This window comes from Cyprinodon tularosa, unplaced genomic scaffold, assembly GCF_016077235.1.
Source record: "Cyprinodon tularosa strain WSP-4 unplaced genomic scaffold, ASM1607723v1 ctg543, whole genome shotgun sequence".
Taxonomy (NCBI): domain Eukaryota; kingdom Metazoa; phylum Chordata; class Actinopteri; order Cyprinodontiformes; family Cyprinodontidae; genus Cyprinodon; species Cyprinodon tularosa.
The window spans coordinates 780,345-1,281,245 of record NW_024039278.1 but is presented as its reverse complement, the minus strand read 5'-3'; the positions used below and the strand labels follow the sequence as shown (position 1 = coordinate 1,281,245).

Here is a 500,901-nt window from a genome sequence, read left to right as displayed (position 1 = left end):
TATGAAAGTTACCCCAATTGGAGACAAAGGATAGCTGTCGCTTAGACTGAAAGAATTTTTTAGATACCATTTACGGTTTGTCTTCAGCACTGGTTTGTTCGGAGCTGATAATCCCATTAAAAAAAGCCTGAGAACTAAGGAACGAAAGTGATGCGCATGTCTCTCTGTCACTGACAGGCTCGTTAACGTCATCAAGGTAACCGTGCTTCAAAGGATTTTACCTCCACCACTTTAAACAGCACATTTTAATCTAATGGAGGGAGACAACACTGATTTAACATTAGGAAGTGGATACAATATGACTACTGGCCATGACCCTTCCCTTCACACGCAACCCTGATAGACTTTCAAAATAAGACTCCGGGGACCCTTCAAATTAAAAGCCCCTACATTAAACTCATATTTTTTTTCCCAGCATATGGCTCAACATTACGACCCAAACTCAACGACTTTTTAAAATTATACTCTAGGGGGGGTTTCATAACACACCCCACAGCAAATTTCAAAATAAAAGCCTCCCATTTCCACTTCATCTACTGCCCTAATAACAGGGGGAAAGAGTGATTTAAGGATTGAAAAGTCATCAAGTATCACTGCTGGGTCTGACCCTTTTCTCAACACACAACCCTGCTAGACTTTCAAAATAAGACTCCAGTGACCCTACAAAATAAAAGCCTCTATATTATACTTGTGTATTAATTGATGCAAATGGCTCAGAATTATGACCCAAACTCTACCAGCTTGATTCTATTAGACTCTAGGGACCTTTTCACAACATACCCCAGAGCGAATTTCACAATAAAAGTCTCCCATTTATGCTCTAATATATTATCTATTCACCCAATAACATGGAAAACCAGTGATTTCATATTTAGAAATGGATTCTATATCACTGCTGGGCATGACCCTTCCCTTGACACACATCCATGATAGACTTTCAAAATAAGACTAAAGGGACCCTACAAAATAAAAGCCTCTTCCTTATGCACACTCATTCATTGTGCCGTATGGCTTGTAGCTATGACCCAAAGTCAACCAATTTCTTCAAATTACACTACCAAGGCCTGTTGACCACACACCTCAGTTTACATTTCTTAATAAGGCTCTAAGATTTACACTGTAATAAAGCATCTGCTAACCTAGTAACATGCAGCCTAAGCCTGCCAACTGTGCTTTCATCACCACAGCGGCTCGTATTATGCAGGTTAGTTTTTTTTTTTTTATAAATTCAGCTCCTTAAGTGGTATTAGCTCTCTTTCTATAAGCTTCTGTCCTTCCTCTGCTTCTCATTGTTAGTCTTGCACATAGGTTTGTAAATTTTCAATCCTCAAATGATGACACTGTTTTCTTTATGCTGATCAACATTTTTTGATATCATGTATGGTTTGACTGTGCAGCGTTTAAGATGAGTTTGTTTCTGCCATTTTACTGCCAGATGTTTCTACCCTATAAAATCTTCAGATGATTCAATTGTTTTCTGCAGTTTGAAGTTTCTAATGACTTCCTATCACATTTTTATATGTTCTGCAGTTAATTTCAGCTTTTTTCATTCAGCAAAAGCATTCCCACTTTGATGTTTCTCGAAACATCTTTTTCTAGTTTATCTACCCGTTTGCCAGAAGAATATCCCTGTTGTAGGATATGAACATTTCATGTCATGGTTATTGTGACTGTGACGAATCCACCTCGTCGCTTAAAACAACCTCTGTAACTTTGCGCACCACACACACATTCTTGTTATACTGTGTTTGTGAGGACCAATACACTCGCGCTGAGACCAGTAGCTCCATGAACTTAAAACACACAAGCTGTTCCTGGTTACCTGCTGGCGTATTGAGGGTGCACACTTAATATTTCAGTGGGGTTAGCCGTGTGTGTGTGTGTGTGCGTGTGGGTGTGTGGGGGGTGTGGGTGTGTACGTGTTTATGCTACGGGGACTTGTCATCTTCAGTCTGGCTGCGTCTTTGCTGGGTTCAAACCCAGTTTGGTGTAATTGAATAAGTCAATGAATCTGTGTAAAAGAATTAAGTTGTAAAAATTATTTGTTTTTGTACATCAATTGTTTGTGGAGGTAATATATGGACAAAACTGATTAATGAGAAGAAATCAGAAATAAGAGAGCCTGTAGGGGCTTAAACTATTTAATGAGGGCTGTGGGAAGAAAAGCGGCAATTTTTGTTTTCTGTTTCTTTGTTACATTGCTGGTAACTGGAGGGAGGCTGAGGCCCAGAGTATCTTGTACATGTTTAGTTTCTTTTGCACCCTGTTTTGAGTTTTTGAGCTCAATAAATCACCAACACCGGTAACCCAACTGAGACTGGATTCTTGGAGGCCAAAGAACCCCGTCACAGTGACCCAAATCATCACTGTTACTGTTATTATATAGTAAATTAAATCATTACTGTTAAATTGTATGTATTGTCCAATTGTTTATTTGAATTCTTATTCCGGATTAGTTGGAGACATACACTAGGCTATATCAGCCCCACCAAAAATATTTTTCACCAGCCGCCACTGGTAAGAACAGTAGAGAAGATCATCAGGGCTCCTCTTCCCTCCATTAAAGACATTTCATCCCAGCACTGCGTGTCCTGAGCCCGTAACATCATAAATGACCTCTCACACCCCCACCATGGACTGTTCTCCCTGCTGCCCTCTGGGAAGAGACTTCGAAGCATCCGATGCAGGTCCAGCAGATTCCAGAACTGTTTCTTCCCCATTGCCATTAGACTGATGAATGTTGTGTAAAATTATTTAGTTATTTTATTTATATAAAAAAAGTTAGAAATGTAAATACAGTTATATGTTTATATTACTGTTTTTTTATGTATTTAATTATTGCTGTTTTTAAGGCTGCGCTTAAAATTGTCTACAGCTGTTTTACCGTAAATTTTATTTCTTTTTGTATACACTCATGTATACAAAATGACAAAATAAATCTGTCTAAGTCTAAAAAATCTTGTTTAAATTTGTATAGTGCATTTCTAAAGATGGTTATTTATGCATTTGTTCTCCTCTATTCTTATCTCCTATCTTCTTCTTTCTTTTTACTTTTTGCTCTGCCTTTCTCCTTGTCTTTCTTTTCTGTTTCCCCTTTGGTTTCCATGCATATTGATTTGATATATAGATGTATGTATGTATTAAATATACTTTGATAAGATTATAACACTTTAGGGCTGCACAGTGACGCAATGGGTAGCCCTGCTGCTTTGCAGCAAAAAGATTCTGGGTTTGATTCCCGGCCCTGGGTTATTTTTGCACAGAGTTTGTGTGTCCTCCCTGTGCATACGTGGGTCCTCTCCGGGTACTCCAGCTTCCTCCCACAGTCCCAAAAATACTAAACAGAAAACATTACTATTTGGTTAGTTGGCGTTAAATTCTCCTTAGGTGTCAGTGTGTGCGTGAATGGTTGTTTGTCTTGTTTGTCTCTGTTGCCCTGCGATGGACTGGCAGCCTGTCCAGGGTGTACCCCGCCTCTCACCCATTGACAGCTAGAGATGGGCAACAGCAACCCCAGCAGGGATAAACGTGATGGAAAATGGATGGGTGGATGAAAAAAATAAAATCACTACTACAATGTAGAAAATTGTTTAAATCCACATCAAAAATCGTATTGTTTGATGGAAAAACATATTTTTTTAATCAAACCTGAAAGGATTAAGTGTATGTTTATACACTTATTAAAGCCCCATACACATTTATTTTAATTATTTTGAGAGACAAAAGAACATTTGAATTAGAGAAACCATTTAATTTTTTTGCACGCATTCTGTCATAGTGCTGTGGAGAGTCAGGCTTATTATCAAACCAGTTCTACACTTCACTGCAGGGTCCTTGAGGGATCAAGCGAGTTTGCCCAATTTTGTTTAGTGAAACTAGCGAGGGCATTTAACTGTGTCACTTGTGTTGCCCTGTGGGGAATATGGACTCAGGAGAGGCCACATCTGATCACCACTTGGTCTCGTTCTTGAATTTCATCCAGTTATCCATGATGCCCTGGGATAGTGAGTCCAGAGAAAACACCCTTTGGTCAACCTCAGCTGGTATTATATATTATCAGGACTTTCTGAGCAAAGGTTTCCATTTATATTACCAGCAAGGCCCTTATCTTTTCAACTTGATATTATGTTATGCATCAAAGCTGTCTACAGTTTGTATAAAAGGTTACTCTAAAACACTTTGATTCCTTTTTACGGGTGCTGACTTGCACATATTTGTAATTCTGATCCAACTAGCAATCCTTGCTCAATGCCTCAAGGTCTTTCCATGTTTTTCTTTCATTGTATTGGTTAAAGCTTTTTTGCTCTTAGCTTGATGACAAAGTCTTTGGCTTGCTGTTTCTAACACATACTAGGAAATAATAATTTCACGAATTAAAGAGAAATGAAAAGGATGTCTTTTGAGGTCACACACTTTTACCATTGATTAAGGTTAGGGCCTAAGGCTCAAAGGTACTCAAAGATAGGTAAATAAATTTTTGTTGTGAGATGTGACCTACCAAGAAGTCAGATGCAGAAATGCCATAAAGAAACACCCTTAAGAGACAAATAAAACCATCCAATATGTGTTTATATGAAACACTTTTCAAGGCAACTTTATCTTCAGATTTTAATTTTCTGACTCTCTTTTTAATCCATTGCAGTTAGGTTTGGATGTTAATCATGTTTTCAATCTAAGTTGTATGTTTTTTTTTGGGGTTTTTTTTTGTAACTACCATTCAAATTAAAGGTAATGAAAAAAAGACTTACATTTACTTCAAAAAGATTATATGCACTTATATTTAAATGTAGTTTCTTCTTTATTTAAATTTATGAGACTCTTTTGGAAATCTAGACAAAGGAAAAAGTGGAAAAACAGTCATTAAACAGTAAACAGTATGCTTTGTCTTTTTTAACTCCCTGTCAGTCATGGCAGGTTTCTGTTCAAACTGAACCAGGTTCTGCCAGAGGTTTCCTCCTGTTAGAGGGCAGTTTCCCCCTTCCACTGTTGTTCCATGCATGCTTGGTATTGGGATTGCTTAAGAGTAAACGGCACAAAGCAAGACACTGTCCATTGTTTCTATCAGGGCAGTGAAAGCTGCAAGCCAGTACATCAATGCAAACTGTAAAGGAGACAAAAAAAATTTTTCATTTATTTTTTAACCAATTCTAATGTGAACTAGACTTTACCTCATTGTTTGATTACTTGGATAAATTTTGTGTACTTACTTGGTTTGAAATATGTCTGTTCTGATTTGACTGAATCGCTGTGTTTTTTGTACCTTGATAAGACAGTTTTCGTGAACTGGTGCCATATGAATAAACTGAATCGAAAATAAAACTAATGCAACTAGCTGCAATTTTTCTTTATTACAGACATAATTTTGCTTTGCTTTCCCAGAACAAATTGGCCACTCTAAGCTGCCGAGAGTCTGGCATCAGATTTTCTTCTCACCCTGACAGCAGTGGCACAAAGTGGGGGAGGAAATTGCCTGCTACATGAAAAGCCACAGATTTTCCCATTTTCTACTCCACTGCTAAAATGTTGATCTTATATGCCAGGTGTTTGTGCCTGCCAGTGTGGTGTCTTGATGATGACAACCTGTCAGCTGTCTCCTTTTCTTTTGCAGTTGCCTTGACAATGGGACTAAGTCATAACATCCTCAGTTTAAGTTAAATAAGGATTTCTTCATAAATTTACTGCGATTAATTTTTATTACTAAGAATAAAATATGAATTGAGCAAAGTGCTGCAGTTACCCAAATGCATATTAAAGTATTAGGTTTGGTTACTTTTCAGTTAAATGTCACCTGAAAAGCTGGGAACGGATTTTGAAACTTGGAAAATTTTTATTTAAATCCATACTGGCATAACACTTGTGATGTACTCATTGTGGCTCAAAGTGCACAACAATCTAGATGTCTAGAAATGCGTTGAGCAACAGATTCAAATAAGGTTTTCCTTTTTCTTTAATGTTTTAACTGTTTGTATCTGCTCTGCTGACAACAGGATATTGAATTTTCTTCTGTAAAATTGAGGGTGGAGCATATATGTTTATTTTTGCATCCACTGTTCAAGCAAATGTAGAAGTCACTACTTTTTCTCTTTATTATTTTAGAACATGGAGAGGAGAATAAACTGCTATAGGGCTGAGGCTTCATCTGAAGTGTTTTTCAGAGTAATTTAGAATGGTTGTAATTCACAAGGGAAAAAATAAAGATGTACTTCATGTTATAATTTAAACCATTTCCCCGCACCAAAAACGCAACCCTATACTGCTTTCCTGAGCAAAATTGTTTGTAAAGACCTCTCTGAAGTTGCACAATTAACTATTTGTGTTTCTTAAAACCAAATATTGTGTCATGATCTTTAGCTGGTTGTATTTTGCTTCTCACTTGTTTGAATTTAGATGATTTAACTGTTGTTGGATATACGCAAATTCCTTGTCAGTAAATCCTGTGCTGTCCCCTGATGAGCATCTTGGTTAGGACTCCTATGCTGCCATTAGTTATTGGGTGTTTGCAAATTTGCGCCTTGATGGTGCCATTAAGTTCAGATTTTCCCAACCTCCCTGCTTTGACCTCTTAGCTCTAAACTCACTTTATTGTACTTACCTGGTTTGTGTGTTACGCAAAACTCCTCAGTACAAGCCTTTTGTTTTCTTTGCCTCAAAAAATGACCAAATTAACCATTTTAAATTTAAAATTGAATTTAATCTATACTACAATTTTAACCAGTTAATGATGCCTTACCCTTTAACCATGACCTTTGGAAGAGAAGTATGTCCGCAGCATTACAAATGTTCTGCTATTATTAGTGCTCATTAAGCGCTTCCCTACATTTCCTTTCTTGATTTCATCCCAGATCATGACCCAGTCTTATGGTCACCATGGAAATTCAAAGAGTGTTGAACAAACTTTACATCTACGCTTGTGATTTGTGACAAAGAAGCTTTTTTTTCCAACCCAATCTGCCTCCTGACAACCATATTCTGTAGGATTTAAAGGGTTACAGAAAAAAGGAACTGATAGGTGCGGGTCTTTACTGCAATTTTCTTACCTCTTTAATGGACATGTTTCTCAGCTTTGTAGATTTTGTTTACCTAACAATATATTCCTGATTATGCGCAGTGACAAAATAAACCTAAGTCTTTAATCTGCTTAGGGTATAGTACAGATACATTAATGAAATAACTAAGTCCAATATTGAACTATCATATTTCAACACTGGACTTCGTAAAGTTCTAAATTAATTTACAACTTTTCACACATCTTTACAGTACATGAGATGAATGTTATCAATTTGTGAAGAGATATGAAGTTTACATGTTCCCTTAATGTGATAAGATCACGACCCATTTAGTCTTTTTGAAATTTTATTAACAGCATTGCCATAATGTGGAGCAAGCCTGTTGTCTTCATGGGGACGTTTTCTGTTGCCATCACTTCGCTTCTGGAACATGATGGTTTTTCTTCCTTTATAATCCTTTCAAAAGCCCCTAATTGGATTACAAGCTTCTTTAATTGGTTTGCAGTCTGGAACACTTTTTTGAAGTGAAATTTGACTAGAAAGATTTTTTAAAACTTTGTAGCAACAATTGTGGTTCACTGACTGCTGCTTCTTGACCAGATATTCCTTGAAATCTTGGTTTATGATCTTTATATCATTTTTAATTATGATATAAAGATTCATTAAAGAGCATTGCTTTAATAGATTAAAATATATAGGCAAACAAAAACAAACAAAATGATAATTGCAAAACCAGGACTTAGAATATCCTGCGATAAAAAAAATAATGTATAAAAGAAAAACAGTATGACAGAATTCTTTAACAGTATAACAGTTGTATTACAATGAGATCAGCTAATATATTGCTGTTAGAGGAAAAAAAATCTCCATAATGTATTGCAACTAGGCCAAAGTTCAATATGCCTCAGGATTGACAGAATTCATCCTAAACATCTTTTTGCTCTTTCCAACGGGGATCATGATTCACTTGTACAAGCAAAACAAAGATGTGTGGCATAAAATATGGCATAAAAATAAACTATACAAAAACTTAACATCAATCTGCTAATGACTTGGGGTAAAAGAACAATTGAAATTTTAAATTTGGCCGAGGAGAATCGTGTAAGGAAAACACTTTATAGGTTTTGACTGTGTTAAAATGTGTATGAACTGTATGAACAATATGCCAAAAATATTTCTTAGTAGTTCAAATTAATTTTTTGCTGATGTCTTTCTCTTTTCTTTTTCTTTCTTTCTAAAACATTCAGTAGTTCTTTTCTATTTTCATTTATTTGTAGAAACTTTTATTTTGGGGTAAAGTGGTTATTATTATTCAATACATTTACATGTCAAAAATATATATTGCAATGGTAAACAATATATTTGTCAGTTTTAGAGAACTGGTCATAAATCTTGATTGGGTAAACAAAAAGTTTATTATTATGTTTTAACAATATTAACCAATGAAGAATTAGGTATATATATATATATATATATATATATATATATATATATATATATATATATATATATATATATATATATATATATATATATATATATATATATATATATACACAGAGATGGGAAGTAACGAAGTACAAATACTTCGTTTCTGTACTCAAGTAGATTTTTCGGATATTTTTACTTTACTTTACTACTTATTTTTATGGCGACTTTTTACTTCTACTCCTTACATTTTTACACAAATATCTGTACTTTCTACTCCTTACATTTAAAAAAATTGGCTCGTTACTTTAGTTTTGAATCATTTCAATGGAGTTACCGTTATTATTTTTCACGTCATCAATACCAAATTCAGTCTAATTGGATGGGAATCTACGTTGCATTTGACGCACCACTACAAGATGAATCGAAAGATTCGGCGGTATTCATTGGCGGCAAATCATTGCAGCTTGGTGGCGGTGGCGTTAGCATAGTAGCATGGACGACGAGATGATTGAAAATGAACACAACGGAGATCTAGTCCTATTGGCAGACATCTATTTAAAATGTAGGCAACGGCATGAAAAAAGTGGTTTCTACTTTTACTTTTATACTTTAAGTAAATTTACAAGCCTGTACTTTGTTACTTTTACTTGAGTAAAGAAGTTTAATCAGTACTTCCACTTGTACCAGAGTATTTTTTAACACAAGTGTCTGTACTTTTACTCAAGTACGGAAAGTGAGTACTTTTGCCATCTCTGTATATATATATATATATATACAGTATAGTGCACAGGAGCTGGGAAGAGACTGTTGGTGGTTGGGTCTAGCTCTTTCTGCAGCGAGGCATCCTTACTCAGTCTGGTAGTTCATCCACTTCAAGATTCATGCATAGGAAAATTGTAACACAGACTTAAAATGCTGCACTGCAAAAAATCTAAATCTTGATAAGTCATTTTTTTCTTAAAATAAGTGCATTTGTTCTCGAATTTAGGAGGTAAAAAATACATTTTGCCAATTTAACAAGGCAATTTACACTTAAAATATGAAAACACATTTGCAATGTCTTACTTCAAGTGCATATTATCTAATTATCTTATTTTAAGAGTAAAAATACTCATTCCATTGGCAAACTATCTTGTTTACCTACTCAAATTCAGAGTGAATGCACTTAATTTAAGAAAATGTTACTTATTTCTAGATCGTTTTTGCAGTGTGTGGAAATCTGTCAAGATCATATTTTATCCTCTGAGATTTGTGTTTTTGTGTTTTCGTAAGTGGCTCCTATTTGTGAAATCTATTATTCTTCAAAAGCAATCACATACACATAGAATATGGATGATGTTTTTAAAAACATCCAGTTCCAACCGTCACCGAATGCAACAGCTGACAATAGGTTGCTCAGCTGCTGATTCCACCCCTCCATCATCTGATCCTGCCCTCCACACCAAAACAGGGACATAACATTGAAGCCAAAAAAAGAAATCTACATGTTAACCCTTACCCTTACCATTTTTGATCATTGCATACCCCTTACAAATGGAGTCCCCCCCATCCCTTAGTGAGTTCTAGAAGCATAACATTTATATCCAGCCATTAAGCAGAGATACGGCTACTTTGCTGTACCTGTTGTTTTGACATTTGACCAATTAGATTAGCACTTAAATGATATATTTCCTACTGTAAATTGAATTAAAAAAGGTAAAAGGCTAACCGAAAAGTTGAAAAAGTAAAATTAAAAAGGTAATAAGCTAAGTTGAAAAATTAAATAATTAAATTGCCTGTATCAGCATTAATGCCTCTAAGATTATGATGTAACGAAAAAAGGTGTTTCTTTCACTCTGAGTATTTTTCTAATGAATTTCTTATAGAAGAACGTTTGTTCATTTTCTTCATATATTAGGGCAAGTGGCTGTTTCTTGTTATTACATTGACATTAATCTTTGCCTACAAAATATACATATGTTTTAATTTTAGGCCAATAAGGTATTGTCCTGAATTCCAATAACAGCCTTGGCTTGAAATTTAGATTTTCAAAGCCACCCACACACCCATCTCATTTGAAGTAATCCCTGCTTATTTGGGATACCTAAACGGAAAAGCAAATAACTGAGGAACTGTAAGCCCACATTATATGTGTGATACAGAATTTGAAAGCTAACACCTTCTAGTTTCTGAAAATTGGTAAGACACAGTAAAACACAGCCTAAGCTGCATCTGTTCAAACATGACTCAAAGTAGTTTTTTTTATTCTCAAAAATAATAGGTCTTTTTTGAGTAATGACATGTTTGAGAATAGCCATGTCTCATTGTATTACATTTGTTCTACATCATGTCAACCACAAATGCAGAAACTTTCAGACCTCTAGCAACAACAGTTCCGGAGCTGTGGAGCTTTTAACTTTTGGTGTCAACAGCATCTCCAAAATTCTCCAAATGTGCTAGATTGTGCCAGATTGTGCCAAATGCTTTTACTCAACTATCTGACCCATAAGACTGAAGCATTTTGATGGCCAAATAACATTTATAAAGCAAGTATTTTTCCACTTTTTTCAGATTCAGTGTATATAACAAAATGTAATATGTTTAAAATTTAAAATAACATTCAAATCTATTAAAAAGATAGTGAAACTGCTGCTTTTCAAGATAAAATAAGCCCCAGTGCCTTTTCTGAGCTGTATTTTTATTTCAGCTTTAGGCTTCAAAAATATCGGTGTGTTGTCATTATTCAGCTTTAGAACTGCATGCATTTATCAAGCCCATTTTATTTATCAAGTATTTCACTCTTATGCAGGCCAGTAACACAGCTCTGCTATATACAACCCAGCCATGTCTACCCTTGTTTAAAACCTTATTTCCTTGGCTACAAAGCTAAGCAGCCCACATGGTCTTAACCAATAACAGCAGGACTCTATGAGGCGTAATATCGTTCTTCTACTCGGTGCGTCATTGGCTAAAAGGTGAGGAGCACTTGTGGGACATCATCGGCTGTGCCTGCCTCAAATGGAGTCATACAAAGATGCGGACACTTTTGTCTTGTAGGTAAGAAGACGATGTAAGGAAACATACCAAACATCATGGGCTAACAACCGAGGAAATAAGTCTTATTAGCAAGATGCTAAGCATTAGTTATGACCAGCTAACATTATGATGTCAAAAACCGGACGTTATGTGGCCATTTTCTCATCATGGAATATTTGTATTTTGAATACTCTTGATTACTTTTAATCTGTGGATCCTTATAGACGAATTGATTATAAACGGCTTCTGGACACCTTCAAATGTATGTTGTGGCTGATTTGTAATGTTTAGATGGAGAGGATAAAGGGTTCAAAAGAAAATCTGTTTGGGAAAAAAAAAAAAAAAAAAAAGAAAAAGTAAGTTAGATGCATAGAGATGCATCAAGGCATGGGGATACAGATTTTTCAATACAGTATACCCAACAATGTTGCCTGAGGAAAAAGGTTGTTAGCTGCCAAAGAAGCTAGAGTGATTCCAGAGTGATAAAGAATTTTTCTATTGTAGTTGTTTAACTCATCTGTCTCTCTTAAAGGTATTTACTTGCAGCTGGAGTGCAGACCGGCAGGAATAAACAGTGTTTTCATTTATTCATTCATGTCAGATTTAAGCTGATTATTGGTAATGACAACCAACTCTGCTGTTAAGCATTAAGTTCCAAGTTCTGTCACACCATAATCATTGCATCCATACTCAGACAGCTCATTAAGCTGACTGCTTTCTCAGCAGTTAGTCGCACAGCTTCCCTGTCATACATCATTAAAGGTTTGCAATATTTCCTGAAAAAACAAACAAACAAAATGACCAAAAAAATCCCCTGCATTGTAGCATATATGCTGAAAATAAATAAGTTTTGTTTCTAAAGTGAGACTGATCAGTCATAACCAAAATCCTCACCACTTTATGGGACAGGTCGGTGTTCTAAGAAAGGGCTTATTCATTATTTTATTAACTACAACAATATTTGATTTTTATGTGTATTCGTTTTGAAATCAAAACCTTGGGTTTTGATAAATATATACATATTTTTCATTTTTGTGCTTAAATTTTTTTTTAAAGGAAAAATATCAGTTTAAAAAAATCTTTTTTTCCTATTTAAATAATCAATACATACAAAATATTCAGTACAACTGCACTTCTTTGGTTTGAATTTGTCATTCATGTAGCTCCTCAGCCATTCATACAGAGTTCATACAAAACTAAATTTTTTTCTTACAGCTTGAAATGACATTTCCATTTCTTAAACTGCACCAGTGATCAATTGTAAAATGTGTGGGAGAAAAAACATGCTGCAAAGAAATGCATTGATATGGAAGTTCAGAGCATTAAATGTAGATGGTGCGATTTTGCAGTGTTTTGGTTTGGTGCTGTCAGTGTGATGAAGATTCTGTGACATGATTTAGAGCTTTCTCAACAACAAGGAGAGCATATGACTTCACTATACTTGACAGCTGAACTGTTGTTAAAACTCTTAATAATATCAGTGACTCTGCATCACACTGATAACACCAATCCAAAATTTACATTTGATCGCTGTTGCACTTAAGAAATGGAAATGTTATGAGAGCTGTAAAAAACGAAATTTCATTTCACCCGAAGCATTTCGGGATATATCCGCCTCTTCTGAGGCCTTTCTTTTCTTCTCAAACACTTCGTAGACTCTTTTTCTCGTACGACCCTCGGCCATTTTCAAACAACCGCAGTGAGAAAGCTGAGTCTTTTTTACAAGACCCCACATAGTTAACTAATTAAATTCAGCATGTCTGTTAATTACTATTTTGTTAAATATATATATAAGCAGTTTTCTGAACACCATATTTTATGATTTCTTAAACACTAAAAACAAAAGAATGAAGTATTTTGTTTTTTATAGAGTAGTTGGGTAGTTTATTAAAATAGTGCTTAATCTTGTTACTTAACCAAATGGACAAGATTATAAAATATTTACATACACTAATAATAGGTAAAAAGGTTACTTTGAGTCAAGGTTGTGTTTAGTTTCCATTAACTTTATGTATTGTAGTTACTAGATCTTATCTGTTTTTCTCATTAAATAAATGCAAATCCTCTTATGGGGGATAAATTTAACTGAGCATATTTGTGTTGTACTAGTTTTATTTTTCCATTTGTAAGAAGTTTAACTTGAAGCAGGGTGCAGACAAAACTTACTTTAGTCAAAAATAAATGCTGGTTGACATCCTCACTCAAACCAAGTGAAAGCTTTCATCTACCACTGTAGAGCCAAGGACTAACAGCGATAGCATCTAATATCAATTCCTTCAGGCACGCAGCCTCATGGAGCTGTGAGTAAGTGTGTGTTTGTCTTTAAAAGTAGCACCTATTTTTTAAAGACCGGTGTTGAGAAGGGGAAATCATGTAGCAGAAATGAATGTACCCTTCTGTGTGAAAGAAGTGGGTGAGACAGGGCATTTATCAAATGACTGAGTTGTATTCATCTGAATTACAGCCAAGTCTTCAAACCTTTAATGTTCGGTGGACAGTGGTCTCCAACCTTTTCTCACCCCTGTGGGTGTCAAGTTCATTATATACTAGTTCCATAAACTGTGGGGATGTATCTGTGTAAAGCCCTGGATCTCTTGGGGTTACGAGGGGCTTTCATTATAAAAAAGCCAGACAAACTGCAGACTATGAATTGATGTGCGGATCTAGTATTGCTTCCCTTCATTTATGGTAAATAGATGCAAAAATAATAACCGTTTTGGAGACAGTTTAGAAATTAGATAATAATTTCATTTTCTGTATTACTTATTCTTGATTTCTAATAATTTTTTAAGTACAATTCATATTACTTTTTCTGTTGACCTTTTCTGTTTTGCTTTAGCAGCACTTCTAATCATTTTTTTTTTTACCAGTAGTACTAGTTATTTTGTTTTGCTATTCTTAACTCAAGTGGGTTTTACTTTTTTTTATGCGTTTTTCTTTCTTATTCTCTGAAATATTCACAATATTTTACCACTACTTAAACAACTTTTAAGGTACAGTATAAGTATCATAATTATGTTGGGTCTTCAATGTTGCTAAATCCCTCAGATGCAGCAAACCAAAATAGTGCTGCAGTATAGCAAAAAAAAGAAAGTACAGCAAATACTTTTTTGATATATCAATTACCTGTTTAATAAGAACTTACTTTTCAAAAGTAAAGCACAAGCATTTTCTTCTCTAACCATTTGACCTTATAGGGGACATGGTCAATTCTATTTTCATGGGGCAGTAATGCACCTTCTTATCCCTAATTGAGATACAATGAAGGTTTGATTTTATTTCCATCAAGCCACGATTATGAAATTTAAGGGTTAGGGTTAGAGCATGAGACACTGTCATTGAAACTCATGTTATCTACAGGTGCTGGTCATAAAATTAGAATATCATGAAAAAGTAGATTGATTTCAGTAATTCCATTTAAAAAGTGAAACTTGTATATTATATTCATACATTACATACAAACTCATATATTTCAGATGTTTATTTTGTTTAATTTTGATGATTACAAATGACAACAAATTAAAATCTCAAATTCATCATATCAGAAAATTAGAATATTACTGAAGACCAATAAAAACAAAGGATTTATAGAAATGTTGGCCAACTGAAAAGTATGAACATGAAAAGTATGAGCATGTACAGCACTCAGTATTTAGTTGGGCCTCCTTTGGCCTGTATTACTGCAGCAATGCGGCGTGGCATGGAGTCGATCAGTCTGTGGCACTGCTCAGGTGTTATGATAGCCCAGGTTGCTCTAATAGTGGCTTTTAGCTCTTCTGAATTGTTGGGTCTGGTGTATTGTATCTTCTTCTTCACAATACCCCATAGATTTTCTATGGGGTTAAGGTCAGGAGAGTTTGCTGGCCAATTAAGAACAGGGATACCATGGTCCTTCAACCAGGTACTGGTAGCTTTGGCACTGTGTGCAGGTGCCAAGTCCTGTTGGAAAATGAAATCTGCATCTCCAAAAAGTTGGTCAGCTGCAGGAAGCATGAAGTGCTCTAAAACTTCCTGGTATGTGGCTGCGTTGACCCTGGACCTCAGAAAACACAATGGACCAACACCAGCAGATGACATGGCACCCCAAACCATCACTGACTGTGGAAACTTTACACTGGACTTCAAGCAACGTGGATGAAGTGCCTCTCTTCTTTTCCTCCAGACTCTGGGACCTTGATTTCCAAAGGAAATGCAAAATTTACTTTCATCAGAGAACATGACTTTGGACCACTCACCAGCAGTCCAGTCCTGTTTCTCTTTAGCCCAGGCAAGACGCTTCTGACGCTGTCTGTGGTTCAAGAGTGGCTTGACACAAGGAATGCGACAGCAGAAACCCATGTCTTTCATACGTCTGTGTGTGGTGGTTCTTGAAGCACTCACTCAAGCTGCAGTCCACTCTTTGTGAATCTCCCCCACATTTTTGAATGGGTTTTGTTTCACAATCCTCTCCAGGGTGCGGTTATCTCTCTTGCTTGTACACTTTTTTCGACCACATCTTTTCCTTCCCTTCGCCTCTCTATTAATGTGCTTGGACACTGAGCTCTGTGAACAGCCAGCCTCTTTAGCGATGACCTTTTGTGTCTTGCCCTCCTTGTGCAAGGTGTCGATGGTCGTCTTTTGGACAACTGTCAAGTCAGCAGTCTTCCCCATGATTGTGTAGCCTATAGAACTAGACTGAAAGACCATTTAAAGGCTTTTGCAGGTGGTTTGAGTTAATTAGCTGATTAGAGTGTGGCACCAGGGGCCATCAATTTTGAACCTTTTCACAATATTCTAATTTTCTGATATGATGAATTTGAGATTTTCATTTGTTGTCATTTGTAATCATCAAAATTAAACAAAATAAACATCTGAAATATATGAGTTTGTATGTAATGTATGAATATAATATACAAGTTTCACTTTTTAAATGGAATTACTGAAATCAATCTACTTTTTCATGATATTCTAATTTTATGACCAGCACCTGTATAATGTAGAACTTACTTACACAACTTTTGTCATTTTGTATACACAGAATCAGGGGCGTGCACACATAGACACTAGGTGGTGCTAAAGCACTAGGAAGTTTGCCCTCTATCAAAGAAAATGCCCTTCTGAAACTCGTTTTTTTTTTTTTTTATTATTATTATTAATATTATTAAGATTTTACTGAGGTCGGTTTTGAAATGATCTTTTGAAAACCTGAGCCATTAAAAACGACTGAAACAATGCCCCGAACTGACCGACCTACTTGCGCACAAACGACCAGCCTCTCTCTCTTCCTTTGTCACGTGAACTCGCTCGGTCGCCCGCAGGGCATGCCAGATGCGCAGCATCATAGCAGTTTTCAGATAGCAGGAACGGTCGCTGACAGGCTGCTTCTCCCGTGCCCCATTAGCCAGGTAATATACAGATCAAGCAGAATCATTTTGTTGTGCATTAAAATGTCTCATTCAGCAGCACCAAACACGCATTTTGCCGACTGGTCACCTGATAAACTAGTTGTCTCCTTGTAAGATGCTATTTTACTTTTTATATTTTGTATCCATATTTTTTATCTTAAGTGTATACATTAGTCTATTTTATTGCATGACGTATACCCACAGTTTTTAGATATTTTTATAATTTTATTTACCTATTCCATATTATATGTTTCATGTTGCACGATTGTACCATAAAAAACTCCTAGTTTGTGAACTCCTTCACTAACAATGGCAATAAACCTGATTCTGATTCTGAAAGTTTTACACTGTAGCCCAAGTCAATGAAAGATAACGTGAGGACGACCACATAGGCTACAAATAATTTTGGTAGAGTTTGCAATTGCAAATACGGAAGAGGATTAGAGCCACTGAAAAAAAAAAAAGTTAACTGATTTTTAAATTTTATTTCAGTTTTATTTTTTTTTATAATTAAGTGTTACACGTGCGCTAAAAAGTGCCCTCCCCCCCCCTCCTGAGCACCTGCCCCCCAAAATGTCTGTGCACGCCTCTGCACAGAATGTATACAAAACAAAACTTTGATTACTACAGCTTTTCAAACATAGTATACACAGAGTGCATACAAAGTGAAATGTTGTTTAGTACAGCTTTTCATACAGTGAAATAAGCAAGTAGAATAAGTAGGTAGAGGTGGTAGCAGTAATTTAGACAGAAACTTAATCTACAGTGTATGTATGTGCACTCTATATTTCAATTTAATTTATTTTCTTAATATAGAAATATAGCATGTCTCAAGGCACCTTAAAGTCAAATAAATCCAATCATACATGTTCAAAGTTTTTTATATATATATATTTTATATATATATATTTTTTTTTTCAAAATTAGTCATAGTTATCAAAGAATGCAGTCAAGTACAGTTCAGTCAAGTTTTTGCTGATGACTGGACTGTGTGAGCTTTGTCACAATTGATTGAAGGGTTTTTTCATAGAGAGGTTGTAGTAAAGGCTCAGACAATAGCTCTGTCTGGCAGAGGACCAGTGTTTCTGAAAGAGAGGGCCAAAAGAACATCAGTTGTCATTTTCAGCCGATGCCTCCAGGAAGTGTCACAACTTAACAGATCATCAGTCAAAATGTATCTTCTATAAAAAGAAAAAACGGGGAGAAAACATAAAATAATTATATGAAGTCTTGACCTCTCTTTAGCGAACCAGTTTTAGAGCTCAGCTAATTACTTCAGGAGAGCTTCTTGTTTGGATTAAATGGAATGCATCATTAGAAACATTGCAATCTGAAGAACTCTGATCACTGTAGTTTTGCAGGTTTAACAGAAATGATTTACACATCAAACTGTCTGTAGGCCAAAATTTGGCAAAATTGAATGGATCTCACAAATTTTAAGAGCAAACTTTAAATTTGTTGTTTGGCCACACCCACTATATAAAGATAAGCCAATAAGGTCAGATTGATTGTCATATTTTTTTGGTTTATTAAAGGTTTATTTTTTTTATCCAAGAGCTAAATGAGCTTATTCAAGATGGGTATTAACAATAAGTTGATGATAAGTTGATGAATTTAAGTTAAATTGATGCTTTTTTTAAAAACTTAATGTTAAGTTTCACAGTGCAAAGAGAAGAAAATTGGTCGCTATGTCCTTCAGAAGGTGAACCTTACAGAAGCATAACAAGATTTTGTTTTGCTAATCGGTGTCACCAAATCAACTTTACAAATTCTAATAGTTAGTAGCAACTACAAAAATTTGCTCCGTACTTAAACATATTCATGTTTACTATTTTATGCAATTTACGCTTTATTTCCCCTTTACAATTTTCCAACATACATTTATTTGGAAACTTAGCTGTTTTTAAATTTTTTCATTGCAACTTGTCAGTCCACTGTAAGGAGGTTATCCAAATCCAATTCTTGAGTTTATATATATTTGGGCAAAAAACATTTTCTTAAAGAATCCGATACATGCATGCATGAGAAAAGAGAGACATATTGTCCAACAGAGGATAACATCTGTCTTCTGTATTTTTGGCTTATTGATTTTTTTTGGTGCAGATGGCTCGTCACACATCATGGTTTCAAGCAACAAACGCTGCTGGTGGTGTGACTCACTTTAGGACAAACATAAGGCCACACAATGAGGGTATCTTTTGGCAGCAGCTGCACTGTTGTATTAAGTTACACTCCTGTCTTGAATATTCTTTAATCTGTGATGATGGTTTATTTTGATAGAGAAGTATCGTTGTGTAAGTTGTACTTAGTAAATAACCAGAAAGTTATAAAGAATTTAGGGTGAAAAGTAAGCATGTAATAACAATTTTAGTTCCTTTCATATCCTATAAAATACATTTTACAAAATAAAGTTTGGGAAGAATATTGATTGGACTGTAGAAATGAAAGCCAGAGTCTCTCCAAAAAAAAGTTAGAAACACACCACTGGACTTTGTTTTCCAAGTTCAAAGGTGTTTTGCTTCCCATCCAGAAAGCTTTCTCAATTCAAAATGTCTAGAGTAGCGTTGAGTTCGAGGCTTTATAGTGTAGCCCAACAAAAGCCTTGTTATGGCTAAGGTGTCCAGTGTCACCTACAATAGGCCACACTGGAGATCACATACTGCAGTCAATCTTTACATGGAAGCAATTGAAAAGAGAGCTTTGGGCACCTCCAGAGGAACACCACCAAGCCACTGATTTAGATATGTTGATGATACATTCATCAAAATCTAGTAAATTAATTTCATTTATTATTCTGATTTTAATTTATAACTCTGATATTGAATGGAGAAAAAAATTCAGATTTGAATGGAAAAAAAAATCAAAACAAATAATAAACCAGTACGGTATGCTGTGAATGACAGATACTACAAAAAACCAAAGTTACAACCTAAACACAATGGCCTATTTATGTTCACAACAATTGTTTAGACAATGACTTTCAAGCATGTCGATACTGTATGTGATATTTGTAGTTTTCTGAAAATGTAAATTGAGAAAATTCACATTTACATGTCAGCTTTAAGCATCAATCTAAATATGCTGGAATTAAGTGCTAGTTTGTCTGCTGTCCTATGGCAGGTACTGTAAGAGCAATAAACATGTCTTTGCACAGTTTTGATTAATTTTTCCAAATGCAATTTTGTGATGGAATCATGTCCATATAAATCAAGATCTTAGAGAAATATTCCTCGGCTTCAGATTTCGAGGTCCAGTTATCTGCTTATACACATTATAGTTAAATGGCTGATTACTTCTTCAGTAAGGGGTCAAGTTCTCCAGATTACTACTAATGATCAGATAATTTGACATCTGTTGAAGCAAAAATACATCTAAAAAATATACAACGCTGAACCTGAATTGTCTTGGATTTTTTTAACACCTAGCTCATTATATGCCAGAGCATTAAAAGCATTTCTGAAGGCAAAAATAGGTGCAAACTTGTACCATTAAAGGGTACCTTAGAAATACTCTGACATTAAATATATTTATCTTTTGATTCTCCTACTACAGAGTATCAAAAATATTTTCAATAGAATTTCTTTTCCTTTTTTTGACATATGCATTTCAAAACTGTTGTATTGACTCCTGCATTTTTAGTAACTTCAATTCAATTCTTTCAATTCTTTTATTAAGGGATAGCCCCTTGAGATGATCCATCTCGTTTTCGAGGGGGTCCCAAGAACAACAGAGACAAACAATACACACAGTCACACATCCATACCAAAGCTCTTCATCACTACAAGCTAAACAGTCCAACATCTCTACACAAATATATTTATGCAGGTAAACAAACAAATAGAAAATATATGTATTATATATATAGAACACTAAGCAGAAATAAAATAAGAATAAAAGACAAGTAAAGTACTCAGGAGAAAACCCACAATTGGAAAATCAGTTAAATAAATAAAAAAGATAAGAAGGAAAAATAAGCATGTATATATGCACAACCGCACAGATGAATATAGGTACAGCAGCAGGTACATAACTTTTTGTTTTGTTTTGTTTTAAGGACCACGGCCAGGAAAGCAGGTGCACTGGTCTCTTGAATGCAGAAAACTTAATAAGGATGATTTAAAGTGAGGAAAAGATGAAATTGATCTCAATGATCTGGGTAAGCTATTCCAGTCAGAAGGGGCTTTAAATCTGAAGGCACGTCTTCCTATTTCTTTAGATATGCTTGGAACAGAAAAGAACAAATGATCAAGATGTCTAAGTCCATAAGTAGACCTATAAGGATTCAAATGGTTTTGTAAATAGGATGGATAATTAAAGAAAAAACATTTATAAATAAACTGAAACCAGTGTAACTGCCGTCTAGTCTTAGGTGATAAGAGGTTAAGTTGCTGATACATGTGACAATGGTGGGTAAGGTATGGGCATCTCAACACAAATCGACAGAGACTGTTGAAAACAACATTTAGAGATTTAAGGTGTGATTCTGTTGTATTCATATACACAATGTCAGCGTAATCAAGGATTGGAAATAAAAGCTGTGTTACAATTCGTAGTCTGATCTGTTGAGTGAAACAATTTATAGAGCGATATAAGAGTCTAAGATTGAAATTAATTTTCTTGACAACGGAGTCAATATGTGACTTGAAGGAAAGATTGGAGTCAAACAGTAGGCCCAAATATTTAAATTCACCCACATTCTCCATAAGAGTATCATCCAGAAACCTTATTGACAGAGTATGATCTTGCTTAAAACGGGTTGTCCTGTTGTCAAAAAGCATACTGTAAGACTTAGTCTTATTAAGTATGAGCCCATTCGCTGTAAACCACTTCTGAATATCATCAAAGTCTGATTGCAATGAAGACTCAATCAAACTAATGTCAGGTTTAGCAGAGTAAATAACTGTATCGTCAGCATACAGCAGGATATTACAGTTTGAGCATACTTTTGGAAGGTCATTTATGAATATAGAGAACAACAGAGGGCCTAAGCATGAACCTTGCGGAACCCCATTTTCCATAACTGTGTACTGAGAAAGACAGCCATTGAAAGCCACAGACTGACGTCTTAAATGAAGATAAGAATTAAACCAAAAAAGTGACTGCTTACACAGACCGATACCATGCAGTTTGTCAAGAAGTAAATAATGATTGACCAAATCAAAAGCCTTGGTGAGATCTATAAATATTGCTCCAGTAGGCATGTTATTGTCTAAAGAGGATGTAACATCATTGACAAACTTTGTGAGGGCAGTAGTGGTAGAGTAGTTTGGTCTGAAACCTGATTGCATCTCAGAAAGGACAGAGAAGTCATTGACATATTTAAACAATCGCTTAAAAATAATTTTTTCAAATATTTTTGCCACAGTATTAATAATTGAAATTGGTCTATAGTTATTTGGGTCAAGTGGATCACCACTTTTATGTATAGGTGTTACTCTAGCATACTTCCACATGGCTGGAACTTCAGATGTGGATATGGATAAATTAAATAGATAGCATAGTGGAAATGCCAGGATGTGAGAGGCAATCTTAATAAACTTAATTTCCAGACCATCAGGACCAGCACTACCAGATTTAGTATCAGAGATAGCCTGTTGCACTTCAGTAGGAGTTATTGTAGTTAGTGTAAAAGAAGTATTGGCTACTGGTGAATTTACAAGATTGGAATGGAATAGATTAGATGGGGATAATTTGCTTACAGAGGAAAAATGTTGGTTAAATGCATCAGCCACAGTAGCAGGGTCACTACTAATTTTATCATTTACACGAAGCGATAGAGGAGAATTCACAGCAGGTTTATTCAATAAGCTGTTAAGTTTTTTCCAAAATTGTTTTGGACTAGTGAAGTCATTAGACAACGCTGTCTTATAGTAATTTGACTTTGCATTCTTTGTTTTCACAGTACAGATATTACGTAATCTCTTATATTCGATCCCATCAACCATAGCTTTTGTTGATTGGTAACGCTTCCAGGCCTTATCCCTTTCCTTAAAAAGATGCAACAGGTCACCATCAATCCATGGTAGATGCCTACCCTTGACTTTCACCGATACCCATGGTGCATGCTTGTCAATCACATTGTGTACCTCAGTATGAAAAAAAGTCCAAGCATCCCCAACATAAGGAATAAGTTCTAACCTAGACCAATTGATATTTAGCAAATCATTAATAAAGGAATCTTCAGAAAAGTTTTTATGTTGTCTTACTTTAATTATTTTAGATGGCAATCGTGGCAATCTTATTTTCCATACACAGAAGATAACCGAGTGGTCACTGAAGCAATCTGATAAAATACCAGAATCAGCTATTCTGTTGGGATGAGTGACCAAGATCCAGTCTAAGAGAGATCTGGAACTCCCAGCCACTCTTGTGGGTTCCTGTATTAACTGAGTGAGATGCAGGCTTTCCAATAAACTCTTCTCCTTAGCTGAAGTCCTGTCGAGCCAGTTTCGGTTGAAATCACCCAGAACAATAAGTTCATCAGAACAATTAAGTGAATTAATAGTGGCAAGAATATTATTAATAGATTCGGAAGGAGAGTTAGGAGGCCTGTAGATATTACCAATAATCAGTTGTTTATGATCAAAACGTAGTCTCACAAAGAGGCACTTAAAGTGCAATGGGCTTTCATTTGGACTAACAACCTCTGAGGTCAAAGTAGAAGATATATAGGTAGCAACACCTCCACCACGACTGCCTCTATCTGCTCGATATAGGGTGTAACCCTCTAGGCTTATTTCAGCATCACATATTTTATTTTGTAACCAAGTTTCAGAAACAGTAATGACAGCAGGTTTGTTATAAGAAAGCCAAGCTCTTAGGAGATCAATTTTGTGAGGTAAGCTCCTGATATTTAAGTGAATGATAAATAAACCTTTACCCATATTCAAATAGAACCAAATAAGAGAGAGCAGGACACAGCGTAGGATAGAAGAGCAACACACACATACACACACATCTCACCACACACACACAAACACACATATATGGCCTTGACCGAAAAAGAAAGTAGACTATCTGCCAGCATACACAAAATATTATGATTATTCTTTTACTTCTTAATTTCCCATTAAGTCCACAAAAGGCAGCATCTATCATAACTAAAACAGAGAAAGGCCCGTTGTAGGGCGCACCAAAACAGCACATAAATGTGCAATCCAATAATAGGCCTATATGTCAACAGAGGGCTGCTTATCATACCAAATGCAAAGTATCTCAGTTTTGAGCAAAGGGACAATTAAGGAGTGTCTTTCACGAGTATTCAATTTTCCATATAATTCATTGCCTTCAAAGGAAAAAAAAAAAAAAAAAAAAGAGAAAGAAAAGAAACAGAAGAAGGGGAAAAAAGGTATGAAACAATTGCAGCATCTTCTGAACTCATATACAATAGGCTAAACTCAAAGTTGAGTCAGTCAGCATTTCCAATTTCCTGCAGAAACTGAAGCGCAGCGTTGGGTGTTTTAAACTGCACAGGTTTCCCGTTGATATCGACTACAAGTATAGCAGGGAAAGTCATGTGATAATCCAGTTTACGTTGCTTAAGCTGTTTTTTAATGTCATCGAATTCACGCCGTTTGTTGATCACAGCCGCACTGAAGTCGGGAAATATATGAATCCGCTCACCATTGTAGACAAGTTGCTGCTTTTCTCTGGCCAGTCGAAGGACTTTCTCTCTGTCCTGAAGACTGAGAAATCTCACCATGATCACTCTTGGCTTGACGTTGTCCTGTGTTTGCTGTGTTGGATGGTGATTTGCCCCCTTCTTTGCTTGCTGCGCCTCGGAGCGCTGCGCCTTCACCTTGGGTTGCTGTTGCGCAGGGGAGCGATGGGCCTTCTCAATGGCCGGGGGTGTAGGGAAGTTTTCACTCCCGAAGAGGTGAACAATCAGGTTGGAGATAAATCCACGAGTATCCTTTCCCTCCGATTTTTCCGGAACGTGGACAAAGCGAAGATTGTAAGCCCGGCTTCGGTTTTCGATATCATCCAGCTTGGCGCGCAGGTATGCGTTTTCCTTTTCTAATACTTCCATTCGTTTCCCATAATCAGAGATGTTGTCCTCGTTGCTGCTAACTCTCTGCTCAAGCTGCGAGACATGCTCTCCTAAATTTGAAAGCGAGAGCTTTATTGTTTCCAAGTTACTCTGGATAGTGTCCATTCTTGCATCAAAATGACGCACCATTTCGGACTTTAATTGCTGGAGCGCGTCCAGGAGAACTTCATTTGCACCTGACTGCATCTTAGGGCTTGCTAAAGCGTCAGAACGTTTCTTGAAACAAAAAGTCGGCTGCAATTTTCATATAACTTTAAGTTCTACAACATGTTTCAGTAATTAGAGATAATTGAAGGCCATATCTTTCGAAAAAAGTTTGTTTGGCAGAGCAGTCTGCAACACAAAACACTCACGCAGCCGCCATCTTTCGGCTTGGCTGAAAAAGAATGTAGGCTTATGCTTCTTGGCCCTCACTTGAGCAGCCTCTGTGTTTTATTCTTGTGCCAGTTATTACAGAGTGGGTTGTTGTTACTGTAGCCTCCTGTGTTTAGCTTTGCTCAGCACACCAGGGGCACTTCCAACCCAGCTTGATGGGAGCCGTTCGAGGCATAGATGAGCTCCTTAGGATGAAAATGCTCCAACACTAGGGTCAAGGGCTGATGCTTTTGTTTGGAAAAAAAAAGACGTTCTCAAAGGTTCATACATAATTTCAAAACTTAAGCAACACTATTGTCCTACTGGAATTTTATTCTTGAAACCTTGTGCACAAAATTTAATTTAACAAACTACTAGGGCCTTCTGGCTCTTTAAGAGGAAACATCACATTGCTATGTATTATTCAGGCAGTCTCTCCCTTGTGTTTTCTTGGATTATTCTATTAGATAGGAAAATTAATTGTTGATATAAACAACATCTGGAAAGTGTGTTTGAACTTGTGCAGAGTATTACTTCATATCCTGATGCTGATAATCCTTTAGGTATATACGTGGACTTCATATCTAATGCAAATAATCTCTTGACAGATTACAAGGCCTGAATGGAAACATGCAAATCAGTTAGTTTCTGACTGCAGAATGTTGATCAATGCAACTTTACATATAGTATGAACTGCTGCCTTGTAAGAAAATCCCTGTAGTCACTATGTTCCTATATGTACCTCACATTCAAAGAGGGTTTCCAAAAAAGCTTCCTGGATCTCTCTACAGCTCCTAAAGATATGTGTACAAAAGGCCTACATATATGCCCCAAGAAAAGAGTAATCTGTTCTCCCTACCATGGTTGGAGGTATGAAATGACATCATTCATTTTATGCCTCCCTTGTTTGGGAGTAGTGGCTGCTTGCTCTTGACAGATCTGGATAGAACATTTTTTCTTGGCGGTGTCTGATAGCTATTATTTACAAACACTACATACAGAGGGACATATGAGGCTTCCCAAGAGTTCTGTGTCTGAGTTATTGTGAAGTATGAAATAGCCCGGCAGGGAGAAACGATTTTCTTTTTCTTTCCAGCCCCAGTAAAAGAACACATTTCTCTGTTGGTGCCGAGTATGCACTAATCTATGGGCTCATTCCTCATGATGTGTTCACATTATTTGATATTTGTTTCAAAAACTTGTAGACTATACAATACGTCTCAAATGTAGTTTTAACCTTTGATTTTTTTCTACTCTATCGTGTACAGCCCTAACACGAATTAATGTTAAACTTTTCAAATTCCTATGTCTTAACTAATTTAAAGCTCCCAAAAGCGTTAAGCAACCATCATTTATCTGTTGGAAAATCTATTTTTTCCCCCAAAATGTATTCTGATTAGTACATATTTCCCCCATTTTTCCTTTGTTTTCTACATGGTTTGTGGTGAAATACAGGGAGGACCCAGAGTTCTTCAATCTTGCCACGCTTCTATAGAGGCCAGAGTAATGGGGAGCATCACTGACAATGGTCTTGTTGAAATACTATTTCTCCTTCCTCAGCTCTGGATCTCTGCAGCTCCACCAGAGTTAACACTAGCCTCTCGGCAGATTCTGTGATTGATGCTGTACTTGCCTGAGCTGTCAGTCCAGATTAACTGCCAAGGCATGGTAGGCTTTCAGTTATGCCGTACTCTTTTCATTTTCAGATGATGGATTGAACAGTCCTCTGTGGAAAGTCCAAAGATTTGGAAAGTGTTTTATAAACTAACCATGCTTCTCCATAACTTTTTCCTTTAGCTCTTAAGGGTTTTCCTTTCTCTCCATTATTCTGTTTATTTCATTGATATACTCATAACAAACCTCTGAGGCTTTTACATGACAGCTACCGGTATATTTAAACAGATTTAACTACACAACAAGAAAATAATGCTGCCTTTTCACCTGACTCTTTACCTGAACTTTACCTTTCTTGTTGTTTGAAATGTACTGGGATTTTGTGTTTGGAGAAAATCCTCTTGAGTTTTTCAGAGACTCCAGAAATTTATGGGATGGCGATGTTTTTGCATTTAATCTTCTCGCTGTTATGTTCTGCTGGAAGTCTTTTGGATTTCCTTGCTGATTTAACAAACGCCCAGTTTGGATATCCAATGGAAGTTTAAATGAAACTGCCAACCAAACTATATTAATTTACGAGATTCTGTCTTATTTTTACCAATAATTATATTACAAAAAGAAAAAATATTTTTAAATAAGTAGTAGCGTTTATAATTTTTCGGCAAGAGCACCACCATGTTGCAGTAAGTGATGACGTTACGGGATTGGTTGACTCTGTTAAACAAATTGGTAATACCAGCAATACCTCACAATCATAAAACACTTAAGACATTTGGCATGATGGAAGACAAAGCTGAAAAGAAACAACAGCATCTAAATTCCATTGATGATACTTTTGAGCCCATTTGCTGTGTTAGACGAGATGTAGTAAGAAGAGAAGCTGCTGTTGAGCCAGGGCTCTTTCTATCCCAGCTAACCGACCACCTGATTTTGTGGCAATGCACATGCATAGACTAATATCTATCTCAGGTTGCAGATACATATTGCTATCTGGAAATGATACTGTAGGATAATCTGACACTGGTACACGTATTGGTGATGCAGTTTGGCAACGCCATCTGTTTACCAATCGCCACGATGATGGAGTCCTTCTACTGTCAGGGGACTGATTTATACCACATACTGAGCTGCGAGTTGTGCATTAATGATGTTTGCACATTTAGAGGGAGCCGTTTTGGAGGTGGCTGTGAAATTAAAAACACTCTTAGCATGCTTTAGTCGGCTGTCTGATGGCCCGCTTTCTAGCTTGCCAGACTCAAAATCCTTCTGCTCTACATAATCTTAATCCTGCTCCAATTTCCGCTTGTCCTTCACATGGCTCAAGTCACATGCCTAGGGTTCTTAAGCATAAATAATGGGATTTAGACGCTCAAGTGTCCTTTCAGCTTCTTCCATCAAAACAAATCTCTTAAGTGTTTTACAGTTGTGAGGTAGAGCTAGTATTTAAAATGTATTTAACTGGCAGCTACAGAGCCAATTGACCCTGTGGCATCACCGCTTATAGTACTACAACATTGCAGTGCCTCTTCCCGAAAAAATTATAGTCAACACAACAGTTTTTTAAATACGTTAATATTTTTCACTTTTGTAATATAATGATTAATCATTGTAAGACAAAATCTCGTAAATTAAATTAGTTTTGTTGACCACTTAATTTCCACTTTAACACTTCCCAGATTATTGTGATGTCTCTAAAGATAATCTGATGAGATATTCCCGCTGAGTGTGGTGTGTTAAGCAAGATGTAGAATGCTTGAAAGGACGTCAGGATCACTTCAGCCTCACCTTAGAGTTAGCATGTAGAACACACTGTCTGTTGATTGTGAAGTTTAGCCATTCAGAAAAGGAAGGTGATAGAAACACAGAGGGGATTCCAACCTGCAGAAGACAAAGCTGCCATGGCAAGCCAGAAAACATGGTGGAAATGTGAATGTTCCTGAGTGAAATCTGTTCATATGTGGTGTGTTGTGCTTGTAGTGTGGTTGTACACCACAAACTCTGGACCCAAACCTTTTAAATCAACAATTTCTCATCGTCATGTTAGGGGTCTCTCAGGCTTTAAACAGCAAAATTAAAATCTTGTTGTCTTAAGCAGTTGCAAGTAAAGAGGGGTACACGTTTTCATTAGTGAATTGTCATTTACAACTTGCATTAAAGTCAGCAGTTACAAAACCCTGTATTTGCTTAAATTAATGGAATCTTCTGCTTTCAGGATGATCAATAATGCTCAAAAATGTAAAGAGAAAGATATCTTCAGCCCTTTTATACCACTTAATAAAAATGCAAGCTAAACAGACAATATTTTAATAGGGGTTTGATTGAATTTAATAATTAAAAAAAGTATGCGTAAATCATCTTTTATTTCTGTTGTAAAACTCTTTAAAACATTTTGTTGACATACCTCCTTGGTTGATTGAAAAGAAAGCAATTGAGGAAACAAGAAAATCAGGCCTCTATTGTGTGGCTGTTTATTAATTTTTTTCTTTGACTCATCAATCCTAATTTCTTTGAGAAATTGGAGCAAACTTAAAGCTATAATAATGCTGGCTTCACATGTGTACCATTTTTGTTCTCTTCGCTTTCTTTACTAGTTTTAAAAATCACAAACCATGCCAGCAGCCCAACTCACAAAGTAAGCTCCTGATGCTGTCTAGACATGGAAGCTGCAAACACAAATGTCAGATGGATTATTGGGTTTATTGTTGTGGCATTATTCTTCTCCCCACATTTGGGAGCTTAATCCTTGGGGCACTTTATTTCCTAAAAATGCATACTAATAATTACCATTGTTAAAAAACAAAAAACAGAAAGGCTTGAAATATAGATTTGTTTATTTAAACATTAAATCTGGACTATCAATTTAGATTTATTCTGTACAAAATCCTGTCGTCTTTTGAAAGTCTTTTCAACCAATTATTGCTCGGTAGGAAAAGTGGGGTTTGACGTTGTAATGAAAGCTATTGTGCTTAAACCTTCAAGCTTTCTCTACGCGATTCTATCCTGAGAAGCGATCACAGTGAACAAATACTTTAAATAACATTTTCCAATGTAAATATAGTAAAGGACTATAAAACAGGATGAAAGGTTTAACATTTTTCCACTATGTCAGACTCACCACCGATAAGTGAAAATGGGGACGAGTATGTAGGACGGCATTACGTAGACATATCTCCAGAATGACTGACAATTATGTGGACCACTTATTTTGATGATCCACCTGGAAAAAGAACATCCTCCAATATACAGTGAAGACCAAAGGTTTGGACACACCTTCTCATTCAAAGAGTATTCTTTATTTTCATGACTATGAAAATTGTAGATTCACACTGAAGGCATAAAAACTATGAATTAAAATATGTCTCATATTCTAGTTTCTTGAAAGTAGTCTCCTTTACCAAACAGGTGTCCCCTGTCAGGTTTATAAATGGGGTTGGGACCATTAGTTGGGTTGTGCAGAAGTCAGGTGGATACACAGCTGATAGTCCTACTGAATAGACTGTTAGAATTTGTATTATGGCAAGAAAAAAAGCAGCTAAGTAAAGTAAAGTAACATGGGGCCATCATTACTTTAAGAAATGAATGTCAGTCAGTCCGAAAAATTGGCAAAAGTGTCCCCAATTGCAGTAGCAAAAATAATCAATTGCTACAAAGAAACTAGCTCACATGAAGGCCGCCCCAGGAAAGGAAGAACAAGCGTCACCTTTGCTGCGGAGGATAAGTTCATCCAAATCACCAGCATCAGAAATCGCAGGTTAGCAGCAGCTCAGATTAGAGACCAGGTCAATGCCACACAGAGTTCTAGCAGCAGACAAAACTCTAGAAAAACTGTTAAGAGGAGACTGTGTGAATCAGGCCTTCATGGTAAAACAGCTGCTAGGAAACCACTGCTAAGGACAGGCAACAAGCAGAAGAGACTTTCTTGGGCTAAAGAACACAAGTAATGTATATTAGACCAGTGCAAATCTGTGCTTTGGTCTAATGAGTCCAAATTTGAGATGATTGGTTCCAGCCATCGTGTCTTTGTGTGACGTAGAAAAGGTAAACGGAAGGACTCTACATGGCTGGTTCCCACCTTGAAGCATGAAGGAGGAGGTGTGATGCTGTGGAGGTGCTTTCCTGGTGACACTGTTGGGGATTTATTCAAAATTGGCATACTGAACCAGCATGGCTACCACTGCATCTTGCAGCAGCATGCTATTCCATCCGGTTTGCTTTTAGTTGGACCATCAATTATTTTTCAACAGGACAATGACCCCAAACACACCTCCAGGCTGTGTAAGGGTGATTTGACAAAAAAGGAGAGTGATGGGGTGCTGCGCCAGATGACCTGGGCTCCACAATCACCGGACCTGAACCCAGTCGAGATGGTTTGGGGTGAGCTGGACTGCGGAGTGAAGGCAAAACGGCTAAGAAGTGCTAAGCATCTGGGGGAACTCCCTCAAGACTGTTGAAGACCATTTCAGGTAACTACCTCTTGAAGCTCATCAAGACAATGCCAAGAGTGTGTGAAGCAGTAATCAAAGCAATAGGTGGCTCCTTTGAAGAACCTAGAATATAAGACAAATTTTTTGTTGTTTCACACTTTTTTCTTAAGTATATAATTCCACATGTGCTAATTCATAGTTTTGATGGCTTCAGTGTGAATCTTCAATTTTCCTAGTCATGAAGATAAAGAAAACTTTTGGCCTGTACTGTACCTTTAACAAGTTTTGTTTTTTTGTTTTTTTTACCTGTTTCACCTTACTTTGAGTTGCCATTGGTGTCTGAGTTCAACTGGATGCTGGTCACTTTTGGGTAGTCGCAAAATCTATCTTAAATATGACACTTCCATTCTTTGCTAGGTCAGACCCATTTAACATAAAAATGCTTGATGTCACATCTGCGACATCATACAATGTTTTAGTCCTAATGGCTCAAATAAAAAAGCAATTTTAAAGATATTTTTCAGTAAAAGATTAAACAATGTTGCTTTAAGTGCTTGATTTTTTTTTACTGTTTTGACAATTTTTTAAAATTTACTTTCCAAAATTTTTCTTTGTATTCTCTCTTGTCTAAAAGTTATTATTCCTTCGGAAAATACAGTCATGCTGCAAATCACTTAATTCAGTAAATGTACTCACACATATTTTTCACCCTAGTATTCATAGTCTCAGTATTTAAACTACAAACAAAGAAACATTAAACATTCTGAAACCAACTGCCCACTTTTAAGAGTGTTCTCAAATGACAAAAGCAGTATCTGCACTTTATAACTACACTAAAATGTTTTCCAAAAAACCCCAAACTGGCTTTGTTTATTTTGCTTTTATTTAAAGAGGATAGAAATGACTTTACCCTCAGGTGCTATGGTTTTATTTTTTTTCTTTTGCAAAAAAAAATAAAAAATGTAGAGCAGACCATGTTTCTTTAAAACACCCTAGCCCTGCCAGTACAGCCGTAACCATAGTATTCCGAAAACTTGACTGCCTGATTAAAACATCAAATATTTTCCATTTTGGATCAGGTAATTTTACTTTTGTGTTTGGTTATTCTCTTCTTGCATAACTCATCTTTAACAATTGCTGAATAATTCACATTGCACTTAGGATCACAAAGTGATTGCAGACAGCTGAAAACAATTTAGAGGATTTATGAAATTCTTTTCTCAGTCGTCACTTATGTTTTATCAGCCTCGGTGTGGAGTGGACTAAGCTGAGTAACAGCCGAATTACAAGTCTTAATCACAGGAATCAATATAGCAGAACCCCTCCCCCCCCCTTCCCCGTTTCCCATCCATCTGATTAAAATTAATTGCTTGCTTTGTTTGATCATCCCAACTAAAAAAATCGGAGTAACTTATTTGATTCTATGCAAATAAACATGTTATAAACAATCATCACCATTATGATGGCTGTTTTTGTGTAATGATTTGCACATTTAGTTTGACTCCATTTTGAACGCAGAGTAATATCTGAAAAAAATTTGGTCAATTTTTACGAAGGCCATTAAATCCATAGCTAGGTGTATCTAGCAGACATATGAAAAATGCACAAGCTATACAGAGTTTTTATATAAAAAAGACATGTACGGTACTTTTTGTGGTGTTTGGGCACAGATGAAATTCTGATCACAAATAACTTCATTAAAGTTTGGTGTTAAAAGTGGGAAAAAAAAGGTTATTTATAAGTTATTTTTATATTCATTAATAAAAAGGTTATTTTTTCCTAATACAGACTTGGGATTTGTTGTTCAAGCTATCTGACAAATGCTTTGGTATTAGTTCCACTGAAGAAAAGGAGCAGAAAGGCAATAAGTGAAGGCTTGGTTTTTAATTTAGGTTAAGAATTAAGGAAAAGTTTAAATGCTTTTACAATATGGTTGTTTAATAAAATATTATTAAATTAGTTTTTCTAGACCACCACCTAGATGTTTGAGATCGGCCTGTTTTCCACTGTAGTCCTGTGACTGGCTGGATGTGCTCTCTTCATCCTCTGACATGGGAGTTGGTTTGGAGCTTTTCTGCCTGGCTGTGTGTTTCCTTGACAGGGCCACCTTTTTCAGTTGCTTTTGTCTCCTTGAACACCAGTCGGCCTCGACAAATGGCCGCTCACACTGAGCCTGGTTCTGCTGGAGGTTTCTTCCTGTTAAAAGGGAGTTTTTCCTCTCCACTGTCGCTACAAGCATACTTAGTGTGAGGGATTGCAACTGAGTCAATGAGTCGATGCAATAAACTTTTTTTCCTTAGATAGAAAACTTTGAATCAATTTGACTGTATGATCTGGTGAACAGTAAAGTGTCTTGAGATGACATAGGTTGTGAATTGGGGCTATATAAATAAACTGAATTGAATTGAACTCTGTCTAGAAGAAGGAGATGCATCGGTCACCAGTTTTTAAAGCTCAATCTCTATTTAATGAATGGAAGGAGTTAAACGAACTTATGTTGTTGCTCAGTTAAGTTTCTGTTAAAAAAAGGAGAATGTTGTGGGCTTAACCTCTGCAAGATGTGGAGAGAGAGAGACTTTCTCATATTCCTACTTTGGACCAGACATGTGGCATTGACTGTGATGAAATAACAGCATTTCCTTGCAACCCTGTCCTATCTGATCCCTTTTTTAGCAGCCTTCAAACATACATTAGGAATGGATAAGAGTAAAGAACAATTGTGTAAAAATCGAACATAGCAGCTTAGTAAGTGAACGTTAAGTTCTTTATGAAACATTGACATGTTTATGTTGGATCTTAAGTTTTATCAGTCTCTAGAAAAAGGCATCATATATTTTATTACACCCAAGCAACTACAATTTAAAAATTTTTAAGCATTTCAAATTCAAAAATTTAGGAAAACCCTTACCCCACTACGACCAAAATCATTGCCTTTGGCTGATTTAACCTAATTGGGATGCTTTTATTTTTACCCTAGGATTGAAATAAAAGGATGGACAACTTTTTTGGATAAAGAAACTCCCCCAAAAGAATTTCAGTGAGATCAAAACTCTGTCTTTTTTAAAAGCCTTATTTCTTCATATTAAGTCTCAGGGGATTCTAGTGTATGACGTTAAGCTGATCAGGTAAATTTTGTCATCAAAAGTTTCCTAAATCATGAAGCTCTCATCTATATGTTTTACAATAGTTACAAGGATGTACTGTAGGTATCGTGGAATCCTGTATGTGGTCTACAATGAATGCATTCTTTATTATGGTGTAAAACTGATTTAGTTTGAAAATCTGTTCAAACTGTAAAGAAACTGAGGCTGGATCCAAATGTATACAACACAGGTCAGTTAATTCAACAGCTTGTTTTGAGAGCGGCACTGAATCTAAGTGGAGCAGACAGGCTGCAGGCAGACAGACGGGCAGATTGTGTTAGGCTTTACCAGTTTGTGATCCAGGAGAGGAAGGCATATAGTTTATGTGGAGCTTCTCTGAGTGTGTTCTCCAGAGAGAGGGGGGCAGGCAGTCCGGCAAGACGGATTCAGAGATCCAGGGGTCCAGAGGCAAAACAGAGAGGATATTTAGGCAGTCAGAGTCAGAAAGGGATCAGAGAGGTTCGGTACCAGCAGATGGAACGGGTCAGTAATGGCAGACGAGATGCTGGACTATTCTTACCGGGTTGGCACAAGATAATCCGGCACTTCAACTAATAATCAGGACTGGTCTGATGGGGATTATATAGTGATGGAAACAGGTGACCCCAGTCAGAGCTGATTGCGGACAGAATCAGTGCCGAGATCATAACACAAAGAAGTTCACAAGTTAATGCTTTTGTTTGGTTGTCTGTTTTCAACTTTTTATCAAAGTTTCCAACCTTCCTCCCTTCTGATTTTCCTTAGTCTGTTTTTACAGAAATGCACTTTTGCCTGAACATTAGAAAGGGCTAACCATAGGAGGCTGTATAGCATTTTACAGTTTTCAGGAAACCCTCTGAACATCTGAAGGTACGCTTTTAGGGTGAACTTGATTGAATTGCCAGACCTGGGAGCTTTAGTAGTTTTTTTTCAAATATCCTCCATTCGTGAACAATTACCTCTACAGTGGAACGTAAAATTCCTAATTCTTTTGAGAGCTGTTAAAATCTTTAACTGACTAGCTCCTTTTTTCTTTCAGATGTTATCTGGCAGCTTTTTTGATCAAAGTGTCGTGGTTTATCTTAGCATTTTTTAGATCTACATTTTTGTTTTCAAAATTTTGAGAATAAAATGGGTTTTTACTTATGATTAATTACTTTATAATTTTATTTAAATGAGAAACATGTAATTCTTATTTATTAGCCTAATTTGTGTTACAATCCCTGAAAGATTTTGAACACTATAAGCTAGTATAGTTAATTGAAATTCAAGCAGATTGACTCCTTTATTAGCCTGGTTTCTGGTTACAGCAATATCAAACCCCCCCAGCTTTATCCTGTGCAATGGCATGATCCCAGATTATAACTTCTTCTTTTTGATAGATTAGCTCTGACACCTGGGTCATATTTTCATTAATTAAACATGGTTTTGAAATAATTTCGTAATGATACAGACCCATTTCACCACAGACTTTGGGCACATAAGATATGCTTTTGCCACATAACTTAATTAGAAAATGATAAATGTCTTAGTAATGTGACTATACATTTCCGAAAGGTCAGAGACACCTACTGCTTTGTTAAATTTAATTTAAAATATATGGGCGCTGTGATGTTTGCAACTTCTCCTTTTGTGTCACACTCAGAGCCACAATATAATAATATTCAGCACTAAAAGTTGGTCAAAGTTTTTTTTTTGTTTCTGTTTTTTTTTCTTTAAAACATTGTCTTTTGGAACTACAGCATCACTGCTCAGACTATTAATAAAGCAAAAGATTTACCTCGGCTGTGTAACCTAGGCTGTGTGTGGCTTATAGAAGCCTTTTTAGTTATTTCATTAACTTAAAACAGGGAGTTAGGTTTATGGAAATCAGCCTTATAGAATTATTGTGTGACTTAGAATTATAGACTTTCTAGACTTTTATTAACATGTAAATGTTTCCTTGTGTTGTCATTAAAGCTTTTTCTCAGTTTCCTGAAAATATTTCAATACTTAAGTTAAAATAGTCTTGAAATTTAGGTCTGGATTGCCATGGCATTATGAGGTAACTATGTAGGGTCTCTGTGTAATTTTTCATATCAGACACCTATAAATTTAAATCTACTTTGACCCCTGAGCAGCGGTAACCAAGTTGCAAATTCTTAGAAATAAAGCCCAAATTGCAAAAGTAAAAAAGGAGGATGTTTTTGTTCTTTGCTTTTTTGGAGTAATGAAGATTTTATTGATCTGTGTGTAATGCATAATTCATAGTAGTTTAGGAAGTGTTTGCTTTTGAATGGAAACCTTTTAAGTCTAAAACCATTCCTTTATTGTACATTTTGTTTGCTTGTCTATCTGCTATATAAACTAATATGATGTGTTGAGTTAGACCTACTATATTCACAACTTTTATCATTCAGTTTTATATAAAGTAAGGCATTAATTCATAAAAATATATATTTTTGAGTTTTATACACTATATTGCCAAAAGTATTTGCTCACCTGCCTTGACTCACATATGAGCTTAAGTGACATCCCGTTCCTAATCCATAGGGTTCAATATGACGTCGGTCCACCCTTTGTAGCTAGAACAGCTTCAACTCTTCTGGGAAGGCTGTCCACAAGGTTTAGGAGTGTGTTTATGGGAATTTTTGACCATTCTTCCAGAAGCGCATTTGTGAGGTCGCACACTGATGTTGGACGAGAAGGCCTGGCTCTCAGTCTCCGCTCTAATTCATCCCAAAGGTGTTCTATCGGGTTGAGGTCAGGACTCTGTGCAGGCCAGTCAAGTTCATCCACACCAGACTCTGTCATCCATGTCTTTATGGACCTTGCTTTGTGCACTGGTGCACAGTCATGTTGGAAGAGGAAGGGGCCAGCTCCAAACTGTTCCCACAAAGTTGGGAGCATGGAATTGTCCAAAATGTCTTGGTATGCTGAAGCATTCAGAGTTCCTTTCACTGGAACTAAGGGGCCAAGCCCAGCTCCTGAAAAACAACCTCACACCATAATCCCCCCTCCACCAAACTTTACACTTGGCACAATGCAGTCAGACAAGTACCGTTCTCCTGGCAACCGCCAAACCCAGACCCGTCCATCAGATTGCCAGATGGAGAAGCGCGATTCGTCACTCCAGAGAACGCGTCTCCACTGCTCTAGAGTCCAGTGGCGGCGTGCTTTACACCACCGCATCGACGCTTTGCATTGCACTTGGTGATGTATGGCTTGGATGCAGCTGCTCGACCATGGAAACCCATTCCATGAAGCTCTCTGCGCACTGTTCTTGAGCTAATCTGAAGGCCACATGAAGTTTGGAGGTCTGTAGTGATTGACTCTGCAGAAAGTTGGCGACCTCTTCGCACTATGCGCGTCAGCATCCGCTGACCCCGCTCCGTCAGTTTACGTGGCCTACCTCTTCGTGGCTGAGTTGCTGTCGTTCCCAAACACTTCCATTTTCTTATAATACAGCTGACAGTTGACTGTGTAATATTTAGGAGCGAGGAAATTTCACGACTGGATTTGTTGCACAGGTGGCATCCTATCACAGTTCCACGCTGGAATTCACTGAGCTCCTGAGAGCGACCCATTCTTTCACAAATGTTTGTAAAAACAGTCTGCATGCCTAGGTGCTTGAATTTATACACCTGTGGCCATGGAAGTGATTGGAACACCTGATTCCAATAATTTGGATGGGTGAGCAAATACTTTTGGCAATATAGTGTACATCAAACATTTCTGCCCAACAGCAATGATGAACTTCACTGCAGTCTTGTATCTCCAGCAGTTATCTATGCACTTATCTGTCAGTCTGGTAAAGATTCTGGTTGTTTTATAAAAGGTTAGCTGTTTTATGAATTGCCATGTGAAACAAGACTAAAACCTTTTCGAGTTTTAGTTGACTAAAAGTGGACTAAAACTATCACCTTTAGTAATGACTAAAATGTGGCTAATACTAATATAATAATATAATAATACTAATAATAGTTTTCGTCCTGGCTGTTATGTCAAGAGATAGGCTTCAGACTTCTTTCAAGGATAACTAAGTTTAGTAATCCTTTCAGTTATCAAAAGTGATTGTCTTGCAATCACATTTGATAACTGATAACTTTTTAATTTCATAAAATATTTTCTGTTAAGCTGCTTGCTCTACACATGCAGCTATGTATGATTGTCATGCAACATGAGGATCTCACTGAAGGAACAGATAATCTTGACCACACTTGATTAAAATGATGTTCGTTTATTAAATGGACCATTTTCACTTTCCTACTTTCCATATTCTTATCTATTGAAGACAAAACCTGACCTGGTATGGTGATAAAGATTTTGGCCTTTGATAAACACATACATAATGATGAATAAAATGGTGAAAGGCCTTTACTTGCATTCACGCACATACTGATGGTGGCAAGTTACATTGTGGCAACAGCTGCTCTGGGGCTCACTGATAGAAACAAAGCTGCTACACACAGAAGCCACCAGTCACTCTGATTACAATCAGTAGGCAATGCTGGTAAAATGTCTTGCCCAAGGACACAACATTGAAAAGCTGAAGCTGGGGTTTGAACCAATGACTCCTGGATGGCAGATCAAACTTCATCATCCCACGCCACTTTACATTTTGCATAACTGCTACTTTCAGATGCAGTAACTATAGTTCAGTTTGTGCAAAGTGACTGTATGTGTATCTTTGCAAATAGTGAATAAACTGATTAACATTTATGGCAGGTAGAAGTGATTGTATCTATATACACAAGAAGTTGAAGACTTTATGACAAATGCCTTGCAGGAGAAAGCACTGCATGAAAAGTGGGATTTTCGTCAATATACGGCACTGTAGATTGTCGTGGAACTTCAGGTTAGCGGCAGTTTACGGCAATTTGCAGGCTTCGACGAAAACTCCCGTAAATTGTCAGAAATTGACGTGGAATTTCTTAGGCAGTGTTCCCCCCATGCCTCCCCCCCATGGAATTCTAGGGGAGGCTTTAACATGTAAATGAACATGCTGTGAGCTATACAAATGCAAACCAGGGTTGCAGGGGGGGTTTTACCCCCCCCCCCTGCAACCCTGGGTAAGAAAATCTCTGATACAAAGAGATCAGGTATAGCCTCTTACATTTTAGCTTGAATTGATTTATTTAATTAAAGTATAGAGACCAAAACAGATCTTTAGCTGACAGAGCAATACATTTAGAGCAGTAATTATTTTTTTTTTAATTTGCATTTAAGATAAAAAATAAAATGTTGTCTGTCAATATGCTCAATTCACAATTACTTAAGTGGAAAAGTTTCAAGAAATGATTCTGAGATGATTCACTTTATAACATGGCGCATTATCCTGTTGGAAGTAGCCATCAGAAGATTGGTACACTGTGGTCATAAGGACATAGGTCAGCATGCTAAATTGGTTTTAAGTGGCCCAAAGTGTGGCAATAAATATACCCCAAATAGATGGTAGAAATAGATCAGGCTCAGTATAGCCTAATTATAGACTCTTACATTTTAGCTTGAATTGATTTATTTAATTAAAGTACGCTAGATTACTGTGTATGCAAATGTTATGTAAAAAAAATACACAAAATAATTTACTTCAAAAATTAGTTTTAATCAGAATCAGTTGGCTGTAATGGTTAATTTTTTTTTTTAGATTTCCACTTTTTTTTTTTTTTTGTTATTGAATATATAAGAAAACAATAACAATCTCAAATAACAAGTCAATAACAAATATTTCAATACAAGAAGAAATATCACAACTCCTGCTTTTGAAAAATAAAATTAAATGCACAGGCTGGAACAAAATATAAAATAAAATAAAATAAATAAAAATAAATAAAATAATAATAGTAGTTAAAGTAAATTAATCAGTGGGGACTACCAACTGAAATTCTTCAATTAACTCAAACAATTTAATTGCATTTAAATTCTGCATCTTTCTCAGACATCTTTTGAAAAGGGAAAGTTCATTTTTGAGAGCAGAGATTGAGAGGGAGTATTTTGCATAGCGACATTTATGGATATAATACTTTGTTACAATTATTAGAATATTGATTAAAAATTCCAAATTTTTTTTCTTTAATGGATAAACCGAATTGAATGTTTTGCCAGGAAATAAAATCTAAATGTATTGTTTTAGAAGACAGAAAGGTTCGAAGTTGATCCCATAAGTTTAATACTTCTTTACATTCATAAAAAAGATGTTTAGTTGTTTCCAATTGAGTTGTACAAAAGCCACAGTTCTCAACATTAAACTTAAATCTCTCTCTTAAAAACTCATTTGAAGGATATATGTTATTTATTATTTTAAATTGTAATTCTTTATATTTAGGAGGAATTGGGAATTTCAAATAATTTGTCCTAATTTTGACTATCATAGATTTCTTAAAATTTTGTAAGAGAGCTGTGCTTTTTGTTCTTCCTGGGTACATATTATTTATAGAATATTGATTCAAAAACTTGTTGTTGCATTTATTATCTCTAATGTCCACCTGCTCAAATTCAATCTTATGGAGACAAACAATTGCAATTGCAAACAATTTATAGGTGCATTACCGCCACCTTCCAGAATGGAGCGACGCAAGCTCTTCTCGCGAGTCCTTCCGTATAACAATGACGTCGTATGTGATTGGAGGAGCCTGATGAGCCTTCGGCCCCATCGTCCAATCACGTGTGAGCTTTTGTGCACTACGACTTCTCGCGAGACCAGCATATTAGCAGACATGTTTGTGTTACTATACTCAGAAGAGCTTCATCTCCAGTTACCGTGTTTGTATTTTGTTGTTACGTGAACAATGGCTGCACGACGTCTCGCGTTCAACTCGCCTCCAACTGCTCTTAGTCCACAACTTTCGGCCAGCCCGCAGACTGACGAGAAGAAACTGCTGATTGCTATCAGCGGACTGTCTCGTCAGCTTGCCCAACATACTGCCGACATGAATGAGCGCCTCACTCAGCTGGAGAATTCCCTGCTGCCAGGGCTCTGCAGCAGTCGAGCAACTTTGCGGGATATACGAACTCGAGGAAGAGAAGACGGGTGCACAACGCCACGCTAGCGGTAAATATATGTTCGATTACTGGTAGCTATGCTAAAAGCAGCCTAGCTTAGCTAGGCAAGCTAAAGACAACCTAGCCTAGTTAGGTAAGCTAAAAGCAGCCTAGCCTAAAGCTTTATTAAAGTGTATTTTTTGTGATTCACAGGAAGCATTATGCCGACTTAACAACTCGGAGACTAATTGCAGGCGCTATGAACCGGAGCAGGGGTAAGGTTTAAAGAATATGCTTTCATTCTGCGGTAAAAGGACATGGATACGGATAAATACCGACCATAGCTGTACTTTTTTTTTTTTCACAGACTACAGTCGCCTCACAATGAGGCGGTGACCTCCTATTTGCTCGGATTTGCACGATGTTGGTAAAGACGACATTGTGTGTAAGTGACTTGTTTTAATGTTTTCTCCTTCCTTGTTACTGTGACTTGCGTTTGATTTTTTTTTTTTTTTTTTTTTTATTCATACCACTCTCATTTAATTGTTTTCCAGCTGCCTGTAAGACGTATTATGAGACGGTATGCAGGAGCTTCAGATACACGCTGCTAGCCAGCACGCTGCGTTCGGAGGCTGCCAGGCTATCTGCTCGGAGTCGGGCCAGAAGAAAGAGGGTAAGACTTTATTTGGTGACTATTTTTCAGGTGCATTGATAGATGTGTTTTGTCCATACGCAGTGCGCTGATTCATGTTTTTTTTTTCAGCTGCTGAAGGCGAGGCAGAGTGTGCTGGCAGATGAGGAAGTGGAACTCTGTAAGTCCGCCACCGTCGACCTCATGTCCGACGAAGAAGATGGCGTCGTCGGCGGTGTCTCTGGATGGATTGTACGGTCGCCGCCATTTCGTAGGCCGGATCTCACTGAACTCTGTGTTAAGCTGCAGTCCCGGTTAGAAGCGATGTCGAAGTACAAGGCCATGCACAGTAGGCGTCTGCACATCGGACCTGCCTCGGAGGGAATGCTGCCTGTTACCTCCAACCCCGAGGAAGCAAACGGACCGTTCACGGAGTTGTAATTTTTAGATACGCATGTGTTTGGATACGCGTTGTATATAGTTGTGTGTGTTTTAATAAAGCTCTTTCTTTGCATAAACAGCTTCCTGGCAAATGTTCGTTTCCTGTATAAATTCATTCATGTCCTTGATGGTAGCATAATAATTGTGTAGTAGTGTAGGATAACATAAATACACAGCATATGAATGAATAAATATATGAATGAATAAATATATGAATATATATATATATGAATGAATAAATATATATATGAATGAATATATATATATATATATGTAAATATATATATATATATGCCAACCAATCACGAGCGACTTTACTTGTTTAAAAAGAAGTGGTTCCGTCCAATACTCAGTAAGAAAATTAAAGCCTGGCGTGGCCACGTGTGGTTTTGCTGCCAATCACGAGCGATTTCATTTGTTTGAGAATAGTGGTTTCAGCCAATACTGAGAAGGTTATTCAAGCCAGACCTGGCCAGCCGCGCGGGTTTGCTGCATTTATATGCTAATTAGGGCCATTAGTACAGCTGATCGCTCTCCACATACGTCACGGTACGTTTTCGACAATTTGTGGCACGACAAACGCGGACAAGCACGGGTTGCAAATTGTCGGAAACTGACGAAAATCAGGCAGATCTGCGGGAGTTTACGGGGGTTTACGGGGACGAAAATCTCACTTTTCATGCAGTGAAGAGAATTAAATAAGTAACCTAATTCATTAATAATCATCAAGGATAGACTGAAATTATGCAAGAGGTACGAAGAGGGCTGGTTTGCACTTTGATCAGGAGACAAACAATGCTGCGCCAGCAGTATCTACAGCGCTGTATTAGTTTCTGCTACAAAGAGCTACAATGTTCATATTGTATACTGAGCACCCCTCCAATATTACATTTACCTGAGACACTTTAACCAATTTGACAAAACACTTTAACATGTTTGACTAAACAGTAGGCCATACAACAGTTGGCTTGTCTGGCTACCACTAAGTTCTTGGTCAGACTAGAACATCATGAGTCCTCAAGGATGGGTTATAGGGCTCAGGAATGTGATGTCACACCGTAATACATTGTGGTTTTTTCACACATCAGCTTAGGCCTGGGTAATATAACTAAAAAATAAAATCTCGATTATTTTTGTCATCTTGGATAATTACGATTTTAATCAATTTTAATTGAAGTATTAAAAATCTAAATGCATGTACTGTATTTTAAAATAGGTTTTCTTTAATCAAAAATATATTGTGTAAAGTAACAAATATTAAGCCCACAAAAAATGTACAGTAAAAAAATGTAAACTTAAATATTCATAATATAAATCCTGTGCAAGTAACACAAATGTTCACCCAACAATAAATGTACTGATTTTCAGTAAAAAGAAAAAAAAAATCGTACACCTATATATTCAGTACAAGTGCAAGAAAATTTCCTGAAATATGTAATTTATCGAACAGTCAATAACTTGCATTGATCTTATAGGGAGTAAATGGTTTGTAAACAGCAGCTGTTGAAAGCCCAGTTCATGTCAATATAATGCACAGTTAAACTCATGTATGGCTGAAGAGATCAACTTGACCAAAGGTCTTTAGTAGTTGCAAAAAACAAAGCAGAGTCCAACTTTCACAGAGCTCGGCGAGTCACATTTTGGCGGGTCATATTTTGGATCACAAACTTGTACCTTATGAAGGAAGCCAGGCTTCTCTACTATCTAAATAGGCACCCTGTCCATTCCTATATGAACTGCTACATCATTGGTCATCTGCTTCCACAGCACACTAAACTTGTCGGCTACCACCGCTTTAGAAAATTAGGCAGCCTGGGTTTTTTTTTTGTCTTTTCTTGTTGTGGTTGTGTTTGCTGTGCTACCGACACCGCACTCCCGAGCCCTGCTCTTGGTCTGTGGGGTACCTTTCCTGGAGATGCTGAAACAATTTAGTTTCACACTACTGTAGTCTGCTCCACATCTGCCTTTTCAAAGCCAAACCACTTCCAAATAATTGACAAAACACAAGTCCCTTTTCTCTGTACCAACTCTTCAAATTGAGCAGCGGCCATGGCATGAGTAATCGGGCGGAAGGAGGAAAGATGCGGTGGAAGCAAACGTGCAAGTAAAAAATGCAGAAGAGACTTCCTTGATTTTATGATTTAGCAAGATTTCAAATCATGGGAATTTTAAAAACATTAATTAATCTAATTAATTCGACTTATCGCCCAGCCTTACATCAGCTTCATTAAAGCCATCAAATTTTGGACGACGTAGCTTGAACGACGGTGATGTTAATTTCAGGTTGGATGTTGTATATTAATATGGGGTGCCCCCAGGGACATAAATCAGAATTAACTTCCATATACACATATTAAATTAAACTCCTCCATATATGAGAAACAAGTAGTGAAAAGCTCTCACATAAACTAGTGAAAACATTTACCTCTTATATAGTGAGAACTGTTCATATAAGCTGGTGAAAAGCTTTACCTTTCATACATACTAGTGAAAAGCTTTCATACACACTACTGAAAAGCTTTCAGATACACTACTAAAAGGCTTTCATACACACATTATGCAATAATAATGCAATGAAAACTATATTGCATTATTATGCAATATATAGACACAAATAGTTACCTGTTTGGGTCTATATTTTACCTGTTAAATCCTGCAGACATGCATTAAATAAAGCCTCCACAGACACTCAAAATATATAAATACATTTCGAAAATGCATAAATAACTGTCATTGCAAAGACTGTGTGGCAAGTTGCACTAACCTGTTGTGTTGACAGGATCCCCTGGGCAATACTGAGTCAGGACTTACCAAAAAGTATAAAATAAACGCACATCTTTAAATGCTGTTGTTTGACTATAAATTACATTTGCTTAATGTTATTTTTTCTAAATTTCCATTGGATTCCCATCCAGGCACATACTTCTCATATTGAAGTATTCCCTGGATGAATTACATACTTAATTTGATTAAGTGGTTGACATCAACATCACTCTGAGATTTATAGTGGCCAGCAGAAAACAATATATCATGTAATCTTTTATAAAGGAGGTGCGAAGCCCATTATCCAGATTCACCTCCTCAGCCACTTGGAAAACCATCTGTGTCATTCATTTTTCACTTGTACATGTACATGTCCATGTCAATTAATTTAAATTTCTTCAAGTTTTATTTTTTGAATACAACATTGATGATGATTCTTTATGTGAAACAAATTAGTTCAAAAAACACGTTAAACAGACCCTGATCTTGATTTTTTTTATCAACACAAAGCCACACCAAAATTTTTTTAAAGTTATTTTGATCCAGCTTTCACATGACCTGAAAGACATTAGAAATTATTGAATTTGAATAAAAAGAAAATCTTAAAAAGTATTAAAACTCTTAATATGGAATAAGAATGAGTGTGCATCATCTGCCCAGCCTAGTGAAACAATCAGAAATCCTCAGAGGATTCCCAGTGACATCAAATGCCAACCAGCTTCTTCAGAAACACTCAAAGTTTGTCCCCAAACTTTGAGAAGATTAGTGAACCTGAATCCTAAACTAGAAACATTGCCCTCTGTTTCTGTCTGGTCACACAACTGTCCAATCTCCTTTCAGAGGTTGTGGTTGCTGACTCTGGTGAATCCCTCATGACCAGCGACAGTTTCATATTCGAATAAACTGTTTTTAACATTTCTTACTGTATCTGGTTGAATTCTGGGTCTTCTGTTTTCAGGTCATTACAGAATAATCTGGCCAAATGGACCAACCACCAGATCGACAGTGGCATACAGGTGGGGAGAATACTATCAGCCAGATAGAATCTGATTTTAGAGAGATTCTAGGCCACTTTCAGATACAAACCCAGTCTGTATCTCCACTTTTGCATTCGTCAGCTCACATCCCTGCTCTGACTGTGCTGCTCCCTGCTATCAGAGAGCCTTAGTGGTCACCAACTGAACTATTTCAATGCTATCCTTATGTATTCAAGGTATTTATTTATACTAATTTATACTACTAATTACCAGACATGTAAAAGGGCTTTGTAAAATGTCTAAAACTTTTGCCAAATTTGTAGAAGTGTCTCAGGTAAATGTACTATTGATTTGCACTTATCCCTCTTGGCATCAGATATGTTTTTGTGCTTTTTCATGCTCCTGACTTGCTTGGCTCCCTGTTAACTTATTCCATGCAGGTGCAATATCCTACCTCTGATCACGCTATCATCTTACGGTAAATTTATACAAAGGTAGATCTAAATGAATAAAGAAAGCTGCAGCATATATAATAGGCCAACAGGGTAAAATAATTTAATCAAAAAGACTTTGTATGCAACCAGAGGGAGCTGCTGGCACAGAAATTTGAAAAGTTGAAGTACTTTTTTTTACGAATCGTTGTTGGTTTGTGACATCCATGAAATTATTGTTTTTCTGAGGGGGAAAATCTTTTTTGTTTTTTCATGCACCTGCTTTTTAGTCAAACCCACCAGAGACTTATATCAAGTATATAATTGAAGAACAACCTCTCACAATAATTTAATTGTAAATTCGTAGTGATTTGATTGATTTCATTTCTTTAGTTTGCACTCTAGTGGTGTGAACCTAAGGAAGAGAATATATTTAGTTGTCTTTTGTTACCATTAGAACTTTTATTTTGACTTAAATTATCTTAATTATATATAAGTCGACCTCTTTTTTTAATAAATGTAGCTGTAATTTACATATGTCTCTACCAACTAAACACATTTAAGAATTTTTTTCTGCCCTTTTCTGTTTTAGCTCTTACTCAAATCCCTTTTAAATTCTTACCTGAAATTCAGAGGTAAAGAAGACATGTATCATTGTCATTTCTATTGTATAATTATGTGCAAAATGGAATTAAATGTGTTACAAGCCATTCCAATAAAAAACAGCTTATGTTTGTTGTAAAGTATGATAATTTGTAGAATGTATGAAATGATTTTGTAAGATACTACATCTAACTACTTTTTTGTAAAAAAAAACAAAACAAAACAAAAAAAAAGTATAGGCCAAGGACTGTGAAAGAGTTGATTGTAGGAGGGCCAGGGGAAAAGAGATGCAGGTACATTTTTTTTTTTTTAATATTATACATAAATCAACAAAACTGATCAAACTAGTAACACATGCTATATTTGAATGGATTGTAATTTAGGTAATAGTTTGTCATTTTCAATATATAGTTTGAAATGTCCTATCTTTCTATTATTATAGTATATTGGCTCTGGCAATAAAAAACAAAACTCCTACACTGAATTGTATGTGTATTTAACATTAAGGTCTGGGCATACTTACATCATTATATACTTTAAATTTCCATTTCTTCTGAGCTTTTTCTTTTAAGACAAAAACCTTCTTGACATAATTAAGATTTGAAATGGTTTGTTTAACAGACACCAAATTAACACAGTTTTATGTGCAAGCTTTATTTGTACCCTCTGTAATTTGTTCATCTTTTCCCAAACTTTAATCATTTGATGTAATTTTCTTTCACTGTGAAACATTACATTTGTTAAGTAAAAACACAATTTAATTAAAGCACTACTAATTAAATACAAAACTTTCTCTAAAGTAATTTCCCATACTGTTTTGATATACGTAACTTATTTTACTGTATCTGTTATATCTGTTTGCCTTGAGTCATATTTTAAACCATTAAATGGCATCTGTTCATGAAGCCAGTTGTGACATTTCAAATGTAGTATAAGATGAGTTGAAAGTAGTTCAAGGTGTGCTCCATGCTTTCTCACAACAGAGCAGAGACTATGACCAATCCATCACTGCAAGGAATGGTTCTGCACATTGACATTTTTGTATGTTGTGAGGAGAGCAAAGTGGACTGCTGTTACTTGTGATGCATTTGTTGTTGTTTTCCACGGGATACTGCAGTGGAGTTGAGAAGCAGGTGCTTTGTTTGAATGTCAGCAGCTGAGATAGAAAAAGACTGTTGGGCCCGCTGAGCTATGTACAGTATGCAGTCATGATTATGATGGATTGTCCACAATGAGAGCACTGTTATGGATGCTTAGAAGCCCTTTTATTCAGAGTGGATATTTTGAAATTCAGGCTGTCAAAAAAGAATGTTGGAGCATTTCAGGCTCATTAAAGTGGAAACAAAGGCTAAATGACTTTTTAAAGACTGTTTAAGAGGGAAGAGGTGTAAGCCCATCGACTTGATGTGTTTCCTATGATGTCACATGATGTAAAACTTTTTATTCATAATTTAAATGGGGTGACAGTGGCGTAGAGTTACAAGTTTTTCATGGATTCTACACTTTGATAAAGAACTATAAAAGTACTGGACATTTACCATTCTAGATGTTTATTTCAGGAGATAATAATAATTAGAGCCCGACCGAAATGGGGTTTGGAAGGCCAACACCAAAGAACCGATTTCGGATATATTGGCTAATGTCCTATATTGGCCAAAGTATATTAGCCAGAATATGAAAAACTGAACACGGATTTACACGGGATATGCACTGTCCAACTATTGTGCAACTCAAATTCTCGAAACCAAAAATATGTTTCAAGACAAAGAAACAGAACATAGAACTATAGAATTAACATAAGAAACTTTAAATTGAGCGGTATCAACATAAGACTATAAATACAATAGATTTTTGTGGTGCTGATTTAGATGTTGCCTCAAATTGTTTGGGTTTTTTTTGCCTTAGTGATGCTGGAGCCCTGACTAACATTCTGTCTCCAACACCTGTAACATCCTTCATTATTAAACGATTTTTAAAATATATAAGTAAAACATCTAGACAGGATTACAAATAGATTTTAGAGCCTTCTGAATTTATGATTCCCAGTACAGCTTGCATGTCAGTATCAAGTGTTGTGGGAAACAATTTCATTGTCTGCTCCAAAGTAGCGCAAGTATGATCGCCCACCCTCTGGTTATCCAATCAAATTGTCACGCAAATGAAACGCGATCAAGGCTCATCTTCTTATTCTAGGCGTGCAACTGCACGCTTTGATTTTTGTTGACAACAACTATGCATCGCTTAACATACGTCACGCACTCCGTTGCTCTTATTGGTTGTAGGTCTATCCAATTGAGTGCAGAGGCATTTTTTTTCTGGTTCGTCCGAAACATGCCCCATAATCACAGCTCTATGGAGCAGTATCAGACTCATATTAGACTAGAATTGAGTAGGACTACGTCAGGCTAGTTGGGCGGAGCTACCCTATCCTTTATTTGCCCGTTACAACCATATTTGCTGTGATCAGTGGGTAAAAAGTAGTTTGAATCTATTTTGAAGTGGGAAAGTCCACCTGAAAACATTGTCAGTGCAGTCAGTTCACCCAGATTACCATCCTGCCTTCAAATATTATTTCTCTGTGGGAGTCACTGGGAATCCCATTCGACAGCAGCCTATGGCCCCGTCGCCTCTTCGCAGTTTGCCGCAGTGGCTGAAAGGTGTTTTTCATGTACGTAATCCAAACTGCAGGCACCAGGCTCTACAGAAACTATACCAATGATTAAAAAAAAGAACTGCTTAAGCTCATTTTCAGATGACTGAATCACATCTGAAAGAGTGAACCAAGTCTCAATAGCAAGTAATATTTTTAGAAATTGTATTCACATCATTAGCATAGATTCTAATAATTGAAAAGGTTATAATAAGTCATTAATGTATAGCTGCATGCAAGACTGCTTAGGTGATGGTTGGGTAACTGGGTCAGCGTCTCAAACCCAGAAAAGGGACCATCAAATGGTATTAAATTAATTGTTGTTATTGTTTTTTTCTTTTTCCAATTAAGCCTGATTCTGGAAAAAAAATAAACTATCTGGGCTTAATATTAAAGTTATTTTAAAACTCTTTTTTTTTTCAGTTTTCCTTTCCCAGTTGTCCCTTAAATTTCAGTGAAGAAAGCCCTCCTCCCTCCAAGATATTTATTTTTTACTTGGAAACTATTCACTGAAATGATTGTCGAAATTGAGGTACAACTGTCGATTTATCTAACAAAAGTAATAATAAAATATATAATGTAGTTTGGCGTTCAATTATTGGGCCTGCAATTATGCTCCATTTGATTAGCCTTTGATGTGAATTCTGTTGTTTTTCACCAGACCTAAATGACACTTTTTGGCTATACTGGTCGCTGCCGTTCATTCATTGCCTTCTTGTTAGTGCGCCCATTTTAGTTTGCCTTGTGGAGCCAAAGTACATAAACACTGTTATCAGAGGAGCTGTTGGTGGGAGCATACTGCTGTCAAACGAACAATGGAATTACCTGCCGTGAGTCATACATGTTGGTTAGGAGCTATCATCTACGTTCAAGCACAGTTTAGGAGCTCTTCAGTGAAGGTTGTGTTCATCTGGCATCTCAATATGCACCATCTGACTATTAATTAAGGAAGGTGATTACTGTAATTTGTAATCATTCTTTCTACAATTTCAGCAGTATGCAACTGTGCACAGTGGGAGGTCTATGTGTTTTATTTTCTTGAGACTATGTGAATGTGTATTTTCTTGGCCTGGATATTTTTGATTTAATGACACAGATGATTAATTAGAGGTGTGCAGTTGGGGTTTTCATACACCTAATCAACGTAAATTTGAGATATCAGGCAAATGTTTGCCCTGTACTTACAGTTTAATTCTCTGCATTCTTTTGATCTAAAAGGTTTTTCACTTGCAGTGCAAGTAGCTAGATCTATAGCTGTCATGTTTAGCTTCTGATACTGAAAAAAAATAAAATTCTACTTAATACTGTTACTTTCTGCAATTCATCTGCAGTTGTTGCTTTTAATCAGAAGCCCCAGCTGCTAGGCTAAATGAGGTTATTGCTTTTTTCAGGCTGACCTGCTCAGTGGCTTATTTTAAACCTCTATCCATCAAGGTTGTACCGAAACTTATTTCTACCATCATTACACACAGTCTGTTGACATTTCAAGTACTCTCAAGCTAAAAAATGGCCTTTAGTATGCACTATGAAATTGCTCTCCAGTGGAGTCGTGAAAAATTAGCTTTTATACTTTTAATAGACATTTTCAAATTGACTTTTTTAACAGGCAGCAGAAATGAGATAAATATTAACATTTGTGTTGCAATAATTACCTAGTAAATGGGATCCAAAATTTGAATGACTACTTTGTGTCTCCAGATATTTTTAAAAGCACTCTTACGTTTAAAAAAAAATATGTAGTATGTGCTTCACTTCACAACAGTAAGCACAACATATATTTATATTATATCTGGATTATTTTACTGACTTTTCAATCCAGTCCAGTTGCTATTGCTACGTGGACTGTTTGACAACCGAAATGGTAGCCCAAAGCTACTGCTGTGATTTACTGCCTTTTGCAATAGTCCCTTGCTATTAATTCTGCCCTAGACTTACAGAGAAAAAAAAAACACATACAAAATTTAAATAACCATCTCAACCAACTCCAGTAACAGAAAATCACATCAGCCCTATGACTTACTAAAAATCTATGACCCCTTTATTACCTAGATCTGTGGAGGTATAGTTTATCAGATAGTGTACAAAAAGGAGGAAAACACAAAGTCATTGATAAAAGCACTAATTGCAGGGGAAGATCTCACCTTCTATTATGCCCTTATGTCTTGACCCTTCAGCAGTAGAACCCATTGAGAGGCAGAGCCTTTTTCCTATTTTCCTATTTTAAAAGTCACCCAGGAAATTTTCTCACCCAAAGCATTTGGCCCTTTTACCACAGCCTACTGCTTTGCCATATAAGGTTTTGGCCATCATATGTCAGCATAAGAATGTTTTGGCAGACCCAGACAGAGGAGTGAACAGATGTAGAAATGAACAGATGTAACAATTATTTAAAGCAGGGAATAAAATAAAAAGAAATTAATCTTGGTACTAAAATGATATTGATAATAATTTCCTAAACAAGGATTAAGATGATTGCAACTTATCAAGGATTAGGTCTGGCTTTGGACAGGCTTAATACAAACATTTGCCCTGCAGAAATAGGAAAGGGATTTGCATTTCTTAAAAGCCGTAGAACCAAGTCCTGATGGCAATCAAAGTGAAAACTGAAAAATTGGTAAAATGCTTACACCATTTTTTGACAAAATCTGTTTACAAGGCCAGTTAAACATTGCTGCTTAGCAAAGGCTATATCAGGTTAAAAATGTATTAGTTATATCTTTTTATATTATTTTGGTTTGCAATTTCTTATCATAACATGTTTTTTTATATCTTTTATCTTTTAAGTGTTTCTTTCTTTACTAAGGATGTTTTACATTTTTACCGAGATTTGTCGTCCTATTATATGTCCCTTCTATGGCAAAGACTTGTTGCAGAATAGCATAATGGTTTCACACTGAAAATTAGGTTTATTGGGCCTCATGCAACAGCATTTTTGCATTCTTGTCGAGTTTTTTTTCGACAAATGTTCTTAACTTTCATAAATTAGCCTAAATCGATCTTAGGGTTTCCAGCCCATACTCTGCACAGATGTTCCTGTACACTATTCCAGCTACTTGGTTATGGCACTCCATGTAAGCTTTCCCTGCTAGCATCCTGGAGTTAAGTGCTGGATTGTCTGGATTGTCTCACATCTTTGCACAGTCTTCAACTAGGGTATTGTCTGGTGTGGTACATCTGGGCCTATATTGCACTGGTGCTCAGGGCCTACTCCTGTGCAGCCATAATGAGTGCCTCTATCCTGTCCTTCAGTCCAGCTTTGTCTAGCAAGTACTTTCCAGTACTGTTCAGTTTCCAGCCTTGGTGGGGATGTTCTACTATTGCTCCCCTGCCAACGAGTGTACACTTTCGCTGGTTGAGTTGTAAACAGCCGCTTTACCCATCTCGTGTACCTCTTTAGGCAGCTGGCCAAGGCTTGGAGCCTTTGTTTGTTAGTTTGTTGTGCTTCAGGCATGGGCATCTGGTTGTACCTCTTGGGTACTTGCTTTTTCATTGCATTTCATTGGGGTTTGTGTTAACTCCCACCTGACCTGGGGTCCTGGTTTCCCCCTTGCCAAAACAGTGGTTTTGTATCTCATCAATCTCAAGTTGTGGGAGCATGGATCCATTTATGGATATTTGAACATTGAGTTACTACTTGTTTCGCTGTGAGTTTGGACTGTGGGTTTCGAATTGACCATTTCTTGAACATCCTTTGCATGAACCCTCTGGCTAGAGTTACTGGAGTAGTAGCATGCCAACAGAGCCCTGTTATTACATTTCACCCATTTCCTTCTTATTCCAGTAGCCCATTTTACATCACAGCGTTCCGGTCCCCCAACACCTGACCTGTTTGGCCAGGCAACATCTGAGCCAGCATGTCATTAGCAACATCAGAGATGTATGAAATGGCAGCAGCATGTATATTTAACTGACTAAGGTTTTATTTCAATACATTTGCTTTTATTTATTCATTGTGTTGTCTTCGTTCACTTTACCATAAAATAAATAAATAAATAAAAAGAACCAGTTTGGAAAGTAATTCATTCTTTTTGTAGGTGATAGAGTGTACGACAGTAAAAGCCGCAGTAGGCTGGGCCTGTTTGGATTCACACCCGCACAAACACTCTTTTGGTCTCCTTGTTTTCACGGACTTTGAAGGACCCGGTCCAGGTAGCCACGCCCTTGGAAGACGCAGCCCATAAATTCTATGTCCCGAACTGTCCTATACCTTTGTATTGCAGAGGAGATACTGTGCATCAAAGACATAGCCGTGTGTGAAGGACTGCTGGTTATGATAGCGGTATTTTTGTTTTATTTGGTACAATGTTCATTTGATTTGTGTTTACCTCATTGTATTAATTATTTTCCCCCCACAAAATGGAAAAAAAAAATTGAATTTGATATTATCTAGAGACTACTAATACTAGGAGAAATGCAGCTTCAGACGAGCCAAGCGTTTTGTGATGTTACGAGTATGCTTCTGTTCCAATTAACCCATATTTATGCTGTGTGCTCCCTAAGTCCATACTTTACAGGTCTCTGGGTTAATCAGATCTCCAATGGTTAAGTGTTGGAAGGCGGCTTGGTTATGCTGAAGGTACAAAGATAAGAGATAAGAGCGAGGCCATGAACTCTCTTGTCTTGTTAGCTTGAGATCAATGAACTATGAAAAACACTTTCAGTCATACCGAAAGGCATTGAGACTAGATAGTTTGACATTTAGGTGTTCCATGACCAGCAAGCAGCTCCTCCTAAGCTCCGGCTGATGAGCTTCATTAGGCACAGCTAGAGAAAGTGGTGCTCAGCTCCTTTCTCAGAGAAAAGGTGCAGCATGGGGTACGCCCCTAAGACAAAGCAAGGAAGGCTTCTCAAGATACGCCACAAGACAGACCTCTACAGAACATACAGTATACAATGATTGATTGAAAGAAATCTATTGAGAGGAATCCAGTGCCCCTTCTGGTTTCTCCTGGTAGAAGGCTGTATAAGAATTGATAAGTGTAGAAAAACTGTTGGACATGGTGCAGTTCATATTTTAATTTATGTTCCCTTTTTTCTAACTACTTACGAACCTGTATGATCAAACATATAAGACAACTATATTTGGGGCGGATACAGTAGGATCAACTGACCCTTCTCCATTCCAATTGAAACATTTCTTTTATACTAAATTTGATTCATCAGCTTTTTAACAATATATTTATGTTGAGTTGTTTCTCTACTTTTTAGCCTTACCTTTTTCTTTGGTATTACAGTTAATAACCAACCGCATTAAAAAATACGACTTAATCTGCCAACGTTGGTTTAGATTGTACTTGTCATTAAACACTTTGTTATTAAAATACATTTTTGTATTTGCAACATAGTATGTAAAAGTAAACTGTCGCTAAAAGGTCATATTAGAACTAGAAACTTTGAGCAAAACTTCTTGTTGTCTTTATCCTAATATTTATTCTATGCTGCAGCTTTTGTTGACTGAGAGAAATGCATCGCTTCATGTGTTTAGATGCTCAAGGTGAATTTTTGTGTGTGTGTTACGATTTAGAATTGAAACAAGATGCTGGTTTTACCTTTACTGGTTAAGGTTATTTGGGGTTCCTTTTGTTGCAGTATGCAGCACATTCAGCCTACATATGGCAAGAGCCAGGCCTATCAAGCCTGGAATAATGGATAAGCCTAAGCTCTGTCTTCAATCACAGAGCAGAATATTAAAAATGTTAATATCCAGTTACCAAGTTGTGCTAAGATTTTAACAAGATCTTCTGAAATTTTGCTGTGAAAGCCACTTACCTAAATCATATGGCTACAGCTTATCTGTATGAGTGCTGTTGATGCCACAAAATGGTAGAAATAGGAAAATGTTGGCCAATATGGGTTTCGAATCATTTTCAACATAAACATTTAATCTTTTGTCACTTTGTGATCAAGTATCTGTCATGATCTAGCTTGTTTGCTCCTCCTTAATTAGTAATCCCTTTCACCTGTCGTTTTCCCTCCCTGCCTCAATTATAATTTATTCCTCTCACCTGTTTCCTCTTGGTTATATTCAGTTCAGCCTGAGCATTCAGTGCCAGATCATGACTTGTTTTCTGTCAGTCTGTCTGTTCAGTTTTATTTCATGGTTCATGTCCAGGATCCTGGCAGCCAGTGGAAAGAGGGTTTTTGTTTGTCTCGTCTCCTGATTGTCCACTGTTCCTCCCCCGCGGAGTCCTCTGGGTTTTTTGGCTCTATATGTCGGGAGGTTCAGTTTTTATCTCAGTAAGCCTGGCTCCAAGGAGGAGACCAGTTTAAAGTCCTGCATCAAGTTCTGGTTCCATGTCCTGTCTCGGCTACCCTCTTCTCTGACCAGGTAGTCATGCTTTCGGACCCTGTCAGACTCTGAACCCTCCTGGGAGCCTGTGGATGCCTGGAAGTCTGGATCCTGCCACCTGTTTCTGTTCCTGCCTGATCTGGATCCTGTTCCTGTCTGTTCTGGATCCCTGACCAGGATGGGCTCCCAGCATGTCCTCTGGGACTGCAGCACTTGGGGACATTCTAGGACTGGACTGTTAAACCAGGTAAGTGGCCAACTCAGATAATCATCTTCTGTCAGATGATCATGGTCACTTACCTGTGTTTCTCCTGCAGAGTTCTGTGATTGGGCGGTGCCCCACCCCCCTCCTGCAGTGTCCGCGGGCAACAGCTCCACTTTATTTTTTGTTTTATTTAATACATTTTTGAACTTTCCTACTGACTGTCTCTCCTTGAATACTGGGTCCATCTGTCTTTGGTTCATGACAGTATCTGGTTCTTTGGACCATAGCTTACTTTATTCTGAACTCCTCTTTTTCTTGATAGCAATACGTGTCCCTCATATCCTTTTAGTCTTATTTCTGTGTTTTTAAGAATAACATATGTAGTAAAATATAGCACATCTGTTTGTCCATGAAATAATATTTTTGGGTAGGAAAAAATACACGTTTCTACTAATTTTTCTTATGTGAATATGCTGACAAAGGCGTGAAGTCTTTCATCACTATTGTAGTGGCTTTTTTAGTAATTAGAAGAAGCAGATGTCAGTATGTGGAATGCCTTCCATTTTGACGGTGCAGTAATATCTTTGAAACCCCTGACAGCCATGCAATTTTTCCTACAGTCATATTAGCTTCTTAACACAGCTGCAGTTTGTTTCATCAAAGATATTTCTAGCATAAATCAAACTTTCATTTAATTTCAATCTTTGTAACACTATCACAGGATAGAAAACAAAAGATGGAAAATTGTGTGAAATTAAGGAATATGTAATTTACTTATGTTGTACTGTAACTTCTCATTGGTACTTTCTTTCTTTTCAATATTCACATATCCTCTAAATTGTTACTCAGATAATACTTTCGGGTTTACAAGGTTCTAGAAATGAACTTAACATGATAGAAAAGTTCTTGACTTGTATATACTATAGAGCACTACTGTCTCTTCTAGCCACCCCCTGGAGATCAAGTTTTTTTTTTTTTTTTTATCTCAAGAGACCTTTTGGTTTAGTGTTTTGACTTATTTTCCAAACTTTTTCATCATATGAATAAAAAGGATAAATATATCTGAAAATATGGGCACATAAACATGGGAGCCTGGGTTGGAATCTTGGTTGTTCAGTGGAATCCGCTTATAGTGGTCAGAGATATAGTAATCAACCGATTATATAGATCAAAAGGCTTGCGACAGAATTATTTCTACACAAAAGCTGTTATAAATGCTTATAGTGTTCATTTTTGGCCATTTTATCAATGTAAACGTGCAAAAATTATTCTAAAATCATGTGAAGCCTAGTTATTTAATTTTTTTACTCCCATGATTCCTTCCTGGGCATCTGCTTCCACTTCTGCCTAGCTAGCTCGGGGGTACAAGAGCGCTTTGGTGCTGGTACCAGTGCTGCACGCAGCACAGAGGGGGAGGAGGATGAAGACCGTTGTTTCTTTCAGAGCTGAGATGAGGAATGCAGTTTGCATTGTAAAGACTGGTCTCCTGCATGTTGGTTTCAAAAAATGTTGACCTTTTACATTGTTTTGAAAAAGAAGTGAACTCTGAGTCTGCAACCCCCCTTTTCAACCAAGGCCTCCAAAAGCAGTCACAGGAACTCCCACAGAGGTGTGACCAACCACCCCCCTCTCTGTGAGGACAGAGAAAATCCACAGAGAAAACCAGATTCTTTCTTTTTGCCTCCTCTCCCTTGCCCATGAAGCTGCGGTCCGCAGCAGGATCTCCAGCAAGAATGGAGATTTGGGCCTCAAAAGACCCAGAACTGCAGAATCATCAAAGATAAGTCATCATGGACTTTTCAAAACCAAACAGCAGCAAAACAGACCTTTTGCAACAAATTTCTCTTGAGTTTCCGAACTTATAGAGCCAGACTAGACGAGAAAACCTGCCTTGTTGTAAGCTTGAGACAAAGAGGACCCCTGCTGTGAGCCACTGAGACAAAGAACTCCTTGTTGCTGTGGCCTGACTGCTGATCTGCAGCTGGATGAAACTCAAGCCTTCCAAATGGAAATGGACAAAAAGGTTTGCAGGACTGGCATAATTAGGGACAGAACTAACTATGTCTTTTGATGATGTTGATAATTTCATGTATTTACTAATGAATAAGATCAAGGCTAACAGGATGGACTGCATGCTAAGGTTTATTTCACTAAGGGTCTAAACACTGATATAACATTAGTATTGATGTGTTCCTCAGAGGCTCATTGCATTTCGATTAACAAGTATGACCTAAAGACATTTAATGGAATCCTCATGTCTATTCGCTGCTAGCTATTTCAAAGAGGGTAAAGAATCATTTGAATAAAGGTTACTGGTTCTTGATTAAGCAAATCATTTTGTAAAACATTATTTCGCCAAATAATGTTTTATTCACCTCATGAATTTGCATTGTGAATTGGTCTGAAAACATTCCAGTTTCTCTAAATTAGTGAAAAGCTAATTTGATCATATCCCAAATTCTTACAAATAAACTTTGGTCTTCAAACACAAAATCCATCTTAAACTGTAACATGGTTTTAAACCATGCTTCCCTTCCATTTTGTACATAGTAGTTAATTTTAGTTGAGTTTCATTAGTCTTAGTTAAGAGTGTTAAACTGAAATCTGTTTGACTTGGAGCTGAATGATTTTTGTTAATAAACTCTTATATTTTGAACAGAAGTTGTGGTGAATTGATTCCATGGATGTGCAGAATTAACTGTTTGACCATGATTAGTGCTCGAATCACTCTTTAATTTATTGTTCTAACAGACAGCTAGTAGGGCGTGTGTTCATAAACAATATATAACAGCTAAAATAATATCTGATTATATAACATATTTCCTACCCCTACCAGGGAGGGCAATAAACATCTTAAAGTATCAGAAATATAAATTTCCATCTGGCTGGGAATTGAATAGAACGTAAAATCACAACAAATGTGAGGTCAAGGCTTGCATCTGCACAATTTTGTTGGATTTATAGTTTGATATTCACAAGCACTCTTCAGTCTCACTACTTTACAGGAAAGTAATTGAGTGTACAGGTTCAACACAGATTTTTCCAAAACATATTTCTTTCCTCTGTAAGTGTTTTATATGTAGGCTACAAAAAAAAGTATAAAATTGCGCAACTCTTATAATATAACTGTGTAGATTGTCAGATTTATCTATCAAAGCTTATAATACTATCTACTACCTTCTTTTTAAATACTGACTCAAGTAACAATATTCTATTACATTTGTATGTGTAAATGCATGGTCTTGAACTCTGAAGATAAATATTCACTCTATTAAAGCATTTATGACCAGTCTCTTTGACCTGCAATCAGCCTGAAGCCCACAAGGTCACCTGCTACAAAATGCTGACAACCCAAGAGAGCATTGCCATCAGTAAAAGCAGTGATGTTATCTCTTTCAGTCATTACTGTTTTATCTTTTATACTCATTGTCTTCAGTAGGAGAAATCTGATAAGAAACCTGATAAGACAAAGCCCACCTCAGCATTGTTGATACAAATGTTGAATCCATAAGTCATTTCATGTATTTTATTCTGTTATTTTTGATTTTCTGATGATTAAATTTTTTAAATACCGTAGGTATATTTATGTGATAAAAGTAGCAGTTTACTTCCAATATGATCAAAAGGCAATTGTTTAATATTTAAATTGCAACAATGCAGCTGCACATTTCATCATACTTGTGTATTTTATTTAAGTGTAGTTTAGATCAAAAAGATTAATTTGCCTCAAGGTAGATACTACAGGATGATCTTGACCTCACATTTTATTCTGTTCAAACTCATGTTAAGCATAGGGATTATAGCATATATAGTATGACATAAAATACCATTTTAAAATGATTTATGTAGACTAGACTTACACTGGCAACTGCCCAGTTGTCATGAAGATGAGTGATTTGAAGCGTTGTTGCACTTTGGATTAACTTAAACTACACTAAGTCCATGTTCTTTATTTTTTGGTCAGAGTGCCCAAAACAGGGGTTCACCTGGACAACAGAGGTAAGGGGAGATGGTAGACTGAGCTCAGGCAGGAGCAGAGGGAAATCCTTGTGAGAACAACAGCTGAGAGAGCTCACTAGAACTAGAACTGGAACTAGGTGGCCAACTGTGCTGCCCTCTGGAGCAAAGGAACCAAAGCGAAAGGCAACAGCTTGGCGCTATGAGACAGAGTGCTGATGGACTGGAAGAGGCTACAGCTGACCCATGCAAACTAGAATCTAACTACAAAGGATCTTGACAGAACAGCAGAAGATCAAATTAGTCTGCCAGGGGACTAGAGGTACAAAGGCAGGGTAGAGTGGCTGTGGCTTACTGTGAGGAGAATGGTGTGACATCGAAGGATAATGCCAGGGAGACAGAAAAGCAAGTAACAACGGCAGACCAAGGCTAGGGTCCAGAGGCCAATGCCTGGAAATGGTCAGTGGACCACTAAGGTTCAGAGAAGCCTGCGGGCGCACTGAGTAGCAGAGCTGGATCTGAGAAGGGATCAGCTTGTCCGTGTCTGTGCTGGAGGCAGGATACGAAACAGTCCTTCTAGGGCAAAATTAAAATAAATTTTTCAAAAGCTACCCAAAAACCACTTAAGAGAATTCCTTGCTTCCTACTTTGTCAACAATAATTTCTCTGTCTTCCATTTTGATTTAAATAATGTTAGAGGGCAGCAGGGAGAACAGTCCATGATGGGGGTGTGAAGTGTCACTGATGGAGTGAGGGGCTTGGCAAATGCAGTGCTGGGATGAAATGTCTTTTTATGGAGAGTAGAGGAGCCCTGATGATCTTCTTTACAGTTTTCACTACTCTTCTCAACTTCTTCCCATCTGCGGCACAGCAACGTCCACACCATGCAGTGAGACAGCTGGTCAGAACACCGTCTATGGGCTTCTGTAGAAGGTTGTGAAGATGGGTGGGCGTAGATGGGCTCTCCTCATCCTCCGCAGGAAGAACATGCACTATTGTGCCCTTTTGACCAGTGAGGGTGGTGTTTGCAGTGGCGGCTGGCCAAATGAGTCTCTAAACTGAAGAAGGCTCTTGGACAGAGGCAAAATGTCTGATAAAAAACTTCTTGCCCAGTTGCCTAGACTGAGCTTTTTCAAGCTTCATCTGAGAGATGACATTTTGTGTGGATGAAACTTCCTGTTAGGGGCATCAAACACACCCAGACAACTTTGCTCCTGCAAATAACTGGTTGCTTGTAGGGCAGCACTTTTCTCTTGCAGGAGGTTTCATCATGTATAAAGGCAGATTTTCAACAACTTACAAATGTTCAGCATGAGGGATTGCTGCTAATCCAACAACTCAGTAGCTACGTTTACATTCGCAAAATTTCCCCGATCCGATCCAAACCTTGGTTGATCGGAAATTCAAAATCTCTGTTTACATGGACACTACATGAAATGATCCGATCATGACGTGTGTATACATGTACCAAGCGTTGGATCAGATTAAATCTTTTAAGCATGCGCAGAACTTCCTGCCAAACTTGGCAGTTCTGTCTGCGTCTGGTTTTTGGGAGGCCTGACAAACGATGCGCTCGGAGCGAGCGGAAAGAAAAACGGAGAGAGAAGGAAAAAAGCGCTTGGCAGCGAAATGTCCGAGAGAAAATGTAGAGAATGAGCGATTCAACCGGTGTGGGAGAGCGAGTGGGCTTTGGAGAGAGAAAAGAGGAAGAGGATAAATTCCTGCTTCCTGCAGCTTTAAATGAACTTGAGTGTATAAGTCGGCGTTCCTAGACTCCTCCCGCCATGTTGTTCACAACAAGAGTGAGAGAGACCGGTGGTTTCCTTTTGTTGACAAGGCGGAAAAACGTCACGCTGACGTCGCACACATGCGCAGTGAAGATTTTTTTACTCTTAAGATCCGAATGGGTGTTTACATGGACGCCAATCAGAATGGCGATCGGCAAAAACCACCTCTCTCTTTCGGAATTAAATTTATTTCCGATCGGACCGAATCGGATTAGAATCTTCAGTCTGACATGTTTACATGAAACATTTTTGATCTGATCAGGCCTTCAATCCGATTAATTGTGTCCATGTAAACGTAGCTAGTGCAACTGGGCAAAGGGGGTACATCCTCATTCAAGATTGAATGCTGCAAACTGATGGCTCCATCCAGTTGGCTTGGCTTACTTAGAAAGAACATTCCTACCAAGATAAACTGAAAAAAAAACAAGAATTTAACAATATTTATTTTGTGAAAAACAAAGGAATGACTAGTAAGTGTCTCAGTCAACCCCTGTAAAATTTCATACCAGAGTATCTGACTTCCAGATCATGGCCAAGAGGTATGCCAACCTGGACACATTTATTTATAATCTTTCTTTACCGCTGCTTATGTTTTTTGTTTGAAACCTCATAGAATCAGATTGTTAAATCATCACACTAAAAGTTAAAAATAGGAAAATTTAGTTTTTCATCATCACATGAATATCTAAGCAAAAAAAATTATATCATAAATAAATAATTATAATTATAAAATATTGACTTTAAAGCATAATGCAATGTTCTTGATGATTGATTTAATTTACTAAACATTATCAAAGTTCCAAGTAATAACAAACAACAATTGTATGATGTACAGTTGCATTTTGAACGGACCCAATCACTAGAATAGAAACTCTTTAAAATTAAGTGGAAAATATGGCAAGATGATATAATTTTTTTACTGGATAAACTTCTTAAAAGTGAGTTGCAATAAGGCATAAAAATAAAAAAAAAATAGAGACATTGACCTGCCCCCTAAAGTTTAAACCTTCCAATCAGCAGGTATCCAAGCATATGCCAGAATCTTCTTGCCAGACATCAAAGGACACCTTTACTTTTCTTGTGTCTCAATGGGTTAAAGCTTTTTCTTAGCATTAGAGGAACTTTGTAGGTAGTTTTACTGCCATTCTTTCAGAAAACTAAAAGCTGTTTTTTTAGTATTTAGAATGTCTTTTCTTTTCAGATTATAGCATTTTTGCATTTCTGATTTTTGTTCTACTGGTGCAAGGATAAGGGGGCTTTTAGTATGATAACAATTTCAATATCCTATTAGCATTTGATACAGTTGCATACTGTATTTACAGTATTTGCATACTGTATTTACAGTATTTGGGACAGTATTTACATCCAGATAAAGTCCAGTACCAGAGTGGACTTAAACCAGAACTGATCTTGTCAAAATTTGACATTTTCACAAAAGAAACAACCAAAACTAGCGGTCTTTATTCTATGCTTTATTTACAGTTTTCTTTAAAGGGACAGTTCAGTTTTTTTGTTTGTTTTTTTTTACATTAAATTGTGTGAAATGTACACCATCTGTAGCTGGGATGTAACATGAGAAATGGTCAGTAATGTAGCGGAGAAAAAGTAGTTCTGGTACAGTACGGTGCCACAAATAATCAAAGTTTTTTAAGCTATAAAAACTATGCATGTGTGTTGTTATCTATTTTAACAATTTTGAAACAACTTAGAGCTATGTCAGAACTGTATATCAATAAGCACTATTGCATGCACCTAAAGGCAGTGAAAGACGGTTCCTCCATACAGAAATAAACTAAACAACTTATTGCTAGTGTTGTTTACAAAAGTGAACTATTAGACCATTATTTGTGATAAAAAATATGTACTAGCCCTACATACTGTATATATTGATTATATATAACAACAGTATAATAACCTGCTCAGGTTCACAGCACAGCCTCTCATCTCAGCTGTTGTAAACATGTAGATGAACTTTTTTAATCAAAATGAAGAGTAAATAATGTTGACAGAGGATGAAGTGTGTAATGCTCCTAACAGGTTTGTGGTTGGCTTTTAAAAAAGCCATTTTATTAATTTAGCGCTTGATGGACTGTTTGATCTTTCTACCTAGTGAGACACTGGTCTGCTGCAGCACCTCGCCGCAGCTCTGGCTCCCTGTCTGCCAGCCACCCGGCGCCTCTCATGTGGTTTTGCTCAGTTTAAGTTTTGTATAGCCTGCAAAAGCAGTCTGCTCAGCTGGCGTCTAGGATCCTCTATGGATAACAGAGGGAAGGTGAGATGACGTTCGCTGATTTCCTGCTGGTTCTGTCTGAGTTCCAGTATGCCGTCTAACCTTCCCTCTGTTGTCTGTAGTGGATCTTCCACCGGCCATTGTTATGCTGTTTAGTTTACTCTATGTTGATGTGTGCCAGTGCTCATCTTTTAAGTGGTAATCCGTAAAATTATCATTACTCCTGTCCTGTTCTCTGTCCACTGGCTGCCTGTGCATGTTAGAGTTGATTCTAAAGTTCTTATCTTTGTTTTTAGGTGCATAATGCCCTTGCCCCATCTTACCTCTTTGACTTCCTCACTCCTACTTGCCTCCTCAGTCCCTCAGGTCAGCAAAACAGCAGCTTCTGCAAGTACAGAGGTTAAAGAGGAAGCTTAGAGGGTCCAGAGCCTTCTCCATCGCTGCTCCTTGTTTATGGAATAGCATCCTGCTGCAAATTAGGGAGGCTCCTTCGCTGCCAAATTTCAAATCACAGCTAAGAACCTACTTTTATTATGTGGCTTTTAACACTGGCAGGATTTAGTTGTGACCTTGATTATTTACCTTAAACAAATTCTTACTATTGCCTTAATTTATATTTTTGTACTGCATTTCATTCTTGTATTGTGTTTAATTATTTGTAGCTATGTCCAGCACTTTCTTTACAGTTCTAGCTGTTTTAAAGCCCTCTACAAATAAAGTTGATGATGCTGATGATGACGATGCTGATGATGATGACAACGATGCTGATGTGGTGAAGCTTGTGAAGCGCCAAGAGAATGGTGATATGTCAGATGAACGACAGCACCCAAAAGAACCAATTTTGTTGCTGAAATAATATAGGTAATAAGGCTCAGATTCTACAGTCTAAAACAGACATGGGAGGCGGTAGTTTAAGCATGTTCCACATTTACCCATAATTCAACAGTACTTTTCTATAACCAAAACAGTCAGATTGCAGCTGCAAAGATGCTTTAATGGTTCCTTGATGTTTTGAATAAGCTGCACATATCGTTAAAATTACAACACTGGTGCTTTCATTTATTTGGTTTAAATTTATTGTTTTTGTTGGTTTGTTTTTTTTTATAATAGCACTCCCTGCATACTTAGACATCATAGGTATGATGTCTGACCTAGTAAAGGTTTGAGTGATTAAAAACATAGTTTTAAAATTAGTGTCACATAAGCTGCTCAACTAACTATAATGCTTCTCTAATATTAAAAAGTAAATGTATTTACCACACGGAAAGTCATTATTTAGGGGTCTTTTTTTGTAGACTTGAACATCAGATATAAACTCACATCTTAAACTTTCTGCAGTTATTGTCTCCCCAGGGAATTGGTGCAGCCCCACACTAAATAGTCTGTAAGCATGTAAAGGTATTGGAACTGTACAAAATAACAATAACTGAATAATCTTAGTGAGAAGGTAAATGACTGCACAGGTAAGCACAAATTAATGTGTTAGGATGTCAGAGAATCTTCAAACTTAAATTAAAAACACTTTGACAGAACTTAAGCAGTATGATGAACTTTATAATCTGTCATATCTATAAAAACATTTTTCACATAGCTTGTAAAGGGACAGTGGGAGGTACCTGAAACTCTGCATCTCTTACTTGTGGCATTTGTTTTGTTTTTTTTCCACCTAAATGCTCTCTAACAGGGATAAGCATACTTATGTTTCATTAAGCCATATTATATCTTCATTGTTTGGCAATATGGATTGATCTGTGGCTTCCTCTCTGTTGTGGTAAGGTTTAAAATATATGGGGCTGATTTATGAGCAGACAATGGTTTCCCAAGGTTATCATATTAAATCTTGCATATTTGACACAAACTTTTGTTATTTTTCTTTTTTAAATTGTTTTATAGTTGTTTGTACCTATGTGAAGCGCATAACCTACAGTGTTTTGAATTATCATTGTTATTTTTTCAAATTAGTATTATCATTATTAGCTTAAGCAATGTTGTTAGAACCTGATATTTCCTTTACCAACACCCTCAAACTTCCAGCATAAAATTTAATCTGATGAATACTAATCTGAAAACTAAATTGTTGCGCACTACGGGTTGCCACCAGGCATATAAATCAGAATTAAAATACATATCCCCATATGAAATTAAAGTCTTCCACATACTAGACTGAAAATCTTGCAAAAGACACCAGCTACGTACTATGTTGGTGTGTGCCACACTACAGTGAAGTGCACTACGTATAGTGTTTTGAATTATCATTATTTTTTCAAATTAGTATTATTATTATTAGTATAAGCAATGTTGCTTAGAACCTGGTATTTCCTTTCCCAACACTCTCAAACCTCTAGTATAACATTAATCTGATGAATACTAATCTGTAAACTAAACTGTTGCGCCCTATGGGTTGCCACCAGGGATTTAAACCAAATTAAAATCCATATCCCCATATGAAATTAAAGTCTTCCACTAACTAGACTGGAAATCTTGCAAAAACACCAATGAAAAGCTCTCACATAAACTAGTGATAGTCTTATATAAATGACCTACTCAAAAGCTCTAAGTAATGAGAAATTTTCCTATAAAATGGTGAAAACACACTACATAAAACCTCCCACACACAAAACAAAAAACCTTTCATGCACACTACTAAACAGCTCTTAAACACACTACTAAAAACCTCTTATATACTTTCTTTTTTTTTTTTGCTGAAAAATACATAAAACAAACTGTACAAACTATCTCCTCCTATCTAGCTGCAGTGCGCACTCCTGACATGGGGGGAAAAGAGCTTCATAGGGGGACTGATTTTTCACGCACGACCTCAACAGCGTTTCCATTGATCCAAAATAAAGCTGGATAATGCCATTACCTGCATAAGGTGCTGAGCAGATATTCGATAATTTAATTTGGTAACATATCGGCCGGTGATGCACAAACCACACAAACCTAACCAGAAGGACTGCTTAAAACGACAAGTTACGGTTTAATAAAATGCCTTCTGTTAAAGTGAAATACACAAATGTTTGAGTAATGTTTATGAAAGCTTTTTTGTAGTGTGTGTGAGAGGCTTCTAAGAGTATGTATAAAGGTAAATCTTTTCACCAGTTTATATGAACATTTCTCACTACTTTGCTTAAGCACTTTTGAGTAGGTTACATAAAGTAGGAGTTAAATGTTTTCACTAGTTGTTTGCAAAGATTTCTGTCTAGAATGTGAAATACTCAAATTTCATATATGTTTATGGAAGATAATTCTGATTTATGTCCTGGTGGCACCCCATATTGCACATATTAACATTTGCACAAGTAATATTTGTAATTTATCTACAACACTGCCATTTTGGAATCTTCAGGCCCTCAGAGTTACCATTCAACATTTTTTGCCAAAGATAACAGAACCAGGATGGAGAGTCAGACATCCAGATCAACAGCAAGACTCACCTTTTGTTATATACTGTACCGGAGGTATTGTTTGCAGAGTCCTGCAAATTCTACCTGTACTATATGTCAGGATCCCCTTTAACTACAACTCCTCCATCCTCTTTAAGTTTAAGCCTTTCAATACAAAAAACCTATGACTCTACTCTAAACTACCTATGGATAATGGAGGTCTATTTATTATTTCTTGCTTTGTCACTCTAGTGCAGAATCAGGCCAAGAGTGATCTGAGGATCTAAGGCAAAGATGACAGAAAAATGCTAAATGTGCCTTAGGGAGGCGAGGGGTAGGTGAAAGGCAAGTATCTTGGTTTCTAATCTTGGTTCCTGTAGCTGCCCATGCACTGCCTGAATAATAATTTAAGTCACCTCCATCTGAGCCAATAACATTGGCAAGAGTTTACTGATTTTGTATTCTGGCACAAAAATCAATCAGATCCAGAAAAAGCTTTGGAATTCAGATAACCCACTGATATAAAATCCTATTAATAGTCATGATTTGTCAATAATACCAAAACAATTTTAAAAAGTGGTTAAGGTTTGTAAGAAAGCAGAAACAAAGAAAGCTTTAATGTTTTGATGAAAGTACCATGGACATAGAAAGGTGAGGCAAAAGCACTATATGAAGCAGCCACTGTTAACTATTGAGATCTATTTTTGGATCTGTCCATAACAACGGTTATGGCAGAATTACATTCACTATACTTACATTTTGCAGAAGATAAACTCTGTGGACACAGTTAACAGTGAAACTTGTAATAGTTTATGAATCACTGGAGATTTAAATTTGCATGCAGTAAGAATATATAAGAAAAAAAACACACAGGACTTTCAAAGCTGGGGGTTTGCACTATATTATGTTTTAATTCCAGTCCCCTTGGGAATGCATGTGATAGGCGCCACAACATGATAGCTGCCTTTTCATTTCACACCTTATGTTTCTACATTTCCTATTCAGAAGATATATCCCAAAACCAATTCTGATGGATCCCAACTGTGTCCCCTCCCCCATAAAATCAATTACTCTTGTTAGAAAAGTCCTTATTATTTGAGATAATAATGCTTGACATGCCTGCTGCACATGACAGTTGATTGGCTCATGTGATCAGCTGGATGGCAGGGTCTTATCAGAGAGCTGACATAAGGAAGCAGCACTTCCTTAATTACAATTAATAAAGGGGAAATACACTCAACTGTATCACACATCTCACACAGCAGCAACATTTGGTTGTCTGACATCTTCTAAACTGGTCGGAGAAATGTATTTCCTCTTAAAAAACTGAGATGTCATTTTTGTCTACACAATTAGTAGCTTGTGTGGATGAAAAAGGAAGAAGTATTACAAAGTAACTGAAGATGGGATGTTTTAGACAGATAGGGAAAATTTATATTTTATTGCTTTGCAGTTACATTTGCTCCATTAAGTTGAGTTAATGGTTGAGAAGTAGCATGCCTATTCACTGCAACATTATTTATGTAAAGTTTTATAAACAGGAAATTACAACAAAACTATCATGGAACAGAGGTGAATGGAGCTAAAATAGCTTGGATATAGTAAAAACATCCTTACATCTACAGATTTTCCCCGAAGAAAACATTAAAAAGATCTATGACCAGTGTGCTATCCATTTGAACACAATGTATATCACCTGTATTCAGAACAAGGCTATTCCTAGACAAATTCAATAAAAAAAAAAACAAGACAAGATTTTATCCGTATTTACTTAAAAATGTTATGATAATTTTGTGTAATAATAGGTAGAGTTTTAAACAATTGCTGACAGTGGCTTTAGGTCCAGTTGCTTACCCTGTTACTGAAGAGTCATTTGTTCAAGCTTTTATTGTCGTTGTGTGCCCACATTGCCTACTGATGGTAAGGGGCCCCGGTTGTGCTTGTGTACGGCAGCCTTGCTTCTGTCACTGAGTCCCAATTGTGGCTGCAATGTATCTTGCTACCATCAGTGTATGAGTGTGTGCCTGAATGGGTGAATGACTGAATCTAGTGTAAAGCGCATTGGTCAATTATCCTGACTTGAAAAGGAGCTCTAACAGGACTTTTGCCATTGTTGATATGAAATTTGATGACTCCAAAATACCAGAGTCACTCCTCAAAGTTCTTGTCCACCAAGCAGCCTGTGTCTTCCCTCAGATACTTAAAGTCTATAGTATCTAAATCCTGGTGGGCATGGGCTCGATTGTGAATGTGTGAATGCTCCCTCTACCCTGGGATCTCTGAAGGAGAGCATTGTATGGCTCCGGCAGTTTGCACATCTTTCTCTAATTCCATTGTGTGTTTTGAGAACCTGGATGGTCATTTTTCTTTGACTGGTTAATAACTTTGAGGGACATTCAAGCCTCTTGACCTTTGTTGTTTACTCATAGTCACCCTTGTGCTCTCTAGGCCTTTGGGTTATTGTCTTACATGGCTTTCACACTGACTTAAGGTATTTTCCACTATTGATGCTAACCAAGAATTCTTCTGCATATCTGTTTTACTGGCCCCCTGTTGCCTGTTAACAACCTGATTATCTCTAATAATCCTCTTGCTCACCACCTGGATTCCATACAACATCTGTTCACCTTCAATAAAAGCCAAGCCTTCATCCTCCCCTATGAAATGTATCCCCCTTCTCATTCTGCATGTATCTGCATATTCAGTCATCAGCATCATCCCTTGACTGTCCAAGCATCCATCTTCATTCCAAATGCTAATGAAACAAGAAATATTCAAAATATTTTAACCCAGGCAAAACTTTTTACTGGGTCATCACAAGAAATGCAAAGGGAATGTATAAATATCTCATCTTGATTAAAGTACAACAAAATAATGAGTTTTACAAGTGTGTCAGTGAGATAAATAACGTTTTTTCTTTTTATACAGTATATTTAAATATCTGGTTTCAAGCTGGGTGGTAGTTAAGGAGTTAGATTTTCCTTATTCACCATTTGGAGGATCACACTGAAATTCATATTCAAATATTGTTGGAGGTTCAATTAGTCACAGAAGGTGGTGCATTTAGAGTGACAAGCCAAAATATACGTTGTCAGTACAGACTTAATCCTGTTGCTTACAAAGCTGGATGCACTCAAACTGAGCTATCCATTTGTGGGTTTCTGAACAGGTTTGGTAAGGACTTAACTGCTTAGTATTTGGAAGCGTTTTCTTGAATTGCTAAAACATACACTAAACAGAAAAAAAACATATACAGCCCTGAGACCTAAAACATTTATTTCTACACAAAAAGCCTATTCATCTCAAATTTTAACACCAGCAGGTTTGTCATTACAAGATGCTGATTAGACAGCATGATTATTGCAGAGTCGTGCCTTTCTAAGGCTCTCTCAAGGCCACTCTAAAATGTTCTAAAATGTTAAGTTTACCTGTATTGTTTGGTTCTTCCTGGTCAGATTACAGAAGTCTTTCTGTATGCTAGATCAAAGAAAATCAAAGCTTGATAAAAAAAAAAAAAAAGTACTTTTGATTTATTGTCATGATGGGTTCTTAGAGTTAAGCCCAAAATGCAGAACACACACGGAAACGGGGTAAAAGTTAAACAGAGTTTATTGTTGCACAAACACAAGGATCATGAATGAGTTCTGAAACAGGGTTGGACTGGTTAACTGAAGTCTTGACTGGGACTGGAGACTGTTGGTTAGCAGAGTTCATGTGAAGCTAAGCATCTAGCTTCAGGCTTAGCATAGCAGACCTTGATCTGAGCTTCCAGCTCACTGCAGAGAACAACAGGGAATATCCACATAGGATTCTTCAAGGTTGAGCTTCCAGCTCTTAGCAGAGAACAACAAGGAACATCCACATAGGATTCTTCAGGCTGAGCTTCCAGCTCATTGCAGAGAACAACAGGGAATATCCACAAAGGATTCTTCAGGGTGATTCCACATAGGAACCTTCAGGTTGGCTCACCAGGGCAGATTAGCAGGTTAAGCTCTCCTAGAGCTTCAGGCTTGAGACTGGTTCCTGTGATGCAGCTCTCCCAGAGCTTCAGACCAGAGACAGGGTTCCAGAGAGGCAGCTCTTCCTGAGCTTCAGACCAGAGACAGGTTTCCAGTGAGGCAGCTCTTCCTGAGCTTCAGACCAGAGACAGGTTTCCTGTGAGGCACAGACAAAGGAGAGATTAGAATCAGATCTCAAACTAGAGACAACCAAGATTCAATCTGTAACAGAAGGCTCAGGAAGCTAACCAACTAAGATCAACACTGCGGCGTGGAAGCAAGGTCTGGCAGGAGCTTATAAATGGGAGGTCTCCTGATGAGAGGATTAACAACAGGTGTGCAGGAAGACTCCAGCCCTAGGAGACCCACGGCGCACTCTGCTGGAGACAGAGGGTAATCTCCAGATTCCAGCAGTAACTCCAGTCCTAATGGAAAGAAACAAAGAACAAAAGAGGATCCTCGGCGCCCTCTGGTGGGCAAGCCTGAGGATCCTAACATTTATGTTATCAACTTTATTATGTTACAGCATAAAAGTTTCCTCTGTTATGTATCAAACACCATATATTTGCTTGTGTTTTGACTAAAGAACTTACAATTGATCGTTAGTGCTCATGTGGCTAATGGGAATTGCGTAAAACAAGAAATTTAATAGCATATTAGAATAGCTAATTATAACCACTGATAAACGCACAAATTATGACCTCTGTTAAAATACATTTCAGAAGAGTAAAACATCAAATAAGTTCTGAGTATATAAATGAAAAATATCTGGATCATTCTCGTGAGTAGCAAAAAAAAGTTAATGAACATGGGAAGTTTTAAAATTTGACATATAATATCTGAAGCAGACACAGTTTTTTAGTTTAGTAATGGATTTTCCCATTTAGCTTAATCTACTTTTAGTTGACACATCAAAGCCAGTCAACTAATGATGCACTTTGGAGCTAAAATGAGAAGTGATTACAGATTTAAACTGTCGAAAGTGAATCATCCTGAGACAATCTGTGTATTGGTTTGCCATCACCCAAAAGAGAGGGCTCACTGATAAGTCTGCCCAAGTGAACTTTTATGGGTAAATGGTGGTGCGAGAGTGTATTTCCGCATGAGGAAGGACTCTGTTCCCTGTAACAATGTGGCATAAACTTTGGCCCCATGGATGATAGTGTTGTGCCGATGCCATTTTTTGGCCCTGATACCTGGCTGTGCAGTATCGGCCAATACAGATACCGTACTGATACCACCGGTTTGAAATTTATGTGTGCGTATATATCTGAAGAACTGGATACTACTTGAATGTAAAATAATTACCATCATGGCTTTGTCAAGCTGCTGCCTACCGTTGTGAAGCAGGAAAAACACTAATACAAGGTGAATCCAGTAGAAGTTTTTATTGTCTACCTGGAATGGGTGACAATAGTTGAATCAACTTTTGGCTCTCAAAAGGTTATAGGTGCCCTATTTGACGGCACTCACATATACCGATACCAATATTTTAGTGCAGTATCGGAGCCCTGCCCGATACTGGTATCGGTATAACACTAAAGGATGATGAGTGAAACATTGGCCCCATTGTTCAGGTAACTCTGTAGAGTTTACCCATTGGAAATACAGTACTTTAACAGTTTTAAATCAAAAGGCCCAAAGGCAGAAGCTGAAAAAAACTATAAGTTCTTAAAATACATGAATGGGTTAATATCAGTCAGATTTTTGATGAAAGGTTCATACTGTGCCATAATATCCTAATAAATTTACATAAGTAAAAGTCAAAGACCGCCAGTCTATATATTTTCACTGCAGAAATTTACACAGAAGATCTTTTAAAAACTGCTACAAGTTTTTAAGGATAAATAAAATTTTGTGTCAGTTATAAAACCTCTGAAGATGTCTGAAGGTGAAACATCAGCCAAGGAATGCAGCACAGTTCCACTCATCTTATTTCATCTGGGATTTTATTTTGTCTGGAAGCACACGTTTATGCAGCAGTGAGCTGCATCTGTGACCTTTGTGTAAATTACCAAAAGACGATACACTGAACTTACAAAGAGCACACATTTTCAAGCTGACACAGTGGAACGATATGTAAAAGACTGAACATAGTGTAGCATGCCTTATTGACGCTTTCTCCGAAGCTATCCGTCTTCTCTGTCAAGAATGTGTGTAAAGCTGGTTTCAAAGACTGTCCCTTATCTTAAGATGTAGATGGACATGTGAGTATTGACCTCAGAAATTACTCCTATTTGTTATCATATTAGTGGCTATTAAACATTTCTCACTGTTTTGGACTATTTAAATCCCAGTTTTGCATTTTATGTTTTCAACAATCGAGCACTAGGATATTATTAGGGTCACATCTGTACCGATATCACAAAACCTTTCCATTCCAAATTTTTACTTGGGATGACTAACATGGTTGCATTGGTTATGTTTCAAAAAACATTTTGATCACAATGTGTTAAAAAACAAAATACAAAGAATCTTGCATCTGTCTTAACCTGGAAAAAGAACTGTGTAGATGTAGTACTTACTATACAAACCTTGCCTTTTTACATCTCTTAGGAAATCATGAAGACGCCTATATAAATTAACTTTTACAGCACAATTCACACTTATTGGTTACCTGCAAAACATTTGCGAAATGTCCTTTTCTTTGCAATGCCATAAATTAATAGTATTTTTTTTTATAATCCTTAGATACAAGAACATTGAGAAAATATATGTATTCACTTTTTTATGAAACCAAGTTAGATACAGACATTGAAATTTAGTTCAGGCTATTAATGTAAGAATGACTTGTATTGTAGAGTTTACTCATTTGAAAGACAGTACTTTAACAGTTTTAAATCAAAAGGCCCAAAAGCATAAGCTGAAACAAACTGTAAGTTCTTGAAATACATGAATGGGTTAATATCAGTCAGATTTTTATGAAACCAAGTTAGACATTGAAATTTAGTGTAGGCTATGAATGTAAGAATAATTTGTATTGTTTAATACTTAACACTTGTCAATACACAATTATTGAAATCCAAATCAGTTTTGTTAAAGCTCTCCCACCTAATAAATTATCATCTTACCAAGAATATATTAAAAGTTGAGGGATAAAATTAAACCTCATATTTGCACTTCCAACGTGGCAGATTTTTTCATAATCCCTTTAAATAGAATACAACTCAATGTTCTACTGCATTTTGCATCAAATGTATTTATTTATTTTGCACTGCACTGAACCCTTCCATGTCAATGCCTTTTTCACCATGTCCTTAGACTTAGACAAACTTTATTGTCATCTTGTATACAGTACACAGTGAATGACCAGCTTACAATAGTAAAGTGAACCTTAGCATTTATAACGTGCAGCAGTGATCAAGAATCTAGACAGTGTAGGAGAAAAGGAAAACCAGTTTAAGTCTAACCTTTACAGCTTCATTGCTATAAATCTTGAGTCTTTTCATATGCTGTTTTCTAGTGTAATGCATTGAAAAACGTTTCATCTTCCACACAGATCCTAATTCTGTAATTTGAAAACAAAACATGACACTTTTGTAAATAAACTACCCCAGGGAAAGTAACTCAAGCTCAATCATCTTACAGAAATATAATTTCACAGTCTACAGACTTGAATTTGCTCACAGCAAAAATCATATAAGAACTAATTTCAATTTAGGTAAATTGCTTCAGTACATAACAAAACCTCCTAAAAGCTTTTTGACCTAATAGTAATTCAACCACAGAAATATGTAAAACATTTGCTAAATTTAAATTACCAGAATTATTTTTTTTCTCTTTTGCCCAAGCATCAGTACAAGCAATTTCTCAGGTTCACCCTAATCTGTTTCTGCCCTAAGCGAAAACACATGAAGACACACATATCCTTAAAAATCAATGAGCATTCGCACAGCAAGAAGCCTTCTTCTTGAACTTTGGATAGATTACTTTGCAGCAAGAAGAAATATTCTGGTGCACATCTGATGCATATATATTACCTATAAGATAAATGTGGTGACATTCAGTCAATAGCAGTCAGCAATTCCATTTTCTTATGAGATAGGTTGATGTCCAAAGTGCTGCAAGTGATTAGTAAGCCTGGATATGCATTTAAGCCTAATTAATGAGCTTGATAGTGGAAGGTTTGCAAATAATGTGTGGCAGCAAAAACTTACTAACCTTTATATATTCCTTTGTCAATATGCACCGCTGATGGGATAAGTTTATTTAAAGAGTTGCCTAACTTTATTCTGTTAATTGCCTTGTCAGCTAGGATGCCTTCAGCGCGAGCTGTGGAGTAGAATCTTCAACTGTAGCTGCTGAGAAACAGAAGTTAATTAATTCCTCCTCAACTTGGCGCTGCTGTCATTTTGGTTTGTAGTTTGTTGACCCAGATGCAGAATCACACAAAGAATCGGTGAGTTTTAATGTTTTATTTAAAAAAAAAAAATTAAATAAAATAAAGCAAAAATTGTCTGGAAGGCAGAACTGCAGAATATAACTTAAACTTTCAGGTTGGTCTAAGTCAGGGGTCTGCAACCTGCGGCTCCGGAGCCACATATGGCTCTTTGGACCCTCTCCAGCGGCTCTTAATAGTGGCTAAAATGAACATAAAGAGCTAAATAATTTACTATAATATATACCGTCCGGTATCAATAGCTTTAGCGTTTTTTATAAGATGGAAAAGAATGAGATTAAAAGAACCAGAAATATGTTTTAGGAGACATTTTTCTATGAATTAGCTTGTAAATTATACGTTTTAACATTAAAAATAGATTAATTGATTGTTTGAGATGGCAACAACTAATTTCCTATAGAAGATAAAAAAAAAAAAGGTTTTCTAGATAAAGTCATGGTATATTTTGCGGCTCTAAACAACTTTTATTTGGTCGTACTCTGGGCAAAAGGGCTCTTTGGATATGAAAGGTTGCAGACCCTTGGTCTAAGTGAAGAAAGCAGACCGATCAAGGAGGAGTTGGTGGATGACAACTGATGACTAATGGATTTGCTTACCTGAGAGATGAAGGGGAGGTAGCATAGGGTGTTGTTCAACGGGCTTTGATGACTGTAGCCCAGAGGTACATTCTGCAAGATACTTGCAAGAGACATTGTGCTGGAGGGTTAGCAGGCAGGTGTTGAAGACTGAGAACAGCTGCACACAGGTACAGTAAGACCTTTACCTTAAAGATGGTAGATGAAGTGAGGTTGGCTGTTTGTTAGGAAAAATAGAATAGAATAGAATAGAATAGAATAGAATAGAATAGAATAGAAGAATAATAGAATATCCCTTTATTATCCCACAATGGGGAAATTCTGGTGTTTAAAGCAGCAAAAAAATTATAGAAAAAAAGGTCACATAAATGTGGACCTTAGAAAAGTGTATAAGAATAACATAATAGTGAAGTTTAAAAAATAAAAAAATGAAATTCTGTATTGTAAAGTGTTTAAGAAATATAAATAATGCAGAGCCTGTAGAATAAATAACCAATATACAGCTATAAATATACCAATATAAATGGCAGCAACATCAGAAATTTACAAAATGACAGCAGCATGTAATTTAACTGACTAAGAAAGAAACTGTGGAAAATCAGCATAAATGTAAGAACTTATTGAGGTTGTTGGGAACAGTGGTGGTTATAAAGTCTTACAGCTGCTGGGAGGAATGATCTGTGATAACGCTCCCTGGTGCATTTAGGGTGCAGCAGTCATTGAAGGAGCTCTCCAGTTCAGCAACAGCTTCATGCATGCATGGACCAGTCACCAGCAAAGATACTCCCTCTGGGGTTTGCTGGTGTGTGCTTTCTGTCAGAGATCGTAACGGCTGCTTTCTACTTCAATGCACTTTTTCCTCTCCAAAAAAGCAGTTTAGCTTGACTTAGACATTTTATTTATTTAATATGACCTTTCAACTTCTGGTCACTGAAATTGATGGAGTTAAGTACGGCCAAAAATATACCAATAAATCATTCCTGAGTCTTTTGATAATTCAAATGTTAAAAATCCTCTGCTTTGATTCAATGGTGTCTTTGCATATTGACTATGGATGTCCTTTTCTTCTCTAATTGATTTGCTTGTAAACAGCTTATTAGTGCAAAGATTGCTTGAGGACTCAATAAACTCATCTCATTAGAATGGAAATGCATTAAGTCTGATTAATATGCAGCCTGAATACTGATGTTGCATTAAGCTGTAGAGTGGATTATTATGTTTCATGCCCCTGTAAAAGCTTCATAATCAGTCTTTAACTTGGATAAAAGAAACAGTGCATTTAAAGCCTGTGTGGAGCGCTCAAAAGAATGTCAGCATTCAACTCAGCTGTTCAGCCCATCTGTGTGCTCATTTTGGTTCTTAGCCACATGCACCCAGCCATGTGCCACTGGGCAGGGTTGGTGTTAGAAAACCGTCCTTATTCACATCATCAGATCCACTGGAAGCTGTCCATATGATTTTCTGCTTATTTATCAACTACTGGCGTATGGCAACAGTGCCAATTGATTTTATTTACTCCTCTCCTACCCCTTAACACCTCACTACCCCTTGACATTTCTTACAAAGATCCACTGAGCAGCATCCAACAAGAGCTGTGTTGTCAATAGGAGCTTTTTTGTAGTGTGAAGAAGAGGTGTTGGTGCCATTCTAAATGTTGGCTGGTGGGAAAAACGCACAGATAGCATGGATGTGCTTATTATACCACATGCACACCTGGGTGTGAGACATTTTTGCTTACAGTGAGATTGTCCATTCAAGCTTATAACCCCCAAAAAGAGTTGAAAAACAAAGTGACAGCCCTAAACTTAGTTGCAGTTTGACATGTATTGCTGCTTTAAGTCAGAGAAACCAGGACAATCAAAAACAATGACTAAGATGTGAGCCCTATATTTGGCGAGAGAAACTAGGTTTTATCAACATTGTTTTATCAATTAACTCTGAAAGTCTTTTCAATAACACAATAACACAGTAATTTGTTTTATTATGTATTCTAGCATCATTGAGTGACTACCAATACAATCTAACAAAAAAAAACATTGGATAAGGTTTCCTTAATTTAACTAATTCAATTAAATTTCAATTCAATCAAGTTTATTTATAAAGCGCTAATTCACAACACATATCTTCTCAAGGCACTTTACTGAGACAAGTCAACTAGATCATACAGCCAGAGGCCATCCCATGTCGTCCCATTCTTGTTTATACCCCCCACCTTTAATCAACGCACCTTCCACAGCTGTAAGTGTGACTTTGTTGCGAGTGACTGTTGATAGTTAAGGGGTAGTGGTTAGTGGGCCGTCTGGGATTCAGCCTTGCTTATTAAGGGCTGAATGGTCCACTCACCCTACCCACTATGGCCCTTAATGTGGCAGATCCTCCGTGGGAACGCACAAACAGAGGGTTAGTTCTTAGGGTCAGTGTTTAGGGGACGGCTTGGGATTTAGTCAATGTCTTCAGAATGGCAAGAGCTTTTCGTCTGTCTCAAAGCATGGTAAAGACATAGAAAGATATCAAAATAACTACTATCAACTGGCAATCTTTTAATATGTTTTTGTTTGATGGCAATGTGTTGGCAGAGCTAAAAAAAAAAATAGTGCATAAAAGATGTCACAACCATGTGCATGTTTAACAATAGGGCTTTGGCTTTCAGAGATTAGCTATTTCTGCCTGTCATTTTGTTACACAAAGCATTCTGCTGGTTTGAGTGCCAAGTATTAAGATGGGCTGCAGGTGGAGTAAGGTTCAGGGAAAGATCAATGCAATTTGCAAAGTGCCTTCCACACAATTTGAGACTTGGATTGTTTCCAGCAGGGGAATTGGATAGGTGCATCGTGAAAGATACAAGTCACGACTCAACTTAACTCCGGTAAAATCTATGGCTTTCTAGTCTCACAGTTAGACATGGCACAGGCTAAAAGAAAGAAAATTAAGCCGTTCAGTTGGAGTCTCTTGGCTGCTATGGAGGAATTGAGCAGCAAATGCATCTTATTGTTTCCCAGGCCAACTATCAGGACATACATGTGCGGCACTGCTGATGGTAACAGTGTACAGCTGTCTGTTTTTAAATGATCCCTTTTCAATATCATATTTATATCTGTTTATTTACTTGCTCTCAATTCAAAGACCCAAATGAGTTGGATATTTTTATATTCATCACTGCAGCAGCATCCAATACTGTTCTATTATCAAACTTCATTTTAACAAAACAAAGTCTAGCACATAAGAAAAGCAATCTCTAGTGTGTAACAAAATACATTAATTTTATTGTAAATTTATGTGTCATGTGCTCATTTTGACTAGTACATTTAACTTCTTATGGAGATGCATTAAAGATCATTTATGTATGTCTTCAAATGACACATATATATATGTAAAGACTAACTCCATATATTGCAAAATCAGTATCAATGTACTCTGCTTTACAAAAAAACCCAAATATAGTTAGTGAAAAAGATCAGTTATAACGCTGATGAAGGTTCTCAGTCATCCAGGTCATAGTCATTCCGTAAAAATTCAAAAAAATATCCATGTTTTCGTTGTATTGTTGTTTCCAAGCGATACAAGGCTTTGTATAAGACTCAAACTCACTGCGGATCCAGAAATTTTAATTGAGAAAGCTTCCTGGAGAGGTGGCGAAATTTCTTTAAATGTTGGAAACCAAGACCAGTGGATATTTTTTTTGAATTTTTACGGAATCAGTTATAACTGAATTAGCTGCAATAGTGAAACTATTAAAAAAGTCTAGGTTGCTTGTTTCATCTTATTTTCTTTGAGTGCCAATTTATGCACATTAAACATGTTCAGCATAATTGGAACAGCAGGAATCTAATGTCAATTTATTGTTAGGGTCTCTTTCTCTGTCATGTTCCTTGTAAATATAGGCTGCTAACCTTCTGCATCCTCTTAATCCTAAGGTCATTTGGTTTCCTCATCGACCACTCATAGACTTATAGACTGTTTTATACTTTGAAGACTCTGGCCTGGTCCTCATAGATTACAATGACCTTTACCCTCCTGCCCTGTACTTGAACCCTCTCATACATTGATCCCTGCTATTTTTCCTGTTAATCAAACTTTAAACCGAATACAATTCTCCTGTTATATGAATTTCCAAAGCCAATAAAATTTTCTAAACAAAAACTGTCTAGAATCATGCTGGATCATTACTGGTTAATGTTAAAATATTAAAATATGACAAGGGTAAAATGCACAGTGGATTATAGAAGAAGCCTCAATATAAATAAAGGGAACAATTAAGTTAGCTGAAGTGGTTCAGGCATTTTTTTTGATGCCCCAGGACACTTAATGAGCGTTTTAGGCACCTCAGTGGATTCCCTTTGACACAATGAAGGGACTATGAATGCATTTACAAAGCAAAGCAGATTATTTGTTTCTGAAATTTAGTATGAAATTTAGAATGATTCTATAGGGTATTTGGTGCTGGTCCTTAAGGTCTCTCAATAGGTTGTGTAACATTGGTTGGACTGAAAATGGCATATTTGCTGTTCAATGAGCCCTAATGCAAGCCTGTTTGGAAGCCCTAGAATGAAACGACAGGTTTTGTTCCTTTTACGGTATGCTCATGAATATTTAAATGAGCTGTGCGCTTATTGGTTGGTTTATAATGAGTGAGCTGCTGAGCAAAGACGCATCATAGCAACAAGCACTCACTCACTGAAACATCTAAATTGCTGACATGCATAGGGTGACCAGACGTCCTGCTTTTCCCGCACATGTCCTGCTTGTCATACTTAAAAAAATGTCCTGGGGGAATTTCAAAATCGTCCGGGATTTTGGTCGACTATAGTGCAGCACGCAGTTGAAACACACCGGGCATTTGAACCTAAGCTGTCAGCTCCAGGGCTGGTCCCCGGCAGACGGGGCCAGGGAGCCTGCGGGGGACGGAGTGACTAAACCTGACCCCGTGACAGAAGCGCTTTGCCTAGCCTCCAGCAGCACAGAGCCACCAGCAAATTAGGACGTTGATATGAGAAGCTGGCCTTTTTAAAACATACACAGGAGGGGTGTGTCTTCATTGGAGCATAGTTCCGGTTACTCCACAGACAATGGATCAAAACACTAGGCAAGAACTGTCAGTCTGGTAAAGAATCTGGTTGTTATTCGAAATTGTAAAGGATCACTTTTTTTTGCTACATAAAATGGATTCAAACTAGGATAAAACCTTTTATAGTTTAGGTAGACGAAAACCGACTAAAACTTTCACATATTGTAATGACTAAAATGCGACTATGCCAATAATAGTTTTTGTCCTGAAGATTAACACTAAATGTAATATGACTGTCAAAAACAACACTGGTGACAGCAACAACATTAAGTTTAAACTTAGCTCTTTCTTTAACTTAGTTATCCTGGTCATCATAGTGTCTGGGAAGCAAACCAATTAACCCCCCATTAGAAATTATAGGTGTGTTACATCATGTCAATTTATTGTTGATTGCATGAAGCAGATATTGCTTAAGTGTGATTTTATAGCATTAACTGTGGCTGCTTTATTAAATAACTGACAGATCTTGTGATTCGTCTGCCTCTCTGGATAGTCAGCGGGTTTTTATCAGCAGTGACAGAGGCTACGTTCACACTGCAGCCGGAAGTGACCCAAATTCGATTTTTTTTTTTTGGCCCATATGCGACCTGTATGTGATCTTTTCATGGCTGTCTGAACAACACAGATCCGATTTTTTCCAATGCAACCCAGGCCACTTGGCCAAGTGTTCTTGAATCCGATACAAATCTGATCTTTTTAAATATGACCTCTGTCTGAACAGCCAGGTCGCATACATCCGACATGAATGTCCTTAATAACTGACAAAGGTCACTATTCTGGGTCTTGCTATGAAGAAGCGGCAAGAAAAAAACACCAATAATGGCGAACGATGATGCAGAGAGCAGTATCTATGTTTAACCATCATGAAACGATTGTGTTTTTATGGTTGGGAAAGATTGCAAGATGCGCTTCCACACTACCATCCATGTTTACTTCAGTAAACACTGAGCACGCTGGCCTCATTGCTTCCTCTACTGCGCATGTGGGACACTTGCGTTGTGATACTGCAGTTAAAACAGGAGATCAAATGCAAGACGCATATATTTGGAAATGTGAATGGCAACGCAAAAAAATTGGATTTCACATAAAAAAAAAAAAAAAAAAAAGGAATTGAGCATCAAGACCTGCATTGTGAACATAGCCAGAGATTTCTTTGGGACCATGAGATTGTCTTTCTTCGCCCTGATAATCAATCAGAAATTGGGCCATTACAGAATACTCTTAAAGGGAAATTATAACCTTAGCTGAACTAAATGCTTCCATGAATTTATGTTAAACACTGATATATATATATATATATATATATATATATATATATATATATATATATATATATATATATATATATATATATATATATATACATTTTTTTTTTATCTTCGATTGTCTAACTCTAAAGGGATGTTTGAAACTGATCTGCTATAAAGATCAGGTATTTGTTTTACCTTTGAAGCGTCTGGGAGGGTTGATTCAGTTTGCTTAGGTCCTAGGACATTTTTTTGGATATGTGCATTTTATCATGCTTTCAACATTTGGTATATAATCTTCCCTATATGTGGATGTCAGACCATACTGTATACAGATATTGTCAGGTCAAGGACAGACACCATTTAGGCCTCCCTCACTCCAGTCTGCAGCTGGATCTCTGCCTTATAGTTCCCCAGGGAGACAAGCTACAGAAGGGCTCCAAAATAAGTCTGATGTGTGCTGCACAATCAATGACTTTTCCACAGCTGGCCTACTTTGGCTCAATCTCACTGAACCCTGATCAGCATACTGCATCAAAAAAACATTTAGATGTCTCCCAGTTGTGACTGCCTTCACCAGATCTAATTTATTTTTCATTTTCTTTCCATCATACTTTCAATGTCACGCTTCTCTCATGCAAGAGGTTGGAGAGTTCGCCATTCAATATTTGTATGTATTTATGTGTTTATTTCTTTTGGTTTTATAGATAAGATGTTATTTTGTTATCATTCCATTTATTCTTGATATTGTGAAATACTGTAGTCCTGATGCAAAAAGAGTGAGCTCTCAAGGCTCAGTCTAAGTATTGTTTATCACTTTAAGTATTGTATTCATATGGTTTATACAACTCTTGAATCTTAACACTTTGATCTAGCCCCTGGAATGCATTTCAGTAATATTTGATAAAATAAACAAACACTTAGCATAATTGGGATTTGGAAAGAAAAGAACACACACTTAATTTATTTATTCTTTTTTGTAAATGACACGAAAAAACGTGGTTTACATTTATCTATTGTGAGACACTACTTTATACCTTTGCTGCTTTCAGGGTTATCTCTATCTGCTTGTCACAAATTAGCCCTTTTTTATTCCCATATCAGCTCTTACTGAATGCAAATTTTGTTAAGTTAGACTTCAAACAAATTGTTTAGAACAGAGCTGTTAGAGCAGAGTTCTAAACCAAGGACATCTAAGTGTACATGAGAACAAGGTATAGCATTCCCTGTGCTAGTATGCAGAAATTGCCTTAAAATGGGTAAAATAACTTCTGTATACTTTTCTTTACACATAGAACATTGTTATAAAATGATAATCGATAAGTGTAATGCATAAAGTAATTAATGTCAAGATCTCTGATCTGTGCCTTTATTTTATTCTGCATTATACAATCTAAAATTCAGAACAAAATAAAGGTCCCTGCCATCCCTAAAATTAATAAGCATAGTCTGATAAATATTCAGAACACATTAAAAGTCAAAAAATACCAAAAATAACAAAGTCAATGACAAAATGATTATTTTAACCGTTTTGCTCTCTGACCTTAAGCAAGGTCAGAGAGTGCCAGAACTCTATTTGAAAGGCAAAGGGGATGTTACTTGGTTCAAAAAGCTAGATGATAGTAGCTGAAAATTCGGCAAATCGGATCTATCAGAATAGTAACTGTTGGGTTAAAAAATTTAGGTTTGTAAAAGAAGAACTGAAATACAGTAAGGGATTTTCTAACACCTCCTGCAGGAAGAGAGACAGTTGCACCCAAGACTCAAACACTCTGTCTCTCGCCGGACCTCCTCTGCAGAGCGCTTTATTAACAGAACATAACACATGGTTACAAACAGAGCATTGTTCTGACAGAACAATTGATTAGTTCATAAAGACAGGATGGTCTACTGGCTGTAATAACAAGGCAGAGCTCTCCTCTTGACTGTATCACAAGATAGAGTGGTTCCGTAAAAATTCAAAAAATATCCACTGGACTTGGTTTTCAAGATTTGAAGACGTTTCGCCACCTCTCCAGGAAGCTTTCTCAATTCAAATGTCTGGATCCGCAGTGAGTTTGAGTCTTATATTAATATAATAATATAATCCAAAGATGCTCTATTGGATTGAGATCTGGTGACTGTGAAGGCCATTTTAGTAGAGTGAACTCATTGTCATGTTCAAGAAACCAGTCTGAGATGATTCCAGCTTTATGACATGGCGCATTATCCAGTTGAAAGTAGCCATCAGAAGTTGGGTACATTGTGGTCATAAAGGGATGGACATGGTCAGCAACAATACTCAGGTAGGCTGTGGCGTTGCAACGATGCTCAATTGGTACCAAGGGGCCCAAAGAGTGCCAAGAAAATATTCCCCACACCATGACACCACCACCACCAGCCTGAACCTTTGATACAAGGCAGGATGGATCCATGCTTTCATGTTGTAGACGCCAAATTCTGACCCTACCATGCGAATGTCGCAGCAGAAATTGAGACTCATCAGACCAGGCAACGTTTTTCCAATCTTCTATTGTCCAATTTCGACGAGCTTGTGCAAATTGTAGCCTCAGTTTCCTGTTCTTAGCTGAAAGGAGTGGCACCCGGTGTGGTCTTCTGCTGCTGTAGCCCATCTGCCTCAAAGTTCGACGTACTGTGTGTTCAGAGATGCTCTTCTGCCCACCTTGGTTGTAACGGGTGGTTATTTGAGTCACTGTTGCCCTTCTATCAGCTCGAACCAGTCTGGCCATTCTCCTCTGACCTCTGGCATCAACAAGGCATTTCTGCCCACAGAACTGCCGCTCACTGGATGTTTTTTCTTTTTCGGACCATTCTCTGTAAACCCTAGAGATGGTTGTGTGTGAAAAAAGCAGTTTCTGAAATACTCAGACCAGCCCTTCTGGCACCAACAATCATGCCACGCTCAAAGTCACTCAAATCACCTTTCTTCCCCATACTGATGCTCGGTTTAAACTGCAGGAGATTGTCTTGACCATGTCTACATGCCTAAATGCACTGAGTTGCCGCCATGTGATTGGCTGCTTAAAAAATTAAGTGTTAACGAGCAGTGGGACAGGTGTACCTAATAAAGTGATGAGTGTATGTACGTCACAACATCGCATCAGTAGCATATGACATATTGAGCCAAAACGACTCTGCTTGCATTTGATAAATGTGGTACAGAACTGGGAAGGGAGATTTGGACGGACAAAAGAGTGAAACCACAAAGCATGCTACTCCTTTCCCTTCCATGTTGTTCTCCATTTTTTATTGTTATTGAAATACCAAACACCTGCTAAAACATGTAGTGTTATTTTATTTATGTTTAATAATATTAGTTTGCTTTCTGTCAGTTTTTTGCCAAAGTCGTTAAAGTAAGAGCCACTTTATTTCTAGAAGGTCCAAAGAGCCACTCGTGGCTCCAGAGGCACAGGTCTCTGACCCCTGGGCTACCACCTTATAGCTGAGTTGCTGTCATTCCCTCTCTTTCCACTTTGCTGTATTGCCATAACAGTTGACAACAGAATATTTAGGAATGAGGAAATGTTCTCATTGAACTTTTTGCAAAGGTAGTATCTTATCACAGTGACAACTTTGTCAGGTTGCGTGGAGGTTTTTTTTAAGGATTTACTCACTATAAAAGTTTTCACTCTGTCTGTTTCACCTGCAAGGCCGCATAATTCTCTGCGTGACAGTGTTTGTAGACCAGACATAACTTCTACCTAAAACAAGGCACATTCTATCTCATGGTTTATTTATAACATGTTACTGTTAACCAAAGTGTATGTAAATTGTTTTGATTCTGACTACTTTCCATTGTTGTAAATAAAGGGGAACGAAGTGAATAGTTGTATACTTATTTCCTACTACAAGGGCAACAGAGAATGAACAGGAAATACATAAGAACTATAATACAACCAGAAAACAAAACAAAATAGAAGGGAAACCAATAAGCTAGAAAAAATACAGGAAAATATGAACAAAGTGTAACTGAAAACTCAGAAAGAAAACTTAATCAGAACCAAAAAGTGCTGAATCATGACAACTTTAACTTAACTTATTTGACAAATTTTTATGAAAGCAATCTTATGGGAGCAATTACTTGCAAATGTAAGTGTAGAGTTGTGTGAAGCTAGATTTGTGTGAGTGCAGTAGGATTTGAATATGTGCGAGAATTGTCTGTCTGTACTAGTATCTACAAATGTGTAAAATAATGTGTAATTATTTTAATGTGTAATTGATTTGCAAATGAGTAAAAAATTCACAAAACTGTATCCAGATTTACAAATATATGTTAAGAGTTGTAAAGATTTGTTCTGATTTCCTGATTTTGACCCATTCTGTCTTTGGACCTCTGAGACTGCTTGTCTTTGGCCCTCTGCTGGATTCTGCCTGTGGACTGAACCTAGATCTGCTTCCTCACTTTGACCTGGATTTCCCTTCGGTACCTCTTTAGATTTTTGATTTTCCTGCCCGGACTCCTGTGAACCTCTTTGACACCAGCTTTAGCTTCACCTTCTGGAAATTCCTGCCTTTCTTTCTCTGCTTGGATCTGCTCATCATCCAGTTCTCCAGCCTTCCAGGCCTTAGCGTCTGGAACTCTCTCTGCAGTGTGAATAAGTTCCACTGCTGGTTCCAAAAGTTCCAAATTTTTGTATCTGACATGTTCGGGTTTAACTTTCTGACAAACATGCAGAATAAACTCAGTTCAAATTTGGAATAGACAATTCTTGATCCTTCAGGAATGTGGAGGAGGATTCATCAACAGTGGTGTCTGGAATGAGAGTGGAGTTAATGGTGGCCAGAAACTCTTGATCGGGAATTATTAAAGAGAGCTTACTTCTGCATGGCTTTGAGCGAGAACATGGCCATGGTCCCATGTGGGAAGGTTGATGATATTTCTCTGATAGTGCGAGGTAGATGATAATACAGAGAACCAGGAGTCTGATGGAGTCGGGAGGAAATGATGAATGGTGGAGCGCGCAGGCAGATAATTTGCAGGTAATCCACAGGAGGTGAATCAGTGGAGCTGATTCTTCTTGAAATCCAATGAGAGAAAAACCAAGTGACAACAAACAAAAGGACTGTGCTACTTCTGGCAAATTCACAGGAGATAGCAAACAATTGGTAAAGTTGCAACAAGAGATGGCCAGGAAGACTATCAGTAAACGTTAATCATCCAGCGCTGAGTGAAGGCTCTGCTGCATTTTTAATCCCAGCACTCTGATTAGACTGATGCGATCCACCTGTGTAGGCTACCCAAGTAATCCTATCATACAGCTAAATAGTTTAAAAATCATGTATTGTGATTTCTGGATTTTGTCTCTCATAGTGGACATGCACCTATGATGGCAATTTCCCTTTATGATTTCTAAGTGGGTTAACTTGTAAAATAGCAGATGTGTTCAAATACTTATGTCATAAAAGCGGGACAGATGGACCCAGTGTTCAGGTGAGTCAGACAGTGGGAAATTTCAAAAATGTTCAATGACAAAATAATAAGACAATGCAGAAACAAAACAGAAACTCAAGGCAGGCTGCTGTGGATCAGCGCATATGCAGCGGCTGCAAGGGGGGCCGGACATAACCCATCACTGGCACTGTGGATCTTGGAGAAACAGGTAAGTGACCACGATAATCTTACAGAATATGATTATCTGTGTGCATCCCTTACCTTGTTTAACAGTTCAGTCCATCCTTTCTGAGGAATGCAAGATCCAGTCGATGCAATGCCAACGAGATGCAATGCTGAGCCGTCCACAGTGTCTCTGATGCAGCATCCCCAATGACAGAATGTTCAGATGGAGAGAGGTGGGCTCAGTAGTTGAGAGGGACAGAGACCATACATGGTACCAGGGTAACTGCAGAACTTTAAACTTTACTCCACATAAGTGCCAGGATTACGGGAATTAAAACTGACCTACCCCACTGTCTGAGCCAAAACCAGAGGGCTCTGCGGAGAAGGGCCAGAACCTGAGCACCTACCGCACACCGAACCAAAACTCTGAGTGCTCAGCGGAGAAAAGCCAGCACATGATCAGAAGACAAACACTAACACCCTCTCGACACACAGGCCCCCAAGAGTTAGGACATTAACCAAGGACAGTGCTAAACTCAAAAACAAACATGAACAACTAACACAAAAACATGACACGAATGAATAATGATCTGGCCCTGATAGCTGGGCTAAACCGTGTATAAAGCAGACCGAACAGGTGGATAAGATTAATGATAATTAGAGCGCAGGGAGAGAACGGCAGATGAATGACGTGAGTAATTAGATCAGCTACCAGGATTGCGATCCTGATAACTTATTTTCCTCACTGTATATTCACTGCTCCTTTACTATATACAATATATAATACTTTATTTCATACTTTCTCTTTTTGATTAAACATGTTTTCTTGTAAATACACTTTGTACATCTATTTCACAAGAAGCGACAGAATAAAAATATTCAGCTGCATGTCTGCTCTTTTTAATATCAAGTCATTAACCAAGATTTAACCTCTTGCATTTTATATTTGCAGAAAAAGGCTAACACAGGCTGTGAAATTCAATAGGCAAAGATTAAATATAACAATTACAGATAACAGAACCATACCTGATTGAAATGCTTATTTATATTTTAACTTGATTTGCCGCTTCTTTAATGTGTTGTTTTACACGTAAATACATATTTCACAAGTGCAGAGAACACCCCTTTTTTTTGTATAGTGACTAAGTGTATAGTTGAGGACAAACCTTTAATCCCACACATGCATTGACTGGTCTCTGCCACGTTAAATCTTCTTATTTTGCAACAGGAACAGTATTGCCTTTTTGTACATGTTTTTTTGAATCTCCATATGGCGTTAATATTTTGTGTTTTATTGGTGAGAAATGCATATTTTCACACTTCACATTTCCTCCCATTGCCATGGTGGATCATATTTTCTGGGTTCCATTGATAAGTACTGTTTATTACTCTTGTGCTTATCCTAAACTCTGAGCTGACTTAACTCAGTGTTATCTGAATAATATTATTTGTTCTGAAACCAAACATCATGAATATCACAGCCAAATAAGCTGACTTTGGATAACTGGTCTCTGCTTAGAATTTGTTAATCCCACTTTATGAAACTAGGACCTATGGGCAATCTAGAGCTGCCAGTCAACCTAACAGCCATGGTTTTGGACTATAGGAGGAAGTCAGAGTACCAAGAGAGAACCCATGCATTCACATGGAGAACATGCAAACTTTATTAAGAAAGACCTAGCGTTAGGAATTGAATTTTACAAACTGTTTAAACAAACAAACAAAAAAACACTCTTTTATACAAACATTGCAGTTAAATATTAAAATTGGATAGTCTGTGTTTATGAAAAGTAGATGATAAGCATTTTAGAAAGTGTTGCTTCAATGTTACAACAGTTGAATATAAACAAAATAGTAATTTATCTTAAAATAAACAAAAAAGTAACAGTTTTGTGCAGAGCAATCCAAAATATCTATGCTTTACCAAGCATCGACTCAGAAGGATGTGCTTTGTTTGCTGTGTAAAAATGTCATTAGTGGAGAAAATTCAGTGTCTGTTGCAGGTTTGGGGACACAAACGTGTTATTTGGTGTCTCCCTAGATTTATTATGATTAAAATCTACAAAACCCTCTGTTAGCAGTAAACCAAACCAAAACCTCCTAAAATCCAGAATTTCCTTCTTATTGCGCAGTATATTTGCTTTACTACACATATAAGGAGTGTTCACTGCTGCTCCCTGGTCTTTGGGCCATACCAGTAAAAACTGTGAATGGCCTAGTTTTTATAGCTAATCCTAATGACATTCTCATGGCTGCTAGTCATGCACTTGTTTCCCTTTTCCACTTTGTATTTATGTCTCTTTTAAAGTTTACCATAGACAATATAATAAGTTATACATAATAGAAATATGGTTTAAAACTGTTTCCTAACCTAGAATTGTCAAATATAATGTTCTGAAGAAGAAAAGCATGCTTAAAGGTGAAACAAAACTAGTATTTAATTTTTGTAATATTCAGGGTGTTTTGTCCGTTTGTCCATCCACTGTTTTCCACTTATATGAGGTACAATTGAAGATAATAGCTTATACAACCCATATTTTTGCTCTGGGTCACCAGTTCCCCCACAAAACATTCTCACCTGCTATGGTCCTTGTCTAGATTTTTAAAATTTATACAGAACATCCTTGTGACCAACTAAATATTCTACAATCTAGTCTTAATTTTTTTTTGTTTGTTTGTTTTTATGCTGCTTAAATGTTTTTGATTATGGCAGGGCCCTGTTTCAAAACGTTGGATTAAGCTACTCTGAGTAGAGAGCAGTTATCCTATGTCAACTTATTCAGCTTTGTAATATTTAGGGTGTTTTTTTTTTTTTTTTTTTTAAAGGTATTTACGGCTTGTTTTTTGTACAGTTGGCTGATAGAAGAGGCTGTAAGAGAGAGGTGGAGAGACATGCGGTAAAGGACCAAAGGTCGGATTCAAACCTGGGTCTGCCACGTCGAGGATTAAGGTGTCCGTACATGGGTAGTGTGCACTAACCCTTGCACTACCAAAGCATGCCTGATATTCAGGGTTTTTTGTTTCGAAACCGGTGTTAATATTCAACAAAAAATACAAAAAAGCAAATTGAACACAAATGCACTGCTTTTTCTGCTGCAAAATAAGATTAGGTGTAAATGCATAGGGGGGTTTTGATAGAGAGTTATGCAATACTACCTTTACTTAACAGAAAAATAATGTGTGTGCTATGTGAGACACAGTCAGAGTCTAGTTATAACTATTAGTTCATTAAGATACAAAACCAAAAAAAAAAACATTATGATCCAGTTGTACAGCTAATATTATGTTTTACCTATTGGAATAAACAGCCTTTGTTAGTCTCTTCGTCAAATGTAATTAAAGAAGTTGAACCTTAGTTAATCAAAAAGATATGAATAAGAGCAGACACTGAAAAAAAAAAAAAGCACATCTGCTCCTTGTAAATTCCTAAACTGAACTTATTTTCACTTTGGGAATGATTAAATTGAGTTGAGTTGAACTAAATTGAATTCAATTGAATTAGGAGGCCGATGCTTGGACCTAACGAGGTGAATTGCTGTTTTTGGGTCAGGGGTCACATTTAGAACTCAGGTGTGAATTGAGTTTAGGTTGTGGTTGGGTATGAAACCGTAATGGTAAGGTTTGGGGTTTGAAAGATTTTTAAAAAGTTTCAGTTAAGGCAACTGGACATGTAGATTTTTAGAAGACCTTTTGCCTTTCATCCAAGAGATTTATTCAGTTCCAACTGATGGTACGGGGGACTGATATTAATATACTGTAGGTATAAGAAAAAAATGGGAGATTTGATAATAGGGTCGTCAAATCACTTGTCAGACTAATTTCAGTCAGCTGAGGGCAGGTGAAAGGTGAATCTTCTGGGTATTGTTCCTAAAAGTTCTTTGTGAGTAGGTAACAGATTATGTCTATGACCACCTCCTCTGTTGAGTGAGAGTTTTTTCCAGGTTAACAAAGATGGCTTTCTCAACCCCTCGCTCACACCATCTGTCTTCCTTGGACAGTATATAGACATTGTATTCCTCAAACAAGTTTCCTCTAGTCCTCAGGTATAGGTGAACAACGGAGTACTGCCCTGATGAGTCGGCCGGTCTCTGTTGAGCCATGTGCCATTTATAGTGGTTGTTTGGTCTTTCCAATGTACAGTTCTGTGCACTCTTCCCTACACTGAACATTGCAAACCACATTGTTGGGTGTCTCATCTCTTGGGCTAATCAGTTTTTGTATCAGGGTGTTGTCGGGTTTGAGGTACAGAGGGATCTGGTGCTGATTGAAATCTTCCTGAGTTTTTTTGAGGCTCCAGCAACATATGAATGTCAATGTTCCTTCTTCTGTTGTCCTCTCTCTCAACAGGCCTCTTCTGAAATAACCACAGTTCTTCTGTGCTCTCCTAATATGTTCCTGTTGCTGAGGATGAGAGAACCACTACTCCAAGTATGATCAGGGCTTGCCTCCTCCCACTTTTCATTCTCGCTGCCAGTGACAGTTTCCTGTGTCTGCTGGTGCGCTGATAGATTTTTTTTTTTTTTTTTTCCAGGAGTTCATTTCATTACACTGTCACAAGTACAGAGTAATGAAATGAACTCTCTGTATTTAACTCATCCCCTTGGGAAGCGGTTGGCTGCCACTGTGCGACACCCGGGGAGCAGTGTGTGGTTAAGGGTCTTTGCTCGGGGACCCAGACTGGCAGTCTGTGGGAGGTGTGGAGTTGGGTATTTTAGTAGGCGCTGTCTCATTCCTGGTGGCTAGTGGCTGTTTGCTATATTTTCAGGTTTTTTTTTTTTTTTTCAAGCTATGTTTTTGTTAAAAAACCCAGCGCAGTGAGGACTGCATTGAAGGAACCAAACAATAACTACACAAACCCATGGCACAGCATAGGAGAGCCAGTAGCTCTGGGCAAGATCCTGCTGTACACTTGCACTTCAAGGACAAAGGGCTACCAAAATTTCCAGATGTTGGACAGAGAGGACAGATGTCTTGAGAGAGGAGTGAAGGAAGCCATCTTTGAAAATCAAAAGCCATCATGGAACATAGGGGTAGCACTTTCATGCTGCTTAAAAAAGGGGCGATAGTTTGGTTTCCCTTAATTTAAGCCTGAGAATTTACACAGGCATTTTTTTTCCACAAAAATGACCCCTGCTTGTAAATTGAACACATTACTTTTTTATTTGACTGTCAGTATATTTTTGCCAATAACGTTCTGTCAAACACAAAAAGTTTACAAAGGTTTAGAGGAAACCTCAACCTAAGCTCTCTGGACTTAATACCTTATCCTAATTTATTATGTTAGGTTAAGGTTTCCCATTCACCAATGTTGGGATTAGGGCAGGAGATAAAATAAAGGTAAGGAAATTTAATATGGCTTCATTAAATTACCCTTACAGGACTTCCAGACAGACTTTATACATTTCTGCCATTTACTAAAAATGGTGGTGCCGGCCCCAGCAGTTTGGTGCTCTTTAGCATTTTTATTCCATTTTCTTGCTATTAAGACAATGTGAAAGCAGTAAGTGCAGGTCAAATATAGCATTTTTTTTAAAATAATGCCATTAGGAATTATAGAAGCTGTGAATTTTAAGTGTCTCTGAAATTTGAACCATCTTCTTGGAGTTGAAATTACAACAGGGCCAGCAGGATTTATTTTAATTGGACCAGTTAATAAGTAGCTCAAGAAGTTGTTGAAAATGACTGTGTTTCCAATTAACACCAAGGTATACTGTTTGGCTTGAACCGGGAAAATTATTTTTGTCCTTATCTCAGCCCAATAATAGTATAGAAACTTTGGTAGGCCACCATAAAATTTGGAGTCCTGAAGTATCTTTTTCCTAACTGTGGGGTGACAATAGTGTCAGATGTAGGTGTTTGCCCTGCATCCAGAGGGTCGCTGGTCTGCAACAGTGCTAGTGTTTGTTAAATATTTCGAAAGAAAAGTAATTCTATAAAAAAAACAATACTACTGTCGCCACCCATAGCTCTGCAGTAACGTATTTCTTGCCTCTCTCTGCTTACCAACCCTCCATTTACTTCATCCATCGTCTGCTCACCTAACACCACGTTATACAAGAATGTTGCCGCCACACAAACCCTCATTAACACGTGTATCTTACAAAACACCCCTACCAGGGTTAACAAAACTTTCCTACTGCTCTGGAAAACCTAGCCAACTTAAATCATCTTCTCCAGCTTATATTGATTCCAATTATTATTATTATTATTATTATTATTATTATTATTATTATTATTATTATTATTATTATTATTATTTACTCATATATCTAACAACTCCCTTCTTTCCAGACACAGATTAGCTACAGAGTAATAGAAACCCCAATTATTTGCAAATGCATGATTGCCCAGGTGGCTCAGAAATTTTACTTCAAAACACAATAATGTATTTCAGGCTGTGGTAATTCAATTTAGTAAAAAAAAAAAAAAAAAAAAAAAAAAAAAAAAAAAAAAAAAAAAACATTAAATTCAAAGGGAAATAATTTTTTTTAACTTAAATTACAGGGAGTCTTATAAATTCTCCAAACATTCTATAGTAGTTCCCAGAACAGATCTGCTCTTCTTTATTAACTTGTTAAACTCATTGAGTCATTTACTCTGATGCTGCTATTCCCAGGAGATGATGGCAGAAAAGCTCAAACTCTCCAAACTTTGAAGTGATATGCATCATCTTGCTGCAAATGCTGAAGGATCTAAGCTTCTTCAAGAAGTACAGAATGCATCGTCACTTGGGGAAAAAGTTTCTGATCTTTATGCATTTACATTTAAATTGCCCTGAACCACCAGCTTTTATACAATATGCTATTCAAAATTAAGCAACTATATTGGAAAAATAGATTCAATATTTCTGAATTTTAAAGAACAATATAGAAATGTTGTTATTTTGTTCTATTTTCAAAACTGTTTTACCTTTCTATGTCAGTCATACATTCTCTCATGTACATTGTGCTGCAAACTCATTTAGGACAATGATGCTGGTGCTCTTTTCTTCTTCATATTGCAATAAATTGCTCAGGCTGTATTTTAGTTTCCTATTAATGAGTAGATCCTTAATATTTAAAGATAATTTTGACGTAAATAGGACTTTTCTTTTCTACAAAAAACATTTTTTTCCTAATATTCCTGATCCCCAAGTCTCTATGCTGCTAGATCAATAATCAAAAGGTTCTAAAAAAGTATTAAACACATACACTTATTTCATCTTACCTTTAAATTGTGAATGATAAAGTTTGCTTTCCAAAACACAGTCCACATTAAAAACACACATTTTACCCAAAGCTTTTTACCGTCGAATTAAATCTCTGAATATATCAAAAGAGTAAGTCAGATTTCAGATTTAGAAATCTTTAATAGTACAGTCACTTTGGTATTAGCAAATAACATAATCCGAACTTATCTAAAATGAGCAATGCTTTGTACGGTTTTATGAGAAAGAGCAAGCAAAAGTTGTCCCATAGCTTAAAGTAAAATTTTGCTATTTAGTAATTATCAGACATTTAGTCTGACATGAACTTCATATCAACCACGACCATGTCCATTTATTTCACCATTTTGTCACGTCATTGATGATTTCAAGTTTTGATGCAGCATATACATAAAACTTAACATGATATGATTGGAACATTAATGCAGACAAAAAAACATAAAGCTGTTTTTTAAATATTTTTTGGTGTTTCAGCTGATCCTCCTTTTTTCACATCTCATCAAACTAAACTAAAAATAGTTTGTTCTTTGAAACATTTAATAACTCAAAAGGTAGATATGACTCTAATTAAAAGTTACAAAAAAGCTTCTTTCTGATTCCAGCATTGTGAAGAGAGACAAAAATCTCCAGGATCTAAGGGTCTCAGTAGGTTTCAGGAGAATGCAGTAAGATAAAATTAGAAGTAGTGACCCTTTTGTCTTAAATCATTAGTAAAAGATTGTAAAAGAAAATTTTTTCTAATTACTGCTTTTTATTAATGTGATACCAAAGCTGATCCTTCTAATTAACATAAAAATACAATATCTGAAAAAAACAAAACTTCCTCATATTAAAATAAGATGAAAAACTGTCCTTTTAGCATTATGCCCAATATTTTTTTAATCTAACATTTTTTTTCCTGTACTGTGTGTTGCTCTTTTCACTCTAAGAACACCCGCAGTTTTTTTTTTCCTCATTTGACTGTTTTTTATATGTTTCCATCTTGGCAGCCTCTGGTGGGTGTGAATGCTCTAATTTAAGAGGAATGTAGAGTGTTGCTTGGTGCTGTTCGCCCAATCTGCTGGGTGTTATTTTAACACATTGTGCCCTACTGCTTTAATTTGGGTCCATGGAAATGAAATGTCTGAACTGTGCTCCTGGTCGGTACTCCATCCTTTTTACTCCAATAATTTAGACACAGGGAATACAATCAGGACACAATCAGCTTTGATAGCACAGCTATCCAAGCCTAATAATTATTCTAAAATACATATTATGATTTATAGAAAAATGCTTTAAATTTTACACTCAGGAAATCATGCAAGCTTTTAATTTTTAAAAACCCTTATTAAAAAAACCCCAAAACTTTCCATATGGTTTAACAGATATAAGATGAGTCAGGAAATCATTAATGGAGTGAGAGCAAATGTTGAAAACTACTATGCAAGCTTTGCATTAATATAGATGTCCGACTTAGATGATAAAAAAGGCACCTTATATTCCATAACAGTATTATATCTGTTTTTCAAGTTTTAACACTATCGCATCCTGTAGTGTTAAATAATACTTACATAAATGTTTATTTTTTTTCTTACACAAAAGAAACCTAAAGATGCACAACTGTTTTATTTATTAGCAGCCAAGTATTCACATTTTACAATGGTGGATGGTAAACTTAACTGTTATTACAGGAGTAATAAAAAGTTTAATCCTTCAAATTGACATTTCAAAACTAGTAGACTGTTATGCAATAACTTTATATTTAAGGCCAACCCTGGGGGCAAATATTATTTATTGACTTAACTTTCAAACTCTTATATATTTTTCTGTGAACCCATGCCCAACTGGCGAGGTGTTAAGACAACAAATTAAAGTGTGAATGGAGCTGTTGAGGTATATTACCAACATGGAACTAAATCAGTGGGCTGAACCATCTCCGTTGCCACCTGAATTACCCCCTTTGTTCTTGTCCACAATGGAACTACCCCCACAGCACGGACCAATCAGCCGATGCGCAGACAGGAAGTGCCCGCGCGTCATCCATGGGTTAAAAAGCGCGGCGCGAAAAGACTCTTCCTCTTTTTCCATGGGTTTGCAGCCCGTCAGGAGAGGCCCCCTTTCACGTGAAATACCAGAAGAAAGCTGACTGGAAGTAGCTTTCGTTTTCCTGCGTCAAAAGTCACGGATCGCAGTGTTCCATCGTGCATAGGGGCTGCGCTGACTGGGAGACAGAAGCCTTTGAAGCTGACCGCGGAGTTTCGTTCTCCCCTTCCTTGGATGAATCGGCTGAGAGGACGCTCTTTTGCCGACCACCTCCTAAGATCACCTCCTAAAATCCCTCCTTTCAAACTCGTGAGCAGATCAACCCCTCTGCTGCGGCCCGAGCTGACTGAACTTTCCCGAGGGGCGGACCGGTGGCAGAGAACCTCTGCCCGACAGAAACCAAGCTGCGGTTGCCGTGGAAACGCCAACCTCCCTCGACGACGCATCTCACAGTAAAATCAATTTACTTTCCTTTTGATGCATCAGGATTGCTGTGCTCAGGCGAGAGAAAGGCAGTTTTGAATTAATGCTGATGTTCTTTTTTTTATCTGTGCTGATTAAGGGTTTGTTTATTTGGTTAAAATAAGTGTGTGTTTCTTTACTTTCTTTCTTGGCTTTTCCTGTCCTCTTCGTTGTTTCTGCTTTGAGATAGAGATAAAGTTATCACATTCAGCCACGTGGGGTCCCCGTGGTCGCCGCCATCTTGATTACAGGTCGCCCCCCCCATTTCTCTTTGTTCCCCTCACCGCGTGGAGAACAAAGGGGGGTGGTCCCCATTTAGCCACAACCATTCACACACATCACTACATTGCCAGGCAAAAAGGGGTTTTTGCTGAACGCTGCTATTGTTAATACATGTTCAATAATTTACCAATACTAAGCTGGATGTAATAATGTTCATGATCGATTGCATTGCTATCATTACACCTGCTGCTTTGTTAATGCATTTAATCATTTGCTGATTTAAGTTGGATGTATTAGTTTACACTGATCAATTGCACTATACCTGCTGCTAGCGGACATTAGTGAATGTATTATCTGGCATATTTTGGACAATTTCAGACGCCAGTAATGGTTTTATTTCGTTGTTTCTATCTCGTTTAATTCTTTATTTTCGATTTTTCTTTTGAACTAGTCATTTAATCTACCTCGTGTTTATTTTTTTAGTAGTGTGTAGTGTTTGCATAAATGTTAGATTTCTGTAATCCTGAATTATTGGAATAAAGACATCATTGGTTAATCTGTAGTGGTTTTGGTCGTTCATATAACGGAGGGTTTATCACTCAGCGCAAACCCAACCCCTTTTGGTAATAGTGCGAATAAACAGAGATAGAAGGTTCTTTATTGATAATTTAATAGCTTTGCTGATAACTTAACCGGGGCCACTAGACTGGTGGATACCTGGATTTTAACAGCCGGTCCCGGAACCCTCCAGTTGTGGATCAACAACCGGTAAGTAGGTAATTCAGGGCTATAATTATCCACCTAAGAACACTAAATTGATTTTGCCTTCGATGTTGAATAGGATAATAATTAACTATAACTCCAGTTCTAGTTAACCATCTATTCATTATCTGCAGGACATTATTTTTGCACAACATATTGGCGTCCCTGGGTGGGCCTGAGACTGAAACTTCCGTTATATGAATAACAGATAAATCATCCAGAAATTAAAAACAGCTTAAAGCGCTACTACTGCTAAAATAGACCGGGTGTATTTGTGGTGTTGCAGTGACGGAGTCCAGCGGGTTTGAGTAGATTTAACGGTTGGTTGCTGCTATTCTGGAACCTTGAGATCAAATTGTGGATTGGTGCAGCACAAAAGGGTTCTTAAAGTCACAGCGACTGGGTCAGTGTAGGCCACGTTGGCAGAGATTGTCATCTCCCCCTAGTGGTAGCTTATGTAATTACAATTACTCAGCTGGTTCCAGTGTTTGAGACCCAAATTGTGTAGTGCTCTCTTTCTGTGCTGTGGACAAACAGTGTTTTAACAATTGGAGAGTGGTTAAACTTAAACTGCAGGTATAGAGAAACAAATCCTCAGGTTTAATTGTGCAGCTGCTGCCACCTTTTACCACTTCTGCCAGGTTTTCTAACAATGCGTTATCCATTTTATGTGCAAGAGTTGTTTGTTAACAGTGTTCTACACATATATACATACACACGCACACATCTATACACATATACACACTTTCGAACCAGCCAATCTTACTTACTGAAAGGTGAGTGAATCAAACCATTAGAAACCCACAGATTTAAAAGCAAATCGGCAACCTGTCAAATTAAAGAGGAGGTCGCAAGTTCAAAGCAACCTGCGTATTGTTTTATCCGCCGTTCTACACCTGCCGTATAGGTAACGAACCTATAGTAAACGGAGCGTGTTTGTTTAGTGCGTGTAGTGCTAACACGGTTAGCGATTTGTAGCCAGTGCGCTGCGTTTCCTGCTTTGTGTCCCCCCTAGCGAATCAAATGGATAGGGATCAGGATCAGCGAGCAGTTGGAGCTGCTGCGGCCTCCATCGAAATGGAAGCCCAGAACTTAATAAGTTCAGTGATTTCGTTGTCAGAAGACGAACACAGAGCCCTTGGTAGTTTGGATCTAGAGGCTTGTGAAAGGGAGATTGAGAAGCTAATGGAGTCAACTAAGAAGCCAGGGAAAGAGATGCTTATTGCAAACGTGCTTGGTCAACTTGCGTTGCTGTATCAGAGGAAGTCCCAGTTAGAAACAGAACTGCGCGTGAAGGCCGAAAAACTGCGTGCAGAAGCTGAAAAACGGCGTGCAGAAGCTGAAGAAATGCGTGCAGAAGCTGAAGAGATGCGTGCAGAAGCTGAAGAAATGTGTGCAGAAGCCGAAGAACTGCATGCGGAAGCTGAAGGAAGGGCAAGAAGAGCAGAAGAGAAAAGGATGGTGACCTCTAACTTCCTGGAAGAACGGCAAAGGGGGGTTGCCCCCTTCCCACAGGATGAAGGGTCAGACGAAGGGTCAGACGAAGAGTCAGACGAAAGATCAGAAGAAAGAACAGAAGGTTCTCTTAAGAGAGAAGAAAGTGAACCTATCCCTGCCTTAGATAAGTTGGATAGAAGGGGTACCAGGGGAGATCCTCCTCTGGCAGCCACAGAGCAGAGAGCTAGCATGAGGGAGCAGGGAAGGTTCGGTAGTGTAGTGCGTAGTTCCACCCAGCAGAGCAGCTTTAGACCGCAGAGGATGCCGGACCTGAGCGGCATGCCAGGTCCCAGTTATAGAGCGACAAGCAGGTCAGACCAAACACGAAGCACGATCTGCTATGACACACCCTTGCCACAAAGGTAGCTGTACAGCCAACCATGGGACACTGGTGAGCGCTACCGCCCTGAGCCGCGGCCATGGCCTAAAGGCTACGGAGCAACAGGCTCACCAGTGTACCATGAGCGGTCTCACCTGCCTCCAAGGAGGTCAGAGCAGAGCTTTCCACCCTACCGTGACCGTAGCTGGCTAGAGCTCTCAGATGAGGATTCAGATGGTCCAGCCCCAGTCCCAGAACAGGGATTACGGATGCGACAACTTGAATCCCTCACCCACGACATAGAGCGTTTTGACCCCAGCAACACTGAATCCACCATTGAAGACTACCTTAGAGAGGTAGAACGCTGTCTTTTAGACTTACCCCATCCCTCCGCCCGGGAGAAGTTAAAGTTAATCTGGAAAACTACTTCGAGAAGCGTGCATGTGTTCATAGAGAGCCTCCAGCCCTCTGTTCGAGACCGCTATTCCTCTCTTTGTCAAGCACTGAGAGAGGAATATTCAGTGCACACTGATCCGGGCTCCGCGATGTTCAGTGCCCTCGGCATCCAACAGAAAAGAAATGAATCGCCGAGAGATTATTACCGTCGGTTGCGAGCCGCATATTTTCAGGGGCGCAGCGCCCCTGGGCTGGAGGAAGACCACTCGCTGAAATATCTTTTATCTTTTCCTCCACAATCTTCATGACAGCATAAGATATGATGTTACCATGTACTGCCGAACCAAAACCCTCAACATGCAAGAAATAAGGAAATATGCACAGATTGCATGGGAAACGCGCGTCCGCACCAGCAAGGGTACAGATAGCGAACACAGGGTCCTACAGGTTCAGGCAGAATCAGGGAGAAAGTTAGAGTTGGAGGGACAAGAGGTTCCTCCTTCCAAAGCCAGACTTAAGAAGGGATCACGCAACCGAGATCCCGGCCCACAAGAAAGGAGAGCTTTCCAGGATTGGAGGAGTTCACAAAATAGAGAGGACAGTGGGTTCCAAACGAGGTACAGATCAGAGATGAGCCGGTATGACAGACAGCCTGTCCAGAGGAAGCTTAAGAAGGAGTGTGAAGGGAGAGATCAGGATGAGAAGCTAGAGCAGTCAGCCATGAAGGAGATGGAAGCTAACCTCTGTAGGTTGTTAACAGAAATGGTTCGTCAGATCAACAACCCCTCTCAAAACCCAGCTGGACATGAAAATCCTCCAGGAAAACCTGACCCGAAGGCTCCATCAGCATGACTAGGCAGGGACTTACCTTCCACAGCTTCCTTATTACACTTAGTGGAAAAGGAAGGTCCAGGTGGTAAGCCTCCAGAATCCCCTCAGATCTCATCAGGAAAAACCTTAATTTTGGTCTACCTCTTTTCAGAGAAGACCAATCCCCACTCAGGAAAACATCCCTACCAGGTAGTCAGTAACATTTCTCAGGATGTAAGATCAGGAAATGGATCTTACTTAGACTGTAAAACCGGTTCTGGCCTGTTCAGGTCAGCTGCTGCCCATGGCTCACCTGCAGAGGCCCAGGGAGGCTGCAAAGCAACCCGACACACTCCCCAGCAGGTGACCAGTCAATCGTCTCCATCATCTGACAGCAAACAGGGGTGTTCCTCAGAACATTCCACCTGCTGTCAGCTCCCGTCATCAGCCCTTTTGGAACTAACTCCTCCCAAGCAAAGGGGGGTTACATCCATTTGGCTCAATTTACAGATGAACTGGATCGGACCAGTTCTCATCCCGATAGAACGTACTCAACATCTTGCATTTGTAGCATTCTTCTCCATAGAGCAGGTAGACAGAATCAAATGCAACCCAGAATCCACTTCCGCCCGTGGAATGGAGTGCACCTCCATTCTTAAGAACACATGTGCATAGTACCAGTCAGATTGAGTGTATGTTAACACACAGGGAAACATGCACTGATCTCATAAGGTTTCATTTCCACATTTCAAAATTTCACAGCTTTTGAACTAGCCTCCTTCTTAAGGGAAGGACTACAAGGTCATAATATCCATAAACCATTTGTGAGCATAATGCACTGGATAGATCCAACAGAAGTGGTAAAACTTGACATGATATCCTCTGAAGTTGTCAGAAATGTATGCAGGTTAGACGACTCATCTGGAACCAGCTTGCTAAAAGGAGTGATCACACGCATCTGATTCCCTTTCTAGTTTTGGTAAAGATTTAAAGTTGAACGGTCTCTAATGTCTGCAACACCTGCAAATTCACCTGGCTTATAACTTAGTCCTTCCAGTTTTTGTAAACTCTGATAGCTTAGAAATTGGATTCATGCTGAATCTCCTTATCATTCAGAGAGCTAATGCGTATAGGCTTATTCCACGTTAAACGTGAGTTTTGAAAGATAAACCCATGTCCACCTAAACCTTTTCATTATTAGCCTATATTGACATTGATCACAAGCTCAATCTAATGCATAGAAATGACCGCACAGATGCTATGCAATGTCCATTCCATGGTTCTTATTCCTAGGATCATCACAACGGCGATAGCACACACAGCGTGCTAGGGAATAAGAACTAGAAACTAGACACCTTCACCCTTTTCCCCCAGATTCATAGCGCCATAACGTCAAAACATCCAATAAAAAAAGGAAATGACGGGCTATGAATCACAAGTAGTTTAATTAGTTTGGTTTTATCTCTGTCCCCTTTGCATGTTTCTTTCCTCCCTTCTCTTGCTTAAAGCATATATGCTGAACCAAAATGCTACATGGTTGCTAATGTACAACAAATGTCTGTTTCAATGTTTGGTGACATTGCAATGAGGTTAGTTAGCTAGCTAGCAATACACTCACCGAGCACCTGCCTCCTCTCCCTGAGCCATCACCCACCTCTAACGAACGGCCAACTGCACATTGGACACCTAAACGCAACCTTGTTGGCAATATGGATTAATGAACTTGGTTAGCTTTAAAGACTGAAACGGATACCCACTCTTCAAAGCTAAAAGGGGGGAATATGTTGAGGTATATTACCAACATGGAACTAAATCAGTGGGCTGAACCATCTCTGTTGCCACCTGAACTACCCCCTTTGTTCTTGTCCACAATGGAACTACCCCCACGTCACTCACAGCACGGACCAATCAGCCGATGCGCAGACAGGAAGTGCCCGCGCGTCATCCATGGGTTAAAAAGCACGGCGCGAAAAGACTCTTCCTCTTTTTCCATGGGTTTGCAGCCCGTCAGGAGATGCCCCCTTTCACGTGAAATACCAGAAGAAAGCTGACTGGAAGTAGCTTTCGTTTTCCTGCGTCAAAAGTCACGGATCGCAGTGTTCCATCGTGCATAGCAGCTGCGCTGACTGGGAGACAGAAGCCTTTGAAGCTGACCGCGGAGTTTCGTTCTCCCCTTCCTTGGATGAATCGGCTGAGAGGACGCTTTTTTGCCGACCACCTCCTAAGATCACCTCCTAAAATCCCTCCTTTCAAACTCGTGAGCAGATCAACCCCTCTGCTGCGGCCCGAGCTGACTGAACTTTCCCGAGGGGCGGACCGGTGGCAGAGAACCTCTGCCCGACAGAAACCAAGCTGCGGTTGCCGTGGAAACGCCAACCTCCCTCGACGACGCATCTCACAGTAAAATCAATTTACTTTCCTTTTGATGCATCAGGATTGCTGTGCTCAGGCGAGAGAAAGGCAGTTTAGGGTTTTGAATTAATGCTGATGTTCTTTTTTTATCTGTGCTGATTAAGGGTTTGTTTATTTGGTTAAAATAAGTATGTGTTTCTTTACTTTCTTTCTTGGCTTTTCCTGTCCTCTTCGTTGTTTCTGCTTTGAGATAGAGATAAAGTTATCACATTCAGCCACGTGGGGTCCCCGTGGTCGCCGCCATCTTGATTACAGGTCGCCCCCCCTCCCCCCATTTCTCTTTGTTCCCCTCACCGCGTGGAGAACAAAGGGGGGTGGTCCCCATTTAGCCACAACCATTCACACACATCACTACATTGCCAGGCAAAAAGGGGTTTTTGCTGAACGCTGCTATTGTTAATACATGTTCAATAATTTACCAATACTAAGCTGGATGTATTAATGTTCATGATTGATTGCACTGCTATCATTACACCTGCTGCTTTGTTAATGCATTTAATCATTTGCTGATTTAAGTTGGACATATTAGTTTACACTGATCAATTGCACTATACCTGCTGCTAGCGGACATTAGTGAATGTATTAATATCTGGCATATTTTGGACAATTTCAGATGCCAGGAATGGTTATATTTCGTTGTTTCTATCTCGTTTAATTCTTTATTTTCGATTTTTCTTTTGAACTAGTCATTTAATCTACCTCGTGTTTATTTTTCTAGTAGTGTGTAGTGTTTGCATAGATGTTAGATTTCTGTAAACCTGAATTATTAGAATAAAGAGATCATTGGTTAATCTGTAGTGGTTTTGGTCGTTCATATAACGGAGGGTTTATCACTCAGCGCAAACCCAACCCCTTTTGGTAATAGTGCGAATAAACAGAGATAGAAGGTTCTTTATTGAAAATTTAATAGCTTTGCTGATAACTTAACCGGGGCCACTAGACTGGTGGATACCTGGATTTTAACAGCCGGTCCCGGAACCCTCCAGTTGTGGATCAACAACCGGTAAGTAGGTAATTCAGGGCTATAATTATCCACCTAAGAACACTTAATTGATTTTGCCTTCGATGTTGAATAGGATAATAATTAACTATAACTCCAGTTCTAGTTAACCATCTATTCATTATCTGCAGGACATTATTTTTGCACAACAGAGCTCAAAGCATGGTCCAATAGTTAACGCTGACCACATATGGAATAAATTCACAATTTTTTAAATATTTTTTAACCAAAATCATTCAACTCCTATTTACAAACACAAGAAGAAAAAAAAATGAAAAAATTATTGAAAACCATAATCAATAAAAATTATGCACAGATTTCACTTTAATTATTATTTCATTTCAATTATGCAGAGGTTTGGAATGGAATTTATCGTTGAGAACCAAAGTTTATCTTGAATAGTTTGGAAGGAGGTCAAATTAGCTTAAAGTAGAGTTGTAAAACAATATATATATTCTTAATCCTGATTAATCACTGAAGCTTCACAGTTAACTGTGATTTATCACTGTTTGAATTGAATGTGTAAATATCAAAATGGTTCTAAGCTCATATTGTAAACTAGAAAATTCAACCATACTGTTCAAAGGGAATCAAAAGAACGCACATTTGAGATGTGTGTTTCCTGTTTGATATTTTATATTAATTCAATTCAATTTCAATTCAGTTTATTCATAGAGCTCCAATTCACAACACATGTCATCTCAAGGCACTTTACAGAGACAATTCAACCAGATCATAAAGTCAAATTGATTCAAGCTGATTGCATTGAATCATTGACACTTCAGCAATCCCTCACACCAAGCATACTTGTAGCGACAGTGGAGAGGAAAAACTCCCTTTTAACAGGACGAAACCTCCAGCAGAACCAGGCTCAGTGTGAGCAGCCATCTGTCGAGGCCAACTGGAGTTCAAGGAGAGAGAAGCAGACATACTAAAGCACATCAGACCCTGTATAATGTAAAAGCCAGATTTGGACGGAGGGATGGAAAGATTATATAATTGCCAACTATAACATCACAGCTCTGCTCCTACTTGCGCAACGCTAACCTTCTTGTTTTCATGAAACTTCGAAAATCAGTGAAATCAGAATAAAACAATATCGGATCATAACACGTCTTGTATAATATTTCAAAAAATTACACTTGAGCATTGGAATAGTTCCTGAAATAATGTGAAATATTTGTATAGTATCTGTTTGTCAAGATACAGTTCATGCAATATATTTATCAATGTGTGCCAACCTTTTCTTTCAAGTTTATTGTGGGTTTTTTAATTTAACATTTCCTCTTAGATCTTTGTTACCCATCTTAAAGGTTTGATTTGATTGATAAGTGGCAAGTTATCATTCCAATTAAATTGTTTCTTGCAAGAGGAAAACTCATTCTTTGAGCCTGGCAAGCGTGTTTACCTTAGCTTGAAGAAAGTTCAGAGTAAAAGTGGGTCAATTCAGAATAAGTGTTGCTATATTTGTCAAAAGGAATAAAACTGCCAGACTCCCAGTGACGATTGCCCATCATGGCCACAGCAGAGAGATTCACTGTGACCTGATAATTGCCTTTGAGCGACAGATTTTGTGGACAATGCACAATCTACAGCAGAGGCACCCATTTAATCTAAACTTATTCTGTCCTCACAGCATGATGCAGAAAGAGAAAAAAAGTGTTTTTTTCCCATTTTCTGGGCTATTGACTGGCGTGAACCAGTTTCAAAGTTGAGACGTCACAACCCCCTTCAGGTTTTTTTTCTTCCTTAATCTTGTCCCTCAGATGCAGCTCAGTTTTGTTGAAAACTTATCAATATTATTTGTGTTTAAACATTTGACAAAACTCTTTATTCCCTTTACTTTCTCATTTGCAATAGCCTCAGTACAATATTCATGTTCACTGAGAAGTGACAGTAAAGAGGGGTCTCACCTTGCTCTACAAAAATCGTTGATTGCAGAAAGCACTATTACAGAGTCCTTGCTGTGATACCCCATACTTTACAGTTTTTTACAGTCGCTAGGACCCATTTTTCAATACTTAAGTCACTTTTTCAAAACTCTTCACACAGTTCTCCAAACCAACTTTCAGCTTGGCACAGCAGTTCATTTCACATTCAAAATGCACTAAAACTACCAAATCACTTCATACATATCTCAAATCAACACATTCTTCCATAACACTAGCAAAGGTTGACAGCCAACAAACACACTTTGTCACCCACAAAACAATGACCTAAAAAACACTAACAACATGTAGCATTATACAATCTCGGTTAATAATTCACTGCAATAGAGGTTACTGGAATGAATCAGACATGATGCAGAATGCTTCAATATATTTTATGTCTTTTATTTGTTTTTAGGAGTAATTCCAAAATACAAGAATTTGTATTCACATCATCCACTGATACAGATACAATAGTAATGCTAATCTACTCGGTCTTCTCCATTTGGCCACAGGTTCTCATCCACATCACATCTTATGTCATCTAGGGCAATACACCTAGGAAAGAATCTTCTGGCATGCCTGATCCATCCCTGACAATCTTCTGCTGATATGTCCAGGCATCCAGCATTCATTGCGTCCAGGAGGGACATTTGATTATGTGGATGGTGGTCATAAACCTTCCACCTCCATGAGGAAAAGAATTCCTCTATGGGGTTGAGGAATGGAGAGTAGAGACTGACATTTTTTCGGGAATCCCATGGGTCACGGGATTCCCGTGGAATTCCCGTGGGATGGGAGTCAGTATTAGTAACGATCACGGGATTGGGACGGTACAGGATTAAACGTTAACGGGAGCAGACGGGAGCGGGAGCAAACCAATAGTAACTTCCGCTCTGAGTTTTTCACCCGCGTTCAAAAACAACAAGAATGGGAGTGCTGCAGGAGCGGGAGTCATTCTGAATGGGAGCGGGATGGGAGTGGGAGTAATTTCACCAGGAGTGGGACAGGACAGGATTTAGATTTCTACTCTGGCCCGGGATCGGGACGGGACACCATTTTTTTTCTGTGGGAGTGGGACGGGACAGGAGTGAAAATCCACTCCCGTGTCAGTCTCTAATGGAGAGTAAGGTGGGAGGAAAAGTGAGACCATTCTGGGATGGGCTGCAAACCACTCGGTGACTGCACGAGAGTGGTGAAATGCCACATTGTCCCATACAATTATAAATGTTGGTGGATTTCTTCTCTCTGCATCCCTTTCCTCACCTAGCACAACCCTTCCATAGAGATCATGCAGGAACGCAAGGAGACGTTCAGTGTTGTATGGCCCAATTAGTGGTTTGTGTAACAGCAGTCCATCAGTGGATATTGCTGCTCACATTGTGATGTTGGCACCCCTCTGGCCCGGGACATCCACTGTGGCTCTCTTCCCAATCACATTCCTTCCTCGTCGCCGTGTTTTGGCCAGGTTGAAACCTGCCTCATCCACAAAGATGAAAATGTGGGGCGTTTGCCTGCCTTCAATCTCCATGACTCTCTATAATAAATCCACAAGGCAACATAAGCTGTTACAGTAGTAAACATTACCTAAAAAAAATGTTGTTGTTCAAAAACAGTTCTGTATTTTATTGTGATCTTACCTGGACATATTGGTTCCTGAGTTGCTTGACATGTTCAGAGTTCCTCTCAAAAGGCACAGTGTACAACTGTTTCATCCTTACCTGATGTTTTTTCGGGACTCTAGAAATAGTGGTGATGCTTACACTGTGAATATTTGCAAAAGTAATGTTGTCTGCCAAAACTGTGTCTCGAATCTGAGTTTTATGCCATTGTTTCTGGTGACCATATCAACAATGGCAGTTTCCTGCACATCAGCGAGCATCCTTCCTCTCCCACCTGTGTGAGGTAACCATTGAGTCCTAAGCAGAAATGCTGAAGCAATTACACACAAGTCTATTTACTTCTGTAATATGCAACTCAGTCAAATGCCCTTGCAGAATACAAGTTACCTGTTGGTTTGCCGGAAAACTCTAACAATAGATGCCACTGTTGAGCGTTGCAGATTTGGCTGCACTCTCTGACCAGCCTCTCTCATTGAGAGACCATGATTTACTACATGATCAATTACAGTAGCTCTGATCTCATCTGAAACTACAGCTCTTGGTCTTCCTCTTATTCTTCTTCCACCACGCATACGTATTCCTCGCCCCCTCCCAGCCCCTCTTCTTCCTCTTTCAGCCACTTCTCTGTTTCTGGCTGGGTCCATGTTTACATCACAATACAAAACTATTCAGCAGTTGTCTCCTTTTGTAATGAAATTGAAAGAGTAACACCTGTGTAGATGTTCATCTACAATGAGAATCAGCTGTGGTTGGTCCAATTGTCCACTTATTTTTATAGCATTTAATTTTAAGATGTAAAATATATTTCATTAAAATATTCCTGTAGAAATGTAGCAAATTGCTGTCTTATTCCGTTTTGTATTATGTTATTGTTTTGAACATAAGTTTAACAGTTTTGAAAACAGTATGTAAGCATGTGCAAATTGTCCTGTAGGTACACAGAGTTTTGGCGGTTGTTGTGTCGAAGTGAGAAAAGAATTAATGTAATTTGAAAGATGTAGTCATTGAATGCATTTTGTGCCAAAGCAATGATAAATGATCCACAGTTTAGCCCACATATACTTCTGTTGTGCTCACTGTGTGAAGAGTTTTGAAAAAGGGACCTAAGTATTTAGAAATGTGTCCTAGCGACTGTAAAAAACTGTAATGGTGTCTGAAACAAAAAATAAACATTATCTGAAACAACAATCTCCTCTTTTGCTTTTTGTTCTCTGTAACTGATTGTATTTGTTTTCAGGTAAGTAATTTTGATAAACACAACACACTAATTTTCCCAAAGGTTCCCTTATTCCTTTTTCCAGACTACTGTCCATGTCATTTATTCTATCTATTTCATCTATTGTCCTAAGCTTCACGGCACCTTCTGTTTAGATGCATTCTGTGTTCATTTTATCATAATTCCCTGCCTTCGTTTCAACATTTTTTTCTAGTTTGTGACTTAGAAACTTTGTAAGATAACCTTTTTCAATGCAATACTTGCAAACTCCTCATAGTACTGTGGTGTATTACTTATTATGTTCAAATGAGAAAAGAAAATTAAAACGCCGACGTCGAGGTGCTAACGTCTCTGAAAATGGAATACGAAAGGTGGATTCTTGATTCTCGACGTCGGAGTACACAGAGTGAAGCGAAAAGACTACAACTGTGTAAACAGGCCCCATTTCCGTTTCCGGTGGCAGGGGAATATTGACTATTCCAACAGAACTCAATGGGATTTACAAAATGCTAAATAAAACACTACAGGAACGTTTTTTCTTTACGAAACTTTTTTTGGAACGTCATTGAACAGCGCTGATGACCCGGTGAGTAGCATATTTAAAAAAAAGAACGTTTAAGGTTGTTTTAAGGACATTATCGGACATGCTCTATGGAAGCCATTCTAAAGCAGCCAGGGGTGGATTCTAAATGAGCCAAAAAGCAGAGACAGGACCAATTGTCAAAATTTTGGTGTCGATCATTCGATTTCATCCTGGACACTACAGAAAATGGGCTAAAAGTATTAAAAACCGAACTTCTCCTTTAAAGCAAAATAATGAATTAATGAGACATCTGTTTTTCTTCCAGCTGGCAGGTATGGCCCAACCCAGAAGCTCCCTACTCAAACCTGACCTTTTGTTTTTTTAAATCTCTAGTTTTAGATTTGCTGTGTGTTTCTCTTTTGTTTGCCTTGCTTAAGCCCATCACTGACCTGCCTATTTTGCAGACAACATTTTTTATTCTTTTTATACAATTTGTGTCTTTAGAAACAAACTGTTGTTTTCACCTAAGGTCAGCTGTAAGGTCTCTGTTGGTCCGATGCACTGCCTCACACCGAGCAATCAGGCTGGGATGGAAGAGAGACACTCCGCCATCCCATGTTGTTGCCCGAGAGATCCTTTAACTGGTGATATCGTTGCATCATTTTATCGATTATGTTTTAAACATTTTAATTCCATTTTCTTTACATACACAGTATCTCAGTTTAGTTCTACTAGTTTACTAGTAAGTTTTTTTTTGTTTTTTTTTACGGAGCTCCATTTAACGTAAAATAACTTAAATTAAGCTAAATTAGTTTTATTAATAAGTTGTTTTGAATGTGTTCTATATGTGTGCAGAGTTAACTGTTTGGCTATGATTTTATCTAACACACAGCCAGCCTGAAAGTTAATTGATTACATACCATATTTGCCAGCCCCATTGCAGTGGTCATTGAATAAAAGGTATTGCATAACATAGAAATAATAAACAGGTAACCAAAACTAGGAGTTGTCAGGGGGAAACACACATGACGAGTGAAGTAGTGATGAGAATCTAGCAATGGGGAAGTGCACAGAGGTGTGGGGTAATCAGTTGAAAGGGAGCAGGTATGGATAGAAGTAATTAGAAGGAAGCTTGGGGAAAGAAAGACTGGCACAAGGAGGCAAAAGAGAGTAACTCAAAAAATACAACACTGCTTAAATTTAACTAGAAAACAACTACAATGACACAAAATGGAAAAGGAACTGATGTGTAGTGCAGTGTAGTGTAACTGAAAACTCAAAAAGAAACTGAAATAGAACCAAAAAAGTCCACAAAGGGCAGAATCATAATATCAAGAGGATGTTTCCATAACATAAAGGACTGTTTTTTCTTTTCTTTTTCATAATATCCTGATTTATTTTTTTTTAATCACACCTTAATGTTTATATACGTACTACGCAAACTGTAATAAATACTAACTGAATAAAGAAAGAAACGTTGTTTTCTCCCACATTATTAAACTTGAACATAAAGTGCCACAAAACTGTAACCTATTACATGTAGGTTACACAATTTTAAATAAAAAAGATTATCATAATAAAATTTATGAAACACTTGATATCCCCAATGAACATTTTGAACAGGGCTGCCCAACTATTACCCTAAAAGGTGAACACCCTGCAAGATTTATATGTGTTCCTGCTCCATCAAAGGTGATTCAAACTTGTGAATTACCTCCTCAGCATGCCTTCAAGTTATGCAGAGGTCTAGCAATTTCACTCAGGTGTGTTGATGAGATACTACAAATAAAGCATGTCCTTATTTTGACTGCCCTTGTAACCCAGTAAATTTTGACCAGGTACCCTACCGCTGAATATTCACACAGTATGATGTCACCAAAGCGATGACAAAGGAAATTTCACTAAAAGATAACAATTACTTTATTCCCATTTTATGTACTAAAGGGTGAGCTGGTTTGAAATAAGCTTTTTAAATCTAACAATGTAGATGCTTTCAATTATTTTTTTCATTTTTAAAATACATTTTGTAGACAATGTTTCACTTTCTCTCTGCTTCAACTGTGTTTCTTTGATCTTTGATATTTAATTTGCTAAAATAGATAGAGATTTCTAATTCCCAACTTTTTATATTAAAACTATTTATTTATTTTAAAAGGACACAATTCTGTAAATACATGACAAACTTGGAGACTAAAGTAAATGTAATTGTTATTGGATTCATACAATATTATGTCACTCTCAAGCTTTTCTAGCACATGTTAAAACATTGGTTAAAGGAAAAAAAAGACCATAGTTTTAAAGGATTTCCAAGAATTTCAATGTAAAAGGATTATCAGACAAGAACAGCCTGTACTTTTGAGTACATTTTTCTCTTAGGACCTAAAATAGAGCAACAAATTATTAGGGGTTCACTTTGTCCATCGTTTGATTTGAATAAGGTAGATGAGTTCTAAAGTAAAGGTGCAGCTGAAATTGAACCTCACAAACTACTAAAACATCTCTGCTTCGGTGGGTTTAAATCCACCATTAAATTTGACCAGAAAGTCATAAAATTGGTCTTATATAGTAAGGTCATTTTTGTCTGGGTCAAATCATGTCTAACTTCTCTATTTCCGGATAGAATTATACAACAGAGTAACTGATAATATGGTCATTTTACAACCTTTAGTCTATTGAATGTAACTAAAATGACAAATTCACACTGAAATAAGTTTTCTCTTTAAGCTTCACTTGGCTTGACCTGCCTCCCTTATACCGCTACTTGTTTTACCACACCGGATTTATTCTACTTTTTTATTTTTTTTATTTCATAATAAGTGTAACAAATATCTTTTCAGTGTATCTTTCTCTCTGCATAAGCATTCGATTTGATACATAACCTTACCTGTATGTAGGGCTGGTGGAGGTTATTTTGAACAGGGGGTGCTGTGAAAATTGTTGTTGTTTTTTTTGGACAAAAGACCTATGAGCCTATTTAAAATACGATAAAAATAAATAAGTAAATATGAGATTCACTAGTTTATTTTCATATACACTTCAATGCATGCAACTAGAGTCTGTAACAGCAGACATCGTCAGTTCAGAGGTGAATATATACGCTATTATTTAAACTTCACAATAACACAATAACAACGTAGATTTGGTCAGCTGGCAGTACCCTTTCTCTTTGTGTACAGTGTATGTCACACCTGACTCTGTTAGCTTTAAAATCCTTTTGCACAAACCACAAGGAAATATTATACTATTTAAACATTATTGAACAGTTCTCCACATCCATTACACACACAACACAGGATCAAAATAAAATACTATGGTTACATTAAACTGCATGAATAGCTGCACCAGGCTTTTACTTTGAGCTACAGACAGGGTGCCCTGTCTGGCAACAGGTGCACTCTGTGGTCGTGGAGATAAAGTCTCCCATGAGCAGAAAATCCGAGAACCATATTTGTGCCATATTTCCTCCTTGCTCCTGTCATTGAACAATGTACATTTACTAGTCTGATGCCGAAAGAGGGATACCTCTTTACCCGGACCGCTAGCTTGCTCGATGTTGCCATGACAATGTAACTTGCATGAACTTGTGTTGATTAGGCCTCAAAATAGTTAAATCAAAATAAAAATGCACTTAATAGAAATTTATAAATTATACAAAGTATTTTTAATACATTTAAAAAAAAATCTCACTCTTACCACTTGGGGGTGCTGCATCACCCACACCGCCAATTCCTGTGGCGATCCCTGTATCTGTTTAAATACTAATATTATTTTATCGTTGTAAAACCTCGAAAGATCTGCCTGGTCCTCCATGACAAATGCGATTTCTTAATCGTGTATTTTGCACTAATGAATGGTGAAATAATGACTCTTGGGGCCTCTTGGGACCATGTTTACATTTTATCACTGCTGCCCTTTCAAAATGGAAATGTCTTGAGAGCTGTACTGAACGAAATTTTGTTTCGTATTCACCCTGTGTGTACAAAGTGATAATAAAATTTGTCTAAGTCTAAGTCTGTAGGGGAAAATGTCTGACAGGTGATTTCGAGGGGTTAGGTGCATAAAGCACTGAAAACTGAGTTTTTTTGCATTTATTTTGCATGCAAAACATGTTTTACAAAACAATATGAATAGACAGCATAGGCTGGATTTAGATCAATCAGTGTTGAATTCAAGTTCAGTCCCAGTAAGATGGAGAGCATATAACCATACATTTTTAAGTGTTGCCACAAATTCTTAGTCGGACTGACAAAAACATTTTTAAATATCTTAAATTGGTCTACACCAAGTCCTAGTGGAGGACTTTGACACATATTTGAGAATACCCTTCCTCTCCACTTAAAAAGACAATGCACATGCACAACCCTGTACCCGCCCATTTAACGCATACGAGAACGTGCATGAGCCCATTTCTCCTCGTGCACGCTCTTTTTAAAAGTTGCTGTTTGCATCGCTCATTCAAGCTTACTTTCCAAAACAATTGCAAATGGGGACCAGCTGAATGTAAACATATCACCACAATGATTGACAATTAGATTTTTATGATCCACCCTGAAAAAGAACATCCTCCAATATACCTTTAAGTTGGGCTTTTAACATTTTCTGCTATTTTTAGTTTCTGTAGAATGACGTTTTCTTTAATACTATTATGTAATTCTAGTCACCTTCCATTCCACTCGTCCACGCTTCCACGCTGGCTGATGTCTGTTTCACTATGTTGCTGAAAGGACAGCTTGTATGTTTCTTTCAACAATGGATTGATCATAGACAGATTTGTATAATAGATAGGCTGTAAACACCTGGGCTCTGAGTTTCCCAAATTCCTTCTGAGCTGCCATTGACCTTTTCAGTGATTCCCTTTGGTAATGCTGTTCCAACACAGCTTGTCATGTTAGATAGATAGGTTACCCATTTTCAGAAAGATTTGGATACAAGCGGTACACTTTTGGGATTTTTATTTGAGAAAAATGTTTTTCAGGATCAACATTTTGAACAACATTTTGTGTTGCTCTGTAACATTGAATACCAATACAGTAGAGAAAAAAAAATGAAGAAATCTGCTTAGAGGTTATAAATGCTGTAGGAAAGAACAGACATGCTCTCTGTATAAAACAGAGAACACGTTTGTGCCTTGTATGTAGATAAGTGACAGTAATGTCAGGTTTGAAAAGACAACACTAGAGAGGAAAAAAAGAGAAAAGATTCAGCACTGAATTCGGAACAATAAAATGAAAATCTGCTTTTACAGGATTCAAATGTTAGCTCTACAAAGAGATAATAGAAGGCTTAAATTGACAGACAGCTCTGAGCAGAATAATCGATCTGTGTTGTTTTGTACTTATTAAAGGCTGGGAAACAGAAAGTGTGCTGACAGCAAATTGTACAGTTAGCCTAGAAACAATTGAATCCCCCCTTCCACACTTTGAACACCCCAAAACCTTCTATTTCCACTCAATATGTTCCTTTTCCTCAGGAACTTTTTGTGGTTCTGGATCAGTGAACTGGCCTCCAGGTGTATCCTGCTGTTCTTTACTGCCTAATTTGAGAGGCAGAACACAGTTTCACAGGTGGTTCACATTGTGTAGTAATCACTGAGCAGATACCTCTGCTCCTGTCTTCGCTGTCTGGATGTGGGTAACCCAGACAACCTGACAATGTACACAAATTAGAGGCAGGGAGGAGGAGAGTATGATTAATGATTTACATAGAGGACAGGGCACAGGAGGAAGGAGAATGGAGCAGAAGTGCTTAAAAATCCCAGGGCTCATCTGAGACAAGGGTGAGGAGAAGAGAAATTCAGCTGATGAAGCCAGGCGAACTGATAGAGAAATGCAGAATGAGAACATGCAAAAGCAAATACATATACATATACATATAGAATCTTAAATAAGCCGTGATTTAATCTGTTATCTAAAAGCTCAGATTGTATTTATTTATTTATTTTTTTAATGAGAGGAAAGAGCATACACACCGGAAAAAAAATCAAAATATACATAAGTTGATTTTTTCTTAAAATAAGTGCATTTCTTCTTGGATTGAGGAGGTAAAAGAAACATTTTGCCAATGGAACAAGACAATTTACACTTAAAATAAGAAAACACACTTGCATTTTCTTATTTCAAGTGCATATTATCTAATTATCTTATTTTAAGAGTAAAAATACTCATTCTATTGGCAAACTATCTCATATCAAATTAAGAGTATATACACTAAATTTAATTAATTAATTAATTTATTTATTTATTTTACTTATTTCTACATCATTTTTCCAGTGCATATCAGTAACAGAGAATTCCCACACTCTCCACTTACCGGGTGTCAAACCCCCTCTCTCACCTTCAAAACTGGAACTTTCTGCTGTTTAAACATGGGGGACAACACTGGTTGATAGTAGCAATTACAGTCATGATCTCTGTCCGTCGGCTGGTTGTTTTCTATACAGAGGAAAAATGGAGATGTTCGCCTCTTAATGCCATGCAGGGATTGGTTCGATGTGTTTTAACATTAAAGCCTGATATGCTTTTATCAGGAGGGAACCCCCCCAAACGTATGATGGACCATTCCTCCGTTCATCTACATCCAGACGAGGTGTGAGCGGCGCAGAGAGCCAGACAGAGCAGAGCTGTTGGCTGGCTTGGTGGACACACAGCGGAGCGCACAACTCCCGGAATCTCTACAACGCATCTCCCGCACAGATGGATATTTACGCAGCACTGTTGTTATTTTTTCTTTTCACCAAACCAGGTGAGAACATGTACATTTTTGACATCAGAAGGAGGATTTCGTTTGCATTTGAGCTTCTTTACATTTTGCTGTCTTTATCAACTGTGCAAGTTGAGATTTCTATTGGTGCCTTTGTATGCAGTATTTTTTTTTCTTTTTTAAGCATATACTAACTGCAGAAACTAACAACAAATCTGAAAGAAAAAAAAAAGAAATACCTTCCACCTGCACCTTTAAAGTCTAGTCCACCTAAAGCCCCAGGAGAGCACAGGTGATGGCTGCAGGCAGTAGATGCGGCTTTGTTTTGAGGCAGCAAATATTACAATAATGTAGAACCACTGCACACCTTGTCACATAAAATACTCTTACAATGACAAAACAATAAATTTGTATTATTATTATTATTATTGTGATTTATTTAATTTTGCTATTAATGATAAAAATGTCTGCTATCCTTCAGCATTAGATGAGTTTCCTGTCTCTTAATAATTGTCTCTTTCTGTTCAGCTTTTGGTTTCGGATCAGATCAAGATTACCAGATTGATATAATCAGCGAACTTGACCTGGCCAATGCCACTTATGGAATTACCCAAGTGGCAGGACTTCACAACGGCAGTAAAGCCTTCCTTTTTCGAGGTAATGATGAACATTTCTCTATACATGCTTAAGTTCAAAAATCTTCTTTACCGGCTGTCTATGCACTCTTGCCCTTAGTTTCTTTATAGTGTGAGCAAACCCATGCAGTGCCACACCTTGTGGTATATACATGCTGAAGAGGACAACTCCTGGGAGCATCCACTCATTATTACTCCACATTTAATTTGTCCGACTCGGCAGAGGCTCAGAGTCATTGTTGAGCGCGCTGTCTGCGTTGGATTTCACTCACAGTGTGATGTTTCTAATGCTATCTGCTGTGTTATCCCTGCAACTGACTTCATGTAGCTGCTATCAGCTGGGTTATTGTGAGCGTAATGAAGGGTGCACAGCGTGCAGCCAGACTGTTTAAAGCCCTGGGAAAGAAGAAACAGCACAGATGAAACTACATATTCTTCTGTTTTTTTGCATTTTAGATGGTTTCTTTGTGGTTGTTTTTCTGCACCTTGAAAGAGGTGCAGGTTTGAAAGGATGTAGAGAGTTGACGGGGAGCAAAACACTGAGACTATTTGGCAGAAAGAGAAGACAGAGCGCGCACACACACACACACACCTATCTATCTATCTATCTATCTATCTATCTATCTATCTATCTATCTATCTATCTATCTATCTATCTATCTATCTATCTATCTGGTTAATGACCAATTTTAAAGGAAAGTGTAAACAATTTGAAATGACCTTCTGTGGGATATTTATTGGTTAAATTATCCTTTAATTCTTAACCATATCAACCATATCAAGTAATCATATCAGCCCCCTTTCCCAGGTTTTGGCTGTTTAAAACATATGAGGGAACAGAGACTACATCATCACTTTCTTAGTAAATAATTTTTGTTTAAAGTGCTTTTTTGATCAAATGGACACTGTTTTGTGAGAAAACAGTGACAGAACATATAGAAATTGATACATATTACAATAAAAGATACTAAGGATCCCTTGTAATTAGCACTGGCTAATTTAAATTGCATTTTATTTACACCATCAGTTTAGTTCCTTTAAAGTGGCAACGTCTGCCAAAAGTAGGTGGTCAGCTTTTTTTTAAGCCTTTGCTCCCTTGTCTCCAAACCTACTGTGATATGAAATCTGCCAACTGTAGGTGTGGACAGTATTAACAAGGATAACTTCACAGAGTTACACTTCAGAGGCTTTGTGTGTATGTGTTTGTGAGCACTGGTTTTATTTACTTGAGTGCTTGGCTCAAAACGCTACTGGCTCTACATGAATGAAGACTGGGCTGCTTGGCCAGCTTTGCTGATGTAAAACTGTCCAAGATTCAGGACTCAAGGCCATAAGGGAAACACCGCTGCCCTCACTTAGCTGACACACAAAGATCCCCCCCTCCCATTTACAGCCACATTCAGACTCCTCTAATATTTTTTTTCCTGACAGTTTCTAGACCAAGACTTGTGCAGCAGCTATATAGCAAGGGAAATAGCAGGCTAGTCCAATTGGGAATACTGGACTTTCTTCTGTTGTGACCTACTTAATACATCAGTTTTAGTACATCATCTGCTTCTGTTTTGGCTGAGAACTCTGTTACGCTACACAAGCAAATGTTCCCCAAACTTTTGATTATATCAAGCCAGTGACAGTTTGATTCTTTTTTTTTTATATCAGAAAGATTAAGAATGACATAAAACTATTTTTAAATCTTAGCATCTTCCTCATTAAAACTGTAATACTTGTATTTCATGTAAAGGATGAAAATATTTTTAATTATACAAATCTGAATAGTTTTTAGAAACTTTTTCACAGCAATTAGTGCTTCTGTTCATTTAGGATGAACACTTTCATTTAGTTTGAACTTTGAAATTTTGGACCATTCATTACCCAGAAATCTGACTTTTATATGTCAAAATGTTCGTGCTGGTCTTGGGCCTTAGTTAAAACTTGTAAAAATGGTTTGGTTTTGTCATTTGGGCTCTTTGTTCAAACCAAAAAAGCCCACAAGGGTGCTTAGAAGGGTGCTAACATTAGCCTGACTTGCTTTCATCACGATTCCAACAATCATGGAGTCATTTGCAGATCTACAATATTGTCTAAGAGACTGGGACGTAATGGTACATGAAACTGCTCATGTTAATGATGCTACCTTGCAATGCAGAGCACCGAGGGTGCATACACACAAGTCTAATTGTCATTATATTCTTGTGTATCTTGGCTAGCCAGAATAATCTATGTCATGCATACATCCTATTAGCCTGCAAAGAAGTGGGTAGAATCCAAGCGAGACTAACAGTCAATGGAAACAGTGTAAAACAGATAACTATGGAAGTGAAACAAAAACATCATTTTATTTAAAAAGAAAAACTATTAAAGCAGCCAGTTGTTGGCATTTCAACTATATAAACAGCTCTTTTGAGACATTATAAAAGCCATCATTAAAGCATTGCTCTGTTGCAGCTGCCAGTATCCTTTAGATTTTCAGATGTGCACAAGGTATCTAAAATAAACACTTGTCAACGAGTTGCAAACTCGATCAAGATGATCAAATTTTGATTTGTGATGCTAGCGACAGTTCCTTTTGGAGAGGCAGGTCATGTTTTCTTTATATATTTTTATAATAAAATAATTTGGGGAAATTATTGGAAACTGGTAAGGGCAGCATGAAAGAGGGGTAAATATTGTGAAAAGAGGGGTAAAATATTGTAGAAAGACGTGTAAACTATTGCACAGTAGCTTTCTTGAACAAAATGGGAGAAAACAGCTAATACCTTATGTGCCCAACTCCCACATTGTGATGGGTGCGGTCTAATTGGGACTGGAGAGTATCGAGCCTGACTGATTTACGCCCCATGTAGCCCTTCTGAGAAAAAACAAACAAACAACCAATTACATTACATGATTTTCACCTAAAAATGATAATGACAATTTTGAAGGACTATATAAAATACCAGGTTATCACAACTTTAAGTAACTCAATCTCAGTCATGCTATTAGATTGCATCTGGCACCAACAATTTAAAACCTCTCATATGGAATCCTTAGATTCCATCTTAAATCTGTATTTTCCCTCTGGGATTATTAAATTATGTCTGATTCTGATTCTGAAAGGTTAAGCTCCACCCCAGTCTTGTGTTTTCTGCAGTCTGAAAGGTTTTCCTGCAGGAAACTCCATCTCTTAACCAATTAACAATGACCTACATACACATATCTGCTGAAAAAATGCATCCTCACAACATGAGGCTGTGACTATGTTCTAATGTGGAGATGATGTGTTTTCTGGTGTGTAGTGTCAGGCTTTACCATGCAAAGCATTCTGCGTATAGAATATTTAGTATAAAACTTTAATAAATGTTTTTTTTTTTTACATTTTGTGAAAACATCTTGGTTACCTTATTCTTAAGTTGTGCTGTTTTGTCCTTTTGTTTGTGTAAAGCTAGAGATTACTTTGAATTGCAGGACTGATGCCTGTTGTGTCAACAAATTCTTCTACTAAACGTGGGGTCTCTGTACATTCTTTAGAATTACTACAGACAGTCTCTGCTGTCTGGCTTGTCATTTACCCTAGATGGTGCACTGGTCTTCATCATTTGATTTATTCTCTAATGTATTTCTAATACTGTAAGACAAAGGCATTCACAGAATAATTTCTATGATCTTGATATTTTAAACAGCCCTGTTAAAGAGTATAAACTTGTTTTTCAGTCTGAAAGCAAATCAAATTCTTAAAAAAAGTGTAGAAAAAAAGCCCAACTAATTTATAACATGTCTGCATATTTGTTCTTATCTTATGTTTTTGGTCAAGAGCGCTTCATACAATGCTGTAACCCTATACATAGTGTACAAAATTAGTATACTTAAATAGACTGTCCTATTTCCATATTGTACTTTGCAGCCCAAAGTGTCAGCCTCATTACTCAGGCTAGCCTTGGCCCAAATGTTTCTTTATATCTAAAGTAGTGGTAATCATAGATTTTCTGCTTCTTATATTCCTCCAGGGCCCATTTTAGGCAGCTGGTTTTATTTTAGCCAAGAGCATGTAACTTGGCTTCAAACAGGTTTTTATGTATTATGTATTATTTTTTGTAAATTTTTCTAACAGACCTCTCATTTTTTAGAGAAAAAAGAGCAGAAAATTAAATACTATGGGTTTTATATCGCAATAAAATACTTAATCTAAAACATTTTCTAATCAGATACATTTAGAGTACATTTGCACAGTATGCCATATTTTTTCTGCCATGGACCTGAATGCTCGGTTATGACTCTGCTGCGTAGCATATAAAATCTCACATCTGCTCGTGCTATACATGTCTGGCACATGCTCAACGTTGACAACCTCTGCACTACCAGCTCCAATTCTTTTCTGTATGTGCTCAGCTTTGGGAAATAATGTGTTTGCCTTCTCATGTGTGTCTAAATAAAAACATCTAATATAAAATGACATATATTTTTTCTGGATTCAACATACAGATTTTGTTTGGTAGAAACCAATACTAATATTTAGGTTTTTAATCTCTGCCACTGTAGGTCTAGTAATTTGATTACTGTGATTTTCTGTTTTTAGTTGTTTTTATCCATCCCAATGTGTATTTAAAAAGGAGACTTTTATTGGATGGTGGTGTGTTTCATTTAGATACAGTTAAGTCATCAGCCTAGTGAGCCCAGAGTAAGCTAAGCGCACATCTGATGTTAAGCGAGCAGGTAGCAGGCAAAGCACACAACTGGGACTGAGCATGTACAGAGATGAATATGAATGCACACAGAAATAATTAGTAGTGGTTGAGTGCCAAAGCAGAGTAGAGTTTTTGAGAGTTGATGCCTATTGAGCGAGTATGTGGGAGATTGAAATGCTAGATGCTGGTCTCACAGCACACTTGTAACTGCGCACTCAGGTTGATGGCACAAAACATATATCATAAAGCTTAACTGAAAGAAAAAAAAAAACCTACGTAAATATGGATGCTGGTGTCTCTGTGTATTAAAACTCTTGAGCAATGGGAGCTGACAGTATCATGAGCCCATTGTAAAAAGACAAAGGAATGTGCGAAAAAGAAACACACTACTTTTAACAACAGACTTTTGTGACTTAGACAACTTTTATTGTCGTTTTGTATACACAGTGTATACAAAACAAAATTTCATTTTGTACTGCTTTAAGAAAGCAAATGAGTTGCAGCTTAGCAGTGAAATTAACTTTTCCATTCCATTAAGTGCAGCAGTAATCAAATGTAAATAAAAAAAATGTTATGCAAAAACGCATTGATATGGAAGATTGGGGCACTAGCACCAATATATATGATGCAAATATGCAGTATTTTGTTTTGGTGTTATCGGTGTGATGCAGTCTGTGACTTGATTTAGAGATTTTTTTTTCAACAGTTCAGCAGTCTGATGGCAGTGGGGAAAAAGCTGATGCAGAATCTGCTGGTCCTACGTCGAAAGCTGCAAAGCCTCTTCCCAGAGGGCAGCAGGTAGAACAGTCCATAGTGGGGGTGTGAGGGGTCATTGATGATGTTACGGGCTCAGGACATCATCAAAACATCATTACATAGCAGTCAGTGACCGTCGCTGCTGTGCAGAAGTCTGATTGAAAGTATAGTGTATTTTAATTAACATAAAAAAACCTTAATGTTTAAGTTATTTTGTACATAAATTATTGAAAGCAAAAACCCATGCTGTAGCCACACTTTTCGATATTGGCTTGCTGTCCCTGTTGAAGAAAAGCTAATTGTTATATGTAAACATCAAAGCAGACAATTTACCTACAACAGAGATTAGAGGCAGAGCAAATGTGTTTCCGCATTCTAAAGCATCAGTTTCTGATGTAGGTGAACTCTCAACAAACAAAGATGAGACTCACTAATTGAACAACATGCAAAAAGTTGATCATACTTCAAAATCATCACAATAAAAAAAGTGTCTGCTATAAAGTTATCTTCAGATTTGTGAAACCAGAAAGATTTAATCTCTTATTTTCTTCAATATTTAAAAATAAACTTATTTTAAAAATGTTGAGATGTATATGGGTGTATATGGGGTCATCAATGGACATGCTGATTATTCCAGGTGTGTCTGGCTGGTTACTGTGGTGCTTTTTTTTTTTCTAGACCTCTTCTGCCTGCTCTCTGCTTTACCCTCTAAAGACAGGCATACATACTGTATAATATTTTCAATAGTTGTACTCAAAACTGTACTACAAAACCCCCGGGGTTTAAAAGTTCACGATGTATGATTTTAACACTGTACGGCTCGATGCTCTGATGCTATCTAACTGCTCACACTGAATGTCCTAAAACCATATGCCCGACTCAGTAATGAGCGATGGTGCTGTTCAGACTTGTAATAATTCCCTCTTCTGCACATATGCAGTGTACAGGTTTCAGGTAAATTGTCTGGTAGACAGATTTGCTTATGAGAACCGACCGAATTTCAAACATGTTCATATTTTCCCCGACCTTAGGATTCCTGATCGGTAGGTGGTCGCGAGAGGCTGATCACCATTGTTACCCTCTGTATACCACACAACACAGGACCAGGATGAGGACGAAACTCGGCGTGATCCAAATAATAGTTACACAACTGAAGAATCAGCCCGAAAATGGGAACATCTTGTAAAGTGTATGCCCACCTTAAGTAGATTTATCTCGCTTCTCTTCAGCTGTTTTTTCCATCAGTGTTCTTTTTTTCCTTCACTCTAATTCAATCTTCTTTCTTTCAATATTCCTATCTTCTTCCTCTATCCTTTATAATTGGTGTTATACTATTATAAAAGAACGAAATAATATCATCACAATCACTCCCAAAAAACAACATGAAAACATACAATTTAATCATTAAAATAACATTTTTGTTTAACCGACCTATTGGAAGCTGGTTATTTCTAGAAGAAATATTCTCAGTATTTGGTTAAAAAAAACAACACACTGCTCAGTAGACAACTTGGAAGTATGTGCTTCGCTTAGCGGCACATCCACATTTGGTGCTGGAATCTTACCCACACCTTTAAAATGCCAAGACATCTAAGACACAGTTGCACCATGCAAGAAAATAAATATTATTGTATCAGAATGACCTTTAATTAAGAAGTTAAAGACATTGATTCTTGTTATTTTTCTTGATGTCACTTTTAAATATAAATATTATGATCCTAGAGCCATCATTAGGTGAACTCTTTTATGCTTAGATACATGTAGCTGAAGCACATAAAAGATATTTAAAACTTCAGGAAAAAAAACAGTAATCTAATTTATTTTTCTATAGTGTCACTTTCCTTTTTCTGTCTTTTTGATGAAAAGATTCAGTGAGATCAAGATGTTGCTCATTAGCAATGTGCTGTATTTTCTTGATTTAGTTTCCAACAATAACTGTAGAAAGTTATTTTCATCTAAATAAAAAAAAGAATAAAAAAAGAAATGTATCAAGCTTTTGTGATGTAAAGAAAGTCTGCTTATTTTGATGTTGTTTTTAATTTAGTCATAGATAAAAGACTGCAAATTTTAATCCATTTCTATTTTTGTCCCTTTATTGTACATAGGAATATGGTAACACCTGCCTTCTCTGCTGGGTTTCAGCAGTAAACTATTTGTTTTTTTGAGACAAATCATACATTTTAAAACCTGAAAGTGTCATGCTTTTTGTTCTGTTTAATTTTTTTTTTGCTTTCAGTTTCACTTTGATCGATGATTTTCTTTTTTTTTTTCTAGTTTTATTGATTCAATTCCCATTTTGTGATGTTCTCTGCATGTATTTGAGTTCTTTGGTATTTCTTGATTGCCCTCTGTTGCCCTCTTGTGTTGGTCTCCTGTTCCCTAGCTCCTTTCTAGACTCCTCTGTTCACACCTGCTCCCAATCAGCTCATTAATCCAGTGTTTGTTCGGTCTCCTAAATACATACTCTCCCTGTGCAGTTTCCTCAGTGCTGTTTCCTCGTCTTTTCCCAAAGTGAGTTTTCCCCTTAGGTTTTCTGGTTTTTGGTTCCTTGTATTTTGTACTTTGATTTTTGGATTTTTGCCTCAGTTATTTCCTTAAATTTACAAAAACTCACCTCTGGATTTGGTTCCTCAAAACCTCAACCAAACCGTGACAGTAACAAAAAAGATAAACAACATAAAAATAAGATCAGATATGATTTACTTTTTGTATATGGAGTCAATGGAAACGGCTTTCATTCATCAAGTATCTGAAAACACCTTGGTTGTCCCTCAATCTTGGTAGCTCCTTTTTCAAAGATTTTAGGAAAAACCATACAGCCAGTCTTCATGACATTTTTCTCTGGAATACCTTCTGGAAAATCCCTTGTTTTGAAGGTTAAATTTCCTTTTTGTCAGAGCACATTTAAAGGATCCCAAAGTTTATGTACTATTCACACTGGCAATGCATAAAATATGACATTCGTACTTTGCAGAACTTGATGTTGCACACTTTCACTTCTACTTTTTCAATTTTCCACCCTCATGACATTTTGTATGCCTGAGTAACAAAATATGCAGTATCCACAGAGCTTAGTGCCTTCTTCAAATACATGGAAAATGTAAAGGTGTTTTGTACAAAACATTATAGTTAAGTTTGATACGTTGCACTTTTCTCTACATTTACTAAAGGATTACAAAAAAACCTACTACAATACACAACCAGGGTTTTTAAGATCAGCATTTGTTCCTATGTCATCAGATGAAACTGAACCATTACAGGTCCAAGCTCATTATCATCCAATCATTAAGGGACAATGATGAGGAGGGTGGACATTGTAATTGTTGTGAGCCTGTAAATATTTTGTTTTCCACCTGAACATAAGTAGTAGCATAAAATGCCACTACCTTTTCCACTTCATGCCTTCTAGTTAATGCAGCAATATTACAAGACTTTAAAGAGCTGACACTTTATGTTTAATTTCTACAACCTAATGGCATCTAATTAGATAGCTAACATAAGGAAGAAGAACTCATCTATGCTATTAGTCATTTATTACATATTTTTTTCAATAGAATACACTAGATGGACCAAACATGTTAACTTCACTTGAGGATGGAAACAGTTTTTTTTATTATTATTATTATTAAACTGTGGTACAAAATCTTTAGTTACTGTATTTATATATACAGTATCTTGTGGGGAAAAAAAGGTTTTGGAAATGTCCAGCCTGTAGGAAGTCATAAGAAGTTACATGGATACTGGTACTGTTCTTCTGTTGCTTATCTGGGACCAGTTCGTGGGGGCAGCAGTCTCAATAGAGAGTCCTTTGGGCTTTTTTAGGCAAACATTTAAAGGAAGATTACATTGGTTGCACTCACAGTTGTTTTCAATGTTTTAGTACTTTTTGAAATGGAAATGTTCATTTCACTGCTAAGATGCTGCTCATTAACTGTCTGAAAGCTGTACACAACAAAGTTTTGTTTTGTATACACTCTTTGCATACAAAAGGACAATAAAGTTGTCTAAGTAGGTTACATTTAGTTGTGGTGTTGAACATTATTTTGTCATAAGGATGAGTAAACAAGGCTGAGGCCGGTATAGACTCAAGTAAATGGTAAATGGCATGTACTTATATAGCGCCTTTATTCAAGTCAGGAGACTTGACCAAAGTGCTTTACACTACATTCATTCACCCATTCACACACACACTCGCACACTGATGGTGGCAAGCTACATGTAGCCACAGCTGCCCTGGGGCTCACTGACAGAAGCGAAGTTAAAATGGTTTTCTCTAAAAGCAAGATCTATATTACTTTTTACATGGCTTAAAGTATTTTGGGGACTTTTACTTAGTTGTGGGGACCAAGTACTTGGTCCCCTCAACTAACTTGGGTTGGGTTGGGATTGAGGTGTGAATTGAGTTTAGTTTAGGTTTAAGGTTAGGTGAAAGCAATGAATGCAATAGAAATAGAATTCATTAAACAGTCCTCACAAGGATATCATGACATACTGTAATGTGTTTGTCGGGTTGGTTGGGTCTAAACCATTATGCCATCACAACTACTGCTGATATAACAGCTTTGATTAAGGCATTAACGTTTATAATTAAAGTCATAGGGAAGCGGCTGTTCCAACGGGGGGCAGTTCTGAATTCTCCCGAGTGGTGCCCGACATTACACAAGTGAATAAAATGAAGTGATTGGTCGATTATCAAGGGGACGGGATTGTTGTGGCGGAAGTTCGCAGGCTTTTTGGTTGTGGCCGGTTTGTCGGAAGCATCCGACAAATGAAGCAGGCCGAACAAATTTGGTTAACAGATGACCGCTGATATATGATTGTTAGAATTTAGGTGTACAAGCTGACATATAACTAACTGCCTGCATAAGATAACAAAAAAACCCACAGATTTTAAGACACCATTTTTTTTTTTTTAAATAGAAATTTTCTAACTTTTGGGACAATATGGTCTGATTAAGAACATTCATATACATGTTATAAACCAGAATGATTTGAAATTAAATTAAATTCAATTAAAAAGTACCACTGGTCTTTAAACGTGCATCACTACAAAAATGCATTTTTTTTAACCAGGGGACGGTTTACAACCAATCACAGAGCTTCCTTGTATAAGCCAATCACCAGAAAGTAATCCACATGGGATGATTTACTCTGCTCCGGTCCAGTGTTCTGTCAGCTCAGCATACCGCATCAGGCCAGCATACGCTTAGTAACAAGTATTACACAGAGTTTCCTCTGTCTAAGCACCCCTTACATCCAAGCACGCAGTTTTATTTTTCGATTTTTTTCAGGGTTTTGTCATTGTTTGTGAATAAAATAACAAAAAAATAATTCACTAGGATTGTGTAGGATAGTGTGCACACATTGCATGTCCGTTAGACGAAGATCTTATTAATGAATGATCGGCATTTTCTTTTTAGAGATAATTAAATATTTATAGGGCAGGATTCCACAACCCAGTTGATAGGATATTATTTTTATTTGTTTTTAGTTTGCTTAATATGAGTGACATGCGGATAATTTTATTTGGATTTATTTATTTTTACAGAACATGAAGAAGTACTGAAATTATGGACGATGGACTGGTGACCTGTCCAGGCTGTATCCCGTTATTTAAAGCTCATGATTGTATGAATATGTGCATATTTTATGTGTATGTATGTACCATCATATTGATGGTTGAACTTGTTTCCAGTTTTTCTTCGAAGAAAAAAATCATGACAATGTTGATTAACAAAGTATTTTTCTTCTCCCTTTCACTATATAGGAACATACCTTTGAACCTGCAGACCTATCCCCCAAAGGATTTTGAAAAGTAACTGTTTTTATATTTCTTTTATTACAGAACTAATAAGCTCATCTCTTAGACTTTAGGGCTTCCTGAAGTCACACATTTGATCAACTGTTTAAACAATGACTAACAGTATTGAAAATTCTAATTAAACTAGTTAGCAAACTTTAAAAATGTTCTAATACTAATGCTACTTTATCCATCTTTAATGTAGGATAAGCTGAAAGAAAACGTCTGAGCATCCTTGGAATATTTCAAGTCACAACAAAGACTTTATTATTAATAAATTTGGATAAAAACTCTGAAAACGATGTGATATTTGTTGTAGTTTTAAACGTGAATGCTTATCTTTATTACATTTGTTTGTTGTTGAGTATATTTGCAGGGCCATCAGGAGGCTTGTGCTAATCTTCAATGAATATGCAGACGGCAGAAGGATGTTAAGGCCCTTTATATAAAATGATAATTTAATATAATGCAGTCTTTCTTTTCATAGGCTTCAGCTAAATTAAAAACTTAAAACATTTTTTTTTAAATAACCCTTTTGAAATTTACTCCTTATAATGCTTGACATATTTGAATTGCTCTTGAATATTACTGCAATATCAACCTTTTTTCTTTTATTTGACAGAGAAGTTTTACCCACTTGAAGGCTTCTACCGATGTGTGTCCTTGTCAAGAAGAGTTAGAGTTTTCAATCAATATATACACTTGCTCACCTATTTTTGTATTAGCTGAGATTTAATCCATCATTCCTGCTAAGAAGATTAAATTTATGATAGTATTGATGGCCTGATATATTTTTTTCTGGTGGTGCACTGGCACAAAATCAATGCACAAATGTCTTAACCACACATTTTTGCCCTTATATTATAAGACATGCAGGTGTTTCCTGTGTTATCAAGAATTTTAGAGGGTTAACAAGCCAAGCCAATAATCTCAGCAGGTCCCTTTTTTTTAAGGATATCAGCACTGTGCATGCTGGTCCTCTTTTAGAAAGTCGAAATATGCCAATCTTTGATGCTCTCCAGGTAAATGTTATCATGCTCTTGTCAGGCAACGGGGTCGTCAAAAGGTTTGGCTCCACTCAAACAGATCTGTCTGTTCTGTTCCAGAAGGAACTAAGCTGTAGATAACAAAATAGAGAACAAGAAGACATATTATCAGGTAGATTTAGTACCTAATTTCCTACGATATGCTGAAATTACACACTAGGTTGTTTAAGAAGGAGAAATGGGTGAGAACATATTGTGAAAATCTTGATAATCATAGATACACAAGCAGCATGATGGAATACAGTTAAAATATTTTCACACTACTTCTCCGTTAAGTCAGACCTGCATGGCAGTTTCTGGTCAGGTTTAAGTCTTGCCTGTATCTACGCTGTTGCTATTTATAACTTTTCCACTTCTGACTCCGGGTTGAAGAGCTGTGTTGCAAGTGGCACAGATATTGCTGAGGGAGCCCCATGAGGCAGGGCCCGAGAGGCTGGGGGTAGTTCACAGGCTGTGAGCAGCTAAGCCAGGCTCCGACTCTTAAAATCTGTGGCGCACAATCATGGTTGCTGAATTCAATGGAGGCTATCAAACCTTTCATCTTTTATGCATGAGCTTTCTGCCTGTCCTGCTGCCAGAGAAGTAGACACTGGTCCCACCTCACAGCAACCTCAGAGGAATTAATATGCCTGAATTATTCATCCTACATGAGTGTGATATCCTTTAATGATACAGACGTGTCTCTATTGGCCCCGTGATGTTAAATTAAGGGCAAAGCACAGAAACATTGACTCGACACACCACACAAAACTTCCCATTTATTTTGCAAGTAAAACTCATGAACTTTACGAGTCAGAGCCTGACCTAAACCTGTATAATTTGTGAAGAATTTCCATATATTTGGGTTAAGACCATGAAGAAATGTTCCACCTATTTGAAATTATGTTTTTGGCTTACTGGTGTTGCGAAGTGATTAGAAATTACAGCTCAATAATTCAATCCAGTTTGTTTTGGTTTATTTACATAGCTACAATTCACAACCTATTTCATCTGAAGCGACTTCACAGAGACAAATCAACTAGATCATACAGTCAGATTGGTTCAAAGTTTTCTATCTAAGAAAAAACAGCTAATTGCATCGATTCATTAACTTGACAGCAATCCCTCACACTGAGCGTGCTTGCCGGTACATACAATGAAGAGGAAAAACTGGCTTTTAACAGGAAGAAACTTCTAGCTGAACCAGGCTAAGTGCGAGTGGCCTTCTGCTGAGACCGACTTCAGTTCAAGGAAATTGGGATTGTTTATTCAGTCTTCATAATAGACATATAATAAATATATTTGAAGTGTATTTTGAAAAAAGGAAAACTTGTTTTATCCGGATTTAGGAGGTGGAAATCCGAACATCTGTTCAATTTACTATGTGTGGTTGTAAAAGTCAGATTTAGTTTGATCATATTTGCATACTGAATGTACCTATGTAAGGATGTGCACTAACCAGTACACATTAAACAAATAATACACATAAATTTTATAATTGATCTTTAGTGTTTTAGGGATTATTGTCCGATGCAATATTTTATTTAAAGTATTTAGAGATTTCTCACTGGAAATTGCTCCAGTGTGTTATTACCAAGCAATACCAACTCCTCGTGAAGCATTGCTCATTATCTCACAGAGAAATGTCATCTTCAGTTTTAAGGCTCCTCCTTTAAAATCCATGACTGTGTGAGTGCAGAGTGGTGCAGTAACCTTAGCACCGAGCAATTAAACGCTTTTCATCCTTGTCTCCGTCTATTGGCTGAAGATGCAGAGCTTCAGTTCTTTAGCAGCTTCAAATCTCGATCACAAGCTTGATATAATTAGCTGCACTTTGTCCTGCCTGCAGCCATTGTCTTTGTTTTGATGGTATCACAGGGATGCTATAACTGCATTCATACACACTTTGATTGCTTTACAGCCTGTTGTAGCCTTGAATAGAAGCTTTACTTTTGCAATAAATTCGAGCTTGTGACACTCCAGTAGCATTAGGACAGATGTTAAGAATACGAGAAGAAAATCTCAAGCAATATTTATGATGGATGACAGTTTGATTACAGTGTGTGATAGCATCCAGTTAGACCTAAACTCACTGTTACATCTTTGTTGCATTACTTCTTTATCAGTAAATGTTGTGAAATGTTACCAAGGTTTTATAAATAATTATAATTTTAAAATGTAGAGGAGGCGATGATAAGCCTAATAAATACAAAAACAAATTTAATAAACCATTAACAACTCTGTCCTTGCACTTATATTGCACTTTTCACATTGAGCTTGTTCGGTGTTATAGTAAATTCTCTTGCCTTGTTGACAACTATATTTTCGAACGTAAAAATGGAAAGTACGGTTATGTACAGTCAGTCAGTTATGTTTCCTTAGACGCTTTAACAACTGACAATGATTTGATTAAATTGTTTCTGTAAAGACCATGGTGATATGTGGATATATGAAAAAACTGGTATGACCCTTTTATTGATCAGTCCAGATCCAATGAGGCATTGTTTCTCAGATAGTGCACACAAGAGAAGCAATGTGTTTAAGCATTAACAGAATTTATTCCAGTCAGAATTTATTCGTTTAACAAAATCATTGACATAAGAACAAATTGCAGAGGAAGATCTCACCTTCTATTAGGCTCATACATCTCAACCATTCAGGTGAAAACCCACTAAGGGTCAAAGATCCTCTACCTTTTTTGAGTTATATCTAAAAGTTAGTGGGGAAGTACTTCTCCCAAAGCATCCAGCCCTTCTCAGACAGCCTACAGCTTTAGCATATGAGGTTATGCTGGAGCCGCTCTGGCCACCATATGTCAGCATAAGAATGTCCATTTTGGCTGACACATACAGAAGAGTGAACAGATATAGAAATGAACAGATGTAACAGTCATTTAACACAGAAATCAAAATTAAAAAAAAATAATTTTCCACACTTGTTTGATTTGTGCGGGTATGCTGTAACTGCATTGCTAATATTGAGCAGATGGGGAGGAAATTAGTAAAGCTAACTATACAATAACCATTTAATGTAACATACACAACACTGCTTCACAGTTGCAGTCATAAAGCTCATTTGCAATGCAAGTAGTTCTTTAGCTTATTAAATTAAGATATTCCAAGACATGAGGTTGTAGAACTGTACAGAAATTGAAACCTTTGTATGGATATGGTTATTGTAGTTCATGGATTCAAGTTAAGCCCAAAAAGCTGGTTGCCAAAGCAACTCTGACACCACCATTGGTATATATTGCTAGTAATTTACCATACCACCAGAAAGAGCCATGGTAAGCTTAAGTTGTCATTGACAACCTTTAAACTCAAGCTGAGGAATATAACCTGCTGGGGCCCGGCACAATATATAACTGTTGCCATGTGAACACCTTATCAGACTTCGTTATTTTCATGAATGAAGTACAAATATGTCTTTACTTATGAAGAAGAGAAATGTCTTCTTAAGTCGAAGACAGAAGTCAGGTATGATTTGTAAGAAAGGATGTTGTTTAACTATTTTGGCATATTTCGTCTTTAATGTTCATTTTAGCCAGAAGATAATTTTAGTAGTATGGTGGTTGAGATTTTATGCAGTTGATGAGAAAGCGGCACAATACAAAGAGGGAGATTTTGAAATTATATGTAAAGTAATAGGTTGATTTCATACAAGACTTTAAAAGCTTTTTACCGTTTGAGAGTCTGGTGTCTGAAAGGTATCACGCCTGTGTGACCTCAATGCAAGACCCAAAAATAGACCATAGATCTGTACATTGACACTGTAACAACTGCCAGTCTCTGCAGGGATAATATAAAAGTTTTAGTAGTTTGTGAATTTCGGATGTAAAACTTTACAGTGATATAGAAAGCATATATGTTAACCCTGGTTTAGTCATTTCCTGCCAGCAAGCTTTAAAGGAATAGTACACCCAAAACATGATTAGCCTTCATTTTCTACTCACCTCCATGCTGAACAACACTCTGGAGTACTTTTTTGATATCTCAAATGCATCTGGAGATCTGGGAGGCTTCTTGCTGTCTGCTGACATTCAAATAATGGAGGTCCATGGCGCCCGAGACAGAAAGGTCCATAAAAGTCCACAAAAACGTGTCAATATTCCTCCATACTGCTCGTCCAATGTAATCCAAGTGTCCTGAGTGGGTAGCATCCAGAATTTACTCGAAACGAAGTCATTTAGAATGTTTTTAGAGCATAAACAGTAGTGTATAGGATTTCCTAATAGCGCCCCCATGCGCGCTCACGATTCTACGGAAGCCGGCAGACCAAACCGGAAGGAAGTGCGCATTCAGCGTCTGGTCTGCCGATAATGCAAGCGTAGAAGAAGAAATGTGCTGTTTACCTGTGCAAAGAAAGAAACAACGAAAGAAAAATGTCTGAGGACTTCAGTGTTGAGGAAGAGCATGAGTTCTTTGCCGAGCTGAATGCGCTGGTTTGGTCTGCCGGCTTCCGTAGAATCGTGAGCGCGCATGGGGGCGCTATTAGGAAATCCTATACACTACTGTTTAGGCTCTAAAACGTTCTAAATGACTTCGTTTCGAGTAAATTCTGGATGCTACCCACTCAGGACACTTGGATTACATTGGACGAGCATTATGGAGGAATATTGACAAGTTTTTGTGGACTTTTGTGGACCTTTCTGTCTCGGGCGCCATAGACCTCCATTATTTGAATGTCAGCAGACAGCAAGAAGTCTCCCAGATCTCCAGATGCATTTGAGATATCAAAAAAGTACTCCAGAGTGTTGTTCAGCATGGAGGTGAGTAGAAAATGAAGGCTAATCATGTTTTGGGTGTACTATTCCTTTAAGCTTAATTCGACTAACAGCTTGGCTGCACAGTCTGCTCTTTCTAGCACACCTCATTCTGTTTGTTTTCTGGTTTTGGTTAGTCCAAACTCTCTTCTCACCTCCTTAATAGTGCGTTCACATTTAACGCTAAACCGGCAAAAAAAATTAGCAGTTTTTGGGTGAATTATTGCATATTTATCATTTCTGTTATTCAAATGTTTCCTCCAAAATGAAGATGGCATTACTCATCTAAACAAAATGAATCTTTCACAGCTCACAATAAATTGAAGGGGAAATGCAACAAATGAGTTAAATTAAGCTAAATGAAGTTCTTAGAATCAGAATGAACTGATAAATCTGAACTGAATCTAATGGTGGCTTTTGAGTATACTGTATATTTGGTCTGCTTCAGAAATTCAAGTCTGTATTTTAGCTGCCGCGTTATTTCTAACATCAGTGCCCTAAAGGAGCACACTACAAATCCTGAAAGTGTGGGATCAAAGACACACAAAAAAAAAGAAACATGGAATAGAAATGAATATGAACTGTGACTGCTTTTTGCTTCAAGCTGTCTTTTTCTTTTGTCTGGGTCAAAGGAGGAAGAGACGTACCTAAAACAGTAAGAACATCTCCACTTTATGTTTTGGGCATTTCATGGGTTACATTCTTTTCTTGAAAGTGAAAAGAAACTGAAATTGAGAGACACCTTTAAAGAAACAGAGGAGTATTTAGCTGTCACATTCATCTAGCCTGTCATATAGGTCCTAAGCATGAAGCAGGGCAAGAATATATCTGGCATGCAGTAATATGCATATTTTCAATGTATTTAGACATGTCAAGTATGTTAGGATAATTATCATTGATTATATGTGAGTTTATTACACCTTAATATTCACATAACTAGTATGAAATATATACATATATGTCACTCTTGGAGATGTGTATACCATACTTAATATATACCAATTTAATAAACAAACACAAGATACCACATACCTGTGTAGCTATAGGAAATAGTATGTTTGTAAAATGTATGTAAATACAGTTTATTAAAACTGAGTTCTGCACGACCCCACCATATTTTAGTGCTTTTAAATAAAATCTATTGTAATTATTTTAGGTTAGAATCTATGTTGATTAAACAGAAAACAGACTTTTAAGGTTAGTTCAATTACCTTAATTGTTTAGCAGGTTGAAAATAGAATGTGTGTGTAAGTGCAATAACATTTTTTATTTGTTAAAATGGTTTTTATTAGAGTTGTATTGTATTGATCTTTAAAAATATACATTGAAAAGCAAATTAAAGGATATGATTATAAGAATTTGATAATATGAGTTAAAAAAAACCTATTCAAGGTCATTTTTTGTGGATATGTCCTCTATTGTTAATTTTCAGATTGTTTAAATATAGTACACCACCTAGAAAACCAGCAGTTGAAAGATGAAGGCTAAAAATGTCATCAATATTCAGATGGGGAGGGGACCAGAGAAAATTACTGAGTCTGACATTGTTTTAGCAAACTTACACACTGAAAAACGTAAATTTTAGTGACCTCCATTTGAAATGACAGGGTGTCATTACAGCCTCCATGAATAACTATCACCTCTAGTGTCCCTAATGCCATGTTTTTTATTATGAAATTGTCAATTAGCAGAGTCGGCTTCCCAGTAGGTGCGTCACTGAGTGGGAAAACTCGGTTAGAAAAGTGGATGGGTTGGTGGTGACCTGTTGGGAAAGATCTAGGGCCGTTTCTCAATTTTGAAGAATGCAAGTATGGACTCTTGTCCTAGCCAAGTGTGTTCCTGAGAAGGACACAGGAAAGTGTGGACTCAGGGGAAGAACGGGAGCACGTAGCATAAATATGGGTGAATTGGAATAGAAGCGTTCTTGTGACGTCACCACATGCTCTGCTCATCTGGAGCTGCATTTCACCTCCTGTTATTAATAGTCTCTAGATAATAATAAATTCTTACCTTTTTCATTTGGGTGGGGGAATAATAATTAACAAAGTCAAATAAACACAAATCAAATGAACATTTAGACAAATAAACAAAGAAATTGCCATCAGAGTCAGCGGTGCTTCACACACGACTATTCCGAGGGGCTAAAATTAGCCCTGGCTGTGGTTAGCCTTGGAGGTCCGCTGGTTGCTGTGTGCCTCTATGCACTAAATCGGTAAATGGGCCATATATATTGACACTTAAAATTCAAAACGTGGAAAAGCACCAATTTTATCAACCACTCTGGCTAAGAATATGTAAAGCTACGTCTGTTCACAGTCAAAAAAATTAGAAAGGTGACATCATACAGCTTTTGTCTTACAGTATCTAAGGGGGGTCGCACACTCTATGATATTTTAAATTGTTGTACTCAGCTACAGTTCAAACTGTATGATGAAACCGCTAAGTTTTACAAGCTCACAATTCACGATTTCTGTTCTTACACTGTACGGCCAGATCTGACAGCTCTCATTGAACATCCAAAAGGCGGGGGGGTGGTCATGAGAGGCTAATTGCTTCTAATTCTACCTGTATACACAATGCAGGCTGCACAATGAAGCTGAAACAGATTCTAAAACTTCACACTACATAAAAATAGTTTGTGACTGGCACTGATTTTCACTAATTCTATTAACATGTTTGTTATACTCAATGGGTCTTGTAAAAGTAAATTATAAAACCCAATGAGAAGGTATTCTTAGTTTAGTTACAATCAGTATTAATATAAGCTTAAAAGTTCAATATTTATGCTGCTTATCTGCAATGCCAGTGTGTCTCATTTCTCTTTCAGAGCATTTATATTTCTGCATATGTGTGTTTTTGTGTGTACTTTGTTAAGGACTCTCAAGTCTAAGATCCAATCCATGAATCTGCTCCACCTCACTGTTGCTCTACACAACCCTCCTCACACTGGGAGGCTTTAACATCACAGCTGGTGATTTATGCTTTAAAGTGCTCATACTGAACAGATTCAGGCTGAATTCATACACACATTTTTATTTATGCTGAACACCAACCCACATAGGCGAGACAGGTTGAATTCAGATGTGAGGTAATTTAGTTGAGTGCTAAGAGCTTTGAGCAGCTGGTTATCAGTATCAGCCTGGCCTCTGGTAGCCCCTCTTCTGGGATTGAGGGTATCTCTTGAGGAGTGAACATCTGTATAGCTGAAACTCCTGTATAAATCCAAGGGAGCCTGAATATAATGCTGCACATAATGAACCCAACACAGCTTAATTACTTCCTCTCTGTTTCCATACCCCTCCTCACAAACAGTGATTCAATGGATCTAAGTGTTGGACAAATTCAACACTCACAAACCAGTTCTTCATCTTGCCATCTGCACTGCTTAAACAACTATTAATCTCAATTAGCCATGCAATAGGGAAGGCAAGAAAACAACATGTCTCTGCATGTATCCCCTTTGATTTTTGTTTAGTCTATTGAAGTAAAAAATCTATTTTTGTTTCGGCTCATTTTCAAATAACCTGGGAAATAGTTGCAATACCACCAGCTTGGTTAGTGCCTTAAAATTAGCTCCACTACAGTGTCTCTTAAAAAGGGAAAATAAAACGTTAAACAAAAAGAGAATAAAAGCAAACAAGTGGGGCATATGGGAAGCATGCTGAGCAGACTTGGGAGATACAATCTTGACAGGACACCGAAGGAACACATACACACAACGAGATAATACGACCAGTGGACACCCAAGGGCATCTTGCATCTCACCCAGAAAATGTCTGTCATGGCCCAGAGGCATATACAGGTGCTGGTCATAAAATTAGAATATCATGAAAAAGTAGATTGATTTCAGTAATTCCATTTAAAAAGTGAAACTTGTATATTATATTCATACATTACATACAAACTCATATATTTCAGATGTTTATTTTGTTTAATTTTGATGATTACAAATGACAACAAATGAAAATCTCAAATTCATCATATCAGAAAATTTGAATATTACTGAAGACCAATAAAAACAAAGGATTTATAGAAATGTTGGCCAACTGAAAAGTATGAACATGAAAAGTATGAGCATGTACAGCACTCAGTATTTAGTTGGGCCTCCTTTGGCCTGTATTACTGCAGCAATGCGGCGTGGCATGGAGTCGATCAGTCTGTGGCACTGCTCAGGTGTTATGATAGCCCAGGTTGCTCTAATAGTGGCTTTTAGCTCTTCTGAATTGTTGGGTCTGGTGTATTGCATCTTCTTCTTCACAATACCCCATAGATTTTCTATGGGGTTAAGGTCAGGAGAGTTTGCTGGCCAATTAAGAACAGGGATACCATGGTCCTTCAACCAGGTACTGGTAGCTTTGGCACTGTGTGCAGGTGCCAAGTCCTGTTGGAAAATGAAATCTGCATCTCCAAAAAGTTGGTCAGCTGCAGGAAGCATGAAGTGCTCTAAAACTTCCTGGTATGTGGCTGCGTTGACCCTGGACCTCAGAAAACACAATGGACCAACACCAGCAGATGACATGGCACCCCAAACCATCACTGACTGTGGAAACTTTAAACTGGACTTCAAGCAACGTGGATGAAGTGCCTCTCTTCTTTTCCTCCAGACTCTGGGACCTTGATTTCCAAAGGAAATGCAAAATTTACTTTCATCAGAGAACATGACTTTGGACCACTCACCAGCAGTCCAGTCCTGTTTCTCTTTAGACGCTTCTGACGCTCTCTGTGGTTCAAGAGTGGCTTGACACAAGGAATGCGACAGCAGAAACCCATGTCTTTCATACGTCTGTGTGTGGTGGTTCTTGAAGCACTCACTCCAGCTGCAGTCCACTCTTTGTGAATCTCCCCCACATTTTTGAAGGGGTTTTGTTTCACAATCCTCTCCAGGGTGCGGTTATCTCTCTTGCTTGTACACTTTTTTCGACCACATCTTTTCCTTCCCTTCGCCTCTCTATTAATGTGCTTGGACACTGAGCTCTGTGAACAGCCAGCCTCTTTAGCGATGACCTTTTGTGTCTTGCCCTCCTTGTGCAAGGTGTCGATGGTCGTCTTTTGGACAACTGTCAAGTCAGCAGTCTTCCCCATGATTGTGTAGCCTATAGAACTAGACTGAAAGACCATTTAAAGGCTTTTGCAGGTGGTTTGAGTTAATTAGCTGATTAGAGTGTGGCACCAGGGGCCATCAATTTTGAACCTTTTCACAATATTCTAATTTTCTGATATGATGAATTTGAGATTTTCATTTGTTGTCATTTGTAATCATCAAAATTAAACAAAATAAACATCTGAAATATATGAGTTTGTATGTAATGTATGAATATAATATACAAGTTTCACTTTTTAAATGGAATTACTGAAATCAATCTACTTTTTCATGATATTCTAATTTTATGACCAGCACCTGTAGCTAATACCTGCAATAATGCTTGACATATTGCATATTGGAGTGACATTAAAAAGCTTGCTTAGTTCAAAATATGAATAGCCAAGAATGCTCTTTTTACAGGAATTCACTTTTCCTTTGCAGTGTTGCAATCCAAGAACTATTTCATGAAACACGGAAAGGCAATTAGAAAGCAGACATAAGGTAAAAAGAGGATTTTGAACCTTAAAAAAGACATTGCTGCTTAACCTTAACATTTAAGTGCACTGTATTTTTCTGTTGTGCAAAATACTTGAATTAATAGAATCCCCCCATTTTGATGTTTTATTTTAGCAATTAATTTTATTTGTTACCTAATGAGACATAAATTGTAGTGTGTTTATTATTCATTTTAATTTTTTTTACACACTTTGGTCAGTGCCAGCTGTTCTAAGGTGCTTTACTGATAAAGTTGTCTTGGCTTATTAGACCTTGGACTGCAGTTTTCCAATATTTCTTAAATGCATCTGATTTTATACATTTACATAACAGCACAGTATAGTGTGACTGAACTATATCAGCTCCATACTGTAGGTGAACCATGATGTAATATTTGTACTTCTTTGAATTGACCCCCTCTTAGAAGAGATTGTGGAGTAAAAATGGTTGAGGTATATCTGTTCTTATCCTCACAGGCTTCAAACTAACGTCATGAGAGATAAGAATGAGTTCACACAGCCTCCTTCGTGGCATGAAGGGGAGGACTGCTGTTTTGAGAAGATCCATCTGGCCAGTGAAATATATATTAACCTAAGAGGGAATCGCCTTGATGAACTGAAGTTATTTTTCCTCCAAATTTTTGTGTGAGAGAAAGTTCTTTATACAGGGCTGGGATAGTTCCAAGGGAGAGTGTGTGTGTGTATTGGGAATTGTATAAATGTACTCAGCTTGCCCCAGTCAGAGCTCTATCTCTCCGTCTAAGGACGTAAAATAAATCTGTATTTTTGTACATTCGTCTCTGCCTCAGCTTCCAAGATTCACAAGATCTTTGATGTTTTATGTAAGGTACACATATACAGTATCTCTGAAAACCAGTAGACCCCTTATATTTTTTTAAATGTCTTGTCATTTCTTATTATAGATGAAAAGAACATGCTTTTTTCACAAAAAGAATACAAAAAATGTGTGAAGAAATACAAAGTCTTGATATTTAAGTTATATTAAATATTTTCCTGCTACTTTTATATGGATATATACATACAGTGGTGTTTGGAATTTTCCATACCCTCATATTAAATAGAATTATAAATTTACTCTAGTAATTCAAATAAAACAAAACTGAAAAGGTAACGATAAATGGATATTTACTAAATGATTTAGAATTTTTATTTAACTACCAGTTACCGTATTTTCACGACCATAAGGCGCACCATACTAAAAGGCGCAGTCTCAGTTATGTGTCCCATTTCTGTATTTAACACACACATAAGGCGCACCGGACTATAGGGCACGTTTTTTATATACAGGTACATGTCCTCTACTACCTTTAAATACCTCTACTGCGTATTTAAAAATACAGGGGGGGCAAAACTGAGTATGACTGTGCTTTATTCATGTATTTATTAAAAAGTATTAATCAAACCTGGCAGCTGGCCGTGAGACAGACACATCGCAGATGACACAGCGCTGTGATCACTCTTAAATTAACTTAAAATCCTGAAACCTGCCGACGGAATATGTTCGCTTTTATGGGTGCCTGCAGTTTAAATTATTTAGATGAAAAACACCTGCCAGCCACCGCGTGAACCCGGAGGCTGCCCAGCCTAGAGGCTGCTGATGAAAGGATTTCTCCTGTCGGCGCACCGCTGGTATGTGGGGGTCTGAGCGCTTCCGACAGAAATAGATAATCTGGATGAACTGACTGCAATTATGTTAAGTTTTCAGGTGGACTTTCTCACTTAAAAACATATTAAAACTACTTTATTCCCACTGATCACAGCAAATATAGCTGCAAGATTTAGATTATTTAGATGAAAAAACACCTGCCAGCCACCGCGGTGAAGAGGAGGAGACCCGCCCAGAGGCTGCTGTTGAATTAAGTTTTCAGGTAGAAAAATAGAGCGGGAGCAAAACTGAGTATGATTGTGCTTTATTCATGTATTTATTACAAAGTATTAATCAAACCCATCAAAGTCATCATCCTCTGTTTCTGAATAAAACAGCTGCGCTAAATCAGACATGCCAATTTCCCCTTCTTCGCTGTCAGAGTCACTTTCCGTGCAGCGCAGCTCCGCTTTTGCAAAAGCTTGAACAACAGAGCCAGCAGACACGTTAGTCCAAGCATCAACAATCCATCCGCAAACGGTGGCGTAACTTGCCCGGCGCTGCCTTCCACTTATCCTGAAACTGTGGTCTCTGTCGGCCATCCATCGCTCCCACGCCGCTCGCAGCCTTACTTTGAACGGCCGCTTCACACTGATGTCGAGCGGTTGAAGCTCCTTTGTCAGACCCCCCGGGATAACGGCGAGCACAGTATCCATTTGATTCACCTTTTTTTTCACGTCGGCTGTGAGATGGGCACGCAGCGATGGTGATGCGTGGAAAAAACCACCTGGTCTCCTCACATAGGCTACACCTCCCTCAGCTATGCTTTCATCATCTCCTCATCCATCCAGCCTTTTCCATTTGCGTTAATATCATATGTCATCAGAGCGCTGTGTCTGTCTCGCTGTCAGCTCCCAGATCAGCTTCTCTGATTGGTTGATGCGGCGCGTCCAGCAGCAAAACTTCAATTTTTCCATCTCGAGCAGCAGCAGCGCGTTGGCAGATGCTTAAACACTCCTGCTGCTCAAAACGCGCTGCAGGACCTTTTGCTGCACCTATACGCGCGTCAACCATTGACTTTGCATGTAAACTCGCTGCTTCTGCTGCACCTGCTGGGTCCGGTTCACACCGATGTCGAGCGGTTGAACAGCGAGCACAGGGTTAATTTGTTTCCCCATGTTTTTCACATCAGCTGTGAGATGGGCACGCAGGGAGTTACATATTAACAGCGATGGTGATGAGTGGAAAAAAAAAACACCTGGTCTCCTTACATTCAGCCACTCTTTCATCATCTCCTCAATGAGGTGGTCTCAAAAGTCGCAGTTACAACACACATAGGGCGCACCGCACCATAGGGCGCACCGCACATTTTGAGGGAAAAAAAAGACGTTTAAGTGCGCCTTATAGTCGTGAAAATACGGTAACAGGTGCAGAAGTCTGACTGAAAATTTCCTGAACATAACAGGAAACACCTGATTTCAGCGATTTCCTAAAGTGCCTCAACTAAATTTTAGCTCAAGCTCCATTGGGCTGGTTTACCTGTTTTATTTATTAATATTATTTGTATGTATAAATACTGTAAAAAAAAAGTTTAACAGGAAGGTTACTCTACTTTAAGTTGATTTAAGTGCAGTTAGAGGGAGAGGGGGTATGAGTAAAAGGTTTTACTACTCCATATCCCTTTTCAGACAATTTACATTAATTGATGTCATTTCTCTTGCTGTATATACTGACAGGTTTATTTGGTGGATGCTTTTGTTTCTGTTTATGTTCAGGTGAATTTTGTTAGTTTTGAAATTGGTGTTTGGTTTGGTTGATGTTAACTAGTCTTTTTTGTGTGTATTTGGTTGATTCATTTATTGTTGTTTGTCAAATTGTCTGTCTGAAGTTATCTGAAAAAAAATTCTCATTGATTGATTAATTAATTAATTAATTCGTTCATTCAATCATTATATAAAACAAGTAAACATGGGAGTGGTGGCCCAGTGGTTAGGGCAGAGGTCATGGATTAGCGAACCACGGTCTGGATCCAGACCTACCTGCTGGCTGAACCTGATTTAAAACATTTGTAAATTACTGATGGCATGTTGTCCAACGGCAGTATCTAATTTCACTTGCACTGCTTCTCCAGTTTGTACGGTAAAGCCATCCAGAGTGACTGGGACCAGGCTAACCTGATACAAATCAGCCAATGACCTGTCAGTCTGGGTTGCTGCTGCTCGCTACTTTTAGACACAGCAGGCAAACCTGTGGCAAGTCGGGCGATGGGAAAGAAGGAGAAGACGATGAGAAAAAGTGAAAGGATGTGTGGACTGCTTGAAGAACTGCAGTGAACTGGTGACAGAAAAGTGAAATGTTGTGCTTAAAGTGAACCCTGTAAAATATTAGAACGATAGAATTTTTGTCTACGATGTGTACTAACCCTCTTAATTTTTCTTTTCTTTTTTTTTTACTTGAAAGGATTTCAATAAACTAGATACAAAAGCATTGAAATATTTATTTACCGCTGACATTTTTTTTGTTATGATCTTGGCAGAATCACTGGGAAATGTTCTTGTCTTTTCAAATGTGTCCGCTACAGAAGTGGGCATGTCTGGTCAGTTTTCTTTTTTATGGCATTTTGGGCGAGTGAGACCGATATGCAGCATTTAAACTCACACCTCCTCACTCAAAACCTTTCTGCACCATGCTCAACTCTTACAAACTCTGCACTGCTACCTGTGCTCTCTTGCTTTTGTCCCTTTCTTCACACGCTCGACTTTCTGCATGCTGGCTGTGCTGTTCGCCTGCAATTCTTTTTCCCCCCATGCTGGATGTGCTGTTTGTGGCATCATCACAAGTTTCAGCTGTGTTGTTTTGAGGTTAAATTTCTATTGGCCAAAAACAGAGTGCACTTTTTAGTAGTTTTTGCTAAAAATTTTCGGCTGCTGAATTGTCAATGCATTAATTACAGTAATACCCATTATATGCTATATGTGGATTGTTTTTTTTGTAATTGATTAGAAAATTGTTTTTCCTTTTTCTATCACATACCGAAGAATCAAAGCACCTGGATTCCTAGTGATATATCTGTTCAGTTTCTAAGCAGCATTGGGCGGTTCTTGGATGTTGATAGAGCTGGCTCAAGAGTAATAATTAAAAAAAAAATAATTCTGCAATGCTATTTTGAGTTGACTTGTTGACTCTTCACTGAAAGACTATTTATAGTGCATTCAACATTCAGCCCAAGATGGTCAGTTTGCTTGTATAACTAGCTGCCACCATGGAGACTTTTTGAAGTGAAGTGGATTTATTTTTTATATTCTAATGGCCGCCAAAATTTGCAACAGCAGTGATCTCGGATGGCAGGAATGATTGCTATGTGGAGAAGATGCTTTCTCTGTTCATGTTAATGACCAAACAGTCAGATCACTTAAAGGCATAAAAGTTCCAGAGTAGCTTTATGCATCCTGATTATTCCAATTGTCACAACCTTTAAAGGTCCATCTTGTAAAAGAAATCTGTAACTTTTGAATCAAGTACTAGTTTAAATTGAGAGGTATCAAATATTTTTTCAGGTCAATATACACTATGCATTCAGGATGTTTTAAAGCTCAATACTGGAATCCCTCTTAAAAAATGTTGCTTATTTAACCACAGAGAATCAAATTCATTGCTACATCATGTGAGCTAGAGCACCGCTTTACAGGACTAAAGCCTCCCCTCAAACACGAGAGCAAAGCAAGCTTAAAGTTGTTGTTAGACAACAAAACAGATATAACACCTCATCAAATATATTTTTGGTTCTATGATGTAGAATGCAATCTAGAGTGGTGACCTTTTAATATGTTGACCAAAAATCTGCTGGTCATAAATCTAAGCCATTTTCTTAGTGAATAGTGGATAATTTTGTTTTATTTTTTATTTTTTAATTGAAAACAATGTTTCAGTTGTTAGTTTATTGAAGTAAAGGGCAAAAAGTGGCTAGTTTACAGAAGCTCTTTAACCCCCAAAACCGAAGCTTAAAAAACAAAAAAACAAAAAAAAACAAACAAACAATACTTTAACAAGTTTACAACAAAGCTCGGATCACCTTTAAATCTACACACATTGTTAGAACAATGGCCATGACAAACAGAGAAAAGCTACATTCATAAAATAGTATAACACATTTTACATTGTATTTACACAAATAAATGATTACTCCCTGCAAGAATAAATTGATACAATTCTATGTTTCTATTCATTGCATATATTATTAACACTTTGAAAAGACAGACTTGTTGCAAGGTACTTTGACACTTAATCTGATTATGTTGGTTAAAAAGGTAATGCAAACTCCCTTTGCAGATTATACCTTGGGGAAATCTGCATCATTCTGACCAACACTCAATATTTCTTGTGCAGAAATATTTTCCACTGCTCTACATTATTGTCCCTTAAGTGACAGTGGAGGACTAAGCCACATACGGATGTCTTTATTTCTGTGAGTTTCATTCTTATTTACAGTAATCAAAGTGCACTCAGTCTGATGGTTTGTGATAAAGGATTATTACCTCTGTCAGGAGCTGCACTCTCATACTTCCATCTGTGGCCAGTCTCATTAGATGTGTGACACATGACATCACACCAATAACTAGAAGGATGGAAAATACAGGATTTAAGATGTTTACTGTGGGGTTATCTTCTTGCAAAGGGGAAGGAGAGCTTGAAAAGTATCAATGTTTTATTGATTCAGTTTTATGAATTTTTCAACAGCTAAGAAACTCTTCAAATGCAAGCCAAGTTAGCTTAGAAGATTGCTTGCTGAGAGCAAAACTGTGTTTAAAGGTTGCTTGACATGCACATAGAGTGTCTTTCACATGCATCAAAGTGTATTCTTTGTTGCAATGCAAGTCTGTTTTGGATTTTATCATGTCTTTGCATTTTGATCTACTGTAACTTTCTATCTGTGTACAATAAACATGTTTGGTTATTTATTTGACAGCATCTTTATATGTCCCTGCTTCTAGAGGGCCAGGTTTATGTCTTTGTCATTTGGTTAGGGAAAATGCATATTGCATATCTTTCTTTTATAAGTTACACGAGAGTTTTGCTGTAATGACTCCATTTTTTTCTGGACATACCTACAATGCTTTGTTCTGATCTTTACCTTGAATCCCTGTGAGCCAAGAGTGTTTCTTTTCTTACTGTATGTTTTCCTATGACAGTTTATCATCTTAAATCCATTAAACTCTAGTCCAACCTTACCTCAGGATCCTAGACCATTTCTTTTAGTCACCACCACAGACTTGCCTTAAGCAGCTGAAAACAGGCTAGCTCCTTAGGGACAGTGTGTTGTGTGCTGGATGGATGGATGGATAGATGGCCTGCTGTGGATGTGCAGGTAACTGGAGGGCTAAAATGTTAGAAAAAATGACTGGCTTCAATCATTTTCAGAAAAATAGGGAGCGACAAGTAAAATGTACGTGCCATAGGATTTTTTGAGTCACTCTGCTTCAAGGCTTTCTAAATTTTTTGAGACTTTTTTTTTGATTGATTGATAGGATGGTTGTGCTTTCAAAAAAATGGTTATGTGTGGTTTGCAGTGAGCCACATAGAAAGAGAAAAACAATATGTTTTATATGATTTAAAAAACAATCGTCCAATTTTCGTTGGCCGGTCTATAACATAAATTAGCTAATTTCTCTGTTTGAGGCATTTTCTTTTACAGGTTTTCATTACCTTAGTTTTTCTGGTTTCAGTTTTTTCTCACTGGTAATAGTCATTTTCCCTTATCCAGGAACAGGTAGAGGGGGCAGCAGTCTTAGCAGAGACTCCCAGACTTCCCTCTCCCCAGAGATCTATTCCTTCCCCTCTGGGGGAAGCCAGAGGCATTCCTGCACCAGCTAAAGGAAACAATCTTTCCAGCTTGTACTGGACCGTCCCCTGGGGCACATTCAGTGGGACATCCATGGAGCAGATGCCAAGGAAGCCATTAAGGGGGCAACCAAAACAGATGTCCAAGCCACCTTAGCTGACGCCTTTCGATGTAGAGGAGAAGCGGCTCTACTCCCGTCTTTAAGGGAGAGCCCAGCCTCCAATCATAGGAAGCTCATTTCAGATACTTGTATTTGCGGTCGTGTTGATTCAGTCATGACCCAGATTTCCTGAAGTCATGTGAGGAAGGAAGGCAAAGAATACCACCCAGTTACCAGAGAGCTTGGAGGGCTATGTTAGCACACATTTAAAATCACATTACATGTTTATCATGCAAAGAGATATTTGAACAATATTTGAATGAAACGACATTCTTGTAGCTAGACTATTTTTAGTCTAGTATTTAATTTACTTAACCAAGTCATCGGTTACTTAAGTAAATTCTCTTTTATCATAATAAGTTTACTAAATCCAGCTTTGCAGACTCAGCTTTTATAACTTTATACTGTGAAATTCAATTTAAGAAATTCAATTAGACTTCTCTAATAGCAGTTTAGTTCAGTTTTTCTTCAACATTGTGTTGCATTGAAGTATTTTGCTTTTGTTAATTCAGTTTTATATGCTCAATGAAAAGGTTTATATATCTGGGTTTAGTAATTGCAACAGTACAAGACAGTAAAGGCAAATGTGACTGTTTAATACAAAGTGAAATAAAAATCCAAAGGTAAATTTTTCAGTCGAATTAAGCAAATTGCATGAAAAGCTGGTGCTTAGTGCTTAATGAGTATATAGCAGATATGCATTTTCTGTTCCTGACTTAATAAAATTTGAACAATGAGTAATAGCAAAGGACAATAAACAACCATGGTTTTAATTTTCAGAGGAAAACTGATAAAAAAGTAAGCATAAAAACCCCCAAAACATTGTCACTCCAACCTGTCAAATATTGACACCATGTCAAAGCCCCTTGACGCAGAGGGGGGCCTACAAAATATTGTTGGTAGGTTTAGGAGTTTATGATAACATGTTTCTTTAGGTTTAGGGTAAGGGATGGGATTGTGGGAACATTTAGGTATTTGTGGGGACCAGTCGACTAGTCCCAACGAGAAGGTCATTTTCTTGGGTTGGGTCTTCCTTTTAGGCTAAGGTGTACATTGAGTTGAGCTTAGATTCACTCATTACTCATACAGGTTAATCATCTTGTTATCTCAAGCAATCAATAACTGTTTTCTCTTGATATTGAGATAATTATCTTGTTATCTCAAAAAAACAATTAATGGTTTAACTGTGATAACGAGATAGTTGATGTAATTATGTCTAGACGGCAAAGGAAAATAATGTTGAGGACAACCGCTCTCGGCTTTCATAGCAATGCACTTTACATTAGCTTATTTTTTCATGTACAACAGTTTGAATTGTACTGCTACTGGAAAGTTTTATATTAAAATGTGTGCCTTTGCCTGGCATCAGCTTTAGAAAAAGTGTCTAGGTTGGGCCATGGTAAGAATTGCAAATTGAAAGAAAGTCTATAGAAAATCCCTGTAAAGATAGCAGGACACATGTGGGTATTTGTGTTGGGCAGCAGGGTGAGGGCCTCTGGCTTTACCATCAAATTGAGGTGGGCAGATTTTGCTGGTCTTCACTTCTTTTTGCCAATGGTGAAGTTTAGGACTAAGGAGGGATTTGAATTTAGGTTAGGAATGCACTGGTAATGGTTAGGGTTATTGTCAGGGTTGGGGCATAGAGAGTCAATGGGAATCAATACATGGACCCCACTAAATATAACAAGATGAGAATAGCTGTGTGGGAGAGTTATATGAGGAATTGTAATTGTGGCTGGTGAAGTAAGCAACAGTGACCTATTTACCCCTTCTCAATAAACTTCTTCTCATTAAACAGATGAAAAGATAATTACACCTCCAAGTATTTCAAATGAAGTGTTTGTCTTTTTTGTGTTACCTAGCATCTTTCACATCCTGTCTTCAAGTCAACAGAGATATGTGTTTTTCTGGGTATTGGCTAAGCTTTTTGTGCTCAGCTCTGCATGTGAAAAAGTTCCTTGTTGGCATGGTTACTCATATGAGGTTCTCACAATATCAGATAAAAGAAGATTTTATAAATAAATAATGCTTACAGGTGCTGGTCATAAAATTAGAATATCATGAAAAAGTAGATTGATTTCAGTAATTCCATTTAAAAAGTGAAACTTGTATATTATATTCATACATTACATACAAACTCATATATTTCAGATGTTTATTTTGTTTAATTTTGATGATTACAAATGACAACAAATGAAAATCTCAAATTCATCATATCAGAAAATTAGAATATTACTGAAGACCAATAAAAACAAAGGATTTATAGAAATGTTGGCCAACTGAAAAGTATGAACATGAAAAGTATGAGCATGTACAGCACTCAGTATTTAGTTGGGCCTCCTTTGGCCTGTATTACTGCAGCAATGCGGCGTGGCATGGAGTCGATCAGTCTGTGGCACTGCTCAGGTGTTATGATAGCCCAGGTTGCTCTAATAGTGGCTTTTAGCTCTTCTGAATTGTTGGGTCTGGTGTATTGCATCTTCTTCTTCACAATACCCCATAGATTTTCTATGGGGTTAAGGTCAGGAGAGTTTGCTGGCCAATTAAGAACAGGGATACCATGGTCCTTCAACCAGGTACTGGTAGCTTTGGCACTGTGTGCAGGTGCCAAGTCCTGTTGGAAAATGAAATCTGCATCTCCAAAAAGTTGGTCAGCTGCAGGAAGCATGAAGTGCTCTAAAACTTCCTGGTATGTGGCTGCGTTGACCCTGGACCTCAGAAAACACAATGGACCAACACCAGCAGATGACATGGCACCCCATACCATCACTGACTGTGGAAACTTTACACTGGACTTCAAGCAACGTGGATGAAGTGCCTCTCTTCTTTTCCTCCAGACTCTGGGACCTTGATTTCCAAAGGAAATGCAAAATTTACTTTCATCAGAGAACATGACTTTGGACCACTCACCAGTCCTGTTTCTCTTTAACCCAGGCAAGACGCTTCTGATGCTGTCTGTGGTTCAAGAGTGGCTTGACACAAGGAATGCGACAGCAGAAACCCATGTCTTTCATACGTCTGTGTGTGGTGGTTCTTGAAGCACTCACTCCAGCTGCAGTCCACTCTTTGTGAATCTCCCCCACATTTTTGAATGGGTTTTGTTTCACAATCCTCTCCAGGGTGCGGTTATCTCTCTTGCTTGTACACTTTTTTCGACCACATCTTTTCCTTCCCTTCGCCTCTCTATTAATGTGCTTGGACACTGAGCTCTGTGAACAGCCAGCCTCTTTAGCGATGACCTTTTGTGTCTTGCCCTCCTTGTGCAAGGTGTCGATGGTCGTCTTTTGGACAACTGTCAAGTCAGCAGTCTTCCCCATGATTGTGTAGCCTATAGAACTAGACTGAAAGACCATTTAAAGGCTTTTGCAGGTGGTTTGAGTTAATTAGCTGATTAGAGTGTGGCACCAGGGGCCATCAATTTTGAACCTTTTCACAATATTCTAATTTTCTGATATGATGAATTTGAGATTTTCATTTGTTGTCATTTGTAATCATCAAAATTAAACAAAATAAACATCTGAAATATATGAGTTTGTATGTAATGTATGAATATAATATACAAGTTTCACTTTTTAAATGGAATTACTGAAATCAATCTACTTTTTCATGATATTCTAATTTTATGACCAGCACCTGTAGAGCTAAAGCTTAAGACAATGGAAAAGAGATGGTTAAGAGAAGTGGACCTTCTCCAACATGCTCACAATAGCTACATCTTCACTAGATTGGAAAAGATCATCCAAAATTTCTATTTGCTAGACAATAATATGTCAGTATTGAAGCCGCTTTGGCTTTAAACTGCACTGAGTCCTATTGAATAGATTTACAAAAATTTTAGGCGTTAACATTTTGTCTCAGATAGTGACACATTCTGACATACTGTATTTGTTGGCTGCACATGCATGATGGGAATTACTGGATTCACCACATCTCAAAGGTGCTTTACTCTGTTATGGTACGCTGTGGTTTTTAAATGATGGTCAATAAATACTAATAGTAAAGAAAATGTCTCCCACAGCATTAAAATCCTCTCAGTAGTCCCTAAGGTCTGAATAAAGCAGCAGAAATCATCACAACAGGCAGCTTTTCCCCCCCGATCTGTTATTTTCCAATTTTGGTGAGGCTGTGGCAATTGTCGCCTGAGTCTCATGTTCTTAGTTGGCAGACATGGCTGCTGCGGACGTCCTGCTGCTTAAATGTTTGATGTTTGTCTCTTTAAGAAATGGCAATGATGGATTTCTATTGGATTTAGCAAGTGGTTGTTTTAGCTGCTGTGTTTAACATTTCATGCCATGTGGAATGTACCATCTGTCATGTTTAAAGTCACTTTCTTCGACATTATTATGATCAGTCTAAACTTGAACTCATACCTAGGTCTAGATGGTGCTGCCTTATGACAGGCTGAATTTGTTTTTGTGTTACAAATATGTGACATGACTGTCTAATAAAGTGGCCAGAAAGTGTATACGTAGTACCCTTGAATAAATTCTACAACTTTCTTCATTACTGTAAGTTTACTGTTATGAATTAAATGTTAAATTCAGCCTTTTTTACTTCGCTGATACAAACATAATTTAAGCCTTAACAGCTTAAAAACTAATATGTAGATATTTTTATAGTTCCATTGTTCGTTGCTAATATCACAAAAAAAATCTTTTAACAAATATGATCTGCTGTAGTAAACTATCAAACTCTGTGACTAAAGCTGCAATATTTTACACTTTTGATGGTTAGACTTAAATCTATATTACATGTGAATCTGTTTTCTTTTGTTTTAATTTTGAGTCAATTCTCAGTGGTAATTAAGCTAATCACTTAAGTTAAACATTTTATATAATTTGTCATCTGTAATGGATAGAATTGACCTAAATTTGCCATTAGTATGGCTGCAAAGAGTTAGAACCTCACTGTCTTTTGGCGCTTTAATGCAGTGTATATTATAGTTAAATAGATATATAATGCTAACCTTGAAATCTGACAGTGCTTTTATGTGTCAGTTGTTTGATGGTTAGAAAATCTAAAGTATGATTGTATCCTTACACCGTAAAAAGAGGGCCTGTCCCCCCCTTGGATTGAAGTGGATGATCTAACGTCTGACACTGGTCAGTGAGCCTGCATGTTGAAAAAGTCGACGGTTGGAAGAAGTGACTCTCCATCAACTGGGCTGTGACACTGGGGAGGCTGAGTGTGAGGGCAGGCAGGCTGCTGTCACCCTAGGGAGATTTAAAAGCCCTTTGCTTGAAACAACTACAGGCTTCTCTCCACTAGACTGTCTGTCATGTAAAGGCACTGTGGAAGCTCTTAAGATGCAGCTCTTGTGACTCTGGCTAGTTCGTCCTAATATATATTATTGTTGGCTTTTTCTTGTTCTTTAAACAGTAATTAAAATGTAGTGTCGCACTGATACCAGTATTGGGTGGGGCCCCGATCCAGCTCTAAAATGGTGGTATCAGTATCGGCGAGTGAGACCCAAAAAGTATATTCAACTATTGTCACCCATTCCAGGTAGGCAATAAAAAGTTCTAATGGATTCACTTTGTATTAGTCTTTTTCCTGCTTCACAAAGGTAGGCAGCAGCTTGACAAAGACTTGATGGCAATTATTTTACATCCAAAGTAGTATGCAGTTCTTGATATATATATATATATACACACATCAATTTCAAACAGATGGTATCGGTATGGTATCGGCATCGGCCGATACTGCACAGCCAGGTATTAGGTATCGGTATCTGGGCCAAAAAAATGGCATCGGCGCAACACTATTAAAATGTTATATAGCACTAATGAATTTGCAGAAGATCTTGTATGATCTTACCATCATTGGGGCCCCTTTAATCACACTTGTTTCACACAAACAGCTCATTCTCCTGAACTTATTTATGCAACGGGTTTAACATAGGTTTAACATTCCTCCACACGCCTATGTATTCCATATTATCCTATGTGTTAAACGAATAAACTTAGACAGATCAGATATAAGTCCTATATCCTTTCAACCTAAAAAGGTTTAAAAGTAGACATTGCCTATTGTCTGTCTGTGCCAGTTTTCAGTAGACGCCTCTAAATTTCCGAGACACTCAGTAGACTCATTTAAGTTAAACATTTTTTTTGAGAAATCTGACTTTGACTTGATCCAAAACAACTGCAGTGGTTTTAGATTGACCTGTGTCTGGAGAGAATAAGGAAAAAAGCTGTAAGCAGGTGGTAAGTATGAGAAGTTTAGATTTATTTCAATGGTCTTACTGGTGATGGATAATTTAGAGTTTAGAATCGGATAGGAAGGATTTGGGTGACTGTGTGAGCGGCAAGGTCAAGGAAGGTTTTTTCCTGGTGATGGAGAGTGGAAGAGTAGCCTTGAGGCTGCCAGTTTGAGAGACAGAGATCCTAACAATTTTTGTTTCAGAGAACAAGAGCCAGAAGGGCATGCGATTGTCCAGGAGGGTAATCCAAGAGCATTACAGTGGGTAAACTTGGATATGAAGGTTGGGTAGTTAGCAGGCAACACAGAGGGCATCACATTACTATTAGCCTGCTTCTCTGAAACTCTGCTTTATGATGTACATGGGAACACAGGTGGGAAAACCCTTAAACAGCTCTGTTCTATTCACAAACTGAACCTTCCCATTCAGAGAAAAACACAGTGAGTACAACCGAGAATACTCAGTCTCTAAACTTCTTTTACAATAAAGAGACACAATGCATTAGGAAAACAATACTCCCCACTGAGCAAAAATTGGTTGAAAAGACATTGAAAATATGACATGATTTATGTCCAAATGACATCTGCATTTAGTTGAAAAAGTGAAAAGCCATAATTTTCATATTTTTGAAAAAGACATTGAAAACTGGGTTTTCTCTGTATTTTCATCTATTTTTGGACTAAAATGGGGCAAAATGAGACCAAGCAAACACAGCCTAATTTTCAATAACTATTTCTGGACTAAACAGATGTAGCTTAAAAAAACAACGTCTAAATGACGTGTGGTGTTTGGGGGTTTGGCATTACCTTAAAGAGGCATTATGGAATTTTCTAGTGGTACTGTCAACTGTAGCCAAATTATAGCACAGCAGCACTCTTCTGATCATTCTCATGGCTCTTACTCGTATGAACTAGTGTAGACAAAGTGTGTGGGTCTGGTTACAAAGGAATTTCATCTTTCACTTGTAATACATTTCACTTGTTACCAACACAATGACCAAGCAGTCTAGCTCAGTTACACAACAGTAGTATTTGTCATAAGGGGGAATGCGCTGTTAAGAGCAGTCTGTAGTAACCCGTCGGTGAAGCTTCATCCTTCGATTTATGTATTATTCTGTGCCCTTAACAAACTCTGGTTTCCATGGTTGCAGGGGGGTGGACTTCAGGTGGACAGTGGCGTGGAAAGACAAAATGGCTCGCCCAGAGGAGGGTTTAATGAGGAGATTTTTGGTACATGCTTTCTGCCTAGTCTGAGAGAAACTTTCGTGCAAAAAACCCCCAAAAATTCTCAATTACACTGCTGAGTGACGCAGTGGGTAGCACTGCTGCCTTGCAGCAAGGAGGTTCCAGGGTTCCATTCCTGGTCCGAGGTCTTTCTACATGGAGTTTGCATGTTCTTCCTGACCATGCGTGGGTTCTCTCCGAGTACTCCGGCTTCCTCCAACAGTCCAAACACTTGACTGCTCGGTTAATTGGCTTCTTTAAATCCTCTTAAGGTGTGACTGCGTGCGTGAATGGTTGTTTGTCTCTGTGTTGCCATGCGATGGACTGGCGACCTGTCCAGGGTGTACCCCGTCTCTCCCCAATGACTGCTGGAGATAGGCACCAGCACCCCTCGTGACCCCACTTGGGGTTAAGCGTGTTAGAAAATGGATGGATGGCATTCTCTATTAACATTAATATTTATATTATTTTCAATGTTGCACAATATGAGATGTTTAAGACAGCGTGAACTTTACCTTGAATTGAGAAAAAAGAGATGGGTGATGCTCTTATTTCTAAATGTTTTGCTTCCTCCGGCTATACACAATCCGATTGCAGGTAGGGTAACCGTCTTTTTAAAAACTGTTTATATCCGTCTTTTAGTAGTGGTGTGAGTGTTCCCATATAGCTAACTTTAATGTGCTTTAGAACACAATAATGTGTGAATCACGTCCTGTGTGATAAGGTCAAAGAAGGGAGAAAAGGTGAGGGTGCTTCTCTTACATAGCCATCAGTCAACCTATAGAGCTATCAGATATGCAAGCATCTGCAGGGGGAGTCAACGTAATGCTGGTTACATCCCTAGAACTCCTTCTGACGAGATTCATTAAAAATAGGAACTGCTAATTTCAGTTATAACGTGAAACTAGTAACTGGTCCATGCCTTAATCACATCACATGCTGATCTATGTCTATGTGTTCTGCAGCTAAAAAATGGATATGCCTGCAACTCCAGTTACTGTGTATTGACATAACACAGTGTCTCACTAAGCCATACATACTCTTCACTTACCTTGATATGCTGGATAGTTAAAACGAAAACGAAAACTGACACTTGGGAGCACCTGCTGGATTCTCAGATTTTATTCTCAGACTGATAATTATAAAGTTGAAGGCATTGATTTAAACACTTTTGATCCCAATACACATTCAGTGCTCACAATAGGAGTGCACTATAAGTGACATAGACACTTTAAATATAACAGGACTTAAAGTGTGAAAAAAATCTATTCCTCTTTTATATTTAGACACAGAAAACATGCCTTTTCATTACAAATCACACATTGAAAGACATCAGTATTTTTAGTTACCTTTTGTTTCTTTTATACAAATTCTATCCGGCTGTTACCGTAATTGTAATTAGAGATAGACTGATACATGGCTGGCTGATAGTTTTGTCCATTATTAGTGTTTTTCGTTTTTTTGTCTTGCATTGGTATCGGCCCATACTTGCATGGGTTTACTGATTCATTAGTGTGTTCAGCACCAATGCCTTGAGATTATGTAATGCACTTAATGCACACACTTAATTTGATTTCTTTTGTAACAGATTTCTTTGATTTGTTAATGTTGTTTATTTTTGCTTAAAATGGACTTCCATAACATTTGTTGTTGTATATTTTTTTGTAATGTGAGAGAAAGCAATACGGCAGGACATATCAGGGATCTGCTAGATTGATATAAAAAAATTGTTAATGGCAACAGCCATAAAAAAAAAAACCTGTATCAGTCAATTTCTAATTATGATCCCTGGTTTGTAAAATTTTTTTTTCGCCCTGGGAAAATATTGACTTTGATTTTTTTTTTTTTTTTTTGGGGGGGGGGGGGGGGGGGGGGGGGGGGGGTACCTCGCCCAAAAGTTTTAATTTGGTTATGTGTAATAAAGACTGCTTTTAATTTTAGTGAATTTTGAATTGATGTTCAGGTTTATATTTATTTCACTCTAGTCAAAACATGGATGGGTATTTCCCTTAGCTTAGTGTTATTATTATATCATTATTAGATCATAGATGTAATACATAAAATTGTATAACCACGTTCTTAAGTTTTTGCATGAAGAATCACACAAGTATTTATATATTTTACATTATGTCAGGTAAGTGTGGTATTATATTGCGAAAGTACTGTGCAGAAGCAGACGATACGACTTTTTGCCTCATTAGATCAGTATTATGTTTCCCATACTGTTGACAGGAGCACCCAGATATGAAAGCAGGTGTGTACCAATTTTCTAATTAAAATGAATTAATAGACCAGCTTCTTCATTTTCAAACAAATTTTCTCGACTTATCAATAAATTAAAATAAATCAACCAAACTGCTTTTTTATTTTATTTTTCTAGACTGCTCTTTTTCTAAATAATGTGAATTTTTTAATAAAAAAACAACATATTCTTAATTTATAAAAATGTCCCAGCAAAAAATGGCCAAAATTCATTTTGAAATGTCAGTTTTGAAAATTAAAATAAATTAACAAAAAATGCTTGTCATCTTCCAGTCAGAGCTGCATTTTTTGACTTACACAAACATTTAGCTATAGATAACCAAATATGCATTTTTATTTTCTTCTCAAAGAATGCTCATTTTGTTACTTAGCCCAAATGGTTAATAAAATATTATTGAACATTTATTTTGCAAAAGATGCCCCAGCAAAAACTGACCAAAATGAATGTTTAAATGTCAAAAAATAAAATGGATGAAGAGAAATGCTTTTTCATTTTAAAGTCAAAGTTAGATTTGTGACTCATAAATCAAATTGCTCATAGACCATCCAAACTTTCTTTTCATTTTCTTCAAGGCTGCTAATTATGAACCAAAACTAAAGAGAAAACTACAAGCAAATAGCTTTTTTGTTTTAATGCCAGTCTTTGCAAAAAGTGTTTCATAAATCAGTTTGAATTCGCAGTTCCAAGTGCAGGAGAGTGACTTCATTGGCAACACTGTTGCTCTTCCACCATTATGCATCTTGTACATTCTAGTAAGTGTTTAGCAGCATTCACCTTAATGTGCAGATCTACAGTCACATTAAGTTTAATTGATGAGATCCACTATGTGCAACTCTTGGAAAGCCCTTTTCCCCTAAATACTAATTCATATTGCCATTCAGTTTATCGTACTATGTGCAGTGTCATCACCAGGATAATCCATCTTTACAAATTGTAATATGAGATTGTGTAATTAAATTACTGTTGATTTTAAATTACTTGGTTTAACATTTAAACGTGCTTTTGTTTTTTCCTAGTAAACACCTCTGAAGTGATTCCCCATACTTTGTTTCAACAGCTGATCAACCCGTTAATAAATGACCTGTTTGCTACATAAACTATTTGGACGTATATATATACATAATGTTATGTTGCCGCTCATATTTTGCCCCAAACTGGTTATAATTCTGTTGATATTACCATCAGATACAGTAGATACTGCGATGCAGATTAGTTTTCCACTCGCCTACAGATATATTTTCCACAACTGGAGCACTGTGATAGTTTTTAACTCTTGGGGGGCTGGGGTTCTACAAGGTCAAAGGCCTTAGGCATCATTGCCTGTTCACAGGATCTCTATACTCCAACGCTACTGTGCAACAAATAAGTTGGAGTGGGTGCAGCTGTGAACTACAAAAGGTGACTCCAAAAAGAAATTTGTTTACAATGCAAGTTTTGACTCTTTACAGTAATAGTCAGAAAATCCCCAAGCAGAAACTGCCACTCTAGACGTTGTATTAATAAAATTCACCTAGCTGTGTTGTAAAAAATACTTCATTAGTGTCAATCCATATTTTTGTCATTATTGTGTGTCATTAATAGTAGAATCCTCCCAGTGCAGCTTTTACTTCTCAGACCAAAGGACCAATGGTGGAATGCGTCTATTGCACAGAAATGTTTGGCTTCTCTGAGATCGAAAAGCCAGACTGGCTGCTGTGAAAAATACATGTACAGTATATGTTTTGAATTAATGACATCTTACATATTATAATCCTAAAATATCAGTTGATACAGTTTTTTTTTTGCCCTATACAATATCGTTGGTTATTTTTGTCCTTTTTTGATGGATCAAAATTTTCTTGCTCACATTCAAAGAAAAAAAAAAAGAACATTCAGAGTCGTATGACAAAGAAACTTCATCAGGAAGTTTAGAAACAAGCCAGGTAGGAACTATTAATAGCTCTTCAAGTTGCCAAACTTTGCATAAAGAAAATAAAAATGGTAGCCCTGAAGGTGCCAGAATTCATTCAAAATTATAAGATTTTGAATGTGCTAAAAAAAAATATATATCTTTACAATGTATATCTGGCAAAGTTGATAATCATTTCTGTTGACTTAATATCTATTAAACTACAGTGGTGGAAGACCTACCTTTTGTAAAGATTTTTTATTTAACTGCAGAAGGCTGACATTTGGGTAAACTTTTAAAAGTTATGACGTATAGTATCATAACTTTACAATAAGTCTGACTGTATTTCTATGGTCTTCTCAGGAATTACACCAACTTATGAAGTTTTGCACATGTTGGGGTGTTACTACCTGCACCTATTTGTAGAAGTTTTCCTTGAAATCACTGCCTGTAGCCTAAACCTGCATGAAAATCCTGGTGCTGCCTCTGAAGTGCCAGAAATACCAGGAATTCAAAATCAACCTTGAAGCATCTGTGGGGAGTACAGATTTTGGATTAGGAATTATATAATTGAATGTGCTTAGGTTTAACATATCAAAATTGTACTGCTTTTGAAATGAATTCAAGACACATGACTTTTTAAGTTAGTATAAAGTTCTTTTATTTTTCATTCAAGAAATGTACTTTTAGTTCTGGAGCAATGAGCCACATTAAGGCATTGGCTTATTAAGTTAAATTTAATTATTTTTTGTTTAATTTTTTTTAGGAAGGGCTTGTGTGAGGTTATAAAATTATTTAAGTAAGGTGAAATTTAAAAAAGCATTTCAATCCAATGTTCTATTGTTCAATATATGAAATAAAGACAGTTAAACATGTACTGTTGTGCTTCCTTTATTGACATTGCTATCTGTGACTGCATAGCATGAAGCAAAGTTCGCTAAAATCGTATTAAGTCCATCATGTAAGTCTGACTATGAAATACATTTAACTCTACAGAGGGAGATAATTCTAACAAGGACTGTGCGATGGTATGAAGGAGCCAGGCATAAAAAGAAAAAAAAAACTATTTGCTTGTAGTTTTCTCATTATTTGTTTTAGTTCACATTTATAGGCTTGAACAACAAAGTAAAAAAAAATTTTGAATGATCTATTAGCCATTTACGAGTCACAAAGAGTAGCCTTGATTTTAAAATTAAGAGGCATTTCTATTAATTTATTGTTGACTTAGACTTAAGACTTAGACAAGTATTGTTGTCATTTTGTATACACAGAGTGTATACAAAAGGAAATTTTGTTTTGTACGGCTTTTCAGACAGTAAATAAACATTTACTGACAATAAATTTAAATTTTTTTCTGGCAAAACATTTGAAAATCTAATATCAAAGTTTGTTTTCTTTAACCGTTGGATTAATAAACAAAATGTTCGACCCTGAAAAAGAAACAGAAAATAGTGTTTGGTTTATCTATTGCTAATTTTATGTATGAGTCAAAATACAGTAAGCAGCTTTGACTTAAAAATAAGAGAGTATTGCTGTTAATGTGTTTGACATTTCCAAAATGACTTTTGGTCAGTTTTTGCTTGGGACATATTTTGCAAGTTGAATGCTCAATGTTATTTTGTTAATCATTTGGATTTAGTAACAAAGTGAGCAGTCTTGAAGAAGAAAATGCAGTTTGAGTTATCTGTTGCTAATTTTATGTATGAGTCAAAAAAATGCAGCAATAACTTGAAAATGAAGAATAATTTTTGTTAATTTATTTTAATTTTCAAAACTGACATTTCAAAATTAATTTTAGACAGTTTTTTGTGGGACATTTTTACAAATTAAAAGTCTTGTTTTATTTATACCATGAAATAAGCATTTCTGTTAATCAATTTATCTAGAAAATTAGACACATTTCCTTCCATATACAGCGGAGAAGACAGTGAGAAAGACTAGCTGTGAGAAAAGCTTAACCTTCATTTTATTTTATTTCTTCAGATGCTGGGAGGGCAGTTCACGCCCCATCACACATTACAGAAAAAGTGGTGCAACTGTTCCGGAGTAAAAGTGAATTCACCTTCTTGGCCACCATCCAACAGAAGTCCTCCACATCAGGAGTCATATTCTCAATCCATGAGTCAGAACACAGGTAATCTTTATATAACCTCTACTTTTTGTCATACAGCTGTTTCATTAAAATATTTTCTTTTAAGAATCATAGGCCACTCTGACTGCAATTTAAATTTAAGTCGATCAAAATTAGAATGCATTTTATTAGCCAAATTAACATGTAAAAATTTTCCATTCCGCTCATTGTAATTAACAGTGCAAAAGTAAGATAAAAGATTGATCTCTAATTTTGGTTGATACTGGCTGAAGATGGCTGCTGGTAAAATAAAGCAGAATGTTTAATTATCTGAATGTGGACTGAAATTAGACTAATGCTGGTTGACTGGAAGCATCCTGTCTTTGCTGTATAATCAGAGCTAAAAATGCCTGGTTTAGATTTTAGTCAGAAAAAGGGGTGAACTGAGAAGTAATGTTACCCATTTCATAATTTATAAATAGAGAGCAGTGACGTGTGAAAGCCAGAATAAACATGCTGCTTTATAATGAGCTACTGTGCCTTAAATAATCAGTTAGGAAAATACATTTTCATTACATTTATTTCCATAGAATCTTTTTTTTAATAAAAAAACTTGTTCAATAAATCAGGGTCTTGAAGTACTGTAGACAGCTGAATAATTGTTACCGCAGAACCATATTCTGTTGGCATGAGCAGCAAGCTTATTCAAGCCCTCTGAGAAACTCCACAGCTATGAATTGTTTCAAAGGGCAGGCAACATTGATTTTACCATAGCCTTCTAAAAGTAAAAGCCTGCAGTTCTGTAAAGCATGTAACTTGGTGATTTTGTGAATAAGTACAAATCCTCTGTTTGCAGAGCATGGAAGCAAAATCAAAGTCATACTCAATAGATGACCCTATTATATTGGACAAAGGGAGATGGTCTTCTAGCACAAAGAGCCTTAAAAGAAGAAACAGATGTGCTGTACCATTTTCGGGCTCAAGCAGAGGTTAACTGGTGTTATCTAAGTTGAAGATAGGAGTACATAATGTTTCTGAAATTTTAGCTCTTGGCTCAAAAATATGGTTGCATGCCTTATATAAACTAAAAGGACATATTCAGCAAAGGGCTCCTTAAGTGTAAATTGCTAAATGCCTTGATTTTAAAGGGCACTTACAGTATTTGTGCAATATAGCAATGAGACTGCTATCCATCCACTTTTGTTACTCCCTTTGTGCGTTGTAGGGTCTTATAAGTTCAAGAACAAATTGCTTCTCTTATCACTACTAAAATGTTTTTTAATTATATGGTAAAATGTGGATTACACTGTGCTTCAGGAAGTATTTAAAGCTTTGTACTTTTTCCACATTTAGTTATGTGACACCCCTGTTCCAAATCGCATCAATGGTATTTTTTCCTCAAAATTCTACACACAAAACCCCATGATAATGTACAAAAAATTTTTTTTTTTTTAGAGTGGTGAAAATATATTACAAACAGAAAACAAAAAAGAGTCACATGTGCATACATATTTACAGCCAGTGCATATTTACAGGCAATTTTTTTCATGAAGATCAAAATTCAGCAGTTTCATATTATTTCTACTTATCCGAGATGTTTCTATAGCTTAAATGTGGTACACCTATGGTAAATTCAGTTGATTGGACATGATTAAGAAAGGCACACACGTGTCTATATTAGGGATGGAACGGTTTATGAAAACCGTTAGGTTCGACTGTCTCTGTTCGGCTGCGTGTGTTGCGTTCGGTTCATGCGCTGCTCCTTTTTCTTATAGGCGAAGCGTGTACACTCCAGAGCAGAAGCTGGCGGTACTGCAACCAAAGCCAACCACCAGTAGTAAACAAGAAGAAGAAGCGAAGCAGCATAGTGTGTAGCAGAAAAAAAATCAGTTGGTGTTGAGAATTGTGTGGGTATGGCGAGTGGGAAAGAACAGGAGTTGGAAGACGCGCCAGCAGCACTTTATAGGTCTGCTGTATGGGACCACTTTGCATTTAGAGTGACCTACGATGACGGCGGAAAGAAAGTTGTGGATAAAAGTGCAACAGTGTGCAAGCATTGTGACACACTTTTTGTTTATGCTAACAGCAACATGACCAACATGTCATGCTAACCCCGAAATCCCACATACTCCGTCAGCGCTCCGCTCCGCCCTGCTGCGCTCCAGACAGCCTGCACAAAGCAAAGCCTACAGCCTCCGCTGTGGCTCCCGTCCGCTCCACTCTGAGTTCCTTGGAGATCGTAGAGGGCATGCGCGAGATTATTCAATTCAAAGCAGCAGAACATGCGGAAATGATCCAGGGTTTCCGCCGATCATTAAAAATAATTACAATTCAATAATTTTTTGGATTTTTTCATTAATTTCATAATTTTTTATAATTTTTATTAATTTTTTTATTTTTCGGTGTAACAATAAACATATACCGAACCGAAAACCGTGACCACAAAACCGTGAACCGAACCGAACCATGGATTTTGTGAACCTTTCCACCCCTAGTCTATATTAGGACCCACTTTTGACATTGCATATTACAGCTCAAACACTGAGCATCGAGTTAATTTTCTGTAGGTAGTTGGAAGCCATTAGGACTCTTCCTAGAGCTGGCCAACCATCTAAACTAGATGATCAGGGGAGAAGGATCTTAGTTAGGACTCTGTCTCACCTTGCCAATTTAGTCAGTGTATGCCTGACATCCCAGGATCTTATAAAATGCTTGCATAAGCTGAATTTTCTATGTATTTTCTCAGTTTTGGGCATATACAAAGCGTATTCATAACGAGTCCAGAGCGTATATGTAACGATATGCATAAGGCACAGCAGCGTAATACCCATGAGATGTCACAAGCCAGTGTCCTGAGGGGGCAGTAATCCTCCTTTAGGTGCACTGCTTGCATAGCATCTTTAACTGGAGTATTAACCTAGCTGCTGAATACTGCCTGCAAAAAAAATAAAAAACAAATAAATAAATAAAAGAAAAAGAAAGAAAGAAGGTTTGCAGTCACAGCAGATTCAGGGTCATGTTTGCTAGGAAGTTTATTGGTCGTGGGCGTGAATGCAGGGAGGATCCATCACACTTAACTTCTCACTCACCCTATGATGGCGTTAGAGATAAGTTCTTTATAACTTACGCATAAGTTATGCACAAGTTACTCATCGGTTTTGGATAAGCTAGACACCACGACTAATGAGTAACTTACACTTAACGTATGTCAACGATCAAATAACTTACCTGTAATGTATTCCCCACATATGAGCATACGCTGGCATAATTTTAAGCATGGTCAAAATTTCTCGAGGTACTTGAGACATACACGCCCTGTATGTCGAAGTGTGCCAGCGTGCTCATAACTTATACAAAACGTATCCATAACTTATCCAACGTATGACAACATTTTTGCCAGATTTTATGACGTCAGGCATATGCTGTCTAAATCGTTAAGGTGTGACAGGGCCTTTAGACAGATGCCCGAGAACACTGTGGTTACTCTGTCAGAGCACAACCATGGAAAATCCTCTAGAAAAACAACCACTTCTGCGGCAATGCATCAATTAGGCCTCTATGGCGGAGTGGTCAGGTGAGAGCCACTGATTAAAAAAAGGTACATGGTAGCCTATTTGACTATGAAAAGCTAAATTATCTGGTCTTATAAGACAAGGAGTTAACTGTTTTGTATGTGTGTGGGTGGGTGTGTATTTCTTACATGGTGGTGACAACTTTCCATAAATCTTAGCACATTGTGGGGATCGAGTGTTCTGGTGGGGACCAATGTTGTTTTAGGCTTAGGTGTTAGGTTTAGGACTAAGTTGTGAATTGAGTTTAGAATGGGGATAGCTTTAGGTATGAACCCATAATGGTTAGGTTAAGGGTAATGGCTAGGCTGTAGAAATTGGTTTGAAATGAATGGAAGTCAATTTTAAGTCTCCACAAGGATAGCCTTTTCATGAACCAAAATGCACTAAAGTATCCTCTCTGGGTAAAAAATTTGTGCTCTGTGCCATTTAGGGAGCTAAAACTCACACCAAAGTGCCATTTTATTTGTCACCACACCTTCCCTTAAGAAGGTCTATGCAAACCAGTGCCAATGACAGTAATTTCAGCAACAAAGGATTCCAGTATTAATGGTTCTTTAATGAGAGAAGATACTCCTCACCCTTAAGCCCTGAACACACTGATCTCGAGTTTGTGTCATAACAGGTGTTTTCTATTTACTTGTGGATGTATTTCCCATCCACAGAAACCAAAATGTTGCCCTTTTGCTCGTTTTTCAACAAAATAAAGAAAGAAATAGAGGGTTTTTTCGGCTAAAACCAGTGCAGCCAGTTTGATTTGCTTCAGCTTTCTACCTCTGGTTGACACAGTAACGTCATACACGTAACTGCATCTTATTAGTATGAAACATTCCTGTATTGATGCAAACGCATCCGATGGCTTCTGGCAAATTGTTTTTTCCGGGGTTTGTGAATTTAAACATCTATGTAGTAATCCTGCAGCAATTTCATGTGTCTAACAGGAAAAAAAAATCTGCTTTGGGGGAAATAAAAAGTATTATGTCACAGGCGACACAGCCAGGTTGTTATCCACAGTAGTGACTTACGCTGGAGCGCATCTAAAAAGACGTGACACTTCAAAAACTCATGTTCATAGACATTTTCCATTGAATCAAATTGAGGGCCACTTTGCTAAGAAAAATACAATTTTTGTGTTCAGATGCACAAAGCTGTTATTCATATGCCTCCAGTACTTCCAATTACCTGCAGTTAAAGGCATCTAAATCCAAAGCATACAACCAATTTCTAAAGGGATGGGCTTCGAAACCAGTATGTTAATATCCTCGAGTTGCCAAGCAAGGGTCCAGATGGACTGAATATCTCTGGAGAGGATTACTGAAAATTGTTGTGCACAGACCCATCCAATCCAATGGAGCTTAAGATATACTGAAAAAAATTACTGTTAATTATTTTACCCTGCATTTATGCACTATAAACTGACATATTGCCATTAAAAAAATCCCGAATCAAAATATATGAAAGGAAGTTTTTGTAATGTTAGAAAATGTGGTCTAAGGGGGGATGAAAACTTTTACAAGGCAATGTTGTGTTTGTATCAAAGGTTGTATAAAATATTTTACACAAACTGTTTAAAGATCTAGGAAAAAATCTGTTTTTTGCTAGCCTTGTTTGCATCTTTGTGTACACTCCTTCCCCCCTCTTCAGTGCAAATGGAAAAGCACAGATTTCTCTGCAAAATGCTCTCCTCTTGTCTTCAGCTGTGCCTTTAAGGTGACTCTTAGAGTCTTGCCGTCTGTTCTTTCTTCCCATCCTTACCCTCTCTCTGATATAACCTGAAGGCATCATTGTTGCACAGTGGGTTGACCAAACAACAGTGAGGCAAGGCTAAATGGGGCCACTTGACAGAACTGCTCTTCTCCTTCAGGCACAATGATACGCATCATGCAACATATGTATCCCAGAAGAGCGCTTGGACTAAGCAAATATTAAATTAGAGACACTCAGCCACACTCTTGCGAAACCCAATTGATCTCGAAAGCAATTTACAACCTTTTAACTGATTCAAGATGGATGTTTGGCCGTGTAAATGTTTTTGTTAATGTAGATGTTCCACTATAGATTTATCTTGTGAAATCTATAAAAACATTTTATATATGTAAGGTAAAAAAATGTAAACCTGTCGTTTATCATTAGCTTACATATTGGAATTCCATATACATAATAATAAAAGTTAAATTGACTCTTTTTAACTATATTTATGATTCAGTTTTATTTTTTATTTCAGTTATGATGCCAACGTTTTCCTCCAAAGTTGTGTTCTTTAACTCAATAGGTTCCTCATTTTAAACAGATCAAAAAGCAAAATAGCTGGCAGTGTTGTCAAATATGATGTTTGCAATGAAATTATCTAATCAAAGCACAGCCTTGCTACCATTTTTATTATTTTCAAAAGAGAAAAACGGAGAAGCAAAACATGTTGTACCCTGTGAAAAAGCGCTAAAACCAAAGTTGGAGAACGCCACTGAAATAAGAAAGCTGAAGATCTAGCAAGTAAAATCCAGGCATGAACTGTTCTATATTAGTTATTAGTAAGACAAAAACAAAGAAGTCTATACCTTAGTACAATTAATAGACAAAGCAATTATATATATTTTTATTTTTATTTTTTTTTTGTGTACATAGCACAGATGTGTACATAGCACAGATGTGCTCACAGACAGAGAACAAAGAGATGGAGGCGAGACAGTAATTTGGATTGATTGCTATATTTTTATAGTGTGTGCACAGTAGTTGGCTGCTTGCTGCAGCAGCCCAGAGGTTGTATTCCCAAAAACATCTTTCAAATAGCAACAAACATTGAAAATATGGACACATTTCTGCAAAAACAAACTACCACCACTTGTTTGTAAAGATTCATGGAATATAAGTAGGATAAAGCTGGATACAATCTGCAACATTTTGTTGAACATAGTAGCCAGATTTCCATAAAAGTAAATTCAATTAAATTAGTTTTTTTTTTTTTTTTTTTTTTTTTATAGAAAGGGCAACAGCATACATGAAAAAAATATTTTGTGATGTTAATGTTAACATTTTCTGTGATTTTCTGTAAACAAAAACAGGATTTTCTAGACCAAACCTTTGTCTTTTTGGTTTGATTTACTGCAACTTTCTTTGCAAAGTGCCTTGAGTTCACAAATATTGTGCTTTAAGCTTTTATAGATGAACTGAATAAAATCAAATTGACATTTTAATGCATGCCTGATGGGAGTATTTCCAGGAGGCTTAGTTGTTTCAAGAGTTGAAGATGGATTGAAAACTGATGTCCATTTATGTACACATCTCTTGCCATCAATTTCTAAATGTCCTCTATAGGATAAAGATCAGGAGAACATACAGGATGATCTTTGAGAATGACAATATACTTCTTGGAGATATCTTTTGTCAGAACATACAAGGGTCACAGTTACAAAGGTTGACATTTGCAACATCTCTACATTGCAGGCTGTTGTTTGATAATGCACATCCTGCACAACATGTAGTTCCATATCCAAGGAAAAAGCACCCTAAATCTTAATGGCAACACTTCCAACTATGTCAAAAGAAAACTCTGATGGGATCTCATTCTTATCCCATTAATGTTGGAAGTTATAAGACCATCAAGATTATTTATTTTTTCCTCTTCAAAGATTAAACTTCCCCCCTCCTCCTTCATTGTCCCATTTTTGGTGTTCTCATGCAAAGCCCAATGGAACATTTTTGGTACTCAAGTAAATCTAGTCTTAAGGTTGTTTTTTTTCTTGTTTTTTACGTCCTTTACTTATAGACACTGTCTCATTGTTACTGGACTGCAGTGAGCCCCAATACAGTAATGATCTTAGTTGGTGTCCGGGATAATCCAGACTCCTGACGGTTGGTCAGTCAGTTACAAAAACTATTGCTGATCAAACATTTCTTGTTTTGCCCCAATGTCTTCTTTTTCATTGAGCATTATAATGCAAAATGCTAATTCTTGCAATTTTTTTAACCGGTCTTAAGAATTTCTCTGGTCTGTGCATCCCTAATGTTTGCCACGTGTGAATATTTTCTGCTGAAATCAGCTAAAGCAGTGGTTCTACTTGGCTGTTAGCATCACTGTAATTATATTTTTCTCCTAACTTGAAGCAGTATGACATCTGAGACAACAGATGTTAAATGAAATATAGATATGCTGTTTGAACCTCTATATAAATTATATGAACTATCCATATATGCATTCTTTGTATCTGTGTACTTGTCTTCTTTCTGTGTGCATTTTACATCTGTAGCCCTCAGGGAAGCCTAAAGGGTTTTAAGTTTAACTGAAGACAAAATTTTTTGTGTTGCTCAAGACTGATGAACTAATGATTTCAGTATACAGTGAAGGCTTACTTTTATTCATCAAAAGCACACTTAAAATAGGTCTTTATTTTTCAAAAACGACATGATTTTGGGAGGTTAGGTTCCTTTTTAATTAGTTTGCTGTGTTGGTAAAATTGAGATTAGACTTTAGACTGACTGGGGGGAGGGGTAACAAGGACCCTCCTTCTGTAAGGAATCATAGCAGTTGAAGTCTCAACATTTCCACTGATGAAACTTTACCTATCAAACTGTCAAATAAGAGAAGAGCATTTTTCATTCTGCTTTATTGATTTGTGAGACTTCAATATCAACGTAAAACCTTGAGAAGTTTGACATTTGACAGTTTGTAAAGGCAAGCGCTATGTATGCACCTTTAAGCTTTATCTCCTCAATTCTTTCCTGAGAAGAGATAATTAGGAACAAACAGGTTAAATAACACTTTATAGGGGTTATGAATTAAATTACTATGAGACATGAAAACAGATTTTGATGGAAATTGTAATCTTACTCAGACCAGAGAAATAGCTCAGGTTACAGATGGCAGCCCTTACCATCGAGCTCACTTCCTCAGAAAGTCAGCCCCGAATCCAAGTTAGGGAAGCATTTTATACAACTCCAGGGTTGCCCCCTGCCGCATCGTCACGTCACATCATTACATCATGCACAGTTGTAAATACGGGGAAATTGCCAGCTCCAGCTATACCAAAATATTACAGTGTTCTTAGATCAAGAACCACCCAGATGCACGGTGGCAGAGCTATCTATAGAATATCCCACTCTTTCTTTGTGCTCCCAGTTCATTCCCAAATCTTTATTATGTACATAATGAAGATTATTACTTTTTATCATGACAAAATAGCTGTCCTAGTTAGATAAACTGCATTGGAAAACATTGGTTTTGACACTTAACAGCTAGGTAATATTAGGGTTTAACAAGCACCTATATGAATAATGAAAATAATCACTTTGATGAAAGATAATGAACCAGTTAGTTTGAATTCTTACTCTTTTTCAAACCTAGAATTTTGTCACATGTCATTAAAAATAGATAATCAGATTGAAATCTCCCCAAGTTGCAGCAGGCTGCAGTTATTTTAAAGGAAGCTTTCATGTGACACTGACTGCCATATGGCGCGGAAATTAAATTGGATGAAAAGAATCCCAACTGGCTTGAAGGAGACCTGTGTTGCTTTGTGACCACAAATTTGCTCTGAACCCTTGAATGATCTCTAAAGGCTCTATTTGAGTCCTTTGCCAATACCCATTCGTTTCCATTAAAACTCAAACCTACCATTCACCAAGCTTCCAGGGAGCTAGGGCAGCTCTACAACTCCGCCAAATCCAATTACACATTCCCTCTCTGTCTTATAGCTACTTACTTACATCTTTCTCTCTGCACATTCAAATCCACCCTTCTTTCCTCCAACCTCCTCTGCTAACTGAGTTTTCACAATATGATAATAACCTCTTCTCTGTGCTCCTCTCCTCGCCCTCAAAGCGAAAATGTCTTTTGAATTGAGAGTTTTCTCTGAAGTCCTTGCAAATGCAGGAGTGTTTCTTTTTTCTTTTTGTGCCAAGCACTAGGGAAGTGGTGAAGGGTTTATTGCTGCTCCAGTTGGTTGAATACAACAAAAAGAGACGATTTCTGCCTAGAAAGCAATTTTTCTGGTCATAGGAATGCTTTCATTGTCAGCAAGTGGCAGAAGCTGTGTGATAAACTAACTCAAAGCCTAGTCTGTGCTGCTCTTCCCACCTTAACACTCAACTCTAAAAGATGCACAGCCTGCTCATCCAGCTGCAGTGTTGATCTGCCTGTCCCTTTTTTCACTCTTCCTGTCTCTTTCCTTGCAACTCTATTCTACAGAGAGTACAGGATTTTCTCTTTACTAACATATACTGAAAAAATAGAAACACAATTGTCCAGTTGTTGTTGAAAAAGTTTGTTTTTAAGGTTGCATGTATATGACGAGCTAATTTCACTATTGGCAGATTATTTAAAAAGTCAGTTCAGACATAAAATCCTAATAAGTTTCATCAGTTTTAATTATATTTAGCATCTTAATCATTGACGGATCTGCAAGCGTGAAATAAAACGTGAAAAACAGGTTTTGAGTTTAGAGTATTTTTGTGTTAATTTACAAAGTGTTTCCTTCTGGCATGCATTTGAACTCTGTCCTTAGTAGAACTTTGTATTCATGTTTAACAGAACCTTATTAGAAAAAGAACTGATCAAACGTCAGATAAAAAGTGATCCAAAGTTTATTCATTATTTTCTTAATAATAAAGAAGGCTTTTATTTGTTGATAAATACACTGATAAAAAGTAAAATTATTCTGGAACTGTAACATATAACATAACTTTATGCAATCAGTAAATAAAAAAATTATACATAATTGTGTTTACAAGACGAAACTGTAGTTAAAGAGCAGACAAAAGGTGCAAAAAACAATAACTCAAAAATACAATTAAGTGTTCCTAAATGGAATTGTTATTGTCAAATAATTGACATACTTTCAGTAACTGAGACCGTTACAGCTTGGTACTGTGAAAGAATCCTACCTATGCAACAAGTTCAGATGTGAAACTGACATGCTTCTAAATATTCCAAAATAAACCAAAGCAGAACCTTGATGAGGCGTAAACTAATTAAAAAAAGATAAAAAATTTTAACCCAATTCAGGATGCAAAACTTAGGGGTAAATACAATATTTTGATTAAACAATATCTAAAAGACTGATTTGTCTAATCAGAAATCAGTCTGTTCAGATGATCAATTCTTAAAATTATTAAGTTATTACTTCTGAGGTAAACATGGAATGGAGAAGGAACTCTTACAAATGGTAGAGGGACACTTTATCAATGTCAGGGGACACACACAGTAGATGGACAGTTGAAAATTATCCAAGTTTTTATCAAAAGAACTGGCGGAAGCTTATCTAGCATTAACAGCTAACAGACACAATCAGGGGAGTTTTACAGGACCAATCAGGGTCATACATAGGGCCCAAGTCAGTCACTTCTAGTTGGGTTCAGCAGCATACACCCAGAAATATGTGTTTAAGTCCATTATTTAAATCTGGAAATGTTCAGAATCTTAAGGAGCAAAAGCTAAATCTTTATCAGTTTATCTATTCTTATTTCCTGCTGATTTGCTGATGAAGATTAAGGATTCCCATTGGGAAGGAATATTAGCAAGTCTGAAGGTATTACTCTATGGGTGACATTTTGGCTGAGGGCAGTTCGCTTGCTATAGTTTCTCAGATTAAATCCACCAATGTACAGTATGTTGCTCTTCTGCTGTGCTGTACCTAGTGAACACCTGATGTATGCTGTCCTGTGACCACTACAGAAAGAGAAGGCTACTCTCACACTCAATGCTTGTTTCATCATACCAAATTTAGAGAACAAAAATATAAGCAGCTTGTTTCTGTGGCGGCCTGTTGCAATTGTTGGTTGCATTAGAAACAGAAAGCACGTACCTTTGGATTAAAGTTTGAAAAAAGTTTCCAGTTTGTCTGCAACTCTTACATCCAAATTTGTGTGTTGGGGAATTGCTTTTATATGTAACCCCAGGACAGCTCCAGGATTCACCTGCTGTGATGCTTCTGCAAGGGTTGCCTGGAAAAGATTTATTTTCCCTACAATATGAAAACATCACCAGTCTGTAATACTAGAAATTCCATAATTTAAATTTCATTCCATGTTCATATTTATCCCACGGCTGTGAAGCAAACACTGTTTTTGTGTGACTCTGCACCAATGCATAAAAACAGGTCTAAGCAGACATGGATGAGAGAGTTTAGTGTGGATGAGCTTGACTGCCCAGTCCTCACCTCCACCTGATAGAAAACCTGGGATGAATCACAACAGAGACTGAGCCAATCCTTCTGGTTAAAAATTCAGTCAACCCTACGGATGTGTTTGTTTATGAGAAATGTAATAAATAACAAATAATTATGCCCATAAATATTATGAACTTTTCTGTGTGGCAAACCCAGTCTACCTCAGTTTACTACCAGTTTATACAATTTCAAAGATTTTACTTTTTGTCTGTTTTTTTTTGTTTGAGAAAATAATGTAGTTTTACTACTGTGGAATTTGATTTTAGGACAAAAAAACAGAGGACTTTTTTTTACCTTTACACAAATATCTAGTTTTGCCGTAAATTAAATGAAGGCATACATGCATGTTATTTTTGGCTTATTACTGTAGCAAATGACCCTTGAAATTAAATTTGTATTTTAAGTGTTTTTCCACTTCAGTTGTAAATTATATTACATTTTATTCTGGTGTTGTTTTCATATTTCTAAGCTGCCTGTTAATTCCGAAAATCCTTCCAAATTGGCATTTTACCTTAGAAAACAACTGTACTTTAAAATAAGACTAATTACATATGTATAAACAGCAAAAAGACAAAATACACGGGGTTTAAAATTAGTTTTGCCTACCATTCATCCTGCCTTACATTTATAAACAACTCATAATTTTTCTGCTGTTTTGGACCCTGTCCAGACAAACCCTAGTTTAGGTAAATACAACAGACTTCTTCATCAGACACGCCCCCATGCACTCCCTTAGTCTTCGTACCCCTAACCACATAACCAGCAACAAAATGACGTCTTTGTGCATGCGAGCTAACATAGACCCCACCACCATAGCTGACTTTAGAGTTCAGGCTTTATATCTAGACACCCAATTTGTTGTAAATTTTACCATTACATATTTTCCGCTTTTGTCATCTGTCCACATAAACTTTTTTGTTCTGTGTGCATTATTTAAACCCCATATTGTTCCGACTCCATTCATGAGAGAACCAGTCATTTGTTTATGCCTATATGAAGTAATTTTTAAAGCAATATTAATATTAGCCCCTTCTGATATGTAGATCTCGCGTACAAACTTCCATTAAAGACTTCTGGTGCATAAATAATACAGTTGAATATATTCTTTTAAAGTTGCAGCAATTACAATTACAGTTGGCCTTGTCTTGTGCATTTTAATCTATTCCATGAAAGGTGTAGAAATAGATTATTTGTTCTGCTTCCCCATTTAAGGTGATCTGCCTCTGACTATTTAATCCTGACCTAAACATACACCCCACACCAAGAACTGGAGGAGCTCTCTCTTCTGTAGTGCCTTTTGGCGTATAATGAACTACTCCACACAGTCCAAACTGTGAAAATGAGAATTGATTTCCCCCTGCAAATTGATCCATACATGTCGAGCTGCGGTCACTTGTGAGAGTTACACCTACCTGTTAATACCTTCCAGCACTCTGAGAATCTCAATCAAAGAGAGTCATCCTGTGACAACAAAATTACAACCCTCTCCAGCAATCCTGGTCAGATTTTTTTCAGGTCAGCACCTGTAGGCATTGGTCTGTTTTTCCGTTGTAGTATCTGCTTTATTTCCTCCCACCTGTACTACAGATGAGCCTCAGAGGACTGACCCTCTGTATTGAGCAGATAATTGGCTGTCAGCAACCCTCCATAAAATAGCTGCATGACACTGGAGGTGAGGGAAAAGGACAGCATGATATACAGCTAGCCCAGCAGTCCCTGGCAGGCATTCATTTCCAAAACTTTTGTCTTGCTGATGATGGCATTACATTTTGATGAAAACCACTTGTCACCAAAACAGCTTCTTCTTTGAGTTGTCACAAACACTTTCTAATCTGAGTCTGGTGTCCACAACCTTTCATCTGAGGATAGAGTTAGAGTCCCATCATGTGAATCTCGCTGTTGTCTTAGCAGGGCTTTGGATCATCACCAGATTCTCTAGTTCAGTAGTTCTCAAACCTTGTCATCAGGTATCACTTTCATGTGTTTTACTGTAGCTCTCTCTCTGGTGCAACACACCTGAACCAAATGATTGCATGACATTCTCAGTAGCCATCAACTCCTGCAGAAGACTTAGACTCAACTTTATTTATCCCTTGGGATTACTTCTTCAGGGAAATTCTGTTTCCAGCAGCTTATATAGAGTTCAAAGACTTAAGCAAGATGCCAATAACGATAAAAATACGACAGACAATATAAAAGAGTGTATATAGTTCCAAAAAGCATAAAAAAGAAAAAAAGTTAAAGTAATGTTCTCAAATATGTTTCCCTTACACATACAAACATCTGCACTGTAGAACGCTAAGGGAAAACTACTTAGCAGTTGACTTAAATTATTGCACTTGCACTTAAGAATTGTACTGACCATATAAATAAGTGAAAATTATTGACTATACAGTAGTTGACTTGGATTATTGCACTTGTACTGCAGAGATGTACTGACCTTATAAATATGTAAAAAATTTGAATGGTTGCACGGTAGTTGGCATGTGTTATTGCACATTGAGAAAGAAGAATATTGCACGTGTGACAGAAGGTAATGTTTTGCATAAGATGTCCAAGAAGGGGGGTGCTGATCCTTGTCCCTCTTCCTATAACCTCTCTTCCCCCAAGTGAGGAGTTTTTACAGCTTGATAGCTTGGGGAACAAAGGAGTTCAGCAGTCTGTTGTTCCTGCATTTGGGGAGGAGCAGAAGCCTGTCAGTCATTCTTTGATATAATTTAGGTGTGTGGCAGTGAGGAGAAATCTAAAACCCGCAGGGTGGTGGTACCTGAGGACCCAGATTGAGAACCACTGTTTACACATTATCACCTTTGATCGTAATGGGTAGGATATTTGGAAAGTGTAACTGATTACAGATATAAGGTATAATAGTAGTGCTTCAATTCATTTGAAAGTAAATTTAACTATTCACATTTTATTTATTTGTAATCAATTTCAATCACGTTTCAACCCGTCATACTGGCTGCAGCCCAAAATGGTTCTAAACTAGAGGCAGTTAAAACTGTTACCACCTCCAAGCCTCTGGAGTTTCCGCAACTTGGTTTTGTATGCAACCACCAGGCAGTATTTGGTGGTGACATGTTGTAGTCTGGAGAGAAGTATTTAGGAGTTGGCCAAATTATGTTTGGTGGAAAAGTGTTACTGGGGGCTTCCTGTTAGGGTAGGAACTTTTAATAAACGAAAACAAAAGACAATCAAAGGTATATATTAGGGTTAGGGTTTTGAGAATTTAGAAAAACTACATAAAGAATTTTCAGTTACTCATGTAGAAGGGCATCCTTTGGTCCTGCCTCCAGAAATATGGACTGACCTTTGCTTCTCTTATCATGCGGTCTATTTTAACTCTACCTAGACTTTCACAAGTTTAAAATTTTTAACAAAGCAACAATTCCTTCATCACTTCTGATAGTATTTTCCTTTGTTTAGTTTTACATGCAAACATTATTTTTCGTACTCTGAAAGCTGTGGATGCTCACAGCTGGAGTATTTCAGATCCAAGCAGATGACATTAGTATAACAGCTTTGTACAATGCTGCTTATGAAAGGTTCATCAATAAAAGAAAGCCTGTGGAAAAAGATAAGGCTAATTTTTCATATTTTGCATTGGAAAGCTCTAAAGCAGGCAAGCCAAATATTGTGTCCATCACAATGAGCTATTTATAATAAAGTTATTGCCTGCCAATAGTCTACATCTCCCCACCCCCTCTCATTAGTTCTTCTGTAATACAGGCATACAATAGCTACCATTAAATAGTTCATAAAATAAACACTAGCTGTGGAGTGGAGTTAATGCCTTTGATGATTATTTCATGAGTCAAATCAGGATAACAGTGTTTCTGCTCATTCTGTGATTTCGGGTCTCTTGAAGCCTGGAGGAGGGCTTCCATCAGAGGGAGAGGCGAAGCTGGAGAGCTCTCGATTTCATTTTGATTCTCGTTCGATGCAAATGATTCTTCTCCAGCTGACAAGTATCAGCGGCTCTGGCTCTGAGAGCATGATGAAGATGGGGTGTCAGGTCGGTACCCAGCACAGGCACATAGTGATGTATTCATTTAATTTCAGAGTGATGACATGCTGTATAAAGACTGCTGAAATGGCTGGTCATAGATGCACTGATTCTACTCTCTCTCTCTCTCTCTCTCTCTCTCTCTCTCTGTCTCTCTCTCTCTTGGATTGGATGTTGTGGAAAAACACTTCCTTGTTAATTTAGTGTTTAATAATTGTTTTTGCCTTAACGCAGCCAGCATTGTGGGGGGTTGATGTGCCATCATTAACTGAGCAGAAAGGTTTAACTTGACATGGACTACAGTGTACAGTGTGCTAATTACCACTTCTATTTTCTGGTGCACCTGTGTTGGAAGACATTTCCTATCTTTGTTTTTTTTTATAGTGGGAAACAAATACATCATGGAATGAAAAAAAAATAAAGTGGCATCCCCAACAAGACCAGGTGACAAATATAAGGGAAAAATGCATTAATGATTACATACAGTATAAGGGGAAGAATTGACAGTTTTAACTGAGCTACTGAATTAAAACAAAGAACAAGTAATCCCCATATACAAAAGAGTCAAAGCCCCCTGCACAACAAATGAGCTTACGAGTAGAAAATGACTTAAAAACAGGAAAAATTGAATACCACACATCAACAAAGATCAAGGAGTTCCGAGACACAGAAAAGGCCAACATTTTTTAGAGGTTAAGACCAACAAAAGATGGAGACCTTATCTGTTTTTGGTCTTGTCTCGGTACACCTTAGGCGTCGTTCACACTGCAGGCCTGCTCAATTCCAATTTTTTTGTGAAAATAAATTTTTTTTTGCGTTGCTGTTGACATTTCCAAATATATGTGACTTTTATGTGATCTCCTGTGTGAACTGCATTCATACAACGTAAGTGTATGACTACACTTTCATTGTATGAAAGTGTATGACATCACAAGCAAGCTTGCTTTGTGTTTACAGAAGTAAACTTGGATCATAGTGCTGGAGCTCATCTAGCAATCGTTCCCAACCTTAAAAACTTTTCAAGATGGGTAAAAAAAAAAGACTGCTCTCTGCAATATTGTCCGTGATGGTTGTTGTTTTTCTGCCTGCTTCTGCGTAGCAAGACGCAGAATAGGGACCTTTGTTGAGTATTGATGACATTCAGGTTGGATAAATGCGGCCTGGCCGTTCACACACAGGTCGCATTTGAAAAGATCAGATTCGTATCGGATTCAGGACCACATAGCGAAGGGGCCCAGGTTGCATTGGGGAAAAAACGGATCTGTGTTGTTCAGATAGTCATGAAAAGATCAGATACAGGTCGAATATGGCGAATAAATCTGATTTGGATCACTTAAGGCTGCTGTGTGAATGTAGCCTTAGTCTCAGTTGACTTCTTGACTAGAAGGTGGTCATAGATCAATCCTAGGAGCAATACTATTGATACCAATGCTGGTATTGATATTGAAAAATACTTGTTTAACAAGATTGATGCTTTTTATTCTCTCCTACACACACTAACTGCAGCAGATTCACAAGTCTCCCATCTGTGTCACAGCACTTTGCTGCTGCCCATTCCCCTCCTACATATATATATATATATATATATATATATATATATATATATATATATATATATATATATATATATATATATATATATATATATATATATATATATATTTATATATGACTATATATATATATGAATATATATATATATATATGAATATATATATATATATATGAATATATATATATATATATATATATATATATATATATATATATATATATATATATATATATGAATATATATATATATGAATATATATATATATGAATATAAAAAGTGTGACAACTAGCCCTGATCTTCCTGAATACACTGAGCTTTTTTATAAAATTGTGCACAAGTACTTTGCCATCTTTTTTGTTATTGTGTTTTGTGTATTATATAAAGTAAAGTATAAAGTAATTTTAGGTTACATAATGGTGATTATTGCACCACAAGGAGATTTTTGTTCTTAATTTAAATTGGAATGTGAGTCAAACTGTAGTGTGCCTAAATGTTTCTCTTTTGAGGTCATATATCGCCACGGGGAGACTAAAATGTCAGGTCTGTTTGCCTGCAGCTTCCAGGCTGCAGCTAACTGTTATCAGCCTTTTAATTTAGCATGATAAAGTGAAGGGCCCACATGGTGTGACAAGAGCTGAAAGTCATTCAGCTGCTTTGACAATGAAATGTAATACTTAAACTCAAAGCAAAAAAAAATGTGTTTTTGTAAATAAAATATAACAGTCAAAAGGTTTTCATTCAATTAACAATGTTTGATGAATTACTCATTCAGAATCAGAATCAGGAATACTTTAATAATCCCAGAGGGAAATTACTTTTGTTACACACTCCAGTTAGAGTTTTATACAATATATACACACATCCAACTATACAATATAATAAAGATAAAAATAAGAATAAAAAGAGATAAAATATATACATTACCTGGTATGCTTTGTTTGGTACCTAATTGACTCAAATGCAATCCCTCACACTAAGCATGCTTGTAGTAACAGTGGAGAAGAAAAACTCCCTTTTAACAGGAAGAAACCTCCAGCAGAACCAGGCTCAGTGTGAACGGCCAATCTGCCAAGGCCGACTGGGGTTCAAGGAGACAGAAACAGAGATACAAAAAGCAGCTGTAAAAGGTGGCCCCGTCCAGGAAACACACAGCCAGGCAGACGAGCTCCGAGCCAGCTCCCATGCCAGAGGACTAAGATAGCACATCCAGCCAGTCACAGTCAGAGAAACAGGACTACACTGTAAAACAACAGTTGTAAAACTTTGATAGCCAATACCTTTTTTAAATGTTTAGTTTAAACCTTGATTGGTAAAATAGCTTTTCAGACACGTGTCTGAATGTGTATTCTATTTTTTTTTATGTTGTTGTCTCAGGAGTAGAAATAAAAATATGGTTGAGGATTGTTTTTTCATTGCTACTGGATCAGTATCTATTTTTATCATTTTGATTGAAATCAACTTTACTCATTACTCTCGCCACAATTGTATTGTATTTGTACAGGATAAACATTTTTTTTATAATGTATTAATTAAGTTTTCTATCTTTGCAGTTACTTTGAGCTGGAAAGCAGTGGCGTGAGAGAGGAGATCAGATACCACTACCGCTTTAAGGGCAAGCCACGAACTGAGTCCTTCCCCTATAGGCTTGCTGATGGGCAGTGGCACAAGATCGCTCTCACAATCAGCACCTCCCACCTCTTGCTGCACGTTGACTGTAACAGGTAATGCACATAATCCTCTAAGAAAAGCTAATAGCTTTCATAAATATCTTTATTTAAACTGGCCTCTTCTGGATTGACACATTTATTAAGCTGCCTGTGATCATCAAAGTAAACATTTGTTTACTGGCATGTCAGTGAGAATAAGAGATTGTTAACAGCTAAGAAGGAAGTACTCTAAGACAAATTAGCACACAGAAAATGTGAGAGGGAGGTGGTATGTTTGCATAACATTCTGTATCTCTGCAGAGAGTTACATGTTCAGTGTGTTTAGCTGACACAGTTCATTCATGCTGTAAAAGCTAACAATAATATAAATCCCTCACCCGGTCTCAAGTAAAGACCTTAAACCCCGTCAGAGCTGATCAATATACATACACTTTAGCTATAATGCTAACTTATTTCTTACATTTCTATAAGAGTTAGGAAGAAGCTACATACATTTTCCCTCAGCATCTGAATGGTTGACATGCACTAAGGATTGTAAATCGTTGTAGAAATGGTGTGTCACCTTTAGCTGTATGATGCACTGAATGATTTATCTTTATTATTGATTTTTTCCACATGCTTCATATCTCCATATGGCTATTATCCTCTTTATTAATTGAAAAGTCATATGATATTTGTAAGACTGTAGACAGTGGTGAGTAAGTGGTGAGTTTTAATTCCCCCCCCCCCCCCAAACACACACTCACACACACACACACACACACACACACACACACACACACACACACACACACACACACACACACACACACCCCTCACACATTTTAAGTACTTTTATAGAGTTTAATTGAATCTGTTGCTCTGTTGCTTACTTTCATATGGTCGTTGCTATATATTGGTTTTAATGCAGATGCTGAAAAAGACCCTGAATGTTCAAAGAGAAAGTGCTGAGTACATATATGAATTTCACTTCCAAGCACATTTTTACAGAGTCTAGCTATGCTATGCTAGTGCTTTATATTTGAATTTGCATATTAGAATTCTGTCCCAGTAATAAGACCTACATATTTCCATGCATATACCCTATATTTTTATTTCATGATAATTTGCTGAAACTTAATTGTGTATTGAATTTTTTTACACTACAGTCAGCTCTTTCTACTGTATATTTCTCGGTTCAATAACAATTCCATAAAATAAAAATCCCCCCACTCTAAACACAGACAGATAGTGAAACATCTTTCAAATTCTAAATACTAGAAACAATTTGAATATTTTAAAGTGGGAATCTCTCTACTCAGCTTCAAGCAGAAACAAAAAATTATAATCACAACACATACGTATTATAGAATTCATCTACTTTATGTAATGTTGAGCTGCCAATGAGGAAAAAAAGCATGGAAAGGCAGCAGGCTGTCGAGTACAAGTTCATTATGGTCCAATGCTTTGCCATTAACTGTTTGAATTGCACCAGGAATTCCACTGGAGTTTCTTATTTTATTTTCCCCAAGGACAAACCATTTGACCATCTGTCAAATGACCACTTTGAAGAGGATGCCATAAGTACAAGCCATCATTGATACACTCGATAGGCTACAAGCTAAAGCAGCATGCACTTTTGCCTGGGGATACCAAAAAATATTTTTGTTTTAAAAGAAAAGCAGATGGAGAAGAGTAGCTTGACATCGGGAACAAAGGGGGGAAAAAAAAACAAGAAGTATACAACAAGCGAGAACATAATTTGGTGACACAGATGATTAACAATAATATAAATATGTAAGCATACCAGCATTCTTTTTGACATGTGAGGCTAGTTAACACTGACAGGATTTGTTCCCTGTCTGTTGACTGCACCTTAGTACAAATCAAATAGACATGGAAGGCGTGCTGCTTTGCTTTTGCTGAAAAGTAAATTAGTTGTGTTGGATTCTATTTCAGGTAAAACAGATCCAATTTTCCCTCTGGATGTGTGAATGTGTTCCTGATGCTAGAGAAATAAATTGTGTTGCGAATCACACCCGAAGTGCAACACCAGGATAAATGGGTACATATATAATTTAAAATATAGACGATTCGTTTCTTTTCACACATTGATTCAAGTGTAGTGTTGATATTGTTAGGAGGACATTTTGAGCTTGTACTGAGGGGTCCAACAGGATCAAGGAACACTGCACACAGTTAGTTTGGAAAGAGATGACTCACACTTGGAAACTTGTAAATACCAACTAGAAAATTCCAGAAGGAAATATTGGAGGTGCCTGCCACTTTGTGCGTATTTGTGTGTGTGTCATATTTGGACTCGCACCAAAGGCTTAATGGGGTTAGTTTGATTCACCTTACATTGGCATGTATCACCATACCACGTGAGAAATCACTTGTTCATGGTTGATGGCAACTGGCATGACCTACTGTGGAGTGGTTAGGCAACAGCTCTTGGCGACTAGTGTTGCCACACCTATTGGAAGTTTTTCACAGCAGCTATTGCGGGTTGGCGTTGCCACACTTAGTGGTGACTGGCATCGCTATACCTAGTTGCAGCTGGGGTAATATAAAGAACCCTATAGAGCAATAAATTGCTGAGTATATTATATAGGCTTTTATTTTGTACAGGACCTGTTGTATTATTTTGAAGCTCTAGCAGGGCTTGGTCTTAAGCATACAGTCGGTCTCTGGAGAGATACAGAATCCATTCATAATTGTTGAATCTCTCTTATTTCATATTTCATATTTTTTTCATCAGAAAAGTTAACTGGTCATAGCTGAGGCTTAGCATCTTCCTAATAAGACATATTTCCTCATTTGTTTTCCCACAATGTTTGGTATGTTTCTTTACACAGTCTTCTTACATACAAGACCAAAGTATCCCCCTATTTGTATGACTGGATTTGAGTCAGGGACACCCGATGAAATCTCACAAGCACCTCAGCCAATGACACACCGAGTAGTGTGATATTACAACTCCTAGAGTCCTGCTCTTATTGGTTTAGACCACGTGGGCTGTTTGACTTTGTAGCCAATGAAATAAGGTTTCAAACAAGGGTAGACATGGCTGGGTTCATAAAGCAGAGCCATGTTACCGTCTTGCATATAAGTGAAATAAACTGTTGAGACTGGATCAGCGCACACAGTGCGAAGCATATTATCAACAACACTCCGATATTTTTGAAGTTTCGACGCTGATTTTGTTTTATTACAATACCTAAACCTGAAAAAAATAAATACAAATACAGCGCAGAAAAGGCACTGGGTCTTATTTTAGCTTGAAAAGCAGCATTTAAAAAAAAATGTTTTATAGACTTTTATTTTATTTTATGTTTATAAATGTTACATTTTGTTATATACACTGATTCTGAAAGAAAGTGGAAAATACTTGCTTCATAAATGTTTTGTGGCCATCAAAATGCTTCAGTGTTGTTCTATGGCTCAAACAGAGTAAAAGCATTTGGCATAATTTGGCACAATCTGCCACATTTGGAGAGGTTTGGATATGCTGGTGACACCAAAAGTTTAAAGCCCCACAGCTCTGGAGCTGTTCTAACTAGAGGCCTGAAATTTTCTGCATTTTTGGTTGACATGATGTAGAACAAATGCAATACAATGCCTATTCTCAAGAATGTCTTTATTACTGCTGTTCAAAAAAAGACCTATTATTTTCAAGAATTAAAAACAAACAACCTTCATGTTTGAACTGATGCAGCTTAGGCTGTGTTTTACTCACCATTTTCATTTATATTTTCAGAAACCACGTGTTAGCTTTCAAATGATGCATCACACATGTCATGTGGGCTTACAGTTCCTCAGTTAGTTTTTTTTCCATTTGGGTGTGCAAAATAGACGAGGATTACTTCAAATTGGGTGGGTGTTCAGGAGTTATACATAATCAAAACCCAAACGGTTGGAGACTCTCCCCTCTAACAGTAGGCAGTGGTCAATCAAGACCAGAACATCCTGCCATAAAAAACAGCTTCTTCCAACCTGCAACTAGCCTTTTAAATAAGGTCCAGGTCCTGCACTGACACTTTGCTGATTAAAATAACTGATTAAAATAAGCACATAGGGGTTCTATTTAACCAATTTTTTTTCTTGTATTATCTTAATTTCTTCCAAGATGCTCTATCCTTGACCTCAAACTGAATTCTTGCAGTGTTTGTGGGTTCACAACACTCTGGCTTAGGGAGAAACACAGGTAAGTGACCACAAGCATCTGAACAGAAGATGATTATTAGAGTTAGTCACTTACCTGGCTTAACAGGTCAGTCCATCCTCTCAATCATAGGCAGGATAAGCCGATGCACTGCCAACGAGAGGCGGCCATGAGCCATCCAGACCATCCCAGATGCAGCAACCCCAGTGAGCAGGCTGGACTCCGATCCAGGACAGGGATTCAGATCAGACTGGAGTAGTACTGGAATCCATGAGTCCACAGTCCAGTCAGGGGTTCCAATCCACACAGGAACAGACAGATCCAGGTTCCTGGAATCCATTAGAGCGTGAAGGCAGGTTCAGAGAACGGTGTGACGAGCATCCAGCTCAGACAGAAATGCACCTGGGAGGCAGAATTTAGCTGGAGTCCAACAGAGGTTCAGGCAAAGAGATCAGGCAGGGACAGTGGTTGAGAGGGAATAGAATCAGGAAGACAGAACCCATTGGGAAATGCTGAAATGCTCTCACCAGTGGTTAGGGAATAGCTTGCCTATGGACACTGGCTTGAAAATAAACTCCTTACTGTAACATGAACCTTGGAAATAAATCTAAAACTAACAAAACTCACAGACAGGACACTAACAGAAGGCAAACAGAGAACAAACATCAAACAATGATCTGCAAGTTGCACTATTTTTCTCTTTTCATATAATACTCCTTTACAACTTGCATTTGTGGATTTTAAATTATATATTTCAAAATGTTTTTATAGCAGTTGTTTTTTCTATGTGTTTTACCTTAACACTTAAGAAAATTACTAGCAGCTACTTTATAGCCTTTTCTGATTATTTCTCATTCTGGATCCTTCTATCTAGAGAGTAAATAGTGTGACGATACAGGTCCTTTCTAAGAGTATTCCTTTACTTTTATTAAAACGGAATAGTAGTAAAAAGCAGTGCTTCTGACAAAACGGGTGGGTGTTTAGTCTTTATTTTTTCATGCTATATGACAAAGCTGGATAAAAACATCTCAGTAAAGAGCATGTCATTCCAATGAAGTCATCTGCACTGAAGTGTGCTAAATTTCATTTACCATCTCATTCATTTGACCAACACATGCAAAGGGAATTAAAACCTTGCTGTAGAGCTGAACTGTGAAGCGTTTCCTATAAGATGACAGCATGCTTATCCCAGTTTTCATGGTAAGACATTAAAGCCCACTACCTTGTTGACAGCCAGTCTTATCTTAGAAAATATATATTTGCCATAAAACATTCTCCATGAGTTTTACCAAGAGGAAAATCACATTCATACCCAGAGTTATCAAATCATGCTACCCTTTCATCTAAGAGTTTTTGGTGACTCCATCTCAAGGACATTCTATATTTTCCGTACCAGTCAACATTAAATGATCTAATGCTGGAATACAGAAATGCTCTTTGACATTTTGCAGCAAACCTGTCAAAGTTCCCATGTGTTCGGTCATAGAATTATTCACTCAAAAGATGTAACATATATGTAGCTAGAGCTTGAAAAAAAAAATAAAAATTGAAATGTTTTACAGTCATTCATCTCCAATATTCATATTAGAATAAAGGTATAAATCGAATTACATTAAATAAAATGTAATCAATGCCTAGATTTCTTTGAAATACTTTAATCACACTTAATAAAACTCAAAAAGGAGATCCTTAAACAGTATCTGCATAAAAGGATGGATGAATCCGCTTAAATTACTGTATGTTTGTTGTTATGTAGGTACAGATTAGGAAACGTGTTTTGCTGAAATTGAGATTTGATGATTATGAATTTTGTTGAGATCTAGGGTTGATTAGTCATCCCATTGAAATTTTGACAGCAGCATTTCTACTTACTTTTGCTCAGGTTCTTTGGTTAAACAGCCTAGTCAAAATTGGCTTAACATATTTTTTTGCATCAAAGAATAGGGAGATGAAAAACTGTGAAAAACTAACTTTAATCTTAGGAAAGTAGTGTTCTGTAGAGCAAGCTGTCAGCCTTGAAATTTTAATTGGCCTAATTCTTTCACCTAACTACACAGTATTGATTTAAGGAGAGAGTTATTTGTTTCAAAGATTTGTTAGCCATTGGTTTTCTTTTTATCTTCACAGTTATTTATTTTGCATGGAGTTTGTATTACACCACGTTTGAAAGTGTATATGTCCACCAAACATTTCCATAATTTATGTTACATTGATGGTCCATGCCTTAAAACAACATTCACCTAGTTAAAATATGAATACAACTCTCAGTTCTGGAGCCTATAGGTGTGATAAAGAACATCTTATATTCTACTTTAGTTAAGAGCAAGGACATATCAGGTATGTTGGGGTGGAGTTTTTGCAGAAATATTTTTCAATATACCAGAAGCCCAGTAGGGAAGCCAGCAAGGCTAACATTACAGTGGTTTCATTGCTTGTTTAATCCTGATTAATCTCCACTGTGATAAAGTATGGTGGCAGCCAGTGGCGTCACCTGGCTTGGGTGCTCCTGGCTCTTGCCCCGAATTACTCTCAATGAGCAATGGAACTTTTTTTTTAACCAGAGAAAGAGGAAATTTCCTTTTTATTGACCCGCCAATGAAATTAAAGAAGAAAGAAGTTTTGTAATTTCCCGTCTTCTATGAATCCAACACAAGCACGATGCTATGACCAATCATAGAGGACTTTGTACAGAAGCAGTGACCCATCCATGTTTTATCTGCTGAAAGCTCAGATGCTATTGTTGGGATTTTATGTTCAATGCCCATGCCATATTAATGTTGTGGATTTCTATTCTATTCAATTCCCAGCCAGCTGGGAGTTTATATTTCATTGGTGGAAACATTGGTGAAAACCATATTACAGTTTGAGGTGGATTTTGTGTTTGAAAACCAAAGATAATCTGGACGAATTTGGAATGAGATCAAATTAGCTTTTCACTAATTCTGAGAAATTGGAATGTTTTCAGACCAATTCACAATGCAAATCCATGAGGTGAATAAAACATTATTTGGCCAAATAATGTTTTATTAAACGATTTGCTTAATCAGGAACCAATAACCTTTAGTTAACGATCCTTTACCCTCTTTGTAATAGCTAGCACCGAAAAGACATTAGGATTCCATTAAATAACTCTTGGTCATACTTGGTAATTGAAATGTAATGAGCATCTGAGGAACACGTGAACATTAATCTTATGTCAGTGTTTAAACCATAGTGGAATAAAGTTTGTCCAAACTTCAACACCAGCTCAAAACATGTTAGTGTAGTGTAACCGGTTCCCTTCTGCGTTGTGCTGGTTATTGGTAATTAGTCAGGCCGTGACTCGGTTTGGCTTTCTTCGATTTATTCTGACGAAAACATTAAAGAGAAAAGCAATCGTTTTACAAGCTGCCCGCTCCAAGTCCTCTCCCGCAGGACAACATGACAAAAGGGGGATCATGTCTCACAACATTAAACAAAATAAACCTTCTTTACACAACATACCTGACGAAAACATTAAAGAGAAAAGCAATCGTTTTACAAGCTGCCCGCTCCAAGTCCTACACAAACAAAAATACATAACAGAAATTAACTTAATAAATCTATAAATAAACTGGAAGTATTTAGATAGGAAATAAATAGGACACACCTCTCCCGCAGGACAACATGACGAAAGGGGAGGGCCTAAGGGACGCAAACATTTTAAAGACAAAACCATAAAAGAAGAAATAAAAAGGAGGGGCTACCGTTCTAAAAACTAACACGTTCAAAACAATGACAGCTTTTCGGTCAGGTAGAGAACAATACCAACAACCAAAAAAAGAAGACATTTTGTGTAATCATAACAACAACCAGGTTACATTCACCCCCCTAGAATTACACAAAATAAAAAAACAGTGATAAAGACACTTAGTAGCAGTACAAATTTTTTTTCATCATTTTTCTTTTTTTTTTTTTTTTTTTTTTTTTTTTTGCAACAATGTAACACATCAGCCAAACAACTACCCTACAACAAGTTCAGGAGACTAGAGGTTGCCCGACGCCCAGCAAAATCTCACAGTATTCCATGGACAACAAGAGGTGCCTTTTACACCTCCCCATACAGAGTAAACACATAAATGGTACTGAAACTTATGTAAACCAAGATAAAGACAATCCTAGCCAATGGCAGGAATCATATGAGAATTTGGAAACTCACACGTCAATAACAGTTTGAACATTATCCTTATCATAAAGCGCCTCAATGACGGCCATGGACTCTATCAGGCGACAAACTGGTTTATTAACCCTCCCAAAGCGTGAAGTTAGGCGGCGAACAACATCCTCACCCACCCTGTCTGGAGGATGAACAGAGCCAGCAGCATCAGGAAGATGAGGTAAGGAACCAGCAGTCGCCAGTACTCCTGTTTCCATAGAGGAGTTTTCAGGGTCATGAGACAGGTCACTGTTCCCAACTGATGGAGCCAAGGACACGTCCTGAACCCATGAGGCAGTACGGTCATCCCCATCACTGCAGGACAGGGAGTCAGGTAGGGAAGGCTCAGCAGGAACAGCACTAGGAGCCTCACTAAAACTTCCTGTTCCATGTGAATCAGGAACCGGGGGGACTCGAACCACACTATCAACCTGGCGGTTCACATTCCCATCCAAGGTCATCCCCACAGGTAAAAAGTTCACGTCAAGAAGGAGGTTGCGATGCACCACACGCTCGTTGCCATGACGATCTCTAACATGATAAATATGGAGAGCAGGTTTGGAGGCAACCACCGTGTACATCACAGGCTCCCATTTATCAGAAAGCTTTCGCTTTCCTCTGGCTCCCTTGTTTGCCACCAGGACCTGATCTCCAACTGACAGAGGGTGACCCTTGACTCTCTTGTTGTACTGGTCACATTGATGTTTCTGCTCTGCACTGGTGTTCTTCTCAGCCATTAGCATGGCAGAACGTAAATCTTCAACCAGTGATTTGACGTAAGTGTGGTAGTCACAAATAGCATCATCATGAAGAACGTTCCGAAAAACAAGGTCAACAGGCAGCCTGGGAATCCTCCCAAACATCAGATAGAACGGTGCAAAGCCTGTGGTCTCATGAACCGTGCAGTTGTAGGCGAAAGTCAGAGACTGGACCATCTGAGGCCATTTATGCTTCGAACGCGGAGGCAGAGATCTCAACATGTTGCCCAGAGTGCGATTGAATCTCTCTGCAGTCCCATTACCCATTGGATGGTAGGGTGAGGTGTGTGATTTACTGACACCACTCAACTCTAAAAGCTCAGCCAGCAGCTCACTCTCAAAATTTGCACCCTGATCTGAGTGAATGCGCTGGGGGAAGCCATAAACACAGAAAAACCCATCCCATAACTTTTTTGCAACTCGTTTAGCAGTTTGATCCTGACACGGGAAAGCATGTGCTAACTTTGTGAAGTGATCAGTGATCACCAGAACATCCACAGACTTGTTGTTACTGTCCTCAGCTGACCAGAAATCAATACACACCAGCTCCATCGGAGCACTGGTCCTGATGTTCTCCAGAGGGGCTCTCACAGCAGGCTCTGGGGTTTTACTGAGGACACATCTGGGACATTTTCTCAAATAATCTCGCACATCTCTTTCCATGTCATGCCAAAAGAAACGATGACGAGCCAAGGAGAATGTTCGTGGCTGGCCCTGATGACCTGTACTATCATGGACACCAGTCAGAACCACAGACTTCAAAGCATCAGGGACCACAAACTGGAAGCGTTTACCTTTTGTCAGAGGGTCTTTTATGACACGGTAAAGAATGCCATTCAGCAATGTTAGTTTATCCCACTGCTTCAGAATTTTTAGAGCCAGTTGATTTTCACCAGAGCGTTCCCGCCTTGATGGACGGCGTCCCCGCTCAACGTACAGGACAACTCTGGAAATAACAGGATCGTTTTTCTGGTGGGAGACCAGGTCAGTTAGACAAAGAGCTGTTGATGGACCTGTGGTGTGTGGGATTATCATGCTCAGATGATCAGCTAAAGATGCTGCATGCTGAGTCTGACCAGCATCTCCACTGCAGGCAGATGACAAAAGAGAGGAGACTTTGTCACAGGTCATGGACATGTCAGCTGTAATGGAGGAAGAGCTGTCCACTGATTGAAGCTGACAGGTCAAACGGAAAACATCCTGCACAGCATGATCAGGGACCTCACAGACATGCTCCATAAGTTCCTGACAAGGTTCTGACAGAAGGCGATCAGCCAAAGGCTTCACAAAAGGAGCTCTGCTCAGAGCATCTGCCACCACATTCTGTCTCCCTGGAACATACCTGATTTCAAAGGTGTATGGAGCAAGCTTAGAGACCCAGCGCTGTTCACAAGCATCCAGTTTGGGCTTGGTCAGGATATATGTGAGAGGGTTATTATCCGTCCACACAGTAAACCTGTGACCCTTCAGCCAATGGCTGAACTTATCACATACAGCCCACTTTAAGGCTAGGAACTCGAGCCTGTGTGCAGGATAGTTGGCCTGGCTATGGCTGAGAGTCTTGCTGGCAAAAGCAACAGGTCTAGCAATCTCTCCATCAGCTGGGACCTGCGACAAAACAGCACCGAGCCCATCCAACGAAGCATCGGTTGAGAGAATAAATGGCTTCTCAAAATCAGGATGTGCCAGCACCACACAGTTGAGAAGTGCAGTTTTAAGGTCTCCAAACGCTTTCTCACAAGCTGGAGTCCAGTCCTGGGGAGTCAGAACACGAAAGGTTCCAGCTTTCCCGTGTCCTTTGCTCTTTACTTTACGTTTCTGACCTGCAGTGAGGGCATAAAGAGGCTTTGCGATGCGGGAACAAGCTGGAATAAAGTGCTGATAGAATAGCACCATGCCCAAGAATGACCTCACCTTCTTCTGGCACGGAGTACAGCCATCCTCCTTCATGAGGTCTTTTCTTTCAAACCCTGAGATGACCCTTACCTTCTCCTGATCAACAGAAACACCACCAGCTTCCACAACATGGCCCAAGAACCTCACAGACCTCCTGAGAAAGTGACACTTTTTCTGGGCCAGCTTCAAGTTGTTTGCTCTCAGGCGACAGAAAACAACCTCCAGCCTCTTTAACGACTCCTCCTCAGACGGTGCAAATACCAACAGGTCGTCTAGATAGCAGAGGAGGCTGGAAAAGTTCAAGTCACCAAAAACATTAAGCATCATCCTCATGAAGGAAGCTGGGCTGTTGCATAAACCTTGTGGGAGACGGTTGTACTCATAAAGTCCAAGCGGCGTGGTAAAAGCAGTGTAAGGTTTGTCGGACTCATGGAGAGGGATGTTGTAGAAACCAGAGGTCAAGTCCATGGTGCTGAACAGCGCATTCCCACCAAGAGCAGCAAGGCAGTCAGACTGATGGGGCAATGGATGGGCATCCTTAACGGTCTTAGCATTAAGCCAGCGGAAGTCAGTGCATATCCTCATGTCCCCAGACTTTTTACACACCATAACAAGCGGGGAGGCATATTCACTAATAGACTTCCTTATGATACCCTTCATCTCCATCTCAGACAAGACCTCCCTCAACTGCTGATAATGTGCTGGTGGTATGTGTCGATAAGGCAAGCGAAATGGCTGGTCATCAGCCAAATGAATGCGATGAACAAAATCCCTAGCCTCACCACAATCCAGTTTTCCCCTGGGGAACACATCCTGGTAATAAATCACAAGTTCAGCCAGCCTTCTTTTAGACTCATCTGACACCTCACAGCTCTCTATGTCAATGTCATGAAGCCCACAGTCTCTCAACATCTGCACTGGATCAGCACTGTGATGAGATGAACCTGTTGAAACAGCTGAATGGTTGCAGTACAGTTCCGATCTCCCCTGACTAAAAGCAAAGTCCTCCACAGCAACACATGGAAAGACATCAGCGATTTTAGCATCGCGGCGCAGTATCAGAGGTTTTTCTGTGGGATTGAGGACCTTCATAGGGACCCAACGATCCCCCCACATGGGTGTGACTACACGACCCACCAAAATGTTTTTTGGAGTGGAACGAGCAGATGACGGCTCGACAACCACAGTGCCTCCCAATGACAGTGGTGCAGTGGATGGGAGCTTACCCCAGACCACATACTCCTGACGAGGAAGGAGGGTAACAGCCTGTCTGAGCCTAACTGTTCCAATCTTGTCAGGTGAAGTACAGTTTGACCACCGAGAAACACAACTCAGAAGCTGCAAAAACTCCTCACACTCTGGGTTTGCAGTGTTAGATGTAATGAGTTCCCAGTACCTCGAATCAGTTTTCATTCTTTGAATAAGGGGCCGGAGCACATTGCTACCAATGATGAATTCATCATGTTGGCCAGGTATCAAAAATGTCGGTACTGTAAATCTGAAGCCATAGATCTCAATGTTCAACTCATAGATGTATCGAGGCTGCGTGAGAAGGCCACCACACCCAACGAGCACCACATTCTCTGGAACCGCAAGAGGGATCAAACACCCGCCGCTCTTAGTTTGCTCTCTGCCTCCACGCTCAATGTGCACGACATACTCCCAGAGTCCAACATACCCCTCAGTGTAGTCCGGTCACTAACTGAAACTGAGGCATAAAACAAATCACTAGCCCTCTGAACTCTCTGTGACCCCAAGAAAATCACTTCTCTGTTCTCAGGTGAAGTATTGCAACACTCAGTATAAACAGAGTGTGCATCCAGTGTAGTCTTGAGGGTATTATCCACTCTGCCCATGCTTCCCCTCTCATCACACGGGCTCTCTAGTTTAAATTAGGATACTGGGAGGACAGCTGCGGTGTGTGATGAGCAGGCTGAGGACAATCCCTTTTAATGTGTCCCGAGCCGAAGCAGTTGAGACACAGTCTGAACAATCTGCAGTGTGAGTGTGTGGTATGCTCCTCTGAGCAACAAACCCTGCATGGTGCATGCTGAGGAAGTTTAGAACCACGTGTGTGACTCCTCACATGTTGACCACTTTGTTTTGTAGCAAGAGAATCTGCACACAGAGACAGAACTTTATCGAACATCTCTGTCATCTGAGGAGGCGGTTCAACTCCTGAACTGGAGGAAAAAGGTGGCTGGGGTGGACCTGTATTCTGAAAGGATGTAGAATGTGGAGCAACATGCTGCTGTGGCTGCTGATTCAAGGGCCCTGAAGCTGAGGAATGATCACATGCCAAAGCAGCTTGGGGAAAACGGACAGCAAATGGTGTAGCATCAGCTGACAATGCAGCACTAGGCGTTTGAGCACCAAGCTGAGGATGACAGGAGAAAACAGGGCCCGCAGACGAACCAAGAGTCCTCTTTGTAGTGACCATCGGCTTCCTAAGACTTGCAACACGGTTATCAAGGCGGCTCTGGACCTCAGCAGTAGTCCACTCCTCCACAGGTTTCAGCTGGAAGGAAAGAGCTAGACCAGGATCAGGACAATGGTTGATGAACATTGTAACAACTTCAGTTCCTGGATCCTCCACCTGCTTCCCCCTCCTACGCAAACACTCATCAGCCGCTTCAATAGACTTGTTCAGTCGAATCCAGTAGTCCATGGCTGTCTCTCCATCAGCTGGCAGGATGTTATAGAAGTCTCTCATTGGCAAACTGGAGAAGATCAGCTCACCAAAGTTGCGTTTCAAAATATCGAAAACAGTAGAAACCAACTTGTCACTACATGACTGAGGCTGGCAACGAAGCGACACCTGAACCACATCTCTGGCTTTCCCAATAAGTCTGGATGTGATGATCTCACACATTTCTACAGGGTCCACACATCTCATCCTTGACAGATAGCATCTCATCAAACCCTCCCATTCCTGGATGGAGAAGGTGTCAGTGTGGTCACCTTTAAAATATGGAGGTGCTCTAATATCAGACTGAACAACAAACCTCATTTGTGACTGATCGGTCAGGTCGCTGGGTTGGCTGTCAGCAATCTGAGACTGTGACTGACTTTGTGGGTTTAGTCCATTGAGATTCGTCGTAATGGCGTCCCCAATCTGCTTAGCCAGATCAGCAATCACCCCACTGAGAGCCTCAGTAGAAACAAGTTGGGTAGGGTCAGACCTTGCTTTGTCAATGGGTGTAGAAACAGCAGCAGGAACAGGTGGGGGGTTCATCCCAAGCTGATCAACAGAAAATTCATATGGACTAAAAGGCATAGGTCTACCCCTTCCAAATGACATGTAATGGTGGCCCCTCCCCAAACTAAAAGTGACCTTCCGGTCCACTTCATCACCTTAAAAGGTACCTCAGTGTCAGACATTTCATCAAACAATAACAGACAAAAGCTATGGAAAATAACAGTGGATCAAAAAGAAGTGATGTCAAAAATAAAGTGCAGATACCCAACCGTGTAAAAAGAAATCAGTCACACAAGAACTCAGATGCAACAGTCAGCAAAAGAAACAAAAAAAAGAAAAAAAAACAACCAGCCTTATCTGCAGGTAAAGGGTAATAATCAGACTGGTTTCATGTCTCTACTTTTTTTTTTTTTTTTTTTTTTTTTTTTTTTTTTTTTTTATTAATATTATTATTATTTGTTGATCATGTACTTTTTTAGGATTGTATTTATTGTCCCAAAACACACAAAAAAACTTATTCTTCACTTATTTCCCCTCTTCCCTTGTATAAAACGAGGTGCACAAAAAAAGAAGACCAACAGAAACAGTTACTTCGTTGCTAGGATACAGCGCGCCAGCGCCTGCCAGTCAAAGCGCAGGGCAAAGACGGAGCAAGACGTCAAAGGCGGGAAAGGCACAACGTAGCAGCAGCTTCAGCAGTGGAGATTCGACGTTACAGCGGGTCAGACGGCACCAAGTGTAACCGGTTCCCTTCTGCGTTGTGCTGGTTATTGGTAATTAGTCAGGCCGTGACTCGGTTTGGCTTTCTTCGATTTATTCTGACGAAAACATTAAAGAGAAAAGCAATCGTTTTACAAGCTGCCCGCTCCAAGTCCTCTCCCGCAGGACAACATGACAAAAGGGGGATCATGTCTCACAACATTAAACAAAATAAACCTTCTTTACACAACATACCTGACGAAAACATTAAAGAGAAAAGCAATCGTTTTACAAGCTGCCCGCTCCAAGTCCTACACAAACAAAAATACATAACAGAAATTAACTTAATAAATCTATAAATAAACTGGAAGTATTTAGATAGGAAATAAATAGGACACACCTCTCCCGCAGGACAACATGACGAAAGGGGAGGGCCTAAGGGACGAAAACATTTTAAAGACAAAACCATAAAAGAAGAAATAAAAAGGAGGGGCTACCGTTCTTAAACTAACACGTTCAAAACAATGACAGCTTTTCGTTCAGGTAGAGAACAATACAAACAACCAAAAAAAGAAGACATTTTGTGTAATTATAACAACAACCAGGTTACAGTAGCATAGCATAGCATGCAGTCCATCCTGTTAGCTTTGACTTTACTCATCAGTAAACACATGAAATTATGAGCGTCCTCAAAAGACATATTGTTTGTTCTGTCCCCAAATATGCCAGACTGCGAACCTTTTTTTCATGTCCAGTTGGAAGTTTGAGTTTCATCCAACAGCAGCTTTTTGACAACACACTACTTTGAGTAGTCCCAGAAGAATATGGACATGTGGCATTTATTTTTTTTTTTTGAAGAAAGAAGAAGGTTCTGACCAGCTGCTGCTGAGAATTATTAGAAAGACAGGAGATAATTCCTCTGTCGTTTTGGCTGACATTGGAGGGCAAGACACTGAATCTTCAAATGTAACAGGTAGACAAACAGGTGATTTAAATCTTATTAAACTATTTGTTTGAATATTTAGGCAGCACATTTACAGTATGATGACTACATGATAATAAATTTCGTATAGGTTATGTAGGTCACTGGTTGTTCAATAGTTTTGGAAAAGTCCTGTTGATAATTAGTTTCTCTGTTGAAGGAGGAGAAGTTGTGTATAAGATATATGTATCAGCCGTGAAAGGAAAAATCTTGAAGCCTGACAGTTGACGGAAGGTGTTGTAAAAAATGGCAGGAACTTGTATGGATCTCATCCAATAACGCAGAGCTAAGCTAGGCATTTGGTATTCAATATGGCAGTCATAAGATAGAACCATCATGCATCATGCTTCTGAAATGCTTCCATACCGACTAATATAAAACATATTCCATGTTGAGACACCATCACTAATAAAAAAAAAAAAAGAATAAAAAAAAATGTATTCTGAGTGCTCAAACAGCTGTTATCCAAGTTTGCAGTCATCCATGTAGGAGTCATTAATTTGATCAATATTGGGCTACTTTAAAGTTACAACACTTGTTTGATAATTCAGATTACTTGTAATTTTATTTAGTTTAAAAGCCGAACTACCATTTAACTGATTGACCTGCCATGTCTGTTCAAATGTACATGAAGTTACTTCATCAAGGAACATCAATCATTAAAGTTTAATTAAATATATCATCTAATTTTATTAATTGATATCTTGTAAATATATATATATATTATAAATAAGTCTATATGTTTGTATATATTTTATATACACATGATTGGAAATAAGGGAAAAAATCATATTCAGATAACTTTTGAGTATCAGCTTTTGTATTTCATGATTAAAACTATATAATTAAGTGTGTTTCTGACAGTAAAATGAAAGTGAACTCTAATTGTGCTTCAAGGGCTAGTTCCCTTTTATGATCATTCTTTGATAACATCTACTATGATAAAAGAAATTGGATGCTATAATTAGTTCACAGATGACAACACAGGACAGAGAATAATGAGGAGACAACAGCAGAAATCAGAAATAAGGAAAAAGACTTATTAATGGTAATGACAACAGTGAGGAAGACCAAACACAGACAGGGCAGCATGTAATAGCTTCTTAACCAAAGTCCGTTCCCTTAGGACTGGGGACTTGGACCGGATCAGTGATGGAATCAAGTATGTTTCATTTGAGACCAATAATGTTTTTGTTATTGTTATAACTGATCTCACATTGGAAAAATGTTATCTATCCCCTTCGGAAGCAGTTGGCTCCAATTCCAAGACTGTACCCTTCAAGCCCTGGACCAAGCCTTCTGAGACCCAGACCAGACCTTCCATCACCAAGGCCAAGGACAATGGTTGAGAATTTCAAAAGATATTTTAGTTATTTCAATATTTTCTTAATTTTTTGTTCACCACAAAACGGAAAGATTACCGAGACAATGGTTATGAATATCTCAAAATTACTTCTTGCTATTAAACTTATATTTATCATAATAAATATAGAATTTTTTTTTAATAAATTCTCTAAACATAATTCATTACTTTACAATTTGCTGAGGTAATAAGTTGAACTGTGAAAAACAGCAGCTATATATCTTCATGATGTTTAGAAATAAAAATAAACATTTTGTGTCAAAAAAGGCGAAAAATTTGTTTTTTGTCAGTGTGTGGCACAGAAGGTGTTGATAAGATGTAATTCTTAGATTTTTACATGATTACATACCCCAAAGAGCTAGTAATTGGCATTATTACTGAGAAATATTTAACTTAAAGCCAGCTGTAAAAGTTTTAACTTATGTATCCCAATTTTCCCTAATATTTGCCCCAAACAGTTAGTTAAACTACTCTTTAATAAAACTAGAAAAAGAAAACACATTTTTGCCAACTGATATATTTTTGTTGTCCTTATTGCATCTATTTATTTAGTATTTTAATTAACAGTAATTTCCCAATTAGATTGAATGAGATGGACTCTTTTAAAGTAATCTTGATATATTTAAAAATGATTGACACATAATTGAACCATCAGAGCCAATAGAATTTTTGTTTGTTTTTACGCAGCAAATAGGAGAAAGAAAAGACAAAAAAAGTCAGTAGTCAAATTTATAGCTAGGATGCTAGTTCCATGGATTACACAAGACATGGCGTAATTTATCTTGCATAGATTATGATTTTTCAAACAACGAAAGTAAACCTGAATTTCTGTTTTCGCCTTCATGAAATGAGACTCATTATTCTCCCTCCATCTGCTGGTTTGTTGAGTTCTGCCTGTAGAGCTGTGATACTGTTAAACTGGTTCTTTACTGCATATGTCCCTCTAGAGCCAGGACATTAGGTATTAGGTACTGTACAAGTCAGGGGATGGGCATCTCATGATGCCTTAGACAAGAAGAACACTCATTATCTTAAAGTATGTTGTCCCATTTGCCCGAAGGTTAAAGTAATTTAGGCACTTACTTTCCTTTCTTGTCCACTGTTAATATAAAGGTAGTTTCTCCTGTTTACCTCACATATGCTTAATCCTGGGGGTGTACAGATATTAAACCTTGACTTTTGTTCTTGCCCTTTTCTTCAGATTCTTAAGGATTTTGAAAAGCAATTGTATACATTTTTAAAAGTGAGGACATGTCGTGAGACAGCAGGTGTGTTCTCAGTGAAAGCAAGACTGCAGGTTGACGTTTGTTTTTTTAATGCAAGGAATAGAAGCTAAAATAATCAAAAGAACCAAAAGCCGTGGTGTTGTAATGATTCTCACAGCAAGATTTCACAATCATTAGCAATAGCAACATTGTATTTAATCTGAAGTGGCAGCATCCAGCGGTGCTCTGATCACTGATGTTTTTTTTATACACATGCAGTGCAATGTGAATTTGCAGGTGAAGATCTAAGGGAGATTATGTGTCGTCATTATTATCATTATTTATATCTTTTCTTTAATTCATTAATTTATTTGTTATGACACCACTAAATCTGGAACTGGTCTTTATACAATTTGTCAACGTTTGTAAAACGAGACTAAGACCAAGATCGAGGTTTAATGAACCCAGACTGAGCACAAGGCCAAGGAAAAAAAGGTTGAGGCCAGTCTGGAGATCTCCTTCCAATGGCCTCGACCAAGATGTACCTGAGTGAAATAAAGGCCCATCCTGTATTAGAGGATTTACGGTATGATACTGGAAGATAGCATTTGAGTCTTTTGGAATGCATTCAAAATCTATGATACATGCCGTAATACGGATTTAGCGATCTTGTTTACACTGTCGAGATTATTAAAAAAAAAGATACATCATGAAATAGACAGTACAGTGGCTTTAAACAAGGTCCCAAAATACTCAAGAAAGTTTATATATAAATCCTTATTTCCTGGTTAAGTTCACCCAGATTCTACAAGTTGACTTGCTGCTTACTGTACAGACCTGCCTTTACAGACCTTGAACTTAGGAGAATTTGCAAATCAGCTGCAAAACCATTAACTGAAATGCATATATTTAGGTCAGTAAAGTATAACTTAAACAGTTAAAAGTCAAATGGAGATGCTCGACTTATAAGCTGATTATCTCTATAAACTATTTTTTTTGATTATGTCAATCTTTGTTACAGCACCAGAGAAACTAAAGAACTATTGGCATTATCATCCATATGACTGACTTCAACTTCCAATGGTTCCGCCATCCCTTTTGTTTTCTTTGAAAGCATCCGAAGCACCAAACCCTCAGGCTTTTACCTTCACTGTGTACCTGTCATTTTGTTTGTTCTGAGAGTGTCTGTGTTCATGTGAAAGACTATTACCCTTAGGTAAAGATGTCAACTTAATCTTAAAAAGTGGTTTGGAAATGAGAGAGTTCATGGACTTTTTACCACGTCATCCTCTCTGCTACCTACCTGACATCCATCCTAAAGAAAACAGGACACAGATTAAATATTTGTGTAAGGAGAAGCTCTAACTGCCTAATAGAGGCTTTGGCCGACACAAGGTCAGCCATTTAACATAAAAACAACAGAAATAAATCACTCTAAAATGAAGTAATTGAAAAAGGTGCATTCTGTTTAGGGTCAAATCCAAGGTTTGTTTTTTCAGTGAATTCAGAGTATCTGAATACCTTGGATAACATTATTTATGCCTACTATATATGAAATTATCAACATTGATTAAGAAAACTGATATACAGTAGATTTAGAAGAAAAACATTAATAGTTTGCTTAAATTCAGAACCGTTTGAATTTAAGATTATTATCCACATAGAAAGCATATTTGGTATGGCACAAACTGATTTTCATTTTTGATACATAATTTGATCATTAATGACGTTATTGCCTTATTTGAATATAGACTATGTTGTTTTCTCCTCACTTGCTTCCTAAAACACATTTAACCTCAGAGAAATGTATGTTGTTTTATGTATTGTGTCTTTGTCATCAGTTAAGTGATTGATTATACGCATAAAACAATCAAATTAGTTTGGATGTACAAAATGTTAAAAAGGCCAATAACAAGAAATTCAGCTTTACCACGCTTGTAATAAAATTACCATTTCGGAGAACAGTGTAACTGATTGGTCATTTACTACGAAGGCAGATAAAAGGGAAAATAATCTGCACGAATCAGTTGATGAGCTCTGAGGCAAGCCACATTAATCAATGAAAAAAGAAAGATAATTACAGACAGAGATTGAATGGTGTCAGATAAGATGAGAATGAATCCAGAGAAGAAAAGAGAACCAGTCACTACACAGGTACATAATTAGACATGTCTGGGACGAAGCACTGAGGTCAAGGGGCTCTAACAACGGTGCTTCCCCTGAGCAATCCTGGTCCTTTACTGGAATATTTGATTTCAGGTCACTTCCAAACAGCTACAAGGTGATGCTCAGCCAACAATCTGAAGCAAGATAGTGATGCCAGGCCTTTGACTTGTGTTTCTGAAACAACTGACTACAGATATATTATCAAATACTGTAAAGCTTGGCTTTGTTGGATTTTAATTAGAAGATGTTACATTATTTATTTATTTTTTTTACTTTTTTTTTTTTTAACAGTTCCCCATTAGCAAGAAATATTACTCTAGGGGGAAACTTATATCATAATAAAGCAGATACATGTTTAATGCATCTCCTGAAAGAAATGGTTGAGATTTTTTTAAGTGCTATAAAAGAGGCTAAAACACCCTTGAATTTACATTATATTTACATGGGAAGTTTTCTGTTATGCTCCAGGAAATCTAAGTTTTCTGTTTAAACCATTGCTGACTGGAATGTACAAATCCTTTAATAGAGGTTATGGCACCTTAAAGACATATTAAATACAATTTTTCCTCTTGGCTTTAGGCTTATAAGCACAAATTTTTAATTGTTGTGTGATGAAGGTAAAGTTGGGAGAGGAGGTTTTCTGCTACCGGTAAGGCATTATCTCTTAGTAGAAAAAACATGATATTTTAACTGAACAGTTTTTTTTTTTTAAGAATATACTGGAAAGTTATCATTTGTTTTACAGACATTGAATGAGCCATGTAGAAAAACATTAATTCCTTAACCATCATGGAGTGAAACTAGAAGCAGCCTTGTTTTTATTCATATTAAGGAAGCAAAAAATAGAATTACTGCAAATAAAAATAGATAGTTACAAAACCTAACTTGACCCCACTCTGACCACATAGACAGGGAAAAATTATGTGTAACATCTAACAATACAAAAAAATATAAACTTAAAATAAAATGCTGAAGAATCAACAAACTTCTTAGAAGTTAAAGTTAGACTGCATTGTGCACTAGACCTCCACTGCATTTTATATCTGTGAATTTTAAAAAAGCTTTGAGGAAAACATGTTCTTATTACCGATTTATTGTTTTATCTTCTTGTGCTTCACATTTCTAAGCTTCTAAAAGGGCTGCACAATTTTAGAACACGTTCATGATAAACTGGTGAAGATTTTCAGTTATCCAGGTCATAGTCCTACCAAAAAACAAAATTAAAAACAATCTACTGGACCTTGTTTCCAAGTTTGAAGACTTGCTTCCCATCTAGGAAGCTTTCTAAATTAAAAAAGTCACAAATAGCGAGTTCGAGGTTTAATACAATAGCCCAACAAAGCCTTGTTTTTGGTGTCAAAACATGCAAATTGAAACAGACGAAGGGCTCCACACCCTTGGGATGGGGGTCGTTTGGCTTCTTTTGATAGCCTGCAATGCCCCATACGTGTCTAAGCGTCTGAAAGGTTGGTTGTTAAAGGGAATTCTTGGCCTGGCTGAATAGGCAAGGTCCTTTGCTCTGCTGTACAGTGGCTGGGGCTGTAATGATAGTGGGAAGGGATTAACTCAATTGCTGCATTGTAGGTTTTTTGAAATCTGAAACCTTAATCCAACCCCTCTGTTTAAGGTTAGTTTTTCTTTCTTAACATATATGGCTTCCTTCACACCCCTCTCAAACCACCTATTTTATTTTTCAAAACTGTGAACATTCTGGTCCTCAAAAAAATGTCCTTTGTCCATAAGGTGTAGATGTACCGCAGAGTCTTGTCCAGAGGAGGTCGCTCTTCTGTATTGGGCCATGCGTCTGTGGAGAGGTTGTTTGATTCCTCCAGTGTAAAGATCAGAGCATCCGTCAGTGCATTGAACTGCATACACCACTCATATGTGGTCTGGGATTTGTCTTAGGATGCACTAGTCTTTGTTTAAGGGTCTTGTTTGGTTTGAAATGTACTGGGATTTTGTGTTTGGAGAAAACCCTCCTGAGTTTGTCAGACAATGAAGCAACATATGGGATGGCAATGTTTTTGTGTTTAATCTTCTCACCTCTTTTCAACTTCCTTGCTGATTTGACAAACGCCAAGTTTGGGTATCCGCAGGTTTGAAGAGCATCTTTGATGTGTTTCTGTTCTTTTTGTTTCCCTTCTGTTATTGTAGGGACATGCTCAGCACAATGTTGTAAGGTTCTGATGACTGAAAGTGTGTGATCCAGTGGGTGGTGTGAGTCAAAAAGAAGATATTGGTTTGTGTGAGTGGGTTTCCTATACACTTCAATGTTGAGGATTCCATCCCCTTCCACGCTCACCAAAACGTCCAGAAAAGGTAGCTTGTTGTTGTTGAAATCTTCTCTGGTGAATTTGATATTGTGGTCAACCTATTGTCTTGTGAAAGCTTCCATTTCTTTTAGCTCGATATTGACGAATGTGTCATCCGCATGGTGTTCCTCTGAAGGTGTCCAGCGTTCTCTTTTCCATTTCTTCCATGTAAAGATTGGCTGCAATTGGTGTCATGGCAGATCTGGTCTGGAGTGAAATTAGTCCTGTTATTTAGGTCACTGTTTCCACTGCCTCTGATATAGGTATGCACGAGAAAAGAGAAGTAACATCAAAAGACACCAGGGTTTCTGCTAGCGCCATCTTTAAATGTTTGACTTTGTTTGCAAAGTCTTTGGAGTTTTCTATGTGGTGTGGTGTGTTTCCCACCAAGGGTGCTAAAATATTAGTAAGCTGTTTAGAAATGTTGTAAGTTACAGAGTTAATGCTGCTGGCAATGGGTATGAGTGGTGTTCCTTGTGAATTTTTGGGAGTCCATATAAGCATGGAGTGTCCTCCCCCTTCGTCCATTTAAATTTGCAAGTTTTCAGAACAAAAACAAGGCTTTGTTGGGCTACTGTTTAAAACCTCAAACTCAACGCTATTCCTGACATTTTGAACTAAGAAAGCTTCCTGTCTGCAAACTTGGAAAGAAAGTCCAGTAGATTGTTTTTAATTTTCCTTTTTTGGAACATTTGTGATAAGGTTTGTGAATTCTGAATGAAGTTCCAAATAGTTTATTTATATAGCACTAATTCACAGCACGTCATATAAAGGCACTTCAAGCTTAGATAATTCAATCAACTCATACTGACAGATGCTTGAAAGATTTCTATTGAAGGAAACCCATCAGATTGTATCAAGTCATTTACTTAGCAGAATTGTCTCCTCTTGGTTGAGCATGTCACATAATTAAACGGCATAGTTATGCCGACTGCAACCAGCCCTCACATGAATCATGCACAGAGCAACATTAGATAGGAAAAACCCCTTTTTAACAGGAAGAAACCTTTAGCAGAGCCAGGCCTTCTTCCAGGACCAACTAGGGCTTCAGGAAAAGAGATGCAAACACAGGAACAACTAAGAGGGCGTGATCCAGAAATACTTTCTATGTAGGTGATCATAAAATGGAAGTAATGGTTTGTGTTTTCTTTAGGTTGCATCTGCATTCAAATGCATTACTAGAAAATCCTACTACTTATTAGGGGTGTAAATCACATCCATCATGGCGATTCGATTCAGTATCGTTTTCCTGACCCAACAATTCGATTATTTTCGATACTCAAGAATACACCACGATTCGATTCGATTCGATTAATCGATTAATCAGTTAGTTTTTTTTTTTATTATTATTTTTTTTACACCTTACAGGCTAAACAAAGTTTCAAGTTTGAAATAAATCAATGAATGTTGTAATATCATTATGCATTTTCTTTAGAAACAACAGCAAATAACAGAAGTAGAAAAGTTGCATCAAAAAATACTGCAAAAATACTGCACAATATCAGTGTAATGAGTTCAATGCAATACCTCTGCTCCAGAGAAACTGTCCAACATATTTTTTTAGAATGTAATAAATATACTCAGGAAAGAGAGATGTTATGAGAGTTAGACAGGAATAAAAATAAACTAGATATAAGGGAATTGTTTCAAAGGTCATCTGGGGATGTAGTTTTTGGTAGTATTTTTTATTTTCTAAGAAGAACGGGTATTTTAGGGAGAATATAATAGTTTTTCTGGTCCATACTCCATTCTGGAAGGTGGCGGTAATGCACCTATAAGTTGTTTGCCAACCGCCATTAAAAAAAAAAGAAGAAGAAGGCTCCAGAGTGTTGACGTCACCGCCCCCTTGAGAGACGCTCCGCTGCACCTCTCCCAGATTGTAGCTGATTGCAAACAGTGCACCAGACAGGAGGCCGGCTTGTTTTGTTTTTATGACCGAAATTGCGGAAAACAACTCGTGAAGTTTGACCCGCTAGAAGAGCGAGGTGCGCGAGACCGCTGGGACCCTTTTTCCAGCTGAATCTCCGCTCTTTTTGCCCCATTGTCCCTCCGTCGTCGGACTAAACTCGCCCCCACTTCCTCATCGCCTCGGCCGTATCTAGACCCACACCGTGTAGCCCAGACCACGCTTCAATACTGAGCATAATTTAAAAATGTCTGTGTGAAGCTTGCTGCAACAAACTGCTGTAAGAGTATAACCAGGAAGCGCGGTAGGAGGGCAAAATAGGTTTAGCGGCATCGCAGCACGGGAGGGAGAATTACGCCCAGGAGTAAATGGATAAAAATAGACCGGAGGAAAAAAAAAAACATGAATCGATTATCTTGCGGACGTGTCGATGCATCGGATCGTTGGCTTTTGGATCGATGCATCGATACAAAACGATTATTATTTACACCCCTACTACTTATTGTATAAAATGCTTCTTTAACCTGGGTTTGGGGATCACTTTCTGAAGAAGCTTGTCCAGTGGTAATCACTGCCATCTGTAGCACAAGCCATTTATGGTCTGAGTAAGATTCCAATTTTTGTCAAACATTTTAGTCATGTCTCATACTTATTTTATCTTGTACATTATCAAGTGCATTTTAAAGAGTTTGTTGCAAGTGATCTCTTTTCAGGAAACTAGGCTTAAAAGAGAGCTTTCCTTTACATTACTGTTATCCCTGCCATTGCCAAAAATGTATGTGGCAATTATTTTATGGTTAAGTTTTAAACTTCTATGGACATTCCCTTTTGCTTTGTCTTTGCTAAAAAACAACTTTGTGGTATAGTGTGGAAACACTGATCTCCTAAATGTGAGTAAAACTGTCATGAGAGTGTAGCTGCTCCATACCAAAGTCTGGACAGATGTTAACATGCAATATGGAGAGTCAATTATATTGTAACAAAACCCATATGGCAAACCCCTAACAACAAAATAACAGAATATTGCAATACCAAATGAACAAAACTGATTTAAGGCAAAACCAAATTGCTAAATTCCTAAATAAAAACATTAGAGGACTTGCATAAATCAGTAAATTAGAAGACCTAAAAGAATCCATGATAAACACAGTTGGGATGATTAAAGTCAGTTATCATCATCATGGGAGAAGCTTGTGAGGAGAATAAATATGTTGGGATTCACCTATTCAGCAGATTAGAGTTGAGATGAAACTGTGAAGCTAGAAGGGACAGAGTAGACTGTGCATCCTGAGGAAGTTTAGATCATTCAGTTTGTAGCAACATGCTGAATATCTTTAACAAGTGTTATGGAGCATTTGTCCTCGTCTGCCATAAACTGTTAAGGCAGCAGCATCAAAAAAATTGAACTAAAGAAGCTGAACACACTAATAAATAATTCACTGTCCTCGAAGTCCTCAGAACCTCTGGAGATGATGTTAGAAAATATTCATAAAATTAAGAACATTATGGACAAACCTGAGGATCCCTTTCATTAGACAGTGAGAGGACCCAAGTTGTCAACTTTTGTATCAGTGAAATTATTCAGAAATTGTCATATTGCCTGCTCTTTCTTTTAGTTTCAGTCATCAAGCTTTATGAGGAGAGTACATCTCAATCAGCAGAGCGTTTAACTAATGCTGCTTACGAGTGTGTAATCCCATATCTTTTTGCAAACAAATGTAAGAACTGAATATAATGAATTTATAGTAAAACCTGACCACTACTAATAGACAAGAAATGCCAACAACAATAAAAAAAAAAGGGGCAGGGTTGCAACTACCAGTATTCTAAGGGATATGTAGTCATATCCAAGGCACCCGCACCCTCCTGTGGATTTTTTAAATATCTGTAAATCTTGTTTATTCATGGTATAATAAAATACTATATTTTTATTACAGAGTTTCCGTGCTCCCACTCTCTTATAATCTCACCTGATCTGCACTTCATTTTTCCATATTTTCCTCTGTGGTGACTGACTTGTCTGCCTGTATTCATTTCCCAAGAAAGACACAGTGAATAGGTGATCAACAGATATTGAAACTCGGATTATCTAGGTTTTTGTGGCCTCCTGCCAGAACTGGTCTCCCCTATTGCAGATAATATCACCAACTACATGTCTGTCTCACTCAAGGCGTGGTTGTAGTGTTCTTCGTTAAGCAAACATAGTCAAACAATCTTTATCATGCTAATGCACTTTTTATATTAACAATATTCAAGAATAAGTCAACTTTTTATAAAGTAGCTGGTCCTACACTGCCACCTAACAGTAGACCAACCAGTAGCCGTCCTCTGTCTATCCCGATGCGTTCTTCTCTTTCTCTATATCCTGCCAGCTAATTGAAATTCCTTTTTTTGTAACCGTTTTGAAAATACATCTGTAAATCCAAAATGATAATTTCAAAACTTGTTGGATATCAGTAACTTACTGGATATTGTATCTGATCAGAGTGATCAGATACATTACAACCGCATTTATTGTAAATTTTGCATCACTCCCAAGCTCAACAATCAGGTTTTTTTATTGTTTTGTTTACTATCTAAATAATTAACGATAAACGATAAATTGATGATATAAATTATATCTAAGATTTTAAAAACTGACTGTAAACAAGTCCCCTCATTTATCTTCATAAATATTTATAGTTTAGCCCACATGGGAGGAGTTATTACTCTTTTAATGATTTCTGGTAGAAAATACAAACGTGAGTAGTTTTTAAATCCCCTCTGTTTGGGGTATATCATTTTCTAAATCATTTTCTAAACCATATGACAAAGGTGATTACTACAACCTTGTTTCCAGTTAACAAATATTTTCAGCAACTCCTTTTTAGATTTTTATTGTAGAGTCTTGCCATGTTCTGAAAGAGTCTTCTATGTCATGTTTGGTGAATGTTTGTTGAGGACCCAGATGCAGGGTTGGAAAGGCAGAGATGATGTCTTGCAGATTTAATAAAGATGTTGATAGTAGGGATGCAAATAATCCAGAAAAAACAGGCAAAGAACTCAGGAATAAAAAATTAGGAATACGCTCATGGAAACTAACCTAAGAAATAAAGTAAGAGAATACAGCAATGAGGGAGTGCACAGGATGTGTATATATGGGAGACAGGACAAAGAATGTTCTAATCAGCTAATAAGAAGCAGGCGTGGATAGAAGTAAGTAGAAGGGAGCTAGGAAAGGAGACTGGCACAAGGGGGCAACAGAGATTTACTCAAAAAATACAGCACTACTTAAATATAACACTAAATAGAAAAGAAATCCGTGATCAACAGCACATAACGACATAAATCAAAGTGTACCTGAAAACTTAAAAAAACACTCAAACAGAAGTCCGTAATGGGCAAAATCATGACACTCAACCAGGAGTTATAATGCATAAGCCTTGTTTTTCTTGGTTTTATATTCCAATAATACTTATCACACCCTGGTATGAACTATGTTTTTCTCTTCTAGCTCTATAGAGAACAGAAAGATGTTTACCTGTCCAAATAATGTTTATTTTAATTAAAGGTATACTATGCAACCGGTGTTGATTTTCCAGTGAGGCTCCCTCCAGAGGGTGAAAGTAAAAGTGCACTGTCGTAAATATGCACAGCTGTTCTCCTGGTTTCTCTGTCAAGCCAGGCGCGGTTGTTTTGAGCTTAGCAGCGAATGACTAACGCTGCGTTCACACTGGACGTAGCTGGCGCGACAGAAGCAGCGAGTTTACATGCAAAGTCAATGGTTGACGCGCGTCAAGGCGCAGCAAAAGGTCCCGCGGCGCGTTTTGAGCACCAGGCGCAGCACGTCTGAGCAGCTGAAGCAGCGCGTCGGGTGCGTTTAACGCAGGGAGAGAGACACAGCGCTGATGATCACTCCTCTTAAACAGTTTATTGACGCCTAAATTAACTTAAAATGCAGAAATCTGCCGGCAGAATATGCAGTTTGGATTATTTAGATGAAAAACACCTACCAGCTGCCGCGGTGAACCGCTGCTGATGAAGGGATCCATACTGTGTTGTGTCAGTTATTGCTGTGGAGACAAGGTCAAAAGCCCACAGAACAGTAATATATCACAGGGATTACAGCAAAAAAAAGGTTGTCGACACAGGCATGAAACTTATATATATATATGTATATGCGCATGTGTGTGTGTATTTTCAAGCCATGCCAGGAGGGTGTGGGGGAATGGGATCAGACATTGCATGAATGATTGAAGACTAAATTTGACTTTTGAAAATCCAATACCAAAAACAGCCAGAAGATGGCAAAAGTGCTTTTATATCTAGTGTGAATGAGAGATCGTGTTCGGCGAGGAAAGCACAAACCCTTATTTTTAACTTGCATGCAGTCAGTTATTGATGCTGGTACATCAGCTGTTGACGTAGCTCCCGGCAAACGTATAGTGTGTGCGACCGCACGAAGAAGCAGCATGATGACCAGGGTCTAATTCATGTTGGCATAGCACCTTTTGGCCGCTGAAAGCATAAATAGGCTTCCTGGAGCACAGTGTGCCGCAGTTTATTAACTGCATTGTGCCCACTCCATGCAATTCCATTCTCTCCATTGTCCTCCTCTCCAAAGACAAAGTTTCTTTTTTTTTCTTTCTTTTTTACTTTTAACACTTCTCTCGGTTGAATCGAGCCGTAAATGGCGCAAGGTAACTTCCCTTCAGCGCTGTACCACACTCTATCTGGCTACTTGAGCAAGAAACGTTAGGAGGAAGTGCACACTTTCCTAAGACCCACCCCCTTCTTCTTCTGTTTGGCTAATACTGTTAGTTTCAGAGCGCTCCTTTGCCACCATTGGCTGACAAACGCAAGGGGGATTTCGATTGTCTTTTTTAAATTGATTTAGCGTCAGTTTATGTCTGAGTGATTTATTTTACCCACGGGCAATCATTACGAGCCAGAAATACTTTAATCCCTGATATCATATAAATCTCTAAATTTCTCCCAGTTGAAAAACTGTTAGGTTTTTACACACAGAGATGATGTTTTTTGTCTTGGAAATTAATAGTCAGTGAATTGTTCCATCTGTTTAGCATGTTGCTGTGCATTCCTTAAAGAAGGTCATGTTTTTACCCAACCTGTTAGTGTTTTCCAGGAGCCCTTAGTACAGAACCACATATTTAGCCCTTTCTGCTGTTTTTTTTTTTTTTTTTTTCCCCTTGATCCTTTCTGGTGTCCATTCTAATGTTGTGTTTACTAGTGCCAGGCCCCTGCATGTTTAATCTATAGATGTGATATGAAAGTCAACCTTGAAACAGGACTGAGTTGAAAGTAAGTTGTTTATTTTAAACACTTAACTCTGAGACGTGCAGAATAAAATATCACAAAAAACATCTCACCTCAGTTTTTCATTTATTTCAAAAGAATCATAGGCTAATTTCACCACTAAGTGGAAAGTTCTTCCTACTATGGAGGACCAAACTTAAATAATAAAGAATAAATGCAGAATTAAATGAAATCTCAACAAATATAATTAATTTGAAACTTTATATAATAATTTCCTTGTCTATGTGTTTATTAATTCATTCATGCTTTCCTTCATGTCATTATTTATTCATTTATGTATTTATTTTGGTATGCATTTCAGCCTTATTATGCAAATGTGGAGGGGTGGCGTCTTCAGGCTCGAGTCATGTTTTCTCTGCCTGCATTAGCTGCCCGCTAACACCTGGCCCCTCTATTCTCTGTATGAACTTTTAAAGTAACATGTCTAGAGATAGACATAAAATGATTTTGTTAAATAGTCATCTGTAAGTGTATGTTTTAATGCTATGCTGCTCTGGCTGCAGCATTTTATGGGCATTTAGGGGCTTAGAAACATGAGAGCTGAAAAGAGTACAGAGAGATAAAAAAAATAAAATAAAAATACCATTAGTATTTTATATAGCTCATGCGATGTGAAATAATAGATAATGAATTCCATGAAAATGCATAAAAGGCTAAACTTAAGTAGATACGCACATTACATAAACTTAAGAGAATATATATTTTCTTTTGGATGATGGAGTTAAAGGAGTCTTATTTAAAAAAATAAAATCTGTATTTTCAATAAACATCATATTTTTTTCTTTCTCAGATGAGGAATTAAAAAATTAAGAAAAAATCAGTCTCTTTGAGGAAGTATTTAAAATATTAAATAATTATATGATGTTTAGAGGAGAGCTCTTAACACACGTCTTTTATAAACAACTTTCTATTTTAAGTTGTCATGGAAACAGATCAAATGATTGTGTTGTATAGAAGATTGGTATTCACCAATTTTACCTAACCAACTTTTGTGCTCTTCAAAAAAAACAGCTCTGTAAAAACTAAAATTTACAATAACTAGTGGATTTTATTATATAATAATTTTGAGGGGTTGGGGTTGTAGTACCTGACTCTCTTCACTCAGTTATTACTGTACCATCAAACAAAACACATTTTAATTAGCTTTCAAAAGTTAAAATCTTAGTAAGGCTTTCTGTTATTCATGCTCCTATGGAGTTTTAGTATCATTACTTTTTCTAAGCTTCTTGTTAGTCAACGTCAACTATTACACACATTAGGGATGCACGATATAATTGGCCCCCTATCGGTATCGGCCTTAAAACTTAATATCGGACATCGGCCACCCCACCGATATTTAACCCGATATTTGATCAGCTTCTGAGTTTCTAAAGTCTAAAAAAAATAATAAATACTACTTCTTCTTCTTCCTCAAAAACTTCTTTTTTACAGACTTAAAAACTTCTAAAAATGAGGGAAAAAATATTGATACATTAAAATATCACAATATCTTCATATGCTGATATATTGCCATTTAAAAACACCATATCAATCTCTTTTACTAATGAAATATTGCTATATGTCATCGTTATGCTACGAAATCCCCCGAAAATTCACGAAATTTTGCCATATTTTTATATGTTGATATATTGACGCGGTATCGATCTATTTTACTAACAAAATCTCACAAGAATTTGCAAAATATCACGAGAGTTTGTAACAGAACGATGAAATTTCACGAGATTTTGAAAGTAAAATAGATCGATACCGCGATTTTAAAAATCTATTTGATATCAGCATATGAAATATATGTTTGAGTTTATTATTTTTCAAAGTGTCAGAAATGAATAACAAAACTGCTATTTTCAATGACTACTTATTTTTGTCCAGCTTTAACATCGGTATCTGTATCGGTTATCGACTACATGAGTTTTAAAATATCGGCATATCGGATATCGGCCAAAATCCCAATATCGTGCATCCCTAACACACATTACACATTATTTTTCAAAGTTCAGTTTATTGTGATTATGTCTCTCCATAAATGCACTGATGGTTAAATAGATATTTTTTTTTTTTTCTCTAATCTTCTTTTTCAATAGCTTTTTTGAACAGATGCATTCCGGGATAGGCTGACATAATGCCTTAGACAACCACAGTAGTATTCTTTACCTTTTTAAAGATGCATCTTTCACATAATGGGTATGTCTTCATCATCTATCTATGAAAAGATGGGCAATTCCAGCCCTTAGGGTCTGTTCCCCGAACATTCAATAAGATATGCCCTAATAGATCTGATTACTCTTTTGCATTCTGCATGTAACTAAGGTCTAAAAATTGAAACATCCTGAGTATGTAGGAAACCAGCGCATTAGAATTGGATTTGCTCACGTTATTGATGCGTGTGTGGCAATGTATTTGTTGCCTGGTGAGAGCAACCTCCCAGAAACATGCTACATGTTGGGGACTTATGGGTAGCCTACTTGTGGGGAACAACTATTGGTCTCTGTGAGGGGAAATTCTCTTCTTAGGGTGGGAATTAGTTTTAGGACTAAGTCGAGAATTGAGTGACATGGACACGTCTTTACCCAAATGAACCTCAGAGCTTTTAGAGTAGGAATTCCTTGATAGAATTGACTAATACATTTGAGTTATTTCATCATCTGTTGTTCAATAGCTCATGAGCTCTAATCTTAGAATCCTTTCTGTTTGGTATCTTTGAACAGGCCAGATCCAGCAGTGAATAATACAGTTTGGACAGACATTTCTCCTTAGCTCTACCTTTCTGAGACATCATCCAAAATGGTTAGATTAGCCTATTTCTATTTTTATGCTGCTGTAAGTTTAGGATACTGCAGAATATAGGGATGACTTTTTATCATTCTGTGTCATTCTATCTTTATTGTACCATCCTTCAGTATTTCTTAGATCCTCCAATACCATTATGTTCTCTCTAATTTTTTCTCATACTAGCTTCATCTGGTCTGTTCCCATTAGACTGTGACTCTAACCTGGGTTAAGATATCAGCTAGATATCAATCCCATTGTTTATAGATGTTGGAGTTTGGCCTGTTTTTCAGTGCAGTTCAGATTTTGCGACCGTGGCTACATGTATGTGCTCTCTTTCATCCTTTGATGTGGTAACTTGCTCATACTTCATCAGCCTGGATATGTCTTTCCTGAACAGGGCGACCTGTTGAGCTAGTTAGCATTGTTATTTTCCTTCTTTTTACATGTGTGCTTCTATCTGCTTGAACCCTGGTCAGTCAGAACACTACTCACATTTAATTTAGTTCTTCTGGAGGTTTCCTCCTGTTAAAAGGGAGTTATTCCTCTTCACTGTCTCTGCATGCATCCTCTCTGTTAGGGATTGTTTTAGGGTCAATGACAAAAATACAAGCAGAAGTTGCCTCAGACTATTGGTGTTGTGAATTGGTGCTATATAAATAAACTGAATTAAATTGAACTATGCATCAAGCTATATAGGCTAGATAATTTATGAGTCCTAATCCATTGATTAGTACAATTTACTATAAATACAGGCATTTACCTAATAGAATTTAACCCTACTAACACAATCAATGATGACGGTATATCTGACCAAAGGTTTTTTTAATGTGGTGCTGTTTGTTGATGAGTATTACTAGTGCCACAACTACCTGGTTATAACTACAACATTTGGTTAAGCACAGTTGGCCATAAGAATTTGTAAAATTATATCTATGGCACATAAAATCATTTTATGTTAAGTCTCTCACTGCCAACACAAATAATTACAAGATTATTAGCGGTATCTTCAGTCAGGACAGTGAAGGTGTGATATTTTATGCTATATGTCTTGTGCCTTCTTTTTTTTCCTTTTAGAAAGTGATGTTATGGGCGTAACATTTTTGTTCTATAATTATGGATAGAGGCTAGTGGATACAGGGTTCATCCATATTAGAGTAGCAGATTCAGGTTCAGCATAACAATGTGTTATTGCAGAAGCATTTACGTGGCCTGAATTCAGCAGGAGCTTTGCTAACAATGCATACAGATCCCCATTATTCACCTCATTTGGCCCATAAATCATCCAGGGACATTAATGTTTAAGACGTAGTTATAGCCAAACAGGCCACATTTGTGGCTCAAAGAGGAATTGTTATAGGTTTCATTAGCAATGAACTGCCAACAGCCAGTGTTTTTCTATTTCCTCTTAAACCTTCAACTCCCTCTTGCGCATTTGTACCCCGAACACATTTTCACAGATTACATTGAATTTTTGTGTGCTTTGTTATTATGTAAAGACCTGCTATCGCTGTTGCTTTTTTGACCTTGTTTATTTCCCTTCTTCTCGCTGAATTTGAGATCAATGCTCTTCCAACCAAACTTTCAAAAAAGCCGATGGTCAGTGATTTTATCTCTGATGCAGTAAAATGTGGTGTAAAAAGAAATTAAGGAATTAGGTATTCCATGCTTAATTGAATTAAACAGAATTTCTACCCATGTGACATTTCTGTTTATATTTCTGAACAGCTGGAAAATAAAAATATGTTGCTAGAATGTTGCTTGATCTACGTATCAGTGAATGTTAAGGCCTAGTTAAGGCTGACATAGACACGGTGGACTGAGCTCTTGTGAAAGTTGATTATGAATATTTTCTTACAATTTTTTAAGTGCAAGTTAATTTGAACTACTTGTGATGTTTTAACAAGTTAAATCATCTAACAAGTTATTACATTGTAACAAGTACAATGATTAACAACTAGATTTCAAAGCACTATAAGATACATACAGTAGCAGCCATTCAACATTTCTCCACTTTCGTTGATGGGCCCTTGGCTGGCCCCCTACAATTCCTTTTTTAAACATGAATCTTTGTACTAAAATATTCTTTCTGTCATGATTTGTGGACATTAAGATCTAAAGAGAAGCGTCATCTCCTGCTCACACCCTGTAATTTAGTGAAACGGTTGAGTCAGAGTGAAAAATTATGCACGGCCAGGAGAAGGCCAGTGGTTGGAAGTTGGAGGGGATTATGCTGGGAGATGCAGGGAAGTGGGCTGCCTTTCGACTGCCATTTGACTAGGAAGGGCCATTTTGTATGGCTGCTACTGTAAAGAAAAATAGAGGCCTATACTGAGACAGCCTAAAGTTTAAGGATACATTTGGAGTAAGTAACTGAACTGAAAGAGGGATCTAACCAGTGGCGGCTGGTGAAAAATATTTTTGGTGGGGCTGATATAGCCTAGTGTATGTCTCCAACTAATCCGGAATAAGAATTCAAATAAACAATTGGACAATACATACAATTTAACAGTAATGATTTAATTTACTATATAATAACAGTAACAGTGATGATTTGGGTCACTGTGACGGGGTTCTTTGGCCTCCAAGAATCCAGTCTCAGTCGGGTTACCGGTGTTGGTGATTTATTGAGCTCAAAAACTCAAAACAGGGTGCAAAAGAAACTAAACATGTACAAGATACTCTGGGCCTCAGCCTCCCTCCAGTTACCAGCAATGTAACAAAGAAACAGAAAACAAAAATTGCCGCTTTTCTTCCCACAGCCCTCATTAAATAGTTTAAGCCCCTCACATCAGGCTCTCTTATTTCTGATTTCTTCTCATTAATCAGTTTTGTCCATATATTACCTCCACAAACAATTGATGTACAAAAACAAATAATTTTTACAACTTAATTCTTTTACACAGATTCATTGAATTCAATTACACTAAACTGGGTTTGAACCCAGCAAAGACGCAGCCAGACTGAAGATGACAAGTCCCCGTAGCATAAACACGTACACACACACACCCCCCACACACCCACACACACACACACACACACACACACACACACACACACACACACACACACACACACACACACACACACACACACACACACACACGGCTAACCCCACTGAAATATTAAGTGTGCACCCTCAATATGCCAGCAGGTAACCAGGAACAGCTTGTGTGTTTTAAGTTCATGGAGCTACTGGTCTCAGCGCGAGTGTATTGGTCCTCACAAACACAGTATAACAGGAATGTGTGTGTGGCGCGCAAAGTTAGAGAGGTTGTTTTAAGCGACGAGGTGGATTCGTCACAGTCACAATAACCATGACAGGAAATGTTCATATCCTACAACAGGGATGTTCTTCTGGCAAACGGGTAGATAAATAAGGATCTCACCGAATTTGGTGGAAGCTGCATCTCGGTCGTTACATTCGCCATCTTCCCTCTAATGGGCCTTTCAGACAGGCTGCGACGACCGCACTGCTGCGCTGTGAAACCCATTCTTTTCAATGGCTTGCGCCGCGCCAGGGCGGTTTATCGCTGCGTCGAGCAAAGCGCAAGCACAGCGCAGCGCAGCGCTTCGCGAGCTCGCGCGCAGGCCAGGTCAAACTTTGACCGCGGCGCGCCGTGACGAATGCACGCGTGGCCAATAGAAACCATCGGCTGGAAAGACCAGGAAGCAAAATGGAGGAAAAGCTTATACTGTGTGTGTCTGAATTCCCCGAACTATATGACACAAGTTTGCAATTTCTTTCACAAGCGGGAACTCCCCAAGCTGCTCTCTGGACCTGAGTGTTTCGTGCACCCACAGCCTCTTCTTTCTTGCTGCTCTTTTTCTTCGAACTAGCAGGGCTAGTGCTAGCGCTTGCTTCTTAGCACGGGTCAGATACATATTTGCTGCTGACCAAAAGCTGGAACAACAAACAAATGACTAGACCCGGCAACCCAGCCGGCGCAGCGCAGCGCAGCGCAAATGCGCTGAACCCCGCGGCCAGCGCAGCGCAAATCGCTTCCTATCTGAAAGGCCCATTACTGTCTGCACCTGCGCTTGGGTTCAGAAGCCTGTTAAAGCGCAGTATTTTCAGCGCCCCAAGACCATAAAGTTCTGAGACGCTGATTGGCCATTAAATTCACCTAGCAATAGTACATGATTGACAGATTCTCTGCAAATGTGGGTCAGTCTGATCAGCGCCCCCAGAACAGAGACGGTAGGAGTCTGTCTGTGGAAATCCACAAATTAATGACAGTAGATAGGGAAATGTAGTTTATATAATTTGTTTTGCTTATAGGTACACAGTCTAGAGAGTAAAACTGACATTTATGAGTTAATTTCTAAAAATATATTTTACGTTTCTCTCTTCTTATCAGGGAGGGCGGTGCCCCAGCGCCCCCTATGGGCCGGCCGCCACTGGATCTAACCAGAGGTCTGGTTAGATCCTTCTAACCAGATGGCCGCTTTGGTATTCCTGATCCTACTAAGAGGCCAGCAGTGCAGTTTGTCTCACATAAAAAAAAAACAAAATCATGGGGTAAAAGCTCTGAAATTTTTAGCTTCTTGACTAATCAAGTCTCTTATCATCTCTTATCAATATCAATGGCAACAGGGTTTAATGATTTAGATTTCTAGGTTCTGCCAGAGATTTCTTCCCAAAGGGGAGTTTTTTCTCTCCACAGTTGCTTCATGCTTGCTCTTCATGGACAGTTTATGCAACTTTGTTCATTCAGTGACATCTAACTCAAGCATCACCCTGCATACCAGCCTCTATGGATTAACCAAACTTCATCTATCTAAACTCCACCAGCAGTTTCATGCCTGGGGGAAATATCCTTATTCTCATACATCAGTTTATCTGCATTAAAGTATAAATCAGCGTTTATGTTTCCTGCCGAGGCCTGAGCGCCAAAGTTCAAACTATTGTATCAATAAACTCTTCTAATTGCATCTTTCTCTCTCTGTGAGTTTTTAAGATTGAAATATCTCATGAAAGATACTAACTTAATGATGACAACCTTATTGCAAATTAATGTTATTCAATGAGTTAAGTATGCAATGAAATCTGGTCAATTTTGTTCCATACTTCAGGAATGAGAAAATGGATATGTTAAAGCTTTCCATCTCCTAATGATATGACTTATGCTGTTTTTGTATCAATCAGCCAGGAAATTACATTCTTTCTTTGCTCATTATAAAAAAGTGAGCTGGAAGTAATTTTGTTTCCTTACCTGCTAAGAACCTGATGAGCCTTCCCGAAGCTATCATTATGATAAGAAAAAGACAGCTATGATAGAACGATGCATTAGATTAATGGCAGATTTTTATAAACACTTTATCAGATAAAATGTCAGTTTCGCTTTCCTAAGTGCTCTGCTGCTCAGTAATATGAAATTATGTTTTAATATAATGTGATGAAATGAGGTGACGTAGGTCATAGCCAAACCATGCATGAACAATTAGAAGCCTACCCCAAATGAGAAATTCAGGTGTAACATTTTAATTTCCTGTGAAGGACAGAGCCAGCACTCTGCAGAGCAACAGCCATACATTACTTCATTACCTGGCAATGCCCCAGTCTGGAGAAGGGTTAGGCTCAAACAATGATAATGAGTTGAAATTGGCTTAGTAATGCTGCACAGTGCTTTCTGTAACCTTGACATTGTCGGTATTAGCAAGATTTGGGCTTGAGAAACTGTTCTAGAGGGAGGCATTGGGTGGTGGCTTTACAACACCGTCACAGAACACATGGTTAAATCACACAGAAAGATGTGCCATTTGGTGCTTAGGTCAATGAACCAACTACAAAAGTAATAACCAGCGTTTAAATCAATCACTGCTACAGCAGGCCCTATTAAGTATTTGAGTAATTATTAATGCAGAAACAGGTAGCCTAATGATGTTCAACATTTAATACTTTAAAAATCAGTCAAACTCAGAACATAGACAGTCAGCTCAGAGTCCTGACCATACATACTCACAGGAATGGTAATAGTCAATGTCTATTTGCTAAGGTCTGGATTATAGTCAGTCTGGGTCAGACAGAACATCTCTGATTTCATCTCCTTAAGCACAGGCTCCCCTCAGGGCTGGTCCTGAGCCCCCTGCTGTTCACCCTGATGACACATGACTGTGTCCCCATGTTCACAACCAATCAAATTGTGAAGTTTGCCAATGACACTACGGTGGTGGGCCTCATCAGAGATGACAATGACTAGGACTACAGAGAGGAGGTGGAGCAGCTGCTGTGCTGGTGCAGAAATAACAGCCTGATCCTGAATGTGGAGAAGACGAAGGAGATCATCGTCGACTTCAAGAAGAACCGGCCTAACCACGCTCCACTTCTAATCAACAGCTCAGCTGTAGAGGTGGTCAGCAGCACCAAATTCCTGGGGGTACACATGACAGACAACCTCACCTGGACTGTACACACCACCCTCACTGGTCAAAAGGGCACAAAAGTGCATGTACTTCCTGCGGATAATGAGGAGACCACCTGCCCCACCCATCTTCACGACCTTATACAGAAGCCCCATAGACAGCGTTCTGACCAGCTGTCTCACTGCATGGTGTGGAAGCTACCGCGCTGCAGATGGGAAGAAAGTTAGAAAGAGTAGTGAGAACTGTAAAAAAGTTCATCAGGGTTCTCTCCTTAAAAGACATTTCATCCCAGCACTGCGTTTCTGTGACCATCCCCACCATGGACTGTTCTCCCTGCTGCTCTCTGGGAAGAGGCTTCGCAGCATCCGATGAAATTCCAGCAAATTCTGAAACAGCTTCTTCCCAACTGCCATCAGACAGCTGAACTGTCGCGAACACTAAATCATGTCACAGACTCTGCATCACACTGACAACACCAAACAAACTGTTTACACACTGTTTACATTTCATCACTGCTGCACTTTATGGAATGGAAATGCAATAAAGCTGTACAAAACGAAATTACATTTTGTATACCCTCTGTGTATACAAAATGTTAAAATAAAAGTTGTCTAAGTCTAACTAAGTCTAATTTAAGAAAGGGGGGAGGAAGAGCCAGGCTGGTTTATGCCAAGGCTGTAACTTGATCTAACCTGACAACAGCCAGATGCATGTCTCGCTCCGCCCAGCTCCACTCACATACATCTGGGAACCCGCTCATTGAACGTGATTTCCCCAACTGAATTTATGGTCTGTCCAATCAGGACGCAGGATGGGTGTGTCCTGGAGTGGAGAAGCGACCGTGAGATTCCAACAACAATGGCGGCTCGCATTGAGGAAGCAAGCGTTAGCATTGATGCTGCTATTTCTTCTGTGTTGTCCAATCTATCTGATATTGTTTCATCAAAAGAACATGAGAGAATGGCTTCGAAGGCTTTTGTTGGTGGAAACGATGTTTTCGCCCTTCTCCCGACCGGATTTGGCAAGAGCTTGATCTACCAAATGGCTCCTCCTCTCACAGCGTCACGGGTTAGCTTCGGTGTGAGTGGTTGAAATAGCACGTCAATAAAGATGACAGACAAGTGGCTTATCCAATCATATGCAAGGAGTTTTGATAAGGCTCAGCCTTCAGTAAAGGCAATTCCTATGGCGGGTTCCCAGATGTATGTGAGGGGAGCTAGGCGGAGCGAGACATGCATCTGGCTGTTGTCAGGTTAAACTTGATCATGACCACATATGAATCTTATTTGTTGCATCATTCTTGGCAATGCAGCTACTATGTGTTTCTGATCTTTTTGCTTTGGTGAAAACAGTTAATTTGTGTTTTATATTATATTTTAGCCTTAGGTAAATGTTTCTGAAATACCTTAGACACTCCAAGTTTAGAAATGTTTGACTTTATTGCCTTTGTTTAGTTATATTTAAAATCTACTAGGTCTTTGTTTAGTAAAACAATCAATCTACTCTTTGCATATAGGTGTGGGCGTATTTAAATTATGTTTGAGAAAGATAGAGAAAGCCCTTCATTTTGCCTGTTTAGTGCTGGTCATCTGTGAGGGCAGTGTGCACTGGCCTGTGAGCACCAGGAGATGAAGTTGTGCCTCTGTTCTTAAAACAATATTTTACTGATGCTACAAAAATAAAGGATTCTATGACTAAAATTACTTAATGAAAATGAATAGCTCTGACACTCAGACATTGTGATCTTGGGTTGGTTCGCACTCTGTTACTCACAGGTTCGGGTGAGGTTATAAATAGGTATAATTACTGCTAAAACAGCTATGGTCTCAGTCCAGTGAGCTCTGCAAGTGTGGGAAGATAAGGGTTTAAATGTTGGGACTCATATGTCTCTTCTTTTACTCACCTGATTTAAATAATCTGTGATTGCCCAGAATGCATAGATGGCTAGTACCGTTTAGAATGCTTTTCCATTGTTTGGCCTATTTATATCTTTATAGAATTTAACTGATTCATACTATTCAATGAATGTTTGCAAAGAAATAAAAGCGTTGTTTTCTTTTGGAAGTTCCATAATCCTTTACTAGCGTGGAGGACTTTGTTTTAATCAAATGAGTTAAAAGTCCTAGACCCCCTGACGGTTTTCTTCTATCAGAGTTTCACTGTTTTGCTTCAAGTGTGATAAAGTATGTCATTACTATTGCCTTCCTATGTCAAGCTCAGCAGGGCCCAACACACCTGCAGCAGGCTGTCTAGCCCAGACTGCATGTGGTGAGTAAAGGGAGATCTGTGTGCCAAGGAGACCCAGGGGGACACAATGATACATTCATCTCTTACTGCACTTTATCCTTTTATATATATAAGAATATGTCTTCTGCTAGACTTGTTGTGCTTTATTGGAAACAGATAGAACCTTCTATCAAACGATAAGGTCTTTATGAAGTTTAACTATAACATGCTTCCAACATAGCAAGGAAGCTAGCAGACAGTTCTACTGGGAATCCAATGACAAATCTAGATTAGACTTAATTTTCATCAACATACGAGTTCTTTACTCGGAAACAACCTTTCAGTAGCAGAAATTTGGGTCGTTTTATCCATTAAACATGATCCATCTGCCATCTAACCAGAGTGTGTTCTACTTTTAAAGTAATGTTTCTCTTTCTCCAATATGCCTTTTTCTCCCAAAGAGATTGCTCTACTTCTTCTTTGGCTACCTTCGTTTTGACTGTATTTTATTCTTTATATATTTGCCGGAGGATACATAGTGCAAATGATTGCAAAGATTTTTATCACGTACCATGATATATATTGCTAAAAATAAAATAAAGGGGGCACATAAACAACACAATATAACTTTTATTACATCTAACTTCTGTGAAATCAAACTGCCAACTTAGAGTAGGAAGCAACACAGATTGACAGTCACATGCGGTTGTGCAAATGGAATGTACCGCTGGTGGAAATTATTGGCAATTAACTAGACACACTCAATAAAGGGTTGGTTCTGCAGATGGGAGCACAGACCACTTCTCAGTACCTATACTTTCTGGCTGATGTTCTGGTCACCTCTAAATGAGGGTGGTGATGTCACGCTCATGGTAGCATGACACGAGCTCTAAAACCCCCAAGTGGCTCAGGTAGTGCAGCTCATCCAGCATGAACATCAATGCGAGCTGTGACAGGAAGGTTTGCTGGGTTTGTCAGCCGAGTGTCCAAAGGTTGGAAGTGATACCAGGACATAGGTCAGTACACCATGAGATGTGGAAGAAGCCACAGGATGGCAACAACCCAGCAGTAGGACTGGTACCTCTGCCTTTGTGCAATGAGGAACAGGACGTCCACACCCCAACTCTATGCATGATGTTTAGCATTTGCCAGAGAACACCAGAATTGGCAAATTTGCCACAGGCACCCTATTCACTTCAAAGATGGAAGCAGATTTACACTGAGCACAAGTGACATATTTACAGCATGATTTACCATGCACAGAGATGTGCTGCCTGCACCATCCTTCAGCATGTCCGGTTGGGTCAGTGGGTCAGTAATGGTGTGGGGTTGCACTTTTTGGAGGTCTGCACAGCTTTCCATGTGCTCGCCAGAAAATGCCATTAGATACCGAGATAAGATCCTAAAACCCCGTTGTGAGACCATAAGCTGGTGTGGTTGGCTCTGGGTTCCTCCTAATGCAGGACAATGCTAGACCGAATGTGGCTGCGGTGTGTGTGCAGTTTCTGAAACTATGGACTGTTACCCAGACCTGAATCCGATTAAGCACATCTGGAACATCTTCTCTTGATCCATCCACCAACATTGCATTGCATTGCAGACTGTCCAGGAGTTGGCAGATGTTTTAGTCAAGGTCTGGGAGGAGATTCCTCAGGAGACCATCTGCCACCTCATCAGCATGCCCAGGCATTGTAAGGAGTTCATACAGGCACGTGGAGACCACACACAATACTGAGCCTTATTTTGACCTGTTTTAGGGACATTACATCAAAGTTGGATCAGCCTGTAGTGTGTTTTTCCACTTTAATTTTGTGTGTGAATCCAAATCCAGGCCACCATTGGTCAATACATTTGATTTCCATTGATGATTTTTGTGTGATTTTAAAACTGTATTTCTTTCAATATTGAAACAATTTATTAAGATATTTCTTGCTAAGGTGTTGTTGGTGTTTAAAGACATACATAATATTTTACCTTTGAAGACACTAGATATTTTTATACATTAATGGACACAGCTGTGATATTTTAAAACTAGATACTAAAGCAGTATGTGGAATTAAATTTCTGGTGCACATGTTTACTAACTTTCTTCTAATGGAAAGTTTTTTATTTAACAATCAATGTGTATGTGGGAATATATGCACTGTAATTAAAATGAAATTGTGTTCAAAATAAAAAGGATTTTCATAGAGATACCCATTTGAAGTTTGCTAATCATGATCAATACTTATGAAATATTAATGAAAGTTAGGATACATTATCCCACCCGCCGGTTTCTAGATTCTTGTTGCAGCATGGACAAAGTTAAACCACCACAGTTTTTACACCTTGTACAATACAAACCCAAAGAGCTGAACTTCTGTCACGAAAAATAAAGTACCGTTTTACTACAGCAATTGGAGAAAAGAACAGTAAAAATGGAAGTTAGGAGTTGATTTTCCTTTCCAAAGGTTAAAAACAATAATGTTGTATATATATTAATAGAAACCTTGTTAGTGTTAAATATAGATAGAATAGAAGTTACAAATTGGAGCATGAACAAACCAAATGACATGTGTTATGTCAGAATAAGGAAAATATCAAACATTGTATTATTTAGTATAAGAAACAACAATAAAACAACAGGTCTAGACATTTTTCAGTTATTTGGTTGACTTTAAAGTTGTAAACAATCAAGTAGAGCATTAATGTCATCAAAGTTGGGACTTAAATTGGATTAAATCCTTTTTATGTAACTTTGAACATACAAATACAAACTAACATCTGTGAACTAAAATAATGTTCTGCGCAAAGGTTACTTTGTTAAAGATATAAGTCAAATAAAACATGAGCCGCTTGAAGTGAATGGTATATGCAGTTTAGGCAATCCATTTAGTGATTTATAAATTAGTAGGGGTATTTTAAACAATATTATTTCCGAAAAATGGAAAAGGTGTATAACATTGAAACTTGAGTGACATACACCACTTTCTTAGTTTTAGTGAGGGCACTGGCAGCAACATCCTGGATTAACTTTTTTTGGCCGATCTTTGAAGACATTGTTTTAGTAAATACATCCAGATAGAAATGAGCACAAAGAGCAAGATCCGGCTGAGACATTATTCATTCTTCAGATGGCTGTATGTGGTGCTCAAGGTTCAGGTCTAAGTCCATACTTACACCCAAGGTTGGTCCTGATCAGTGTTCTCTAGCTGTAATAACTGAAGCTGTGTGCTAACTTTTGATTGGTACTTCTTAGGTCCAAAAATATTACTTCTGTGTTGTTTGTTTATTCACTTGAAGAACATTTTGGCACATTCATCTATTGATTTTTTTCAATGCATTTATCCAAGAAATCCGTATTTTCTTAAAACAATTATTATTGTTATAAATGCAAACCATCTATCTGCTTTCTTGAGTCTCTTAACCGTTTTCAAATTCAGATGGTGGATGAAGCCTATCCCAGGTCTCAGTGAATTCTGGACAGGTTTCGAGTCTATCTAAATACAGAAATACAAGTGCAGGGAAGAAAAGTCCGCATGATATGCATGTCTTTGGAGTTTGACAGGAATTCCCTACAGACAGTCCAGCTTTGCCACCGTGTTCTTGGCCACAGGAATGGCAAAAATAAAAAGTAAATTCTTAAAACTAAAAAGGAACACTTAAGGGTAAAAAACAATGCAATGAAAAATTGATTTTAAAAAACTTCATACTACCACAATACTGATTAAGAGAGACAAAAGACATCAACAAAAACATTTAAGAGGTAGAACAATGATGGGACAAAATTGGGAACAGTGATTCAAATTAAAACTGGAAATCACAGCAAGATGAACCACAATATTTTATAGCCTGAGGTGTTTGATTACAGGCTTGGGTTTCATTGTCTTTTTGTTCTTGACCATATCAATGATTCTTGATTGTTAGATGGATTTTGCCTCAGTAGTTATTTTCCTTTGCTTTTAATCTTGTATGTTACTCTTGTTCTTTGTTTTTTATGGAATTATGTTCACTTCTTTACATTGTTCTCTCCTTTTTCCATGCTAAGCTCTCTATTTCTAGAATTCTCTCTCTCTCTCTGCAATTCAACCACCCATATCAATCTATCAATCACTGATACTCACCTCTCACTTGCTTACTCCTGTGCTTTTGAAGTTCCTGGTGTATTATTTTTATCATTGTTGGATTCTTCCATTTTACTGCTTGATGCTTATTTAGACTGTCTTAGGCCTTCTGGCTCAGTTTATTCTGTTACAGTAGGTTGTCAAGCTTTCTAGATTAGCAGCTGTTATTAAATTCTTTAAACTGTCATGCTGCTCAATATGATGTAAAACAGTTTGTTGACATTGAAATTCTATGTTTTTGTTTAGACTATTGGCAAACTAAAGTAATTTAAACTGAGAAATTCAAAGTTTAAGCATACATTTTATAAAGTTTGGAAAGGTAAATCGTGTATATACTGATTCAGTTCTGCTGTAATTAAAGATTTTTGAAACCAATTTTGTAGAAGGACTTTATACTACATTCCCAAATGTGCAGGTAATTAGCTATCTTTGTTGAAGAAAGTCAACACAAACAAACTGAAACTAATATTGGGTCCCTGTGGATGGATGTTACCCACTCAAGGCTTTTATTGGGACCACATTCAAGTTAGTGATATTAATTTTTCCTTACAAGGGAAGTGTTTCTAAAGTACTTTTCTGCTTACATTCATTGTTTACCTGTTCAGATACAATTAAAATATATTACCTTTTTTTTTGCCTGAATAGAAATATCAGGAAATAAATATCTATTATGCTGCATTCACTCATGTATAGTAACTGATATGTTTATGTTTAAGATATTACCGTATTTTCACGACTATAAGGCGCACTTAAACGTCTTTTTTTTCCCTCAAAATGTGCGGTGCGCCCTATGGTGCGGTGCGCCTTATGTGTGTTGTAACTGCGACTTTTGAGACCACCTCATTGAGGAGATGATGAAAGAGTGGCTGAATGTAAGGAGACCAGGTGTTTTTTTTTCCACCCCTCACCATCGCTGTTAATATGTAACTCCATGCGTGCCCATCTCACAGCTGATGTGAAAAACATGGGGAAACAAATTAACGCTGCTCGACATCGGTGTGAACCGGACCCAGCAGGTGCAGCAGAAGCAGCGAGTTTACATGCAAAGTCAATGGTTGACGCGCATATAGGTGCAGCAAAAGGTCCCGCAGCGCATTTTGGTGCAGCACGTCGGGAGCGTTTAAGCATCTGAAGCGCCGCGCTTCTGCTGCTCGAGATGGAAAAATTGAAGTTTTGCTGCTGGACGCGCCGCATCAACCAATCAGAGAAGCTGATCTGGGAGCTGCCAGCGAGACAGACAGCGCTCTGATGACATATGATATTAACGCAAATGGAAAAGGCTGGATGGATGCGTGGCTGAGGCAGGTGTATGTGAGAAGACTAGGTGGTTTTTTCCACGCATCACCATCGCTGCGTGCCCATCTCACAGCCGATGTGAAAAAAAGGTGAATCAAATGAACGCTGTGCTCGCCGTTATCCCGGGGGTCTGACAAAGGAACTTCCACCGCTCGACATCGGTGTGAAGCAGCCGTTCGAAGTAAGGCTGCGAGCGGCGTGGGAGCGATGGATGACCGACGGAGACCACAGTTTCAGGATAAGAAGGCAGCGCCGGGCAGATTACGCCACAGTTTGCGGATGGATTGTAGATGCTTGGACTAAAGTGTCTGTTGGCTCTGTTGTTCAAGCTTTCGCAAAAGCCGGCATTATTTCTGAGGAGCTGCGCTGCACGGAAAGTGACTCTGACAGCGAAGAAGGGGAAACTGGCATGTCTGATTTAGCGCAGCTGTTTTATTCAGAGGAATGCTGAGGATAACAGAGGATGATGACTTTGATGGGTTTGATTAATACTTTGTAATAAATACATGAATAAAGCACAATCATACTCAGTTTTGCTCCCGCTGTATTTTTCTCCCTGAAAACTTAATTCAACAGCATCCTCGGTCTCCTCCTCTTCATCGCGGTGGCTGGCAGGTGTTTTTTCATCTAAATAATCTAAATCTTGCAGCTATATTTGCTGTGATCAGTGGGAATAAAGTAGTTTTAATATGTTTTTAAGTGAGAAAGTCCACCTGAAAACTTAATAATTGCAGTCAGTTCATCCAGATTATCTATTTCTGTCGGAGGCGCTCAGACCCCCACATACCAGCGGTGCACCGACAGGAGAAATCCTTTCGTTCACCGCGGCTGCTTGCAGGTGTTTTTCATCTAAATAATCTAAATCTTGCAGCTATATTTGCTGTGATCAGTGGGAATAAAGTAGTTTTAATATGTTTTTAAGTGAGAAAGTCCACCTGAAAACTTAATAATTGCAGTCACTTCATCCAGATTATCTATTTCTGTCGGAGGCGCTCAGACCCCCACATACCAGCGGTGCGCTGACAGCAGATATCCCTTCATCAGCAGCCTGTAGGCTGGGCAGCCTGGGGTTCACCGCGGCTGCTGGTAGGTGTTTTTCATCTAAATAATTTTAGCTGCAGGCACCAGGATACCGGCAATAAAAGCGAACATATTCCGTCAGCAGGTTTCAGGATTTTAAGTTAATTTAGGAGTGATCACAGCGCTGTGTCATCTGCGATGTCTCTGTCTCACGGCCAGCTGCCAGGTTTGATTAATACTTTGTAATAAATACATGAATAAAGCACAGTCATACTCAGTTTTGCCCCCGCTGTATTTTTAAATACGCAGTAGAGGTATTTCAAGGTAGTAGAGGACTTGTACCTGTATATAAAAAACGCGCCTTATAGTCCGGTGCGCCTTATGTGTGTGTTAAATACAGAAATGGGACACATAACTGAGAGTGCGCCTTTTAGTCCGGTGCGCCTTATGGTCGTGAAAATACGGTACTTGAAAACCCTTATAACCAGCCTCAGCTCCAAAATCTTTGAAGTGTTGAACAACTTAGAGAAATCCTATCCTATCATACATACGGCAACTTGTACTTTTGGATAATAAATTTGAAAGTGAAAGCTTAAAGATATTTGAACTATGTAACAGCAAGAGTTTAAAAATAGATGTTTCACTTTTTAAGACTGCTTGGTACAAGAAATTTTTCAAAGATAACCAAATACCTAAATAAACTATCATACAAATTCTTTTACTTGCTGTCTATTGTGGAATATAAATAACTGTATATGTATAATTAAACAGGAGTGGTAATTATACAAAGAAAAACAAACAGATAGGAACTGACAGAAAATTGGGTTCCACACCAGCAATTAAAAAAATGTGCAAAAATGATAGTAGAAATATGATTTAACAGCAGCTTGCAATGAACTTCATAATAAACATGAGGAATACAGAGGTCATGACCTCTTTATCAAAGCCTTTCTCCTGTCAAAATATATATTTTTGTCTAAATCACAAACCACAATTTGAATGTGGTAGTGTCAACTGTGAGTAGTTTAAGTGTGTTTACTTAAATCATTGGTTGTCAAAGCAGAAGTAAAATATGCTCGAGTTAGATACAAATTCATGTGTTGTCAGTGTGAAAGATCCTGCTTTAAAAAACACATTTTATACCTTATTAGTCAGTTGCCAAAACTACAAATCTAAAAAATGGCAAAAGGAGCTGGACTCAATTACTTTTGTTTCCTCAAAAATTTCCACTAGTCCACACTTGAGCGAGTAAAGTTTGGTCTTGCTGCATTTTTTTTGCACACTGTTTTTGTGTTCTGCCAATCAATGTGTCACACTAAAAAGAGTTGAATGCAAAGAGAAAAAAATGTGAAAGATAGAATGGCTATGGAAGTAAGAATGATACTCTGTGGTTGGCAAATTATTTAAAAAGGCCTCAGGAAAGATTAAGCAGATTTGTTTCTTAGTCTGACAGTTAGTTGACCATATAATTTGAGCTTTTTTGTTGTGTTTTCTTTTCAGTTTTGGCCATTTTAAATTATACTGTGAGCATGAGCCTGAGTCATTTGATGTTTTTGCTGCTCACATCTCTAGCTTAGTGTTCTCAGTTTCTACCCTCTAAAGTTTATACATTTATTTTGGCTGAATACCAAACTTATAACGATCCCTGTAAAATGGCACAAATTCATGTTGTAAACACAACAGAGGTTGCTCATATGTGTTTTATGGTTAAAACGTTAAGCCAAAGCAGAATGATCCTCAAATATAGGATCTGTTCTGCTCAGTGTTGGAAGTAAGGACAAATCCTGGCAAATACTCCATTATTAACCTTGTCTTAGTGTAGAAAACAATGGCGCTGCATCACCCTTGGGATGCTTAGTTTAATAATGCTAAAGCCTTTTTGTATTTCTGTCAGGAATTGGGTGGTTAATCCACCATATATCCTGGGTCCAGATGACAATACTGTGGTAGAGCTGCGGGGTGAGAATTGCTGTCATGCTTAGGAAGACCGGCCTAAGCCCCCCTTCTCATAAAAGGAAGAGGCGAGAAGAAACAAGCAGAGATGAGAATATTCTGTTGGATTCATCCTGGTGCTCTCCTGTATTGGATCAGTGTTCCTGTCAGAGCAGTAAATGTCTCTGTGCATATGTCAGTAACAGCCCTTTCTGCTTTGTTTTTGGCAGGATTTATGAGCGGGTGATAGACCCCCCTCAGATGGAGCTTACCTTGGGCAGCGGAGTGTGGCTTGGGCAACACAGCCACAAGCATGGTCTGTTTAAGGTAAGCCCATCTCCCTATGCTGCAGACAAACTCTTAGAGGCCTCATGTAAGTGAATCTGCCTCACATTCAATAAAGTCTGGTGTAATTGAACAGATTTGCAGGAGGGCGTTTGGGAAAGAAACACAATAGCAAGACTCTGAAAAAGAAGTGCCGGAGGCTCAGACGAACTACACAAAGCTCAGCATGGGTTTTTAAATGCTTATTCCCAAGGCCATCACAATGTTGTCAATTTCTAATTGTTACTCATTTTCTCAGGCTTCTGCATGCTCTCACAGCAGGCAGGGGACATGACAGAGTAGAACCAGGACATGCACACAGTTTTGATATTCATAGCTCTCTTTCCCACCTGCCATGCAATCAGTGGGCTTTCTATTTTTCTTTTGTAACATATTGATTAGCTGCAAAGCCCCACTGTGGTGAAAATTATTTCTCCTCCCCATGCTTTAAAACTATTGTTCCTGTACTGGAGTACTGTCCTTTTTTGGCTTTCTGCTTTGATTTTGTTCACTGTATCAGCATTACTAAAAAAAAAAAAAAAAAAAAAAAAAAAAAAAAAAAAAAAAAACCCTAGCTTTGCTCAAGTCTAAAGCATCATGTTTCAATCACCCAGATCCTTGATTTCAGTCATCACCAGTATGACCTGGCCTACATCTGCATGTCAGTGGCATTGACAGATGGTGTGGAAGAGCAGAGCTGGTTGTGAAATGCCAGGGAATGAGGAAATTATCCCCTCAGGTTCATTCTAGAATCACAGCATCTCAGCTGACAGATGCCCCATGTAACGCACTGAATCAAGGTGCTGTTGTTATGTGTTGCATACCATGTGTTATGTCTTCTGATATACATCTCATTCAGGTCATACCTCATTATGCCTGACGAGAAAGGTGAATGTTTTGGAGAATTTCATTAATCTGTTCTTATTTTGTCGGGTTTTTTTTTGCTATTTCTAGAATAGAATATTCTATCTAAAAAAATAACAGAAAGTTTAATATCTTTGCCTAATACTAATTTGTAAGCCTCTGTTCCTTTATAGCCATCCAGATACATTTAGAAGTAAATTTTTTTTTTTTATCCATATAGCAATTTTGTATGAAGTTTCCTTAAAAATGGTAGTGAAATTGCACATTTCTTAAAAACACATTTAATTCCAATGGTTAGATTTACATTGTATTTTTCAAATCATAGCTTTCCTTTGAGAATTGTTGATAAATATTGTTTTCCTGATAATCCTTGATTAGAGATGTTTCAGTTTTACTTAAAAAAAAAATGTTTGCCAATAATGTTTTCATGCTATTTGTTGGTCCTGTCATACTGTACGTTTTCTTTGTGAGCAGTCTTCTATTAATTACATTTATCTTCAAAAGAATAAACATATTCATATTTTATTTGAGCAGTATAATCTTAAGACATTTTCAGAAAATTCTAATATTTAAAAAACAAGGATTTTTTTCTTTAAATAAACAATAGTCAAGTTCATGTATTATAATACCACTGTCAACCAAATGTAATGTTTTGCCAGTGGGAAAGCACTTAGTCATCTTCTTAACCATATGCAGCCAAGTAAAGAAAGTTATTTGACCGTTTTGCATGTACTCTCTAGAGGGATAAAATCTGCATTTTTTATACTGTTGGTTAGACCTGTTTAGGTGGTTATTTTTCTTGCATTTAGAGTTGTCTCTTATTTCTTTATAGTTGTCTTTCCTCCTTATTTTCTCACCAATAGGGTGCATAGTATCCTGTCAGTTTGGGACTTTGTTTAATATAGTGAGAATGCATTAATGCGTTTAGATGATCTATGCGCTGATTGGTTGGTTTACAACAAGCAAAGCTGCTGAGCAAAGACGCATCATAGCAACAAGCACTCACTGAAACTTCAAATTGTTAATATGTAAGGGTGACCAGACATTGTCTTTACTTAAAACTTTACTTAAAAAAATGTCCTGGGGAATTTCTAAATTATACAGTGCAGCACGTATATACAACGCCTGGATTGTTTGTTGTGGGATAATGCAGTCTTTCTCTTTTTGACCAAAGCATAATGTATACAAAGTCATGGATAAGTTGACCATTCTTAACGTGCTTAGTTTGATTGGTTGGAGGAAAACTTTCCTGCACTGTCAATTAAGAAATTTACAGACTGATGGCATTCCGTGACTATTCTGTGGACTTGGTGACAGCAAGGTACCACACTTTATTGTACATTAGCCCTTTAACAGTACCATGATTTTGTTTAATTTCATTTTATCTGTGCCAACTGTTGTTCGTACTGCATATTATAGCGGCAATAATACCATTCTCTTCTAGCCAAGTGATCACAGGGGAAAGGCCTCAAGCTTTCTGTTTTAATCTCTCATGTTGTTTTTTGTGCTCCCTCATATCAAATGTTATACATAAATCCAAAGGTTATGACATAGAATTATACAATAACAGGCTTTCTAAGGAGGCCACAAACATCAGTTTTTTGACTACTTACAAAGTTAACAGTTATGAACAGGTTTCTTATCATTCTGCTATTCTCCCCAAGTTTTGTAAAAATACACCTTAGTTTAACTTGTTCAAGATTAGGAGGTATTCATAGTCTACTTATGGCTCCTTATGTGTTAAGCTTAGAGACAAGAGGTGAAGGGAAGAGAAAAATAGCCAAGAGCTCTGAATATAACAACGTTGATAGGATTTGAAATAAAGCAGCAGGTGTAGTCCATTCTATTCAGGACTTGAGTGGGATAATGATAAGATGAGCTAACTAGGTCTTTAAATAAAACATACGAGGTCTGCACAATGCCTGAAGTGGTTCCTTTTTTTCTTACTTCTCCTGGGAGTCTCTCCATTTGAGGGAGCAACTGTAATAAATTATCTTTATCTAAAATCCATTGTGCCAAGCATACTGCTCCTCAGGGACACAGCAAGCTTTTTTAGAGCCAGCACTTTGAAATGCTTTGTTTAATGCACCACTGAATCATGATTATTCTTACTTGGACACTCATAGACAGATCACCTCGATTTGTTTGTGCTTCGTTCATTGCTTAGATTAGTTTCATTTCATATTTTCAGCATTGACATTACACCTTCTCTAGCATATTCTGTAAGCTAAACCAGGAAGTGTTAATACAACACTAAATATGGTAAGAATTTGCAGAAGACAATAATGATATGGTTTTAAAAGATTTAGAAATACAAACCTGGAAACAGTGGAATGTATTTATGTTAAGCTTTACTTTATTAATGCTTTTTAGTATGTTTTAGTCAGATTTCACATAGAGATACTAATGTTTTTGCCCAATTTTATTTGGAAAGTAGCTCAAACAAATGGATGGTTAATGGAAATGTGCACCTTTAAACTTCATGTATTACCCTAGATTTAGAATGGGATTTAAGACTTATAAGGTTTTTTTTTTTTTATTCTTACTCTGGCTGCATCATTTAGAAGTTTTCCTGCAGGGCATTTAACCTCTACTTCAGTCTCATGTTTTTTGCATCCTATTACAGGTTGCCATGCAATTAGCTCTGTCTACCTTCCTATTAACTCTGACCACCTTATCTGTCTCTGCCAAATAAAAAAGCAAAAGTAGAATGCTGCCACCGGTTTAAATGATTGTCAGGACTGTGTTTTACATGATATGATTAATTAGTTTTCTGCTGTCCAGTAGCCTTGTTTACATGCTCAAAATTTCTTGATTAGAATGAAGCGCTCTGATATTCCCATGGTTGTCATATTTTCTAAAAAAAACTACAGAAGATGTGTTGAATGAAGCAAGAAACTTGTTAACTCGGTACCAAAATAAATAGTTTTTCAGGATGATGCAAAGTTCAATTTGACACTGTTACCATTAGTTATAAAGAATTCAGCATTGTAGTAACATTTTCATTTAATTTGGTGGTGCAGTAAAGAAATCTATCCTTTAAGTTTTCTACATTACTTTCATTTTTATACTTTAAGCAGTTTTAAAAATTGTACTTTCACACTTTTACTTGAATGAAAAACTTAGGTTGATACTCTAACTTCTACAAAAGTGTTTTTAAACAGTAGGATTTATCCTTGAGTAATAGACATTAATACTTTTGACACCTCTGATAATAATAACCAAAGGGTGCTATTGAAGAATATTAATCATCTTAAAGTTCCTCTCTTATTCAAAATTGTTCTATTCTGATTGGCATTCTTACATCATTGGTTTAATTACAAGGTCTGAATCCGAGGAAGGTTGATTCTTAGTGTAGACAAAGAAGGAAACATCTTTATGCATTAACATAAATCATCCCAGTCATGTTTAGCAATATAATTCATACAAGCACAAATTGCAGAACAAGTCTTTTACCTTCTTTCTTAGGCCTGTTCCCTGTCAACCATAGCTGTGGAACCAGCAAAAATGACCCACAACTACAAAAAGTTTTCCAATTTATCTAAAAATACCACACCCAGCCAGTAGGTTCCTTCTCTAAAATCTCAAGCTTCAGTATCCTGCCTTTCTCACTCTGACCGCAGTATTACCATATCAGGTGATTCTAGACCCTCTCTGGTCACCTTAGCCTTCAGCATTGGAATGGCATTCTAGCTGACTTACACAGAATGGGAACAGACATATAGAATGAGTAGTTATTTAAAACAGAAAATTAAATTGAAAAAAATTATCTTCAACACTTATATGACAAATTTTTATTCAGATCCATCCTTTACTCTGAATACCGATGTCTATGTAGACGAGGCTCTACTACTTTTTTTCAAAAATGACTCTCTTACCCCTTTTCTATAACTACCACGAGCATGGCAGTTATCTCTGCATCTCCTCAAAAGCTGCTATGGTGAAACAAACACTGGTTTGTAGGGTTAGATTGTCAAACAAGAGCTTTTGCTGTTCATAACTTTAACCTGCCCAAATGATGAAAGGGGCACCTGCATCTTTGCCAAATTACAGCTTTATATTCTTGTCTCTATACTTTTAGAGTTGAAGGGAATTAACAGAAAATAGAAAGCCACATCTTTAGTGCTTTATGTAAATTTTACTCTTTCAAAGCACTCGTCATCTGTAATTGTTTTCTTTTAGCTGCCATACGTGTCCCAAAAGATTTGGTTTCTAATTGTGTAGATTTCAACAGAAATGTTGACAGGATGGATTAAAAATACTTCTCCTTGCATGACTGCAGTTACAAAGATTTGTAATCAGCAAGAAACAAATGTTGGAGATTTTGTGCCTTCCTCATACTCAGTCAACAGAAGACAATACCTAAGAGCCTCTTAAAAAAGCAATAATTATTGCATTGAAAAAAATTTAAGGTTAAATGATTTCACATAGTGTAATTAATATATTTAAAATGTCTTCATATTTCAGAAAATTGCAACAAAAAAAAATTGAGCTCTCAAACTATTTTATTTCTTAACATTACCGGTACCATAAAGTTGCCATCAGAGTGAGTGTGAAATCATTAATATAAGCTATTCTGTTTTAATTAGTGTTGCACCGATACCGATACCAGTATCGGACGGGGCCCCGATACTGCCCTAAAATGGTGGTATCGGTATCGGCAAGTACCAACAAATAGGGCACCGATACCATTTTGAGAGCCTTAAGTTTATTCAACTATTGTCACCCACTCCTGGTAGGCAATAAAAAGTTCTGCTGGATTCACTTTGTATTATATTTTTTCCTGCTTCACAAAGGTAGGCAGCAGCTTGACAAAGCCGTGATGGCAATTATTTTACATTATTATGGTATCGGTATCGTCCGATACTGCACAGCCAGGTATCGGGTATCGGTATCGGGGCCAAAAAATGGCATCGGCGCAACACTAGTTTTGATGCTTTCAAAGATATTTGTTCTGCTTTTAAAACATTTTATATACAGTTTAGGAGAAACTGACACCTTTAAATTGCTTTGACTGTTTAATTCAACACTTGGATTTTAGATCAGAATGTGATAATACATTAACTCCTTTTTTTTCTCAACTTTTAAGGCGTTAAGCTTCCCAGATAAAGGGTGCATGATGGGGTGCAAAGCTTTAACTTAATCTCACATCTATCCCTACTATACTTTCAAATTCTACATGAATTACATTTCCTGAATTCAGTGGAACCCCTTAATATGAAAACATCTCAATGCAATTCTTTTAACTACTAAATGGACATCAATGTCCTAAAGAAAATTGATTCCACACAAGTGTGGATAGCAAAATCATTGGATAGCCTTGGCTAGCATGCAAGTTAGCCTGGTGCATAACCTGGCCTTTATTTTACCAGAGCTGTTCGCAGGTGTTAGTGTAACCAGGTGGTGTTGTGGCTTTTATGTTGTGCTTTTCCTTTCCTGGTGCATTCTCCTAGGACAGCCTGCAACTGTAAATAGGCCCACACTTCCAGGTCTCTCAAGAAGTATTTGCAAAGTGGTTAAAAAATCCAAAGCTTATGTGCACAGTATCACCAATTTGTTCTTGGTCTTGGCCTCTAAATGTCTTGGCCTTGTCTTGGTACTCCTTGGTCTTGGTTGGTGTGGTCTTGATCATAACACTAAGTTGTTCTACAGATAATTTTTCTCCATGAAACATACTGCATATTTTATTTGCAGCTGTGACACTTTAGACATTATATTATAATTAAAAACAGTCTTTTTAGATTCTTCATCTCGTTAACTTAACCTTAAGCTATTTCAAGTTAAACCATAACATGGAAGACTTCTTTATAAGTGTAGTTAATTTATGTAGACTCTAAATTGTATGGCAGTCATTTCAGTTAAGTTTAGTTAAATAAAGTGCAGTATGAGTGGGTTGTTTGAACACTTTATTTGCTCTGTGTCAGTAGCTCTTGAATGTTTCCACCATCTTCTCTTTTGGGTAGTGTCTTTAGATCAAGAGGCAATTTCATGATTCAGCTCTAAATCATTAATTTTTTTTATAATGAAAAGCTGTGTAATTTGTTGGGATATCCATATTTGAAAAACAAGCCATTGGATTTCAGACACTGAATAACATTACATCTCTGGGACAGATACTGAATTAGTGAGAGGGAATATATAAAATTCAGTTTAGATACCCTTCTGATCATTAAAAGACTTGCGGAACAGATTTTTTCGATCTATGGCTTCATTCGCATTCTGATCGACACTGATAATCACTTCCTCACCATTTGCTGCTCAGGTTACCTACATATGTGATAAAGTATTGGTGTGTTTGATGGATGTCTGTTCCACCTTAAAGCTGTCTCTTTTTCTGTGAATGTGTGAAAAAGTCATCCAGGACAGCAAACTGTACCACAAATAGGATTTCACACATGTGTAAAGCAGACCTGATGATGCAGATAGTGCTTTAGGTGCTGAATTTTAATGACTCTTCAGTGTGTTATCAGTAGCTACTTTGTTGGAGGAGGGAAAGGATATGATTCCCATGTGTGAGGGCACCCTGGTGTTTCATTACCTTTGTTCACCACTAGAAAAAGTGCTTTCTTCTGAAGCTCTTATCATGAAACTTCCATTTACTACCCATGTGCATCAGAAAAACAACTTATAAAACAACTTAGAATAATTGGAAGTCTTTAAAAGGATTTTAGATTTTATAAGACAATGTTTTCTGGCTTGATATAAAGTCACTTTATTTTTATAATGTAGTGGTGAGACATAGGAATGAATTCTAAAGTATATAATGTTTTTGTAAAAAGTATTGCATTTCTTTAAAGAACACATTAATTCTTTTCCAAATAATGATGTGGTGATGTTTTTTTTGTTTGGTATGCATCTGATATAGCATTTTTTTAAGTTTTTATTAAATTCAAGAAAACAAGTGATCTGAAAGGGGGAAATAATTTGTAAGTAAAATAAATGTATCAGAGAGAACACGTCATCTGAGACTGGAGAAAAATGTTTTGAGAGAAAATATTTTGTCATAAAATAAATAAAAGATAAATTGACATTCATCTCATTTAGATCTCTCTAAAATGTATTTTTACTCCAATAGGGGTGGGTATTGGCAAAGAAGTCACGATTCGATTCGAATCACAATTCACATGCCACAATGCGATTCTATCACGATGCATCATGATACTTGAAATATTGCGATGCATTGCGATATTTTCACTGAACACTGTAAGAAAAAGATACAGCCATTACCAGTGGCTGACTTACTGGGTATGATCTGGATAGTGTCTTCAATTGATACATAACTGAAAGCAACTGAATTCATACATAGCTGTATTTATTGAAACGACTTTTGGAAGTGTTGCCATGAAAACAAATACTGGACAGAAATATTACTATTACTGGCGAGGACACACTTACAAAAAGATCTTAGGATTCATCAAACTTAAAATAACAAAATAAGGATAATCAGTGCCGTTTACATGGTCTCAGTGGTCCTTTAAACCAATGAAATGAAAACATTCAAATGTATGACATTTCCCCTTTTGCAAATGATGTGCATCATATCAATTTAGTTTTTACCTTCTTTGTTTTTAAAGCCAAAATGCATCATAGCATCTGACTTGAAATGTGATGGAGCCGCAGGGCGAATTTTCATAGTCTCCTCCATGTTTTATTTTATACAACTCGTCGCAGTATCCCACGGCCGGAAATGCTTGTGACACAAAGCAGCGGGCATCAACACATCCGCAGCGACATCTGCTGGACTGGAAGTTGTATTCCACTTGGTTTGGCTGATGTGCGCGAACCATTAATGTATTTTATTTGTTCATATTTTTCTTTTTAATAATCGATTCTTGCCTTCAAGAATCAATGCAGTAGATCACAAAAATTAGAATCGCGATGCATTGGCATGACGATTATTTTGCACACCCTTATATTCCAATATATTGTTCATTTTTGCAATCATAATTATAGTTTCTACCTCAAAACTTTTTTCTTCTCTCTCTCAAAAGTGTTTTGCTCTTGATTGAGGATTTTTCTCTGTGAAAATGGTCTCATGGGCGGGCCTGTGTTTCTATTGGCCAGTCTCAGCAGAATTGACAGCTGACTGATGACGAGAAGGCTGGCACCGTGTATGTGTTATTTTATTAAAAAATATTTTCTCTCAAAACTTTTTCTCCAGTCTCAAATAACATAATAACAGTTTTTGCTCTTAGTGTAAAAATGTGTTCTCTCCAATATATTTATTGTACTTTCAAAATTATTTTCCCATTTCAGATCGCTGTTTTTCTTGAATGAAAAATAAAGCACAAAAATAACTCCACATCTGTTCCCATTTATGGCTGAGTTGAATAAAGATACAACCTAGTTAAGACCAAAATTGACAGGTATTACCGCCCCTCTACTATGACAGTATTTTATAAACATTTTTGAGAAAACAAAACAGAATATGGCCAATAATGGTTAGATAACAGGACAATGTAGTATTTTATTCTCTTTATGGCAAAGTTGGATGTGATTAAAATGATTAAAAACCATTTTAATTGCAGTTTAGTTAGAGAGACTCAATGAATTTGACTGACTCCTTAAAACAATAGTTTTTTTTTGTCTTTGCAAGCATTACTTAATGCATACTTTAGTCATATTTTTTAAGAAAAACATACATTTTATAACCTTTCATTGCTGTTTATTCCTTATCTTAAATAAGTTAGTGCACTGTAGAACTCAAGGAAAGACTGAATTTATAATCTATCTTTATCTTTGTCTATTTTCAGGGCATTATCCAGGATGTGAAACTGATCTTTGCACCAAATGGCTACATCACACAGTGTCCTAATCTTAATCGTAGTAAGTATCTTAAAAGCATTGTCAACAACATAAAGCAAGTGAAAAACAATCCTTTGTTTGTGCCTCTGCTAGACTGGCATGTAATAGACAATACAAAAGACAGGAATATGTTTTTACTTCTCTGGCAAAGTCTGGTCTTTATTTGGTTTTACAATGAAGCTTAGTTTCTTTTTTTCCTCCTTTCTGGATTTGTTTTCTGTCAAACAGATTAAGATCCAGGGTCACTCCTTTGTTACTCTTTCTGTCTTTGATCAATAAGGCAATCAGACCCCGGTTCTTTCCTCTTGATAAAAAAAAACTACCTTAACTAAAGGAATGAAACAAATTGTTACCTCCAATATTTCACGCTTTACTTTTTTACTGTGACTACTGTGAACATTACCAGCAGCCAAACAATAATGTATTTTTTACGTTGTTAAAGACCTGTCTGAAAGTGTTTTTTTTTTTTTTTTGCTCTTCCTTTTCTTCCATTATCTCTTTTTATACGTCCTGTTTGTCTATTGAGCCTGTCCCACCTGCAGCGATTTCCTAAGCCTAGTACAAGGCATCATGGACCTTCAGGAGCTACTCGCCAAGATGACCCTGAAGGTAATGAGTTAGAACAACCTCCTATAAATTGAAAGCCATCTAACAGATACCCAGTGTAGTTTTTTTGCAGCGAAGACCTTTAAGTGTGTAGATATCCTCTGTAGAGTCCAAGACTGAGGCAAGGCAAGTTAAGGTACTAAATCAGCAAAATTATTAGACCACCATTTCTGTCTTCAATTTACTTTTCTAGAGGAATATTGCAAGAAGAAAATGACAAAAAAAAAACACAGACAATAAATAAATAAATGACAGCAAAATATAAAAAAGTGTTGTAATTTTTTTTTTTTAATAAGGCATTTTCATGCCAAACTCACTACACCAAAGCTTAGATGGCTGTGATCTGCATCTGTAGTGAGTTTTCCGGAAGGAGACTGTGTCAACTCAACAGGAGAGTAACAGAAAACGGTTAGGGAGAGCCAAGTGGGAAAAAGTGATCCATTTCATAGTCTGCATTAACCATCATCATCAGTATGTAATAGTCTTTGGGTATATGTGTAATTGCGTGTGTGCACTTAGGTGCTTGTGAGAGCGATACAGGGTAGAAGTGGATGAGGCAAGGACATCCCAGGTGGCGAGTGAGCTATAGAACATTTTCGCTGTAAATAAGGATGAGATGACGACCATTACCCTACTGCTGTGTGAGTGCCTCCTCCTTCACATCAGCACAGCTCGACCTTTTGCCACCTGACCTCACTTCACATACAAGTCACAGCAGGGAGGATGTAGTCATCTCCTGCTCTAAATGGCTCGCTGCCTATGCAGTGGAAAATTGAAGGATCGAGCATGCAGTGAATAATTGCTTGCTCCCTAGTTTGTGAAGTCGAGTGTCAAGGTGAAGTGAGATAGCACTAAGCCCCTCTGTATGAGGATAATCATGGCCGAATTTGCATGTATTAAACTTCTGTCTTTATAGGAAGGATCAAATTGTATGTTAAGATCACAGAGCCATTACTAGTTGTGAAAACAGTTCCTCTGGGTACTTCCTATTAAGCCTTCCTGTGTAAACCCCCAACAATTTGATTAGCAAAGAGGCTTTTAAAACAATTTGATTTTGTTGAAGCTTTAACAGTTGTCAGCTTGAGGAAAGGGTTTATTTGTTCAAACTGAATGCATTCTTTGTCCTTTTACCTTTTAGACCAGGAGCAACATTTGCTGCCCTTTATTTGCACAGTTTAAGAAACCAAAACTACAAATTATTTGAGAAATCTGCAATTTGTCATCTTAAATGCAGATTATTTACATTATGGTGTAGTTTTGGGCTAATTACAACTGAGTGGGTTGTTATTTCAACAAATGGTATTTGTAAGACTTTGCAGTCCGCTTAAGACTATTCAGTTGCAAATGAGTAGATAATTATTTCAGTAATTGATTATTTAAATTTCATCAGATTAACCCTTAAAATTGTTTCAACTCTAGTTCTAACATTAAACAAGTTTTTCAAATTTTATAATATAACTGCTTTATATAACTTTAAAGGTGCTGTGTGTTATTCTAGGTGACATCTAAAGGTCAGACTGCAGTGACATGAACGGCTCCCCCAACCGCTTCTCCCCCTCCAACTATATGGAGGCCATCATAGTACAAAATACCTGCTGCAACGTCCAAATCTTGTCAAGTAATAAAGATATTTTATAAATAGTATTTTATTGATCTGTGTAGGATATAGAGTTTATATAGGCCTAACTTGCCTATACAATGGCAATCTCTACAGTCAGTAGTTTGTCAGCTCTGCACTGCCATAGTGCAGAAATATCTGCCTCCATAAATTGCGACTTTCTCCTATGTAATTATAAAAAGTAATTTATAAGGCAATGCAAACATAAAGAATTAGACTTTCAGTTTGTAGATGATAACAGATAACATTTGTATATTCTATTACATTTCCATCTGTAGATCCCTGAATTATTACACACTGGAGCTTTAATATCCAAAGGGAACTTAGAACATCTGTAAAAGTTAAAGGTTATCAGAGGAAACTCTAAGTTCTAAAGCATTAAATTAAATATTGAAGGAGCATTGCTAGCTTTTTCAACTTATCTGATCTTTTAAACAGCTAAGCGGAGATGATCTGCAAAGAAGTATTTTGAAGACATAAAGATGAGTTGGTTGGATATTTGTGGCCTACATGTTAGATTTGGCTTTACATATTATTGAAACACAAAAAAAAAAACTCTTCAGTTAAATATTTCATATTAGTCCCTTTGCAACCACTTTCATTGAAAACAATTCTGAATATTGAGTTGCTTTTTATATATTTATCAGTATTTCAGGGTTTTAAAATATGTATGCCATTTGGTTTGGAATACATTTATCTCTCTCTCTCTCTCTCTCTCTCTCTCTCTCTCTCTCTCTCTCTCTCTCTCTCTCTCTCTTTTCTTTAATACATGATATAGATGTTTGTGGATTACACAGGTCTTCTAGGAACCTTCATGTCCAGTTGCCAAAACTGAACTGTTTGAGCATTACACAGGTCAATTATAGACAAAGTCAAAAATGTTTGTAGGAAAAGTTAAATTTCTGCACTGTTAAAAGGTCAACATAACATATCTTATTCCAGAAAGGAAAATATGGTATCTAAAACCTTTACTGATTTATCACTTAAACCTTTAGGGAAACTTTAAAAAGTCTGAAAAGGCCAGTTTTGACAAAATTAGAGAAAGAAATCAGGAAACAAAGATAGAAATTATGACTAAAACTACACTACACGTTACTACTGAATGGAACTGTTAAGAAATACACCTCGTAATGTTTGGACCACCCAGGGAAATTCAGTTCAGTTTATTTATATTGCCCCAGTTCAAAACACATGTCATCTCAAGGCACTTCACAGTTCACCAGATCATGCAGTCAAATTGATTCAAAGTTTTCTATCTAAGGAAAACCAGTTGATTGCATTGACTCATTGACTCGAAGGCAATCCATTACACTAAGCATGCTTGTAGCGACAGTGGAGAGGAAAAACTTCCTTTTAACAGAAGGAAACCTCCAGCAGAACCAGGTTCATTGTGAGCGTCCATATGCCGAGAGCAGAGATACAAAAGGCAACTGCCAAACACCTACAGGTGCGGAGCCGTCAAGGAAACACACAGTCAGGCAGACAAGCTCCGAGCCAGCTCCCATGTTCGAGAATGAAAGAGAGTACATACAGTTAGTCACAGTCAGAGAAACTGGACTACACTGAAAAACAGGCAGAGCTTGGACATCTATAAACAAAGGCGTTGATTGCAGCCAAAACAGATTGTGTCACAGCCAAAAGGGAAATAATTAGGAATATCAGACTTAAAAAATATAAACCAATACCCCATCTGTAACTTTATCGCACATTACAGAGAGAAATTTTGTATTAAAATAGACTAATGGAAATCACAAACTCCAAATAATGGATTACTAATTAGACCTTGGTCTGATATGTGGCAGCCTGGACAACAGTTGTATATCATTTTTAAAAGCAATAGCCTTTCGCTATCTATTTTTAGTATTTGTGATTTATCGTGGCTTCAGTGTAACTAAATGCTGCAGATATCTCTGGCTCCCACGACTTTGTTACAAAACTGTTTACCATGTACCTTACACATGCATTCCAAAATAACAAAGAGAAAAGATGTAATCTGATAAATATATCTGCACAAGCCTTTTTTTTAGTTGCCTAGCTTTGATTAGATATGTTTTCTGTGCTGCATTATGGTGCCATTTGATGCTTGGGTTGTACAGGAAAGGTATTCCTCTGTGGTGCCTCCAGGCAGATTCCAAGCCTTTGAAACTACATTTCAAACATTTTGTTTAGGGGTCTGCCAAGACATGTTTCCACCATTCATAACTCTCATAGCTTTTCAACAGGGACCTCTTTAAACAAAGTAAAATACCTCAGTGACATCTAGTGTTTTTCATTTATCCTAGGAAGCCTCAATCGCAGAAACTACTTTGTTTCTGAGAACAAGGCTTGGATGAGTCTCTGAGGAGAGGTGGTAGGGGTGCCACCAGATTTTACAATCATGAGGGAAGTCATGATATCTGAATTTGACCTGGATGGTTATATCAATGCTCCCTTTAAGATGCCTTTCATTTCACATAAAAAGTTAATTTTTATATATCACTTTTATTTCGAAGCCTTGCACTACTTACTTCTAGTTAGATGTGACCTAAACAAAATCAAAAAGCCTGAGTTCTATGAAAGGTGAAATAAGTTTCAACATTCCACTTTACAGAAAAATGTTCAAGGCATTAAAAGCTCATTTCAGATTAAGTTGTCTTTTGTTTTAATGGAATAGAAAGATAACCAACCAACCTTAATTTAACAATACTCCATTATTATATTTCTACACATCTGATACTATGGGAGATGTACCAGCTTATTTGTTAACTTATCAAAAACAAAACAGAAAAACATCCCCCATAAACTGTTCTGAGATTTTGGTTGCTGAAGATTTCTCAATTGCACATCCATAATGCAAATTACCCATTTGCCCACATCCCCAAGGTGCTCTGTTGAATTGAGATCTATTGACTGTGGAAGCAATTGGAGTACAGTGAACTCATTTAATTCATGTTAAAGAAACCAAAGTGAGATCATTTGAGCCTTGTGGGATGGTGCATTATCCTGCAGTATGTAGCCATCTACCTATGCTGATGCTCAGAAGATGGGTACACTGCTCATAAGTTGAATGCATGATCACTATCAATACTCATGTAGAATGTGGCATATTTTGGCAATAATAATAAATAAAATATTCCCGTTACAAATAAATTCCTGAATCATTACCAGTAACATGCATACAATTCCTTAATTGGATTAAAGAAAAAAAGAAAAAGTAACCCCTACAGTATATATTGACAAAAAATCTAACTGGGCATTTACTTGTCCTATTTTTATTCAGAGCAGAAGAGCTCTGACATGCATGAAATAGTCAGTGTTTCATAAGACTATCATAGAAGCACGGCTGTGCCCTAAAAAAAAAAAAAAGATCAGGAGCAGAGGTCTATCAGAATAATGGCTTCAAGTCACTGACATGTTCTTGCCCAACCCTCATGTGTAACAGAGGTTATGAACCGCTCCAGACACAGTTGGTAACAGGGTAAAGTCATGACCACAAGCTCCATCATATGCAGAAGAAGTCCCACAATAGATCTGGACGCATTTATCTGACCAGATTCCCTTTTATGAGGTTAAAATTACATTTGGCACAGCTTGAGTGCATTTTGCTAAATGACAGCTGTGCCTGGCAGTATGACAGGAGCACCACTCGAATAACCAAAATAATTCAATGACACTTTTCTCATCAACAGGAGAAAGCATTTTTGGTTAAATTTAGCTCATTATTTAAATTTTTTACAGTACAAAATATTTCTTAATAATCAGTGAGGTACTGCTTTAAAATCCTTTTTTGTTGCAGCTCACCTGCTGCCCTCTTTCAGGTGAAACTACTTGCAAAATGTCTATGGTAGGCATGCTTTGAGATGAGCACCTCATAATACAAGAAAGGAACTGGTGACATTGCACAATTAGAAAGAGAAGACATGCAGAGGAGAAGCTGTAATTTCTAAATATGTAATATCTCTGTAGATCACAGCTTTAGATGTGGACCCTGAATTAAATGAATTTTAATTATTCTATTTACCCTATATTAAATATAGTTCTTCGTGGAGGTTTTCTATAAGAATTGAGCAGGATACACCTGGGGATAATAATTACTGGGCAATAGGCTATGTGGCATATTCTCAGACCTTGGAATCACTTGTCTGCAGCTGAATTATGCAGAATCTAGACTGACCCAACTAGAGGGATGTCACTGTGAAAGGACCTGCAACGCCAATGGCCAGGTGTACCGGGACAAAGAGCTTTGGGTGGAACCTGAAAATTGTAGGAATTGTGCATGTAAGGTAAGCATTACCCTCATTTAATTTAACACAGCCTTTATCATTTCAGGTCAGACTATAATCCAACATGCAGTGAAAAATTCAATATGCTCCAAACCCTTATTCAAGCTTCAAAGTGCAGTTTTCAAACTTGAAAAAATTGCCTTGTCAAGAAAATGTGTGCAGTTTGCTTGTGTATTAATCATTAACAAATTAGCTTTATCAGGATAAAAAGTTATAATAGTGTTAAATAAATATACACAGTGATAAAGCCGAATGCTTTAGGGAATACATGTAAACAGATGGACTATATAGGTTGAGGGCTAACAAACAGACTTTTGACGCAAATCTTTGTGGACTGAGTTCTACTTGAGTATCCCTGTTCTAACATCAACCAACAGTGCATACTTTTTAGCTCTCTCTTAAAGTTGCATTAAAATGGCATCCATGTTAGGGAAACAATATATTAATCAATACCAGAATTTACAGCTCAATCTTAAAGAAAACAAATAATAATTATTGACTTGGAGAAGCATGTTCAGTACATCTCTAGTAAAAACCCTGTTTTTTTTTTTCAGTAAAGATTGTCTCTGTTGTTGAACTTAATCCAAAATTTTCATTTTCTTATCTTTCCATTACAAAGTTTCTATAAAGCTCTTGACATGATTTCAGTAAAGTAATCAGTGTTACTGTCAGTATTAGAATTCTCAAAAAAAGAAATAGAAATCGCATGTGAAAAATGCCCTCTAAAGCAGTTTCAGTACACCATATCACACATTTATGGCAGATAATCTTGTGTCCGTCTCTAAGGATATATTCCAAGTCATATTTTTTATTTGTTTCTTTTTTTATTTCTTCCCAGCTTGCAATCTTAAACGGCAAGCATCCTCTAATAAGCTTCCTAGCCTGGCTGTCTGCATTCAAACATAGCAGTTAGAATCAGACCTTTCTAGATTCTGAGGATTTACACTTTCTGCATCAAGCACAGCACAGTTTGGGCAGGCTGGTTTCCTCGCATGCCATTAACTGATAACCACAGCTTCTAAGGGGAATTCTTTTCGATGACTCATGAAATGAAGAGGGGCTTGCAGAGTGAGATATCACTCAGAAATTAATGTAGTCCTTAAGGCTTTGACTACAGGTATCTCATATCAACAGGCTACTCAAGAACAGTGCTGCCTCAGTAATTAATGCAGTACATTTTATTCTGAAATGTAATGTTTTTTTTTTTATTTGATACAAGTTTTAGGTTGCGTTATATAATGTTGAAAGATAATTCATGCTTGGAAAGAACTATAGGACACACAAAAGAGTTTTATAATTTACAATAGCTATTCATTTTCTGTGCTTTATTAACTGGTCTTAGTGAAGTCTATTTGCATGAACTCATTTTTTAATCTGGTGTGTGGAAAAAAAAGACTGTGTCAATTTTAAACAAAGCTTTGACCATATTGTTTCCCTGTATTATCCCTCCACTAAGCAAAAAAAATAATCTGGCAGTTTTTTTTTTAGAATTCAGTAAAAGCATATGGTAAACTGCTCCAGATATGAAGCCCTCTAGAGAAGTAACCTTGCCCAAACGCTGCTTTATATTTTTGAGGTTTACAGTTTCCATTAACAGCAGCTCTAGTTCCAGCTCCTGTGCTGGTGACTTTGGGAATCATATTACTCACTAATTATTTGACAAGGCCGTTGATACATTTAAAAATTAATAAAAAAAAAAAAAGAAAAACTTTTGAAATTTTCAAAACATAAAAAGCTGTATTTCTTCTATATTTTACTACTGTGCTGTACAGTTGTACCATAGTTTTTAATACAGATTGAGCTGCTTAGCTCCAAACGGTGACACAGTATGAAAACCAAGACAAAATCATGCATTTAGGTACAACTGACGAGTTTTACCACATGGGCATGATCTTATAAGAAGAAAAAAGCTTAGGTTGGTCTGAATGATTTTAGATAATTTCCTAAAGTGAGCATTACAATTGAGATAGCAATCCAGAATGACACACGGGTATTTAAACTCATTCACTGTTTGAATTTCTCTCTGATCTATCAAAATATGCTGAATTGTAAACCCAGTTAGACTGTTTTGTTATAGTTCAGAGTCAAACTGTGATTCTCAAAGCAAGAGATACTTCCACCATCTCTCTATTCAGCAGCTCTGCTGCCTTTTTGTAAAGTTTTATAATGGCTTCATCTGCATACATCTGACATTTAGTAATTTTAAAACTATATGGTTAATTGATGTATAAGCAGAAAAGAAGTGGCCCTAAAATGGAACCCTGTGGAACACCCATTGTACAATTTTGAAAACTGGACTTCATCCCATTAACTTTGACACACTGTTTTCAAATGAAATTTTAAATATGAGCTCAACCAATTGAGAGCTGTATGAGATAAATTATGTTTGACAAGTTGATGTAAGATTATGTCATGATTGGCTTTGTCTAAGGCTTTCTTTAAATTTAAAAACACTGCCCCAACTACTTTGCCATCATCTAAAGATCTTTTAATATTATTTATTAAGATATCTCTGTCAGGGATGTTATGTATATTTAGATATTTACATTAGAAATACATGTAATTACTGTATTCCCTTAAAAGGTTCAAATTGACTGCTGCAATTTAGTTTATGAAATGACTGTATTTTAAAATGGTTAACAAAACTGTTAAAGCACAACACGGGGCAGTGTCTTTTTTGACAACAAAGCAGTCAATCATCTGACTGTGGATAACCTACAAGTCACGTTAATTGATTGTTTTTGTTCCAAATTAAGAGTAAATTGAGTCTTTAATAAACTCACTTCTGATTTCTGTGGGTTTTTCTTCACATAGAACAGTTTACTAAGATAGTACGTTTCATTTATTTGAGAATTACCCAGCTGTCTGGGTATTTTGCCATTTGAGTAGAGCAGAGGACAATGCAGAGTCAGACAGACGGAAAGCTTTATCATTGTGAATGCCATTCCGAAGAGTAAAACAATCTAAGATTCTTTGGGAAAAAAAACTGCAATAAAATTTGCAAGCTACTTTTAAGAAATAGGCTTAACATGTATCATTATCTGAGTAAATATCCAAAAGCCAGGCTTGCTCTGGATTATGCTAACATGAACTCATAGCAATTATCCATTGAGTTTCGGTGTTTGACACTGCATTTGTTTAGCTTAAGACTTGGTAAGGATATTCCTAGTTTTCGTATGTACATACTGTAGATAAAGGGGATGAGTTTTAAGTTATCTGAAAACTGTGAAACTCTAATATTTTTTTCTTCCTTAATGATCCAAAAGAATGGTGTGGTGGAGTGTCGCAGGATCTTCTGTCCCCCAGCAAATTGCACAGATGACACGCTGCCTGTACACGTTAATGGGACCTGCTGTAAAACATGCCGACGTAAGTATCACCACATATGCAGCTTGCTTCAAAGATCTCTGTAGTTACTTTTTAAAGTACAATTATGGTTCACAGTTTAAAGATAGCCTCCGGTCAACAATAACCGGCTTTTAAAATTTGAATAAGTACTGACTGGTACCACCAAAATAATTATAAGCACCATAATTTGTTTACTTGAATAAATTAACAATAATTATTAGGTACTTTAGCAGAGCCTCAGATTGCAGCACCTCATTACTTTGTTAAGTAGATCTGATAAAAAACAAACAAACACATGTTGTAATACCAATAATTTTCTTGAATTTGTGTGTTTAAAATGTTTTCTTCTCTAAGTTAAAAATTGTAGTACATATATCTACAACGAAAATAAGCATTTTATGTTTTATCAGTATGACTCAGTTTTTCCCAGAAGATTCCATATACTTCTTTTTCAGTGTTTTTGGTGTTGACTTTTAACATTTCAGCTTGAGATCAAACTTGCTGCAACTGAATTAAATGGGGGAATTTTACATTTAGGATATCAGATTTGTGAACATGCTGAATCATTGTTCTATTTCTAATTGTTCATTGCTTCATTTGCATCATGCGAAAACATAACAAAAAGAAAAAAATCAAAACATCTGCGTTTGAAAAACCCTCCCTGTTTACTTGTTTACAACTTCCAACAATGGTTAACTTGTGTTCATTTGAGTGTAAATATCCACTTCTTCTCCCACTAAACATTGAGGGTTATTTTTTAGCTTAGGATGTTAAATTGCTTTCTTTAGAGTTATTTTTCTATAATATGATGTAGAAGGAGATTTGTTTAACCAAACAACAGAAACAGTGTTTTGAACTTTTCGTTTTTGGTTTACCGTGATGATGCATAACCTTATTATTAAAGGCAGGTGATGTCATAACATTTATTAAATATTTATCATGGTACATTGATTTGTTAAAAGCAGGACAAATAGACAAGTGTATGAATTTAAGCTTGTCTAGTAACAAATTTTAATGGCTTAAAAACTTGGTCAGCTCAGGTGTTATCCGGCTTTCCCAGCCTGCAGTATAATGGGCAACATCTATCAAAGGTAGCCAAAGACAGAATAATAGTAAAGCAGTAATGGGTAGTAAAAACATGTTTATTCATAAATGTAGCTCCTTCTATAGTCTGATTTGACAGAAAGGCAACTGTAGATACAGTTGCTGTGGTAATCATTGCTTGTTTGTCAGGAATGTGTTTCGGATGAGGCCGCATGGCACCAGAACATTCGGAGTACCCATGATTTCTTTCATCAGGATGAGTCACCAACCTACAAAGCAAACATAGGTCTTGAATGGCTTGAGAAGCATGACGATATAGAGGTTTTGACTTGAGCTCCAAATTTTTCCAGATCTCAGTCCAATTGAGCATCTGCAGGATGTATTGTACAAACAGGTGTGATCCATGAAGACGCCACATCACAACTTTGTACTTAAAGGATCAGCTGCTATCTTCATGGTGCCAAATAGCACATCACCCCTCAGTAATCTCTAAACACCCATGCCTCTATGTGGACCAACACATAACAAGGCAACTGGTAATTGTGTTAGAGATTTATTAGCCTAATGCATGGAACACTTCTACACAGCGATTAGCAGTTTCAGTAGATTGACGACAAGCTCAACTGACATTGGTCTGCTAGCAGACTGAAGGCAGATTCAACTTTTGCAAGAGCAAAGATCACAAGCTGTTTAAAATATCGGAAAGGTTTTAAAGCTTTAAGCACACAGAGATCTTGTATATTTTCTGAGACACAGACAGCTGTGCCTTTCTTAATATACTGCATCAAAAGAAAGAAATCCCCAAAGTTAGTGCGCCTGAATTATTTTAGCCCTCCATTGCCTCCCTCTGTCCCTCTGCTCATTCCTCCTTCCTCCTCTTGTTCAACTAAACATCAGAGCTCTGGCACAGAGGAAAGAGGAAGCTGCGCTCCTGAGCTGTGACAGAGCATACTGTGGTCCAACACCCTGGAGAGGAGGAAAGCAGGACTTTGTATCATGTGGCTCACTTATTTCTGATTTATCACCAGAGAGATATGCTACTAGGCCTTGCTCTATTTTGTTCTTAATGTGATTTTACAGTTCTGCATTAATGCATATTAACAGTAAAATAATAATATAACCAGATTTAAAATGCATTACTTTACATCTGAAACCACAAAACCCCCAAACCAAACTCATTCTTATTAACTCTTCTTTGGTCAGCCAAAAAGGTTTTATTTCATGCAGCTACTGTGTTTTCATTCAAGAACACAGTGCATCACTTTAATATTATATTTATTCTCTCTACCCTGCAGCAAAATGTACCTACATGGGACTGACGTTTGCTGAGGGTCAGCGCTTTCTATCAAGGACATGCAACGAATGCAAGGTATCGTTTCTTTTTTAATTTTGCAAGTCTTTCTCTATCATTTATCGTCTGTTCTTCAGTAATATAATCAGGCACATTTTTAGAGGGAATATCTGCAATAATTGCATGTGGTGGACCTCTTGGTGTGTAATTCAATAAGCCAGCAGGCCATATTAGTTTTCCTTCCCTGCAATCTGTTCAATCTGCCTATTTTTACTCTAATGTTGAGATAGCCAGGTAATTAGAATAATTTATGTGGCCATCTTTACAAAAGCTTTGGCTGAATTGAAAACTCTATCATTGCAAGCTTTATAATGGCAGTCATTATTCCAGATTAGCAGAGCAGAAATGTGATTTCTCCTTTGTGAGAATGTCTTTATCTTTAAAGATAGCATACTAAGTAGGAAATTAACATTTTACAAATGTAACTGCTTACAAGCAGGCACTTGGGGACTTGTTGGACTCTTCATTAGTCACTGGACAGCTCAGTATGCTATTAAACTTTATTTGAATTAGTCACCATATTTGGCAAATTTATATTGCTTTATTTCAAAAAGCTTTTTTTCTTTAAAAAAAATGTTGCATGGAAATCTCTGAGAGAAGGGAAATTGCACATTTCAAAATGCATTTAGTGCTCGCCTCTGATTCTCTGACAATAGATAGGTGTGAAGTCATAAAAAGCAGCAATGAAGTTATCGTTTGGTGTACAGCAGGGGTATTCAATGTTTTCCAGGCCAAGGACCCCAAACTGATGGCGAGATGGAGCGGGGACCCCCTATTTATATATATTCTATAAAAAAATGTTATGTCAAACTGGTCCTATAGTCACTCTATTACACATGGATTAAAGTAACAAAAGTAATTTCACCCTGGGATTCCTGGTTGATGGGACAGGTGTTGTGAATGAAACGGTGCTCAGCTTGAAAGAGCTCCTATGTGTCACTGAATGTGTGCATTGATGACTGAAAGACATTTTCTGCCTCCATTTATCTGTTTACTACAGTGTGTTGAATTCATGTTAATGTTTATTTAAAGACATTTCAATTAGTGGAAAAATTTGCAGGGAGGAATATAAAAAAAGTCTTATTAACCAAAACTTTCGCGACCCCCATGCAGTACCTCTGTGGACCCCCTAGGGGTCGCGGACCCCCTGTTGAAGACCTCCGACGTACAGGATAAGGGAAGAAAAATGAGAAAGAAATTTGGCAGGTGTATGGTTGAAACTGAATCTGCTTTGCTTTCAAAATTCACAGCTTCCAATTGATAAATAAAGATAAAGCTTAAAAATAAACACAGCAAATGTGGACAACCTTGAATTTTTTTCAAACCTACTTTCTTTCGACATTTTCAACCTTCAGCCCGGACGGATGCAGCTACCAGATATTACCTAAATACCTGAGAATGCTGCCTTTGATTGAAGTCAGAGCCAGTCCTCCAATCACCGTTTTTAAAAGGGAAGATCAAATTTATAATTTTATCAGTTTTAAAACCAAGAAGTTGCAGCTGTGCGGCTGCATTTAGGCTTATTATGTTTACAGAACTTTATCGTGAGATAGAGGACATTAATAGTATAATATTAATGTCCTCTATTTCACGATAAAGTTCTGTAAACAGGGCAAATGAAGCATATGTAGTAATTATCAGCGCTGTACTTCTACTGTTTTTAACATTGGGTTACCTTTAATTAGGTGAGCCCAACAAGTTGACATAACAGCAGACTTTTATCAAGTTGTATTGCAAAGGCACACACTAGAAGGTAGTCGAATAACAACTGTACAGTCAAATAATTATCATCTTCTTCCTTTTAGCGTTTCCTTTGTTTAAAAGCCTAAAAGCTTAGAATTTTCCATTTCCCTTATCAGCTTTGTTCCTCTTGGCGTTTTTTTTCTTCTTTTTTTTGCAGACAGTGAGCTGAAAGGGACCTGCTTTTACTCAAGGGGAAACAATAGTACATCCGTCTTTTTAATGTCCTCAGTATTTTATATGGTCATTGCATTTGGCCTCTTCAGTGATGCTACAGGGCAAACTCTCTAGAAAAGGCCCTTTCAGAGAATTCAAGCTGTTAGCTTATATCATGCATTATTGGTTTATTTTCTTTAGTTTTCCTGTCATGTCGTACAGCCCTCAGTGCCCCCCAGTTTTGCTTGGGGCCCTAGGCACTTACCTGGTCCACATACCCTACTGCAAGATTTCGGTCAAGAATGGGTTGGCAGGGCAGCAGTCTCAGCAAGACACCTAGACTTTCCTTTTTCTAGATACCTCCTCTGGGGCGAGCCTGAGGTGTTCCCAGGCAAGAAGAGAGACATGATCCCTCTAGCATGTCCTCACACTGCCTCATAGAGAGAACCCTGCCTCATTGGTGAGGCTAGTTTCAGCCACTCATATTTATGATCCTTTTCTTTCAGTTATGACCCTAAGTTCATGACCACAGGTGAGAAAAGTTATGTGTAGCAAGGAATTTCATTTCCAAAACGGACCAGAAACTGCATGTGTTATTATTGTGGTGGCTGCATCAATCTGTCTTTTGAACTATGGCTCCTTGTCTGCAGTCTAGATGAGTTTGCAGAACAGGTAAACCATGTCACAGGATTTACCAGTTTAGGATTCCAAAATCTCCAAATGTCATATTTCTGACATAATTTAACAAGTAAGGTCACTTGTTATACAAATACAAATATGATGCTATAAACTATGCACTGCTTACTTTAAGAAATAAAATGAAAAAACATGTATACATCATTTTTTTTTTTACCTGCAGTCTTAATGCAATGCCTGATAAAGACTCAAAAGAAAAGTAAACAAAAGAAACGCCCTTGGAAAAACAGGAGCAAAAGGGACATTTTTAGCAAAAATGTAAATTAAAGAAATCGTTTTTAAGGGGCTTAAGACAAAAGGTCTGCTTGTTGAAGTGTTTTAATGACAGTTGGGTTGCAAGTTTACACCCTATATCCAATTGGATAATATAATTGCATTATATCTGCTAAAAATAAGTAACACCTGCTGCAAAGACCTTCACGCCTTTGACTCCAGCTCTGTGATTTTTATCTTTGTGTTGTCCTTGTAGAATGGCTTCATGGTGAAAGTTACAGAAACGTGTCCAGAGATTAACTGCACCGTCGTTGAGCAGATCTTACCAGAAGGCAGATGCTGCAATGTTTGCAGAGGTATGGCATCCATTGACTTCACTCTTTCAGCAATTCACAAATTACCCCCTTTTGGTGTGTGTTTACTGGTGCTCTCCAGAATAAATAATGAAAACATCATGGTGGACATTTTGTTTTCTAGGAAAGCCTTTTTCTTCCTTTTTTTTTTTTTGGGTTTGGATAGCTATCAGAGCATATTGGGCTGTCTTTTGCAGAGCACCTGCAATGACAATTTACCTGGGCCCTGCTGTTTTGGCAGGGAACTACTACAGGGTAAATAGGCACCAGTCTGTCAGTAAATACATTAAATAAGCAAACTGTATGAGGCTGGCAGTTATGGTTCTGTTAGGTGCCATTATGAAAAAAACAACAAGTTTATCTAGAAGAAGATTGGCAACATAAAGCACACTAGCCATGTTCAGAGAAAGGTGGAACAAAAACAGCATATTTTTATTGCAAGTTATTAAACAGTTTGCTTTGAAAAACAAACAAGAAATGTAAGAGAAACAAAGGAGACTGATTTTAAATTGAAGATAAAAAAAATGACCCCCAAAAAACAGGTATGAGCTAAGTAAAAATATGTAAGACCGCTAGAAAATGTTAGTAGATGAAAGGAAGTGAAAGAAAGAATGGAAAAGAGGCCATAAACAATCTGTCATGGAATGGCAAAGGGACTGTACGGTAAGAGCCTGTTATTGAATATTAGCTTCCTATAACTTCTGGGTTTCCTGCCGTACTGTTCTGTGATCTCAGAATCAAAAATTATAAAAAAAAATAATAATAATCCATGTCTACTTTACATTCCTTCTGAAATGTAGTTGTTTCCAGCTTGGAAATCCTTGGGGTTGTATGGGCTTGTTTAAATTGGTAATTCTACATCTGTGAAACTGCTTATGACTTAATATTGGATTGCACCAGAGAACAAGAACTGTCCTAAGGGATTGTCTGTAGGTATAGTATTATGTTGGATCACAATACATGAACACTCATAGAACTTGGGAAAAATAATAATAATATATATATTTTTTTCTTTTAATTTTTCTAGTTCTATGGCATTTCATTGATGAACAATGTTGTAGAAGCTCTTTCTAAGGCTCCTCAGAAGCCTTAACTCTTAGGACTGCTATTTGCAACCTGTCTGTCACCCATTTGAAGACAGGATGAGATATATCTGCACAGGATATCACAATCATCAGTCTCTCTGTGTGTCGCTCTCCTCATCTGTCAGACTAAATTTCGGTCCATCTGTCTGCTCCATCCAACTTATGCACATTTTAGGTCTGCAAAGGTGCAGATGCAAAAAAATTAATAAAATTCAAACAAATCCAATGAAAAAATTGGAGCGTATTTGCCTTAACATTATGATCACCAGCCTATGATTACGTGAAATTGTCCTAGAGAAGAAAAAAAAAAAAAGAAGCTGTTGTGTAGGATGTTTGAAAATAGATTGTTTGATCACTTGGGAGTTTGTTGTTCAGTATCTTTACATGGCCTCTTATATTTCCATCTGGCCCTATCAGTTTTATAACTTGAACACCTGAGAGTCTCGTACAGTGTCGTACCAGTTTATCCTAATTAACCAGGTTAAAATGAGGTGATTCATGCTCATAGTACTACCTTAATATTTCAACTTTTGTGCAGATCTCCAGCTCGAATTAGTTCTCATTCATCAGCCACACTTTCTATGAAATATTCAGTATATTGTGCAGGACATAATTCACACATTAGCATGTGGATTACCCTATTGCCTAACAGTTTTATTCTCTCCTACTTTTTTTTGCTCATGTAAATTGTAAATGTTAATGGCTGAATTTTCAAAATAAGTGCTTTTATCCACATTTTTATAATCTCGTCATCACAAAAGAAAATGTTACCTGAAACCATCCATTTAGACTACGTTTGTAATGGCAGCTCCTTTTAACCCTTTAATTCTAATCAAGCAGGTGCTGACAGGATGTGAAGTAGTTTTCTTTTCCTTGCCTTTTAAATCTTAATTCCAACCTTGCAAACCCAGAGTAAAATTAAAGAACATCCATACTAAGATTTGACATTCCCTTGGATAACAGCCGTCACACATTGCTTAGAAAATTCTAGAACCCTAAAGAAAAGGCTTCCTTGAAATGCTCTTGTCTATTGCCAAACTAAATAATCTATACTGTAATTAGGGTTTTATCCATCAATTTTTTTAATTTCTTGCACATGGAATTCATAGATATGGATATTTAATCTTTGGACTTTTTGTTTCCCATGATTTCTGCATAACTTTCTGTGAAATATTCAAATATAATATGTTTGATTTTTAACTTCATTATTGAATCACTGGTCACTAGTGGTCAGCTGTTTCCATCCCATCCTTACTTCTGCTACGGCTGGACAGTTTCCTGCTGATCTTTTGGACTTAATACATAGGTTGGAAAGGAAACCCAATTCTCTCCTTATTTTATACAACCTGCAGTGGGGAATCTGGACGGAATATATCTAGTTCAGTTTAAATTCAACAAACCCAAAGCTGGGCCTTGGATAAGAAATGCCACATGTGAGCTCAGCCTACAACATAGAAAGGCCAGATATTTCTAACAGATGTTATTATAACAATTATCAGGATAATCATCATTGAAGATGTGTGAGTTTATTACACCTTGGTATTGGCTGCCTGTTGCGTGTCAGAACTGCTATTTTAATCTAATTAGGACAGTTCCTCTGTCTGGATATAAAATTATAATCGTCATTCTGCACGTGGCAAAGATTTAAAAATGGAATGAGAGCGGTGTCCTTCACCTAAAAACAAGTGTAATATTTTTATAAGGCTGGATCCATGAATGTCTATGATGTAAAATAAGATGATGTGGCAGACTGGAGATGTATAAAATTCCTTTTTAACTGTTAATTGGGGCCACTTCCTCAGAGGTGAGCCCAGAGGTGAGCAGCCGCCTTCTGTACATTTTAAGCAATTTCTCTGATCTGAGTAAAATTACAATTTCTATCAGAATCTGTTGTCATGTCTCCTGGTTATTTTATACATATAAGTTATGAAGTGTTATTTAAAGCGTTTTTCCTGAGTGATCTCTTTTCAGGGAAAAGAACCGGAGAGACAGAGCATCAGGGCGCATACACAGAGCCTATCTTTAACAAAGTTCCAGGTGATATTCATAGGTGACATCTGTCAGATACATTACTCTTACATCTACCAATGTGACCCTTTCCATTCTCCTATTGTTCAAGCTGTTTCTGACCAGTTTCAAATTGTAACTTTAATTCCTCAATATTTACATACAATACATCCCCTTTTGACTTTTTTCCTGATACGTTTTCATAAGATATTTTGATACTGTTGGTTCAGCTCTCCACTCGTTTCTCAGTTCATGTTCTAGCGTAGGAGCTGTGTCAGCATTTATAAACCTACTGAGGTCAGACTCCTTTTTAAGGAAATTCAAATTGAATTGAATCTTCACACCTTGCCTTTATCACATTTTTAAACAGTTTTTTAGTTTTCCCTTTTCTTTTATTTAAGTTATGTAATAATAACTTTATCCAGTACTGATCATTTTTAAAAGACAATGCTATTTCTGAAAAATGCAAGAGCTTCACCTACCTTGATAAATATACAACATTGCTACACATGTCTGCTGATAGAAAGCACCTTGTTCTTCTTTTCTATTTATATTTTGTCTCTTTGATCCCTTTAAACTCAGCATTATCTGTCCTTTCATATGCAATTAATTTACTCATCCTTAAAGCCAAGTCATATTAATATGTGTATGTTCCTATCCTAACTGCATCACAGCTGTTAAGTAGTGTCTAAACCAAAATGTTCTGCTTTTAAAGGAAGAAAAGACATATTTCATTTGGTGATAATGGAGCATTAATGTTGGCTTATTGGCATTACACAAAGCTATCATTTATGTGTTCTGCCCCAAGTTCCACCAATTTGAACTTGAGTGATGATTTGGAGAAGCCTACTGTATGCATCCTTAACAGCTTCAGAATTGATTATTACAAAGCCCTTCATTTCTCTCAGTCATCCTTTTATTGCTTTAAACTTGTACTAAATGCAATCTTCGTACTCATATTACCAAACATTCTGTCCTTTAATTTTTTTTTTTGCATTGGACAGTATATATATATATATATATATATATATATATATATATATTTTTTTTTTTTTTTTTTTTACACTTGATGGCCTCTCTACTCCCTATTTGTGTACTTTTTCAGACCTGTACCTGGCAGGTCATTAAGGTCTTAAAATCATTTTTATTAGATTCCAACACTGGTTTAACCATGGCTTTCATAGTAACGGCATCCAGATTCTGGAGGTACTCCCACTGGATCTATGCTCAGCCATTTATTTAGGTATTTAAATGGAATCTTAAATCTCATTCCTCCCAGCCTGGTTTTAAAGAAAGTAGCATTGCAACTTTTTATTTATTTTATTTAATTTTTTTAATTTTTTATGGTTCTCTGATTTGTTTTGTTTTTTCTCGTTATGTTTTTATTTTATTTTTTTCCATTTCTAAATGTATAGCACTTTCATTGTCTTGATATGCTTTGTGTAAAGTTGTATAAATAATTATATGTGTTATCTCAAGGTATTTTACTATACAAAATGCCCCATTTCACATTCAATCTCTTTTCAAATTAAATTCAATTCAGATAAATCTGTTCTTTGTAAACACAATTCAATTGTGACAGTCAGATTCAGATCAAGTTACATGGAGGAGGATTAGATTAAAAGTATTTCACACTACAGTTAAGAGCAACTCACTACCTAATGGTTGTATGGTTCAAAGCAAAGATTTATGCAATCAAGATTTGTTTTCTTAGCTGAACATTGTGTTGTAACAGAATTTATTTTGTTCTTTAGCTTACCTAACTGCAGGCATGATATGGCTGATTGAAGCAGAGATGAAAGATTGAAGTTTTGCACACAGTTTGCTCCCGGAACACAATGGGTTGTATTTGACTGAATCAATGTTATCTTGTCAGTTTAAATAAAATATCTGTCTAAAAATCATGAAGATTGAACATTTAAGCAATATTTTCACCTACCATAATATACAGCCAGTTGCTACATCAGCAGTAATTCTGCATAGTTATATTTTATTATTGATGTTTGGGAATCTTTCCACTAAAGCATCCCTTTTATATAGACATGTACAGTACATACGGCGTACTCACATCCATGATTAAAAGTATTTGTGCCTTTTTCCACAGAACTCCATTTGTACATTGACTGACAAAATGTTTCATATCCTTGAGTGAGCAAATTTTATTACTCCCTTTGCTTCTCTTTTTCAGGTTATGACTTCTGCGCAGAGGGACTCATTTGTGGAGAAAACTCTGAGTGTAAAAACAGGAATACTAAAGCAGAGTGTGAATGTAAGAGCGGCTATGCCTCCATCCATGGGGATTCTACTTATTGTGAAGGTAAGACTTTATTTTATTCTGCTCAGGTTGTGCAGCTCTGGATGTAAAAAAAAAACGTGTATGGATAGCAGTGGATGGAAGTGTTTAATTCATTGTTTGCTGTTAGCAGCTTTTTCATGGAGGTTCTGAGCTACAGATGGAGTTTTGTATATGATGACTAGCTTTGAAGTAAAAACAGCGGGTGCTATAAGGAACTTTAATTATTAAACTAGTGTTGAGATAAAAATCACATGGACAGTTTGTTCTATGAAGCTGCTTCTTTTCTTAGTCTTAAAAACACTGTTTATATGACATTAACGTCAGAACTTGCATAATTTTTGTAGATATTTTAGAGAAGAATATAGTTCTGTTTCCCATACAACAGTCATTTCATCAAATTATAATTTTTTTTTTTCTTTTGTTTTTTTTTTTTATTGGTGGGTGGGGGTGGGGTGCCGGGGTGCAAGCCATTGTTTTTGCAGGTTAATTTTTGTAGATACTTTTAATGACGAACCCTCTGCTGTCTTCCTGCAATCAGTCTGTAAAATGTTGGTATGCATTAATTAAGATTACAGTATAGGTGAAAAGGATATTGTATACAGATTTTTTTTTCTTTTCTGCATTTTTACATTTATTTCAGATTATTAAACAAATTTCGATCCCTGAAACATATCTGCTTTATAAAAATAAAGTTAAAATGTGATTTGAGTATCCCATGATGGAAGAAGAAATCCAAACTAGCTTGATATTGTATGAAAATGTAATTGACCTCATCAGATCCTTTTAAATCATACATTTTTGATGAATCATGTGATTTGTTTACTGCCAGACCTGTAAAAAATGGAAATTATTTTAACAGGACCTGCCTGACAGCTTACAGTACACTCTAGACAAATTACAGGCTAGATGTATATATATTATGAGTCATATTTAGGGTGGTTGGATTATTTCTATGTGCAACCCATGCACTGGCTCAAAATGACAAAATTCATCAACCCAACATGCTTCAGTTTACCCTGCACCTGGTTTTTTGTGTTTTTAATTCATCCCCTGGAAAGATAAGTTGATGAGTTGAACTAACAGCCTAATGTACAGGAAGTTACCAGTTTGACATGTGCAGTTTTAACGAACCTAGTTTAAACTTAAAATGTTTAAACAGTCAAGTTAATCTTGTTCAATGATTAACCTGACTGTTTCCTTTTTGTATTGTGGGCTCTAATTATTATTACATTTCAAGGTGGTACCTTGTAAAGATTCCATTATTGTGTTTATTGCATAAAACATGCTTTGGATGACCAAATTTAGCATGTATTTTGTTATAGATATCAGTAGTCCATTGCAATTCATTATCCTAATGATTGTCCTGTAATATGCTGGAATCAATATGAGGTTTGCGACAATTTTACTAAGCATTTAAGAAGATTACTGAACATAAATGTATGTATGTAGCTGCTGAAACAATTTGACCCAGCATTTGAGTAGAGGATATTAATAAATATATGCAGTGTTGTGCCTGAACGCGTCCTTTATTATTACAAAAAAATCACATTATAAAAATTTTGTAATAGTTATATATGTACTAACAGTGTTGTGCCTGAACGCGTTCATTGAACGAAAGTTCATGAACTCGTTCATATTTTGGGCGAACGTGAACTGAACGTACTGTATTACTGCCTGATGAACGTTATTGTGAACTCGTTCATTCTGGTGTCTGTGAACGGCACGCTCTCTCAGTTCAACTCCATTCAATAGGTTGCCAAATTTCTATAGAGCCCTCCAGGCGAAACCCCGGCTAAATCACACCGTAAACAAGCCTTAATATGTAGCGGGGAAAACACCCAATCTGGCAACACCAGCTACCGGTGTCGTAGCCTACAGCCGCGTGCGTCATCAAAACAAAATGCAGCGTGGAAGTCACAGCAGCATGGAGGCGACCGTGGAGGCGACAAAGCAGCAGTATGATCACTTAAAACAGTTTTATGACCAGTTGGTCGGTGAGGATGATGGCAACAATCTTACATTTCTCTGCAAAGTTTGCCCGCCGGCTTTCAGTAAAAAAATCCGCACATTAACCTGCCTGATATAATTTTCCAGGATTCCAGTATTCCTTTTTAGTATGTACTGAAATGAAATTTCAAATGGAAAAAAAAATAATAATAAAAAACAACATTTGCACCTTAAAGACTACTTTCCTGTTTTTCTTTTAATAATTCCTCATAAAAAAGACCATTCAAGCAGCACATTTTTCCTGATGTTTTTGAGAATATACTGTAGGGGTGAAAGCTGCAGCTGCTACTAGTGTGAAGTGAATTTACAGCAACAAAGCGTTAAAGCAACAATGGGGAAATGCTGTCCCCTCAATGCTAATGTAAATCCTGGTTGGATAAGGATTCAAAACTGGATATGAAGATGAAATCTGACGCAGTTTCAGTGTTACAACTGATAAAATAATTGCTGTCTGTGGTTCTACAGTAGGCTATGGTGTAATTGAGCAATAAAAAAAAAAAAAAACAACAACTATGAACTAGTTCATTTTTTGGAACTATGAACTGAACTTTGAACTAGTTCACGTAGAAAGAGAACATTCCCAACACTGAATATATGTGGTTGAAGTTACACACATTTGCAGTTAATTCAACCCAAAATTTGGGTATAATATTTTAACCAATTTGTTGGGTTATAATGGACCACCCCATCTTGCTGAGTTAAAATCCACTAGTGCTGGTCCAGTGCTAAAATAGCCCAACAGCTTGGCTGGAAAGAACCCAGTTTTGGTTATTACTGACCTACTTGTTTTTAGAGGCGGAGATTAATGTTCTAAAAAATCAAAACATCCTGCCCAGATTGAAATAAATTCAAAAACTGATTAGCATTCAAAAATCTTTAAAGATGTTTGAGCAAATACTCTGTTGTTGACTGACAAGATGTTTTTTTGTTTGTTCTTTTAAGCTGTATAACATTTCAATTTTCTCATAAAGCTAACACAGGTCGAAAAATTATACCTATAACCTGACATGGTGGTGGCAATGTGACGGTCTATAGCTGCTTTGCTCCCTCAGAGCTTGCTCTGTTCCCAAATCCTGAAAATATATACACTCACCGGCCACTTTATTAGGTACACCTGTCCAACTGCTCGTTAACACTTAATTTCTAATTAGCCAATCACATGGCGGCAACTCAGTGCATTTAGGCATGTAGACATGGTCAAGACAATCTCCTGCACTTCAAACTGAGCATCAGTATGGGGAAGAAAGGTGATTTGAGTCACTTTGAACGTGGCATGATTGTTGGTGCCAGAAGGGCTGGTCTGAGTATTTCAGAAACTGCTGATCTACTGGGATTTTCACGCAGAACCATCTCTAGGGTTTACAGAGAATGGTCCGAAAAAGAAAAAACATCCAGTGAGCGGCAGTTCTGTGGGCGGAAATGCCTTGTTGATGCCAGAGGTCAGAGGAGAATGGCCAGACTGGTTCGAGCTGATAGAAGGGCAACAGTGACTCAAATAACCACCCGTTACAACCAAGGTGGGCAGAAGAGCATCTCTGAACGCACAGTACGTCGAACTTTGAGGCAGATGGGCTACAGCAGCAGAAGACCACACCGGGTGCCACTCCTTTCAGCTAAGAACAGGAAACTGAGGCTACAATTTACACAAGCTCATCGAAATTGGACAATAGAAGATTGGAAAAACGTTGCCTTGTTTGATGAGTCTCGATTTCTGCTGCGACATTCGGATGGTAGGGTCAGAATTTGGCGTCTACACATGAAAGTATGGATCCATCCTGCCTTGTATCAACGGTTCAGGCTGATGGTGGTGGTGTCATGGTGCGGGGAATATTTTCTTGGCACTCTTTGGGCCCCTTGGTACCAATTGAGCATCATTGCAACGCCACAGCCTACCTGAGTATTGTTGCTGACCATGTCCATCCCTTTATGACCACAATGTACCCAACTTCTGATGGCTACTTTCAGCAGGATAATGCGCCATGTCATAAAGCTGGAATCATCTCAGACTGGTTTCTTGAACATGACAATGAGTTCACTGTACTCAAATGGCCTCCACAGTCACCAGATCTCAATCCAATAGAGCATCTTTGGGATGTGGTGGAACGGGAGATTCGCATCATGGATGTGCAGCCGACAAATCTGCGGCAACTGTGTGATGCCATCATGTCAATATGGACCAAACTCCCTGAGGAATGCTTCCAGCACCTTGTTGAATCTATGCCATGAAGAATTGAGGCAGTTCTGAAGGCAAAAGGGGGTCCAACCCGTTACTAGCATGGGGTACCTAATAAAGTGGCCCGTGAGTGTAAGTAGGTACCAGTTTGTTATATTTTTCTCCAATGGACTTGGGTCAGGCAGTCAGATAATAAACCAAACTGATAAACAACCCTGATGGGGACAATATTAACCTTACCAAAAGAGAAACATGCTTGCTTTTTTGATATCACAGTTTTTTTTTTTTTACTAATAGCAAATAGTTCAACAGACATAGTACAGAATGCACATTATCTCTGCAGATGGAGTGAAAGTTTAACAAACAAACACAAAATACTGCATCCCATTTATTGTCTTTCCTCCCCGCCTCCTGGTGCCGAACTACATGTTTTAAAGGAATCTCTCCCCTACTTTTGTTAAACAGAGGTGTCTGTTACCAGAGCCCCTACAGACAATCAGCACCTTGAGGATGTCTGGTCTTCTGTTTTATCTAACTAGCAGATAGCATCCACACTTTAAATGTCACAGGGTCCTGCAATATTCCAAGTTCTACAGTTACAATGCTTTATGATTATCACAAAGAGCACTATATCTGTACTTATTTGTTATTACAAAATATAAAAGATCTTAACAACAAAGATTTTCCAACAACACCTCAGTAGCTGAGGAAAATAACATGAAAAAAAAATAAATAAAAGTTGTTGTTTTTTTGTAGCTGTCCAATCAATTAAAACCCATTATAGTTCTTTCTTAAACAAGGAAGTCATTGTCAAAAATCAAACCACTCAATGTGACCTAATAAAAAATATTATTCGAGGAGTGGGTGAATTTATCTTAACCTAGATGGAGGTTGGTTTGGATATATTCCCTTTATTCCTTTATTCTTGAATTTGGAAAAAATATTACAAAAAAATTACATTTTTTTAACCTGTTTTTTCTTTTCTGATTTTATAATTTTTTTGATGACCCAAAACCAGCCATGATTTCTTGATAACACCGTACCTTCAGGTGGGCAGGAAGTCAATTAACTTTTCACAAACTATACTTGGGATGATTTTTCTTTAGTGGGACGGCATGGTTTTGTCTGGTTTTGAAACATTTTTATTTTTCAAGTTGGATAAGCTTGACTTGACTCTAGTATGCTTAAGGTTCTCTTTTGAAACCTTAAATCATAACTTTTATAAAGGATGTTTCTTCATTTTCAGTGTTTCTTTAGTGGCAAAAATCTGTGATCATTCTGGTGAGGGAATTGTTGGCTGAAAAAAAGTCCCCAGTCTATGGATGCTGCAGGCTCAGATTACTTGCTATGAAGCAAATGGCTTTATTTGATTAAGAAGCTTCAGAGGATGAGTCTGTGGATTGAAGGATTTGCTCAGTGCTTGGTGCAATTGTCTTTGGATCATAGCCACAACAATTTGAATCCTCTGAGCATTCTATGAGTCTGCTAGCCATGAGCCTTATCGTCTGCCCTCACATCTTTGAATTGCATCAGACATTAACCTAGATCAGAACTCCCGTTCCTCAGAAATGAGTCTCTTGCCTGCAATGAGAGCTGTGAAGCTCTGATTGCTAAATCAACAGTTTAAAATCACTAAGCTTGGGCATATTGCCTAAATCGGCTTTATCCTTGTTTTGGGGTTTGTGCCCTTAAGCCAACTCAACGTTTTATTGTAACTGGATTTGCAGGATAGGGCTGTTTGTAATGTCAGTCTACAGAGCTTGTTTCTCACATGCAAGGAAAGCTGGTTTAGGATAGCTGGGTTTGTGAAGTGTGATACAGCATTTTAGTATGTTATAGGAACACCATCGTTACTGTGTTTAATTTGTAACAAACACTGTAGGCTGGTGGGATATCTTTGATATCTGCAAAGTCTCCTGTTTGGGTCAAGTTTGTACAATGTAAACTGGAGGATCTGCTCTTCTGCTGCTATCATTAAATGTTACCATCCCAATCAATTATGTGCTTTAATATTGATCATAGTTTTACATGCCTGTGCAAATTCCCACTCAACAGGATCATGACAACTGCAAAACAGGCTTAAATCGGAGGCAACTGACTTTCTCTCAGTTCTCTCCTCTGTGTTAGATGCAGTCTTGTTCTTCGCTGACTTAACAAACACCCAGTCTGGATAACCACATGCTTGGAGTGATTTCCTGACATGTTGGTGTTCTTTTCATTTCTCCTCTGTGACTGAGGGCATGGTGTCAGCCTGGTAACCCAGAGTTTTTAATGTACTTCAAACAGAAAACTCATACAACACAACAGACTCCAATTACCCAGGAGAACAATGGGTCAGTCATTGATTTGCATCTAACCTCAACAGCTTAAAATGCTAAGACACCAAATGCTTAAAAATATCAGCCCTCCTACTCGAGGTTCCACTAATGAGAGCCAACAAAATTAGACAAAGGCTCCTGGAGGGGTGTCGAAATGTTTTCAGTAAAACTAAGTTAAAGTCTGGTTGCCTCAGTTTGAAGCCTGTTTTGTGACATAATAATATGCAATCAGAAAGATGTTTTTGAAACATGTTTTAAAAATCTCTGTGTAATTGTGATAATTGCTTAAGTCACATCATGGTACAATTTAATGTCTTTGTTTTTATAATAAAAAAAACGGGGATGTACATCTTTGTATGGAGGCAGTGCAGGGATGTAGCAGTGCTGTCCTCCTTTCTGATCTCTGCTTTGTAGACCATTTGTTATGGTTTTGTGTAGATGCATTATTCAGGTTACTTGGATTTTTTTTTTTTTTTTTGTCATAGTTCAGACTACATGCGTGTTGTAATTTTATTTAATGACATGTTACATGTTTGCAAATTGACCCTATCATAAATTGCATAGAGATTTAATATTTTTGTTTATTTGAGTGTGTCTTTATCAAGCTTTTTCGGGTATAGATTTCTGACTGGAAATGCTTACAGGTAGACATTTTTTGTTTGATATAGCCAAGATGAACTATATGTAAAATCAATTTCTATGATGACCATAAGAACAAATAAACTATTACTGTATTTAGAGCTCTCAACGTTTTAACTTGAGAATACCATCAGAAAATGGAAAACATTTGCCCACACAGGCAGAATATACAGTCATGTAAATATAAACATAGTCACATACTAATAGAGAACTGATTTCCCAATTGCCAGCCACCAAGAACAGTTTTTTTTATTCTCCATTGTGCCGGATATCTCTCAGGATTCTAGGAATATCTGGTGGATCATAAGATTCTTTACCTTGCAAGCAAGAGAAAGCGTCATGTGATTTGTAAATTCACAAACTTCTGAAAATACATCTTGCCAGAGGCGAATAGATGCATTAGCCTTTGTACAAAAATGTTTCAAACCAAATGCAGTAAAGTGTATGATGTCAGCCAGATGCGGCAGGCTAAACCAATACAAACATGGCTTCACTAGCGGACATGCCAGTAGACTTTACTCTTTAGTCTGTTTTAGTTGGAATATCCTCTATTTCTTCTTTTGAAAAATGGGCAAATAGATGCATTGTTTGCATTTGTGGATGGGAAGGATGTTTGCCCATTCCTCCCAACCAGCTTAGATCTATGGTTAAGTCTACTAGTTGTTAAGCAAATCAAGAAACTGCTAAGGGATCCTATTATTATAATTGTGTCTCCTTTAGTCGCTCTGATGGATATGTATATATGTGTTACATCACAGCTGCTACTCCTGCTGCTATTGACTAAAAACTCGACATGGGAGAGAGGTGCCACTTGAAGATTTACCCAATCAGCTTGATGACACTGTGCAGAATTCAGCCTGAACTAAAGGTATCAATCGGGCTTATGCCAGGTTGCAAGATTTTACCCCTTTTATTACTTCGAAGGTTCTTGTCACCACATAATGTTGGACACATGAAGCACCATTGAACATCTACATAATCCTTGATTATTTTTTTTCATATCATCAAGCTATAATCAGAATAACAAATCCAAAGATTACCAATTAAAAATATATTGCATCAATTTTCTAACTTGAATTCCTTGTTTCAGCTTAGTACCTGTCAGCTGTATAAAGTAAACACTGCAAGCATATTTTGAAATAGATATGTTAAGGGAGCAAAGAAAAAAAAGCAAAACAAAAAGCTAAAAATAATAACAGGAAAGGGAAAGTGCTCCATTTTTAGTCCTAACTTTTATTAGTGTAGACAATTTTGCAAAACTGCATCTGTTTTTAGATTAACATTCATGATTTTCTGTTTTAATGTTGCAATTTGACCAAACCATGATAGATACATATTTTCTTTCTCTAAAAATAATGTTAATTATGCATCAACATTCTAAATGCTAATTATTTTTAATCATGTCGCTTAATGTATTTTATCACTCTCAAAGCTGCACTGATGTGATTTTTTCCACCATATTTCATTCCCTCAGATTCAAAACATATTTGAATAAAATATCCCTTAAGTAAGGACTCTCTCTCTCTCTCTAGCTTTGTTCCTTTTTTTGTGTGTTGTAGGTTGGATTACTGAATTTCATTCACACTATGAGCAGTTCAACACATTAAAATGCTTGATTGGAACACTGTTTAAATATAGTTTTATAATACTCAATACATTTATCTAATGGTGATTCTACACTGTTTAACTTGTCACATATGATGGTATATCTAAAAATGCATCACACTTCACTCTAAATGTGAAGAAAAAAGCAAATTGTGAAACATTATATCCTGTCAAAAGTATTCATTTCACCTTGTCCATCAATATTTATTGTTATTTTAAAGTATATATGAGTTGTTTACAGATATATATATTTTATTCAGTTGCATCAGTTAGAGGCATGCATGCTTGAACATATAGGGATGGATGTTCGGCATTATGTATAGTCAATCTTTGGATGCCCTAAAGTGGTTATATACTTATAAATTGAACTAATCAGTATATAGGTCGAAAACCAATCTTTTCAGTATAGACTAAGTATCTGCAGGGCATATACTATGCGATTTTATTACTGCATCATAACTGATATTCTTGGAGCTCCTGAACTTGTGCCTCTGCCATTGTGCATATGTATCTGTTTGTTATATTGATTTATTATATGAATAGAGGTAATATATTAATATAATAAGATTTATAGTGCATTTCAAGTTAATTTGAGTAAATTTTAAAATATAGCAGTGTTTACCTCCTGGTCTTCTGATTTATAATAATAATAAATGAGGACCTATCTTTATATCTGTGCTGAATCATAATGTAGTAACTGCCTGGTTCTGCTGGAGGTTTCTTCCTGTTAGAAGGGAGTTTTTCCTCTCGCTACAAGCATGCTTAGTGTGAGGGATTGCATTTGAGTCAATAAGTCTATGCATTTAACTGGTTTTCCTTGGATAGAAACTTTGAATCAATTTGACTGTATGATCTGGGGAACTGTAAAGTGCCTTGAGATTACATGTGTTGTGAATTGGCGCTATATAAATAAACTGATTGAATTGAATTAAAGCTTGTTGTCAAATATGGGTAGAAATCTGGTGAGGACCCCAGTCTTTTATTGCTGAAAAGCCTCATTATTGCTGTCCACTCAGGCATATCGTATTTATTAACTGTTGTGTATAGTGTCAGTGTTATTCTTAGACTCACAGCAGATTTACTGTATCCTCCCTAATGTCACTGCAGAGTCATTACATTAGTGATGTTGTTGTTGCTGTGCTGTCAGCTTGTTAATTGTCCCAAAAAAGACTGTGCTGTTGACACACTGAGTAGAGAGTTATTGCTCAGCAGTGATGCACTTAAATAAAACAGATACAGTCCTGCTGTTATGGAGAGTGTTGCATCAGCAAAAGACAAACAATCAAGACTCCCATTTTGTGTGCCAGAAGTAACCTGTTCCCACATGGCCTCTGTTCACCCCAGAGGCTGATGTGTTTTGTCTATGGCGGGTGAAAACTCAGCATGGAGGTGTTGCTGAAGCACACTTCACTAAGGCATTGAAGATTCTTTTATTCCTCTACATATCTTCAGCTTTATCTGAGTCCAAATGATCTTCCACTCTGCAGGATGGTGTTTTACGGCCTCTTAAGCCCCCCCTTCTGTGTCCTTCCATGCTCTTTCATGTATAAAATTAGAGGCAATGTGACTGCAGTGCAATCTGGAATTGTTTATGTTTGAAACATAAAAAAAGAAAATGTTGGAGTAGTTTTGAGAATTCATAACTAGACTCAAGCATTTTTTCATATGCAGATTTGAAAGCTCATTTGTATTAAAATCTTGTCAAAGTGTTCTTACAAAATGTCCTGCTGTTAAGAACCACCAAGGTTCACTGTGTGTGCATTTCTATCGGTTTTAATTTTCCCTTTATAAGTGAAATATGATTACCCACCAATTAAGCTGCTGTGTGTTTTGGTTCAACTGTTAAGCTTGATTAAACCTCCATAGGTAAGATTTTCATAAATTTAATAAATTTAAAGAGATTAATGTAAAAAAAAATAAAGCAATCCTTTTTTGGAATTATTGACTTGTCCTGATCTGCTTGTTTCTCACACCTGACATATTGTAATTTACTGTCAATCTGAAAGTTTTGGGATCAATCACCTTATCTTCTCTCAGAAGAGGATGGAGATTAGTGTTTTATAGGGTGTTCAAGGTGTCAGTTGAATAAAAATAAAGATCTGAAAATGTCATAAAATCAAATTGTAAAAATTTAGCCTGTGTCTTCTAAAAACATGTATACCATTATTAAAGACACTAACAGCATTCTAAGTAAATTAATATGTAGCTGAAAAACATGATCCATAGCTTTTGTTTTAAAAAGAATAAAAGAAATAGTTAAACTTTTGTACAATCAAATATTTATTGTACAGCATGTACATTTTTGTAAATCCCAAAAAATTAACTTCTGTGCTAAGGCATGCTACTTTAGTAATTCTGCTGATAATATTAAATATATACCGTAATATAATCTTAGATATATAATGTATACATTTTTTTTACAATCATGGCTTAATAACTACATAGCATGTTTTAGAGTGTGTTTACTCTGCATAACGATTAATCAACTACTTAAAAGGTTAATGATTAGTAAAATTATTTAATAATCTTTTTATTCTTTTTTTTTTTTCACTAGATCAAGTAATAATTTTAGGTGTGAAAGGTAGTTTTGCTTCTGTCTGTGTGACCAATGGTAGCTGTGGCTAAAATGTAGCCTGCTACCATCAGTGTGTGAATGCATAAATGGATGGATTAATCAATACAGTGTTCCCACCTTGTAAACTACATCTTGAAAGGGGTAAGACATAATTAAAGCTCAGCATACAATAAGAATGGTTATGTTTACTTAAGTAGTAGCTAAAGCTGCCAAGTTAACAGATCCCTGAGTAAGTACTACCCCCAGATGGTGAAGAATACACTAATTCATGTAATCACAACTGCTCGCAAAATTATTTTCAGGCTTAAAAAACTGCAATATCTCAAACAGCAAGGAGATCTACCAAAGCCACAGCAGAAGTGCATTTGGGCTGCACTTATTATGGTGTCAATAATAAGTGCTATCCCAATAGTGCTAGTAGGAAGAAAGGAGCTAGGATGACGGAGCCAAATGCTTGCTTTAAGGAACTATACTGCCGCGGCCTTCCATGCTCCAAAACTAAAATTTTCCTGAAGGCTATTGGTGGTGTTTCATATATGCACTTCTGACTTTGGAAAAATATTTTCAGCAAAGAAAGACAACAAAAGATAGAATATAACTATAAATGTCTTACAGCTCCTATAAAAGCCTTCAGTGGTCAAATCTCTTCAATCTCTTTACCACCTCCTGTCCTTACACCAGACATTTGAAGAACATCCAAAAAACCATCCGCCTAGCCCTTGCCATGTGTTCCCGTCTTCTAAATTAATGTGAGGGTCTAAAAATTTACCAAAGTAATCACAACAATTCCAAAATAAACATAAACATCTTGGTTTCAATCTGACTTAAATATATTCTACAAAATAGAACTAAACAGAAATCTAAAAGGAACTTGTGATTTTCAAAATTTTTACATAAATCGCCACAGCATGTACAGTTTCCCACATATCCTGATAGGACAGGACTGATAGAAACAGCCTGCAAAATTTAACAAAACTAGATTATTTGTTCTTGTATACTCTGTGTGACATGATAATGTACACACCTTTATACGCCTCAGGTTTTATAGAATAGAATAGAATAGAAAATCCCTTTATTGTCCCACAATGGGGAAATTCTGGTGTTTACAGAAGTAAAAAGATTATAGAAAAAATGTTCACACAAATATACACCTTAGAAAAATGTATAAGAATAACATAATAATACATAATGGTGAAGAGTTAAAAGATAAACAATAAAATATTGTATAAATATATACATAATGTTGTTTGAACCTCTTTTCGTAAAGGCTGTAGTCCTGATTTTACCAGCGTATTTCATGTGCATGTCTGTCATTATGATGTCAGTGAAGATCAGACTTGTTTGGATTCACAAAAGCAATCCGTAGCTTCTTTCTTACTTCAGAAAGTGTTCTAGCTGTTGACCCTGCAAGCAGTGATGGGATATTAGCTAGAAACAGGATGTAGGGGCTGCAATTTGAAGTATTTAGATTGAGCCTTAGTAGACACAATATACACAGTAGCCTACACAGTATTTTGTTTTATTTTGACATAATCATAAGCTCTTTTATATACATATATATAGGTGTTTTCTATAAGCATATTACTGTACTCTTATAAAAAAATTACTCTCTACCACAAAAGTAATCAAAAGATATCTTTCAAACGATGAATAGGGATATAAGCTAACTAAACTGACCTGGCTCTATGTGAAAACATGATTTATGATTTAGCTGTCATTAAACCCTTTATTTTAAGCTCAACTCAATTTAACATGCCAAGCCTTGGCCCGATTGTTACCTGACCCAAAGATATTAATTAATTTAATTAGATTATCAATTGGTTTTCATCTTCTTCTAAAACTGTCATTCTACTGAAGTTTGATTTACCCAAAAGTCCAGGATCCCCACCCGCCCATCCAACCGCTAACACCCAAGTGGTTAGATTAGCACAGTTTGACTCCGACACATCACACTATTTTCTGTTTGCTCAGCTTGCTTTTATTTAACTCTGACAACCAGGACTGTTTGGGATCAGGAACAGAGTCTGATGTGTCACCTTAGGAAACAGGCTCAGGAGGCATTTTATGATATCCTAGATCTCAGTCAATCATTGCTTGGAACCACAACAGATTTTGTCTCTTTTATTTTTCCCCACTCTATCTCTTCCCTCCTTGCTTTTGCTACATACTGATAATCTGCAGTGACTTTGGTGGTAATGACATCACACTCACTGTTACTGGAGCTGCTTATCTTTGCTGATGTGTCCTTATTTTCCCACATCCTGGAGGATACAAGATAAAATTACTAGCCTATGTTTGATAACTTTTTAATGCACTAGAAAACTTGCTTTAAATAAAGGAAAATACCTGATTAAATAATAAGATGACGGAATTTTCCAAAGTAAAGAACATTCCTAAGAATTTACAGGTCCTTTCATACCTGTGGCCAGATATCGATGTTATACCACCAAGAAAGCTCACCTTCCAGCCCTTGATAACTATTACCAGGATCAAAGTGTAAATTTTCCAGCAGAATCAACATGTTTTTTAGTTAAACTGGTTACTTCAACAGAGTCTACACAGGTCTGTCTACAAAGTCGATAAGTTGCAGTTAAACCAGAATACAGTTACCTAAAACTGTAAAAAATATAGCACATTACACATGTTTTAAAGTACTTAAACTGTTTCCCGATATCTCAAAGGGGAGACTTTGAGGCAAGGCTAGGCAAGGCAAGTTTATTTGTATAGAACAATTCAGTACTTGGAAAATACAATTTATCATTTATAATTAGATAAGAAAATGTAAGAAAAATAATAGCAGAAAAAAAGTAGACATTTTTATAACAAATAAATCAAGTGGGCAACAAAAAAGAATAACAAAAGCAAGTAAAAGTGGATTCCCACAAAAACACAATAAAAATTACTTTTAATCAGCAGCCTAAACTACTTAGGTCTTTTGGCTCAAGTTTGCTCCCCACAAAAATATTGAAATTAAATGCTGAGTGTTTTTGCTCAAGGTTAAAGGCTGATACATTTAGAGTTGGTCTATTTGAACTGTAGATAAAAAAAATAGAATATATAATACATTTAGTCTCTAGTCCATCTTTTCTCAGCTTTTCTTTGCTGTGCCACTGTCTTGTTGCTTGCCTTCACATTAACACTATTGGTTTCATCTCTCTGCTAATACAAAAGTTCATTAACCTTTGTGTCTTTTGCATGAATGTCCCAATCTGCTTGTTACAAGAAGAAATTATCAGAAACACTGCAAATATGATTTTTATTCTCTCTTTGGAAAATTGGGCAATAAATCAGGAGCTACATTTATACAGTAGCATCTCATATTTGCAAAGCCGAGTTTTCATAACATACAATATATGTAGTTAATATAGCTGAGAGACTTAATAATGAATCCAGTTTTTCAAAGCACAGGATGTCAGGAGGTAACAGAAATTGTCAGGAGATGCAAATATTGTATGCAGTTACTGTTTTAGATTTTTTTTTTTCTTGTTGTTCATTCAAATTAAGGTATTGGGGAATTGCATAAAAGTGATTCCATCAACAACAGTCAAAAATGGAAAGTAAGCAACAATATGAAAGAGTAAAATTTTACTGGCGAGTTTTGTGCATATATGCAGGGCAATAATTAATTTTTCACTTCTAAAGCCTTGTTGTGATAATCTCTTGGCATACAGTTATTTACAGGCTCCACACAGCCACAAGAAATGAATTACAACTTCAGAAGTTATCTGTGCAGGATTTTACGCATGAGGTTTGTCACGTTACTGAGACTGATAGTGGATGGCAGATGAACTGATATGAACTGAACTTTTTCTAACAGAGCAGATCAGAATCCAGGCTAACATGCAGTTAGAGATGCAGAGAGACAGTGTGAGGGATGTTTGGTCATGACAGCCTTTAAGTTAAAAAGTGAACACAAATATGGCAAAATGACTGGCGGCACAACCTGCAGGAATAACATCCTCTGAGGTTAGAAATGAGCCAATCAAGGCTTGCAGCTGCCTGCAGAGCCTCCACAGTCAGGATGAAGTTGTGTCTGAGTAAAAGACCTCGTGTGGGTGTTTGTGTGGTTTGCATCCCTGTCCTGGCTTTTTCAGATAAGCTCCTGGAAACATGAAGCGTCTACACCGGGAGTGCAGCACCTGCCCTCATGTGACGGCTAATCCTCAAAAACTGACAGTTTTGTGCTTCCTTCTCCCCAATGAGCGTAGTCACACAACAAAGCAGTAGTCACAGAATTCTGAACACACACATCTGCAATGTGCTAAAGTGTTCACTCATTTCATATCACGGGTGCCTTTGTGCCAAATCATTAGCTTTAATGTTCCTTGTGCACTGAGTAACATACTGCAAAAGTAAACATATTGATTTAAAGCTGCTCGGATAATACTCAGCTGTCTTTATTCATCCAGCAATAATGGGGGCAGTGGCATACATCAGTGTTGGAAAAGGCTGCCAGCTGAATTTACTCTCACTTGTTGACATTAAAGAGTAATTGGTTGTGTTTGTGCCTCTGTGAATCAATCAGTCTCTCTGTAGGTACTCTGCCACTGTTGTGGTAAAACAAGGATGTAATGACAAAGAGTAAATCAACGGCATCTGATCGTTCTTTGTTCAGAACATTGTAAAAAAAAGAGGGGGCTGAAGTTGGGTCACCGGACAAGATGAAAGACAAAGCCAAACAGACACCAACTTTAGTAGAAAATACAAAGAGAAGTAAGAAGAGGTGATCTTTAAGTTAAAAGACATGAAGCGATCAATTTGGGTTCTAGACCTTCTCTCATGCAGGGGGAACACATGCAATTCTTTAATCAATCAAATGAGTAACTCAGATAAACTAGAGAAAATTGTGTTCTATTGAACTTTAAATTTAATAGTTGTTTTAGACAAACACTATACTTTTAATACATATCTTTCTCGCAATCTAAGGAAATTGAGGTTTAAGTTTAAATAATTAATTTGATAATAATTAAGACGAATGTGTTGATCCTGATCCAACATTGAAGAGGTTGGATGTTTCCCAGTATTAAGCGACATTCCTGGCATAATTATAAATGCATACATAAAGAAATCACTCAAAATAATTGTTGGACCACAAAGTGGCAAGACATTTATATTATTGTCATGTTAAATGCAACAAAATGATAAAAATGTATTATTTATTTATTAAATAACAGACCTATTCATGAGTTGTTGTAATTCCTCTGTGTGATATTACCCTTATTTTTTTGTTTATGCCACTTCATCCTTATTTATTCATTTAACAGAAGTGAATTTTATACTATTTTATTTCCCCTAGCAAGTTTTCTTCTTGCATATTCATTGTGACCAAACCATGTTTAAAATGTGTTTTTCCCCTTCAAATGTGTATACATATTTTTTATATTTTACTACATTATTTGGCACTCTTACCAAGAGATTTATTTCTTTCCTTGGATGGCTCTTTATTAGGAGCCCTTCGGTCTCTACAGCGGAACGAAACCCAGCTCCATATTGCCGGTATTAAGTCGGACCTATTTCCAGTGCATGCATGACTCCCATAGGGCTGCCGTCCATAGGCACAGCGAAGGACCAGAGTGGTCTGGTGACTGGTGGATCTTGTCCCTGCTTTTTGTGGATGATGTGGCTCCCTCCTGACAAGACCTATAGCATGCACTAGGACGGTTTTCAGCCAAGTGTGAAGCGGCCAAATGAGAATCGGCTCCTCCAAGTTAGAGATAGTTCTTGACTGGAGAAAGGTGGCTTGTCACCTTCAGGTTGGAGGAGAGTTCCTGATTCAATTGGAGAAATTTTAGTTTATTGGGATCCTGTTCATGCCTGAGGGGAGAAATCTATTGTGGTGAAGAGAAAGCTGAGCAAAAAGGCAAAGATCTTGATCTACCAGTCGGTCTACATTCCTACCCTCACCTATGGTAATGAAATCTGGATAATTACCAAAAGAATGAGATCCCGGATACAAGCGGCTGAAATTAGCTTTCTCTGCAGGGTAGCTGGACTCTCCCTTATAGATAGGTTGAGGACCTCGGTCATCCTCAGAGTAAGGCCACTTCTTCACCACATCAAAAGGAGTCTGCTGAGGTGGCTCTGACATTTTTTCAGATGCCCCCAGGACACCTCCCTTGGAAAATGTTCCAAGCATGTCCCACTGGAAGGATGCTCAGGGGGCAACCAAGGACATGGTGAAGGTACTATGTCTCCGGCTGGTCTATGAGCATCTCAGGCTTCCCCCAGCAGAGATGGAGGAGGTGTCTGTGGTGCAGCAAGTCTGGAAGTTTCTGCTAAAACTGCTTCCCCTGCGACCTGGTGCCGGATGAAGTGGGGGATTACGAAAAATTATTTCTGCTTCATTTTCTACACTACCTTGTTGATGAATTGCCTTTTTCTTTTTTTTTCTTTTTTTTGTCTGAACATGCCTCAGACAATGTAAACAATGTAAACGGGGGTAGCTCCACCCCTTTTAACTTTTCAAATACTGGTTAAGCTCAAGCCTCTATGCACAGCTTCATTATGCTTGCCTTGTTTGGAGAAAGAGTCTGAACAAATGGCTTTTTTTTTGGCATGATCTCTCCATAGAATTCTGGCATATTGAGGATCTGGCAGTAGGTTGCACTGTTAGCCGGGATAGTTTACTCCCTCTGTTGGCGCTAAATGAGAGAATATTAAAAGCTTACTACTGCGTAATTAAAGTGGCAGTCACATCCATGGATGGAGCTCCTTTAAAAATAAAAACATAACAGACTTTTCCCGATCTAACTAGATGAGGCATATTTTTAAACCTACATTGTTAAGGCAACCTTGTGTAACTTCTCTGCACCTGCACTGTAAAAAGATGCCTACTTTCTCTGATCATGGAGAGCTGATGTGGGGCAGAGTGCAATGATTCCGGTGACATCGTTGTTTTCCATAAATGATGGTCTTGAAAGCCAAAAAAGTTTTACAAAATTGGGGAAGAAATGTATTGATTATTTAAAAAAGATTTTTAATGATCACTCAAGGGTTTTTCTTTCCCAACATCTGAGTATTAAGCTGACACTAGCAAGAAAAAAAAAAAAAAAAACTTTTTTAAGGGTGTTTGGACAGGGATGGAAGACGAGACGTAGGAAGGCATAGGCAGCGCAGCTAGCATATCTCTCTGTCTAAACTGCTTAAAGTTAAAGAGTGAGCAGAGTTTCTCAGTGTGCAGAGGGTGGATTGATTCAGCCCACAGTGTAACACTGGCAGTCTGAGGTCTACTGGAGTCTCAGTGGGTGAGCGCTCAGTTAAAAGGTCACTCAAAGACCTGTAATAAATTACAGTCATTTCAACAAACAACAGTATACAGTGTGCTGCTCACCCTGAAACTCCTCTTGTACTCCCTGTCCCACTTCTCAAACTCACTTCTGGGTGGCATCCATCTCTGCCATCTGCACTTCACAGACTGCATGTGTTCCAAAACCGCCAACACTGTCCTTGGCATGGCTTCGCTCCCTCGCCTCATTCCTCATACGGTTATTTATCCCTGCTTATTTCCGTTCAGTTTCCTGACCATCTCTGAGCTGTGGGGGATTGGGCTGGTAATCCTCGAGCCAGAGGGTTCGTTGGCTTGCTGCTCTGAATGGTCTGCAGGCTAGAGTGCTCAAATTTTCACTGGAACGAGCCTGAAAGCTCCCATGCAAGGCTGGAAACTAATTTGCTCTAAGTAGCCTAATGGGAGCGAATGCAGATTACCTAAAGGTCTGTTTTATTTAATTAGCATGGATCGTTGGTGTTTGTGTGTGTGAATGTGTATGTGTGTCTTGAGGGGGTGCAATTTTTTTTTCTTTTTAAAAATAGATTGTTTTGCTTTTTCTTACACTATATCAGTAAATCACCTTTGATTTATATATAATCATAGCTTCAAGTTTTCTCAGTGTTTTGGTTAAATCACCTGTTACACAAATAGCTGAGTGTTTGATAAGGAGGTCACAAAGAAAAAAATAAAAATTTTTTTATTAATTTGACATTTATAAACCACTTCAAGCTCAAAGCAAATCAGAGAATACAGCTCTGTTTATGACCTGCTGAAAAAACATTCCAATTGTCCCCCATTATTCAGCATGAACAACATCACAGCACTGTGGAAATAACTTATTGTGGTTTGTGTGTTGAATCTACTCCTTTTTTTTATTTTGGATAAGGTTTGCTCTTGCTTTGTTCTCATCATTTAACTTATGCTCAAATAAAATCATTTAAACACACCAAACACATTAAGCTGAATTTGTTTGCTGTATTTTTCCTCCTACATGACTGATATATTATGTATTTAGCATGTTTTCATTGAGTTTTTATAACTGACTTACAGGTGCTTTTTTTCTAAATTTCCATTGAAAAGACATAAAATAAGCCCTGTTTAATAATACCCTGGAATGATGTGTGCATTCATAGGAATACTAAAGCTATTTGTCTTGTGTATTGGTTTTTGTTTTTCATTTTGGTGCACTGGGTTTAACTCTTACCAGTACAACATAAATATCATGCTGGTATGTCAGGGGCTTCTGTTCTTCTTTAACAGGGAAAGGGAAACTGGTCAAAGTAGATGAGAGGATGGGACTAAACACACCTCTTAAGTAAATTTGCTAAAATCAGACAGCTAGAGGGTTATGTTTTAGCTGGATAATGATGCTAAACATACAGCCAGTGCTAGTGTTGAAATAGTAAGATATTTTAGTTTGAATCTCCTAATTAAAATCAAGACCTTATTCCTTTTAAGGTTCAGTAGTCTCACCTTGAGGTATTGTCCAAAAAAGAATGGGCAAGACTTTTGAGATGTCCAAAGCTGGTAAGGACTTCCCAAAAACTTGCAGATATAAATGCAATAAAATTAGGTCATTCAAAATTACTTACTCAACGGAACTGAATATAAATGCATACCACAATTTTATTGGTAAGAAATAATGTTGTATTACACAAAATCTCAAGAAATTCAGTAAAATCTGAGGCTTAAACATTATAAAATATGAAGAGGTCTAGAAATATAAATACATTTTTAAATCAATTGTAACTTTATTGATGTTACACTGTCACTAGTACAAGCAACAAAATGTAGTTTGCATCTATCCAGAAGTGCTATACAGGATAATAAATATTTATTTACTAGTGCACAAAAACTATGTATATATTGGTATACATAAACACAGAGTAATAATGTGTGTGTGTGTGTATGTATGTGTGTATATATATATATATATATATATATATATATATATATATATATATATATATATATATATATATATATATATATATATATATACTGTATATACATTAGTGGGTTTAAAATACAGGATAAATAATGACAGATAATAGGAGAGTTTTGGATCCACATATTTGTGTGTGAGGACAGTCCATATGTTATTGTTGTTATATACAACCTTTTGAGGAGTCTATCCCATCAATTAAGACACAGGGCATAGCTTAAAAAGTGTAATTTTCTCCATAGGCTGTAGGCTTGGCTTTAGCAGTTTGGACAGGGACAGAAACTTCTCTTCCCTTAAGCAACTGCCAATCCGTTAATTACAGCACAGACCACAGGGACTAATGATCGTGTTCCACAGGCTGGTAATGACACAATTATAACTGTGAGGATATCCGTCATCTCCAATTATCTCATTCAGTGTCCTTGGACTGCACATAAATACACACACATACCAAACTGACTAATGAATAAGGCAGAAAACTAGATGAATCAATGCCATTGAAATAAATGATTGTAATAAATTATTCTCTTGCTCAAACTTCCTACACTGATGACAGTTTTTAAGAGTGTAGTTGCTTAAGTCTTTACTGGTTGCAAAACAAATCATGTGCAACAGTAACATTACCAAAAATATTTTACCTTTACTCCGCTTTTTGGAAAAAGCAATGATGGCTCTTATAACACTTGTTACATTTTCCAAGGAGTTATTTTAGCAGTTAAAAGTTTATATCGTTGTGATATGTAAGAGTTGTGGCTTACACCCCAAAAAATCCAGAGGTATATGAGCTAAACGTTCTGCAGGGGTGTTTGAAAAGTAAGGCAAGAATAACTGCTCACAGATAAACCCTCCAACAACATTTTCCCTGAACTGTGACTGCCCTAATTTAACGCTCCAGTACAACCAAGATGAGCTGTTACATTTGAGGGGAGCTGGAACAACGCCACAATGGACGACAGCTTGACAACTTTGCTTTTATTGAAAACTGATCTTAAAGGGGCACAGTAGTGGTGTGGAGGTGGGTAAAGCAGGCAACATATGTTTAGAAGCCTTAGTCCTCAGATGTGGCCAACAAAGGTTCAAATTGCAACCCAGAGACATTTTCTGTACATTTTCCCTCCCATCTCTCTCTTTCCAATGTTCTATCCACCAGCTTTTGAAGTAAGACTGCTAGAACCAACATAATAATTATAAAAACATACATTAATATGCTCTAAAAGTTGCACAGTTCATTGAATATTTTAACTGTCAACGGTGGCATTTTAGAAAGCTTGCTTTAAGATCTGGGTTACTTAGCCAGTAAGTGAAGCCAACATAAACTAACCTTAGTTTTAAAGAGAATTTACTTTTGAAGGCCAAATTAAAGCTCTTGTCAAATCTCACTTTCTTTCCGAAATAAAGCTGATGCTTTCTGCAAAGCTTTCTTGACACAGTAACTCATGCCTTTGTCCCTACACAGCTACAGTAGATGACAGCAAGGTCCTTTGTTGCCTATATGCAGTTTTTTGCTTTTTTCTGTCATTTGGTTTTGCCACAAACCACCGTTCTGTACTTTTACAGTCATATTATAATTTTTTTTCTCGTTATGTCAGATCTGCTAAACTGCTGCCTCTTTCAGGAGGCAAAGAACCAGGCAGTGGCTCGGGAGACTGTACCCTCTCTTTAGATGGATTTAGAAGGATTTGAAAAAGTCTGCTCCTGCACATAAGCCAGGTTTTCTCAGTAATGTTTTAAATAAAAAAAAAAATAAATAAAAAAAAAAACTATTTTCTCAAGCTTTTGCTTAAAACCTTGGAATTGGTTAAGTTAATGATGTATATGTTATTTGTCCTTAATTAATTTAACTTAATCTGTACAGCACTTCTGGTCTAGCTGTGTAAAAGTGTTTGATAAAATTAGAAATGTCCTCCTGTTAATGATTAATGTCTGCGTAGCATTGGTTTGGGCATAATGCTGCAAGTAATTCAAAGGTTTTAGAGGTAGGTGGGATATTACCAAGTGTCTTTTTATTTCATTGATTTTATCAGATGGTATGAAAAACATATGCTGACTGAAACTACTATAATGTACAGTGGCAAAAGTTGCTTATCGTTTATTTAACCATATACATTTACTTTGAAGAAAGAGGGAAATGTTTGATATAATGTCAACCTGAGCTACAGCAATGCACATGGGCTGGGACTGCGTTGCCATAGCAACGGCTACTTTCCTTTTCCATTGGGGATAAGATGGTGTCCCTTTCTCATTTATACCCCCCAGTGACACTCCATAGTTATCCATCCATCAATTTTCTGACAAGCTTATGGGGTCATGAGGGGTGCTGGTGCCTATCTCTAACTGTCAATGGGAGGTAGGTGGGGTACACCCTGGACAGGTCGCTGGTCTATCGCAGGGCAACAAAAAGACAAATAGCACAAACAACTTTTCAGACACACACTCACTCCTAAGGAGAATTTATAGAAGCCAATTAACCTAAACGTCATGTTTTTTGATAGAGGGAGGAAGCAGGAGTACCCAGAGAGAACCCACACATGCACAGCAAGAACATGCAAACTCCATGCAGAAAGACCACCTCATTAACAATGAGGCCCCTAGTGTCAAGTGGTGGTTTGACATGACCAAAATGCAGTCACAAAAGCTTGAGGTGGTTACTTGAAGGTTTAATGACAAAAAGGCTAACAGAAGCAAACATCCAAAAAACATAAATTCACAAAAATCTGAAAAAATACTGAAGACCAGGAATACTCACAAAAATGGGGCAAAGAAATGACGACAAACCAGCCAGGAGTGACTGAACAGGAGGAGAATAAATAGGAGAGAGAAACAAAGACCAGGCTAATTAGCAAATTGGGAGCAGGTGTGAACAGAGGCAAGAAGGGAGCTAGGGAAAAGGAGACTGAAACAAGAGGTCAAACAAGAAATATCTAAGAACTCAAATACAATCAAAAATAACTAGAACACAGGAATGGAAAAAGACCAATGAAAACTCAGAGATAAAACTTGAACAGAACCAAAACCATGACACCTAAAGCATGTTTTTGTTACATGCAGGAAAATTCCTCTTACCAAAAATCTCTTTATTTGGCCCTCTTCTAAAAGAGCCATTTGGGCTTTCCACACCGCTGTCCAACTCGCAACCATGATAGCCAGTTGGCGTTTGTACAGTAAAGATAGCCGAGGAGCGTGGAATACTACATTAGATGAAGGCCAGGCTTTATCGATGGACTTCTACAGACCACTATGGATGGCTTATTTCCCCTTATGACAACATAAAGCATAAAGGGTAGGATTTTCAAAGCAGTTTAAGCACACATTAGGTTGGAGGAGTAGAAAGGAAATTATAGAGGGGAAAGGTTTTTTTTTTATTTGTGAATCTCATTCACATGCTTCAGTACACAGTGTTGGGAAAGTTCTCTTTCTATGTTTCTTCTAAGTTCAGTTCACGCATTTTAAAATGAACTAGTTCAGTTCATAGTTCATAATTCAAAATTTTGAACTAAGTTCACAGTTCCAAAAAATGAACTAGTTCATAGTTTTTTTTTTTTTTCATATATTGCTCAATTACACCATAGCCTACTGTAGAACCACAGACAGCTATTATTTTATCAGTTGTAACTCTGAAACTGTGCGTCAGATTTCATCTTCATATCCAGTTTTGAATCCTTATCCAACCAGGGTTTACATTAGCATTGAGGGGACAGCATTTCCCCATTGTTGCTTTAACGCTTTGTTGCTGTCCATTCACTTCACACTAGTAGCAGCTGCAGCTTTCACCCCTACAGTATATTCTCAAAAACATCAGGAAAAATGTGCTGCTTGAATGGTCTTTTTTATGAGGAATTATTCAAAGAAAAACAGGAAATTAGTCTTTTTTTTATTTTAATTATTTTTTCCATTTGAAATTTCATTTCAGTTCATACTAAAAAGGAATCCTGGAATCCTGGAAAATTATACCAGGCAGGTTTAAGTGCGGATTTTTTTTACTGAAAGCCGGCGGGCAAAGTTTGCAGAGAAATGTAAGACTGTTTCCATCATCCTCACCGACCACCTGGTCATAAAACTGTTTTAAGTGATCATACTGCTGCTTTGTCGCCTCCATGCTGCTGCGGCTTCCACGCTGCATTTTGTTTTGATGACGCATGCGGCTGTAGGCTACGATACTGGTAGCTGGTGTTGCCAGATTGGGTGTTTTTCCCGCTACATATTAAGGCCTGTTTACGGTCTGATTTAGCCGGGGTTTCGCCTGGAGGGCTCTATAGAAATCTGGCAACCTATTGAACGGAGTTGAACTGAGAGAGCGTGCCGTTCACAGACACCAGAATGAACGAGTTCACAATAATGTTCATCAGGCGGTAATACAGTACGTTCAGTTCACGTTCGCCCAAAATATGAACGAGTTCATGAACTTTCGTTCAATGAACGCGTTCAGGCACAACACTGTCAGTACATATATAACTATTACAAAATTTTTATAATGTGATTTTTTTGTAATAATAAAGGACATTTAAGGGTTAGTGTTTAGAGGGTGGTTTAGGATTGGGCCACTGTGGAAGTGGGCTATACCGCAATGCATCGTGGGTAAATGCAAACACTAAAAATACTTATGTTGTAAGACTTCCAATAATTGCAGAAGTGTTATAGTATGTGTTACAGTAAGGTAGTGCCATTGCAGTGCCATAAACATGTAGAAATTGAACAGGTTACACAAAATAATGGAAATATCAATTTTGCCAGCCAGCAGATGGCTGCATCGAAAAGGTTCAGTGTTAATAAAGAGCATCTGGTGTTTTCATCTGACCTTCATCTAATGAATGTCCTGCAGTGTGCATAGAGTAACTCCCTAATGGCAGGCATGTAACTCCTCTGATTGATGACATGCTACTAGCTAGAAAGCACGCTCTCACAATGAACCAAATCATGTCCCAGCACCTCACCCTTTGGATGACAGACACAGCCTTTAATTCAGTTTTAGAAAATAACCACTAGCAGTTGAAAACTTTTTTTCGTGTTTATAAATGTAAACTAAACACAATTTATACTAACACAAAATATTGGAATATTTTGTTTTTCCACTTTTCATTGTATGCATGAATACATATGTATTATGTATGTCCAAAGAAGATAAATTGGTATGATATAATTAAGAACATAAATGTTTGGAGTAAGGATCTTTGAGTGAAAGGAAAAGATTGATAAAGATGATGTTTTTGTAGCTGAACGACTTGACAATTGATCTCCTGGTTATTCACACTTTGTCTCATTTAATGAGTCAGGTAACAGAAACGGTATCCCTTGCTTGAAGCTGTGGACTTCATTAAGAGCAGTAATGGTGTGCAATGATGTGATAAGGTTTGATGCTGTCAGAGGACACCAGCAGGGTGTTGTTTTTCTAGCACCATTAACATAAATGTGGCCACCATGTATTGTCAGGACATATGTTGTCCACCTGCTTATTGTCTTGGATCAGGTTCAAAGTGAATAAGGCTTTGAAAGTTTCCGTTACTTGTGTTTTTTCTAAAAATGTGGGTGATTGTTATTTTCATTGTCTCACTGCTAGGTTTCGCAATGTACTCCTTGTTAGTTCTAACCCTGATGATTTGCTTCATTTTTTGTTGGAATTGTTTTTTGTTAATATTAAAATTAGTAAACAAAACAATTATATTAAGTTTATTTTACATTTACTTTGTTCTATAATCCATCCTTCCATCCATCCATCCATTTTCTGTCGTGCTTATCCCAAGCGGGGTCACGAGGGATACTGGTGCCCATCTCCAGCTGTCTATGGGCGAGAGGTTGGGTACACTCTGGACAGGTTGCCAGTCCATGTACAATGAAAAGTTCACTTTTCACAAAAAAATATGCACACTGAAATATTTCATGAATTACCAACATTTTCTTTAAAGTAGCTCTGCTCTAAATAAAACTCTCCACGCAACAAGTTAAATTAGGGAACATCTTTGTCTGTTTTTTCAGATTATTTATAATATGATGGAGGCATAGCAACAGTTAAAAAGGAACAATAAAAATATGTTAAACAAAGAAAGTCAAAACTTTGTTTTATAACCTGCAGCTACTCATCCATAACTTTAAAATCTGCCTGTTGATGTTGGTTGTTAATTAATAGTCTCTAATGAACCTTTTAGATCTTTGCAGAACAGCTAGATTTATGCTGAGATTAATTTACACTGTTGGACACTATTTAAAAGTTAAAAAGATGACTTCTGAAAGGAAAAACCTTTAGTTTTAGGATATTTTAAAAGTATCGACCTGAAGTGGACTGAATACAAATGCCTGCTACAGTTTAGATATATATTTTTTTACTTTTACTATATATTTTACTATTTCCAATTCAAATTCAACCATATTCTTTTTTGCTTCCAATTGTTTCCCATTTTTGAAAGAAATGGATGTATCTATTATATATTTGTAGCACTTGTCATACATCAACATGTTTGGCTATGGAAGCGGTAATGTTCAGTCAAGAGTCCTAGTTTTCCTTAATTCAGCCACAGTTTACTTTTTCCCTAATTCAACTACAGTTGACTTCTCTGATTTAGAGGCTCTCTATGGAACCAAAAAATAAGCAGGTCAGAACTTTTCTAAGCTTCACTGACAAGCCTGACAACCAAAAAATAAGTTTTTAAAAGGTATTAAGCAGGGTAAAAGGAAAATTTAAACCATGATCTGTTTTGTGTGTTGACAATTTAGTGTCACAGCGCTTGCTCTGCTCAGCTCAGGGCTAATTATCTCATGTGAAAGTAAAACAAAAGGTTATCTTTCTGATTTCTCTCCTTTATGACTTTAGAAATGAGATACACTGCAGCAGCTCGAGAATTGCTCCCAATATAACACTCAGGAGAAAGCCAAATAATGTCAGCGCTTATGACGGACAGATGGTTAAACAGTCTCTTATCTACAAACACAGGATATATAATCACAGGGGAATGCTCACCCCTGTCTGAGTCGCATTTCTGCCGGCAATCTCTCTGTGAACATAGATATCGAGTTGTAAATCACAGACATAGTACTTCTGTTGTTGCCACCTGGCAATGAATGCATGTGTTGTTCAGGCTAAGATTGAATCAGTCCAAGGTTCATCTACTTCACTTCCAGCAGGTTCCAACCTTTTTTCTGGTCAAAAAGAACACAGCCATATTTTGTGTGCGGTAGCAACACATACAAAAATAGACCATTTCATTGCTAAGCAGTGTTTTGGCTTATTATCAGTTAATTATTGTATTTATAAAATCCTGAGCAGACATGTGGTGTAATTATAAAACGATTTGGAGTAATAATGACATTTTGTGTTAAAACCTACATTTATCCTTGCTACCCATTACTACAGAACACTTCAGCTGCTGAAAGCGCCAATTTTGATTCTGAACATTTGCTTGGCAATGATCCAAAAATACCTCTGCCATCCTTACTTACAGTAGCAGCCATTCAAAATGGCCCTAACCAGTCAATGCCAACCGACTGGCAGCCAACTTCCAGCCACTGGATTGACCCCCTTCTTTCTCATGGGCATGCATATTTTTTTTACTCTGACTCCACCCTTTCACTGAATTACAGGTTCTGACCAGGAGATGATGCTTCTGATTAAATCTTAATGTCCACAAATCATGACAGAAATAATATTTCAGTACAGATTAATGTTTAAAAAAGGAAATGTAGCGGACCAGCCAAGGGACCATCAAGGACAGTAGGGAAATGTTGAATGGCTACTACTGTTGCTTCAAATTAGTCAGGTTGTAAAAGAAGGCAATTGGTTTTTCAGTCTTTTATTTGTTCTTGATCAAATACTTTTTATTTTTGTTAGGTACATTGAAGAAATTCAAAACAATATAAAAAACAGGCCAGTAATATAAATGTTACACTGATTTAAAAAAACAAACAAACAAAAAAAACATAAAATATGAATATTGCTATAAGTAAAGTTAAAAAAAAATTTCTGAAGCCACAAACAACCTCATGCAAAATAAAGAATGCACATGAAAAATCAGGCATATCCAGTGTCAGAGAACTTTTCTTAAAATGAGAAATAGCTGCTTTAATTTAACCCAGAGTGCAGTTTTTCAGGAGAAGAGACAAAAAATAATAAAACAATTAAAGCAAAACAAACTGTTTGACATGCTGCCATCACGTCTTGGAGTATGTCATTCTGCTCCTATATTGCTATATTGTGCTTTTACCAGATTGTTTCACTTACAAAACTGGTATCTATCTCAAGACATTTTGCTCAATTAATGAGCCGGTTCATTCTCGCCAGATGGATGGCACATTCCCACCGTACAGCTTATGTTATAAAGTCATTTTCAAGAATTCAGTTGTGGTATAGTAGTAAATGGTATTTGATAATTCATATTAAATCATATCAACTGGTAACAATTTATTAGGGTTTATTAGGTTGTTAAGTATTATTAGGATCCTCAAAAAGTCCTTAATTCCAAATAGTTTCTGATAAATACAAAACAGTATTATCAGAGCTAACATCTGAGCTTTTGTATGACCAGTTAATACCATAAGCAATAGAAGTAATTATAAATTATAGTTACTTATAGGTTATAGTTTAACCACATTGTTTAAATGGGTTGTTTACCTGTATGAAATGGACGTAAAGAAGGGAATTCGAGGACAACACTGACAGAGAAAATATACAGATCAAGTCATAATATATTTGGGGCTCATAAAAGAAAATGAGTTACTTTGAGTTTGATCAAGTACAAAATGTAAAAAATGCAACAGTTGATTCTGTAGGAATCTTTCAATTTGTAACTTTTCAATATCTTGTCTGTCTTAAAAAGACAAGTAATTCAAGGCAATCTCTTTGGAGAAGTGTTTCTTACTTAAAAGTTAAAAGAGTCTCAAAAACAAGCTTCACAAAGTATCCCAAAAAATAAAAATAAAATGTCCACACTATTGTGCATACTAATAAAGGACATGGAAAACATTACATAACACTCTATATGCAGCAGATCCTTATTTTACATATCAAGTGTCAAAGAATCATGTTTCCAGAGCATTTCTACCAATGTGTGAAAATCTACTCAGCACCATTTTAGTACAACTAATGTGTTATTTATAAAACATACACTTACAGTACACAAAATGTAAAAGTACATATGGATGGAGATTTAAAACAAACATATTACTTATGCAGAATTCACATTTCTAAATTTCTATATCAGTTAGTAGAGAAAAGGTGTGTATAAAAACACTCAAGTAAGTTCAAGTAAGCTATCTTTAAATCAAGTTTGGTCCATACAGTACAAACAGGTTCTTGAAGGTTTTTCTTCACAGTATGAGATTTAAAAAAAATAATAAAAAAGGCATGTTCTTAAACCCCATTCAGTTATTAAAACTGATCAGCTAATACTGTATTTCATGAGCAATTACTTCAAATATTGATAGGTAAGTCCCTAAGTTTTTGAATTTGTCGTCTTTGAAAAAGTTTCTTTATTCCTACTGCATCAGCAATCATCTCGGCAAGTTGAAGCGCTTTAGTCCATCTAGCTCCTACAGAATTTAAGAAGTTTTTTTCTTACCAAGAGGATGCCAGTGTTCAAATTTTGAAGTCATCCCAAGTCTATTCAATAAACTGCACCGGCATAATTAATAAGGAGACGATTGGCTACACACTGATGCTTAAGCTAATTGTTCACAATTTTGTATTCCATGAGAATCTGTGAGTGATATACTACTTGCCAAACTACTGTAAAGTCTCTTCGATACATTTGCAGTATCATCCGATTTTTTTTGTTTGTAATTTAATCACATAAAATAATTTGAAAAAATAAAAAAAAAACATTTACAAGAATGCAAAATTAATAACGTCTACTTGTTCACAGGCTTAATCAGTCCATGTTTGGATTACTAGAAGAGTGATGATAGCCATTGCTGTTATTTCTGCAGGGTTCTCTACCAACTGCAGACACAGCAGTAATAAGTGATAAATTTTAACAAGCGCCAGTAAGATAAACATACTGTGTACTACTGTACTGTACTGTGTAGTACGGTGTCCGGATCTCCAGTCCAGGAAGACCTGGGCTTTATTTAATTTAACAGCTTTATCACTCCAGCCAATTTTAGAATTTATTATCTTTGAGTCATTTTGATGCATATGACTAGTAGATGTTAAGTAAAGAAATACAAAAAAGTATCTTTCAAGTCTGCATTATCAAAAATAACATTTGAAGAGAGATGCTGATACAGTATGATACAGTACTGTGGGATAAAAGTAACGTGTGAGTTTCAAGTTGTTCAGAGACTTCAGTACAACTCAACCTTAGTGTACCAAAGCTATTCTGCACATATTTAAGTGCACTTGATCAAAGCAACAAAATCATGTAATGAGAAATACATGAGAGAGCTGTGGGGGATTTCCAGTTGACAAAGTTCAAAACTTACATTAATGATTACTACACTACTAAAGATGACTGATCAAGAGCCAAATCTAGATTAGAGATTTTTACAGGCATGACAATTTTTGTAAAGCCGACACCTAGATGTTATGTGAGCTAACTTAAGAGTTAGATAAGAGTTCTGAGAGTAAAATTCTACAGATCGTACTGTATTATCACAGTGACTCAAGGTTTGGTTTTAATGTAATAACACCACATGTAAAAATCAATGGTAAAGATATTCCTGTTGGTCAGTTTTGTCCAATCCACTATATACATATATTATTCATTCTATGCCATTCACTATAGCAGTTTCTCAAAGTTGTGAAACAAAGTGTCTTGAGACAAGTGCTGCAGTAGACTGGTGATTTTCTCTTGCAGACAACACAGGACCGTCTTCCAGCAGTGGCCCGCTTTCTAGAGGACACATTACTCATTTTCTCAAAAAAGTAACCAGGAAGGTGCCCTAAACCTGGGGCTTTGCATCCTGCAAAGGTCTCCCCACCAGAGGAAACATTCTGATTTACGTCTTCCTGACAGGAAGGAGCCAAGGCAAGCTCCTCATTAGAAGGGGAGGAAGGAGGCTCTGTAGTCAATACACCAGGCTTGGTGTTCACTAGATCCATGGGTTCCATGAAAGGAAAGATACACTGCATAAGTTGTAGCGGGCCTGATCTGCGTGGAGTAGAACCTATCCGAGCCAGAGATAGAATTAGATTTTCTCTGAAGCGTTTATGTGTGCCTGCAGGACGGTTTTGCATTTTGCACAATTGTTTGTGAAGAATAAATGCATTTACTGTGGCTATATCAACAAAGTGATAAAACATAGTTTTGTACCATCTCTGTGTTTTATGAAGGACATTGTAGTAGCCAATAAGTGCATCAGACAAATCAACCCCTCCCATGTACTTGTTGTAATCTTTGACACAGCCTGGAATGGTCACGTGTGCAACCGTCCACTGCCCATCTTTGTTTTTTACTTTTCGCTTTGCCATATCGTTACTGTAAGCTTTGTGGATGGTGGAGCACAATGATACCTCTCGGGTGTCAAACCACTTAACAAATAACAAATCTCCTTTCCTGAGCCATCTTATGGTTCCTCTGGGGGATTTTTCTTGGGTGTTGTTGGTTTTGGTCTTGGGAAAGCCAGATACATTGGAGCGGATAGTGCCGCATGCCCAAATTTTCTTTTTAAGAAGGTCAAGAAAAAGGGCTGGACTAGTGTAAAAGTTGTCAACATAGAGTTTGTAGCCTGTGCCTAGAAAAGGGATGTTCAGCAGTCTCATGACAGCGTCATAGCTAATCCCCTTCCCTGTGGGTACTCCATCTTTCCCCACATAGACAAAAAAGTTTAGGGTGTAGCCACACACTGAATCTGCTAAAACGTAGAGCTTAAATCCCCATCTTGTTGGTTTATTTTTGTTGTACTGCCTAAAGCCAAATCTTGCTTTACTCGCCACCATTCGTTCATCAATGGAAATATGCTGGTGTGGGTGAAAGTAGGTATGACAGGCCTCCAAAATCTGATCATACAGTGGCCTTATCTTAAAGAGTCTGTCATAACCCCTTGTTCCCTTTTTTAGGTTGTTGGCTGCTTCCTTAGCAGGATCATTCATATGCAGACCGCGAGATATGGCTAAGAAACGTCTACAAGGCATAACAGACGCAGGAAATGGAAAACGGAAAAGTGCAGAACCTCTCCAAAAATCCTTTAGAGTTTTAAGTGGTGCAATGCCCATGTAGAGGACAAGACTTATGTAAGAGTACATATCTGCTGCTGTAACAGGATCCCATCTTTGCTTTAGACTTTGGGATTTCTTTTCCCCATATGTATTAGTGTTTTTTACCAATGTAGAAATGACCGTAGTAGTAAAAAACAGCTGAAACAACTCAAGGGGTGTGTAACTTGCTGTTCTGTTCAGCTGAGGACCTACATCCCTCTGCGGTTTGAACCGTGGCTGCAGAGGCTCGATATCTTCCTCATCAATATTTCGCCAGCGGTCTTCATCATTCTCTTCGTCTGGCTCTACATCTTGCCTTTGCCTCTTCTTACTTGGAGTGTTACTGCTCGGACTTAAGAGTCTCTTGCGAGAATTGCTGGAGAATGGGCTTTTTCTGCCTGTAGCTGCGTTGTTGACCTCTCTATCACTGCTGTCTCCCTTCCATGTCTTGGATGTAGATTTCAGAGGCATTGAAGATGCATATACGGAACGACACTGCCTCCTTGAAGCTCTTCTCTTTGCAGGGCTACAATTCCAGTCGTCGTCTAAACTGTTCTCATCAGCAAATGCTTTCCTGTAAGGGAAGTATATAGCTGAGGGTTAATATGTCAGGCAATACTTATTGTTAGAACAAAGTTAGAGCATAAATTGAATGAACATATTACTCATACAGCACCTGATTTAATAATTTTCTTTTTTCTGTTATACTGTTATAGGTCTAGAGCAGTTAGTGGTTACAAGGTTTTAAAAATGTACATTCTTAATAATGGTAGAAATGTCCATCATACTTCTTCCACAGTTCAAAGTTCTAATCTGTGTTACTTTACATACCTGATAAAAAGTTTTTATTTTTTTGACTTTTTAATTTTCAGAGTAGTCAGTCCACAGTAAGTAATTTTTTAAACTGTAACGGTTGTTGCATGGATGGATGGGAATACAGACTAATAAAACTGACTTTATTGCCATACTTTTTCAGGACACTTTCAAACCATATAAAACCCTGTTTATACGAGCTGAGCTGCCATTGAAAGTGCCACAGTGACAGATATGTTGTCCAGACCACTCCTACCTCTTGCTGCCCTTTGCTCCTGCTTTTTCTTTTCTCATTTGCAGAGAAGAGATACATTTGTCTGTTTGGACAGTAGTCTTTAACCTCTTACTTTCTGGAAATGCCTGGATTAATGGAGAGGCTCTACAAGAGGGAGGAGATAGGGGTCTGTTGGTGAGCAAAAAGTCAGAGAGCCAGCCTACTAGAAATTGGGGGAGGAAGGGAGTAAATCTCAACCCCACCCCACCCCCATATCCTTTCCTGTAGCGCAGGGGTGTCAAACTGGTTCCAGAAAGGGCCGTGTGGCTGCTGGTTTTCTTTCCACCCAAGCAGTAGCACACCAGACTCCATTCATCCCATCAAGTTGTCAGGTTAAGACTAGACTCACCTTGATGAGATGAATGAAAACATGCAGTTTAATGTCCTTTTTAACCACTGGAAAAGTATTCAAGCCTTATTTAAACCAACTGATTGACGATTGTATAGCAACAGGTGGGGCAGGGGGGAGGCTGCATGTTCTTGTTCATAAGTCATCAAAGAACTCTAGTCAAACAGCCATAAAAAAAAAGACAGATAAATTTAAGGTTTTGAAACTATATTTCCTACTTTGCTGCACCTTTATAATTAAACTAAATAAAGTGAATAGTGATAAGATAAAGGTTCTTGTTAATAAAAAGTTGAAATAGATTAGTTAGATGATAAAGAGTCTCATTTTGTTGTTTTGGTATCAGGAGAGCGAACTGACCGAAAAAGACTAAAAGCCTAATCTGGCATCCAATAAGGAATTTACATTTATCATCTTTAAAGAAACTAGCTTATTTCTGTTTAAAATCCTTGAGCAGAAAATTCCACCCAATGTTATTAGATTGTAAGAGTTTAAGTAGAGTACTCCGTACATAGAGCAACCCACACCCCGCTATATGACTCAGCTTGCCTCACGCCTCCGAAGACGTGTAAGGACACATAGCTGAGTTGTGGCTTCCAAAAGCTAAGAAAGGTCTACTTTGTGTGCAGTTTATACTGGTTGCAGACAAAAAAAAAATCTACCAGTTTGGAAATTGCATATTAAACAAAACTTCAAACTCCACTCCTTGCTTTACTTTATGAACAATCAATGCAACATGCATCACATTGCTTGTTATTAATGCAAAAAAAAAAAAAAAAACACATCTAGATAAGTTACCATCGTACCATGGTATTATTGTTTTTACTGTTTTGCCCTTAGCTCCAGTATGGTCTTTGGAGGCTGAAAAAAAGAGAAAAAAGCTGCTCACTCCTCCTAGGAGGACAAACTTAGTTGGAAGGTACCATTCCAATGAAAATATTACAGAATAAATAAGGACAATTTGGAATTTGGTGTATGGAAAAATAAAGGAATTGCTCTTTTTATACAATGTTGCCGTAATTGAACCCAATATTAAAATAAAGCTCGCATGACACATTCAGAGCTGATAAAAAACTATGTATTTATTTATTTTTTTGTTTGTCTCTCAAGTTAAAGTCCATCCAATTCCAAACTCTAAAATTCTATTTACAGGCCAGCTAATACAAACACATTCCCCCTGTTTTTAAATGCAGGATCTACCCAATCTCACATTCTCATTCATGCCAGTACATACAGGCCCTCATCGGACCAGCATCTTATTACATCTGGCATGAACCCAATGGGGATTCCATTAATAGGATTGCATGTATAAATACATTAAGATAGATTGTTTAGCAGAAACTAGTATAACACCATATTAAAAATACAGGTTTTTACCCTGGAGTTCATTTAGGCCTACTAACTCATTCAATGAATGACCTACTTGATACATGTAATCCTAAAACCACCACATTCTGTGTTCACCTGAGCATAATCAGAACCAGACCATCAGCCTCGATGCGGGGCCCTTTGATCCCTGCCTGCAGTTCATCTCTAAATGGGAGTGCAGGACAAAGGGGGCTCCCAGCAGCTTTTACCCACACACGGTTCGCACGAAAAAAAAAAAAAAAAAAACTTTAATGATCACAGAACAGCTTTCTAAAAGTCATGCCATTTTTTTGAACTGGATGTTTCTACTGTTTTGAAATAACCCCCTCCTCTTCTAATCTAAAAAACAACAACAATGACTTCCATTCAGCGTGCATTGTGGTGCATCAGCTGCTTTTTTACTTTTGCAAATGCATTTAGATGCTAAATCGCATCGCTTTTTTATTTTATTTGTTTCCCAACTTGTGTGAAAAACTCACTTTACTGATCCAGAGCCTAGACCTGCAGGAACGTAGTCCTCATCCCGGCTGCTGTGGCAGTTCTCGCTGTCCGACTCTTCCTCTGACTGCAGCTTCTCCTCCTCACCTTCGGACCCTGAGAGCCGCATTTTGAAGCCCTGATAAGTTCAACCTGCTGTTCCTTTAATAGATTTTCAAAGATTTCTAACAAGAGCGATCAGGTTTGCTTTCTTTTGATAGCAGATCGGCTACACGCCCTGATCTTCAGTGAAAAATGATCCCTTTCACTGGTCCCAGGGCCGATAGGGTTTCCCTCTGTTCTTGACCATATATGGACATAGTCACTTCCGTGTGGGGGTTCTCACCGACTTTCCCTTTCAAGAATAAAATTAACATAACATTAGATAATTGGGATAAATCCGTTTTCCTTTTTTTTTTTTTTCCCCAAACAGGCTGAAAAATGATATTGAAGTCAGTTAATTGGGATCAGAGAAATGTTAATGGCAGGTGATGGTTGCACTTAAATGCAAACCTCATTTAGAATCATTTCATATGGTTACAAATATTTTACATTAACTGTTTTTTTTAGACTTTCTAGAAACAATAATGATGAAAGCTTTCCTTACAGCTAAGGCAAGGCTATTATGTTAACATTTTAAAAATAGTCTGACTGATAGATGTGTTTAATGTCATAGGTGTTTATTTAATAGAAACAGAAAATCCCTTTATTGTCCCACTATGGGGGAATTCTGGTGTTTAGAACAATGATTGTAGAAAAATGGTCACAAAAATATGAACCTTAGAAAAATGTATAAGAATTATACAATAGTGAAGAGTTAATAGATTAACAATAAAATACAGTAAAGTGTTTTAACAATATAAAAACCTGGAGAATAAATAATCAATATAAAGCTATGGACATTTTTAGAGAAGTGGATATTTGAAAATAGCATCAACACCAGAGATGTGCAAAAAGAAAGAAGAAATGACAGCAGCATGTTATTTAACTGACTAAGACAGAAAATGCAAAATCGGCATGAATGTAAAAGCTTATTGAGGTTCTTGGTGATAGAGTCTTACAGCTGCTGGGAGGAAGGATCTGTGATAATGCTCCCTGGAGCATTTAGGGTGCAGCAGTCTGCATTGAAGAAGCTCTCCAGTTCTGCTACAGCTTCATGCATGGGCCAGGAAACATTATCCAGCAGAGATGTACTATTTATTATTCATTGTGTATTTAATAGTTTACCCTGTGAAAGGTTTAAATGTCAGAACATGTTTCCTGTTTGATATAATTTTGATGATATAGGATTTTTAACTTCACTTCTGTGCCTTTAATTTATATTGTCCTGTTTGGCAAAATATAGGTGTGTGAGATTTGTGCTGAATTTTAATTAAAATGGGCAGTCAGTGTATCAGCTGGATAGGCAAGACATTCTTCACTAATGTGCATAGCAGTATCTGTTTTTTTTTCTTTTTCTAAAGTGGTTTCTGAATTCCGGAACCTAAGCATTCTCATTAAAAATAAGACAGTAGTTATATTATGACTCTAGAGAATTGTAATAAGTCAGGTTTCAGGGTTTTTTTTATACCCCGAACAGGGTGAAAAACCATGTTTGAAAAGGCTGAATAAACAGTTGGTGATTTTACAGGTCAAATAATTCACACCATATTTTTTATTTAAGTTGTGCAGTCATTTTGATCGCAGAAATCCAAATATATATTTTTAAATTGTTCTTTCAGAGCCAACAAAATGTGCAAACAGCAAACACTTGTAAAAGCAAGTCTGTTTTTCTGTTTACAGCTGAAGTCATGAACAGGTAATGAATTATTCAGTCTGTCACAGCTGTGGGTTCAAAATCTTGATAGTTTAAAGGCCCCATTTCACTCACATTTCTGTCTTATGAGGATTTGTTTTTCATTGCACCACGTCTCAAGACTCTTCTTCATTACTTATTTATTTCAGACTTGTGGAAATTCTGCCTTGCTCACGGTTTGTTGGAAGGTGGGGCTCCGACTACATAGGTGAAGATTCTCATCAGAATGTGCAGTCTGACAAGTTGCAAGTTTTTTAAACATATTCATGACCAAAAGGCTGAGAGCAAAGATAGTAATCAAACAGATATGAGGGTTTTGAAGTACTTTTCCACCAAAACCCAGAATGTTTTACAACTTATAATTTCTCTTTTATATATAAATACACCAAACGTTTCTTACACAGAAGGCTGATAGCCAAGTGTTTGTTTTTTTTTAGTTCTTTAAGTTCAGGCTTTTTCTGGTTTTTCTGCAGTTGGCCAAAATTCCAGTAGTTTTACAACTACCCTGATGAAGTGATAAAGATGTAGAACAATAATCCAGAAAAGAGGTTTAAAAACCAAGTCAGGACTTTAAAGGGGGAATTTGATAAATGTTTCCCATGAGCAAGTCCATTGTTAGGACAGGATGTCTGTTTGGGGTAGACATAGGTCATGGAGCACAATTCCTCATCCTATAGCCTCAGGAAAACAGAGGCCATCACAAGAGACCCCTTATATTCTGCCCAATGTCTGTATGAACTGCTGCAGGGAAGTCAGATCACTCAATACCAGACTTACCAACAGCTTTTTTCCCCCTGTGGCGTTAGGACTGCTAACAGAAAACTAATAGACACAGATACTCTTAATCACACATATTCATTCTTAAAATGTCTTAAACACTGAATCTGATCTTAGTCATATAATTTAGGGAGTGTGTGTATTGTAGGGTTTTGTTTTCTTGTTTTTTTTTGGTTTTTTGTTTTGGTTGTTTGACATGTCTTCCAGTTAAGACCTTATCCCATAAGATGATAATTTATAGAGTTTAAAATCCCAGTAGGTACCGTTTTTGATAATTTTAACATTATAGTGGATCCTATTCTGGTCTACAGTTACAATATGCTGGGAATCCATCAAAGAAGCATGCAAAACCACAACTGAGCTGCAGAGAGTACAAAGTGGTAAATAACTCTAGTTATCACACAGCTGGAGGTGGTTTTTCTTGGGCAGCGGAATTCACAAGTATTGTATTGATCTTGGTGAGTGGGTAAAACCGCTGAAACCTTGGGTCCAAATTAAAATAGTGCCTCTGTATCCGCAGACTGACCGTGGTCAGACAGCAAGTCTTGTCGTCTAAGCCTGACTGAGCTGAGCTCTTGTAGAAATGATCTGATCACAGATTCTCCAAGCAGAGACATTTTTTGATTACGTCTGTTCAAGCCCCAGGCCTCTGGGCATACTAAACTGTACATGCTCCACTGTGTTTCAGAAATGTTCATGGTACAGTAAGAGGGTGTTTTTGTCCAGAGAAAAAAAAAAGTCTGAACTGAGGTATAGCAGTTTAACTATAAGAGGATTGAGCACTGATTGTCTGGTAATGTGAGCTTGTCCTTTCCTCTTATATCCTTGTGTCTTCAAGATAATGGTTGCTAATCTGGAAGATTGTCAGCTCCTTATTGAATTATGTGGAAAAACCAAATACTACAACTGTGTTTAGATATTTTATTACTAGCCAGCACCACCTGATAAAATGCAATTTTTTTTAGGATGCAGTGTATTTGTTATTACTTAACATGTATTTTCTTTCTTCATAAAAACAGATAAATTTAAATTACGTTTTGTTAAAACATTCCCTCAATACTTTCATTACTGAAATGAATATTTATAAAGTTGTATTTTGGTAAGAGAACAAATGTTGTTAACAGTTAAACGTTGATAAATTTTTTTTTTTATAATTTTACATATGTTTCGCTATTTATTTGTTGAAACATTTGAAGATGCCTTTATGTCTATTAAGGCTGATTCCTCCCATTCAGTAGCTCATAATACCAAATACACACACACAAATCGCATAAGCACAAACTATTTTCCTGTTGTTCCCCCTAACACCATTAGTGGCCTGATGAAGTCCCTCTTGGTTCACTGCTCTGGAGAAAAATGCAATTTCATCATATGAGGAACAAAAGATGATAAAGGCCTGTTTCTCAGTCAGCACAGCTTTTTTTTTTTTTTTTTACACAATCAGCCGACACTTATTTTCACCCAACTTTACTTTTTTCCTTCATATTATAGGATATATGCAGATATTAGTTCTTGTCTATACATATCTAGCTTAAAGTGACAGTGGTTGAGTATAGTAGCTGTATTCGTGAATTAGTGTAAAGTAAAGTTTGATAATCTTATCCCTTTTTGTGTTGTCAGTTGATTTACTTTCTGTTTCTGGATATTATGTGTTTGTAAATGTCAAATCTTTAGGTACATTTAAATCTAAAGCATCATACTTACTGTATGTTCCCAAATAAAATCCAGACTTAATTATTATGTAGAAACTGTGATGGGAGACAAATCATAGACTTTTACATTATTGTTTTTAGAAATTGCTACCTATTTTAAAATATTTGATATAATTTGATAAATTCCTGAGTTATAATAAAAAACAAACCGGATAGAATGCAATTGCACATTTAAAACTGTCAAAAAAATTAATAAAATAAAATAAATCTGTCACAGTTATGAATATCTTATTTCCTAACTGTTACTCTTGTGCATTGTAGGAACATTGCCATCTTTGCTGTCTGTTCTTTTGTAAGTTAAACGCATGTACTAATATACAGGTGAAAGAGTTTTTTTTTGTTCCTTTAGTCTTTATTTGTTCTGCTGAAGGCTGTTTCACAAAATACAACAAATCCTGATTAAGAGATAAAGCCATACTTGACCTGACGTGATCAGTGTAGCCAGGGTTTATTCGTTTCAGAAAGGCCAAACCAGGGAGGCTAAGGAAGTGCAACTACTGTATGTCAAACCAGGTGTAAGTAATAACAAGTGTCTGCACCTTTCCTTCCAGAGACCATAAGGTTGAGCAAAGATTCAGTGGTGCTATAATAAAGAGGTTGCATCACACTTCACATCAAACAGGCTACATCTTTACATGGAGCTTTATGGGGAATTGAAACACATGAGAAATTATACACTTTTCCTATTATAAATGAGTGACTAAGGATGTGGCAAACAATAGCAGATTAACTAAAAGGCATAAAATATAACATCTCCTAACCATTTCTTCATGACCATACCATTCAAGAAATAATTTGTCATTTTCTCGAATAAACAACCTTTATAATTCACATTTAATTTGCAGATTTTCCAGCCCCAGAAACCAGGTAATGTTTACACTGGTAACTCCTATAAACAGCTAATGGATCTAACCTGTGCCAAACCCCCATTCCTCTTAAGAGAAGTGTGTCGTCCTCTATAACATTTTTCCCAACCTTTTTTGATTTGTGTACCCATTTGGTCATTTTGTCTTACCGCGATTACCCCTCTCAGTTGAAAGTATTGATGACTGCCTAAAAGTGGAACGTACAATAACTGATTATAATGTAATAAGTATTGCATGTAATCTTTTTAACTTGAGCATTTAATTCTTTGGCATGTTATTCTTTCCAACTCTAATAAAAAAGAACATAAATATGTTGCCCAGAAGTCCCTTACAATCACATTTAAACGAGGAATAGGAAACAAAATACTGAAAAAAATAACAGTCACACTCAGTCCATCTGTTTTACTTTTTTTCAACATTCATGACACCTGAGCTCCTTCGATGAGCTCAGATGTGGGAAAACAGCTGATACCAGGCTGTTTTCCACATCCAGTCTGTTCCTCTGCATGGTTTTGAGGGGGGCAAAGCTGAAGGTGAACTCAAACATATAAGAAAAATGTACTTTTTGGTTGTAAAAAGCTTGTTTTTTTTTTTTGTCTGGTCATTACAAAGTAGAACAGATTCCAGGCATATTTTATTCTATTACTTGAGAAATAAAATATTTTCATGTACCCTTTGCAATGCACTCATGGACCACTAGGGGTCTGAGCACCCCCTGTTGGTAATCATTGCTGTATAATATCATTTCAAAGGATAAAACATGTTGGAGCTTATTTTATGCTCTGGCTTTCTTGACAAATTCTTCTTTATTAATCATTTCCTCATTCAATTGTCTATTAAATGTCTTTCTGTCAAACTTAGAACAACAACTGCTTTAACTGCAGTAACGATGCCCACATTGATTGTTTAACGAGTTAATAATGGTATATGCTACCATAATATTTCAATTAAACTAAATTAAGAAATACTGTATTCATCTTGAATGAAAGTTAAACAAGAGCTACTCCAAGCTTGAGCAGTTCTAGAATACATATATCAGTGGTATTTTAACATAGGCTGATAAAAAATACCAAAACACATACCGGTACATAAGATAATGGAATTACTGAGAAAACACATTGGTTTCTTATTGGTGATTTCTGACTGAACAGATAAGGCACTTTGATGGACTAAGCTGTTAGCCTGGTCTGGAGCTGCAAAATAAATGACCACGGTAACCTGTCTTTATCTTCTAATTAATTATATTAAATAACCCATTCTAGATGTTTTTAAACTGACCAGATTCACAGAAGTGTCCTTTTTTATTCTCCCATTTGGTAGCCTTTCTTCATTGGCCATGTTGTGCGTGCTGCAAAAAAACATTTTTTTATACTGTATATTTCCCAAATCTTTGTTTTACTGTTTGCTCAATGTTACTCTGCTATGTTTCATCTCAAAACTGATGTATGTAGATTTTTTTTCTGTCACTGCAAAAATCTCAGGTTTCTACACCTGGACACTGGATAAGGTGTGTCTACTGTGAGAGAGCTGAAAGAATGTTTTTAATTAGCTAAGAATTCCAGCTTAAGGGCATGGCTGAACAGAGAGCCTTCCAACAATCATGGAGCTCAAAGTGTGTCACTTGTTTTTCTGGGGTTCATATACTTTTACAAAGTATATGAAGTAAAGTTCATATACTTTTACAAAGTATATGCACATGTTCTTACAATGAATTTCTTGTGTTAATCTGAAAAAGCTCATTTTGTTTTATGGCTGAGAACCCTCCCTTGTGTTTTACACTTTTACTTTGTTTATCAATATTTTTTTGCCCATCTTTTAAACATTTCCACAATTACATTTTTGCTTTTTCTGTTTTGAAAAACCTTAGACCTGTTATCAGTAACTTAATTTATTTATAGTTATATAAATATAGCTATATATTTATAGTTAACTTGTATATAATATGCAGGGCAAACTCCATTTTCTAGGATCTGAAATAAAAGCGTTCGTTTTGTGTCTGATTATATTTTCCTTTATCTTTTTTATTAGAAAAAGGAAAAGGGAGGAGATCCATAAGGATATAGCAGATGCTTTTAGAAAAACAAGGTATCACTACTAACAAAACATATGTAACTAATGCTACTGCCCATTATATAGGTCACCTTCCTGGAGGGGGTCATTGGCTTAGAAATCACTTCTAGCAACTTTGTACACCCTCAGTAGATGTCAGAGTTTGGTCTGTATTTCTGTTAAAATCTAAGTCTTTCTTAGCTAAAACAATTAAAGAAACTGATAATATATGATATCTCTCCTAGACAAATAGGAGAGCTACTACTCCCATTAGCAATGTTGACCTTCAATTTAAAAGTATTAAAGCTCTTATATTGTCATCATGTACAACAAAATATTCTGCTCTTTCAGGTTCAACAGACACTCATCAAACGATTCAGGAATTCAGGAACACTGGACAGGACATTGCACATCAACTGCATCGTGTTTAAAAATGCAATAACGTGTAATAGCATTATACAAGCAATTTAAATGCATGCCATGACACTATAGAATTAAACTTTATGATTAATTTTACAGTCATAGTATCATTTAGTCCTTTTAGGAGTATTGTTTCATAATAGCACGTGGATTAAAAAAAAAGAAAAACCTCAATCTGCTGTTGCAAATCCTAATGTACCTGTCGCATTTTTCTTTGGTGCCTGGTTTTGCTGTAGATTTCCTTCTGTTACTAGGAATCTGTTCCTTTTCACAGTTACTTAATACCTATACATTCTTAATTAAAACTATTTTTATAGTGTATTTTTTTATATACTCACGTGTTGGCCTACATGGAAATTTGGGATCTTCTTTTAATTCTGCCTACATGATTACATGTATTCAGATCCATGTATCCCTTTTTTTTTAATAACTGTGCAGGAATATTTCACTTATCCTGTAAACTTGCCCTTACTACAAAGTGTTTTATTCATACTTCTTTAACTTTATATATTTTTGTTTATCTGTAATCTTAACTGTGCTTTTTAGTTTGCTTCACACTACATAGATGCAGTCATCTTAGAATTTTTTAGATATTAAAATATTAATATAAAAAATTTCCCTCAATTATTTGGTTCTATCTGTTTTTTAAACTGAGATTTGTTGTTAAAGTAATTGGTACTATAATCCAAAATGAACCGAGCAGTATTACCGATCCTATTATAGATGGGACCAATGACAGTCTAGATGCCAGTGAGCAGTAAAATACTACATAAGTATTTATCTGGAATATACCATACTTAACATTTAATAACCACATTTGAGTAATTAATAATTTTTGTAACATCGTTGCAATGCCTTGTTACATTGTGTAACAATGGATTTATTTATATGTTGCTAATTTAACAAAATATGTTATCTCATGGCACATTATAAAAAGTAAATTCACTCCAATCATACTTCTTCATTCCAAGTCAGTCTCATATTTTCCAAATGGATCCTACTGCAGTTATGAAAAACAGTAAAGTCAATGCCAGTATATATTTAAATTGGTTAAAAGGCCAACGAACAATCATTTGCATTATGCCTTCAAATTACAGCAATCCCTCATACTGAGCATGCATAAAGCAACAGTAGAATCCAGTTTACTGTAAGCAGCCATTTACACAGAACAATTGATTCATGAGTATTATTTAAGGTAAAGAAAAGTATGAAATTATGCCATTTAAGCTTCTTTAGTGGCTTTATCTAGGAGAGACACACATCTTAGCAGATAAAATCTACTGACAGTGGCACAAATGTTCAGAGTTTTCGGGGGAGATGTCGAACATTTGAAATATACATTTTTTTAAATAGTGTATTTTTAAAAATTGCTGTAGGAAATATTAAACAAAAGCATTTAGTAAATCTTTACTTTGCTTTGACATTTCTAGTCTGCAGTCAATTGAGTCAATTGAGCCCTTTTTTCCAAAAGCTGTATTAAATGGTTAATTGAGATGGACAATATTTCCTGTTTTAAAGGACGACATTAGTCTAGACTTGAATAGCATAAAATAAATGATTTAAAATGGCATCATAGATTGCCTTTTTGATTTGCTAATAAACAACTGATTCTTCAGAATTTTAATCTATAATTCTTACAGACGAAAAAGTATTTTTCAATGCTTAAAACTGTTATAATACCTGTACGAAATAATTTTCATTTGAAGAAATTTTGCAATGAAATGTGCCATTTCTGTTCTGGAGAGTGGAACAAGTCATCGCTCCTTTCACTCCTGATTATGTGATGATGGTAAATGGGTCTTCGGCTGCTACAATTTCCTCCCCACAACTACAGGTTTAATGGATGGTTTTGGATGTACATTGAAAACTGTAAAAAGGCAAATTCCAGCAATATTTCAGATTTCTCCAGAGGTGTAAATCACCATCAAATAGCCCATTATTTGTCAGATAAAAACTTGATTTATCCAATTTGGAATATAATAATATTTAACCTTTGCTTATCATTGCAGTTGTAGAGGAAATTTGTCCTCCACATTTAATCCATCATTTGGGGCACAGGGAGCAGCTTTTTACAGTGCCTATGGTGCAATCAAGGTCTTACTGCATGTCCTGCTCAGGGACATGGAGTGACATTTTGTGTTTTCAATGGGGATATTGCAGCCTGTCCAGGACAAACACACAGTTCTCAAACCATTAGGCCACCACTTCAACAATTTATACTGTTAGTCTTAGTCCTTATCAAGCATTGTCATTTCATAATCATCCAAATATTTCATTTCAAATATTATTAAGAAGGTTGAAATGAAACTGCTTTCAACATTCTTTAGTCAGTCAATGTAAAAGGTATTTTCTATATTTCAATGCAACACTGTAAATACAAATAAAATGTTTCCCTTGCATGTAAAAAATCCCTTAGACAACCTGGCTGACCCTGTACAGAGAAGCATTCTGGAGTATGGGTCTTGCTCAGGAACCCAGAGAGGCAGCCATTGCAGTATGCAATTACTGTCCTGATTTTACCACTAATAATTACAGTGACTTTTAAACCTCATCTCATATCCCTTGTATTTATTTATTTATTTTTACGATTCGTAACATTGTAACCAGTGTATTTTTCTTCAAATGCAAAATTATAGACCAGCAAACAATCATGACTGTGAAATGGAAGATCAAACATCAGTATTTATTTTTACACATATAAAAGGCTGATGTGGAGTTTAGAAACTGGAAGTATTGCGGTCTTTTCATGGGAATACATATTTTTTTTTTTTTATTTTGTTGGGGGTGCTGTTTCCTCCCATTGTGTGTTCCTGGAAGACAGATGTTTTTTTCTTTTTTCCTTTTGGAGATACTATCTTTTATCAGCATTTACTCTCTTTTAAATACCACAATTTTGCATTCTCATAATTTTACCTACTTATATAGGTTTAATTACTACAACAATGGTCTGCTGGAATGTCCATGGGCTTAATCATCCAATCAACAAAACAAAGTAAATTGCACAGCCATATTATCAGCTTAAGCCTCTGTCACACTATGAGAATTTAGAACAGCGCATGCCAGACATAATCTTACAAAAATGCTGGCATATGTTGGATAAGCTATGGTTATGTTTTGTATAAGTTATGAGCATGCTGAAGTAAAAACACTGGCACACGTCGACATACGGCAAGTATGTCGAGAAATTTTGAGCATGCTGTCAAAAAATGTATGTCAGTAAATGCCATACATGGAGCATAAGGTACAGGAAAGTTATCTGATCGTTGACATACGTTAAGTGTAAGTTACTCATAACTCGTGATATCTTAGCTTATCCAAAACCTATGAGTAACTTGTGCATTTCTTATGCATAACTTATCAAGAACTTATTTCCAACGTATATCAACGTATTTGACGTTTTCCAAACGATTGGTGAAAGTTTTTCTAACTTACAGCAACTGTATAATGGCGTATTGACAGTGTTTTGGTATGAAACGGAATTCACCGGGGGAAATTCTCCTCCAGATTTCATCCCCATCATACAGTAGGGTGAGCAAGAAGGAGAGTGTGATGGATCCAACCTGCATTCACGGCCACGACCAAACTTCTTAGAAGACTCATTACGAATACTCTATGTATACGCCCAAAATTGAAAAACAAAAATACATAGAAAGTGTACCGTATTTTCACGACTATAAGGCGCACATAAACGTCTTTTTTTCTCCTCAAAATGTGCGGTGCGCCCTTTGGTGCGGTGCGCCCTTTGTGTGTTGTAACTGCGACTTTTGAGACCACCTCATTGAGGAGATGATGAAAGAGTGGCTGAATGTAAGGAGACCAGGTGTTTTTTTTCCACTCATCACCACACCATCGCTGTTAATCTGACTCCATGCGTGCCCATCTCACAGCTGATGTGAAAAGCATGGTGAAACAAATTAATGCGCTCGCTGTGAACCGGACGCAGCAGGTGCAGCAGAAGCAGCGAGTTTACATGCAAAGTCAACGGTTGACGAGCGTACAGGCGCAGCAAAAGGTCCCGCAGCGCGTTGGCGACGCGCTCCCGAAGCGCTGCGCCTGCTAAAATGCTGCTGCTCGAGATGGAAAAATTGAAGTTTTGCTGCTGGAAGCGCCGCATCAACGAATCAGAGAAGCTGATCTGGGAGCTGACAGCGAGACAGACACAGCGCTCCGATGACATATTAAGGCAAATGGAAAGGGCTGGATGGATGAGGAGATGATGAAAGCTTGGCTGAGGAAGGTATGTGAGGAGAAATGGTTTTTTTTTCCACGCATCACCATCGCTGCGTGCCCATCTCACAGTCGATGTGAAAAAACATGGTGAAAAAAAATAAACGCTGTGCTCGCCGTTATCTCGGGGGTCTGACAAAGGAACTTCAACCGCTCGACATCGGTGTGAAGCGGCCGTTCAAAGTAAGGCTGCGAGCGGCGTGGGAGCGATGGGTGACAGACTGAGACCACAGTTTCACTATAAGTGGAAGGCAGCGCCGGGCAAGTTACGCCACCGTTTGCGGATGGATTGTAGATGCTTGGACTAACGTGTCTGCTGGCTCTGTTGTTCAAGCTTTTGCAAAAGCCGGCATTATTTCTGAGGAGCCGCGCTGCACGGAAAGTGACTCTGACAGCGAAGAAGGGGAAATTGGCATGTCTGATTTAGCGCAGCTGTTTAATTCAGAAACAGAGGATGATGACTTTGATGGGTTCGATTAATACTTTGTAATAAATACATGAATAAAGCACAAACATACTCAGTTTTGCTCCCGCTCTATTTTTCTACCTGAAAACTTAATTCAACAGCAGCCTCTAGGCGGGTCTCCTCCGCGTATACCGTGGCGGCTGGCAGGTGTTTTTTCATCTAAATAATCTAAATCTTGCAGCTATATTTGCTGTGATCAGTGGGAATAAAGTAGTTTTAATATGTTTTTAAGTGAGAAAGTCCACCTGAAAACTTAATAATTGCAGTCAGTTCATCCAGATTATCTATTTCTGTCGGAGCCGCTCAGACCCCCACATACCAGCGGTGCAGCGACAGTAGAAATCCGTTCAACAGCAGCCTCTAGGCTGGGTAGCCTCCGGGTTCATACAGTGGCTGGCAGGTGTTTTTCATCTAAATAATTTAAACTGCAGGCACCAGGATACTGGTAATAAAAGCGAACATATTCCGTCGGCAGGTTTCAGGATTTTAAGTTAATTTAGGAGTGATCACAGCGCTGTGTCATCTGCGATGTGTCTGTCTCACGGCCAGCTCCCAAGTTTGATTAATACTTTGTTATAAATACATGAATAAAGCAAAATCATACTCAGTTTTGGGCCCGCTGTATTTTTAAATATGCAGTAGAGGTATTTAAAGGTAGTAGAGGACATGTACCTGTATATAAAAAACGCGCCCTATAGTCCGGTGCGCCTTATGTGTGTGTTAAATACAGAAATGGCACACATAACTGAGACTGAGCCTTTTAGTACGGTGCGCCTTATGGTCGTGAAAATACGGTAGTCTAAATTGGCAGGGCCCTTAAAGGAGACAAATTTAAGGACTTCTATAGACTTTTCCCCCCAGTTTACACAATGTTTCCACTCAAATTTTAAAAGTAAGACCAGAGAAGTAGCTATTTTGCTTCACAGGGATGTACAAACTTTGACACCCCACAAACAGACTTTTTCAAATACCTTTAATCACATAGCTTTGTTAAAAAAAAACTTTAATAAAAGTCATGGCTTGATGAATTTTTGGATCTAAATCCGTTTGAGAACAGCTTTGTGTTCATCATCTATGATAAATTCAAAATGCTGCACCCCAATCACTCGATCACCAGTTTCAATGGGAAGAGGAAATAGGTGAACACATCACTGATAATATCTGTTTAAAGGATTACAATGATTACACAGATTACAAAGGCTACATGTCACAAAGACATTTTAGCTTCAAACTGTGTATGATGTGGCTATAGCCCAGCCAATCTTATAGTTATATGTTTTGGTTCTATACCCAGCTATATAAATATCGGGAGAAAATATTTAAGGAAACTGAATATTGAGGGTTGTTCCTCCAGATATATCAGTAAAGTCTCATCAGGTGCAAAAGTCTTCATCAGACTGTTCGTAAGGTGCAATATATAGTTTCGTTGAAAAAATGCAACTGCACCTAGCCTGGTAAATCAGACTTAAAGGGAGATGAAAGGTGTTATTTATTCTGGCCACGATGAGACATCGGAAGATTGTTGATGAGAACAATCTGTTGTTTTTCAAACCGCTGTCTTGGCCTATTGGCCAACGCTCTGACCAATGAGCGCAACTGACTGTGACGTAGGAAGTGCGACAGGAAGCTGGTGGGGGAGTGTAAACAAACAGCCTGTGGATTTTGATTGTTTTTCTCTCTTTTTGAAGTGTATTGCATAAGCTGTTTACCTCGCAACTTGAAAGAAAAGGAAAAAAATATTAAGAAAAGTGTTAGGAGGTATTATTGACTATATGTTGTGCTTGATTATACTCTATTGATTGAGTTTGTCATTGTTACTGTTCCAAATAAAGTCGTTTAAATAAAAAAACAAAACAAACAGCCTGTGGGGAAAATGACAAATATGTTCTTCTCAAAAATGAGTGCGCGTAAAACCTCTTTCTGCTCACGTTTCAATGAAAACCCCAAGTCTAATCCTTCCAAAACTGATTCCAAAGCTGATTCAAAAATCGCCATCAGAGCCAGCGGTTCTTCACACACGACTAAGCCGAGTGATGGCCGCTGCAGACGGGCTGCGGTTAGCCCTGGCTGCCGTTAGATTCGGAGGTCCGCTGGTTGCTCTGGTCCTCTCAACTTCGGAAATAGTTTTTTTAATTACGCATTAAATCGGTTAATGGACCATATAGTGACGCTTTAAAGTATAATATTCTCGCCTTAAATTATCTTAAAACTTACTTTTATTGAACAACAGCAACAGAAAGAGAACTTTTAACTTTCAATGGAACGCTCCATTAAAAACAGCTGCTGCCGCAGTGCATGCTACTGTGTCATGCAGCTTTGTCGTCACGCCCTCAAAATCCCACCCACCTTGCATCCAGACATTCAAAACACATCTCTACGTTGTGATTGGCCTGCCAGATTTAGGGCCTGGGGCATTGATCGAGGCTAGACCAACTCGCAGGCAAAAGTGATTTTGGCTGCTGGCGGGTGGGGCTAGTTTACTAGGCTAAATTGCACCATGTTCTAAGCGCTGGGTTAGAGATATCATTTTAAAAACTTGAACACTTAAGGTACACTGTAAGTGGATCAGAACAAATGTGCCACAAGATCTGGCAGCCATTTCTTCATTATTTCAACTTATAACTGGGTATATAGCAAAGACTGCACAAGCTTAATATCCAAATTGTATATCTAAACTGTGGCTGGTAGACTATTTCTATATTCATAAAACAACAACTGTTCATGGATCTTACACTGTCTTGGTAAATATTATCTCTTTAGATGCCTTTAGGACCACACCTGAACCTCTAACTTCTGATAAACTACTAAAAATGTCTAAATATACAATAAGAATAATAATTTGACTAATCAAAAAAAAAAATCTTTGACCTGTTGACCATAAAAATAATCATTAGTGATAGCCCTGTACGGTAGTGCAGGTATTTTTGTTAACGCCACACATTCCAAAGACCACTTACAGACGCAAAACATTTTGGTCTTAAAAGTTTAGGGTCTTCTTTCATGTATCCATTGCAACAAATGCAAATGGTGTGAACCTCTGCGGAACATGTCTGTATGTTTTCTTTACTTATTGTAAGAGATATGTGATCATTAACATAACAACCAAGTGAGCCTAATCACATTCTTGTTTTACAACTGGGGTTGAGGAAAGGAGGGACATTTATTAACCCAGAAAGCACAAAGGGAGCTAAACTAGACACAAAGGAATTGAAATGTAAAAAGCCTGACACTAACAGAAGAGACTAAAGAACACAAAAGAACCAGAGAATGAAGTAGACAAAACCCAAAGGAATGAGCTGATGTGGAAATACACTAAGGACAATGATAAAAAACAGCAATAATAAGAACACGAAAGGAAAGCTCATGTACCATATTTATTTTTGAAATTAGCCCTTCTAATGCCATAAAACATGCCTAAAATGTCATTTTTCAAGTTATTGGCTTTGAAGGTTTAATGCCGTCTCAAGTCATAAATCTGAATTTCCTTTCACTTTTTAACCTCAATTTGGATCTTTTGTTACAAAAAGCAACTGTGAGGTAAAACACAAATATTTGTTTTCATTCATTGTCCATAGAATTCATGCTGTCTTTAATTTAGATTCTACAAACCCATAAAACTAGCAAATGTACTAAAAGGCTTTAAGCTTCAGAAAAACCTTGTTTATCATTACCAAGTTCCATATCGTTGTGTTACATACTGCGCATGATTGAAAATTTATTGTATTCTATCATGTGTCACTGATATGATTTTATCACTTTTAGGGATATTCATGCACCAAACCGCCAAGAATTCCCCATTTAGGTCCTTGCTCTTCATGATTTTCTGGTTTCATTATAGTTTGATAGTGTCACACTGTGTAGAAGGATATAGATTTTCTTTCTTATTTGTAGCCTGTTTTTGGAAATTAATTTCAAGTGCATGCAATTGAAAAGCAACAGTTGTTGCTTTGAAGGTAGCCACATGTATTAAATTCAGCAGGGGGCTGTGGTTAGGGATTAATCTAAAAACAATAAGGCTGGTTCGAATGAGGCTGCAGGGTGAATGAAGAATCTCCTGTGATCAATATTTGTCTTGTCTGTCTGGTCTTAGTTGGTTGTGAGATTCAAAGTGAGAAACACACTTCCTGTCCACTGAGAGAGGTTTAATCCTCAGAGATGTAGAATCAAAGTCAGAAAGACTATTACATTATGGCAAAGGACACACAGGCTGAATGCAAAGGGCTAAAGTATGGTACAGTAAATTCTTAGAGTGACTTAAGATGTTAGCATTTTTAAGATATTATTTAGTCCTTTTTCATTGTTTTGTGTTGCTTTAGAGTATTTATAAGTTGTATCATTGTGTCAAATAAAGTGACAAAGCCATATAGACCAATGCTAACAATATTAAATGCCTTTAATTTACAATTATATATCTGAGAACAGAAAAACAAAAGCAAATTAAACTTGCATGCATTTCAATCCAGATCCTTTTTACAGTGAGAAATCTGGTAAAACATGAAAATTGCTTTGAAACAGACTCTTTAATCTGGCCGGGCATTTAAGGACTAATGAATGAGACATACCTCAAAATTAAGGCTGGGTATTTTCGCAAAAGTTCTAAATCGATTCGATTTTGCTTAATACATTTCTAAATCGATTAATTTCGATTCGATCTGTTTTTACAATACTGAAAGTGGTTCAACTGTGTTTCAAAATACTCATGTGTTTTAATTTTTCCTGTCACAATAAACACAAAGTGCAAACTTGTAAATCAGACAGTTTAAACTTGAGATGTGAACAAAAATGTCTCATAATCTAAAAATTGTTTCTGAAATTGAAAAAGTGAAGCCTCACTTGAGCAAGCGGACGTGACACAGCAGGCACACAGCAGACATGCATGAGCTGCATTCACTGTTCAAACTATATTTGCAGCGTTGTCTGTAACAACCAGCGGGTGTTTGCTGGTCAACCCCCATGTCTTCAGTCAACCTACTGGCTGTATTTGCAGCTGTCTGGCTTAAAGTAATCTTGAGTGCATCTTTCCTGCTCATTTGAATGTGAACATCACGCACATCACTATAAAACTAATCAATCTCCTTCTCTAGACACTGATTTTGCAAAAATGTAAAGGAATCGATTCAAAATCCATTAAATAAATTTTTTTACCCAGCCCTACCCAAAATATATCTTGAGGTAATTGACTAGACCATTACTTCTATATATTAGTAGCACAGAGAACCCAATATAATTGCATCTTTTACTATTATCTGTGAAAAGAAGTAGATGTCATATACACTTTGCTCATAATGTTGCTGCTTCTGTTGGTCTATGTAGTAAAAACCCCTCTAAAATACTGGTCTGTAGCTGAGACATGTGAGACTGTGAGAATTAAAGTGGTTCAGTCAAATATATACTCCATGTGTCATGTTGGTTTCCAGTTTCTTAACCCACATGCAGGACCACGGGAGAACTGCTAATCAGATAAAGTTTATTTTAACAGTTGACGTCGTACATTACATGGTATCCTTGGAGGGAGGGCACAAGGAGTCGTTTGCACGCTGCGGAGCAGAAGAAGGTAGAGGATGAGTTTGAGGCTGTCAGCAATAGGATCTTCAAAGGAAGTTTAAGAAAGCTGATCTTACTTGGCTTTAAGTCTTCCTTCACTCAGAAGGGTGTTGGGTGTGGGTTGTGGTCTTGGTTCTTTGGTGGGTATCCAGGTTCCAGAGAGATGTTTCAACTAAGTTCAGCTTTATAATGTGGAAACTGGACAGGTTTACTCAGGCTTCTAGAAAGAAAGAGGAGCAATCTAACTGTCAGCTGGAGAATCCATGAACTGCTTGTGATCAACTGAGGAGTTGCTAGAAGGACTCGGGCAACCAGTGGGTAACAATCCACGGCGTCACGTGGCGAGAGAATCCAGAAAATCAGAACAAAGGTTCTCACAAGGAGGATCCACGATATCACAAGAAAACACCTGAGAGAAGGTAGGCAACAAGAGAGAATAACTAGAAGTTTGTATACAGGAAAAGAGCACAGAGAGTATCTGTCTGGAGGCTCAAATGATGGAAAAATTTAACTTTTGCTGCTCCATGTGCCACATCAACCAATCAGAGACTGATCTAGGAGCTGGCAGGGAGACATCGCTGATGATACAGAGCACTATGATCCCTCCTCTGAAACAGTTAATTTATGCCTAAATTAACTTAAAAAGCGCTGCTGGACATTTTGCTGCGCCTTAACGCACGTCAGCCGTTGACTTTACATGTAAACTAGCTGGTCCTGCTGCTCCTGCTGCGTTTGGTGCAAACGCAGCTTAACAGTTGCGCGAATAGAGCCAACGGGCGCACCCCTCGAGGTGAAGCCTCTAGTCGCCATCTAGAGGATGAAAGTGAAAGCCGCAGTCAAATACAAGGAGAGACCCAAACCAATTTCCTAATACTATTTTAGGGTTTAATGTATATATAAATCCAATTTTATTTTTTTTAGAGAAAAGCAAAATACAGATAGTTGTTGCTTCTTTTGGGATAATCAATCGATAGCCCAACATTAAACGACTTATTTGCTTTTTATTAGACACTAGATCATATAGTAAACAATTTTCCTTTAAAGAGTTTTCGTGAGAAAACTTACAAGCTCTGCTCTTATTACTTCTTCTTTCTTACTTCCCATCCAATTTTCCTCCAGATCTATGCTGTACAATCCTCAAGTGTAAAGTTTTCAGAGCTGAGCAGTCCTATGTATTCTCATAATATCTAACCTGGGGGTTTTCACTCTGTTGTAACATGCAGAGAAGGATTTGTTGCGGTGTTAATTTCCCATGCCAGAAGGTAAACAGGATTTAGCCTATGCTCTGCACAGTTTTATTTTTATTATCTTTTTTTTTTGTCTGCAGCTCACATTTCTCTGTGTGCAGTTATTAACACAAACAGATGCAGCAAGGAGAAATTCATCAGTCCCTTTGGTGCAGTTGTTTTTGTACTTTCCTCTGTTGCCACATGTCTCAATACCCATCCCCATAACCCCCACACACACCCACATATTTTATACATTAAGACATAAAAGTAGTAAACACAAATTGCCAACTTAGTAAGTTGAAATAGCATAGCAAAAAATGGAGTGCATTTGAAATTTTTCTCCCCTTCTCTTTGGCCCTCTAAACCAGCTCCCCCTGTTTTCATAGCCTACATAAGATATTTATAAGCGTTTTGATAGTTTCCCTCCATTCTCTATCATCCGAGGTGAATGCTGTCATGTCACATTAGTCCATGAACCAGGCGACTACTTCCATACAATCCACCAAAGCCACCAGCACACTGTCACGTTTCTGGTTAGCCCCTCATAGGGTTTGTTCTGAATTATTAATTGTCTTCATGTCATTAGGCAGCTCTTACAGCCTCCCAGGCATAGGATCCCTAGCCTGGCATGGAATAGAAGCAGCAAGGCACTGATTAGATTCACAGCATAGGAAGCTAAAGCCTGAGCAGCACTCCAAAAAAAATCAATTACTGTTGTTGGAATCTTTTGATAAAAAAACACTTAATTGTGTTAATACTTTAATAGATGTTATTTAAGTGAAAATATGTCATGAAAATTTAAACTCTTATTTAGGTTTTTTTAATGAAAAATATTCAAGATTCTGACTGAAAAAACCTGATTGACTGTTTTAAAAGGATTTCTCAGGGTAAATGAAGCACATTGAAACTGACTGTAGATGTAATATCAGAGCTCGTACAGAAGCTTGATTGCATCTGTTTTATTCTGCTTTCAGTTTCAAGTAAAGCTCACAATTATTTATGTGTTAATTTTTACCCAATGGACTGAGGGCTAACATATATGCCTGAGTACCAGTTGATGTCCTTGAAGCCCTGTTTTTTTTTTTTTTAACATGGGCATGAACCATTTATCACAATGATCAGCCCAATCTAGATAAAATGAATCGATTAATACTCTTACTGTGTTATAACGTCTGGCAGCTCCAAATCAGGTGCACACTTCCTCCTCTTCTTTGGCTTTCAAAGTGATGCGCACTGTTCCTTATCTTTAAGTTAACAGCAGAGTGACTATCTACCATAACAACTATTTCTGCACACAACCAGCTCACATACTTTTTTTTTACTGTCTGGTCACCTTATTTTAATGAATGTTTAAAGTAACAAGGATTGACCAACTGTCAGGCCAACATTGCAGCTGCAGTTAGCCAGAAATACAGTAACATACAAAACTCTAGCTTAGGCAGCCTGAACCCAGGGCTGTAACCACTGGCATTGATTTAGAAGTAGGCTTTTCTTGACAAACTGGCTACACAGTTTTTGAGGTGTACTTTCTAATGGAAAAACATCACAACACATTTTGTGCTAAAATAATTAATGGGTAACTACCGACTGACTGACCAGCGTTGTGGCCTTGGATTAGTCAGATTCCTCAGCCTCATCCTGGCTGAGTAAGCAGCCAAAGCCCGCCTGCCTATATCCAGGGCTATGCACAGTTTCCTTAGAACAGTGTCTTTAAAAACAGACTACATATATATGAAGTACTGAGGTTCACTTTAATGCTTAAAAACATCTTAAAACGTGTTTAGTGATAAGTCCAAGGTATGTAAAACAACAAATATGCACTCACCTGTATGAGTTACCACAGCTGTAGGAGGAATAAAGCAGTGCAGCAGTACACAAACCACCCCTCAAAAGTGTACCTGCCTATCAACAAATATAAAATAGACTTAGCTTGATCGGGATACTGGGCAAAACTGAAAATAATGACTACCGTTCAATCAGACCCAAACTAAAACAAAACTTTTCTCATCAGCTCAAAGGTTTGCAATGTGCCTTTGGCTTGTACAGACACACCTGCATGAAGTGATCTTACTGCTTTGTCCTTGTTCCTCCAAGCCTCTCAGATACTCACAGATACACCTCCCACTGTTACAGGTAGAAGAAGGGGTTTTGTCGCTGACAATAGGAGACAAATGGAGAAGTGCTCAGAGTAAATGAGGTGATTTACATGATGAAACAGAGCGATAAAAAGTCAGAGGGGAAATCACTTCTTCTCTTTCAGTCTCCCTCCTTACTTTGCTTTCTGTGCTTCTCCCTGCTTTGTTGGCTGGCAGTTTTGTCATGACATCACAGTGATGGAGAACATGCACATGTAGTCGATGAGGTGAAAACTGACAGCTGAACTGACACCAACCAGTGAGAAGTACTGTGCTGTTATGGGGTGATTTTTTATCCCACTTGTGCTTGACCTTGATGTGAAGAAGGTGCTGCAACTGTGGAATATAGATGTGTCAGAGTATGGAAAAGAGATTATGCTGAACCATTTAATGCTAAAATTAATCAGTGTAAAAGGAGTTAAAGACACATGAAAGGGCAAAGCCAGGGGCGTTAATGTACACTTCTAATGCCTGTCTGAATCGTCTTTCAGACTGTTCTTCCTCAGCAAGGGATGTTTTACAGTTAATGCTCAGAGCATTTAAATATAACACATTTTCGATTCCTAGTATAACACACTTAAAGGTAAATTCTTTCATGTGGGAAATGTAGATAAAAATCATGAAACAAAATCATAATCAGTAGGAGTGTAAATCACATCCATCATGGCCATTTGATTCAGTATCGATTTCCTTATCCAACGATTCGATTATTTTCGAAACTCAAGAATACACCATGATACGATTCGATTTGATTAATTGGTTCATTTTTTCTTTTTTTTTTTACACCTTACAGGCTAGACAGTGTTTCAAATTTAAAATAAATCAATGAAAGCTGTAACATCGCTATGCATTTTTTTTTAGAAACAACAGCAAATAACAGAAGTATAAAAGTTGCAATCCACCTATTACTATTAAAACCTCATTCACTGAAAAATAATAATACCCCTGCGTTATAGATTCTGAAAGGCCTTGCATCAAAAAATACTCAGTGCAATGAGTGCAATTCAATACCTCGGCTCCAGATGTCCCCGCCACCTCCACAGACGCTGAGCTGCACCTCTCCCAAATTGTAGCTGACCGCAGACAGGAGGCCGGCTTGTTTTGTTTTTTTGACCGAAATTGCGGAAAACAACTTGTAAAGTTTTACTCGCTAGAAGAGCCAGTTTGTCAACCATTATGTAGCTCGTAATGTCATTCAGTGCTTGATTGGCATGTTGCCTTTGCCAAATTATTAGCATTCGTTTAATTTCCGCTGTTTTTTTTTGCTTATATTATTGCCACATTTCTGAATATCTGCTGCCATTTGAATACCAAGTTGTTGTTTTTTTTCCAGCAGAGACATTAGTCAAAATTATTTTCAACTTAAAGGCAAAACTTTGAAGCTATTAAATGTTAAATGTAGGTATTTTTGAGATGCTGTTATATTTTGTTTCTTCCCTATGCATAGATTTTTCTAAGTGCACTTAGAAACTCCAGCGACAACAAATTCAGAAAATTAGGATGCACTGTAAAAACAAATGGTAAATGGCATGTACTTATATAGCGCCTTTATTCAAGTTAGGAGACTTGACCAAAGCGCTTTACACTACATTCATTCACCCATTCCCACACACACTCACGGTGGCAAGCTACATTTTAGCCACAGCTGCCCTGGGGCTCACTGACAGAAGCGGGGCTGCCGTACACTGGCCCCACCGGGCCCTCTGACCACCATCAGTAGACAATGCAGGTGAAGTGTCTTGCCCAAGGACACAACGACACTGAAGGTCGGAGTCAGGGCTTGAACCGTCAACTCTTCGATTTCAGGGCAAACTCCTACATCCAACGCCACTGTCGCCCCAGACCAAAGGAAATTACTAGTGTTGCGCCAATGCCATTTTTTGACCTGATACCTGGCTGTGCAGTATTGGCCGATGTTGATACCATAAAGAATACCATCTGTTTGAAATTGATGTGTGTATATATGAAGAACTGCATACTACTTGTAAAATAACTGCCATCATGGCTTTGCATAATATAATCAATGCTTGGACCCCACGAACATTGTTCCTGTGGCTAAAGTCTGAACTGTGCTTTTGATTGGGCAGATATATATAAAGATAAGGAACCAAGCTCTCATCCTTAAGGGGAAATGTTAGGAATCTTGTCAGCAAGTACCAAAAGTCACTAGTTTGAAACATTTTCAGCTTACATCTTTTGCTCCTAAATGATGTGAAAACATGCTTCAGTTTCAATAATTAAAACCACAAATCGATTCAGCACAATTTTAAAGTAATTTAGTGCCACTCACTAAATATAGCAGCTCTCAGGTCTGAAGTTTAAAAACAAGAAGGAATCAAAGATATATATTAGCAAGCAACTAAAATTTTTTCTAATTTTACCATCAAAATGTTGATTACATTTTTAGACAAATTATTTTTGAAAATTTAATCAACTATTTTCTTGTTAAATGTTGTTTCAAGAACATAGATGCATTTATTTTTTGAAGATCCTTTATTCATTACAAACCCCTCTTCTTAAAAAACATTTACACAGTTTTCACCATCTTCAAATCAAACACACATTGTGTGTGTAACAATTTGGTCTATGGGTGGGGTCTTTTAAAATACTTTAATTGAAAACGAAAACAATTTTCTTTCCTTTGTTTAAAGTAAACAGGTAAAATTGTTGGTTTCCAAATTGGTTTACGTCGTGGCTTGAAAAAACATATGAGGATAAGTAAAACTAGTCATTTTTACTTGTGTTTAGTAATCAAGTTTGAGTTTTGTTACATGTTTTGGACCTTATCCATCCATAAGGTGTTTAATAAGAAAATGTATTTATCATCTTAGTTGTATTTTCTGTGTTCAGTATCTTTCTGTTATTACATTGGCACAGTGCAGCTTTTCTTTCAGGGCTTTGTATCTTTACCAGGTTTCACAGTATGTTTGTTTGAACCTGAATCATTGTTTGATTGCCTCCAAAGCCATTTAACACCTCCCTGACAGCTCCAAAAGTTCCTTGTTATTACTATTCAATTCTCGGTCCACTGCATTCTATTCCTTTAAGTAAACACACCTGTTTTCCTCTGTTGTGGCGAGACAGGATTGGCACCTGGATTGACATGTAAGAGAAAACCACAGAACAATGTGTGACCAGGCAGCTCCATGTTATTAGAAGTGGGGAGAGTGAAACCTTATTTATTGGCAACAGAATCATAGTAACTGCTTGGACTATGCTGGCAAAGAAAGTCCAGTTCTTTTGAATACCTGTTTTACATTATGTTGGTTTCAAAGAAATGCAGAGATATTCTGCATAGATCATGCAACACTTTAGGAGAAATCTATATCAGATCACATTTACACAGAATTAGACTGGTGCTAAAAACTGTTCTTAGGAATAACATATCACAAGTTTATGCTCTACTGTATTTATTAAATGTATACATTAGGCTTCAAATGTGACAAAGACGAATAATTTAACCTAAGGAATCCTTACTTCCAGAAAAGCTTATCTGTTGGATTGTTAAGTTGATTTTTATTTTCACTAAACTTCTAAATGGTTTATTATCAATTGCATTTTAAAATCAACATATTTTTTTGGTTATTTCTTTGTTGTAAATTCTTTCAGACCTCAATTTATGTTTTGAGTAATCCTTAATTTGTTAAAGTAATATATAGCATGGTATGTGTACTATATTAAAATGACCCCTGTGAGATAGATTTATGAAATTATTTTGACTAAAGTGAAATGAAAAAGATTGATAGAGGTTATTAATCTCTATCAATCTTTTTCATTTCACAGGACTAATCATAGGCTGGCATGTTGGACCTCTTTTAATTATTATTTTTTTTAAATGAAAGGGCTTTTGCACTTTAAATGGTATAAGCTTCGATAAAGTAGAAGTAAGTCAAGTGGGAATAAAAATACAATAACTGCAGATTACCAGTAAATGTATTAAGACACACTGAAAAGAGCATAAAAACAACTAAGGAAGATATGCTGTGATTTTTCAGGACACGATTGGTTAGGGCTGTCCATTAAAAAATGTTGTGAAGTGAGGAAGCTAAGATGGAGGCATTTCTTGCAAGAAATAAGGTTCAAATTTATTTAATGTCCTCAGCCATAGAGATAGAGCTCTGACTGAGGCATCTCAGTAGATACATTTATACCCCCCCAGGGAAACAATCCAACCCCTGAATTAAGAGCTTTCTCATACTTGAACATTTGGTTATTCCCAACAAAAAACACTTCAGTTCATCAATGACAAATTTTAGCCAGATAAACACTCAGAACAGGTCTCCCATTCACTTTATGCAGGAGGCTGTGTAAACTCATTCTTACTTTTCATGACTCTCCCTTCACCTTTGTCTAGAGTAGGGAGGCAACTGCTTTCTGTCATCCCTAATCTTAACTCCATAACGGAACGCCAGAATACAGACTGGTACAAGACTTCTAAACAATCACCCCTATTTAGGCAGGGAAAAGTCACACTCTAAATATTTTATCTCACAAATAGGCCAAGGAAAAATATGCTTCCACAATGTAAACATAAACATCTGTTGTATAAACAGTTGTGGGACCTATCAGTATCTGAACATGCACTGGTTTTATAAGAGAGATGTAAAGTACACTTATCTGAGACTAGCTGAAAGATGTCTTTTGGAAAGAAAATTATGAAATGCTTTTATATGGTTCTTTTTTTCTATTAAACGGCTGTTGCCTTGTTCTTAAATCTGTCTTAGCCAGCAGCGATATTAGGACTTTCTCTGTTACTCAAAGTGACAAAGACCAAAATGACTTGGAATATGGAATAGCAGCAGTCGATTTTTTTTTCTTTTTTGCCAAGTTGATCTTATTAAAATATAAAAACTGTAGGACGAAACTTTTAATAGGAGATCCCTTGGGCTCAGGCTTTCTATCTATAAAATGACAGAACTTAATACTGAAAGAAAGTTGTCACCTTCAATCATTATACGTCTGCCCTCGGGCTCGGTGCCCTTGTCAAATGGTCTCTCGTGCCCAAATTCACACTCTCACCCTGCATATCAGAGTGCACCACATCATACATTTCCCTAACAGTTTATGTTCTGTGGTAAAGTCCTGGAGTTTACAACTGGTGGGACATGAAAAAAGATGAGGTTATAAAACTGCTGACCTGGTGCTCAGTTGAGTTTACCCCTTTCCCTTGGTCTTCCAGGCCTGCCCAGAGACAACCTCTCCCACTGGGGGTGTCAGGAGTTCATTGTCAGGGAGTGGTAGGTGTTATGCTGTGAACAGAGGACAGGAAAGAAGAAAAGGTCTGAAGTCAGTTATTCAATTAAAAATTGTTATGAATGAGCTTTGCATTTTACACTATGTTTAATGATATAGTATAATATATAGAACAATGAGTTAGACATACCTTCTAGGCTTTGCTTTCTTTCCTTTTGGAGGCCAACACATGCTTCACATGAAATAACAAATGTCTTATTTTTTTTAACAAATGTATTTTTTTTGCCCTAGGCTACAAAATCCAAGAACTTTCCAACCAGGACACCGTAGTACATGCTTACTGTAAAAATGTCCATAGCTGTATATTGGCTATTTATTCTCCAGGTGCACAGTTTTTATGTTGTTAAAACAATTTGCAGTACAGTATTTCATTGTTTATCTTTTCACTCTTCACTGTTATGATATTATGATATACATTTTTCCTCATTTGTGTGACCATTTTTTTCTATAAACTTTTTGTTCCTGTATACTCTAGAATTTCCCCATTGTGGGAAAATAAAGGGATTTTCTAATCTAATCTATTCTTTTCTATTCTATTCTTTTCTAGTTCAAGAGAATTCCTAAAACCTCTTTATAAGTCTCTTCCAATGTACCACTTCCCTTTCATGTTTCTCTGACACCTCATAATACAGAGTTCTGTGCAGGATTTGGAAGAAAAAAAAGCTGCATGGAACCCATAATCACAGCTAGAAGAACAAAATAATCTCATTTTGTTCTTGCAATGCTGGGAAAGAAACAGAAACATTTCACTGTTCGTGTTAAGTATATTTAGGCCTTTATTATGACAATATGCAGGACTGTAATACAGATTTCTCGGTGCAGCCTTTAGAACACATAACTTCTCAAATATATCAATCATTTGCCTGTTTTCTGTTTAATTATCATAGCCATACTGTTTAGTGAATGTCTTAGCAGAAACTGCATGCATACTTTTCTGTTCAAAGATGTTAAATGTACACTTCCCATTATCATTTTTTTTTTTTTTCAGTTTAAAACCACATTTATTTGGATAGACTGCCTCAGCTTTTCTCTGCCATCATTACTGGCATTTAATTGCCATTGATATTTAAACTCTGAAGCAGATCCTATTACAAGAGGCTCTTCCTGCTATTTGTGCTGGCAGCATATTCCATTATATGCTTCTCATTTTCATCACTGTCCTTCAGATTGTATTGAATGTCAGCTGCTTGGGGCATCAGATTTTTTTCCATCAATTATAAGTTTTGAGCTGGCTACACCGAATAAGGTGCTGATAGCATCAGTGCAGGCTGGACAGACAATGAGTCAAAGCAGCACAGTAACACTGAACTATGACTAAGGACAGAATAGCTCCGTTAGATGAGCTCAGACAAAACAATAGACAATGCTATGAGCTTTGCCAAAACATGGAAATAAAAAAAAATGTAATTATAGATATAATACTTTTTCTGTCCATTGATTAGATTAGAGTTGTTTTCTAAAGCAACCTATCCAAACTTGGTCTTAAACACAGGCTGTTCTACATCCTGTTGGCCTTTACTCTAGTAGGTTAAATCCACCACCATGCTACAATTTAATGAGGTGCAATCCAACTCTAACTTTCCCACTTTGCTCTAATGTAGATAATCCACAATAAAAGCTCTGTCCAGTACCTGGATTTAAATAAATATTTGATAAAATACAAAAATGCATCTATAAAATTGCAAGCAGCTAAGCTAAAAGATGGACTGATCTGCGGGTCTATATTGTCTCCTGTTATTCAAAAAAGGGCCAGTTTCACAAAATTAATTAAAAAATGTGGGCCTCTGTCAGCTTTTAAAGAAAATGGCTGAGGAATGGTGGTTATACTGTAGCAAAGCATGTGTGTTCAAAATAAAATGGCAGAAACAATCTAGTTTGTTCTCCACAAAATGCCTTTCTAGCTCACTGAGCAAGACCCCTAGCACCAAGATCGCTCCCCTTGTGCTGCATGCTTCAGAAAACAAAATAATGAACAAAAAAGTAGATTATCTCTAAAAAAAAAAAAACAGGTTTGTTGTCTCAGACAACCTTAAGGTTTCATTAACCAGAAAACATAAATAAATATGTATTTATTTCAGCAGTAATATGAGGCTAGAAGATCCTTAATTCGACAGATAGGACAGGGAAGACGGCACGGTTAATTCTCATGGAAGTAAAAGATATGTTGATTACACTAGAAATAACACCATGATAAAGATCTTTTGAAAAAATAATTCAAAGTGGTACTCAGTAAATGCTAAAGTTTATATGTGAGATGGATTGAAGCACTAAATGAGGAAAATCCTCTTTAAGTAGCTCAGTTTGGTTTGTCATTCCTTCTTAAAATGAACAGTTTCTTGGCTTTAGGATTATGATTCTAATCTTGGATTAAGTCAGGATGACGACTGAAAGATAGCTGCTATATATTTTCCATTAACAACCAAACGGACTGGACAGAATAAAGATAATTCTCTCACTATATTACAGCCTGTAAATGTGCTGCCCAGTAAGAACAGATTTTCTCATATGGGTGCCAGAGAATTTTTATTTTAAGTTTATAAACAGCATCAATCCAATTTAAAAGACAAATGTTCATTTTGACTGCTAAGCTGCTGCCCATTCACTGTTGCAAAGCTGTTTATACGAGAGTTTGTTTTGTATACACTCTGTGTATACAAAATGACAATAAAATTTGTCTAAGTCCAATAAATATAAAAAGTACCCAGAGTTTTAACTCTCTCTTTTTCCTCCAAGCTCGGGTCCTCTACCAGAGGCCTGGGAGCTTGAGGATTCTGCCCAGTAACTTTGCTGTGCTTTAGAACTGCATATTTCTAGACCAAGATGTCTGATGTATTTCCAGGGATCTGCTGTAGCCACTCCACCAATTTGGGAGGTCACTGATGCCTTGACCTTCCAGATTTTCTCCAGCTCCTCCCTGAGCCCCTGGTTTTTCTCTAGTTTCTTATGTTCCTTTTTTCCAATGTTGCAGTCATTTGGTATTGCTGTGTCTACCACCACCACTTTTCTCCGCACTTTGTCCACCACCGCAATGTCTGGTTAGTCTTTACTGTCTGTCTTTATCTGAAAGTCCCACAGAATATTGGCTCTGTCATTCTTTACCTCCTTGGGATGTGAATCCCACATTGACCCTAGGGTTTCCAGCCCATACTCTGCACAGATGTTACCGTACACTATTCCAGCCACTTGGTTATGGGGCACCATGTAAGCTTTCCCTGCCAGCATCTTGCACCCTGAAGTTATGTGATGGATTGTCTCAGGGGCCTCTTTGTACAGTCTGCACCTGGATTCTTGTCTGGTGTGGTAGATCTGGGCCTCTATTGCTCTGGTGCTTAGGGCCTGCTCCCGTGCAGCCATGATGAGTGTCTCTGTGTTGTCCTGCAGTCCAGCTCTGTCTAGCCATTGGTAGGATTTCCTTATATCTGCCACTTCGGTTATGTTTGTAGGAATGTAGGAGCTTATCCTCCCATGATCTCTAGCATCTCATCTTCTGTTCCCCATTGTCTGAGACATTCACTGAGCACGTTGTCTGTTGGAGCCTTGTCCTTGATGTACCTGCGAATCTTGGATGTTTCGTCCTGGATAGTGGCTCACTAGTTCTCGGCCTCCATCATTTCGGCTAGCGTACAGTCTCAGCTTGCTGGATCTGGGGTGGAACCCTCCCTGCATAGTTAGGAGCTTGTATTTGTATTTCATCCTCTGGCCAGCTTGTTATTCCTCCAGGGTATCTGATTACTGTTAGAGTGTAGCCATTTATTGCCCGGAACTTCATAAATATATATATATATATATATATATATATATATATATATATATGAATTAATTAGCACTCTTGGTATGGAAGACAGAGTCAGTTCACATCATGCTACTCTCTTCTTTATGGGTAGAGAGTACCTTTGAAAAAAACTTATTAAGATTTATATGGAATTTAGAATATTTCCAGCTTATTTTTAATCTGATTTAATCTAATTTAAACATTAGGATTTTAATTAAGATTTTAAAGCTGTTTATACAACAAACAGTTTATTAAAGGATGTTTAAGGGTACAGTATAGATATTATCTAATGGGACATTTATATTCCTCGGGTCTTGAGAGCTCTTCTATTTCTCATCCATTCTGAGAATTTCACCTCTCCTTCCTGTGTCCTCCAGCTGCTTTTGGCTTTCAGGTAAACTGGAGAGGTCTGGCCTTAATTAGGGAGAGGAGGATGACTGTGACACTGATGCAGGACGTGGCTACAATGTCTCCAAGGCCACAACCACACGGGGCACGACACTCCCTGTAGCCTCATTTTGAGACAAGGGCTAAAGCACACCATCTGGTGCCCTCCAGACTGTCCTGGACTTGGGGACAAACAATATTGTTGGTATGTGAGTGGAGCCACCAGGCCCCAGATTCACACATCAGCTTTTCACAAAAAATGGAATGAGGCAAATAAACTCAGTGTAAAATCGTCAAATCTATATTTTAGTCAGCCAGTCTTGTATACTACTTTTAATTTATCCAATTTCTTTAAAATTCTTTGTACAAAGTAATTAACATTTTTTTAGTATGCAGCCTAATTTATTTAAATGCTTCTTTAAGAGTGTATTGTTGATCTGCCATAAAAAATGTGCTTTAAATAAAATTGTTAAAATAATTTGTATAACTAATGGCAATTTAACTTCACAAATAAGAAACAAAAACATAAAATGCACAACAGCACACTATAATATTACTAATTTAATGTAAACATTTGATAAAGAGGCCATAGTTGTAATGTGAAAAAAAAATGAAACAGCTTACTACAAGTAGGAGGAAGAGGCTTGGGAAAACAGGTATTTTACCATGTTGTTCAGTGGTAACAGGATTGAGTGGAAGATCTTTGGATGGATTGGAGGCTTTCTTTATAGTTGTGTTGGTATTCCTATAGTCCTATAGTCTGTCTTTATGAATGTTAAACCAGAAAGTGAAGTAAATATAATTTGGACTGGTTGTCTCCTTTTCCTTATAAAAGGTTTACACTATTTGTCTGAGCTAGACGTGTATCTTTTAACCCTCCCACTGTCTTATGAACGAGTGGGCAATTTTAGTTAATGGGTTTAAGCTTACGGCAGGGATAAGTCAGTCAGTCAAACAGCCAATTGGAAAACCAAGTGCTTTATGAGACAAATTAATGGATAAAGACACCAAAGTAATAGTAACCATACCATAAATAGTCAAAAACAGATTAAAAAAAAAAAATCAATAAATGGTAAAAATACAACAAATGTTATACAGCTATTATCATATCTATATTACAGTTAATGCCAAAGTTATTTACAGTTTAGATAACAATAAGATAAAGAATAAACATTATAAAAGTAGCTAAAGTAAATGCATTTTGGAATTTTCTTATAAAATTATGTATGTCATTATTAGCATTTCATAATCTATTATGATTTTGATTTGGTCATTAGTTGCAGTTTTATTCAGTTGTTACTGGTTTCTTTTTTTAATTAGTTTTTTTCTTTTATAGTAACTCTTTATGTATTTTAGCTTCTGTTAGTGTTGTTTTTACCCTGTTACTTACCTTATATTCCTCATGTGTTGTGCTCCACTTAAGCTTTAAAGGAATAGTACACCCAAAACATGATTAGCCTTCATTTTCTACTCACCCCCATGCTGAACAACACTCTGGAGTACTTTTTTGATATCTCAAATGCATCTGGAGATCTGGGAGGCTTCTTGCTGTCTGCTGACATTCAAATAATGGAGGTCTATAGTGCCCGAGACAGAAGGGTCCATAAAAGTCCACAAAAAACGTGTCAATATTCCTCCATACTGCTCGTCCAATGTATTCCAAGTGTCCTGAGTGGGTAGCATCCAGAATTTACTAGAAACGAAGTCATTTAGAATGTTTTTAGAGCATAAACAGTAGTGTATAGGATTTCCTGAAAGCGCGCGCCTGCGCGTTCACGACGCTACGGAAAACGGCAGACCAAACCAGATGAAAGTGCGCATTCAGCGTCTGCTCTGCCAATAATGCAAGCGTAGAAGAAGAAATGTGCTGTTTACCTGTGCAAAGAAAGAAACAACGAAAGAAAAATGTCTGAGGACTTCAGTGTTGAGGAAGAGCATGAGTTCTTTGCCGAGCTGAATGCGCACTTTCATCTGGTTTGGTCTGCCGCGGTTTCCGTAGCGTTGTGAAGGATCTCTGAAGGAAGCTTCACAGCCGAAGGCTATAACAGGAAAAAGATGCCCCTGTTTGTTTGAGTTCTCACTTTAGTCATTGACAGGAGACCCTTTGAGGAACAGTAGATTGGTCATGAGATGCTGAAGGAAAAAAAATCTAAGTAAATTAGTAATATAAAATCGATAATTGTTTTAGGAAGAACCCAGAGAATTGCAAAAACCAGCTCATCTAGATGTGTCTCTGTTTCAGCACGCCTCATAGCAATGATTGCTCCCCCCCAACGCCCTATCAAGTGATGTCCAAGGCTGTTAATCACCCATTGATTTAAGTCAGGTGTTTGGCAGAAACGGGAAACCTTAAACAAGCAGGACAGGGGCCCCTGAAGATGAGGGTTGGGAACCACTGTTTGTTCTAATTAATATGAAAGTCTTTACATCAGACTGTGAGTACACTGCATTCTCTCTGAGTTCTTTAGAATCAAGTTTTCCCAGCAAATATCTCTCTCTGAATATCTGTGCAAAAATCTATGATCTTTAGCTGTTTTTTTTTTCTTTTACATAATCTACATTTTGCACAAAACATATTTTTCTATGCACTTTATGCTGTTTGAAAAGTGGATCAATGTGTTTCGTTAGTATCTACTGCGACTGAAGTATAGGTGTATAATAGCAATAAAATTTTGAAAGTGTGAGAACTCTGACTGAAAGCCATCTTGGAAAATGACAGACTGTATTTCTTTACTGTATACATTTTCCAGTTTATATGCCTGACCAAAATAAGAACAAAAAATATATATATTTAAGGGGTTAAAGCAATCAAACAACACAGACATTATGCATGGTAATCATATGAACCAAAACTACATTTCTGATCAAACGTTACCCACATCATGAACTTCTTCTGTTTTCTGTATTTGTAGAATCATAAACATTAGCCAAAAGTTAATTTAAACATGATGTTGAGCTTCCGTAATAGTCGGAATCAATCCACAAAACTGTGCTTTATGGTAGACAAAAACTACCAATTAAATAAGTAATTGACCAGTTCTATTGTAGTTTGCCTCAAGCTGTTTTAAAGAACCAAGTAGGTGAAAATACTGCCTTGAACAAACCTAAGCTGATCTTTGTTTTTACTCTGGGCAACATGTTAAGTACAGTAGGAAAATGAAGTCTCACATAAACAGGCCATCACAAAAGTAAAACATGGCAATAGTAGACTGCTTTTGGGATGCTTAATTTCAATAGGAACAGGGAAGCAAGTATGAGTCACTAAGGGAGCTGGATGGAGCAAAGTACAGAAAAATCCTGAAAGAAAATCAGTTTGAAGCTTAAGAATATTAGACTGGGGTAAAGCTTGACCTTCCAATGGGATAGCAAGACTGATTACAGCTAGTTCATACACTAGAATGGCCTAGTCAAAGTATAGATCTAATCCATATTGAAGATCTAGGGTTAGATATAAAAATCTATGCTCACAGATGGATCTGACTGAGCTTCAGCTTTTTCACAAATAAAAGGAAATCTCTGTGAGAGACTAAGCCCCGACCTTTAATATTTTTATTTAAAGAAACTCTTACTTACTACTACTTGTTCAAGTAAGATTTTAGTCTTGTGTTGTTTTATCTCATAGAATTGCAATACGATTTTTAATAATAAATTACAACTTTCTTAAACCCTCTAAATGTATGTAAAGTTTTGGCTCTGTGCATTAAGCATCACAACATTTCAAGCTTTATCTTCTATCTAAAAGAGGTACAATATTTCTTCTACATCATACTCACACACCACACCATAAAAGAAACATAATCTAATGAGATTGCCCAACATTTTAATGTTAATTTTACAAGACTTCAAAAGTAAATGTACCGAAATTAATAACTTTTTTTCTAAGCCACTAAAACAATAAAACTAATTAAGCTGCCGAACATTAAATTGTTAAATATTTATGCCCTAATATCAAGTCTACTCTCAAGTGATTCTTGCATAATACAGATGAAGTTTTAATATCACAGTGACATCGCTCACAGCTCCTCACTATCACTGTATTTTACTGCTGCATTGTCTATGCTCTTGGTTTCTGTTCTTTTTTGGTTGATATGATCGAAAGGGATTATATCCAAATTGCTTTTGGAAACGATCCAATCCACAAGAGATGGTATCGTTTCTGATACAAAAATTGTAGTCACTTTGACATGTTTGATACTTGATGTCCTTAACATTATTATTCTTAATCAGGGGCAACATGCCCAGCTGTTTGCTTGGATACTGCTGGTTAGCTTGTTCACAATGTCAACAGTTAGATTTAATGTGTGTGAATCATAGCAAGGTCTGATACCTTTGTGATGCATATTTTAGCATGTTAGGGCAGTCCTAGGGCAATAACTGATCCCTTCCAGATAAAATAGCTTTGGTGACTGGGGTTAATACATAGAAGTAAACCCAGGACCATCTTGCTGCAAGGCATGTCCTTTTGAACTTGTTTTGTGCAGTGCATTTTGCTATTCTTGAGGTACATGACTGAACAGATGTTGATAGTTAAACCTGGACTCAGAAAAACTGTAAAGCAAGGCGAGATGTTTTTTTTTTTTTTTGTGTGTGTCAAATATATTCCCTGATTATTACAGATCAAATGCGCTCCTTTGTTTGTGTCATTTTTTTTGTTATCCATCATATCTTTCTGCATTGAATAAGATTTTGTTTTTATAGAAGTACAATTTCGGCTGAGCAGTAAACTGCAGAAGAAAATGAAACTATGTACTGTGTCTCCTAACCTTGACTGATGTAAGGGTTCATTTTACTGCACAGACATTTATAGTGAGTGTGCTTCCAGGCCTTTTCAGTAAACATACTTGAGAGAATATCCTGTAAAAAAACAAAACAAAAACACCAAAGAACCTGTCACTCAGTTAAACTGTGGGTCTGTCTGAGGGAGGGACTGTGTTTTAGTCTTCACATTGTCTGAAATTGTCAGTGTGCAGCTGTGGAATGGCACATCCAGATTCTTGTTGGAGCTTCACAGTGACAGATAGATTAGACCTCTGCTCCTCCATCCTTCTATTGTTCTGATAGAGCTATACCATTCTGTTATCCTGTGTTATTTTCAATGCACAGGGCATGCTTTTCAGGAGCATGCTTAAATCTACAAATATTTTGTCTTCTATGTGCTTGAACTGAGACCAGCCTGAAATATTTTTTTGAAGAGTTTTTATCTTATCTTTCATTGCAAACACTCCAGTTTGGCCTATGGAATTCAAGCTTTGGACTTGAAGCCAATACGTACATAATGTCACCCCTTGCACCCTTTACTTGTGATTTTATTGCAAAGTAGTATGGTTACTCCATTGGCTTTTTTATCATAACCTTGGGGTTTCCAATGGGAATATATTGTTGGCAGCAAAAATAATATATTTATAAAATCCTCTTCTTCAAAAGTTTTCCACTAAAAATTAAATCACAGTTAAAAATACTGCGTGAAAGAAATACAATTTTTAACTTAAGATTATCGAAATAATGTTTTGAAGACCCCACACATTTCATTTTTTATTTAAAAACTAATCCATAATACCCACTATTTCTAAAAGATATAGTTTATTAAAATACAGTTTCATATGACTGCAATTTTTTTTTCCTTCAAAATGCAAAATGAAATAATAATAATAAACAAAAACTGACAGAATAAACTTTTTTGACTTGGTAGCAAATTAATACAAAAGCTCCAACGTCTTTATTTGGATTTTATATGATTGATCCTAGCAATCATCGCAATTTATGCAAATTGGAAAGAAAATGAGAGGATTTTATTGTTTTAATGCAGAGTTTGTATGCACTTTATCTCATTTACATTAACGCTGATACCCAACAAAAATATACTGTGATAATTGCTGTCACAAATCCCTAAATTCATTCGTAGAGGTCAGCTATTAAGACTTTAAATGCAATGTATAGAACTGCTCTGTTAGAGTCTTAGAGCTGTGTTTAAGCAGTATCATGGAGACTATTGATCAAAGCTTACAGGTCAAGGGAAAAGCTTTTCATTGAGGAAAGAAGAGAGGAGTTGTAAAACAGTAAACAAAAGTTTCAATATCTTACAAAGTGCTTATCCATCCATCGAGCAGAAGTGAGGCTACCACTATGGTAGACTTAACATGATGTGGTTATAAAAACCAAAACAAGGAAAGTATTTAGGGATGCAAGGAGTGTATTTTAGCCAATCACAGCAGCTGTAGCAGCTGTGAAGAAAACAAAACAAGTCAATATTTTGGACCCAAAAAGGAATTACTCTCAGAATTTCTTGGGCTGTGAAGGAAATTAACTTTTTCCAAAAAAAATTGGACATTGTCTGCTTGTCTGTCTCCTCGGCTAAGGTCTGGATTATATTTATACAATCACACTCTGTCACAACTATGCAATTTGCATAGAGAAATGAAGGAGAATCCCCAAGAACAAGACAATTTTATTCTTGATAGGAAATTGTTGGTACTGAGATACACACATACAGGAAACATTTGGATGAAGGAATATGAGCCTTCTCCTCCTGTTACTGCCTCACAGCATCCTCACAGCAACACTTGACATTTAGAATCAGTTTTTTTCACAGTTTCTCTGTTTTTCCAGAGAATATCACACAGAGAGGGTTGAGCTTGCAGAAACATGTGTGCACCCTCACTCATAAATGCACATGCACAGAGTCCCATCCTGCCTTATTTTTAGCTGTTTCCCCTACCCAGCCCTGACCTACATCAGAGCATGAATAAAGCAGCAGAGAGATAAAGAGAGTGAGCTCAGAGGGGGGTGGGATAGGAGGATGTGGAGGTCTGGGGTAGAGGATGATGAGGAGGGAGGAAGGCAGCCAGGGAGGCATTGGCAAATCCAGAAAAAAAAAATTAAATCCCTCCTGTGCAAAATGACAGTTCCAGTTCTGTCAACAGACCTCACCTGCAACAATGTCCCCAGAAGAAGCTACCAAGGACAAATACACAACTACAGATGCTGCCATACACAGTTGCATACATATAGGACCAGAACCTTGGAACCAAATAGATCAAAAAGCATGATGCATTCTGTGGCCTGACACTTGATGCTTTTCTCACTTGAATAAACAAAGATGACAAAAGTTGAAAGCTTTGACATTGAATTATTTGGTCTTTGAGTTGGCGATATCACAAACCAGTTGCCATCATCCTTGAACAACGCTTTGGCACCTTACACCCATAAAGGCTATCAAATGAATGGATTTCATTTGGGAGTGTTTACAAACAATCAAACACCCACATTAGATTTGTGCTTTTTGCATTGTAAGCTTTTATTATGAAGGTCAGTAATGCTTTAAACACCTAAAAGTATGCACTGCCTCTTCTTTACCCTGTAACTTATCTCTCTTGTGGTTTAGATTCTAGATATGGAATATACCAAGAAAAGCTTTGGGTCTTGTATTCAAGTCAATTTCATAGTTATTTTAAATGCATCCTGTTTTAAGTTGCAAAGTCTGAGCTGAGCAACTTGAACTAAAAGATATTTATCATAGGAATGGATATGGAAATAACTCTTTACTCTCCTTCCCTTAAGTGTGGCATGCAGAGTCCCTTAAGTGGTAGAAAGGCCTGTTAGCCTCAGGAATTTGGTTTTCTACTGTGCACATAAATGCTCTAAACTGTACAACTACGTACATATGCACACACAAAAAGCAAGACTCCTCTGCATAACACCTCCCTAGTGTGATTCGCGTCCCATTTCATCAGCAGCCATCCAGCACAGCTAATGTGTTCCTGAGCCACGTGTTTTAATGCTCATACAATGTCTTTCAAGCTACATTAAGAAGGGGGGAATTGTGTATGGGGCGAAGGTGTAATTTATCACAATATTAGTTGCACATTATGGATGTCAATGTAGATGATGCTCTTCTTTAATGTCTCAGGCCTACTGACTTATAACGTCCTCTTGTCGTCAGCCTTTTCGTTATTTTTCTGTACATCTTTTTCTCCTGTGAATTTTATTTTTGTTCTGAATCTGTTTTTGCACAGTTTTAGCTCATCCACCTACTTTCTGTTATCATACTTGTCACAACAGTAGAACATATGAATATGTTTTTAAAAAATTACCTACTGTGCGCTGATTATTGACCAGTTAATAAGTGGGTTAATATAGCGACTTGCCATTCATCATTGAATGCTACAGCAATGGAACATGATGCACCCTTCTGCTATGATGTGATTAGAACAATAATTTTCTGGTGCTTAGGTTTTAGATTTCTTATGAGTTTTTTACCTTTACCGGTACTTCTACTTGTTCTTTCAGATATTGATGAGTGTGCAACACAGATGCATTACTGCCAGTCCAATACAATGTGCGTGAACCTCCCTGGAAGTTATCGTTGTGACTGCCTACCAGGTTTCACCAGAGTGGATGAATACTCCTGCACTGGTACGTATGATGCATGCATGCAAACCGGCTTCAAGGAGCTTTTTGTGTTTGAATCTATGTGAGTAGAGATAAAGATTTAAATAAGGATTAAATAAGGGTTGAATATCCAAAAAACAGTTGACTTATTATTGAGGCTTGATGAAAACAGTGTTTTTTTTTCAATGCAAACTATGATTTTTGCATCAGCAAACACAAGTGGTAAAATATATCAACTAACTTTTAACCTTAAAAGTTTAAAGAATTCATCTTCCCTAAAATGGCAGGAGAGAATATTTAATATCTGTTGACTTTGCATGACGAGAAACATACATTTGTAACATTTTCATAGCATCCTCACAACTAACATTAAATAAGCTGTTAAAAAATATATATTATTGTCCCTTTCACTTTTATCAAATGTATTTACATTTATTGTCTGTTTGATTTCTGAAACAGACTAAGTATATAAACACATATAAATCTAAATAGTTTTTTTTGTGAACCAGATTAGACTTGGACTCAACTTTATTTATCCCTTGGGAATACTCCTTCAGGGAAATTGTGGTTCCAGCAGCTTATATAGAGTACAAAAGAGTTAAAGCAAGATGTCATTAAAAATAAAAATAAAACATACAATATAAAAAGGGTGTATATAGTACAAAAAAGCACACAAAAAAAGAAAGAAGTTGTAATGTCCTGGAATATCTTTCCCTTACATATAGAAATATCTGCACAGCGGAGAGCTAGGGGAAGACTACACAGTAGTTGACTTGGGTTATTGCACTTGCACTGCAGAGATGTACTAACCTTATAAATAGCTTTAAAAAAAATTACACAGGCTTCACAGTAGTTGGCATGTGTTATTGCACAGTGAGAGAGAAGAATGTTGCACATGAGTGACAATAGGTAATGTTTTGCATAAGATGTCAAAGGAGGGGGGTGCTGACCCTTTCCCCTCTCCCTATCACCTCCTCCTTCCCCCAAGTGAGGGGTTGTACAGCTTGATGGCTTGATGAACAAAGGAGTTCAGCAGTCTGTTGGTCCTACATTTGGGAAGGAGTAATCTCCCACTGATTGGGCTCCTCTGATCAGGCTCCTGATTCACACTAAATACATATTTTCAGACAAATTTGTCCTAGCTATGAAAAGAATTGCCAATTTTCTGAAAAGATGGATCTCTGTTGATTTTAAGACTTTTCATAATACAATGCAAAGTTACTACTGTGCTGGGATTGCTGGCAACATTCTTTCCTAAAAGGGATGTACAGTAGTACACTTTCTCAAGAGTAAATAAAATGTACTTGGAGGCTGCTAAGAGTCTCTCCAGAGAAGTGTTCTTTAATTAGCTCAGAGTTGGCAGCTACACAGGGACATGGATGCATTGGCAATCAATCCATTCCTCGACTTGTAAACTGCCCTAGCTGCTGACTGGGAGACCCAGGAAGACACTTTGCATCTGCAAAGAAAGATAAATCCTTTCACTGTCCTCTCTTTCTCTCCTTCTGCTTCTCCCTGTGTGTCTCCCTTAGGGGATTTCGATCTTCATGTTCGCCTCCTCATATTTCACAGCAGTAACAGAATTACCCCCCGGCTTCTGTAATTAGCTGTTTTTGACGCGTATCGTTTCTTTAAATGTGGGCTTGGTTTTAGTACAGTTGGCTTCGGATTACAGTAGATGGATAGTAAGTTGTTTTGAAAGAAAATGTATTTATTTATTTATTTACAGCAAACATATGGGATAAACTGATCTAGTATGTTATATTTAATATAATGCAGTTTTAATTGAATTATACTTGAAAAATAAATTTTGTACAAATCTTTTTAAGTTACTCTTTTTAAATACCACATTGTGATATTAGGTTCATTTACCAGTCAATGGCTAAAACCTCCATTGTTGCAATGAAAAATAGATTATTAAGACATAACTTTTATCTAAATGAAATATTTGCATTGCAGGCCTTTTTATCAGAGCAACAGAAAATTGATGCTGTCAAAGAAACAAAATTAAATAAAAAAAAAAGAACTTTAAAAGTCTCTTGTTAAACAATGAAGTCAGTATATCTGTCAAAATGGCCTAGAAAAAAAAATGCGGCTTGGGCCCAATGCAGGAACATCTTCGTATTCTTGTTGTAAATTTCCCTTACTTTTTCTCCTACCAATGGGCTTGTACAAACTCTTTGTTGGGTTTTAATCCAGAGAAATGTGAGTTTAAAAGATTAAAAGGAAAATGATCAACACAGAGACAGGATTTTGTGACGTCAGTGTGTGCCGGGTGGAGAGAAGATCCTGGCTTGGAAAGCCATCACCTTCTCCCACCGATCCCTTCATAGCAAAGCCTTTTATTAACAGTTTACAACATCAAACAGGCGGGCCTAAAACAGAAGAGCCAATAATCATTGTCTGAGAGGATGCAGGTAACAAGATGGTGTGAATTGACCAACTGGCTGGATGGAAGTCACACATCCGTGTGATTCTGCCTCATGACCTACAGGAGGTCATAAAAGTTTATGACCCTTCTGGTTGAAACACAGGATAGTTATCACTCTAACATTTCCCTCCTCTTATACATAAAAACATCAGCATCTTTCAATTCATATTGTATTCATAGAAGTAGGAATATGAGTATAAACATAACAGTCTGTTTTGTTCAAATCTTCAGCAACATGTTTTGCATGTTGCCACCACATCTTGGCACTGTAGGATGACTTGCTGTGGATCCATCAAAAATCATCCTGCTCTTCCTTTGTTTCAGACAGTCAGTTTGAGTTCCTAGGAACACCGGTCCAACAGTCATCACCGGGCAGCATAACCACTTTGGTTTTTCAGATCTTTGCCAGTCCGTCCAAGGAAACACCCACTAACCGGACTCTAAAAGACTGGGTTAGGTTGTTCTTTTCACCAGCGTTGAGACGAGTGGTCCTAAAAAAAACCAAACCCCTTTGAAGCTGGACTTCACCACAGATCTATACCTTAGTCGTGGGGTCCCTGTGAAAGTAACTGGGCTTCTTGCTGTGGAAAGTTTTTAATCAGTTTACAATGACTCTGGTGGATCCAAGTGTCTCTCTCCTGGATTTTCACGGCAGTGGTGGGGGTTGTTAGTTGCACTTTGTAGGGTCCTTCCCACCTCGGAGCTTTCCAAGTTTTCCTTTTGATGATTTTAATCAGCACTCGGTCTCCAGGCTTCAGGCCTTCCTGTGGGGAAACAAAAGGAGCACTAGGCAGATTACATGTTTTCCGAACAGTTTTGTCGCTGAAAAGCTTCAGCATCCACTTAGTTAACGGGTCAATGTCATCTTGTTCTTTTTCTGCCCATGGCTTTCCTGTTTCTGCCATGAATTTTCTCAATCTATTTTTAACATCCTCGAACCATTTAACTGGGTTCTGTCTGGCTGGAGGTAAACCTTGACAGGCAGTCCGCATCTCTGCATCTGTCCATGGCCCACACACAAGAACAGTGGGTCCACAATCCAGTGGGTCACCATCTTGGGGTCCCGTGCGTTGACCACAATGAGGGTTGGCCACCTCCAACACCGGAAAAGCACATGCTCCCTCCCCAGGATCTTGGTCCTGTTCTTGTTTTATTAATTCAGCCAATCTTGGATGAATAGGGGCAGATGGGCCCCTTCCACAAGCCTCCACTTGATAATCATCCCTGTAACACTTCGAATCAAGCTTCACATCCCCCCCTGATTTTCTTAATTCATGCTCACAAGGGTCAGCGGCACTGAGTTCCATACCATCCACAGTGGACGACACGGACAGGGGGCCTGCTCCTGCTCCTCCAATATCACCACACGATGGTGGGGCTACTGGAGGAGGAACAGTGGCATGGCTGTGTTCACATTCACCGTGATGGGGTTTATCTCCACCTTCCTGCGCAGCTGATGCCACTGCTTGAACCCCATCACCCCCTTGAATTTGATTAGGGTCAGGATATTGAGGAAGCATTCGGGATACAACAGTTTCTTCATCAGCTTTAACTTTTACAGCAGCAATTGTAACTGTCTTTCTGTCCTTCTTCTGTTGTATTTGGCTTTCCCTATTTTTTGCTTGCATAATCCACTTATTTAACTATTCTAATTCTTTTCTGTATTTAGCTTGTTTTCTTTTTGATTTATACACCAACTTCATCTCCACCTTCTGCTGAATCTTTGTCAGCGGCTCAACTCTCAACTTTCCATCCCAGCCCTCCTTCTCAATCCACTTTCTGGCAAACTCTGGGTCACCACCACAACACGCCACCATCCATCTAACATCATCTGGCATTTCCTTCTTACTACTGCCTTGTCCCATTTTTAAAGAATTTAGTCCAGTACACAGCGGTTCGATTGTTTCCTCACACACTTTCACACAGTCACACACACCTAAGGCCTAATATTTTTTATTTTTTAACCAACATAGAGTCCCAGACTCGAATGCACAGAATACCCAGGTCCCAGACTTGTAAACAAAACTTGGTTTCGTCAAATATTCTTGCAACTACAACCAGTTATAGCTTGAACACAGAGGGTCCCAGACCCAAACGCACAGAATACCCAGGTCCCAGACTTGTAAACAAAACTTGGTTTCGTCAAATATTCTTGCAACTACAACCAGTTATAGCTTTCACACAGAGGGTCCCAGACCCAAACGCATAGAATACCGATCCCAGATCTCTCACAACAAACCCTGTTTGTCAAATATTCTAGCGACTACAACTAGTTATAGCTTTCACACAGAGGGTCCCTGACCCAAAACGCATAGAATACCGATCCCAGATCTCCCACAACAAACCCTGTTTGTCAAATATTCTAGCGACTACAACTAGTTATAGCTTTCACACAGAGGGTCCCAGACCCAAACGCATAGAATACCGATCCCAGATCTCCCACAACAAACCCTGTTTGTCAAATATTCTAGCGACTACAACTAGTTATAGCTTTCACACAGAGGGTCCCTGACCCAAAACGCATAGAATACCGATCCCAGATCTCCCACAACAAACCCTGTTTGTCAAATATTCTAGCGACTACAACTAGTTATAGCTTTCACACAGAGGGTCCCAGACCCAAACGCATAGAATACCGATCCCAGATCTATCACAACAAACCCTGTTTGTCAAATATTCTAGCGACTACAACTAGTTATAGCTTTCACGTGGTCCCAGACCAACTGTTGATAAAAAACTTTAGGCGTACCGTTTCTGTGCAGATCAGTCCTCAGCTTGAGTCGTCACCAGGATGTCCAGGGCAGGGCTGGACCAACCTATTGGCTCTGTCCGGCAAAGGGTGGACGGCTGTTGACAGTTTCTTGGCCTTGGTCCCGCACGGTCCTGGACAATTGGATCTTGACTCCCGGGTTTTCGGCACCAAAAATGTTGGGTTTTAATCCAGAGAAATGTGAGTTTAAAAGATTAAAAGGAAAATTATCAACACAGAGACAGGATTTTGTGACGTCAGTGTGTGCCGGGTGGAGAGAAGATCCTGGCTTGGAAAGCCATCACCTTCTCCCACCGATCCCTTCATAGCAAAGCCTTTTATTAACAGTTTACAACATCAAACAGGCGGGCCTAAAACAGAAGAGCCAGTAATCATTGTCTGAGAGGATGCAGGTAACAAGATGGTGTGAATTGACCAACTGGCTGGATGGAAGTCACACATCCGTGTGATTCTGCCTCATGACCTACAGGAGGTCATAAAAGTTTATGACCCTTCTGGTTGAAACACAGGATAGTTATCACTCTAACACTCTTCAGTAATCTTCAGTAAATTATTCTGTAAACCTCATGCAGTTAACCTGTGCGTAAGTTGGCACGCATCCCAAGAAATGTAGATCTGCATAATTACCACCTCTATAATGCCATATAGAACTACGACTTCCTCCGCTTGTCAGACGGTGTTCCTTCACAAAAAATGCATCAAAAATAAAAGAGAAATTTGGCTAAGTGGTGCTCTGTTTTTGCACTTCAAATGACATAAAGCTGGGATAAAGAGAGAGATTTTAGGAAAACATGTTTATATGTGCAGATTCTATTGTTTTTCATCTTTTTGCTTCAGTCCAGTCTGTACATATTTTGTGTCTGTGTCTCCTCAGTTAAGCCTGTTCACTCCAAATCTTTTATTGCACCACTCCTTTCCCAGAGCAACTTAACTTTTTTTTTTTTTTTTTTTTTTTTTTTTTTTTTACAGCACACATGCAACATTCATCTTCCTGTTTTTGGAGACCTGTTGATTTTTTTTTTCTTTCTCCTCAATCAACCCTTTTTAAGCGTCAAAGCTCTATAAATGATAAAAGGTTGAAGCAATTGTGGGTCCACTTTGTTCCCCACCACGGAGGTGACCAAGTTGTTTAAGGGAAACAAAAAATAGTAGTGACAGAATGAGTGAAGTTTCATATCTCATGAACATTGCCCCATTCGATCCTCTAATGTTGTTTCTTTTTTTCTTCCTTTTTTGTTCTGCACGTGTGCTAAACATCGGATGTGGCAGTTTTAACTTCTGCTGTAGTGGTTAGTGATATTCTTTACAATATTTACATTTTATTTCTATTGATTGAGCAGCTTTATTTTTTTCTTTATTAAAATATGTTTCGCTCTTAATCCAAAAACATTTAAGGGCTGTGATGTTCTTATTTTCTCAGGCCTAAAAAACACTTGGACAATATTATGTAATCAAAAGCTGTAAAAATGGATTTAAATCTTACATTTGTATTCACCTTTCACTGCTCTGTAACTAAGAATGAAAATATGTGGTTTACAGCATAATTTAGACACAATTGCAAACAAGGCAATCTTTTCCCCAATGCAATTCTAATCCCCCAATAACTCTATTATATTAGCACAAATTTAGAGAAACGTTGACATAGTATTTTTAATCAAGCAGAAATTTACTTGAGCTCTGTTTTATAAATTTTTTTATGTGAGGGTAACATACTGTACATGTTTTGTTGTCTAGTTTATTATTTCAACTAATCAAGCAACATTGATTGACAGCAATAAGGTGTATTCAAAGAACCCTGGAGACAACAGCTTTATTTACATTTTTTTAGATATTCAGATGGAAGAGATTGATGTTTATAAATATGCTATTTTAAGATTCCTCACATCGTAATCTCTGGAGACATTCATGTTAAATATTTGAATATACATAAAAAAAAATCACATCAACAGACACGTAAAACAGGAATGATGCAGTTTATGGTCAATCATTTTAATCTATTCAGAGATCTTACTGCCTATTTGTCCTGAATGTTTGAGCAAATGGAAATTAGCCTGAAAAGTATCATATAGAGTTTAGTGGTCACTAGATTTTAAGACTGCTTTCAAGTTTAGCACTTAGGGCAAAAACACATATATTTTCACAGCAGGTGCAAATTGAGATGGAGATGAGACACTGCATGCAAATTTTAGGTTAAACTGAAAAATAACAGAAAATTAAAATTTCAAAAAATTTAAGTAAATTTTTATTAAAATTTTATCTCATATTTGATTGCTTTAGGACTTGATCTTCCCCCTTTGATACCTTTTTTAACTTTACAAGCTTTTCTATTTTACATGGTTTTATCTTCTTTCAGTTATATGGTTTTGAACGCTTGTCGTTAGATTTACATCATTTTAGAACATGAAAAACTAAGAGCATTTTATATATTAAGACACAATTCTTATCTTTTTCTCGTTTTTTCTTGAATGTTCAAAGGGGGCTGCTGTATGCATTCTCTTACTCAACATATAGTAGATTTCTTTAATGAAAATATCAGTTTCAAATATACATCCAATCATTCTGGAGTTTTGGTGAGAAAAAGCTGTCAGCCCTCTTTGTATAAATTAATTTCTCAAAAATTGAGAACATGTTTTTAAACAGACTTGATGGTAGCCAGTTTAATAATCCCATCAAACACATTTTTCTAAGAGGGTGGAAATAATTTAGATAAGTTTGTCTTGGTCCTCTCTTTCATCTATTTGTAATTGCCTCTGAGATGTCTGTGTTTATATTTAGCCTCCCCTTAAAGGTTTGATGTTTCTTTCAGCTCATCAGAAAACTGAGCAAGCGTCTAGAGTGAAGTCTCTCTTCACTTAAAGCTGCTCCTCTGTAACCGTTGTCTCCTCCCTCGTTCCCTTGGCTGAACACTGATTGAGTCTTGGGGAATAATAAAAGAGGTCTGTGGTTTTTATGGGATCCATGTTTACCTACAGACACCATTGAAGGAACATGCTTCCATTAATATAAGGTGCTGCCTTCGCATTTTATGGGACTTGAGTTGTATATTTCATTCCATAATACATATATTTTAATATGTCTGTTTGGCACAGGTCTCTAATGAGAATACCAAATGCTGCTGAAGAATCCAATCATAAAATAAGGTGAACATATTAGTATTATAATGAGAGCCACTAGTGCTTTTTTTGCAAGGCCATTAGTGCATCATTCCCAGCAGGTTTGCTGTTGGTAAGTCTTTCATTTCTTATATCAGTTTTCCCATGTTCCTAATCAATTATATCATGAATTACTGAAATTGGGGTGCAGTAAATATGCTCTTAATAACAAAAGTTTATGATTTACTTTACATCTCGTGCTGTCAGGTTTGGTGGAGGTTAGTTGAGGATGCAGATGAGGAGACAGAGATGAGTTTTACTGATTTAATCAAAAAAGGCAACAGAAACAAAATCCAAGAACTGAAATACAGGAAACCTAGCCTGACGTAGTCCGACTCAATTCTAGTCAGAATATGAGTCTGATACTGCTCCATAGAGCTGTGATTATGGGGCGTGTTTTGAACGAACCAGGAAAAAAATGCCTCTGCACTCAATTGGATAGAACTACAACCAATAAGAGCAACGGAGTGCGTGACGTATCTTAAGCGAGGCATAGTTGTTGTCCACAAAAATCAAAGCGTGCAGTTTCACGCCTAGAATAAGAAGATGAGACTTGATTGCGTTTCTCTGTTCCTCTTTTAAAATTAATAACAGACCTAATAGCAGAATCTACTCACCTCAACTCTCCGGCGGCAGCCATTATTGTTGTCACCCAAGCGCGCTTTGGTCACGTGGTTGTTTACGTTACTGTTGATCATCTGTCCATCATCGTATAAAGCCCGCCCTGACAATTTGATTGGATCGCCTGACAGTGGGCTTTAATACTCGCGCTACTATGGAGCAGAGCCAGACCGAACTTCCCCGAACTCAAACCTTGTGGGCGGGACTAAGTTCGGACTGGCACCCAGGCTACAGGAAACCACAAACCAGGAGATATCAGGGGAAGACACACAGGGGAGCCAAGTAGTATTGGCAGATGGCAACCAACTTAAGGTGCATTTACCGCCACCTACCAGACTGGAGTTTGGTTATCAATGATGTGAGAGGGAAGTTAATAATACATACCTCAATGGTATGCATGAATCTACAAATGTATATCTATATATATATATATTCACATATAAATTAGGATTTGTGTATATGCACATGCATACCCACACTTATATACATACTTTAAATGCGTTTAAATGATCCAGAGTATTTTAAAAATCTAATTAAATGATTTTAACAGAATTTGAAATACTTCCTGAAAGATCTATTATAGAAAATCCTATTTTCTCTCTATTTAGTGTTCACTTTGGTGCTGACGTTCCTCTGAATACTTATTACATTCTAATAATACATGTTCATCTGTTTCCATCTGATTACAGTGATTACAAGTCCCTGTTCCATGTCTCCCTATTCTGAAAAGATAACTATTGTTGGATTCAGGAAAAATAACTTTGCAAATAAATAGAAATTGAGCCTGCACAGGAAAGAGGTTCAAGCAGCCCCTGCAGGAGCGGAAGGAAAAGCCCAACCCAACCTCAAGCTTTCCTCCTCCGAATCCCCTCCTGCAGCCGTCTTTTATTGACAGAACATAGCACATGATTACAAAACAGTATTTGTTCTGACACAACAATTGATCCGTTCATAAAGACAAGATGCTCCATCAGAATGACAAGGCAAGATGGTCTCCTGACTGCATCACAAGACACAGTGCAGCAGGCAGGATGGTCTCCTGACTGCAAAAATGTTTCATAAGCACAAATTAATTTTATAATCATCATTGATTAAACCTGACAACTATTAAGTCTAATATGACCAATTCTAAGTAGAGATATGACTACCTCTTCTTTCTGCCTTCTATTCATACAACTATTACCCCCCAAAGTCTTTTGAATTTTATATAGATCTCTACCAGTGTCATGATTATCCCAATGTTCCTGTCAAAACTTACAGATTTTATTCTGAATCATAGATTTTCCCTCACTTTTGCTTAAAGGAATACTTAAGTTAATAATATCTGATTTGAAGGCCTGTTTAGCTAATATATTTACTTCTTCATTTCATTCTATTTCTACATGAGTAGGAATCCAGACAAATCATAAAAAACATTTCTTATTTTGAAGCTGAACTAATAGGTGACATATATCTAATGATAAATCTAATCTACAAGATTTGCCAGATTTAATACTTAATAATGCAGCTTGACTATCTGATGCAATTATATGATTAGTTTCTTCCATAATATCATCAAGCAACCATTCTAAAAAGAACATAATGACTTTTATTTCAGCTACAAAAACTGCTAGATGATCTTTTGTTCTCCTTTTAATGATAACTTTATGCTGGGGATATTCAAAGCTGCTCCTGTTCTGCCACTATTTAGATCTCTAGATCCATCTAGAGAATTCCCCCAATTGCATATCGACCTCTGGTGTGATAAATAACCATGGTGGAATTGGTGACTTTGGGGCCGTAAAGCTAAACCAAAACTGAGTCAAACCGAAATCTTGAGCTTTTATGTTCAAATCCATTCCAAGCTATTATAATCAGATTTATGATTGTCCCAACCGTCCTGCAGCACAGCCTTAGTTGGATAATCATAATTATTGCCCTGTAGGTTTACCCAATACATTACATTAGCTTCAATCTTAAAGCTACAGTGTGTAACTTTTAGCGACATCTAGCGGTCAGACTGCAGACTGCAGCAACATGAACATCTCCCCCCCACCGCTTCTCCCCCCCAACAGTACGGCGAGCGTTACGGGACAAAATGTCTTCCACGACGTCCGCATCACCTACCTTCTCAAGTGATGAGGTTTGTTTACATAGATAATTTTACAGATAGTATTTCATTAGTCTGTGTAGGGTATAGATTTCATGTAAACTTAAGATTATAAATATACCCGTTATTTTTTCTACATCGTTGTGACGTTTTGGCGATCTCGCAATCGCTAGTTTGTTGGCTCTGCGCTGCCGTAGCGCAAAGATGTCTGCCTCCATGGCTGCGAGACCCGCTCCTATGTAATTATAAATAACGAATTCTAAGGCAACGAAAATATTAAGGTTAAGGGGCTGAGCTCGTAGATGATGATAAATAACATAGTTATGTATAATATAATACATTTCTGACTGTATATCCCTGTAATTATTACACACTGTAGCTTTAAAGGAAGCTCACCAGTTTGAACTTGTAAACCAGCTAATGGAGATGATCAGAAAGCTCCACAACATATTTGTCACCCTTGTGTTTGTTCACTACCAGGTTTTTTTCAAATTACTGTTAGCAGCTCTAATATATATGCTATTCACCCATAATCCAAGGAAGATCTCATGAGAGCCGGATAAACTCCCAACAGTGCACTTCTTGAAGCTCCCCATTCTTGTCCAGAAAGACATCCAAGAAATTATTAACTTTTTTCCATTTATTTTGAACTGATTCTATTTGCTGTTTCCAAGTTAATTTTTCATCAAGGATGACACCTAAAAACCTCACTTTATTCAGTTGTTCAAGCTTCTGATTATAAAGATTTAAATTAACTTCCTTATAAAAACAAATAACTTGGGGACCCCCCCATCCCCCCACCCCCCCACCTTGTCTTTCCTTTCTATTGTTCCTAATTGTTTTATATTCAGGAATTACAAAATCTAATTGGGGCTTAAGCCATGTTTCTTGAATACAAATCAGATTAGGCTAAATGATCAAATCAGAGATGTAGTTCTTAAACTCTGGACTATTACTAATGAGACTTCTTGTTTTTCACTGGAACATGACTAACATAAAGAAGTGCCACCACTGCATGATTGAAGTTGAGAATATTGAGTCTCAATCAGTTTTTCCTTAATTGATTCCCAACTAGCATTCTTAAATGCTTTAGATACTTTTGGGCTGCCTTCAAAATTAGTTGATTTTTTTTTCTGTTTTCCTTTGTGTCTGAGCAGTACAATTTATAGCGTCTACCATGAATAAAACAAAATCCTTTTTCTTCATGAGTAGAGTATCATCTTTAATCTTGTTGCATTCCATAAAATTAGAACATCCTTTTTTTTTTTTTTTTTTTACCTCTGTCACTTTCTTTGAATGCATCATTGGTTGAACAGGTACTTTTTTAGTTGCCTCTGCATAAGTGATCCCAGTAGTGGTTTCAAGTTTCTGACTTCCTGAGCTCTTTTGCTAGCTACACATCCCCTGAAAGCTGAACTATGTTCACCTCCACAGTTACAACATTTCAAAGGAGCTCCTTCCTCACATTTGCCATACTCATGATCCCCGGCACATCTCCAACACTTCTGTTTCCCCTTGCATACTGCCGCGACATATCCAAATTTCTGACACTTGAAACAGCGCAGTGGTGGAGGAATAAATGGTTGAATATCATAGCTCATATACCCTATAAACACTTTGTCTGGTAGAGATTTCTGTTCTTCAGCATGATAGAAAAACTAGCACACCCTTTCTCCAATCCTTTTTCTTTTCAACCGTTTGACTTCGACTACTTTCCCTCCGGATATATTAGATTTAATGTCATCAACTGGCGCATCAGGAAAAATACCTGAAATAATGCCACACACATATGTCCAGCATTCTCCTCCTCACATTTTAACCTAGGACTCTCTCAACACTTTAACATATTTCACTTTTACAACCAGTGAGTTGATTTCTTTAGTAAGTTTGATCGTCCACTTACCAAAGGACACACCCTCTCTGACCGTTTTCAAAACTATCTTAAATTCTGTCATCACAACTGTTTCTCCTTCAGCCTCAGAAACAGACAGTTCAGTATGTTGTCTTGATTTTTTTGTGGTTGCGTTAACCTGTTTGGGTATACCATACTTCTTCATTTTCAACACCATCACAGCCCTCATCCATTTCTGCCAGATCACTTCCTGACACGTCATTTCCATCTGACATCTCTCCAACCATTCAGAGCCTGGCCATCCACTGCTAAAACCCACCGCTTCCCAGCAAACATTCAGTGAACAGGAGATGTTAATATGGGACAGAGAAATGGGCAGACTACTTAGCTGATAGGGAGCAGGTTTAGACAGAAGTAACCAGAAGGATGAAGGGAAAGGAGACCGGCACAAGGGGGCAACAAAGAGCAACTCCAAAAATGCAACACTGCTTAAATATAACGTAAAATGGAAAAGAAATAAATGAACAAGAAAACACAGAATAACAAAAAGTCAAAGTGGAATTGAAAATTTAAGAAGAATCTCAAACAGAAGTAAAATAGGGCACAATCATAGCATGTGCTTTATGAAACTAAAACACTGTTCTGTGCTGGATTTTAGTAGAACGTTTTATTGGGATTACAAAAATAGCAATGTTATTGTTAATAAATATTTGATGTTATTCTCAACTATTTTATTCAGAAACATTTTTTCCATCACATTTCCCCTTAAATTACCTAAAAAAAAAATTTTAAACTTAAAACTTACATTTCTCAAATTATATTATTGCCAGAATAAGATAGATGTTTCCATCAGTAATAATTGTTAATGGTCTATTTTGGTTATGTTTTATTTTATACACAGATGAATTTGCTAAAACTATGTATTGTAGTATATCTCTTAGAAGCATAATGAGATAGAACTGTGGCACCAACAGGTAAATAGCAAGCCTTATTATTAAGTGCAGAGATCCCAAGAAAAGAGTTAGGGCCAAAGAACCAATGGTTGCAGACTATATGACCTAAAAAATGAAAGAACATTTGATTGGAGTTGCAATCTAATTGTATAACAGTAATTTCAGTTTTTACTTTACCACTGCATTAACAGAATACATTTTGTGGTTTATAATTTCATAATATGTGCTTGTGACAAACCTACTTGAGAAGCACATAGAGCGTGAGTCATCTGTCTTAACAGCTATATTACACGACTCTTTTGGTTACACAGTTGTTGGGCGAAATGGAATGAAGTAAATATGGGGGTCATAACTGCAACAGAAACATCTACCTTAACAATGCTACAAGGGATGTTGACAAAAACTTTTACTTACGACTGGAGCAAAATCAGTGATAGCTTGCATTGACGTCAAATGTAAGAGTTGGCTTTGAAAATGTAAACACTGAAAAGATAACATTAAAAGGTCATATGTAAAAATTTCAAACATTGAAAATTCAGAGCTCCTTAAAGGTATTGTGGAGGATTTTCACAAATTTTTTAAAAGACCCGCCCTCTCCACTTAAAAAGAAATGCACATGCACAACCCTGTACCTGCTCCCCAGAGGGAACGCCTATTAAACACACGCGAGAGCATGCACTAGCCTATTTCCCATGCTTTGTTTAAAACTTGCTGTTTGCATTGCTCATACAAGCTTATTGTGCCCAAAGTCCCTAAATCACTATACACAGCGGGGACTTTATAGTAGACTTTGTTAGTAGCAAACTCTGTTAACTTACCCTTCCGACTGATGATCGCTACTTTTTGCTCCATTGGTAAAGTAACTGCTCCTCCACTGTGTGGTGCCTGCTCCATCTTTGTTGTTAATCGGCGCTGTCAGGTTTTGAAGACCTATGGTGACAGTGGGCCACTGTGACAGCAAATCCCAAAAGAATGGCTTCAGAAGAGGCAGATATATCCTGGAATGCTTTGCACGGAGAACTCTCCTTGCAAAGTATTACAGGATATATGTGCCTCTTCTGAGACCTTTCTTCTCTTTTAATACACACTTTTTCTCTTATGACACTCGTCCATTTTCAAAAAAACCACACTGAGAAAGGTGAGCTTCAATGACTGTCTGAAACCGTAGCTCACCACAGATATACGCAGAAAAAAGATGGCTACCTAAACATATCACCAGAATAATTGTCAAATAGGAGGACCACTTATTTTGATGATCCACCCGGAAATAAAAGATCATCCTCTGTACCTTTAAGATACTGGCACAAAGGATGAAATAAGGTTTTTAGGTGGCTTTGAAATGCTTTTTTCAATTTAGTCTTAGATCTACTGTTTGTAGTTCTCCCTTACCTCAACCACAGACCTCAGACTCTCCCCAGCATTGGTGCTCTCTACGTGGGTAGACCTACGGGTAGGTACCTCTGTAAACGACCATCATCCAGATGCGGTTCTGCCGAGCCTGAGTGATCTTTTTCAGCATTTCTGAGACTTTTCTAGAAATTGATGGGCTCCCAACCGCAATTCAATTTAGTAGCAGTTTGTAAATGTATGTCTCACATATGGTTTTATTGTGAAGTACTGGCTTGAGAAGGGTTTTTTTAGATTTGATTGTGCACCAGAACTGTTTTAAGCATGCACTTGTTGACTCACTGCACGCTCGAATTGGTCCCTGGGCACTCAAACAGAAGGAACAAATTTTCCGCCGACATAGTGGTGCTGGTGGAAATCACTGCAGACACTGCGTTTGGTCTGAATGCACCTTAATGAAAACAAGGATGCTGAATCCACTTTATGTGGTTCTGTTTGTAAATATAAACACTTGATATACTTTTTAAATTATCACCTAATGGGGCACCCCTGGGGCCTCGGATCCCTGGGGCCCAGGGCCAGATTCACTTCAGGATGGCTGGCAGCCGGCGGAGACCGTGGACTCGTCCCCGTGGCTCCCCGGGGTGCCGGCATTGCGGTGGCTGGGGGACTTCCTCGGGGCTGTCTCTCCTCCCTTGGTGGGGGTCAGATTTCCTGGGCTGGCCCCTCCTTGGTGCCTTCGCTCTTGGGGTCCCTTTGGGCGTCTGGGGCTTTGGGTCTCCCGGCGCTGGACTCAGTGGTCTGGGAGGACACTTCTTCAGCTCTCCACAACCACTATTGAGCATTTTTTCTTTGGATAAATTTTACATGCACAAGTGCACTCTCACAAACAACTACAGGTGCTTGGTTCCAGATACTCAGAGATTTACTTCCATACAGAAAGCCCATATTCTTATCTTCAGGTAACACAGAGTACATGTCAGATTAAATAATACAACTTTAGCGATAGTATCTAGGTTTTACTTTATTGTATGTCTTGTACCATGTCTGTTAGTTGTGATGTTCTTTTTACATCTCTTTGCAGGTAATAAAGCAGACTCAAAATGTTTTATCATTATCTCCCTTTTATCTCCTCTTTCTTTCATCTTTTCCCCTTTTTTCAGTTTTTCCTCTTCTGTTCTATTTACATTGCAGTGTCCATATAATCTGTAAAACTCCCTGCATAATTTTAATAAAGCAATTTATATGCATGAAACAAGCTGAACACTATGGCGATAGCGATACTGCTCCACTTGTGAAAATCTGTTGGGCTCTTTTTGGCATCAAGACAATTATTCTTATTGCCACATTGCCAGACAGCACACTAAATAAAAAAATAAATAAAAATGATCTACTAAAAAGTGATAATTTCTCTGTCCTGCATAATGAAGCGGCATAAACTCTCTACTGGAAAAGCGAAACGTGGAGAGCATTAAGCAAAATGCGTGCAATATGATAGAAAAAGCAATAAGCACAGTAGATGGGAAACATTTGAGACTTAATGCACCTAATAAAGCCAAGCTTTAACATTTCGCTGTTAGCAACCAGAACCCCCCATTTTAAAGTACTGCTAACAGCAAAGAGTCTATTTCTGCACTGATTTTGGATTACATAAAAAACAGAGCTATATCATAATTATGATAGTTATGAGGACACATCCTTTCATCTGTGTACACCAAATATTGTGTCTTCTTTTGATTAGTGACCAAACAAGTTCCTGTTTTACCTCATAAATAAGTTTTATAATGTGTAAAAACACATGTTGATTTTAATTCAATTAGTATTTAGAGTTGAAATGTAGTGATGTACTATTCATTTTTAATCCAGAATATTGTAAAAAATTTCCTTAAGTTTTTATGTTATCGAAGGTTCCTTTTGAAACAAGAGAAAACCTTGCTGTTAGCAAAATCACAGCTTATCAATTAATTGTTGGTCAATCGATAAGAGCAATAAAATTCAGATTAATTCATTAATCAATAAATTCCATGCCAAGTAGCTATGGTACTCAGCAGTTTGAAAAGTTAAATGTAGGTTTAGATTAGTCATTTATTACATAGTGGACAACAAATTATTTCATGATTAAAGAACATGTTATAAAGTCCTAAAAATGAATGATTAAAAAAGTAGATTTATTACAGGGCCTGCAATGTTGCATTTTGCATGGATGTTAAAACCCATTTGCTTATGCCAAGCTATTTTGTTTACTTTATTTTTCTTATATTTTTACCTGCACAGATCCTTTATTCAGTGGTATATAAAAAAGCAGTATTAATTGACCGGTGGGTCAAAACATAGCATTCTCTTAAGCCCCAGGAATATTGCAGATGGGAATTTTGAAATGTCCCCCAACTAATTTAATAAGAACCTATGTCCTCTGAGCTGAACGCTATGACAAGCATTCAATATATTTTGCCCTGTGGCACAGGACAGATCTCTGCTGGTTCACCTCGTGTTGAGGTTAGCAGCAAGGCTGGGAGTAGGGAACATGACGACTTTATGTAGGACAGAAAAGGAAAGGGGGGGGATTAAACCTTGTAATTTCTTCAATGCTCTGTTCTTTTTTATGAGCTTGTCACAGGTCATTAAATTTAATGTTACTAGAGTGTTCTGCTTGACATTATTAAATGAGGTGATGTTGGAAGCTGGTGAGATGAGGACACGATTTAGAAATTTTTTTCACATAGAGGAATGGAATAATAAATTGTTGGTTTAACTCAAAAATTCAAAAATTCCCCAATACAAAGTAGTTAAACAAAATACATCCACCTTCCAAAATATAAACTGTCAAAATCAATAGATAGATTTTTTTTTTAATTTTATGTAATAGTGACTCTTATAATTTAATCCATATTGAAAAAGCACAATTATACACAAATGTGACACTGATATAAATTACATCACCTGGCATCTGAAAAGTTGTCAAAATCTATTACTAGCATTTGTTCTAGTCTGATCAAGTTAAGGTCACCATTAATCTATAGCATTTTTAAACAAACCATCTGGTCTTTTGAAAAAACTTTACTTGTCAAAGGACTGGAAAAACTTTAAGGCTTGAACTCATTATGTTTCAAGTTAAAGGGTGATACTTTTAAGACATGTTTTTATTAAAGAATTGTTATCCGAAATCTGTAGTACAGTTATGTTTCAGTCATTACACAAATTAGAATGTTGGTTTGCTTTTTTTTCTTCAAATCTCTGATTTGTGTAGCATACATATTTTGAAGGACAGTATTTTTATAAAGCAATTTTTTAAAAAACAGCCCAAGTTCTATTTTTCGGCAATACTTAAGGTACCAAATCTTAGCTTTAATGGTAAATTTTCTAGCTTCTTTCCTCATAAAAGATCTAAACCTTGTATTAAAAATGCATCCTTTTCTTACATTCTATTCCAAACAGAGTATTATTTGATGGAGTGTGTCAGTTAGAGCGGTCAGTTCAAGTTCATCTTTGAAAAAACATCATTATTAAGGTTGGATAAGTTCATACAACTCATTGAAGCATCTAGTCAGCTACACTTGTTGACAAGACCATAGGTAAGAACCCTTTTTTTTATTAGGTGTTTAAGTTTATCTTTTATAGCAATCCATGACATACAATAAACCCTAAAGTATTTCATAGAAATATAAAACCAAGGAAAATTAGCACTTACATGAAAGAGATAAAGAAAGAAAGAATGTAGGTTGTTATCTGAAATGGCTTATTATGGATTATATTGTTGTCTTACTTTGTTAAGGATTTTGTGTTACATTTGTATTTTGGGAGAGCCTTAAAAAATATAAATCTTGAAATTATATGAATGTATTTCCTGAAAGAGACTTGCGACCTGCCCAGGGGTGTTATAGACGGGCACCAGCCTCTAATGACCCTGATTAATAAGCAAGAGAAGATAGATAGATAGATGGTTGAATTTAAGCAAACTTGCTTTGCATCAAAAGGAAACTGTAATTAAATTAAATATATATATATTTTTCGTATCTCCTAGTGTGTCAAATATTAGAGCTCTTTAATAGCCTTATTAAATACAAATCCTTTATGCTTTTCATTTTTACAAACTCAGTTGTGCTTCTTTAGGTAAAATTATATCCAATTTATGTCAGTTTCATAAAGCACATTACTCTAATCGGTCTAAAGCACTTTATAAGACACTAAAGTCCCTAATAGGTTCTTATTTCAAACATGTTTAAGCATATTCAGTGCACTCAAGGTCTTTAACAATTTTATTTTTGTCATGTGGTTTTCAAACATTAAACTTAAATCCCAGTACATTTTCAATCGATATGTTGCAGTTATTGCATTTATATGTCACAACATTAAACATTCATTGCAGAATTATTGAAATGATGCAGATGAAAAATACAACTGCAGGTTTAAAATAGCAGTCTGTTATTCAAGTAACATACCGGAGAGTTTTGAAAATGACAGACCTACATTACCTTTAGAGGAAATTATGCATAAATACTAATGTGCAATAGATTGAAGAAATAGATTATTTAGAAAAGAAATATGCATTTTCAAACCATTAGTCAAGTTACTCAATAACAGACGTATTATATAAAATATACTGCAATTTTGGTCATTATGAAGGTTCACAAGAGCTCAAAATCTCACCAATCAACTTGTGTTTAAGGGAACAGTGTCTGATTGGACCACAGGGTTAGATCATAATCATATCAGATATGCATTTTAGTTTTTTGTCAGTATCTTTTTGTATTTTAATGAGACAATAAAACCGGTAAACCATCCAATCCTTTTAATGCTCCATGTTCTCCATCTGTAGTGCTCAAGCCTGACTGAGTGAACGGGCGCTGTCCGTGGTACTGATTGTATGTTATAACGCATCATTAGCTCACTGCTTCAGGGGTCACCTTAACACACCCAGACTTAACTCCAACATAACTCCATAATCATCACTAACTATATAAAAAAAAAAAAATATGACAAACAATGTGCTCATAATGGGTTATTAGAATGCCCCCCTGTGAATGGTTAAGGTAACCACTTGCAATATAATAAGTTTTCATTGACATAAACATCCAGTACTGGAATAAGCTATTATGTTATTGGGACAAAACTCCCTCTGGTAATCTATTAATTTTACCCAATATTGATGGCTTAACATATACCATTACCTAATTTATGAGCCTGTTAAAGTTGGTTTGTTCTCTACAGGTATGATATACAGCTGTCGCAGAATGGTTTTTAAGTTAAAGAAAATGTGTTGGGGTGTTGTTCATTATTAACTATAGATGTATCTGTATAAATCTGTTTATATGATATAAACTGTTCTTTATTTGATTCAGATGATAATGATTCCACTTTACTATCTGAAGTAAAATACATGTTTATAGAATCTTTGACAGAATGCAGCACAACAAAAATCTCCGTAATGTTAATTGTGAGTAATGTCATTTTTTTTACAGTGTACTTTCAAGGCTTATAGTCGCCCTGTCCCATGTGCAGGAAAACACCCACAAATCATGATGCTACCACCCCCATGCTTCACAGTAGGGATGGTACTCATTGTTCTTCTCATCTGTCACATGACTTTCTCCCATGACTCCTCTATATATGTTAGTAGTTGGAGTCTTACTGATTGTATAGGGTGGACAGGTGTCTATGCGGCTGATGACCTCAAACAGGTGCATCTAATTTAGGACAATAAATGGAGTTAAGGTTTACATTTTGAAGGCAGACTAACAGGTCTTTGAGGGTCAGAATTATGGCTGATAGACAGGTGTTCAAATACTATTTGCAGTTGTATCATTCAAATAAATAGTTAAAAAATATCATATGAACAGGATTAAATAAGTGTGCAAGTCTTTTGAAAAACAGTTTTTAATTTATATTGCCAACTGTGCTTTGGGTGAAAAGTTAAATTTTTCTATAATGGACGTTAATTATATCATTTATTTATTTGAAATATTCTTTCAAATGATTATAACATCCACACATCTTAAATAATTTTCCAAAAATACAAACCCATATAACCCTGCCTCTCACCCACTGACTGCTGGAGCACCCCTCGCAACCCCACTCGGGAAGAGCATGACAGGTAATGGATGGATGGATGGACAAACCCATATAATCCACAACTTTGTATTACTCATAGTGTCTGTGTATGTATACGACTATGTACCTGTGGACAGAAATGCAGTGTGTTTTGGTAAAAGGCCTCTTGTAAAGTTGAAGTTTGGTTAAAGCCCTCTTGTAGTCATCAACCAGCTTCTGGCATTTCCTTTCTTGGCATTTAACCACTCCTTTTGCCAATGTGTTAGATTGTTTCCCCCACTTCTGCTTTAAGCGCAAAGGCTAACAGTTGAATTATCTTAATACATTTTCTCACTCGCTTCTCAGTTGCCTCTCAAAAGCTTAAGTCCCAGAGCTGCTCAAAGCCCAGTTAATATCTAGATACTTTGTAAACCAGGTAATATTACTTTTCCAGGACTAATTTCTGCAGCTTTGGCCCCAATGTCTGAGGTAGGGATAGAAAAAAATCCTCATGATTGTTTAAAAGATGGGGTTGTGTACAGCAAGATGTTCTACAGGGCTTCATGCCACCAGCTTTGCCAGCAACTGAAGAAACTGAGCGTAGTTTTTATACATTTAATCTGCTCAAAACACACATTTCAGAGGTTTTAAGTGAGAAAACAGACCTCAAAACATCATCTGTGTAGTTGTCAAGTGGTTCACACTTTTTTGTTTAGGATTTAAACTGCGGGTTTCCCCCACTTGAAAAGGCAGTTTGCTTCCAGAGATTTCACAGGATTTCACTCAGAACAACAGTTGATTCTTTCCCTTCTTCTCTTTTATTTGAAAGTTCAATCAACAATAGTAGCATTGATAGTAGTAGTAGCAGTAGGTGAAAAACCTTTAAATATAAACACAGAGAAACTATGATTAACATCCTTTAAATAACAAATTATTCCTGAAACAAAATATAAGATTTAAACCCAAAATCAAACATATTCAAAGCATTATTCAGTGATAAATGTTTACATCCTAGTAGTAATTTACTTTCTCAAATACATTTTAAATCATTCTTTTTTTTTCTTTATTTAATTTTCAATCTGAATATTCAAACAATTTGTGTCTCACCGGCTCCTTCTCTTTGGAACAAACTTTCCTGCAGTGTATTTACCCAGGCACACTCATAGTGCTCATTGCTGCCAAGTGAGTGAACATCTCCCAACTGATCCCTTTATCATCTTCTCCTGGAGTACGCTATGTCCAAGTTGGGAGACACTCTCCCCTATACTCAGAGGAGGGTGGGGCATGAATTTAGCTCAACAGTAGTAATTTTATCAAGAATCAACATTCTTTAAAATCAGTTTGAAAGTCTGCAGAGCTACATGCTGTCAGACCGCTCTGGCTGTTAGGCTAGCAAAGCCAATAGCACTCAGAATTCCCAGTGAAACATCACCTGTACCAGAAATTATAGTGTGTTTGTAGAGAGTGCAAGTGTCTGTATTACATTGAGTTTATGGTTACTCCTATGAGTGCATGTGTCAGCATCAGTGTTGTGCCTGAACGCGTCCATTGAACGAAAGTTCATGAACTCGTTCATATTTTGGGCGAACGTGAACTTAACGTACAGTATTACTGCCTGATGAACTTTATTGTGAACTCGTTCATTCTGGTGTCTGTGAACGGCACGCTATCTCAGTTCAGCTTCATTCAATAGGTTGCCAAATTTCTATAGAGCCCTCCAGGTGAAACCCTGGCTAAATCACACCGTAAACAGGCCTTAATATGTAGCGGGAAAAACACCCAATCTGGCAACACCAGCTACCAGCGTCGTAGCCTACAGCCGCATGCGTCATCAAAACAAAATGCAGCGTGGAAGCCACAGCAGCATGGAGGCGACCGTGGATGCGACAAAGCAGCAGTATGATCACTTAAAAAAGGTTTATGACCAGGTGGTCGGTGAGGATGATGGCAACAATCTTACATTTCTCTGCAAACTTTGCCCACCAGCTTTCAGTAAAAAAATCCGCACTTAAACATGGCTGGTATAATTTTCCAGGATTCCAGTATTCATTTTTAGTATGTATTGAAATGAAATTTCAAATGGAAAAAAATATCAAAATGAAAAAAAAAATTTGCTCCTTAAAGACTACTTTCTTGTTTTTCTTTTAATAATTCCTCATAAAAAAGACCATTCAAGCAGCACATTTTTCCTGATGTTTTTGAGAATATACTGTAGGGGTGAAAGCTGCAGCTGCTACTAGTGTGAAGTGAATGGACAGCAACAAAGCGTTAAAGCAACAATGGGGAAATGCTGTCCCCTCAATGCTAATGTAAACCCTGGTTGGATAAGGATTCAAAACTGGATATGAAGATGAAATCTGATGCACAGTTTCAGTGTTACAACTGATAAAATAATTGCTGTCTGTGGTTCTACAGTAGGCTATGGTGTAATTGAGCAATATATGAAAAAAAAAAGAACTATGAACTAGTTCATTTTTTGGAACTGTGAACTTAGTTCAAAATTTTGAATTATGAACTATGAACTGAACTAGTTCATTTTAAAATGTGTGAACTTAACTTTGAACTAGTTCACGTAAAAAGAGAACTTTCCCAACACTGGTCAGCATGGTGGTAGGAACATGTGATTGTGACTGGGCATTGACCTCCTGGCTCTACGGGCGGCACGTTGTCTCCTCTGCTGGGAGACAATGAACCCTTGGTCTTGGGTCTCTGGACCTGTGGTTGGATCTGCTTCTGGGTGGCCAGATTTGCCACCAAAGTTTTTGCATCTGAATTTGCATCTGATTTTCAAATGTGCCATAAATTGATAAAAAAACAATGTGTATCATTTTAAGCTTTGATAAATAAATTTGAGAGTGCTATTTGCAAACCCTCCAACCATACAATTGTGTGGTTTGGTATAAAGAATATGATCTAAATATTTATTATGGCCCTCCTGCAAAAAAAAAAAAAAAAAAAATCCTGGATCCCCTCAGCTGTATTGGGGGTTCTATTGAATATGTCAAATATTGAATATGTTATACTGCTGTGTGATTAACTACATGCTACATTTAGCATTTTCATCTAGAGGGATGCTATTTGAAAAAAGTGTGTAATTGCAAATTCAAAATATAACCTAAATATTTAGTTTGGTCTGCATTAAATGTTCTCTACTATCTGCTAAAGCATTTTAAAATCTTGAAATGTAAAAAAAAAAAAAAAAAAAAAAAAAAAGGAATATTTTTTCCTTGTTTTCTTTTTTACTCTTAGCTTTTTAGCATAATTTACTCTCAAAGTAGCCATTTATATTTTAATTTAATTATCATTAGCTCCACATAAACAATCAATAGAACCCTAAATCTATAACATTTGCAAGAGATGGTAGAAATATCAAGAAAAACTGGTGTATATGTTTCTATATTCTCATGTGCCTGTTGCTACTTTCTAGCAAGAAAAAAATTCCGAACATCATGAGCATGTACTTTATTTAGCTTTGTAGTGTTTTTCTTTGTTTGTTTGTTTTTTTTTTGTTGCCCTTTTTAACTTTAATAATTTTGCATGTCCAAAGAAAAGCATTCCCAGAGCATTATGCTGGATCATGCTTTGTTTCAAGACTATGAACGGAGCATTACCAAAATGTTTATTTTACAAGTTCAGTTTTCAAAACTGGATCATTTTCTTTCCACTCCACTTAATATGTTGACAGTGTAATAATGTTTGTGAGTTTCAATATTTCAAAGCAGAGACAAGGTATGCATACTTTAGCGAGAGACCTTGTGATTAGTTTTTGTTCATAATACCTGGCTTGATTTTTTACCTACAAGCATTTTTTTTTTCATTAATTTAGTATGTCTTCTGTTGATGTACTAAACTACAAGTTCAACTCACTCACAAGACATAAAAAATCTGTGCTTAGTGCTTCTACATCAGCTCTTAACATTAACTCTCTGAAGTTTTTTAAATGTTGCATCAAAAATTAATCCTGCTTTTGTTGGTTGCTCTTATCAACTCCCCTTCACTTCCTACTTCTAGTTCATAGTTTAAGAAGTGGAGAAAATCCATGGGGGATGAGGGCAAAACAAATTTTCGTAGGTGGTACAGGGCTTTATGAGAATCACTTGTTAATAAAGCAGGATACATTAGTCATGACTCCCACTATACTTTCACAGATTGATGACGAGTGTGTGTGCAAGAGTGAGTATGTTTCTGGAGAGCATGCAGCTGAAAGCCACACACATGGGCAAAATTATTGGTAGCCCATGTTTAATGAAATAAAACCCACAATGGTCACAGACAGCACTTGAATCGGACGAAAGTAATAATTAATAAAATGTATGAAAATTACCAAAGGAAAAAGTCAGACATTGATTTTCAACCATGCTGCAACAGAAAGATTTAAAAAATGAAGTCATGAAACAGGCCTGGACATAAAAAGGAGGAGATCACTGCAATTGAACATTCTTGTAACTGTCAATGAGACTTCTGCTCCTCTCAGCAGGTATTTTGAAATGTGCCTTTTCCAGAGGGCATGTTTCAGCTCCTTCCAAAGATGCTCAATAGTATTTAATTCATGGCTCATAAAAGGCAACTTTTGAATAGACCAGTGTTCCTTGAGCTTAAAGTTCGCCTTTAACCTTTTTAGAAGTTAATCTTGGCTCTTTTGTTACCATTTGTATTATCCATCTCTGTGATTTGTCATCACATCTCCTCCTATTTTATTCCACCTTAAGAAAGGCTGGCTACAGTCCAACAGATCAAATATTTTGGAATAAAATGTGCAATTGTAGTGTTGTGCCATGTCCCATGATCATGGTTTTGGACATAGAGAACCAATGTCCATGTTTCATCTCAACGTTATGACCGGAGAAGAGAATGCAGTTTTGGCTCATAAACAGCTGTAAGACCTCTGCAACCCTCTTTTTTCAGCAACCTTGCTCCACAAGGCAGCCCTCTTCCAAAGGTGTGACTTGCTACCCCCTCTATGTTGAGAACAGTAAAATCACAGCAAACAAGATATCTTGTCCTCTTTCCCATGAAGCTGCCAGGGGGTCCACATTGGAAGAGGCCACCATGGAGACCCAGGACAAAGGCCTAGATCTCCAGAATGACCAAGGATAAGTCATGATAGTTGACTTTCCAGAACCAAACTGCTGCAAAAAAGACTTTTTTATGCTACAGTAATATATTTTGAGCTGTTGTTGAAGCTTGAATGAGCTTTATTTCACTAAAGGTTTAAACAGTAATATAACATTAGTTTTCATGTGTTCCTCGTATACTCATTACATTTCGATTCCAAGTGTGACCAAGAGTTATTTAATGGAATCCTCATGTCTATTCGCTGGTAGCTATTTCAAATAGGATAAACAATCATTTAACTAAAGGTTATTGCTTCCTGATTAGGCAAATCATTTAATAAAACATTATTTGGCCAAATAATTTTATATTCAACTCATGGAGTTGCATTGTGAATTGGTCTGGAAACATTCATTTTGCTCTAAATTAGTGTAAATCTAATTTGATCATATCCCAGATTCTTCCAGAAAAACTTTTCAAATACAAATTCCATCTTAAACTGTAATATGTTTTTAAACCATGTTTCCGTTCCTCATTATACATAGTAGTTTAGCTTAGTTTCACTAGTTTTAATTAAGAGTTTTAAATTGAAATATGTTTGAGTTGGAGCTGAATGTTTTTTGTTAATAAACTCTTATATTGCAAAAATACAGCACAGTGACTTCCTGTTGCTCTATTTATAGGTCCGCAAACTGATTACATGATTGTAGACCCCTTTGATGCTAATTAGTGGAGACACCTTAATTTAATATATCCCTTCGTCCCTTTTGTTTGTTTTCATGGAAATTGCACTTATTACTTTTGTCAGATTCAAGTTATTACTGTCACCATTGTGGGTTTTTCTTTTACTAATAGAAGTGTACTAATAATTTTGTCCACGTGTACATCCTTGCTTGCAATTTGACCAAATGCTTTTCTGATATGACAGAAAATCAATAAACTATTTTGCCAAATTGTTTATCTATAGAAAAAATATTTAGTGTACTGCTGATAAAAAAAATATTTGTTTCCTGACAGAAGATACATTTGGTCTAGTGCAAATAATAAACATCTTGCTTTAAACCATTTAACCTCCATTTTCTTGAAGTCGATGTTTAAATATTTATTCATTCTAATATTTGGTGTTTTTATATTGTCTTTATTACTTAATATTATGTGTTGGTTTTTTTAACAGTGTCCTGTCTGGAAATGTCGCAATAGCAATAAATGTCTTGATTCCAAAAAGAGAGCACAACAGATTTTGCTTTCACAAGTGGAGCAGTACCGCTATCACCATAGTGTTTGGCTTGATTTATGCATATAAATAGCTTTATTATAATTCATACAGGTAGTATTCAGTTATATGGACACTGCAATGTAAGTAGAACAGGAAAGCAAAAACAGGAAAAAGGATAAAAGTGTAAAGAAAGTGGAGATAAAAGGGAGATTACCATAAAATGTCTTTAGTCTGCTTCATCACCAGCGGAGAGATGTAAAAAGAAGAACAGCACAACCAACGGTAGTATATAATAATATATATAGTATATATATATATAGTATAAGAGATATAATAAAGTAGCACCTTGATACTATCGCTGAAATATAAATAGGTGAACCTGAAATCCGGATGGGGGGAGGGGAGTGGTGTCACCGCCACACTAACCCATCTAGTTCCTGCTTCGGACCCGGCCCAAAACCCCGCCACAAGCCTCCCGGGGACGAGGCCAACATGTCCCTCACAGGCCACCCAAACAGCCTGTTCCTCCCCAACATTAACATTCAAACCACTCACCACACACTATGATAGACATCGAGGCTGCATGCTTTTCAACCCCCTCCCCCCACTAGCAGAGTGCAAACCCCTAAAGGGGAAAGCATCTGCCATAAGATGTTGATGTTGAAGCCCCCCTACCAGCTGACAGGCTCTGTGGCCCCCCAGTACACCAGAGGCCCCGGAAGGGCAGAACACCCAGGCATACACCGGCCAAGACCCCAAGCAGCATACCCCACAAAACCCAAACCCCCCGACGCTACGCCGGGGCACTCGCCCGAGGGAAACACACCTCATGGACCCCAGACCCCTGGACCCACCCCGGACCCACCCAGCAACAGCACAGCTAGCCGGCCGGTAACCTATGTCAGTTGCCACGGAACCCCCCCAAGAGCACCACAAGCGGCTGCTGTAGGCCCCCCCAAGGCATCCCAAGCCCCACCCCGATGGGGGCAACAGACCCCAGGCTCAGACCCACCAGGCGCCCCACTCTGAGCATACCCCACAGCCCCAAGACCCAGGGACCCCCAAACCAGCCCCCACGCGCCACAGGACACATCCCACAGCCCCTCACTCCACTAAGTGATGCATCAAAGGAGCCCAGAGAGATCGGTCTGATGGGGATGCAGATGCTGTCTCAAGATTTATATAATTCAACAAAAGATCTGTATAGTGACTGAAACTGAGTTTTTCCTTACTTTACCAATACACAAGAATAGTTTTCTTTGCATTATACAAGGCTGTGAAAGCCATGCAAACAATTTCTTTCCCCACAGAGCTTCCCTCAAAGTCACCTAGCAAGCAAACTGATGGGGAAGGTGAAATTTTACAACTCAGGCACTGTGATAAGTACTTACATACCTTTACCCAGAACCTCTGAATCGGTGTGCATAACCATAATGAGTGGATATAATTATGAAGTTGATTGCCTGTGCACTGTGGACAGATATTAGATTGTGCAAAGCCCATCTTGAATAATCTTTGACCCGTATAGTGTACTCTGTGGAGGATTTTGTATTGTATTAGTTTCTAGTCATGTTGAAAGTTCTTAGAAATATCTGAGCCCAGATGTTTTGTTCAAAGCTTACTGATAAATCTTCCTTCCATTTCATAATAGGAAGATATAGTGTATCATCTAGTTTAGTCAGTGTCCTGTTTAATTTAGACAGTAGTTTTGGGGGTGTTTAACTCTAGGAATTCTAATATTTTAGTTGGAATGTAATTTATCAAATGTGATCAACTCCGTTCCTTCAAATAAATCATCCAGATATGTAATGCCTTTATTTTATCATATTGTTATTTTGTAGGATGTCAGGATTATTCCGGATGGGTGTATGACTGCATGGGATATGTGCTGACTTCATAATTTTAAGAAACCCCCACCATGCTGTCAGGGAAGAGCTGATATTTTGAAAGCATAAATTCCGTTTGATATTTGAGCTATTAAACGGCAAATCTGAAATTATATTACTGCATATTTCCTGTTCTGTGTCTATCCAGGGATCATCTAAGGGATTATGTTTTATCCATGTAGAGATGTATTGTAGTTTATTTGCTAAGTAGTAGTTTTGGAAGATAGGCAGATCTAGTCCCCCTCTATCTTTAGGTTTCTGTAGTGTCTTTAAACTGATACGAGGGGGTTTATCTTTCCATAGAAATTTAGAGATGGAAGAATCTAGAGATTTAAACCAGTCGGATGATGGTTTATTGGGGATCATTGAAAATAAGTTTTAATTCTAGGTAAGGCCATCATTTTAACTGAGGCTTCCCTACCCATAAATTGGATCAGAAGTGATTTCTCTTTCGTCTCCCACAGCTCACTCAACCTACCATGCTCATTATTGGTTATTTTATTATGATGAATTTGTGCATCAGGGGACCCAGGGGCTCTAATTCCCTGGAGCCACTGTCCTAGATATTATGTAGAAAAACCAAGATACAATAAATACTCAACAATCTAAGCAGCAGCTGGTGCTTGACATAGGCTGTAATAACAGAAAGAAGACATTTGAATTGCTAAAAGAGAAATAAATCAGCTTTTTGATGCCATATGGTGTTTCTAGTGTAGTGTTTATATCCCAAATCCCACCCTGGCCAGCATAAGGAAAATGGGCAGCTTCAGCTCACTGCTGAGCTGCAACACCTGGCTGTCCTATATGCTTCTCTCTCCCCAGATATGAGTTTCATATACAACATTGATATCTTATATTTGCATCAGACTGACTTCCCCTTAATCATACCGATGGCCAGATTTTATCATCCAACAATTTGTACTGTTCATTGCATTACAGTATGAGAACACAAACATTCTTCTTCCTCCACATGCTGTGTAGTCCAGCCATGATTAATGTTCATCCAGTCCAAGTCATTATTCTGACACTTCTGCTTTGAGCAATATGTGTTTAACTAATCTGATATTTCAACATGCTCAAATTATTCTGTTACTGTTTTTGTAACCTCCAGACATATTGAAAAAAACTTCATATTAAACAAGGATATGCTTTGAATCACCAGAACATAACATTGATCATAATCCAAAAATCCAAGCCCAAATGTGTGCACTGTATTTATTTTGTATTTCAATGTGATAATCCCAAAAAGGGTGTTGTTGATGGCCAGATCCTATTTGAATAGGACCTTCTACAATGTTTGGACTTGCAGGGACTGCAATTTAACATTTTCATGGAGAGAAGGAACAAAGGAAGCTGCACAGAAACCATTGTTTCAAGTATTTTTGATTTTACTCATAGATAAATAGAAGAGTCACTTTTAATTATTTCTGCTAAATACCAGAGTAATATAACAACTTTTGAAGTATACTTACAGTTTCTTAATATTTGCTAGGGTTGCCTTTAAATGATTTCGGATTTCCTTTTAACAGTATATTACAACAGTGGGGTGGAAGTTTGGCTAATTCAGCTGACAGAACCTGTCACTGAGTCAGGTTTGTTGGCCAACCTAAAGCATAGGCCACTAATTCGACTCAATTTAATGTAATGCTTGGAGCCCTCTTGCATTTTAAAGACCTACTTTTCTAGCCTAAATTCTGAGCTATTGGATCTCTTTTTTCAAATAATATACTTTTGCCTGTTTTCTGAAATGCATCGGTCCATTCTTTACCAAAACACCTACAAATCATGGAGGAGCAACTCCTACATATCAATTGGGAAGCTAGTCTCAGGATTAAAAGCTTTACCCTTTTTCTTCCAAATGTAACAATGGTTATTTGGACCCAAATTTCAGTTTTTGTTTCATAAGATCACAGAATGTGCCTCCAGAAATCAATCTCTTTAACACTGTGTGCATTTGCACTCTGTAATTTGTTTTGTTTTGTTGTTTTTGTTCTTTGCTTTTGAATTAACGGCTTCCTTCTTTCTGGGTGCCCTTTCAGTCCATGTCACTAAAGGACTTGTTTCGCTGTGAATAATAACATTCCTTTACCAGCTCTAGCCAACATTTCTACACTTTTTAAAAGATAGTTTAAAGTACTACTAAATTAGATTAACATTTAAAGAAAGTTTACATTTGTCTTAGTGTGTTTAGGAGGTGATATATGACTAATACTTAAAGCGGCAATGTGTAATAATAACAGGGATTTACTGATAAAAATCTAATATATTATACGTAAGTATAATACATGATAGTGTAAGCCAATAAAACTAGTTACTGTAGATATCACCATTATTCCGAATGTGAATGCAGCAACCTTTAAAGGTAGAACTGAGATGGGTCAGACATTTCTAAAGCAATAATATGCTATAAGATGGTGTTACTCTCCAGCACTTAGACTTACACAATTAATAATAATTGATTTCAATGCATACAGATTTTTAACAGTGAATGAGCAGCTTACAACAATTAAATGAACATTAGCATTTATAAAGTGCAATAGTGATCAGAATAGTGTAGGAGCAAAGGAAAACCAGTTTAACATCATGGTGCAAAAGGGATTAATATGAAAGGCTCAGTGCATAACAGTGCAGTATAGAATGCAGCCGCACCGTTGACGTTTCACAGGCCATAAGGACTGACATTACTCAGACAACACTCCTCAAACTACGTACAAAAGTAACTTTACTTAATGTAGTGCTAAGATCTGTTAATAAAACATGTAGAATAAAGGATTTTTTATATCATGCACACCACATGGGTATCAGGGTTCCCACGGATTAGTAAAAAGTCTTTAAAACGATTGAAGTCTTCAATAAACAATCTTAAATCAGTCTTTCATAGGTCTTCAAAATTTTTCATCATCATAAATAGGATTTTATTTTTGTAATCCATAATTAATTTTTTTTTTTTTACATTTTCCGAATGGCTCGCTGTAACCATAATTGGTTCCCTCCCATTAGCAGAGCCAATAAAAACTATCTTGCGGCCAGACCTTGGGGTAATAACTAACTTTTTGGGGAAGTGTACATTTAACGAAAATTGGCCATCCAGCCAAGAGTTTTTTTAATGCCCAAAACCGGTACAGGGAATGTATATAAGGCATGGCATGGCCGTTGAAAGTGGGGGTGCTGAGAGGGAGATACATTTTTTTTTTTTATACTTTGCACAATATATAAATTTCTTATGAATATTTGGGGAAATGATTTTGACTCTCGTGCTCTCTACTATTACGTGTATTTGTATTCTAATTAAATTATTTTGAGGCCTAATCAACACAAAATCATGGAAGTTACGTTGTCATGGCAATGTCAAGCAAGCTAGAGCGTAGTATCACGCTCATGACAGCAGACTAGTAATTCGAAGAAATTTGTTAAAGAAATGCATTTCGTATTCGTCTGTTTACAAAAGACTTTATCTCCATGACCCCAGAGGGCACCTGAACATTTATACACTTGTAACCAGGCAGGGCACCCTGCCTGTAGCTCAAAATGAGCATTGTGCCGCCGCACACTTTCATATCTATTCGTATCATTTAGTTTAACGTAACCAAAGTGTTTTAGAGTGTTATTTTGATCCCGTGTTCTTTGTGTAATGGACAATAACGTTTGAATAGTATAATAATAAAATTACTGCATAAAATAATTTTTTGAGCTAATAGTCATGTGTGACATTAACGAGGTGACTCAGGTACATGGCAGCAAATCTACATTATTATAGTGTTTTTGTGAAGTTTAATTATTAGCGCATATATTCACCTGAGAACTGATGACATCTGTGTGTTACACACCCTGTTTGCTTGCACTGAAGTGTATATGACAATAAAGTAGTGAATCTTAATCTATTTACTTATTTATTTTTATTGTTTTTTTTTAAATAGACCTATAGATGTTCTCAGCACCCGCTGTTTAAAAGTACTTCCAGTGGCCCTGAGGCATGGTGTATTTTGTACAAGAAATCATTAAAGCTTGGCACGATGGGAATCCAGGCAGTGGAGTGAAACACAAAGCATAAAAATCAGATTTGAATTTTGAATTTAGTTCACTAGTTCTTCAAAAATAATTCATTCAAAAAGTTATTAGTGTGTTTTAGCTTTCTTCTTATATCTTCGTTGCTATGCAGTATTATTACCCTTCTTACCCTACTACACTACTATTCATACGGTAAGTCCCCTATGACAATAAGGTTTAATTCTATTATATTATATTGTGTTCTATATGGACAGTTTAAAAATGTAAAAAATTTCTACTGGTCCGGAATGTACTGATTTATGAGCATATAAACATAATTCGGTAAATTGCGGTAAATTTACCTCAATCAGGTTTTCTTAGCTTTTTTATTTTCTTAACTTTTCATTTCAAGTGGCATTAAAAAGTCTTTAAAAAAGTCTTGAATTTACCTTTCCTTACAGAAGTTAAAAAAAAGGCTAAAAGCAAAAAAAACAAATAAATATTTTTTTTATTATATAAAACATGTAAAAATGTATTGTTGCACAAGTTTAAAGGGGTTGGCAACAAAAGTGCAAAACTCATTAAATAGAGATACTTTGAGCAAAGCCTTGTCATGTCCTGGTCTAAAATAAATTAACCTAATTATCTCCTACTAAGCAGTTTGTCTGCACACCTGGCATTCATCAGCTGCTGTTTTTCATGAATCTACTGTTAATTGATGTTATTTAAAGATCTCTCACTCACCATCATGGATCAGTACACATTTCTATTCCACTGTGAGCATGGCAAGAATTAAAGTTGATTAATTAGAGTTGTTCAAAAACTGGGCTATAAACACAATTCAATCTGCCTCATTCTCTCTGAGCAGATTTTGTATTACACCTTGGAAAATTAAATGTACTTTTTAACACAGATTCAAATATCACCAGCCATCATGATGGTACAGTTGCTTCTCTCCTCTCCCACAGAGCACGATGAGTGTGCCAGTGGCCAAAGCTTGTGTGATGAGAACGCCATCTGCACCAACACCATCATAGGACACCTGTGTACCTGCAAGCCAGGCTATGTTGGGAATGGTACCATCTGCAGAGGTAAGATCATGCCCTGGAACATCCCTCTGGACACAAAGAAAGATCCTAAATCCTTCCTCACATCTGTTTTTAGCTCATTGTGTGTTTGATGCTGCCATGGTTCTCCTATATCACACAACCAGGCAGCAGCTGCAGTAGAGATGATGAAAATTGATTATTGACCACTTTCAGCCTGTTTCCAGATACCCTTTTCCCATATAGTTCTCCTTATTGACATTTTACTCAAACACCTTGCCAGGTTTACTGGTTAGAATTCAGAACCTGTTTTCTTTTCTAAGTTTTGTGCTTTTATCCAAATTGAGACATTTAATTTACAACCCTTTTTTGTTTTCTTGTCACTAGAGTATTTAATATGCGCCTTATGTTTATGTGTGCTGCAGTGATGTACTTTTCAAAACCACTTAATTATATTTGTGTGCACCAAGTACACAGTTTATTTTTATATTTTTTTTTTTCGGCACAAATAAGCAAGAGACTCCTTTCTGGAACGATAGATTTATACATTTTTAAATTGTGTTTACAACCTGCTAACAAAATTGCCTAGACATACATTTACATTGCATTTTCAAAAAAAGGACAGGCTTAGCTATTGGTCCAAACCATCTGCTTCCAGGATCATTTCAACACAGAACATATATTTTATGGTGAACAATTTATGCCTTGTAGCTAATAGCTACAAGGCATAAATAGCCTATGGCCGCAGGATGTGGTGGTGCTGGGGTTGCTGCATCATCCCCTAGTGGTGAGAAAGAGAAAATTTATTAAAAATACTTTGCACAATTTAGATATTTCTTATGAACATTTTGGGAAATGATTTTGACTTTTTTTTACTCATACATGTATTCTTATCCCCTGTTATTCTTATTATAGCCTATAGACATTTAAAGTGCCAGGATTACAGCATATGATCCTACTGTACACTGAATTTGGGTGGATACAAGCATATGCATGCATATTTGTGAAAGCACAAACCAAAAAAGCAGTTCCATTCATTTTACACACACAATACAAAAGTCACCTGCTTTAAAAAGCAACTTTGCACGTCTTAAATACATGCAAAGCTTTGGAGGATCAGGCCCATAATGTTAGCAAGGTTAGAAATGCTGACAGAAATACTGTTGAAAATTTACATTGCAGGGGACACATACTGATTTTTTTATTTTAGATATTTTTACAAAAAAAAATGCAGAGGATGTTTTTCTAATCTGTAAAACACTGCTGTAAGATTTGAAAAGGAACTGAAAACATTTAGTTTTAGGACAATGCAGTATATGTTTATGCATACGCATTTAGCAGACGCTTTTATCCAAAGTGACTTACAAAGTACAAACAATGTCACAGTTATCATCAATATGACAATAAGTTCTCTAGAGGAAAATGGTTATTGAGAATCAGTGGTGACAGCAAAGAGATAGAGGGAAGTGCAGAAAGAGTAGTAGTGGGGGGGTACAGAGTTTCCTGAAGATAGGCAGGGATGCTGCTGTTCTTGTCGAGCTTGGTAGGTCATTCCACCATCTTGGAGCAACACATGAAAACAGTCTGGATTATCTTAAGCGTGGTTTAGGCACTGCTAGATGACAATCCATTGCTGACCGCTCTCTGCACACTTTTTTGAAAACAATAAAGTGTGCAGAGACAAATAGCTTTTTGAAAATATTTAAAACATGATATCCAGGCTGCTTCATATTTATTCATATATAACAAGCACTTTGCAAAAGATTTTAAAAAGCAATAGCTTGTGGTAAGATTACAGAGAAAATAATTTTCACCTGCTAATATTTCTGCAAGGGATATTAGAATATTTTTTTTTTCATCTTATCCAATTTTCCTACAGGTATATTTGCCAAGCATGGTTTAAAAGCTCACACTGCAATTTTATGTGAAGTCAAAAGAAAGGTTCATTCACATTTTCAGGTGTGGAATGTAGTTCCTATAACTGTTCCTATAAAATTGTGAATCACGTGGGCTGAAAATCTTTCTATATATCAGGTTAACTATTTCAGAGTCTCTATAATATTTGTTTATGGCTGCTAAGATCAAGTATTAGAAATTATAGTTTAAAATGTTAAGCTGCAATAAAAGGACAAGGAAAAAACACATGATATAATATCAACAGTCTACATATTTGTATTGTTTTTGTATTTTAAATGTATTGTTTTTATATTTCTAATGTAAAGATAAAGACATCCTACAAGTTTGCATGAATTTCTTACGGAAAAGTTTCATGACTCATGCATATGCATATAATCGGCAGCTTTCCAAGTCATAAGGGTATCATTAAGCCTAATGAGGCTTTGGGTTTCAGAACGGCTTAAGCATGATCACATTAGGCCTCATTACATATATGTAAATCAACATAAATTGTCATTTGTCTCAACGTCTTATGACATATTTTGTGGATACAACTTATCCATATACAAACAGACAACAGTGGCAAAAGACACTTCCTCAGTCTAAAAAAATATTCTGTGCTCTTTGCACCAAAATATTCATTTAGACAGACAAGCTAAAATAGAATGTAGCATATTTGTGCACAAAAAGACACACTAATACCACTATTATACTCCAAATCAAATCTGTTGTTCACTTAGTTTCTTCAGATAGATTTCGTCTTTAACAACCGTATCCCAATCCCAAAGATCACAATAGCACATGGATTTTCTAACACTCAAACATTAACAGGCCTTTATTCTTGATGACCAATTAAACCACTCAGGCCAACATCCTTTTAACTGCTACTTTAAAGAATTGCAGATTAAAAACAATGACGTAAGTGTGTGCTACTTATTCCACAACTTACTGAGGTCAGACATAAAATGTCCTGTCAGTTAAGTGGTATGCTTAAACTTGTAATATGCTGCAGCAAGTGTACATTTTTGATTTTTGTGTGAAGGCAAGGACAACCAGAGACAGATTAAAAGTACAAACACGGAGGCATCATATTATCAGAGGAAGGGAAGTATGTGTGGCCCGCTCTAATCAAATGCAAAACAGATATTAGAATGGAAAGCAGGTAGAAAGCAGGTCTAGAAAGAGATCAATGTCATTTTTAAGTGTCTTCACTGCAGGGAAGTTTCTGTGTTTACTTCATATTCATGCAAAATAAATACAAATGCAATGCAGACTTATCTATGCAAAAATGGAAAAAAATGGAAAAACAAAACCTGACAATCAAAATCTTGGACTTAAAGTCTTTATCCATGTTAGAACTGTTTGAGGAGAAAGAGACCTCAAAGATATAAAGTATTAACAGAACTCATCAATGGTGAAATGAATCTTCTTATATTGAATATAAAACATTAGTCTTGCAATAAACCTTACTTAAAATAACTAAGATGCAGTGGTTAAAAAGGGGGAAGCCACCTACAGACAATGAAGATCTATTTATTGGACTGGATTACTGATTGGAATGCATTACCTCTCCTCACACTGTGAAATTTATGTTTATATTGAGTGAATGCACTTCGTCGGAGCTGTGAAGATGAACATCTCTTGAGACTAATTAAGTTATTTAAGTGCCTTGCTGCAAGATAAGTCAAATGGTTTTCCGGCTCATAGTTGCACACATACACATTCCACCATTTCTTTCCTCTTCATAAACTAAACACATTACAAACAGTTTATAAAAATATTCAATGATGTGGATTTTCAATAAGGGAATAGAGTTTTATCTGTCGCTTCATCGAGACTATTTGCTTTATGCTGACAGTTTGAAATTAGTTTATGTCACAGAGAAAGTAGTTAAGCAATACACTATACTTGGGTTTGTTGGTGCATTAAAAACCTATATAAAAATGTAAATTCTCTGTACTTGAATGCTTTATCTAGACAAAAAATGCAAATCATGAGTGTGACATCAGCTACAGTGGATGGGTCCTTCCACTACTAATAAATAAACCTAAATTACCAAAAAATATAACATATTTGTTGTATTATATGCATAATATTTATTAAATGCTTATCTTAAAGGCATAATTAAGTGATATGTAGGAACAACTAGTAGCTAAAATCTTTGAATAGTTGACGGCAGATTTGCACGAACTAGGGAAAAGCATGGATAATTCACTCAATAAGCAGTGTTTGCTTTTCTTATTAAGACCCTTTAACCATTCTTTTAATTGTGGATTAGATATAAATTTATAACAGCAAAAAAAAGCTGTCAATTTTGGCATCAGCTGTACAGATAATGAACCCATATACAGCAATTGCTTTCGACAGTGACACTCCTACTCATTGATGACATTTGTCAGAAGCAGATTGGAGAATACTTAGAATGCCATTAAATCTTACTGCATCCTGCCTACTGGGTGCTGACCAATTAGTATTATGTGAGAGGAGTTGGGGTATTCTGTCTGGATTTCTCCCTCCCCCTGAGATCTCATTACTTTGTGATGGCAAAAGGGTTGGCCAATCGACTAGCGTCTTCCATCTCATTCCCCCCATACATCATCACTGCCCGCTCTGGGATAAGAAATTAGTCTGTGTGTGTGAGAATGCTACTTCTCAGCTTGTCACTGCTAATGTTTGTGAGGTTTTAGCTGTTCTTAAAAAAATAGACCAACACAAAGAAGGTAAAATCTGTTTTGAGGCTCACTAAGATGATGTTAATTTGTTATCACATAAATGTGTGCGTCCATCTAGGATTATCTACATTTATAAAATTAATTAACACATTAATTTATATTTTATCACAGAATTAATTTCCAATGATTGAGCTTGACCTCTTATTCTTTGCTGATGGTTTGAATGTATTAAGTTGTAGCTTTTGAAATGATTAAAAAATTCAGGTACTATAGCGTTCTAGAGGACATCTCCAAATGTTTGCCCTGTGTCAAACCTCACAGGCAGATAGGTGATAAATAACAGCAACCTTATGATGAACAACTTTTCTGAATACCTGTATATTTATTTCACACATTACGACTGTACCCTAAAAGCTTTAAAAAAAAAAAAGCTTTAGGTTATGCCTTTTTTCTTAGTGTTATTTAGAAAATTATTGGTGTTCTTAAATTGTACTTAATTTTTGCAGTATCTTTATATGTGGTTTTGTCAGTTCTCAGGCTCTAAGAAATAAGAATTTTAGGTTTTAAAAAATAAGGCAACTGAACTTCTGCTTTTGTTTCCTAAATATGTTTTAACTCTCATCCAAAAGGCTTCTCAGGTTGGGTATGCATTGTAAGAGTTTCTGCCCTTTTTCGGACCGATTCTCAAGTCGTGCAACCGTTTCTTTTGGATCGAGCCAAGTTTCAGCCTCATTGTGCGTCCTGCATCGTGCAGTATACAGGAGGTAACGAAAGGTGATTAGCCACTCATGACCCACTGCCGATCAGGAATCGGCACCTCTGAGGTCTCCATGAGCAAATCCTGCTGTTGAGGCAGAGCTTAGAGCGTCTAAGAGCTGATTTACCTGTACCATGCGCATATGCAAACAAAGGAATTCTTCTGACTAGGGCCATCTCTCGCCACTGAGTCTGACATGTGGTTTTTAGAAACACCATACAAAGTGAGCAGTTAGATCATATCAAGGCATCAGACCGTACAGTTTAGGCAAATAAAATTGTGTGCTATGAACTTTTAAACCCTGCAGTTTTGTCGTACAGTTTGAGCTGTAGGTGAGTACAATGATTGAAAATATCGCACGGTGTATCCCCGGCTTAGGATTGTTGCATGGTTTTTAGACCAAAAATAAAATGCCTAAGCTCCCATAGGAGCTTGCCTTAGGTGACCATTTATCAATCAAATCAGTTTGTATATTCCTTACATAAATGTGTATTTTGTAGTGTGTGTTTACCAGTCAATTGTGGAAGAAAACAGCTGTTGCTGGGAGGCCCACTTGCTGGATAAGTTCCTGAATTCATTTTTTAACTACAGTCAAATGTGTTTTATCTATGAAAATGTACTGTATTTATATAGCTCTTTTTCAATTCAGAGAACTTGACCAATGCACTTTGCACTACATTCAGTCATTCACCCATTCAAGCACACACTAACACACTGATGGTGACAAGCTACATTGTAGAGTAGACATGCTTCATGAACAGGCTGTATTCACAGCACTGCTCTGGTGATGCTGTAACACTATTTACTGCCTGACTGTTAACTCCAAGACTACCGCATAATGTTAGGTTGAAACTTTGATTTCAGAAGTGGGGAGGACGCAAGTATTTTTAAATATAATTATTTTAGTTCAGTGTGTTTCTGGAAGATCTGTTTTTTCCTCCACTTTCTCTGTGTGTTTACCTCCACTTTCTTTTGCATCTCTGCTATCCCTTACCTGACAAAATATATGGTTGCATGACATGAACAAATATACAATTTGGGGTGAAACAATCCATCTAGATCAAAAACCCAGTTATTATGACATTGGATATTTTTGTTACATTGTTTTCCTTTGTTGATGTTAATAATTACATTTAACAATAATGATTTTGATTTATCAGCACTTTTGATAAAACCAATATACTTTACAAGGTTTTTGAAAACTTTATATGCGGAGAAGGATCTTGAAGTGGATCTGCTGCTCTATGGAGCAAGTAAAGGTGTTTTAGGAGATCCAGACTGAGAGTCTAATAATCAAACACACAGACACACGAATGCACATGACACCAATTCAAAGGTTTGCGTAAATGAATACATCTTATATTAAAAGCCTCCTAGATCATGTGACCCAAGTAAAGAAAAAAAAGGCCTAATTTACAGAGGCAGACTCCCTGACCAACTGTCATCTTTTGCAGACCCACGTTTTCCTACAAGACCATGTCTCCTGCACAGTTTGTTATCTCAAAATTCCAAAATGTACCAGAAAACAGAGATAAAGGCTTGCTACCCTGCAGTTCTAATTACAGCAGGACTTCAGCAGCGCTATGACCATCTAATCACAGACCCGATTCAGTGGCACATTTGATGTTTGTAAAGTGAGCTTTTTTAGGACTGACAGCATTGACAGCCAATCACACATGAAAAGACAGGGGCCAATCAAGCCTTTGGGTCGTCTAAACTGAAGGAAACGGGCTTAACCTTGAGTTGTGGTTTTCGCTTTATAGATAGATAGATAGATAGATAGATAGATAGATAGATAGATAGATAGATAGATAGATAGATAGATAGATAGATAGATAGATAGATAGATAGATAGATAGATAGATAGATAGATAGATAGATAGATAGATAGATAGATAGATAGATAGATAGATATAGATATATAGATATATAAAGAAAATAAATTGACATGCACCTTTAAGAATCATTTTGCTGCTATTCATATTAATGCCCTTTTGGAGCTCTTGGTTAGCCTGTCCTCTCTAATGGGATAATGAAAGTTTAAAGAATACATTTTTAATCTTCATGATATTATCAAAATAATATCCTATCACACTTAGCAGGTTGTAAAGTTAAAAGTGCTGTCATGGTGTTGCTTGAGGCCAGCAGCATGATGATTTTCTCAAAGTAGACAAAGACTTTGCTGGTTGTGTATTTGTGGTTTGACACTTTTGAGTCAGCAAGAAACCATTGATCCACTGGTCATGGGGATCAATTTGAAGGCACTAACAAACAGTCTGTTTTGTTGTGTTTATGTGCAGAACATCCTCAGCCTGTTTCTCTTAGTTCAAAGACACCAGAGATTGTAAAACTTGAAATGAAACAATTCAATTAAGAAAATATACAGAATCTCTCAATGTGTAAAACAAAATTACATATTAAACAAAACTTCTGCTTAATAATAATTTTGCAAAAGTGGGAGATTTGTTACAGGATGAGACTGCCGTTATTTCAGTAACTTGACCCCTTCTTTGTTCTTTTGTTCTGGTCCACGCCTTATAAAATCTTGTGCTCCCAGTTTGATTCTCATTTATTGGAGACCAGCAGATTATTACCAGAGTGAAGCTATCAGACTTCTCCTGATGGGCTCCTGTAATGCAATTGAAATGTGTCTACAGTCTGACTCTCAGCAGGGTGATCTTTTCGTCGCTTGATTTTTTTCTTTCTTGTGTCTGTGATGTGGAAGGAGCTCTGTGGCTCTAGACACATTCCCTATAATGCACCAGAGAACTGTGGTCAACCTACTGTACTTTTGTGATCTCTCACTGAATGTTAATTAAACCTCATGTGGATTTTATTGATGAAGAATATTTAAGGCTAGTATGCTTTTTGAAGATTCTGCCCTTTTTGTTATGTTTAATTACACTGCTCCAGATATTATGCAAATGAAAATTAGGTGGATGGGACTGGTTTAATGGGGTCATTCTGTCATGATGGGTCTCTGTGATTAAACCCACATGCAGAACACCACACGAAGCAGGGTAAAAGTTTAACAGTTTATTAAAGATGCAAACACAGAGTAATTAAGCACTTGTTCTGGTACTGGTCCGGGACTTGGTTTCACAGAGCAATCTGCAGAGAGGGATAGATTGGTTAGCCAGGTGGCAACGATGACTTGGCAGAGTTTAGATCTTAGTTTGTACCTGATGAGGTTCAGACTGTTCAGTGGAGAGAGGGAACCGGTTGGGTCCAGAGGCTGTGGTTCCAGCAGAGAGTTCAGCAGCGACAGAGCTTAGCTTCAGGCTAGCGAGGTTCAGACCTTGAGTTGTTCTCCTAGTTCTTTCCTGAGAACTAGCTGGGAGATTCAGACTTAGGATCTTCAGGTTTGGCTTCTTTGGGCAGGCAGGCAGGTTTCCAAACATGAGCTCCTCCAGAGCTACTGAGTTCAGTCGGGTTTTCCAAAACTGGTCAACACTCCGGCGCTGAAGACAGGTCTGGTCGCTGCTTAAGTAGGAGGTCTCCTGATGGGCTGATGATCCTCAGGTGTGCGGGAGGCTCCAGCTCAGGAGACCCATAGCGCTCTCTGCCGGAGACAGGTGGCAGATCTCCAGATCCCAACACATACTACTCATTCTTAAACCAGCTTTAACTTTAAAACTAGTTTGGTACATGTTTACTACAGAACCGGACTGAACTTATACAGTAGCTGCATGTTTACTACAGAACTGGACTGAATTCATAGCTGCCTGAAAATTGCCAGTTCTATACTTTGCATTTTTGGCAGTGTTAACGTGAATTGATGATATACTGACATCAATGATCATTAAATATAGATATGTATATACATATATTAATATATATATATATTTTAAGAGAAGTGGTGGCCCAGCCAGCCAGGCAGCTATTTAGTTACCCAGTAGCTACACCAACAGCCGCTTCATTCTGAGTGTGCTTCAGTGTGTGCCTTGTCTGCCAAAGGGTCTTTTCTCGGTGGGAACAAAATGGAGGTATCCCAATCAGATACCCAAACTACCCTCATTGTATTATTTTTATATTGACAGAAAAAGCTACAGAATAGGCTACATCCCTGCAAGAGTGTAACTTTGTGATTAAAGTTGGTGGGAACACTCTAAAAGTGGTGGCTGATGGACCTACAATTATGTGACATGAACACTTTCATTAGGTATTAGGTTTTTGTATTTTCCAAAAATGTTTATATATATTGAATGCTTTCCTATTGTTGAGAATGTAAGAGTACCAAAATACACTGATATCAGTACTTATAGATAGTTAGACAGTTACCTATTAGTGTATTATTTATAAAGGGTTTAAAAATGTTACTATATTAAAAAATGAAAGCTGATGCCAATGTCAACAGTGATGGATGGATGGATGGATGGATGGATGGATGGATGGATGGATGGAAGGAAGGAAGGAAGGAAGGAAGGAAGGAAGGAAGGAAGGAAGGAAGGAAGGAAGGAAGGAAGGAAGGAAGGAAGGAAGGAAGGAAGGAAGGAAGGAAGGAAGGAAGGAAGGAAGGAAGGTTTCCCTTTAAGCTGGATCAAAGTTTATCCTCCTTCAAGAGCAGCAAAATCTAATTTAGAATTTTTTCCCACATATTGTTGGCAGATACAACAAATTGAACATTATATTTTTCACAAATATTAGATTTTCCCTCTACTGTATCTGCTTTAATTCATGCAGGTTTCTTGACTTTCAATTTCAAAACTGTCTGTCTGTGAGTCTGTGTCTCTGACTGGCACACCTATTTCTGAATCTTACTGAATTACACAAGAAAAAAACCTAAAGATATGTTGCAGTTTAAATATAGCATAGTATTATTTGTTTTTGTAAACGTTCTGGTAAACTTGGAGATATATTTCATTGTACGTTGCACATCCCAATAAATCTGTTTCACCTTTAAATCTGCAGCTGTTCCTACTTGCGTCTTTGTGCTCTCTTTAAAACAGATTTATGAAGCTGTCTGCTAATATAATGATGCCACAAAAACACATTTTCAAGATATCTAGAAGCCCTGTGGTCTGCTTTTGTCTGTTCAATAAGAAAACAGATATGTGCAAATGTTTCTCTCTAACTGTGGTTTACAATCCTCTGAGAAACAAGCTTTTTAAAGTACTAAAGAAAAACTAAATGTGTAAACCTTATGTTTTGTCAAATTTATTGCCGAATAATAATAACTTGTATAAAACCTACACTTCTGTTGCCATTTAAAAAAAAAAAAGCTCTGTATGGCTAACGAACACATCTTTTCAGATCATCTATACCATTTTTGACCAACCCATAAGCTTTGCAACTGGCTGCGAACCGCTGCATTGCACGTGAACTGCTATGGCTTGAGGATGCTAACAGAATGGCATTATCTGAAAAAAAAAATGAGATCCTGAATTTTCCAACCCAGTTCTATCTCCCATAAAATTACTGTCCATCAACACAAAAAAACACAATCAGAGATAAAGGGCTGCCTCATCAAACCCTCTCTGGGAAAAAGCTAATACAACCACTTGTTTGGTACCTGTCGTGATTTCTTGAGATGTCAAATGATTTTTCAGGAATTTTAGGTCAACCTATTTATATTTTTCCAATATCTGAGATTTCACTGCCACTTTAAAAATAGAAGACCTGCATCAAGCAGCAAGATTACTGTACTGTAGGCCTTTTAAGGGGAGCTGAGTGACTAAGAGACATTATCCTTTGGTAAGTCGCCTGGACCATGTTTTACCCTGATCTCTTTGTGTATAGATTGCATGTACGCAATGAAAGGTCTCAACCTCAAAAAGCTATTTTTAAAATAGATAATTACTGGGAAAGAGAGGAATTAATAAGAAAAAGGGATAAAAATTACTGTACCTTACTCTTTTTTCTTACCACCTTTCCTCATTCTTTTGTAATTGTCCTTTGGGACAAAACTGGTCCAGAATTATGTCATTTCATTCAGAGTAAAATAAATGGGCCACAGGGGTTCAGACGGAATATGGTGTAAGATTATAGATCAGCATTGTTCCTAGTGCAAGCCTAATGATCAGCAGTCTATTGCAGAACCTTTGTTAGCAGCAGAATGAGTGAGCTAATCTTGTTAATGGTCCGTTTCATTCCCTTGGAAGGGTTTGTGTAGACAAAGGGAATTTAAATCGAGAAGATTTGAGTAGTGAGAACAGAAGCATTGACTCATGCTTTTCTCATTTTCTATCAGAGATAATCACAGAGGAACCTGGTTGCAACCAGCTAACAGATAGCCGTGAAACCTAGATTAATTTGTTCCGATTCATTCAGCAAGCAAGGGAGGGGGCAGGGGGCTGTCGCTGAGGGGAAGGGAGAATAGGATTTGTGGTGGGCAGGGGGATTCAGCCCTCAGTTCCTCTCCAAATAGCAAGCATTAGAATTCCCTGTTAATTATTCCTTCCCCTACCTTGCCTTTTTGATAGGAGTAAAATATTTCTTGGTGCTACCGCCACATAGTTTCATGCTCAAGGCGTTTTTTTTTTTCACTCATCTAACTGGTGGAAACCAAATTTTTTGAAGCTCTGACTTATTGGGAAAATAAAGGAGAATGTCTCTCCATTAAACAAAACAAAAGTAAGAAAAAAAAACCAACTTATTTTTTTTTACCATTGTACCGATTATAATTTGAGAGGATTTTTTTTGTCAGTGTCCCACTGCTAGATGCAGCCGCTGCACAGTTAAGAGAAAAAATGTCTCATCCATGCTGCTCAGATACGCAGATGAACCCTTGTAATGTAATTTTTAGAAGGCTGTCCTGATTCTGTCAAATCTGTTTTGCATTTTGCCTTCAATCAGTCTTATAATGGGGATATTTTGAAGTTATAAAACCAACGATGAGAATAATTTAGTGATATTTGATGTTTGTACTTCATGATACAAAAAGAAATTAGGAGTAAGTGCAATTACTGCAATTGCAGTGTTTGTGAATGTACGCCTTCAAACAAAGGCTTGGAAAACTGGTTAATTAGTTTAACAACCTCAACCTTATTAACATAGGTTTTACAATGATTTTGTCAGACCATGTTAATATCATACATTGACTCTAATTGTAAATAATGCAGTTATGAGAAGCATAACAAAATGGGCTATTTAAGTAGTTCTCAATTTTGTAGGCTAAATTCCTCCAGCTTTTTTCCTGTCTACCTAAAAGTTAATGCTCTATCCAGACAAAGCAGAGTTTAGGTACACATCTAACCACCTGGTCTGACATGGGCCCCCATCCAGACAAAGGGGGACCCAAATCAAACTAGATTTGGAGCCTACTACCACAGTGCGAAAGATTGACGGTTCAAGCCCCGGCTCCGACTTTCAGTGTCGTTGTGTCCTTGGGCAAGACACTTCACCTGCATTGTCTACCGATGGTGATCAGAGGAGCCAGTGGCGCCAGTGCAGCCTCGCGTCTGTCAGTGCCCCTCAGGGCAGCTGTGGCTACAATGTAGCTTGCCATCATCAGTGTGTGAGTGTGTGCGTGAATGGGTGAATGAATGTAGTGTAAAGCGTTTTGGTCAAGTCTACTGACTTGAAAAAAAGTGCTTTATAAGTACAGGCCATTTACATTGTGTAAGTTTGAGACAGCCTGTCTCATGCTCTATTAGAAAGCGCTCATGTTCCACTGCATGAAAAGTGGGATTTTCGTCAATATACGGCACTGTAGATTGTCGTGGAACTTCAGGTTAGCGGCAGTTTACGGCAATTTGCAGGCTTCGTCGAAAACTCCCGTAAATTGTCAGAAATTGACGTGGAATTTCTTAGGCAGTGTTCCCCCCATGCCTCCCCCCCATGGAATTCTAGGGGAGGCTTTAACATGTAAATGAACATGCTGTGAGCTATACAAATGCAAACCAGGGTTGCAGGGGGGGTTTTACCCCAAGTGACATCTTTCTGAGGAAGAAAATCTCTGATACAAAGAGATCAGGCTTAGTATAGCCTCTCACATTTTAGCTTGAATTGATTTATTTAATTAAAGTATAGAGACCAAAACAGATCTTTAGCCGACAGAGCAATACATTTAGAGCAGTAATTATTTTTAAAAAAATTTGCATTTAAGATAAAAAATAAAATGTTGTCTGTCAATATGCTCAATTCACAATTACTTAAGTGGAAAAGTTTCAAGAAATGAGTCTGAGATGATTCACTTTATAACATGGCGCATTATCCTGTTGGAAGTAGCCATCAGAAGATTGGTACACTGTGGTCATAAGGTCCGGCCAGGTCAAGATCCGCAATTGCAATTGCACCAAACAGGAAAAAGAACATCGACAAATTCCGGTTCGTCAAATTAAAATATAGCAGCAACAGATCGGTGACTAGAAATTATAGCACAATTCTTATATATATATATAAAAAAAAAAAAAAAAAACTAACACCGTTTATTTAAATGATTGGATCCAAACTATTGGTTATTCACCAACGAGGAAGCAGATTTCTCATCTCCATCAAAATATTTATTTTATACCGAGGGACTTAAACTTTAATGAAATCCATTCAAAGGAAACTTCTTATTACAGGAATGAAAAGAGATGCTGAGTTTGGAAGTAGTGAACAAGTTCATTAAAAAAAAAAGCAGTTTTGAATTATCCTTATCCCCGTTACAAAAATCTACAAAAATATATATATATATTTGGGCAGAAACTGAACATATGCTGGATGATGGTGGGATTTTTTTAATATGTCATATTAAATTAAGCGCTCACAGGGTTCATACAGGAATGAGTGACTCTAATTTAATGCTATTTAAATGCTATTAGAAATGATTTTAATACCATCAACAAGAATCATGTACACAAGTTATTAGTGTAGATGAAATATGAAGGAGCTGTAAGCAGAGTTCCATGACTCCTGTATGTATGTAAACACACACACACACATATACGTATATATATATATCCTCTAGCTTTTTCTCCGCCTGGAGCGATATAATATATCTGACGAAATTGTGTTTATAAGCATTTTTTATTAAAGAATTATAAATACTTCGATAAACATATTTAAATAATTTTAGTGCCAATTAAGGCCTTGATTTAAAAAAAAAAAAAAAAGAATGATTTTTTAATTATTTTTATTGATCCGCGGAAACTCTGGTTCATCTCGCGCATGCTCTGTACGATCTCCAAGAAACTTAGAGCGGCGGGGTCTGGATCCACAGTGGAGGATGCTGCTTTGCTTTGTGCAGGCGGTCTGGAGCGTCTGGATTTCGGGGTAAAACTCCTCTTGGACGCGATGGCGACTCTGCATCGAACAAGACGAACTCAAAGAAGAGATGCTAGCGGTAAATATATGTTCGATTACTGCCTGCTAAGCTAAAAGCAGCCTAGCCTAAGCTACCGGCTAATAGCAGCCTAGCTATTAGCCTATCTAGCCTAGCCTTGCAAGAACAAGCTTTATTAAAGTGTATTTTTTGTGATTACAGGAAGCAGTATGCCGTCTTAACAACTCGGAGACTAATTGCAGGCGCTATGAACCGGAGCAAGGGTAAGATTTAAAGAATATGCTTTCATTCTGCGGTAAAAGGTAATGGATACGGATAGATACCGATCATAGCTTTTACATTTTGTTTTCACAGACTACTGTCGCCTCACAATGAGGCGGTGACCTCCTATTTGCTCGGAGCCATAATCAGCAAGTCCAGATTTGCACGATGTTGATAAAGACGACATTGTGTGTAAGTGACTTGTTTTAATGTTTTCTCCTTCCTTGTTACTGTGACTCGCGTTTGATTTTTTATTTATACCACTCTCATTTGTTTTCCAGCTGCCTGTAAGACGTATTTTCAGACGGCACGCAGGAGCTTCAGATATAGGCTGCCAGCCAACACGCTGCGTGCGGAGGCTATCTGCTCGGAGTCGGGCCAGAAGAAAGAGGGTAAGGCTTTATTTGGTGACTATTTTTCAGGTGCATTAATAGATGTGTTGTGTCCATACGCAGTGCGCTGATTCATTGTTTTGTTTTTTTCAGCTGCTGAAAGCGAGGCAGAGTGTGCTAACAGATGAGGAAGTGGAACTCTGGAAGTCCGCCTTCCTCGGCGGTGTCTCTGGATGGATTGTACGGTCGCCGCCATTTCGTAGGCCGGATCTCACTGAACTCTGTGTTAAGCTGCAGTCCCGGTTAGAAGCGATGCCGAAGAACAGGGCCACGCACAGTAGGCGTCTGCACATCGGACCTGCCTCGGAGGGAATGCTGCCAGTTACCTCCAACCCCGAGGAAGCAAACGGACCCTTCACGGACTTTTAATTTTTAGAAACGCATGTGTTTGGATACGCGTTGTATATAGTTGTGTGTGTTTCAATAAAGCTCTTTCTTTGCATAAACAGCTTCCTGCAAATGTTCATTTCCTGTATAAATTCATTCATGTCCTTGATGGTAGCCTAATAATTGTGTAGTAGTGTAGGATAACATAAATACACAGCATATGAATGAATAAATATATGAATGAATAAATATATGAATATATATATATATATATATATATGAATGAATAAATATATATATATATATGAATAAATATATATATGTAAATATATATATATGCCAACCAATCACGAGCGACTTTACTTGTTTAAAAAGAAGTGGTTCCGTCCAATACTCAGTAAGAAAATTAAAGCCTGGCGTGGCCACATGTGGTTTTGCTGCCAATCACGAGCGATTTCATTTGTTTGAGAATAGTGGTTTCAGCCAATACTGAGTAGGTTATTCAAGCCAGACCTGGCCAGCCGCGCGGGTTTGCTGTATTCATATGCTAATTAGGGCCATTAGTACAGCTGATCGCTCTCCACATACGTCACGGTACGTTTTCGACAATTTGTGGCACGACAAACGCGGACAAGCACGGGTTGCAAATTGTCGGAAACTGACGAAAATCAGGCAGATCTGCGGGAGTTTACGGGGGTTTACGGGGACGAAAATCTCACTTTTCATGCAGTGTTCTTTAAAAGCCATCAGAGTTTTCACTGTGACTTATCCTTAGTAAACAGTAACAATAAATAGTAAGTCGAGGCAACTTTAGACTTCACGTTTAGAAAGCCAACAGACATATATAATTTGGGTGCAAGTTATGACAAATCTTAGCATGTATCCCCTTTTCCTCTAAAAGAACCAGGATTTAAAGTCCTGGAATTTGTATGGTATACCTAGATATAGGGAATCTAAGGGGATTGGCATGATTTGTGTTTCCACTGCTCTGAAAGGCTGCAGTACATTTATTCAAATCAGTCCAATGATGTATGGAAAATGTATTAAGAAAACTCTATTTCATCTCCAGTCCAGTAGGTGAAGTAATAAGAAACCTAAGCCGTCCTAAGCTTTTTATATCCTTACCTTAGGGCAGGGGTGGGCAACTCCAGTTCTTGAGAGCCTGTATCCTGCAACTTTTAGATTCATCCTTGGTCCAACACACCTAAATCAAATGGCTGAGTTACCTCCTGAGCATGCAGTTAGTTCCTCCAGGGTCCTCTCAATCATCAAATTACTTGATTCAGGTGTGACGAAACAAAGGCACATCTAAAAGTTGCAGGATACCAGCCCTCAGGAACTGGAATTGCACACACCTGAATTAAGGTAACCTTCATCACTAATCAACTGTGACACAATGAAGCACACAGCTGTAAAACCAAAATAAACCAAATGTAACCACATCTGACTGAATGTACTGTATCTATGTTTTACTTCCACATATTGTTAAAAGCCTGCTGGAGTTTTAAAATGATATACCTGGAATTTGGTGCTTCCTACAATTATGGCAAGTCATGGCTACCCGGTCAGCTGTCAGCTGACTAGGTGAGGTCGCTGTAAACGCTATTACGACGGAGATCTGCAAAAGTGTACGATAGATTTGCGTTTAAGCAATAACTCATAAACTAAGAGTTATTTTGCAGAGTTTTATACTGATGCATTTTCACCACAAAACGATTTAAGATTAAAGCCCTTCTGTCTACTGCTTTGGTACATACCAGAGGCCCACTTTATTTTATTTCGTTGGTTTGGTTTGCTTTCACATGGGTTGTTTTGCAGGTCAACTGTAACTTGAAACAATGTCTGTTTGGCTTTTATTGTGATGATTTTTGCAGCCATGGAACAAAGATGACCATGGGAGGAAAAGGCACAGAGCCATTACTATAGGATTCGTTCACAGAGGTCCTCTGTTCTGCATATTTGTGCTCTTACTATAGTTTCAAAATCATTGAGTGTCAAGAGTAGCTCACCCAAAGCAGGTTTTAGAGATTGTTGTTTTATTGTACTGCAACTACATCAGAAAATGCCTCTTGAACCCTGAAAGAGCACTTTGACAGCTGGATGCCTAAGCAACAGATGGCAGATTAGGTATACTTTTAGTGCATTGTTTGCTGCTACTATGGCTTGTTAAGTCCAAGCACGCATTGGCTTTTTTGCTGTTAGAACTGGGTGGACCTTAATACAGGGCAAAGTAGCTCATGTACAGTTTGTATTGTTCCGTCCCTTTCAAAATAACTTTGCAAAGAGCCATTAATATCTAACCCCCTGCATTGAAACAAAAGTGCAGCCTTAAATGAAAATGCCCAAATTGTACCCAAAAGCTCAATATTTATTTTTTTTTCCACCTTTTATTGTCATTAGACTTTCACAATTACAGAGCAATGAAATTCACTCTGTGCATTTCACCCATCCCCTGAGGGATGGGAGGGCTATTATTGTAGGGCACCCGGGGAGCAATGTGGGGTAAAGGGTCTTGCTCAGGGATTCCGAGTGTCAGTCCATGGTAGAGGGGGTTGAACTCAGAACCTCTGGATTCCAAGCGCAATGCCCTAACCACTAGGCCACCACTCCCTATATCATGTGGCCTCTGTTATTTCCTAACTCTTCCTGAACTCTTTTTGACATGGTGTGTGAACTTCCAGTCACCAGAATAAGAGTGTGCTCAACAATTCTGTGTGTGTTACTTAATTAAAACGTTATAGTTACATGTTACTTCCTTCTGGCTCTACTCCACCTAACCAATTATCAAATGTTTACATTCTTGCTTTTTCAGTACTGATACTGGCTTTTTTCAGCGTGGGAGGGCAAATAACTAGATAAAGCTGACATCCCGCCTGCGTAAAAAAACACGGCAAACAGATTGACTGGTTAGTGTTTGGTTAGTGCAAATTTGTGCAGTGAAAATTATTGTTTGTGCAACTTTTGTTTAAGAATTTTTTTTTCTGTTTTTCTTCGCATTGTTTCTTGGACTTTCTTCATTATTTATACGCTTTTTTTGGTTCTATCTGGCTTAGCAAGTAGGCTACTTTTTTTTTTGCAACAATGCGCGGTACCGTACATATTTTGTTATGGTAAATATACACAAGTGGCTATTAAGACAAATGCAAATAATATTCCACAAGAATGTGTTAATCTTTCAGAAAAACCTTCAGAAAAAAATGAGTGACTGGTGTACACGTGGAAAAAAGGACAAATAACATGACTGTGCACCTTAAAGATTAATTTCGCTATTATTTATATTTATGCCCTTTTTGAGCTTTTGGTAAGCCTGTCCTCTCTATTTGGATAATGAAAAATGACAGAATAAATTTTTAATCTTTATAATATTATGAAAATAGTATCCTATTACACGGTGCAGGTTTTAAAGTTAAAAGTGCTGTCATAGTGTTGCTTGTGGCCAGCAGCATGACAATTTTCTTTAAGTAGAAAAAGGCTTTGCTGGTTGTGTATTTCTAGTGTGACACCTTCGAGTCAGCAAGAAACCATTGATCCACTGGTCATGGGGATCAATTTGAAGGCAATAACAAACAGTCTGTTTTTTTGTGTCTATGGGCCGAATATCCTCAGCCTGTTTCTCTTAGGTTCAAAGACACCAGAGATTGCAGAAATAACATGAAACAAAACAATTTAATTAAGGAAATATACAGAATCTCTCAACATGTAAACAAAAACTACTTTTTCAGCAATGACTCTGGCTTTTATTTAGCCCAGCTCAGTAGTAGATAGGATAAGAGAAGGTTGACAAAACCAGTACCAATATTTTACTCAGATACTGCAGAGACTAACTAACTACAACTTAGAGCAATGTATAAAAAATATAAAATAACAGTCAGTGATAATTAGTGTTTATGTGTAAGATGATTTTAGGTGCTTCATAAAGTAAGAGTGTTTTCTAACCAATGTTAGGGGGACAAAAAGTTTTTGCCCCTGAAAATAATGTGCAAATCACAGGAACATTTAGCCTTTCACGTCATCACACACTTCTAGTGCACCACCACCTTCCATTTCTCCTAACAGTCAGTGTGAGTAATGAAGACATAAGATCAGTACTAACACCATGGCTGTGTCTCAATGTCCGCCATAACCCCTCAGTCACTATATAGAGCAGAGACTATAAAGTGGACTTTATAGTGAAGTCAGTCAACTGTCAGTTAGGACAGATGATTCCTACTGTTCGCTCCGAGTTGGCTACGTGACTCCAGCTCCTCGCATGGTGCCCGCGCCATCATGCATCTGTTCTTTTCCGCCCCAAAAACAAATCCCATGATAATTTGCTAGGAGAGCTCTTGCAAAGCATTCAGCTCATCTAGTGACCATGGATGCACACTATTTTTCTAGGTGGGGAATTTTGCATCCACCACTTTTATCCACTAGACATTCAGAAACTCAAAAAATGGCAGAGGGTAATGCCATTGCTCTCAATACTGGTGATAACCACAATTAGTTTCCCATCCAAACCTGATACTTTTAATACTAACATGTCAGATAGCACTGGGAAGGGATAATACTTTCCTATTAAATGCTTAAATTCAATTTTTACAAAAACTTGATTGGTGCTCTCTTAAGTGAGATTTCTTTGTGATCATGCCAGTGTAAAACCAGCACGTAATGTTATACTCACAGATTAAGAGAGCAGCCAAAAGAACAAAAAATAAAACTCATTAATTATAATGTTGAGATTTTCCCTGTAAAAAAAAATAAAAAAATAAAAAAATTTGAAATCGTCAGTGAGGAAATTAATTATATGAGTTTCTCCTCCTGTATTCTTTATTGCCAGCTGTTGCTCTTCTGCCCTCCTATAGCATGAGACCAGACACACGCAGCCAAAAAGGCTGCATCTCCAATCCAGGCTTAGTTTAATGCAGATTTCATTGTTGTCACTTCAATCACCATGACTCTTTCTTCTGTTATCGCCTGTCTGGTTCCCACTGCTCATCCATCCTCCGCCTTCTTTTTTCCAGCCCATCTGTCGGAATGACAGGGTTTCCACTCAGTCATTTTGAAGACTTTTTTTTTGGAAGGCACACTACTCAGCATTTTATTTCTCTTGAACGCGTCGATTAGTTGACGTGGAGACAGAGCCATTGTTTTACTTTATTGTATCATTATTGTGGGATTTTTTTTATCACAATTTTTGAAGAGCTAATTAGAACGGGAATGAATTGGTACTGAAAGGAGTAAGCTTGTGGAAAATACTGACTATAATCTGTTCTTTTAGTGAAGGGACCTGCTTTGACCCCTCTCATTGAGTCAACATGCATTAATAATGTAACTGCCTAGTTTAATATGTTTGTTGAAAATGAGATCGCCAGACAAAGAGCATATTTTTTACCTTGTCTGAATTTAACAGTAAGTCAGTTCAGTCTCGGTCTAATTGCAGTAATTTTCTTCATTTTCCTATCAATGGTTACACCCCAATTAGTATTTTTGTGGGCAGAACTAGGTTACGGTAAGTGTCTTCACCTTTACAAAGTGGAATGGGTGGGGCTTTAGCTAATGACTTATTTGATGCATTTGATTAACATTTTAATCCACTGTCATCAGAGGTTGGACGATATAAACAGGGCTCATTTTTAAAAGCTGGTCAATAATTCCACATCCCTTCCAACCAAAGAATAGTAAAACAGGTAAAGCTTTACTTCAACAAGGTTATGTAAAGGAATGTAATCACATTAGATTCACATATTCCCCTGAAATAAAGTTATTTTAAAAAAGCAGTGGTGGCTGATACAAGAAAAACTTGAAAGCATCACAACTTTCCAATAATCTTTTATGTGGATGGTTGCAGCCATTGAATAACTTGATTACTTTTGCTTTGAAAGTGCATAAGTAGTGGATTTTTTGCTTGTGGTAGCAACTGTAAACAAGTAAAATAAGAAGAAAGAAATATCTTCATATAATCAAATCTTTCTGTCCATGATGCATATCCTGTCTGCAGATTTCAGCAATCTGTGTTTTAGTCAGTTCCGCCACTAAATTACGCCTCTCAGCAGTAAACTTCTTATCCGGGAGCTGGGCTGCTGCAGAGCTTGTAGAAAACAGTGGTGTCAATTGCCTACCTCTGAGTTTGTCGGTAATGGATTTAGACTGAGGGAGTCGCTTATCCTGCACCACCCTCAGCTATGAAAGCTCCTCACACCGAGCTGCCAAGGACGTCCCTGTTTTCCCCCAGGCTGCTCTGATGGGTTCATGCCCCTGTGACTTTCCCAGAGATAAGAATGGATAAAATTATTCAGACCTAGTGTGAACAGCTCATTATTGTTTGACACACATGGATTCTACTGAAAAGCAGACAGAGAAAAGCTCAAATTTTATTTGTTGGCTTGCTCTTTAATTGTTTGTTGTTGTTTTTTTTTTTCAAATAAGGATTTTTTTTTTTTTACTATAGCAGGAAAATGATTTCTTTCCTGTTCTGTGTAAATTTTTGTAGCTTTCTTTTAAACTGAGCTGAAAGTGGACACTGCATTGTAATGTCTAAGCACTTTTTATTTCAGGATTTTTTTTAAAACAATGAGTTTGTTTCTAACTAAATTTTGAAAAAGCTAAATTTGAATAGGCTGCGTGGTTGTACTTTATCAGTAAAACTTGGCTAACATGTATGGTATGATTGCTATTCACTCCTTAATGTACAGCCCTAACACTGCAGAGAGAAAGCTGATTTTGAGACCAAACTCAAACTACTTTAAATGATTGTGTGCCAGCAAGTCCATCTACTAAATACCAAAAATATAAGTTTGCAGAGCTTCTACATTTCTCAGATTTTATGTTTTTTGTGAAATCTACCACTTTAGCGTTGGTTGAACATTCAACCCTTCTTGTAGTACTCTGACAGAAGGCAATATTTTAGGATGGAAGGATGGTATTTTTTGACGTACAGTAGGCAACAAGTTTGCTTTAATCTGTAAAAGTGTCAGTAAAAAAAACACACTATAATCACAAAACAAGCTTAGATTGGAAGGCGACCGGACTTAGCTAATTCTTTTTGAAGCATTTCTACATATTGGCTTGCACTAGAGCAATCTGTGGTTGGGGCGCTGATGTATTCACTGGAAAAACTATCTAGAAATAAGTACAAATTTCTTAAATTAATGTATTTACCCTTAATTTGAGTATGTAAATTAGATGAGTTGCCAATGGAACGAGTATTTTTACTCTTAAAATAAGATATTTAGATAAAATGCACTTGAAATAAAACAATGCAATTGTGTTTTCTTATTTTAAATGTAAATTGTCTTGTTCCATTGGCAAATTGTCTCCTTTACCATCTCAATTCAAGAACAAATGCACTTATTTTAAGAAAAAATGACTTATCTAGATTTGGATTTTTTCCAGTGTTTAAGCAGCATGGAGGTCCATCCTCCTATGAATGTTCTAAGTGAAGACCTCCGTGCTTGCTATTAGCCTGGGTGCCATTCCGAACTTAGTCCCGCCCACAATGTTTGAGGTCGGGAAGTTCGGTCTGGCATTGCTAAATAGTAGCGCGAGTATGCTCGCACAATATCGGGTGGGCCAATCAAATTGTCAGGGCGGGCTTTATACGATTATGATCAACAGTAACGTAATCAACCACGTGACCAAAGCGCGCTTGGGTGACAACAACAATGGCTGCCGCTGGAGAGTTGAGGTGTGTAGATTCTGCTATTAGGTCTGTTCTAGAAGATATCGACAGCAAATTAATTTTAAAAGAGGAACAGAAAAACGCGATCAAGGCTCATCTTCTTATTCTAGGCGTGCAACTGCACGCTTTGATTTTTGTTGACAACAGCTGTGCCTGGCTTAACATACGTCATGCACTCCATTGCTCTTATTGGTTGTAGGTCTATCCAATTGAGTGCAGAGGCATTTTTTTCCTGGTTCGTTCGAAACACGCCCCATAATCACAGCTCTATGGAGCAGTATCAGACTCATATTCTGACTAGAATTGAGTAGGACTACGTCAGGATAGCTTGCTATGCCATGACCCGGTTGAATGAAGGTTTACACAGGCTTCCCACTATGTTTTCATTGATGAATAAATAAATGGTGGATGCTATTTTTTATGAAAATATGCTTATGCAGAAGCATAGCTTCGCGCCTTTCTGCTCTTTATATGGTTGGACTGGATTTAAGAACGTATTAGATAATAATCCTTGTCATTTGTTCAAGTAGAGCTGTCAGTTGGCTGTCAAACACATATGTCAAGATTTATGTTGCCTTCTTAAAAAATTAGAACAGTGTATATATAACATGATTATCCTAATAAGAGTCAGGGATGTCTCTCTTCCATTTGCCACTCCTTAAATTACTAGTAAATTACATACAGTTCTTTTCTTACAATACTGACCTCTCAAAGTCCTTTAAAAAGAAGTCTTTTTGACCAAGTTGCACTCACTCATTAGAGGGGGTTGTGTCAGTCACCTAACTGGCCATATGAAGCTACACATCAGGGACAGTGGAATCAGTGCTGCTTCACTATATGTTCCCTAAAAACTGTATGGTGAAAAAATGAAAATGTTTATTTCTTACAGTTATGACTAAAGCCTTATTAAATATTGATAATGGTACAAATTTAATGTAACTCTGTTGACTTGTCTGAGGTCATATTTTACTGAAGCTACTCTGTTTTTGGAATTAAAGGTTGGTGTGTCCAATTTTTATCTTTTTTTTATTAAGTAAAGGTATATTATATAGTATATAGTAAAGGTAAAAGGTATATTTTACTATTATAAATCCTAGTTTTAAGTAAGGCCAGTGCATTTTGTAGCACTGTTGCCTTGTTGCAAAAATAGGTCCTCTGTTTGATTCCGAGCTTAGGGTCTTTCTGTATGGAGTGTGCATCTTCCCCCAATGCATGGTGTGAAACGTGAATGTTAGGTTAATTTGCATCTCTAAATCGTCTTTATGTGTCAGCGTGCACAGTTGTGTCTTCGTGTTGCTGTGACCGACCGGTGACCTGTCCAGGCTGTACCCTTCCCCCATAGACTGGTGCTCTTCAGCCGCTAACTGGATTGATGGTTTTAAGTGATTTCTAACAGTTTAAGCAGGAAGTTAGTCATTTAGTAACACAAAGCTGGTAGATTAAAGGGTAAATAAGAAAAGGTAATAAATATGAAAGTAAATTGAAAAATCAAATTTTTTGTATTAAAAAACTATTTAAACCTCATCATTTGTTTAGCTATGATGCTATCTGTTTGTGCAAGAAACTCCCTGAAACTAAAGATGTGTTTTGTTTGATAGCCTGTTTTAAATTTTAATTCCACTGCACTATGAACTGACAGTTGAACGGAAAATAAACCCCAGTCTATGATATCCTATCAAAACATAAAAAAGTGTTGTTGAATAGATAGAAAACCTGCACTTAATGGAAACAGAAATGATATATTATTGTAAAAAGATATTTTATTGTGGCCAAATTGGATCTACAGTAGCTCATGCTTTTGGATCAAACTAATGGGTAATAGAGATACAACAGTGCATAATCTCCTTATTCCTTAAACTGCTCTCCAATGTCTCAGATATCCCAATAGGATATGATTCTGAAGAGTTGCTTGTAAGACACCACCCTGAAGGGCCGTTTAAAATGTGTAGAAGCTTGTTCCAAAGCAAGAAATCTCTCGAAGTACCCGCAGAATAAATTGTCGTGTCAGCAGTATTGATCAACCTCGCTTTCAACACTCTGCAGATACATTATGGCTGTAAAAACCTTCTTTAATGCAGCTTTAATCCATGCCGACAGCCTAGCCCAGACTCTTATTGTCTTGTAAGTGCAGTCATTATCTGTGATGTTCAATAAAAGACCCTACTGAGAGTTCTGCTAAAGGTGAACTACGTGCACCCTGATGAATGACGAAGTGGGGTATTTGTATGACTAAATAGCTGAATATACTACCTTCTCAGTTCTTGCTTTGGGTTCTTCGGTTCCCTTTTGCAGCAGACGGTAAACTTCTGTGCTTGTTTTTATGCCTGCTGTTGTGCATTCATTAGCAAGAAAGCTCAGCAAAAATTATACACACCCTCTGCAGTAAAAGAGGCAGCAGGCATCTTTCGTCCTCTGAGATTAGGGAAGTAGATGAGAGAGTACAGAAGCTGGTTTCATCCCTTTTCAAGGTACACATTCACTGCTCTTTGAGAGCTAATGAATGGCGTCTTCACAAGACGTGTGCTTGTTCTACTGTGCTTTCTCTTACCTGCATGTGTTGGAAGATATACTTAGAGTCAAAACCTCTTCAAAACTTATTTAAAAGAAAAGATAAGTCCACAAAGTGTGTGTTAATATGGAAGAGAGTTCATGTAAGTTCACTGGCAAGGCAGATTTTAAAGTAAAGATTGCTGTATATACATCAGGACAGCTACTATCACTGATCCAACTCTAAGATGACTGCTCTGACTATTGAGTAAGATGTTATTTCTTAAAGCGTACCAATCTTATTTGTATTTAAAGCTCCACTTGTTATGAGAAAAAGTTAAGCTAATATGCAAAATATTCACTTTTACTTACTCAGAGTTGCATATTTTACAACATATTATGATAAGCTGACCTGACAGGCTTTTGTAATAGTGCTACACTAAAAATGTGCTGGTTAGCAAAAGGCGGTTTACCTTTATAAAACACTTAACAGAAGGTTAACACGGGTTTTTGAAAATAATCTTCTGAAATATTTGTCAACTCGTAAGATTTACACTTCCTTCTAAACATATGATGAGGATTGAGGGGTTAAAATGTGCAGCACACTACTTCACTGCGTTAAACCTCTATGAATGCCAATTATTACATTGGTTCTGGTCTACTAGTTTCAAAGCTCTTTTCCCTCTTCATACATATATAAATTGTGGAATATTAACTTCATTTCCTCTGTTGCTTTCCTGCTCTTAAACCTGAGATGGCTCCTTAGACGCCCAATGACCGTATACACGGCTGCTTGCATGGCACAAAGTGGAATGATTTCATTCTTACCACCCACTGGAAAGCAATCTATGGCATGTAATGTGGAACTCAAATAGCAAATCTATGTCTATAAGCATGATTCGGTACGAGTCAGCAACTGGCTCACTTAACAGGGAGATAATTTAGCTGGAGGTCAAGGAGACCATATTTTTAAAGGGGGCGGGGGGGTGAGGGGAGTCTGAATCTATCCCTGCAGCTTGCTTCCTGGTGATGCGGTGTTCAGGTATCACAGATATTGAGGAACTTACTTAGGAAAATGGAAATTTAAGATGACTAAGAATTTGCACAAGAAAAAACAAATATTAGAGAGGGATGATGGAGTGACTCCTTTTTGTGAGCTATTCTGTTCAAGATAACAGCTTTTGTGAAGGCTTAGTGGAATCAATGGTAAACTTCAAGTTTTTTTGCGACAGAGACGAGGAAACAAACATCAATGTCTGCAGGCACAAATAAAAAGGAAATAAGAGAGAATGCAATACAACAACAGCTCTCTAAGTCTGTTCTCATGAATGTGAAATTTCACTTGTCTACTGTGTTCCCCATGGTGTTTGGTGGAGCTCAGCAATGCATTTCTGATTCTCCTTTCGATCCTGCCTAGAAATGGAATATCACTGCCATGTTTTGAAAGCCTGCAGATGTATGTGGCAGGAAAACAACACTCTTTTTTTTTTCCTCTTTATGAGCTGAACATAGTTTTTATTCATTTATTTTTTAAACCAAATTCAAATAAGATTTGTTCCAGGTTCCTTTGGTTACAATGTTACACAATATCAGGGAACGTTAATTTTAGAGTAAACACAGCATGAATATTGAGTTATCATGCTTAATCATTATTGTTTGATTGCTGTTGGTGAACTTAGAATCTGTTTTATTTGAGAATATCTTGGAAATTTAGGTTTCAAAAGATAATCATAATCTATAATATAAAGTGCGTAGAAATTATATCATAATTAATGAAAAACTTTATCAGAGAAATTAGAGCAGGTTGCAGTAAACTCTGAAGCAGCCATGGTGAGATAAAATACTGCACTGTAAGTTGGAGGCAGTATATTCAGAATTACAGTTTGGGTTGGCTTTCAGAGTTTGCATCAACTTTTTCATGAGTATACCGGTAATAGGATTTGAGATATACCGGTAGATGGATGAAGAAGTTGGAGCTTTATTCCCGAATATGCTGAAAATTCTCTTGCTGAAGAATGAGCTAAGAATAAAAGAATGTATCTGCTTTTAGATCAAACGGTTTGTGTATTTGTTTGGGATCTTTTCATAGTAACTCTGTGTGTGATTAGCAAAATACATCCTACTGAAAGGAGGTGGGTGTGCAAAACCAGAATTTCCTGCTTTAGTTTTTGCTAAGATTCTGGTTTTGAAAGAGCAATCAAATTTAATAGTTGGACTGCATTACAACTGCATTGTAAATGCAAGAAGTACTGCAATGATGATATTTTAACTTCCTTGCCTTGACACGTCTTAACTGTTTGATGCCAGTGAGGCATATATATATATGTATGTATATATATATATATATATTTTTTTTTTTTTTTTTTTTTTTTCTTAGCTCTAAAAATGCCCCACATCATAAGTCCTTAGTTTATGTTGCAGGCAGCATTTTGCTGATCAAGTTGAAATAATTATTAAATCACGAGATGGATAAATCAGTGTATGTCTAATTCATTATTAAGAGTGAAGTGTATGAGTACAGAGGCAATCGGCGCCTAATGAGGGCCTCATAACAAATTTTTATTAGTGGAACCAATCAGATTAATTGCTCCTTGCTCTGGGTTCTACTTTTATATATTGCTCTGCAGTTGTTTGTATATTAAGCCCCCCCTTTCCCCCCAAACATTTGTGGTGATAATTTATGCAAACAAATGGTCCTTCTTTAGTATCATAAACTAATCTGAGACAAGCCGCTGCACACAGATTACACAGATATTTTCCCTGCACACCCTTTGGTATGTAACTTTAAATAGATTTTTCAGGCCATTAAAGCCAATCTCTTGATTCATATCATTAATTACATTTAGAAATACTCAATTAATTACTCTTTAATGAACCTACTAAATTAAGTCTGCACTCTTTTTAACTTAAATCCTTGCACTTTAAAGGCAAAACTAAGTATAATTTAGACTTTTTATGTTTTTCTCCTTGTAGGAAGCCAGTTGTGTTCTGAAGCTGTTTTGTAAAGGTCATACCTGCTCTTACATAACATTTCAGTAACTGTAGAAAAAGCTTCAAAGAGAAATGCGATATTTTGGAGTAACACCACAGTAAATAATTGTGGATTGCCAGAAACTCAATTAGGTTTTAGACATGTAAGAGACAGATACCGCTGTGTTGACAGTATGCAGTATACAGACAGTAGCTTGGTTCCAGTTGGAAAAAGTAAGGCACTGTCAAGGTTACAGTCTTAAAATGTAAGTGGTAAAGTAGCATATCTATCTCTCGGTCTCTCACATTATATATATATATATATATATATATATATATATATATATATATATATATATATATATATATATAAAATCTAAATTTTTCACAATTTTATCTTCTTTGGTAACATCTTAAGTCTAAAATCTATGATTTTTTTCATCATCTTAGCATAAAAAATGAACATGAATACATTTTATAAAATTTTAAAATATCCGTTAACTCTCTTTTTGGTTAAGCTACTGTATACAATCGGGTTTAGTTGACTGATGACTAGTTTAGTTTGCAACAGTGACTTTTATTGTTTTCACATGATGTGAAATTCATATGCAGGTGTGTTGAAACCATTCATGTGTTTAGGTACTCTCTGCAAGGCTACTTGCAAATGTGGGATATTAAAATTCCTAAGAGTAAACTTATGTTATATTAAAGGGTTGGATAATATAATAAACTGTCCAATGCTCCTCAAATTTCTGTCTGTAGGAATATTAGAGGACATAACAGCACATTTTTCGTAGTTTTAGGTCTGAAAAATAACTTAAAGACTTAAGGTGAAAGTCAGGCTGACTGATGAAAACATTTTTTTCCCTGTATATAGCTTGCTTGATAATGTAATTGATAATATACAATATATGTAATTATTTTATTTTATTTTAAGGACCAAGGAGGACTGGCCACCTCTAATTATTTTAACTGCTCTAACCCTATATACTTTTGTTCTTAGATCTGCAGACCAGATTTTTTTTTCTTTTTTTTTTTTTTTTTTTTTTATCTTTCTGGTTATAAATCTAGACGAGACAAAGCTTTTGCAGTTTTGACTCCAAAGTTGTGTCATAAATTGTCTCTGATGATCAGGCATGCTCCAGCTTGTGATATTTGTAAAACTCTTCTGAAATCTTCTTTTGCATTCGCTTTTAAACCAGAGTGAGCTTTCTTTGTCTGTCTTCCTCTTTGGTTTTATCTTTTTTTTTTATGTACATACATGGTTTTTCATTTTTGGTGCAGCACTTTAAAGTGCTCTAGAATTAAACTGGTATAGTAGATATTCATTGGTTACTGCCGTTACATGCTGACAAAATTTTCTGACTCATTGCTGTTTGTTTTTCCAGCTTTCTGTGAAGATGGTTGTCGGAGTGGAGGGTCCTGTGTGTCCCCAAACACATGTGTTTGTCCTTCGGGATTCACAGGAAGCCGCTGTGAAACGGGTACGTTACTCAAAGCACGGTCTATGAATTTTCCTTCATTTAAAAAACATTGTCAGGTCTTTATTTATGTTTTCATCCAGACTGCTGCAAAAAGTGTAGATGGTTTAATCTAAAAAGGTTTTTGACACAGCAGGAAAAAAAATCACATGGCTGGGGAGTAGAAGAAGATGATGATCCTGAATAAAATAAGTTGAATTTACTGTTTCTTTTATAGCACTTAAGGAGAGATAAGGTAAACAGCTTCTAGGGAGTGTGTATTTTATATTGTTGCTTTTGTTTACTGATACATATTAATGATAAGCAGTTCAAAAAACATAAAAGTCAGCAGGAAATATGTAGCCATATCAACATATTTCATGCTGTAGTCTTGCCTCAGGAATGCTTTAAAACAAAACTATTCTTATGTGATATGACTCTGTAACTTACAGCCTCAAGTAAGTGCATGACTTTTCTTTCTGGGGCTGTGATTTAGGTAAGGATTGTAGAATATATGTTTTTTTTATCATTATAGTCTGTTTTATAGATATTGACTCATTTATAGTCAGTTTTCACCCAACTTCCTTTAAAACAATCTTTAAAATGTAGTTTAGTTATGCATATAGCTATGCTGAAGTTGAGATTTGTCTCTGTGACACCAAGCACAATTGGTTAGTGTAGGACTGGGATAAAGTGTCCACTGGGGATTCTAACCATGTGCACACTTAATACAAAACACACATTTATGCTCTAACTCCAGGCTCTTTATTTAAATTAAACACAGCAGAGATTGAGGATCCCATGAGAGCCGTAGGAAGGGACAGTTAATTTTTCTTGCTCTACATCCATTTTGCTTCTCTTCTTTATCTAATTTCTTTTTCATAACTCTCCTATTCTTTCCTTTTACACCATGCATTACATATTGGCATTTTTCTTTATTTTACACTGCACCTTCAACACCACCTTCTGTTTTATCCTTAGCTTTATTCCCAATCCTTCCTCCTTACTAATTAAATTTTAGCCTTAACCCCTCCTTGTCTTTCATATGTTTTCTCAAATTGCCTCCATCCTTCCTTTTTATCTTTCAACAACTGCTGCTATTTAGTTTTTCAGTGCCATCGTTCTTTTCCTTTTCATCTCCCGTGTTTTCCACTCCCTCCTGTGAATTTATAATTCTCTCTTTTATCCTCAATTCCAATTTCTAAGCTCGCACATCTTCACCCTATCTTTCTATTTTCACTCATACCTTTGAATATTTCATACTTATTTTTCCATACATCTCTTAATTTCCTTTTTGTTAACTTGTCCATTCCTTTCCTCGCCATTTTGTCAGTATGTATTAATTCAGCTGCAACCCTTTTCTTTTATCCATTTCTTCTAGTTCTTTCTACCTCTTTTATGTAACCCTCAGTCTTGGCAGTCCAATTTCACAGAACTAATCAGCCAGCTCTCAGAGAGCACATATTTACAGGTCAGCTATTTACAGCCTGTTTTCTATGGTTTCCCCATAAGGCTTGTCAAAAATCTTATTTCCACATGCATTCAGGGTGCAGTCATAATATCTGAGTAACCTGCACAAGGATTTAGTTGTTTTTCACCCTTTTAAATCCAAGTTGTTTTCTCTGAAGGTCTGTGTTGTCTTTTTACAAGTGTATTTTTTTGTTTATGGTTATGAGTTGTAGAGTGTACATCAAAATTATTAGATTTAATTACTTTAGAGCTTAACGAACAGAAGAAACCCAATAGGCCATAAAAATAATCAAAATTTAAATCCAGCGTGGCATTCATGTCCTGTGCACTGCAAGCTATCCAAGGTTACTAACTCCAATTTAAAATCAAATTCATTTCTATTAGACTTTGAAATATAACCCATCATTCTATTCTGAAAGAATAGTCAAATATTTGAAAAAAGCAGTTAAGGCTATTTAATTTTTTATCAATTTCTTTTAAAGGTCAAACATCATATTTTTGGGGGTGGATTTGCATCATTTAAAGTCCTTTTGAGCGCAAATTCATAATATAACTTTAGCACTACCTGGGTATTAATATATTGCTTTTCTATTTTAACCTCAATGAAAAACATTTGCCTGTCCTGGCAAAGGTCCTACAGCACATTTTGATCACCAGGAGCAACGAATCTTGATCATATTAGCATCTGAATCCCGTGCAGTGCTTCACAAGCGGCTAATGCTGGAGTTGAAAAATTAGAACTTTTCTGCTCGATGTGCCTTATCAACCAATCAGAGAAGCTGATCTGGCAGGTTGCAAAGAAATAGACTCAGCTCTGTTGTTATTATTTTGGTGCTTGCTGCTTATAGCATATACAGTGGGGCAAAAAAGTATTTAGTCAGCCACCAATAGTGCAAGTTCTTCCACTCAAAAAGATGAGAGAGGCCGGTAATTTTCATCATAGATATACCTCAACCAGTGGCGGCTGGTGAAAAATATTTTTGGTGGGGCTGATATAGCCTAGTGTATGTCTCCAACTAATCCGGAATAAGAATTCGATTAAACAATTGGACAATACATACAATTTAACAGTAATGATTTAATTTACTATATAATAACAGTGATGATTTGGGTCACTGTGACGGGGTTCTTTGGCCTCCAAGAATCCAGTCTCAGTCGGGTTACCGGTGTTGCTGATTTATTGAGCTCAAAAAATCAAAACAGGGTGCAAAAGAAACTAAACATATACCAGATCCTCTGGGCCTCAGCCTCCCTCCAGTTACCAGCAATGTAACAAAGAAACAGACAACAAAAATTGCCGCTTTTCTTCCCACAGCCCTCATTAAATAGTTTAAGCCCCTCACCTCAGGCTCTCTTATTTCTGATTTCTTCTCATTAATCAGTTTTGTCCATATATTACCTCCACAAACAATTAATTTACAAAAACAAATAATTTTTACAACTTAATTCTTTTATACAGATTCGTTGACTTATTCAATTACACCAAACTGGGTTTGAACCCAGCAAAGACGCAGCCAGACTGAAGTTGACAAGTCCCCATAGCATAAACACGTACACACCCACCACACACACACACACACCCACACCCACACCCCCCACATACCACACACACACACGGCTAACCCCACTGAAATATTAAGTGTGCACCCTCAATATGCCAGCAGGTAACCAGGAACAGCTTGTGTGTTTTAAGTTCATGGAGCTACTGGGCTCAGCGCGAGTGTATTGGTCCTCACAAACACAGTATAACAGGAACGTGTGTGTGGCGCGCAAAGTTAGAGAGGTTGTTTTAAGCGAGGAGGTGGATTCGTCACAGTCACAATAACCATGACATGAAATGTTCATATCCTACAACAGGGATGTTCTTCCGGCAAACGGGTAGATAAATAAGGATCTCACCGAATTTGGTGGAAGCTGCATCTTCCTTGTTACGTTCGCCATCGTCCCTCTCATTGTCTGCACCTGCGCTTGGGTTCAGAAGCCTGTAAAAGCGCAGTATTTTCAGCGCCCCAAGACCATAAAGTTCCGAGACGCTGATTGGCCATTAAATTCACCTAGCAAAAGTACATGATTGACAGATTCTCTGCAAATGTGGGTCAGTCTGATCACAGCCCCCAGAACAGAGACGGTAGGAGTCTGTCTGTGGAAATCCACAAATTAATGACAGTAGATAGGGAAATGTAGTTTATATAATTTGTTTTGCTTATAGGTACACAGTCTAGAGAGTAAAACTGACATTTATGATTTAATTTCTAAAAATATATTTTACGTTTCTCTCTTCTTATCAGGGAGGGCGGTGCCCCAGCGCCCCCTATGGGCCGGCCGCCAATGACCTCAACTATGAGAGACAAAATGAGAAAAAAAAATCCAGAAAATCACATTGTCTGATTTTTAAAGAATTTATTTGCAAAATATGGTGGAAAATAAGTATTTGGTCAGTTACAAACAAGCAAGATTTCTGGCTCTCACAGACCTGTAACTTCTTCTGTAAGAGGCTCCTCTGTCCTCCACTCGTTAGCTTCATTAATGGCACCTGTTTGAACCCGTTATCAGTATAAAAGACACCTGTCCACAACCTCAAACAGTCACACTCTAAACTCCACCATGGCCAAAACTAGAGAGCCGTCAAAGGACACCCGAAACTAAATCATAGACCTGCACCAGGCTGGGAAGTCTGAATCTGCAATAGGTAAACAGCTATGTGTGAAGAAATCAACTGTGGGATCAATTATTAGAAAATGGAAAACATACAAGACCACTGATAATCTTCCTCGATCTGGGGCTCCACGCAAGATCTCACCCCGTGGGGTCAAAATGATCACAAGAATGGTAAGTAAAAATCCCAGAACCACACGGGGGGACCTAGTGAATGACCTGCAGAGAGCTGGGACCAAAGTAACAAAGGCTACCATCAGTAACACACTACGCCGCCAAGGACTCAAATCCTGCAGTGCCAGACGTATCCCCCTGCTTAAGCCAGTACATGTCAAGGCCCGTCTCAAGTTTGCTAGAGAGCATTTGGATGATCCAGACGATGACTTGGAGAATATCATATGGTCAGATGAAACCAAAATAGAACTTTTTGGTAAAAACTCTACTCGTCGTGTTTGGAGGAGAGAGAATGCTGACTTGCATCCAAAGAACACCATACCTACAGTGAAGCATGGGGGTGGAAACATCATGCTTTGGGGCTGTTTTTCTGCTAAGGGACCAGGACGACTTATCCGTGTGAAGGAAAGAATGAATGGGGCCATGTATCGTCAAATTTTGAGTGAAAACCTCCTTCCATCAGCAAGGGCATTGAAGATGAAACGTGGCTGGGTCTTTCAGCATGACAGTGATCCCAAACACACCGCCCGGGTAACGAAGGAGTGGCTTCGTAAGAAGCATTTCAAGGTCCTGGAGTGGCCTAGCCAGTCTCCAGATCTCAACCCCATAGAAAGTCTTTGGAGGGAGTTTAAAGTCCGTGTTGCCCAGCGACAGCCCCAGAACATCACTGCTCTAGAGGAGATCTGCATGGAGGAATGGGCCAAAATACCAGCAACAGTGTGTGAAAACCTTGTGAAGACTTACAGAAAACGTTTGATCTCTGTCATTGCCAACAAAGGGTATATAACAAAGTTTTGAGATGAACTTTTGTTATTGACCAAATACTTATTTTCCACCATATTTTGCAAATAAATTCTTTAAAAATCAGACAATGTGATTTTCTGGATTTTTTTTTCTCATTTTGTCTCTCATAGTTGAGGTATATCTATGATGAAAATTACCGGCCTCTCTCATCTTTTTACGCGGGAGAACTTGCACTATTGGTGGCTGACTAAATACTTTTTTGCCCCACTGTACATGAAAACATCTACTTCAAGCCAACACCAGCAGTAGTGCAAACACCCAAGAGGCTGGCCAGCCTGAAGCAGCTACTGCTGGGGATTCCCAGTGATGGCGCGCCGTTGGCATTGGGGGTCTGAGCGGCTTCGACAGCAAAATAATATTTTGAGGCGGGATCATAAACTTCATCAACTGACTGCATAGATGATGTTTTGAAGTAGACTTTTTAGCTCAAGACATATTAAAACATTTTTTTACTAACTTATCACAGCAAACATAGCAAAGCCACCCTGCCATTGAACACGAGCAGTACAAGCATCAGATGCATCTGCACACACTTGAGGTGCATCTGAACTTAATGTGGACTAGCATCCAAAATGGAGCAGCAGATGCTTCTTGGCTGCTCCGATCGCGCTCATTGTTAACCCAGCATAAGACATTCGCTAAAAAGAGAGAGGTTTCTGCACTGTGCGGATTAGCCACTATAACAGTCAATTTGTCTCAACTTTAGGCCTGAATCTTCACTCTATGCCTTACATCACTCCTTTTTGATCTAAGAAAGTAGGCATTTGTTTACAGTGCTGGCAGGTTGAGATTGCAATATTTCGCCATTTGGGATGATTTTTCAGTCACACAAGAATTCTTTGGATCTGGTGAAGTTTGAGCATCATCGTGCATCTTGTTTTGTGTAGTATACAGAGGATAACGAGGGGAGATTAGCCTCTCTCGGCGACCTCCCAATCAGAAATCTTAGGGATGAAAATAACATTTTGGAAATTTAGTGAGCCCTGGTGAGGGTGATCATGACAGTATCTTGCTGAAGCAGAGCTATGAACATGTTCATGTGCAAACAAGGGAATTCTCGTATAGAGACTGACCAGTACCATCTCTCTACGGGATTGAGTCCAATGTATGGTCTTTGGACCCACAGAGTGAGCAGTCAGATTGCCTTAGAGCATCAGGTTGTATCCCGTCGAAGAACATATCATTAGCTGCTCACTTTTTAACTGTGTACAACTTCTGGGTTGTGCTGTTAGACAACAGAGCTCAGTAAAAGAGATTCCTCACAGATTCTTGAAATACCACTGTGTGTATGATTTTGATGAAAAAACAGCATACTTATGAGTTCAAGATGTTAATTTTGCGTGATATAGGCTCTTTAAACTGAAAAGCGTCAGATTGCAAGCAGTTTTACATCTAACATTTTTATGAAAAAAGTTCACAAAACTTGTCCTGTATCATTACTGATTTTGTTTTGTTTTTTTCAGAATATAAATGTGCTTGCCATCTGGTCTAGGATGAAAAGCCAGAACAGCAAAGCCTCTTGTTCCGATACTCCTGCTTCAAATCTACTGCAATCCTTTGGAATTGTAAAACCTCCAGTTGTCCGTCACGAGAAATTGTTGAAGAAAAACATCATGAAGACAAACTTAAAAGGACATTTCAGCATGGATAGACTTATTAGAAGTGGCCTAAAGTCCAATGTTAACTTTAATGAATTTGCTGAAATCTGAGAAAGAACAACACATTATTTGAAAAATTAGCTGAGATGTAAGAATAAAACAATTTTTGAATGAAAGACATTTTGTTGCTGCACGCTGTGAGGAACCTCCTTTGAAGTTTGAAATGACAGGACTAAAAAATAACTTAGCCCTCCAGCAGCAAATCCCTCCTATGATAATAATGAATGTTATACAGCGGAGGTTGTCAACAGGGGGTCCGCGACCCCTAGGGGGTCCACAGAGGTACTGCATGGGAGTCGCGAAAGTTTTAGTTGATTACACTTTTTTTTATATTCCCTCCTGCAATTTTTTCCACTAATTGAAATGTCTTTAAATACACATTAACATGAATTCAACACACTGTAGTAAACAGATAAATGGAGGCAGAAGATGTCTTTCAGTCATCAATGCACACATTCAGCGACACACAGGAGCTCTTTCAAGCTGGGCGCCGTTTTATTCACAACACCTGTCTCATCAACGAGGAATGAGAATCAGAACTACTTTAATAATCCCAGGGAGAAATTACTTTCGTTACATTACTCCATCTGTAATAGAGTGACTATAGGACCAGTTTAATAGAACACAATTTCATAGACTAAATATATAATTAGAGGGTCCCCACTCCATCTCACCATAGGTTTGGGGGTCCTTAGCTTGGAAAAAGTTGAAGACCCCTTTTAAACAGTAAGGTTTGTAGTTGAAATTTGGCAAAAGGCGATCATATTTAAGGGGCACTAAAACTTTTTGGGGGGACTGTAGGTTCAGCTTCTCTTGAATCATTATTTTGCTTTTCTAAATTTCTCTTTTCAAAGTTCTGTTGTGTGATCAAAAATAATAAACTCAATACATGTTAACTTATGAATACTTGGTAAATTCAAAAAAATTCTGATCTAGTTGCAAGTGATTTTATTGAATGCTGTCAACCAAGATATAATTAACTTACCAAATAAACAGAATAAATCTGTCTACCAGTTAACTACTAATGTGATAAGTTAAATCTGCAGTGCTGTTTACTTATAATTAAACACCATGCATAAAAAAAAACAACATATTTTCCTTTTCCTCTGGGAGCTTGCTTATTATTTCTGGATTCAAACTACATTTATTTTGATGAAAAGCAAAGAGGCGGCTTTAAAAATCTAGTAACCTGCATTTGCAAAATGATCCTGCATGTTTTCCTTGAAGAATTTCAGAAGGGCAAGGGAAGGAAAACATTATGCAAAGTAGGTAATAATTTGCTGAAAGCACATTTCCCATTAATAGGACACCAAAATGTAGACATCCTACTAATGAGGCTCCTTCCGATGGCCTTTTGGTTGCTGCCTTAGGTTGTTATTGAAGTGATACAGTGGAAAATGTCTGTCACATATTCTCTGAATGTCAAACCACTTTTCTGCATATGTACAATTGACATAATTAACCAAAGGTATTTAATAACAGTATAAATTATTCTCTTATTTTTAAAACAATATACAACCCATATTGATTTAACTAAATTAATGCATAGCTTTCTTCAAATTACTAGTATTTATTTACTTTTCAAACAACTTTGCATGTATTAGAAATGCTGCTTTTATAATTTTTTTTATTTAACAAAATGGCTTTGCATGTTTTAGATTCCCTGTAAACATTCAAACACATCATAACAGATTCATACGTCTGTTTCATACATCTGTTAAACACAGGCTGTTATAAAGCTTTTCTTTCTCAATAAAAATATTCAGGCGACACTAAAGGTAAACCTTTTACCTAGTGCTACGAGCTCTTGTTAAATCAAATCAAAATTAAATCAGTTTGTTTACATAGCGCCAATTTGCAACACATGTCATCTCACTGCACTTTAGAGAATCGTTTAATCAAATCATACAGACAGACTGGCCATTTATCCTGTTCTACTTTTATTTTTATCATCTATTCCATGAATGTTAGTACTGTTGTAACAGGAAACAGGAGAAAATGTGGAAATGTTCCCATGCCTTTTTCTCTTTCATGGCTCTAACACAGATTGATGGAGTGTGGAGTCAAGCATATTGTACCTCATATCACAGGAAGGTCATCTGTCCACTTCACTTTCACAGACAGGCAGAAGAGAAGGCAGAACACGGCCACACAGTTACTCAAACACAGTTAAATGAAAAATGCACTTTTTAATAGACAACCAAAAATAAACTTATAAGCAGTTATTGACTTAAGGTGAAGTGAAATTGATTTACTATGCTGAGATAAAAAGGGCAGGCAGCTTTTAATTAATACATCTTTAAACAAAAGTGGTTATAAAGTGTTTTTAAATAAGACCTTCATATAATTTCATGAAATAAAACAATCTGGGGTTTCAGATACATTCAGTTTTTAACATAATTTTTTATTAAATATATTGTCAAGAGAAAATGAATTCTCTTTAGCGAATTATATTTAAAATTTTTCGAATATTCTTTACATTCCCTTTTAGCTACTCTAAAATCAAGAATATTGACAAAATAGTCAAGCAGTATGGAGTAAAACATACTGTTTACACTTTGCACTTTAAAGTGCTGAGGTATCCTACAATACTTACTGGAACAACAGTGGATAAAGGTGATTTTATCATACAAGTTGCTGTGTTATAAATAAAAAGCATCCCTTCAGTAATATGATTACAATGTATAATCAAATACTTTCTATTATTTGAATAATGTACAAAGCTGAATATAACTGAATCTACCATTTTATTAAAAAGAACTAATTAGGCTATATTTAATCTGCAGACAAATGCGTCTTATATCTGATTTTTTTTGCTGTTATTCAAATGAGTTCAGACTAATGAACAGCAGTCTAAATGGCCCAATTCCAATTTGTTTACTGACCAAAAAATCCGATTTGAGTAACCTCCCTATGTGGACTAAATCAGATACTTATCCAAGAGGTTTGAATCATCTGTGAACGGTCATGTCACATTTGATCCGACATTTGATCCGACTTTTACGTCATTGCCAGAGCAACCAGTAAACATCCACACAGACTTCTAGGCAGCTGCAGTTACTGATTGCTTTGCAGATGGCTGCTGTTTTTTTTGTTACCTTCTTTCTTTCATAATGATGCGGTCATTAAACTGCCATTTTCTATCATTCCAGAGTTTAATAACAACAGAATCCAGCATCCACTATAATGTATTGCTTTGCTTTTTTTTTTTCTAGAAAACTTTATTGACACTTCTAGTGAGACTCACACCCATCATTACTTTCAGAAACTACACTGAACATTGTTTCTTATTTTCAACAGTTGATAATGACAGTATTATCACATAATATATTTGCATCTGGATCACAGATATTGCAGCGACCAATGCTGAGTTGGGGCGTCATCTACTGAATCTTTATGTCCTATTTTATTATGTTTTAATTTGCTCTATCTCTTTTGTAAATGGGTGCACTGCAAGAAAAGAATTGCCTGCAAGGGATTAATAAAGTAATTTTCATTATGATTCTATAACTAGGGATAAAACTATTTTTTTATTTATGCTGATACTATCACATAAAACCTATTGGCCCACGTCCTTTTTCTCTTTTTATGCATTTGAAAACAGCAAGGTCCAAACTCAAATCAATACATGCTTCCATTGTAGGGAATAAGTGATAAACAATTGCTAAGATTAATTGTGATATATAGATTATTGAATTGAGCGTCAATTAAATTACTAATCAAATAAACATAATTAGGACATACAAATTCTTAAAGGAATAGTACACCCAAAACATGATTAGCCTTCATTTTCTACTCACCCCCATGCTGAACAACACCCTGGAGTACTTTTTTGATATCTCAAATGCATCTGGAGATCTGGGAGGCTTCTTGCTGTCTGCTGACATTCAAATAATGGAGGTCTATGGTGCCCGAGACAGAAAGGTCCATAAAAGTCCACAAGAAACGTGTCAATATTCCTCCATACTGCTCGTCCAATGTATTCCAAGTGTCCTGAGTGGGTAGGGTCCATAATTTACTCGAAACAAAGTCATTTAGAATGTTTTTAGAGCATAAACAGTAGTGTATAGGATTTCCTAAAAGCGCGCGCCTGCGCGTTCACAACGCTACGGAAGCCGGCAGACCAAACCAGATGAAAGTGCGCATTCAGCGTCTGCTCTGCCAATAATGCAAGCGTAGAAGAAGAAATGTGCTGTTTACCTGTGCAAAGAAAGAAACAACGAAAGAAAAATGTCTGAGGACTTCAGTGTTGAGGAAGAGCATGAGTTCTTTGCTGAATGCGCACTTTCATCTGGTTTGGTCTGCCGCGGTTTCTGTAGCATCCTGAACTCGCAGGCGCACGCTTTCAGGAAATCCTATACACTACTGTTTATGCTCTAAAAACATTCTAAATGACTTTGTTTCGAGTAAATTCTGGATGCTACCCACTCAGGACACTTGGAATACATTGGACGAGCAGTATGGAGGAATATTGACACGTTTTTTGTGGACTTTTATGGACCTTTCTGCCTCGGGCACCATAGACCTCCATTATTTGAATGTCAGCAGACAGCAAGAAGCCTCCCAGATCTCCAGATGCATTTGAGATATCAAAAAAGTACTCCAGAGTGTTGTTCAGCATGGGGGTGAGTAGAAAATGAAGGCTAATCATGTTTTGGGTGTACTATTCCTTTAAACTTGCCATTTGCAGAGAAAACCACTCACTCAGAATTTGTAGTTATTAAGCCCAAACTATACTAAATCCAGAACTCCTCTGGTGGGTTTAATTTTGCTCTGCCTGATTTGAATTCTATGATTCTATCTGATTATCAAACTACAACTTACATTTTTCCAGTGCCTTAGTTCCACCAACATGTATTTGAAAAAGGATCCTAAATTAATTACCTATAAGCCCTTTCTGACATACTATGTATAATGTTATTTGACATACTATTAAGTTGCCCTGAAATATTTCAGGCAACTACAAGAATGCTTCACCGACATTGCATTAAACAAGCACGCCACTCCCCTAGCATTGGTTGTATTTCAGAATCAGAATCAGACATACTTTAATAATCCCAGAGGGAAATTACGTTTGTTACACATTCCAGATACACATATATATACATATATATATATATATGTGGTACAACAAACCACACAAGATAGTATAAATATAAATATATACACATATATAAGCATTTGTAAGCAGTAATTCTATGGCTGTCAATTCTGTTGTCATTTGCTCAATCACTTATGCTTTGTCTGGTTAAAGAAACACAACTGCTAACTCTCCCATTTATTTTAGTTCGGACATTTTGCAACACAGGAATTCACATTTTGATGCCTGGCCACTGTTGAGAGCCCCAGGCTCCAAGGGGAGAGGAGAGAAAACATGCAACAGCGCTGAGCTCCAAAAAACAGCACTGGTAGTTAGGAAACAATTGAGACTGACTGTAAAGAACAATTTCAAAACAGATTAAGTCCTTTTTTTTAGACGGCATGTTGCTATCGGATCAATTTTCTTACCCAACATGCAGCCATGGCTGGTTGTGGAAAAATATGTCTCCTCTTGCCAGTACTGTGAACTGCCGCTGAATTTTTTTGTTGTACACAGTCTCAAAACATACTTTATTTCACCCCTGACTTTAGCAAATGTAACCCTACTATTAAAAACTGACAAACTACTGCACAGCTTGATTTAAATGGAAGCTGTTATGTTGTGATTGAATGACATTCTCATAAACTTTGTTGATTATGAAACAAGTATGGGATACGTAGAGATTACTGTAGACAAATTAATATAACTATATAACTATATTTAATAAGTTACAAGATAAAAGTCTGGTTTCTTTGTAATTTATATGTTGTTTCCCAACTTTATGCAGGATAAGAGGAAATTTTCAATGAACTGTTTTAAGAGGGTAAAGATTATCAGTCATTTTTCTGCACCAGCTACTAGCAGCTACCAACAGTTCTAATGTGATATAGCGGTACAAAGTTTAAGGATACAACTTATCACTGTATAATTTCACTAATTCTAAAATCTTGAAGAGTAATGTCTCATTTCAAATGCAACTTACCCAAATGCAAAAGCATAACACGATCCCAGACAATCTTTGCAAAAAGCCACCAAATTTGTCAGTGCCAAGTGGCCCTGAGGGGCAGATCGAAAGTCTTAATTTGACATATTGAGGGACTGACAGTGAACCGAGGGATGCAGCTGGTTATGAGAGATTATTTTGAGGGGGATGGGTTTTTTTCTCCCTTAGTTATGCCGAGTGATCCAGAGTCTTATGGTCCTGTTGCAGTGATACTCTAAACCTGGTGCTTCCAAAGAATAGGTTATGGCTGAGTTGGATGAACATGTGGCAACTATGATGTAAGTAAGTATCAGTGATGTAAGAACATTAGAACCATCTGAAAATTCAACTGCAATAGCCACCATTCAACCCTACAATGGAAGCACAAAGACAGATTTATTGGGTCCCGATCACGTGCCACAACTATAAAAAAACACACACACACAAAACAAAGAAAACTAAATAAAAATCAAAGGGGGAAAAAAAACATATTTATCTTCAGATAATATATGTCAAACATTTCTCATGATAGTTCACTTAGTTATTGCACTGGGTTAGATCAGCTGACACAAATATTATGTACCATCTTTAAGCTTATGTTACAAATTGGAAACTTGAACAGTGGTGAACATTGTGCAAATCCCATTCTGTATAAACTTTTTTGTCTCTATAAATAACAATCTAAAAACTGCTATCACCAGTACCAGATAGCCTGCATCATTTTAGGTAACTTTTTGGCCCACATGTAGAAAAACACAGGAAGCTGATGTGAAAAAAAATGGTTTATTGTAAAAGAGTGATTCAGAGAGGCAGTCTGCAAGGTGACAGCAGCTCACTCGAAGGTGTGGAAAGAGGATATTGGAAAGTAAAATACCTAATTTCCAAAGGGGATGTGGTATTTTGTGTAGTAGTTACTGTCAGGGAAATTATTTGATTCTAGAGGAGGTTTGCAGGAATAGCTTTGGTTTCATTGTAGGGTTGTCAGACAGTCAGTAGTGTTTACATAGGAGGTACTGAGCCAAGGAACTCAAGCTCAGTCTTTAAAGGTAGACCAGGAATCATTCTACTGGTAACACTGAAACAAGGTAAAAGACAGGAATAGCAAATTGTACACTTCATACTCTATATATATATTTATTTATATACACACCTTCTTTACCAACATTTATTTGATTTTGATTTAAAACTATATAAATTTTAATATTTTTTGGAAAACATGATATACAATGTGGTAAATAATATGATGCTACTGGATGCTTTTGCTTAAGAACACATCTTATGCAAATAGCATACATTTTCTAACAGTTTCTAGGACATGTACTAAAGATATCTGATGTGTTTTACCTGTCCAAACCTTAAAGTAAAATAAAACTTCTAGGGTGATAAAATATATTTTAATCATTCTCGTTACCAAGTCAAAAGTATACACCAATAATTCCTTTATGCTGAGGAACTTGAGAAAAATGGAGAAGTCAATGCAGATTCCCTGACTTTTGTTTTCTGTTTGCCCAGTTCTGCATTAACTCAATCGAAGGTGTGACCTTGAGTTACACCTTAACCAAAGTGTGCACGTAGGTCAGCTTTTAGAGCCAGCAGGGAGAGAGCTGTAGATGAGGAGCAAGCTAACAGCATCCATAATGGATGAGACACATTTACTCTGGAAGGGGTAGAAGGTATAAAGACCTTAAACCTTAAGGCTGGGCATGCGTATGCATGCTGCACACCATACTTTGCTGAGTGAGAGAGCTGCAATAAGCTAGAGAAGTTATATGGGAATATTCACAATATAAAGATTTCTGCTTTAAAACAAAGCTATTTCGAGGAATTTGATTATTGCTGTGGAAGACAGGCGACAGAGGAGCTGTCTGATGTGAGCAAACACTGCTCCTTCTCTGCAGTTGCGGCAGTGATTTGTTCTGCTTAGATATTCCTCAGCCAGTGTACCATGTTTAGATTTAAAAGGACATCAAATCAAAAAGTGAGCTGAAGTTTCAAATTCAAGTTTCCTCTTAAAAAAAAAAAAATGTTTAAACTGATTCTGATGTTGCCATATGTGTGTCTTCAGATATAGATGAGTGTGCAGAAGGCCTGATCGAGTGCCACAACCACTCCCGCTGTGTCAACCTACCCGGCTGGTACCACTGTGAATGCAGAAGTGGTTTCCATGACAATGGGTCCTACCAGCTTGACGGAAGTTCTTGCATTGGTGAGCAGAGTGAGCTAAAATCACCCTTATCAGGGCAAAGAAAACCAGCCGCACATCATTAGATGTCCATCATCCTCACGTCTATTGACATTTTTTCTTTTTCTGTCTGTTAAGTAATGAAGTATTTATTTCCTCTATGCTCATAACTGCAGCTATGATTATGGCACCTATACAGTTCGCTGCTTGGCTTTTCTTTTATCATTTTCCTAAATTATGTCTTTTTTAATGTAATTTTAACCTTGCATTGTTGATAGATTTATCTATCTCAAATTAATGCACATACTAAACTTTCAAAAGTTATTTTTATTTTCGAATGATGCTTAAAACAGAGAAACTTTGCCTCTAAAAAGCATATTTAAAACACAGAAATATTTCCTTACCATATGCATTGCAGGAAATGAGGAATTAGATGTAATAAACAGACTGATAGAGTAGCCAAAATGTGTACTTAAGAGTAGCAGAACTTCATCATATTTTTACTCAGGTAAAAGTAAAAAGTTACCTTTAAAGAAATTACTCAGGTAAGATTGAATACACTTTTTGTAAAAAAGCTGTTCAAGTACTGTGTGACTGTTCATAATATTTTAATAAATATTTTACAAAGTGATGAGTTTTTGAAGAATAATGTAGAAATAAAGGTGTAAAGAATACTGAAAACTTAGGGAAAAAAATACATACAATGTATAAGAATAGGTTCCTCCAAATGACATGGCTGCCTCCGCATATGGAAAGTAACATTTAACCAGTAAGTTAAATGTTAAGCCTTGAGTATAAAAAAAGGAAAAAGTGTGTCACTTATATTTGTTTAAAATAAGCTTGTTTTCATTAAGAATAGTTACTGACAATGGATGGAGCAGCCATTGACATTTTACTCAAGTAAGACTAGTGATACTTTGTGATATTTTTGCTCAAGTAAAATTTTAAATTTCAACGCCCAATATCTATTGCTAAAAGATATTTTTTTCCTAAAGTTACTCAAGTAAATGCAACTAGTTACTACTCACATCTTGTAATACATGTAGGAATATAATGTATATACTCCATTTACAAATTTTACATAAAAAAAATAACCATTTATGTTTAAATTTCAGGTAAAATGTCAAATATATTGTTGTGCCATTGTTTTAAAAATCAGCTCCTGAAATTTTTTAACTAAAAAATGTTGGGGGTGAATATAAATTCAGCTAACTGACATAAAATATCTAATCAATCCTACCTTTAAAAAATATGAATTCAAAACTATTTCATTATGCTATTATGGTTTTCTTTGTGTAATAAAATCAATAACATCATATAACCAGTGATTATCCCATAGATACTAGAATAACCATAATAAGTGCATATCTGGATCAAACATCCTCACAGCTTTACATTTGTCTCTGTGTAACTGCACCTAACACTTCTTCTTTCAATGTTGGATGAACTTCGAATCTCTAAAACACTTTCACTTCCAGAGGGGCAACTATAATTGGCTTTCTGGGCTTTATAAAACCGCTAATTACAGCTGTAACTTTTTCCTCTTCCACCTTCTTGGAGAAGGGAGCTCACATTTAAATAAAATATCTTTTTTAAATTTTGCCATTTTTTGGTGCAGTTTATTGCTTTTAAGGTTATATTTCAATTATATATGATTATATTATTCAGTTATATTTTAAAGGTACAATCTAACAATGCTAATTTTTACAAGGACTCATTTAAAAATGTACAATCTGTTATAAACAGGCTTGGCTGTTCAGTGACATTTAAAGTTCTCATTTACCTGCTTGCTCATATCTGTCTCTTACATTAAATGAATATCAAGTACTTCACCTCCTCGCTATATTACACGTGACCTTCGGCTTATATGAGAACAGGTGCTCAGAATCTCTCAAAATCTGGACATTCTTCTTAACAATCCAAGCATGGCAGCTTTGTACTTGTAATGAATGCAGCAAACAGGACTGCTTGACTGAGTGAAATATTTCTGCTGTCAATTAACCTTTGAATCAAAATGCAACATCAGCAGACTGTTCTCATTTATCTACCCGGATGGGAGAGGTATATTCTCAGCCATTTCAAACTGAAAGTGGTCTAATTTAAATTCTACCAGGTCTGCAAAAATTGACTCAAGCTATGATGGTGCAAGTTTTAGTTTTTGGGTGATTTGGTGAAATGTGTTTAAACAGTAAGGAGCGTTCCAGAGCAGCAGTTTATTTCAACAAAATGTTTCCAAAAAGAAATTATTAAAATACTCTAATCTATTCTCTCTCATTTTAATTTAACAAATTAGATTTACAAGGTCGGGCTTCTTAGTTTTTGCATAAGAAGAAGTTTTTGCATATCCTTGTTTTGCCTCAGATATTTTTAAGAAATGCAATGGAGCTTAGGCCTATTTTCAGTCTGTAAGACCCTCACCTCAATGTCCTGAATGCCACATCTTCTGGATCTACATCTGCCAACCTTTTTCTCACCAAGCCTCCTCAGCAGCAAATAACATCCAAGTTCCTCATTGTGTTCCTATTTGTCTTCCAACCAAGCTGCAACCAACCTCCAACCCCCTTCACCACCCTGATCCACCTCCTACTCCAATCATCTCCCTTCCTCCTCCACCTCTACACCACCAGTGCCCAGACCCTGAGGGGCAGACATATCTATTCACATAATTTACCCATTCTATCATCATCAGCAATTCTCAGCTCTACGTTTTCTACCGGGGGGCTGAGCACCAAAATATTTATGTTCATTCACGTCAATAAACTCTCTAATTGCCTTCTTGTCTCCTTGTAAGTCTCTTAAGATTGAAATGAGTGCAGGCAGGTCACCTTGGTCCAACTACTAAAAGACTCTGCTTAAATAGACAGAATTTAACTTCCCTATGGTTTCTGTAATAAAACCATGTGCCATGAAAACGAATTATAATTAGTTATATTAGCCTCCTTGACTGGACATGTGCTGGTCGTACTAACAATATATCAAAAGCCTTATTTCCCATCGCACTGCCAAGTGTTAGGCTTTAGGCCATCCAAAGAAATTACAGTAAAACCAGATATTTCCAACTCTGTAATGTCTTCTAAATGGCCTGCCATGTGTCAATAAAGCATGTAATAGCAATTTGTATCAAGATAGTAGGATTACAGGAAAGCTTTACCACTTGGTGTAATAATGTGGATTTTTTATGTTACTTAATTTGCATGAGTGAGACAAAACAGGACGCAGTAATAATGCCTTTTTACATTATTTAGGTACAATGGCTAATGTTGAAAAGTCTTATTAATTAAATAAATAGTACAAAAGATACTAATAGTTTGTCTATTACAAGGGCATGTTTCAAAACCAATTTTAGTATTCTATTAAAAGTTATTATTGTCATTAAATAAGGGTCAACAAAAAGCTAGCCTACCTGTCATTGCATTTTAATACATTATTAAAAAAAAAAACTCCTTGATAACTGTGTTGTTTTCCAAATCTGAAATGGTCCCTGGCTCAAAAAATAAATAAATAAATAAATAAACAAAATGAAATAGAACTTTCTATGGTATGAAGAGATGCTACTTTGGATAAAGATTAATCCAGATTTCCACACAACTGATACTGTAAAATATACAATTTCATATAAGCCAGACTGCTCGTCTTTTGGGGTTTGTTTTTTGGTGAGTTGATAAATTCTCTGCATAAGCATCATTTATAGATGGTGGATTTATGGATGTATGGAAGTACTTCTTAAATGTGGTGACAATCACCAAATAATAATAGTTTTAAGTATCTTAAAACTATTTCTGCTCTTATAAAAATTCATTCACCTCAACGGATGGAAACCTTTGTGAGTCCAACAGCCTACACTGCTTTATGATTAATTCAGCAAATAACTAGTTGACCACTTGATTACTGATAAAGCATTTAACCCTCTTCCTCAGATTGTAAGTAACTCATCAAGGAAAGTGTTACCTCATCCTAATGAAGCTCAAAACTTTACAATCATCCTGCACCATACAAAAAACGACTCTTCAAAAGCAACAAACAGACTTTAAAGATGTGACTGGACTGCCACACATTTGACAGTAAAAGCATCCTTGGAAAGATAAAAAAGAAACTGATGGTAGCTTAAGCCTTAAAGCTTTTTTTTTTTTTTGAAGTAACAACTCAGTGAGTTAGGCATGAAAGGACTGTCCACTTTTTCACGAACGTTTAACCTGTCTGAAATCTGTTATGAGTTCCCAGAAATAGAAAATTTTACAGATAACACTGTTTATCCACCAGTTCAGAAAAAAATGTTTTATTAAAAAAAATAATCTTTACTGTGAGACATGCTGCTCATGCATTAGCAGATAAAATCACATTGTTTTATGTTGTCCTTCACTACTAAGGTGAGAACCAGAGCAGCTGCCAATAACTGTTTTACGGCTTTAACTAAAAGCTGCCTCCTCCCATGTTTATCATGCCTATCCCTTTAGGGGGGCGACAGGTGGCTGTAATAAACAGATTGTGAATAAAGATGATGATAACATACCGTAAATTCCCATTGTCGCTTTAAAAAGACAGGATGCCTGCCTCATTTTCTCTCTTTCTGTAGTGTACACGACCTCTCCATATGGACTGCCTCAAGACCTAAGAAGGATACATAATTTAAATACCCAAATACAGAGCTTTCTGATGCCTTCTAATTACACACATCTGTCACATGGATTTACTGGCTTGTGTCTGGTGTTATTATTGTGTAGTGTTTCTTTTTGCTCATGTATTGTGATGTTTTAACATAGGATTAGAGCTTTCATGTGTGACAGTACACTTGGGTGTGAGTGAAAGTTTCACGTATGGTTGCCTCGGCTCAGCTGCTCCATCCAAGGGGCTTTTGTGTTTGCTGTTTACAGCCTATATGTAGGAGTAAGCCTCATCTGCAAGCAGAAGCTTGTGGCTAAATCCAGTGAATGTAACATGAAGAGTATTAATCCATCACTAGCAGAGGTACAGTATATCTGAGTAGCTGATGGGGATTTCATTTAACGTATGCAAATAGCCTGTCGGAGGCACAATAAATATGCTGCTGAGCTTTTTTCCTCTCTGTCCCGCTCAAGAAGAATTGATAGTGGAGCCAATTAGGGGGCGCATTCAGTGGTGTCACAGTGTCTTGTTTGCAGCCGGTTTGACAAGTATGTCCCAAGTCAACCCAGAGAAGGTTTGCTTGCTGGAGACCACTTATGATTTTCAGGAGAAACAAAATGTAGGTTTGGATGCACAAGTTTGAATTGAAAAGGGATTTAGCTCCACACAGGCTCAACATTGTTAATGCAAAATAAGGCCCATCATAAACTCTAATAAGGCAGATTACCTGTGTTACTGCCCACCATGAAATAAGTTTCCAATTTCCATGACGGAGTGGGTGCTGAAAAAGAAATAAGATCCTTCTTTAAAATCAGCTCTTTTAAGCTCAACATAAATATGCAGCTCCACTCATGAAAAAGTTACATGGCTTCTGGAAAAGGTTTTATAGCCAGATGAGCCAAGGTGTGGACAATTAGATTCCAAAGACGAGGAGTTTGTTTGGAGGAGTAGACAGAATAAGATGAGTACTATGCATAAACTCATAACTGTAGCTGAAAAGTTAACTTGGACACATATCAGATTATGTTTTAAAATGCTATCTGTGATTATCCCCGACTTTAAACTTACTGAAAATGGGTTTAATATATTAAAATACATTAATACAAGCAAACCAACCAGTTGAAATGAACATCATTAAGTCTGTGAAGATGACCAGTCAAATACGAGGCCAGAATATTCAATATATGGTGGGTGACATCCTGCCAAAATACCAGTGGGGGGCATCTGAAAGGTTTACTCTTTACTTGCAGTTCTGGTATTTTTAAATCCATTAAACTTGTTTTGGGCATGATTTGAGTCTGAAAAAGAGAGGCTCAAATAAATTATTAAAAAACTAAAATTTAAAGAAATCATGTTATAAGTATATTTTATCTCTGGAACTATTTTAGAGATACCTAAACCTTTCTTTGAATTTATTCTTTTAAATAAGGAAGTTTAATTTGTTTGAAAAAATAAAATGAAATAAAAACTAAAAACATAATAAACTAAGAAAATGTATTTCTTAATTTTTGGAAAGTGTGAAACTGGAAAAAAGTGGAGAAAATCATTTGTGGCATAAAATGTTCTTGGTCATATAGGGGGGTAAAGCCAGAAGCCAAAATGTATTGATGTGCTGTACGACAGCATTTATTATCCGACCACTTAAGAGTGATTCACTTTAAGCTTGCCTGAATATGGTAAAGAAAAATACAGGCAGATGAAACAATTTTGAGACTGTTTTGTTTTGTCTAATTTGTACCAATTTGGTAACTGAAAGTTTAAAAAGATCAAATCCTCTGGATTGCGTGATAGAAATGTAAAAGAACTATGCAGAGAAACAGGCAGAAAGAAAGAAAACTGCTTTAATGGGCTCACAGTCAAATGAGGTAGAAAGAAATTGACTTGCTGACATGTTTTGCTCAACAAAGACAACTAATAAACAGGAACCTATTTTCTGAGGGATTTCTTTTTGTTTTGGGTCCTTTGTTTAAGCAGCACCAGCAGTGCGCTGTCAGCAGCATTATGGGGGTGATTAGAGGCAGCAGCTTCTGGCAGAGAAGAACAGAGCTGCTGTCAAAAGGCCTTTGGTCCTTTTTTTCTTTCTGAACAGCTCACATTTAAGGGGGATAAAGAGAGTAAAATGCCATGGTAAAAGTTAAGGAGGGGCTTTCTTTACCCTGGGGCTATGAAAACTAGATGAAAATATCATCCACCTCTTCTCTTTACGGGTTTCTTATTTTGGTCTCTTTGGGAATGGAAAAAAAGAGCTGACAGAACAGGGCCTTTGATGACTCAGCTAAATCAAAATTTGATGTTATTACAATATGCAAAGCATAATCCATATATATGAGAACAGGATGCAACATAGGACTATATAGATTTATTTAAATGCATATCATTCTTTTTCTAAATTATATAGAATGCTGACCAAGGTAGCAGTGACATGGTTTTATCTGCATAGGTAAACTAAGTTGTAATTATAATGCAATTAAAAATTATGGATCATAGAGACCACTAAAAGGCTGTACATGTATGAATAAATCATGCAGTTAGAAATATAGAATTAAAAATGAATGGGTAAGAAAGATTCATTTAAAATACCACAGCCTAAAGGCAGAAGCTGGTGACAGAGTTGAAACTTTTTTTCTTTAACACAGGCACAAAGAAATCCCTCTATGTGGTCTAAATATTTTTTTTATAATTTCACAGTATAATAGCATTTAAACTCACATAGAGAAAAGCGGCAATTAGAAAAGTTCAATTCAATTCCGTTCATTTACACAGCGGCACTCTGAGGCACTGCACAATTTATTTATTTTTTATTACAGGAAAACCAGCTGATTGCATGGACTCATTGACTCTCTGCAATCCCTCACACAGAGTATGCATGCAGCGACAGTGGAGAGGAAAACTGACTTTAACCAGGGAGAAACCTCCAGCAGAACCAGGCTTAGTGTGAGAAGCCATCTGCCAAGGCCGACTGGTGTTCAAAGAGATAGAAGCAGATATACAGAAATTGACATTAATTAAATTATTTCTTTGGCACTCAGGGTTAGAGTAGTTTTATCCCCCAAAAAGAGTGCCTGGGTGGGACCCCCACACCAGGAAGTGAAGGGATAGAAATTATGGTAGAGAAAGGAGGGAATGGTTGAGGTAAAAGGGGGAAAATGATGGCCAACCACCATCAGTCATTTGCTAAATGTGTTTATGTTGAGGCTAAGAGAACTTTGAGCAGGTAACAAAGAGGAGAGATGTGGACAGATGCAAGGGCCTGAGAATTAGAAGCGTCTGTGGTTCTATTATAGGTTTGTTAGGCTAAAGCTGGAGGAGACTTACCTGAAAAAAGGAATACAGTTGTCTTCCCCCAAAAGAGCGTCTGGTGACAATTACAGAAGAGATGTGCTGATGAAGTACTGAGTGTCGAGGTGCGTTGAAGATGCAAACAGTATTGAGAGGCGCTGATGAAGTTGTGAAAAATGCCGCTAAAGTGCCAGGAGGAAAAGGACTGGTGATGCCCTGAGAGGAAAGATGCGCTGAAGCTGTGTCAAGAGGACAGAGGATGGATGCACTGATGATACGCTGAGAAGAGATGCACTGGTGATATGCTGAGAGGACAGAAACAATGGTGACACGCTGAGAGGAGTGAGGCACTGATGAGAAATGAGGCTCAAATGATGTTGGCTAGTGAGTGCATGCAAGAGAAACTGCCAGGTGTTGAATTTAAGTGTATGTGAAGACTAGGCGAAGGGAGAAGGAAGTTATAGTCTAACCACTACCAGTCATTTGCTTGACCAGTTTACCTAGATGTTAAGAGAACTTTGAGCATGTAGCAAAGAGGAGAGCTGCAGATTGGTGTGGAGGTGAAAAAATGGAGGAGTCGGGATTCCTATTATGGGGTTGGTAGGGATGATTCTTAGAAGAAACCTTGAAAAGCAGATTGTCAGAATAGTTACAGTGAAAGTTAAAAACCCGGACTATGGGATAGAAGGAGATAAGGAATTCTGCAACGAGATACATCTAAAAAAATGTTTTTTCTTTTTTTTTAGAAATCATAACCTAGTATGTAGATTCAATACATTTAGAGTAAAATATTTATATCTTAATTTATTATAATTTCGATGATTATATGCTAGAGGTATTAAAACCCCAAATATTTAGTATTTGAGAAAGTTAAAATTAGTGTAAAGCTGATTTTTGGGTGCATGTAGGGTGATGCCATGATCAGCTGATTAACTTAGAACACCTGCAAATGTTCCCTGAGCCTTGAAAGCCTGCTACACACATACAAGTGTACAGGTTGCTGTGTAGCAGTCCTAATTTGATGTATATTGCATCCATCTGTACAGCTCCTCTTATTTTGAAATATCACCTGCACAAATTATATTTGCATATTATAGCTATCAATCCTGTTTATTTATGTATGAGGCCTTATTTTCTGTCTTTCAGACATTGATGAGTGCATTTTGCAGACACACACCTGCTGGAACAATAGTGTTTGTGTGAACCTCCCAGGAGGCTATGACTGCATGTGCACATCTGGTCCAGGCTGCAGCGGTAACTGTCCACAAGAAGACGTTATAAGACGCAATGGAGAAGATTGGAGACCAACCTATGATCGTTGTGCTGTTTGCTCATGCAAGGTAAAGAAGCAAATGGATACAGTATCAATGTTTTCTTGTACAACTGATCTTTTTTTCTAAATTTCTTTGTATAACTCATTATATTATGTGTGTTCAGCAGTATACAAAGAATGTCAAAATCTTAGGTTTCAAATTTCTTTTAATAAAACATAAAGGATATTGTATTTAGGTTAGCTGTTAGTTTACTTAAAAACCATCAGTTTACGTTTATGTTTTTGTAGAGAGAGAGAGAGAGAGAGACTGATTTATTTCGTCATTTTGTATACGCGAGTGTATTTTTTTAAAGTCAGACCTTTAAAGGAATAGTACACCCAAAACATGATTAGCCTTCATTTTCTACTCACCCCCATGCTGAACAACACTCTGGAGTACTTTTTTGATATCTCAAATGCATCTGGAGATCTGGGAGGCTTCTTGCTGTCTGCTGACATTCAAATAATGGAGGTCTATGGTGACCGAGACAGAAAGGTCCATAAAAGTCCACAAAAAACGTGTCAATATTCCTCCATACTGCTCGTCCAATGTATTCCAAGTGTCCTGAGTGGGTAGCATCCAGAATTTACTCGAAACGAAGTCATTTAGAATGTTTTTAGAGCATACACAGTAGTGTATAGGATTTCCGGAAAGCGCGCACATGCGCGATCCCGACGCTACGGAAGCCGGCAGACCAAACCAGCGCATTCAGCACGGCAAAGAACTCATGCTCTTCCTCAACACTGAAGTCCTCAGACGTTTTTCTTTCGTTGTTTCTTTCTTTGCACAGGTAAATGGCACATTTCTTCTTCTACGCTTGCATTATTGGCAGAGCAGACGCTGAATGCGCACTTTCATCTGGTTTGGTCTGCCGGCTTCCGTAGCGACGTGAACGCGCATGTGCGCGCTTTCAGGAAATCCTATACACTACTGTTTATGCTCTAAAAACATTATAAATGACTTCGTTTCGAGTAAATTCTGGACGCTACCCACTCAGGACACTTGGAATACATTGGACGAGCAGTATGGAGGAATATTGACACGTTTTTTGTGGACTTTTATGGACCTTTCTGTCTCGGTCACCATAGACCTCCATTATTTGAATGTCAGCAGACAGCAAGAAGCCTCCCAGATCTCCAGATGCATTTGAGATATCAAAAAAGTACTCCAGAGTGTTGTTCAGCATGGGGGTGAGTAGAAAATGAAGGCTAATCATGTTTTGGGTGTACTATTCCTTTAATAATTTACTACTATTTTAAAAGTCGATAGTGCAGATTTGTTTTATTGTGAGTCACCAGGAAGTCAACACATTTGGAGGCACATATTTTCAGACAGGGTAAAAGTTTGGTGCTGCTGTTTTTTTAGAAAGAAAGAAAGAGAGAAAGAGAGAGAGAGAGAAAGAAAGAAAGAAAGAAAGAAAGAAAGAAAGAAAGAAAGAAAGAAAGAAAGAAAGAAAGAAAGAAAGAAAGAAAGAAAGAAAGAAAGAAAGAAAGAAAGAAAGAAAGAAAGAAAGAAAGAAAGAAAGAAAGAAAGAAAGAAAGAAAGAAAGAAAGAAAACACTCTGTTTGAAAGTTGCTGTTCTGATATCTCATAAAAGCTTACTGCACTTGCACATCCACCCTAATCACACTCAATCACTATATACAGCAAGGACTTTATAGTGAACTCAGTCAACCTAGCGTTCAGGCAGATGATCACTTCCCCGTTGTTCTACTGCGCAGTGCCTGTGCAATCTTTGTTATTAGTTGCCGCTGTCGGGTAGCAGCAGTCTATGGTGACAGCTGGATTTTGTGACAGCAAATCCCATAATGCTTTGCGAGGATAGCTCTCCTCCCTCTCTGGGATATATCAAGCAGTCTGGGATATATCAAGCATTCTGGGATATATCTGTCTCTTCTGAGGCCTTTCTTCTCTTCTCATACATTTCGTAGACACTTTTTCTTTTACGAAACTCTGCCATTTTCAAAGTACCACGTTGAGAAAGATGAGCTTCAATGGCTGTCTGAAACTGTACCTCACCACAGATATACGCCTGAAAGTGCGCTTCCGCAGATCAAGATAGCTAACAGGACTAGCACATAGGACGGCCTTACATAAAAATATCACCAGAATGATTGACAACTAGGATGACCACTTATTTAGATGATCCACCAGGAAATAAAAGATCATCCTCTATACCTTTAACCAATAATTCAATCTGGAAGATTCTTATAAGCTTCACCATTACAACTGATGATGTAACTGTTCCAGTCCCAGCCAATCTTCCTAGGACCACACCTCCTCCGAAGCCAATCATCTTTCAGAATCCCCCACAGTTTAAGTGGATCATTTCATTTCAAGTGGAACGCATTTTCACTCTGTTTGAGAGACAACCTTGACTCTGTGAAGTAAGCAAAATCTTGAAAACTTATGCAGGAAAGTGTTGTCATTTTCCCATATATAAGTATTCCCTGCTGAAAAATAAATGTGCTAAGTGTACTAAAATTTAGCATACTTTTGTGTACTTGAAGGCACACTAATCATTACTATACTTTAAGTGTGTTTATGATTAGTTAACTTGAAGGATGCTATTTTGGAACAACTAATTTTGTACTAAATATATTTTAATTGTAATTAAATTGTGGACAAGCTCAACTTGAAGTGTATTTAGTGTACTTTGATGTGCTAAAGTGGAACAACTTAAAGTATATTTTGTATACTTTAAGTATATGAGTTTATATGTACTAATATATGCTTAATTAGTCAAATTAAAGTGCACTATGGTTGTATTATAACTACATTAAAAATGATTTGTTAGTGTCTTAAAAATATATAAGCTTTATACTTTTAATATACTCTTACTGTGGTAATAATATGCTTAATTATACTGTTGGCTTATTCCAATTACTAAAAAAGCATACTTTGCAGTTAATAGTAAATATACTTTATCATTACATTGCTATACTACTTTCTACCTTGCACATTCTTGCAAATGTATTAACAGTATACTAAATGCTGAAAGACTTGTGGATATACTTCCGTGCAGATGAAAAAATATACTTTAATGTATTTGAAACATGTCCAAATTATAGTACATTACAAATAATATAACTTGTACTATCTCAGAATGTATAAACATTTACATATCGACGTTAACCATTTTCATTATAAAACTTACAACACATTTTCAAATATTGGTACTTTAGTACACTTTGTAGAAATATGTCAATTTCAGGCAGCAGACCTAAACATTACAAATAAACTTTAAAGAACGCAGAGGAATACTGAACAATGAAAAACAACATTCCTTATTATTGCACCCCTAAACCCTCCCACCATACAAAAACACGCCCACCACACATTATTTTCCTTTTTTTGGCTGAACTGCTCATTGTTACATTTTCGTCTGATGGCCGTGCGCACATCAGAGACACTTGTCTACGGAAACTCCAGAAGAACAGCGTCTGTTAACCAAACAGAGAGATACTGTAAATTCATAGTATTTTTGAGCAGTACATCAGAAAAGTCTGACAAATTGTATCAGTATGATATACCAGGGTCCATAAGTGCACCAGAAAAAAAAATTGTCCATTTCAGTTGAATTTAAATAAATCTGATGCATCAAGTGGTTTTATCAGATCTGATCAAAAAAATTAAACAAAGTAACAACAAAAATTGTCAGAGATCTCAGAAAAGAAAAAAATTATGAATCCGCAGAAAGAAAGGGAAGAAAAATCCTTAAGTTTCCTTGTTTTTCCTACCACCCTCCAGGGAACCGGATGGCATTCACATTGGGAACATTCTGCATCAACATCTCTGGTGGAGTCTAGTCCAGTCCATACAATGAACTGCTCAGCTGTAACAGCAGATTCTGCAACTATGTAAAAAAAAAAACAGCCTGCACACAAATGTGCAGAGCAATTACTTCAATTGGAAAATAAATCATGTAATCACCATAATATAAATTGGTTTTTACCACATTTATACAGACAAAAATATAAAGTAAAATTATCAATTTACATGTGGTTCACTGTCTAAGAAATCATTATGGTCAGTAGTCAATACTTGTATCTGGAAAAAACAATCCAGGACACCTATGAAGGGTTAATTTTACGTTAACCCCTTGTGGGGGTTTTACAGCAACATCACACAAGATGTAGCTAGCTTGAAAGTGCATTTTCTTTTTTAGAAGAGCACATGGGGGGTGTGTTAGCCTCCTTCTCACTGTGCTAATGCATTCAATAAATCAAAAGAGCTAGTAAAATTACATATATTACAAAACATTATATCCTGACTGGTTTTACATCTCAAAAAATATATATATTTCATTCACAGGTTCATGTGAACTCACCAGGATATTCTTCAACACAATAATACAGCAAATCTTCCTGCTCAACCGATTACATCTCCTGTTTCTACAATACAAATATAATAATCAAAATCGCGTTTTATACAGATATCTTAAGATTTCAAAACCAAATGGGAATGTTTTGAAAGTTACCTCTCTCCATGCAGACCAAGGCCTTAAAAGAAAAGCACGCTAGCTCTGAGCAGGGAGGAGCCGTGACTAACTGCTGTGCAGGTGTGGTGCATTCAAAGTCTATGGGAATTCTGATATCAGTACTGAACCAAAAACTCCCCAAGACTAAAATTCTTGGGGAGCTACTACTTTACAGACATCAAGGCCAAACAACCTCCACATATCACTCCTATATGCATGAAGTGCTGTCAGCGACTTTTAAATATGTGCACTCACCAATTGGTCTTGTTTGCAGTAGCCCTGCTTTGATCCATTAAACAATACTAATGAAATGTTCTTTTTTGAACACTTGAGACAATTGTAATGTGTTAAGTTTATTTCTTTTGCATTTGGCCAGTATTAACTTTTCTGTTGCAATGTGGGTTATGCTATTTGTTAGATCATAATGTAGCACTGCACCAGCTTTAAACCACTTGCTTTTCAGCAGAACACACATTTTTGTGCACCTGTACTTTTGAAGTGAACATTTAGTGTTTTGTTCAATGTGGTTTTGTGTGTAAGATGTATTGTATCATATTTCTTTTTCAAAACTTATTAAACATTACATAACAACTGCAATAATTGCTATCTGTGTACTTTACACACAGCACAAAATTGCATAATAGGGTTTAAGTGCATTTTTGTAGTTATACTATTGAACACTTTCCAAAAGAATTACCTGAAGTACAAGCGTATATAACTTCACTTCATAATTAGATTCAAATGTAACTTAAAATGCACTCAAACTTAATATTACAGTGTCGATATTAAAATGTGTACTTTTAAAATATGCTTTCAATGTACGTTACAATGACAACTTTGAGCATACAATTTAAAATATAGCAAAAATATATGTAAAAACAAATTTAAAATAAGTACACTTTAGAAATTACACATAACTTTCACTTAAAGTATACTTTTTTAATAATATATTTCTATAAAGTGTAACATAGTGTAATTATGTTAAAGTGTGTTAAAAGTATTAGCATGAAAGCGTAATGTTAGTATACTTTTTATATATTTACAAAAAGTACAATTTGTCTAAGTACATTTTCAGTAAACTATAGGAAATATGAATATACTTGAAATACAATAAAGCACATTTTTTTTTTACCAGGGTTAATTTGGTTTCTTTAACAGAGGTAGCTACAAGTTTAACTCTTCCTAGTTGAAATGTATAGAATTCTAATTAATATATGTATTTTTCCAGTACAATTTATATCTTCATTCTGCACCATTCTAAATATTCTGTGGAGTTTTATTTTTCAGAAATGTATTGTTTGGATGAAAAAGGTGCAGCTTTTTGACCCTTTAATCTTTGGATTTTCACATTGTTGTCAATGTAAAAAAGACTGCTGGTCAGATTTTGAAGTCTGGCTTTGTTTAAGATATTTAGCCTAACTTAAAGGTATACAGGATGATCTTTTATTTCCAGGTGGATCATCTAAATAAGTGCTTCTCCTAATTGTCAATCATTCTTGTAATATGTTTATGTAAGGCGGTCCTCATGCTCGTCCCCATTTTCACTTACCGGTGGTGAGTCTGACATAATGGAAAAATTGCAAATCTTCTTTTAGAAACTAAGTTTGTATGAATGATGCTAATAACTTTTAAACAGAGAGTGCACGAGGAGAAATGAGCTAGTGCATGCTCTTGTATGCATTTAATAGACGTCCCTCTTAGGAGTGGGTACCAGGTTGTGCATGTAATTTTTTTTTTAAGTGGAGAGGGCAGGTCTTTAAAAAAATTCGTGAAAAATCCTCCACAACACCTTTAAAACTGGAATGAACTGTTATATTCTCGTTTACTATTCAATTTTAAGTTAAGAAATGTTGACTTAGATATTAAATAAGAAAAGCAAAGTTAATCTATATCAATTGACTGAACATTAAGCACCATTGGATCTTATAGTGTGTTTTTCTTTTTTCCTTCTTTATGAAGAAACTTTTAATTCTACTGTGCTACTCTCAGCATGGTGGTTCTTGGACACCAAGTACATAAGACAAATTTGTCATAGAGCTCTGCTATAGATTGTAAGTGTTAAACAAAAAAGCTCATATTCCTTATATCACTTTACTAAACATTAGCTTGTAGAAGTATTTAGCACTTGAACTTTTATAACTTTTTGTCTTAACACAATTCTAAGCCTCTGTGTATTTTTATTTTTATTTCAATATTATCATCTATCACGGTGTAGTTTATACCGTAATTCTAAGGTTGCGATTTAGACCTTAGAGTATTTACACTTTAGAGTATTTATCCTCAGCTTGAACTATTTAGCAAAAAAGAATAAAAAACGTGTCATTTCCTTAATGTACAAAGCTAATAGACAAATAAAAAAAACGTCGCTGGTGTAACTGCAGACATGTCAGTTTATTAAGGAAGAGTATTGTCAGGGAGGCCAAATGGATCTAAATGGCAAACTTCTGTAAAAACCTATGCAAAGTAATTACAGGTGCTGGTCATAAAATTAGAATATCATGAAAAAGTAGATTGATTTCAGTAATTCCATTTAAAAAGTGAAACTTGTATATTATATTCATACATTACATACAAACTCATATATTTCAGATGTTTATTTTGTTTAATTTTGATGATTACAAATGACAACAAATGAAAATCTCAAATTCATCATATCAGAAAATTAGAATATTGTGAAAAGGTTCAAAATTGATGGCCCCTGGTGCCACACTCTAATCAGCTAATTAACTCAAACCACCTGCAAAAGCCTTTAAATGGTCTTTCAGTCTAGTTCTATAGGCTACACAATCATGGGGAAGACTGCTGACTTGACAGTTGTCCAAAAGACGACCATCGACACCTTGCACAAGGAGGGCAAGACACAAAAGGTCATCGCTAAAGAGGCTGGCTGTTCACAGAGCTCAGTGTCCAAGCACATTAATAGAGAGGCGAAGGGAAGGAAAAGATGTGGTCGAAAAAAGTGTACAAGCAAGAGAGATAACCGCACCCTGGAGAGGATTGTGAAACAAAACCCATTCAAAAATGTGGGGGAGATTCACAAAGAGTGGATTGCAGCTGGAGTGAGTGCTTCAAGAACCACCACACACAGACGTATGAAAGACATGGGTTTCTGCTGTCGCATTCCTTGTGTCAAGCCACTCTTGAACCACAGACAGCGTCAGAAGCGTCTTGCCTGGGCTAAAGAGAAACAGGACTGGACTGCTGGTGAGTGGTCCAAAGTCATGTTCTCTGATGAAAGTAAATTTTGCATTTCCTTTGGAAATCAAGGTCCCAGAGTCTGGAGGAAAAGAAGAGAGGCACTTCATCCACGTTGCTTGAAGTCCAGTGTAAAGTTTCCACAGTCAGTGATGGTTTGGGGTGCCATGTCATCTGCTGGTGTTGGTCCATTGTGTTTTCTGAGGTCCAGGGTCAACGCAGCCACATACCAGGAAGTTTTAGAGCACTTCATGCTTCCTGCAGCTGACCAACTTTTTGGAGATGCAGATTTCATTTTCCAACAGGACTTGGCACCTGCACACAGTGCCAAAGCTACCAGTACCTGGTTGAAGGACCATGGTATCCCTGTTCTTAATTGGCCAGCAAACTCTCCTGACCTTAACCCCATAGAAAATCTATGGGGTATTGTGAAGAAGAAGATGCAATACACCAGACCCAACAATTCAGAAGAGCTAAAAGCCACTATTAGAGCAACCTGGGCTATCATAACACCTGAGCAGTGCCACAGACTGATCGACTCCATGCCACGCCGCATTGCTGCAGTAATACAGGCCAAAGGAGGCCCAACTAAATACTGAGTGCTGTACATGCTCATACTTTTCATGTTCATACTTTTCAGTTGGCCAACATTTCTATAAATCCTTTGTTTTTATTGGTCTTCAGTAATATTCTAATTTTCTGATATGATGAATTTGAGATTTTCATTTGTTGTCATTTGTAATCATCAAAATTAAACAAAATAAACATCTGAAATATATGAGTTTGTATGTAATGTATGAATATAATATACAAGTTTCACTTTTTAAATGGAATTACTGAAATCAATCTACTTTTTCATGATATTCTAATTTTATGACCAGCACCTGTATAATGAGAATAAAATGAAGGCAGGTTGATACAATTTCAATATGTTCCAAAGAGCAAAGACAGCAAGATGACACCGATGTCAAACTTTTAACAGAGTAAAGAGAGCTACACAATATGCACACTATATTATTTTACATATCCAATATTCACTTCATTATAATTTTATAGACTACTTCCTCTGTCCCAAGAAATTCAAATAAAATATACTTTTAGAATCAAGAGGAGAAATAAAAAAAAAAAATAGGTTGAACGGTTTAGATATTTTCTTAATTTTAAAATTGATTTTTAAAACTTTTAAATAGGACACTCTAAGACCCTAGGATGTAATATATTCATTAAGTTTAGCATGCAAAAAAACGACAACTTGTAAAATAAAATCTTTAAAAGACCTTAGGCTAAAAAAAATAACTAAATAAAAGAAAATTACCAAAATGATCAAATAGATAATTCTGGATTTTTTTTTTTTTTATCCTTACTTATTAAGGTTGTTGTGGACAAGTGTTGGCACAATTTTCGCCAACACAGCTATACAGGCTTTATATGCAGGAAGTCTCACTTCTCTAAGTGTTCCACTAAGAGGTGCTTTCCATATATGGTCAGGGCTCTAACTGTAAAGACCAAGGCCATCAGAAATGGCACCACGTAACAGAGCAGTCACCATAGCAGGGCAATATGGATCCATAAAACCCTCACCCTGTCCTGGCCTTTTAATGACATGCAAAGTGTTTTTAGGGCCATCGTACATTTTCTAACGGCCTTTTTATGTAACAGTTTTACATCTATGTAACAAAATCTTCCTGGTGCCAGACAGGGCCTGCTGTGCGCAGTAAAATGGATCATAAAATGTTCTTTTTCCAGGTAAAGCCGGACAGTTGTAGCCGGCGACTCAGGGACAAATGAAAGTTGAAGTTCAGAATGATTTAGATGCTTTTGACATACATAAAAAAAAAGTAAAAAATTTTTTATGTAGTTTATTATTTTGAAAAATCCATTCATCCCTTTTCTGTTATGCTTAATCCCAATTGGGACCGCAAGGTGTGGTACACCCTGGAGAGGTCGGCAGTCCATCACAGGGCAAAACGGAGACAAACAGGACAAACAACCATTGATACACACTCACACTTGGAGAATTTAGAGAAGCCAATTAACCTGTCATGTTTTTGGACTGAGGGAGGAAGCCGGAGTACCTGGAGAGACCCCACACATGCTCGCGGGAGAACATGCTAACTCAATGCAGAAAGACCCCAGGCCGGGAATCGAACCCAAAACCTTCTTGTAGTAGCTCATTTTGACAAATTTACATATAAATCTATTTCTATGTAGATTTTACTCATTAATTAGTTTAAAGAGTCCAAGTACTTTATTTTTGGTCATTTATTTTCAGTTTCATATTGTATGTTATTATCTGCCATGTGTTGCATTCAGAACTGTATTAATATGGATGTTACCACTATAACCCTTGTTGCACAGGATGGACAGACCTTTTGCAGGAGGAGACCCTGTGACTGTGCAGACCCACATGAGGACCTGTTTTGCTGTCGTAGTTGTGACAACAGGCCGAGCAGTCAGTGTCTGGACCAGAGCGGACGAACGCTGTACCGCAGTGGAGCGTCTTGGCTGTACGGTTGCCAGCAGTGTCGCTGCTTGGTGTGTATATAAGACAACATGTATATGATATACAGAACATATTAAGGTTCTGAATGTGTGCATCTTTCATTTAAATATATAAGAAATATATATCCTGATATCATTCACTAATATTCTGTTCATCTGTCTGTGAAGGCTAAGATAATTGGCTCATTTCTGATAGAAGAATGTCGTTTTATCTTTTTCCTTTCTTTTAAACTTGTCCGTATCTCTGCAGGAAGGGGAGGTTGATTGCTGGCCTTTAGTTTGTCCCGTATTATTGTGCGAGTACACGGCAGTGGCAGAGGGGGAATGTTGCCCACGCTGTGTCACAGACCCCTGCTTGGCTGACAACCTGTCCTACGACATTCGGCAGACATGCATGGACCCCGCAGGTGTCACTCGCCTCAGTGGGGACACATGGCTTATGCCCAAGTCACCCTGCACTGTCTGCAAGTGTAAGGTAGGTCAATGCATCAGCAATTACCATGCAGCTCCTTTTCAAACCCAAAAAACAAATACGTTTTAAAGGATGACAAGGTTTTTACAACTTATAATCCTTCTGAATGTGATACATTTTAAAGTTAAACTTGTTTTAGTAATGCTGCCAAACAGATCTGCCCCCTGCCACATAATGACTACATTACAAACAATTTCCATTTAACTACGTTCAGTTATTTTCCTGTTCACATAAAGCAAAGCCATTATACCCTAGCCACTTGCTTACTTCTGTGCTTACTGTGTTGTTATAAATTATTCTGTGTTAAAAGAGCGGAGTAGTCAATGTGTCTCATTGCCATTTGAGAGGGAAAAAGCTACTAATGTCAAGCTAGAGCCAATATTGCTCTATTTAGCAAGATAAAATGTCTTCATATAACGATAAACTAAACTGAGTGTGAAACAGTTTTTCTATTAAGTATTGAATATTTTTTCCTCTAGAGAAAAAAAAAATCTAGTTTTGTATATACTGTACAAGCGCTTTTAATTTTTTCTCAGTTTTGTATTAAGAATAACATACAGATTTCCGCATTCACTACAACTAAAGTTGAAAAGGCAAAGTAATCTTCACATGCTGAACCAAAATAACACAAAAAACTAATTAATAAATCAGAAAATAGTCAAGATCTATTCTTAATTCTATTCCCTCCACTACATAATTTTAGTTCCATAAAATTTGTCTGCTTTGAATCCTATAAGAATTTTATTTTGTTCAAACATTAGAAAACATAAATACACAGGGATGCTCTCTGCTTTTTAGGTCTGAAAATACATTGACATAATTCATTTTTTTCCAGTCACTTCTTGTTTTTTGTTGCAGATAACTGTTTTAGATTAGATTTAGATAAAAACAAATCTTAACAAATCTTAAAATCTTAACTGAACTTGTTTAACATACATCTTGGATGCATAGCCATCTTTGTCGACTCAAAGACTAAATGATTTGCATACCTTCAAATTACCAAGAAAAAATCTGGAGGCTATCATCCGTACTCTCAAGGCATACTTGTCTGTTCTTAAGGGCTATACTGAAAAGGCATTCAGGTTTTATGAAAAGATTCTTGCAACCTCTCAGGAGTCTTTGTCAGTTCTGAGGGCTTTCACAAAAGCACCTTGTAGTTGGAGCGCTGCTGTATTCAAGCACATGGAGGCTCATTTTAAGTAGAACATTCTGAGTCAGATGCAAATCAATGGCCCACCTGTAAGTGTCCTTGGTCTTTGTTTGGTGTGACTAAAAACTAAAATTATAATTTCTATATAACTTTAAAACTTTGCTTGGATGTTTCATGTACAAGTCAAAATACCTAAATACTTTTTTTTACACAGTCATTTCATTCTTACAGTAGTTATCTTATTTCTTACTCTTTAAGTCTATAAATATAGATATCGTCTTTGCCATCTACTTACAGTAAAGAGATAGACCAGTTTGGTGTTACTTATAACCCCTCTTGCAACTTCATAATTTCTTCCTCTAAAACACTGCATTGAAAGGCAGAAATCAGTCTCTTTAAATAAAGGCTATTGATTGAATAGGAAATGCAACTTAAAGGAATAAAAAAAATATCCTCTGTTTAATATTTCCAAAAAATCAAGGAATACAAATACTTTAAAAGTAAAGAAAGGGGCCCGATTTAAGATATCAACCAAGAAAACCTAACTAGGGATTACCTGCAAACATTCTCCTGATAATGAACTAAAAATGCAAAGAAGATTAGCCCACTAAATACTAAGTCAAACACGCATAACTAAAATTAGGATACAAATTCAAGCCAACATATGATAACTACACAGCAAATGGTAAAACTAAAGCACAAAACAAAATACAAAGATTTTTACCAATCATTAAAATGGAGTCCTTTGCTTCCATCAGACAGACGTACTTCTCCACTGCCTAGTGTTCCATTAGAAAAAGATCTTCATCCATTTCTTTCAATCTCAGCAAAGAAGGAAGATCTTTAATGATCCAGAAAACATGGGCTGTTTACTAAATGTCAGCAAAGGACAGCTATAAACTAGTGTGCTGGTATGAAAGAAACTATTCAGTTTATACTAACACAGAGAAATCACAGAAGAAACCCCAACATTGTCTTTTGAATAAATTTGAACACAACATAATACTTTTATGACCAATGGTATTGTGTTTGTCTCAACCTTGGATAAGTGGATAATTGATATTAATGCTCATCATAGAATCCCAGCAGTTCAGGCAATGGGATGTGTTCTCCATCTACAAGGCTGTTGATGTTAAATTCGGAGTTACCATCTCCATAATATAAAAAATTTAGTCTTCTTAGGTAGCAATACTTCACTGTCTTTACTTAATAATAAACATGTATAATGAATAGCAAGTATGCATTATTTAATGCCCTTTCTACTGTCTTGTCTTGTCATGCTGTGTTGTTCAGAACGGGAAGGTGTGTTGCTCTGTGGATCTCGACTGCCTTCAGAACAACTGATACCCTTCCCTTTTCTCCTCCTCTCACAACGGGACTGTCACACGGCCTCCTCCATCAGACAAATTTCCCTCTGGATTCATAAGAGAGACTCGCACAAGAACAAGTGCATGACAGTGTGTGCACAGGAAACACACACCGGACAGACTTTGGGTGTCGAAGTGGCACCTTTGCGCCACAAATCTGATGATGAGCAGCGAGCAAGTATGTGTGACTCAGGAGAAGACTGAGGTCATCGTCACGCTAAGTCAGTGTGTAGTGTTTGTGTCTTTCTGTTTGTCTTTTTTCTTTTTTTTTACTTTAATGTCTTAAGAAAATGCGTGCAAACTTAACCAACCAAACAAGGGCACCAGCTGATCACATGCTTTAGTGCTCCATCCCTCTATATTTCCTGATTATTGGCTCACTTTCACTTGGTCATCTTAAGAAAGATGTCACAAAACGTATATTACTGTTGTAACAAAAACAATCCGTTAATTTTCAATCTTTTGTCTTAGAGAAAAGGTGTTGTTTTAGTACAAAATAATATTACATAGGATCAGTCCAGCACTAAGATTTCCTGCTGATGGCTTTCCAAATTGGGAAATATTCTTGCTACTGTTTTATGCAAAGTAATAAAAAAAAACACTTTAGACATTGCTTAACTTCTTTTAAAAACATAAAAAGATTGTGATATGGAGGTCAAAACTTCCTCATACACCCATAGTCTCCATTCTCAGATTTTTTTGTTCCATCTTTCCATCTTAGTAAATGTATTTCTTGTATTGCACACATATTTTTTCCTCCTGCAATTTCCTTTTTTTTTTTTTGGTTGGCAGCTCCACATTACAGTGTGGAAATAACTGAATAAATAAAGTAGTTTAAGAGCTTTTTCTTTTTATAAAGTTATATATTTTGACCATGCATTTTGTGTTTTAGTCAATATTCCTTTGAATAAGCTTAAAAGTGTTACTCAGTTATCTACTGATAATAGGTATAATGTATTAGTGCCCTAACAGGTGATGGTGAACATTGAGATCTGTTCACTTAATGTTAATGAAAAGCCAAAATCAGAACAGGGCTCCTTCCTCAAAGTTTTAACCCTTCGTACTGTGGCATAGTTTCCTTATTCCTTCACATTTCTGCCTCAAATATCTTCCACCAGGATCACTGTCATCTCTCTTGGATGACGATGATGAGCAGATGCTAACATTTGACCAAAAAACTCTCATTATCAAGACAGTGTGATGTATCACAACCACTTCTTTCAAGTCGGAACAAACACCAGCCCAAGCTGTTGATTAAATCAAATCGGCTAGTGATGTGCTGGACCTCCTCTGCGTCTCCCAGGGCTCTGCTGCCTCAGCACCATATGGCACAAAGAATGGCAGGGGGACAAATATAAGGAGAAAATAAAAAGAAAGCTGGAGAGAGGGGGGTGATTAAAGCCATGTCACGCAGCCCTGGATTTGATTATGCCAAGAGGTCACCAAGTGTTGAATCTGTTTACAGACATCAAGGCTTAATAAGGCAGCACAGTTCAGTGCTTCCTCTGCTGCAGTTCTGACACCTTATTGCGTTCCTTCTTCACTTCTATGCTTTGAAGCCTTTCTCTAGTCTCATCAAGTTTGTTTGCAGATTATCATTGTATTATCTAAAGTTTGAGTCTTTTCTATTGTATTTTATTACAGTCAAGAAGAGTCACTCAGCTGCATTTGTGACTAAAATTCTTCCTTCCTTGAAGGTTTCCATTTACGTGCAAAGGCAAGCCTTAGTAGGTTCCGAGTTGCTTTCCATTTTAGACCATTTATTTAACAGTGTTTGTTAGATATCAAAAGCTTGAGATATTGTTTTTTTGACATCTCCCGGCTTTAAGCAACTCCGCGACACACTTGATCTTACTGGAGTTTACTCTTGTCTTGCTCACTGAAGTTTAAAACAACTAATAGTAATGTCAGACCACTCAAAAGAAGAGTTATATGTCAATTGGAAATGCATCTTTTTTTAAATGTAATTTTATTTACTAAATAGGAGGACTCTGATGGAAAAGGGTTGCAATGGGTTTTATTTGAGGTGTTTCAAACATAAAGGGTCTGATTGTATGTGAACATTCCCATTGTCATTCATATCTGGATAATTTTTTTACTTCACATTAAGTCAATTTCTGTTGGCCTATCACATACAATCTTGAGACAATATATTGAAATTTGTAGTGATAATGTAACAACACATGGAAGTTGGTAATTTTACTAGGTAAAATAAGTGAAGGTGACTAACTTTTTTTATCGGTTTCTCTGAGCAACGTCATTCATTCATTCATTCATTCATTCATTCATTCATTTGTTCATTAATTTATTCATTAATATAACTTGGAATTAAATATAGGAACCCACTCCATTTGGCTTCTGCTTATCCCTTGTACTTACAAGAAAACGGCCTGGCTGCCATTTCACTACTGACCCATGGATGCTGCTGTGTTTTCCAGTTCACCATTTTGGATATCACCAGCAATGTTTTTATCAGTTCCTGTTATTTTATAACACAGTATATGTTGTAAAAAGAAAACAAAATTGTGCACAAAGCGCACACACAAGGGAATGCAGTTAATGTGAACTATGTGTATGAGTTGAAGGCAGAAATTTGTACAAAATTTGAATTAGACGATTTCTCTGTTGACTGATTTGATATAAAGTGACTGTTGTACTTAACTGTTTGTCTTTGTGTAAATGTTTTACATACTGACAAATTGAAAAATATATTTTTGCTTTCATAGACAAATTTTGTTCATTTAAGTCTATTTTTTTTGTTTTTGTGTATGTAAGTTCTGTACTGCTGTAAATACAGTGTAAATGGAAGGGTGCTGTAAAGAATCTAATTATGTGAATAATTCTCACTACCACAGCTTTTTAGGATCTGAGCGTTGTAAGTTAAATAAGAAAAGCAACATGTCAATTGTTTTTACTATTTCTTTATTTTTATATCCTTGCCTTAACCCTCTTTCGTATCCATCAGTTTGTCTTTTTCACTGTTTAAGGATTTGACTTGTCTGTATGTGTATATACAATGCTCAAATAAACCTCAACAGAAATATACTTTTGACTTAGAACAAACATGCAAACTGTTGAGGCATCAATGCCAGCTGACAGGACTAAAGTGTTGGCTGTTCTTTGAATCAATGTTATTCACTTCCCAAAAAATCAATATAATGTGTTCTCTTTAGCCCCCAAAACTAAACTGCATACAGTACATATTTAAAGAAAAGAAACTACTTTTAAAAATGAAAAAAATTTGCTTGTTTGACTCCATATAAGAAACCAACATTGTGTTACTGCTTTCTTTATTATAAAAAGAATAAAAATAGAAGGCAGTTCCAAATGTCCTAGCGGTGGATGTGCTGTTTTTAATAGAAGATTGCCATGAAGAAATCCACTGGTTTGTTCATTGTCTGATCAAAGTGCCCAATGTTTTATTCAAAGGGTTAAGTGTCATTTAAAGACTGTGTTGTGAAAAGAAATTGCTGTGAATTAAATCCTCTGTTAATAAATACTTAAGTTGTTTACTGTATCGTGTGTTTGTGACATAAATAGCAGTTAAGTTGATTTATTTTTTGCTCAAACATTTTATAGAAGCTTTTAATGCATTAGAAAACTATTACTATAATGTCCAAATAATCTATACATATTGGGGCTTTGCTATTTCTATTTTCTTAGAACAGAAGAATTTCCAGGATCCCTTTTACAGAAGCAATTATAGCAAAAAAGAAGAAGGGTGTTTTACTTTGACCAAACTTAAACCTTGAATATGTCTCTCTTCTAATTCAATACAAGGAAAGATAAAAACTCACAATTTTATAAACATCAGACAACTTTTACTGTTTTATTTGTATAAAAAATGTTTGTATAATGAACATTTTGATATTGAGAAATACATTATTAGTGAATTTTAATAGTAAACATTGTGTTAGTGAGCTAATTTAAATTTGGTGGTAGACATCTCTTCCTGTAAAGGAAATGCATAAAGGCAAATGGATGCAATTTGTCAGAATCCTCACAGAAGCACAATATTTTAAAGGCTAAACAAATAGGTCCTGAAAAAGCTTCAATTGACTTCTTAAAGTATACCTTTGCATCCGGTGTTATCAGGAAAGTGTTTGAATTGTTTTGCTTTTATAAGGTTAGGATTGTTATTTCAATCCTTAACAGGAAGTAAAGGTTTTTCTTGAGAGGCTATATGAAAGCCTCTCAAATGTGTGAGAAAGAATGTAAAAGCTGACCAAGGTAGTATGATTTATTTTTTTCTCATAACTGAAATCAATAAATCTATAATGTCTAGACAGAAACCACCAAAGTTAGTCATAAGGGAGTTTGAAATTGGGACAGAGGAATAATGAAAAATTATTTAGAGGTATTACAAGACATAAAACAAGTTGTAACAGAAGGCCAAGCACAGCTCACTGCAGTCCCCCTGTGTTATAACCAATTCAGCTTTATACATCATCCAACAATAAGATATAGTAGCAATATATAATATAGTAGCAATATATAATTGTAACGTTTATCAATAAATATTTTAATCCAGAATGTTGAATGGAATGGATAAAAATCTGGGGACAATGATTAGTTCTCTGAAGGAAAGGGAGTTAGTTCCAAAAGGTTATGAATAAAGGTGATAGATGAGTGAATGATCCAAAGCCGACTCTGTTAATAGGAAGAAGGGACTCGCAGGGAGTCGTTTCAGGGAGGCCTAGAGGTGAGTTTTAACAGACTTCTGAGAGACATCGGTTTTTAGGGCAGCAACTAAGTATTAGTTTGCAAATCGATTAATCCGTCAATTATTTTTTGATTAATCGATAATTAGTCGGATCGCCAAAGATTCCTTTTTTTTTTTTTTTTAGAAATTAAACCAGGTGAAACTCAAAGTTTCCATTTAAGGAGTTCTGGATGGAGCATATTGACTAACAAAAAAGTTTTGTTATCTTAAATGCAAAATGTTTATATATTCATTTACAATTTTGATATAATGACTGCTCTAAGTGGGTCGCTCTATCAGCTTAAGGCATGTTTACAGTCTCTATACTCCATTAAACAATTAATTGATTACTAACTTAGTGAACGATCATTTCAATAATTGATTAGTCATGATTATTCTGATTAATGTTTTAGCCCTATTTGTGTTGCAGAGCTGCGAGGAGAGGGAAAGCAGGCAGGCTATGAATTCAGAGGAAAAACAGCTGATGAAGACACCGGGGGAATTGAGCAACAGTTCCTCTAGGAATCAGAGAAATGACGGGGAAAGCCCTTTTCTCTTAAGTTTGGCTTTGGGGAAACACTGACTTTAGAATGTGGTTGGTAAAAATATAGTTAGCAGGGTTGACCATCAGGCAGTGATTGGTTATGCAACAGATGCCAAAATACTCAGGATTAGATACGAAGATTACTGCTACACTCTGCCCAGGCCATGACTCCATTAAAAGTTTTGCAACTGAAACAGCTCATGAACACTTATGCTCCAAATAATGGCAATAAGCTTATTTTCTCCATATCTGATATTAAACTAGACTTTTATTTTCCCATTTTAGATTAGTTTAGATTGTCAATACTGTTGCTACTGGAAACAAGCGAGAATAATACTGGAGGGATTGTCAGTTATTTTGAAATAAAGTTATAGTTTTTTACACAACACCATCTATTTTATTTTGAAGCATTATAAAGCATAATAACAGTCAAATGCATTTATTAACATTTTATTTTTTTGTCAAGGTAAAATATTATCTTAACCCCTTGAACCCTACGGACCCACCGGCGGGTCCAGCTGCTACATGACCTCGTAGTTTTACCAAACCCCCAGTATTGATGTAAAAAACATATTTGGCACAGTTTGGTGACATTTATGGATAAATGTGCCAAAATGGCCTCTCCGCCTAAGAAATTTCTCACTAATACCATTCTAAAATAAATATGATTCATCTGATTGAGTCCACATTTTGTATATTTTTACACAACATTTAGATTTGAAAGTCTGTACTACTTTTTTGTGCTATAAATAATATTTTGGTAGTCTTTTGTAATGTTTATTTCAAAGAAAATTTTGGCGAGGTTCAAAAAATGCAAAATATTTTGTATTTTGTCCCTAATATTTCAGGCAGGATCAAAGGTACAATGGTGCTGACACCAGAAAACCATTCTATGACATCTTACCTTTACAGACGTACCAAAAGTTTCTTCTTAAATCTAATAGCTTTGAGGCTATAAGTTATTTACTTTTGTGTGTTTTTGTCAGGCAGAAATTTATTTATACCCCCTTAGGGTGTAAGAGGTTAAAGGTTTATAAAGATATAATTTTCAATGAAACAAACTGCTGAAAATCAGCAATCGGCTTCAAACAAATCACTCCAGAGAATACATAATTTTAATAGAAAAAACAGGAAATGAAGCTGTCATCTGTCTCAGTGGGTCTTTATGTGCGTCTGCTTGTAACAGATCAGGGAGAATATCTTCATCATTGTTGATAAAGTGAGTTTCTTCTGAGGGAATCACTTTTTGTTAGCTATAAACACTAGGGGAGGGTTCAGTCAATTAACCTGCTGTCAGTCATCTGTAGAGCTAGTGCTCTTTCCTCAACATCTTGTCATTGTCACGGTGAACAGTGACAGCTGTCCCATTGTGCTCTCTGTCCGTCACAACTTATGCTCTCTTTGGCCGGGAGTGGCTCTCCCCAATGGTGTTTACCATTCATGGGCTGGAACCTTGGAAGTAACCACTAAGGTGATGGAGTGACTCCCTTAGCAACAATTCTCATCTACTATATGCATCTAGGGAAGGGAATACAACGGTAATCCATGCATGACCTTATGGTGAAAAATTGCACCTCCTATATAAACTCCAATCTAACATGATATCTAATGCAATATTGCTTCTATCTGACTTGCTGCTTCTAAAAACAGAGCAGTGTCACCTCAATAAAACTTCAAACACCATTACTTCCTCCTCCGGCTAGAAACACTGCTTTGCATGATAAGCCAGAGCAAAAAAAACAAGGATCAGGCAGCTTAGATGGCTGTTGATACCCTGCCTCATCAATACATGCATTATTTAGGAGCTCAGTTTGGACGTTGAAAACGCATCCATTTTGCTATAGTTGACCCAGTTGTGACTTATGCCCTTTTCCAAGAGGAAGCACTTTTTATTATAGAACTGTTTAGGAAATAGTTTCCTCTGCTGACCCACATTTAGTGAGGGCTCAGCAGACATGTGTGAGAGCCTGCTAGTGCCAGCAGAGCTCCAACAGGGACCTGAGTAATGCATAATGTCTGCACCCAGATGCTGCTGCTTTGCCATGTCACCATGAGTGCTGATCTGTTAAGTCTGGAGTTCAAATAAATCTGGGATTTTAACATTGGAAGAGAATTGAAAACATATTAACAGAATTAAATGCTCACCCTCTTTTTACCCCCCTTTATGCCACCATACCTTTGCTAACCGCTGTCATTTATTTACATATTGTGCATCTTTAAAGCCAAACATTTTAAGCCCAGTTTTTATTTTTTATCAATTTTTATACAGACTCGATAAAAGGAGAGATATAGATGAGTAACTCAGTCTCATATTATTAGCTTGCTGTCGATAAAAAGCAGATTTTAGCCACATTAAGAAGTTGTAAATATGGCAACCATTACATTGACAAACCAGAATTATTTTCAACTGAAGGAAGAAATAACAGTTTTAACAAGTAAGAGATGTAGCACAAAGGTTAGATGTAAAATTTCATAGTTAATGGTGTCTAGTGATTTACCACTACATAGGGTCAGACAGAGATCAAAACAAGGTGTTTGATAAATTGCCAGTGTTATATAAGCAATTCAAAGATCTGTAAAAAAAAAAAACATCTACTTGTAAATCCAGCACACAGCTTTCTTATGCTTCAGGAATTTAGTATCTGTCCAGTTGACAAATGAAAGTCTCTCTGTCTCTGCCTTTTATCTTTAGTTTGGTCTACATTCTTTGAGTAAAATACAAAAGTTGTTTTGTTGCCACATCTTCATCTGTCTTATGTTTGTGTGCATTGTGTCTTTTTTTTTTATAACCAGTGCATTGAATCTCAGCACATTTGGAAAAGACATATAAGAGCAAAACTTAAACAACCTTAAACTGATTATACCTGCAGATATTCTTGGTAATGTAGGGAATCAATAAAACTGTCAGAACTGCAGCCATTCATCACAGCATAACCTTTGAAATCCTTGAACTACAAATTACTAATACTTCAAACCACACAAGTGAAACTCCAAGGTTTTCAGCAAAGGAATTCTTGAAAGAAATTAAATCTTTTGGGTAATTGATAGACTGAGACGACAATATAGACGGAGACTTGACCGTTAGAGTAGCTTTAGAATGTCATGTCTGAGTAGAAACAATTTGAGAGCATAAAACAATTAAACCATCAACTGTCAGCAGCCACCATGACCTTCACAGACACGGTCTGACCAGTCGCATTAATTTTCTGTCACAGTTTGTTAGGCAGTAACATTCATCATTTAGGCAAATAGATTTCAACTGTAGGGGGCATGTAGTTCAAGCACACTGCCTTTCACAATCACCAGGTCTCTTACTGAATAAAACAAAATAACTGTGTTTTCTCCAAAGAACCTTGAAAAAAGTTTGATCAGAAGATTAACTTTTCCAAATGATGTTTGACTTTTACAGTGGTGTGAATAATGAGATGAGAGGACAGCCGTGTTACTACATAAAATCATGTGTGGTTACTGTATTTGTTACTGTCTTGGGCCAGAATGCCTCCCCAAATAAACATTTGATTACAAGGTTCATTATCCAGAGTTTGATCCATACATCTATCCATCTGTCTGTCCATACCAAGCACACTGAAAGGAAATACCTCTCAAGAGTTTTGGGTCCAACTTTACGTCTCTTTAAAGTTAGACTTTAAAGTCTAGGTTTTACTAAAGCTACAATACCCCAAGCCCCAGACCTGGCATGCTTGTTGATGAATGCAAATAAAATATTAGTTTTATGTTTTGTTATGTTTATAAATAAACAATGCATACATCTGCACATCTGTAAATATACACTCCCCACAGTTGTTGTATTTCAACATTTTCATGTGTTTCTGTTATTTGTCATTGACAGTAATGTAAAGTAATTACCCTAATCCGGGAAAAGAAAGTGATGAGGATAATCTGTCTATTTTCTAAATTAACCTTATAGTTTTCATTAGGCATGACAGACAGTTGCCTCTAACCCTGCCTAAATAGCCTTCTGCATTTGTTTCACCTTCAACAACTCTTTACCTTTGCTCACATAGGAAGTTCTCCTCTATTAGGTCTTCTGTGTGCTTTTTCTCTGTAAGCTATGTCCTTTCAAGCCACCAGTTTGTCGTGGCAGATGGCCTTTCACACTAAGGCAGGTTCTGTTGGCATTTTAACCTCATTAAAGGGGAATTATGTCGCTGTCTCTTCATGCATGCTCAACATAAGAGATTGCAACGATTTTAAAAGCAGAATACAAGCACATGTTCAGAGGAATGAATGCTGAAATCGTATGGTATTCATTAGATATAAAGATTTTGTTTCCATTAAGATATGAAACTAAACTTCACTAGTTTTGTTTACACCTGGAATAAGTAGAAATGTTTGTATTTGACTTGAAATTTGTCTGCATGACATGTTTGCAAGTTATCCCACTTAGAGGAGGGTCTGCTGAGAGAGAGACATCTTAAACAAATACAGAAATCACAATATATGATTTCATAACGATTTATTTGTATGATAAAGCTGCAAGTAAGTATTTGAACACCTCTCTATCAGTTGACATTCTGACCCTCAAAGACCTGTTAGTCTTCTTTGAAAATGTCCACCTCCACTCCATCTATTATCATAAATGAGATGCACCTGTTTGAGGTCTTTAGCTGCATAAAGACAACTGTCCACGCAACACAAAAAGTAAGACCCCACTACTAACATGGCCAAGACCAAAGAGCTGTCCAAAGACACTACAGACAAAATTGTACACCTCCACAAGGCTTGAAATGGCTATGGGAAAATTGCCAAGCAGCTTGGTGAAAAAAGCTCCACTGTTGGAGCAATCATTAGAAAATGGAAGAAGCTAAGCATGACTGTCAATCTCCCTTGGACTGGGGCTCCATGCAAGATCTCACCTCGCTGGCTCTCAATGATCCTAGGTGAGAAATCAGCCCAGAACTACACTGGAGGAGCTGGTCAATGACCTGAAAAGAGCTGAGACCACCGTTTCCAACTTACTGTTGGTAAAACACTAAGATGTCATGGTGTGCATGGCGCAGAAGGTTCCCCTGCTTAAACCAGCACATGTCCACTGACCATTTGGATGATCCATGGGAGAAAGCCATGAGGTCAGATGACACCAAAATAGATTTTTGGTTATAATTCCACTAACCGTGTTTGGAGGAAGAATAATGATAAGCACCATCCCAAGAACACAATCCATACTGTGAGGCATAAGAGTGGTAACATCATCCTTTCTGAACATGCGACAACGCGATGATAACGAGGTCCATGTATTGCGAGATTTTTAGGAACAACCTTTGTCAATCAGTTACAGCACTGAAGATGGGTTGAGGCTGGGTCTTCCAACTTGACAATGACCCGAAGCACACAGGCAGAATAACCAAGGAGTGGCTCTGTAAGAACAATATCGAGGTACTGGCATGGCCCAGCCAGTCTCCAGATCTAAACCAACAGAGAATCTTTGGAGGGATGGAATACGGTGAATGGAAGTCAGTGGGGTTAACACATAGATCTCACTACATATAGCAAGATGACAATGTCTAAGTGTAGAGGGGTGCATTCATTTAGCTTATTTATGTAGCACCAACTTACACCACATGTCCCAAGGTGCTGGTGCATTTCTACTAACTGCATTTTATGTTCACACTACTGACCACCTTTCTGTTTACAACTGAAATATTTGATAATTTATATGTACATATTTGATTGTGTGTATGTGACCTCTTAAATGAAATTATCTACCCAGTATATATGACAGGGTAAGATAACATAACTCTCAACTGAGAATAGGAGAAGGAGAAATGTGAAGGAAGTCCTGAGAGGGACATATAATGGAGCATTGTGCTCTGGTTGAAAATGCACCCACCCCTACACATACACACACAGGTAATGAAGCATTGTAGTGGGCTAAGCCTGGCTGAGGCAGATAACATCCCATTGTGGCTGATGGAGCACAATGGGCCATGTAAATAGAACCGCACTGTCTCTGCACAAAAGTCGAACATGATTATCATCATCCAAACACACTAACCTGACCGAAAAGACAGATTGATGTACCAAGGCGGGGGCTGGTGAAAAACAGGGTACCTCGAAGCGAAGGAGGTAGTAAAATGTTATAAAAGATAATATAGATAAAGAGTAATAAATATATCAGATAAGGCTGTTCATAAAATATTTTGTTTTATTTGGACATGAGCTCCTTCTAGAACTCCTTGCTAGTATGAATCATTTTTTTATTTTTTTTATTTTACCATCAAAGTTTTTTGTTTAAAAACTAAATCTTATTTCAAAATCTTTATATTTTACATTTTAAACACACATTATGTGTTTTTACTGACATTACCAAAATAAATAGGCCTTTTTATTTGACCCTGTATGTCTAAAACCTAGTTTGTAGGCAGACTGACACCTCAGCAGTGCAGCGCTGATGCATATTTAAGCTCTTAGTGTACTTTGGGTCGAAAGTTCCTGTGCTGTTCAACGGATGTGACATCAAGCAGGTCCATGTTGAATGGGTCCAGCTAGACAATCTCAGCCTTATATTTAGTATTGGGATTTTATTAATTAATGCGTTAGAGTAATTAGCGCTGTTACTAACTACTGTAACAGATTTGTTATTAGTTAATTACAGTATAGGGTATAAATAAAGACTTCAGTTTCCTGGTGTAAGCACAGGTTATTGTAAGCGCACGTAGGGGAGAGATGATGCGCAGAGCCACTGATTTAATGACAGCAGTCCTATAGTAAAGGGCTCACTGAATGCTAAATGTTTTAGTGATTTACTAATTATTTTTGGAAACAAAGACTTTAGAAACGTCTGTTAGAAGCTGGATTTTAAAGAAGCTCTGCACATCTTCTGAGCACTGACCGATAGCTGCTGCCTCTAATCAACACATGTTCTTTACTTTCTCATGGCTAAAATGATTTTACTTGCATGGTTTACATGTTCTCATGCAAAAACCCTGGGATCATACAGTCCCACTAAGGTATTTTCATAGGATACTGTAACTACTGTCTATTACAAAGTGTATAGTTTTGAAAAGCTTTATTTTTCAGCGTCATAACTTTTTAATAGCCAATTGTAGGTAATAAATGTGCAAAAAATAAATGCCACATCTTTTTTTATTTATTCCAAACAAGAAACTGTCCTACAGGTTTTTAATGTTTCTCGGCATCAGCACAGCTGATTATGATTATTGCAGTTCAGCAAAGGCCTGTTAATAAGCTAACAAAGGAAATATGCTGTCCTGAAGCAAGGAAACCTCTAAAACGGGCAGGACAGCAGCCCTTGAGGACCGACTTTGAGAATGCCCGGTTTATATGATGTTGCTTGTTAATTATCAAGAGTTTAGTGGTGAAACTTCGTTTTCAATGATTTATGCTTTTTTCTGTTTTTCAGTAGTTCTACTACAGTTCAAATAAGAGTGCAACTTGACCAGAAACACAACTATAAGAAAAGGCTTTATCTGAGGGAGCAGATGGGAAACAACCCACAGACACCAACACTTAATCAGTCGAAAAAAGAACATTCCTATCCTGCAGTCATTAAAACATGATTATGTGGTCTGGTAAGTTTGGAATGATGGTTTTGTTTGGAGGAATAATGAAGTAATACAGCTTAGGCAGAATAGAAATACAAGTCCTGGAAATGGATTCTAAGAGTCAATTAACCCAAGATAGATGGAGGTTGCAAAGCACTAGCTTCCAGACATTGACCAGTTTTGAATTTTGGATCTTGCATTTGTAACCCGAAGGAAAAATATCTGCTTACCATTAATGAAAAGCCTGGCATCAATTTCACTGAGATCATTTCAATTACATGAAATAAACCAGCAATTTTCTATTTAAAGGACGGTACAGCTTATGCTGAAATGAAGAGCTAATTTCAGACAAAATAAAAGTAGGTTATATGATACATGCGAAGGTACACATTTGATATGTACCACTACTCAGTTCTGTTTAGTAATCTATAGACAAATATACGTACCATAAAATAAGTATTGAACACGCCACCATTTTTTCGCAGTAAATATGTTTCTAGAGGTGCTATTGATATGACCTTTTCACCAGATGTTGGTAACAATCCATGCAATCCAAACATACAAACAAATCAAACCATAGATGAAATGGCACAGGGAAAAAGTGTTGGCTAAACTTTATTTAATACTTTGTACAAACGCCTTTGTTGGCGATGACAGCTTCAAGATGCCTTCTGTATGGAGAAATTAGTTGCATGCATTGATCAGGAGTAATTTTGGCCCATTCTTCCACACAGTCTTCAAATCTTGAAGGCTTCGTGGACCTATTCTATGAACTCTGATCTTTAGTTCTTTCCATAGATATTCTATTGGATTCTAGTCAGGTGATTGGCATTCTAGCAGCTTTATTTTCTTTTTCTTTCTTTCTCTGCAACCAAATTAGACTTTTCTTGACTGTGTGTTTGGGTTTATTGTCATGGTGAAATGTCCTCCCATCTTCATCATTCTGGTAGATGGAAGCAGATTTTTTTCAAGAAAGTCTCTATTTTTCTATTCATCGTTCCATCAATTATTTAAAGTTTGCCAGCACCATATGCTGAAAAACAGCCCCACGCCATGAAATTCCCACTTCCAAACTTTTGCTATGGTGTTTTTGGGATGATGTGCAGTACCATTTGGCCTCCAAACATGATGTGTATTATTGCATCCAAACAGTTCAAGTTTGTTCTCATCTGACCAAACAACGTTCTCCCAGTATTTCACAGGCTTGTCTGAATGTTTTGCCTCAAAATTTAAACAAAGTTCAGCATGGTTTTTCTTCAGCAAATGAGTGTGAGCATGCATAGAAGCCATGGCTTTTGAGTGCATTACTTTCCACTTTTCTTTAAAACAATTGTACCTGTTAATTACAGGTCTTTTGAAACTCTCCACTCAACTATCTCTTCTGATAATTTTTTTCCCTCTCCTCTCAGAAAGCTTGTGAGGAGCACCTGGTGGTGGTGGGTTTATGGTCACATGATGTTCTTTTCACTTCCAGAATATGGTCTCAACATTGCTCCCTTTAGTGCTCCATTCAGAAGTCCTTCTGTAACCAGTGCCATCATTATTTGCAAAAATAAGGTTGTGAAGGTCTTAAGAAAGCTCTTTCCTTTAACCCTGTGCCATTTTACTTTATTACACGTAACTTAAAATCTGGACATTTGGTTTGATTTCTTTGTATATGTGGAAGGAGGGGATTGTTACCAACATCCGGAGAAAATGGCATGTCAATAACACCACAAGAATTACTACTGAAAAAAATTATATGTTCAATACTTATTTTACCCGCTTTAAATAGCCAGATTGAATGTAAACCTCTTTGTTTTTGAATGTCTTTTTTTCCTTTTTTTTTTAGATTTAAACCCATTTACTGCTATCTAAAGAAGTAACAGGTCCGATTGCATAATCCAAACTTATCAACAACTTTTGTTTTTCTAGAAGTGAAAACTGTATCTGATCAATACCATACTGCAGCTGTAAAACATGAAGACAAAGATGTAACTGTTTTCGTAAGTGTTCTTTTTTCCTCCTGTATGGCTTGTTTACACATGTGAATTACATGTGAATCATAATAATGGACTGCATGTAATATTGCAGTCAGTTGGAAATCCTTAAAGGCATCTGTAGAGACAGAGAAACCAAGAAAAAACAGTAAGGGGAGTTCATCCACAGCAATTGACATTTACTGACCTTTATCTGCATTATGAGGAACTCATCAGGACAGAAAAGAGAAATTAAAAATGAAGCTGATCTACACATCGATTTACATTTAAGCTTATTAAAAACATTTTTGGTAGATTTTTCTTATTTATAGCATTTTAATATCTGAAATGATTAGCAGAAACACACATCGGCACCTCCATAGGTTACTGCAGCTGATTTTTGTGATTGGCTGTGATTAGCAATGTGCTGTTGTCAGTCACAGCCCTCAACTCCCCTGGACATTTAGCAAGCTTACTAACCAGAGAAATTTCAGATATTATACAGTATGTAGGTGGAAGTAGGGATCTGGAGGAATGTGAGTTCCACTTTAATTAGGATGAGTAAAATATAGGAAAAAAATGCTTATATTTATTTTATGTTTAGTTATGTATTATTTCACTGCTCAGTTAATACATCTAAATAGACAATTAAGGATTAAGGACAAATTTGATTTCTAAACAAATATTCAGCTTTCAAGTGATCCCCAAAGATACTGAGGTGTTGTACATGCACTCTAAAAACAAGTATGATAATATCAATCAAAAGGACAAATGCTTGACAATGGATAACATTTTTTGGGAGTCCTTTCTCTTATACTAACCAAGGATGATCAAGTTTATTGGATGTGGCAATACAACAAAAGCATAAAACAAATAAAATGACACACATTGCTGGGATTGTTTATTTTTTTTTTTTTTTTTTTTCAGAGAAACTGCCTGATGGCATAAAGTTCTTACACCAATTTTCTCTGAAAATGCTTTTTCAGGGTGTGCATGGATAAATTTTCCTCTAAATCAGTTTTACTTTCCAAAAAAAAAAAAAAAACAAAAAAACATTTTACATGTAAGTAAGAGTGAGAACTCACTGGCATGTTACTGACAGGTCAGTGTGTGTTTTGGTAAGCCCAGAGCCGAAAAACTCTTAAGGTTAAAATACAAAGTCAAAGAAAAAAAATTCAACAATTTGATTTATTGAGTTTCTAACCACAAATGTGTTTTGTTCTTAACTTTACCTTTATCAAATAAAACACTATATGGTAAATACAAGATATTTTTTTGTTCTGTTCATTAAGGATTTATCCAAACAAATCAATCCCCGGTTACATCCCCTCAATTAGCTGATCTGATCTGTCAGTTTCTCAGTTCAGTTAAAGGGTGTTGTTTTTAGCATTTTTTCGCAGAATGATGCCACTAAGTGCTTTGCCACAAGATAATAGGATTTTAATACACATTAAAAACTATGCTTAAAGTAAAGAAAATGCAGCCACAATGATTTACAGAGAAATGTTTGTGAAGTTTTACCAGAGGTATTTTTTGTTATTTCATACATGAGAGAGCAATGTAAAGCAACTGTAAAAAGTCGCAAAAGAAGTAATGAGCCAAAAAAAGCTGGGAGTGTTTGCAATGTGCCTAATTAGCAACGTACATAGTTGTACCACTTTTGTTTATTTGACATCTGGTCACCTTAGACAAACATGATTTAGAGTAAACAGTTATATAATAAATCTGGACATTAATTGTTTTCAAATGTGATTTGTTTTCATCTTAAGATCATAATACAGTCATTTTTTCCCCAATTTTTCAAAGTAAAGTAAGGTATTAACCTGAAAAGTCAGTCTAATCTTTATTACCTGTTTTGGCTGTCATATTTCCATGACTAGCAGACTTAATATCAATTACAGTAACCCATGCTTATTACTAATTGTAAAGGTAAAGCAACAGAAATCAGGCTTAAATTCGTTAAAAAGCTCACTAAATGTGACCAAAGCCATGTTGAATGCCCAATTAACTCAAAAACCAAAAATGGACTGAATTGTTCAAGTCTTTTGAACAAATAATCTTACCGTGCTGATTTTAATGATTTCATTCATTAATGTCGTAGGGAAGCGGCTGTTCCAACGGTTGCAGTTCCGAATTCTCCCGAGTGGTGCTCGACTTTACATGAGTGAATAAAGTGAATGTGATTGGTCGATTATCAAGGGAGCGGGATTGTTGTGGCGGAAGGTCTGTAAGGAAGTTTGGTTGTGGCCAGTGTCTGTGCCAAAGGCACAGACGTCCATCCTCATAAACATTGGGATGTAACTCAATGGTAAAGTAAATTATTCTTATTTCAACTGCTGCTTTTATTAGCTGTGACATATGAATTAAATGCTATGTCCGAAAAAATTTGATTGACAGATGACCGTTGAAATATGATTGGCCGAATTTAGGTGTACAAGCTGACATATAACTAACTGGCTGCATAAAATAAGCTGTCTTTTTTGTTTGTTTTTTTGGTCCACATTCTAATTCTTTTCCTTTTACCACATTTTTTAGGTGGACTTATTATATGTTTAGCAAAACTAGAAGAAGAAGAAACTAAAAGAAGTGCCAAATGTATTCATGTCCATGTTTATTATGTTATATGCCATATAACATCTCAAAAAGCTTATTTTACTTTTCATAGGTGCGTAAATAAAACCTACAAGGCATTACAGTTCTACAATCACATAACCTAAGATAACGACCATGGTCCTTTTTATATCCAAAAAAGTTTGATTGTTCACTTGGTCATCTTTAGTCAAATAGAGGTGCACTAGCAGGCCTCCCTGTTGTTATCTTAAATGTTTCTAAATAGGTTGTCTCAATGTGCATAATGTGGGCAAACACTATATTTTGTCTTCAAGACACTGATAGCCTCCTGTCTTTGGCTTTCTTTCTCTGTTTTCTCTGCCCTTTCCAGCTTTGCTCACTAAGCTTATTCAGTAAATACCAGGTCCCCCTCTGTGGGCTCAATCCCTCTTAATACCCTGCAATCTTTAACAGCAGTGGACAGAAAGCACAGACAGAAACTGACCCTTTGGTTTGAAGGGACAGGACTTCACAGTTGTATGCCAAAGCATCAACAGATTATGGGGGCCATGACACCAAAATATGTCACATTTTACAAAACAGTAGAAAAGCCAGTCTGATTGTACTTAATATCTTTACTTTATTGCTCAAAATAGGAGGGCCACACAGTGGAACAATTTTGAGCATTATTACCTTGCAGCAAGGTTCTGCATGGAGTTTCCATGTTCTCCTAATAAATGGATGGGTTCTTCCTCCACAATCCAAACACATTACTGGTTAATTGGCATATCTAATTTTGGGTTTCATGAGCTGTATGCCAAAATCATCCATATTAAGACAATAAGAGACCTGAAATATTTCAGTTAGTGTGCAATGAATCTTAAATATATGAATGTTCAAGTTTTATCATAACATTATGGAAAAGAATGAACTTTATTACATTATGCTAATATTTTGAGATGGACCTGTGTAGCTCCGTTCCTCAATATTGAACAGCAGACACTAATATCTTTTATGTTTTGGATCTGAAATAATAAATAATAATAATAAGAAGAAATTCTGGTTTCATATTGGTCATTATATTTACCATTGATTACTTTACTGTTTGACATCACTGATGAGGAACAGTATGGGTAAAGGTTCTCAAAGCAGTCATGGTGCAAAAACTAAAGTAATTATAGTAAAGATTTTCTGAGTCTATAATAAAAAAGCATAACTTTATTTCAGCTTATACATTTTTAAGAAACTCTACTCAAAGAGGCTACGCTATCAGCGAAATCAAAAGAAAGAACTGCATAGAGCAGGTGGTTAGATTTAAAGTTTCAAATGAGGGCCGAATTATTAAACTTTCTTTGAAGATCATGTTGAGAAATGAGACAGGCAACTCGGGACTTTGAGCTTTCTATTAGGTAAATCAATCTCTCTCGGTTCTTTCAATTATGCGTGGCACTTTTATATAGAATCTACCTTTCAAAGTATTTATGGCACATTATAATTAGGGCTTAATTTACATGCATTATCTGATTGCTTCATAACTGAAAAGCCAGTACCTGATAAAAACTGAAGGAAAGCATTAGAGTACCTTTTTATGCCACCAAGTAATTATATTAACCATTCTTGTGATACATGGGTTAACAAATAAAGCTCAGTGTGTTTAGTTATGCCAAGCTGCAACACACCATAATTACATTTAATAACTATGGTGTAAGTTTCTAAATTTTGCTTTCCATCAGGTTTTACTAGATTTATCTATCTAATAGAAACTAATTTGTTTGTTATTGTTGCCTAAAATACAAAGTACAATTTGTTATGCTGGGGAAGTTGTTTGCCCATAGTGAGTTCAGAAAAATAAACTTTATGTTAGTGAATAGTAATTAAGGGTACATGGTTTATCTTTTTTGTTCAGAGACTGGTGGAGCTCAGTATTGTTTAAATCTGGACATGATGTGACTATTTGAGATCTTTAAGTAGGCTTTATATTGCCAGCAAAGATGAGGTAATCTGTCTTAAGAAAGTAAAAAGCCTGTCAAGTTTTTCTTCATCCTGTTTGCTTATCCAGGTGATATTAAACCAGTGGGCTCAAACTCAAATTCCTGAGGGCCGTTGTACTGCAAATTGTATCGGAGGGCTGTGTCCAAGGCTTGTGCTTTGAGGGTCTGAAACTATCTTGGTGAGTTGTGTCCCTGTGGAAGGTAATTTGCATTTCAGGGTATGTGTTTTGTCTCTGTGATCTGGTTTGCAGTTTTCCTATGATTGGGCTTATGCTGGAGGGATAACGCTGTTGGAGGTACCAAGGGATGGAGCCGGGATCATTGGGGGACCAGACTGGCTTTTCCTGGGGCTGCACTGATTGGCCGGGTTTTTTGGATTGTGACAGCCCCATCTCTGGATGAATTGGGTCAGGAGCTGATGGGTCTGGGACTTTGGATTAGGGGTATTGGTATGGTGGCTTGGGCTATCTACTTTCCCTCCCTGGAATGAGGAGAATCAACTTACGGATATGGTGGCTGGTTAATGTGTCACCTCTTTCCTTGAAATACTTTTTCTAGTGTTGTGTGTGCACACTGATCATTTTCATACTGTATGTCATTACACTGAGTGCATGGTTATCAATGCCTGTATCTGTGGGCATGTGGGTGAAAACATGTAGTTGTGATTTAGCATGTTTCTCTGACATGTCTGGACATTTCTCCCTTAGTCAATGAGTCGATGAAGTCAACTGGTTTTCCTTAGATAGAAAACTTTGAATCAATTTGAATATATGATCTGGTGAACTGTAAAGTGCCTTGAGATGAAATGTGTTGTGAATTGGCACTATATAAATAAACTGAATTGAATTGTCATTTGTTGTTGCTGTCATTCCGAAACGATTCCATACTCTTAACAAACATCTGACGTTTAGCTGTTCAACATTTAGGAATGAGGAAATTTCATGGCTGGATTTGTTGCACAAATGGAATCCTGTCACAGTTTTATTCTGGAATTCACTGAAATCCTTAGAGTGAGCCGTTCTTTCACAGATGTTTGTAACACTAGTCTGCATTCCTTGGTGCTTGGTGTTATACACCTGTGACCATGGAAGTAATTGGTACACCTGATTCCAGTAATTTGGATGGATGAGCAAATACTTTTGGCAATATAGTGTATATAAAGTGGAGGATTATAACGAAAGTTATGAAGCTTTACTTAGGAAAGTACATCTGTTGAGCTTTTTCTTGGCACCAAAAAAAAAAAAAGAAAACAATTTGTGTGCCAAATTGTTTTTATTAAATGGCAGATATAACACTGACATGAATTTAAAATAAAGTCAAATCTTTCAGTTCTACAACTCTTTAGATAACCAAATCTTGATAGTAATTACTGGAAGATTGAGAGCAGAATATGAAAAATGAAATGAAAAAAAAAAATGTTTAAAAAAGCTGAGAATTAACTACACACCACCGGTTATTGCTGAATATGGCTTTAGGGATGAGCTAAAAACAAATCCCCTCCAATGTGGAAAATCTTAAAAAATATCCATATTCATGATGCGGTAGAAGAAAGGTTTCTGAATGTGTGTAACTATGTGTGCATGACATGCGGTATGACTGTTCCTGATATAAGGCTGACATTTCAGTCATCACCGGGGGAGGGGGGGATTCATGGGGAGCAAGGCCAGCACAGCCCTGGACAGTCTCAAAGCTTTCCGCATGAATGCAGAGCTTTGCATAATTATGAAGCAAGAAGTGTGTATCTTTTTGTCTGACAGTGCTGCAGGGAGTTGGAACTTCTCAAGAAGGGCATGCTCTTTTCTGTAGGAAAGGTATCAGCACATTTTCTGATGTTGTTGAGCTAAAAAGATTTGGTTTAAGAAGACGATTTTTTCATTCAGCATTGTAATGCTAGTCTTTACATCTTAAAACTGCTAATCTTATCAGTTGCATAGAAACAGATTGTATTGTACATTTTTAGCTTGGAAGAAGCAGATTCTGACTTTGATGAGAATTTCAAATGTTTTGCCTTAACACCTGTTAGAAATGCACATTAACTCACCAAAGACATGAATTTCAGTAGTGTTGGACTTTAAACTATAATTGGACAGTTATTATTTCAGGAAGGGGTGATAATATAACATGACACCTAGCAGGAAAGCTTGGTAAAAAATAAAAAATAATAATGATAATAATAATTTGGGGAACTAGCTTGAAATTATTATGATTACAAATAAAAAACATCAAGCAATATTTTGTGATACGCAGTCAGCTCTTCTCCGCTATACCGTGTTTTCACCAATGAATCCCAGGGCAACATGAAAGAAAACTCTTGCAGTGCTAAGACCAAAAGCTTTTAAGTGAAACTGATCTGGCTTTACCGTTTTTGTTGTTGTTGTTGTTGTTGTTTTTGTATTCTTTTTTTACATACTTAATTTTTTTTATTTCAAAGTCTTAAAATCCCCCATATATGAGATGTCTTAAAATAATGCAAATACTCAATATTTATACTGATAACTGAAACTTTATTGAAACATTCAATGCTAAATTTAAGATCCTGAATTTAACATGTCTGATCTTAACACACTTTTGTTTTAGCTCCTGTCTAATTTTAATTAAGATTGTGATCATTTGAATTTACTGGGCATGGATCCAAAATTTCAATGTTATGATCCCTGTGGCCTTTTTTAAAAATGATTTTTCGCGTTTGTTTTTATCAACAGAGTGGTAGCTATCAAGCTGTAAAATGCTGATACTATGTGTGCAAACTAGTTGAGTTTTTAGAAAAGGTTGCCCTTTGAATTTTTATTTACAAAACTGGTAGTTTATTTTATTTTCATCCAGTATTGGATGAAAATAAACTACCAATATCAGAATCAGAAATACTTTAATAATCCCAGAGGAAAATTACTTTTGTTACACTCTCCAGTTACAGTTTTATATATATATACACACATCATTTGTATCGGAATGTGTTTTTGCATGAGTAGAGCTTACCTTTTCCTATCTGAACAATGATTTCCTTGAAGTTCCAAACAATTCAAAAGATTATTAATCAGAGAAAATAAGTTTATGGTATTCTTCTGATGTTTATCGTTTTACTTATAAAGCATCCACTGTATGGCTGTCCTTCATATTATTCCTGGTTTCTCCCAAACTGTTACAGCTCTGGTATTCAAAAGGTTTTCCCGGCGATATGAAAACGAACCCACCTTAGACTTAGACAACTTTTATTGTCATTTTGTATACACATAGTGTATACCAGGGGTAACCAATTAAAAATCAGCAGGGTCCGAATAAAGAAAATCAACAACTACTAAAGGTCCGGAGACATTTTTAATTTTAAGCTGTTACTTTAAAGAGGATTTAACACTGAAATAAAATTAGGTGTTTATGAATCCAAGATATAAATTAAATTTTGCTATAAAAAATACAAAAAATAGAAAATTTTTCACATTTTTTTCCCATGGCTTAATGAGAGCAGTGGGTTTTAGATTGATCTGCAAGGCTTTAAACCAGGGTTTGGTTGGCAACAAAGTAATTCTCCAGCACATATCAAGGTGCTCATTTTGAGCCTGGATCGATATTTATTTTTAATAATGTTGTTAGTGGAGAATTCTGCTTCACAGAGACTGGTTGAGCCAAATATACTCAAAATGTGCATGGTCATCTTTGAGCACACTATTTCACCTTTCTTTCACTAGTTCACCACGCTTCTTCCAGCAGTCCACACTTTCTCTGCTCTGTCTTTCTCATTCTCTTCTCCTTCTTTCCCATCACCCGGCTTTGTACAGGTTTGCCTGCTGTGTCTAAAAGTAGCCAGCAGCAGCGACCCAGACTGACATAGCTCATTGGCTAATTTGTATCACATGTGCCGGACACTCTGGATGGCTTTACCGTGGATGGCTTTACCGTACAAACAGGAGAAGAGGCACAAGTGATGTTTAGACACTGTTGTCGGACAACATGCAGTAATTTATAGATGTTTTAAATCCGGCTGGGTCCAGATTAGCCAGCAGGTGGTCCGCTAACCTGTGACCTCTGCTCTAGAGGGGAACTCCTGGAGGTGCAAGGCGGACAGCTGAGGATCAGAGGAGCCTGCGGGCAGACAGAGCAGCATAGCACTGGTCGATGTCTCCACTGTTGGTAGGAAGTAGAACACTCCTTCTAGGTCTAAATCAAAACAGCTTTTATAAAAGTCACTCTACAAAAAAAAAAAGCTTGTCTCTGCTGCGTCCTCTGCTACAACAGTGGTCAATTTATGAAAATTTCTTATCTCCTAATTTTCCTACCTAATAATACAATGTTAATATACACAAGACAACATTTTTGAAGAATCCATGGATTTGATGGAATCGGGGATCGGGGATCAGCAGATACTGATTTATTTGATCATGCTCAAAATCCTGATCTGTGCATTACAGACCAGAACATCACTCTACAAGAAAGGTGGTGGGGACGTTGCATTTAGTACATGCCAGACTGCCAAACTCTGTAACATTGGGGGGGGGGGGGGTTCATGACGGACTGATGTCTGACCATTAGATGTAATTGAAAATTCCGCGCTATAGCATTACTATCTTACATAAGACAAACAGGTTGTTTACCAATGTCCACGTTCATAAAACTGAAATTAAGCTATAATATTTTTTTGCAACACTTTTCCTTTTTGTTGCTTCCAAAATGTTACACAGTACCCTAGAGCAGTATAATGTGGGTAATATATTGTTTTCAGCAGTTCTAGGTTTTTGCAAAATTCTTATTCTAATCACTAATCGAATCCTAGTATGTGATAATTTCCAAAGGTAATGGTTTTTTTTTAACCCTTTGACTGAACTACAGCCAACTCCATCACATAAAGCAATGACATTTTAAATTCAAGAGTTAAATCTGTTTTTTTGTCAAAAAGTTACAATAACAGTGGCTTTAACAGAGATATAAAAACTCTATAGAGGTTTGTTTGGAATCTACTAAAACATTTAAGGTAAAAGTCTGAACCTCTTAATCAGGATGGAAAGAATAACAGCAACAAGCAAAGGTAGCTTCCTCACCTAAGATCAATACTTTGTAATCCAGGATGCACACATGCATTAATGATTTGTTCACCCCTTATTACTCTGTCGTCTTCCATCATCCTCTTAATCTCTGACACAACAAATCCCTCACCACTGTTTATTTTGCTTCCTAAAGCCTAAAAAATTCCAACAGGATGTACAAAGACAATTTGGCAGCCAAAGTGATCAAACAACCTCCCTCTACTATGGGAGAAATGCATTCCCTTTGTTAATATTCTGCTGTATTAATAATGCAAGGTCACTGGAAAGTTAGAAATCATTATCAGCTAGGAAGTGAGCTCTGCTCGCATTAACAGAAACTAAAAGTAACGGCACTGCCAATATTTCAGTGAAAATTGCAACCCAGTTCAAAGTACGTCGTGTATATTTATGAAAATCCATTTGCCACTGCTAACATTCATAACAAGAAATAGGTTGTACAATGTATTATATAAAATATTAAATGTGAAACCAGTCATTTCGGGGAAAAAAGTTGCCTTCTATGGGGCTAATGCAGCGGATTGTAGCAATCTTTACTTTCTAAGAAAATGTGTATTTCTGCTGACCAATAATTAGCCATGACCATGTTAATCTAGATAATATTTTGCACATGAATGAAGCTGACATTTTAACGTTTTTCTTTATTATTATGGAACGGTAACATGAAGTTGTTGGGTCTGGGGCTTAAAAGGGAGAATTAACAGCAGAAAATATACCACCAATAAAGGTCAAAAGGAGCAAATTGATGCAGTCGTTTTTTTTCTTCATGCTGAACAATGATGGGAATTTAGCCACATTCAACCAATCACAGTAATAAACACTTAAATATTCATACACCAATATGCACTTCTGTAGGCTACCTGGGGTTAAGTGTCTTGCCCAGGGGCACTTTGGCAAGTGACAAAGGGGAGCTACAATTGAATCTACAACTCTCTAACTGCAAATCAACTATACTACCCTTTGAGAGGAGGAAACTTTTCGAGATTATAAGAACATTTATGAATTGCGATGTCCTTCGTTTTGTATTGAGGAAGCTATAAATTTACCAAACAGCTGGACAGCTGTGTTCAAACCAATCTGAGCTTTTCTAAAACAATTATACATCATGTAAAATAATTATATTTTATATTTATAGTTTATATTTATTTATTATAATCAACCACATTGTCCGAAAGTTTAATTATATAAAACCTGTCTCAATTAAGCCAAACCTGCAGATTAATGTCATTTTTTAAGGCACAACAGTGTTTGGCGCCTTAAATAGATTGCTTCATTTGAGCATGTGTGAAAGTTCAACTCCACTACAGGAAAGCAGTGGCGGCAGAAGGAGTTTTCTCAAGGGGGGCTATAAATTCAAGATATACCAAAAACCAATCAAACGTATACAGAGTTATCACACCAGTATATTTATATGAATGCCAAAAACAACAAAAATATGAAAATATTTTATAAAAACAAAAAAACATAATTCCATGCACAGGTTTACTTTTTTACATACGGTACATTTTGCCCTTCTAGGGCAAATCTGTGTTTTGCATGCTCCAATATGTTGTCACAAACCTAAAAAAATTCTGTACCACTTTAATAATGGAGAAGCTATTATTAAGCTTTAATATTTTTCTAATAAATCAAAAACTATTTATTTTCTGAGAATGCGTTCATTTAAGAGCAACTATGCAAAGTAACAAACATCTAGAAAAAGTGCACTATATTATATTATTTTCAATTTGAATTCCAGATTGCAAATTTTATTTTGCCTTTTCTAAAAAGTACTTTAAATTACTCCGACCTGTCTTTATCCATGTTGCGTCAAATCCTGATGTTTGAAAAAGGATGCAGTGAAAGCAGAATAAAGCGTTAGCCTCACTGCATGCAGTTAGCCAAGCCTTGTAACTAAACCAGATCCTGGGAAAAGACAGTGAGTACCACCTCCGTCTGTCTTTGGACTGCTGATTAATGTTCCTGTTCGGCTGATCAGGTCCAAAAGATTTCATCTCCAGCTTCTCTTGGTAAGTTTGCTTTAAGGATTTTCACTTCCGCAACTCGACCTGGCAATCACCCGCACACCCGACGGACGACAGTTCCTGCCAACTCAGGGCATGCACAAAGATTTTTGTGCCCTAGGGCAGAAAAACTTCACCAATCCAACGAAAAATTAAACAGCTTGCACACCAAAAAAAGCATCACTACATTCCTAAATATTTTAATTTTCTAACTTAATTTTAATTTGTTTTTTTTAATGTCTTAATCAAGGTCATTGGGTAGGTGGGGCGGCGCCCGATCGCCCTCTATTGGCCTGCTGCCACTGGTGGAAAGGTAGTGTGCCTGAAAATGTGGGTTTATGCTCACTGACAAGAGAAGCATGGTGTGGTTACAGAGAATTGATAAATCACAGCGAAAATAAAACAAACTAAGTTGAACACTGCAAATTCCTTGTTTCTCTCTTTAAAAGCAGCTCTGCATGGTAATCTCTCCCTTCCCATTTCCTTTTTTGCCGATGCTGCATTAGTGTTTTGAATTCAGGCTCTCTGCCTCAGCTTCTGCTCATAATAGGCAGCTTCTTTTGATTGCTCCCTAAAGGAGAAGCTATTAAAACTGAATGAGATAATCCATGTTTTTTTTTTTACTTTTTTTTTGTTTTTTTTTTACTTTAAGAACAGATAAAACTAAGTCATTGGCAGCTATTAAAATTTTTTTTTTTTAAGTTATTCCTAACTTTTTTGGAAAATGCAGTTAAATGCAGTTTATTGCATTGTCTACAAATGTAATAAACATCTGACAACCTCAGTTACAGTTGGTGTTCAAAATTCAACAATGATAGGTGGATCAACATGGGACAAATGGGAAAGTTCTAAGGCCACAAATACTGGCCCAAACTAATACAAAGGCCTCTTTTAGGGTTGTCACAACAAGTTTTGGATTTCTCTAAAACATTTGGAAAAAAATTATCTCTGGACGGATGAGACAAAATGAAAAAACTCTTCGGAGGGTGTGTCCTGTTACATCTGGTCAAAAATAAACTAATTTGAGAAGAAAAAACTGCTTTAACCAGTTTTTTAAAGAACATCAGGGAAGAGCATTTTTACTGTTTAAGCAAAGTGGCATATTGACATACAGAAAGTTCATGTACAGTAATGAAACAAAAGGACTTTTGAAATAATGTTTTCCTTTAAACTGATTATGCTATAGTAGTGATGACTGATACAAAATCACTCCTGGTTTTACGCATGAATTGACAGTGATAGAAAATTGGTAGACTGATGACTTTAGCTATCGTTATGGATTCTGTTGTTAGTTATGTTTTAATTGGTTTGCAGGGGACCTTAATCTGTCCATTCACTCATATTGCCCATCTCAGTGCATTGATACAGTTATTGGTCAATAATTTGAATCTTTTATTTTCCTCCAGTACATAATTATCAAGCTCAATGGAGCAGACAGGCACATGTTTATGCAAGTTCAATCATTAGACTGCAACATGTTGAGAGAGTGTCAAGCAGAGCTTTGCTCTTTTTTCCGACTGAGTTATAGATTTCCTGAAACACAGAAATCAAGGGAAAACAACCTGCTGAACTCCCCTCTTTTTTCTCATTTTAGTGTAGAGAATGGAAGCTGACAAAGTGGTGTTGCTGCTAATATGGAAGAATATGTGGAAAGCATGTAACAAAAGAAAGAAGATTATAAAATGGCAACTGAAATCAAGGTGCTGTACTAAAATTTACATCAAGATATTGACACTGAACACATTCTTAAATTTATTTTTTAGCCCAGTGTGTAGAGTGAGTCATTACAGCTTTTTGTTCATCCTGTTTTCTCTGTCACTTAGAAATCCAAATCTTTAATGCTTTGGATATTAAGCCTTTTGGGATTACAGACCATTTTTTGTTCAAATAAAAATGTTTTTAAAGAACTCTAATATCTAACCTCAAGAAAAAAATAAAACATTGCTAAAATTAAGTATAACTGAAAGCTGTTTTGTACCCAATAGGATTAGGAACAAAGTGGTGGGAGCATTTCTTTTTGATCTCATGAGGTTACTAATGTATTTACATTCTTTTTATCTGAAGATGATATTTTTTTTATTTCAAAGTAGTGTGAATCATTTAGCAAAGCGACCTCTAAGCAAACTCCAAAACATGCTTTAGACAAAATATAACACATTTAGAAATAATGAAAAATCCTAACCAGGAAAGAATTATTAAACAGAATGTGGATGCATGATCTTGGCAGATACTAGAACTGCAGCTGGAATAGCTGCCTTTATCCAGCCTCAATAATAAATGTTAAATCAATGTTTAAATATACTAGCAAGCCTAGAGATGATCTGGCAACGAATCTGCTGTTTACTCTATTTGCCCAGTGATTAATACACATTTTGCAGCAAAAGTTTCCAGTTGCAGAGAAATCGGATTCCTCGTCTTGAGTTTTCATGCTTGAATGTTTATATAACCTTCGATTAAAGGCAAAATTGAAATAGACAAAAGTAATTATAACAAAAGAAATCATGACATTTATATATATATATATATATATATATATATATATATATATATATATATATATATATATATATATATATATATATATATATATATATATATATATATGTATATTAAGATACTGCGCAGAACCCTCAAACTCCCAGGCCTCTGGTAGAGGACCCGAGCTTGAGGATGACACATACCACCCCACGAGGGGTGAGAAAACAGTTTTTTTTTTGTTTTTATATATATATATATATATATATATATATATATATATATAGAAACTCTTTCTCACCTGCTGCAGGTGGTAGATAGATAGATAGATAGATAGATAGATAGATAGATAGATAGATAGATAGATAGATAGATAGATAGATAGATAGATAGATAGATAGATAGATAGATAGATAGATAGATAGATAGATAGATAGATAGATAGATAGATAGATAGATAGATAGATAGATAGATAGATAGATAGATAGATAGATAGATAGATAGATAGATAGATAGATAGATGATGGATGGATGGATGGATGGATAGATAGATAGATAGATGATGGATGGATGGATGGATGGATGGATGGATGGATGGATGGATGGATGGATGGATGGATCAAGCCCAACTGTAGAAAGGAAATGATTTAAGCATATGAAAAAAATTTATTGCACTTATTGGCTGTGTTATTCAAAATGCTGTGGAATTATTTCAACTGTTTGCATCTCTGACTTGCTGTCTAAGAACCCTTTTTTTCTAAGTGCAAGCTGAACTAGGACTCCAATCTTTCCTTAACTACATTTCAAAATATGCAGGCGATACATCTCCCTGTGATCTCTGCTTTTCATAGTGATGAAACACCTCATGGGTTTTCAAAGGATCCTTTTCAAATTCAGAGTCAATCAGGGAGAAAATGAAAAATCTCACTGGGCTGTATTATTTATACAGAGACCTTGGTTTTTCATGTGATCAGCATTTGGATCTCATTATGCATTCAGAAACAAACTTTTTATTGTATTTCTTTGTTATCAGCAAAGGAAAACTGTACATCCACAATGAGGCATTTGGTCTTCTGAATATTCTTGTTAATATAGATTTTTTTTTTATGTGCAACAAAAATACACACCATTTAATTTTTTTAATGAAAACAATGCTATTAAATGTAATTTTAACAATATATGAACAAGCAATTACAGCCCAACAAGGTTATAAATAAAAATAGTTTCCTTTCAACATCGCATACTTTTACAAAGGCTTGTCACAGTAATCCCTGTCATGCTAAAAACATAATTGATCACATTATATTAGTATTTTATATGATAAAGTCAAACATGCACATATTTATTAAGCAGACAGCAAATGAGAATTGCTTTTAAATGGTCTAAAAAATAAAGTCTGAAAATGTTGTGGCAAGCAATTGCATAAATCCCTGTTTTGTTTTCTGCAAGTACAGTTGAAAGTTTTTTTTTTTTTTCAATCTATATATACAAGCTCTACGCATCTAGAGGCTAAATTGTGTCTCCATTCTTCTAAAGCCCAGAGAGATTGGATGTGCGGCGTCTGTGAACATCAATTTTAAAGTTTTGTCTCAGATTCTAAATTGGATGTCTGAACTCTCACTACTGTAATGTCTGTTGAACTGAGCAATCCTATGTTAGCTCTAGTTGTGTGTTTTAGATTGTGGTCTTGCTGAATGGAGAATTTTAGCTCCAATTTCAAGTCTCTAAAAAGCCTCGAATTTAAAAAAAGACAAAAAAAATGAAGAAACAAAAACGTGGATGAATTATATTTAATTCAATCAAAGGGTAAAGCAAGTGCATCAGGTTTAGGTATTATAAAGTATAGATTCATAAATCTTGAGCATTTCCATCCTTCCATCCATTTTCTTCTGCTTATCCGGGGCCGGTTCGTGGAGGCAGCAGTCCAAGAAAAGATACCAAGACTTCCTGATCCAGCTGCTCTGGGGTGACCCCGAGGCGAAACCAGGCCAGCTCAGAGACATAGCCCCTCCAGCGTGTCCTGGGCCTTCCACGAGGCCTCATCCCAATGAGGCATCCGAAACAGATGCCCGAGCCACCTCAACTTGTTCCTTTCAACGTGGAGGAGCAGCGACTCTACTCCTAGCTCCTCCCGGTTAACTGAGCTCCTCACCCAATCTCAAAGGGTGGGCCTAGCCATCCTGCGAAGGAAACTCATTTCTTCTTGTATTCGCGATCTCTTCCTTCCATTATCTAGGTGAGGGTGGGAACATAAATCGATCAGTAAATTGAGAGCTTTGCCCCCCAACTCAGCTTCCTCTTCACCACCACACTCTTGAACATTTCAAAAAATCATATCGCTGGACTTTGTTTTCCAAGTTGGAAGATGAGTTGCTTCCCATCCCGGAAGCTTTTCCAATTCAAAATGACTGAATTAGCATTTAGTTCCAAGCTTTATGGAGTAGCCCAAACAAAGCCTTGTTTTGACTTAGAAAACTGACTGAACCGGAAGAACAGGTCTGCCCCTTAGTAATGGGGAGTGGTTGAGGTCTTTGTTAGCCTGCAATACCTGATACTGGACTAAGCCTCTAAAAAAAAAAAAGGGGGGTGGGGGGGTGGGGGGATTGTTGGCATGCCTGACAAGGCGAGATGTGGTCTCCTGCAAGGCGATGAGGATTATGATAACAAGAAGGAAAAAACTCTAACTCTGCATTGTAGGTTTATGAAAGCTGAGACCTGAGTCCACTCCCTCTGTTTGAGGTTGGTTTTTTTCTCTTAAAGCTGCAGTCTGTAACATTGAGAAGAGAGCAGACTTCGACTGAAAATTTGAAGAAAAACAGGTTTCACTCCACTCCCCCACCTTCTCTGCTTCACTCATGCCCTACCTCCAAGCTCCACCCCTCTCACAGCATCTGCGCGGCTACCGCATGCGACCAGAAGTGTCCAAGCGCGGCATGGAGTGTGAACCGGTAAGAGCGATAACACTCACCTCCAAGCAGCTAGATATAAGATGCTGGTTATACCGAAGTTTGCCGTGTAAGCAGTTGTCGGCAGGGGCAGTAAGGGCAGTTTCTATTTCGCTGGTGGCTGTCGCTCCGCCATGACTTCCACGCGCGTCCTCCTGACTGCAGCAGCCGGGCGGCAGCGGCAGGTTAAGCGGTGAGAGGGGGGGGGCGAATCAGCGTGTGTGAGCTGTGATTGACACGCCATCAGACGCTCCTCTGATTGGTTGTTTTGACTCGTCCCGAATTATTCTTTCCAGATTGCAATACAGGCAGTATGCGGGACCAATTGAAGCAGTTTTTTTCACAGGTTACATATCACATGTACTGCTGTCTGGGCATAGGGACAGTTTTAGCCAATATGACAAAAAAGTGATTTTTAAAAACTTACAGACTTCAGCTTTAACATAAATGGCTTCCTTCACACCCCCTTCATATGACCTGTCTTCTATGTCCAAATGTGCTATATGACATCTCGCCTGGTCAGCCATGCCAACAATGCCCCTGTGCATTCAGCCAGTGAGACTAGAAAAGGCTGCAAACATTTAGTCCATTTGATCATTATTTTACATTTTTTGTCAAGACCATTCTATTACATTTTACCATTCTGTTGTACCTGCATTGTTGAGATGTTTTTTGTTTTTTTTTTATTTTAAGATGAATGTCCGCTCCAGCACTGCCCTATCCATAGAATAACCAGCTTCCCTGTCTGTGCTGGAGACAAGCAGTCCCAAAGCACAATGCTCTAAAAAAACAAGTTGAAAAACCTTGTTATTTTTTTCCCTTTCAGTTCTTGTGTGACATGTGACATAATGCGACATGTATGCTTACTACCCTTCTGGCCCGACTTTGTTCCACAAAATATTTAATACGTTATTATATTTCTATGTTAGCCTGACTTTCACTGGAGGGAATTATCTCAGCAAATAGACTGTATGAGTTTTTCTTTAACATAGGGAAAACAATAGAAATGACAAAGGAAAAAAAAAATTCCAGAGTTAAGGGACCAATATTTGGTTAGCACAGTTTAAATTTGATCATTAAACCAGGAGTCATGTGAAGATGCTAGAAGGCTTAATAATTTCTTATGGTTTCATACACTGTTATTCCTTAGTTCTAATTAAATTTTCCTTACTTTCATAAAAGCCTTCCACACTATAAGTTGACTTAGAGAAGCTCAACTAGGTCAACAAAGACACAATAGATTTAGATTAAATTTATGTGATCTTTTTATAATCTTGAAAAAGTAAAGACTATAGAAATATACAGTAGCTTATTCTGTTATATCAGGGACTCTTCAGATCAATTTTCTCTTGTGCCACAAGAGAGAAAAAGAGGACACCTTCAGTGCATCGTTCATTCACTCATGAACTAGAGGACTCTGGTGATTTAAATTAGAGTGACCAGACATCCTCTTTTTCCCAGACATGTTCTTCTTTTCATATAAAAAAAAATGTCCGGGGGGAATTTAAAAATTGTTCGGGATTTTGGTCGACTACAGTGCAGCACGTGGGGGACTGAGGAACGGAGCGACCAAACCCAACCCGTTGACAGTAGCCTAGCATACCGTCACAGAGTCTGGTTTCTTCACTCTGTCACCAGCCGGCTCCCTGCCCCATCCGCCGGGGTTCCCGGACCAGCCCCAGAGTTCATGGCTCATTTCGAGTGTCCTCCAGAAATCTGGTCACCCTATTTAAACAGGTCAAGAAGTTACACAGTGCCAGGCCTTGACTGAAACAAATGATACACAGATAACATATTTTTTTAACTTTTCCTTAACAATTCTTCAGTTCATAAATAAACTTCACTGAAATACACAGAGATGATGGAGGTCATGAGTTGTTATGGAGGCAAAGTCACATTGTGAAGATTACTTTAGATAAACAAATTATGATTAAAAACCCCCTTCCTAAGAACACAGACTAGATTCTTCTGTTCTAAATTTCAATATTTCAACTGCCAATTTTTTACCGCAACACATTTTCATGTTCTGCTTGCATTTCTCCAAAGGAAAAAATCCAAGGGGCATCTCAAAGTGATTTACATCCCAACTTTATTCCACACTCTGACTTACAGCTTGAAAGAAGCTCTACTAACAAGGGACGCTATCACACAATGTCTTTTGACCTATCAAGAAGGGGGGAAATTCAGCCCTCAAGAGTCAGTATTCTGCAAAAAATCGATGGTTCATTAGTAGACATCTGCAGAAACGGAATGCATGCTGATGCAGTAACTTTGCCACTTGAGTCAATTGTGATGGAGCAGGAGCACAAGAAACACATGCAAGATACCTGCTGTTAAAGACTGAATTTGCCCTCCCCTGGAATATTAATAAGGTGAACAATTGTCCATTAATCTTTATGTTATTCCAGATATTCTGTGGTAAAGCAGTCAAAGGGTATTTCAAGAGCAGCGTTCTATTTGGATAAAGTTGTTTTGTAATATTTGTATTAGATTACCAAGTGTGGCACAGGGGTAGAAATGAAATGCAGCCTTCAGGACAATGCCAGGGGTATTCTTACTAAATTAAGTCAAAAAGGGCTGCTGTATACTGTAATAATGCCAAATGGAAGCTTGTCATGGGAGTACGTGAACATAGAAAAAACGTAGATCATATAAACCAAGCGTGTCAAGCTCTATTCTTCCTCAGCAGCTGTCCTACGTCAGTTAGGTATGCCGCTTATACTCATTTAACATTTCTCATGCTAAAGTTAATGAATTTACTAACCATGTTAAACACATAAACAGAGGCAGGATACACCCTGGACAGGTCGCCAGTCCATCGCAGGGCAACACAGAGACACACAAGACAAACAACCGTGCACACACTCACACCTAAGGACAATTTAGAGAAGCCAATTAACCTAACAGTCATGTTTTTGGATTGTGGGAGGAAGCCGGAGTACCCGGAGAGAACCCACACATGCTCAGGGAGAACATGCAAACTCCATGCAGAAAGACCCCGGGCCAGGATTTGAACCCAGAAACTTCTTGCTGCAAGGCAGCAGTGCTACCCACTGTGCCACTGAGCAGCCAAAAAACAATCTAATAAAAAAAAAAAGACCTGAAATTAGAAAAAATAATGACAACACATTAAGAGTGTGCAGAGTTTGCAAATGTCCCTAATGTATACATGGGTTCACCTCCGGTCCAAAAACATGTATGATGGGTTAACAGACCCCCCCCCATCATGGAAGAATAAAGTAAGAGTATTAATATGAGTTTCTAACCAACCATTTTCAGAGCTTCGTCCACATGACTGAACAATGGAAGGAATTTTACATCAGAAAGGATGAACGCCGTTACAGATAAATTAATCTGTCATTCTTTCAATAAAAAACACTAAAAGGTATTCAACTAATAAAACCACGTGGCAATCTCTAAGCTGCCTAACTTTTTTTTTTCTTTTATTGGAATTACGCAAAACTATTATAGAAAGATTTAGTTTAAAACGTCCAAGACACAAGAGGGTAATTACATTGTCATGTTCTTCTAAACTACTATTTCCCTATGAGGAAAAAAATCATCCTTTTAATTACCTAAAAAGAAATTCAAAACCAGACAAAAAGCGTGAAGAGGAAGTAATGGCCAACACTGGATTCTGCTGCTTACTGCTTTCAGAGAGGGTAGATATAATGCATGAGAAGCAAACTGCATAACACTAAAGCAGTGAGAGAAACAGTTGAAACCTAACAGCAGGGATGATTGAGAATAAATCTTGTTTTATCACTGTTAAACATTTAAAGAGGAATGGTTGGGACACCATGGACTTTCCTCCCCAGATTAACGCGGATATTGCTTAAGGTGATAAACGAAAACCAAATGCCCCCCCTCCCCCATGATTTCCACTGAAACTTTGTTTCCAAGTTTTAAGTTATTGAAGTTGTTCCCCCATGATAGAGAAGCATTTTTTACACTAGGATGTTTCTAAAGGCTCAGTCGTACATACTAATCAAGAAGGAGTGAATACTGGAAGTGAGGGACTTTATAAATATATGCTTAGAAGGAAAACAATTTCAGCAATTTGAATAATAAACTCAACTCAAATGCAGTGTTTGAATGATTAGGGTTAATTGAATGTATGTAACATGTCTGGATGTGTGGATTTGATGACATACTTATTTCCGCTGCTTTTTTGGCAAAGTGCCTTTATATGTACTGTGAATTGTTGACGTTGATGTATATGTGCACTGAAAGGATTGAATTATGATTGAATAAAGTCGATCAAACAATTAGACTATTATTACTATTACTTGTTTTTGTTAGAAAACATCCCTTGGATTATAGGCAACAAGCTTCTCAATACAGTATGCTTTTCCTTAAATGCTAAGACCAGACATGTAGAAACAAAAAGATGGGTTCTGTAAATTTAAGCATATCTATGTGTTAGAATCAAAGTCTACAACTAAATCAAGTTAAAAAAAAAAAAAAAAAAAAAACTAGATAAACATATGCCCTTCATCCAATCTGACGAAATTTAAACCATACCACAAATACAGATTAGGCAAATGTTTATCCTCTAGATGTTTGTCACTGGAAATAGAAATAAAATGAAAGAACTACAGCAGTAATTGCAGTGAAATAAGGTTTGGAAAAAAAAATCACTCAGTGGGAGAGAGAACATTTTGGCAACCAAAAGATGTAATTGATGTTCTCCCAATACTTATTTATAAGGTCAGTACATCTCTGCAGTACAAGTGCAATAATCCAAGTGAACTACTGAGTAGTGACCCAAGTCCAGAGGTGTCAAGTAACGAAGTACAAATACTTTGTTAATGTACTTAAGTATGCTTTTTAGGTATCTACACTTTACTCCATTACTTATTTTTCTTCCCCGACTCATTGGCTCAAATGCAATCCCTCACACTAAGCATGCTTGTAGCGACAGTGGAGAGGAAAAACTTCCTTTGAACACGAAGAAACCTCCAGCAGAACCAGGCTCGGTGTGAGCGGCCATCTGATGAGGCCAATTGAGGTTCAAGGAATCAGAGGCAGAGATACAAAAAGCAACTGTATAAGGCGGCCTCGTCCAGGAAACACACAGCCAGGCAGACGAGCTCTGAGCCAGCTTACATGTCAGAGGATGAAGAGAGCACATCCAGCCAGTAACAGTCAGAGAAACAGGACTACACTGAAAGACAGGCTGATCTTGAACATCTATTAAAAAAGGTGTTGATGGCAGCAGAACAGCTGATATTTCTATCCAGCATTGTCTTCTAGTCAGCACAGAGATCTTATAGAGGTGTTCAATGACATCTTTATAAATGCAGGCTGTGGAAGAACCACAGTGCTGGCATTATTGGACCCGAGTTCAGCATTCAACACTACTGACTACACTGCACAATTAGAAACCTGGGCTGTTTTCTACACTTGACTGGTATGAACCTTATTTCCTCTGGCATGGGAGCTGCCTTGGAGCTTGTCTGCCTGGCTGTGTGTTTCCTGGACGGGGCCGCCTTTTACAGCTGCTTTTTGTATCTCTGCTTCTGTCTCCTTGAATCCCAGTCAGCCTCAGCAGATGGCCGCTCACACTGAGCCTGGTTCTGCTGGAGGTTTCTTCCTGTTAAAAGGGAGTTTTTCCTCTCCACTGTCGCTACAAGCATGCTTAGTGTGAGGGATTGTATTTGAGTCAATGAGTCAATGCAATCAACTGGTTTTCCTTAGATAGAAAACTTTGTATCAATTTGAATGTATAATCTGGTTGAACTGTAAAGTGCCTTGAGATGACATGTGTTGTGAATTTGGCGCTATATAAATAAACTGAATTGAATTGAATTGAATTTGAAAAAGAAGTACATTATTTGTTCAGAAGGTAATTGAATTTTTGTTTTTAAAAAATATCAAAAACAAACTGTCCCAAACCAATTAAAGTATCTTGCTCATGAACAGTGAAGCAACATACCTGTCAACAGGTGCACAAGTCCTACTGAACATTTCCTGAACATTACAGAAAACACCTGCTGTGTATTTTGATATAGGAATGGTGTATTAATTTTAGTGACAGTGATTAGGCAGAGGGTCTTATTCTATTGTAGGATTATAAAACAACAGACACAACCCTCACCACGCTGAACAGTTATGCCCTAATCCTGCTTAATTCCACTGGATCACCGCAAAATGACTGTCAGCATTTATTGTTTTACAGGTGCTGGTCATAAAATTAGAATATCATGAAAAAGTAGATTGATTTCAGTAATTCCATTTAAAAAGTGAAACTTGTATATTATATTCATACATTACATACAAACTCATATATTTCAGATGTTTATTTTGTTTAATTTTGATGATTACAAATGACAACAAATGAAAATCTCAAATTCATCATATCAGAAAATTAGAATATTACTGAAGACCAATAAAAACAAAGGATTTATAGAAATGTTGGCCAACTGAAAAGTATGAACATGAAAAGTATGAGCATGTACAGCACTCAGTATTTAGTTTGGCCTCCTTTGGCCTGTATTACTGCAGCAATGCGGCGTGGCATGGAGTCGATCAGTCTGTGGCACTGCTCAGGTGTTATGATAGCCCAGGTTGCTCTAATAGTGGCTTTTAGCTCTTCTGAATTGTTGGGTCTGGTGTATTGCATCTTCTTCTTCACAATACCCCATAGATTTTCTATGGGGTTAAGGTCAGGAGAGTTTGCTGGCCAATTAAGAACATGGATACCATGGTCCTTCAACCAGGTACTGGTAGCTTTGGCACTGTGTGCAGGTGCCAAGTCCTGTTGGAAAATGAAATCTGCATCTCCAAAAAGTTGGTCAGCTGCAGGAAGCATGAAGTGCTCTAAAACTTCCTGGTATGTGGCTGCGTTGACCCTGGACCTCAGAAAACACAATGGACCAACACCAGCAGATGACATGGCACCCCAAACCATCACTGACTGTGGAAACTTTACACTGGACTTCAAGCAACGTGGATGAAGTGCCTCTCTTCTTTTCCTCCAGACTCTGGGACCTTGATTTCCAAAGGAAATGCAAAATTTACTTTCATCAGAGAACATGACTTTGGACCACTCACCAGCAGTCCAGTCCTGTTTCTCTTTAGCCCAGGCAAGACGCTTCTGACGCTGTCTGTGGTTCAAGAGTGGCTTGACACAAGGAATGCGACAGCAGAAACCCATGTCTTTCATACGTCTGTGTGTGGTGGTTCTTGAAGCACTCACTCCAGCTGCAGTCCACTCTTTGTGAATCTCCCCCACATTTTTGAATGGGTTTTGTTTCACAATCCTCTCCAGGGTGCGGTTATCTCTCTTGCTTGTACACTTTTTTCGACCACATCTTTTCCTTCCCTTCGCCTCTCTATTAATGTGCTTGGACACTGAGCTCTGTGAACAGCCAGCCTCTTTAGCGATGACCTTTTGTGTCTTGCCCTCCTTGTGCAAGGTGTCGATGGTCGTCTTTTGGACAACTGTCAAGTCAGCAGTCTTCCCCATGATTGTGTAGCCTATAGAACTAGACTGAAAGACCATTTAAAGGCTTTTGCAGGTGGTTTGAGTTAATTAGCTGATTAGAGTGTGGCACCAGGGGCCATCAATTTTGAACCTTTTCACAATATTCTAATTTTCTGATATGATGAATTTGAGATTTTCATTTGTTGTCATTTGTAATCATCAAAATTAAACAAAATAAACATCTGAAATATATGAGTTTGTATGTAATGTATGAATATAATATACAAGTTTCACTTTTTAAATGGAATTACTGAAATCAATCAACTTTTTCATGATATTCTAATTTTATGACCAGCACCTGTACATTGACATCAAGTTTCCATTGAGGAGGAAAAATTGCTGCATCTGGAATCAAAGCACACATCACACACTTTCTTGTCAGACATTTGTACTGAAGGGATTTCAGTGCAAAGTTTTTGCATGTGTCCAGCACTTCAAGCTAAACCAATGTGCTCTTCTCATTGACAGTCTGGGCAGTTGCATTGGAGCACATCTTCCTGCCAAACGCAGCAAGTCAGCACAGACGGCATCAAGAATACTGTTTAAAGCCATCATTCACTTTATTGTCAGAGCTGCCCAGCTGGGGAAGGTTGCCACATCAACTTCCCTCTGTCTAGCTCTGGACTCTAAAACGTTAAATGTTTTTCTCTTCTGACTTCCAACAGCCTGTTCAGTATGCTTGACCAAGATTCAAGGACGGCATAGCTTACCTCTAAAGGTACAAAAAAGAGAATAGATTCTCTACACTTGGGCATGATATTATCCTGCTATATGGTCAGCAGAAATAATAATGTCTCCATCAGCAGCTACAATCTGGCATTGGCTTTCTATAGTCTCAAAAAAGGAATGTCATAAGTAATACCTTTCTTCTTGCTTTTGCTGATATCCAAACACAATGCCTATTCTTGTCTTGTATTTTTGTGCTCCTGGTTGAATGGGCAAAGCTCTAAATCTTTAATAGTGATTTCCCCAGAATAATGCATGGATAATCTATTTAAACTTGAATTAACTTTACCTGCCTTTGTAACAAAAATGTGATCTGAACTTTCTTACAGTGCCATATTAGAGGCGAAGCAGAAGCCTAGGAGGTGTGATATTAGAGTGCAACTCAGAGATAATCCTCACCAAGACGTGATGATTCGTCTGAATGTGGAGGATTAAGGAAGAAAAGAGGGCTGGAGGGTCTTGGTCTGATTTTAAACTACTTGAGAGAAGAGAAACTAAACACTTCTGCAATTTTGCTTTTATGCCTTTACCTAACCATATCCAGCACCTTTGCAAACAACGTTTTAACACGAGCAGTCAATTGTATAAATCACCTACAAACAAAACTGGTTTATTGAAAGAAAACCCACAATGATCGCACAAATAACTTAAATCTGACAAAATAATAAATAAAAAAGAAGAAATCAAATTCAGACATTGCTTTTCAAACATGCACCAATAGAATGATTTAAAAAAAATAAAACCTCAAACAGGACAGGAATAAAATTATGGTACCCTTAACTTTATACTTTGTTGCACAACCTAATGAGGCAATCAGATAATTCCTGCAACTATAAATGAGACTGCTTTTCTCAGCAGGTATTTTTGGTAAATTCTTCATGAGCTAACTGCTGTAGTTATCTCAATTTTGAAGGGAGCCTTTTCGAGACGACATGTTTCAGTTCCTTTCAAAGATGCTCAATAGCATTTAGGTCAGGGCTCATAGAAGGCCACTTCAGAATATATCCAATATTTTCCTCTCAGCCATTCGTGGCTGTTTTTAAGCTGTGTCTTATGGGTCATTATCCTGTTGCATAACCCATGAACAAGAACAAACTTTCTGACACTGGGCAGCACATTTCTCTCTAAATTCCCCTGAGAGTTTTGAAATTTCATTGTACCCCGCAGATATTTCAAGACAACCTGTGCTAGATGAAGCAAAGCAGCCCCAGAACATAACAGAGATTCCTTCATGTTTCCCAATAGTGACAGTGTTCTTTTCTTTATATGCTTCATTCTTTTCTTATGTCAACATAGAGCTGAAGTTCCTTGGAAAAAGTTAAATTTTGTCTCATCCATCCATAGGACATTCTCCCAGAAGTTTTGCGCCTTTTTAACATGAAGTTTGGCAAATTCCAATCTGGCTTTTTTATGATTTGTTTTTTGACAAATCCTTTGTCCTCATTGGTTTTCTCTCATCAGCTCCACTTTGGCTCAACAATTGACAGATGGTTTCATCTGACAATGATGTTCCTTGAGTTTTAAGGTCGCATTTTAATCTCGTTAGAAGTATTCGGGGCTCTTTTGTTACCATTTATCAAATGTTATAAATTTTCTTTCAATCACATCCAGGGATACAGTCCCATTGGTCTAAAATTTCCAAATAATATGTTCAACTTTAGTCACAGTAACATCAAGCTGCTTGGGGATGGTCTTAAAGCCTTTATCTTTACCATGTTTTTCTATCTAATATTCTAAGACAACTCTATCCTTCGCTTTATATGGTCAATGTTGGGTGTGGTGCACACCATGTCACCAAACAGCATGGTAACTACCTGTGGCCCAATATATAGGTCCACTAACTGATTACAAGATTTTAGACAACTGTGAGGCTAATTAGTGGACACGCCTTGATTTAAAATGTCTTTCTAGAGGTACCATCATTTTTATCCAGGCCTGTTTAATGAGTTATTTTTTCTAATTTTTTTCCCATGGCATGGTTGAAAAGCAATGTCTAATTTAAATTTTTCTATTGTCATAGAATTTTTATTTATTACTTTTTCAGTTTTTTTGTTATTTATGTGACCATTGTGGGTTTTTCCTTTCATTAAACAAGGGGTATCAACAATTATGACTAAATTTTATCAGATTTTTTTTTGGTAAGTCAAAACAGAAAATCTAAAAAAGACAAAGTTAAATTAACCTGGAATTAAGCCATGGCACTTTGCACTTAGATTATTGTGATCACTGGCTACTGAAGAACAGGTGAAAGTAAAAATCTCTTCAATTTTACGGTCTCAGTTTTGGAGCTGTAATCCACAGTTTCTTCTTCCCTACTGACAGCTCGCTGTGTATGCATATTTTTAGATCTAAATAATATAGCAAAAACACTTAACTACGCTTTTGTTCAAATGAACAAAGCTTTCAGATAAAACAGAACCATTTATTGAAAAAGATGCAAAAGTGCTGAAGAATTGTTCATTTTTGGTTGGAGCATTGGGAAGTATCTTTATCGTTGCAAATGTGACAAAGTATGAGATACTGAACCACAATCTAATTTCCTCCAGGTTCCTGTTCGCTTCTTTACAAGTCTAGTTTCCCTCTTTAATCCCAGATGTGACAAATAGATTCAGACTGAACTTAAAAAAAGAAAACTGAAAGAAGAGAGGCAGAGGCAGAGCAGGTAAAAAAGGGAAATGTCTAATAAAAAATATCTTTCTCCGGAACTCAATTGTCTACCTGTCTGGGGAGCAAATAGTATAAATTATAGATATGAATCTACAATGTTCCAATACAGAGAAATTCAGAGGAAAAATGTCTTTGCTTTTACCATTACCGAACAGAGAAATGACCATGAATGTACATACAGTAGCAGAAGATAAGTCTGGACCCATTTATTGACTAAAACACTGGCCTTATATTTTCTAAGACCCTACCAAGTATAATTTCTTGGGGAGATAATCTCACAGAAACAAAACTTCAAATCCATATTTTCTTTTATTAAATTATAATTTTGTATATTTTATTTTAACTTTTTTCCATATTGTGTTACTTGAATTACTAGTGTGAATCTATGTTTTTCTTTAATGGGGGTATGTAAACCTTTAAGCACAACTGTTTTGCAGTTAACAACCTACATGGATTCCCAAAAGGAAAAGATATAAAAGAAGAGTTAACAGTTCCATAATTTTTAAAGCAAGAGGTATTTTAAGCTGCTGCTTTGCCATTTAACACATTTGTTTTTAATTGATAGTTTAACATCCAATATAGATTAGGTTTCTATATTTTTAGGTTGAAATTAAGCCTAGGAAGGCTGTATACACGGATGTGCTGCACACTAATTGCTGTGTGATAACAACTGCACCTGCTTCACTAACATTCTCCCTCTGATTGGCAAAAAAGCACTAACTGAAGTATAGCGTTAAACTAGCAGAAAACTGTGAGAACTGAATGCAAACTGTCAAAACCTGGACAAGTTCCTTTGGGTACTGATCCAAGGTTTACAATGAAGTCACATCCTATATCAGTTGCAGCAAATTTCAGGGACCATTTCTATCTAATGTGTGTTAATTAAAAGAAAATACATCCTTCTTAGACAAGTGAGGGGCACCTGCTATTTTTACAAAACACATAGAGATGATGAAAAGTCATTTTAATTCCACCCTGAAGGGTTTTGTGAAAGGTGGTTTGAAAGTCTGTCTTTCCAAACATTACATTTGCATGGGGAATTATGGCAGATACACTCTTTCAATAAAAAGGGCGACAGTGGCGTCGGGTCTAGGAGTTTGCCCTGAAATCGAAGGATTGACGGTGTCGTTGTGTCCTTGGGCAAGACACTTCTCCTGCATTGTCTACTGATGGTGATCAGAGGGCCCGGTGGCGCCAGTGTACAGCAGCCTCGCTTCTTTTAGCAAGCCCCAGGACAGCTGTGGCAACAGTATAGCTTGCCACCATCAGTGTGTGCGTGAATGACTTAATGTAGTGTAAAGCGCTTTGGTCAAGTCTCCTGACTTCAAAAAGCGCTATATAAGTTGAGGCCATTTACCATGAAAGCACAGCCGTGATACATGAGACTTGCCGAAACTGTAACCCCTAAATAATCCAACTCTATGATGAAAACATTTACACCTCCTATATATACCATAAATAAAGCAATACATGATAATATTTGGAATTAACTTTTGATACCTTGTGATACTCCTTTGTCGTTTTAAAATATCCAAAGCTCCTTACCTGGTAAAATGTCTGACTAAGAAGAGGTTTTTAGTATTTTCTCGGTTAGGTTCAGGTAATTCTCAAGGAGTTGTGAAAGTAAAAGTATTCACTCTCCCTGTGTTAAAAAAGGCATCAGGAGAACATATTGAATGCTCTAAAATTTGAATACTATTTGAAAAATTTGAGATAAATATGCTTATAGGTGACAGAAAGCTTGGATATAACTTTTATATTAAGTTCTAGCAAGTCAATTTAATCTGGTTTAAGTTAAATGATGAAAACTCCTCTTCAAACTCAGCTATAGCTCTAATGGTCTTGTAGACTTGTGGCTGTTGCTTCTGAAATGATGACCTGATCTATTTTGATGTTTTTCCTCCTGTTATTTCTTCTCTTAAGACAATAAAGTTTGTTTTTGATATAGATACACCGGTACCAAAGTCTGAGGTAGGGGATATGAGAGGGGAAAAAAATAAACTGGGTCATGCTTGACATGGATTATGATGGTGTAATGCACCGGTACTAACCGTCTCTCACTGAATAATTCAAAGGAGAAACACTGTGAGGGGATAATAACTACTGACTCTTACCATCCCTGCAAGCCAGACACTCAGACAAAGGAATCTGACACTTTCCAACTAAACAGAATATTTCCAACTAACCACTTGCACACATCACAAGTTCTCAACATTTCAAGCCAATCTCAGAGGCACCCAAACAAAGATTGATCAATTCTGAAGGATAATTTTTTCCTGAGATTCCATTACTCCTAATCCAGTTATAAAGATATGCTCTTAATGGCGGTGAGCTGCAAGAGCTGTGTGTTTGAAGTGAATTAGAGGTTATCCATCATGAACACACCTCTGTGTAGCAAGAGGTCATTGGGGAAGGTTAATGTCAGCCTAGATCGAAATAAAGCTCACATCTAATCAGAATTCAAATCTAAGGTGACAGTCTTTCTTTTGCCTTTTCAGACTTAAGCAAAAATGTTTCCCAGAGATCTTGCTGCAGCATCAAGGTATATCCTTCCAGAGGAAACAGCAGAAAAGTGAGACAACGCTTACATTTGCATCTCAATAGGTTTGCACATAATTAAATGCCGAACTTACTGCTGCAAATTCATTAGGAACATTTAGACTAAGATTATTTTAAACAATTATCAGTCAACAAGGGATTTATCTTTTATTTACCTTACCATTATGTTAATTTATAGAAAATATAACCCTGTTCTAAAATGTATTTTGGTTAATTATCAGGAATCAGATTGTAGGACCCAGAATTAAGACAGACAGAACTGAAGTGATTAAAGTGTTTATTAACTGCTCAGGGATCTGTGGCTCGTCAGCTTGGACAAGATGACTGGAATCTCTGTAGAGGTAGAAACAGGTTGGTGATCACAAAACTCTGATGGGGAACGATAGCGGGCATGTGAGTCACTAACCTGGTTTTTAGGTTCAGTCTGAGGCCAGAGGAAATAGTGGAATCCAGCCAGATAATTCTTCACAACATGCAGCGAAATCTGTCCAGAGAATTCCAGGAGTGGAAGCAAAGCAGACTGACAAACAGAAGCCCACAGAGCAGGAGTATCCAAAAGGAAAATCCAAAGTCAGCGTCGATGCAGAAGCAGATGTCCAGGCCAGAAGATCAGAAATTTAGAAATCTGAAATCCAAGCCAGGGTCAGGAGACAGATCCAAGGTCGTTAGCAGGCAGAATCCAATTGAAGTCTGAAGACAAGTCAGACAAACATATCAGAACAGGGGCAGGGAAACTCAGAACTCTAGGAGCAGTAACTTGTCAGGATCAGCTAATCAACAACACACTGGGTATACTAAAGAACTCTCACCTACGGCTCGAATAATCTGGCACTGACGGCTGACAATACCTGTAAAAACTTCTTTCAACAAAAATGTGCATTATAGCCATAGAGATCAGTGGTAATAACCTGCAACACACGTTTCAGCACGGCGCATTGCCAAGCAAACAAAGTGGAGGGTGTGTCTCGGACCATGGATCCCAAAAGGAAAAAAAAGGAAGATACCTGATGAGAACGGGGGATTCAAAGAAGAATGGTGCGAAATGCCTTCATTATCAATGCAGAAGGAATACCTGCATTTTTGCTGTTTAATGAGAATATAAAAAAAATAAACAGAGTAATTTGAAAAGGCATTTCCAGGGAAGGCATGCTAAATATGCAGCCGACCACCAAGTTGGGAGAGAGAAAAAAAGTGAGATTGCAGAACTTCTGGATAAATTACAGTGCAGCAAATATAGATTTAAGAAGTGGATTGCATCTCCAAACTCCGCTACTGCTGCTTGTTTTTTTTTTGCAAGCATAGAAAACCATCCACAGATAGAGTAGCGCTCTGATGTAGGTATGTGAATTTTCTTCCATTTTTTCCCCCAAATCCTCAAAATAAATCTAACACCAAGGAACGCTGGTGACGGAGGATATGAGATTTCGGGTTTAGACAGCACTGCCATGATGGATGTCATTTCCTGCTTGGTTCCTCATGACTCAATCAACTCCTGCCAACAGAAACACGTCCATCATAGAAAGATTTCTTTATCGTGTTTCTATGATTTCATCAATGCAACAAAACCAAAACCGCACGGAGAAGGGCAGTGAAATGATGTGCATTGAGAGTGTTTACTGCTCCTACCTCACCTCATGCTACTTTGTGACATTTGCTCCAGGATAAACGTTCAATCATGAATGCTTATTACATATTTAAGCCCACATAGTCCTTTCTTAATACACTTAGAGCCCGTGTTTCCATATGAGGCTTATATAAGTCTTTTAAAATTTTGCAGCTCCACACAGATATATACATATTTTTTTGTCCAATAATGCTCTTTGAACGCTTTGGGTTGCCGACCCCGGGCCTACATCTATGCAGAAATACATTACCAAATGAAAAGGGGTCTATATTTTAATAATATCAAAATGTATATAAAATGTTTTTTTTCCAATACAGTTGAAACTAGAAAATATGATTTGGAATTTATTCTATTTGAGCATGCATAAAAGGACACCCTTGTAGAAGAGGAGTTTGATAAAAAATCTGGCCTCCCTCCCCATAAATGTCACCACCAGAGTAGGGTAACATTGGAGCAAAATGACGGGAAGGACGTCCAGCAGATCAATGTTCAGCTACAGACTATAGTTGCTCAAAAAGAAAGGTCTTTTACTAACAGCATTATAAAGTTATGGATTACTTACCTCTTCAATAGCCATGAACAGACATGTTTTTAAGAAAGGTGATGCGTTTTTTTTTTTTTTGTACTCATCCTTTGCAAATATGCTCATATGAGGTGACAGGTAAAAAGGGGAGGAGTAAGGAGTTGGGTGGGGTTGCAGCTGGAGTAGAGATTGTGGACTTGTCCCACAATTTATATTGGTCTACACTCAGTGTTCAGCTCTTGGTTTCAATCCAGGCACTAAAACTTTAAGCCGACCTGATGGAAAAGCTAGACTGATTGGAAAATTGCTTGTGTTAAAGTTTCATGTCTCATTTGTTTGTAATTTGTTGATGCTGATAAAAGATGAATGTGTCATTTAGGAGTCAAATATGCAATGAAGAAGACTGACAGCAATGATGCAGCCCCCACACCTTCATCCACTGCATGCCCTCTCCAGCACAAACTCTGCAGATGAAATTTAATGCATTCACCAGCTGCACATAAATATGAAAATCTGAAGTGGGAACAGCATTAGAAAGATCTCACCATAAAAATTCTACCAGCATGACATGATTTGAGAGTGCAGAGATGACGCAATGTTTCCGAAAGCGTTCTCAGTGGTATAAAAAGGCACCTTAGTGTTGCGATTTGCCCAAAGACATAAGCTTTATGAAAATAAATGCCATATCTTTGAACCAAAATCATGGCAGAACGATGTCTATTGAACTCAATTCTATTTTAGATGCGTTTTCCTGAGGTGATGTAAACAAATGTGCTATTTGGGAGCATTTCTCCCTTGTGGCTTTTTTAACACCTACACTGAAATAAAGCTGCATATAAATTTGCTACATTCTGCTTTTATTAAACAAACACTCCAGCCAAAGGCATCACTCGCTCTTTTGTTATAAATGAGCTCGACTTTTAAATCCCTTTGACATAATATCATGATAACAAATATTTTGATGAACACCAATATATCTGTCCAAGGACTACCAGTTAAAGAGGACAATTAAACGTCTAGGACGTTAAAGTCCAACTTCTTGCACCTGTATTTTCATTATTTGAATTAATAAGTTGTATTAAATATAACTTTGGATGAAAATTCTTGTCTTTATGCATTTTTAAAACCTTTATCCCAAATATCAACATTTAATGGAAATATAAATACAAGTACAAACAACTTTAGGCCACCTGCTTATCATGCAAATGATAATTTATTGCACATCTTTTTATTTTGTCTTCTTTGTGTTGTGAGATACATCCATCTTGCATGTTATGAATAACTGCTGAGAACTAACGTACTTTAAACTTATTGTAATCAATATTATTGATATTGATGACAATAATAAAAGCAGATTACATGACATGCTGCTCAGGCAACTTTTTTTTGACAGGGTAATTTACAGTAATCCAGAAATAAATTACTACCCTATATAGTTTTGTTAAATTATCAAACAATTCTCTACAATCCAAGCTCAAAACAAAAAGTATTTTTTTCCAATAATTAAATTTTTAAGAAAGGAAAACAAGCACCTAAACCAAAATGAAAAATTGATCACTATCTTGTAAAATAACAAATTAGATTTAAATAACTAAATTTTTTAGTCTGATTTCACTCACTTTTTTATTCTGAGGTCTGATTAAGGCTAGACGATACAGTTAAAAAATGTATTATTTGAGCCATTCATATCAGTCAATATTCAAATATATTGATTGGTATTTCTTTATCTATTTAAAATATGGACCAGGTAGGAAAAAAAAACGAATATAGCAAACTAACCCTATTTAAATATAACCCTTAAAGAGAGGTTAGCCCTACTACCAACTTTACTTAGTTTGAGAAGCTAAATCCTTGGAGTTCAGTGGAATTATTTAAAGTTTTATCAGTTGTTTTCCCCAACTCTAGGATTAATGAATATCTTTAAAAAGAATAGATTTTTTAAACACAAGATTTCTAAAAAATAAACCCTTTAAAATAATGTCATTGATCTATAAGCAGGAAAGACACATTTACTTATATAACACATTTATACAATTCAAAGTGCTGAAAAACTTACAAAGAAACAATATGAAAAGTAGATTGCAGTGGCATAAAGATTATTCAATAATTCATAAACACAGATAATTAAAGAGAGAAAAAAATGAATAATTAAAATGATAAGATAATTGCAAACAGTTATGATAAAATGTTTGAGAAGATCAGTGTGAAAAAGGCCCGGGAAGCGTTTTCTAAAACCTTGAGGCTGCAGGAAACCAGTGGAAATATCTGACTAGAGAACATTGCTGAACTTTACCAAAGGGGTTCACTGTACCCAAAAACAGCATGCTGATAACTCATGCAGGATGGCAAAAAGGAACAAAGAACATGCACGCACAGTCAGTATATAAGACTTAAGGACAAGCGCATAAACTGTATAAATCATCCATAAGGATTTCCAAACAAGTGTGTTTGCTGATAGAAAACAACCCCTAATTTTGCAGAGCATATTTCCAAAGCCAATAAAAATAATATTTACAAAAATAAGTTAAACTTTTTAAAAGATGTATGCCTCATCTGTTGCAAAAAAACACATTTTTGAAAGAAATATATATATTATTATCTACAGTTAAACATGGTGTTAGAGTGAAGCTGTGGGGCTGGTTTACTGCTTAAAGAGCTGGATGGCTTGTTATAACTAAAGGAATAAAGAATTCTGCTCCTTTGGAGGAGATCTTGAAGGACAAGGTATCAAAGTGTACCAGGAAGAACCCATAAATAAATAAATAAATAAATAAATAAATAAAAAATTGTAAAAAATTTAGAGGGTTGAAGGAAGTGTAGCCAAAGTCCCTACTCAACCTAACTAGTTAGCAGTTGCATGGCCTTAGATGAGCTGTTCATGCATAAACACACTCAAATACATCTCAGTGCAAACAATTTCCACAACAATTTCCTTTGCAGTGATGTATATAGAGGATATATTATCAGTGTTTCTCTTTGCTTGTCTGCAGGTGTTGTCAAAAATGGTTCACAACCAGTTAGGGAAATAACTTTACTGAACAAAAGCTGCAAAAAATTGTTATAATTTCTCATTTTGCTTAAGAGCAAAAGGAATTATACAAATCTACATGTATCCAGTGCATTTAAACAAAGTTAGTCAATAGGGGTTATAAATGCCTTTATATTGAGATTATTGCGTAGGCAGTTAATCTGGCTTGTTTGTCATTCATTGCTTTATATTTGTAAAAATCAATTTTCTTTGGTGTCAAAATATTCTAGGAGCATTTAGTGTGGTGACAGTTCCTTTTAACAATTGTTCTGTTGTGTTTTAGAACTACCTGACAACAAAAGTGACAGACCAATTTCACAGTTTAGATATTTTGGACACTGAATAAATTGTCAAAGAAAAAACATAATGTACCTGCGTGGAAAAAAAAATATTCATACCACCTGAATATTTTGTTGTGTAATATCAGTTTACATCAATCAGTTCTGCAAAGGCTTCAGAGGACATTAGTGAATAAAAACTATCAAGTCAAGAATAAAGTTGAGATTAAGCAAGGTTGTGTTCTGTAACAATATCCCAAGTTTTGTAGCAAATCATCACAGGGCTCATTTTAATCAGTCATCTGAAAGTGCAAAGATTACCTACCAAATACAGAACCACTTATCTATACATAAAGAACAAATGAGAAGAGACCTAAACAGAGAAGCAGCAAAAAGACTGAAGTTAACTCAGGAGGAAGGAATCTAGACTTTGAAGGATCACCATGACAGGTCCTGCTTGCTGTTTACCATGAGCCATATAACCCATTAACCCAACAGTTGTGGCACCATTCTCCTCTGAAGATTTTTCACTAAATGCAGGAAAATTGGTCAATGTAAAGATGATGGCAATCTTCGAAGAAAACCTAAGAAGTTGCAAAGTTTTGTCTTAAGACAGATAATTTTATGAATTTATCTGATGTGCTCAACATTTTGTAAATCATATTTGATATCGTTTTTACAATCAGTATGCAGCTGATGGTCTTTATTCTCGTTCTAATTGCAGCAGACACATGATTCTTTTTGCTTAAAAAAAAGTACAGGACCACATTTCACCTGACTGCTTCTATGACTTGGTCCCACTTCAGGTATGGACTGCACTCCAAATCTATCACTCTGTTTGTTCCCCCAGTTTAAAAAGAACGGGATAAGAACCCATTCAGTTATGCTGCCCTTTCAGCCTGGAACGATTTTTAATGAAAGTCAAAATCATCATAGTTAATGCCACTTGGAAAACTAAAAAAGTAGAGACTATATTCAAGTAAACGTAGCACTGTTTCAACATCTTTTTACTCAAATAAAAGTAAAAAAATATTTGGTAAAAAGGCTACTTGAGTACTGAGTAAGGGATGGACACTAACATCTGATTTTATGTTTAGAAATTATGCAGACTGACAGACTTTATGTGCAAGTTCTGTTGTTTTATAGACTCAAATGCATAAAGAATACATATAAATCTCATATAAAAGAACAAATACACACAGAAGAAATACTTTTACCAAGTATTTTTTTTTCTTCTACATAAAACTTAGAAAACCAATCCTTACAGTGAGAACTATATATATAAATTAGGACATGGTAAAAAAACTTCCACTGATAATATCTACTGTTAACTGTATGTTTACCTGATTTTAGAATAATTCAAATTACTAATAGAGGGCAGAGTAGTGAGAGATATTACTCAAGTAGGAATAGCAATACTTCAAAAAATATTACTCAAATAAAAGAAGTATGGCACAGTAACTGACTCTTTTAATTAATAAATAAAAAATAATAATAAAAATGATAACAATAAAAAAGTAAACCGACTCCTAGTAAATATACTCAAGTAAGTATAACTGAATAAATGTAACTACTCAACTCAACTCTATTTATAAAGCGCTTTCAGTCAGCTAAAGCTAAAATCAAAGCGCTGTACAGGTCATTTGAGCCGATTATAAAACAAAATTATCACCACAACACAAGACAAACTCAAAAATAAAAAAAAACAGTAAGAGCAGAAAAAAAGTCGAAGTCTCACTCAAAGGCCTGAGAGAAAAAGTGGGTCTTTAAAATGGTTTTAAAAGAGCTGAGTGTAGGGGCCTGTCTGATAGAAAGGGGGAGGGCATTCTACAGTTTGGGAGCTGCCACAGAGAATGCTCGGTCCCCTCTGAGCTTCCGCTTTGCTCTAGGTGCTTTTAGAAGGAGCTGATCAGCTGATCTAAGGGACCTAGCGGGGCAGTAATTCTGTAGTAGCTCAGAGAGGTATGGTGGAGCTAGGCCATTTATTGACTTATAAGCAAATAAAAGAATTTTGAAATGAATTCTAAAATGGACAGGGAGCCAATGAAGTGAGGCCAGGATTGGTGTTATGTGTTCCCTCTTCTTTGTCCCAGTTAAAAGTCGTGCTGCAGCGTTCTGTACGCGCTGCAAGCGAGAGAGGGAAGACTGGCTGACTCCTGTATACAGAGCATTACAGTAGTCCAGCCGCCATGTAATAAAGGCGTGGAACACTGTTTCCAAGTCTCGGTGGGTTAAAAAGGGTTTGATCTTTGCCAGCCGTCTTAGGTGAAAGAAGCTTGACTTAACCACTGCACTGATTTGCTCCTCCAGCTTAAAATCGTCATCCATTTTAAAACCTAAGTTGGTGACTACTGGCTTTCTGTAATTTGTCAAGTGCCCCAAATCAACACCTGGTGGCTGACGGGAGGCACTTGGACCAAAGACAATAATCTCGGTTTTGTCATCATTTAACTTCAAAAATTTTTGTGACATCCAAGCTTTGATTTCATGAAGACAGTTGTGAAGGGAAGACAAAGACAGGGCCCCATTCTGATTTACCGGAATGTATACTTGTAGGTCAGCAGCATAGCAATGAAAGGAAATGCCATACTTCCTCAGGATGGATCCCAGTGGGAGTAGATAGAGGGAGAAGAGCAGTGGCCCCAGTATTGACCCTTGTGGCCTTGTGGTCAATACTTCTATGCACCTCTGATTTAACTCAGTGTTGACACTAAATGGCTCTGCTATTTTGTGTTTCCTGTTTGGGAAAGACAAATTACATCTTAAGTTGTTTGTTAATGAACAAGATTTTTTTTCCTCGACTATTTATGAACCAAATGTTCTACAATTCGCTTTAGTGGTGTTTAGTTTAGGTATCTAGAACACTTAATAAGCACCATATCTGAGGTGTGACTTTTATCTGTCACTTCCTAAAAACATAGGTACACATTGTCCAACTAGTTTTCTGAGCAATCAGAAATTTTTTTTGTCACACAGAGAAATTGGTCTAAGAGGATTCTTCACTTTTTAAACAAAACAGCGATTAAAGGATGAGTAATGCATTAACAACATTTCTGTGTAACCCCTTTGGGACTTGTAAAGTTGCTGCTTAGCTCTTCCTTAACAGGACCTGTGACTGTACCATGAATCACTGCCATCAAGCTGTCTCTTGCTATCTGCCCACAGTAATGCAATGCGTGACACGCGTAAGTATTCATGAGCAGAGCTCACTGGAGCCTGAGGTTAACTCTCTGTTGGGTCATTTTTTAGGAGCAGAACAAATCCACATGACCTGATATGGAGAAAGGCTATTTCAGGTTTGGATCTGAAGCCTTCCTTTGATGATCAGCAGCTCATATCAGCATGGCAACCAGTGGAAGTGTGTTCAGAGGAGTTGGAAAGTTCCCGCTGGACCTGCACGCTCACAAGACAACTTCCTGAGGCCAAACAAACATCTTTTTTTTCTTTTAAAAGTTGTCCCCATTTCGGCCTCACTTAAACATCAAATGTTGGAGTCATCCCCCACACTGAAATTTAAAACATCTGCCTCCAGTTGAGTGCCCTTCAATTCTCATGGGAGCTTTGCTAAAAGCAAAACAAGAACAGTTTCATGCAGTAAAGAGTAGTCAGCCAACCCTCTACGATCAGTCTCTGCCCTACTGTCAATCATAGTTCTGTCACGGTTCTCTTTGAGGACAAACTGAAAAATCCATGAGATGACAGAGAGAAGGGAGGAAAAAGAACACAGCCTCTCACATGGTTAAATGTCTATCTTATGACTTTGATCTTAAAAGTTGAATGAGAATCTCTTTAAGCCATGTCAGATAAAACATTCAGTTATATCTAAAATGGCTACAGGGATGTAAATACTCATTGTTTCTTTCATCTAGATTTTGATCTTACAAAATAAAGTCAAACAGTTTCCCTTTGTTTCTCTTTCCATGTTAGCAACCTGCAGTTTGCTTATAGGAAGGATCATACTACAGAGGATGTTGTTCATATGGCTTTGACTCATCTGCAGGCTCATCTGTCGTTTTGGACATGCTGGCCCTGAATGATTTGATTCATGACAGAGAAGTCTAATGCAGTTGGATTCCAGGGATAACTTAAACACAAAAAAGATCAAGGAAGTCATATAGATCTACAGGAGATCAGAGAGGGATCTGACTGCAGACCTGAACTGTGAGGACCCAGCCCTGCACTGTCAGGACCTAGACCTGCACCGTCAGGACCCAGACCTGAACTGTCCGGACCCAGACCTGCATTGTTAGGACGCTTCGTTGCAGACCTGCACAATGGGGTCTCCTGCACTGGCAGGACCTGAACTTTATTCTGGAGGTTTTAGTCGAAGCCTTCAGGAGTTGCACAACCAGATTTTATTAGAAGAAGACATATTTTTTGCAAGGTGAATGTTTATTTAAATATGCCTTTTCCCTACTTTTCCCAAATGAAAGACTATGAAAACCGTGTTTTATAATATCATTTTTGGGTGATTTTCTTTTACTTATTACAATATTATCAGTCTCTTACAGACGTATGTTTCAATCGCTCCCACTGGCATATCACCAAAAGTTAAATGTTGCACGCCATGCTGTGAAATCTCCTTTTTCGACAATAAAAACACTTCCAAGAACATAAAATAGACATTTGAAAGTTTGTGTGGTGTCTACCATTTTCCCCAGTGTTGTGGGGAAAAAAACAGCTATTGGCTATTTTGCATCAGTAATTATTTTTTGTATTCAGTAATTCACGGAGTAAACAAAGCAATAGTTCATTTGATATTACACACCCTCCATTGGCCAATCCATGTGGTCCAACAGCAAATGTAAGAACAGCATAAACAATACTAAAAGAATAAAGAATATATAATATAATAAACTTATCCAGTTGAATATATATATATATATATATATATATATATATATATATATATATATATAAATTATTAAACACATGAATAGACAAAAACTCTTAAAACGTAAAATATTTCCGGTGTACTGCTTTTATTTTATTCCCCTTTTACTTTGAAAGGCTTTGAAGAACCTTCGGATTTCGACAGCGCAGGAGACCTCACAGTGCAGGTCTGCAGCTAGACTCTCTTGGGAGATCCAGTTCCCGGGCATTCACATTTCCACTGGCCTCTTCAAGACCGAGAATGCCTCCAACCTGATGATAGAAGGCCCAACAATTAATTTTCTGTCTCAAGAATGTGAAATAGACTGAGCTTAGCTGCTGAAACAAAATCTATAAGGCCACAACTGAAAGCATCCTGTGTCTCAGTGTGGTAGGGCAGCTGTTCAACACAGGAGAGGAGGACTTAGCTAAGGTGATGAGGACGGTACAGAGGATTGCAGGACAATGAAAGGCCAAAGATCTGTCAAGAAAAAAAAAAATGAAAACAGAATAAAAAGGGATAACATAGCATAAAATTTCCAAACGCTGTGAAAGCAATCACTCAACCTGTTGTCAGACGCTCACATCCCATCTCACCTTTACCATACGCAGGCGCACACGCCTCTCCTCAACACCCAAAATTATACAAAAATCAAGATCTTGGATGATTAAAAGAGATCAAAATAACAAAACTCAATGCAGAAGAATGGCAACAATCAACATTTTAAACAAAACAGACCTTCTGAGTTAGACAAAAAGGAAAAAAAAAAAATTGGAGTTAATGGCAGAACTACTTTTCTCTTTTCTGACCAATTGAATTGACAAATATTTTGACATAGCACTCTTCAATGTTTATTTAACCAAATGTGATCAACAATTCTGTAAATACACTGACCAGGCTTTGAGCGTTTCCACTGGTAGATGAAGTGACTAACACCGACTAACATTCTTTTTTCACCATTTAGTTGGTTGGGTAAATCAGAACATTTATTGAAAAAATCAACTTGGTCGAAATGTCTTCAAACTTTGAAACAAAGTCCCGTGTATTTATTTTTTTTTTTTACTTTTTTGAAACTGCTGAAACGAAAAACATTTGTGGTAGGGTGCCATTAAATTTATTTTATCAAGTTAACTATGAGGTCTAACGAATGAATCGCATTTTAATCCACATAGACAAAATAAACCATTTTTTTTTATTCAAAAACCCCTTTTTTTAACAACAGTAGTATTTTCTTTGGGGGATGCCCCATCATGCCCCAATTCTGCATACATTGTGCAATCGTGTTTTGTTATTCAAGTCTTTAAAATTCCACCATTGCATAATTTTATATTTGTCTGCCTGATTATTTCATTTCAAGCATGTTTAAACATTTAACCTGTAGAAGGCCAACTTTAATAGTCTTTTTTTATTTAAACCATGTCTTGTTCTTCAGTATTTTAGCGAATAACAATTTATATTTTATGGGATGGGACCATGTTTAAGTAGAGCTACACTAATAAAGGCATCCCACCATGTAGCTCTCCACCCTTAAAACATAAAACATCTATCTGTTACCAGAGGTGTCAAGTAGAGAAGTACAAATACTTTGTTACTGTACTTAAGTACACTTTTTAGGTATCTATACTTTACTCCATTACTTATTTTCCTTCCTTCTTCTGACTTCTACCCATTACATTTTCACACAAGTATCTGTACTTTCTATTCCTTACATTTTAAAAACAAATGTTACTCGTTACTCTTGGCTTCAGTTTAATGTTTATAAATATTTATTTTACGTCATGTGTGATATCCAATGCAGATCATTGGCACCATCCACATCTAGTGAAAAATAGTGCTGGATCCATAGACGTTGCATGTAAACTGCCTGTTTCCGCTGCTCAAATCATCTGTGGTGCAAACATAGCATTAGACACATCTTTTCATAGCTTCTAAATTATGCTATAACTCAATCCATATCCTTTACCAATGCTGCTGTTATGGTAATAACATTTCATGCAGACAAAAAATACAACATACTTGAATTTAAATTCTGCTATTTCTTCCATCTTCAGCTAGTTCTTACCAGTTTGTTAGGTTTTATGCAGACATCCTTCTATCTGGCTGGCTGCTGTTTATTATAGGGTTACATTAGTGCCAAATATATGTTTATACGTCTTTGTGTGTGTTATGTGCCAATATCAGAGTAAGGTTTAGATGTCATGTACACATTTACGTAAGGCAGTAATCAATGCGTGTATGTCGATGAAATGTATTAGTTTGTTTATATTAATAAGCTTGCAAATGTTTCAAACATTTCACTGTCTTCATATACAGTGTTGTATGTAGACATTTGCAGAAAGGAGGTTAATTATTTAACATAAGCACATAACATATATACTTTCCTCGGACCTAAGTGCATAACACATACAAGAAAACATATACAGTAGATAAACACAAACATTTTTGGTACTTCAGTCTGCTCTGCCTATTATCACTTCTTAGCTCATGCTAACGGTTCGTTTGCACTTCTTGCGGATTTTGCAGTATATCAGACACTCGGCCTCTTTCCCTCCACCATGATTTTTATAGCAGACATGATGTGACTCTGAATCGGTCGGCTAGAGAGTTTTCTAATTGTTAAACAGTGATGGGAGGGGTGGAAACTGAGGGCTGAGCTGAGGCGTGCAGAGATTTCAGATAGACCAACCACTGTGTATAGGGTCGCATATAGCCTATTCTTAACCCTGTAATGCCAAATGTATCATATTTGATACATACGGTTTCTGAAATGTTTTGCGTCTGACACCTTTTGCATAATTTAATGGTAAAAACTTTGCTCAAAATCCTATTTTACACAATCAGATATACCTGATAACAGAGGGCAGAAGACTACACAAAAACTAATCTTGACTTATCGCATAGTAATAAATTATTAATATTAAAAACAATTTTTCTGTTTTTTCTTTTTACATATTTTGTTAAAAGGCCAAATAAGGACTTCAAACCAAAAAAAAAGTTATTTTCTGTTTTGTTTTATTCTTGGACCGGGCTTTAAAGGGTTAAGTTTGATAAAACCAAAAGATAAATTATTTTATTAGTAGATAGAATGTATAAATTACATTCTATTTACTAATGTACGCTCCCTTCTGTTTGTGTGCATAGGTATAACAAAATGCAATTAATTACCTTTATTTACCTCCTTAAAATGTTTCCTATTAATTCATCGAAATTAATATGTTGCAGTCATGGTGCTAAAATCTTAAGGGTTCAGAGTGCCGCCGTCCTTCCATAGCTCATGTCTACTTTGAAATGACCAGTGGTACAATTATTTTTTTCAAATGTAGTCCTGATGTTCATTGTGTAATCTATGCTGTATGAATAAAATAAAACCAAATAACACATTTCTTGACCAGCAAGCAACAATATAAAAGGTAAGAGAAGTTCTACCTTGAGACAGGCAGGGAGATCACACATATTGTAACATCATTCTTCTAATATCAGTCAAAAGCTCAGTGTTGAAAGCATCTGAACAGTCCAAGCAGGCTGACAAAACAGATTTATCCTCCTCCAAATGACACTGTGCAACTTCTCACCAGCCGGCATGTCAGCCTTGAGTCCAGTGCAGTCATTTTCTGTTAGAGGGAAAAAGCAGTCTAGGAGGAGGGCATGCTTCTGTTAAGTAACACAGCGAATACAGGCAGGCGATGTTGAAGAGTTCACGTGAAAAATGACAACTGGGGGCTTTAGAAAAAGAATACGGCCTGTGTGGCCCTGCTTTTTAAAGGAATTCGGTGTCAGCTCACCATTAACAAGATGAATAATTAATCTGCCTTGTACCTCAACGTCGAGTTCCTTTCATTCCTGACATTTCCTTTGATTCATACTGAATGTTCTTAATGTACCCTTCACTGGTAGAGCTACATCCTGGATTAAAGTAGTTTGAGTTCCTTCTATTCCAGGAGAGTTTATACTCTAGGGAGAAAATAGCCAATTTAACAGTTGCAACAAAAGCAGTAAAAAAAAAAAGGTTAAAATTAAAGCTTTATGTACTCAACTCTCCAGCCAGCACAGGTGTGAATCATCTACAGCTCGGAGCTGTACGTGGGAGGAAAACAGAGAAGTGCAGTAAAAACCTGACTTACATATACATCAAAAACGCACTTATTACAAGGTCGTATGACATATGGAGTGTTTTTAAATTAGCCTGACTACCGAACAGTTTCAATTTCTTTTCAATTTCGATGCACATTTCTTTTCAAGAAGCCCAAGGTAACTTATAATATAGTTGGACAAATGTTATAACCTGTCCTGTGGACATATGTGTATATAAGGTGGGATATTTTGATCTGCAACATAAAACCTACTTTTGTAATAAAAATGTTAATTTGTTGACGGGCATGTGTTCATGTTATTGACTCACATGTAAACTGTTGACATTTGTATAGAGAATAGCAGAAAAACAATGAAGTACACTTGCCCCCTAGTGGCTGGAAGCAGAACACAGCAAAAGGTAAAAGATTTCAAAGCAGTTTAATACAATTTGGAAAAGTCCATCCCATTTAAGTTCTGTAATAACATGAATATTGGAAATAAATGAATCCTGGAACTTTTCAGCTGCGTATTAACATCAGGAAATGAAAAAAAAAAAAATCAATGTCAGTAAAAAAAAAAAAAAAAAAAAAAGTATCTCGGTGAAATTCATATGCAACAACAGGAAGAGCTCATGGTTTGCATTGTTTGAGGTTCTTAGCTAGGAGATTTACAGGTAACTAGACAAATTAGAGCCAGGTTGATGGACTCTCAACAAAATTGAACCATTGATTTCTCCTCCATATTAAACATAACAGTTTCAAAGAGTGTGTATAAACACAAACTGAAAGATTTAACAAAGTAATTATTAATAGACATCATTTCATTTTCAAACCAAACCCTTTAGCATTATGATTGTTTCCTCCCATAAATTATACACTATATTGCCAAAAGTATTTGCTCACCCATCCAAATTATTGGAATCAGGTGTTCCAATCACTTCCATGGCCACAGGTGTATAAATTCAAGCACCTAGGCATGCAGACTGTTTTTACAAACATTTGTGAAAGAATGGGTCGCTCTCAGGAGCTCAGTGAATTCCAGCGTGGAACTGTGATAGGATGCCACCTGTGCAACAAATCCAGTCGTGAAATTTCCTCGCTCCTAAATATTCCACAGTCAACTGTCAGCTGTATTATAAGAAAATGGAAGTGTTTGGGAACGACAGCAACTCAGCCACGAAGTGGTAGGCCACGTAAACTGACGGAGCGGGGTCAGCGGATGCTGACGCGCATAGTGCGAAGAGGTCGCCAACTTTCTGCAGAGTCAATCACTACAGACCTCCAAACTTCATGTGGCCTTCAGATTAGCTCAAGAACAGTGCGCAGAGAGCTTCATGGAATGGGTTTCCATGGTCGAGCAGCTGCATCCAAGCCATACATCACCAAGTGCAATGCAAAGCGTCGGATGCGGTGGTGTAAAGCACGCCGCCACTGGACTCTAGAGCAGTGGAGACGCGTTCTCTGGAGTGACGAATCGCGCTTCTCCATCTGGCAATCAGATGGACGGGTCTGGGTTTGGCGGTTGCCAGGAGAACGGTACTTGTCTGACTGCATTGTGCCAAGTGTAAAGTTTGGTGGAGGGGGGATTATGGTGTGGGGTTGTTTTTCAGGAGCTGGGCTTGGCCCCTTAGTTCCAGTGAAAGGAACTCTGAATGCTTCAGCATACCAAGACATTTTGGACAATTCCATGCTCCCAACTTTGTGGGAACAGTTTGGAGCTGGCCCCTTCCTCTTCCAACATGACTGTGCACCAGTGCACAAAGCAAGGTCCATAAAGACATGGATGACAGAGTCTGGTGTGGATGAACTTGACTGGCCTGCACAGAGTCCTGACCTCAACCCGATAGAACACCTTTGGGATGAATTAGAGCGGAGACTGAGAGCCAGGCCTTCTCGTCCAACATCAGTGTGCGACCTCACAAATGCGCTTCTGGAAGAATGGTCAAAAATTCCCATAAACACACTCCTAAACCTTGTGGACAGCCTTCCCAGAAGAGTTGAAGCTGTTCTAGCTGCAAAGGGTGGACCGACGTCATATTGAACCCTATGGATTAGGAACGGGATGTCACTTAAGCTCATATGTGAGTCAAGGCAGGTGAGCAAATACTTTTGGCAATATAGTGTATATTTAGATTGGCAAGATTAGTTTATCACATTTCCGGATAGCAATTTAGTCAGTAAACTGTGTTCACACGTTGTACCAAAAGATGATTAAATCCATATTGCAGTGTGTCCTGGAATACTCGCATAAGATTGTAAATTAGTTATTCGGCTACTGGGTTTTATTTGTAGTACAAGTCATCTTGGCTGGTGGTAACCATAGTAACGATTAGTCAGCTGCCTCTTTTCTTCACCTTCGGCATTAAGAAGCAGTTCCTTTATTTTTAACCATATCCGAGACATGCAATTGTATGATTTTTTCCTCTCCAATCAATATTTCAAGTTTACTTTGCTTTTCCTACGCACCAACCAAAAATGTGTAGACGTTTCACTGTAAAGTGTTATTCTTTTCAAGACTCTGAAAGCTTGTCTAGTCTGTAAACTAAAGGCCTCAACTGTTGCGTCACGTGGGAGATTGCTTACTTTTACTAACATTCATGGATCCCTCTGTGATTCGAATTGTTTTGGCAAAATTGAAGTTATACTGAAAATAATCATTTTGGAGCCCTAAATGAGTTTATTGTTATTTTGCCATGCTTTGTACAGATTGTCAATGTCAAATGTTGTAAAGTCCATTCGAAGAGTTCCACTCCACTGGGTCAATGCCTACTTGTCTAATACTGAATGTACAGTTAGAAGAGATCTAGAAGAAAGTACATAACTCGTGGTGTTCCTCAGGGATC

At 37.1% G+C, this 500,901-nt stretch overlaps 2 protein-coding genes and 1 long non-coding RNA gene across 4 annotated transcripts; 1 reads left to right on the top strand and 2 right to left on the bottom strand.

Moving 5' to 3' along the window:
• The first annotated feature begins 117,554 nt into the window (after positions 1-117,554).
• On the top strand, positions 117,555-439,083 carry LOC119796324 (protein kinase C-binding protein NELL1-like). The gene is made up of 20 exons (XM_038304828.1): positions 117,555-117,688; positions 118,175-118,303; positions 162,027-162,177; positions 180,954-181,124; positions 231,130-231,226; positions 240,841-240,913; positions 241,419-241,501; positions 247,244-247,378; positions 250,645-250,747; positions 253,066-253,139; positions 256,183-256,282; positions 261,560-261,688; positions 336,511-336,636; positions 370,964-371,086; positions 401,057-401,152; positions 416,017-416,157; positions 425,161-425,354; positions 435,361-435,537; positions 435,755-435,979; positions 438,420-439,083. Exons 1-20 carry the CDS (start codon positions 117,640-117,642, stop codon positions 438,468-438,470), a joined length of 2,427 nt encoding a protein of 808 aa, XP_038160756.1. The 5' UTR covers positions 117,555-117,639; the 3' UTR covers positions 438,471-439,083.
• LOC119796325 (piggyBac transposable element-derived protein 2) lies at positions 290,105-297,887 on the bottom strand. Its single transcript, XM_038304829.1, has 2 exons — positions 297,595-297,887; positions 290,105-294,888 (listed from the first exon to the last, which is right to left on the bottom strand). The coding sequence occupies exons 1-2, from the start codon at positions 297,720-297,722 to the stop codon at positions 292,863-292,865; spliced, it is 2,154 nt and encodes a 717-aa protein (XP_038160757.1). The 5' UTR covers positions 297,723-297,887; the 3' UTR covers positions 290,105-292,862.
• LOC119796326 lies at positions 428,489-430,639 on the bottom strand. Of its 2 annotated transcripts, none has more exons than XR_005282449.1 (4): positions 429,808-430,639; positions 429,658-429,721; positions 428,861-429,204; positions 428,489-428,770 (listed from the first exon to the last, which is right to left on the bottom strand). It is a non-coding gene; the product is annotated as an uncharacterized LOC119796326 (long non-coding RNA). The 2 variants fall into 2 exon arrangements; XR_005282448.1 differs by having other exon boundaries at positions 428,677-428,770; positions 429,068-429,204; positions 429,808-430,629.
• Positions 439,084-500,901: the final 61,818 nt, after the last annotated feature.

Excerpts from the sequence above, each read along its gene's own strand:
- LOC119796324 (XM_038304828.1), top strand. The coding sequence starts at position 117,640 with ATGGATATTTACGCAGCACTGTTGTTATTTTTTCTTTTCACCAAACCA. Across the intron at positions 401,153-416,016 it reads AGGAAGCCGCTGTGAAACGG|ATATAGATGAGTGTGCAGAA; the intron begins GTACGTTACTCA and ends GTGTGTCTTCAG. Across the intron at positions 425,355-435,360 it reads GTGCTGTTTGCTCATGCAAG|GATGGACAGACCTTTTGCAG; the intron begins GTAAAGAAGCAA and ends CTTGTTGCACAG.
- LOC119796325 (XM_038304829.1), bottom strand. The coding sequence starts at position 297,722 with ATGCGGCTCTCAGGGTCCGAAGGTGAGGAGGAGAAGCTGCAGTCAGAG. Across the intron at positions 294,889-297,594 it reads CTAGGCTCTGGATCAGTAAA|GAAAGCATTTGCTGATGAGA; the intron begins GTGAGTTTTTCA and ends CTTCCCTTACAG.